This window comes from Phymastichus coffea, unplaced genomic scaffold (assembly GCF_024137745.1).
Source record: "Phymastichus coffea isolate CEN01 unplaced genomic scaffold, Cenicafe_Pcof_1.1 PCOF00016, whole genome shotgun sequence".
Lineage (NCBI taxonomy): Eukaryota > Metazoa > Arthropoda > Insecta > Hymenoptera > Eulophidae > Phymastichus > Phymastichus coffea.
Window position 1 is genome coordinate 2,283,691 of NW_026706827.1, and position 576,716 is coordinate 2,860,406.

Consider the following 576,716-nt stretch of genomic DNA (forward strand, 5'->3'; position numbering starts at 1 on the left):
CAATTATTTACAGTGAGTTTTTAAATATATTTACAATAGGGTTTCATAAACAAAACAGTTTTGATTTATTATACTTATGGTAGCGTTAAGTACGCATTTCATTATTTTAAAATTATTTGTAAAAAATGAGAAACTAAAGAAATTGTAACAAAAATAAATTAGAGTTTATAACCTTATGGAATGCTCCATTTTTCCTCTGCAGGTCAGATGATATAGATGAATCTTTAATAATACCATCTGGGAAAGATCCAAAAGTCAGCGATCAAAATATAGTTAGAGTTTTTATTTCTTTGAATTTCAGATGGAGCAAGAAAGGAAATGGTAGACAATACGATAGTAAAAATGGATATGGAGCCATAATTGGATATTTCTCACGTAAAATGTTGGACTTCAGGACAATGAATCTTTCATGTAAGGCTTGTGATATAGGTATGCCCTTAGGTACCCATGATTGTAGAAAAAAATTTAATTGATCCTCAAAAGCAATGGAAACTGAGGATGCTTGACAGTTTATGGTTAAAAATGTACTTTTGGATCGATAAGAAGTTCAAGTGGGCATTTATGTAGGGGACAACTATAGCACTAGTATTCATGCGATCAGTGTCGAAATTAATCATCCTATACTAAAAGTCAACGACACCAATCACACCACAAAAAAGGATGTAGTAAATAAGCTCTATAAAGTAACTTCCACTGAAGATCCATTAAAAGAATTAAGCAAAGCAGGTAAAGAATATCTTCGTCGATTGCATTGGAGCAGTATAAAGATGATACAGCTAGTGTATGTGTGTTGTTCACACTTTTCCGCTTTGAGGGTGGCGCGGCGTAATCAAACATTACCACCCCTCTCTCTGGGCGCCAATAGGTTGGCATAGCCCACTGTATTTCACCCCTTCGCTTTCAAATATATTGGGGATCCGGAAGTCAAGTTTGCTGCGACATCCCTGACGCACTCAGCGAGTCGGAACCTTTTTGATCTAAGGCGGCGACCTCCTCGAAAGGAGTACCGATCTTTTCACGGTTCAACGCTCAGGGAGAGCGGAACTAAAGGCTTGACCCTCGGTTTGGGCGCGACGGGACTCTAGTTGCCCCAACGTCTACTGCGTCGGAAGCACGCAGCGTACAAATCTTACGAGATTTGCTTGACCTGGTACCACTACCCCGCAGAGGCCAACCCAAATTGGGATGTCAGAGGAGAGACTCAGCCAGGACAGCCAGAGGAAGATTCCTTAGACGATCAACCAGCTATGCCTCCCTCCTGGGCTCGCGTTCGAAATACATCCCACCCTGCGTTCCTGTATTAAGGGATTTCTCCCACGACTCACAGGTCCATCGCTTCGACATGCCGGGGCATGTCTCCCCATTGCGTTTCGGTCCAACTCGCTCACGCTGGTGGGTATCCGTCATTCGAGAGGTTGTTTTTACCCCGTTCCGTCCCAAAGTCAGATCTTTCAGAACTCTGTCGTTGGGCCAAAACAGGGTTCATCGCGTTCAAGTTTAGCCAGAGCCGCCTTTTGGCCACCCTTCTGGGTATTCACCGCGTCACCCCGTTGAGGCGGAGCAGTTGGCACTTGCGAGGTCTGCCGTTCAAAGAGATCTCGCTTTAAAACGCGGTATAAAGATGATACAATTGGACTCGCTAAGACTTTGAAAAATATCCTTTATAATGCTCATAATCAGCATGATAATTGTGGTGACTGGTGTGGATATAGAGCAGACAAAGAGAACTATGACCACAAGAGCATTCCTGTGGCTTTTAATCCAAAGAATTGTTTTCAGCATTAAAAGATATTTTAATCAGTTGGCTGAGCATGCCAATAGATTTGCCTTAGCAGTATCGAGCCAAGCTAATGAGAGCTTGAATTACCAGGAAATGCCCTAAAAATATCTGTTATTGCCTTTCTGAATCTGCTTGTAACAGAGTTAGATGTACTATTTGCCAAAAAGATCTTGGATTTCAATACATAGAAAAAATATTTGAACTTTTAACATAATGACTGTTTAAGAAACCGAAATGCAATTAATTTAGCCACTTTAAAAAGGAAAATTAAGAGATCTCAGCAACCAAACATGAAATTGAAAAGGCCTGAAAATAAGATTAATAAAAGAAGAGATGCTAAAAAACTAGCTACCCCAGAAACACATACTTATGAAAGTAATATAACACTTGATATAAACTTAGGAAAACAAAAATCAACTACTCCAACTAAAACTTCATTTACAAGGAAGGGATACTTGTCCTCCGTCTCCGATTTTTCTGAAACTTAGCAGAAGGGTAGAGTTTTGAAAAATATTTCACACGTATTTGTTTTTATCTGCGGAAATTCATATTTAAAGGGATAAAATCACCCTCAAAATTCACCCTTAAACCCGTTTATATTCAATGTCTCAAGATTGAATCAACATTTTTTACGAAATCCAACACCTACTTATTTCTTCTAAAAAGTGTGACCGTAAGCCGTAACTTAATTTTTTTTTGATTAATTTAATTATTAAATATGACGAACGGAGTGGGAACCTTCCTGATTTCCCACGATGAAAACGCATTCGAAATAAAGTGTTTAAACTTTAATAGTGGTCCGAGCCTGCGTACTCGGCCTTACAATCAAAGCTCTATCCTGCTTTGTCCCACGCGCATGTGTTGACAGGAGCCTACGATCATCGCGTATACATCGTGAAGCGTTATCGCGCTGATAATGGAAGGGGGCCATAAAAATGCAAATTATCTTTTTTTTCCCACCGAATTTTAAGAAAATATCCGTAATATTAAATATATTTTAATCAATTTTGTAAGTTATTATAATACGCATCTTTTAGTCATCGAATAACCAATAAATAATTTTATATTAGAACAATAATGTATTTTATAATAAATCGTAGAAGGTTTGGATTTTTCTAAATATTTATAATAATTGAGTAGTAATAATGAGAGTAATAATCACTATGTATCATTAAAATTAACTAAGTTTAGTACGATTTTGTATAAGTAATTATAAACAATAGCGTTATTCTTGCTCTTAAAAGTGGCACTCCGAGAGCCATCTCTGGAGAAAAGGGCCCAAGTTAAAAAGGGACCGCCCTTTCTCTCTCTGAAAATTCACGCCCACAGACCAATAAAGAAATCCTAGATATGATTAGAAAATTTCCCACCAATACAAAATTTGGCCGTTATCGCTTCATGGGCCTGAGGAAAGGGATTTCCACCCAACCAGCCACTGCTTATAGAAAGCTCTGTACAAGACTGGAGGGTGGAGTGGAGTGAGTACCAGGAAGTGCATAATAAGAAGTGACTACCAGTGAGTGAGTGCTGGAGGAAACATAAGAGAAGAAAATATTGGACTATATTACCAAGAAGTCGACAAAAATAAATTCAATCAAGAAGCCATCCAACTACATTCAGAATATAGAGAGAGATAGAGAGAAAGAGGTCAAAGAGCAGATAGAGCGCAGCCTTAATATTAAACAATTAAATAAAATAAAAGTAAGTAAAACCTTATATCTGGCTATCCTTTTCTTTCTTTAAGCAATCAGTTTTTTTGGAAATTCATTAAGCGTGAGTCTGGTGAATTTTCATTAAAGTCCCTTAAGAACACATCAAGCGTGAGTCTGGTGTGTTCGTAATAACATTTGGTTATTACATTCCGCGCTTGCATACAGTTTTCTCTGCACAACAATATTGCTCGTCCCGGCTTATGTGTTACACGATAGCCAAATCAGAGCAACTCTGAGTTTACGCTTAATCCAAGCGTACCTGAGAGTGACCCCGACGTCACAAAAGACAAGTATTTGGGTAAAGTTTAGGAGCCCGAACGCTCATGTGTAAATATGTCTAAGGGAAAAACACCCTTAAAACTCACACCCGAAACAGATTTTTTTAATATCTCGATATTTGATCAGATTCTTTAGGATAAAATCTATACTTGATTTTTTCTTATAAAAGAATGAGTATTCAAGCAGAAATAAGTGATCCAAATATGTTGAAAGGGTGAGAACCACCCTTAACACCCCCAGAAATCAATTTTTTTTAATATTTCGAGATTGGATCAGAATTTTTTGATAAAGTCAATGCCTGTTTATTTCTTATAAAATAGTAAGTATTCTAGCACAGTTTAGGGACCCAAATATATCAAAGGGGTGGGAACCACCCTTAATACTAACCCCCGAAAACGAATTTTTTTAGTATCACGAAATTGGGTCGGAGTTTTTAAAAAAAATCAATACCTGTTTATTTCTTATGAAAAGATGAGTTTTTAGGCATATTTTGAATTTTGGAGGTAAGGGGCAGAATTTAATTTTTTAACTTTTGTTTTTCACGTTTGTAACGGTCCTACTTATGAGCTATTTATTAAATCACTGAATTACTGCAACTAGTCTAACGTATCTATCTGTTTATTCAAATCAATACATTAAGCGGCGCTACCTCACTGTTTACTCGATTGTATTCATATAAGAGTCAAGTCAAAATAAATAGCGTGACGTCACAAAGTAATATATATAGATATAATGATTTTGGATATTAAGAAAAATATATTAATTAGAGATAATTTTAATATAACAAAGTATTTATTATATAAATTTAAGTACGTAGATTCAGAATATAATAACACAAATTGCATTTAATTATGAAATACTATAATAATGAATTTTAATATGCAAAATTGATTTATTTATTACGCGAACATTATGAAATATAAAAAAAATGTAAATAATCCATATGCAAAATGAATAAGTATAGAACATGATGGTTTCATTAATAACAGCTGAATAGTAACTGTTATTAGTAAATAAACAATTCATAATTTATTTAAACAATAAGCTGTTGCAACGGTAGTCGATTCAATTAATCGAACCGTTCGCGATTCTGATTTTCGCGCGTTAGTTCTAAGTATTGAGAGAGAGAGGGGACGCGCGATCTTTTGAATTAGCAGTTACAACTCAGCTGTTGATACGAGTGGATATCGCCGAAGTTTGTTTGCACAGTTTTTCTCGCCGAGTAATAGTTGTTTTATCCAGAATAATTACGCGTGCGAGTGCAACAACGTGATCAACAGATTGCAGCGTTACGGAAGCAGCAGATTTGCAGCTGATAGGCGGTACGAGGCAGCGCAGCTGATAAACCAGGACCAGAAGCAGTTGATAGATTTACTGACATCAACAATTACGGCTGATCACCGTAATTGCACCGCAGGGTAGGTGCACCTCCCTTAATTATCAAGTGATAAAATACATTTGGTATTTTGTCCAACCGTGTTAGCGTTAATTTTTTTGTATTCGCGCCGAGCGTTAGATCGCGCCAATATTCGAATCTTCTCTCTCTCTCTTTCTCACCGAAAATTATTTAATTGTAGATCCTATTCGCGTGCGTCAGTCTTTCGGCCCGAACAAAGACTGTAGAGATTTTTTATTAATAAAATCTGTTAAACTTATTCGCCGATTTCGTCATATAATTTTCCTAGTAGTTTAAGCAATTGAAAAAGGCTTAGGTTTTAATCCGATTACAGCTAGGGGATTAAGTGTATTAGGAGTAAAGTCGCTTACACTTAAAACTCATCGAGTGTCACAAGGCACGTGACTTAAGGTGAGTTCAACTCCGCTTGATCGAAGACAACTAAGTTAAGTCAGCTGACGTTAAGGTGAATACACGTATTAACATACGTGTTAACGGAGCGGCTGTTTGCTCTGCATCGTGGGAGTTTTCTCTTAAATAAATTTCTCATTTTGTAGATTTATCCCCCCGTTACATGGCGCCCAACTGGTATTAAGACCCGTGTCGTGCGAATAGGATTGTGCGTCGAAGGTAATCGACGCACGAGAGAGAGAGACGATTGCGCGAGCGCTTAGGAAGGTTTGAGCGGGTCGTAGAGCGAGATCGTGAGCGGTACGCCCTCTGCTGGGGAAAAAACGAAACCACTTCGAACCTTTTGTTAAAAATTGTTAAGACTATTGTAAAAAGGGCCGAAAGCGATAATTATTGATAGGTCGAAGTGATTTCAGGTCGTACGGGATAATCAGGTGTTAACCTATTTCAGCCACAGTTTGGTGGATAAAGGGGGGTTGGTAGCACCTGATCAACGATAAAGCAGAGAGCGCGACCCAAGCGTGCAGTCCAGATATTAGCCAGGCGGAGCAAGCAAACAGCAGGCTTCAACCTTAGGTAGGATATTTTATAATATTTATAGAAAATTTGCGGAGACTGCACGCGCTCATAATCTCCTTTTAAAAGGCCTTATAAAAGGAGGCATTAAAAGTAGTAACACTAAATAGTGTACACCCCGCTCATACCTTGGGTGATAGGAAGCGGTAGTGGTCGATTAGGCCGAAATTTTAAACCTCAACCGCATCCTACACCCGTGCGGAGGCAAGATGGCTCTGTTGTCAGCTCAAATCGACAATTGGGCATTAGAGCTGACCTCCGCACAGCGCGAACGCTATTTAGCGGATTTGGAACTGCGCAAGGATGGAAGTGTCATCCAACCGGCGGCTAGGCTTGGGAGATGGTTGTTGGGTGAATACACCGCCACAGATTTTGAAGAGACCACGCACAGCAAAGAGGTGGCGGGGCGCAGGAGGCGAACCCGACAAGCGTGGCTCGACACAGTTTGTGACGAGTTGGAAAACCCCAACGCTGATGATAACAGCGACCATCCACTCAGAGTCATCAATAGGGAGGGAATATCATTGACTGATATGTCAAGGACATGCACCTGCCCGGATGAGGATTCTGAGGGTGAACGAAAGCCGCCAAGAAGATGATGAACTCATCCAGAAGGCTCTCCGCACGCAAGAGCAGGAGGAGAGGGAGAGGAGACAGAGCAATCCGGATCCCAGGTCGCAGGAATCCTGCACTCGGAAGGAACCTCAGAAAGAATTATCCTTGAATGAAGCCTTCCGAGAAATAGAGTATCTGAAGGAGGGAATAGCCCATAACCAAAAGTTGGTAGGTCGAATCCTAGAAACCCTTCAGACTCTGCAGGGATTACAGGTGTGTGCGGAGCGCGAGGCGCAGGACATGCGCATACGAATTCGAGAGCTGGAAGACGCAATGCATGACATGACCAGTGCTAACCGTTCTTCTCAGCGTGACTCGGTTCAACCGCGCTCCGGACGTAATGTGGACTTTCAGGACACATTCACCTGTCACTACGACTCGGGGATTCTGGGGAGTACACCGGTTCCTCCAAGACCAATACCTGGGAGAAGGGACGTCACCACACCGGAAGTCCCCCAAAGAAGAGGAGGTGAAGAGGATCCGGAAGTTTATGGGAGATCCGCACCCGTTCGACAGAGGAGTCGAAGCGGATCATCTGGCACCGGACATCAGATATTCTCAGGGCTCTCCACAATCCGAGATGTTGGGAAAATTGTCCGCGGATGGAAATTGAGGTTTGCGGGCAGTAGGGCACAGAGCGTAGATACGTTTCTGTCGAGATTGGAGGATCTGCGCGTAGGTGCAGAGCTAACTGACGACGAAGTGCTTTGTTCCGTATCAGAGATCCTCGAAGGTAACGCGAGGACCTGGTACGATAACAACAAGTACCAGTGGCTCAGTTATGACGAGTTCGTCGCGGATGCCCGGGATTGGTTTGGCACAAGTACGCAACAGCAACAAAGGCTGTTGCAGGAAGCCCAGAACCGGTTCCAGGGTGAGGACGAACTAGTGCGAGACTACGTGTCCAACCTGGTGGCTCTTGTCAATAGACTAGAACCGTCTATGCCCTTGGAGAGGTTATTAGACCTACTCCATGCAAACCTCCTTCCAAACATCCAAATCCAGCTGCGTCGGAGCGAGATGAAGTCGATACGCGAATTTAACAGGAGGGCGACCGAAGTACAGAACACCTTATCTTATGGTCGCCGTCCACGTGTATTCGCTGACCCCAACTCGACGATCTTCCCTCAGCATGCCTACCAGCCGAGCAAAAGAACGGCTGGTAGTAAATCCCAAAACGCTGCAATGGCCAGCGAAGGGAAGGCGTGTGCAAAGAAGGAGGGAGATCCGCAGCGCGGACTGGGCGTGGAGAACCCCGCCAGAAGGCCTACCGAACAAGCATCGGTATCGGCTACGCAAGCTTCCACTTCTGATAAGAAGATGGAAGAACGTCTGGAGGGCATCGAGCGGATATTGCGCAAGTTGGCCACTGACAAGCAAGGCAGCCCTCCAGAACAGCGTAAGAGCCGATGGCGTGGAGGAAGGAAAAATTTTCCTTCTTCCAGGTCTCCTGGCGAGCGGCGAGAAGGGCAGAGGCGGAAGATAGACTTTACTAAGCCTCTCCAATGTTCCGCTTGTGGCAAACTGGGATTTAGTCGCAAGTTTTGCCCAGATTGCAACAAGGGAAATGGCAAGGAGAGCGAAGAGAAGAGGTCATCTTCACGCCTCCAGTAAATTCGACCTCTCGCTACGGGTCGCCGATGGGAAACAGCAAGTTGTCGGCGACCCAGGGATCCAAACAAGTCCTGGGAGGGCATCAAGAGAGCCTAGGACCTAGCAGTATATTAGAGCGGAAGGCAATTGAACCCGATGTCAGCCCTCGGCAGAATAGGGGAGTGGTTATCCTGAAAGGACCAGATGGCCATATACAGATTGTGGAGGAGGGGGAAGACTCCAGGGAGAGCCTCTCCACACAAAAAGCTCCTCTGCCGAAGGGATCCACGAGTAGAAGCCAGCCCATCGTCGTCGCGGCAGCGGAAGGAAAAAAGCCGCTGAAAAGCACGATGAAAGGAGGCGAAGATGGGACTCGTGGATATGACCCAGAGGATGAGACCAGGTGGTGGTTGCGGGTAGACATAGGTGACTTTAAAATTAGAGCACTCTATGATACCGGCGCCTCATCCACGGTCATGGGTCAATTAGGGCTGAGATTGGCATCGGCGATGGGACTCGGGTTGAATGTGACCAGGGCGGGCGATGCAAGGCTTGCTGATGGACGCCCGTGCCCTATAATTGGTCACGTGATGTTCCCTTTTAAAGTAGGGGGAATCACGAAGGCAATCAGAGTCGCCATTACGCCGCTGCTCACAGATGACTGCTATGTAGGCGCGAATTTTATAAGAGAGTACCACGCAATTTTGGATCCTGATGAGGATGAATTATGGCTTAAGGACGCCCAAGTGAAAGTACCAATGGAAGTGGCTGGAATTGATGGTACGGCATTTCTCGCACCGGTAGGACTATGGGAAGCCACGGAGTCACAGCTTGAAGAAATTGAAGACCTCGTCAGAAGATTGATTCCTGATGGGGGTCAGGCTTTAGGTTGTGCCGTGAGGGTTGAGCACGAAATAGATGTTGGAAACGCTCGACCCATCAAACAGAAGTACTACCGAGTCTCAGATAGAGTGCGAGAGGAAATGCACACGCTGGTCAAAGATATGCTGGAAAAAGATGTTATCGAATCAGCGACCAGCGGATGGTCAAGCCCAATAGTAATGGTAAAGAAGGCGGATGGAAAATATAGGTTTTGCGTGAATTATCAAAAGGTAAATGCAATTACCAAACCTGATGCCTATCCTTTACCATATATGAGCGACATCCTGCGAAGGATCAGGGATGCTAAGTTCATCTCGACACTGGACTTGAGCAGTGCGTACCATCAAATTCCCTTAAAGGAAGAATCGCGTCCAATATCAGCGTTTACAGTTCCTGGATTAGGGCACTTTCAATTTAAGAGAATGCCCTTCGGACTGTCATACGCAGGAGCGACCTTCCAGAGGTTGATGGACAGGGTGATAGGCCCGGATATGGATCCATTCGCTTTTGCTTACCTTGACGACGTAATTGTGGTTTCGTCGTCCTTTGAGGAGCATAAGCGGCACCTAGAAATGGTATTAAAAAGAATTCTAGGTGCGGGCCTAATCAACAAAGCCAAAAGTCACTTCTGTAAGACGGAAGTCAGGTACTTGGGAGTTCTTGTGAACCAGGACGGAGTAAGACCAGATCCCGAGAAAATACGCCCGATATTAGAATATCCAACACCCCGGACTGTCAAACAGGTGAAGCGATTCATGGGAATGACCTCGTGGTATAGACGTTTTATACCCGACTTTGCCATGATCGCTGAACCTATAAACCGCCTGACAAAGAAGAATGTTCGTTTCTCTTGGGAGGAGGAGCAAAAGCGAGCTTTCACGAGATTACAGGAGGCGATGACTTCCGCCCCAATACTGCAATCACCCGATCCGAACGGTCAGTTTGTACTACAAACTGATGCCAGTGACAGTGGGATCGGGGCAGTTCTCGCACAGGATGTCGATGGAGAGGAGCGTGTAATAGAATACGCCAGCCGATCACGCAACAGTGCTGAGAGAAATTATACGGTCTCCGAGAAAGAGTGCTTGGCAGTGGTATGGGCCATTGGAAAGTTCCGGCCGTACATTGAAGGGCATCACTTCAGGGTCATCACCGATCATAGTTGCCTGAAATGGCTCCACAATATGAGAAATCCCACGGGAAGATTAGCGCGATAGGCGCTAGCATTGCAAGGCAATGTCTTCGATATAGAATATCGAAGAGGGGTTCTCAATGTGATGCCAGACGCCTTGTCTAGGGCCTATGAGGAGGAGGGGATTGAAGTGAGTGCTATAAATAGTCGGCCGGAGACCACTGACGCCTGGTATTTGCAACAATACCAGGAAGTATGCCAGGACCCACACTCTTACCCTACTTGGAAGGTGGTGGGAGGGAGACTGTATCATTATAAGCCTGATGAGGATGGTGAAGGGTCCATCGACAACGATGAAGCGTGGAAGCTTGCGGTGCCTAGGGAGAAAAGGCACCAGGTGCTCCAGGAAGTCCATGATGTTCCTACAGCAGGACATCAAGGACGAGAACGTACGTTCTCCAAGGCTAGGCGCTTGTACTACTGGCCTAAAATGTATGATCAGGTCAGGGAGTACGTAAAGAGTTGCCCGGTATGTCAGCAGTGCAAGGTGGAACAAAGAGCACCTTGCGGGCTGATGGGTCGTAGACAAGTGTCACGACCCTGGCAGGTGATGGCCGGTGATATCACTGGTCCATTTCCCAAAAGCTCTCGAGGTTTTGAGTATATCTTAGTATTTGTAGACTTGTTTACTCGCTGGGTAGAGTGTGTTGCGATACGCAAGGCCAATGGGAGGACAATCGCAAAGGAATTATGCGAGAGGATTGTCACTAGGTTTGGCGCGACAGAGGTATTCTTGTCGGATAATAGAACCGAATTCAAGAATCAGGAGGTCGATTCATACCTCCAGATGAACGGCATCCAGCGCGCCTTGACTCCCGTGTATCATCTCCGAGGGAATTCCACAGAGCGAGTAAACAGGACACTCAAGACCATGATCACGTCTTACGTAAGCCGTGATCATAAGAGCTGGGATGAACACCTGTCAGAGTTCAACTTCGCGTTGAACTCGGCAACTCATAGCGCCACCGGATATAGTCCTGCGATGCTCATGTTTGGGCGTCAGCCGGTACCTCCTTTGACGTTCAGAAGAACCCAAGATCAGCAGGCCCTTGAATGTTCGGAGGGTCAGGCTGTGGAAGATTGGGCCGAACATATGGAGAAGCTTCCTAATTTGTGGGAGAGAGCTAACTCCAAGTCAAAGGAGGAACATGCGCGTCAGGCGGCTTATTATGACCGGAAGAGACGGCAACCCGAGTTTAAGGTCGGAGATTAGGTTTGGAAGAGGAACAGGATTCTATCTTCAGCTGCTCAAGGTATTTCAGCTAAATTAGCGCCGAAATATGCCGGCCCGTACGTGATTGAAGAGGTTTGTGGTTCCAACACGTATAGGCTAAGCAACCAGCTGGAGATCCTGTTTGAGCTCTTCCATGCCAAGGACCTTAAACCATACTACGGTCCGGGTGAGGATGGGGAAAGCGAGGAGGTCATCGAACTTCGCGAGCCGCCATATGAACTGGCGTCGGAGGAAGCGAACGATTCCGCTAATGCACGCGAAAATCCGGGAGGGGATTTATCGGATAGCGAGCGGATCCAATTAGCAGCCCCCACGGCCGTAGATAAAGTTCCCACCGAGACGTCGAATTTACCGGTATCTGCCCCAACTAAGAGAGGTCGAGGTCGACCTCGAAAGGTTCCAGAGACGGTCACCGGTCCAGTGAGGGGCAACAACTCTCCCGTGAAGGAAAATAGAGGGAGAGGTAGGCCTCGTAAGACCGTGCCCGTCGTACAAAGGACGGTTGGGCCGATAAAACCGAGCGGTAACCGACGAGAGCCAGGACGTACCCACAAAGAATCGAGAGGGAGCGTATAACTTGGTGGGATGCGGCTTATATTAGGGTTTTTCTTCGCGCAGGGAGATTTATCCGAAATTTATTGTTTTTGGATGTTTCAGATGGACCGGAGAATCGTCGTCGAAGAGGAGACCTTCGAGGTGGTCACGCAGATGCTGGTAGATCTGCAACTGGGCCCTGATGCGACGCAGCTAATTGAAGATCTGCGGAGCTTCGCCAGGGTCCAGTTGGAAGGGACCACCCGAAGGGAGCGACGCAATGCCTCGGTGGCAGAGGTTCTCCGGGATTCATCGTGGGTCGCCCCGAAGAAGGCTTCTCGGGACGCTTCGACACAGACCGAGGACCAGGACAGTGTCGAACGTCCCAAGTCCACAGTGGACCAGGGGGTGCAGACTCTCAAGTCCGGCGTATCCCTTACGTCGGACAGTGCGAGCCAATGCCCAGGACCCAGGGAAACCTGTGGGGCCTCGCACTGGGTCTTCAATCATCCCCGGATCCCTGAGCAGCCTACTCTCCTCCTCGACTTCAGACACGTGCGTCTGGGGATCAACGAGGTGGAGAGTGCATGGCGGTTCGCTCGAGAACTCCAGTCTCAGGTGCAGGAGCACTTGAGACGCTTTTTGAGCCGCCAGGGCGCAGAAGAACTGCTCGGGGAGTGGGCAGGAATGGCTAAGCGTCAGAGGGCCTACGGAGAGGCCCTGCTGCGGGTGGATAACGGACAAGAGTCCTCCGCAGCGCTCTCGACGCCGGCTCAAGAGAAGAGAGCCCCGGGAGCTACTGACGCTGGACCGATGCTCACGGTCCATGTGGACGGGCGCATGGCTCCTGATACTACCAACGTGGTCAGGTCGCAGGATGGACGTGCGACCGCCACGGTGGGAGGCGTGACCATCACCGCCTCACAGGGAGTCAATGCCCAGCAGTTCCCTCTGGCTGCTGAGCAGCCATCACAAGATCGGGAGGCTGCTCAATCTCGGTCGTAGCTGAGGGGCTGCTACATCTGTGGGGAGCCTGGGGTGACCAACTCCCAGCGGTGCCCGAAGAAGGCTACACACTGGCGCTACCTGAAACATCGCGCGCCAGGTGTAGCCAAACGATGATGTAGGCCCTGGAGGGCAAATAAATTAGCCGAAATAAAGAAGGGAGTTATCATTTTGTTTCCTTTCCTTCTTTATTACTTTCAGGTTCCTGATAGCAGCGAATCGCGGGTATTCGTCCTGCCCGGGTAGTCAGGACTTGGAGGGGGCTGCAACGGTAGTCGATTCAATTAATCGAACCGTTCGCGATTCTGATTTTCGCGCGTTAGTTCTAAGTATTGAGAGAGAGAGAGGGGACGCGCGATCTTTTGAATTAGCAGTTACAACTCAGCTGTTGATACGAGTGGATATCGCCGAAGTTTGTTTGCACAGTTTTTCTCGCCGAGTAATAGTTGTTTTATCCAGAATAATTACGCGCGCGAGTGCAACAACGTGATCAACAGATTGCAGCGTTACGGAAGCAGCAGATTTGCAGCTGATAGGTGATACGAGGCAGCGCAGCTGATAAACCAGGACCAGAAGCAGTTGATAGATTTACTGACATCAACAATTACGGCTGATCACCGTAATTGCACCGCAGGGTAGGTGCACCTCCCTTAATTATCAAGTGACAAAATACATTTGGTATTTTGTCCAACCGTGTTAGCGTTAATTTTTTTGTATTCGCGCCGAGCGTTAGATCGCGCCAATATTCTAATCTTCTCTCTCTCTCTATCTCACCGAAAATTATTTAATTGTAGATCCTATTCGCGTGCGTCAGTCTTTCGGCCCGACAAAGACTGTAGAGATTTTTTATTAATAAAATCTGTTAAACTTATTCGCCGATTTCGTCATATAATTTTCCTAGTAGTTTAAGCAATTGAAAAAGGCTTAGGTTTTAATCCGATTACAGCTAGGGGATTAAGTGTATTAGAAATAAAGTCGCTTACACTTAAAACTTATCGAGTGTCACAAGGCACGTGACTTAAGGTGAGTTCAACTCCGCTTGATCGAAGACAACTAAGTTAAGTCAGCTGACGTTAAGGTGAATACACGTATTAACATACGTGTTAACGGAGCGGCGGTTTGCTCTGCATCGTGGGAGTTTTCTCTTAAATAAATTTCTCATTTTGTAGATTTATCCCCCCGTTACACTGTATATAAAACGAAAGTATAAATTTTATACTTGATAATGATAGCTTTATGATTTAGGAATCTTAGATAATTAATCTAATAATTGCATTATAAGATTAGGAAAAACCGTTACAAATATGAAAAATTAGTTATAATTCAAATGTTATTAATTAATTTAATTATTCATTTTTAGAAAATACTTCTAAATTGAATCAACTATAAAGTTATATAAAAATTTATTAATTTTCTATTGTAAATATTATAATATCACGTTAATTAACTTTATTAGTTAATAACTCTTGACGACACTATTTGCGATAATTGTATATTGTATAAAATCAACAAATAACAAATTTTGTAAAGTTTACATATGTTAAAAGCTTAATATTAATGATTATTTACTTGTAAATTAGAAAACTCAATACTCAAAATTCGTGAATGTCTCTCGAATGTTCGATGACATCTCTCCTGCAAAAATAAGCGGGAAAATCTGTGTATTGTTACGTCCTGAGACGTAAAATTAAATCATTTTGAGGTCAACGGGAATCATGCGAATTGAAAGTAGCAAAACAAGCACAAAATGTATTTCACCTACTTTTTTTATTTTACGAAACGCAAAAATTAATAAATCAAATTCAGCAGAAAACTCAATTGAGAAATTGAAACATCAACTTGATTACTCGACAACTAAATGTAAGTCACGTAAGCCAATATATAAAACAGCGTCTCAATTTTTCAGTCAGTTGATTCGCGACTCGCGACAATTCTACTGTACCACTTGACTCTGCCACTCATTGAGTGAAATCCAATTATTAAATAAAGTGTTATTAAATATTATTAAATAAAGTGTATCAAATTCATTTCTATAATTTCCATACGAAATATTCTCAATAATAAAGAAACCAATTTAAGAAGAAAATAATATAAAGGAACAAAGAGTAAGATAATAATTTATCAACATCTTCAACAATATATATATAACCCAGGTAAGTCCTGCCATTACACATATTATACTATAATCATACCGTGATAAAATAAATTTTACTCATACTAAACTAATACATGTCACGGCTACGGAGTCGCGACATAACAAATTGGTTCCGGTACAGGGTGTTTACTTTGCATCAAGTAAAACTTAAAAAAAAAAAAAAAAAAAAAATTAAATTTTAATGAACAATAAAGATTCTTCTAGTTCTGACAACGCGAAAAGACTTACGCGACTGCAAGTAAAAACTAAACCAGAATTAAAAAGCGGTATAATTAAACCAAGCACATCTATTACAAATCCTTTTAAAAAATCAAATAAACTCGCGCGTTCTCCTCCTAGAACAAATAGCGAGAACAATAAAATAAAAATTTCAGAAAATCTAGAGAAGTTAAATAAACAAATAACACAAGAAAAATTAATTGATATATTAGACACCGATATTCCAGAAGAAAACTCACAACAAAAATTAACATTAAATTTTGAATATCCGAATTCACCGTCGAATTTAGACTTCACTTTCGATCAAAATTACGATTCTTCATTTAATAATAACGAATACACGGACATCGGTGGTATTTTAAACGAACAAAGTATTTGTAGTGAGTCAAAAAACTTAATAAACAAAAACGAAAATTTCGGACAATTAGTGCCTTATAATTCAAACATCCAATTACAGAAAACTGAACAAATCGAAAATATTAATACGAAAGCAAACGTCAGCGAAATGTCGCAACCGCTGAGATTACCACTCAAGTATGTCGCGGATTTAGTCCCACAGTTCGACGGCAAAAACATAACACTCAGCGAATATATCGACAAATTAAAAACTGCAAAGTCAATAGTTTCTGAAATAGATGAATCAAATTTAATACCAATTTTAAAATGCAAGCTAAGTGGAGAAATTTATAAAGCACTAGCTAATATAAAAATCAATAAAATAGACGATTATATTAAAGCTATAAAACAATTATTTCCTTCTTTAGATAATATTCATAGTTTATACGGGAAACTTACGGATATTATTCAAAAACCAAACGAATCAGTTCTTACATATGCAAATCGGTTGAAAGATCTAGTTGTACAGATCAAAGAATTAAAAAAACTACAAGTAGATACTGATGAAACCTTTAAGGCATTTGAAAAAACAATAAATGAAGACGCATTAATAAATTTTAAAAATGGCTTACAACAAAATATTCGAATAGAATTAAAAGATTATAACAATTTAAGCACTGCTGTACAAGAAGCCATACAAATCGAAACAAAATTCAAAAAACATAAAATATTAGTAGGTGGAATTACCGACATTACCCAAAACACACCTGATTCAACTACTGTTTCGGCAAATGTTAATAATATTTACAATTGTCAAATTTGCGAAAGCTACAATCATGAAGCTTTATTTTGTCACAACGGGTCATGCGTATACTGCAAATCTAACGACCACCTATCAAACAATTGTAAAGTGGCAAAATCAAAAATCGAACTCATATGCAAATTTTGCAATGCTAAAGGACACTCAATAGACGGCTGCAAATTTAACAAAATAAAAGGAAACCATTGCCAATACTGTCAAGCGATGGGACATTCTGTCATACAATGTCCATTCATTACAGAATACGAAGTATGTTGGAAATGTAAAGAAAGTGGACACAGCCCATACACCTGTTTAAAACTTCTTAAAACACCAGATCCTTGTGCGGCTTGTGACAGTACAGGACACACAGTAGTGAATTGTCCAAATGTAACATGTAAACGTTGTAATAAAATCGGCCACTCGGTAAAATTTTGTCCAAACTCAGACGAAATGAGAAATTACAGAATCGTAGCGTGTGCAATTTGCAACGAAGAAAGTCATGAAACAAACGACTGCAAATTGGTAAAAATTTTGAACACCCACACTAAAAACAATAGAAGCAATGATAACAGAGAGAATACAAACTCAAATTTTAATAACGATACACGTAGAAATGGAAACAACGATTACAACAGTAGACCTACACGATATAATAATTTTGGAAGAAACAACGATACAAAATGCGACTATTGTCACATGCGAAATCACACAATCGAAAATTGCTTAAAAATAAAAGCACTTGAGAAAAATGCAAAAAAAAGCATTGTATGTTCTTATTGCAAAGAAACAGGTCATAAAATCGAAGCATGTCCAATTATAAAATCACTAGAGAGCAGTCAAGAAAAATTCTGCTCAATTTGCAAACGAACGGACCATACAGACTCACAATGCTTTAGACGAAATAATCAGGGAAACGAATAGATTCTTCCGAAATCAAGTGCACGGAAGAACAACATAGTGAGTCACTTACTACGGAAGCAAAAAGCAATATAATGACAACACTAAACGCTGAAACTGCTGACACAAACGAACTTGACACAATTAACTCAGCAAACCAAAATAACGCGAAAATAATAACAGAAGAAAAATTATGTTTCGAATGTAAAGAAAACGTAGAATTCAAAAACACATTCAAAACTAAAGTATCAATGTATCTTTTAAAATTAGAAAATTTATTACAATATATACAAATACCAAATCCATTTTCAAGCATTAATTTCAACTTACTGGTTGATAGTGGAGCTCAAATAAACATTATAAAAAGTAACCAAATACCAGCAAACGCCATACTAGATTCAGAGAAAATTGCACTATCAGGAATTACTGACAAAACAATAGAAACATTAGGACTAGTAAAAATAATCATCAATGGATTATTAGTCGATTTCCACGTTGCTCCAAAAGAATTTTCAATTCCTTACGATGGAATACTAGGAATACCTATTCTGAAAGAACACAAATTAAGACTAGACGAAGGTTACTTGGAAATAAATAATCGGAAAATACAACTCATATCAGTCCCTTTAAATACAAACAATTCAATTGCTATTAACGAAAAAAAAGAAAGGACAGCAACAAGAATAACAGAAGAACAAAAAACTTTTCTAAGTATAACTCTACAAAACATTAATAAAGAAAATAAAAAAGAATGTGAAAAAGAAAAAGACAAAAATTATACAGTACCTGAAAACAATTATAATTTACAACAAAATGATACAAAAATAATATACCCCACAATCACCGAACAAACGAACACTGCAACAGCAAATAAATTAAACAATGAAATAATTTCATCAGACAATACGAAACAGGATATAGAAACTTGTAAAGAGTCAACCAAAACATTCTTCCCTTCAAAAGGACTTACAAATTTAAAATTAGAATTAGAAAAAAATCCTTTACAAATAAAACTTTTGATTAACCATATAAATATGACAATGAATAATGACAATATATCCAACACAAATGACGAATTTATCGAAAATTATAACTATAAACAATTTATGTCTGTCATAAAAGAAAATACTGAAATAGAATTCTCTCCTGAAAACAACATACTAGAAGAAACTCAAACATACCAATATATTTCTTTCGATTTAGACAATTTTCCAGACAATATCGACCTAACGGAAAATACAGATTTCAATGTCAATGAAAATGAAATTTTTCATGCAGGCAGTATAAACTTCCTAGGAGAAGAACAAGAAGAATTAGAAAATAATCAATTAAACCACAAAGAAAAGGTCTTCGAAAAAATAAATTTAACTGACCTACAAGGAAATGATTATAAAAAAATGAAAAAATTGATTGAAAAAATTGAAGACATATTTTGGGTTGAAGGCGATAAATTAGGTACCTGCAACATAGAACAACATGAAATAAATTTAATTGACGATAAACCAGTCTATGTGAAACAATTCCCCTTACCACATAAATTACGAGACATCGCAATAGAAGAAGTGAAAAAACTAATATCTCAAAAACTAATCCAAAAATCAAAAAGTGCTTTTAATGCACCAACATGGATAGTTAAGAAGAAAAGCTTGGCAGATGGAAAAACCAGATGGCGATTAGTTATCGACTACAGAAAATTAAATGAAAAAACTGTTCCCGATCCATATTTAATTCCAAATATAACCGAAATGTTTGACCAACTAGGGAAAGCAAAATATTATCACGTCGTTGACCTAAAATCAGGCTTTCATCAAGTAAAAATGCATCCAAAAGATATTTTTAAAACAGCATTCAGTATACATCCTTTAGGACGATTTGAATTCCTTGTTTTACCATTTGGCCTAATAAATTCACCTAGAACATTTCAAAGAATACTAAACACAGTTCTAGGCGACCTAATTGCCAATACATGTTTTGTCTTTATTGACGATATAATTGTTTTCGGAGAAACAGTAGACGAAGTCAACGAAAGATTTTATACAGTAGCCCAAAATCTAAGAGAAGCTGGTCTAAAACTCGAACCTCAAAAATGTGACTGGTTAAAAACAGAAGTATCATTTTTAGGACACATTATAAGCGAATCGGGTATCAAACCAGACAAAAAAAAAATACAAGCCGTCGAAGCTTTCCCAACACCAAAAACTACAAAAAACGTAAGAGAATTCCTCGGACTCTGCAATTACTATAGACGTTTTGTTCCGAATTTCGCTGAAATAACAAAACCATTAACTATACTCTTACACAAAAATGTAAAATTTTTCTGGAAAATAGAACAACAACAAGTACTAGACAAATTAAAGAAATTACTATGTGAAGCTCCTATTCTACAATATCCAAAATTTAACAAACCCTACATCGTTAGAACAGATGCATCAAACCATAGCTTAGGCGCAGTACTATCTCAAGGAGAATTGGGACACGATAGACCCATCGCATACGCATCAAGAGTTCTAAGTAAAACAGAACAAAATTATATGACTTACGAAAGAGAAGCTCTGGGAATAATTTTCGCAATCAAAACATTCCGAACTTACTTATTCGGTAACAAATTTACTGTTGTAACGGATCACAAACCCCTACTATCATTAAAATCAGCCGATAACAATAGCAGAGTACAAAAATGGCGATTAAAATTAGTCGATTACGATTTCGACATAATTTACCGCCCGGGCAAAGAAAACGGCCCAGCTGACTGTTTATCAAGAAACCCTATAGAAGCTAAAATATATGTCACAACGCGAGCACAGAAAGCAAAATCAAAAAATGGAATAATACCAACTCAAACATTAAATAACAACGAGAAAATAAAAATTATGAATAACAAAAGAATTCAAGAAAAGAACAAAAGAAAACGTACACGCAAGTTCAGCAACACGAATAATAATCAAAACGAAAAAAATAAACACACTAACAAAAACAAAAATAATGACACGAATAGTGATAACATCGTTTACAGTAAAAATTCAATACAATTTCGAAACGACAACATAATTCACATAATATCCGAAAAACACAAAGAATTAGATGAAAACACTAACAGTATACTAATAAAAAAGAACCTAAAAATCAACGAAAACTTATCTATAAACGAAATAGATACATTAAACTATGGAAAAAAGAAAATATTTATTTTATGTCTAAACACTGCTACATCAGCAGAAACAAAAAAGCAAAATCTAACCGAACTGTTCGAAAATTTAAAACACCTTTTAATACAAAATAACATTTCAACAATAAGTATTTCAAAAAATATCAACATAATAAACATATGGTGGTCGGAAATAGAAGACATAATCAAAACAATCTTCAAAGAAAGCAACATTAAAATCATAGTTTGCATGAACCACATCGAATACATAAGCGATCTAGATCAAAGAAACGAACTATTTAAAATATATCACACTTCTAAACTCGGAGGTCATTCAGGAATAAACCGAACCTACAATAAAATTAAAGAAAAATATTGCTGGGAAAATTTAAAGAAAGACATACAAAAAAGAATTTCAATGTGCCAAGAATGCCAAAGAAACAAACTAAAACGAAAACCAACAAGACAACCGATGACTTTAACAGATACACCTTTCAAACCATTCGATAAAGTTGCCATGGACATAATGGGACCATTCGAGATTACAAAAAATAATAATCGATACATACTCTCAATTCAAGACCAACTTTCAAAATTTATTACTCTCACAGCGTTAAAAGATCAAACCGCGGAATCGGTAAGCGAAGCTTTTATAAAAAGATTCATTTGTATTTTCGGAACACCAAAAGTAGTATTAACCGACAAAGCTCAGAATTTTAAAAGTAAACTGCTAAAACAAATAGCAAAACGATTTCAATTCGAAAAAATCGAAACAACATCATTCTCACCACAATCCAACGGCTCTGTCGAGAGAGCTAACCATCCTCTCTGTGAATTCATCAAACAATTCACATCAAAAAAATGTGAATGGGATGAACTTTTAGAATTGGCACAATTTAATTATAACACCAGCATTCACACTGGTCATAATTTCACGCCACATGAACTTGTTTTTGCCTTTCCAGCCAAATTACCATCTAGCATACCGCTGAAAAAATCCGAACAATTACCAACATTTAACGGATACTTAGAAAATTTAATAAAAAACATGAACGAACTAGCACACATGGCTAGAGAAAACTTAATAATTTCAAAACAAAAATCAAAACAATACTATGACCGATTTATGAACCCTATAGAATTCAAAATCGGAGACAAAGTCTGGTTCATGAAAGAACCAAACCCGGGGAAATTGGAGAAAAATAAATACTTAGGACCGTTTGAAATACTAAAAATAACAGAAAAAGGCAGCGTTGTAATAAATTACAACGGGAAACCAAAAACAATTCATGCGAATAAATTAAGTCTAGTTAAACAAATAAATTAATATTCTTTTTATTTCAGAAAATACAATGGAACAATATTCACTAGTTATATTAATACTAATCACTCTCATTCAAACAAGCAAAGGGCTCATCGGATTTAACTGCGCTTCAACCAACCCAACCATTACAACATACTCCCTCGTGGACACCGGAGAATGTGACTTCCACGAAACAAAAATAAATTCAACACAATCTACAATAGAATTACTACAAAAAACCGAATTTAAATCGATAAAAATCATCCAATGTAAAATAGTAATACAACGTACAGTTTTTCATTGCGGCATGTTTAGCCATTTAGGCCCAACAGAAAACGCACTTCAAGAATACGTTTACGATATATCACACGATAATTGTAATAACATACACCAAACGGGTATTTTCAAATACGATAACGTACACATTATAACAGGACTAAAAATTAACTCTACAACATCCAAAGGATTAGACTTAGCAGGAAAAGTAGAGGGAAAATCTTGCTCAGGAGCAACCTATGCCGATAATTTCGGAACATGGAGTAACGTTTTTGTACAAGGTCTTATAAGAATAACTCTATGGGAAAGTTACGCAGCAGTTAGATTAGAAAACGACAAAATCAAATTAAATTCAGGTACGGTATGCAAATTTTCAGACCAACACTGTATTGATATGGAAGGAGGCCACACTTTTTGGCCATTATTACCACGCGAAAATTGCTTTAAAAATCAATATGATATTTTATATAGAGGCTCGGTCACTAAAATAACCTCACCTAACCAAGAAACAATATTTAGCCTAAATACAGAAGAAATATCTTTTGCATTGTCAACTAGAGGGAATATAAGTTTTTGTAATAGAATCCTAACAAAAACCGAACACCCAAAACTCTTTGTATATGAAAAGTCTAACATCAATGTACTATATGACAATGACATTCGGACAAAACAAGGGATACTTAATTATGATTTATTCACATATTTTAATAGTAAATTCGTGTATGTAGAGAAACATTTTAGGTTAGAAACAAAAAACCTTTACTTAAATATTTTAAAACAAAAATGTGAACTGGACAGAAAATTCCTATACAATTCCCTATCCATTGCATCCATTGCACCTGACGAATTTGCATATAGCCTCATGGAGAAGCCTGGGTACATAGCTCGGCTGGCAGGGGAAGCCGTACATATCATACAATGTACGCCAACTGAAGTCCAACTACTTCACACAGACAGATGTTTTGTACAACTTCCAGTAAAATCAAAAAACGAAACATACTACCTCACACCAAAGACACACATCTTACTGAAAACAGGAACAGAAATAAACTGCAATGCAATCATCCCCCAATACTACAAAATTGGAAATCAATGGATAAATCTTACACCAACACCAAGAAAAGCAACTAACGCAGTTTTGACATTGAAACCAAATACTACAATAACATGGCAACCGACCGAACTAGAGTCATTAGCAACCAGTGGCATTTATTCTCAAGAAGATCTGCAACAGTTACAGGACCATATACTCTTTCCTATGGAGAAAACAGCACTCCTCAACGTAATTGCAAGAGGTATGCAAGGCGACGAAAGTATGCAAGGAGGACTAATATCAAACTTGATATTCACTGAAAAAACTCTAACCGATCTAGCAGAAAACCTCTGGACCAAAACCATCAATAAACTCACTAAATTCGGCTCTATAAGTTCCGCCATTATAATGAGTATTATCATATTTCAATGCGTCAAAAGCGTGTTTAACGTGATAATCAGAGGATATACGTTGCATTCAATATATGGATTTTCAACATATTTGCTAGCAGCAGTGTTCAGCTCTATCACACACTTACTGATAGCGTTAAACAAACCACTCGCCAAACAAAAATACAAAGACACAACGAAAAGTAAGGAATATGAATTGCAGCAAATAGTGATTGACCACCCAGAAACCACCATACAAAAATCACCACCCCTATATCTCCAAACCATACACAAAGAACCACCAAAAATCATACCTGCTGCACCAATTCCAAACAAAATTTCCAAAACAAACAAATATGATACTCCAATCTTCACATTAGACTTGCATTAATAATAATCACAAATTTATATAAATAAAGACCCTAAAATGGAACTCTACTGCACCGTTATACAAAAAATTATCATTTTCAGAATATAATTACTATTAGTTTTAAGATAAAATTTATAACCAAGTAAGACCTCAAATTGATATAAACTTAACTATTTCTTTCTTTTACGTTGATATCGCATCGATATGCAACTATCTAGCCACGGAGGTGTTACGTCCTGAGACGTAAAATTAAATCATTTTGAGGTCAACGAGAATCATGCGAATTGAAAGTAGCAAAACAAGCACAAAATGTATTTCACCTACTTTTTTTATTTTACGAAACGCAAAAATTAATAAATCAAATTCAGCAGAAAACTCAATTGAGAAATTGAAACATCAACTTGATTACTCGACAACTAAATGTAAGTCACGTAAGCCAATATATAAAACAGCGTCTCAATTTTTCAGTCAGTTGATTCGCGACTCGCGACAATTCTACTGTACCACTTGACTCTGCCACTCATTGAGTGAAATCCAATTATTAAATAAAGTGTTATTAAATATTATTAAATAAAGTGTATCAAATTCATTTCTATAATTTCCATACGAAATATTCTCAATAATAAAGAAACCAATTTAAGAAGAAAATAATATAAAGGAACAAGGAGTAAGATAATAATTTATCAACATCTTCAACAATATATATATAACCCAGGTAAGTCCTGCCATTACACATATTATACTATAATCATACCGTGATAAAATAAATTTTACTCATACTAAACTAATACATGTCACGGCTACGGAGTCGCGACATAACAGTATAAATAGGCCTACCTTTGCACAGGCTAGCATTCACTTCTACCCTTGCAAGGTGAGCGCATGAGTCTGAATAAACTTGGCTAATACCTAAGTTCTTTCTCTCATTGTGATTAACTGAGCAAGACTGTTCCTTCCTTATAATTCGAGCTCGACTTATAGAACATCTCGCGCTATAAGAAACTTGGGCCGAATTATATCCTATCCAAGAAAGACTTTAGCTCTGCTTATGGGACAATTCGCACCATAAGAAATTAGGGCATTGTCTGACTTTCCTTAAACATTGTACTTATTTATATATATTTGATTTATTTATTATTATTAGAATACATTTGATTTATCTATTTATTGTATTGACAAGTAGAGTAAAATTATTGGAAACAAATTCTTACTCTTTAGCTAGATACGAGAGTTCGAATTATTATTATTTATAAGTGATACGAACATCACATTTGGCGACCGTGACAAGACTCTTGTTACGTTAGTTAGTGTTAAGTATTTGTTATTAATTTGTTATTAGTTTGTAATTATATTTTACGTTTTTATTAATTATGCTAAAAAAGAACAAACAGGTTCGAACATTACTATGTAAAAATGCGTCACTAGAAAAAGAATTGAGTGAACTACGTACTTTGTATATGGAACTTGCAAATTCGTTTGTTAATTTAGGTAATAATTATAAGAAAGATAGGAGATGATTTGATACTAGTTTAAGAAATATAAGTTCTGATTTGAATCATTTAGCTGATACAGTAGAGCATATATTGGCATCTAGACCAGCTCCTGGCGCATAATTTGTATTATTATTTATATAATAAATTTGATAATTAGAATATACAACTTGAATTTGTTTAATTCTTTGTCAAATCTTATATATTATTAAAATTAATTGATTAATGTTATCTATACATTATTTATTATTGGTGTTGAATTAATTTTATACTTTGGATTTTTTTGAGTTGATATTACAATGTCGAACGAAAAACGTCCAATGTATAATTCTACTGAGTGTGCTACCGAAACAATTCTAAACGAACTTAGTGAATCACAAATTGGTGAAGAATTAACCGTGCAGCAAAAAAGAACGCACGAATGGGAAAGAGCTGTAGTAGATGAATTAAAGACATTTCATACTTATCAGTTTAAGTTGCAAAATGATTTTGAAACAATTTGTGAAACTATTAACAATTTGAGCAATAAAGTTGATAGATTGACTAATAAAATAATTGAACAATGTTAAATGTATTAGAAAATGCAAATATCTGCTTTATCGATATAAGTTAATTATTTATGTGTCTGCTAAAGGGCACTGATAAGTTACGCTTTTGGACTGCGTGTCACACACTATGTCTCGAGCCGCTGATGAGTGCGCCTCGTGCTTTAGCGTTCGTCCTATACACGCGTAGATTAACTCTTTTAATTTTGTTGAAACTTCCAACTCTAATAAATCATTCCACGATACGATTGACTATCTTTTCTTAAAATAACAAACAAGATCAAATAATTAAGAATTTAGAATCAAATTTAGAAAAATCAAATGAAATTATTTCTATTTTAAAAGATAGATGTGAAGATAATTTCAATGATATTATTCGAGCGAAAAATAATGTTACCATGGAAATGAATGAAACATTTTCAGTACTTCGTGAGAATATTGATAAAATTAAGAATAATGATCAAAATAGATCTATTGTTAATGAAACTATTATTGAAACAGTTAAGCAACCTGCTTTAACGTGTCCAGTTTTTGACGATAGTTATAAATATCGACCAGTAAAGTATTTAAACACTGCTCAATTGTTATGTTTGTTATCTTAATCTATGACGGGAGTAAATTCTTCTTGGTATGACTTAGTACAGCGTGAAATTAGAAATTTTGAAGATTTTGAAATATTATTTAAAGAGAAATTTTGGAACACTGAAATACGTAGAAATATTACTCGCGAAAATATTTTGGTGGAAAATTATCACGTTGTAATTATGCTATACGTAAAATTAATTTAGTTTTTGATATAAATTAAAATTTAGACGAAGAAGAATTAATAGATAAATTGTCTCGACATTTTGATAAAGATGTACGTTTATTAGTTCAAGCTAGACATATAAAAAAGATATTAGAATTTATTAAAGTTTTATCGTCTTTGGATAATGATGATTATATTAGTTTACGTCATACTCAAAAAGATAGTGGCGAAGAACAACAAATTAATAGCATAACAATTGAAAATAGTAAGTTGAATAATAAGAACAATAAATTAAATAAAAATAGAAATATTTCAAAACCGATTTTACAAGATGTACCAAGTACTTCTTCGGGAAACGAGTAAATGTTGCTTCTCGCACTGAGAAATAAAATTAGTTGATTTAACAAGATTCTGTCTGTTGTAATGGAGTAACAGAGAATCAATTGTTAAATTAAGAATAGCGAAATATTGGTTTGACGTCGACTCTGTCTGTTAATTTGATACCGTAAGATTATTGGATTGACTAAAGCTATGTCATTGGTTAAATAGACGCGGTTGTTCGATCAAGGACATCCACTATACTAATTTTACATACTGTATGGTGTTAAATTGATTATATGAGCTTGCAGAATGAAATACTTACAGTAGCTAACCCAACCTAAGATTTTGTTGACTCATTCGGAATACTGCGATCGAATCAACGATATATTATAAATCGAATCAATGATATTAACGAAAATTTTTTTGAAAAAATTGTGCTTCTTTCACGTAGAGAAATAGGCTTATATCTTCAATCAATTATACACGTGACTTTTAAAATCGGATGTCATATTATTATCAGAGACGTTGCAGGTACACATATACATACATATACATATTTATACATTATATTGAAGCTTAACAAATTCCGCACGGAAGTCGCTATATACAATTTATTATACGCAGTGATGGTGACAAACCCACATGTTTCGCTTTGGTTTGATTATTATATCCGTTTAAAACTGTCCTTATATACTAATGCTAAGAATTTCCAACCGCTTGCGTAAATCGTAGCCATCTAGCGACCTTGTATTGAAAAATTGCCATTAGCGGATTTTTTCATATGCGGATATTTAAAATTTCGGATTAATTAGTAAATAAAAATGTGATACTTATGTAATTTTTAACGATCTTTATTGAATTCAATGTTAAATTATACATCAAAAGATACATAGCATTTAGAGTCACTTAATTTCTGATAATTATAAACAGTTTTGATAGTTTTAAGCGATATATAATTATATTCATCAACACATTCGATTTGGTAAGCACACAAATGACGAGAATAGTTTATAATAGTTAGTTTTTGGTACAATAATATTATGTCATTCAACTCTCTATCATACAAAACATTCAATACTTTTCCAAATTCTACAGATTGATCATGAATATTTGTTACTATAACAGAATTTTCTGAATATTTTATCCCATCTACTGAGATCCACGAGATAGCAACGAATTTATCAATGATATTTTTGGATAATTTTTTTCTAAATAACGAATAATTACTTAAAAAAATTACACTTGAAAATAAGTCTTTACCTAATACAACAGTTCTTTGGAAGCCTTTGCTAATGAAAAATCTATAATTCAGTTCTTGTTAATTTCTTATTGCTAAAGATTTAGCTGAATTCAACCTAGACGTTGTAGCTTTAGCTATATTTTTTAGAGGTCTGTGTTTTCCCTCGAATCTCATACAAGAGAATTGTCGAGGTAAACCTAACCGTTTGATCATTGTTACATAATGAATCAAATGATGATACTTAGGTTTTAATGTACCATTTAAAATCTTACAGTACATTGAATGGTGATTAATAATTTCTTTTTTAAGTTCTAAAATAGTTTTTTCAGTCAATACAGGAGCAAATATTAAATATGTTATTTTTCTTAATGATAGATACAAATTCCACACTTTATTTTTTTGTGGAATCAAATCACCAATTATAAATGTAAGGTTGAAAATCAAAAACTTCATCTCAGAAGCCGTGATTGTAACGCATTTTTTCTTTATATGATCAATATTTAATGATATTAAAACATTGGACGCATTATGATTACAGTAGTTTTCTATTTTTTTTTGTAGTACACTAAAAGTAAACAATTTTTCGTTAAATATGAAGTTATTAATAATTTCACCAATAACGTATCTGCATACACCTTCAAGCAAATCATGCATTGGGTCAAAAGATACACATGTAAATATGTCGAATCCTGGTATATCATTGAAAATACAATCGTTTTTCACGCCGTATGATTTCGTATTGACATCGACCGCATGTTTTTGCGTGCAACGCATCAGTTCTATTTTTTCCTTTGTAGCCGTTTGGCATTCTGTTCTATCCATGTAACATACTCGACATGGGAAATTAGAGTTGAAACTCTCATTAAATCCTAATAATGTGTGTAACTCTAAGTTGTCCCCACTTAAATTGAATATGTCGAAAAAAACAGTTATCTTTTCACCACTTATAGTTATATTAACACCATTTTTTTGTAAGTCTAGAAATTGTTCTACAATAGGATAAAACAATTTTGAGTGCTTAATATATTTTTTATACTCTGACTTATATATTTGTAGAAGAAATATATTCTCTAGTTGACGAGAGTATTCAGGTGGTATCGCAGATATGCTACAGTAAATACTGTAAGGATTGAGGATTGAGCAGGAACCACAGTTTTTTTTTTTTTTATTTACAATGAAATTAACACAACACTAGAACCAAAGTTTATTTATAGTTCGCAATAAAACTTAAAGATACCGCACCAGAGAATCAAAATGTCACAAGGTTGAATTTTAATACATTGTGATTGAACCACGATTGAAGAAAAAAGAAGAGAGAGCCTGGTGAGACACTCTGCGCTCCCTTTTAAATACCTTCGTTGCTATGGAAATAACATTCGTTGTTATATATAAAACAATTTATCGTGCATTTACGCTGTCAATTTTTAATAAACAAATGCGCATGTATTCACGACACTAATCGTTCTTCAAATTTAATCAATAAAATTTTCATGGTTCCGTTTTTGTCGCATATTGCCCTTCTTTTAATTTTTTCATAATCTTGATTTCTCTCTTTTTCGTAAATTTCCCGCAATTTTGGGCCTTTTCGTATCACGCCTTCTCGACTCGCCCTCACGACCTTATCTCTCTCTCCGTTCTCCCCTCTCCTCTTGCCTGCACCCCCGCTCGCCAGCCTACCGGACCGAAGGTTGATTTAGCCAGGTTTTCCTCGCTAGCCTCCCTTCCCCGTTGAATTTGCTCACGATACGAGGGCTTATCCCTCGTAAGGCCTGCAGCCTCCGAGAGCATTTCTCGGAGCTGATATGACGGCTTCACGGCGACGTTTCTGCGGAATGCGCAAACGTCCACGTCTATGGGTCGAGCTAGTGCTGAGCAAGTGGATAGTGAATCATTTCGAGAAGATAGGCGTGAATAGGCGTATCGTTACAAATTTTTGATCGTAGTCGCTACATTTTTCTTTTCTTTTCGCGTATAAATTTTTACGAGCGTATTACAAATATGAAGATGAAGCTATGCCAAGTGTTTAGGCCCAGGGATGGTTCCTGGTGTATGTTTCACGCGCGTTTTTTTTTTTTTTTTTTTTTTTGAAATAGTGTAGTGTGCGCCGCTTACGTTTTTAACAATCTCCTCCCAGTCTAAGAATTATTTGAAATTTTAGACTCCCTGTAAAGGACTAAATATTTTTACTAATTTGTTGACAGGTCGAACGAAATCTTTCTTTCCGGCGCGCACTTTTACGATTCTAACTACTTGATCGGAGGTGTTTCGGTAGATTTCCACAACCTTTCCTTTTTTCCAAGTGTTTCGCGGCGCTTGATAGTCTGTGATCAAGACAATGTCGCCAACTTTTAACGCTGGAACTGAAGTATTCCATTTTTGGCGCGGAAGTAAAGTGGGCAGATACTCGCGCAGCCATCTTTTCCAAAAACCGTTCGCGAGATGTTGCGCGATTTCGTAGGTTTTACGCGGATTTAAAGTTTCTGCTTCATATCTGTCTATTTGCACGTGTCCGGATGACGAGCCGAAAAGAAAATGATTAGGCGTTAGCGCCTCCTCATCCTGCGGGTCTACTGACACATGTGTCATAGGACGCGAGTTAACCATATGCTCTATTTCTATGAGGAGAGTCACGAGTACTTCTTCCGACGGCGCGTGCTCGTTAAGCGCGTGTTTTAGGGCAACTTTTACCGATCTAATGAGGCGTTCCCACGCTCCCCCCATGTGAGGAGCATCAGGCGGATTGAAGTGCCATTTAATTCGGCGCGATTCCGCAAACTGTTTTTGCTTCCGTATGTCTAAGCTTTTAATTTCCTCCGCTAATTCTTTATTTGCCCTTACGAAATTGGTGCCATTATCGCTATAGATTTCCCGCGGGCACCCCCTCCTGCCCCCCAATCTCTGAATAGCCATGATAGTTGAGCTCGCGTTCAAAGTATGTGCTATTTCTACATGTATTGCTCGCGTCGTCATACATGTAAAGAGCACACCCCACCTCTTCTCGCGGCGACGCCCAATTTTCACCTCCATGGGACCGAAATAGTCGATTCCACAGTGAGTAAAGGGCCTAAGACCACTGGCTAAACGACAAGTAGGTAAGTCGGCCATCGGAGGGTTCATAGGTTTCGCTCGGCGTAAACGGCACGTGACGCAATTTTTTGCGAGCCATCGTAGTCTCGTGCGCAAACCAACAATATAGAATTGTTGGCGCAGTTCGTTGATGACGTTTTCGTTGTTCGCATGATCGAACTTACGATGGAATTCGGCTATTAAAAGTTTCGTGGCATAATGCTTAGCGTCTAAGATTATTGGTTGATTTTGAAAGTGCGTGGAACAGAATTTTGAGACCCGACCTCTCGCGCGTAGCAAACCGTGCTTGTCAATGTAAGGCTGTATGTTTATTAATTTACTACCTCGATGTAACTCTTTCCCTTTCTGAAGTGTCTCAAGTTCTCGTGGAAAGTGTGCAGACTGAATTAAACGAAACCACGTTTTTTCAGCTTCGAATATTGCCTCTAAACCATTTTTTGTCGATTCGTTTGCGTTTTGTGGTGACGAGTTGTGCGTTCTAGTTTTACTACGTCTATTTGTCTGAACGCGTTTCTCGCGAGATTTTTGTTTCCAGATAAAGAAGAACTTTCTTACACTCTGCATTGTTCTTACTATTCTCGACCAGCCTAATATCCTTAGTTCGAGCGGAACTTCCCATTTAGTAGGTTCGGTAATGAAAGTCGCACCTATATATGCTTTGCGCGATTCTTGTTCGTCTATTTTTTGTTTTTTACACGCTTGCAAGGCTTTCTCTTTTGGCCATGATTCAGGCCGCTCGCGCAAGAATTCGGGGCCGATAAACCAACGATCCTCCGAAAGCATTGGCTTGTTTGATTGTCTTGTTGCGTCGTCTGCGGGGTTCAATTTCGTTGGGACCCAACGCCATTCTGAGACTTTGCTCAACTCGCCTATTTGGCCCAACCTATTGGCCACAAATACCTGCTTTTCTCGCGGCTCCCCACGAATCCAGTGTAACACTGTCGAAGAGTCGGACCAAAAAACTCGCTTCCCTATTTTAATGTCTAACTCTTGTTCTATGGTGGCCGCGATCTTTGTGCCTAACAGAGCCGCCTGTAATTCTAACCGCGGGATTGTCATGGGCTTCTTTGGTGCGACTCGTGCCTTTGCCATCACGAGTGATAATTGAACATCCCCATTATTTGTTTCTATCCTAAGATACGCGACTGTCGCATAAGCTTTCGTGCTTGCGTCGGTGAAGGTGTGTAGTTGTGTTTGCGCGTCGATTTTTCTGAATCTCAAATAACGCGATATTTTACAGACTTGCATTCGCGGAAGGTTTCTTAACCATATGAGCCAAAACTCGAACTCGTCGTCACGAATGCGCTCATCCCAACCGACGGCACTACGCCAAACATCTTGCAGGATCAACTTGGCTTGAATGGTGAATGGTGATATTATTCCCAAAGGATCATACACTGACATCACTATACTGCTGACTTCCCGTTTGGTTGGTATAGCATCACCTCTTAATAGTTCTGCACGAATTTTCTCAAGGCCTACATTAAAGCTAAATGTATCTTCCATCCGATCCCAGTAAAGACCTAATACGCGTTCGTCGTTGTTGCATAAGTTTGTTCGGGCAAGTTTGCTTTTGTAATCGTCGTGTACGTCGTTGATGACGTTCGGATCGTTGGACGCCCAACCGTGCATATTAAAGTTTGCTTCGCGGTTGATGGCAATTACGTTGCGGACACGTTCTCGCATTTCTTCGGCTGACTTCCCCGATGCGAGATAGTCATCCATATAGCTGTTCTTTATTATGCTGCGCACGGCTTCGGGTTTTTCGAGAGCGAAACGTTCGGCGTTTTTGTTTTTGACATAGATTGCGCTGCACGGTGACGATTTTGAACCGAAAATCAAGCTTACATTTTCCCAAACACTTGGCTCACAACTACGGTTTGCCCCTCGCCATAAAAAACGCTGTGCCCCTCGATCACGCTCTATCAACTTGATCCGCAGATACATGTCCTTTATATCTGCTTTTACAGCGATCGCGTGTTGACGAAACCTAAGCAAGACGCCGACCAACGATTCGAGTAGACCGGGGCCAGTCTCGAGTAAGTCGTTCATGGATACCCCCCCAGTTCGCGCGGCTGCGTCAAATATTAAGCGTACTTTATCGGGTTTGTTTGGGTTCTCAACCCCAAAATGCGGCACAAACCATACTCGCGGTCGCCTCACGTTCTCTTTGACCTTTTCGACGTAGCCGTTCTCAATTAACCTCTCCATTTCTTTGTAATAGCGCGTGGCGAAAGACGGGTTATTATCTAATTTGCGCTCTAACGAATAAAGACGACGCAGTGCAGTTGCTCTGCTATTTAATTCCGGCATCAGTCCCTCTTTCCATAATAAGCCCGTTTCCCATTCGCTTCCCGTTTTCCTAGTCGTCGCTTCTAAGATCGCTATGGCTCGCTCATTTTTATCTTGAGATGGTTTCGCTTGTTCTATACCGAGACTTTCATATTCTAAATACCTATGTACTATATTGTCTAGTTCAAATAACCGTTCTTGATCACAGAGTTTCACATCATTTTTCGTAAAACAAGAAAAATGCACTAGTACATCGCTTCTTAGTGATTTTTCCTCGATGTAACCGTGTAGCGACCAACCTAAATGCGTGTGAGAAATCACGAATCCGGTGTTCTCGACCCGTAATACTTCGTCGCACTCGATTAGCGGCCAGTTGTTTTGTCCTATGATAATGCCCAATCTAACATTCTCAAACGGATGAAGTTCGATGTCAAGTATTCTCTTTACGCGCTGTACGACTTCTATAGACAAAGATTGCCGCGGTAGTTCCAAGCGAGGAACTATAATTGCGTGTTCAATTTTCTATACACCGAAAGGTCCACTCACGGCGAAACTAGTTCTTTGACATTTTACACTATCTGCACTACTGTATAATCCGTGTAAATTTATTTCGATCGTTTTTCCATCAATTCCTGCGCGACGCGCAAGCTCTGAATCACATAACGTAATTGTTGATCCCCCGTCTAGTAAGGCGTACGTTGCGACCGCTTCCTTCGAACCTTTAATGCTTAATGGTACTATGCGCAAAAGGCCCTTTCTCCCGCCTAGTCAGTCTTTTTTGTCGGTCGAATCAATGCCTTGCGTGTGATCTCTAAGTTTGTCGCGTCCCTGGCGACTACTCGGATGTTCCTTTCGCTCATTATCGCGACCTTTCTTATCGTCCGAATAGTTTCGATTTTTATCGTTCCTAAAGGTGTGTAAACGAGTGTGGTGATTCTTTTGACAGATATCACATATAATTCTCGATTGACATTGCTCACGCCGGTGACCTGTACCCAAACACTTAAAGCAGAGCTTCATACGCTTGATAAAGGACCAGCGGCGATTGCTGGTTTCTTTTTGAAATTTTTCACAAGCGCTTATGTCATGGTTGCTACGATCACAAAACTGACATCTGCACTGTATTTTGTCGTTGCTGCTTTCAACAGCACCATTGATTGTTGTGCATACTACCCCGGATCGCGTAGTTTTCGCATGTTTTCTCGCACCGCTTTCATTCCCGCTTTTCGAAGATGCCATTTCAATGTCAAAAATTCCCGCACGCATGGCCATATCCGATTCTTTTGATAAAAACATTGTTAATTTCTGTAGTAACGACGCATCAGCAGGCAAATTCATTGCACTGTCCACGTATCGATAGTATGTAGACTTCATGTCCTCGGGAATTTTATTCACAACGCTCATTAGTAGATCGATGCTACTTAAATATTCACTCATATTTAACGCCTGAAGGGCCTCGACGCCGCTTTTTAATTGAGTCGCAAACACTGATAAATTGCTTTTTCCGGATTTCAGGCATGGTAACGAGTGAAGATCTTTTACAATGTCTTTCGCGATTAAAAATTTATTCCCGAAGTGTTTCTTTAGCTCGTCGACAACTACGGTTGGGCTATCGGTGATAGACAGCAGTGTCTTTACAAGTTTTCTAGCCTCTCCCGACAATGCCTTTTCTAAACGCGATATGTTGCGACGAGCGCTAAACAAGTCTGCCGTTTCCTCGTAGGTTTTATAAAAATGCAGCCACTGCAATGGTCTGCCTGAGAACTCGGGTAATTTCCTGTCAACTTCGTGTTGCTCCGACGTACGCAAAAAATTCCTGATCGACGCGCCTTCGCGAATCACATTCATCGTTTCGATTAAAGTTTCGGACAAAAGAAGCATCGCATTTTCTACGGGAGTCTCACGTGTAATTGACGCATTGTTCAGCGTGGTACCTGCATTGTAGTTGTTCGATCCGCCGGTGCTGTTGACGTTGATGTCTTGGGGGTGTTGCTGCCTTCGAGGAGTTGATGTAGCCGGAGTTGGTTCGATGATGTTTACCTCTGCCTCTAGTGGGTAAACAGGATTTGGACGTCGTCTTTCACTGGGTAGTGCAGCATCTTGCCGCTGCTGCTGTTGTTGAAATCTCGGTGTTCTTGGTTCTCGCTGCCTTTGTCGTGTAACTCTGCGGGCAGGGGTAGCTTCTGGTTCTGGTTCTGGTATCACGACGGCCTCGATGACTTGATTGAGATTTTCTTCGATAATCTCAGCGCGGCGCCGTCTTTTTTGTTGGTTGCTCCGTGTTGCTGCTGCCGCTTGGCGTTTCCTCGGTGCCATCGTGGAAACGAGGTGAACGTGGTTACGGATCCTGAGCTGAATAGAACTGTCCTGCTCAAAATTTATCGAGGATCCTCACCCGGGGCACCAATTGTAAGGGTTGAGGATTGAGCAGGAACCACAGTTTTTTTTTTTTTTTTTTATTTACAATGAAATTAACACAACACTAGAACCAAAGTTTATTTATAGTTCGCAATAAAACTTAAAGATACCGCACCAGAGAATCAAAATGTCACAAGGTTGAATTTTAATACATTGTGATTGAACCACGATTGAAGAAAAAAGAAGAGAGAGCCTGGTGAGACACTCTGCGCTCCCTTTTAAATACCTTCGTTGCTATGGAAATAACATTCGTTGTTATATATAAAACAATTTATCGTGCATTTACGCTGTCAATTTTTAATAAACAAATGCGCATGTATTCACGACACTAATCGTTCTTCAAATTTAATCAATAAAATTTTCATGGTTCCGTTTTTGTCGCATATTGCCCTTCTTTTAATTTTTTCATAATCTTGATTTCTCTCTTTTTCGTAAATTTCCCGCAATTTTGGGCCTTTTCGTATCACGCCTTCTCGACTCGCCCTCACGACCTTATCTCTCTCTCCGTTCTCCCCTCTCCTCTTGCCTGCACCCCCGCTCGCCAGCCTACCGGACCGAAGGTTGATTTAGCCAGGTTTTCCTCGCTAGCCTCCCTTCCCCGTTGAATTTGCTCACGATACGAGGGCTTATCCCTCGTAAGGCCTGCAGCCTCCGAGAGCATTTCTCGGAGCTGATATGACGGCTTCACGGCGACGTTTCTGCGGAATGCGCAAACGTCCACGTCTATGGGTCGAGCTAGTGCTGAGCAAGTGGATAGTGAATCATTTCGAGAAGATAGGCGTGAATAGGCGTATCGTTACAAATTTTTGATCGTAGTCGCTACATTTTTCTTTTCTTTTCGCGTATAAATTTTTACGAGCGTATTACAAATATGAAGATGAAGCTATGCCAAGTGTTTAGGCCCAGGGATGGTTCCTGGTGCATGTTTCACGCGCGTTTTTTTTTTTTTTTTTTTTGAAATAGTGTAGTGTGCGCCGCTTACGTTTTTAACAAATACAATGCAATTTATTACATCCTCTTCTAGATCCTATAAGATTATTTATCTCACAATCATCTCCAAATAACGTTAGAGGTAAAAGAATTTTGTTTAAAAATCTATTCTTTATCTCTCTCCACCGCTCACTTTGAAAAATTGAGCATAGGCAAACGCACTTTTCATTTGTATTAATATAGCTTATAATAGAAGAGTATATATTTGGTAGCTCTAAAAAGTTTTTCAAAACTTTTCTCAACGGTATACTGACTACAGAAATTTTCATAGAAGTATATATTTTTTTCCTAACTACTTTTTTAGCTCTCAAAACGTTAGATACATGTACTATATCTGGTTCAATATAAAATAAACGTTTTAACGATTTTATAGATCTATAATAAGTGGAATAATTTTGAAATGCAATTTTCATTAAATTTATAACCTTAGTCAAATCATCACAGTGTATCATTGCCTTGTTAAGCGTCTTAATTTTTTCGATTAAGTGCACATTATAAAAATTTTCGAATGCCTTCATAAAAAATATGATTTCTTTCAAAGGCAAAGAAGACTTTGCATACAAGGACGACATAAGAACGTCCGCGGCATTAGATATATCTTTTTCATAATACTTTTGTTTAAAAATAATTTCATTAGGCTTTTCCCCGACAATGGATGATTGATCTTTTGAATTTAAAATAGTTTCCAAGTCAAATGTAAAGTTAGTTTCAGATAACAAATTTTCCAAATGTAAACATTCAGATTCTTTTTGAACAGTCTGTGCACACTCTGGTCTATCGTATTTGTCATCAAAATGTGATTTACTGTGTTGAATGAAAGTTGATAATTTACTAAAAATTCTCATACAATTTTTGTGTTTACAGATACATTTAGAAGAGCCTTTGTGAAATATTTTTAAATGTTGTGAAAAAGTTTCTATGGTGGTAAAATTATAATTACATAAAGGGCATTCAACCACAGTCATATTGAAACGCTATCGGTATCAATTCTTAACGTATACGAACACAAACAGCATTATAAAGTACAAACAGTATATATCATAGAATAATTGCATCTGAAATTTTACTAGAACTATGCTACACGTGTAATACTTGATACCTACTTCGAGTTTAATGGCGGTAAAATCAAATTAATATCATTCAACATTTCATCGACATTTAATAGTTATGGATCCCATCGTGTGCGAAACTGATAAATTCCATGTTGAAGTAAAAGCCACAGATGTTCGCTTTGCCGTGGGTACTTAGCACAAAACACGTGGAAAGACTTGAAACAATAATCAATAGCTTCGGTTAAAGACGGTATTTCATATTCATTTTCATCAATCATTAAATAGACCGAATTCACTTGAAAATCTTGTTCGCCGACTGTTATAATATATGGTTGAAGCGTGATGTTTTTACTATTGGCAAAGAGACGTTTTTCTTCTTTAGTTTTCTGTATATCCCCGTAACACTGCAAATTTTTATCACTTTAATATTTAATTTAATTAAGTTATTGTTTTAACAATAACTTTATATGCTTGTATAGAATTTGTAAATATGTTGTAAATGAATTATCTGTGAATAATTGTAAATAAACCTTTATATGAGTTACTATTCCTTCGAAGCTTTCCATGCACGTCGGTTTCTAATGCTTTCGGTTGCCAGTAGAGATTCTTGCAGTTGATGGCAACAAGTATGACAGTAGCATTAACTTGATGAAAACTTCAGAGTCTAAAAAAATGTAAATTGTTTTTAAAATCCATCGCATAGAAAAAGTAATAAAATAATCAAATATACCTTCATTTAAACCTTCTTGCTCTAATAATTCTTTCATTGTGTTGCATAATTCCTCATGTGGAGGAGACCGTACGTCAGCCACTTTTGAATAAAAGCTATTGAAATGGGCAATGGCCTTTTCAATTTTGCATATACCACTCAAACGAAAATCTATATCAATGAGTGTATAACCTTTCACGCACTTCAAAATTACCCAAGCATCAAATGTGCTGCTCACAAATTTATCTCGTTTTTCTGTGCAAGGATGTCTGTGATTGTAGGTATTCGTCCAATGTGTTTTAGCTTCTTCCCAGGGCTCTTCTTTTGTACGCAGCCAGTTTATACTTATTTGGACTTGTACAGGAACATTTTCTTCATCACTTTCATCAGAATTGTGTATTGCACAATGAGAAGGTTTATATATTCCTGTAGGTAAACGTTTGAGATTGTTGTATTTGTTCAGTAATTTCCCTGCAGCTTTTTGACGTTTGCCATTGGGTGATTTACTTTTGGAAACCGGCGGAATGTAATATACAATAGCTAATTCAGAAGGAAAAACTTCTGTGATTTTTCTTGAGAGAACCAAAAAATCAGGATTTTCAAGAGGCCTACAAACGTAAATTATAATATTGAAAAAAATGCATTAATAAGTAATTGATTAAATTATTCTACTAACCTATTGCATAATCTAAGAACTGCGCACATTAACAGATGCACCACTTTTTTCCTCTTTGACAAAGTTAAACTGCGTTTATTTGAATACCAAATAATGATGTTTCTCCCTTCAAAGGTATCGTTCAGAATGTCAGATACGTTGATATTTTCAATTGCAAAAATTGAATTGTTAGCGTCCTCTAAGTTGCTAAGGTTTTGAAATGGCGTTCTTGACACGAGTGATGTATTAGCCAAGTCAGAAGAACACGAAGTATTCTGTCAAAAATAAAATTCAATGAAATAACACAATTCCAAGTTTACAAAGAAGGTTATGTTTTCTATGCATTATCGGTTGCGTAATGTTGGTTTTAATTGATGCACAATGTTATTCTTTTATACCCCGATAAAACGAACTACGATTTAACATGTACTTACGTATACTTCCTTGGAAAAGTAATCCTGATGTTTTTTCCAAAATTGGTCCAATTTATTAGGGGGTAAAATGTTTTTGATTTGTGTGAATGAAATTTGTTTCAACTCCCGAACGCCAATGCCATTATCTACAAAGTGTTTTTTGCATAAACAAATTCGCAGATTTCAAAATATGAATAAGTAATATGTACTGTAATTACCTTCGAAAATATTCGTGAACTTTTCGTATCCTAGGTCAAGCAATACTTCAAAGACACTTTGTTCTCCCATTTTAGCGCTAGATAAGGTTATGCAACTAAACACGTGCCGCGATACCGATGCATACGTCTCTATGCGTTATGCGCATGCCGGCTTTTGTTTAGGCTATTTGGTGACACTGCAGCTGAGGTTTCTTTTTATCGGGGCTATAGTGCTGGACTATGTTATCGAATGCGATAGATAGGCATGAGACGTACTTACATCTCAAATTTAATGCCAAAAATTTTACGAAATACAAATTTCCATAAGAAATATTTAATTTAAAGAAAGCAACGATTTTTCGGAAACTTTATTAATCTAATATTAAATTTTATATTGATTTCATATATTAGTAAGTTGATATGATATGTAATACGTTCATTCAATATACATTTTGTTTAAATAATAGTACTTATGGTTGTATCAAGGCAATGTTGAAATTGTGTTAGCAAAATATTTGTTTGTCGTTTTGATATCAACGTGCTATTGAATTTAACAATGCTAACTTATTTTTTAACCAACTCGATGTCAGAACAACAGAGTTGATGTTAAAACAACAAAATTCCGCTGTTACACCATTTCAAAAGTATGAGCGGGATCAAATCAACAGCTGAGGTCTGTAAAATTGATAGTTTCGTTGTTAGGTTAACAGAGGGCCCATTAAATCGACAGACAAACCGTTGAGTTAACTGCTGAATTGTTGTATCAATCATAAACCTGTTTGTATTAACTATTTTTTTTCTCAGTGCGGAAATCGGATAAACGCAAAAGCTTGCAACGAGTTGTAACAATAAAATCAAGTAACAATTTATTATCGAAAGAATTATTGACTATTTTTGAAGATCCTAGACGAGAAATTAACGGTGAATTATCAAATAATGATAATAACAATGAGGGCAGAATCTGTCCTGAAATATTTCTTTTATTAGAAAACATTCCAGTAAAAGCTCTACTTGATTCGGGTAGTGAAGTTTCTGCTATTTCAGAGGAATTTTACAATCAAAACTTAAGTAATTTAAAGATAAACCTACTCTTCCGATTAGTGGACACGTTATTAAGGTAGCTACAGGCCAAAAATCGGTGAGATTAAAGAAACAAATTTATTTGAATTTTAAATGGGGTAGTTAATATATTGATATTATCTTCATAATTATTCCTAGATTAATAAAAGATTGTATTATCGGTTATGATACTATGAAAAATATAAAGCTTAAACTTGACACTGTAACAGACTACCGTTTAACCTGTAATTTCCCTTAAATGTACCTATTTGATGGCTAAACGATGCCTAGTTATCTATGTGCTCGAAGCACATCAACCTACCTTGTCCGGGAGTGCGTCTGCGCAGCGTCTCCTCGCCAATCCGAGTTGGGTTCCCCAACTCGCCACTTGGCGGCGCTGTCGCTCCTGCTTAGCAGCGCTCCTGCGGCTGCTGCTTGAAACTAGGTTGGCGATTCGCCTCTACCAATCTCTGCGTGATCCTTGCTACGCTACCGGCTTATTTGAATCGAACGTAAATAAACGCGACCTCCGGACAAAGGAAAGACAAAGCCAAGACTCGATTAGTAACAACCGTTGTTCACTTTATTTAAGTTAAATAAATACACGGGGGTTTCGCCGAGAGACTTGTGCACGCAAACGTAACTGACAATACGCTGGGTGGGAGAGAGAGAGAGAAAACCGCGATCGCCGCGAACTAACCGCTCGCGCGCAATAAACACTTTCTTCGCGCACGCTGCGCGGGATCGCACGCTAACGACAATAAAGGGAAGATGCACCTACCGCGCAATAGTTGAGGATACGGTGGCCAACCGTATCCGATGCACGCGTCGCTAATTAGCTGCTCCGCCGCTCGCTGCACTCCGCTGTTATTGCTGTTACTGTTGGTGTGGCTACTGTTAATGCTGTTGCTTTTGGTGCTGCTGCTACAGGCGATTCCAGCTGCGGTTACGGCCGCGCACGTTCACCAGTGCACGCACCACTCGCTCACCTTCGCCGATCACTCGCTGCACCCTCTGCTCTCGCTCGCAAGACAACCGAAACAATGTTTGCACCGCGCTCACGCACTTGGATGCTACCTGACTAAGTGACACAATCGTACTGCCTATTGAACTCTCCCCTCCCGGTCATTGCCCCTACGCGCCCTCTCTCTCTCTCTCGAACCGATCGCGGCTTTTCTCGTTCAGCCGCTTATTAACCTCGCGCGAGTCGAACAATTTTCGGTAATCGTTGCAACACATATAATGTGCAAATTTATTTTGAAATTAATAATACTTTAGAAAACATGAAATATAACGATGCATTTATAGATGAAAGTACATATCAAAGCTTAACTATTCAGTATGATACTGTCTCGGATTTTGGGGATGACATACCATCACTCATTGATCTAACTCGTAATGAAATAGATGCAGGCATCACAAATGATAATTTTGTGAATCTAACTCGAGGGGAAATTGATGAGAAAGTAGATGAAAGCTCTAACCTTACCGATGCTCAAAAAAATGAGATAGCTTCGCTTGTGTACAAATTTAGAGATGTATTTCGTAAAAAATTAGGTTTATTGAAAGTATATACTCATAAATTGATTTTAAAAGATAAAGAGCCATATTTTTCAAAACAGTATCCTACACCGTTAAATTATCGAGGAAATGTTCGAATTGCAATCAAAGAAATGTTAAGAGATGGCGTTATTCGTCGATCAATTAGTAATTATATTAATCCAATTGTTATAAGCATTAAAAAAGACGGATCAGTGCGATTTTGTTTAGATGCTCGAAAATTAAATAAAAAATTAGTTAAAGATTATGAAGCCCCACTACATATGGATGATATTTTTCAACATTGTTTCGGAGTAAAATTTATTTCTAGTTTTGATTTGACAAGTAGATTTTGGCAAATTCCTCTTAATGAAAAAAGTAAAAAATACTCGTATACAGCATTTATTATCGAAAGTAATACCTACGAATTTAATGTAGTTCCTTTCGGTACATGTACTAGTACAGCAGCTTTAGTAAGAGCTTTAAATATGTCAATTGGCGATTTAAAACAATTCATTATACCATTTGTGGATGATATACTATGTATTTCTAAAACCTTCAATGAACATATTCATCATTTACGAACATTATTTACATGTTGTCGGAAAGATAATTATACATTGAAATTTTCAAAGTCTAAATTAGTTCAAGAAGAACTTGAATTTTTAGGACATATTATTATTTACTCCACAAGGTATAAAAGCTCAAAAAAGTAAATTAGAAATAATTCAAAATTATAAAGCTCCAAAAAATTTGAAAAGCTTGCAAAGATTTCTTGGATTTGTTAATTTCTATACAAAATTTGCAAAAAATTATGCTGAAATATGTAGACCTTTAATGAATTTATTGCAACAGAGAAGAGGCTATCAATGGTTACCTGAGCATGAAACAGCTTTTAATAATGTGGAAAAAATATTTATTGATACAACTACTTTAAAATTTCCTGATCCCAATAAACCTTACATATTAACTACTGATGCCAGTTATCATACTATAGCCGCTGCTTTGTCATAATTAAATAATGAAGGTGATGAAGAAGTTATAACATTTATATCTAGAACTCTAAAAGGAGCAGAATTAAATTATTTTACAACTGAAAAAGAACTGTTAGCTGTAGCTTGGTCATGTTTAAAATTAGAAACGTATCTAAGAGGTGCGAAAGAAATAATTATTCGTACAGATCATGAAGCGTTGAAATTCTTAATTACTTGTAAATTTACGAATGCGAGATTAGTGAGGTGCTGCTTGTTTCTTCAAGACTACAATATTACGTATGAGTATCTACCAGGAAATAAAAATAAAGCCGCCGATTTTCTATCTAGACATATCACAGATTGCAGTAACAACTATACGGACGAAATTCAGTTTGCTATGCTGATGAAAAAACCTTCACGAGATTTAATCAAATATTTCAAGAATATGGAGTTGTTACAACAAAATGATGGTTTTATACAAAACATAAGGAATAAAGAAAATTTTGATCATAGATATATAGTTTATAACAATTTAGTATATAAAAAAGATAAAATTAACAATAAATTATTATTGCCAGAAATAATTGTTCAAGAATTGATCCAAGAAATACATGAAGTTTATGGTTATATTGGATCTAGAAAAATTATGAAAATGTTACAAGAAAATTTTTATATCTACAAGCTTCGCAAGAAAGTAGCTAAAACTATAAATCGCTGTGATCTCTGTCAACGTACGAAATATTATACAAAAAAGATATCATCAATAATGCAGCCTATATTGGTTGAAAAACCAAACGATCTATTATCTATAGATTTTTATGAACCATTGCCAACTTCACGAGGAGGAGTCAAATACATTTTAATAACAATAGATTGTTTTAGTAAATTTGTAGTCATGTATCCTATAAAATAATCAATTACATACATTACTATAAAAAAAATATTTAAACATTATATATCAAATTATGGAAAACCATTAGCAATCATATGTGATCATGGAACACAGTTCACAGCTAAAGCATGGAAAGAAAAACTTTTAGCTAACAATATAAAATTAATATTTTCTAGTATTCGTCATCCACAAAGCAATATCGTGGAGATAATTTATAGAGAACTGGGAAGATTTTTAAGAGTATATGCAAATAATAATCATAAAGGTTGGGCTCCATTAATTCCCAAAATACAACAAATAATGAATTGTGTATATTATGAAACGATTGAAATAACTCCTATAGAAGCGCACCTCCATATAAAACTAGATAGATTTTGGCATCGATGGATACCTGATATCAAAACAAAGGTACCAACAAATTACAATCAAATAGAAGGTATCAAGAAAAAAATGCACTATAACTTATAAAACGTGCAAATAACATTAATAAAAATATACGTCATTATCAATATAAAATTAATGACTATGTATTATTACGGAGTCAGAACATAAGCAATAAAGAAGAAGAAATTATTAAGAAATTCTTAAACTTATATAAAGGCCCGTATATAATTAAATCTATAATAGGCTTACAATTAGAGGCACGATCATCGAAACAAGTTGGTCTCGCGCTCGCCTGTTAGCTCGTGTCATCATCTTCATAAGGTGAGCAGCAAGCCCACTCACTCTAATTTTCGACACCCTCGTCGAGATGGACACGAAAAACGTCCAAGACATCATGATTCCAAGTCATCGCGCGATGTACGCCGCCGTAACAACAAAGGTTACGATGTATTGCACGACCGCGAAGTCCGCTTCTCTAAAAGGGACAAGGGTCGAAAAATCGATACGAGATGTCAGAGTGCAGAGCGTTGCTCAAGATATGCGCCACGCAACTATTCGCGCGACTCTTTTTGTTGCTTCTTACGAATCGCACCGCGACCGCAAAAGTTCAGAGCGCAGTCCAAGAGGCTCGCCAAATAGCGGATCAGGAAGTGAATCTCTTTATGATTCGAGCGATTCCCGCGGCCGCTCTTATTCTTGTTCAACCTCTGAAATTTCGAGCCCTTCAAGGTCACGCAGTTCTTCAAGCCGATCAAAGTCTCACAGCCGATCACAGTCTCGCACCAGTTCAAAGTCCCGCAATCGTTCTACATCTCGCACGAATAGCAAGGGACTTGCTGATGCTGAAACGTCAAAAGATAAACCAACTGATGGTGTAACTACTGAAAGTAAGAAAGATTTATTAAATCTTATGGTGGAAGCGGTTGACTCCAATAAAACAGGCCCGCCCATTGACTCTGAAGCAGCTAAACTCTGCGAAAAAATATGCTCCGAAGGTCTCAACAAGGAATTTAAAGATAAATTACTCAAAAAATATCGAGTTCCTGAGAATTGTTTGTCATTGAGATCCCCTAACCTTAATAGGGAAATTCAATCAATTCTCTCGAAGGTGTATCTAAGGAGAGATAAATACCAAATGGTTATGCAAAGCCAGTTGGGTTTCGCTATTATTGCTCTAAGTAATGCGATGACAATTATACTGTCGTCAGACAAAGCTGACGAAGAGTGTGACCAGAATACAGCAAAAGAAATGCGTGAAAAGAAAACTAAAGAAATTTTTATTTTCTTATCAGATTGCGCAAACATGCTGCTTGATTTACATCATGAAATTTCGTTAACAAGAAGGGCCTTCATTAATCCAAGTCTCAAGCAAATCGTATCAAACGTGGCTGATGATACAAAGGTCGATTCCCTGTTGTTTGGCAAAGACTTCCCAGACCACGTGAAGAATGCCAAGGCCATGGAGAAGACTGGCAAAAACGCCGCTAAGTTCGACAAGCAAGGGAAACGACGCGATTATTTCAGATTCAAGTCAAGTTTTCGTGGTCGTCGCAAATCAACTTTAAACTCAAGAGGCCCCTACAAGCGGCGCGGGAGCTCCCGTCAGGAGAGGGGCCAAGGACGATCCAACAGCAGGAGCCAAGACCAGCAGAACGACCAGCGAAAGTGACAGTAAGTCGTCTCGCTGGCCGAATCGGTTTTTTCTTTGATTCGTGGAAAAATATTACAAACGACAATTTTATCCTGCAAATTGTCGCGGGTTACCGAATTAATTTTTCTCGATCGGTATACCCAAAAATACCACCAAAAGAACCAAATTTTTCTATTCACGAAATGCACACTTGCAAACAATCCGTGTACGAATTATTAAAAATAGGTACAATTTCTCAATGTAAGCCATACAAAGGTCAATTCATTTCTACTTATTTTCTACGAGATAAGCCAGATGGGGGAAAAAGATTTATTTTAATCATGGTTTGATGGGTATACGCACAGTCGTAAATATATAGTTACGATCTGTCGAAGCCGTAGTAATCACAACAGCTTAAAAGAGTCGCTTGTGAATATTAAAGTCATCGAAGATCCAAGCTGCGACTGCGGAAAAGAGGCTCAAATCCTTAATCATGTGGTGTGGCAGTGCCCAATTTTTGAAAAGGAGCGAAAAAGCATGGGGGCATCCTTGTATACAAAGAAACTGTATTTACCAATGGATATTAAATGTATACTCAGCCAACCTAATAGCGAAACTATGAATATTGTCTACGAGTTTATTAAGAAATGTAAAATAACCGTATAATCAAGTGGTACCTTAAATTAAACTGACCTAAACACTCGTGCATATATATATATGCTCCTTTTTATACTCCTATTAATCATTCATTTTCCCACTCTGTATGTAGCTAAATAACCCTTGTAAAAAGTGTTAATAAAGCATATATTAAAAAAAAAAAAAAAATCTTGTAAAATTAAATGAGTTTATTAAAGCACCCCATTTTAAACTAGAAGACATTAAGACAGCATGTAAACTGATTACGAAAGGTTGTTTTCTCGCTAAGTTAGATATGAAAGATTCATATTTTTTAGTTCCAATACATAAAAAATATAAAAAATTTTTGAGATTTTCTTTTGAAGGAAAACTTTACGAGTTTAATGTTCTGCCATTTGGCCTTTGCATAGCTCCTTTTATTTCTACAAAACTGCTCAAGCCCGTTATTGAAAAACTTAGGTCTATGGGTTTTTTCTCCGTGATATACTTGATATACGTGATATACGTGATAGATATATAGTATCTAGATGATATTTTACTCATTGCTCAAAATAAGTTTGATTGTATAAAAAATCTTACAGCAACGCGAAATTTTCTCGAATCATTAGGTTTTGTGATAAATGAAATCATAAGCCAACAAGTACCATCCCATATTTGCGAATTCTTAGGATTAATTATCAACACGCAAGACTTTAGTTTGAATCTACTCGATCGCAAACGTAAGAATATTCGAAATATTGTTTCAAATTTAATGATAAAAAATTCGTCTACGATTCAAAATGTAGCCGAAGTCATCGGCGTATTAATAGCAGCATGTCCTGCAGTAAAATATTGTTTTTTATATACAAAAAAATTAGAACGTGAAAAGTTCTTAGCTCTCGAAGAAAACGGAGGCAATTACGAAGATTCAATGTATATTTCGAACGATATAAAAGATGATCTTTTATGGTGGAAGTCGAATGTCATGATATCTACAAACCCTATCAGGTTACATGTTTTCAAAATTGAAATTTTTTCCGATGCGTCATTAACAGGTCGGGGTGCTATTTGTCGTGGTGTAAAGGTACACGATTGTTGGAGTAAGGGAATTTCGAAAGAGCATATAAATTTTTTAGAATTAAAAGCCACGTTCAATGGGTTGAAATGTTTCGCTAAGCACAAAAAATCTTGTGAAATCTTGCTGCGTATTGATAACACTACGGCAATTGCCTACATAAATCGTATGGGTAGTATTCAACATCTAAAACTAAGTAACTTGACTCGTAAAATTTGGCAATGGTGTGAAGCGCGTAATATTTATTTAACTGCGTCATATATAAATACAAAAGACAATATTTACGCTGATAAAGAATTTTACAACCTGAAACTGAACGGGAACTAGCTGACTGGGCTTTCTCTTCACTAGTAAACAAGTTTGGTATTCCAGAAATCACATGATTAAACGAACTTACTTGTAAGTGAAGTTCTATCATGATTGTATGAGCCTCTTCCGAAATGATAAAACATGTAGTCCCTTCGATTCCTATCGACCTGGCTGAATTTTCACAAAGTAAAAAGCTCCAAACCGCTGTGAAGCTAGGTATTGGTGTCATGCACTCTCTTGTTATCAGGCGAGCGGTGACGTTTCCTCAGTAGTTTAAAGCTCCGCCGTAACGTATAAATTTTGGGATCTCGAAATTTTCGAGATAATGGGAAGTACTGGGTGGGAGTTTTATCATTTCGGAAGAGGCTCATACAATCATGATAGAACTTCACTTACAAGTAAGTTCGTTTAATCATGTGATTGTATAGCGCCTCTTCCTCATGATAAAACATGTAGCTGTTTAAAGTAGTTACGGCGCTCAATAATGTGCATATGCATATTGCACTTGATTCATCCTTGATTCATCCATATTATCAACTGATAAGAATGAGTTAAAGTAAAATAATTATAAAATTATTTTATTATTGATACAATTGAAATTACAAATCAAGAATTAAGAATCGCGTTAGCAAAACTGTCTCTATTATTAACAATTATTTCTCGGTCATAGAATTTTTCGAAAGTTTGAGAAGTTTCTGTCCACCCTGCTGAGTACAAAATATCTATACCGACGCCTTTGCGTTTTGCAGTTGAAGTAGACGCGTGACGCGTAGAATGTGCAGAAAATATATAAATATCAAGACCACTTTTTTCTAATATGTACTTAACCCAATGACTCAAAGTTGAAGATTCAGCTGCTTTATAAGGTTTTTTGGAAGTGATAAAAAGGTAATCTATTCCATTTCGCAGTTTTTCTGTTTTTTCAATATACGCTTTCAGAGTAGACGCAGCACAAATTTTTTCATTGATTAGAAAGTATGGTAATATGAGCAAGGGTTGATTTCTGTTACGACCCGAAGTTTTTATTCGTTTTGGTATTTTAATGTGAATGGTTTTATCGTCTAGCTCTTCGATATTTTCTAATTCTATCAACGAAAAAGTTTGCATGCGATGACCGGTAATCAATGCCAGCAAAGCAATAAGTTTTCTTCCGAGATCGAGTACATTCAAATCGTTGTTGTTTGGTAAAGAGGTGAGATAATCGAGAACAATTTTTGGATCCCATGTGATGTCGTATTTGGGTTTTGACGGTCTCAAGTTGTAACAACCTTGAAAAAACCTCATAACTCGGTCGTCTTGAGCCATTTCTTTACCAACCAACAACGAGATAGCCGATCTATAACAATTAATTGTTGTGGAGGCTAGTTGGCGATCAAATAATTTGGTTAGGAAAATCAAAGTATGAGAAATGGATATTGCAAATGGATTAACGTTGTTATCAACGCAATAGGACCACCATTGTTTGAAACAACCTTCGTATTGTTTATAAGAAGACTCGGAAATAAATGCGATCGTAACTTCTAGGGCAGCTTTCGGAGTTCCCCTCAACTCGTACGCTTTCCGGACAAGATTCCGGCCACCAGGGTAACTTTGTTCCAAAATTGATCTAATTCCCTGTTAGCAAAGAAAATGTTGTGTTTAACTTGAAGTTTCAGAGGTTTCGATATTAGGAGTTCAAGGAATAATGGGTACCAGGGCTGAGCCGGCCACTCTGGTACGATCATTATTCCTTTTGCCTTTTCGTCTCTTATTTTTTGTAAGCATTTTAAAATGATGGAAAATGGCGGAAATGCATAGAAAAAATATTTTTTCCAATTTATAGTGAAAGCATCGATTGCAAAACAATCTGGATCTCTTTTCCAAGAAACGTACTTTGCGCATTTTGCATTTACTCGCGAAGCAAATAAATCAATTTCGGGGAAACCAAGCTTATCAATAATATATTGAAAAGCTTGACTTGATAATTGAATTTCTGAAACTGACTCTAATCTGCGTGATTCGAAATCAGCTACTACATTTTCTTTGGAAGGAATATAAGTTGCGAAAATCCAAATTTTTCTGTCTTCGCACCAAGACCAAATTGATCGCGTTATGTCATTAAGGTTTTCGAATTGAACACCACCTATTTTATTAATGTATGCGATGGCCGTAGTGTTATCAATGTGTAAAGAATTTGACAATGGTGGTAGTTATTTGCAAATGACTTGAGTCCGAAGAACGTCGCAAGTAGTTCCAAGTAGTTAATGTTTTCACACATTTCACTCTCTTTCCAATGCCCAAAAACTTTTTTACCTCCGCTAAAAGCTCCTCAGCCTGTCAAAGACGCATCACTAAAAATCTCAACTTCAAAAGAATTGTTTCTTATAGGTTGATAAGGTGTAAATGATTGAGATGTCCACCATGATAATTCATCGAGAATTTTAGTTGAAATTCTAATTTTCGCATCATAATCATTATTATTCCATAGAAGTGATAAGTACTTTTGTCTTTCACAGGCTTTTGTATGCACCATACCATAATTTACCGCCGGGCAGCACGAAACTAGGTAACCCAGTGTTTCAGCAAAATTTCTGATTGAAATGAGCTTGTTTTTGTACAATTTTTTAATGATTTTTTGAATGCACGAAACTTTTTCTTCGGGTAATTCAATCGTCATAGTATAAGAATTATATATAAAACCTAAATATTTACAGCATTGACTAGGTTTAAGATTGCTTTTGCGATAATTGATGATAAAACCCAGGAATTTAAGTAAGCAAATTGTTTCTTTAATATTTTCTTGACAAGATTCAAAAGAATTGCCGAAAATCAGAATATCATCTAAATAAATAACTGATTGAAATCCCAATTTTCGTAAATATGCTACTAAAGGTTTCATAATTTTCGTGAAAATAAACGGTGCTGTACTTAGTCCGAAAGGTAAACACGTGAATTCATGAAGTTGGCCATTAAAATAGAAACGTAAATATTTACGACAGGATTTGTCTATCGGAATGTGATAATATCCATCTGGCAAATCAATAGTCGCCATATAACAATCTTTCTCTATTAGTTTTTTAACAGAACGATTATCTTCTAATTTGAAATGCGGTGGCGATATAAATTGATTCAAATTTTTTAAATTCAAGATAAGACGATATTTCCCGTCTGGTTTTTTGCGTAAAAATATATCAGAAATATATTGTCCTTCCGTAAAATTGCATTGACGTATAGCACCTTTTTGTAAAATTTCAGATAGCAATAACAAGACGTTGGATTTATCTTCCACAGACCAACTGCGCTCCGTTGGAACTATTTTTTGAATTGGTATCACGTCAAACGGAATTTTATAACCGTTAACCCACGATAAAACAGTTATATCAGACGTAATTTTACCCCATTGAGCTCGAAAGAATTTTAACCTGCCCGCAACACGACTTACAGGAGCTACTTGTTGTGCCGACGAGGTGGCTGCTGCTGGTTGTCCTTCCTGAAGTTCTCCCTCCGCGACGAGTGGTGCGGCGAACTCTTCCTCTCGTGAGAGCTCCGATGGTAACTGCGCGGTCCGCCCGACGACGACCCGCGATTCGTCTTCTTCGGATAACGGGGCGGACCCTTCGAGTTTTTTGAACGTCCTGAAGATTTATTTTTAGGCTTCAACTCTTCGGACGTTACTGCGATGGCTTTAGCAGTTTTCACAGACTCATCGAGCTTGTCACCAAAGAGGAAGGCACTAATTTCCGTCTCAGCTAGCGGTTTTCTAACTGCGACGTTAGAGTTTGCGATGATCAAGCTTCGCCGTATGCACGTCTCGTCGTGTTGTAGATCTGCCATTAGACTGCCAACATCGCCCAAAATTTCCAAGAGAGAATTGTTGGTTTGCGATGCCTCGAGACCCATAAGCATTTCAATTGCTTTTGCGGTGCCGGCCAAGCAAGCTGAAATTTTGGATTGTTTAACAGCAATACGGCAATCACGAGCAATTACCGGTTCCGTAACAGATGACTTGGATTCTGGATTGAGCTTGGGTGGATCCCAAAGAGAGTTGTTTAGCGGCGTTGGATATAACGCTGATATTTCAGAACGTTCTTGCTCGGGAAGACCAGTTTTGACGATGTCGGTCCACCGTAAGGTTATCGGCTCGTTGACTGCTTCTGCGTATTGTTTGTTTTCAGTCACTCGTTTGCCCAGTTTCTTCACGATTTCAGCACGGGAGGTCAATTGGCTTGCGGCTGCATTGACGGGCTGGCCGCTTACGGACTCGTCGGGAGCGTCAGCTAATGTTGAATCGTCCGGTTTTCGCGCCGAGCCATCGTCTACAGGAGTCGGCACATGTCCATCGTGTGTGGCGGCACGGGATCGGTGAGATGCTCTCGACGAGCGCGACGAGGCACTGCTCGTAGAGATGACACTGCTGCGGGACGAGCTTTTGCTTCTAGCTGCAGATGAATCGGTCGCTATTAGACCATGTCTAATTTTGTGTCGTAACTTGATGTCAAGTTACGGAGCTTGTCGGTTAGCGCCGACAGCTCGTTCTGTTAACGTAATTGTGAGGGTTAGAGCCCAAACAAATACTGCGAGTTTCGACGATAGCCATCGCAATTTTTCGTATAGGTTAGAGCCCACGAAAAAATTATGATACATTGCAAATAATCAGGTTAGAGCCTGTTTGCAATTTTGAACATTGATGAATTTTTCCGCAACATGGGTTGGAGCCCAAGGGAAAAAACGCTGTAAAAAAGTTCGTCAATCGTACTTACAACGATGGTCGCGGCGGTCGCGACGGGCATGGTTCCTCCTCCCTTCTTTTTCCTCCTGTCTTTTTCGCAATTTCTTTTTCAGCCGATGAAGTTCATCCTCCAGACGTGCATCATAAGAGCTGTCTGAGAATGATGACGATGAGTATCGTCTTTTGCGACCCATTTTTACCAAGGATGATCGTGGCGAACCGGCCAGTTCGACACAAAACGAACGAATGAGGAAACGTCACCGCTCGCCTGATAACAAGAGAGTGCATGACACCAATACCTAGCTTCACAGCGGTTTGGAGCTTTTTACTTTGTGAAAATTCGGCCAGGTCGATAGGAATCGAAGGGACTACATGTTTTATCATGAGGAAGAGGCGCTATACAATTGATCTTTTTGCTTCAAGTGCTAACGCTAAATGCAAAAAATTTGTTTCATGGTTCAAAGATCCAGACTCGATAGCGATTTATGCATTTACTTTGTCATGGAGTAACATGCAATTTTACGCGTTTCCACCTTTCTCTCTTATACTCAGAGTTCTTTGAAAAATAATAATTGACAGAGCTGAGGGTATTGTCGTTGTTCCTTTTTGGCCTACACAGGCATGGTTTCCTGTGTACAAAACACTATCCGCAACACCTTTCTTAAAACTAGGTCCGGATCCTAAACTATTGACTTCTTCTTACAGCCTGACACACCCTTTGTCTCCGAAACTTACCCTGGTAGCAGCGCTATTATCATCAAAGCGTATACAAGAAAAGGAACTTCTATAGAAGCAGCCAATGTCATGTTAAAGTCAATCGCACCAAGCACTCTCCGTCAATATAAAAAACCGATCCGTCTATGGTGGCAGTTTTGTCAAGAGAAAAAACTCTCGTTGTTCGAGTCGGAAACTTCAAATATTCTCAATTGTTTCGCTCTTCAATTAACTCAAGTAAATTCGTTCAGTACTCTTAATATTTATCGAGCTGCAATATCGTTACTTATGAAAAATTAGCTTGGAATTGATTTGGAAATTAGTAGATTTTTTAAGGGCGTATCCAAAGAAAAACCAAAAATACCGAAATACTCGCACACGTGGGATCCACAAATTGCAATACAATTTACAATACAAAAAGAACGAGTACTTCTCAAGATTACCGACACTCTAAAGACATCTTCACACTCGAACACATTACCTCTTATTGATTTACCTTTCTTTCCGGAACAACCGAGTGTATGTCCAGCCACTGCACTTAATGAATATATAAAAAGAACCGAGAGTCTTAGACCTAAAGATAATGATCAACTGTTTATTACAACTAAAAAGCCTTATCACACTGCGTCAATTAATTCTATTAGAAGATGGATTAAATGTACATTGTCCGAAAGTGGTATAGATATAAACATGTTTTCTGCACATAGTACGCGACATGCTTCTACATCAGCTGCAGCGAGAAAAGGTTTAAATATTGAAACTATTCGAAAAGCAGCAGGGTGGTCCGAAACATCATCAACATTCGCTTTTACAATAGGCCTCTCGTTTCTAATGAAAATTTTGCGTCAAGTGTAATTGTATCGAATAATTAATACACATATCAATTGTTACTATTTCATAGTCTAGTGAACTATTTGTATTAATAATTCAAACGTTACTGACATCTTATATATTATTATTAAAAAAAAAAAAATCTAAAAATGATTGTTGTTAAATTGCGTACTTTAAACATCTACATATTAATCTACGAGGACGAGGCAGGTACAATTGAACGATCGAGTGAACTTACCTGTAAGTGATACTCGATCATAATTGTACAAACTGCCTCGTCCGAAATAGATCAAACCCACCCAAGATATTTGTTGAAGATCCCCATCCCTTATTTGTTGCGCAATTTAATGTATTATGCTTTGAAATTAATGATGAACTTGGCAACGAGACCACAGCGCTGGGCGGCGCTTGACAACGTGATAAACATCGGATGAGCATCATTTGTTTAGAATTTTACTTTAAAAAACTGTGGTCAAAACGCATAGACCTGGTGGTACTACATATTGATCTATGTGGACGAGGCAGTGAAGTACAATTATGATTTTGGAGTAAATGTATTTAAAAATTTTTATTACGACGCAAAAATACTTAAATGGAACAAAAAAAAATGTTAATGGACTTGAAACTAATTGTACCATTGGAAAAAAATATTTTGTAATTTGTATTCATCTGAAAAGCAGAGAAGAGATGGACAATCATCCGTTTGAAAATCTATTCTCTTGACCAGAAAATGTTGCAGTTCCGGAGAAAAAAACCACTCAAAGGTATACCTGGTAATTTACATTAAATTAAAAAACAAATATTTTAATTTGTACTCTTCTATGATGATAAATAAATCCTTTTTTCGTAGTAGTATGAAAATTCATATAACAATACGTTTTACGCATGCGTTGCTGTGGATGTAGGAGTTTAAGAACACACGTTAACTTAGGACTTTGCATATTAACATGTCTAATTAAATTTTAGAGTGTAAAAATTATAATAAAACTATTTTCAGTTGGTAAAATTTAAGGAAAAGTTAAAAATACATTTTTTTCTTAATAAAAGATTTTCCTGTAAAATTTATCAGTATTACAATTGCACAAAAAACATTGCATTATTCAAATTCTACAGGGGTACAAAATAGTTTTATGTATTTTTTAGATGGTACAAATTAAGAAGAAGGCATTCATTTTTTTTTCAAAATCGCATATTTTTCTGCTGAAAGATAGACTTTCCGCCGCGCATTCGCAGTAATACGTTAATTTGAAATGCTAATCTACTCTACGAAAATCTTTTTTTTCTCTATTTTTAGAGAAGGTACAAATTCCAAAAAAGCAATTTTCTTATGGTACAAATTAAAATGAAACTAGTGTATTTTTTCTTAAGATATCAATCATTTTTCTGCTAAAAGTATGAGTTTTCCGAAATATCGTTCTTTTCGCTTTTTTGTTTGAAATTTTGGGGGGTACGAATTCCAAAAAAGCAATTTTCGGGTGGTTCAAATTAAGACGAAGCTAATGGTATATTTTTTTTTTTTTTTGGAAAACGTCAATCATTTTTCTGCCAGGGTTGTCTCGATCTAATAATGCTCTTTAAAGATTTGAGAAATAGATTTTACTCCTACAACTTTTGTAAGTTGGCGAATTTAAAAACGTAGGTTCCTGTACAATTAGTACTATTGATTAAATACAAAAACTTACCAATAATAAGTAGTTGCTTTTCCACTTTATTCAAAATAATTTCTATTTAATCATACTTACTCTTTAAAAAACGAATTCAATTCTTTTGAATATGCATATGGATTCTTTATCGACTGCTAGAAGGCCCATTATGTCTCGTATATACAAACTTGCTTTCCCAAGAGTGGAGAAAAAACATATTGGTTAGTATGTAAAGCAGACGAAGTCTAATTCAACGACTATATGTACGTGTGATATATTGCGTCGAAATAGTGAGCGATGACATAAAGAGTTAGGATTGCGAATTAACATACGTAATTGCGAAATATAGAATGTCTAATATAAATTAGTGTCTCACTAGTGAAATCCTTATCACATTGCATCGAACTATATAATTTTACCAGTCACGACGTTCTCCTCTACGTGAAATAATTTTAAATATATTTCTATTACAAAAAAATGTCTAATGGATGGGTGGAAAAGCATTTGCAATTGGATTAAAAAAATGTATTTATATTGATTAAATATCATACTCTGTCAATTTTATTTTTTTTTGCGTATAGTTTCAACACTTATATGACTGTTCGTATAACTAGCCTGGATCCATTAAATCAACAAAAAGGCTTATTGCCTATATTGATGTCTCCAAGGTCATAGATTCGAATAAACTTTTTCTCTGTACATACTTTCTTTATATTTTCCTAGTGACCTGATAAGTAAGGCTGTTTAATTGTATAAGCTTAAAAATATACTTACTTTTCAGCCCATGCCATATTTAATTTTAATGCATCGTGCTTAGCTGCATAGCTTATGATTTGACACTTAAGGATAGAGCTTGACAGTAAAAGAAACGTGTTAGGATTGATTTCATACAGTTAATTTCACGTTGTAATAAAAATTTGTAAAATACGAGGTTATCTTAAAAACTCGGGCAGATCCCAAGGTCTGACTAATTGCTTTTAATTATTAAAATTTTAAGAAACGGAATAGCGGAAGCGGCTTTTTACGTATTTTTTTATAAATCTTTAGGTTGGCTGAGGAACAGTATGTACACAAAATAAATAGAAAATTTTAGAAAGCTAGAAAATAACTGTAATGAATAAATTGCTATATGTTAACATAACTAAGTGTAAAATTATTAATCTATCAGAATTTCAATATGTTCGTTGATTTTTAAAATAAAAGAAAAAACCGATGGACATAGGTGAATAAATAATAACAATCACAATTATTATAAACTTCATATTTTATTCCAAAAGGATTTACAGAGATTTGTTTTTAAGTATCAACAGCGAAACTCGGCAAGAGTGGCGCAGAGAATAAGAATATCACACTGACCAATAAGTAGATTCAAGATTTATTAAAAATGAATAAAATTCAAAACTGTTAATTATTTGAATGTTTTTCCATTTTATTTTATTGTGGTATTTAAATGCGACAAGACTATTTCTGTAATGAATTACTTTTGGATTATTTCAGTATATTTTTATTCAACATGAATTCAATATGTTAACTTCATTAAGAAGTTGCGTGGAATAAGAACCAATATAAAAAATGGTACTTAGTTTATTTATTTTTTGATACCCGATAAAATATCTAATAATACTTTTATAATAATTATTGTAATATCAAACCGTACAACAAGATTTTCTATCACTCATACTGATTATTGGTAAATTCAATATACGATTGAATTCTATTCTAAATTTTTTATTTTTCTCTACAATTGCCAATTTTTAATTAGGCTCTTATCACGCAGCTTCTCAATTGGAAAGTCAGTTTAAAAGCTTTTTATAAAAAAAAATTCTTTGGCAAAACTTATTACACATAGATTATTGTTATAGTTAATAAATTGTGGAAGCTATAAAATAAAAGTAATAATAATAATAATAATAATAATAGTAGTAATAATAATAATAATAATAATAATAATAATAATAATAATAATAATCGTGATAATAATGATAGTAAATTAATAATAATAATAGCAATAAGAACTAATATAATTATAATGAGAAAAATAACTTCGTGATAATAATTGATAGTAAAGACAAAAATAATGATAGTGATATGTAATTGAAAAATCTTAAGAATAAAAATAATAGTGAATCGTTTTGGTAATGGCCTTTACCATATAAAATGTGTAAGAATAAAATAACAATAAACCATATAATATTATAGTCGAATTGAAAATTCACTATGACAAAGGACAAATAAGATTTCCTATCTAAATTAAGAGAGCTTCATATTCCTTATTAACTAAATAGCATGTGCATTAATATTTTTGGATCACGCAATTGCTGACTACAATTAAGTACAAAAAACCATTATCAACTTATATTTTGAGTACTTTAGTTGTATATTAGAATAATAACGCAAAATAATTCTCAGTTTGTAAAATACATTAAATACTATCATTTTTTATAACTTAGTGTTCAATATAATGTTTATATATAAATTATTTTTGGTTTGAGATATACGAGTGTAAATTTTTTATAACATTCAAACCCGTATAAATTGAGGTTTATATTAAATTGAAAGTTATTCTTTTTTCTTGATAAGTCTACAATAGAAGAAGCTTGACGATATATTTTCATGTATCAATCTTTGAAAGTAGAAAAAGCTATTCAGTTTATTTGTATTTTTGAAAATATTTATTCACATATTTATATTTGAAAAATTTTATTCAAAACGTAAAAACTATTGTAGATTCGTTAAATCAATATATATTTAATGAATTTAGACAAAATTGAATATTGTAAAAAACTTACTTCGAGTGACGTTTAAATATCTTAAATATCAGTACAGTACGCAATAATTTCAATCATCACTTTCCATGTTGAACAAATGTTAACATTAAAATTTAGAACATCACTATGTTGAGATAATATTGTGCATTTGATTCGGAGGTATCAATTGCATTCACTATTTTTAAGTACATTTACAATAAACTAATTTTTTAATTAGTCGTACTCAATATTACCACGTATGGAATTGACAGCTTATCTTACTGAAATTTTACAAGTTTTTTTCATATACTTATACTAAAACAATATTGGAAAACCTCTACCGACTGTTCTATGATTGTTTTTATTGGTTTGGCTATAAAACTTTCTATTAATCGTTTCAGCATTGCTTTACCTTCATCGCATGAATTTGTTGCTTTTAACTTTAGGCGAAATATGTACACTGAATGAATTAATGCACAATAGTGCAATCGAATGTTCAATTGATCGATGTAACCTAATTTGTAACTGTATCAGCTTGTTAATCGATTGATTGACTCATTCTTTTTATTATATATTTATATAATTTCCTTTTTCCTTAGATTTTTATAATGTGGTCTTTGGTTTTTCTACAAAAAATATATATGCAATATTCTTAACAGTTATGAGCTCTCGTCCTGTAAATCCATCATACTTCTTAAAATCACTAATCTTTGTATATATTTTTCTTTTAAGTATATATAAAAAAACGAACAAAGTGGATCACGTTAAACGATGCCCCGTATATTTATCGTTTTTATTTATTAAACATACGCGCGCACACACACGCACGCACGCGTATTCACACACACACATATACATACATGTGCTCGATGGTCAGAATTCTACAAATAAAATATTTCAACTAACTACTGGTTCGAATCCAATTTCAAATTTTTGATTCTGAATTCACTTTAGTAGTTCACATTATTACAGATTGTAACATGAGTCTAAATATAAAAAAATGTTCTTGGACTACTCTGTTAATAAATGCTAGCTTAAAAAGGTAAGCAATTATCTTTTTTTTGTTTTCAAAAAAATTTTGTTTTGAAATCCAAAGTAAATCATAAAGTTTCATTGAAAAAAAGCAGATTTGAAAGATTGATTTACGTAAAGTAGAACTGTATTTCCTGATTTATTCTCACCAACGAGTACGTATTTTATGCAAAACTCTAAATTTCATGCTGATCACAATGTAAGTTGTTGCGCAAACTGAAGACTTTTACTCTGAAAACTCAGCTAATAACAAAATTTATGAATTTACTATTACGGAGCGATATATTACTATTATTCATATTTTTGAACTCTAAAAAATAATCGACTTAATGAACAGATATATTGCAAAAGTATCATTTGAATTCTTATGTTAGATTTCACGACAGTAAGAATTAATAGAATACTTATGTCGACAATAATATCTCATAACAATTCTCTTATTTCGATATGTATTTTTGTCGACGTCAGATTAGAATTACATCATATGAATATTGAATAAGCTATGAACGTCGCACAATTATCAGCAAACGAAGGTTGAGTATTTAAATGAGCTATATACACTGCCCGTCAATCACTTTTGCCATGCTTACCTCAAAATTAGGCAAACTTGAAAGTTTTGTATCTCGGTCGGAAATCATCGTATCACAAAAAACCGCAGGGCATTTTAAAGGTAATTGCAAAAGCTTCCATTTAAGATGTGCAGAGACTTAAAAATGAAAATATGTGTTTTTTACAGTAAAAAAACTGATTAAAAAAATTTCAATTTTTTTAACCTCGACTTAAATCAATGCCAATTTAGAACCAGGCGGTGGAGGGCAAATCGACCGAAGGGGTTCGGAGGGTAATGTCTTTCCCTTTAAAATGAGCTCCCGCGGGGTTCTATCCGATGTTTTTTAACCGAGTTACGGCGTTTTTTGTAAAAAGCAACCTTTTTTTCCAATCCTCAATTACTTCGACTTGCGTACGTTTTGGAAAAAAATGCCAAAGAGAAAAAAGTTTCATTTTGTGTCAAAGAATACGAAAATAAAGTCAAAATAAAGAAATAGAGAACAAATTTTTTTTCGGTTTTTTAGCGCATTAAAAAAATAAAGGAATTTAACTTTTTTTTTACGCTTAGTTTTAGTTTTTTTGTGATTTACTACGTCCCTAGACATTTTAAAACTAAGCGTAAAAAAAAAGTTAAATTCCTTTATTTTTTTAATGCGCTAAAAAACCGAAAAAAAATTTGTTCTCTATTTCTTTATTTTGACTTTATTTTCGTATTCTTGGACACAAAACGCCGTAACTCGGTTAAAAAACATCGGATAGAACCCCGCGGAAGCTCATTTTAAAGGGAAAGACATTACCCTCCGAACCCCTTCCGTCGATTTGCCCTCCACCGCCTGGTTCTAAATTGGCATTGATTTAAGTCGAGGTTAAAAAAATTGAAATTTTTTTAATCAGTTTTTTTACTGTAAAAAACACATATTTTCATTTTTAAGTCTCTGCACGTCTTAAATGGAAGCTTTTGCAATTACCTTTAAAATGCCCTGCGGTTTTTTGTGATACGATGATTTCCGACCGAGATACAAAACTTTCAAGTTTGCCTAATTTTGAGGTAAACATGGCAAAAGTGATTGACGGGCAGTGTATATCATAATAATTACTGTTCGACCATATAACGTTTGAACAGTAGTTTTTCATTTTGAGCTGATTAAAAATAAAAAAAATTTTTGACTGGTCCCAACATTCAACGCGCAAGCGCCTGGCAAATAATGAAGTTAATTACAATGTATAAAATTTGACAAAGAAAATTTTGTTGTTAGTAAAATAATAAAATTACAAGTAAATTTTCTTACGTTGTTATAAAATTGCAAAAAATCTATTCTTCAAAACCTCTAACTTAGGAGGCTTTTATTTTCTAGTATAAATACACTCACGTTATAGACCTAATTCAGCTTCATCATGAGAATATTAGCGAGAGGGAGTTAAAAAGACTCCCCTGAAATACTTTAGAAAGGGCCTGAAATCTTTTCTAATTAAAATGTTGTAATTTTTATAATTACTGTTTCCCTGTTTTTATAACTTCTCCTTGTTTTACGACTACGCGTGATAAAGGTACAATTGAGTTTTTATTAACTACTCATAGTAATATGTTCGTAAGTGGTGGTGATTTTACATATTTTGTTTAACAAAAAGTGTACTCAATACTTAGCACAACAACAATTTTGTACATAGCAAGCACTTACATCTTGAATTTTGCACGAAAAATCTGTTATGTGTGTGTATATATATATTGCAAAGCTTTTATATACGTTTGTACATACATACATGTATACATATTTACACCATAATATCATGGGCTTACTAAAAAACTGGAAAATTCAAATAAACTCTTTTTCCTTAGTAAAATTTTTACTTATATATGACTTTAAGTGAAGATCTGTGCGCTTCGCAACATATATTTTCTTCTCTCAAGTGGATACGTCAGCATATATGTATCATTCGCTAGTTTCATCATAAATTGTGTAACGACCAATCTACAGGTTCCTAATATATCGTGACGTATGTAAATATACAGTGTTCACACAGTAACAGAAAAATCAAATTTTCAAACTTAGACAATTGGATGCTCTAATAAATTTGTGCTCTGCAATGCAATTATCAAGTGTTCTATCAGTCTTTGAATTATTTACAATTATTGCAGCGATCAAAGTATAAAAAATATATGTGTGTATTCTACCAAGATTGCTAAATGTGCAATCCTATTTAATATCATCAAAACTCAAAGAATATCCTAAAAATTTAATATAATGAATTTCATTATGAATTTCATTCAACATAAGAAAACAATTATCATTTATGCCATAAAAATTTCTGTTAAGAATAAATATATACATAGCAAGAGTGATGTATATATATAGCAAAGAGATTTCTTCACAGTACATTGTAGTTTCTAAAAGTATAAAAAAGCTATAAAGAACAGTCGGCGATTTACAAGAAGACGTGAGACATGCATGAGACCGATTATGACGATACTTTAGAAAAATATTCTTTTTATAAAAAATAAAAATACCCACATTATAAGATTTTATCATATGGACCTTTTTTTGGGAATTTATAGCCGCGTATTAAGTGTATTATTTAAGACCATATCTTTAAACCTTAATGAGTCTTATAGATAGGTTTGCCGTAATTTAAAAAATATTAATAGAAATTGATACTCTGCTTGATCAATGTCGGTAAATACGAAAACCTCTTAAGAAAAAAAATAACAGTTCAAAATTGCTGTAGTCAGAATCAATGTATGTGAATACATATAGTCGAATACTATGTCGATTATTTACTCATATCGATCAAGCACAGCTTCAAATGAGATGAAATTATAGCAGAGAAGAATAGCAATTAAAGAAATATTAATAGAAAATTAAGATAACATTTTTCAGTATAAAAATTGTTTAAAAAGATTCAGTCCATGCAAAGTTACAATAACACGAAATTTAATAAAATAATAAGCCAATTTTCTGATGAAAGCATTTTATTCGAGATTCTATTTACGATTGATTGAAACTTCTGAACGATTTAACCTCAATCGACGAATTATCTTTGAAAGTGAAACTTGATCATAGATTTCTATTAATTTTCTAAATATTGTAATAGATTCATTGTTTCAAAACTTATCCGAATTGAAAGAGGATTTGATTATTCAATATATTTTATATCAGGCTTCGAAAATTCAAAAGAAAGACATAAGAGAAAATTCCCTGGCACATGGGTACTTTTATTTATTGTAAAAAATAAGGTTCTAAAGGTTTATCAACATCAGTTTACCGCAGATCTGATGACCTTCTTGTCAGTAGGAACAATTGAGATTTTTTTAACGTTTTCATTTGGTGAGAAGAGAATTATAGTGGCGTGTCTACTTGAGAGATAAAAATGAGCGCAAGAATATATAAATAAACGCAAAAATATCATAGTGATGATATATTGGTGATAATGATGATAAAGATGACGATGATAATAATAATAATGATGGTAATACTTATAATAATAAACGTGACAAACGTGCTAATCGATGTTGGTAAATTAAATTAAATTAAACTATCTAAAGTAAAACTTATAGCTGGCGAGTAAAGCGTGGCGTTGTAAAAAAGATTACGTCTGAGTCTAGAGATCAGTACATTGGATTGCCGTGAGCTCGATCCTGCACTAGAGTAAGTACCCGGGGCCGGTACACGTGACTGATATGGAGCTAGTGGTAGAAAATATTTGTTTAGCTTGGATCTGCATGCTTGTAACTAAAACCATCGCCGAGTAATTAGGCGAGGTACATATTGGTTGGCGTTTGTGGTTGTTCGGGCTTAGTGCAGGCGCTGCCTGTTGGCGACGCTGCACTGGCACCGCTGCTCGCTCGTGTGGCTGCCAATGGCGAACGCAATGCGACATCCGCTAAACTGTTACTTTCAATGTTCGTGCTATGTTGATGTTGCTGAATTAGTTGTTGATCAGTAACAGATTGGCATTGTAATTGCTGGTGCTGCTGTTGGAGTCCTGAGCCAGTTTGGGAAGACGCCAGCGTATCCCCGTTGCAGTAGTAGTAAGTCGAGTCTATTGAAACAGAGTCATGATATTAGTTTTCTGATGGTTCACTTGAAATTTTCACTCGAAAGAAACTGGTTAGTAAATTACTAAAAACTAGTAAATTTTTTAGTAATTAGTAAATTACTAAAAAATTTAATATATTTGTATTCTTTGATAGACGTAGTTACATAAAAAATAGTATTGAACTGAATACTGCAAATTAAACGCTCGGTCGGGCTTGATGGTGTATCAATATGTATTTCTTAAGCTCTGCATACTTTTGCTGATTTCATATTAAATTTTGATAAGATTTAGAGTGACTTAACAAAAAAATCAAGAATAATTACACAACGTTATACATATCATACACTAAGAGAATGACTTGAAATTTCTTACAGTTGAAGTAAAAATTATTATAAAACACTATAAAGATCAGACACATCTTCCTTATGATGAATTTTAATTTAAAAAGATCTATGAATTCTGTTACAGTTTTTATTATAATTAATTATCGAAACATATTATATATTGGAAAAATGGCTATGATGAATAACAAAATAGAACTAATACTATGTGCATTTGAATATTGTAATATTTATTTCATACGTAACAAAGTAGATTATAGTGTTTAGATATTTGAGTTATTAGTGACGTCTATAGTACACTTCGCGCGTTTATCTTTTTCGTTTATTTTTGCATTCACTTTAATGCACAAATATATGTTAAAAACTTTTATTGGCGAAATATAAAATACGTAAATTCAACGTGCATTAAGTATTCCTATAATTTGATATAAGATACAGCTGACGATATTTAATATTGGTAAATATATTTACTTATTGGTAAAATAAATTAATCCTATTACAAAATAATTAAATTACGATAAGACGAATGAATCCACAGGAATAATAAAACACTTGTACGTTTCTTGTTCGATGTTTCGCTGTTCTCGTTGTGAGCCTTATCAAGAACTAATAATAATAAATTGTCAAAATAATCAGTAGGAATTTTCTTCTTTGTCGATAATTTTATTTCCCTCGTCATATGTGTTTTAATTATAACAGACTAGTTTTCTATGAACATTGTAAAACATTTTTAAACTCATTGTCAAACTCTGAAGTTGACAAGATTTTGACGATGTGCACGTAATGATTATCAAAATGTTTGACAGTGTTAGTAGAATACTAGTCTATTCTAAAGAAAACACATATGATAATGGAAAAATAATTATCAACAATGTAGAAAACTTCTATTGATTATTTTGACAATAAAACTTGTTATTACTAGCTAATTAACCATATTATTACTCTCAATCATATTAAATTTGGCGAAATTATAGAGTAAATCAATAAGAGTGTGACACCCAAATACTATAAATAAAAACTTTTTACAACGTTTCACTCACTTGTCTTACAATAAATTTTTTATTAACTCATAGCAATCGATAACGCGATCTTGAAAAATTCTAGACCTGATGAGGCCGGCTGACAAATCAGTGAAATGTTGTCAAAAATAAATTGAAAGAAGATAGTTTTTATTAATAGTATTTAGGTGTCATTCGCTAATTTCTTTGCTCTATAAATTCACAAGACTTGTTATTACTAGTTCCCGATGAAATTGATAACAAGAACAGCGAAACGTTAAACAAAAGACGTATGAGTATATTTAATTATTTCAGAGGGCTGACCTTTTCTATCGTAATTTAATTATTTTGTAGTTCTTAAAAGGTCGAAATATAAATCAAAAATCACGAGATAAGTTAAAAATCATCAAGTTTCAAAAACGCAATAAAAAATATACAAGTTCTACAGTCATTAGTTTTTTATAATTATGTTCTTCACAATGTAAATAACGTTTTTCGGTAGACGTTCATGGTTATAATTAGTGCATTTTCAAAAGAATTTTTAATATTTTCCGTAATTGAATAAAACCGATAACACTACAATATTTTATCGTAATAATTTATCAATCCATAGCTTTTGCCAATGTTATTTATTCGAAGCTAAACTTCCGTATAGAGCAAGGTTGAATTAATTCCTTGATCGAGGTATCACTAGGTTTTTATTTTGAGGTTATTATGAATTAATCAATCAATTCATATTAAATTCATGCTGAAGCAATTTTTCATCACAGCTGATTCCGTGACTATCTTTTAGCCAATCAGATTAATTGGCTTTACTTTGTCAGGTTCTCTTTTTTATAAGAAGAAAGAAAAAATAGTTTAGTAAATATTGTTGCAGTTGAATAATAGTATATTACGATGCGTGTGACTTAAGTAGCCCGTTATTACACGGCGTGTTAGCATCCGAGTATGAACGAAGACGATAATCACGCTGTATGATACTTGAGTCACAAGTATCATACAGCATTTTATATTTTTGACGATCTTAAATTAGCACTTACAATTCATCTATCCGTGACTTAAGATGGGTCAGTTTTGGACCATGAAGTTAGGGCACGAGCGCTAGCGCTACTTAAGTGCTGATTTATACCACGCAGTGCTATAAAATATAGTTATATTATACGATGGTTACAATTATATTTATAAAATCTGTATATTAAATAAACGTATTTTTAGTATTTATATTGTATTATAAATTTTAATGGTAAATGATTGATTTAATCTATTGTGAATAATATAGAATAATTTTAGCTACATAAATATTTTGCATTATTATAGACAGTGTTTTCCTATTCGTAAACAGCCAAAACTTAAGTTACTTTTTTTATAATATGACGTTTCCTTTTTGCATTATATATAAAAAATGCGTACTAATAATATGAATATAAAGAACGGGCATGAAGTAAAACTTATTAAATAAATAGTAAAATTTACTATGTTTAACAGTAATTTTTAGTTTGAAATTTTATTATATAATATAGTAATTTTTACTAAAATTATACGAAATTTTGTCATTTCTCTCAGTGTGTAAAAATGAGTAATATTGAACATTATCTATCACTGAAATTGTAAGATATTTTATATAAAAAATATTTTATATGGTTGTTTTCACGTTTAAAAAACTTATTGTTATAATGAAATGGAAATATTGACATATTGACGTCGAATTTATGTTTTTCAAAGCTCTGCAAGAATCACCGTTTTGAGCACAAAGTAAACTTAATTATAGTTTCTGACATATTTTGACCAATAGAATTGAAATTCAAAGTGGATTTAACGCTATAATTATTTGCTTTATATGAAATATCAACATTTTATATATATGTAGCTAGCGTTTTTATTTTTATTTATATTAGAATTTTTTGGGAAAAAAAAGAATGTCAGAATCATGCGCGATGAAAAACTGAATTAATTTTAAATGGACCATACTACGTAAAATAATAAAATCTAAATATTAAAATCTTGCACACTTATAATTGGCAGAAGTATTATTTGAGTAGTCGAAGAATACGGAGCTGAATTACAGTTTTTTGGTAAAATTATCCATACGCAATTCGACTATGAATCCTACTTTACTTGAAACGATAAGAAAATCGTTCACCATTTTTTCGAAAAATTATAAGATTTTTATAAAGAATTCATTAGTGCTTTTTTTTTTAAATTTACTAAAAACACATGAACTGATACCGTTAATCTGACTTAGAGTTGAAATTCTACAAGTTAAAATGCATCGAAAATAATATCTTGGTTTACTGCTTATTCCTAAGTTTGATCCTCGTAAAACTTTAAAACATAAAATTCTTCATAAATGTATCAATTTCACAATATAATTAGCAATTTTATACGGTGCTATAATTTTTTACGGTGTATAATTTTTTATATGGTGCTACAGTTTCAAACTCTGCAAAAGTGTTCAGAAAAAATAAACTCTATTATCGGTTAAAAAAGATAGACACCTTATTCTGGAAGAGTATATCTATGAAAGAAAATCGTATTAAAATGAGACTTACATAACGTTGAAGCTTAAGATTTTGCGCATTTAATATTTAAAGCTTTTTGAATCAACTATGATGTAATTAAAAAAATGAATTAATTTATTTCTCAATAGCAATTGCCGAAAATAATCATTTCGTCAGTGATTTATTCTATTACTTTCGGTCAGGTTAATTGCAATGATACAAAACAGAATGATACAAAGTTTTTGAGATTTGTAATTTTTCACAAATTTGTTAATATATCATATAAATATCATTTAAATATCAATGTTTCAAAGTTGAACATTGCGTTAGCTATGTATTGTTTTATGAGAATACTATTTTCTTTTATCTACTGACAGCAATAAGCTACCAGAAAGCATTCTCATTATACTTGAGCAGCCATATATTGAGATTCTACGACTGAAAAATTGAAAGCTCAAAAGCTTTTTGATTGGTTAAATCCAGAAGTAATTTGACAAACCATTGACGAAATAATTGTTTGGAGATCGTTGTTTCTAAATAAACTAATTGATTTTTTAACATCACCGCAGTTGCTTCGGGAAATTTTTAAATTGTAAGCTTATTTTTCCCCGGTGTTTCAAGCTTTTCTAATAAAATAGCAGATGTGTGAAGTTGTTCCGTATCTAAAAAAATTGGAGTTTTTTCCTTTTAATTAGTACCATAACTTTACTAATCGGTTCAGATGAATCTTTGACGAAACAACCAAGGCCACAATCTTAAGCTTTTATGCTATGTAACTCCTATTTTTATGCGATTGTTCTTCATAATTACGTAAGTTTTGAAAATCAAGTGACTTATTTTTAAACAGATAGTAATTAAGAAGCACGAAGTATGAGTTGATAGTGCGAATAGTTGTTGAAGTGCTGGGAAAACAGCGAATGTAGTCGTCACAATTGAGAGAGAGAGAGAGAGAGAGAGAGAGAGAGAGAGAGAGAGACGGGTAGACAGATGGAAATGAGAGACAAAAGGTGTATGATATAGTAGTTATATAATTCATGGTGGACTAAAGAAAAGTGACTGACGTAGTGTTAAGTTTGCCTAAGCCGTTGGGTATACTCATACTCACTGTTTACTTACTGAGCAACCCGCTTGTTGCAGCCCCATAGCCATATCCGGCGTAGGATGCGCCCGAGTATTGGGAGTAGGCTGCACTGTAAGCATAGTCACCACCTCCTGAAATCAGATTAGCCAGAGCATGAGTGAGCGAGTGAGTAGTTGTCGCAAAAGGCAGAGCGCATGATTGCTTCGTAGGCCATGATGGATGATGCATGACGAGATTTAGGGTAGCTCGTGGGCAAGAAATAGGCGAGACGAAGCGGTAGACGCACGCGAGCGTGTGTGTGTGTGTGTGTGTCTGCGCGCATGTGTGTATGTGTATGTGTACGCGCGCGCGTGTGTGTATGTGTGTGTATATGTAGATGTATATGGCAGGCAAGAACAACAAAGACGCAAACGCAGGCGAACTACTACGCAGTCCGTATCCGTATACTTACCGCTAGTATAATGTCCGAAGCTGGGCAGCACGCTGGAGTAGGGCGGGATCGCAGAGGTAGCCAACTGTGGCTGAGAGACCGCTACTGGAGGCTGTAGCACGGTCAATCCAGGCTCACTTGACTGAGCAGCCTCGGTAACTGTTGAACTCGCACTCATTTCGTTTTGCTGTTCGTGATGCTGCTGCCGCTGTGACTGCACGTCCTGTATCGAGGCGCTTTGCTCTACCTCGGGCCCGACGTACGACACCGCTACGCTGCTACTCTCCCCTGTATAGCCATCACCAACGGCCATGCACATAACACATAAGCCAACATTCAAAAATCAAGCACGAAACATTCTGTCTTGCCCTCATTTTACAAGCTTGCTGGAGCTGAGCTTTACTTTAAGCTACTTAAATAGCGCATTGGAAGTTAAACTCGTTCTCTATGAAAGCTTTCTGTTGCAAAAAAATAATATAACACAGTTGAACGGCAACAGAAATCACAAAACAAATTTCTTAATTTTATTGGCAATGAGTCCACGCTGCTCTTGCGTGCTATATACATCTATAACCGTACTCTTCAGTTGTTCAATCCAACGACAATGTCAAATAGCTTGGTAATTAGCGAATGTAATTGAGCTTTCATTAATTTCAAGTTACGGTAAATAATCACGCTGGACTTTTGTATGTTTCTATATATTTTTAAGATAATGCCGATGCATTGCGTGTGATTGGCTGCAACATCAAGTACGAAAAAAGAAGGCTCCATTACGGAAAATTTAGATGACTGGTTTGATGTCTTTGATTTACAAAAGTGTGCCTTTATTTTTCCTCGTCATTGAAATAATTTTAGGAAATGACCATTTATTCTAGCTTAATCGAGTAGTTCCTTAACAGAAAATTAATACTATATAGTTAAAATCATAAGTTTTCAGATGATATAGATAACCGTGTTTTTTTAAGTTATGAATGAGAATGATGCAGAAAACACCTATAAATCAATACCGCAACGCGGTGCTGTTTCATTAAATGGCTTCTGTAATTTTTTTAATAAATATTAAGAGTCTATAATTTATTGCTATAATTTTTTTCGAGTTAACAAAAGTATATATCAAGTTTTGGCAAACTAAATACTATAAAGAATACCTAAATTTTTTCATGTAAATTGACTAACAACTAATGAATTAGAGTTGAATACGAGTAGAGTTTTGTTAACGCGCGGAAATAAAGTTGAGAACCACCATGGCGCTGGAGCCCCCTTAGTGAACAAGGAGCACGCAAAAAACAAAAGCGATAAGCGACAAGGCCTCGATAAACTGCGTCGACGTGCAGCAAACTTACCGGTCGTATGGTAAGGAGACATGTTTGTCCCATCCAATGATTGGCCCAATTTTAGTTCTTGCATGGTTAGCGGTGCAAGAGGCGTCAAAGTACCACCTGTCATTAAACAAGGACCCCCAAATTTTTCTTTAATACTCTTTCAATACGTATACGTATAAATGAAGTGGCAAGAGTCGTCAAAGTATATAAATAAACCAACAGAATGCGGTGTAAAGTGAATTTAAAAATACAAATATATAGATGAATAAAAAATGTTATAAACAGAAACGAGGAAGTGAATCTATCGCGCAACGAACGCAAATAGTATTGAATTGGTATGCATATAGGCGAATGTGAGAGCAATGAAAAAATGGGCTCTGGAATTCAAGAAAATAGTGGGCGATCATGTATTCAGTAGAAAAAGATTGCTTGGGAAAAAGTGCACGAAAGAAATAAAATGAAATATATGAAGAGAACTAGCCGACTGGCAGGCAGACAGCAAAGGGGGTGAAGCGGCGTTACTTCTTTCTCTTCTTTCTTCTGTGTTTCCTGTACTCATGCATTATTAAAGCAGTAGCACAGTTAGCCGTTGTGGTAATGCAAAAGCAAAATGTAATAAGCGAGAGCTCGCAAGGAATACCTCGTGGAAATAAAAGCAAAAAAGATGAGGCAGTACGGAGAGAAATCTCTTTCGTTAGCAGAAGTTTATTTTCAGTGTGGGCGCGGGGCGATAAATTTGGATGGGACAAGTATGCGCGCGGGATGAATGTGAAAGTGCGAAGCGTGAGAGAGCAAGCGAGAGAAAGAGCTTCAAGTACAAGTTGCCTATACCGACCTACGTTGGCCCCAATGGGCGGCGTATAGAGTTGCGACGCCTGCGTCTGGCTCATGCTGCCACTGATCGTACCCACCGAATCGTACAGTTCGGTCGAGGTGGCGATGCTGTTACCGGCAAAGTTGTGCTCGTAGTAATTGTTGGCCGCGGCGGCTGCGGCGGTGTTACTCGCGGGGGTGGCTCCGATATTGGCGCTGCTGCTGGTCCCCGCGGGGTTGCCTGCACCCGCGCCAGCGCCCAGCTCGCTCAGCAGTTTGTGCTCGTCTTTGATACTCCATTTGGTCGACCACAGCTGCAAAATTATATCGTCCGTTAATCAGTCAGATTTTTTATAAATGCATTAACCAAGAGCTACCAAATCAGAAGTCGACCGTGAGCGACTCATTTTATCTTTATTCCACTCAAGGCTCACAGCATATCAACGCCTTCGTTCTATTTTATGATGCATTTCTCAGTAGCATTTTGTACATCGATAAGACATTTTTCTTTCTAGATCGAAGATCTTAGCTTAGAAGCTGCTCTATTTTTATTTGTACACTATTAATTTATATATACACATGCATGCGCATAGTTGTGTTCAAGATCTCTGCAAATATACTGCGTTGTCCAACCTTTTATAATAATGAAAGTCATCCATCCTTCTTTATGATCAATAAAATATCGGATGACTATAATATTTCATGAAAATTATTAGCGTACAATGATTTCTACAGTAATCGATTTTTCTTCGACAGCCTCTTAAAATGGCCAGCTGATATTAAGCAGTGAAAATTGAAATTTTGTTTGTTGGCTTGTACAAGTCGTTCGGACAAAGATATCACGATAGAAAATTTTCCTCTTGAAGTACTTGGAACACGCTTTAATTTTCTTGATCGCAAGTTTAAAAACCTCAAATATAGGCTTTAGAAAGTTGTTAATAATATAACAGATTTTTTTTCTTTTTTAACCTGTTAACCGAGCGGGTCGTATAAATACGTCCAAAGTAAACAACAATAAGTACGGGTAGGACATATGAATACGTCCTCGATATTTATATTGCGCCCTGGAACGGGCGGGACGTATGTTTTATTACTACTATGGTAATACGTCATTCATACACGTCTTAGTGGAAAAGGACGCGCCCGTTATATGTTGCGTAATTAGAAAGGGATTTCCCCGGTTAACAGGTTAATATAAATATTTTATAACAGATTTATTTATTAAAAAGATTTAGCGCCGAGGACAGTCACGGGCGTCTGAATGAACGAAAATGGTTTTTCGAAGGTCGGATTTGTTCGTGAAAATTGGAACTTATAGATAAGTGGAGATTTTTTACAACAGAATTATTTTTTTATATTTATAAAATAGTTTTTTCAAAAAATATTGCAGCATTTCATTTTTTGCAACAAAATTCGGGAATGAACCTCCTAAAAATATTTTCCATTCACTTTGACGCTTAGAGTCGTGCACAATAAGATAAAAACACATAAATAACACAATGGCACAAAAATTAAATTATGACGCTAGTTTAAGTTATGAGCAAAATTAGCAAAATTTTTTTGGTCTTATGAGCTTACCTAAAAAATTATGACCAAACTTAATAATTATGACTCATGTATACAGTGGTATAAATTTTATTTAAAAAGATATACTGATTTGAGAAAAAAGTTTTCATGTGCTAAAAGCTCATTTTACGTTAAGATGTTTGAGTATACTATGCAATCTTTTTTAAAAATTGACAAAATTATAATTGATTTGAAAAGAAAATTTGTTGAATGTGCTAATTATGAAGTAATTATTGGTATATTATTTTTATACAATATTATACAGTTTGTCTTACTATATGTCTAAATAAATAATTAAAGACTTACAAGTAACTAAATTACATTAATTAAACAAATATAGATAATTTTAGCTCAATAATTAATTTTGAAAATAATTAGTTTAGATGTTTGTTTGAATTTAAATCAATCTGCTTTAAAATTATGAAAAATTGAGTTATTCATGAAGCCAGTGACATAAATATACAAAACCTTTCAAATGATTGAAAAGAAAACTTATTATTTTCTATATCCGAAATAATCTATGTGATTGAATGAACTAAAAAAATGATGTCCTGATTATATTGTCCGTTAATCAGTCAGATTTTTTATAAATGCATTAACCAAGAGCTACCAAATCAGAAGTCAACTTACAATTCAAAACATATACTAGTAAATTGAATCTCGAAATGTACTTCAATCCGTTTTTACTCTTTTTCCAATTAACAGGTCAAGCATGATAATTCAAAAGTAACAAAGCCCTGCCTAAATATGCTGTATATTTCAAACAAAAAAAACAAAAATGGTATGGTAGGAAAAATGAAAGTATAAATTGTTGTTAATTTTTTTAAATGAAGTAATTAGTAATATCGATTAAGGTAAATTGAAGTGACTGGAAACCGATTTCTGATATGTTTGATATCAAACGCAATAACTGTTGTGTCTTTTAACGAGCTTACGTAAAAATTTCTTACAAAAGCTACGAAATAATGAAATGATAAGATAGTTCTAGCAAACTAGAAACTCACATTTGGATACAATTGGTCGCCATTATAGTTGTTTCTTTGCCTTTTAAGGTCATCCTCGGCATGGTCGGTCAACTCTCGATTATCATCTGAAAAGACAAATTTCATTTTTTTTATGCAAGTAGCTTTGATGCGGATAACGTGCTAAATATTAATATCAGCTGTATTAGATCATAATATTTAACAATTAGTTGAAAACTGAATTTATGAAAAATTAAAATATGCATTGCACGATACTGTAAGAAAGAATGTTTTCTATCAATTAACGAAATGGTAATTCTCTATTATAATCGATAATGGGAGACAAGCATGTTTTACATTAACCAAAGTAAATTTCTTTTTAAAAGGTAGGAGGAACCGTGTGTGTGTGTGCGTGTGTGTGTGTGTGTCCGTGCGTGCGTATGTAAGCGAATGTATGTGTCAAAGTAGAAAAGTAGCACAGGTAAAGGGAAAACTAAAAAATCTGAGATCGATAAGCACAACTACTTGTATGCTTTAATATAAGATAATTTATAAGAGTATATAAGGGCGACATTGATGTGGGCATGGATGCATGCATGTGTGTGTATTAGGATCGGTCTGCATGTATGCAAATATGCGTATGATATATAAAATCAGCTAAAAGCGAAGTCGACTCGGGACAGTGCATGCGTGTATGTGAATATTTGTATGCGATTGTACATGCAAGGGTTGGGGAAACGCGGATGACTGTTTGATAGGAAGCTAACTGAAGCCCGCAGAGGGGAAAGCAAGTTATGGGGGAGGAAGGGAAGGGAACACACGTTGCTGAGACATCTCGAATAATTAAATGACCATCCCGAAGTGGACAGGACTGGAGCATAGGGCTCGTTAAACTTTGCTGTCAAGTTGTGATTGTGCAGGCCGAACGTTTCAGATCGGGGTTGAGGGGTTTGCTTACGTTACTGCCTCTGCTATTGCCGCCATAAGTGAACCGCTATAAAACCCGTTTTAGATCGTTTGCTCGGCCGCTTCTACACCATCCTTTCGCCTCCACCCATTTTGCAATTTTGCCTACATTACCTATGTGTAGTGCTCTACTCTGCTCTCTGCTTTCTCTCTCTCTCTCTCCCTCTCTCTCTCTCTCTCTCTCTCTATTTCTCTCTCTTTCTCTCTCTTTCTCGTTCTCGTTCGCTCTTTCTTTTAGTCGACTATGGCACGCGCAGAGCTTTACGGTCCAATCGAATATGAATGTATGTATGTGTGTGTAAATGTATATAGTATCGATACATATTCTTTGGATACACGTACAGCACTGCCTTCCCAGCTATGTTGTAGTTTCTTTGTGTTTTATGAGATTTATGTTAAAGGTATATATATATATATATATATATATATATATATATGGGGACGCGTGCGCGCGGTTGTGTGTGTGTGTGTAAGTGCTTATACAAACCACGCGTTTGTAACATTATTAACAGAGTATAATAGCATGCATTATCAGCTATGTTATCGAGCTGGCACGTTAGATTAATCATGCCCAGTCCTTATGTCCGAATGTAGTCCTTATTTATGCAGCTAACCAGTTCTGTCATGTGTACCTATAAGTAGTACTGTTTATGTTGCGCATAGTGGATAAGAGGAATTAAAAGAACAATTGTGGCGTTGGAATCTCATTAACAATACACTTTTACGAGGTCTAGAATTGATATCATTTTTGTTTTTTTTCATCTAAAGTATTCATCGATGGAGAATGCTGATAAAAATAGAATTAATACTTTCAGGATTTAAGCATTATTTGGCATTAAATGAAAATAACTAAAATGAAAGTTGACCTTTATGGTTCATAGCTTGAACTGGATTTTATTTATTGCAATGTGGAACAATAATATCAATATTTCGAGTTAGTATTAAATCTCTTGACGCCTACTATTCGCATAACACTTTTTAAAATTGTTATAAATAGATTGCAGCTTGAGTTATATCTAAATAAAAGTAGTACATGTAAAAGTAGTTGCTACGATATTTTCTAATATTTACGCTATTTTCTCCTTATAAAAAAAACAAGACCGGAGTTACGAAACCAAAATAAACGCTATCTAATTGGTTCATGCAATGCGTACGTTTCTATTTGAATCTAACCTAATGTAACCTTATCTGATTTCAGAAGTTTCTTCAAAATGATGATAATTTCTGTTTTTTTTTGGTTTAAATATAAATATATAAAATCATTTAAATATTTCTATTTCAAATTATTTGCACGTACATATATTTTATTTAAAAAAATAATATTTTCATGAATAAGTTTTGAGAAAAATGCTATTTCTTCCACTGTGATTATTGTTAGAAGGCAGAACATTTAGAAGGTATATATCCCTCTGCATTGATTGTAATCTCTGATAAAAATCCAAAAAATTGTAAGAGTCAGAGGTGTTGTTTGCTTTTAAAAAGTGGAGTCGCCACATATTTTTCATATAACTTTATATTGTGAAGACGTATTTCCTTTCACTTTCAAACAGCGATAGTTTCCACAGTTGAATTAGACTTTATGATTACAATAAATAAAGTACAAGGTTAAATTGTTGATAAAATTGGTATAAATTCACGAAGGAATCTCTGTTACAAAGTTTAGCTTCGAATAAACATTATTAACCATGAAGAGAAACATAAATCGATAAATTATTTTATAAATAAAATACTGTGAACTAACTTCTGTGCTGATGTGATGCAGAAATTTATTTTAAAAAATATTTAAATTAAATTTATAGATATAAATATAATCTTAAAATTGTTACGGATGAATAGATAAAAAATAACAGTAATGTAGCTGAAAGTGTAAACGTTGAAATAGAATTTACGAAATGTATGACTCGAAACCAGCTCAAACTTAAAAGAGGAAACATCTCTTGATATAAAGATACCCGACAAAAAGTCTTAAATAGTAGACAAATATGTTAAAAAACAAAGAAAATTAAATTGTTCGGCGCAGCTGACAGTACCAGGTATTTAGAAAGAGATGAAGGAGAAATTAACTTAATACATTACTCATTATCTATGGCTAATTAGTTAATATCTAAAGATCTGCTACGTCATCGCTCTTTTATTTTAAAATAATAACTAAATCTATGAATATTAACGTAATTAGATTTTTATTTAAAAATTAATGTTGATGGATGTTAAGCACGTTAAGTAGAGAACGATTTCATGTACGCGGTATATTTTATAATAGATTTGATTTGATTCAAACATGAAAGTCAATATTAATACAAATGAGAGATGTCGACACTAGTATACCTTAAATAAGAGGAAAGAATCGGAAAAAGCAAAATCCATACCTTCAAAAAATGTACTTATGAGGATTTCGTCATATATATTAATGTATGTCTTTTCAACGTTAGAATGTTGTTCATGAAATGATTATCCGAACACTCGCGACATAAGTATAAGTTTTTGATTAATTTGATTGTCAGAAAAAAGGAAAAGTTGCGAGAGAGTGATGACGGTGAGAAGCGACTGAAAACCCGGTCGAGAAAAGATGGGCACTTTGCATCGATCGAAAACATGCAAGCGCACCTCAACTCAATGATGGCAGCATCAGCATCGAAAAAAAATAGTGAGTCAATTGTACAATGAGCTTTGACACTCGAGGCGGAATATCGATGCCCGGTTTGGTTTCGCATTGCACTGGCACGAGAGCCTGAACGTCCCCTTCTTTTTAATACTCGCAGCGTACGGGACTGAGGTGTCGACCGTTATTCGAAAGCAATTGAGTCAATGTTAAGCAACACACAATACACGGGTAATAATGGAGAGTCTCGATTGGGGTGACTCGAGCGCGTACGTTTGCTTTCTTTGGCCTGTGTACGAGGCAAGTCGTTTGGAGGATATTGCCGCACATGTATGTAGTGGTCGAGAAGAGTCAGGGGGACGTGTCGAGCGCAGATGTATAAGCTCCCGCTGCCAATACGGCTTCTTTCCCGTGCTATCATACGTTTTTTGTTGACTCTTCCCTTTGTTCACTTAAATTTTCAACTTCAGACTCCTTTTCATCGCCCCTTCCCACCGCACACCCATGTCCCTTTATACATGCGTGTGTGTGTGTCTGTGTGTGTGTGTGTGTGTGTGTGTGTGTGTGTGTGTGTGTGTGTGCGTGTGTGTATGTGTGTGTGTGTATGTATGGGATCTCATAATACTCACACTGGCCCTGATCATCTGCTGCAAGTCTTTATATTGCCGCACTATTGTTCAATTACCAGTTAGAAGTGATAATGCACATTACATTTCAATTTGGTCTCACATTTTGTGTACTTTATATTTTATACGATAGACTATTTGTTTATTTTCTATTTAACGCAGGGTTATCGAAGTAAGCACACCTGTTCAAATTATTTTTCATTATTCATTATAATATTCTCTCGCCATATAACATTTTATTATTTTCCAAAACTTAAACATATATATGATGGAATATACGCATAGTAAAATTATTAGACGTAGGTACATATAATTTTTTGATATTGATTCGCACATACGTGAGATATTATTCACTTGCCAAGAGAGGTTGGCGAAAAATATATGAACAAAAAATGTAGTTTCTTTTAATAACAAAAATTAATCAACTTATAAAGTCTAATGTAGTATTAGTAATAATTATAAAATAACAGCGATGACATAAAACCATAAAGCTATGATGTACCTAAGAGTGTATCGGAGTCTCCTTACTATTTATTACAAGATCATTGATTCAATCAGTCTAAGATAAACGGTTTTATCTTCAAGACGTGTCTTCCTCGTATGCTTTCAATAAAAACACTTTTTTGTTTTTATATTGATATAAAAAGTTAGTATTATTAATTTATAATAGAATATTATGTAGAAGAATATTCTGTTATTATTATTTTAAATAATTTATAATAGAAATTTATTAAAAAATATTATTATTAATTTATATTTAAGGTGTCACGGTGGCTCAGTAGGTAAGGCTTTTTGCAAGTGGTCGTGGGTTCGAGCTCCAAGCATGTGAAAAATTTTAGAAATTAAATTTACATTTGTTTGTTATCATAATTACGGTGGTTTGTATTCCATTTGAAACTTCAGTTGTACTTATGCATGTAAAACAATGTAATGCAATGCGGTGCAATGTAGTGTAATACAATGCAATGTAGTGCAATGCAATATAATGCAATGCAATACAATGCAGTGTCATGCAATGTAATGTCGTATCCTTCTAAAAGTGGTGGGGGAGTAGGGGTCTACAAATTCATGATTATAGGAAATTAAGCTAATGCCTTCACAGACCTAGTGTACTTCTACATCGTTTCACATGAACGTAGTTCTTGAAGTAGCAATAATAATAATTATTTAGAAAATAATAATTCTTAAGAATTATTATTATTATTATCTAGACATTAATTTTTAGAGGTTTAATGATCTTTACCGAATCCTAGCATACTGATGGGAATAGTAACATTAAAATAACCTACATCATTCATAAAAGTTAATTCCCTATAGCCAGTTCAACCAAAATTTTCAGAAATTGAATTTTCACTTGGTTTGAGTGCTAACCAGTTCTTCGTTGTAAGCGACTTAGTCCTTATTACTCCAATATCATTTTCCTAAGTTAGTTGGTTACATATAATATGAGTCACGGCGAGATAAAAGTATAGATAAATCCTGATAAATTACGATACAAATTGCACATTAATATGCAAGATATTTTCCACTACGAGGTTAATTTTTGACTACTTTTAGCCTTAGACTTTTCAAGAACTGAATGTACCGACGTCTAAGCGCTGTAGTATCTTGCTGTCGACTGATCGCTGATTGACATTTTAAACCTTTAATCTATTTTCGACCAACCTTAGTAATGTAAATGATATCCATTAATGTATTACACACACATACACACACACGCATACAGACACACACACACACACACACTCAGTCTGTAATGAATTCTTCTAAATTTCCGTCTTGATAGATAGTACAAATTTGTAAATGATTGATACTCCTTATGGTGACTGGAGGGTAAATCTCACGAGAGCGCACTGCAGGAAAAATTTAAGGCATTTATATATGCAACTGCAGTAATATTACACTCTACACGTTAAGAGTCGACTTTGACTATAGTCACAGATATCAGAACTACATGTTTCGTTAGTGAGAATATCATGTTTAGTAAAGCATCAAATTGATCCAATAGTCTTTTAGTTTAAAATTTATTTTATGACTATACTAAATAACAATACGTCAAGAATTGCTGTCTGCCTATAAACTAAACGATATTCCTTTTGAACAATTTCGTCTTAAACTACGTAAAATTTGTTATTACCGACGTTAATATTTAGTGTGGAGTTGAATTAGTCTGAACACATATTTTTTATTAGGTATCAGCTCAATGGGTGGAAAGTAGTATGTTTCAATAATATTGATAAATTTCCTAAGAGACTTAATGTTAGTACGAGGTGTGATCAAAAAGTAAGGTGAATTTTGAAATTTAGCGGGCTACGTCCGTTCGATCTTCGACTTTTTTATTTGGTTATGTCGGTACACTCGTCTAGAACATACGTTCCAAATTTTAGCTTTGTAGTATGTTTGGTTTGTTTGTGAGAGGCATCAAGGTTAGAAGTGTTTTGCGTGCTCCACGATTTGCTGCTGTCTAAAAACATGGATCAAAGAGTTTGCATTAAATTTTGTGTGAAAAATGGAATCAAATGTTCCAAAACACTTGAAATGCTGAAAGTGGCATACGGTGAGTCTACTTTAAGCCAAAAAAATGTTTACAAGTGGTATAAACTCTTCCAAGAAGGCCGAGAAGACACCGACGACGAACCTCGTTCTGGACGCCCCAGCACATCAACAACTGATGAGAATGTTGAAGAAGTGAAGAAAATAGTGTTGGGAAATCGTCGAATTACCATTAGAGAAATTGCTGATATTGGCATCTCATTTGGTTCGTGCCAATCAATTTTGACGAGTGTTTTAGACATGAGACGTGTGTCAGCGAAGTTTGTTCCGAAATTGCTCAATTTCGACCAAAAGAAACGTCGCATGAGCATCGCCCAAGAGCTACTGAATGACGTCAACGATGATCCAGATTTACTCAACAGGGTTATAACAGGTGACGAAACATGGGTATACGGTTATGACGTCGAGACTAAGACTCAATCGTCCCAGTGGAGGCATTCTGGATCACCAAGACCAAAAAAAGCACGCCAAGTTCGATCAAATGTAAAGGTTTTGCTTACAGTTTTCTTTGACTGCAGGGGCGTGGTGCATCATGAGTTCTTGCCACAGGGTAGAACAGTAAATAATGAATATTACCTGCAAGTTATGCGCAATTTGCGCGAAGCAATCCGCCAGAAACGTCCGAATTTGTGGAAAAATAAAAATAAAAACAAAAAATTGTTATAATTAAATAACTTTAATCTACTTTCTTGTTAAAAAACTATACAAATAACTGTATAATTTATAGATCTACACGTACCAAATTTATCTTTACATGAACTGAAATCATACCACGAGTAGTAAATGGCCATTTTAGTTATATTGCAAACATTGAAGAAATATTTTTAGGATGATTGATTTTAATAAGTGCCTTTCACTCATTTGTTATGTTTTCATAGACTAAACGAAAGACTTTTGAAAAAAATGTCATTCCATTAAGTGACTTGGCCAAAACTTGACTAATGACAGAATTGAACAATAATTTTTATTGCTTTAGTATTTGACAGCTTTCAAATACTTAAAAAAAGGGAGTTATCGACCTCATTTAATAGAAGTAAGTTATCAAAGTCCAGGTGTTATATATTGATTAAATAGGAAACTGGCTCTGTATGTTTGCAGACTAATAATTTTAATAAATCTTGACATATTCTTTCAAAAAACAAATACATAATATAATAACACTTACTGAAAGAATATTTGAAAAAAAAATTTTAGTTACCGAAGTAATAAAATAGATATCTTCATAAAATAAGACAAATCAAATTATTGCAGCGATAAACACATACAGACGACTTCGAAAAATAACTGAATGGATGATAAAGGTCTATTCTGATGGACTTATTTTTAGAAATTTAATATTTTAGTCATTTTTACATTATTTTGAGATTTTCTACTATAAATAAGTTTTTCTTCTGCTTAATTTTTTCAAGCTCTGTTTCGCTTAGTTTATGAAACATGATTTCGGGATATTTATACCACTTTTCAAGTTCCTCTATGAAAAGTCACTCTGTAATCACGTAGTAAAGAGGTTAAGATCCTCTAAAATCAAGAACGAAGTAAATCGAGTTTTAATTTCAATTTCACAATAATTGGGTTACAGTACTGAATTAGAGCCTTATTAATACATAATACCTGTCTTACAGTCCATGCGCTTTGGAAGATTGATTTTGAGAGCATGTATGAAATATCACTATAGCAACAAATCAATAAAAATGTGCCCATATTTGGCAGAATGAATTTTATATTATTTCATTTTAATGCTTTCATAACTAATTTTGAAAAATTACTGTTGAATTTCTATCTAATTAAAATCTACAGGGTGAGTCATTTTAATCGATTAATTGAAAAATTTAGGAAAATTCGAGATTTATAACAAATTGGTTCAGACTATAGTTATTCAAGACAATGAAGGTCATCTTAGTGTCATATCAATTGACTGATTTTCAAGTTCATTTGAAGGTCAAAGAAATTTTTTTTTAATTATAATCCTGATTTTTAACCCCGGATTCTGAAACATATTAAATATAATGTACCAAAAATCTACTCCGAAAACATTTATGTAATTTTTACATTTTTGCAATTATTTGCAAACTTCATGTTTTGCAAATTGTTTGAGTCTATTGCTTTTTGAATTCCTTTCATAATTATCAGAATTTTGTTACTTTTCATTTTAATATTCATTTAAAATAATATAAAAATCCAAATTTAATAAAATAGCCTTAGATTTTAATAGTCTTATAATTTTTTTCATTGATGATTCATCAGCCTAATTATATTGTTATTTTAGGAGAATGCCAAAATAATTATCGGACTACAGCATGACGCTATGCTGAACGTTTTCCTTTAAGAAGATACCCTAATCACAACGCGATATATAGGTTAACTGAAAAAGCTTGTCGTGAGCATCTTCATCGTCAACGCAAATGTCACGAATTCTACGAAAATAACTCGCGTGTTTTGACCTTCCTAGAAATCGTTTATCTCAATCCGAACATTAGTAATAGACAAATTTAAAGGGAAATCGATATAGCACAAAGAACGATTATAAGGGTTCTAATATCATCTCTACCACATAACTTATTAACAGTACCATATGAAAGAAATGTAGGCCGAATCATGTTCAATTACGTATTGAATTTTGCCAGCAAGCTTTAGGAATGATACAAAATAACCTAGAATTTTTTAGATATGTTACGTTTTTAGATGAGGCTAAAGTTTCTAGTGATGTTCAACTGAATAGACATAATTGCCACTATTGGTGAAATGAAAATCCCCACTGGCACAAAGATGTTAATCATTAAAACTGATGGAGCTTTATGGTGTAGTGCGGCATAGTTAACGGTTACCTAATTAGACCTTTTTTTTTTTAAAGAAATGTAGATCAAGATAGTTATTAGGAATTGTTCAGGGATCATTTTCTAGACCTTTTATTAAGTTTGGAACACGACAAAGAATTTGGCTTCGGTAAAATGACGTAGTTCCCCATTTTGCACGAATACCAAGAACGTTTCCGAATGAAAACTACAATGAGAGGTAGATTGATCAAGGAGATCCAATTAACTCACCTCCGAATTCACCAAATATGACATCTCTGATTTTTACTCGTGGGGATACGTAGAAAATATTGTTCTTGCACAGCAACCAACAACTAAATAAGACATGGTGAGATGTATTCGACGAGCTTGCGCAGCAATTTCACGAAAGACATTACGGACAGTACAAAATTTTCAAATGCGCTTATATTTGTGTCTACAAGTTGATGAAGGGAATTTCGAGTATTTAATTAAAAATTATAAAAGTAAAAGGCAAGGGGACTCACGTAAAACAAGCATTTCAAAGGAAACGGAACTTACTACGTCTATGTCGTAGTTTCCGGGTAAAGAGAAAAGTAAGATTTAGTGTGATAATGAGGTTATTTAAAAAATTATTGTAACCTTTAAATAACATGAAAAATTAACCTAAATTCTTAAAAATTAAAACAAACACCTTCTAAGCAGATTTTTGATACCTTATCTTTATTTAGCTTAATAAGGGTAAAATTAAAAAATTAAAAAATATTATTTTAGACGAAAAATGTCCCTTATTATAGAATTATTTTAGAATCTGGGTTTAAAAATCAGAATTATTATTTCAAAAAATTTCTTTGACCTTTTAATAATCTTAAAAATTGACCTCAATGTCAAGAGTTTCAATGTTATTGACCTATAAGTTCACTTAAATATTAACTTGCCCGCAAATTCATAATCTTATTATATATTTATATCTTAGAATAATCTAAGAAAATTAGGTTTGAATGGATTGTTGATATTTAATCTTAATTTGACCTTTTAAAGTAATCCTAAAATAACTTTATAAATAATAATTCGGATGTGAATTTTCCCGCTCTTTCCGAATCTGATGTCAAAAAGAGATTTCCAAAAAAAAATTACTTTTGCTTTTAAATGACCTTGAAAATTAATCACAAGATCAAAACTGATATGACACAAAGATGACTCTCATTATCTTAAACAACTTTTGTACAAACGAATTTTTGATAAAACTACAACTATCGCAGATATTTAGGCAGATCGATTAAAATGATTCACACTGCATAAATAAACCCAAAATGCTATACAAAAAGTAAAAATACTATTTGTCAATAATATTAGTGCTTAGATATTCACTATTTCTTATTAAAAGAGCTGCAGCTAATGGTCATTCGGCTATTTTGATTTCTTGCATTTTTCGTACTCTGTACGTATACTGCTACGCATGGTTCTCAAGCTCGTTTGACACTTTTGAAGAGTTGCAATATGCATGAGCGGCTTGTGTACATAACTAAAATGACGGAAAATTAACTGTATTTATTTAGGTGTTTATAGACATTGATATCTTCAGAGATTGTGTCAGATGTCACCAGTCGGTCAATATGTAGATGATGTACACACGGAGAACCTCCGCTGTATACGTATAATCCAATAAAGCTGTATATAATACAGCTCAGTACGAAGTAGGGTGGATATATAGCTTATATATAGTGTATATGTAGCCACACACTGTATTGGCCGCTCATCAAACCAGCAATCTCCCTATTCATGGCTTACTACACAAGGCGTAAGTTGGCAATTAGGAGAATAGTAGCGACGCAATACTAAGACACATCAGTCATTAACGCAACTTTATGCACTTAACTGCTAACCATTTATTTATTGAGTACCACTTACACATATATTGTAAACTTCTACGTCAAGTCTACCTTTATAAGTAAGAGTATAATTAAGAGTATAATAACCGACAAATATGAGCTAAGCTCACAAATACGATATCAAGCATATGTCTGTAGCGCGATATAGTATAAAGGCCGGTGCAGCTAGCGAAGCGAGTCCATCATACTCTGATACAATACACTAGCATATATCACGAATGTAATGCTGTATTAGGTTTGATGAGACAAACTGCGACATCCACCGAATCCATTTAAGCAGGACTTTTTGACGATTGAGTCATGAATAATACTACGATCCCTGCACTTATATGTACAACCCGTCAAGCTAGTTTACACAATAAAGTACTAGAGTAAAAAAGTAAAGATAGTTAATAGCACTAGTTGGTGCTTCGAAGCGCTATGATAGATGCAGGATGATCCTAAGGTTTTATTGAAGAATATTGTTAATCGTACCAGTATCTACGACTCCATGGCCAAAAAATCCAGCTTAAATGAACTCAATGGCTGTTGCAGTTCGTCTCGACAAACGTTGCCTAACGTTGCGTTCCTAGTATATGCCAGTATGTTGTAAGCCAAATTTGCTTATATCTAAATCTCTAAGATATCAAATGGCGTTCATCTAGTCGTAGACTTACGCTTAATAGGAAACTTGCTATTATTGACATATTAACCCATTAAGGCCCAGGCCAAACCTGGGAAAGATAGCGCCAAACTAACTATGCCAATCGTAGCTAAATCGAAAAAAAAATACCCCTGTTTTTTCTTTTGCCGTTTGCGATTGTTTATAAAAAATTATTTAAACAAATTATCAAAAAGTTATTATTTTCAAAAAACTGATAGCGGCAATCGATTCTACGGGAAAAAACATGAAAGAAATGTATATAACGTTTTTTTGTCAGACGTCAATTTGTTTAAGAAAATAGGACAGAAAGCTTTGAATTTTCACAAATTGTACATTTGGAAATTTGACTAACATAGTAATTGTTGGGTTACGAAGTTGCAAAGAGTTTGCAAAATTTTTTTTCTATTGAAACCGTGTTAGAGATCACGTTTGAGTGGCGAGCTAACGGTTTTATGTAATATTATGAATTCAGTTTTCATTACAAAAGTTTTTAGTATATTTGGACATTTCTAGTACATTTATAAATTTGACTAACATAGGCTAATTTTTGGGTTACTGAGTTTGCAAAATGTTTTTCTATTGAAACCGTGTTAGAGATCACGTTTGAGTGGCGGGCTAACGGTTTCATGTAATCTTACAGATTCAGTTTTCATTACAAATATTTCTAGTATAAGTTGTCGTGTTGGGTAGTGATCTGATTTTTGTAGTCCCAATATAATTTTTTGTTTATAATTGATAAGTGAAGATGCCAAGGCGTAGAGTAAAAGATTTAGCAGAATTAGTTGAGGAGGATGATATCGATGATTGTCAACATGTAGATATAACTTTTATACCGGAAGATCATGAGAGCTCAGATGGAGATTCTGATTGCAATCTTGATGAAGATATTTCATCTCAAATAATTCCCACCGGCTCTTATGAACATGTCAAAAATACTTACACTAGTACGCAAAAATTATTAGAACATAATCATATCTATAAATGGCAAGAAGAGGCTTCAAGCCACTCTACAATTATGGATACTGATGATAACTTCAGTATTCAATCGATTTCGTCTTTATTTTCTAAGAACTCTGTAGAGTTATTTGAAATATATTTTTCAGATTCAATGAAAAAGTATATAATTGAAGCTACAGCGGAAAATAATTTTGAACTTAGTATGATCGACCTAGAAAAATTTATGGTAATCTTAATGATTACTATAATAAATTCTAGGAAGTATCTTCGTGACTATTGGTCAAGTAAATTAATTTTACAGTGTCCAGTCATATCTAATCTCATGACAAGGAATAGATTTGTTGAAATCAAGAGAAATATTAAATTTTATAAAAAGAAGGATGAGAATAAAAACGACAAAGTTTGGAAAGTAAGAACACTGTATGATTATTTTCGTCAAAATTGTATGCAATTTGGCTTTTTTTGACTATAATCTATCAATAGACGAGATAATGGTCAAATATTATGGCAGATTCGGAATTAAACAATGTATACGAAATAAACCAATCCGATTCGGGTTCAAGGTGTGGGCACTTTGCTCCTCAGATGGATATATATGTGAACTTAATATTTATACGGGAAAAGCTGGAATTGATGAAAGAAATCCTTTAGTTACCGTCGGTTTGGGATCTAGAGTCGTCATGAAGTTACTTTCACCTCTATTAGAAGTAACTGACAAAAATGATCTTCGTAAATATCATATATATTTTAATAATTTTTTCACAAGTCCAGATCTGATGGTTCATTTAGATAAACTAGGATTATCAGCAACTGGGACTGTTAGACAAAACCGAGTCAAAGAAAAAGTTGAGATGCCAAAAAAAGCAGAAAGGAGTACAACTATGGCTTTGCACGATAGTAATTCAAATTTGAATTATATCACTGTTATGGACTTAAAACCTGTATCAGTTCTTTCAACGAAATATGGTGATGAGCCAAAAGTTGAAGTACAGAGATGGCACGAGTCATCTAAGAAGTCAATTCTCTTCCCTCAAGCGTTTTCAATGTATAATCGATACATGGGTGGAGTTGATCTGCATGATCAACATTGCAATGCATTGACGCCTACAATTAAAAGTAAGAAATGGATGTGGTGTCTCTTTGTGAGACTTATTCAGGCAGCATTGACAAATTCTACCGTCATCTATAATAAGCTTCATCCAGAATTACCAAAGGGAACGAAAGACCTTGTGCAAGAAGTTTGCCAATATTATCTCGATAAGTTTTCAAGGGACCGCCCTGTCAGACAAAAAAGACATAGTGATAGTTCATCGAACGAACACAAAATAAAAATAGGTAAGTACCTATATTGTGAGGTTTCATCGTGTAAAAAAAGAACTCAGCTGTACTGTGAACAATGTTCTAAAGTTGTATGCAATGATCACAAAAATGACCACATAAATGAAGCTTCATAGAAATTTGAATGTATTGTAGAAAATCGCTATTTTACAGTTATTTGTTTTTGGAACAAATTGACATTTGACAAAAAAACGTTATATACATTTCTTTCATGTTTTTTCCCGTAGAATCGATTGCCGCTATCAGTTTTTTAAAAATAATACCTTTTTGATAATTTGTTTAAATAATTTCTTATAAACAATTGCAAACGGTAAAAGAAAAAACAGGGGTATTTTTTTTTCGATTTAGCTACGATTGGCATAGTTAGTTTGGCGCTATCGGCAATAGATTTTGCTTGGGATTTGGCGTATACTCGTACACATGTACCTGATAGACTTGCAATTGTTTATAGCCGTTTTACACTAACAAATTGACGTCTGACAAAAAAACGTTATATACATTTCTTTCATGTTTTTTCCCATAGAATCGATTGCCGCTATCAGTTTTTTGAAAATAATAACTTTTTGATAATTTGTTTAAATAATTTTTTATAAACAATTGAAAATGGCAAAAGAAAAAACACGGGTATTTTTTTTTCGATTTAGCTACGATTGGCATAGTTAGTTTGGCGCTATCTTTCCCAGGTTTGGCATAGGCCTTAATGGGTTAACGTGATATAAAGCTAGTTATTTATACGCTTTAGGCAAACGAAACGAGAGTACGATGGACTGGCTTTGCTAGCTGCCCCGGTCTTTATACTATACCACGCTACAAACGTTCGTTCATCGTATTCGTCAACTTGGCTCGCACTTGGTGATGAAAAGGTTTTATACTCTTGGCGTAGATGTTTTCGGGTTATGTGTAGATAGCACTCAATAAATAAATAATTGGCAACTAACTGCACAAGGTTGCGCTGTTGACAGTTGTGTCTTTGTATTGCCTGGCTACTGTACTACCATACCATTACCAACTTACCACTCACGTGGCAAGCCACGAATACGAATAGACTGAATGCTGATTGAATGAGTGGCCAATACAGTATGTAGCTATCCACTCCGTTACATCCTGAGGCGTTCTGGATTCAATGCAGGGGTGCTATCCATATAAATGTATCCGGTTGCGCAGAGGCTCTATATTGCAACTGCGCACATTGCGCACATTGCGCAGTTGCAGTATAGAGCCTCTACGCAACCGGATACATTTATATCGATAGCACCCCAGGTGGGTAAGGCTCCTCGCGCGTGCGCCATCTATTGACTGATTAAGTGTCCACTGTATAAACTCGAATACGATATAGCCTAAGATATCAATGTCTATGAACATCTAGATTAGTGACAGTGGTACTTTCGTCTTTTTCGCTATGTACAGAAGCTCTTCATGCGTTTTGCAACTTTTTATAATTGTCGAATAAGTGTTAAGAACTAGATATAGGACTATACGTACTGAGTACGAAAAATACAAGAACTCTAAATAACTAAATGGCCATTAGTTGTCAAAGAAACGAAATTGAAGAATCACATACAAACTTTCCAAGTTGTTATTATAATTATTATGATGACATATCCTAGAGTACGCTACGTTACATTTCAAAATAATTCCCGTCTGTGCTACTGTAAACGGACCGATAACCATGACTATACCACATATCTTGCCAAAATATTTTGTTCACAGTTTTGCGTGTCCATTATTTATATTGATATTTATATTATTCGGATAGGTAATTTTTTTCTTAATTTTAATAGAATCGAATTTTTTACTAAGTACTATTTGTTGATTCTCTGAAGTTATTGAATACTTGTTACATTGTGAATCAATTGAATTTGGTTGTGAAAATATGGATTTTCTACATAATAATGTAAAATCACTAAAACCTAAACTAATATTAGTCAGCCAAAAGATTTAAAGGGGCCAACTGGTGTTCAAATGAAAATTATGTTTTCTTTATTGTGGTGTAAAAACCATTCTGTTAAAGTTATTATCCTGAATAAATTTGTTATCATGGTGTACTCGTTAAATGCTTTTATTTACTTATTTTCAAGTCCTAAGATCTCACATAAGGGTCTTAGAAAGTCCCCTCCACTGTAAAGCTTTATTTTTTTTTAAACACATTTTTATTAACACGATTTCTGAAAGTTCTAGTGAAGGAAAATCATTTTTAAAGGACTAATTTGTAATTCCTTTACAGTAGTACTTTGTCTCAAGTGGAAAATTTTTTGAAATAATCAATTTTACTGTTTTTATGAGAACTTTTACAAATTTCTTTCATAATTCTTCTTGCATTAATGCTATGCTCAGCAGAGTGGGAATATATATATATATATATATATATATATATATATATATATATATATATATATATATAATACGCATATGTGCATGCATACACACATACCCACACATATACACACCGATAAAAAGTGAAAACATTTGCTTACCCCCATCCCCAACACCGACAATAATCTAATGTATGCATGAGTAAATACCGCAAAGTTTGAACACTCTTGTAATATAAACACGCTACGCTGCGGCTACGTAACCATCACTTTCGCAATCTCACGAATACATGCGTATATGCCTAGCTCTGCTGTCACTATTTTTGTAATCGAATAAGAATGCCTATTATGGTTTACAAGTAACAGCAACTGTTCAACCGACCGAAATAGGTTCCTTTAATCTATAAAAATCGTCTTCCTATATATTCATGTACTTACATAACTTTTTTATTTATTAATTCCTGTGAAGATGTACATCGTGTGTACTAAAAATAGTGGCTTCGAGAGCACTTCATTGTTGGCTTTCAGATGTGGTTCGGATTATATAGGTACACTTAACGGTAGGTCTTGGGGGGGAGGGGGAGAGAAAGAGAGGGAGAGAGAGAAGGAGAGAGATAAAAGGAGGGAGAGAGCACACGTTTCCAGCATCGAGTGTTGAGGGGTCGTATAAAAATGATCGTCTTACGCAACTATATACAAAGCGTGTGCCTGCACGCGTCGGCAATATTTTGAACGATGCAGCCAATGAATAGCGCCACGTGTCGCTTGCCTTTCGCCCGGGAGCAGACACGCTACTGCTTGACCGGGTGCTCGCTGGTACTATACATTCGATACGCTATGCCCTGCCATGACGAATTTTTAAAAAATCGCTCTCTCTCTCTCTCCTTCTCTCTCTTTCCTTCTTTCTCCTTTGCCAGTTCTCGTCGTAAGATTTGCAATATCAATCGTGCCGTTACCAATACATATTAGCCACCCTTTATCAACGAACGATTCACCCTTCCCATTGGCAAACCTCTATAATATATATTTCCAGGGTAAATGAATATTTAATAAATAAATTGATAATAATCAAAATTATGGGGTATATTAAAGGGTATACTGTAATAGCATTACGCACATACACATACACGTACACACACACACACACACACACACACACACACACACACACACACACACACACACACATACGCCCACGCACACGTAAACGGAGTAGGGGGCTGACCCCCTGCGGGTTTTGCATACGAATTATTCGTTAATCTTTTCTTTCTTTGTATACAGAATTGTGCAAAATTTTAATACACCGGTAATTTCGCTATATCTCATTTTCAATTTTTAAGGTTTACACAATTTTAGAATTTTGAATTTTCAAGTAGTCATGTTTTTTTTCATTTAAAATAGGTATTTCACTAATAAAAAAACACTGACCCGGCACAAACGCGATTCATTAAAAAAGTTTTTATGCATATTTTAGTTTGAAAAGTTATGTTTTGAAAAATAATGAAAAACCATTTATTTCATTATTCTAGAGGTACTCTAAAAATGTTCTATCAACATGCTACGACGTAATTCTTTTTCCTATATTGAATTTAAGCTTTTAAGTTTAGTTTTTAAAAATATAAAATGGCTATGTATGAAGATATTCAAAGTATATACAAATATCGTATAATTTTTAGCATATTATGATATCTGACTTTTAGTATTGTATTTAGTATCTTTTAGTATTTAGTATTTGAAATAATTTTTTCACACATGCTCATTTTTTTCCAATACAACATACACAAATTTAATGATAATGCATTATTGTTTGTATGGACCTAATTAATTTTGAATATAAAAGTTTTTAAGGATAAAATGAACCCATAAGAATGTTCAAATCTTTTTAAACTATTTTGACGCCATCAAATAAAAAACAAGGAAATGTTACTTTCTGTTGATACTTCATTCAATATTTTTATTTTTAATAATTGGCAAAATAGTAACTATAGGAAGATGCAGTGCTCAAATCAAAAAATGGCAAAATATTTGTTTGTTCAAACCAAAAATAATGAGACTGAAATATTTATTTTATTTAAGGTAAGCCGATGTTGTATACAAAATATTATTACTGTATATTCAAATACTGCACATCAAAAGACGGCGAGAAATAAAATATACACTAAAAAATTACGCGCAACAAATGCTCGAATTGATAGAATTATCATGAATAAAGTAAAAAAATCGTATGATTACAGTAAATGGTATAAAGAGTTAATACGTAAAGAAGCAAAGGTTAATATTTCCAGAAAAATCCTCAGCAGTGAAACTTTTGACAAGTGGGAAATACAATAGTAATTGTCTTTCTGTAAAAATATATAGAAGATACATGGAAGGTCTATAATGGTTCCGGGTTGTTTGTTATTTGGTTTTTTTCTTTTAATTATGTTTGTTCGCTCATATATTTTTAATTTACTATCTCATTTACAGCTCATTTACAAAAAAATTTTATAACTATATGTTTGTGGCTTTATATCAATATCGTTGTTTTAGTTTCAGAGAAGAGTATTTTATTTCTTCCTTTACTTGGTGTTTAGTTGATAATGCATTACACAGATCTGCAAAATAGTAGGTTGTAATTGTTGTTGACCAACTAAGGATCATTTCTAAAGTAATTTTTTGTCTAGAATCTGAATCTGAAGTCAAAATTTATTCATCATGTTGATTTCTGAGATTTTTGACATATCCCAATCTGATAGGGCGAAAAATGTTGTTTTTTTATATATTTGCGGTTCTGTAATATTGCGAAAAAAATTTTTTTTTCTGAAAACATGTCAAAACATCTAAAAGTAAAGCTCTTACCATTCAATCTTCTTTTTTTTAATCCTGTAACTTTCAGGGCTATAACTTCAGACTTTCAAATTCTAATTTCTTCAACTATTACGCCCTGTAAACAGCGAGACTATAATCGATCCTTGCAATCTGCCGGTTTTAAATTAGTCATTATCAAAAAAATTGAAATTTGAGAGTCTAAGATTATAGTCTTGGTAGTTGCAGAGCTCAAGAATTGAGGAAATTAAGGTTTAAGAATTTGTCGTTATAATGTGCTATAAGTTTTTAAGTCGTTATAATGTGCTATAAGTTTTTAAGTCGTTATAATGTGCTATAAGTTTTCAAGTCGTTATAATGTGCTATAAGTTTTCAAGGGTAAGAGTTGTATCTTCAGAAGGTTTGACCCATTTTCAGAAAAAAATTTTTCGGTATGTTACAGAACCTCAGATAAACTAAAAAACCATTTTTTACTTTTCAAGTTAGAATATTAAAAAACCCGACGTAATGGACAAATTCAAACTTCGGATTCGGATTCTAGGCAAAATATTACGTTGGAAATAATTCTTATTTGGCAAACAACAAAATCGTGAAGATCCATATTATAGCACGCAATGATTAGTTCACGTAAACAATTTTCTGTCACAGTCGAAGAAAATTTGAAGTTATTTTATGTTTTCAATATTATTCTTACAAGTCAATGTCTGATCTCTGACCGCGTCATAAAAACACTTATCAATACTGTATACAATTAACACATTTACACAATCACATACATATACAAATGCTCACGTGACCATTTCTCAGCCAATCAGTTCATGAATAAAGTAATTTTACTCCACAACACATCTCTTTTTATAAGTAGGATTATGATAGGACTAAACAGTGATATTTAGCGCGCTTCGCGCGTTCATTCGTTTATTTTCTTGGTTTTTTTATGCATTTATTTTAATACTGAATATAGATCAAAATTTTTATTGGCAAAATTGAATATTCGGTAACTCAATATACATTAAATATTCCCATAATTATATAAGATGTAGCCGACGTATGATTTATTGGTAAATAAATATGCAGTTATATACTCAATTCAAAATGTTATCAATGAAGTTTTAAATTTTTATCGTCTGAAATTCTGTGTTCAAAAAGCATTAAAAATGAAAAATTTTAAAAACGTGGTTAAAAATATGTAATATAAGTTCTAAAAACATTATACTTTTCTATAATCGTATCCTTCACAATAGAAATAACATATTTTAGACTAGACTTTCACGGTTGTAATTAATGTATTTTTATATAATTTTCTAATATTTTATGTAATTGAATGCAACCAATATCACTGCTTAATATGTTATTTTAACAATCCATTAATTTACATCTTTTATTGCCTATTCAAAGCTAAACTTTTGCATAGAGTAAATTAAAATTAATTTCCTTATCGAAGGTATCAGTCGGTTTTTATTTTGAGATTCATATGATTAAATCAATCAATTCATGTCAACTTTACAGATATACTTTACAAACGTTAATTATGATATACTTTATCTTCATATGATTAAATCAATCAATTCATGCCAACTTCACAGATATACTTTACAAACGTTTAATTATGTTTAAAATAATTCTCCGAATGCGTATTTATTTCTGAAAGAAAATTTTGTAACTTAATGGCGAATATTTCTACACTGAGGTCTTATCTAAGAAACTATAATATTCATCTTAGATTATCTGCTATAGTTCTTTCGAGTGCAAAACGTTTGATAGAAGAAGAAAAAAAAACAAAAATATTGTTTTTAATTTAACTTGCGACGATATGGCTACACAACCAAGAGTCGAATTGAATGCAGCAACTAAAAAAATGGTAGGATACATCGATTATAGATCGAGCAAGATTTCTGTTATTGATAAATCGCAGAATTCCCTGGCATCGAACGCACTGGTATTTATGCTTGTTGCTGTCAATAGCCGTTACAAGATTCCGTTGGCACATTATTTTATAAAGAGTTCGATATATAAAATATCGACGCTAGATTAAAATATAGCGTATCGGAGGTTTTCTTTGAATATACCTCATGTGGAAAAACTAAAAAAATTCGTATCACACTTAACTCATATCATATACTAAAATTGGTAAGAAATACACTAGCTAAATATAATTTTATTGACGACGAAGATGAAACAATTTCGTTCCAATTTATTACGAATCTCGAAATGTTAAAACAATCGTATCCTACAACTAAATTAAGAAAAAGACAAATAAATTTTCACAACAAAAAATTGAAAGTCACAAGAAAAAAAAATGAATAATGAAAATGAATTTAGCTGCGCACACACTAATCTGCAGTGTTGCTAAAGCCCTTGACTTCTGCACAGGGGATCTTCAACTCGACAAATTCAAAGATTCTGTTGCAACCAGTAGATTTTATTTGAATGTTAAGGGCGCGTTTGATATATTAAATTTTAGAAATATTTATAACATGTAACGGAGATATGCGACCGTTCCCGTCTCGGTAGCTCGCGGCCGTCCGCACAAATTATTTATTTGGGGATTCGGGAAGCAAAAGGCGTTCCCACGACTGAATAACTCGTCGAGAAAAACCACGTTAAACGCACGGATTCGAAGTCGGGATGAGGAGTGATAAAGCGGCGAATAAACACAATACCGGATTAATAGACTAATCCTTTAATTGTCAACATTCGACTACAAGACGGCGATCTCACGTCGATATACTACGAGCGGTACAATAACAAATGCGAACGCGAAGGTGAATCGGTGGCTGGTCAGCCTGCCGATTCCTTTTTTAAAACTAAATATTACAATGAATGCCCGATAAATAATTTCCGCCGTTATTTCGTCAACGGGGTAACCGGCAGATCTGCCACACTACCACCCATCAGCTGGCGCCCAAACATGCAAGAGAGAGACAAGAGAGAACACGGCACCGACCTCGACCTACAGCCTCTCTGACGGTTACAACGCTTCGCAGTCTGACGTCACTGGTGCGCTCCTTCTCGCTAACCGCCTTGCTGGTGTTAATATCGTTGCTGTTTATTCTCTCGCTTGTCCTCTCGTTCGCTCTACTAATGTTGCTGCCTCAACCTGTTGTTCGCTCGTTGATTGTTGTTGTTGTTGCTTCCGCTGCCCTTCGGTAGCTCGGTGTTTGCAGCAGCAATGAAGTCCGTTCACGCGTGCACCCGCGCACCTTGCCGGTTACTCACACGCACTGGTGCCGGGTATCCTTTGGGACACGGCTGGGCGCGACCCAGCCACACACTCTAATTCTCGTCCGCGCACCGGGCGTGTCTTCGAAAACGAACGTTGACGAGGTCGCGAGGCCAACTCCGGAAAACCGTTAACTTCGGTTAAATCCGCGCGCGTGAGCTTCTCTTTGCTAAAGCCCAGCAGATACTCTCTCAAATTTTCGATGGTGATTCGCAACTAGAGCTCTCTCTCTCTCTCTCTCTTCTTCCGCGCCATCTCGATCGCTCCAGCCGTGAGCTCAGCCCGTACACAGCACCTCGAAAACAAAATCCAAGCATGTGCCACACGCACACTCTCTCAGCTTGGATTGGCGAGAGCTAAATGGACGAAATCGGCCTAGCCGAGATTCTCCGTTACAAACAAAATCCTAGGAAGCATACACTATCACGAGAGATAATGTAGAAGAGAAAAAGAAAAAGTTTGAAAAGCTGATGAATTATTTTAAAAATTTTAAAATTGAAGGAAGGTCTATATTAAAAACAAAGCAACATAATGGCTTTTTTTATTTGATTACTGGATTGGAAAATGCTGTTACAATAGCCGAGGATTTATTTACAATGTTTTCCAATGTCGATTTCCTTTTGACCTACAAATTTTCCCATGATCACTTGGAAACTTTTTTTTCATGTATCAAGTAGCTTGGCGGATGTAATAACAATCTGACAGTTAGATAATGTATAGGAGCTTACTGTAAGTTACTTGCACATGCCAGTATCACTGTACCATTTTCGGCTAATCGTAGAAATGAGCGATAATAGTCAATAGTCAAAATGCAACAGGAAATAATAATTGATCGCGACGAACTCAGTATAATCTTTGATCTCCTTGATTAAGTCAATTTTAGTGTTTATATTGACAATATTGTTGAATATATAGATCGTCTGGAAGCGTTATTAAGTACATTCAAAAGAAAATCTCCTGTGATTGCCGCTCCAAATTATTACAAGCTGAGGTTGACGGAAGTGGTGTATACACAGACTTACCTGCTATGGTCGTTTAATTTCAGCTTCAACTGATGTAATTAAAATTTGTTGGACAGCGGAAAAAATTTTTAGATTGCAAATTAACGGTGTTGAACAAAATATACTGGAAAGTATGACTTTCAAGATGCTGCTTGTATTGCCTAGTACAATATTTAGCCACGTGTTTAATCAAGAGTTCTTAACTGACGACCGACATCAATTAATTAAATTAGTAGCTACTCAATATTTCTAGATACATCTGAATTACAGTGCATCAACTGCTGAAGAAAAAAACAAAAAATATGAATGAAATTCGCAAAACATGTCTTATTCAAAGGTGCTTAATGATGTATAAAAATTATTTATTGAAATTACCTTGTAATATTTTTTATTATAACCTTCTTTGTTAAAAAAACGCAAGACATTTTAAATAAGTCTATACCTTCGTTTAAATATTCAATTTATCGTGATTTAGAATACTGTTTGTTTTGTTTTTTTCTTTCGCTCAAGAAATTATAGTGCTTCAATTCGAAAAAAAAAATTAGCCTTACATTCACATAAAAGTGGACATAACAGTAAGACATTTTGTACAATTGTTATTGTCTCGCGAAGGTGTGAACGATTATAATAGATTACGAAAAAAAAGGGATACCATGGGGTTCGAACTCGCGAACGCAAAATTAGTACGGAAAGACGCTACCGACTCAACCGCCGACGTATCTAGAAAACAAAGTTTGGAAGTAATATAAAAACTCGTAGCCTCAGGGGATTGACATAGATATTTGTTTATAAGCTTGGGATATAATACCTAGTATTACGTAATTGACGTGAAAATTTACAAGATAATAGAGATAAATTAATTAAATAAAATATTAAACTAAGGTAAAGCAGCGAACTGGCAAATAAGTACTGACGACACAAGGGAATCGCTCGTTATCACAGCTCTTGAATGTCTAAATTTATTAAATTTATTATGGCATTGTCCATCATTTGTGCATAATAATTAATTTTTATAATAGCTAAACTTTTTTAATCAATGCAATTTACCATGGATTTACTGAGTAAATTTGTTCACGCCATTTGCATTCCACATGTAGGAGAAAGAAAGAGTTGTGTTAAATGCATACATAAAAGGAGCTTCGAGAGCGTTAACTGGTAGTTTAGTTTGACAGCCAGTCAATAATAATATAATCGACCGAAATTCCATTGAAATCTACGGCACTTTACTCGAAAAGAATGAAAATTATCTAAGGGTAGTTTACCCCCTATACCGTATAAGAACAAAAAAAGCCGAAACACTTTAGTTTTCAATCTCCTTTAGGACAATATAAGTTTCGTTGACCTTTGATTAAATTTGTATTTTTCCGAGACAAAAATTTAAGAAAAAAATAACTTTCGCCCTCTTGAAAAAAAGGGATGCCACTCTGCGGACCTTGGTATGCTGTATGATATTGTTATTCAGTAACAAACATTTATCAGTTGTTTTCAGAAAGAAATCTTGTATAGGAAAGGAGATATACTGAAAAAACGGTTTTCGGGGTTGAACTTTGGGGGTAGTTGTCGCCCCTTTAAACCGTTTATTAGCACATAAAAAAATACATGTCGCTTATTTTTTAGTCCTCTACAACATCACAGTTTCATTGAAATCGGTTCCACACACTTCACTTACCTTCCTCGTCAGCTCGCTTTTCTCTCTCTCAGCTGGAATATCGGCGCATCAAAAGTACTGTTAGTCTATACTTTATATGTCTATGAGCGTACGCTGCATTGTGAACTGCAGTGAACAATGGCGACAAGCGAACTGGTGGGCCGTATACGAATAAGTGAGCGGACGCGCTTAACCTAACCGCGGTCACGAAATGCAGCGCAGCGATCCACGGTGCTAATACGCAAAGCAATAGAGAAAAATCGAGACAACAAGCGCAGCGTAAATAAAATGCAAACCAGAGGAGAGAGAAGGAGAGAGAAAGCTAATTTACGAACTAATACTTACAGTGCTTTGCCGTTTATCCAATTTCGATAGTGTGTACGTTTTTATAATACTTTTACCTCCTTGGCCGTACCGTTAACGCATCTCCAAATTCGCCTTTCTACACACGAATTTGTTGATTTTAAATCGATCCACTGATCGCTTTTCGCGTATACAGGTACCCTTTTCTTCTAGTCCAGACTAAGGACCTAGATGTGTGCATATGTCGACTTGTTGCCAGTTCGCTGCTCAATGTCTAATCGCGCCTATTCTCTTTCTTTGCTCGCGATAATCGCTTCTCCGCGAGGTCCATATCACGTATTCGCAGTTGATAATCGATCAAAGGGCTTGTCACTTATCAGTTCACTGGTACCTGCTTTGAGCTATAAACAACTTATAAATTGATATATACATGAATAAGTATAAATACTTTAATTACTGGTTTCAGAGAGAAAGACAGCGAAAGAGACATAATGAGCTACAAGCCGCTCGTTATAACCTTAAACATTATGAAACGTGTAACTTTGATGAACATAAGTATGTTACAAGCTTTTGAATATCCAAATTTTTTCAACACAACTTTGTTTATTGACATCCCTAAAATGTATACACTAAATTTAACGTCTTAAAATTAAAAACAGAAAAATAGGAAAGCGATCCGAACCCGCCAGAGATCACCTGAGTTTCTCCGCGCAAGGATATAGTAAAACTAATCCGCAAACTTAGGTCGGATACTTTTAGGACAGACCAAGTATATGTTTATAACTTTTAAGGTTATAAATTTTTATGAATGAACAAAAGCATATAAAATTTTTAAAGTAACTGTAAGAAAATAGATACTCTGAAGAGTACATAGCTCTGAATTTTTCCGCTTTAATCTATCGATAATCCTCTTGTTAAAAGTGAGATAAATGCAAGTATTCCTTTTTTCGATCGCAGCCGCGGTTGAGTATGCCTATAACCAAGAGAACATCCTTAACAGAAAATTGCACACACTAAATGTAAAGTTTGTGACTTAAAAAATTCATTTAAAAATGCAGCATTTCATGATATCAATCGTTTGTCACAAAATTATCATCAAATAAAGTTAAATACATGAATATAGGAAAATTTACAATAAAATCATATAACTTTTGTTTAATTTTAAAAGTATGTACAGTAAGATTACTATCTCGCAACGCAATTTAAAATGTTTGAATAAATTATTTATTTGTTTATTCATTGATAATTTTGTTCAAAAATCAGTTATCAATTTGTGAAATTCTTGCTTATCTTCCTCAAGATGTTACTGTGCTTAACTGTATTTGAATTCGTATCACATTTGCAAAATTATTCATAATTTATAATTGAAAATTAAATTTTATTAGTTATTAATTAATTAATACGCATAATGAGTTTATAATTGCAATCAGTGTATCGAAATTTACTAAAAAAATAGCTTTTGTTGATTGAAAAAGCTTAAAGTTACAAATTTCGCATAGGTGTGACATCCCTTATCAAGTCATGAATTTGATTGAGTGCCCTAACATACATAAGCATATACGTGAGGTAACGTCTTAGTTTTTATAGCGCTTTTATTCATTTTGGAGTATATGGCAAATTGCCATAGCTCAGTGAAAAATGAATTGATCAGACCGGACCGTTACACTTATTTATCAACCTCGCGGAAGAGAGCGTAGAACCGACTAGAGAGCTGAGTCAAAAAATATCGAATTTATCGAAAAGGACACAATACATAACCAACTTGTAAGTCCTTACTCTAGTAATATCAAATAACAAGTAGATAAAATGACATTAAACAGAAATAAATTAGTGAAGAAAATATAAAATAAAATTATCGAATTGAATCATAAAATATATTATAAGCATTGACCATCGGATTGAGATTATATATATATATATATATATATATATAACAAAGCTATCTGCCTAATTAATTGTACTGTAATTGTTATGAGCATTATAGTTTTCTAAACGATAAATTTATGATAACCTAGTTACTAAGTCTCGAAACATACTATAACATGAGGTTGTGGCGAGCGCACCAAGTATTCGAACCAACATTCGAACGTGGTTGAGAAACAAAAGTGTGAGCATAGCAACGAACATTCGTTTCGTTTTATAAAAAAAATTTTTAAAGTGAGTCTGTCAATTGTATTCTTAATAAACAGTCGTTTTATTATTAACTAATTGACTTATTACTAATAAGAGTAAACTACTTAAATAAATAACCATTTATTCCTATATTGGTGACCCCGACATTAAAATTGTGTTACAATTCAAGCCTTGGCGAGAATTGTGGTATTTTGTTGGTGAATTTTCTTTTCGCCATCGTAGAAGATTATAACCTCATCACAAGATGCTTCGCGACGAGAGTTAATTTGTGGTTCTACGTGAGGAAAACGAGCTGCTTGAACGGCAGATCGAGGAACTACGTCAACAAATGGAGCATCGAGTGCAAAATTTACAACCGCAGGAGCTGCAGGAGCCACCGCCGCAGCAGCAGCAGCTACAAGAACAACAGCAGTTGCAGCCTCAAGACGTCATCGCTGACACCGTCAACCAACGCCATGCAGTACATCGTGTCGCTGTGAAATTGCCGCCGTTTTGGTCAGATAAACCAAGCTTGTGGTTTGTTCAAGCTGATTCTCAATTCAAGCTTTCTGACATCACTAACGAGGTAACAAAGTTTCATTATGTTGTTTCTCAATTGGACGCTCGTATTGCATTGGAAGTCGAGGATGTTATTAAAAATCCTCCTCAATTAAACCCCTACACATATTTACGCACAAAAATAATCGAGCGATTATCTGCGCCTGAGGAACAACGTGTTCGCCAACTCATCAGTGCGGAGGTGCTAGGCGATCGTAAGCCTTCCCAGTTTCTTCGGCATCTCCAATCCCTTGCTGGTACAACTATTGTGCCGGATAACCTCTTACGTTGGCTTTGGCTTCAACGTCTTCCGCAAAACGTCCAGGCTATCTTTGCATCACAGTCTGAGTTGGCGATCGATAAACTTTCTGAGCTCGCCGACAAAATCATCGAAGTTTCGCCTTGTCCTCCGAATTTCTCGGTCAACGCTGCATTGAACAACAAAGGTACTGAAAACGATTTATTAAAAGCGGTTGCTGAATTGCAAAAACAAGTCGCTGAATTGGCTACTTCTCGTTCGCGTTCTCGAAATCGTCACGGTTATAACCACAATTCTCGCAACCGAAATAAATCTTAAAACCGGGACGATTTTAACAAAAAAACAGACGAGGTTTGTTGGTATCACAAAAAGTTGCAACAAAATGCTAAAAAGTGCGTCAAGCCTTGCAAGTTTTCGGGAAACGACCAAAGCAATCCGTAAGGACGGCATCTGACTGCTCTTCATCGAGTAGCCGTCTCATTGTTGTTGATAAAGTAACCAAAAATTGTTTCCTCGTCGATACAGGTTCCGATTTATGCTGTTTTCCTCGTCGTTTTTTACGAAACCGTCGTTCTCCTGTTAACTACGAGTTGTGTGCTGCAAACGGAACCAAAATAAAAACGTATGGTTTTCTAAACTTAAATCTTAACCTTGGACTTCGTCGTGATTTTCCATGGAGATTCATCGTCGCTGACGTCGATCTGCCGATAATTGGGTTTGATTTTCTCGCTCATTATCACCTTTTACCGGACTGTCATACAAAACGTATCGTCGACGTAACCACTGGTCTTCGAGTACAAGGTTTATCTCAGCCTTTTTCGCAGAGCAGTATCAAAGTGGTTCAAGATTCTTCACCATACGCTACTCTTGTGTCTGAATTTTCTGAAATCATTCGTCCTCCGGGTTTACCTCGAAACATCAAACACGAAACCGTCCATCACATTCGTACTACTCCTGGACCACCGGTTACAAGTAAAGTTCGCCGATTATGTCCTGAAAAATTAAAAATCGCTCGCAAAGAATTTGAATACATGTTATTAGCTGGCACAACTCGTCCTTCTGAAAGTTCTTGGTCTTCACCACTGCATTTAGCACCAAAAAGTGACTCATCTTGGCGTCCCTGTGGTGACTTTCGAAAGCTAAACACTCGAACGATTCCGGATCGCTATCCGGTTCGTCATATCCACGATGCCACTTATTTTATCAATGGTTGCATCATCTTTTCTAAGATCGATCTTGTAAAAGCTTATCAACAAATTCCAGTTGCTGAAGAAGATATTGGTAAAACTGCAATCATCACACCATTTGGTCTTTTTGAATTTCCATTCATGACGTTTGGACTTCGAAATGCTGGCCAAACTTTTCAAAGGTTTATGGACGAAGTTTTGCGTAGTTTGGACTTTTGTTTCACCTATATGGACGATATTCTCGTTTTCTCTCGTTCTAAAGAAGAACATGAGCGTCATCTTCGAATTATTTTCGAACGTCTTGCAAAGTACGGCCTAGTTATCAATCCACAGAAGTGCATCTTTGGAGTTCAAGAGGTTAATTTCATTGGTTACACCATTTCTGCTGCTGGCATTCGAGCCCCAGAAGAACGAGTAAAGGTGATTCAAGATTACCCTTTACCAAAAACAGCTCAAGATCTTCGCCGTTTTCTGGGAATGTTGAATTTTTACCGCAGATTCATACCTCATGCCTCTGAATATGAAGCTCCTCTGCACGGTGCAATCAGTAATCCATTATTGAAAGGCGCTCAACCAATCACATGGACACCTGAACTTGAAGAAGCTTTTATAACCTGCAAGAACTGCATTTCATCTGCTTCACTTCTTGTTCACCCTCGCATTGGTGCACCTCTTGGTTTATTTACAGATGCCTCGAACCACTCTGTTGGAGCTTGTTTACAACAGCTTGTTGATGACGTGTGGCAGCCTCTCGCTTTCTTCTCTAAGAAAATGTCAACAAAAGAAAGTTCTTGGCCTGCTTATTATCGTGAACTTCTGGCTATCTACGCTGCGATTCAACACTTTCGCCATTTTCTGGAAGGGTACCAATTCACGATCTTCACAGACCACAAACCATTAACTTACGCCTTACAACAAAAACGTGAAAAGCTCCCGCCAATTCAACTCAATCAACTTTCATTCATCGCAGAATTTTCAACAGATATACAACATATCAAAGGTACCGATAATGTCGTTGCCGATACTCTTTCCCGGATCGAAACCGTTTCTGCACCATTTGATTTTGAGTTGCTAGTTAAATCTCAAGAAAAAGATGAAGAACTCAGAAGAATTACTAAGAAAAACTCTTCTCTCAGCATTGAACGTGTGCCGATTCCTGGTACCTCACTTATGGTGTTTTGTGATACATCAACAGGAAAACCTCGGCCCTTCATCACACAGCCTTTTCGTCGTGACATCTTCAACCAACTGCACACTTTAAGTCATCGCGGCGCAAACGCTTCACTCAAATTAATCAGCGATCGATTTGTTTGGCCTTCCATGAATAAGGATTGCCGAAATTGGGCTCGTACTTGCAGTGATTGTCAACGATCAAAAATTACTCGCCATGTTCACGCTCCACTTGGAAATTTCGAGACTCCAACGAAGAGATTTTCACACATCCACATCGATCTGATTGGTCCACTTCCACCTGCACGTGCTTTTCGATATTGCTTGACTGTCATTGATCGTTTTACTCGATGGCCCGAGGTTTATCCTTTAGAGAACATAACTGCAGACACTGTGACTCAAGCACTTTTAGATTGCTGGATATCTCATTTTGGCTTTCCAGAAACTTTATCCTCAGATCGTGGTCCTCAATTTACTTCACACCTCTTCAAGAACTTTATCAAACTCTTCGGAATCCGACACAACTTCACTACAAGTTGGCATCCTGCTTCGAATGGTTTGATCGAACGCTTACATCGCCATTTAAAAGCTGCAATCATGGCTCATTCTGACATCAATTAGGTTCAAGCTTTGCCTTTGATACTTCTTGGTATTCGTTCTGCTTTCAAAGAAGATATCAAGGCTACTTCAGCAGAGATGGTCTATGGAGAAACCCTTCGTTTACCTTTTGAACTGCTTTCTTCAAACCTTGAAAACAAGAATCTCGGCGATCCAAGTAGCTTCCTCTCAAGCTTACGAGAGTTCATGTCACGCTTACGCCCAACTCCAGCATCAAGACATTGTCAACCTGGCGTTTTCGTTTTCAAGGAGCTCACCAAATGCAGTCATACCTTTTTGAAACAAGGACCTTTTCTAAAGGCACTCCAACCACCATACACTGGCCCATACGAAGTCATGGATCGAAATGTAAACACGATCACACTCAAGATCTGTAACAAGCCTACCAAAGTCTCTATTGACCGAGTGAAACCTGCATTCATTTTGTAAGATGATGTCACACCTGTTCCTGTTCCTGTTTCTGTTCCTGATGCTGTACCTACAGAACCAATTCATGTTCCTGTTTCTATTCCTGATTCTGTACCTACAGAACCAATACACGATTTGGCAGAAGAGTCAAATTTCGAGACATTTTAAATTTGTAGCCAAATTCTCTGCCAAGGGGGGTAATGTGGCGAGCGCACCGCGCATTCGAACCAACATTCAAACGTGGTTGAGAAACAAAAGTGTGAGCATAGCAACGAACATTCATCTCGTTTTATAAAAAAACATTTTATAGTGAGTCTGTCAATTGTATTCTTAATAAACAGTCGTTTTATTATTAACTAATTGACTTATTACTAATAGGAGTAAACTACTTAAATAAATAACCATTTATTCCTATAAGGTTATGATGTATTCTTTTAAAATAAATTTCTGGATTATTCATATATTTTTTAAACTTCTTATATTTATATATAAAATTATTAATTTATTATGTAATTTAGTCATTCATCTTATTGTTACTCGTATTTACAATTTTTTGAAATTTCTTGCTGTACTTATTGAGATGTATGTCATTTTTGAGCGCACTGTTGTTATTTACCTTTAATTTACTTTGTATATTGGCTTGTTCATTATTTTTAATTCTGTTGTTTTCTTCATTTTTTTTGAAACTGTTATTATCATCATTTTTTTCCATTATATCCAAGATATTCATGATAATACGAGTAATAGATCTTATCTTTATAAGAATCTGCTGATTTAATTCTATAATATATTTGGAACAATGGATAACACAGACCGACAAATTTCTGAACAAAAAATAAGACCTTGCGTACCAATAGGATTTTCATGCGCTGATGAGTCTAAACCCGGCATCAGAATTAACCCAACACGTCAGGTTTTATCCTAACTTATAAATACGAAATACACAATTTTTAGCTATACTCGTGGTTATCTACTACCTTTAATAATTTTTTTTTTAAACAAATAATGACATTTTGAAGCAGATTTATCATCCTACGTACATAATCCTGTTTCTAAATCTTGTACATCTTTTTTCTTCACTGGGATATCTAAGATTGAAATTCAAGTATTTTCGAAATTTTACTAGTACTTTGAAACCCCGACAAATTAAGATACGAACTGACATAGTATATTTATGTTCTATGAGGCATAGAATCCATATTGAATGTCAAAACTACTTCAGAATCTCAAGGTTTCTCACCTCAAATTGCAAAAACCCATTATTGTTGGTCCTGAGAAGAAGATAGGAAGAGGAAAATATTTTTATATATGAAGGAATAGCGTATTTTCAGAAATATTGGAGCACCTAATCATTGAACGTACAGCATCAGATCCCTAAATCCTAATGTCCTTAATCCTCGAAGTCTGTAACCTGCGAGTCTATAACATTAACTAACGAGGTACTAGAATAATATCGAAAATACTGAAATTTCAATCTTTGATATCTTAGTAAAAAGAAAAGATGTACAAGATTTAGAGGCAGGATTTTATAGGGTAAAATTTCTGCTTTGAAACGGCGCTATCCGTTGAATAAAATTAATGGTAATAGTAGATAACCATGCATATATCTAAAAATTGTATTTTTCGCCCTTATTGGTTACGATATCTTGAAAACTTGACATGTTAGTTAATTTTGGTGCCGGATTTGAATTCAACGTATCAAAATCCTTCAGGCACACAAGGTCTTGTTTATAGTTCAGGACATTTTTTCATTTTTGTCGGTCTGTGTAATTCTATTTCTATATCTCTCAACTATATATGATTATAGTGTCATGATTTATCTGATGTAATTTATTTATATATGAATAATTGATGCACAAAATAGGCTTTTGATGGTCACATGTTTTGATGTCATATTTTCCAGCACCAGTTGTTATAAAGGTTAAGGTTAGTGTCATAAAACTCTTTATAACTTTGATAACTTGAGAATATTCTCTATTTGATTTTTCTTATAAATATATGCGGGTCGTCTGGGACTGGAATAATAACTCTTAACCAGCTAATGATAACAGAGATAGGAGTGAGCCGACGAATAGGACAAACAGATGCTAACTAATCAACCAGTTAAAAAATTACGTGGGTTAAAGTAATAAAATAGACGGCGCTGATGACCGAGTTGACGATATAATCACCCAATGAGACAAAAATACGCGTCTGGAAGGAAGGGAAACGAAAGAGATGCGACATGATGCCGCGTTAGTTGCGGCCTATTCCCTGAGAAGCCGCAGCCGAACCCGGACGATTAAGCCCGGACGATCCTCCAATAGAGCGTCAGTGGGAACCAATTTTTTGTTCGAGCCTAGGAGATGCAAAAAGGAAAGTTAGTCTACTTTTGTGTATTGTGCTGAAAAAAGCAGGGAAAGAGAGAGAAGGAGAGAAAGGACGAGATATTACGGAGATCAACTGCGAGTACTTTTCAGCACATATATCGTAATAGGGAGTGCGCGAATTCATGCAGATTTTGCACGCCCCTTAACGTGACCAATTCCTTCGCGACTCATCAACACATACTCCGTTGTCCATTTTATTTTCTCTCGAGTGTTCTCGAACGGACCGACCGACCTGACCTACGAGGATCACAAGTGCGGGATGTGATCGCGTCCCGGTGTGCCTTAGGTGAAACGATTCGTGTATCAAGCAGCGGGGAATAGCGTCGACGCGGATAGCTTGGGCATACCATTTGGTTGACTAACGCATCGTCTAATTAGGATAGGTCATGCAGCGGATTTAGCTAAATACTTTTGGAAATAGGAGCATAGCAACAGTAAAGAGCAGAGAAGAGCTTGATCTTGGGCAGACAGCGGGAACCTTATCTTTGAGTGAATAATAAATTAACTTTTTCCGATATATAACCTTTCTTTTTCTTTGTTAAAACCTGCAATCTACCCATCCCTAATAGCTATTGCGATCGGGATGAGTAGGACAGGCTAGTGCGTATCAACATGCCGATGCCATCTTAACTGTGCGCCACAACATTCCTTTGTGAGTAACTGATAACTATTCACTAACGTGGCGACCTGGAGGAGCTACTCCGACTACCCGATTCTGAAGAAGAGCTCGCTTACCGACATTTTTGACTAGACGACCAACTCCTTAACTCGTTCGTTCATTAGCCTTGATATTTACAGGTGGCCAAATAGGCCAGGGCGACCGAACGAGACAGCCGCTTAGAAATTCTACGGAAGCCCTCAGCGGCAGCAGCAGCATCCCCTCTTTTTCCCGCGCGCGCGTTTGAATCAGCCAACATGCAGCGCTACTCCCCCTCCTAACGCAAGGACGGTAGCTAGCATCCAACATACACACACGCACACATACACATATAAACGAACTATAAAGAAGCTGCAACCAACGTTGACTGACCGCGCGTGCGCGCCGCCACTAGTGTCGACGAATGAGGCCAAGAAAAACTCCTTCAGTTATTTTCCAGTTATTTTCTCATCTCTCCCTCCGTCACAAAACATATATCTTTGCGGAAAAAAATCGCATGGAAGTAGGACTTACGTAGCGTTGAAGCTTAAGATCTTACGCATCGATCTATTCATCACCAGTTCATTTAAACCAATCAGTAAAGTTGTGGCGGCAATAAAAATGGGAAAAAACTTAACGTAGACATCATTTTGTCAGAAAAGCATGAAACGCCTAGAAAAAATGAAGCAACATCAGTATAATTTGTTTAAATCAAACAATTTACTCGTAGACGCTAGTCTCTAAAAAAATTATCTCATTAATAGCTTGTTCTACCTCTAGAATGTGATGCAAAACATTTAAAAGCTTTAAAATCTTAATTTTTTCGTAAATTAATTTCCCAAATATTATTATTAATATTAATAATAATTAATACTTAAACATTAAAGTAATGTGTTCTTTCCTTACGATTACCTCCACATATTTGTTAATTGATCTAGATAAACGGTTAACGAATTAATTAATGCACAAAATCTTAAATTTCGATACTATATAAATTCCATTTTCATGCGTTTTTATAGAGATATACGCTTTGAATGTTAAGTGACTTGTACATCACTAAACATAAATTTTTACCTCCAGAATAGGGAGCATTTGAATACGGCGACCGAGTAAAGATATATTTATGTTATAAGATGGCAAATGACTTGTAGTTTATTTCTGTGTGGCCTACTGCTATTTTTTTCTATGTATATAACTTATACTATAATTAACAGCGACCAAACAATCCAGAAAGTTTTTTAATACAGAAAATATCGATAGAACTATGAGAACATTACCATCCGTATTAATAAGAAAATAAACACTATATGGTTGTTGTTTGCGGGTTGTTGCAATGTGTTAATAAGATCACATTTAGTAAATCTCTTCCCTCTCAACGCCAGAAAATTTTAAGGCATCAAACATGTCGATAGAATCATAAATTGGAATTCAATAAATTCTATGTTTCTTGGATTATTCGCTTTTCGTCAGTAATATGTGGTCTCTTCAGATCCTTTAAAAAAAATTTAATTAAAAAAAATTAATTGAAATAAGTTCTTTACGAAGTATAAAATTTATTCCTCTCTATTCCTATATATTTAAATAATAATCTCATGCACAATTTTGATTTTGTTGTTAAAATATTAGATAGAGAATATAATCACTACAAGAGAAATATTTCAGAAATGTTTTTTATATAAAGACTTTAATAACACGATAAATAGGCAACAGGATACTTAATTCATTAGTGATCAATATAGGAGTACAATCAATTCATTTAAAAGAAAATTATTTTGCGAAGTTTTATTGTTATTATATTCATATACACTTTTTCCTATTTAGTTTCAAATGTTTACCTTTTATAACCCTACTATTTACCTGTAAGTCTAAGTACATATATAATAATATTGAGTTTGACAAAAAAAGAAATTAACTCCTCTATTCTAATGCTTTTAGTCTTAGTGTTATTCGAATAACTTAGACTAGCAGTCAATGAACTATTACTTTGACTAGAAAAATGATTTTTCTTACAATCGATAACGTTATCTTGAAAAATTTATCAGTTGCGTTGGTATGTGTTTTGTGTTATTCGATTTGATACCAATTTTATTATAAAATTGTCATCATGTTTGTACAAAGTATTGAATAAAGGACCTTATGAGGCTGGAAGGTAAACCAGCGAAACGATTTTAAAAATAAATTGAGTGGAGATAATTTTTATTTATAGTATTTAGGTGTCACTCTCTTATTTCTTTGCTCTATAATTTCGCAAGATTTCTCTTACAAGTGTTTAACTATGCTATTTTGTTTTTAGTTTTTGTGTTAGTATATATTATTAACTTTTGCCTACCATACTTTGTAAAAAACCTGTTGTAATTGATGTTTCTTAAATAAAGGATCCGAAGAGGCCACATATTAATTATAAAACGCGCGTAATCCAAGAAGTATGGTGTTTTATAGAATTCTTTTTTTATCGGTTTAATCTCCTATCTTTGGAAAAAATATATGTTAGTCACAGTACCGTGTTAAAATGCCATTAGCATCCATCCCCCTTATCAGGAGATGAAAATTGTCCATATGTATTTTCATGGTTATAACTAATCAATAACAGGTTGATAAAATTTCAAAATGAAAAATAACCAAAAACGCGGTAATATAATTCCGTAAGTTTCCGAAGTACTAAATCGGATTCTGGCTTCAGAATTGATCCATCACCTAAGATTTTCAAGATGTCTCAACCCAAAAGTGCGAATCACGATATTTTGCTATGTACGAGGTTATATAACACCGTGAATAAGTTTTTTTCCAAAAAACAAGTCGAATAATGACAAAACAGCACTTCAACACTGACAATACATAAAAACCGATTTTAAAAAAATTAGAGTTATCTGTTTCTTTTATCAAGATATCATAGATTAAAGTTAAATAGTTTAGCAGTTTCACAACAATAATATAATAGTTCAATCGCGAAATACGTATATCTAATATACATCTGACCTTTATATCCCGATTTCCTTAACCCCCAACCCCTAAAATCTCTGATCATATAAATCCAGACCTTTGTACTCCAATTGCCTTAACTTTCGGCCACTGTAACCTGTAATCATGTAGCTTAAACCTTTGTACTCTAATTGCCTTAACTTCTGACCTCTGTAATCTATAACCGTATAACCCTAGACCTTTGAATCCCAAATGTTTTCAACTCTGATTCTTGTAGCCTGTGATTTTAATGTTGTTGTGGAATTGCTAAAGTACTTAACTTCAATCAATGATATTTAGATGAAAAAAAATACTTCTAATCCAAAAAATAATGTTTAAAGAGTGCTGTTTTGTGATAGTCTTACTGGTTTTTTTTGAATTTTTTCACTTTTAGGTTAAGATATCTCGAGTACATTAGGCTATAGATCCATTCGGAAGCCAGATTTAAATCCTTCAATAGTCTAATCGATTATATACTTCCGATACGACGGTAATAGGTCAACGTTTGGAGATTGTTATTTGATTTTTGAGCGATAGCGGACGTTTATATAGTGCAAAACGTTCAGGTAGTCAGTGATTTTCCTCTGTTTTTTGTCCTTTGTTGTAACTCTCCTTTAATATCATCATCGGTTATGCGTCTACCATAGTGATCGCACCATATTTTTTCAGGTTTTTCCATGTGTAAATTTATTTAAAAATTGCACGTTACTAAAAAGTTACTTCTTTAGAAAAAAAATTGTTTTTATCATCTGTAGTAAATAACTATTTAACATTCTTCATTCTCTTTCTTATCTTCAATTTGGCTAATGAAATTTACTGGTCGGTTAATGTTATTGAACCAGATTTTTTGACTTGATGGTATATGTTGTCAGATTCTCGTGATCATTGTCCGTACGAGTTATGTTTGCTTATTGCTCTTCTACAAGGAAAATAGATATCGAGCTCGAGTCAGTGGTCTTGAGTTTCCCGCCAATTGCTATTATTGCGCCTGTAATCTGTTCTTGCAGTGATAGTGTGTAGTTTGTGTTCGATATCTCGTTTTTCGAGAGCCTCGATTACTGTCAGATTCACGTTCCTTTCGGTTTCTTTTATGCCGTCTGTGTATTTTATGATGTGTATCTCAGGATAGTATCAATAGTATTCGTTAAATTATAGTGTCGTATCATAGTAATTTCTATCAATATGGCTGCAAAGATATAGCTACTCGAGAATCGTATAGGTTGGAAAACATCTTTTAGTGAGCGTTTCTCAGACCTTTGACATCGCTGAGCAACTTCCATATCACTATTGCTTCCATTAAGTATACTAGATGGACTAGATGGTGAGCGTAAGCGGCCCCGATGAAGATTATTCTCATTAGTGTACCTTGTATCGCTTGACATTTTACTAATGTCTGCCAAATAAATTTGAGGTCATACTGCTACCAAATTGTACGACGATACAAGAAATCACGAGTAAAACTGAAAGGACAATCAGCGTATTGCTCCTACAAATAAACTTCGTCAGGCATACACGCAAATTGAATTTCAAGACCATGAGAAATTTCCCCAAACCACCAATACTAAGACTAGATCATCTGAAATAATAGGATATGTTGATATTCTTCCGAGAAAAAAAATGGTGAGTATATGTTGGCAAATGACATCACCTACCACCCTGATAAATATGAGAACGAGCTGTCTTCTTAGTAGATTGTACTGGATTAAGCTAAAAGAACAAATGAATTAACGGATTGCATAACACTACTCATGACTGACAACCTGGGAAGAACACAAATAACCAAAAATGTAATGGATGTGGGTACAACAAAATCGATTACAAAAGGCTTTCGATGAATTGTACCAGCAAGTCAAGAGATCATAAGATTCAGAAAATATATCAAATGAGCTTAATCAGACCATCAAAAAGCGCATAGTACGTGGAGATTTCATATTTTATAACCTAAATAAAGTTAAAAGCAAAGACACATACCCGTTGCCTAACATAGACTCGGTTGTAGATAAACTACGAAGCGCTAAATACATTAATAAAATCTATGTAAAGAATTTTTCGTTAACGCGGGCAAACATTTTTTTTGCTGAGAAAATCTGTGGACTATTCAATCCTAATATATACCTATTTAAAATCAAAAAAACTGAAAGTAAACTAGGAAAGTAGATATTGAGAGCTTTTGTAGGAATGCATGAATTTTTAACATCACAAAGGCACATTACACCGAGTACCTGGCATTTTATGTCGAATTAACCTATTAACGAACACAGGCATCATTTTTTGGACATATTTTTGATCGCAAAATTCATGTGTAAAACGACATGATAAATTGATCTACGCTATCATTCCTAATATCTTTAGGTATGTTGAATAAGAATCTGGCCTCAAATTCAAAAATTATCCTTACAAAATTATAATAACGGGTTAGTTTTTTACAAAAATAAATGGTAACGATTAAAAAAAAATTTTCTATCATAAAACACGTCAATATCGAAATCTTTCTTCAATCATCGGTGTACAAAATTATTGAATTATAACAGAAAATTTTTATATACTATTTTTTCTTTCAAAAATAACGAATAAAATGCAAATTCCTGAAAAAAGTGTATTACTTGTCATTGTTTTTATAAATAAATATGAGGTGTAAAAAAACGTTTTATTGAAGAAAAATATCTTAAAATTTATCAAGAAACATTCAAATTTTTTCAAATTTAATGGAGAAAATGTTTAATATTTCAAAAAACCACGAAATAGATATTTCCAAAAAAATCTGGAAAAATTCTAAAGTATTTTTTGGCTAATTCTAAGACTTTTTATTCTTATAAATTTTTTACCAAAGTCTATAGTTGTTGAGTAAAATATTATCAAACATTATGTGAATTATTTCCAACTGGTTCAAATTTTTTTGAAAAATCTAAAATTTTCTGAAAAAAAATTTGAGAGTGTTCCTTGGTAAGTTTTAAGACATTTTTCTTGATTAAAACTTTTTCCTAAACTTCATATATTTTGAGACAAACAATGATAATGAGAAAGGATATTTTTTTCAGGATTTGTATTTTATCCGTCGTTTTGGAAGAAAAGCTCATGCATAAACTTCCCTGTTGAAGTTCAACAATTTTTAGCACCGATGGTTAAAGAAAGATTTCGATATTGATGCGTTTTATGTTAGAAAAAATTTATAAAATATTTTTTTTTAATATTTCACTATTTTTTTTGTAAAAAATCTATCAATTTAATTTTTCAAGCAATATTTTTGGATTTTTAGCATAGTGTTCCGGATCGAGTTTTACGTATGTCGGAAAAACCCAATAAAGGCTTTGTTTCGATGGTGTGCGTCGGTAATCCCCAAGAAACGGTGAGAACGCGGAGACTGACCATCATCTTTCCTTTTTTTGTCTCTCTTAATAATTTATTGCCTACGGTCTATATTTACCTCGCTTCTGTCGCATACGTGTCGCCGAAAAATAGTCTAACGGTACGACTCAGTAATTAAAGAAAACTCGAGCGTTTTACTACTATTAGCAGTCATAAAAACTTTTGACGGTTTTACGTGCACGGAAAGGACAGGCGCAAATGGAAATCTCTTTGATAATTGTGTAATTTAAGTTAGTATTATAAGTATACATTGTAATGTTTTGTCTACTGCGTGTAATTTGTTTATTTGAACCCGTTAACGTCCACAGGACACATTTTTTAAGTTTGAGTTTGAATTGTTACCTCGCAATGAATTCGAACTCAAATAACTTAAAACTAACCGTACCCTATGTTTTCGAGGGTGCTCTTTCGAATAGTGATGATCAGAAGTCGAAAAAAAGATTTCTAACCTCTAAAAAATCAAAATTAAAAAAAAAACGTGATTTTGAAAAAAAAAATTTTTTTTTAAACTGATTTTCTGGAGCCTATACATTTTTGTATCGGTCTAAAACCGGTTATAAAGGTGTCCTCGATATCTGAACTAAATGTTAGGATGATGACATTTATTTGAATTATTTTTCATCTAAGCAAAATGGCGGCCGAAATAAAAAAATTTTGTTCTAAACTTGATAAATTTTTTTCTCAGAAAGTATAGGTGTTAGCAAAAAATTTATAAGAATAAAAATATCTTAAAATCGGCTAAGAAATACTCTTAAATTTTTTCAAAACGTTTTGAAACAATTTTTGATTTTTGAAAAATTCAAAAAAGTTGAAAAATATTTTGAAAAAATTCAAGAGCATTCCCTGATTAATTCTAAGATATTTTTGTTCTAATAAATTTTTAGTTAAACTGCATAGTTTTGAAGAAAAAATGTGTGAAATTGTAAAAAAACTTATTTGTATATTCAAAATAATGAGCAACAAATAAATAAAAAGGCCGAACCAACGGGATTTTCGGTTCTCTAATTGTTATGCCTGTTAGCCGGCGATGGTACATCACCGTTGTCCATCTCTTACCACGGGGAGGTCGACAATAGAAAGAGACATTTTCTTTTTTTTTGTTTTTTGCCTTGTTGTTTTACTTTTTTTTTTTTTTTTTTTTTGTTTCTCGCCTTATTCAAATTTTTTTTATACTTAAATGTTTTGGATAAAATCTGATAACTAGATTTAATTGAAACTTATAAAATTATTTATGAAAATCAAGGAAACATGTATAGTAGAACAAAAATATTTTTGGCAATCAACGCAAAATTGTTGTGTTCTTTTAGAACATTTTGTGAAGTTGAAACATTTCTTTTTTGCCATGACTTTTTCGTGTGTGTGAGATTGTCGATTATTGGTTTCATTCAAGTATTTTGATGCTACAGCTAGTGCAATGTCTTTTATGGTTACAACTTTTTTACCACACACCAAATTCTTGAGTACGGCGGCATTTGTAATTGATCCTTGAATAATTCTCATTAAAACTACCCAAGTCCACTTTTTCGACCTAATACACGGCAACAGACTGCTACAGTAATAATCATGTTGGTCTACTCCACCCATAAAATTGTTGTACAAATTGAAAGCATAAGGACAAGGTATTTCAACTTTACCATGTTCATCTTTAGAATATCGTTTTGCTGAAGACAATGGAGTAATGCCAGCAGCCGTCGAGAGCAATGAGCCAATTTTAGAGTCTATGACTGATATGTAGTTGACACCACTATTTTTGTCATGTTTCACAAAATATGTTCCTCTCTTTGATTTATTATTAAGATCAATAGTGACTCCGCTTACTCTATTTGCTCTCACAGTACCTGTAGCTCGAAGACCAATTTTTCGTAGATGAACGAAAAGATCTGGTGAACTGAAAAAGTTATCGAAATAAATGTGATAACGACTGATCTTTCTTGGTGACACAGTTGTTAGGAGCCTCTGGAGCATTTGTAGAACAACGCGGCTACCCAAAGCACAATTTCTTAAATTCTCTAACTGCTTTGAAGGGAGATGGTTTGATCCTTTCCCACAATATATATCAAAATCAAAAATAAATCCTTCTTTATTGCAAATAGCCCACAGTTTCAAACCAAAACGTACAGGTTTACCTTTCATAAACTGCTTCAAGACTGTCTTACCATAAAATTTGATCATACATTCATCAATTGATAAAGCTGTGGAAAAAATCGCAAATTGTTGGCAGTTTTTTCGAAAAATATCTAAAGGAACACGTATACGCCAAGCTCTATCATTTGCATTTTTGTCTTCATTTTTTGATAGCTTTATTTCTGATTTTATTTTTTCAAATTTTTGACGACTCATGGCTAATTTTACTAATTCGCAGACTAGAAAAGGATTATTTGACCAGTAATCTCTCTGACTTTTTCTTGAATTAAAGATCGATAAAATAATAATTCCTAAAAATGTGTTCAAGTCTTGTAGAGTAAGATCACCACCATTGTATACTGTTGCTTCTACTATAAATGCCTTTAATTCATCAGAAAAAAATAATTCAAACAAATCAGTTAGAGAATAATCGAGGATCTTTTTACGATCAGATTCTGAAAGAAAAACTTCACTTGTTAACTTTTCCCCATAAACTTTTTCGCCATCCAACCACTCATAAACATGGTTTGGTTCTAACTTCTTTTGATTTTCCGAGTAGCTATCAAGAACTTGATTGTATAAAGTAGTAGGTATAAGATTTTCAAGGAATGAGCATACATCAATGTGATCATTTTCATTTTCTGAATTTGAATCAGACTCAGAATCTTAAGAATCGTCTAAACTGGAAATCATAATGACATCAAAATTCTCGTCATTTTCTTCGGTTTCAATATCATATTGTTGATCAGAATTTTTTGATCGTTTTTTGGGTGGCATTTTTCCGACTTCACAATAAAATAATTCTACTATTTTCTTATAAGAATATGTAATAATGCAATAAAAAATTATTATTTAAGTTATCTAAACAACTAAAAATTGTTTCCGAACTCAATGAAGAAATAAAAAAAATTTTTAGAGCTTTAGTAATCATCAAACTACTTAGTGTAAAGATAACATATTTTTACATTTTATACAAAGATTCTTTTATATATTTTCTGAAAGTAGTATAATATTATGTGAAGCTGACAATACGTTGACAGTTAATTATCAAAATAATAATTTAAAAAACTGATTTGAAATGCATGAAGATTAAATTGTATCCAACTATACAAATAAGAAGTGCTTTTTTACAAATTCACGTAATTTTTTCTTCAAAACTATACAGTTTAACTAAAAATTTATTAGAACAAAAATATCTTAGAATTAATCAGGGAATGCTCTTGAATTTTTTTAAAATGTTTTTTCAACTTTTTTGAAATTTCATTTTTTTGAATTTTTCAAAAATCAAAAATTGTTTTAAAACGTTTTGAAAAAATTTAAGAGTATTTCTTAGCCGATTTTAAGATATTTTTATTCTTATAAATTTTTTGCTAACACCTATACTTTCTGAGAAAAAAATGTATCAAGTTTAGAACAAAATTTTTTTATTTCGGCCGCCATTTTGCTTAGATGAAAAATTATTCAAATAAATGTCATCATCCTAACATTTAGTTCAGATATCGAGGACACCTTTCTAACCGGTTTTAGACCGATACAAAAATGTATAGGCTCCAGAAAAACAGTTTAAAAAAAAATTTTTTTTTTCATAATCACGTTTTTTTTTTAATTTTGATTTTTTAGAGGTTAGAAATCTTTTTTTCGACTTCTGATTATCACCATTCCAAAGAGCACCCTCGAAAACATAGGGACGGTTAGTTTTAAGTTATTTGAGTTCGAATTCATTGCGAGGTAACAATTCAAACTCAAACTTAAAAAATGTGTCCTGTGGACGTTAACGGGTTAAGTAATGGAAACATGGCAGAACAATTAGCAACTCATAAGGAGTTGTGCGTCTCCTCCGCGCTCTTTCTCGTTATGACCAGCATGGCTGCTGCATAGTTGCAGCCAGGGCGGTGAGCCCCGCAATTCGGAGATCATTTCCGAGGCTACATTGACCTCGAGAAGGTCGCACAGCTCGGAAATTGCACAAGGCATAACCGAGACTGTTTGAGCATCTCACGAGCAAGACTGGAAGAGAAAACGCGACAGAGGACGTTAAAAGGAGAAAGATGAAAGAAATTAGAAATTAGAAATAAGAAATTGGAAATTAGAAACAAGAAATTAGTCGTGGTACAAGATTACAAATTTCTACAAAACTTAATGAGAATAAGCCGAATAGTCGACGTAGTATTTATTTTTACAATAAGAATATAAATATAAGACTTAACATGGATACGTCAGTTGAGAAGCTATCAGCTTCATTTCCTTTGACACCAGAAAATCAAGTTCCCTATCAAATTCAATCTTCAGTTTCAAATCGTATCGAAAATGAACGTGTTCTAGTTGAAATTCAAATAAGTTCACCAGACTGACGTTATTGTTATAAAAAACCACTGATTCGTTCTTCGTCACGAGCGCGAAGAAACTTTTCGAGCGCAGACAAATTGAATTTATGTAATAATTAATTGTTGAGTTTTTGTTTGTTATGTTTTCCATTTGTTATTCTGTTTTTTTCTTTTTTTTTTATTAAATTTGTTGCCGTTGTTTCGCCCAATCACTTCTCATCTTAATTTTCATAACATGCATTTTAATCCGTTTTGCTTGGCCGATCATTTAGTCGTGGAAATGTTCGAAACGTTCGCGTTTCCTGAATCCCCTCTTTTAAATAAAAATTATACGGACAGCCGCGAACTACCCAAAGAGGGAACGGTCACAAATTTCTCCATTACAAACTTTAAAAAAAGAAGTGCTACCTATACTTTTTAAAACATCAATCGCTTCAGAATTGAATAAGCTTTAATTGTGAAAGTTTTGGAAAAAAATCAAAAGTCGTGTATTTTTAAATCTCTGACAGAGATTATAATTCAAAACAGAAAATAAGTCAAGATATTGTTTTTGATATATTTTGACCCATATAATTCAAATACATATCTAGAGTAACGTTATCTTTAATGTGCGAGTGCGATTAATAAAGAAAGACGAGATATAAATTAAGCGACTTTGTCAATAAGAAAATAAGCATGACATGAGAATAAAATTAAACGCTTGATCGTGCCAAGTCTTGAATGAACTGGCGATAGAAGTTCAACTTCACGAAAATTATTTTTTATGTTTTTTCATTGCGTTGCTACAAGCTCCACTGCTTTTGTTGTTGCCTCTTTTGTTATTGCTGGATATTACTAGAGCGAGAGTTTTTAAACCCTTCATTTTTTTTGCTTTTTCCTGAATCGAATAAAATCATAGCAAAACATTAAAAAATCATACTTTTGTGTTTATTGATATCAATGTTGCTGTGCGATTTAAACATTTCCATAGAAACAATAAGAGGAATCACAAAGTAACATCTTATGGGCCAAAGTATTTTGAAGCTGTTCTAATATTATACTATAATAAGCCCATAAAATTAAGAATCTGTATGTATTGTAAACATTGGAAAAAACAGTGCCGAATTATGGCACTTTCTTGGTGAATATTCTCAAATAAGACCTCATAAGTCTTCAACAAAGGTCTATGAGATGCAATTATTCAAGAGATTTTTATTTTCTTACCAAATAAAGCCACTTAAAAAATTTGAGAAACATCCATTATTGTTTAATCTGCTGAAAAACTTGAAAATTTATATATACTAAACTTTTCAATGTATAATTATAGGCTTGATGCGCAATATAACTCGTGTACGTGGAAGATCCAGCCATTTCAATCCTTTGGCGGCCATACCGAGCTGTTGCAAAAGCCTACTAGAAACTTACATAGATTTCATCGGAGGTCACTAAAATTCTAAGAAAAAGCATTGACTTATGACATTACGATATATGAACTAATACCACTTTAAATGAATAATCAAATTATTGTTTGAAACTTATTATAAGTCGGATATTGTATTCTTATCACGTTTGGAAGCCAATACGTTTCATAAATTCACTTTGTATGTTGGTGTATAACAGTAGATATGATAGATAAAACGACTGCAACAATAATGGCTGGCTTTGATATAATATGCATGTACAATAGAAACCAAAATGTAGTAGGCAAGCATTGCAATATAAATAAGGAATAAGGCTTAATCTGATAAAGCTCTTGTAAACATACTTTTTCTGAGAAATGTATTACTAAATACTTATGTATTACTGACCTTCATCGGAGTGTTTTCTTTTGATGCTATTGCCGTTGGGGTCTTGATGATGCGCAGAAATACCAAGGATGCCGCTAATGCTGTAGGCATTTGGAGCTGTCGCTGGAGTATGCGTTATTACTGACACCGAACCTCCCGTGCCCTGTTGTGGTTGCTGTTGCTGCGGTTGGCCTTGCTGTTGCTGTACTTGTTGCTGCTGTTGGTGTGCATGTTTTGCTTTCTCCGCAGCCTTATTCCGAACAATTCTGTAAGAATTTTAACCAACCAATCATTAATCAGTTTTATGCTAACACAAGTTTTCTTGAATCATATCCATAATATTTTTCATCGCCACGTTCTTACTATCGCTCGATAACGTCAAACATCTTCTCTGGACAATTTTTAAGAGGGATAGGCAATGAAGCAAAACCTATCAATTCAATATTCAACCATGCCGCGATAATGACACTAATTACGTAAAGTGCTATAATAACATGGATTTTAGAATTTAAATAATATCTCAATAATAAAATTTATTATACATAACAGTATTATTGGAGAGAGTTTATTTATAACTGAAAAATGAGATTTCCATGAAATCCATGAAAAATATTTTTAATTAATCCCTGACACAGCGTTGAAATTTTTTTATTAAAATAAAACAGGTTTTTTCCTTCTACTGTTTATTTTAGATTTTATAATGAAACTAATAGCGTAATCGTATTATATATGGAAAACATGTAGCATATTAGAGTTTTAATTTTAATTTATTGACAAATAAAGGAATTTCGTAAAGTAACTTATCGATACATTCTTCGTAATATACTTGTTATTTTTATCAACTTCGCTCTGCCAACCAGTTAGTTACCTATGCAAGTTGATAAAAATAACAAAAAAATGAAAATAATAATGATAATAAATTTATGACGGGGAAAACCGTTTAGTAGCGATTTCCTAGCCTCTTGCTGTCTGCTCCCGCTATCGTTAAGCCGAGCATCGATGTAATTGCCGGTTTATATGATTTGAGATGGCGGACTAGCGGCTTAGGGAGGATTAGCTATACAGATTCCGGTAGGCCATGGCGGTGAAGAGGCGCGCAAAAGAGGAGAAGAGAGAATATGTAAGAGAACGACGGTTGAGGAACGACGAGTTATTGTACGTGAAGATTTGGTTCGAGGTGTCACTGTTGGTAGCAGAGAGGAGTTATACGTGAAGATTCGGCTTGGGAAGTCATAGCAGCACAGAGAACTTTAGTATGAATTCGGTATGCGCCGTAGATTACTGCAGAAATCTTCGTTCAGTTTTGTTGGTCGGTGATTTGGTGAGCCGGATCGTCCCCGGCCTCTGCAGTACAACCATCGGCATTAGCTCCATCACCCCTACGTCCGAACCTATTGGAAGAAAAGGTATGGCAATCGGGGTAACCGACACAGTGAGAGCTCTTCTCTTTCTCTTTCCGCTCCTCAAGAATCAGTTCTAGTGCGCGGTAGTTGGTCGTGGTGTCGTAGACTCCTGACAATCACATGCTCCGCGGTGCGCAGGATTGTAACCACTTAGCGACCCTTATTTGTTTGAGTCTGCCGAAGAGGCTCACCGTTGCCTGTCGTGCAGGATTGCCGCTTCACACCGGTGGAACACCTCTCCGGGCTTACCGCTTCTCCCGAAAGCTTATTTGTACAGTAATTTGTATTGCGCTTCTTTACTTTTACTTATTTGTTTGTAATTTCTTTTGCACTATATATAACTTTATTGTTATTGTTAATAAAGAGATGGTTTCGAGTTTTTGTAAGCTATGTAATTAGATTTTAAGTTATTTTTTCTTCCCGTCTAAGGCTCTCTCATGTGCGAACGTTGCAACCTGTATGCCCGGCAGGTTGTTCAGTAGTTGAAGCATTTTGCCTTCCAAATACCCGCGCAAATAATTAGTAAATAGAATCGTGGGCAAATTTTATTTTAAAAATCGACTCTCCCTTTACAAATTAATAAATAATAAATTAATAATAATAATATTTATTATTATTATTATTATTATTATTAATAATAAATAATAATAATGCCGGGTAGGTCCAGTGAGTGGTAATACCTCACTGGGCAAATGCTAGCTTCCAACGTCTACGACCGTGCCCGGTGGAAACGTCGTCCGTCGCGTCAATACTCTGAGCAGCAACGTTATAACGGACACGGCCAAGAGGAAGATATGGCTCACAAATGACGCAAAAGATAATGGTATTCTGCCGATGTGCCCAACCATTAATCACTTACACACACCTACACTCACACATTACACAAAAACTTACACACACACGCCTCTTGGTAAACTGAGATGAATGAATGCTCGGCGACCTTATAAACGGGGCTTATTGAAAGAGCGAATGCCGGGGACCCTTATAAATGGAGCCGCCCGAAAGCGAATGAAGGGGATCCCTCTAATCGGGCTCTCCCCGTGAACGAAGCCCGGTTTTGCCACTATGGGTACTCACAATCACGCACACTCTACAGGGGGGAACACTGAACACACAGAGAAGAGGAGGGGGGACCTCAGGGACCGTGCGTTGTTCCAGCGCGGTTCGTGGAGTCGCGACCACGAGGGACCTTTAGCACAACGGGACAAAATGAAAAATATGAATATGCACAAAAAAAACATAGATATACCTCAAGTGGTAACTCCTTCTCAGGAGGAATCCACCCCGGGTTCCGATCGGGTGAAAGCCCCGGTGGCCACGGGTAGATGCACGGATTTTGAAGGCCGTACTTTGTGCACGGGGATGAGGAGGAGGACACGAAAAAACGACACAACCTACTGAACTTACCATGACGATAGAGGACGGACAGTGTGTCAAGCGGCGGCAGCGGCGTGAGCTACGTCTCTGCCGCTGACAGCCAAGAACCGACGACAGGACGAGCACCCACAACAACAAACGACACACGAGACGTGACGGAACTGCTATGGCTCATACAAGAGACAGCGACGAAAATGGCCAAAGCAGCAAACGTACAAAAGAACATGAACATAACAGTAAATACGGGAATTAAGACAATTCTCGAGACTGTGGACATCGCGCTGCACAAGCGATCGGACACAGTTTCGGGAAAACGTTCCCAAGACAGACATGGCAGCGGAGAATCACGAAGAAACGCCATGGACGAAACGAAAACGTTCACCGGTCGGAACCACGCCGGACCCTCACAAAAGAGGCCACCGATGACGGAACCGACCAAGGACTGGCAGACGGTAACACGAAAACGATCAGACAAGACAAAAAAGAAAGCGGACGCAAAGAATCGGTCTGACAGAGGCGGACCGGCCCACCGGAAAAGAGGTCTTGCTGTCCTGATCAGGCCGGGCACAGACACAACGTACTCCGATATAGTACGGAAAATACGAACGACGATCGACCCGAAGGAGAGCCAACGTGCAAGTGACAACCCTGAGGAAGACGAAGAACGGCTTATGTCTTCTGAAGCTACAGGTAGACGCAGACAAGCCGGACGGACGTGAGATGTTTGGACGACAGATCCAAGATATGATCGGGGAAGCGGGCAGTGTCAGGGCCATGACCTCCAAGGTCCAATTGGAGATCATGAATCTGGACTGCGTTGCGACTTCGAAAGACGTGACGGACCCGCTCAGATGAGAGATGGAACGAGACACGGACTTCCGAGTCCACATTTTCGGTCCAAATCGCGCTGCGCAGTATATGGCGGTCTGCGAATTGGAATCGCGGGAAACCGATGCATTGTTTCGGCGTGGTCGGATCGGAATTGGCTGGGTGCATTGCCGCGTTCGGAAACGACTGACGGTGACAAAATGTTACAGATGGTTGGGCTTCGGCCATGTGAAAGCTGAATGCACAGGTAAGGACAGGACGAAATGCTGCCGCAAGTGTTACATATCCAGACACTACGCGACGGAATGTCAAAACAAGCCGGTCTGCCCACTGTGCTCCGAGGCCGGGCACAGGGACGTCGCCCACCTTTCCGGAAGCGGCAGGTATGCCGTGTTCTGGGCCGCGCTGGAGGAGTGAGGGGATGGGCCGGAGGGCGGATAGAATAATTCAGAGAAACCTGAATCGAAGTAGGACTGCAGACATGCTCCTACCTTAGATAGCCGACGAATATGACGCGGATATCCTGATCCTGAGTGAACCATACAGGAGAAGGACGACCCAGACATACATCACAAACAAGACAGAGACCACTGTTATCTGGGTAAGGGGTGGCACCCAATCTAGAGTCTCCAATCGCGGTGTCGGGGACGACTACGTTTGGGTCACAGTTGGCGCTATCACTTACCTCAGCGTCTACCTGACTACACCGCGATAGAGTTCGAGAGAAAGGCGGCACTCTTAGAGAACGGAATCAGGGACCTGTCCGGCGATATCATTATTGCGGGGGATTTTAACGCGAGGGCGACTGAGTAGGAAATGAACGAAACGAATCGACGCGGACGACTACAACTGGAAATAGCCGCAAGGCTCTAACTAGCAGTGGTAAATACAGGACATACGCCGACGTATAGACGGCCAGGTGTCGGAGACTCTATCCCCGACGTCACGATGAGGGGATGGCGGGTGATCGAAGACTACACAGCAAGCGATCACCAGTACATCGCCTTTGAGGTGGTGGGTCGGACGGGAACGAGACAAATGAGAACCCATCAACCCCCGCGGTGGAATCTACGTAAACTCGACGGACGAAAATTTTCGGAAGAGCTAATGACAGCACCAGCCCCAGATGAGAGAATTGTCCCCGAACTGACGAGCCGGCAAAGAGCGGAAAGACTGACAGATGAGACGGCCAAATTAATAGACAGCTTATGCAGAAACACAATGCCGAAACGTCGACAGATACAACAAAGACAACCATCATATTGGTAGACGAACGAAATAGCCGAGTTACGCAGGATATGTCTGACATATCGGCAACGAGTAACAAGGGCAGGGGGGGACCCGTAAGGGAAAACCTCCAAGCCATATACAAAACAGCACGAAAGACGCTGACGAAAGTAATACGGGACAGCAAGACGCGATGCTGGAGGAAGCTCTGCGAGGAGGTGAACGAGGATCCCTGGGGAACCGGCTACAAAATCGTGACCGGGAAACTAGGGGCCTGAGTCTTACCGGAACTTAAAGATGCTGAAACAGCAGGACGGATTGTTGACGGATTGTTTCCGATGCACCCAATTAGGACAAACGTGATGGATGACGTGGACGTACAAATGCCACCCGCCTTTGCCGCTGAGGAGCTCATCAGAGCAACGAATGCGATGAAGACGGGTAAGGCACTGGGACCGGACGGAGTACCATCCGAGATCCTCCGGCTTGTGGCTCGTCGAAATATGGGCAGACTCCCTGAAGACAAAGAAATACTGTAAGTCGATGATGATGGTACAGAGACAGGGTGCACTGCGAATCGCTTGCTCCTACCGAACAGTCTCTGCGCAAGCTGTTTTGGTGGTGGCTTGTGTAATACCTCTGGATCTTCTGGCCTTTGAACGCAAAAGGATCTACGGGAGCAGTGCGGATATAGGACGAAAGAACGCAGCGATCGCTGAACGCGATAGGACAATTGACATTTGGTAAGGCCGATGGACAGAGGAACGAAGTGGTAACTGGAAGAGACGATTGATATGGGACTTGAGGCTGTGGTTCGGAAGGAAATTTGACGATGTAAATGTTTACGTCACTCAGCTCTTTACAGGTCACGGGTACTTCCGACGGTACCTTTACAATATGAACAGACTACGAACACCCGATTCTAAGTACTGTGGACACGAACGAGATGACGCTTTTCGCGTGTGACTGCTGGACAAGACTTAGACAGGAACTAGAAGAAACGGTTGGCATTATCACTCCCGATAACATCGAGGCTCTGATGTTGCGTGAACACGAATGGTGGCCCTTACTCGCTACCTATACGGAAACTATATTGAGACGTACGAACGCGGATGGCTGCCTGACAGATGACTGAGCAGACGAAGTGACGCGACGTAACGAGATATGGAGGAACGACATGAACGGACGAACACAGACAGAACCTTCAGTCAGAAGTAATATCAATATAGTCCCTGCTGGGGGAAGGACACCAAGGAGATGGCGGTTTAGTGGGTAGGCCTATTTTTTTCGGGGAGTCCCACATAACGCTTCAGTCAGAAAGACTAAGGGGAATCCGCAAAAAGGATTCCGCAACTCCTTGTAAAAAAATATATTATTATTAACTTTAGGAGTTGTGGGATCTTGTTGTAGCGTGGAGGGGCTTAATCTGGTAGTGCTTGGGGATTAAAAGCTAGCCATTTACTCAATTTTATGGTAAGGGGCTGGATTTCGCATCTTAGCCAGATCCTGGATATAGGGTTTCTGAAGCCGGAAGCAGGACAGGGTCAGCTCGTGGATCGCGCTTCGTTACTTTTTGCGGGATGAAGGGCAAGTATCTACTCATGCCGCACAGGAACCTAAAAGATATTAACATGGCTGAACGGTGGCTTCCATGGATTCAATCTATGATTTTGTAGCTGAATACATGGAATTCTAGCAGCCAGAGGTGACCAAAACATATCTCTTCGACCTAGTTAGAATGGTGGGGGACGGGAACGGGTAAATAAAATAAACCCGATACTAAATACAAAATGTTAAAACATCAAAATGAATGTTAACAACATATTACCTTAGCTGATAATCAATCAACTTCCATCCATTATAAAAAATACGCTGGAGAGAATGGTTTCTGGGAGTAAATTCATCCCTGGGAGCCGTGAAACATTTAAAGTCTTGCAAGGGGAGAAAACAGGGGGAAAGGGTTAAAAAGGACAGACTAAACCTTGCAGAGGAGCATTTGATCTCTGTGATTGAAAAAACCATCTGCACTCAACTACAAAAGATCGATAGAACTCTTCTGGAAGTAGACAAAGTTAGGAAAGTACAGAAGAACATTAGCTCTTTTGTAATCAAAAGTGCTATATAAAACCGCGACACAACGAAACTTGCGTGGTATGAATGTGATAGTCTGCAGTAACTGAGGGCAGTGTTGATAAAGGCGTCCGTATCCGTGACAAAACAGACGGGAGGAACTAGGCTTCCACCTTTCGAAAGACGAAAAACCCTGCCATGGGATGTAAGAAAGTAGACACTAAGAGACAGAAACAGAAACTAACGGACTCGGCATATCAAACGATTCAGCCTAAACGAACGGACGAGACAATGAAGATGGAAAGAATACGGGCAACAACTGCCACGACTCAATCCACTAAGATGAAACAACATAAGAAGTCGTGTAGGAATGATGGGGCGGGGGGGAGGAGCAATCCTCATCAAACCGAAGGATGGAAATAAATACGCGGACACACTACGATAAATACAGACTAAAGTTAGCCCTGATGCCTGCCAAGTGGAAGTACAGGGATTTCAAAAGACAAAGGATGGATGTTTATTAATATGAATATGCAGTAACGCAACAAACAGACGATACTTCCAGGAAGAACTGTAACAGGCCAGGAAGCACAGATGAGGAAGATAATCACCAAAATTCAATTGAAGATATAGACTCAGACTGTGCTACCAAGACAATTATAATACGAGACAATTGATGTGATAAACGCATTTATACGCAAGACGGGAGACGAAACTGACCATAAAGTACACATTTTACGATCTAACAGACAGGAACAGTGTCAAGTAGTGTGTGAACTAGAGGACAATGTCACGTAAACACTGATTGGATCCACTGAATGGAAAGAACGCTGGTCAAAAGACCCCATTGAAAAATGAACACGACGATTTATGGGCGTTCTGAGACCTTGGCTGGAGAGGACGTTTGGAGAGATGAATTTTTACTTTAATTACTTTCTGGTCATGGATACTTCAGGAGCTACTTGATGAAAACGAACAAAGTACGGAGCATTTGTTCTTCAGGTACCCGTACTGAACTATTGACAGACTACAGGTAGAGAACATGACCACATGCAGTATTACGTCTGACTATTGTTGGGACAATGCTGCAAAGAGAGATTAACAGGAACGCAGTGGCAGGCTTTGCCAAGACTGTTCTCAGAGTTAAAAAAGAATAAGGATATTTGAATGATTTAATAAATGTGTGAATGGATATAGAAGAGCTGCGGATGAACAAACGATACGTACAATATGGACAAACCCTCTAACGAAGACGTAATGCTAAAGTGGTGCCATGTTAAAGAGAGGATAAAGATGGAAGTTAAGAATTTCGATTTTGCAATTACCAAATCCAGGGTTTAGTTACTAGGTCATGATGTTTTAAATGCGGTATACTGCGATTTAAACTGACAATGAAGAAAGTCTGACACAATGTCCAATGAGGATTTGCCTTTTATTACCACCATAAAAAAATGATAATAATAACTTGAAAACTAAAAGTTGTAAATTACACAGGTCAACATGATTTATATCGCACGAACATGAGCAACATATTCCAAAGGTTTTTGATGCGCTGAACACGAACCTGGCATCAAAAATGCTCTATAACTTCACATTTTCGAGATATTCTAACCTAAAAGTGCGAAAAACACGTATTTATGCTGTTCTAGAAGCTATATTACACCGCAAAAATTTTTTTTACTGAAAACTAATCTCACCATCTCAAAGTACCGCTTCTGCCCTTTCCAACGCATTTTTCAAATTTAACAAATCTTTTTTTTCGCGGAGATATCATCGAATGAAGTTCACCACTTTAACGATTTCATAACAACAGTACTAACAATACAAATATGACAGCCCTACGAAAAAAAGTCATATGTGAACAAAAGTGCAAAAGGTAATACCTTTAAATTTATGTTTTTGGGGTCGTTGAATCCGAATCCACGATACATTTGACCCGATTAGCTCAGGGGTCAAAGTTAGATCAAGGTCAAATCAAAATTATCCCATTAATCTTGGTCCAGGTACTGTTTCTATAGGTTTTTGAGGTCGCTGAATTCGAATCTAGGGTGCGTTTGACCTGGTCGGCTCAAAGTCAAGGTTAGGTCAAAGTAAAATCCAAAAAAAATGCATTCAATGAACCCGAATTTAAGGTTTATCTGACCAATAACCCCCTAATATTTCTATGGCAATGTTAGGAACCCTCTAATAACCCTCTAATAACCCCCCTAATATAAACTATGCTATGAACCCTCTAATAACACAATTACGATGCTATAACACTTAGGGCTCCAAGATTCTCAGGAAAAGAATCTAAATGAGAATTCAGGAAGTGTACTTTTAAACTCATGTTACAACCCAACTCTTTAAAACTGGTATGCATATTTTGAATGACTACGTGATAATTTTCTACTTTTCTATTTCCCAAAAATCCTTCTACAACCGCTGCAAAATTCCCCCATGCAGCCTTCTCTTTTCTTGTCATCGTTTGTTGAAAATCAGCCGATTTCATCATCTTTTTTATATCCGGACCTGTGAAAATACCTTCCTTTATTTTTGCATTAGATAATCCTGGAAATTTATCCAATAAGTAGTGGAAGCATTTTCCATTTTGATCAAGGGCTTTGATGAATTGCTTAATCAATCCTAATTTTATGTGGAGGAGAGGTAAAAGTATTTTTTTTGAACCACACAAGGGTTTTTTGAGAACATTGTGTGATCCTAGCTTCAGAGACGTGCGAAGTGGCCACTTAGATTCTTCCCAATGACGTGTAGTAGCTCTACTATCCCACAAACAAATGTAACATAGGTATTTGGTATACCCCGACTGCTGTCCAAGAAGTATAGTTATTACTTTCAAATCACCACATATGAGCCATTTATAATCTTCATATTTAATTTTCTCAAGAACTATCTGCATATTCTCGTAAGATTCTTTTAGATACACTGAATGGACGAGTGGAATCGAAGCATATTTATTTCCATTGTGAAAGAGGACAGCCTTCAAACTTTTTTTAGAAGAATCGATGAAGAGACGCCATTCAGTAGCGACGTATATCAAGCCTAATTTTGTCATTAAGCCAGTCACGTCATGACAGTAAGTCAATCCATCTTTCTCTGTGAAATATCTGATATATTCTTGCTCTCTGTTTCTGTACCAAGAAAAAGTTGTTTTTGGAGCCAACAGATTGATTTCTTTCAACCTAGAACCTAACAATTTTGATTTATTTTTTGGCAGGTCTAAATCTTTAACCAAATTATTTAGAAGAGCTTGTGTAAACAATTGAGGACTTTCGGTTGTATCGAAATGTGCACTATCATCTGACTGCGGATCTTCGTCGTCCACCTCGATATCATTTATTTCGTCTGGGCTCCTGGAAGTAGTAGGTAAACATTCTGCTTTCTTTAGGGGTGATGATTTCTCACAGACAAGAGTCCCCCGTAAAACTAGTTTAGTAACAGATGAGACATTAGCATACAAAATTGAAGATTTATTCTTACTGTTGAAACCTTTCAGGTCAATAGAACAAAAGTAACAGTCACTATGATCACGTGGCTCACGTCAGATCATCGGAGAACTGAAAGGCAATTTTTGCGAAGAGTCGTCTTTATTCCAACGACTTAATATTGTATAGCAACTTACACAAATTGTGTTTGGCACCCAAGATTTGTCTACATTCACGATAAAATAACCGAAATAGTTTTTGTAAGCAGTTTCGATTGAAGGCGTAATGTTTCTCCTTTGGTTTTTAGTAGCATAAAGTCCACATACGTTGCAGAACTTGTTAGGATCGTTCACGCAACTCCGGAGAGACATTATAAAATAGATCTCAGGAACACGAGGACGATGAAGATTACTAGAAACTTCAACTGGGATTCTCAACTATCCTGAAAGGGACTGTCGAGAAAATGCCGCTCGATCGCAAAAAGTACGCCGAATCTTTCAACTATCCTGAAAAAGACTATTGAAAAGATGCACGTAAGGTGGACCAAAGCAGAATTCTCAACTATCCTGAAAAGGACTGTTGAAAAGAAGTACGTATGATCAACGGAAACCGGACTCACAACTATCCTATTGTGAAAATCCCGCTTGATCGAAAGGAGTAACGTTTGCCTTTGCACTATTAAGGGGTTGATAGGATTGCCATCGCGCTATTCGGGAGTTCATAGCATAGTTCTTATTAATGCGGTTATTAAGGGGTTTATAGCATAGTTCTTATTAATGCGGTTATTAGGAGGTTATTAGGGGTTGATGGCACTACCATTGCATTATTCGAGGTTGATAGGATTGCCATTGGGTTATTAGGATGTTTATAGAATAGTTTATATTAGGGGCGGTTATTAGAGGGTTATTAGGGGGTTGCTAACATTGCCATAGAAATATTAGGGGGTTATTGGTCAGATAAACCTTAAATTCGGGCTCATTCAATGCAATTTTTTGGATTTTACCTAACCTTGACTCTGAGCCGACCAGGTCAAACGCACCTCAGATTCGAATTCAGCGACCTCAAAAACCTATAGAAACAGTACCTGAACCAAGATTAATGGGATAATCTTGATTTGACCTTGATCTAACTTTGACCCCTGAGCTAATCGGGTCAAATGAATCATGGCTTCAGATTCAGCGACCCCAAAAACATAAATGTAATGGAATTACCTTTTGCACTTTTGTTCACATATGACTTTTTTTCGTGGGGCTGTCATATTTGTATTGTTGGTACTGTTGTTATGAAATCGTTAAAGTGGTGAACTTAATTCGATGATATCTCCGCGAAAAAAAAGATTTGTTAAATTTGAAAAATGCGTTGGAAAGGGCAGAAGCGGTACTTTGAGATGGTTAGATTCGTTTTTAGCAAAAAAAATATTTTGCGGTGTAATATAGCTTCTAAAACAGCGAAAATACGTGTTTTTCGCACTTTTAGGTTAGAATATCTTGAAAACGTGACGTGATAGAGCATTTCTGATGCCTGATTCATGTTCAACGCATCAAAAACCTTCGGAATACATGAATAGCGTTCTTGCGATAACTCAAAACTTTTTTTTTGCAGACCTATGTTTTTAATAAGTCTCTAAGTCTCTACACTATCCTTTTATTAGGTCAGCTTTGTAGATTACATCAATTTATATTAGATTTTATCCATTTTTATTTATTTTTAAATTGTTGGTCTATTTGATGTTTATGCTGTTTATATCCTTGTCAAATTTTCTGAACATTAAAAATGTATGAATTATAATTAAAAATTGTTTAAATCATAATTTTGTTTACATTTAGCATGCCTATTTTTTGTATTTAATTATACTTTTAGAAGGTCTACATTCTATATGTAATATGTCTTTCTTTATAGCTTCCACTAGAATTATTCTATTACAGAAAGTGGGAATCATAGAATATTAAATATTTTAATAGAATTTTTTCTAGTTTATTCTATAATTTTTAAACATTGTTTTTATGACATTACATTACGCTCTTTTTCAGACAGTGTTTTAAAAATGTTTGCTGACTATCAAATAAATTCCAGCCATCTGTCAACACGAGGGTTGTTTAAAAAGTCCGTGCAAAAATGAAAACCAGTTGATTATTTTTTAATAAATCTTTTTTATTTTTCAACATAGTCTAATTTTAGGCTTATACATTTTATCCAACGCTGCTCTATTTTGATGATCCTTTTCAAATAATAGAATTAGTCCAAGTCTGTAAAAGAGGCGTTCATTCCTGCAATCACCTCCTCGTTTGAATAAAATTTTCCTCGACAGCTATTTTTTAATAATAGGAAACAAATAATAGTCCGATGGAGTTAAGTTTGGAGAATAAGGGGCATGTGAAACGAGTTGGAATCCTATTTCCATCAATTTTGCGGCCATAACTGTTGAAGTGTAAGCAGGTGCGTTATGATGAAAAAGGACTTTTTTGTAGGCCGATTGTGGACGTTTTTCTTGTAATTTAGTTTTCAAATGATCCAATAACAATAAATAATATTCATCTGTAATGTTTTTACCCTTTTCTAATTAGTTGATGAGAATCATTCCTTGCGAATCCTGAAAGACAGTTGCCATCCTGGCCGAAGGAATGGTCTCTGCGTTTTTTGATGCAGATTTCACTTTGGCAACCCATTGTTTAGACTATTCTTTGGTCTTAGAAGTATAGTGTCGTATTCATGTTTCATCGATAATAATGAAACGACGCTTAAAGTCGTACAGATTTCTCTGGAACAGCTGCAAACCGTTCTTGCAACACTTCACACGATCTCGTTTTTGGTCAATCGTGAGCAATCTCGGTACACATTTAGCGGGTAACTTTTTGTCCAAATGTCCAAATGTTGGTGCAAAATATTATGTACTCATTCGCTCGAGATATCTACATCATTAGCAAACTCATGCACCTTTACTCTTTTGTCAGCCATCACCATATCATGGATTTTATCAATGATTTCTGGAATGGTGACCTCAACAGGGCGTCAAGAACGTTTATCGTATTTTGTGTTTATATGGCCACTCCAAAAATGTTGAAACCAACTTCTAAACTATTTTAATTGAAGATTGCACAATCATAATGTTTATGGAGTTTCTATTTAGTCTCCTGAGGCGTTTTGCTTTTAATAAAGTAATGTTTAATCAACACGCGAAATTCTTTTTCGTCCATTTCTTTACAACACTCGATTTCTTTGATTCAAACAAATATTAAACACAAAATATTAGATCGATCTTCCAAGATATGCTACTAATTGAAAATAACCTCTATACACAGCAGTAGCGCCATCTCTCTAACTTTGCACAGACTTTTTAAACAACCCTCGTATATTGATCTCAATATTATAATATCACCAGTTGAAGACAACGGTGAATTATCTAGAAAACTGATGTAAAATAATTTTTTATATTTATGATAAATTTTAGCGAGCCTAGGATAGTTCCTTGCGAGACGACGAATATGAATCTAGTTATGTATTTTTTGCGATTGTGAAATTTAATGAATTGCCTTCTATCAGTTAGGTAGCTGAACAAATCATTTGAAAGTTTACTTATCTCATACCTAAAATATTCAACTTTTTGAGTAAAATTTTATGGTCAACTGTGTCGAATGCCGTGAACAGCAATAACCTAGTTATTATGAAGTCTTTCACCCTTTGCACTCCAGTCTAGTAACTCATAGAGGATATCAATAACTCCAGCACTATATCGTTAGAGTAAAACACAGACTATTTCACTTACCCAACTGCTAAGAGCGCTGATTCAGTAAAACAACCGTGTCTACGTAGCCGCGACAGTGAATTGAATGTTAGCATCTTAACGTCGCAAATACGGCGTAAACAACGGAGTGCAAAGAGTTAATTGTTTGATTTATTACGTACGATAATGAATTTTTTATTTTTATTTTCTTTCTTAAACCGAACTTTTATTTAACTATAATAGCATTTTTGGATAAGTCTTTATACAGTCCAATATAAATCAATTTTAAAAATCTCTGCTCCATTTGAAATTAGAGATATCGAGCTATAGTTTGTCGGGGTAATGACCACCTGTTTTATATGTGAATGCTATTTCCACCGATAACGGTAAGGGCTAACTAACATTGATATTTCTTTAGCACTTGTGTATTGACGATAGAAGTTCTCTTTTTTTTCATTGAAAAAACATTGAAAATAATAACACTCTTTATATTTCACACTGATCTATTCCATTTATTGTACCGATTTTAGTTTTATGTGCTTTCTATTTATTTTGCTATTGATATATTTTTATTCAGTTTTAGTATCCTTTCATAGTTATTGAAATGTTTTATTTCATCTTTGATTTTAGCATCTTTAATTATCTTATTATCATGCTGATCATGATACAGCATACTAATTCTGGTTCATCAATAATTGCAATTGCGTTTCAATTTTGTTATTATATGCTTAGTAAGTATTGAATTTCTTATAAACTGATATAAATTATTGGAAATTTTAATGTATAAATAGTGTCGCTACTTGATTACTAACAAGGAAACTATCCCAGGTAAACCTTACCGCTATATCTTCATTTTTTTATATGTTGTAGTAAATCGAAAAATATTTGACCCGTGTCTTTCTGTTCATGTTAATTCGGTGATTTAAGAGGTGAAAATCACCTTTAAAGTTCACCCCCAAAAACGTTTTTTTTTAATTTCTCGGAAACTATTTCGAATTTCTCGGTGAAACAAAGTAAATATTATTTGCTATTCAAAAACAAGTATTTGTATATTATTTTCAACAATAAAGGTTCAATTTCCTTGTTTTTTTAGTTTTAAGGGTGATCTTTAAAGGTGGTTTTCACCCCTTAAATCGACAAATTAGCACGAACGAAAAGAGATGAATTATTAGTTATAGTAGAATATATTTCGCTTCATTATATTTACAACTAAACGCAATACTCTATGACCCAGAAAAAAACACTTCATGTTGATAGAGTGATCAAAAAGACGGCTGTCTCATATGTGAAAAAAATTGCTGCAATGATTGTACATGAGTTACGCGAAGAAAATTTGGCTGACAATAATCAAAGTATTGAATCAGAAAAGTTAAGAGAAGTGGAAATTTTCAAACGAGTTGATGTAAAAAAACCAACCGTCAGTAAGAAAAATAAGAAGGATAGATTAAAGTTTCCAAAAAATTAGTTGTACTGGGCTATTGAAGATTGGAAAAAAAGTACTTTTTCGGAACGTAACTAAATAGTAAATTAATTTATTTGAAAACGATGAGAGAATATGCATTGATGATTTAAAGGTACGAGAAATGGCCAACGATATCGAACAGCAACTGTGAAACGCGGTAGAGGAAACATGCTATGAAGACCTTGTTCTTGAAAATGTGTTGATCCAATCTTAAAAAGTGAAGGTACTATGGATTGTACTAAGTGTCAAGATATAATGTTATATGTAATGCTGGCTTGTGCACTTAAAAACATTCCACGAAGTTATTTCAGTAGCATAATGATTCAAAAGATCGATCAAAGTTTCTTCAACAAATTTTTTTTGAGAAAAAAGTCCGAGTTTTAGAGTGGCTAAATGAATCTCCGGACTTAAATCCTGAAAAATATTTATAGTAAGAATTAAAACTAAAATTAGGGATTAAAGTTTGTGTGAATGAAGCTGATTAATGGAAAAAAGTTTAAGAAGATTGGAAAGATCATTAATCTGACCAAATCTGTGCTTTAATCTGCTGCCATAATAGCTGCAAAGGGTATGAATACAAAATATTGATGGAAAAATGTTAAATTCTTACGTTTACTTATAATTAAAATAGTTTGTGCTAATATTCTTATGTTTTTTGTACGTACATGGAGTAATTTTTGTTTGGCCGAAATCAATAATCAATGACCATACAAATATTTATTTTTGTATAAAGTGTATAGTACAGAAAAGTTATAAAGTTATTTTCTTTACTTCAAGCTTTCCTTTACATGCTGAATCCACTGCATGATACATATATTTACCTCGTGTACTCGTATTTACTTTTTACATTTTTCGGCAACAGTTTCTGGTAAAACATACGAGTACATGGCATTCATTTGTTTTTATTCAAAGTTTGGTAAGATTTCAATAAAAGAAAATTAAAATAGTAAATTGGAAAGTTATAATAATAATAGTATTGGAATAAAATATATTGAAAAATACATGAAGTTCTCACAAAATATCATGATAATAATTATTTAGTAGTATTAATCACGAAAAAATAAACTTTAGAAAAACTGAATTCATTGGAATGATTATCAAACTTTAGTCTATATATTTGGCGTTGCAAGTATATACGAATAATCATATCCACGATTTTGAAATATACAGCAATGCGATTCTCAAAACGCTACTTACGACGCAATGAGCCACATCAATGTGGTGTTATCGAATGCTCATCGACAAAGACAAAACCCTCATAAAAACTTTCAAGAGAAACCAAAAACAAAACAAAGTATATATTTTATTACGTTAGCAATTTTTCATATTTAATAACACCTACCTGAGTCCTCAGCCAATCTCATGTTGATGAGGGTGCTGTAATTAAAACATTAATGACAATTTATTGTACGTACCTCAGATCGCTAAAACTGCAGAAAAAATTAATCAAAACGACGAACACAAGCAATTTCAAAGTTTCTTTCATGAACTGACCATTCACATGTCTAATGAATAAATGATCATTTCGACTGTTTCTAAATAAAGAAATGGGGAATCTGTACAGGAGCCAAGATGAATTCAGAATGAATGCAGTATGAATTACGATTATCAAACACTTTTTCACAATCAAGATGGTGTCTTTTTGCTGTTCCTGATACAAATATCTTGTAGCTTTAATATTTCGGTTTTAACTATCACTTTGATATTATTTTTTGTATATTTATTCTATTGTCATAGCGTAAATAAGTAGATCGTCTTAATAGAATGTGTCATACATATTGCATTTTTCATGTGAATTTATAGTAATCGTGAGAAAATATTATAACGATACTTAAAAAAATGAAATAGGAAACAGCTACAAAAAATATAAATATTGTAAATAATTCTCGGAATAACTGCCATGATGATTTAATTCTGTAATCACTTCAATTTCAAATATTTTCCTTACCTATACTGTTCGATTGATTAACTTAACAAAGATAAGAAATATTATTCATGCAAAATTACTATATCCGGTATGTATGCAAACATATTAAAACAATAAAAAATTATCGCTTGAATTATAAAATAGAAACTTACCAAAATGTATTCGTCGAAATTTAACCCGATACAGCTTGAACAATGCTGAACTCGACGTACATTTACCAGATCAACTACTGAGACATAGAAATTAAAAATGTTAGAAGTTACGAATGTTAATAGAGAACTGCGGCTTAAGATATAATATTTACGTATATGATTTATGATCTGCTATGGTTGAACTTAATTAAATGGTCATTTATATTTGACTATTTCAATTATACACTTCTTATAATTAATTTTGTAATTTCAGCAATGCATTACGCTTATAGAAAAATGAAGTAGTAAAATGAATATTACACTGTCAGTTAAATTATTGTCTTAAAGGGAGTGAGAAAACCATATCAACCAATAAACTTAGGAATTTATTTACGCAATGGTTGAAAAAGAAATTGAAAAAAATTTTTGGTCAAAAAATTTGAAGGAACGTGAAAAGATTGAAAAAAGGAAAAACTTAAAAATGCAATGGGCATTATAAAATCATACCACATTTTTCATTTGAAAAACTCTTAGTTAAATTTAGATCATTGAGAAGGTTATCGTGATATCTCATTTTCTATAGATGTTTTCAAAAAAAATTCATATCAATAGATAGTGGTATCTTCTATAACATATTAAAAATTCAGTAACCTCAGCTTCACTGATTGCGAGAAAAAAAATCTCAAAGTTGATTTGTTATACATGGCTTCTTCTGAGAAGCACTGGCACAGCAAGACGTATTCGTTTACAACTTGGAAACTTTTCTATAAATTTCAATGAAAAAATAGTATGTAATAAAATTATATACTCACATATATCTATTATATATCTATCATATAAAACAGTCAAAAATTTTGTTTACATCACCGTTTCAAAGATATTAGCTTTTAAAACAAACAATTTTTTGGATGGCCGAGGATCAAGCGGGCGCTAATGTAGAAATGTTGTAATAGTACCTAAAAAGAAAGTACTGCGCATTTGCAATAAAACGCGAAAATTTAAATGAGATAAAATAGACAGAGATACGAGGGGGGGTCAATAAGTCTTTACAAAATCCAAGAGATGGCGCTTGTCACGCTTAAATTATGATGTTTTTGGCAAGCAATACTACTAACTAGATATCATACAAAGCTTCAGCTCGATTCATGAAGTCGTTTTTTTGTGTGCATTGGTTGAACTAAAAGTTATTAGTTTATTTGAAAAATGGAAAAAACAGAGTTTCGAGCGGTGATAAAACATTTTCATTTGAAAGGCCTTACACCAAAAGAAATCACAGTTGATTTGAACGCCGTTCATGGCAAGTCTGCCCTGTATTTAAGACTGTTTATAACTGAGTAAATGAATTTCAACGCAGCCGTCAACAACAAAAGATGAACCTCGTTCAGGACGCCCCGTAAAAGTGAATTCGCCCGAAATGGTCAACAAAATCCACGATATGGTGTTGAGTGATAGAAGATTAAAATTGCGAGAATTAGTAGAGGCCACAGGGGTATCAAAGGGTACAATCATTTCAATTTTGCATGAAAAATTGGCGATGAAAAAAATATCAGCAAGATGGGTGCCGCGTTTGTTTACTGTTGAAAACAAACGAACCCGCGTGGTCACCTCTGAGGCTCTTTTGGCACGCATATGTCGTAATCCGGAAGTCTTTTGGCGTCGACTCGTAACTGTACACGAAACGTGGGTACACCACTACACTCCTGAAATCAAAGAACAGTCCAAACAATGGATTAACGCAGGAGAACCAGCCCCAAAGAAGGCAAAGACAGTAAAGACAGCTGGCAAGATTATGGCCACGGTTTTCTGGGATGCGTATGGAACCATCTACATCAACTACTTGGAAAAGGGCCATTCGATCACTGGACAATATTATGCGTCATTATTAGGTCAGCTGAAAGAAAAAATCAGAGAAAAACGTCCTCACTTGAACAAAAAAAATGCCTCTTTCTTCAAGACAATGCTCGAGTTCACACGTGTGCAGTTTCGATGGCAAAAATTAATGATTCAAAGTTTGAATTAATTGACCATCCACCATATTCACCTGATTTGGCTCCCAGTGATTTTTTCTTATATCCTAACCTCAAAAAATGGCTCGACGGACAACGATTCACGTCGAATGAAGAAGTCATCGCCGAAACAAATGCCTATTTTGAGGGTTTTTAGAAATCATATTTTCCTGATGACTTAAGAAAAACTGGAAGGCCGTTTAATAAAATGTATCGACCTTCAAGGAGATTATGTTGAAAAATAAAAAAAAATTACATACGCAAGACTTTTTTTTCCTTCTTTTTGTAAAGACTTATTGACCCTCCTCGTACATAGACATAAGTTTTCATGATGATCTTAATTATGATAAATTATTTATTTTGTTTGTATCTATACAAGTCGTAACCACATGTATGATGTGAAGATAAGAAATAATTAGGTGAACAACTTGAAAAAACTTAAAAATTTGCGTTATAATGGAATTAACTTTTTCTAGATGTTTAATAATAGTTCTTCTAAAGAATCTAGAGCTTTCGATATAATTTGATTAATTTTGCTAAACTTTTTCAAATAACATATTATTAATTGAGTATATACAATACTTGAGTATATATATACAGGGTGTCCCATTTTAAAGGAACCACCCCGAAATTTTCGACGGTTGGCATTGTACAAAAAAATTGTTCAGACAATAGTTGTTTGGGACAATGGGGGCAACCTTTCTGTGAAATCCGATTTGACCTTGAGATTTATTTTCAAGGTCATTTGAAGGTCAAAGTCATTTTTTGAATAGGAACCCATATTTTTTATCCCGGATTCGGAAAGAGTGGAAAATTCTACGTTTAAATAACGTATGATGTGTGGGGTGCGGTTAACCCCCCCCCCCCCAAGGTCATGTAGGGGTCAAATTTATGATTTTCTTCATCTATGCACCGGGATGATCGGGCAAGGGTAAGGTTAATAGTAATAACCCAATAACTCTAATACCCAATAACTCGATAACCCCAATAACCCAATAACCAAGAGATATTTTGAATAAGGACCCCCATTTTTTATCCCGGATTCGAAAAGAGCTGGAAATTCTACGTTTAGATAAAGTATTATGTAGGGAGAGCGGTACACCCCCTATCCCGCCGGAGCAAGGGTGAGGTTAATAAGGTATTGATTACCCAGCCAATGAAGGTAAGGTATTGATTACTCAGCCAGTTCAGGCAAGGAATTGATTACCCAGCCAAAGAAGGCAAGGTGGGAATGCTCAACCGATCAAGACAAGACGTTGACTACAGATAGAGTTATGGTCAAGATTGTAACACAAACATTTATCTCATAAGATGTTCAAAAAAAACCCCGTTCAAATTTATGCAGTGTTGAATTCTACGTTCAAAATTTTCAACTGTATACATCAAAACGTGACGCGGAATAGCTCTGCAAGCTTGTATGATACGTTGCATCACATCTTGCCGTGTTGTTGGTTGCTGTGCATAAACAACATTTTTCAAATAGCCCCATAAAAAGAAATCTGGACTTGTCAGATCTGGTGATCTTGGACACCACTCAGTAATGTCACTACCAATGCCTATCCATCGTCTTCGGTATCGTTGGTTCAAGAAGTGACGAACCATTAGTGAGCGATGACACGGTGCACCATCCTGTTGAAGCCATAATCGTCTTCTGGTTTCCAAGTCCACATCTTCCAATAATTCTGGTAATTCATTCTGCAGGAAATCAAGATATGTTGCGCCGTTGACATTCCCATCGAAAAAATAAGGTCCTGTCAGATAACCATTTATTATACCGCACCGAACTACGAGGCTCCATCTATGCTGATTATCAACATGACGTACCCAATGAGGGTTCTGGATAGACCAATAATGACTATTATTGCGATTGAGTTGCCCATTACCATGAAATGTTGCTTCGTCCGAAAACATGACGTATCTGAAAAATTCAGGATCTTCACGAATCCTTGCTTGTGCCCAATTGCGGAATTCGATTCTGCGGCGGAGATCATCTGGCATCAAAGCTTGAGTCAAAGTTATGTGATACGGATGAAATCTGTACAGCCGCAAAAATCTAGCGGCTGTTGATCTTGGGATTCCAGTACGTCTCTGAATTTCACGCAACGAGATATGATGATCCAAATCAACCATTGCTAAAACGACGAGAATTCGTGGATCATCGTTGTTCGGCATCATAATGCGACGACGATTTCTGCATATTCGGGGTCGAAGTCTCTCTCTTTGCTCGATGATTTCGATTCTCACGTGGTTCGGGTAGTGAAGCCTCCCTGGGTAATTTTGGCGGTAATACCTTGCCGCAGCACGATAACGGCCTTGACATGCCCCGAGAGACAACAGAATATCAACAATTTCATTTCTCGAATAATCCGGCATATTCCCTCCTTTTAAGTCGACTAAGAAAATTACACTTGAACTATCCTGAGAAGGACTGTTCGCGAATCACTAGTGTCATAAACAATACAAAAAAGTGTTATTAAACAATTTAGTTGAAACTTTGCAGGCTTGTCCGAAATCACACCAGAAAAAAGAATGGAAATAACATGTTATCTCACAAAATGGAAAATGAAACTTCTCATGAAGTCTTTGAATACATGAAGTCGACTTTGAAAATCAACCTGAAGTTTAAGCTCAAGGTCACTGTTGTTTGACCCTACAATTTTTTTGGGATATTGGGGTTATTGAATTATTGGGGTTATCGGGTTATTGGATTATTGGGTTATTTGGGTTATCGAGTTATTGGGTTATTACAATTAACCTTACTCTTGCCCGATCATCCCTGTGCATAGATGAAGAAAATCATAAATTTGACCCCTACATGACCTTGGGGGGGGGGGGGGGGGGGTTAACCGCTCCCCACACATAATACGTTATCTGAACGTAGAATTTTCTGTTCTTTCTGAATCCGAGATCAAAAATATGGGTTCCTATTCAAAAAATGACTTTGACGTTTAAATGACCTTGCAAATGAATCTCAAGGTCAAATCGGATTTCACAGAAAGGTTACCCCCATTGTCCCAAACAACTGTTGTCTGAACAATTTTTTTGTACAACGCCAACCATCGAAAATTTCGGGGTGGTTCCTTTAAAATGGGACACCCTGTATACAATATATATATACTCTTAGAGGTTTCTTTTCTATTTTTTATAATTGATAATATATTCAATTTTTTATATTTTCGGGGAATGAACTCACCCCGACTAAAGCTTAAGGACAGATTCTGGAGAATACAGTGTTAATAGTGTAATCAGTGAGCATTGTTGAACTACTAATAGGATGGGGCTCAAATCCAGTGTAGCCGGCATAAGAGGCTGTCCCGTACAGTGGTATAATATTAGCTACAAATCTTGCCTCTTCCAGTAGTGTCGACTAGTGAAAGGGGAGGGTATCAACATTTATAGTAATGGTTATATAAGTATAATTTTTGTTGCATAACAATCCCACTGGACTGACGGGGTGCTCTGGACTAAAGAGACCGAAGAAAGACGAAGACAGAAGCGATCTCGCCAAGTTAAGATGAGTTATTTTATCCACCACGCGATATACACACTAAATACATTATTAAAAAGCATGATCAACACTACAAATAAAAATTGTAGACTTCTTAATAATTATAATAATAATATTAATAATAATAAAAATAATAATGGGGAATGAACGAAATGAATCGACGTGGACGACTACTGCTGGAAATGGCCGCAAGGCTCGACCTAGCAGTGGTAAATACGGAATATACGCCGACATATAGACGGCCAGAAGTCAGAGACTCCATCCCTGACGTAATGATGACGTCGGACAGAATCCTGCCACGGCTGAGGGGGTAGCGGGTGATCGAAGACTATATAGTCAGCGATCACCAGTACATCGCATTTAAAGTGGTGGAACGGACGGAAATGAGACAAAGAGAACCCACCAACCCCCGCGGTGGAACCTACATAAATTCGACGAACGAAAATTTTCAGAGGAGTTAATAGCAGCACCAGCTCCAGAGGTGAAAATTTCCCCCGAGCTGACAGGCCATCGAAGAGCGGAAAGACTGACAGATGAGACGGCCAAGCTAATAGACGCTTGTGCAGAAACACAATGCCGAAACATCGACAGATACAAAAAAGACAACCACAATACTGGTGGACGAACGAGATAACCGAGTTACGTAGGATATACTTCGCAAATCGACGACGAGTGACAAGGGCTGGGGGCGGACCCGAAAGGGAAAATGTCCAGGTCATGTACAAAACAGCACGAAATCGCTGACGAAAGCAATACGGGACAGTAAAACGCGATGCTAAAAAAAGCTCTGCGAGGAGGTGAACGAGGATCCCTGGGATACCGAGTACAAAATTGTGACCGGCAAACTAGGTGCTCGAGTCCCACCGGAGTTCAAATATGCCGAAACAACAGGACGGAATGTTGACGGATTGTTTCTGGCGCATCCGATTAGGACGAACGTGACGGACGACATGGGCGCACCGGTGCCTCCCGCCTTTATCGCTGAGGAGCTCATCAGAACAACGAATGCGATAAAGACGGAGTACCGTCCGAGATCCTCCGGCTCGTGGCTCGTCTACGGTCGGAGATACTTCTCGACTTGTACAACACATGCTTAACGACAGAAACGTTCAGCGACCGGTAGAAAGAGGCAAGGCTAGTTCTTATCACAAAAGATAGGAGCGATCCTGGCACGTATTCCACTTACCGACCGTTGAGTTTACTTGACACGACTGGTAAACTCTTTGAACATATACGGAAAGGTCCCCCGAGCTGGCGCAGCTGACGTTGAACCAGACCATGAGACGAGTTGAACGATGGATGACAGACCACGAACTGCAACTCGCAACAGAAAAGACGGAACTGACGTTTCTCACGAGAAGACGCATACAAACGATACTAAACATGAGGGTGGGGACATATGAGATGGAGATCAAGAGGGAAGTAAAGTACCTTGGGGTAACCCTCGATATACGAAGATGACCTTCTGCCCTCATATACAGAAGATAACCAACCCGGAAAACGGTAGAGAGAATAGCATCCTTGAGTTGCCTGATGGCAAATACGACGAGACCGAGATCGGGGAAACGTCGACTGTTAATGGCGACAGCTTACTCGATCCTCCTATACAGCGCGGAAGTATAGGCAGACGCCCTGAAAACAAAAAAATACTGTAAGACGATGATGATAGTCCAGAGACAAGGCGCACTGCGAAACGCTTGCTCCTACCGAACAGTTTCAGCGCAGGCTGTTTTAGTGGCGGCTGATATAATATCAGTGGATCTTCTGTCCTTTGAACGCAAAAGGATCTAAGGAGCAGCGCGGACATAGGACGAAAGACTGCAGCAATCGCCGAGCGTGACAGGACAATTGATATATGGTAAGGCCGATGGATAGAAGAACGAGGTGGTAACAAGACGAGACGTCTGATACAGGACTTGAGGCTGTGGTTCGGAAGGAAATTTGACGATGTAAATGTTTACGTCACTCAGCTCTTTACAGGTCACGGATTCTTCCGACGGTACCTTCACAATATGAACAGAGCATGAACACCCGATAGTACCGTGAACACGAACGAGACGATGTGGAACACACGTTTTTCGCGTGTGGCCGCTGGACAAGGCTCAGACAAGAACTAGAGACAACGATCGGCAGCAACATACTCAAAAACATTGCGGAGGTGATGCTGCATGAACTCGAATGGTGGCGCTTAGTCGCTACCTATACGGAAACCATACTGAGACGTAAGAACGCAGACGACTGCTTGACAGATGACTGAGCAGACGGAGTGATGCAACGTAACGAGATACGGAGGAACGATACGAATGGACGAACACAGACAGAACCCCCAATCAGAAGTAATATCAACATAGTCCTTGGCCGGGGGAAGAACATCAAGGAGTTGGCGGTTTAGTGGGCCTGCTTTTCTGGGAGTCCCACATAACCCCTTAGTCAGCAAGACTAAAGGGAATCCGGAAAAAGGATTCCGCAACTCTTCCTAAAAAATAATATTAATAATAATAATAATAATTAGCTTATTAACCATATTATTTACAGGATTTGATTCTGAAACTCAAATTTCTTTACCCTACGAGCTCTGTAACATGGAAAATTTGTAACTGTATACCCATGATTCCCAGGTTTCATTAACCCATGTTTTCTGTTATATGGAAGACTATAATCTCAAACGCTCATATCCGAAATATTTTTTAACACAAAAATCCTATGACCTAGTGGTTATAACTTTAAATCCTCAAATCTAGTATTCCTGAACCTATGAATCCTATCATATAAAAGACTGTAACGTATAACGCAACCCTACTTTTATTTACCTACAAGCTCTATAACCTGAAAACTTCAATCTGAAACCCTTAAGCCCCACTTTCATTAACCCGCGAATCTTGTAATGTGGGAGGTCTTATACCTTTAATCACCTATTTTCTTTAATCTAAAGCTAAGTTCTCAAACCCTTAAGCCTTGTTTCTCTTATCCATGGAATTTGTACCCCGAGAGTTTACAATCCTCGTAATTTATATTTCATGAGAATTTAATTCTCAAAGTGAATTTGTTCTAAATGTACTTAATTATGATGTCAAATTAAGATGTCAAAATCTATTTTTGAAAAACAACGAATTTACAATGTAATATTTAACCTATCTTAATTTAATTTATCTCGTAATATTGCACTTTTGGATTAAGATTATTCAAAATCCTGACGTCATAGAGTGATTCTACGGTTGATTCGAATTCTACGCAAAAAATAAACTTTAGGAATAACCCTCGGCTGTTTTTAAACAAAACAGCAGATCTGTGCAATATATTATATAAAAAACATTACTTTTTTCGATGTTATTAGTGTGCACGCGTATTTCTTGATATTTTACGTTTTCAAGATAGGATTATTTTATCAAATTGGTGGTGTTCACATTGCCGCGTGCAGATCTTAGTAGATCCTTCTACCCTTAGTATATAATAGGTTACACCTAGTGCACACCGAGGTTGCTAGGATCTGCTATAATCTGGACATAATAAGACTAATTTAGCTTGTTTTGTGGTTTCATAATCGAGTTCGTTAACACTTTGAATGGACAGTCTGAATCTCTGTACTTACTCGTTATGTACGTTTCCGGAAACAAATATTGTTTCAACTTCTCCCAAAGTCCCTTTAATAATTTAACTAATTATGTTGTAAAGTTATTCACTGCTCACTTCAAAAGATATCGTAGGAATGATTTTCACGTCTAGAATTCTCCTTCTTATATTTTTGTGTTAATTTTTCCAAAGTAAAGGGTGATTCGATGATTCGCGCTAAAGGATCTACGTCGTACGCGAGAGGAACGATGGTCAATTCTAGCAAGATCAAATCACCTCCAGATTGCTTGAACCTTTGCCAATATATCTGTGAAAGCCATCTTGAACCCGAATTATTATTATTATTATTATTTATTATTGGCGCTGCAGCACCTCATCTTATATTCGTATCCCTACCTACTATTTTAATGACCCGCCTTTTTCAATCAATCGCTACACTATTTTTTTAACATCCCCATTCACTGTATTACAATTTGATATGTGATCATATGAAATAGACAGAAGGCTGTCGTATTCTCTGAAAAGTTCTCTTTAGCCTCCATCTCGAATCTTACGTCTACTGGGGCATTTTCGAGAGATTAATTTTGCTCGGAGTAGTCATTCACTATGAGTGGCACTTTCTCGATGAAATTTTTCTTGTTCAATACAAGCTACGTATCTTTAATATAGCAAGCATTTTGAAAATTCATAAACATATAAAGCATGTAGAGCGTAATAATTTTGATCAATGTTAAGATTAAGAATTCTATATAGGTAGTTCTGCATATCAGGAATAGTTTGACGCTGTTAATTTAGCAGTAATCAAATTAATTGGTATTGACAGATATCTCATATTTTTATTTAGTTTAGAAGGCCAAGAAGACATATGTGGTTTTTTCATCTGATTGAATGTGTTTTGACTGTTCAGAAATGTTTCGAAGTCGTTGGTAACTATGGGTGAACAAGATTTTACAGTTTCATATTCACTATCAGACAGACTTAATACTTCTCATTATGTATATCCACTTAAAGAGCGTCTTAAATTTCTTGCAGAACAGTAGCTGATTGAAGTCGTTTGACATAAAATTCGACGTCGAAACTTTCAAAGCTGTACGAGTATGTTCTGAGAGGTACAATATTTATGAAATCGAAAAACTTTAAAATACAATATCTCAAAGAGAAATAATAAGCTATTTGAGCAAACTCAACGGCATTTGAAAGGATTAGGCTGCTACTTTAAGATGTCGTTTATAGTTTTTTGTGTATAGAGAATGTCGTAGTGCTATATAACCTCAAATACAGGCAAAAATCGCTATTTTCGTACTTTTAGGTTAGGATATCTCAAAGTCCTGACGTGTTGGAGAAATTCCGAGGCCGAATTCGGTTTCAGCGCCAAAAATTCTTCGGGGAACCATGTATGGTTTGCTTGTGCAAAAATCTTGTCGGACTGTGTTATTTATAACGAAAATAACAATTTTTATTTTTTATAAATATTCGGTCAAACCAAAATTGCTCGATATACATACACAAAACATAACAACATTAGTTACAAACTATTTTAATTATAAGTAAATTAACATTTTGTTATCAATATTTCGTAGCCATACCTTTTGCAGCTATTATGGAGGTTGAAGAAGCTGTGATCGATCTTTTGAATTATTATCTTACTCAAATTTCTCGCGGAATGTGTTTAAGTGCACAAGCCAGTATTACATATAACATTATATCTCGACATTTAGTAAAATCCATAGTACCTTCACTTTTCAAGATTGGATCAACATATTTTTAAGAACAAGGTCTCCATAGCACAATGCTTCCTCCACTGTGTTTCACAATTGCTGTTTGATATCGTGGATTATTTCTCATACTTTTAGATCATTAAACGCATATTCTCTCATCGTTTTCAAATAAATTAATTTTAATTACGTTGCAAAAAAGCACTTTTTCCAATCTTCAATAGCCCGGTACAACTAATTTTTTGGAAACTTTAATTTATCCTTCTTATATTTATTGCTGAAGGTTGGTTTTTTCACATTAATACATTTAAAAAGTTCTCCTTCTCTCAGTCTTTTGACTCAGTACTTTGATTATTGTCAGACAAATTTTCTTCACTTAACTCACGTGCAATGATTGCAGCAACTTTTTTCACATCTAAGACATTCATCCTTTTGATCACTCTATCACATGAACAGAAAATTCTACGTTTAGATGATGTACCATGCGTGGGGTCTGATAGATCCCCTGGTCAATTTTATTTTTCTCATTCAAAACTTCATTTTTGACCTCAGATCCGGAAAGAGTGAATTATTTTATGTCCAAATGGTTCATTTCTTTTGTTAGTCCATTAGATTCTTCAAGATCATGCCAGAGTTATTACTATTTTTTCTATGAAAATCGTATTTTTTATTTATTTTGGTGAGATTGATTTACCATATTCAAGTAATTTTCAGAACAAAACCAAACATAAAATGATTATGGATGGTCTACAGGATCCCAAAATTTTTATTAATTTAAATGTAAGTGTTCCTACTATTTTCGTGTGCAGGATATAATAAAAATAAAATAAAAATTTCACCATTAACATTTCAAAAAAAAGTTATTCCACTTCGATGGAGACTTATTATGATGACCTTGCCACACTTCAAGGTTTTTTCAAAACAACTTTGTTTTCAAAAAGAGCAAGAATTTTAAGATTTGATATAGTATTATTTAACAATCGCTTTAACTTTTCAAGGTCACATAGAAGTCAAAAGAAATTTTTTCAATTCCAAATTAAGATAATCAAAAAGCAAAAATAATTTTCGTATTGAACAAAATGTATTTATCTTTTAATGAATAGAATAAAAAAAATCTTATAAGGTAGAGTTTTATATTGGATAAAATTATTTATTTTCAAATTTAAAATTATTATTGATATTATTTATTTTCAATATGAACTACAAATGATTCATTAGTTTAATTACAATAAGTTTTCAATTGGTTCTTCGTTATTTTGAATGTACACTTGCAATCTGGGACAAAAATTGTTCATAACAGCTCTGATTCCTTATGATATAACTACTACACAAGCTATTCTGATTCTTTCTATCATATCTATTCTAGTGATAGGTGCATTCTCATAAACAACGTTTTTGCAATATCTTTAGAAATAATTATCTGATGGATCGAGATCAGGAAATCTTTGAGGTCATTATATACAAAAAATTACTTTGGAAATGACTCTCAGTTGGACAAGAACAATCACTGCCCCTTATTTTACAGATTTGTGTTATTTTTTTATTTTTACAAAAAAAATTTTTCAAGATTTAAATTAGCTTTTTGGTAAGATTTATCAAGATGATAGCACAGACTTCTTAACCTTTAGACGGCGGGAAAACCACTATAGTGCGTTAAATAATTTCTTAAGTTAGTCTGTAAAATAGGTTAATTCTGGGGTTTTTGGGCATACTGATTACGAATTTGATGTCATAAGTCAAAAATTACGAAACAACCATAAACCAACCCTAAAATCCTAAAATAAGGATAAACTATGCTTTTAGTCGTGAAAATAAACTTTCTATAGTAAGGGAGTATGAATATAGTTTTCTGAGGTATTTTTCAACGTTGAATCGAATTCCAAGGTCAAAATTACGAAAAAACCATAAAATACTCGAGGGTACTAGCTCCCTGTGCCAAATAAAACAATTTTTCAAAGTATCAAAATTAGCATCACCACTGAGGATGGGAAAACCACTTTAGTGGCTCGACCATCGATCGCTACTTCACACATGAGTATTCTCTGATATTAGAGACACATATTATGCGTTTTCTATAGAAAATACTAAGCAGCTAAAAATTCTAAATCGTCCTCTAAAGGTTAATAATAACTTATTATATTATTTGAAATTTTTTGAAAAATCTCTAATTCTAATGTCAAACAATTAATTCATTTCATATCTTATTAAAAAGAATCAACGTCATTTGCATTTTAATTATTATTAACAGATAAAGTGCTATTGTTAGTTTCAAATAGCGTTATTGCATAATAAATAAATTTGCGGTTTCAAGGCAAAACCTTATTGTTATGTCAAGGGCAAAATCATCATAGAATGCCCGCTGGAAGTCAAACAATTTGAATGTTATTCTGAATATTAAAAGATTGGGATAATACACACACACGCAGAATTACAGCATTGCACATATACAGCACTTACACATAAAATCCGAGCATAAGCCTATAGCAGATACAGATCCATATGAATTCTATATATACGCCATTATATTACGTATTAAAAATACAAAATGTCATAACTCCACTATACCGGTTTGTAGTGTAGTGTTTGTATATCCGGTAAGAAATATATACAAATCGGTCAACGAAGATTTTAGTACAACCATGTCTCATCTAAGAGAAAAAAATAACTATAAGGTACTAATAAGAAGAGAGCAACAGCCCTCCTTCCGAAAACAGAGCTATAAAGGTAAGTATCGCTGATAATAGGAGCACGATTGATCAGACAGTGAAGTCGAGAGCCACACTATTAAACCAAACTCGGAGGAGAAACAAGACAGCGAGAAGGTTACCTGCTCAAGCATAAGCAGAAATCCCTAGAGAACCGCCTAGATATGAAACGAGAACTCTACCACAAAGTCAACGTGACAACGACTGAGAGATAGTCAAAAAACAGAGAATGAAAACCAGGAGAAAATAACAGCAACCGATGCAGATACCAGGTACTAGACAGAAATTTCTTAGATCAAGACCAGAAGCAGTGCTGATAAAAGTGAGCGAATACAATAAAATATCCTGCCACGAAATGCCGAGTAATAAAGCAGAAGGCTAGTATGGAGGAGGTGGGTTCCAAGGTTGACAAAGTGCGCCAAACAAGAGATGGAAACTTTTTCATAGAGCTATTGAAGAGTACTATAAGAAACCCTTGTAGAAGTTACTCAGAAGCAGATAGATGGGAAGTCACTCAGGGCAGGGCCGAGAGAATCGTGGATTGCATCGGTAACAGCTCCATGAGCCATAACAATGACTAAGGTGCTTAGACTAGGCAAGAATAAATTTGGCTAAGTAAATGGTAGAGCTGGTCATGTAAAGAAGAATCCGTCAACAAATGCTTTAAGTACCTGGAATATGACATTTAGCCCAAGAATATCTGAAGAATATTAAGGAGAAGCTATGCTATAGTTGCAAAGAGCCGAGGCATTTAGTTATTAGGATGCAAGGAGTCATAAGTGTTTAGCTTGTTAAGCAAAAGAAAAGCCTCGCAACTACAGAACTAGAGATGCTACATACTTAATCCAAGATTAAGGACTTATTTTTAGATAATTTTCTTATAATTTCTTTTAGAAAATATTCTTATGACTGTCTCAATAATACATGAATAATATTTTGTGATAAAGTAAATTTAACCGTTTCCGATCACCATAGACACCGATTGATAGATAAATCAATGGTTTTGCTGCGTGTACTATTGAGTTTTATAGGAAGTAACTATCTCAAATCTCCTCCTAAAGTAATAGTTTTTCCACCAAATAAAATTTCATTGTTCATTATATTACGTAATTGTTCTTACGCACTACTCGTGTGCGTTTATATAAAACTTAATTTATATAAGATGATATTCAAATGATTGTACACAATGTAAATTAAATGTGAACTTTAATTACACAAAAATGCATACAACTGAGGTAGAACCAAACTCGTCGATGGTGTCATCTATTAAACTAGACGTACACTTTTCACAAGATTTTTACGTGCAATGGTAGCGATGGTAAATGTTAAAGCGCGTGTGGGCACTTGCAGGAATCCGGGCATCGATATAGGCACAAATGAATATTTGAAATAAACGTTATATTGAAAAAGTCTTTATTTCAAAATGACGGAGCTCCTGAGAGACGTCGTTATGCTATGATAGTTTATACAAGAATAACCGCTGTCCCATGATGGGCTCCCATATTTATAACAGTTGCTAGGCGGTAGTTTTCTTTATTTTTTAGGGCAGCTTTATCTTGGAATGCGCAGGAACTAATATTACATACGGGGTTATAGATATGAGGCTATTACTATAGGCGACGTTTCTGAATATGTACGTAGGAACAGTTAAAGCGCAAGAAAAATAAATTCGGCCTATCTTTTATCATAGCTAGCTATCATATATGTATATGCATAGGTGTAGGGCTCGCGGGAATGAGTGTACTGTCTTGCTCGACAATGGCTCTTAGTTAACTGAACTAGCCAGAGTCACGGTGGTAGCCTGGCTCCCTTGTTTTTTGAAATCGGAAAAGTGGGACAGAAAAACTCAAAACAAGCGTCAATCCGACTCGCGCATCAGACTACATAAGAAAAGAACGAAGGAAAATAAGGTTCACCTAAACGAGCATAGCCTCCTGCAGGAATCATGAAAAACACATGTGATTAAGGCCACGCAAGTCTACGTGAAATTTGAACCGCGACCGGGGAAACAGCTATTTTCTTGTGGACTGCACCTTTCGAACTGTAATAAATCAAGCACGCGTTGACGCTTGGTCTGATTCACATTCCAAGCAATAATACATAAATATCAATATACAGGCACAAAATATAAGTATATAAGCATATTGTAAATTGTTAATATAAAATGACGCGAACAAATGAAATTTTGGTCATTAATTTCTTGACATTGTACAGCAACGTTCTATCTACTACTTCAATAGCTTATCTTGGAGCCATAGGAGCTTTGGTCCATACAAAATCTCTACTTCTTTTAAAGAAACAGCTTTTTTTGATTCTAATTTTACATTTGATGATAAATCTGACAATAGAGGTACATGTAATTTATGTGCAGTTTTACTTTCAGGAAATCGTGTAACTGCTACTTCAGTAAATGACATAGTACATACGTTTTTGTTATTATTTTTGAAAAGATACCAAAGGCTATTGTATAAAAAAGTTTTACCAAAACGACCTGGACTATCTATAAAGAAACACTTAGTCTTTTTCTGCATTTTAACATTTAAATTATTATCATTTAAAATAACATTTATAATTTCTTCAACTATTCCTTTTTGATTTTTAATTAAGTCTGGTATCGTTCATTACCAATAACTAAATGAGTGCCTAAAATTTCATTATCATATAAACTTTTATTGATTTTTTGTAATCAGTTTTAAAGTTGTGTAAATTTAATACTTTTATCTGTCAAGTTAAATTTAGTAATCAATAAGTGTTTTAGAATAACTTTCATTTTTATTGAATTGTCCATTAATTATTAAATAATCCATTAATATCGATACTTGTAAGCCTATTGTATTATTTATTTCTGTTTCGTCCATATTAATAGGATCTGTGCGAATGATAATAACTTCTCTCTCTTCTCGATGATCACCATCTCTCTTTTTTTTGTCGGCTACGAACTATACACTTCTTTTTTCAAAAGGTACCCTGTTCATATTTTTTCGTTTTGTGGTGGACTCGTGGTCCATCCATTCTCTCTAGATGGTGTCGGTCATCCACAAGCAGCGAGAAATTCGTTCATTGAATATAAGCCCGTACAAATACTCTGAGCATATGAGGCAGGTGTTACCGACCGTCAAGCTTCACTGACGAGTCTAGCCGGTAACACCGGGACAAAACGCTTCCGCCTTACCAATCGCATTCTTCTTCCCACCTTACGAGTGTGAACCTGATTAACTCACACTCGTGCAACGTTTTACGATCTCTCGTCCCATTTCACATTAAAACCCCTTCGACAAACGGAATCAAACAGCCAAAATTTCAAATAAAAACTGCTCCGTTTCATTTTAACTTTAATCCAATTAATATCTTCAAATTGCTCATGTCCCCAATCTCTCGTCTTTTGGCGCTCATGCTCCCGTCGCATTCTCAACCAATCATGCTCCGAATAGATGCTCACTAACGTAACTGCGTCTTAAGAACTAGCACTCTTTCAAAATCGGAAAAGGAAAAGGAAAAAAATAAAGGATAACGATAGATCCACATACATTAATATTTATTGATGATTAAAAATAGAACCTGCACCAATTTTATCAAAAAATATTCTAATGTCAAAATGTATCGAAAAAAATCCAAAAGATTAATTCAACCTACGATCGATAAAGCTATTATACTATTATACAACACTAAACTCTACCTACTCAATAATTCTATGATACACTATAGAAGTATAGAAGGCACGTATCAGTCCCTAGCTATGTGGGAGTTTAGTGGATGCATGTATGTTGGGCTGAGAGAGTTGCGAGAATGTATATAAGTAATATGTTTAACCCATTAAAGCCCACGCTAAGACTGGTTGAGATAGCGACAAACAAACTGTGCTATCTTTTGCATAAGTGAAAAATAAAATATACGTATTTTTTTTTATGTTATTTTCAATTGTTTATAACAAATTATTTAAACAAATTACAAAAAAATTCATAATTATCAAAATCTAAATGCGGGAATCGATTCTGGAGGTGAAATCAAGACGAAAACCTATATAACACTTTTTTGTCAGAATTCAATTTGTTAGTGTAACGTAGGAATAAACAATTGCATGTTGGGGAGAAAAAGTGACCATGTCAAGTCCCAAGCAAAATCTATCTGGAATAGCAAAAAATAAACTGTGCTATCCTTTGCATAAGTGAAAAATAAAATATATATATTTTTTCTTATGTCATTTGCAATTGTTTATAACAAATTATTTAAACAAATTACAAAAAAATTCATAATTTTCAAAATCTGAATGCGGAAATCGATTCGGGGGATAAAATTGAGATGAAAACCTATATAACACTTTTTTGTCAGAGTTCAATTTGATATCTTTATGTAGAAATAAACTATTGACAAATAAGTGTTTTCATTCTCACACATGGTATCTGGAATCATATCAGTATTTTTTACTGATAAATTTTGAGATCTTATACTGTAATTGGATAAGTTTATTTCATTTCGTAAATCCTTCCGTGTTAGAGATCACGTTTGAGTGGCGGGCTAACGGTTGAAAACATTTATACATTGGATCTATTCTTTGAAATAATAATTTCGGAAAACTTTTAGTTTTTATTTTGTTCTAAATTGGTAACGTTACTGATAATGCCGAGACGGAGAATTAGCGATCTACCAAATTTAGTTGAAGATTCTGATAGTGATGAAGGTCAACATATTGATATAGCATTCATTCCTAATGAATATGAAAGTTCAGATGGAGATTCGGACGGTGATCCAAATGAAGATACATTATCAAATGAATTACCATCAGGTTCTTACGAACATGTTAAAAGTACATACACAAGTACTCAGAAATTGTTGGAACCGAATCATAAGTACAGTTGGAAAAATGATGCTTTGAATGATATTTCTCCGCATGTCGAGAGCAACTTCAATATTTCACCTATTTCATCATTGCAATCCAAAAATGCTTTTGAGTTGTTTGAGGTTTTCTTTTCGAAATCAATGAAAAACCATATCATTGAAGCCACTTCTGAAAATCATTTTGATTTATGTATGGATGATCTAGAAAAATTTATTACAATCATAATGATTACTATCTTCAATTCTAGAAAAAGTATTCGTGATTACTGGTCAAAAAAGCGAATACTTCAGTGTCCAGTAATTGCGGAACTTATGTCTAGAAATAATTTCGTTGCCATAAAAAAGAACATACGATTCTATAAACTTCAAGAAACTGATCAAAATGATAAAGTCTGGAAGGTTAGAACTCTGTATGATATGTTTCGTGAGAATTGTATGCAATTTGGTTTCTTTGACTATAATTTATCAATAGATGAGATAATGGTAAAATACTTTGGTAGGTTTGGTATCAAGCAATGTATAAGGAATAAACCCATTAGATTTGGAATAAAAGAATGGGCAGTCTGTTCTTCTGATGGGTATATATATGATCTTGATATTTACACTGGTAAATCAGGAATCGATGAACGAAATCCTTTAGTTGCCGTTGGTTTAGGGTCTAGAGTGGTGATAAAGTTACTTTCGAATTTATTAGAAAAAACACAGAGAGAAGAACTGAAAAAGTATCATATTTATTTTGACAACTTTTTCACAAACCCAGATCTTATGATTCATTTGAAAAAAAATGGTTTATCGGCGACAGGAACTGTTCGGCATAATCGTGTGAAAGTGAAAGTCGAAATGCCAAAAAAAGCTAAAAGAGGATACACTATTTCAATGCATGAAGTGAATTCAAAATTGAATTATATTACAGTTATGGACTCAAAGCCAGTATCGATTCTCTCTTCGAAATATGGAAATGAACCAAAAGTTGAAATGCAGAGATGGCAGGAATCATCGAAAAAATCTATTCTTTTTCCTCATTGTTTCTCTATGTATAATGAACACATGGGTGGCGTCGATCTACATGATCAACACTGTAATGCTTTGATGCCTACAATTCGAAGTAAGAAATGGACATGGTGCCTTGTATTACGGCTCATCCAAGCATCCTTAGCAAACGCTACAGTGATTTACAATAAGTTACATCCAGACGAAAGAAAAGGTTCCAAAGATATTGTTCAAGAAGTTTGTGAATATTATATTGACAAGTTATCTTCCAAACGTCCCCCCAAACGACAGAAACAGAGTGAAACTTCATCCCAAGAACACGTGATGAAACATGGGAGTCTTAGGAAATGTGGAATTTCAACATGTCGGACAAGAACGGAATGGTATTGTGAGAAATGTTCTATGCCTGTTTGCAAAAGTCATAAAGAAGGACATGGCAATGAACAATAATTCAATCCCACCGATTATATTTACAATAATTCATGCCAATATTGATGGGTAAATACAATAATTAGCTTCATTTTATACGATTTTTTGAAACACTCTCAGGAGGCCGAATGTTTCTTCCTTCATTACAATAACTAATTGGCCTCTGACAGAAAAGTGTTATATAGGTTTTCGTCTAAACTTTACCCCCAGAATCGATTTCCGCATTCAGATTTTGAAAATTATAAATTTTTTTATAATTTGTTTAAATAGTTTGTTATAAACAATTGCAAATGACATAAGAAAAAATATATATATTTTATTTTTCACTTATGCAAAGGATAGCACAGTTTATTTTTTGCTATTCCAGATAGATTTTGCTTGGGACTTGACATGGTCACTTTTTCTCCCCAACATGCAATAGTTTATTCCTACGTTACACTAACAAATTGAATTCTGACAAAAAAGTGTTATATAGGTTTTCGTCTTGATTTCACCTCCAGAATCGATTCCCGCATTTAGATTTTGATAATTATGAATTTTTTTGTAATTTGTTTAAATAATTTGTTATAAACAATTGAAAATAACATAAAAAAAAATACGTATATTTTATTTTTCACTTATGCAAAAGATAGCACAGTTTGTTTGTCGCTATCTCAACCAGTCTTAGCGTGGGCTTTAATGGGTTAATATCGTGTGCTTTCTGATGCTTTGTTAAAAACACTCGTAAATATTCTTTAAATTTAACGGGCTTAATATTCTGATAATTAGTTTCCGTTGCTCACAAATTTTGTAATTTACAATGTACAAAAGATAAAAAATCTATTTTCCTCCATTTTATTTTATTAACTTTCTCTCTTAAAACAACAGTATTAATGTCAATATCACAAATGGATATAAAATTTAGGATTTGTGCTGATAATTTCAAAACATAACGTCTTATGATTTATTAACGGCATATTTCCATTCTTGTAGATTATTGTCCATGTCAATTATTAATAAATTGAATTTACTGCTGAAATATAAATCACACACTCCTAGATATATAATAAAAATATTTCAAAGTATACAAAAATTCAAAATTTCGCATTTTTTTTTATTATGAACCAATCATAACGCTGAATATCGGTGATTCATTATTTTTTTAAGATGCAAGAAGGGTCGTCAAGCGCTCTTCCCGCACTTATCTTTCATTAGTACTATTATGTATTCAGTTTCATGTATTTATTATTTATAAGTGAAATTGAAAATTCTAAAATACACCATATACATCAAACAATTCTGTTTTGACATGACATCCGTCGATACAAATTGGTAAATAAAAATTCAATTAAAATGATATGTATTAAATTACATTCGTAATTTAAAATCTAATAATATAGCAGATTTTTAGATGTTTAATATTGGTTATGGGAACCGCACTAAGTTCATTTCTCCTTTGTTATTTTCGAAATAAATTGAACCGTTCGTTGCAATAATTATATTTTCTTTATTTTTTAACATGTGACGCAGCTGATAGCCCTGTGCGCGGACTCTTCTCGCACGGACGGAGCGACATGAGAAGGTGCACCCGATGAAGAGAACCGGAAAGTGAAAATCTGGAAGCACAAGGTGCGGAGATAGCTGCCACCGCTGCTGGCGACGATCAACTTCAACCATAGCAGACACTTTTATTTGCACCACGAGGCCACATCGCCATAGTCGCATGCCAACCACTCCTAGGCAGGCCACCATCGTCACCATATGAGGGGTTTAGCCAGCGGATCTGCGATTCCGCCGCCGCAGTCGTCTCTCCGCCTGCGAACCGCGGCCGCCGGCAACACACGGTGAGTCGCTCTTCGGAGTTCTCCTTTTTCTCGCACCAACTCTCCTTCGGACTCGACTTTCTCACGTTTTCGTTATATCACTTTTAGAATAAACTGCTATATGTCACGTGCGTTCAACGACATCGCTCACGCTTAATTCGCCGGTTGCGAAGCGATGCGCCTCAATGTCAATCGAGCGCGCTGACCTCCTCTTTGTCTTTTATAATTTAGCTAAAGCCTTGTGTAATTTGTTAACGCCATTATAGTTCGCCTTATGTAACTTGAACTGAGAGTCTAAGTTCTTTCTCCTTGTTTCCCTCCTATTCTAGCCAATCGTGGGAATTAGCTCCTGTGGGAGTCAGCACCGGCTTCCTTAACCGATTCGCGATCCACGAAATATTGACAGAGGCAATCTTTGGCGCACAAAGACTGACCCTCTTGCAAACAAATGATGTTAAGATAACCCACATGACCATAATTCAGTCAATCAAATCACGAATAAACTGGCTTCATTTCCAGACCCATCTCTTTTTTATAAAAGGATAATTCCAATATACGTACTTACACATACATACTCTCATATGATAGAAACCCACGTTACTACCTTTCCACCAATCAGATTACGAATTATGTGCCTTCACTTGGCAGGCCATCAGTTTTTTTACATAGGATAGGATTACATATGTATTGTTGGGGAGTACTACCCTAACCCTAGATATATAATAAAGATATATAAATGTGGTTTACAATCAAATTCAGTATATTTTATTACACAAATTAAAATTGCACTTGTGGAGCCCTTATATTAGCTAAATAATCAGTCACTTGCGCAGGGTGTATTTTCTGTTGCCTGAAAGGAGTCATATGCGATTCCTGTGTACAAAAATAAGGCCAATAAGAATGATGTAATAAACTGTCGTCCAATTGCCAAGATGTGTGTCTTCTCTAAGTTGTTTGATGGTCTTGGTGTAACAGTTGGTGTTTCATCTTTTTCGCACCGTGGCATAAATCCTGGATGAATATTGTTTATACGGAACTAACAAGTGCATTCAATCGAGTAAGCCATTTGCTTCTAATCAATAAATTAAAATGTTTTGGCTGTATGTAAGTATGTCTTACTGCGCTGGTGTACGTTGTCTTTGGAGAATTGTGCATACCGCGTGCTGATCGATGGCATTTTTTCTGTCCCGTATTTGGCATCATAGTGTGTTTTGCAGGGCTGTTATCTTGGTTCTCTATTTTTTATTGTCTTTATCGAGCATTTCACTCTTGGTGCGTGAATAATGGATTAAGTGTGAATATCTCCCCAAATTCGCAGTCATATCATATAGGCGTTCTAAACATCTTTCTCACCACAGATATTCGATTTCTGGAGCAACTCTTTAGCGTGTTACAGTAGTTAAAGATATGAGTCACGTTTGATGAAAAACTGACATTTTGTTATCACATTACTAGTATCTGTTTGTCGGCATCAAGGGCTTTGTCGTCAGTTTTGCGTGGGTCACGTGATTTCCAAAACCCTGGTACGTTGATTGCTTTATATCATGCTCATGTGCGCTCTATTCTAACCGTATGCAGCTGTGGTTTGGACTCCGTATCAATAGTACAATAAAGCAAAACTCGCATTGGCTTAACATCGCTTTAGCCTATTTCTCTCAAATCTTTTTGGTAAGGCAATGCATCCTGTATCGCATGACTATTCTGTCGCCGTAAAACACTTTAACATTGGTTCGATAACATCAGTTACTGAGTATCAAACAGCATTGTTCCTGTATAAGATCCGTCATTGTTTTGTAAATTCTGATTTTTTATATGATAGGATTAGTTTTGCTATGTCTTCTAGAGCTTTACGTGAGCGTCCTGTTACTTTTGTTATCTCCATTAGAAGAGGTAATCTTAGTCATGTGTCAATGTTTGATCGTATTTGGTTGTAAATAGATTGTCAAATCTACCGGAGATACGGTCTTGCTTAGTGCATGCATTCTAGAACGCAATCGGTTTACAGTTATTACGTTACTGTTGATTTTTATATATTGTTGTGGTTGCCATATTTTTATATTAGAATTTAATTATTAATCTTTATATCTTCTTTTCTGCATTTTACTTTATATATTTATATATATATATATATTTTACTATATATATATATATATATATAATTTATTTAAAATCGTTATTTATTGGTAAAAATTTTTAGTGATTAATAGCATATTTTTAAAATGTATTTTTAATATGTAATATAACATATATAATATCTGTATCTATTAAGTTCGTTAAGGGAGATCTCTTCTGTAAAAATAAATACAAAATAAACTAATAAATAAATTCAAGATAAAACTATGCAAAAAATTACAGTTGCGCGAAATTGTTGCGTAAAACGTGATTAATATAAAAACTTTTATTTCAACAAAGATCATTTATAAAGAGTTATTATTTATAGTAATAAGCATAATTAAAATAATATACGAAAATCTATATCTCATAAAACTAGTTTAAATAGAATTGATAACCTATTCTCATAAACTATTAATTAAACCAACATACTAAAAAATTGGTTAATAGTGATGTTAGAATTATGGTTCGAGTAATAACTTTTTATTAATATTATTACAATTTATCATTCGAATAAATACAAATACGTATAGAAACAAGTACTATATATTTAAATTTTTATTGTATCGAATACCGTGACTGAAGAAGAAAAGTTGACAGATGTGACATATCTCATTCAGATTTTTGTCGTTCAAAATTAATTTTTACTCTCGTTTTATAAAATTTGTTATAAATCAAATTTCTTTCTATGCTTGAAAAAGAGATCAGTTCTTGTGAATTAACTGCCACTTCTCAGCGTTACATGTAATGTAGATTTTTCATACAGTTTGGTCAAATAATATACATGTTTTCTATTTAAAATCATTAAACTATCTCTTTACACTCGTAACTTTGGAGGGCTGTTTCATCACCTAAAAACGATTATCCGCTGATAAAAAAAAAATAGATATATTATTTTTCAATGTTCTACAATATATACAAAAAGACTGAAATCGGTGAGACACACCTGTGGTACCTGCCTTGTTAGATTAGTTTAGAATCAATTAAATCCGTTCATAGCTCTGTGTGACTTAAACCCACACTTATATAACACCTTTTCAAGTTCAGAAGGGCACCGAGCTTTATAATATCACTGTGCTATTCTGAACCATTAATTCATTATTATTAAACAGATTCATTATAATTAAACAGATGTATTAAAAAAATTACGTTGACTACTGTTAAATACACGAGTATGATGTATTGTGAGTAAATATTATTGTAATTCTGTTATGAAATGCTATGTTATGAAAATATGTGTATAAATTCGATAGTCATATTTTCACCCGCGGTGAAAAAACGGAAACATTTTTTTTACAAAATGCAATTTTGATAGTGAATAATTATTCTACATTAAAAAAACAACCTATTTTTTTTCTTTTTACAGTGCAGTTTTCGAGAAAAAAAGATGAAAAAAAAGGGAATTGTTTTACAAAAATGTTGTAACTTTTTATCGGGTCAATGAAAATGGATCCTGTTGCGCTCATTATAAAGATAACAGAAATATACAACTTTTACACTTTCGATTTTTTTAATCTGCTAAGCCGTTCAAAAGGTATAACCGATTTAATATAAAAAAAATTTTTTTATAAAGTAATTTGTTTTTTTAACTTAATAAACACAATTTTTAATTTAATAAAAAAAATACCGGTGGGATATAAAACGTATTACTTTACTCTTCAAAGTGAGTCTACGCGCGTGTTTCTATAACCATTTTAGACGGAGCTGCAAACCTTTGAATTTTAAATGATTTTTTTTAGCCAGAAACTTGTGCACGCCACTGTAGATTTTAATCAACCGCAACAGTAAAATTCATTTTGTAGTAACCGTTCATTTTTCAGAGGACTGAATTTTGTAGTTTTTTAAATTATCCTTTGGCAAATATGTGATTAATTATATAAAAGGAATACCTTAATTTGGCATGGAATTTATCTAATTTTTAAATTGAGTGCACACCCCTGCACATATTTTATTAATTAATAATTACCTAACGATCTCGTTTGGATCTATATAGAAATCCTAGTACCAGTAGAAAAAATTACAAGAGTTTTCATAGTTTATTGGAATTTAATAAAAAAGAGTAATGATATAATTAATTAGACTTCAAATTAAAATTTTATGAATTATTAAGCCTCGAAATTCTTCTATATTTCGTGAATTATAAAAAGAGTTGTACGTTAAAAAAATCCATTAGCAATCAAAAGTTACAGTAGTTTAAGCATATTAGTGCCATGTAGGCTCCATCTTCCTTATAAATTGTAAAATTTCATCTATCGTAATAGTTTATGAAGAAATGTGTTGTCTAGGGTTCTTGAATTAGTATAAGCTTGAAGACAATCAGAAATATTATAATAAATACAAAATTAACAGGTGATGCAGAGTCATAATATATGTATATTAAAGACTTATTTTGTGGTAGTTCTAATATATACCAAATTGAAGCTTGATAAGGAAGATGCACTTGGGCAAGAATTTTGATATAATTTTTTAGAACATTGTTTTAAACTAAATTCTAAAGGTATTATAAGACCTAGATGATAAAAATAAAGGATTCTATGTAGATAATATCAATATCAAAACTGACTTGATTGTATATAATACTTATAAATTAACCAACGTATACACTGATCAGTACTCTTTGTTGTTGAGTTTTGACTAAATAAATTTAAAAATAACGAAGAATGTATTTATAATAATTTTATCAACTAGAATAAAATTTGACAAAATTTATTTCATTACATTTTATGATATTATTCAATGGAATATTTACTAGTTTTAGAAAAATAATAAAATTAAATGTAAGTAATTTTTATTAAATTTATAATAAACAAAAAATTCGTTTTTCTGAAAACTTGCAACGAAGATAGACACTATCTTTGTTGATATAAATTACGTCTGGAATTAGTTTCAAATAAAATATTCTCTATTCTGAGATAATAATTGTGATTTTTTAATGTCAAATAAACGTTTGACATTAAATTCGAAATAATTTTTTTGCCTATAAAAATTTTATTTTAGAACATTCTATACTTTACTATTTATCTATCCATCATTAAACACGATAAGTCTACTTACCTGTATGAAACTGATTTTACAATTTTCTTTAATTTACTACAAAGGTTTAGATAGATGATTATATTTTACATTTTCTAATAGTACTGTTTCTACTATTAGATAAATACTATACCATCAATAAGTATATTAAAAAGATATTGTGACAAATGAAATGTACATTGAAATATAAAAAAAATATTATAATACGTTGAAAAATATGTATATAATAATGAAATTGAAATGCTTACTTGCCTGCATGTTTTTATCTTCCGTTATATATTTCGAGCGATATATAAATGTAAGGTAATACTTTTACATCAATTATTTATCCTTTACAAAGTTTACAAAACAAGTTATTGAAAATTATAAGAAAAAAGAAATTTATCGTAGAAAAATACTTATTGAATCTTGCTCAAGTTTATACGTACTCGAATTTATGTTATCAATTTGTGTAGGTGTATTTTCACACTGCTCAGTGATAATATGATTTACTAGTGATTCAATGGTTTATAGAAATATATTTTCCACTGCTGCAGATCTTTTTGAACACTTATACTTTATTTATAATCAAGACGTTTCACAAGTGTAATTAAATTTGCTTATCAAGTTAAAAAAGCAATAAACACAGAATTTAATAACTTATAATTAACTTATCGACGTGACATAAGCATACAGTTTTGATTTGCTTACCATGAAAATATTAAACATTATAATATAAATTTTAAACAGCTTTACAACAAATTACAGCCAAAGTAAAACAATTTTTGTGTCTACATTTGTGCAATTTTTGCTTATAACTGTTGTAACTATGTATCTTTTTTATCTTTTTAGTAACTCCATCTGACAATTGTAAAGTGATAAAAACTAATTAAGAATCTCAGGGATGTTACACTTAATTATTAGTTTTGATCATTCGAGAATATCACAGTATCTCAGGAATTATATAAGAATTTTATATATGTATAGAACTGGAGGGGAAGCGATCCTCTACTTATCAGAGACCGTTTTCAGAGAAGTCTCAGTGAACAAACGATCAAGGTCACACTACACTTACATAAGAACACATTCATGTGATTTTTTCTTATTGTTAGTGCACGTTACACTTTCGATCTCCGACAGCTTGAATTCGCTAGCTTCTTTGAATTGTAATTGTTGATGACGTTTACAGTGGTTTTATAACTATTTTTTAATTTAATCGTGTCCGATTATCGGTTCATATTTTCTTCAATATTATAAATATGTAACATCTCAAAAATTTCAGAACTGCATTTTTGTTTTCTATATCTAAAATCCGAAAAATACCTTTTCAAAATTAAATACATGCTTATAATTTATAGCATATTTATTATTTTATAAAATTCAAGAAAAATTCTATTAATGCTGCGTTTATGCTCATTAATTTTATTCTTGTCTTTAATTGTTTGCTAGTTTAACAAAAGTATGATCACAATCCACACAATTTATCTTATAAACAACGTCACTTTTTGACATTTTGACAACATTCTCTTTATCTAGTCTAATAAAATTAAAAAATTTATTAATCTCTTTATATTTATTTGTAATTATTACGTAATAAAATTAATTGTCAAAAAGATATTAAAATATGATAGAACAATAATATTCTTATCTTTAATAACCTTTTGCATTATGTAAGTATTATTGTTTTTATTTTATTTTTTATCAAATGAAGTCTGTGACTAATCTTGTCATTTAAAAAACTTTGTCCGATAACCATAATCATTTAAAAATTACTTAACTAATTTTAGGTTGTGATGATAACATTATTTGATAGATAATAATTAAATAATAATAACAGAGAAGTCAAAATTAGCATATTATCGATGAAGCCGTAGCCTGGGAAAATGTTACTTTGGGCTACTAGACGAAAAAAACTTTAACTTGTAATAGTAGATATATAACTGTAAAAATATTTGATATGTTGTCTACAAAATAAAATGTATAAAGTAAGACGTGTAAAGCGTATAATAAAAGAGATTATATAGAAAAAATAAATAAATTCACTTTAATGTAATTATTAGATTATAGATGTAAAATTTTAGTTTTTAAGTAAATTATGTACCTACTCAATCCCACTATCACTTCTCTGAAGAAACTTCTTATTCTAGTAGGCAGTTTTTCCTGGACATTGAATCGAAAAATTCTACTGACTGTATTCGATTAATTAATAAAAAAATGAAAACTTAATACCGTGGTGTTGTTAAAAAAATATACGCACTGGGATTCCAAGTCACAAATTTTTGTTTAGTATTATAAGATTTCGGTATTACGGCAGAAATAACATGCATTATATATCATGAGTTAATGGTAAAAAATATTACAAAAAAAAACTAAAAAGACTAGTATATTAAGCATAGGAGTTTTTATGAATGAAAAAGTACGAAAGGATAAATGGCTTCTATTGACGGTAAAGTAATGGTAGTTATAAAAAAAAAGATTATGCGCAGGAAGCGTAGTATGCATAGTTAATTGAAAATAAAACTGGAAGCTTACTGCAGGGCGCATCGTTATTGTAAACTTGGGTCGTTTGCTTGTAACTGAGTTGTAGTTTAACTGTTAGGTATTGCAGTATGGTAAGCGACTTTATTTTTCGTATGAAATATTCGTTATACTATACTGGCGAATAACCGTTTGTTATAAATTGCATGTTTGGGCGGTTGTGACAAGGGGACAAGGCACCTTATAAAGGCAACAGAATAGACGTCTTGGCACGAAAAGCACTTGTTGGCTTTAGGCGCAGGTGAATCGAGCAGCAGGCTGCTTAGCAGTGACGGGCGGGAAGGGAAGTCCACGGAAAAGGAGGGAAAGGAAAGTGAAGGGGAGCGAGCCCACTGAGGAATCTGTTGCACTTGTGAGTGGCGGCACAGCGCGGGCGGCCGGGCTCACCGAACGGGCAGTCGCCTCGACGTGGAAAAAGCGAGCTCTCTACGTTATCGGGGCGGGGGCAGCAGGCGTTGTAGGCTGTTGCGGTAGCGCGGCTAATGGGTAAACCTGAAGCTTATTTCCGGCTGGCTCGTGCAAGCGGTGGCGATCAATCAGATGACACCTGTTGCCGAGCTCCACTTACGCCGTGCCTACCCCATCTGCACCTTTGCCATTGTTGGCAATTAACGACGATGCTTATCAGACGGATGTCGAGCAACGAGCAGAAGCATTATCTCCCTATCCCGAGCGCTGGGGTCAGATTTCACGCGGCTCTGCCAATGACCTTAGGACGTTACCTCGCTGCCCTCGATTTGCTCAGTCATCGCCGCCAAGGATTGCTGTAATCAGTCTTGCACAAATTCTCCTTCCCCCTCCGCCTCTCTTGCTCTCTCGAGCTCTCACTACGTTAAAAAAAGACGAGATATGCCAGTCTGTTGGAAGGGGCAGCCGATCTATCTATGCAAAAACAGTCCGAGACGAAGCCATAGATGTATACCGTTAATTGTGGGCAACAGGCTCTCTTTTGTAACTATAGCTGAAGGCCAATACAGAGTTGACTCGAAACATAATGGTATAAAAGGCCAGAGAAAAAAGAAAAGCAAGAGAAAGAGAGAGAGAGAGAGAGAGGCGGAGGGAGAGAGAAAGAAGAAAAAAACGAAGCGGAAAGGCTTGGCTTTGCGTTAGAGCTCGCCCAACGTTTACGCGATGGCTGGCCAAGCGACGATACTAGCTCGGTCCCCCTGTACTTCCTTTGCTATATACTTTTTTCCTTCTCCCTCTTTCTTCGGCATCTTAACTGCACAGCATACCGTTGCCACTCCGTCGATGTCCATTACAGCCGCATTATTATCCTCATCCTATTTTATTTGCTTGCTCGAGAGCCAAGAAAATCAGTACAAAATGTCTCAATGCATTGCCTCAAAATAAAATACGATTGACGTAAGACGCCGCTTGTATATTACCTAACATCAACAATGTATATATATCACTATATATGTATAATATACCACTATATATATATATATATATAGCATGATAAGAAGGCTACTTTTAAAGGACATATCAAAATTATTTTACACTTATAAAATATTATTACTGTACTGACGCCACCGTTCATAAGGTAAAGTCAAATCGGTTTAAATAGTCGTTTTTGTTAAATTTACAATATTTACGTCTTTTGTGATAATATTCGGTAATGTTTTAATTTTTGGCGGTATTTTAATATGATTTTATGTGTTTTTGAAATAATTTGTCTTTATTTATTGTACACTTTTCGATAAAATATATAAAATCCATCTATTTTTTATAAAAGAATATGATACAAGAACCATATGACATTACACGACTGAAGAAATTATTACTAAAAAAAATGTCATTATGGTTCCTGTATCATTTGTTATATAGAACTATTAAAGCTACTATTATTATTCAGTAATATCATGAATAGAATGTAATAACATGAGCCTATTTAAAGTACCATCATAGGATATGCTAAAAAAATATTTTGTTAAATAGGATTATTTAAATTATTACTGTATTACATATTATTAGATATTAGATTTATATTATTTAAATTATAACTGTTATATCGAAGTATATCATAATAATATTACAGTCATATAGGCGTGATAAAAATATTGTTATTGCAAAGAATATGGATAAGCAATCCTGTCTTATATATAGGGCTATATTGAACTACTATAATTGAATAGTACCAAAAAAAGCAGGCCTGATAGGAAGGTTTATATGACCATAGCCTTATTACTAATAATAGGTACTAATCATAAGGAATAACGTAAAGAATCCTTTGTTGTATAGGAAAATGAAAGAATAACGTAAAGAATCCTTTGTTTTATAGGAAAATGAAAGAAAACACACTTTTTTCTTTTATACATTGTAAATTGCAAGATTAAATTCAAGCAGCGGAATTTAATTATTAAAATATTTAATTTGTTAAATTTGAAAAATGTTCCAAGGTGTGTTCAGCAAAACACATAAAATCATACGATGTATATATATATATGATGATCATACATCATCATATATATATATATATATATATATATATATATATATATATATATATATATATATATATATATATATATATATACGTATATATATATATATTCGTATATATAAAATTAAAATTAAAAAATTGTCATGTAAAAGATTCAAATAATCTTACACAGACAACAAAAAAATACAAATGAAAAATAAACGGAGCACTTCATAGTAATATTAATAAATAATTAAACATAATTTTTTAATTATTTAATATAGAGACTGGAAATGAGAAAATCTTAATTTTCATTTTCTACTTTCATAAAAGTTGAAAAAATGAACTGCATTACTTGATTCAGTTTATGTAATTTAGTAAGAGAATAAAGCTAATCAATAAATAATTAAATATATAACTATTTTATGTAAGGGACTTAAAAATGTATTTTTATAATAAATTTGAACGATAGTAAGTTATATTGTTAAATTTAATGAAAATGTGAGTCTTTTCATCATATGTAAAAGTTATTTAAAATATATTTTGTTTTTAACTATTATAAGTCAGAAATAAGTAACATAACGAGTAATATAATTTGGTTAAAATTGTGGTTGTTATAATAAAAATCATTATTTAATTGAGTATAGTCAATTTAAGTAATAATACTAGAAAAAAATAGAAGGTTATTGAGTAATATAAGAAGTAAAAACTGCATAGAAATAGAAAATTCTATTTTTTACCTTCTATTTCCTATCTTTAAAAAATGATAAATCGCCAACTTCCACTGTTATTATTGGTCGATGTTAAGAAAGAGCATACATTTATGAATTTTTATATATTTCGTAATATTTATATTATATATTTGAGTGCAAGATTTATGCTGTTATTGTTATTGTTATTATGACAAGAACCATGTCCACCTGAAACGCTACAGAGGTACACTAGATACATGTACTCGTATACATTAGACTTGTTCCCTATAGTCATGAGTATGTAGACATTTTTCCAACAATATTTTTTTAAATGGTGTAAGATAAAAATTTTACGCGCATCATGACTGGACTTACATTTTAAGATGGCATCCAAACTACTGGAATCACGACAACAAACATATACATATGAAAATTTCACTTCATGAAATTTTCACATACCCGAGAGACTCGAACCCACAAAACCTAAGTTTTTACCCATTGAATCACCGTGAATCTTGTTTTTTCAACCAAGAATGAAAATATTAATAAATTGTTTGGAGATATTTATACACACATATATCAACATATATATAAACATAAGAGATTATGTTTCGAAATTATCAGTACAAATCGATAATTTTATATGAACCAATTCTGGTACTAACATTAATACTGTCGTCTTAAGATTTGATTGAAAGAGAAAGTCAATAGAATAAAATAAAAAAAAATAGATTTTTATCTTTTGGATATTGTAAATTAAGAGGTATGCGAATAACAGAAACTAATTGTTAAAATATTGAACTTGTTAAATTTGAAGAATGTTCACGGGGTTTTCAACGAGGAAACAAAAAAATACACGATATATATTACTCATACTAATATAAAATTAGGCCCGTAACCTTTTAATAGCTTAGGACTTTTTATTAGTCGTAGATTTAATTAATCTTTTGAATGATTTTTCTCTTGAATCTTGAAATCAGGAAAAGTTCACCGGATATTGTAAAAAAATGAATTCTAATTCTATTTTTATTCATCAATGAATATCGATGGGTATAATATATTTTAAACAATATAATTTATTCATACGTATATATAATTAGAATATCTAAACTTTCTTTCTAAATTTCTAAACTTAACATAGTAAACTTAAAATTTCCACAGATTTTCGAAACGATGAATCCGAATCTTTAGAATTGATCCATCATCTAAGGTTTTCGAGATATCCTAACCTAAAAATGCGAAAATTACGATATTTTGCTATATGTTAAGTTATATAACACCGTGAATAAATTCCTTTTTCTAAAAACAAGTAGAGTCATGACAATGTAGCACTCTTGCCTATTAAATCTTACTTTTCGGATTAGAGTTTTTTTCATCGAGATATCATTGATTGAATTTAAGTACTTTAGTAGTTTTGCAACAACATTAAAATAGCCCAATCACGAAATACGTGTATCTATATTACTCTAGACCCTTTAATCTCAATTTTCTTAACTTCTGATCTCTGTAACCTGTACCTATATAACCCGATATTCTTGAACTCCAATTGCCTTAACTTCCGACTCCTATACATAATCTGTGACCCTAATTGTCTTAACCACTGACATTTACAACCTGTGATTTTAATGTTGTAAAACTGCTAAAATACTTAAAATCAATCAATATCTCGATGAAGAAAAAGATATCTCTAATAAAAAAAGGAGTTTACGGGGAAAAAATGCTACTTTGTTATGAATTATCCGCAGTGTTATATAACATCAAACGTAGCAAATAATCGTAATTTTTGCATTTTTAAGTTAGAATATCTCGAAAACTGTAGGCGATGGATCGATTCTGAAGCCAGATTCGGATTCACCGCATCGAATATCTTTGGAAATATTCTATGATGTTCCTGGTTTTTTTTTTTGGTTCTGGGTAACGCAACAAATAACAAAACAACATAAAAAATAGAGCGCTCTAAATATCACTAGTATCACACAATTTGAAAAAGTAAACTGCATCAATTAATTGAGCTTAGATAATTATGTAAGGGAAAAAAATCAGTAAAAAATTATATTTACTTGATAAAGATGCTGTTATAATCGAAAATGAAAAACAAATCGTTATTGCTCAAACCTTAGAAGAGGACTAGCATTAAATGTTACTATTCCAAAAATTACTGCTACGTGAGGCTTTTTAGGAAATTACTATTAAGTGATAAGGACATTATTACCACATTAAACAAACAACATTACTGTAATTAAAGATTATGATAAACGAATTATTATTGCCTTAGCCACATAGAGAAGTTACTATTAAAGGTTACTGTAGTAAGAAATATTGTTAACAGCCTTAGAGGAGTCTGTTATGAATGGTAATTTCATAAGATATCACCTAACTTAACGTTATATCACAGGTAATCGTTACTATATTAATCTCATAAAAATACTACGAAATCAAGATATGATAAATACATTGTCATTAAATAAGCATCAGAAGGAAGCTACTGTTGAAGGTCATATCAAAAGTATCGTTACTGCATAAATCTGAGAAAACTGCTAATATCAAAGAATGTGGCAAGCAAATCGTTATGACACTTTCTATCATATTCTATTTAAAGTTACTATCATAAGAGTCGTTGTTACATGAGCCTATTACGGTTACTACGATTGAATGACATGATAAACATATCGTTACTATATAAGCCTAATGAAATTCCTACTGTTGAATGATATAATATGCAAATCAATGGATGTTAACAAAAAATTAGCTACTTTATCTACACTTATTATTAGTAACGAGTAATCGTAATATGTAATCAAAGTGATTTCCATTGTACTACAATCGAAATTTTATTTTCTATTCTTCTTTGCTTTAGACGGCGTATGATCATTCTCCTTTAAAATCCTGCAAACTAATGAAGTTTCGATTATATAAGCAACCTTTTTATACATTGAGGATTCATTCATGCTTGACTCAACGAGCGACAAACAACATGGATTTCAAAGAGAAGCCGCTGAAGCTTTAAATTATAAATTTTGATGGGGTGGTAGAGACAGAAAAACGAGAAAAGAGGAATGCTAAGCTACTACCTGACATTATACGCGCCGTCTTCTATGGACTGAGCAACTGTGAAAAACTAACTGTATACTAACGTTAATTACACATCCTAACAGTCTTAGATTTAAAAATGTTTACGTAAACTTAAAATCACAAAATCAACTTAAATATAAATTTTTGAAAGATTTGTTAGATCCAATCGACGGAATAGAGTACTATGCATTCAGCGAACATTAATCAGTCGTCTCTCCCAAAACAAAGCAGGTCCAAATTTCATTATGATTTTCGATAATATAGCTAGTGAAAAGCAAAATAACGTGAAAGCATTCTTTTGTATGGGTAAACATAAAAAAAAGTAGAATGTTTTTATCTTTATCAATCTTATGTTCCAATCCCAAAACATCTCATTCAGATAATGTAAATTTATTGGTACTATTTCGGTAAGATGACGTTAACATCAAACATATCTACAATGATCACATCAACTTCGATATGCCTCTTGAAAAGTTCAAAGAAATTTGTAAAAATGCTGGCGAGATGATAATCATGGTTTTCTTGTTATCGATAGAGATAGACGCATAAAAGACGGTAGATATAGAAAGAGATTTGACTCTTTTGCTATAAATATAGTAGAATAAAAATAAAAGAGATTATTTTAGTTCGGTCAGCACAAGTATAAACATAGCCGACTTTGAACGAGAGAAAAATGTGCTCCAGCAGTTCGCACAGGCTCGTGATGCTATCAGACGCAAACATCAGTTAATAAAACGCGGAAAAGTAAATCAAGAAAAGATGAAACTTTCAATCCCATAGTCGATCTATTAAAAACATGAATGCTGCTACTGCTAATGTTGTTATCTATCATGTTGTTATCTATAATGCTGTTAAAATCTACCAAGCAATTGGAACAAAAGTGCTCACTTCCTTATTCAAAAAGTCTTTGATCCCGGTATCGTACCAACTAGTTGGTCTAACTTAGAAATTCTATTACTCCACAAGAAAGGCAATCCGAATAATCCAGCCAACTACATGGGGATAGTATTGATGAACTCCATCGTCAAGATTTTCACCTCGCTTCTTACGAGGCGTCTTTTCATATGGTGCGAGGAAAATAAAATTCTGCCATAGTGTCAAACAGGCTTCAGAAGAGATAGGTCTTGAGACTATAACATTTTTACTTTTCAAGCCAGGATAGCGATTGAACTGAAACAACTCCAAAGGCAAATTATATGTTGCATTCGTGGATTTCCGCAGAACCTTCGACTCTGTAGTATATTCAATATTGTGAGACGTTCTTTACAATGCAGGAGTTAGCTTCAAGATCATCAAGCTGTTGCAGTTGCGTTAGGCGCGATATGAAAAATTCTCTACGCCGGTAAAAGTAGATCCTGGCCCACAGCAGCTAAACTCTTCGATAAGAGGTATCATCGACCGTCTTATACGACTCTGGAGTTTGAGGTCTTAGTCATATAAAAGAAGTTGAACAAATTCAATCCATTTTTCTCAAACGCTTCCTGTAAGTACCAGGCTACACGCCTGGAAACTGGCTGTTTCACCCTAGAATTCAAAGTGGCCTTGAGAGCGCTATAGTACTAGTTGAAAATTCTCAACTACGAATCCACGAGATATCCTAAAATAATGTACGAAAGGCTTAAAGTTTTACACAAGTCCGCGTTCAATAAAATGCACCTCAATGAGATCTTTCAAATTCACCTGCTACTGTCAAGAGCAGGGTACAGCTATCTGCTGGACTATGAAGACAAGAAATCCATCGAAATTACTCTCCCGACGATTAACGCAAGTTTAAAAATTCTAAGGTTCGAAAGTAACATCAAAAGATCCACAAACTCTTCTTTTTGCCCGCTCTATAAGTGCTTAACCTGTTAACCGAGCGGGACGTATAAATACGTCAAAAGTAAACAATATCGGATACGGATAGGACATATGAATACGTCCTCGATATTTATATTGCGCCCTGGAACGGGCGGAACGTATATTTTACTACTACTATGGTAATACGTCATTCATACACGTCTTAGTGGAAAAGGACGCGCCCGTTATATGTTGCGTAATTAGAACGGGATTTCCCTGGTTAACAGGTTAAAGAATTTCCAGACCCTTCAGTTCGAACAGTATCTTCTGCTCAACTCCTTCCAGTACTTTATAAAAGGCTGCTGGATGGCTACGGATTAGATTATTCTCTAAATTAAACTTTACACGTAAAATCCGAACCCTATAGAATTAACATCAACAAAACTTGACTGTCCTGTAATTAGAATGTCAATGGAATGCTTAGTCATGTACTAGTAAATTGCCCGACTTATAGAAATTTACGCCAGAAGTACTTTAAGGACGCATCTCTTTGTGAAATGCTTAATCTCAGTTATGTAGATGACGTGTGTTCTTTCTACTACTTCCTCTCTGAAGTCTTGAAACTAAGAGCCTTAAGCAGAAATGAATAGCCATTACTTAAGCCTAATCGCATATGTTCATAATAATCTATACCAAAATATCTGTAATATTTCGACTATGTAAATGTATATACTCTCTCTTAACTATGTCTTATCCTTACATAAATTTCGATGTAATCCTCTGTATAAGTTAAGGATCAGTCCTTGACTATTTGTAATGAGTCTTTACCCAATTAAAGCAAAGAATCAATAAATTTAAATTCAAGTCGATTCATACATTGCATTGCCCAAAAACAATCGCTTTAAACATTAACATTCTGCTATATATCATCAAATAATTTAAATCGTTACATAATCCTTAGTGATTCGCGAATCGTGCTCGAGATGCACCAATGCTTACTACTATCACATTTCACGAGATATCATATATCTCAGCGCATTTTCAACACTTACACATTCACACCCCACGCCTCGCACAACGCTTATTCACTTAACTCTATACATCATGTTATATAAATGTTATGTTTACGTTAGAAATGTCTATTACCGTGTGATATTTTCTTAAATTTGTGCGATTACAATACCCTTTTCAATACTTTCATCATTTGGATATACTAGCAAATATGCATTATGTCCCAAATCCTTGGCAATCCTGAAAGCCCTTTCAAATAGATCAAAAAATTTCCTTGTGATCTTGTCCATAGTGTTTGACAAATGTTTAACTTTAAGTAATACTAAATCTCCTTGTGTTATTATTACTTTAGATGGTTTCTGACCTCTGGCACGAGCTCTATAACTTTTCTCTATATTTTTCGTTGCAAATGAAATCAATATTTTATGATCGAGTGGCTTTGAATTCGGAAATTTTAAGAATCTAATGACTTCGTCTTCTATTGACCTACCAAAGTGTAATTCATTTGGAGCACATCCTGTACTAAAATGTAAAATGTAAATATTTATTAACTGTTGCATTTTCTGTAAGTATAGTGGCCAAGATGTATGTTTAACATCTTTTCAATAAGTTCTCAACAGTCTACCGATCTCCCTCATAACGCGCTTTATTGAATTGGACTGCAGATATCTGACAGAACTATAGACGACTTTTATACCGATTTTTTCTAACTCGACTTTCCATTTATTGGACGTGAACTGACTTCTATTATCACTCAAAATTCTATCAAACATGCCGCATTTAGGAATATATTCGTCAATTATCTTTCTTAAAACAGCATTCGTTGTTGCTTTTTTCATAGGATACAGACGAACAAACTTGGAAAATGTGTCCAAACCCACGAACACATACTCTACTCCCCCTCAACCGCGCGGCAGGAGACCATAAAATTCTACAGTAATAAGGTTAGATGATTTGCTTGCGTTGATCAGCTAGTAAGGTCCATCCATCGCGATCGTTAGAAATTTAACCCATAGATCATAACTCAAGACCAATTTCTTAACATCTCTGGTCAATGTACACTAATAATAAAAGTATTTCAAATATGTCATAGTTTTATAAACTCCAGGATATCCAAGTTTTGTATGAGTTAGATTTATAATTTGATTTTTTAACTCCTTTGGTATTACTATATACCATGTCTCATTTTTATAACCTTCGTAAATAAAATATCATTATATATTTGCAAATTGTCCATTTTTTTATTTTTTAATTGTTTAATTAAATTAGCGTAGGATTAATCATTTTTTTAATTTTCTACTATTGTTTTTAAAGTTCTTTTTAACGAAGCATCCTCATTGGAAATTAACATAATGGACCAATGGTGATACTTCATCATTTGTTATTTGTGGCAAATTATATTTGTAAAGTGACGAGATTAAAATACTTTCTTGTGTTTGTTCGTAAAATTTACCACTGGGATTACGACTGAAAAAATTTGCGACAATATTATCCTTTCTCCAACAATCCTTCATCGAGCATGATCTGTAAATAACCTATTGTCATGTTAATCTTTGAAAAAACTTTACATTGGTAAAAAATTTGCATGATATCGTCGATTAGCGGTGGAAATTCATGATCATCTTTAATATTCTTATTTAGTATTCGCGCGTTTAAACAAATTCGTACAGTATTATTGACTTTACGTACTATTCTAACCAGATTACAAAATGGACTAACTGCTGGTTCGATTATATTTGCTTCCAATATTTTATTTAGACATGATTCTACCTCATCGTGCAATGCGTAGAGAACCGGGTATGTCTGTTTTATTTTTAGATTAATTGTTTTCAGTTTTAGCTTACGTATATAATTAGTGACATAACCTGGCTTGTCTGAAAATAGTAATTTGAATTCATTCAGTATCGTTAAGAAAATGTATTTCTTATTCTCGCCAGTATTAGATAGGTTATCCGTGACTGAACTGAGATGTTCGACAAAAGTAATTTCTTTATTTGTTTCTACTGTGCATTTATTTATTATTATTTTATCAATGCCTTTCAAATATTCATCTGTGTTAAATATTTCATCGTCCTCTAATATTCCTTTTCTTATATCTCTTATCAAGTCAATATTACATGTTTGATAATAAATTTCTTCTTCTTTAAAGTTATTCGTTTCTCGCGGGTTTATTTACCCGATTTCATTGGTATTGTTTTCCTTTTCATTTATATTTTCAGTTTGTTTAACAATATATATGCACGTTTGTTCACTGTTTTTTGAAAGAATTAGTCTCTCTGAACCTTTTAGTTCAAATAATACTGACGAAGATGATACTATTTCATTCTTTATTTGAATCTTTGTATGCCAATAGTCGATTATCACTTCCATTTTTAAATGGAAATCATTTCTGAGAATCATTTTACTTGCTAAAAATGGTACTATTAAAAAAATATATTCGTATGTTTCTTTATTTATTTCAATTTGCAAAAGAGTTTATGTTTCTTTATGTTTCCTAATGGGCGTTATATTTTACCTATGGCTACAGATACTATTACGTTTGTTATTGGTAGTTTTAATAAATATTATGATTTTTTATGTATATTATAAAACTCTTCTGAGATAGCGCTCTCTTGACTACCTGTGTTGACTATAACGACCATATTGTTTTATTTTTTATTTTGCATAATACATATGGTGATGATGGAATCTTTTGTAATAAATTTTGTTTATTAAATGGGTCCTTATTTCTCATTCCGTCAGTTAATTCAGTAACTACATGATCATGATATTGATGCGCCACCAGACCATAATTCAATGCGCCTATATCGCGTTTAAAGTGATCTTAAGTTGGTTTATATTAACATTTTCTTTATTCTTTATGTTTGAGCTATTATAATTGTTCTGTGTATTATTGTATTTCAGATTGTATCTTTCTACATCATTGTTTATTATTCTTTCACTATAAAGATTATCTAAACTAATTACAGCTTTTAACAAATCATTAGAGTTATTATAATCGATTAGAGGTAAACTTCTTCTAACAGAGATTGGAAACTGTTTGATAATTATTAAATTTTGTTTATAGATACTTGGAATAGGTTTTAAATAGGTTGCTTGTATTGATTGTTTATAATAATGAGTTTGTAAATTTTTATTCTCTTTACTGTTAAATTTGTTACTCGACCACTTTTCTCGGAAATTAATTTAAGTGTTTGGTGTGTCAAATTCGTTTTGAAAGCTATTTTTAAATTGTTCATAATTCACAAAAACAATGTCTTGTAATCTATACCAGTGTCTCGATTTACCATGTAAAGCCATCTGCAAAATTTTCAATTTACTGTCATCGTTAATATTTTTTGCCACACAATACGAGGGGGTGTCAATAAGTCTTTACATAAAGAAGGAATAAAAAATTTTGCGTATGTAATTTTTTTTTATTTTTCAACATAATCTCCTTGAAGGTCGATACATTTTATTAAACGGCCTTCCAGTTTTTTTAAGCCATCAGAAAAATATGATTTCTGAAAACCCTCAAAAGAGGTATTTGTTCTGTCTCTCGTCTATTCTCTGTTCTCTGTCTATCGTTGTCTGGCAAGCCATTTTTTGAGGTTAGGAAATAAGAAAAAGTCACTGGGAGCCAAATCAGGCGAATATGGTGGATGGTCAATTAATTCGAACTTTAAATCGTTAATTTTTGCCATCGAAACTGCACACGTGTGAACTCGAGAATGGTTTTGATGAAAGAGGCATTTTTTTTGTTCAAGTGAGAACGTTTTTCTCTGATTTTTTCTTTCAGCTGACCTAATAATGAAGCGTAATATTGTCCAGTGGTCGTCTGGCCCTTTTCCAAGTAGTCGATGTAGATGGTTCCATACGTATCCCAGAAAACCGTGGCCATAATCTTGTCAGCTGACTTTACTGTCTTTGCCTTCTTTGGGGCTGGTTCTCCTGCGTTAATCCTTTGATACCCCTGTGGCCTCAACTAATTCTCGCAATTTTAATCTTCTATCACTCAATACCATATCGTGGATTTTGTTGATTATTTCAGGTACTCATTTCTACGGGGCGTCCTGAATGAGGTTCATCTTTTGTTGTTGTACGGACGCGTTTAAATTCATTTACCCAGTTATAAACAGTCTTAAACACAGGGGCAGACTTGCCATGAACGGCGTTCAACTCAACTGTGATTTCTTTTGATGTAAGGCCTTTCAAATGAAAATGTTTTATCACTGCTTGAAACTCTGTTTTTTCCATTTTTCAAATAAACCAATAATTTTTTGTTCAACCAACGCTCACAAAAAAACGACTTAATGAATCGAGCTGAAACTTTGTAGGATATTTAGTTAGTAGTATTGCTTGACAAAAATATCATAATTTAAGCGTGACGAGCGCCATCTCTTGGATTTTGTAAAGACTTATTGACCCTCCCTCGTACCTTTCAAAGTTATCCAAAAATTCGAGTGGATTTATGAATTCTGATTGTAGAATTCAGGCATTATTATGACAATGTGCATGGCTGTTATGTTGCCCATAATTGTACAAATTTTCGCTATATAATCACGAGGTTAAACAAACGCTTGTGTTTGACGCGTAGGAAAGCTTAATTGTTAAACTGTCGTCATTCTGCTGATGATTTGTTGAAGTTTGCGCTGCTCTGAGTTGTTCGATTTCTGCCTGTTGATCGGCGATTTTTTGTTTAAGCGACTCCGTATCTACCTGGTTGTCTATCGTTGTTCGCAGTTTACGCAACTGTAGCTGTGTTCAAAATCTTCTCCGTGACTTTTTTGGTTGTGAGGAATAAAATCTTCATTCTGTTGGTTTTAACCTCCTTGGGCTCCTACGATTTCGTCATCATGGTGTAGAACCATATTAGCAGTATTAATATTAAATTTATTTTTCTTTCGCGTGTTCGTGAAATTCAAATGCTGTCGTTTTGGCTTCAATATTCGACCCGATTTAGTTACATACACTAAGCTTTCATCGCTCATGTAACTCTAGTGTTAAAAATTAACGAAGGTTAATTATCTTTCCTATTTTAGTTGGTGCGCCAGTTTTAAGTTGTTTTCTTTATTTGATTAAACAAATTATATCATAAATTAGCAAGACGAGTGGAGGCTCATTTTTCGACTGTTTCTCGAGTTCTGTGACGATTAAATGAAACAGGTGCTTATCGCAGAAGGACCGGCAAGGTAGGAGACACGTAACAAATGTTCGCGAGGACCGTCGTATAATACGAGCAACCTTTTATAAATCAGTAAGAAATGTGCAACAAATTCATAATGAAGCCTTGCCACACAGGCAAATCAGTTTACAAACAATCAGGAGACGTCTTCTCGAAGCAGACTTTAGATCGCGAATTCGTGCTAGAGTATCCTTTCTTACAGAAAGACATTGTAGATCTCGTCTGCACTATACTAGAACTTATGGACAATGGACGGTTAGACAGTGGAGGAATGTCTTGTTCACAGACGAATCACGACTTTGCCTATACAATAATGATGCTCGAATACGAATTTGGCGCCGTAGGAGGGAGAGTTTTGAGCCAAACCATATTTAACCGACCAGAATTTTTTCCGGTGGATCAATCATGATATGAGGAGAAATCTCTTTAAATAATCGCACTGATCTTATTGCGGTTACACCTCCCGGGTTACCAACTAGACGCTATATCGATGAAATTTTTGAGCCTCAAGTCCTTCTAATGAGTTGACGCATAGGTCCAAATTTCATTTTAATGCAGCACCCCATTTCGCGAGAATTACTTACGCGAAGTTTACATCCGAGAATACCATTTAAGATACTGTCACGTTCATCAAATAGACCAGATCTGAATCCAATTGAACATGTGTAGGACATGATGGGTAGACGATTGCGCAGTAGGCAGAACAGCCAAGGAATCTTGAGGAACTAGGACTAGGATATCTAAATCAGATATGGCACGAGATACCTTCAGATATGATAAGAGCTTGCATTAATATGCCTGCAAGATTAGCTAAGGTTATTCGAGCTCGAGGTGGCAACATAAAATATTAAGGGTTTTCCAGGTTTACAGATAATAGATCACTAGCTGCAATTTACCTCACTTGCTGACGCTTGCTCGGTTGCACATCCTATTTTGCTTTACTGATCGTTTGATTTACGTCATGTATCTTCATTAAATCCAATGAAATTGACATTTGATGCTTGTAACATGTTGCTATTAAAAAAACAATTAAAAAAAAATTTTGATATACAGCAAAGATTGTTAAATGCATATACACAAACCCAAAAAAATATTAACGAAGATATGAAAATGGATATAGATGATAATACAATAGATACGAGTACCATAACGATTACCGATGATTTTCCTATGAGCAGTGAAAATGAAAATATAAATGTTTTAAAGTTTAACAAAACACAGCAATGTTGTGAAGAAGAATATGAAATTAAAATAATAGAAAAAAGAAATTTTGAAACAGAAAGACAAAAAAATTCTGTAATAATATTAAAAATATGATGTTGAACGATTACAACAACAGCGAAACAAAAATGCAATTCAAGAAAAAGAATATCGTCAACGCATAAAACAAGATTATAACAAATTTCAAAATAAAATGAAAAAGAAGCTACGCGGAAACGAGAATATCTTCAAAAAATGACAAATGACGAAGAAAAACTGAAACAACAAAAAGAGAAAGATGCCAAACGAAAAAGAGAATATCGTCAAAAAAAGACCAAAACAATAAAAAAAAAGAAGCGATTGCTAAAAAAAATGTTTATTGCGAAAAAAATTTGGGCTATGAAATATATTGAAAATTATGTATACAGAAAAAAAATAACGATGATCAAGACATCGAAGATTATAAATGAATTCGAAAATTTAGAAAACGAAAAAATAGTGACACTGAATTTAAAGAATGTTTTATATCATTAAAAAGATTGAAAATTGACGACAAACAATTATATTGACAAAAACAACACATTAACATGTAAAAAAACTACAAAAAAACATAATTCAGTGAGTAATACATGTACAAAATCAAAAACAAAACAATTAATGTCCTTCACAACTACAAATCATATTGGACGTATTGCAGATATTTACTTCAATGAAAATCTTATAGAGAAAAATAATTTAGGCTTAATGACTGAAACTTATAAAGACTGCAATGCTAAGCATTTTGCATTTGAATATACTCATGACAAAAAATTTTCCAATTGTTGCCATAAAGGAAAAGTAATATTGCCAGATAATTCTCCTTATCCTAAATAAATCAAAGCTTTAGCAATAGGACAAACTAAACATTGCAGGGACTTTCGTAAAAATGTACGACAATATAATAATGCTTTAACATTTGCAAGTTTCGCCGCAAATCATGAAAAATTATCAAGAAAGGGGATTCAAGTAATTAGAATCTGTGGACAAATTTATCATAACGCATATGCATTACATCCTAACGAAAATGAAACACGTAAATATGGACAACTTTATATTTTAGACAATGAAATGGCAACCAAAGAGAGAGAAAGAGAATTTGATTGCAACCAGACATTTAAAAAAATTAGATAGTATTATAAAAAATAATAATCAATATGCAAAATTCTATAAAATGATGCATAAAGTAGAAGAAGAACTGAAGCGATGCAAAAAAAAACCGGTGATATTCCTAAGAATATTAGCATGTCTTTACAATGAAATGATAAATTAGATAAGAATAGATACAATTGTACAACCTGTAATGAAGTTGCTATGGTATTTATTGGTGAGAATGGACAATCTCCAAACAAACGAGTTATAGTTATGCATTCCAAACACAATAGACCGTTTACTATTTCTGTTTTAAGTAAACATACAGATCCAATGACATATCCTCTCATTTATCCAAATGGCGGTTACGAATGGAAGCCAAATATGAAACAAAAATTAGGAAAAAACAACATTTCACATTTGCAATTTTACAATTATAGAATGAGTGTTAAAAATGGCTTCAATCCTTACTTGAATCTTGGAAAAATTACTCAGCAAGCAACAGTAGATTTGTTTTCTAAAGTAGAGAGAAAGTTCTAGAATATATTTTATAAAACAAAATCAACAAAATTTGAGAAGTGATTGTTATCAGGGCCTAATGGATTATTTGCACAATAAAGAAAGCTCGGAACAAATTAAGATTGATAAAATGTTTCTTTTACCATCAAGTTTTACTTAAAGTCCGCGATATTCAAAACAAAATTACCTTGACTCAATGACCCTTGTAAATTATTACCGAAAACCAGACTTATTCATTATTATGACTTGTAATCCTAATTGGAAAGAAATAACCGACAATATAGAAAAATATGAAAATCCAATAGATAAACCCGGCATTGTAGCAAAAGTATTTAATCAAAAAGTTCAAGAATTTAAAGATGAAGTCATCAAAAAAGGAGTTTTAGGAAAGTGTGTTACATACACTAATGTTATTGAATTTAAAAAACGTGGTGTTCCACATGTTATTATTCTTGGATAAAAATGATAAGTTAGATACACCAGAAAAAGTGGATTCATTGATAAGTGCTGAGGTATCTAATGTTGATATTTATCCAAAGCTACATAGTATTGTCAAACAATTTATGATCCATGGGCTTTGTGGTAAACAAAATGTAAATTCTCCGTTTATGGATAAAGTTAACAATGTATGCGCTAAAAATTTTCCCAAAAATTTTAATTCCACAACTAATTTCAAATCTAATGGATTCCCATTATACAAACGAATCGATGACGGCTCAAAAATTATTTTCAAAGGCAAATTTATTGATAAAGTAGCTGACAACAGATATGTTGTCCCTTACAATCAATATTTGTTATTAAGGTTCAATGCTTATATAAACATAGAAGTTTGTTCAACAGTACAATGTATAAAATATTTATTTAAGTATTATTAGAAAGGTCATGACTGTGCTTTCATGAAAATTCAAAGTGCAAACATAGATTTTAGTAATAATAATACAAGAATAAATAATGAAGAAGATGCCAATAGTGAAAATTATAATTATGACGAATTAAAGCAATATATTAACACAAGATATTTATGCCCACCAGAAGCTATGTACAGATTATTAGAGTATCCATTATATTCAATGTCTCGTGCAATAATGCGTTTAGCTATACACCAGGAAAATCAACAAGAGTTATATTTTAAAGAAGACAAAGAAGAACAAATAACTGGAAAAAATGTTGCAACAACTCTTACTGGATATTTTGATCTGAATAAACTTGATCCAGAAGCTCGTAATTATACGTATTCCGAAATACCAAGATTTTATACTTTTGATTATAACAAAAAAAATGGAACCAACGAAAAAAAAACGAAAAAACCAGTGATCAGTCAAAAGTACTTGGTAACACCAAAGAATCGTGAACGGTATTTCATACGACTGTTACTGTTACATAGCAAAGGAGCAACATCGTTTAAAGATTCACGTACTGTTGATACAGTGTGTTACAATAGCTTTTTGAAGCAGCAAAAGCAAAAAAGTTGATTTCAGAAGACAATGAGATTTTTTGGAAAAGAAATGAAAAAGCAACATGTTAAATTACATGAAAGCGTAATTCTAGCACCTAAAAATGACGACGTAATACAATTCAACAATGATATTCTAGATATATTAGAAGGAGATTCATATGAATATCTAAGTATAGATACTGCAGAAGCTGACAATGGCGAAAATTTGGAAAAAATGTTACCAACAGAATTTTTCAATTCATCAACATCGAATGGATTACCACCACATAAATTATTATTAATAGTTAGAGCTATCATTATATTATTAAGAAATTTGAACTTAAATGAAGGTCTGTGTAATAGAACAAGATTAATAATAACAAAATTACTTAAATATTCTGTTTAAGCTGAAATAATAAGTGGTAAAAATGTTGGAAAATCAGTTTTTATACCTCGTACAAATTTGTCACCAACAAATGAAGATATACCTTTTATGGCGGAAAACTTCGAGAGGTCTCAGCCGTACTCTCGGAGCACTTCCGTCACAAGGCCTGATTAGCTCTTTTCACCCGACTAATTATAAGGGTGCCAGACCGCCGTTCCTAAAATAGGGCGATCGTCGGGGGTAGGGCCTAAATATCGCAAGGCTTGGCTCTGATCGCACACGGTGCGACTGCGCAGCATGGGTAACTTCTCGTCTCGTCTCGGAGATTCGTTCGATTTCGCGCGTAAGTTACGTAATTTCGGAACTAGAAATTGCGAACAAAGAATTCTCGCTATCAACCGTCCGCGGTTAAAAATAATATCAGCATGCAGAGGAGGAAGGGTTAACGAGGCGCAAATTAAGAAAATCGGTCACACTTGATTTTCCTTTATTCTGAAATAAAAGTACAGTTACGGTTGGAATGGCGGATGGTCAGCGCGACTAACGCGACTGAATGCGCGGCGGAACAGATCCACACGTCTCGGCGAATAAAATCTGCGACGGTCTATCACTCTCGATCCCCGAAATCGCAACTGTAATTTACTACCTCAATATCTAAATTACTTTTTCTTTATCCTATCACTCATGCTAATTCGCGAAATAACGGATGGTTAGTGTGACTCGATCGGAGCACTAAATTCCCGGCGTCGATGAATCCACGCTTTGCGACGGTATTATTTGCACGAGAAAAATCACGCACCGCACTTCACAATTAATATTAGTGAATGGCACTTTGCCTACTTACAGATTTCTGCTGAAGAACTCGACAAACGGGAACTGCGACAGCGAATCTGGTAAAATTGCTTCCTTTCAATCTAGCGATCAGCAGCAAAATGGTCGAGAAATGGCTCTTCGCGGTCAAAGATCATTTTTCCTCTCCTCTTTCAGAGAAGAAATCCTATTATTAGCAGATATGCTAATTCGGATATCGGTACCGCCCTCTGAATATTTCGTCATTAGTCAATATGTAAATTAGAAAAGCACAGCGCCCTCATTTTATCTCCTACTTTTGTCGCTATTTACCCTCTCTCACCCCCCCCCCCCCCCCCACTAAGTCAACTAGCATTGATTGATGAGAAAGATCTACCCCTACCCTTATTTATTTTTCGATGCGGATGAGAATCAAATTTTATTCTAATTCGCTTATTGGTCGTGACGTCACCAGCGAGTTTCGTCAGAGTTTCGAATTTCATCAATCAATTTATCAACTTAATTCGTCAGATTGCTTGTCGCTTATTAATTCATTTAAGGGATTATAGAGGTCCCATACAAGTATTTCTAATTTCATATTTTAATATGTTCCATGTATAAGTCGCATCGCTAAATTATTTGTAGTGATAAAATAATTGTAATTCAGTCTTATTTTCGTAGCGCCCTCATCATCGCATTTGCATTTGAATCTGTATAATATTTATTTTAGTTCGCTCGCTTCATATGGTCTGTCTTGCTCGCTCTCGCTTAGTCTGTCTCGTTCACTCTTGTTTAGTCTGTCTCGCTCGCTCTCGTCCAGTCTGTCTCGTTCGCTCTCATTTAGTCTGTAGCACTCTTCAAGATGGCCGCCTTTGCTCCCGCGTGTCAACCTCATGCTCTGTTGCCGGTCTCCGAAGCGTCTCCTGGAGTACTCCCCTTCAGTTGTGTGATATAAGTGTGTGCCCGGGTGTTGTGTGTGTGTGTATCCGGGTGTTGTCAGTGATCGGCAGCAGTGTCAGTGTGTGTGGCGCTCAAAATGTCGCCGATGGTGCGAAGCAGCCTGATACAGCTGATTGCCGGCTGCCGCTTCATCGACGATTTTCTGTTCACCCCAGGTGTGCCAGCATCTCCAGAGTGTTTGTGTCAGTGTCGGAGAGTGTAACGGATCTGCATATACCGCTATCATGCATTTTCGCTGCACTCCCCAGTCAAGTTTTGGTGTTTTTCTTTCCAGCCGGCAACACGTGGTCGGAAGTGTATGTGTGCGTGCGCTCCCTTTTTCGTCATCGTGCGCTCCCGTTTTCAGTCATCCGTCGGATCGCGTTCTTCAACTTATTATATCGTTTTCTCGAGTATGGGTAGATGGATATGAAAAAGAATTAGTATCCCAATTAGGGCGCGCATAGGTTATAATTATTCAGCTGATTTCCGGGCTGCAAGGGACGGGGATGGCTTTCCTGAGGTGTTGCAAATAATGCAACACTCCCAGGCAAAGCCTTGTAATGTACCGCATTACAGAACCCCCCACTAAGCCAGTACACTACCACATATACCGCTCGTTTGCTCAATTTCCCTTCGTTTTCCCGTCGCGTTCTTAGCTCACGTCAGTTGTCCGGAGTTCTTGCCTGTTGGGGGTTTCCCCCCTTGGTTCTATGGTCTGCTATGGTCGGAGTCCTGCATCTGCTTAGTCTGCCTAGCTACATCCTTCCTTCTACCTCGTTTTATTGGCTAGGTCAGTAAAGGTCGGTCAGAAAAGGTCAGGATACAAAAATAAAGAGCAGGTTGGTCATTTTAAGCCAGGGCTTAGCCCTGACATTTATTGCAAATTTACATACAAAAAAAATTATGGTCGATGTCGGTTGGTTAATGGTACCCACGCCTGCGGGAACGGTCGTGCCTCTCCATGGCTTCCATTTTCTGGATGGCGTGCTGGAGCTATTGAAGCTCCCTCAGGCACAGGTCGGCGTCGGCCTCATCTTCGGAGGCCCTGGTGTTTTGGGCCCTCCGCACCAGATCCCTCGCCCGTTCCTCCACTAAAGGTCTGACAGATGAGGCGGGAGAACTAGTGTGGGGATAGTCCTGGTGCTGGCGGTTGGTCTCTCCCGATCCGACCCCTCGCGGTACTAAGCCCGACCTCGGGTTGCCTCCTGGTAGGACGGAGGTGGATCCTCTGTCTCCTGAGTGCGCGAGCTCTGCTGGACTGCCTGGTGTCGGTGGCGGGGCTCCTGTCCGGGATTCAAGTCCCAACCGGACCCGGATCAAGTAGACACTGGTCTGTCGCCTTCATCCCACCCACTTTGGTGGCTGGGGTTCGCTCGAGGTCTCGGTGAAGTGATGGCCGTCTCCACCGGGTTATTCGAGCCCGAGGAACCGTGCCGACGATGATATGTGTAGCCACACCTCGAGCAGTCGAAAACCTCGACTCCCCTTCGACCACAATTTCCGCAGAACTATCCTTCTTTGGGACGAGGACAGTCCCCGAAATTGTGGTCGATTTGCCAGTAACTAAAGTAGGCTTGGAGGGGGGGGGTGATCAACCGTCGGGTCGGTTGGGATTTTCTGCCCAAATTTAGCTCCTGTCCGGCGAGTAAGTTGGCCCCAGGATGGCATCTTAGCTGCGGCAGCTGTTCTTGTTGCTGCGCGGCTGGTCGGAGGTCCGGGTAGGTCATCGTCGGACCCCTGTTCCGAGAGATTCCTTGCTGCTACAAGGTCGTCCAGCTGCAAATGGCGCCGCGGATTGTATTTGCAGTGCTCGCCGCTGGCCGTCCTGTAGTGCAGGCCCTGGACCTCCGGGCGGTCGACGGGATCCATCCTGGGGGTAGTTAGTGGTGGTGTGGTCGGTGACTGGTTGGCCGGTGGTCAGTTGGTCAATGGGGCCGGTGTCAAAGTTACAGGCAGCCAGCCTGGGTGACCTCGGCTCCTTGCGGCGGACGGCTGGGCGGTGTCAGCAGAGGTGACTGACGACGGTGTAGGGGTGACCGGTGGTGTGGTAGGAGTGACAGGTGGTGTGGTCCCTGCTTGGCCAGGACATCGCAGTACCGGCGGTGGTGTTGCCGGTTGGGGCGGTCTGGTGGTGGAGGTTTCTGCCCCGCTTGTTGCTGCCGCTGGCCATCTACCTTGATCATCCAAGTACTCCGTCAACTCATCCTCTGCTTGTCCATCAAGCGACAACTGGGAGACCCCCGAGCTGGTAGTTGGGCTGTAGGACTTTGGTGTTCTACACCCCGAGAGGTCTCCCGCGGTCGCGCCATCAGCCGGGTCCGTCGTCCTTGTCAGTGTCGGCGCCTCTTTCTCCTCAATAGCGCGAATCGTCCTCATTCGCTTACTTTCCTCAGGTCTCCATTCAGACTCTAGGACCCGAGCTCTAAGTATTTGACTCCAGTGGATGAGGCGCTCGCGCTCTTGGTTCGATGGTATTGGGCCCATAGCCTCCTTAGCTGAAGGTGTTGCTGGTGATGGTGTTGGTGTTGGAGGTTGAGGCGCTGTTGCCTCGGCCTCCTCGAGACGAGCCTTTTCCCGCTCGATTTCCTAGATCATGTTCTGGATGTACTAGGCCGACGGATCTTCTGTCGGGTGGGGCTCGTTGATGGTCTGAGCCCCCACTCTTCCCTGGACTCCAGGCATGGTCGACAGCGCTTTCAAGCGCAGGCTCGTCTCAGACTCCTCCAAGGTAGCTCGAGTCTAAGTCGGCCCTGGTTCCCGCGACCTGGTCCCTGTGATGATCTTGGGGACAGCAGATAACGGGATCCTTACCATCAGGCTCAGACCCTTCTTTGCGACAAGGATTCTTGGGGCCATGGTACTTGATCAGATCTGAAAATAAGTATAATTAATACGAGGGTCACTGGTCAAGGTTAGGATAGCACAGTGCATGCACTTATCTGAACTGGTATGGCGAGGGGTGCAGCTTAATCAACGACTACACCCCCTACTTAGCCTGGAGAGGTTTGCCTGTCCAGGCTTACAGGACAGTACACAGGGATGTCAGGTACCAGCTCGTAATCGATCCCAGCGCCGTAACCTTGTTAGTACGCGATTTAAAACCCCTATGAATCGGACAACACGGGGTATGGTCAGATTGGTTAGATTGGCCAGATTGATTCTATTTTCTTTTTATATCTGTGCTTCCCCTAGTTACGTGAGTTGTACGTGTCAGTTTCCTATTTATTTAGCTTGCTCTTGGTTACTTGTTTGTTTGCTTGGTCCAATCTAAGGTCATAATTCTTGTTACCAGCGCTTTTAAATGGCTTCAGCTGTTCGACATGAACTTTACCGACCTTTTTCTTTGTCAGTGTATCAATGTTGAATACTGTGTTCGAAAGTTTTTCTAGTAATTTGAAAGGTCCTTCGTATTTTTCACCTAATTTAGTCGAAAATTTATTTGCTGCATTTGATAAATAATGCGTTTTCACCAATACTAGGTCACCGGTTTTATATTTGGTCTCTTTTCACCCTATATTGAATTGATCAGCCATTTTGTCGTGTGTTTTCTCCAGAATTCTTTCAACCATTTCATGTAGGTCTTTCAATCTTTTCAGCCTTTTCGTCCACTCTTTTGGTTTCAGTGTCAGTTCTAGTTCGGTTGATTCTACTTTTCTGCATAAACTTTTTACTGGTTTCGGTTGTCTGCCGTAATTTAGGAATGCCGGATACGCTTGTGTGGCTGATTGTATTTATAGCGTGTCGGAACTCATTAAGGTGTTTATCCCAATTTCGGTGATCATTTTCTACATACATCGCTATCATCGTTTTTAATGTCCTATTACTTCTTTCGACTGGATTGGCCTGCGGATGATATGGTACTGTCGTGTTATGTTTGATGCCATATTCCTGTAACATGCTAAGTGTTTATTGACGCATTCTTTTCCGTTGTCGGTCAGTAAGTAGTCAGGTGTTTCCCATCTGAATATAATGAGTTTTTCCAGCGCTTTCGCAACGGGTTTTCCGTCTGCGGAGCACACCGGTTTCAATTCTATCCAACGTGTGAAGAGATCTTGAAAAACCAGTAGGTACTTGTATTGAGTTTTGCTTCGAGGGAATTCTATGGTGTCAGCAGCTACTACCGCCCATGGTCGATCTATATTTCGTAGTCCCATAAGGTCTTGTGGACCTAGTTGGTTAGTTTTAAGCCTTTGACACAGTGGACACTTTGTGACAAAGTTGTAGGTGTCAGTGTACATTCCTCGCCAATAATATTCGGTAGCGATTCTCATATATGTCTTTTCTATGCCCAGGTACCCTGCCACAGGTAGGCAGTATGCGTTTTTCATGATTTCTATTAGGTATTCGTCAGGTACCGCTAGTTTCCACATTCTGTCTCTCAGTTTGTTACCGGGTCCATAATTGGCTCTGTTCTATTATAATATAGCATGCTATCTTCGATTTTCCAGTCAGGTATTTGTCCGATTTTTCTTTCACGTCTTTACGTCTTTTCAAATACCAATTGTCTTGCACTGTTTTGAAGGCTGAAATTTTATTATTCTCTTCATCGATTCGTGACAGGGCATCAGGTACTTTATGCATCGTGCCTTTACGATGTTTAAAGGTTACACGTTCCTGCATTAGGTCACATATCCATCTTCCTAGTCTACCTTTCGGTTCTTTTTTGTTGATTAGGTATACTAGGACTGAGTGGTCAGTAATAACTGTATAGTCATATCCTTCAAGGTAAGGTCTTAGCTTCTTGATGTCATATACGATGGACAATAATTCTTTCTCTGATACGGAGTAGTTTCTTTCTGGTCCAGTTAGCGTTCGGCTAATATATGCTATCAGGTATTCGCTATCGTCAAAGTTTTGAGTCTGTACGGTCCCAATTGCAAAATCGTTCGCATCTGTTTGAACCGTAAATGGCCGGGCAAAGTCTGGTCTTGCTAATACTGGGGCTTCTGTTAATGCGCGTTTCAGTTTATTAAACGCTTCTTGTTGGTCAGTTTCCCAGTTAAATACTTTATGCTTCTTCAGGAGATTTTGCAATGGTACCTTTATTTCCGAACAATTTTTAATGAATCTAGAGTACCACTTGACCATCCCTTGGAAGTTACGTAGTTGCTTCACTGTTTTAGGTATTGGAAATTCTAGTACTGTTTTGGTCCGGTCTGGGTCAGGTCGTAATCCTTCTTGATCTAGTAGAAAACCTAGATAGTGCAGCCGAATTCACATTTCTTAGCATTTATTTATAGTCCAGCTTCATTAACTCGTCGTAATACTAATTCTAAGTATTTAATATGTTCTTCAAAGGTCACAGTAGCGATGATGATGTCATCAAGGTAAGGAAATACTCGAGGTTCCCAGTCAGGACCAAATAGTGCGTTAGCTAATCGTTGAAAGGTCGCTGGGGCATTGACGAGCCCAAATGGTATAACTACAAACTCCCACAATCCTTCTCCTGGGCTTGCGAAAGCTGTATATTCGCAGCTATTTTCATCTAAGGCCACTTGGAAGTAGGCCTGTTTAAAGTCAATCTTACTAATATATTTAACGTCTCGCAATTTGTCTAGTATCGAGTCCATATTAGGTAACGGGTATGCATCTTTTCTTGTGGCCTTGTTTAAGTCGCGAAAGTCAATGTAAAATCTCCAGGAACCATCAGGCTTCCTTATCATTACTGGGGCACTACACCATGTGCTTTTGGATGATCGGATAATGCTCATTTCGTACATTTTTCGGATTTCAGCTCGTGCTATTTCCTGTATTGCTGATGACATTCGTCGTAATCCTTGTCTTATTGGCTGGCTATCACCTACATCTATTATATGTTTCACTATTGGTGTTCTTCCTAGTTTGTCATGGGTGGTATTAAACGATCTGTTATTTTTTTAATGCGTTTAGTTTGGTCAGGTGTGATTTCCGTGAGACCAGCGCATTCTGCTAAGAAAGCTTCCCGTTATGATATCTGTCTAGGTTGTAGGTGATGCCATTTGCCACTATGCACTCTCCATTTCCTTTCTCGAAAGAATATGAGCATATTCCACTGTGTCAAAAAATCCAGACCTAAGATAATTGGCGGTCCAGGTATGTTTTTCATTGCCTTGAACTTGAATTTCTACGTGTGCCCTTCAAAGTTAATTTGTAAGGGGAGTTCGCCTATAGTTTTCTCTGTTTTCCCCGTAATTCCTTGAATTGTTGTATAATTCGGGATTAGTCTCTTTTTAAATCTATTCGTTATTTCCGGTCCTACCAATGAGAGTTTCGCCTCTGAGTCAACTAGGGCGTCATACGCTACAATACCAATAATAATCGGTATAAAACATCTACTGTCTGAGCTCAATCCTCCTATCGACTGTGGGGGTGCGGTCAATACAGTTGTCATATATTTTACTTTACTTTCATCAACGGTTTCCTTTAGTCCCTTATCATATACGTTAGTTGTTTGCAGGTCTGATTCTGAAGTTATCATCGGTACTTCATCTCTCATTTGTTTCATTTCTTCATTGTCTGTAAATTTTACGGTTTTTAATATCCCTTTTGGTATTCCTATAAGTGCACCTTCATGTCTTACTTCAGGTATGTCAGTGATTACTTTGCTGTCCGGTATTTTTATTATTTCTTCTGCTATATCTGGGGTTTGATGGTCAGTTTTGTCTGTTAATATCATTCGTTCGACCGGTGGAAATGCTAGATTTTCCACTATCTGTTCACTGTCTTATACCTACCCATTAATGTCAAATAGTAACGTTTTATGATCCTTAAGAGGCTTTAGCAATTTATTGAGTGGTTCTTCATCAATCCAGGACAGTTCCTGCCCATTTATTTTAGCGGTACTTTCTTCGATATTGTCTTCATCTTCGTCTGAGGAATGGTCAGCTATTCTTTTAGCATCACCTGTTGATATTTCCCATATTGGATTAGTGCTTTCTTTCGAGTCTGTGTCAATCTCTATGTGGGAAGCTATTTTTACGGCGACCTCCCTTTTTTGGTCATTTTGGCCTATTATTGGGAATCGAGAGAAAGCAGCGAGCTCGTTTGCTCCCCGCCTAACGCGTTTCCCAACAACTTAGAACGAATGAGGCCTGCAATGGCTCGGTCGGTAGGGCGACGGACTCGCACCCGGTAGGCCCGGGTTCGATTCCCAGTTCCTGCTGATTGATACAAGCACCACTGAAAAAAGTTTCATGTGCTTTGTTCTCAAACACATTGCAAGCCTCCGTCGCTGATTAGCACTGATGAAGCATAAATATAGCGACGTTAAAATACAAAAAAAAAAAAAAAAAAAAAAACTTAGAACGAATATGCTGGCAGATTTTATAAAAGTCGAACGGTGCTCCTATATTTTTAAAAACTTGACAGTGTGTCTGTCTTATTTTCGGTCCTGTTCTTAGAAACAAAGTTTCCATTTTCGGGCAAGATGTTGCGTAATTACCTGGCTGATAACAGAAGAAACAAGGGTTCTTTGGGCATTGTCTGTAGTAATAGTCACCTTGGCAGCATTTGCATGGCTTTATTTTGTCTGTCGGTCTAATTATTATTCACTGTATTATTTGTTTTTGTCTGATTATTCTGAAACGGTATCAGTGAAGGTAAATTTCATCTTGTTTCCACTCCATTCGATATTGGTACCCGTTGACCTTGTCTGTAACCTTGGGTTTGTTGGTCCTAGTTATGATGTCTGCCGTTAGTCTGATTGCTATTCACTGTCGGTATTTTGTCCTGATTTGTCCAGGTTCGTTTTTGTTTTACTGGTGGGAAGTATTGATGTGGTTCTTGGTATGCTGCAATCTGTGCCATCACGGGTGCAGTATACATACTTTGTTGTTTGGTCTGTTCTTGTGTACCATTTTGTTTTATTTTACATGTATTGTCTTTTTTGTTACTGTTTTTAGTGTTTTCGCGTGTCGTTTCAAGTTTTGTCCCAATTTTTTGTACAGCTAAGGATTTTGCTGCTTTTTTTATTTGTTTTTGGTGTTTCCGCTGGAAAATGTGTCTTGGTCGAAGGTAGATGGTATTGTTCATCGATTTCTTCCAAATATTCCCATTTTCGACCATAATACGTCAGATCACTGAATCTCTCTATCCGTTTGTCTGACATGTATTTCCGTTATGCCGGAAGAAGTCCTCGTCTAGCGATTTTTATTTGTTGACGCAGGGAAATAGGATGTTTAAAATGGCTGGCTATGTATCGGAAGACGTTCAGGTAATCTGTTATTGTTTCGCCTTCGTTTTGTGTTCGGCGTCTGAGTTCTTCCTCAATGTCATCATCGGTCATTCATCTGCCGTAATGGTCCCGTAAGGCTCTTTTAAGGTCACGCCATGAATAAATTTCCTTTGAAATTTCTCGGTACCATGAGTTAATTTCTTTGGAGAACACGGCCTTTATTGCTTGCAATAAGTCATCACTTGACATTTTAACGCGTCTTTTCTGGTCTTCGATCTGGCTAATGAACTCTTCAGGTCCGTCCGTACCATTAAACCTTATTTTACAGTTTTCTAATAATTTAATGTTGCGGAGGTCTCGTCGGGCAGTTTCATAGTCACGTTCTCTTAACCTGTGTGAACGGTGTCTTCTCTCATATTCTGTTTCTGGAGATGAGTCCGATCTTTCGGTGTCAGAGTAATATCGTGTCGGTTCTCGCCATTGTTCACGAGAATATCGGTAGCCTATATGTCTATTCCTGTGTCTGGATTGCGACCGTGACCATGATCGAGAGCGATAGTTTACTCGGTGTTTTGAACGTCTATTCTGTTGTTCAATGTCAGATTCGCTTTCCGATGAGTATCTTCTGTTTTTTCTTGTTGTCATGAGTTGTTTTTGTTTATTTCTATGTTGACGGTTATTTCGTGTGCGGCTACGGTCTGAGTGATCTGATCGGTATGTCGCTCTAGAGCAACGACTGCCGTCAGATGTATCGTCTTCACTGTATGATTCCGAGTATCTATTTACACGACTTCTCTTTTCTGATTGTCTAGCTTGTCTGTGGTAATCCTTTTCCCTATAACTTTTCCTTGGTGAGCTAAAGGGGCTAGATGGTCGATGTGAGTAGCTTTTGTGAGATTCTCTTACTCTTGTATGCCTTTTACTTTTATTTTTCTCACTCATTCGGTCTGATCGTATTATTTTCCGTTGTTGATTATGAGTTTCTATGTGTTTCTCAACGTCATCGGAAAATTCTCTTTCGTCTAAATACTGATTTTTATGCCGAATTCGTTGAGCTCTGTTTATATGTGCAGTGTCCTTTGACGGTCTTGTAGCAAGAGTGTAACTCTTGTCTAAGCTCGTAGTCTTCGTTATGTCTGTATTGTCTGGTCTGTCCCTTTTTACGGGCTCATATATCGTCGCAAGCTTAGCTCTGGTCGGCTTAACTGTGGGGAAGTCAGGTCTGTATCCACTCTGGGCAATGTTCGACGGACCGTGGATTTCCCTGGTTACACCCCAGGTCACTCGCTCCTTGAGTAATGGTTTCGGTCGTCTGCATGTCTTTCGTTTAATCTCTGATGGTGATTCGGAGTTGCTATCGGACCATTTTCAATGTCTAGTCCGCATTTTACGAGGTCTATTGTATGACGGCGAACGTGGCGCCTGAGCTCGGGAATAGTCATTGTCTGAAGTGATTTGGGTTACTTCCGTTCCTCTATTCCTGGCTGTTTATATATTATTATTACCTGTTTCCACTTTATTAGTCTGACCCTATGTCAATGTCGGCGAAGTTGTGCGGAGTTGTTTTAGTGGCGTAGCTTGTCGACGAATAATATCTACGCCGAGTGGTAAATCAATTAATTAATTGGTGTCTGTTGCCTGTCTGTTTGTCTGAATATTTGTGTTTGTTGTTCGTCTGTTTCTAGCTCTTCACCGGCTGTCGATGTCGCACCTGTCGTATTTGTTTTTGGAGGCTGATTGACGTCTCTATTAGAATCAGTTTCATGTTCTTCATTCCATAGCGTTCTTGCAAACGGTGGAAAAATATCTATTCTTTGGCTGCGAGTTATAGATAGATTACCTGAGAGCCTTTGTTCTTGAATTACCCATCTCAGTAGCTCCAATCGGTCTGTATTGTCGTCATTAGATATTCGGCATCCTCCCTGGCGCAATTCATTACGAATTTCTTTTTCCGTATTGTCAGCTATTCTATTTGCTACTTCTCGCGCTGTTTTATTTTTCTTTAGTATGTGCAGTAGATCAGCATTTGATAATGGCGGTTTTATTGTGGCACTGGCTAGAATGTCATCATGAACAATAACCATTTTGACTATCTCGATTTTTATGTAGTGGCAGTGTGCTTTGTGAAATTACGTATTGTCATTCTGTTCCTGCTAAAAATTTGAGTATTTCCAGACTTCCAAGACCAAGTCCAAACTGTTGCATTCGGAAATATTAATCTGGTAACAGTCAAAAACCGATACTCCCCAAAATCTGAACTGTCAGAATCTGGTGTCGAAACCTAAGCTACGCAAACAAACTCGAACGAACTTGAACTGTCGCAATTTGAAATAATAATTACACGTCAGACTCTGAACTGTCAGAGTCTGCGACGACGGTTTCGCACTGTTAAAGTCTGAGAAACAAAGAATTCTCGTTATCAACCGTCCACGGCTAAAAATAACACAGGCCTGCAAGGTTTTGTTCTTTTGCAACTGAGGGTCATTTCCGGAATAATTTTTGGCGTAGAATTCGAATCCGTCATCAGAATTTCTCCATAACGTCAGGTTTTTGAGTAATCGTCCCCTAAAGGTCGAAAAAACACGTTTTTTGGCCATATTCAAGGCTTGATTACATCGTGAGTTTATATTCTTTTCAAAAACGGTTGACGGCATCTTAAAGAAGCACTCTTACCCTTCAAAACCCATTTTTCAAATTTAAGATATCATTTTTTTTCATCAAGATATCATCAATGGAAATTTGCCATTTTTGAGGTTTCACCATGAGCTTAAAAGTTCGGCCAATTTTCCTGGAAGAATACGATATATTTCTTAGTTTTTTTTTTATAATGATTCTAGAATCATTATCCAATACGATATATTTCTTAGTTTTTTTTTATAATGATTCTAGAATCATTATCCAAAAAATACTAAGAAATATATCGTATTCTTCCAGGAAAATTGGCCGAACTTTTAAGCTCATGGTGAAACCTCAAAAATGGCAAATTTCCATTGATGATATCTTGATGAAAAAAAATGATATCTTAAATTTGAAAAATGGGGTTTGAAGGGTAAGAGTGCTTCTTTAAGATGCCGTCAACCGTTTTTGAAAAGAATATAAACTCACGATGTAATCAAGCCTTGAATATGGCCAAAAAACGTGTTTTTTCGACCTTTAGGAGACGATTACTCAAAAACCTGACGTGATGAAGCAATTCTGACGACGGATTCTAATTCTACGCCAAAAATTACTTCGGAAATGACCGTAAGTTGTAAAAGAACAGTGACGACTCTCTATTTTGCAGGCCTGTGTAATATCAGCATGCAGGAGAGGAAGGGCTAACGAGGCGCAAATTAAGAAAATCGGTCACACTTGATTTTCCTTTATTCTGAAATGAAAGTACAGTTGCGGTTGGAATGGCGGATGGTCAGCGCCACTTGACGCGACTTAATACACGGCGGAACAGATCCACACGTCCCGGCGAATTAAATCTGCGACGGTCTATCACTCTCAATCCCCGAAATCGCAACTGTAATTTACTACCTCAATATCTAAATTACTTTTTTTTTATCCTATCACTCACGCTAATTCGCGAAATGACGGATGGTCAGTGATCGGTAGCAGTGTCAGTGTGTGTAGCGATCAAAATGTCGCTGATGGTGAGCAGCAGTCTAACACAGCTGATTGCTGGCTGCCGCTTCATCGACGATTTTCTGTTCACCCCAGGTGTGCCAGCATCTCCAGAGTGTTTGTGTCAGTGTCGGAGAGTGTAACGGATCTGCATATACCGCTATCATGCATTTCCGCTGCACTTCCCAGTCAAGTTTTGGTGTTTTTTGGTGCGCTCCCTTTTTCGTCATCGTGCGCTCCATTTTTCAGTCATCTGTCGGATCGCGTTCTCCAACTTGTTACATCGTTTTCTCGAGTTTGGGTAGATGGATTTGAAAAAGAATTAGTGTCCTAATTAGGGCGCGCATAGGTTATAATTATTCAGCTGGTTTCGGGGCGGCAAGGGACGAGGATGGCTTTTCTGAGGTGTTGCAAATAATGCAACACTCTCAGGCAAAGCCTTGTAATGTACCGCATTATAATACGTAGAAGACAATTTCCAATAAGGTTAGGACAATTTCCAATAATGATAATTAACAAACCGCAAGGGCAATCATATGACAAAGTTGGAGTTTATTTATCATCATCTGTTTTCAGTCATGGACAATTATATGTAGCACTGTCACGATCGAAATCCAGGAAAAATTTGAAAATTTTATTATCAAACAATACATTAATAAAAAGAATGGATAAACAAAAATTTGCAAATACAATGTACACGATAAACATTGTGTACAAAAAAATACTCTAAAATGAAATAAATCTGGAAAGTATATGAAACGAGTTTCAAAAAAGAATGTTAAATGCAAGCGCTGAAGAGTGGTTTTGAAAATTTGCGTCATTCGGCAGCCCCGAACAAAAAATTTAACATAAGTACTGTTTAATATATATATATATATCGGCAGCATCATTTGTTGTAATGCGAGCGCTGATTAAAAATTTTCATTAATGTATGCGCTAACAAAAATGACCCTCGAATATTAACCTTGCCAGCACGTTCACGCTCCGAGGGTTTGTAAGCACACGATTAACAAAAACAACATCGCGTGGCTAACGCTGAGAGGAACAAGTTATAAATAATTAATCCTGAATCCTGAATAATTAATTCCGAATAATAAGAAGCTCCAAAAGAACTCTTTTTCAGCTGTTTTTTAATAAAAATCCCTAAGCACAAAAAAGCTATAATTTTGTCATTTCGTAAAAAAGGCACAAAAAAGCTCTAATTAGGCCAATTTTAAAGAAAGAAGCTCGAATTTGTCCAATTTCAAAAGAAAAAAGTTCAAATAAGCTAAAATCTCTGTCTTATCATTTTGTATAAAAAGCTCATATTTGTTCATTTTGTGAAATAAGCACAAAAAAGCTCGAATTTGTTCACTTTCAAAGAAAAAAGCTAAAATTTGGTAACTTTTTTTAAAAAAGCATAAAAAAGCTCTAATTAGGTCAGTTTTAAAGAAGCTCAAATTTAGTCAATTTCAAAAGAAAAAAGCTCAAATACGTTCAAATCTTTCTCTTCTCTCTCTTGTCATTTTGTAAAAAAAAGCTCAAATTTGTTCATTTTGTGTAATAAGCACAAAAAGCTCAAATTTGTTCATTTTGTGAAATAAGCACAAAAAAGCGCGATTTTTTTCAATTTCAAAAAGCTTAAATTTGTTCATTTTGTGAAAAAAAGGTCTAGTATGCTCTAATTTGGTAAGTTTTTTAAAAATCACATAAAAGCTTAAAAAAGCTCAATACAAAAAAACAATAACCCATGACATGCACCATGTATTACCATAAAAATTATGCCATGGGACGGACGGACGGACGGACGGACGGTTCAGTTTGCCGAAATATATTTTTTTTTCGCCAAGATATCGCATTTTGAAATTTTGATATTTATGAATTTCTCAAAATTCGAAAATCCATTAACTCATTAAGTCCTAAGTGGACGATTTTCTTTTACTCTTTTCAGTTGATTTTTTATCAGGAATAGACATTTCTGACATAAAATTGTCTGAAGTTTCGATCGATGATGTTAGAATTTTGAAAAATGCGTGGGTGTGCGCGTGTATATGCGTGCGTGTGCGTTGACTTTAGGTTCGTGATCAGTGACCCCAAAAACCCCCGAGTAACAATGTTCGAGTAAATTCACTGAACAGAAAAATTTGTGCAATAAAGGGTTAATGGATTTTCGAATTTTGAGAAACTCATAAATAGAAAAATTTCAAAATGCGATGTCTCGGCGAAAAAAAAATATTTGGGCAAACTCAACGGCACTTAAAAGGGGACGAGTTGTATTTTAAGATGCTTGAAATAGTTTTTTATGAAAAAATTTATTTGCGATGCTACACAACTTCAAATATGTCGAAAAACAGTGTTTTTTATACTTTTATGGTTAGGATCACTTTCATTTGAGAGCTCAGACGTGCTTCGAAGCGCTCTCCGAATTCGAATCTAAGTTACTTATTGAAAGTAATACATATAAGATCTCACAAAATAAATCTAGTTAAAATCGTTTAAACTTAAAATCAGTCATTATGGCTAGAAATAAAGAAAATGAGTGGAATACAGTGAAGAACAAAAGATCTAGAGATTGTCCTGAAGAAAATAGAATAAACAAGAAAAGGCAAGCAAGCATTAAAGAGTATTGGCTGGGAAATTCGAACAACATAACAGTTGAAGTAAGCAACAGATTTAAAGTACTGGAAAACAATGAAACAAGCAACAAAAATAAAGAGCCAGCAACACCGACAGCCGTCAAACCGCCAAAATCACCGCCCATATTCGAAAGTGGAGTTTTAAACATCAGTCCTTTAATTAACTTTCTTAATAACGTTACGAAAAATGAATACATACTAAAAGTTCCAAATAATAACGAAATTAAAATCCAAATCAATAATCCTGAACTATTCACTAACACAATAGCTGAGTTAGAAAAAAAACAAACTAAATTTTACACTTATCAAAAAAAAAGAAAACAAACCGTTTAAAGCCGTATTCAAAAACATGCATGATTCAGTCAATATAACAGATCTAAAACAAGAAATTGAAACCTTCAATCACAAAGTAATAAGAATTTTTAATATTAATGTAACGGTCCAGTCTGATTTGTCCCTTTTTTCCCTCTGCAAAATAGCAACCCGTCGTGCACGAGACAATCAAAGAAAAGCGGTAATTGAGCGAAGGCGCTTTTCTTACACATATGCAAATGTGTTAGGGCAACTCTGCGAAAACATTACCATATAAGGAGCGTGACGTCACGATCGTAGGAACTATATTGTTTACAATGCAAAATCGACAATTATAAAGTTTTTCGAATGAACAAAAGCACTTTTTTAGTCAATTTTGATGCGCTGATCCTGAATTTCATGTCGTTATAAGTCTTAAGTCGGTATTTATTAGTTTAATTTAATTTACAAGTTAATATTGTTAGTTATTTTGCGCTAAATAATCATATAGTTAATTCGAATATGCGATTACGTCCGCGACGTATTGAAACAGAGAAGCAAGAATTTGACACTTTGGTAACTAATTATTCACTAAGTTATCAATAAATAAAAAATTTATAATTTTTTTAAATAATTAAAATTGCATTGTTAGATAACGAGTCGATTGTACATATCTGTAAAATTAATGATTATGATTGTCGCTAATTTGCTGATTTTTAGATGGTTAAAAAAGAAATTTACAATTTCGTTTTTTAATTATTATTCAAAATTAGATAGCTATATTAATTGTTTTTAATTTGAATAACGTTCCGCTAATTACAAGCGATTTTTTTATGTAAAAATTTTCCGTCAATTTATTGTAAAATTGGCGTTATTTGATTACACAGTCCTACAAAAATATCTTAATTTTTTGCACAAGCAAACCATATATGTTTTCCCAAAGAATTTTTGGCGCTGAAACCAAATCCGGCCTCAGAATTGCTCCAGCACGTCAGGATTTTGAGATATCTTAATCTAAAAGTGTGAAAATAGCGATTTTTACCTATATTTGAGGTTATGTAGCACTACGACATTATCTACATGTAAAAAACTACAAACGACATATTAAAGAAGCAGTCTAGTCCTTTTAAATACCGTTGAGTTTGCTCAGTTTGCTTATTTTTTCTTTGAGATATTGAATTTCAAAGTTTTTCATTTCATGAATATTGTACCTTTCAGAACAATATTTATGAAATTCTCTCGTAGCTGCGGCAAGAGGATTCACTATCCTACCTTGCTTAGCAGCGCGAGCACTGTTTAGAAATAAAGCCTCAGCAATTTCCTGAGATAAATTTCTTTATTCAGTGGTTAACCTGCTAATTCCTCTTCTTTCGATATCTAAGTGCTCAACTCATAAGACCATCTCTCTTATGAGAAAAAAGTAGCCTTAGATATCTCCCTACCTCAAATATAATAATTGTTAAGAAATTAAATTGAGTATTGGTTGTAGCGCTGTCGGGCCTCTCCCCGATAGATGCAATCACGTTCAATTGCATTTCAAGACGATTCATCGAGTTAGAAAACTTTGGGTTTACTACTCGAAAAATTTTCATATTTCATTTCGAACATACACGTGTCAACTTCGTGCTACTCTCGGAAACGCGATTACGAATACAACAGAAAGAGTCCGAACTATTGTTTTGATAACGTGGGAGAGATTCAAACGTTACATTAAACACAAAACAACAAAACAACCTTTACCAATATTTTTCGTAGAAATAAAAATAAATGAAAACAATAAAGAAATATATAAAATTAACAAACTTATGAACCAAATAATCTATTCTGAAGAACCATATAACAAAAGAGAAATTCCCCAATGCATGAGATGTCAAGAATATGGCCATTCAAAAAACTATTACCATAAAACACCAGTTTGCGTTAAATGCGCAAATAATCATCTTTCAACGGAGTGTCCCATTCAATAAAAAATAATAGTACATTATGCTAAGAGTGGGCAATGTAGGTGATTCCCGCACGCGTGATCTATCACCTTATTTGCGCACAAGTTGCGTATACTATTTTTCCTACTAAGCTGCGCAAAGTTCGATTTTGCGCAAGCACATACGTTCTCAAAGGGCCTTATTCCCGCACGTTGGCTTAGTGTGCGGGAATGACTGCTGTGCAGTTGTCATTATGTCGTGAATATGCGTGCGCAAAATCTAACTTTGCGCACGATAGTAGGAAAAAGAAGTTAAATGTGCAAACTGCGGAGGAAACCACGTAGCTAGTTATAAAGGCTGCAATGCAAGAAAATTACTTCAGCACAAATGATTTCCAATTCTAAGACCAAAAAAAATAATAAGTACAGAAAATATCGTTAGATCAAACATCTCATATGCGCAGGCTGTAGCCGAAAATTTAAATACAGCACAAGAAGAATCGAAAAAAATGCAGACATCTCAACCAATAGTAAACAATAACAATGAGAATCAGCTGGTAAATATGATGACTCAACTGATGTCTCAATTAATAAATAAGATGGACACGATGCTAAATCTGCTTACCACGCTCATAAATAAGACACAACGAACACAAAAATAAAAATATTAATTTAGAACGCTAACGGTTTAGTGCAAAGAAATATAGAAATAAAACCTTTTCTAATAGAAAACAATATAGACATCATGTTAATATCAGAAACACATTTCACTAATAAAAATTTTTTAAAAACTTTGGAATACACATTACTATATAATACAAACCATCCTGACGGTAAGGCTCATGGAGGAACGGCAATATTAATAAAAAGTACTATTAAACACTACGAAATAGAACCAAATAAATACGACTACCTACAAGCAACAAATGTAGAGATCAGACAACAACGGTCAATTTATTCTCTCGGCATTATACTGCCCTCCAAAACATACAATAAAAAAGGAACAATACAAAAAATATTTTAATAGCCTGAGAAGCCGTTTTCTTGCAGGAGGAGACTATAATGCAAAGCATCCATGGTGGGGACCAAGACCAATAACTCCAAATCCAAAAGGAGCAACTTTATATACAGTAATAAAAAAGGAAAACTTAACGCTAATATCAACAGGCGAACCTACCTACTGATCCTCAGATATAAATAAATTACCGGATTTAATAGATTTCCCTGTTATAAAAGGACTATGCTCTAAACACCTAACAGCTGAATCGTGTCTTGACTTAACCTCAGATCATTCCCCAGTTATTATAAATCCCAACTCAACAATAAAAATTAACCAAAAAAATAGCCTTACGTATAATAAAAAAACAAATTAAAATCTTTACCGAGCAGTAACAAATGATAAAATTACATGTAACATACCGCTAAAAACAGAACAGGATATAGATACTGCGATTGAAAATTTAAATAACATCTATACAGCCATCAAAACCGGGAAAACCGCCCCAACATGTCACGTCCTATAGACCTATTAGTCTACCGCCTACCTTATCAAAAATTTGTGAAAAACTAATAATTAAAAGGTTAAATAAAATTTTAATTGAACAAAACATAATTCCTGAACATCAATTCGATTTCCGTAATAATCACGCCTAACTAATCTACACATTACAACTATTATCACATGCTAACGAAAAAACAGCCTCCCACAATATGCAAAAATACTTAGACATAGCTGTAAGCTGGTTTGATAAATGGAGGATAACAATAAATGAAATGAAGTCAATTCAAGTAACCTATATCAAAAAAAGGATCTTGTCCACCAGTATATATTAAAAATCAACAAATCCCACAAGGAGATAAAGCAAAATATCTTTGAATGCACTTTGATCGTAGATTAACATGCCGAGACCACATATGAACTAAAAGAAAACAACTCAACCTATAGATAAAGAAGTATTACTGACAATTAGGCGGAAATCTAAACTTTCAATTGAAAATAAGCTTATATATAAATATATAAATATACTGACTTATACATAAATATGTATAAGTCAATAATTAAACCAGTATGAACATACGGCATACAACTTTGGGGCACAGCTCCAAAATCAAGCATAGACATAATAGAAAGATTTCAAAACAAAACTATGAGAGCCATTACTGATGCACCATGATTTGTCACCAATGATTACATAAGGAAAGACGTCAACATAAACACTGTAAGTGAAGAAATTAAAACAGCTCGCCGGAAATACCAACAGGATAAAGGAACACTCAAATAAATTAGCAAAGAAACTAATACATACAACACCGATATTTTCAAAATTCAAAAAATATAAAACAGTGTTTGCACAAAGTTAAACAAGCATGGTATTAAAGTACTGGTACTGATCAGTGGAGAAGTACCTTCATGTAATTAAAACAAACTTTTTGTAACCAATTGATGTAATTGCAATTATAACACTTGCTTATTGTCCGAGGACAGATTGTAAATATATTGGAATAATAAAAAAAAAGGGTTAGGATATCTCTAAAACTTGACGTGATAGAACAATTCTAAGGCTAGATTTGGATTTAGCGCGACAAAATCCTTCGGTAATACTATAACTCGCTTGTGATATAAAATCTTGTATACTTATTAGTAATCGGTGCTTTGAAGGGCTCCCCCGCATATGCACACGCACACACACATACACATACACATACACGCGGACACGCATACACACACACACATGATAATCTAAAACGGATCGACTACCTCTTCGTGGTAATTATTGAATAACGTTAAAGTCGACGATAATATTCGTTTCGCTCGGATACGAGTTTTCCCTTTCGATTTTATCAGAATCAACCAAGAAATAACATTCGAACACTTGTATATGGCATTTTGAACCTAAGATATCGATCTACGAAGTCGAGTTATTCAACACCGCTAATTCAATCGTAGGATAGATCGAAATTATCAAATTTTTTACAAAAAACAAGTTTTTTAATACAATTTTTAAAACGCTGCAAAATCGTAAAAAAATCGAAATGGATCAATTTTTTTTTTAAATTAAAGTAAAAATCTGTATTTTAAGATGCAATGATCAAGATTATCGAAAAAAAAAACACCCACGCGCGAGCTCACTGCGAAAAATTTACTATTTTTGAGCTTTATCTTGAATTTCAAGGTCACGTAAGTAGAAGTTGGATCAAATTAAAAATCGAGTGCCACCATCTTAAAGTAAAGACTTTAACCTTTAATTTAAAAAAAATTAACCCCATTACGATATTTTTTTCCTGAGATATCGATTTTCGAAGTTGCGCCTTTTTGAAATCAGAATTAGGTATTCCGTTAATTTTGTTGCGAAGTGTATGTCACAGGGTATTTCGTTGAATGCATTACTGACAAAAAAAATTGAAAGAACGTGTTTTTTTTATTATTTATGGAATGCTCTAAGTCTTATTTGAATTTCGTAAGATTGTTGGTGTTTCTAACAATATACTTTAAACAAAATATCAAGGAACTTTTTATTGTTGTTTCTGAAGAATTTATTAATTTAAATAATGTCTTGCATAATTAGGGAAAAATAATTTATTTATCATTATTTAAGCTAAGTCTCAGCGACGGTTTATTACGGAAATAGACTTTTTAGTTTGTTAATATTGCTATTAAACTTCTCTAATTTTTTACATTATTAGTACGATTATGTGTTCTTCAATGATCAATGTATCTATTTAATTTTGATTAAACAAACTAATTCATTGTTTATTGAATGGTAAAACTTGAAATTTAGAAATAAAATCTTAATAAGTCGCAAACAAATTCATGCTGATGTCAAAACATTTTCCTTCGGTGTCATGCGGATCCATGGAACTTCTTTTTTTTTTTTTTTTTAATGCAAATGATTTTTTTTTTGGAAACACTTTTTAAACCTATTTAGGCATAATTATAGCAGATTTCAAGTGTAAATATGCCCGCATAATTCATTTTTATTAACTCCTCCCTGAGTTGTTGTAGAAATAAATTATTAAAGAAATTCATATAATAAATATATATTTACTATATTATTGTGGAATTTGAACAAATTAATCGTTGTTAGCAAACACTTAAACAATTATTTATAAACATCAAGTTTAAAAAATTCTGTAAAATAAATAATTTTAAAGATTATTGTGTGAATTACTTCAAATAAAAAATATCGGTATTGAACAACAACATATTTATTAATATGAATAAATTCAACCTCTAATAATTGGTTGATCATCCATTAACCAACTATATGATATGAAACAAGGTAACAAATTTTTTAATCAATATTGTATAACGTTTAGAAAAATAAAAAAATAATATTTAGGTCTTTTATAACTTATAGATTTATGCGCTGAGCGTGTTGAAACTTTTGCATTTTTTTTCTCTTTCAGCGTTTCTTCATTAATACTAATATTATGTTTGCCTCTCTTCACTTCAGTTACTTTAGTCGTTCCTTTCTTGATTGTGGCCAAATTTTTTCACTTTCATTATTACTTAGTTCTACTGCAATTGTATGTTCCTTTTTCCTCTTTTTCATTTAGGAATCACTTGCAGAAGGGATGGAAGGATTTTTGGAGCAGCTTTTCTTTTTCTACTAGCAGAATTTTGTTTCATGTCTATTTTAAATTGTGTATTTTTATTGTATTCGTGCTTTTTAAGCACATCAATATTACATTTTTCAGCTTTATCCTCGCGTTCCCTTTTTATTTGTTCTCTTTTTAGAAACAATTTTACTTCTCTAGTATCGCCATTATCAACTTTACAAAAGAAAAATAGTGCTTAATGTTATATATTTTAAAAATCAATTTCACATAATAAATGTGTAGAATAAATTCTCTATAATACAATTAAATCTATATAATAAATTACATTTGATGAAACTTTAATCTACACAATAAGTTATTTAAAATAAAAATGAAAAATCTAGAACTTGCAGGATAACGTAAAATATAATTACTTACTCATTTTTTCTTTTCATTGTTACAAGCATACGAGGTGAAAAATGTGACCACTAGATTTCAATTGACACTGTTTTTGGAGTCGAATTTTTCGATTTTTCTTACGAAATTTGTTTGACATCATTTATTTCACTTTAATATCCGATTTCCTCATTTATTACATAGAATAATCAAAAGTTTGTTTATCAAACAAAACTCCATTACTGTAGTAGTATTAAAACTCTGATATGAGAAATTTGGTAGTAGGCTTATAAGCTGGCGATATATAAATTACAATACGATCCAAAAGTAAGAATATCAAATCAGAGCTGTGCCCATAAAAAATACGTCTTTGAAAAAAAGTTATGCAGGTATATCTTCCAATACATCGCCTCGCAGTTTCAGTCTTTTTGGTAGCACATCATTTTGAAAGCACACTTTTTTTTTGTTTTTCAAAAAGCTACGTTAATATGATATCTAAGTTGTGATTTTTCAACTCCTCAAAAAAATATGAACGAAATAGTAAAAAAAATTAAATGGTCCAAAACGGAATGACGATACTTTGAAAGTCAATCATTGCGAAAAATTCGATGGCACTCAAATAGAAATATAATTACTTGAAACATCTTATTAAGAAGATATCCTCAAATTTTCAAACTAATTTATTATCCCCTCAAAAAGTGATCGTCGGAAATAGAAAAAAAATCAAAGTGTTGCTTGAAAATAATGCAATTTTTCAATAATTTTATTTCTAAAAGTTTCCCAGACATTCTATACCATTTTTAGATATTAAAATATCATTCATTTGGCTAGGACTTTACTTCAAATAAAAACCTGTATGCTTTAGTTTGCAAAAAAATTGTTATTCCGAGATAGACAACTGAGTGACAAAAAAATTCAATCTTCCGTGAATTTTCCCATATACTAGATAGGCCAATCATTTTTAACCGATAGTAATCTCTATTACTAAAGATGATATAGTTACAAAACTTGAACCAAGTAAATTTTACGGGAATAAATTTAAGCAAAATCTTAACAATATTTGTAAAGGCATAAATGGTGACTAATAATCAAGGATTATAATTAATGAGGTCCATAATAAGTAAGTTCTTAAGAAATTTTTATTTGAAATGCTATAAGAGATTGGTGACAACAGTATACTTATAAGAGGGATACTCCCGGCGTAGTAGCGAGTATATTATCCGGAAGATGAGCGCATTGTGGCACAACCTATACCTACGTATAAATATATTGCATACGGACGGTCAGCGTTTGCAGCGAGTGCATTGTGTTGCACCGAGTCAACCTCAGCACAATGGGTCCGCTGCAGTGCCGGCATTGTACCGAGGGCCTCGCCACATAAAGCGGAACCGCCCGAGACAACAGAGCGTTACTTGTTTAGTTGGCCCTTCACTCCTATCCTCTATATCTCTTCCGCTCTCTCTCTCTCTCTTTCTCTTTCAACTCGCAACTCAGCTTACTCGGTTAGCTACCTCGTTCCCTCACATCCGTACATTTCAACAGTATATGTAGATATGAAGTTATCAATGGTTTATTCTATATTTTGCCTTTCTTTTATATTTCTAATATTTTGCCTTAAATTGATTTTCGAACAAATTGCTTTATTTTGTATGCATAAATAATTATTTAAACTATGTTTCAATATAGATATTGCAAATATATTTACTAAGATTATGGGAACTCAATGAAACGATTTGAAAATAAAGTGTATGGTTGTTAACAGGTTATTTACATTCAACTTTTGGAGATTGGCATTCAACCGTTCATATAATATATTCAAAATTTATGAAATATTATTTATGAAATATTATAAAGATGAAAAGGTTTCAAATGCTTTTTTTCTTCAAATCCGAAAGTAATCGGATAAGCCATCAAGTAGATACTTTTTTTTTCGGATAGTCATTGATAAATAAACTAATTGGTTCTTTTAATTTCACTAGTGAGGTCTAGCGCGCTTCACGCGTTTTTTTTCATCTTCTTCACATTCATTTTAATACACGAATATAGATCAGAACTTTTATTAACGAAAGTAAAAATCAGAAAATTAGATATGATCTATAGCCGACGATATTGTATATTGATAAATAAATATGTAGTTATATGCTCATGGTTTAAAAATGTTATGTTTTTATCATTTGAAGTTCTTGTTTTAAAAATCATAAAGAATTTTCATCGATAAGAAAAAGTATAACACAAGTTCTAAAAAGTTTTCTATAATCGTATTCTTCGCGATATAAATAATATACTTCGGTAATGTTCACGGTTGTAATTAGTGCATTCTCAAAAGTGATTCTATATTTTACGTAATTTAATAAAGCCAAAATCATTGTACAATATTTCATCGTGATAATCTATCGATTATTATCTTTTATTGTCTTCTTTGTTTATTTGTAGCTAAACTTTCGCATAGAGCAAAGCTCATTTCAGTTTTTAATCGAGATATCAGTTGGTTTTTATTTTAAGGATAGCTTATATCAATCAATTCATATCATATTAAATTCATACCAATTTTATGGATACATTTTTAAAACCGTTAAATTATCTACGAAAATCTATAGTAATCTTTCATATGCACATGCAACACATATACTATCGCGTAACAGTTGATCACATGACTATCTTTCAGCCAATTGGATCCCGAATAAACTGTCTTCACTTTCCAGGTCATTACTTTTTTAAGGTAAAAATAAAACAAAACTAGAAGTTAGCGCGCGTGGACCCGTTCACGTAGTAAATAAATTTAATCATTAATGCGTAGTTTCTCAAAGCAATATTAATAATATAAGTATAAAAATGTTTTTAATACATTTATAGTTTAGAATATCTGAAAGTTTGCAAAAAAATTATAAACATAATTCTTTATGTATATAATTTTTAACTGTGGTTTTAATAGGACAACCTGTATATATTTTTAATGAATTCCAAGAGCGAACCCAAGATAACAAAACTGTCCATGGTTAAAAACAACATTTCTCAAATTTATTCCAATTTTTTCTAAAATTTGAGTTCACGCTTTGTTAATTGTCGATGCAAATGTTATTTCGATCGAAAATTGTCGGCGTTTAAAAACAAATAGATAATTATTTTCTGACGAATATTATGTTATTCCAATTTATAAATACTATTTCACCCTTTTTATCACTAGTTAAAATTTTATATTTAAAAATATTATTTGAAATATTTTAAATCAATAATCTAGTACCATTACATAAGTACCATTACATACCGATAAAAAGATTTTGGATAAGCATAACTACACAATTTAATCTCAACATTAATTTATAAAGTGGAAGAGACAGAGGGGAAAGAATATTTAAATCTTCTGATGTTAAAATACCTTCGAAATCTTCATTGTCACAGTTTTCTGTACTATCAGCACTTGTATAAATTCTCTCCGTTATTTGAACTAGTAAATTAATAACTTTTTCATTTATTTATTAATGTCAATATTTCTTACAGATAAAATAACATAATTAATTGACTGTCTATATTGCTTATGATGCAATATATCTCCATAAACAATAATTTTTACTATTACATCCAAGTTATCGATTGTTGCAATACAATTTTTAGGAAAATGTTCTAATTTCAAATTATCGTGAGTGCCATTCAATATTCCATCACCACCATTCAACAAAATTTTTAAAAATTCAATTTTTTTAGATAAAGCTCGCATATTTTACGTTAAAATAAATTTAACAATCCCTGGTTACTAAGAGCAATGACTTGTAGATAAGTCAATAGTTTCACTTCATATACTATTTACTTTTACTAGAAGTAACTGCCTGAAATCTCCTCCTAAGACAATTGTTTTTATACCAAACAATTCATTACTATTCATTATATTACGCAAGGTTCTATCTATTATTTCAATATCATATTTTGGCGCCATAGCAGATTTGTCGTATATAAAAACATTTACTTCTTCGATATAAACAATTGCTTTTGATTCTAATTTTACATTTGATATTGAATCTGACAATAAAGGTACAGATAATTTAAATACTTTATGTATTGTTTTACCTTGCGGTAAAAATGTAGCTATTACTCCAGTAAATGCCATAGTACATACGTTTTTGTTATTACCTTTAAAAAGATAGCAAAGAGTTTCGTATAGAAAAGTTTTACCAGAACCACTTGGACCATCTACAAAGAAACATTCTTTTTTTACATTTCGTTATTTTAATTTTTATCATTTAAAATAATATTTGAAATTTCATCGGCTATTGTTTTTCAGTTAATTTTTAATATCGTTCACTACCAATAACTTAATAAGTATGCGAAATTTCAGATGAGGTAAAATTTCGTTGCTTTCTTGTAATAAATTTTGAAGTTGTCAAAATTCATGAATACTTTTATCTTCCATTTAAATTAAAATAAATATCTATAAGTGCTTTAAAATAACTTTCATTTTTATTAAATTGACGTATAAAATTTAACAGGATCGTAATGAATTAATTCGTAAGAATAAACGTTGTAGTTGTTTTAGCATTATGTATACTAAAAACTTCTCCCATTGTATGTGTCCACTCTTGGTTGCTTTTAATAAAACAGTAAACTAAACAAGCCCATGAAAAAGTTTTATGAAGTTCTCCGTTCACTGTTTTTAACTGGTCAACATTTGTTTACCCTAAATAGTAAAATTCTTGAACGAAACAATTCAAATTGCCTTAGATAAACGGTGTTTATGCATTCAATACGTTTTCTATTTTTAATTTACTTATTTTATTTCCGTCAACTACAATTTTTTCTTGAAAACGTAATGATGAATAATCCTAATATAATAATATTGACGTACATTTGGATACCGTTCATTCAGATCAAAATAATCCATTGACATCAATTCCTGCAACTCTATTTTATTATTTATTTCTGTTTCATTCATATTAATAGAATCTGTGCGAATGGTTACAAATTCTCTCTCTCTCTCTCTCGCTGTCTCTCTCTGTCTCTCTCTTTTCGACAACCACCACCTCTCTTTTTTTTGTCAAGCACGAGCTATGCATTTTTTTTCAAAGCATGTTCTTCACACTTTTTAGTTATAAGTTCAAACTGTTCCGTTCTGTTCCAACTTCAATTCAATCAATCAAGCTGTTCAAATCCCTCATGTCTCCACTCTCTCGTCTTTTCGCGCTCACGCTCTCATCATGCTCCCAAAATTGCGCTCCGAATGCTCACCAACATGGCTACGCCCTTAGAATTAGCTCACTTTTAAAATCTAACTAGATGACTAAACTAGGATTTGAACAGCGCGTTCCACGCGCTTCAACCTACATTTTTGTTTTCCATAAATTTTTCAAGTTAATAAAATTAAACACGATTAATAATTATTGATTGATTATTTAATTAATGTTTATTCAATTATTTAATCAATTTTATATTATAATAATTTATTATTTATTTAATCTATGTTGTGAAATATTTTTACAGTGAAAGAAATTTTAAATTTGTAAAATATTATACTAATAGAATAAATTAAAAAAATTTATTAATCATGAATTTAATAATAACTTTCTATAAATATAATTTTTGATACCTACATTTTCTCTTCGATGATCATCACCAAGATTAATCACGAAGAGATTCTAAAATCGAACATGAGACATGGTTATATTAGTGATTAAAAACATTCCTTCGTAGATCTATACCGATTTTGTCAAAAATTTGACCTTGCAGTTTATTTATTGTGATCGTAAAGGCTTTTTCAACTGGAAACTATCTCTGTTTGAAAGTGAAATGAAATACTTTTTCACAATATAAAGTTATATGAAAAAGATATGTCAACTTCACTTTTTAACCTATTAAGTCCCAAAATAACATTTTTTTATCACGGTTTTCAACGGCTGTACTTTTTGATAAAAAAAGCCGTTAGAAACTTCAAAAAAGTGTTTTCGACGTAAAATTGACTGATCTTTTAGAATATGATATTCATTTTTTTTTTAAATACACTTGTGACGATTTATTTAGGTTTTTTTACAAAAATAACGTGAATTTTCGAACTTCTTTTTTTCTATCGAACGTTTTCGTATTGAATTCTTAAAAGGATTATTGTTATAACTAAGAAAACCACGTCAAATGGTCCTACATTTAAAGTTAGGTCATTGACATTATTAAATTTCATATAGAAATAAACAAAATGTCGGCCTGAAGATAGAAAAAATGTCAAAATCTTCAGGAATTTTTTACTCAAAAACGATGGAATAACAAGTTTTTAGTCCGTGGCACGAGTGAATATGTAAGACTCTTGGATATGAGTATAGGTTGACTTTATTAACTGAACAATGTTTAACACAGATAACGCACAGAAACATACGTCATGTAACGTAGCGACTCTGACGGACCGTAAGGCTGGCGGAAGGCTCAGTTGTATACTGGTCGGTAGCTGGAGCGAGAGTGAGTTTTTCTTAATTGGCCGAAAAACATCAAGACTCGTCTGTTGGGAAATTGCAAAGGAAAGGGAAGAAAAACTCTCCCACGGAGTCCGATGGGAAGGGTAGCATGTGCTGGAATCATGTAGCGTGCATTTTGGAAGTGAGCGCGTGGTGGCATTGAAGTTTATTACGGTCGGCAGGTAAGAAAAGGCCGAACTCGTCGATAAGGTGTTGAACCATTTCAAGGGACCTTAATGATTTAACGACTGCAACGTGCTCTACTCAAAATACAAAAACACATGTCGAGCAGACGCAGTAAATGTGAGACTTTGAAGATGCGCGCTACAACTACTACGTGCTCTATTCAAAATTCCTAATTTCATATGGGATGTAACAATATAAAAACAAAACAAAAAATTTTTAAAAATTGTAAAAGTAAAAAAACAACTAAAAAAAACAAAAAAGAAACCAAACAAGGTTCTTCATATACATTTACCTCCACGTGGTAAGAACAGGAAAACGGCAAAAAAAAATGACGGCTAAAGAATGTATAGTAAATAAAATGTGTACGATAAAATGTATCAGACGGACTTTAGGAGAAAAAGTTATAGAATAAAAAGATCTTAGAATTCATCATAGAACACGCTGGAATTTTTTCAGAATTTTTCGACGAATTAAAATTTTTTTAAATTCGCAATTTTGAAAAATCCGAAAAGTTGTCGAAAATTTTTGAAAAAATGTCCAGCGTATTCTTTGATGAATTCTAAGAACTTTTTATCCTATAAAATGTTTTTGATAAAGTCCATCACTTTTGAGTAAAAAATTCTTGAAGATTTTGACATTTTTTCCATCTTTAGGCCGCCATTTTGTTTATTTCCATATGAAATTTGATAATTGTCAATGACCTAATTTCAAGTTTAGGACCATTTGACATTCTTTTTTCATAAAAATCGATGAATTTGTATTCATTTCAAAATATGAGCAAATCTAAAACGCTTTTGACTTTTCTTTATCCTGTCATTTAAACTATTGAGAAATATATATATGCCAATTCCAATCGCTTGAATATATAGTACTACTTGTAATTTATATAAAAATCTGTTAAGTGGATCAAACAGCTATTTTTTCTAAAAATACGCTTTCGAATAAAAAAATTGCCAAAATTAGCAAAATCTCCGTGTAGCTTTAAAAAAAAATTCATAACGCTGTTAAATCTGAAGCATTATTTAAAACTTTTTCAAATTTCAAGATGTCATATTTGGCATACTTTGTACGAGGGTCGTTTGTAAAGTCCGTGCAAAATCAGAGAAATAGCGCTACCGGTGCGTATCGAGTTTATTTTCAGTTAGTAGCATATCTTCGAAGAGCACAGACCAAATTTCATTACTTTGTGTTTAACATTCGTTTGAATCAAATAAATCGAGTGGTTGTAAAAAAATGAACGACAAAGAATTTCGTGTGTTGATTAAACATTACTATATTAAAGGCAAAATGCCTCAGGGTACTAAACAGAAGCTTGATAAATATTATAATGATTGTGCACCTTCGATTAGAATGGTTTATAAGTACTTTCAACACTTTCGAAGTGGCCATATGAACACAAAAGACGCTGAACAACGCTTTGTTCTAGACGCCTTGTTGAGGTCAGCACTCCAGAAATCATAATAAAATCCATGATATGGTGATGGCTGACAGAAGAGTGAAAGTGCGTGAGATTGCTAGTGCTGTAGGTATCTCGAGCGAATGGATACATCATATTTTGCACTAAAACGTAGACATGAAAAAGCTATGCGCTAAGTGGATGCCGCGATTGCTTACGATTGATCAAAAATGAGATCGTATAAAGTATTGCAAGAATAGTTTACAGCTGGTCTAGCGAAATCCGCAAGACTTTAAGCGTCGTTTTATCACTATATATAAAACATGGATATATCACTACACTCCTGAGACTAAAGAATAATCTAAACAATAGGTTGCCAAGGGGGAATCTGCACTAAAAAAGGCAAAAACCATTCCTTCAGCCAGGAAGGTTATGGCGACTGTCTTTTGGGATTCGCAAGGAATAATCTTTATCCACTATCTAGAAAACGGTAAAACCATTATAGGTGAGTATCATTCATCGTTATTACATCGTTCGAAAACTGAATTGCAAGAAAAAAGTTCACGATTGGCCCACAAAAAAGTCCTCTTCCATCACGACAATGCACCAGCTCACACCTCAGCAGTTGTGGCCGCAAAACTCATAGAAATGGGGTTCCAACTCATTTCACATTCCCCCTATTCTCCAGACTTAGCTCCGACGGACTATTATTTGTTCCCTAATATAAAAAAAATGGCTGGCGGGGAAAAGATTTTATTCAAACGAGAAGTTGATTGCAGGAACAAATACCTATTTTACAGACTAGAACAAATTCTATTATTTGAAAGGAATCCACAATCTAAAGCAGCGTGAGATAAAGTGTTGAAGCCTAAAAGGAGACTACGTTGAAAAATAAAAAAGATTTATTAAAAAAAAATCAAATAGTTTTCATTTTCGCACGAACTTTTCAAACGATCCTGAGTAGTCTGTTTGACTTTTATGTACTCATTAGCAACGAAGAATGATATGTTTAAAGTCGTATTGAGGAGATTGAAAATTTTTTCATATTTTGTGATTTAAAAGTTGGAGCATCTTTAAAGTCATTGAAATATAATTTTTTTTAAGTAAGTGTAAAAACAAAGAAGTTAAGGCTTTAGCGAAATATGTGTTTGCTTAAACAAGCTTGCAAATAGAAGTCAAAGTAAATACAATCGCGTAAAAACTTTTTTCTTAATTAATATAATTTATAACCACGTTAAAGCTGATTATGCTTTTTGTAATACTCGGTATTTAATGGGATACTTCTATGCTAATGATAAATAAAAAAAATTAGGTACTGTGTGATAGTAAAACTTTTGGCGCATTTTTGTGATGATTAAAATATTGAATGCTACGAATAATAAATGTTCAGGTAAACGCACTTTATTTATACACTCCCGCCCAATAATCTTTGCCCACCTAAGAACAAAACGACTATAACTTTGAAACTCCATATCTCGGCTGGAAATACACCTACAGAGCTCTGCGGGGGCTCATTTGAAAGGGTTTTTCGAGCACTTTTCAATGGTGTATATTAAAATCATGCTTAGATATTTCTCTTGCAGATAGGGCGGCGAATATCAAAACAAAAATTACGAAATTTTTGCTTTTTCTTTAACCGCTTGCCATTTCGAGAAAAAAAATCGTAGAAAAATTCTAATCATAGCATTTTTTAGCTCTTTTTCTGCACTATCCAAAGCACTCATTCAAAAATAATTTTCGTCTAAATTCAGCGATTATATGAGCATTTCATTCAAAAACAGCATCTATATTCATTGCTCTGTATCTCGGAAAATTCGAATTGTAGAAAAAAATTTTCTTGGAAGAAAATGCTCTATTTTGTAAGTAGAATACGTGAACGAAATTTCATAATCATATGAAAACATTTTTTTTTCAGTCGTAATATCAAGTAGTCTAATTTTTTCAATATTTCACTTTGGAATAATAAAACAGATCATTTATACTCAAAGCTATTCTATTAATTGTAGACAAATTTTAATTGTATGCAAATCTCGATCAACGAAAAATCTAAGTAGAAAAATTAATCTAATCTACCAAAACTGACATAACTAATGATTAGTGAAAAAAATTTTTTTTTAACGTTGTTCTAATCTTCTAAAAAATTGTTTACCATAGTAACATATTATTGAAGTATGGCACCGAGAGATTTTAGTAAACGTTATCAAGTTATTGGATTTCACATAAATGGTAAAAGCAATCGTCAGATTGCTAGTATTCTCAATATTCCTCGTCGAACCGTAGACTACAATGTAAATAAATTTAAAAGTAGCGGCAGTGTTGAAGACAAGAAGCGCTCTGGTAGACCGCGGAAACGATTGCTTTTACCATTTATGTGAAATCCAATAACTTGATAACGTTTACTAAAATCTCTCGGTGCCATACTTCAATAATATGTAATAATATGGTAAACAATTTTTTAGAAGATTAGAACAACATTAAAAAAAAATTTTTTTCACTAATCATTAGTTATGTCAGTTTTGGTAGATTAGATTAATTTTTCTTAGATTTTTCGTTGATCGAGATTTGCATACAATTAAAATTTGTCTACAATTAATAGAATAGCTTCGAGTATAAATGATCTGTTTTATTATTCCAAAGTGAAATATTGAAAAAATTAGACTACTTGATATTACGACTGAAAAAAAAATGTTTTCATATGATTATGAAATTTCGTTCACGTATTCTACTTACAAAATAGAGCATTTTCTTCCAAGAAAATTTTTTTCTACAATTCGAATTTTCCGAGATACAGAGCAATGAATATAGATGCTGTTTTTGAATGAAATGCTCATATAATCGCTGAATTTAGACGAAAATTATTTTTGAATGAGTGTTTTGGATAGTGCAGAAAAAGAGCTAAAAAATGCTATGTTTAGAATTTTTCTACGATTTTTTTTCTCGAAATGGCAAGCGGTTAAAGAAAAAGCAAAAATTTCGTAATTTTTGTTTTGATATTCGCCGTCCTATCTGCAAGGGAAATATCTAAGCATGATTTTAATATACACCATTGAAAAGTGCTCGAAAAACCCTTTCAAATGAGCCCCCGCAGAGCTCTGTAGGTGTATTTCTAGCCGAGATATGGAGTTTCAAAGTTATAGTCGTTTTGTTCTTAGGTGGGCAAAGATTATTGGGCGGGAGTGTACATCTGCCATCTGTTTACGCGATAGGAATATTTTCTTAAACAAATCTAGCGCAGAGTAGTACCAAGAAATATTATGTTAATAGATACAATATTATAATTGAAATAAATAATTATAATTTTCGAAGCATTCCATAAAACCTAATGAACAATATTTTGATCAATCTGTATTGCATTCTTGATTATGTATCCAAATTTCAAAGATTTGTTATCAAAGCTGTCAATTTCTGATTTTTTTATCACAATCAAAAGTTTTATAGATTTGCCCATACACTGCCCGTCAATCACTTTTGCCATGCTTACCTCAAAATTAGGCAAACTTGAAAGTTTTGTATCTCGGTCGGAAATCATCGTATCACAAAAACATTTTAAAGGTAATTGCAAAAGTTTCCATTTAAGACGTGCAGAGACTTAAAAATGAAAATATGTGTTTTTTACAGTAAAAAAACTGATTAAAAAAATTTCAATTTTTTTAACCTCGACTTAAATCAATTCCAATTTAGAACCAGGCAGTGGAGGGCAAATCGACCTGAGGGGTTCGGAGGGTAATGTCTTTCCCTTTAAAATCAGCCCCACGCGGGGTTCTATCCGATGTTTTTTAACCGAGTGACGGCGTTTTTTGTAAAAAAATAACCTTTTTTTTCAATCCTCAATTGCTTCGACTTGCGTACGTTTCGGAAAAAAATGCCACGGAGAAAAAAGTTTCATTTTGTGTCCAAGAATACGAAAATAAAGTCAAAATAAAGAAATAGAGAAAAAATTTTTTTTCGGTTTTTTAGGGCATTAAAAAAATTAAAAAATTAAAATTTTTTTTTTACGCTTAGTTTTAAAATGTCTAGTGGCGTAGTAAATCACAAAATGAGTAGTATAAATTTATTTATATAATAATTAATATTTTCTGTTAAATATAATTTGAAAAAATAATAAAAATAAAAAAGAATTTATTTATACTACTCATTTTGTGATTTACTACGTCCCTAGACATTTTAAAACTAAGCACTGCACGTCTCTGCACGTCTTAAATGGAAACTTTTGCAATTACCTTTAAAATGTTTTTGTGATACGATGATTTCCGACCGAGATACAAAACTTTCAAGTTTGCCTAATTTTGAGGTAAGCATGGCAAAAGTGATTGACGGGCAGTGTATATCAAAAAAATTATTCGAAAGATTAATTTAATCTACGATCAATAAAGCTATAATGCAATACTAAACTTTACATACTCTATAGTAGAGATCATGGCTCCAATTTTATATTACTATGAGTAATACATTTAACAGCGTGTGTTTTTTGTTGCCTCTATGAAAATACTCCTGAATATTCCTCAAATTTAACGAGTTTAATATTTTGATTACAAGTTTTCATTGTTCGCATACTTCTTAATTTACAATTAACAAAAGATAAAAATATATTTTCGTCTAATTTATTCTACTCAATTTCTTTCTTTTTTTAACAAATCTTATCACGACAATATTGAGTTTCAGTCCACGTGTAGCACCCGTAGCGTTCAGACGTGTTGAGTTATCGCTCCGCAGTGTTATCGTTTAAGCCGTAAACCTACGGGCAAGCCCAATAAATTCCTCGCGTCCCGCGAGTAATACAAAGTGCACCAATATGGCTTCAACATCAGCCAGCCAACCAACAAAAGAAGTTCCAACGTTTTCTATCACCCCCAACCTCAGCTATGCTACCATCGCACAAAAAGACCAGGCGCCTAAGAGAGACCAAGGACTCCTCATGGATTGTACGGGAGAGCTCAATCTTACAGACTATACGTGTGCTATCGGTGAAATAGTAGAGCCCAAAAACGTCCTGTTCGCATCCAAAATCTCAAATAACCGTATCTGCATCTACCTCACAGAAAAAGAAATAGTAACTAAAATCACTGATATGTATAAAACTATCACAATCGGTGAACACTCGGTTCCAATCAGACCACTTGTCACCCAATTGAAAAAAATTACCTTTTCCAACGTATCTCCTAACATTCCAAATTATATTATTAAAAGTATCTTAGACCAACTACAAGTCAATAGAGGATCCCCCGTTATCTCAATAAAAGCATCCATCACAAAAGAAGGCTACGCACATGTAAACAAGTTTACGTCAAACCAGACGATGTCGCGAAAATTCCCGAAATTTTCAAAATCAACGATGAGAACCTCAATTACTTCATATACTCTAGCACAGACGCTATCAAATGTTTCAACTGTAATATAGAAGGCCACCTCGCGAAAAACTGTGACAACACTCTCACGCAAACAAACATCCAACCGACGAAAACAAAATCAGCTAACCATACGGGAACGAGCGACAATACTACAAACAGCGCAAACCGAGATGGATTTTACAGCTACGACCAATAAACGAGCACATTCGGAAACAAGCACCGAAAACTCCCAAATCGAACTATTAATGAAAACAAAAGACAATCCCGTCACTACCAAGCTCAAACATGTTCGCAAACAAAGTAAATTAAACGATAATACTATAGATGACACTACCAATAGCCAGCTGCTAAATGAAAACGAGGAAATTCCAGATAAAAACCTTATCCCTATGGAAGAAGATAATTTTGAGGATGCCTTCGAAGATGAACTAGACAAAAAATTGAAAAGCATTAAAACGTATTTGCAAACAGCTAACGCTCTGTTTAACTATGAACAATTTAAAAGTTTACTAGAGGGCACCTACAGAAATAAACAACCAATTGAAATCATTAAGCAATACACCACAGATTTAAACCTATTTGTCAAGTACATACAGGAAGACATCTATCCAAACGTCCGTATTTCAAGCATAAAAAATCGATGCACAAGGCTAATTAAATGTATAGAGCAACCAAACACGAGCGTTACACTAACCCCTACTCCAGCAGCCTCCGATTCTGAAGAATAACCAAAACATGGCTAAAATAATACAGTGGAACTTGAATAGTTTAGCACAACAATTTATATTTCTTCAGTCCCTCATCCAGCAAGAAGATCCAGACATCATATGTTTACAAGAAACTAATTTGAAAGACAACGAAAAAGCCCGCGTGAAAAACTTCACCTGCTATAATAAAAATAGACAAGATAGCTTGATAACTAGTGGAGGAGTCTGCTTACTAATTAAAAATCAACTGTACAGTCAAGAAATACAACTCAACACTGAAATAGAAGCAGTTGCGATCCAGGTACAGTTAAAAAACAAACTAACAACAATATGTAACATATATCTGAGTAATAGATACACTATGAACAGAGAACTCTTGCAAAATCTAATAGATCAACTCCCATCTCCGATGATCATAGTAGGTGACTTCAACAGTCACAACTCACTATGGGACTCTAGCAAAATAGACCACAGAGGGCAAATTGTTGAAGATCTATTAATTTATAACGAACTCGAAATTCTGAATGATGGTGCACCTACATACTGCAGTCCTTCCTCTGGCAACTTTAGTAGCATAGACCTCACCATCTGCAGTAGCGAAATTGCCTTATACCTTCAGTGGGAAGCGTTAGACTTTCTATGCGGAAGTGACCACTTCCCCCTCGTGACCAATTTCTTCAACCCCGATTCCCCAACTCCCACGATAAAAATCAGCAGGTGGAAATTCTACAAAGCTAACTGGGAAAAATACAAAGTAATGATAAACGCACGAAACCACGAACTCGAAGAACTAATCAATGAGAGTAAAGCCAATAAGAATATCGACATAAATATTATTACCAATAAATTCAAAGAAATAGTACTATACGCCGCAAATGCAAGTATTCCCATCAGCACCGTGAAAACGGTTAAACACGACACTCCGTGGTGGAATGAAGATTGCGAAACTGCTATAAAAAATGCCAAAAAAGCTTTCAACAATTGGAAAAAGGAAAGAACTACAAAGAACCTAATAGAACGCAAACGATTAAAAGCAACAGCAAAAAGAACAATAAAATCAAGCAAAAAACAATCATGGATAGAGTTTCTAAAATCTATGAATTACTTAACGCCCCTAAATGTATTTTGGAGAAAAATCAAATCTATCGAAGGAAAAAAAAACACAACAAACGATTATCTTGAAAGAACATAATAAAATCACAAACGACCCCAATGAAATAGCCAATAAACTAGCCGAAACCTTTGCTAAAAACTCTAGTGATAACAACTTAACTGAAGAGTTCCTCCTCTACAAAAACTCCCAACCTCCAATAAAAATACAACAAGATGACTCCAACAATAACGAAATAAATAAGAAATTAACAATAGAAGAACTAACCACAGTACTCAAGAATAGCAATAATACCAGCCCAGGCCCAGACGCCATACCTAATATTCTCCTCAAACAACTACCATACAGCGCACACATCCTTCTACTCGAAATATACAACTTGGTATGGACACATAATCAATTTCCTGATGAATGGCGGCAAGCAATAGTAATTCCAATACTTAAACCAAACAAAAACAAATTCGACAAAAACAGCTACAGGCCTATAGCATTAACATGTTGTACCTGTAAAATTTTAGAAAAAATGATAAACAAAAGACTGAAGTGCTACTTAGAAACGAATAACATACTAAACAATTGCCAAAGCGGTTTCCGGGAGGGTCGTAGTACCACAGACTGTTTGGTCACCTTAGAATCGAATATATGTGAAGCTTTTGCCCAAAAACATCATCTACTTGCTGTTTGCTTAGATATGAACAAAGCATATGATTTGCTTTGGCGTCGCAGGATCCTCGAAATTCTAACCCGGCAAAAAATTACAGGATTCATGTTCCACTTCATCAAAAATTTCCTCACCAATAGAAGTATCCAAGTAAGAATCCTCAATAAACTATCTGAGGCAGTAGCTATCGAAAACGGAGTACCACAAGGTTCGGTCATTAGTGTAACACTATTCCTACTGGCATTAAATGATATTTTTCAATGTATCCAATCACCAATCAAATGTTCAACATTTGCCGACGATATTACATTATTTATTCAAGGAAAAAATATATCATCAAGCGTCCAACTAATGCAAGCAATCTTAAACAAATTAAACGAATTCTCTAAATCCACTGGATTCCAATTCTCAACAACTAAATCTCAAGCACTGCTCTTCCAGTCAAGTGGAAACAACAATCAAGATGTGAAACTATATATTGAAAAAGACCGCATCCAAGTAGTAGACGAAGTTAGAATACTAGGTCTCATCTTCGATAAAAAACTATCTTGGACACCGCATATCACCGAACTAAAAAACCAATGCATACGCCGCATGAACACACTAAAAGCACTTTCAGCTAGGAATTGGGGAGCAAGTCATCAAATAATAAGTAACTCCTACAAAGTTCTGATTCAATCGAAATTGGACTACGGATGCATAGCATATGGATCAGCCAGTGAAAACACGTTGATTAAATTGAATACTATATTACACTCAAGTATGAGAATAGCATTAGGAGCCTACAGGACAAGCCCAATAATTAGTATCCTCAGCGAAAGTAATATGCTCCCCCTCTACCTCAGACGAAAAAAACTAGCCATGAAATACACAATAAAAATCCTACACTCACCAAACAACCAAGCTCACTACCTTTTATCAAAAAGTCTACTTATATACGACACGGACAAACCCCGGCAAAGAAAACCATTTTACCTACGAACCAAGGAATATTTCAATGACTACAATTTAGAGTACAACGACCTATTATCTAAAAATATCCCACACAACATTAAACAAATAACCGAAGAAGTAAACAATGAAAATAACAACATATGGAAAAATGAATCAAACAACTGCTTACTAAAAAAAATCAAAACCGAAGTATTCCAAAAAAATCCAGCCCTACACTTCAATAGATCAGATCAGATTCGCATCACTAGACTAAGAATCGGACACACAAATACAACACACCAACATCTACTAATGAGCGAAAAGGCCCCTCAGTGCGAAAAATGCAACATACAACTAACCACAGAACATATACTATTACATTGCCCTAAATACCAAAACGAACGTCGTAAACTCCAGCTACCCAATTGTCTAGATAATCTTCTCAACAACATCCATCAATGCAAAAATGTCATTAAATTCCTACACGAAATTAAAATAGCGAACTCTATATAACAATAATTGATGATAACACACATACCTATTAATAATATCATAGAAACTCACAGCATTGTAAACTTCACTGAGCACACGTGTCAATCCAATCACTATGTAAATATGTACATCGACTGTCTGTTTGTAAAACTATGTAATAAGCAATAGTAATGTATTAAATATGTAACACAAAGTCGCTAATACCCATAAAGGGGGATGCGATAGTAAATAAATAAATTAAAAAAAAAAAAAAAATATTGAGTTTAGAATCACAGATGGTTAGAAAATTGACAATTGATACTCATAACTTAAAAACATAACGTCTTATATTTTCAAAACGATTTCTCAATGGCATATTTCCACTCTTGCAGATTATTATCCATATTAATTATCATAAATTGAATTTACTGCTGAAATATAAATCTCATACTTAAAGATATATAAAAAATTTTTCAAAGTATACAAAGTATTCCAAATTTCCCACTCTGTTACAGGGGTGCTATCGATATAAATGTATCCGGTTGCGCAGAGGCTCTATACTACAACTGTGCAATGTGCGCAATGAGCCTCTGTGCAACCGGATACATTTATATCGATAACACCCCTGCATCGACCAATCACAACGTTGGATGGCGACTCGTCATTTTATTTAAAATAGGATAGGAATATAAATATAATAATATGTAATATAATATATAATAAATAATATATAAATATAATAATATTCTATCGCGAATCGCTATTCAATGCATCAATTATTGTATTCTTAAGAATACAATAATTGATAACATTTAGTTCAGAAAAAGATTTGTTGCTATATAATTCTAAATTTACTGCTAAAATTTTATTTTCTCTGTAAGCTCACATACAGTCCTTACCTCACGAGACTCAGGCTGGATTGATTTTATTTAAAGCTGATTCTTTTCTATCATCTTGTAAATTTGCAAAGCATGATTAGATGTAATTTTGACCTATTTGTTTTTCAGTACATTAAAAGTATTCCAGACATACGAAACATTAGTTTGAAGTTTAATTGATTGAGCAAAGTTACGATGATATTCTTTCTCTTTTATATATCTTGTATGAAGTTTTCATATGCTTAAACTGGATGAAATCAGTTGCTTAGAATTTTTCTATATTTTAAAAGCATGATTTTTGGTGCCTATAATTGTTTGACAATCCTGTTAGATTGCTGTGCTGTTTTATGTTTACTTTTATTTTTTTTTTCGGAGAGTGTGGTTTAATGGATTTACTTAGCATTTTAAAAAATAGATTATATTTTTCTACTGTTATCATGCTATTATTCAGAAAACAATTGAGAAAATTAATTTTTTAAATGCAATTAAAATTGAATAAATAAATCCAACCTATTTCTCTAAAGCGTAATTTGCACTATTTCTTAAAATATAAATTACTTTTTCAACATTCAAATTTACTTTAAATGTTGAAAAAATAAAGTTTTAATTTTATCAACAGAGTTTTTATTCGAAATAATTAGATTATTATTTGATTTTAAATTCAGATCGATATGGAAAAAATAAGTCTTGTTCATGTTTGCATTCTAGAAGAAACTCTTCATTTCTTTCAGTTTTATAGCGATTTCATTCAATAGTAGGTGTGTTAAAGTCTCCAACAATAATGCTGATTTTACATTTTAGTACAAATTTATTTCCAATGATTTAGACTAAATATATTTCCTGAGATTCGATAATAAACTGCCGGATTCGTAATTGTAATTTGGAGCGCGTATAATTCGACAAAGCCGTCTGGTGATATTATATTATTGAATATCTTAAAAGCTATATATTTTAACAGAAAAGTAAGACTTTACTTACCTCCTTCTGCAGAGTGCGCTTGGTCTTTCCGAAAAGTTACGAATCCTGGAATTTGAAAGTTAGATGTGGAGTCGCTAAACTATGATTACACATATTCTCGAATATCCGTGCCTTTTAGTAAAAATGACAGTTGGCCTTTTTGATTTTGTATGCTTCTCGCATTTCAATAGACTATGCTTATGTTTAAGTTACTATTTGCAGTAATCTTCTTATCCATTTTAAATTTTATTTAAGAGTTTATTTTGACTTAGTTCGATCATTGCCATATCAATGTCAGTAGCTGATAATGTGGTTTTATACTTGGTGCCGGTTCCTTCCTGTTTTGCTATTTTATTCTTGAGTTTTATAGTTTTAGTTTTGAACGTGGACTTTTGAATGAGTGGATAAGGGTTGTACTCATCATTCCTGAAAATTTCGCTTGTACTCTATAATGCTACTTTGTATTCACTTTTTTAACTAAAACTAGTTTGAAAAAATTTTATAATTTATCCATAAATTGGGTCTATTTGTTATTACTACCACTTAATTTTCTCATGGTTTTAGGGGTTTCTAAGACTTCTATTAATGTGTTGTTTATCAGTATACTGTTTGTTGTTGAATGAGTTTTTTTTTATTTCACGACATTCAATAGTTTTGAAACTATTTAAAAGAAAATATATAGTTAGAAACACTTAGTGAGAAAAATATAAAACAATGCATTGTTTCTTATTTACTAAATACGAGATAATATTTTTAAACTTTATAAGATAAAGCAATATTATTAAGAAAAGCATCCATGTAATTTTCAGGTGGGTTTCTTACTAATTATAAATTCAAAAGAAAAAATGAGTTCAAAAAAATGGTTTTTCCTTTATTCTGATGTTCATAATCATCAATGACACTAAATAATTTCAATAATTAGACAAACGCACACATACACATGTATACAAGTGGCACTGATTTCACAACATGTTTGTAACACCACTCCTAACCCTTGCCATAGTTTGTTAATTCTAAAAACTGAAATAATAATCCTTATGAGCCGTTGAAAATCAAATTCAACCATTTCAACTTACAAAAAACGGCATTTTTAATGTTTTTTAGTGATTGACATTAAATTAAAAAAGAACCAAGTATCTTGCATCAAATATTTCATGCAAGTATTTTTTACATAAAATACAATAATTTTATTTAAAAATCCTATCTATAAAACGGATTCTTCATTAGTTTTTTGTTTTTAATACTTTATAAGGCAAAAAAGTCTCGTAAAAATGGCGAAATGATACCAGTACGGTAATGTAACTTATGTTGGCAATTAAATGGTTCATTTGTAAATATATATTATTACGTTATAGATAGCACCATAAAATTTTTATTAAGACATTCGAATATTTGATTGAAAAGAGCGTAATTTAATTATCCATAATTAATAATTTTTAAAAATGAAAAAAATCAATAATAATTTAAAAAGTATATACTAAATGTTGATTATTAAAATAAAAATATCAAGAATCAAGAGCAAGAATTAAATATAACACAAAGTACATAACCATTGCTTACTCATTGCTATATTTATTTAACATGAAACCTATTATGTGACAATCAAGCATTCAATGTTTTGAGTAAAAATTTCTTTTTGTCTCGTAAAAGTTACTGGTACATCTTCATAATTTTTGTTAAAATTTTAACATACAAATAACATTTTAGATGCTTTAGCTTTACGGGGCGATCATAGTAATTTTTTTTCGGTAACTTTATTCCCTGTAGACGTTTCTCATGATCTCATATTTTAGTTAGAAACTATAGATTTGAGAAACTTTCTTACGCTCAGTAGCGAACTGTCGGAATTATGATAAAAATGTCAAGGTACATGGTAGCATCCCTCGTCGAAGTCAAGAGGGTAAGCATTTTTCCATACTCTTCTTTATCTTACTTAGTTATAATTTCATATTTCTAGCAGCTATAAATATATAAGCATGTATTTTATGCAATGCAGATTAGTTATTTACTATACATAATGGTACGGTAGGATTGGATGGGCCGGAGAGAGGGTGACAGACATACGCTAGGCTGAACCTACGAAATTCTTTTAAATCCCTGTCGGCACGTTCCAGCAGAAAACGGTCTACTCCCATCGCTTACAAATAAGTGCCTTCTTAGTGGGACCTTTTAACTTGAATGACTATCCTCTAACAGTTTCGAATCCATGAATAATAATTAAATAATCCATGAATAAATATTTATGATCTTTTACTCTGTATATATTATATCACTGACTTTTCCTCAATAACTCGATCTTTAAACGCTTAATATCGCAGTTATTTGTCATCTATGTTGACTTCAGCATCAAATAATGTTGAAACAAAATCGATCCTTGTAATTCAGATGGGCGATACAGACTTGGAACTTAAAGAAAATTATAAAAGTTTATATATTTAAATTTAGCTTAGATCTCAGTGAAAATTAGATCTACATGCAATAACACAACTTGGTATACATATATGAGCCGTTTATTTTGAAAGTGACCTAACTCCTTTTTTTAATTTCCTGCCGCTTACAATGGTTACATGTACAACTTCATGTTATTTATCAGTGACGCACTTCAGATTGCTTATATTCAGAGAAAATAATACATTTTTTACACATAAGTTTTCCGAATTAATTGAATAACTGAGCCGTGTAGTTTGAAAATGGCCTAAACTTTCAAAATCTCGATTTGAAGATGAATGGAGTTAGGCCACTTTCAAAATAAGCGGCTCATATATAGAACCAGTCACGACAAAGACGCATATAACACCTGCCTGTTGTTTTAACAGTGTAATTATACACCGTTGAGACAACAGGCAGGTGTTATATACATCTTTATTATATCATGTCCGCCCTCGTAAAAATATCAATAAGTTCCTACGTAAATTCTTACGTAAATCTTTACGTACCTACTTCGATAAAGTTCTTACGAAATAAAATACACCAATTCGTTCGTAAGAATTTACATAATAAATGAATAATTATGTAGCTCATTTTGTATGCAAGTTCTGGCATAAGAACTTACCTGATTCGGTAAACGAATGATAGTGTAGGTAGTTTCTTACCTAAGTTCTTATTCGATAAGGTAATTCAACAAAACCAAATTTCAACACGGAATAAATAAATCGATAATAATTTAATAACTAGAAATTTAAAAAAGTGTAGCCCTGATTTAAAAAAATAATATCTCATTGATAGGAACCATTCCAAGCAATTGACAATGTTGAATGAATAAGGTTGTATTAGCTATTCAATATGTGTGAATAATTAGTTAAATGAAAAAAAAATTGTTAATCATGAAAAATATGATAATTAATTGATAATAATGTATTATTACCAAACAAACTAATAATACCAATTAAAATTATATTTGAGTAGTATATAACATGGATTTTTGGAGTTTTTTGTCACAAACTTTGGATATACAGTTTAAATGGTATTTTATATAAAATTGCAAATTTTTATTAATTTAACCGTTCCATTACATCAATTCTAATGCACAAAAATTTGAGTTTGTAATATTCAGTCACTATTATTTCTATGAAAGTTTTTATTATAAAGTTTTTTGAATTATTTGTAGATCTCCATAAGGCTACATGTTAATTTTCAAACTTCAAATTACAATAACTGAATAAAAGATATGAATGACATTGAAATTTGGCGTATCATTTTATGTTGCATTAGTAACAGTTATACGAACTTTTAAGTATATGGCACATTTTCAACTATTAACCAAGATCATCTTAAGTCGTTCAATTATAAAAAAGCGCCATGATATGGCTTACATTTTGAAGCATTTACTTGCCTGAAAACGTAAACCATATAGTACACGGTTTTCGTTGTTCCGTGCGTCTACTCGTATGCCAGTCGCAATCACGACAAATATTAGGACAAGAATTTTCTCGCAGATCCGTATTCATGAAGAGTAATTTAACAAAATCTCGAAAGCTCTAACGATAAGTATCAAGTATAATAAGCTTGAGCTGCTATATTGGTACGTCCGTTAAAATTCAATCAAATAAATAAAAATGTTTGATAATTGTGATCAATCACGATCATACACTAATTCAGAAAGGGTAATCATCAAAAAAACAAGGAGTAAATCAGTGTAAGTATCCACGCGTTGAAAGCGTTGCAAGTATTGTACGTTTAACGGCTTAAGCATCCGAGAAGGGCTTCTGTCGCAAATACTTACATGCGAAACGACGACCATGCCGTTACGGGTTTAAAGTGCTCGTTGGGGAACAATCCTGGTAGCGGCAAGGGAGGCATAGTTTCTTGCCATGCGTGGTGCCCCGCGTCTAGTCTCGTCTCGTCTCGCCTCGTCTCACCTCGCTACACCTCAATGCTTTCATCATTTTTATCAGCAAACCCGCACGTGAGTTTCTCAGAGCTCCCTATACCTCCTAGAACTGTAGACCCACGATGTTTATACGAACATATACGAGTACTTTATAGAAGATTCTACATTTTATTTAGCTGCTGCGCAATGTCGCTATTTCAATAAACGTTTAAAGTCAATAACGTATGTACGCGTACAACTTTACTTTCAAGATTGCCGCATCGCGTAAAAACAAATGTAGCTTAAGCAAGTGCATATCGAAATTTTGACCCGTCCGTGAAATATATGTAACGGTACTATACTAGTGTATATGTACACATGTAGTGATGTAACTGAGCGCAACGCGCGCTATGCTGTAAGTACCATCTTGCATCATTCTGTCTACCCATTGCAGTGTCAATGGCTCGTCTAAATCACGGTCTTTCGACAGTAGATGACCATATCAACCAACACTTATTCTACGCCATCACGCTGTTTCTTTTAAGTAACTTGCAACAACGCTGGGAAGCACTGATGACACTTTTTGTCGAGTTAAAAAGAAGAGATTCTGTATTCGATATTTTTAATTTATTTACAGATTTCTAATCTTTAATAATTTTAATAATTATAATTATAGCATTGCAAATCATAATACATAATTATAAGTTAATTTAAATCTATGACTTATAATAATTTGCATTTGATATTAACTGCATTCTAATGAAAAAGTCATTTTCTAATAACTATGATACGGTTGGATTAGCATGCACGTACATACACATGCGCGCACGCATGTATATATGTAAATTAAAAAAATGTACTTTCTCGATTCTTAAAGAATCGGAAAAGTTTTTTGAAATGTTACAACTTTTCGACACAGCACATTACTTACTTAACCAGTTTGGAAAATAGATTTTGTCTCGAATTTACGCACGGACAAAGCGATGGTGAAAAGGCACACGAGACAAGAGTGTCTTTTTCGAACATATTTAGCACGGTATTCAAAATAATATGTGTAAAGAATGAATTTGAGCTGACGTTTCTCAACAAGCGTGCGGCAAAGTCGTACTTTCCACATCGCATGTGAAATATTATACTAAAAAGTCGAGTCAAAACTATACAATTAGTTGGCTTTCGGACTTTGAGTTTCTATATACTTAAATTCAAACTGTTATATTTTATGAAGTGTAGGGTTGAAAAAACTTCAGATAAAGACTCCGTATAAAAATTGATAAATTTTATAATGTATGCATAACAATTATTTAAACATAATTCTGTAAATCAGTGTCGTGTTACGACATCGCTTTCCGTGACTGTTTAGCAATGTTTTAATTCATAGTTCAAAATATCCACCATCAACATATATGTCTAGTTTATTCTCGGTTCCGAAGGTATTTTGAAGACAGATACTTACAAATAGAACATTTTCAGGAAATTAATTTATATTACATGTTCTACAAAAACGTGCCACAAAGAATTGTCTCTCATCAAGGTAGATGACATACTTCGCTTTCAAAATGTGCAACAATTGTTGCTAAAATAACCGGAAAGAGGTTTGTATATGGATATACGAGTATAAATATATATGGATCTATAAATAATACGTATATGTTTACGAACGCATGTGGAGGTTACTGTCGATGTCTTGTGTATAATATTATACAAAACTAAATATCTTACTGAAAAAAAAATTGTCATTTATTTACGTTTTATGAATTTCAGGGAAAATAACATTTACGAACTTGTAAAAACATGAATACTGCTGTTCTATTTTCTAAAATTTTTAGATTTTGTTCGATGGACTTGGACAATTTTTCAGGACAAATGAAACGGAACTTATAGGAAAATGCCATAGAAACATTCATGTTTCTACAACTTCCATAATCTGACTGCTTGAAATTCAACAAACTTATATTAGTTACCTAAAACACCCTCAGTAACTTCCAATTATACCCACAAATATATTTTCATTGTTTATATATCGATATACATTTATGCATACCTCTTACCAGTTGTTTTTTGCACATTTTTATATTAAAGCATGCCGTCACTTACTTTGTTGAACAATGATTCTTTGTGGTACGTTTAATTTGCAGGACTTGTGATATAAATAGGGCTCCTGTGAGTTTCTCATTTGTCAGTATTAGTCTTCAAAATATCTTCCAGACCTGGAATAAATTAAAGATCCATGTTGATAGCGATAATCACTGGATCAATGATTACCGGTTAGTAGTAAAGGAAACACATTTGCTGACTGCTAGTTTGTTAGTTTCAACGTACTGATAATTAAGATAAATATCGAACTATCTATAAAATTTTTAACTTTTTAAATTTTACGTTCGTAGTTTCGTCGAAGTTCGGATGTCACTGAATATTTCTGTCTTGTGAGGGGTATTAGAAGAGAATGACTTTAATGAGATAACATATCTTAAAGTTGTTTTTAATTGCGTCAATTCTTCAGTATAAATTTTTTTAATAGCGGAAAAAATATAGTCGCAGCGAAATTATTTCATTATTCACAAACAACTTAGTTTTTTTGTTTATGATCCAAATAACAAGAAAAACACTTGTCCCAGAACAGTAGAATAAAAAAAATCCTAATTCTTTTTGTGTGGGATCCTAGAACATACATTTTTTAGATATAAAAGTGCATATGTACACACGCACGTATATTTCATTGCGTGAGTTTTACACAAACCTGTTGTTGCTCTTATTGCGATGAAGAGCGCAATCCTATATTATCCGTAATTATTGGCTATCTCTAATTATGACAGATACAACTTCATTTCACGTTGCTTTCAATTGTTAATTAGACAATTATCGCACAAAAGCGCAACTGGAATCATAGGCAATATTACTTGGCGTCGACTATCAACGAAACTAAGGTTATGAAGTGCCGTACATGACGGACAAAGTACCTGTTAAAACTAGTTACGAAAACGAAGATAAGTGTTTTTTACTAGTTTTATTATAACTCAAGGAGTACAATACTCAATGAGAGACGGAAAAATATTTTATATAACGCACGCACGTCTTTTTGGTTAAGTGGTCGAGAAAAATCTGTACGTCTAAAAGAACGTTGTTAAGTTGCAGTAAAACAAAATAAAAGCTTCGGAAGCATACGAACAAACGAAAAACTATCGTTCGAATTAAATTAATTTAACACTTCCGCTGTTTATTTCGAACATGACATAACTCCAATACTCTCACATAAACTTTTGAATCGATCACGTGGTAGAGCTTTTGTAAACATGTTAGCTTTTTGTAATTCAGTTGGAACATAATTAATGCAAATTTCACCACTTTCATACTTTTCACGTATATAATGATAACAGACATCAATGTGTTTAGTTCTTTTATGAAACTCAGCATTTTTACTCAGTTTGATTGTACTCTGATTGTCTATAAATAACCTGGTTGGTTTTTTACATGGCTGTCCGATACCATCAATCAAACTTCTTAACCACACAAATTCTCTCGCAGCTGTTGCTGCTGCAATATATTCTGACTCAGTAGTGCTAAGTGTAACAATCTTTTGTCGCTGTGTAGACCATGTAACTGCACCATTTGCCATACAAAATACATAACCTGATGTTGACCTTCTAGTTTCCAAATCATTCGCATAATCAGCATCCGAGAATCCAATTAAATCACAATCACTTCCGCCGATTTGATACATTATACCAACATCAATAGTACCGGACAAATAAGCGAACACACGCTTTACTGCATTCCAATGAATCAAATCATGATTGTTTAAAAATTTACTCAATGTACTAACTTCATAAGCAATATCAGGTCGCGTAAGAACCGCTAAATACATTAGTGATCCTACAGCCTCTCGGTATGGCTTATCACTCTTAGCACTCTCAGAATCGCACGGTTTAAGAATAACATTTGGATCTATTGGCACGCATACTGGTTTCACATCACTCATGTTGAAACGATCTAGAATACGTTTTGTATAAGACTTTTGATGTACAAACATTTTCTTTTTATCTCGATTTCGCTCAATTTGCAAACCAACAAACATACTTGCGTCACTTACAGTGATTTCAAACTCCTCATTCAAACTCTCAAGAATTTCATTCAATACACACATTGAATCACACCCAAATAATCCATCGTCCACAAAAAGCGCAAGATACACAGTATGACCATTGTAGTTACCTACAAAAATACAATTGTCAGCGTCAATCTCTTTCAAATCAAATTTATACAAAAACTCTTTGAATTTACGATTCCAACAACGCGGTGCTTGTTTCAAGCCGTAAAGCGACTTTCGCAACATGCATACAACATCATTTGCACTCTTCGCTCCAGAATCGACTCCGTAAGGTACTTCCATGTAGATCTCCTCTTCAAGGTCACCGTGTAGAAAAGCTGTGCGCACGTCGAACGATACCATCTCGAGATCTTCCTGTGTAATGTAAGCCAGCAATACACGCAGAGAATCATACCTGACTACTGGAGAAAATATTTCAACGTAGTCGATGCCCTCTCGTTGCTGAAATCCACGAGCGACAAGTCTCGCCTTGAAGCGATCAGTTTTGCTATCTTAGCTTTTAACGACTCTGAACACCCACTTGGAAGTGATCGTCTTCAAACCAAGTTGCCGAGGAACGATTTCCCAAGTTCCATTGCGCGAAAGCGATTCCAATTCGTCATCAATGGCTGTTTGCCACTTAGCTGCTTCCGGACTAAAAAAGTTCTAAGACTGAAAGTTTCGGAAATATTATATTCCAAAACATTGACTTCGTATCTCATAGGTGGTCTCAAGCTCGCTCGATTTATCAGTTCTCGTTTCATGGAAGAAAGTTGAATAGTTTCGTCGCAGTTCGACTCTCGTTCGACCGATTCAATTGCATCAATTGGCTGCTGCTGTTGCTGTATTCTATTCATTGCTCTTGTTTCTTGAGAATCTAAACGAATTGTTATTTCGTTATTGTCAAAATTGCTCGCTTCTGAATTGATAACCTGTGAAGTCTTGTTAAAAATAACATGACGTGAAATAGTAATTTTTTTTGTATCAAGAGAAAATAATCTATAATTCGATGAATCGCCATCGTATCCTACAAGAATGGCTTTATTTGACTTGTCATCCAATTTCGTAGTCAATTCCTTTGGTACATGCACAAAAACATCACAGCCAAAAACTCTTACATGCTCTAAGTTGGGCTTCTTTCCTGTCCAGATCTCGTACGGTGTTCTCCCGTCATCCTTCTTTGAAAGTGCTCGATTTAACATGTAAACGGCGGTGTTGACTGCTTCCGTCCAAAGAAATCTTGGTAGATTTCTAGCCTTTAACATGGTTCTCGCGCATTTAACAATCGTCCGATTGTCGCGCTCACTTTTTCCGTTTTGCTCCGGTGTGTATGGAGCAGTCGTCTCGTGCTTGATTCCAAGAGACTTCATGTAACTGCTCATACTTTTGTTGACATACTCTGTTCCATTGTCGGTTCTCAGCGTTTTGATCACTCGATCAAATTTGTTCGCAACCAAGCGTTCGAACTCTTTGAAACGATCGAACACATCCGACTGTTGTTGCAGTAAAGCAAAATAAAAGCTTCGGAAGCATACGAACAAACGGAAAACTATCGTTCGAATTAAACTAATTTAACAGTACCATAATACGTCTATGGCACTACCTCATTCTCATGCAATATAAAACTTGATAAATATGATGAATGGTAAAGATCGCTTTAATAATATTATATGGGATTTAGTTCGCCTATACTGAAAGAAAGATGTGACACTACTTCACACAAACGTTTAAAAATTTGAACGTCGTAATTTTCTGATTTGTTGATATATATTCGTGATACAGAACACCTTCACAATCGAAAAACAAAACCAATTAACATTGACTTAACATTGCTCCGACTTTGACGTGCTTTTTTGGTCTTGGCGATCCAGAATGCTTCTGCTGTAAAGACTGTTGTTTTATTTCAGGATCATAACCATAAACTTATGATTTATCACCAGTAATAACCTTTTTAAGCATAGTATCATAGTTATTGATCATTACTAAGTTGTCCTGAGCGATGTCTCAGTGAAGCTTTTTTTGCTCTACACTGAGCAATTTCGAAAATAACTTCCCACACACGTATGTTATTTGTAAATTTGAGGATAATATTTGAGGATAACATTAGTTTCCGAACTTGTTTTTCCAAGTTGAAAGCAAAATTTGATGCAAACTTTATTTTTCAGTCATTCTTAATAATCACAAAATCCGCCGAACTCAAAAATAGTTTCTTAAACTAAGACATACTGCGCATGAACTATAACTATACGTCCAGCAGATATCAGCAGTGATGAGAATCCGATGACGCTACAAAAAATGATCAAGATTCACAGCCGGCATTCCCATAGCATCTTGGTCATAGCTGTATAAACGATATAGATGTAATACGACTTCGTGAAAATGAAATTTTTTGTAGCGTCATCGAATTCTCATCACTGGTTGTAAGCAAGCAACCGATAGGTTCAGAAAGCTCTATTGTTTACGTTCATACTTCGCACAGGTCGCTCAAACACTATGGCGCAAAGATAAAGGTAGGTCTGATACTTTTCGGATAGATCTCGTATATAATTTAGAAATTGTACACCTTGTTTTTTGTTTAGGCAATTATTTATTAAATCAATATGTAACATTTTGGAAATGTTGTGCTTTTTGTATTACATTCGTAATCTAATATTTCGGTCTTATTCCAATAAAATTCATGTGAAAAGTTATTCTCGTGTGTCATACATGAGTTTAATCCTCGATGTTCTTTTTATATTCGTTTAATCTCGTTCTTAAAGATCTTTTGCTTTCACCAATATAATTCGTTGAACATTATTTACATTGGAACGTATATACAATACCAGTTCTTTCTAATGATTTCGTTTTATGTTAAAAGAGATTAGAGTTAAATACTTAATGCAATTCGGTAATAAATGTAGCATAATATCAATAATACATAGTATTGCTATTCAAAGGTCAAATCCCTGTAAAATAAGAAAAAAATCTAAAAAAAGTTAAATATATATTTGTTGGATCCTAGAATCCAACTATATCTTTTGCTTATACCCTGTGGTTAATGACACCCAAATACTACAGGGGCTATACAAGTGATTGACTCCACTTGTGTTCATGAGAATTAAGTTTCGTGAGTTAACCTCGACAAATTCATATATGTGTGTGTAAGAGTATGTGAACTGGAGGATAAATAAAAGAAACTCACCAGCGAACCCAAAACCATACGACGTATTTCCTCGCCTAAGTTGGACGGCTCACACTTTAACGGAAGGTAAAATGTAACGACCATTTTCGTCTCGAGTATGATGATCGGTAAATAATCTTTTGCACGCCTCATCTTCGGGTTTTAAAGTATGTCTTGGCGGAGGAAGTTCCTCAAGTATCCAAAATTTCTGAATTGTATCATGTAAGTTAAGTTCGGTCCCGCAATGAAACATCCGAAGTGATTTTACCGTTGGGATATCCGTACGTCCGGGCTCGCGTGTTTGAATCGGACCCGATAAAATCCAACCTAATACCGTATTCTGCGCAACGGGAGGTTGAACATAAGGTTGAACATAAGGAGGTTGATGGAATGGTTTTGAAGCCTTCTTTCAATAATCGTCCATAAATGTCAGCGCCAATTATATCTACCTTTTCGGAAATGTGGAACTGCAGGTCGGCCAAAGGCATCAGATCCAAGTTACGCAACTTAGAGTTGAGTAAACAACGAGCCGGTAATTTTGATGGAAGGCGCGAAAGTACTAAAGCGTCGATGTTAGTGACGAAGTTAGGGTGGACGATTGATTGCAGTTCAAATTTAGTTTGGAATTTTGCTGTGCCCGACACACTGTTCCTAAGACCAGATAATGGTATTTTCACGCCTTTTTTAGGTAAACCGAGCATTTGTGTAATCGATTCGGTTATAAAATTTGCTTCGGACCCTTGATCTAAAAGAGCGCGCGCGCACGTTCGGGTGCAGTTAGGACCAATAACATTAACTCCGGCAGTCGCGAGAATGACCTGGCGATCCGAAGCATTTATACTCGCGGTGTAAATTCTTAAGTTTGGTGTACTAGATTCCGGTGACTCATTGGTAGATTCGCGAGATTGCTTAGATTCATCCGTCGTGGGTTTTTTCTGTGTCACATTAAAATGAAGTAACGTATGGTGCTTGCCTTTACAAGTGTTGCATCGATTATTTGATTTGCAATCGCGAATTATATGTCTTCCCATGCAATTAAAGCTTAACTTAAATTTTCGCGCATCTGAACGATGGTCCTGCGGAGACTTACTAAGGAAGGCCGGGCATTTTGAAAGATAATGAGGTTTCGAACAAAGCAGACATTGCAATGGCTTTACTTGGGCCATGAAAGACATGAAAAAGACATTAAGGTATGAAAGATTTTCTTTCCAACTACGGTCGATTTGCTTACAGGGGGTGATTTCTTGTCTGACACAAGCATGCTTAATGTCTGCGCGCGTTTCTCTAAAAACTCCGCAAATTCTAAGATTAAGGGAATTTGTATCTGTGTTCACGACGTCTGAATTTACTGAACAATGATGGTCTTTATCACTTAAATATGATTCCCATGCTTTTCGCGAGTCGGCGTCTAAACGTGCACTTAAAATTTGGAGAAACCCAATTGGAGTCCCAATGTTCGATCGGCATTTTAAAATTTTTTAAAGCACGGACAATTCGTTGAGCCTCATCGGCAAATGAGCGAAGTTCTACCGCGGATTCCCTTCTTAGATGATTAATATTCATCAACGCATTTAAGTGATTGCTTACTATCAATCGCGGTTTATGGTAACGAGTTTTTAAGGCTTGCCAAGTAGAAGCGTAATTTGCACTTGTTGTCGCAACGTCCTTAATTAAATCCGCGGCTGAACCGGTGAGGCATGATTTCAAATACTGAAGCTTTGTCGCGTCGGCAACACGAGGGGCATCATGTACTAACGTTGTAAAAAGATCGCAAAAACTATTCCAATCCTCATACGCACCGTCGAAGGTTAGTAAGTCAAGCTTGGGTAATTTGGCGGGTCGTGAATTGTTATCAAATCTGTCTTCACTTTCCGAACTTCTATGGCGCACACTTTCCATTCTATCCTCAAACTCAGTCATTAAGGTTAATAGAAAATCAAGAGTGTCTTCATATGCCATTTGCATGTTGTCAAAGACACCTTCCTTAATGTAAGCGTTTTTTCCGGAATCGTCGCGGGCCACGATCTCTGTGTGCGCTTTTCGCGCCTCGAACAATATTCCCTTAACACTATCGACACGCGAGTTTACGATACCTTTATTGATTGTCCGTCGATCTTTACCTCTCATCCGCGTGCCTATGGAGTTAAGTTCGCTCAAACGAGCATGTTGCGTAGCAATTAACCGTTTCAAAGGTATAGGAGCCATTTTAATTTTCAATAGAAATAAAATTATTCAAGTAGATGCACGAATACCAAACAAGTGACTCAATGGAAAACGACCACTGCATGCATTATATATTTATACGCGATTGAAAATTGGTGGACCCAAACTAAGCTACTAATACTATAGAGTAGATAGCGCGGCTATAAACGCACAATAGATACACCGTCGATAACAATTCTTTAAATAACATAAAACTTATCATGTAAACTAAGCTTAAGTCTTAAATTTATCGTCCTGAGCACACACTCCTCACCCGGGGCACCAAATGTTCATGAGAATTAAGTTTCGTGAGTTGACCTCGACAAATTCATACATGTGTATGTAAGAGTGTGTGAACTGGAGGATAAATAAAAGAAACTAATTAGATAAAAAGCAATTAGGGAACGTATATTCAACAAAGGAAGATAGGCATAAAAAACCTCCACTCGATGAGTGGAGGAAAAAGCCGAACACTAAAGTTTACAATAATTGAACTTAACTTAATTCACTTACAAAACTATTACGTCTAGACGTCGCACACGATACAGTGAAACTGAGACTTAATCCAGCGGGGTACAGCCCCGTGGAAGAGAAGAGGGTACAGCCCTCAGACAATTCAATGATCACTCAAACCTCGCATGCGCACGCAAATATAAACTTTAACAGCCACTTAAATAAAGACGCGTCCGAGTAAAACACTAACTTAGAATAAAACGTATTACACTAACTATGAGGCGGAGATGCCGTAGTTATTCCCGTAGCAACTTGGTAACAACAACTGAGAGACGAGCCTCAGCGCCAGAACTACGCACTGAATAGAAAAAACCCCGAGGAAAGGGCCGAGAGTCCGCCCATTCATTAGCAAGCGACCAACGAGGTCAGTGTCATCCGAAACTGGCCCCGTCGAGTGTATAGCCGTTTCCTCGGACTGTTTCACAGCTGGACACCACCGTAAATAGGCGGTTGGCTCCACAACACGTGCGAGAAATCCCACAATGAAATACTTTCACTGGTGTCTCTTATAACATTTGTGCTAAAGGCTTCGCGGGTCTTATGTCCTACATCCCTCGCGCACATGCTGGAGATGATCGAGATATAACCAAAACAACTTGTATAACCCCTGAATACTCCGTGGTTTACCCCCACTAGCATATCCCCTGATTAACATCATTTGCATACCCCCTTATTAACACTTTCCGCATACTTCTGAATAACCTCTTGATAACCCCTCGATAGTCCTTCGATACCATCTTGATAACCCCTGCACAGGCAAATTCAATTTTATATGACATAAGCAATACTTTCTCTTATTTGTCTTTTTTAGTGTAGTTGGAGATTTGAGCTCTGCAATTGTCAATCGAATCATCAAAGTAGTGGCTAATTTCTACGTTTCCACTGGCAATCAATAATGCAATGCAATATTCTCGGCAGTCCTTTTCAGGACAGTCAGGAGTTTCTTCTATTCTCGGTTGACATTTTGAGTGCATCTTTCTTGAGAGTCCTTTTTAAGATAGTCAAGAGTTTCTTTTAATTCTTAGTTTTTCTTATTCTGATCAATTTTCGTCTGGATATTTACTCTATTCTACAAGAAGTTTCCTATCACTGTTTATTGTCTTCGAGTTATCCAAATCCATTTCTATGATGTCTCATTGAGGTTGTATGATTGATCCTGACAAGTTCTGTTACATTTGCGGATTATATACTATCTCGAAGCAAAGTAGAAACATTACAGATTCTATGAAAGATTCCTACAAAAATTATTTCAATTATTCCATCTTGAATCAATCAAATCATAGGTACCAACGAAAATTTCTGATTCTTGTCGTGCAATATTAACACGATGGAATAAGGATGATTCTAATTCACAAAAATTTTCTTTTAGTTCCCTCACTATCTGGCATAAGCCTTGTAGTCATGATGACTGTTATTTTTGTATGATTAATCTGACAGATTTTAATACTAGAAGTAAATCTTTTATATTTTATCCCAATGTCTCTTTCATTACTAAACTAGTTTTACGGAAATCTTGTGACTGTGAGGAGTCATTGCCCCTCGCGGGAAAAGCATTTTCTCCTGGATTTTCCAAGAACTCGGAGCAAATGAGAAATATCATGGGGAAAGAAAATGAACAAACAAATGAAAGTATACATTTTGATACAGATGAATTTTCTCAATTGTTCACGCAAGCTCTTCTGAATAATTTGGACAAAGATTTAGATTTGCTCAAGAATACAGTGCCGGTCAGCCACTTTTACCCCCCCACGGGCAAAATCAGTCTAACTTCAAAGTTTTATATCTCTGGTAGAAATTAACGTACAGAGACGCGCGTGGGTGCGTTTGAAAGGTCTTTCGGAGAGCTTTCAAATGATATGATTGACAGTTGCCATCGATTGTTTTTTTAAATTTTGCAACAATTATGCAAAATTGAAAATTCTGAAATTTTTTTATTGTTTTTGACAATTAGCCAATTTTGGAAAAAAAATCGTACGAAAATTTTAAGTACACCATTTTTTACCTATTACCAAGCCCTATCTGAATCACTCATCAAAAATTTATTTTCGTCAAATATGACGCGCGCACGGGCATTTTTTCCTGGAAGTGACAGTTTTTTTCAACATTTTTTATCTCCGTCAAATTGTAACAATCGAAAAAAATTTATAGCAGAAAAAATGTTTGTTTTTTCACGTAGAATACTGCAATAATTTTTTTTTCGGTTTTTCGAAAAATTTTTTTTTTCGGTTTAAATTATTTTTCAAGGTCGAAAAAATAAGATTTTTTTTTGATGTAATTTACGATACTTGTTATGTAGTATTATTGAATGGGTGGAAAAAAATTTTTTTTTGTGGTTTCTCATCTTTTTAGCGTACCGACTGTGAGAAAAAAAAATTGAAAAAAACCGAAAAAAAAAATTTTTCGAAAAACCGAAAAAAAAATTATTGCAGTATTCTACGTGAAAAAACAAACATTTTTTCTCCTATAAAATTTTTTTCGATTGTTACAATTTGACGGAGATAAAAAATGTTGAAAAAAACTGTCACTTCCAGGAAAAAATGCCCGTGCGCGCGTCATATTTGACGAAAATAAATTTTTGATAAGTGATTCAGATAGGGCTTGGTAATAGCTAAAAAATGGTGTACTTCAAATTTTCGTACGATTTTTTTTCCAAAATTGGCTAATTGTCAAAAACAATAAAAAAATTTCAGAATTTTCAATTTTGCATAATTGTTGCAAAATTTAAAAAAACAATCGATGGCAACTGTGAATCATATCATTTGAAAGCTCTCCGAAAGACCTTTCAAACGCACCCACGCTCGTCTCTGTACGTTAATTTCTACCAGAGATATAAAACTTTGAAGTTAGCCTGATTTTGCCCGTGGGGGGGTAAAAGTGGCTGACCGGCACTGTAGATCTAAACTTTTATGTTCCGCGTTAAAAGAGATGAATCTGCTGTTACCAGGAACAACTTTCTCTTGGTTTAGAGGAATAGAGAGCTAGAATATATTGAATTCTTTGCACAGGAAGGTCAATTGACCTACTATCGTAACGTAAATAGCTTGATGATGAAATTAGACTTAATCAATAACCCTGCCGAATGACGTCTCTTTATCAATTCCTCCAAAGAAAGTTTGAAAGCTGTCTTCCTTAACAATAGTAACGAATAAGCTTCATTTCTTGTTGCTCATTCAGTGTATTTAAAAAAGTTTTCTAAGAATATGCAAGTAGTCTTAAAGAAAATCAAATATGACCAACATACATGGCTTGTATGCGGTGATTTAATGGTAATAATTATACTTCTTGAACAGCAATCACGGTACAAAAAATTTCTGTTATATTTGTTTGTGGGATAGTAGATCTACTGCAGATCATTGGTACAAGTCTGATTGGCCATTACCCGAGTCTCTTGATCCAGAATTACTCAATGTTCTAAAGAATCCGCTTTGTGATCCAAAAAAGATACTTTTACCTCCTCTGCGTATTAAATTAGGATTGAGAAAGCATTTCATTAAAGTGCTCATTCAAAGTGGAATATGCTTCAAGCATATATTGGATAAATTCCCAGGTTTGTCTGATGCAAAAATAAAGGAAGAAATTTTCACAGGCCCTGACATAAGGAAATTGATGAAATTGAAAGAGTTTGAACCTACAATGACGAAAAAAGAGCGGACGGCAAGGATCCATTTTAAAGCAGTTGTAGAAGGACTTTTAGGCAATAAAAAAGTAAAAAACTGTTAAACAGTAGTTATAGTACATTACGATACAAGTGCGGGAAAGTAGATTCTAGTCTCGTGTAGCGTTTACGCCCGAGAAAAGCAAGGGTGGAATGGTAGACGAGACGAGAAACTCTTTCTCGAACATGTGCCGTACCGTATTTTTTGATACGACGTGTGGAAAGTGCGATTTTCAACGTACGTTTTTTGCCGACCGTACGGGAAAAACGCACTTTCCGCACGGAGTGTCGAAAAGAATATACTTACTAGTTACAAACATTTAGGATATAACATGAGCTTAAAGGTACACTTATTGAAGTCTCTTTATATTCTTTCCCTGAAAATCTTGGAGCGAAGAATAAGAAAAAAGATTTCACTAAGATATCCAGAAAATGGAAAGAAGATATCAAGGATGATGGAACAAAAGCATATTGGCAGATTATTGCTGGAATTTGTCACGCGAAGATAATGGAATACAACATAAAAGAAAATCAGGAAGCAGAACCTAGATACGAAGAAAAAACGATTTCATAAATCGAGTGATTGATAAGAAAAACTTTGGCGTAGAAAAGTTTAGTGGAGTTAATCAGAGGCTACTCAAGGGATATACGACTGGAGTTGTCCAGAGGGTGTGCGAGTGGAGTTAATCAGGAAGAATACGAGTGTAGTTGTCCAGAGGATTTGCAAGTGGAGTTGTTCAAGGGGTATAAGAGTGAAGTTAATTGGAGGGTATTTAGGAGGTAAGCGAGTATATTAGAAGGAATGGAAGCAGAGTTAATCAGGAGGAATAAGATTGCAATTACGGAAGGGGTATGCGAATGTAGTCAAACAGTGATTTGATCACTAAATGATCTCAAGCCTGACGTGAAATTCAAGTTCAACCAACCTCAGACTCGAGATCAGAGATCCAAAGTGCCGTAAAATAAATTGTTTCAAAATTTTTTTAAGGTTTTCCAAAATTAACATCGAACAAACCTTTGATTGACCTTTAATTAACCTCTAGATGATCTTGTGGGGTCAAGAAAATGATATAATCAAATTCATCTATCCAAAAGATATATATCTAATTTTTTTCAGATATTTTTCTTGATTAACTGCGATTTGACCTTAAAATGACTTTGAATTTGTCGTGATAAAGGTTTGATTTCTCGGATTCATGATCAGCGAACCAAAAAACCTTTATATATATCTTTACAATATCACCTGCAAGATTTGGTGCATTGCTTAGATAAAACAAAGACTTGTGCGATGTTAAGATACCATTAAATTACTTAACTTCAATTGACGATATCTCGATGGAAAATGATATTCGAAATCTGAAAAATGAACTTTTAATGGTAAAAGTTCTACTATTAGAAAAAAAATTTCTCGTGATATATTAAAAACTAAATTATAGCCAAAAAACGTTTTTTTCGTACTTTTAGGTTAGGATATCTTGAAAGTGTGATGTGATAGAGCAATTTCAAGGACCGATTCATGTTTAGCACATCTAAATTATCGGGATACATTACTGGTATTCTTGGAGAAATTTCATGTTGATCTGTGTAATCAGACAGAAGAAAAATTTGAAGTGAAAATTAAAGCATAATATTGAGCTATCTGAACTACACAGTTAATTATGAGACAGAATCTTGATTAAATTTTTATTTGGAGATGATACCATAGAAGGAGAAGACTACTTTTTTGGATTATAGAGAGAGTATAGACTCAACGACACTACGAGTCGTTACTCATTACAACTTTATACCAAATTTATATTTAAAGTCAACTGACATTAAATTCTTACTGATTTTAAATTTTTAGTAATTTAAGGATAATGATGCAAACTTTCGTGGTGCTTTCTTTTCCTTAGGTACATATGATAATTCATTTCTTGCAGACTTTATGATTAAGTGCGGATATCAAGGATACTGAATTGCAAATTATCGTAAGGCCCTGGAATCGGTTGCAAATTTTACTGTGCAAGTAGTAGCAAAAAAATATCATACTGATTATTTAGATAAGTACTATATTTTAAGTTTAATATAGTCAATTACTTTTTTTATTATTGGTGCTTCATTTATTCTGGGTACTGAAACATCTCCCTTCCCCCTCATACAAAATTTTTTTTTCCGAAAATTATTGACAAAAAAGTATTATTGTTGAGTTTATAAGCAAAATGTGTAAAATTTTCTCTAAAATGCATTATTATCTAAGAATTTATACAGCGATACATACTGTATAAAAAAATTAATCTTACTTAACAGTTATATATATATATAAAATCATTTAATAGCTGTGACCTTGTCTATAACTATTAGATTTTCAGTGTTGTTTGTTTGAATAAAAAGAATTATTTTTTTTAAATGTTGATTAAAAAGATTTATAAAATAGAGTGATTTAAACGTTTTATAATCTTATTGAGAATTATAAACAAAGCGAAATCCGAACGGTGTTTACAGAACGATTCTAACAATTGCAAAATAATATGAATTTTGACACATGACTAGACTACTGTGCAGCCATCCTTATGCAGGCTAACTCTATAGGGATTGATTAGAGGTGTGTATTTGAAAAACAAAAATTAACAATTATCACGAACAATTATTATTATTATTATCTATTACTATCGAGAAAAAGTATTTTCTTCTTAGTATCCGAGCGTATAGCTTTACGAGAAAAAATTGCACAATGCAAAAAAAAATAATGTCACTTTGAGTTAGCGTTATTGCTAAAAAAGTTACTTTAGAGACCCTAGAAATTATTCCGTTAAATATCTATGATTCAGTCCGGACTTCCAGTTCAAATAATGTATTTTCAAATTGTGCTATCAATAACCAAGAAACAATAAATAAATATTTCGATAGCTTGATAAATTGCTTCCTTACAGAAAATTAAAATGCTATATATCTATGATAGGGATCAAGATCACTAACTCTAAATTCATGAGGAGTAACTTTATACAGTAATTAAAAAAGAAAACTTAACATCAATATCAACAGGCAAACCTACCTATTGGCCCTCCGATACAAATAAGTTACTGGATTTACGATCAATTACAAATGATAGACTTCTTATTTTCCGAACGTGTATTGTTAAAGCTTTTCATTCTGCGCGTTAATTGGTTTATCAGCTACCGGTCTAGTTTAATTAGCAAAGTTGTAATAGCGATTAACAATAAGGGCAACTTCAGAGATCTTCCGTTCTATTAAAAACTATTCTATTAAATTGTAGTTTGAAGCTTCCTCAATGCAATTGCGATCGAATTATGAAAAAAAATTAATTTGTTAAACATTTAAATGCAAACCTGCTAAAGTTTTGAATTCATTTCAATAGAAGCCGCGCTTTATTTGTTTGATTTATAATACTAGTGATGTCTGGCACGTTTCGTGCGCTCGTGTTTTTCGTCTTATTTTAATTTTTTTATTGCATATTTTTAATGCACAAATGTAAATCAGACCTTTTATTATTGAAATTAAATATTTGAAAAATTAATATGTATTAAATATTCCCTTGATATGATATGAGATATAGCCGACAATATTATTTATTAATTAATAAATATGGAGTTACACAGATACTCATGATTAAACAATGTTATAAATAAAGTTTTAAGTTTTTATTATCTAATGTTTTTTGTTCAAAAATTATTGTTCAAAAATTTTTAAATTAAAAAAATTTATTTTCGAAAGTTCGAACGATTTAAAAATTGTAATATAAGTTCTATAAATATTAGTTTTTTGTTGTTGTAGAAACTATATACATTAGTATTGCCGTTCATGCTTGTAATTAGTGCACTTTTAAAAAAATTTCGAATATTTTACGTGAATTAATCAAGCCAAAATCACTGTACAATATTTTATCATGATAATCTATTGATTTATATCTTGTATTGCCGTATTTTCTTATTCGTAGGTAAACTTTCGTAAAAAGTAAAGTTTAATTAATTTTTCTATTGAGGTGTCCGTCAGTTTTTATTTTAAAGTTAGTTTGATTAAATCAATCAATTCACATAAATTCATACCAATTATACGGGTTAATTTATCAAATATCCAGTCATCTACTAAAATCTACAGTAATCTTTCAGTATATTGTACATAATATATAGATACTTTCATATAACAGTTGATCATGTGACTATCTTTCAGCCAATTAGATCACAAATAAACTAGTTTCACATTGTCAGATTCTCATTTTTCCAAAAAATTAAATATTTCACATAATAGCTAATTACGTGACTATCTTTCAGCTAATCAGATCACGAATAAACTGGTTTCATTTTATCAAGATCTCTTTTTCACGAAAGAAAAGATTGAATATAAGAGGATAAAATACAAAACAAGCTGGAGAGCAACGTCATACTTACAGTAGCTTATCTCTTTCGGTAGCAATCATTCGAAATATTTTTTTAAGAAATAGTGTGATGTAAATGTAATTATGTGTACGATATTAAATAAATGTAATTTTTCGGTAAGCAATTATTATAGTATACATTTGATTAAATTATTGACATTGCATATACCAATTTTTTTTTAACTAGATTGTCAGATATGTTACTAATACTACCACTTTTACCACGTGTTGACGAATCAAAATACCGTTAGTCTGCACATCACATTCATCATCAAACGCAAGAATAAGTAATTAATAGCTTTGTACTATAGCACGCTATCAGATGGTGAGGAGAGAGATTGCAGACTTCAGCCATGTTTAGAGAAAAGATGCTGCGCGCCTTCAAATTGAAATCCAGCGAAATTATTTAATTATCACCGTAACTAATGCATATAAATTTATCATTTTCTAAAATTTGATGTAACTCAACGTAATATTATCTTTTACATAATCGATTATCATGTAAAACTATTATCAACTATCGTAAAAAGTTATATCACGTTGAGCTACACCAAAAAATGATGAATTTATATGCATTAGTTGCGGCGATAATGAAGTAATTTTACTAGGTTTTAACTGGAAGGCGCACGTCATCTTCTCTCAAAACTCGACTGAAGCTTGTAATCTCTCTCCTCACCATCTGACAGCATGCTATAGTAAAAAGATATTAATTATTTATTCTTGCTTTTGACGATGAATGTGATGTGCAGACTAACGGTATTTTTATGTAAACCCGGATTTTCTTTGAATTACGGAACCACAGCCATTTAGTGGAATAATTTCTATGGCCCCTGAAATTATTTTTTCAGTAACCATAATGAATCAAAATGATATCATTTCTGACGCAATTGAATTGACATTGGCAATAGTGTACCGTGCAGCTATCTATCAGGGTTGCTACTAAGAAAATCTTTTCAGAGTTCCTGTAAAACTTATTCCACTTAGCGTAGTGCAATCATTTCTAGTGACCCCGACAGTATGTACGACAAATGACCAAGGAAAAAAGTATGCTGTTCTTAGCAATTACATTATCATTTAAGTACAAATGAATGATGAATAAGTATAGTTTCATATTAATTTTTCCTCAGTCCCTTGTTTTCTGTATATTACATTTTTATAATTTCTTGATTTCAAAATATGCATCTTTTCAAGATTCTTACATATCTGGCCCTCAAATATTTTCGCAGTACACACCAGTCCTGTCGCATCAAAATCGATGTAACTTTCAATTTATTAGATTGATACTGCAATCACCTCTACAGAAAACTATACTTCTACAAGCGTCTGCATTCGTTATGTCACACTACATAAAGGTTTGGGCACTTGCGAGCTTTAGAGTAGATTGGTATAGACAGTTCATGGAAATTGCCAATGATCAATTGAAATCAAACATAGAATGTTGATCATCGGATAAATTAACCTTCAGACGGCCGAAATGATACCGATCGACATTAACTCAAAATCGAGCCATATTACTAGTCGATTTGAAACTTTTTCTAGGTAAAAATTCACAAATGCCAGACGCCTGGAGGTTAAGGTCAATAAAGGCTGATAAATGCCCGTTAGCTTATCGCAGTGTCAAAGGCGCGAGAGCGGAAAGTGTGGCCTTTCTCAGTGCAGTTTTGTAGACGCGGAAATTCACAGCGGATTGAAGCTCTTAAATGTGAGTAGCAGTGCTTGGAAACAAAGGAGCTATCGGTGGTAGCAGTTGCGTTTGGCATTATGTGTTGGTACGACCATCCGCTTTCATCGCGATTCCGTCTGTCCTCTGTTGTTTCCACGGCAACCCGGATTTTCTGTCTCGGTTCGGCTCCCTCTCTTTCCCCGGGGAATAGCACAGACGCTGACTGCGGGAGGAAGGAAAACCAGTAGAGGGATGAAACATGAGCAAGAGGGTGAACCGACCGGCAGGCAGGAAAGCAGGCAAAGCCCCGTTATTGTAACTTCATTTGAAGCTAATTTCTAGCCGAGGCGATGATAAAACGCGGTAATAATTGCATTACCCAGACAAAGGATGGTTATGGATATGTGGCGGGGATATGCACCCCCTGAGAGCACATTTCCCTCTTTCACCTCACTCCTGTGGTCCGCTAGTCAATGTGTCTATGTGTGTGTGTGTGTGTGTGTGTGCGCGCGCGCGCGTTTGTGTGTGTTTGTATGCATGCGCGCGCATTTGTGTGGGCGTTACATGTTTGCATAGGGCGCACTCACAAACATGATTCTAAAAATGGATAACGAATACTTTAGACTCTTTAAAATTCTTATTACGTAAGGACAACCTACTCCGACATATATTCTACAATATATAACATATATTAAGTGATTGATACATACGCATATATTTAATTTCATAAAAATTTCTTTAGTTGGTCACGATTTTTAGGAAATATAATCCCGACAATGCATTCTGGATGTACATTTTGAATTCGACTACTCAATTCAAAATAATATATATGGTTCAAAGTTACCGAGAAAATTTGAATCCTTAATAGTCAAGGTAATCAATGGTTGATAAAAAAAGAAATAAAATTTTATATTTATTAATCAAAATATATTCATTTATGAAATAACGTGAAATACAATTTAAGAAATAGACTATTTGTTTGGTAAATTAATAATATTTAGGAACTATAATAATGACAATAACTATGACAAAAAAAAATTACATACTAAAATTTAAAAGTTTTTTCTTATATTTGAGTTATAAAATATTTTTAATTTAAAATTTCATATTTGAATATGTAATGTGATATGTAATTTTTTATTGTTAATATTATTATAATTGTTGCTATTTTTAAATAAATATTATTAATTCATGAAACAATTAATCCATTTTTTAACTATATTTGACTTTATTTTATTAATGATTAAATTTAATTAATAAATATAAAATTTGATATTTTTTTCGATTAACCATTAATTACATGTTATCATAAACCGAGTAGTCAAATTGAAAACGTTCGTACAAAAATGAATTACCGATGAAATATTCACGTATTTTTATTTGAATTAAAATACTATGTAATTAAATTAATAAAATAATATCAAATATTTCTTTAAGTAATAAATTATTCTATAACCGCAATTAATATTACTATTTTAATATTGTAATATTTGGTGAGTTTATTCAATATAATTCATTAAAACAATTTATTTATTGAATAAATATGTTCATATAAATAAATTTATTCGCATCAGTAAAATTTTGATGGTGGATAGAATAAACTTTTATAAGCTTATAATTGATAAAAGAAGTAAATATTTGCCAAAGTATGAAGAAGTTTTATTTTTTAAATAATGTATGTAATATGCATACATATTTATTAATTATTCACATATGCGTATGTAAAATGTATCTTGCATTATATGTGTGACGATCGTGAATAATATATATGTACATGAAAAAATCAGTTGATGGAACTTGAGAAATGAAATACGTTCAAACAGAATAATTAACCATGCACGATGATCGGAGCAACTAAATTTGGAAGTTACCGTGGATATATTAACTTGCTTGTTTGCTATGTAGTAACGAAAAGCAGAATATATTTTAGAAAAATGCAAATATAGCCTTATTTTTAATGAACATAGGTATTGATAAATAAATTATTTTAATGAATTATATTTTATAACTTCATAGATTATTACAAGCTTAAAGAAGTGATATTAAATACGGTAATAGAATAATTTATTTCTGAACTAAATATTTAATATTGTTTTATTAGTTTAATTACATAATATTATAATTCCGATAAAAATATTTTTATAACAAAATTTAGTCGTCTAGTATCAGAACATTTGGAACTCAAATAACTAGAATTCATACCGGATGTCACTAAAATTTACCTAGATACTTCTAAATCAATTGAACCCCTGTAATTTAAAAAATATAGACACATTACTTTCGAAGCGTACATCTCTATAAAAAAAATTGCATTAAAAGAAAACTTATACGGCATTGAGGCTTCAGATCGTAAGAAAAAAACTTGCATTTTTGAGGAATTTCAGATACGAGCAACTTCGTACAACTATTATTTTGGCAGAAAATTTTCAAACGCCGAGAATATAATCAGTTTGGATGAAAAGTCAAATTATTTTCGTATGATACACATTTAGTAAAACAATAAAATCTAAAAATTAAGAGAGTATATTCTTTAGCTTTTGCGAAAGCGCCATTTGAATACTCGAACAAAACGGTACCGAATTAGTGGATTTTTTTATAAAATCACTCGTATTTATCCCAGAAGCTTTCATCTTAAAGACAGATATAGCAAATGTTATTTATAGCCACATAATTTAATAAGCGAAAGATGGACCAGCTGATAGAGAGTTAGAGAGACATAACAGTCGAAAATGCATGAAAGTAGCAATAGCACAAAGCCATATGGCAACAGGCGCTCAGCGAGTTTCTTCTTGGGGTGCGAAATGATGTAGAAGTAATGGACTGAGCCGAGCGTATGGCAATATACAGAAGAGGAGGCGGCAAACAAAAAAAAAGAAAACAAGATTGACCCGCGCGATATTTCGCAGGAACGAGGGTAGACGCGCGTATACGTGAGAAATAGTCTAGTACGATGACAGATTGACGCTATTCCCGCGAGCTACTGATTGCTCGCGACAGATTTTCTACCAACTGTTGTCGCCTAAGAAGCTCGCTCATTATGATAAATGAGAGTGGACGCGCGATTGCGTCATGTATTGTATGTAATACGTACTGCATATATATTATTTCTTCGTAGCTAGTAAAAATATAAGTCTTACATTAGTTCACCTCTATTTTCTGCGACATTAAGATCCATTGTCATGTCTAATTGACTAAACCATCTCTAATTCATTAAGTTAATTTAAAAAGTTCAAACGCATTGATAAAAGCGTACATAATATATTTGCTAAAGTAAGAGAGTGACAACGTACCTGATATAAACACGCTGAAGTTATTTAAATCATATAACTGTAATACATTTTGTGACCAGTGCAGAAAGGGTTTATTTGTACCATAAACTCACATTTTGAAATAAATCAGTTTTTACTAACCAATTGAAAGTTCTTAAGTGATTTAGTCTTGGCGTAATTACTGTGTTATTTTTATTACAAAATTAAATTGATATTTAACTTGCTATTTTCGTTACAATAAAGATATTGTTGGTAGGAATTATGAGCTTTTCAAAAACCTCTTAAATAAATTTTCAATAAGTAAAATAATTTTCTAAAGTACAAAGTGAAGATGATGCAATAGCTAAGAGATTAGGCTTCTGTGCAAGTGGTCGGAAGTTCAAGCCCCACGTATGTGAAAATTTTCAGGAATGAAATTTTCATATACTTGTTATCGTCACTCTTGGTAATTCGGAATGTACCCCAAGCTATAGGTCCAATTATGATGGATTCAAATATTCTCCTCTCACACCCTTTTAAAAGTGGTAGGAAAGGCTGGTTGTATACCTCTCAAGACAATAGGGAATCAAGACTAATGTGTAGAAATACCTAATGTATCTTTACAAAATTTATTTTAAAAAATGTCATTAAAAATTTTTATTTAAAAAATGTCATTCTCGAAGTAAACTAAAAGAAAAAATTTATACAAAATTTTTTTAATATGATGATTCTCACCTAAACTTGGTGCCCAGGGCTATCAACCTCCAAGTAACTATGTAAATTCGGCGCTTATAGCTTATTGAAAATTAATTATTATGATTGTTATGATAGTCACGTGAGTTAACGTATCCTCTCACTACTTCCAACACACTTAACTATCAAAGGTCATACGTTTAAATCATCGTCGTGACACTTATTTCTTTTGTTTTTTTTATTTTATTGTTAATCGTTATTATATACAAGTATATATTGAATTAGAGAAAATGTCGTAGCCAACGAAATAAACATAAGCAAATGGTTCTATTATTGTACATTGAGAAATATCTACATAACAGTGAAATTTTAATGCCTACTTGACTAACTTTTAACTATCGTAAAGTATATGTGGTTTACGAATTACTTATACTTTGTTTTGTAAAATGAGTATGTAAATATACATTTAAATACAATTAGAAAATTAGTTAGCTATGAACCCGAGGAATGGTTTTATGACATTTATTTTAAGCTTAATAGTTAAGAATAAAATTTGTTTCAAATGAACCAGTTCTTATATAAATATTTACAGTGTTCGACAATACGTGGTTTTTGTGTAATAAAATACAAAAACTCTGTTACGCTTGGTTGATGTGAAAAACAGCGCGAAAGTTCGAATTTTCGTATACTTATAAATAACTGCATTATATATCTAGAGCGTGAGATTCATATTTCAGCTGTAAATTCAATTTGTAAATAATCAGTATGTATAATAATGTTAAAAAATGGAAATATATCGTTAATAAATCGTTTTCAGGAAATTAATAGTTTATCTTTTTAAATTACACTAGAATAATTGGTACGAATCAATAATTTGATTACCATCTATCAAAGTAATAATGTCATCTTAAAATATAATTAAAAAAGAGAAAAAAAAATAGAGTAAAATTAGAGAAATTAAAATTTTAGTTTTTTACATTGAGATATATGCGAGAAACTGAAACTTATTATCAGACTATTAAATTTGCAGAATATTTACGGGTGTTTTCAACTAGACAGTAATAAACCATAAAATGAGATTTAAATGTATTACTAATATTAATATATTGAGATTGTAAGTAACCATTGCTAAGTAATACATTTATTGTATGATATACATAATGCAATAAATAAAAGAAAAATAAAAAAAAGCATGCTACCCTTGAATTTCGTATTCAGCAGGTCAATATACATAGAAAAATCTCCTATATCTTTTCTTGTAAAAAAGAAAATCTTGAAAACTGAAGTCTGTAAACGTTTTGATCGGTTGGTTGATAATGAGGATTTAGACATTTTATTGGCCTATGTATACGATTTGACGTATTTTAGCACAAAATTTTTTAAATAACATGTGTGTTATGTGAGTTTTTAGATTTGATTAGATTGTGGATGTAATATCTATTTATTTAATTAGTTTTTTTTGTATTATTAATATAAAAATTATATAAAATTATTAATATTACAAAAAATTAGTTGTTATGAAATTCATCATTGATTTTGAATTTTGACTGCGACCTTTAACTCACAATAGCGAACACGTGTGCTCATTTGCCAGTTTGCTACTGTATGTGTCAGAAAATCATCAGTTTATTACACTTTGATAATATATACGTTTGTATTTTATTTAAGTATAATTTGCATTCACGTGAAATAGTTTGTGATAACGATAGTAACGTACTACAAATCGAGATTGATTTGTTTCTTGAGCAACTTAGAATAATAATAGCAACTTGAAATAATTTTTGTTCAAATCAAATTATAAAATACAACTATTTATCAAGTCATAATTATCAAATAGAAATGATTCTAAATTGTTAATTTCTAGATAAATAATTAACCAAATTACGATTTGATATTGATAAAATTTTTTGCTGTAACATTCAAACACCCGAAGATGCTTTTTTATAATTTATCGGATATCAAAGCATAATCTCGAGAGGCTGAAAAATTAAGAAAAAGAAAAGTATTTGTCTGAGATAAAGTTTCAATGGCTCCTAAATATGCTTTAATATTGCAAGTAAGCTTTTGAAATGTATTGTGGGATATGATTTACCATTTGGTGCGAAAATTATGATTTTAGATGGCGATTTTAAACAACTCTTACCAAATTAAAGTCAGAGAAGCAAGAAATGAAGCTTCAAATCTATCCATAAAATAAAATCCATTGTGGAAGCATTTAATAATATTCAAGTTAACTACTAATATGAGAGTTTTATTATATGAAATTGAATTTTCAAATTTTCTGTTAGATATCGAAAATGGTATCTTGAATGGTAAAGATGACCATATCGATATTCCTAAATACAGTATATTACCATCTACGACAAGTTTTATTGATAGTGTTTTTGGCAAACTTATTCATGACAAAAAATTTGATGAAACGTGTAGTTGGGAGATATTACTAAGCTAGAAGATGTGGGCAGTTTACAATTAAATTAGCACATCGTGCTATGACAAATCTCAAGGATAAATTTTCTGAAAAATGATCATCAACTGACGTAGGGTTGTTTTTAGTCACGGGAAAATATATATGGCATTTTTTGAGTTAGATCATAGGATTCTATTAAAATATTTTTTGGAAATTGTATGTATAAACAAAACAAAAAATAACAAAGAACTGTTTCGATTATGTACGTTTGCCACGCCTGAAATGTGCATACAGATTTCTAAGTAAATTAAAAAGGGCACTGTGATTTTACTGGTGACTGATAGCACGCATCAACTTATACAATTATGTATAAATTGATAAACCACATAAACTATTTTGTGTAAAAAAGCTAGAACTTACATATTTATATGCATACAAATGCTCATTTGTATAAGTATGTGGGAGGCGTAGGAGGAGTAAATGAGAAAGAGAGAGAACGAGAGAGGGAGAGAGACGAGACAGGACAGAGCGCCGCCTACTCAACCGTAACTCCGCAGCCCAAGTCGAGCCTATCAATATTTCCTGCCAAAATCTCGCTGTTCAATTCAATCGCTCCCTCCTTGTCTTTTATTTCTCGCGTACTCGCCGCCATCTTTTTCTACATGCTTCAATAATTTGATTTTTTAATTTGAATTCATTTACTTGCTAGTGAGTTCAATTTCATGTGTACAGTCGCTTGTTTCTTGAAATACACATTCATGTGGGCAATCTAGCAATTATCAAATATTTCATGTAGTTGAATTTGAAAAGAAAATCATCGTTCACCTCCTTTCATTTATTGAAAATTTTAGTGTGATAAACGCATCAGCTGTATATTTGAACACAACGTACTAGAAGGAATCATTATTAGAAAAATACATAGCAACTTTTTTAGATTTTTGAGGTGAGTAGTTACAACCATGAATTGACTGATATCTGCTTTAATAGCGTATTATGCGCATCTTTTCACCTACAAAAATTTTATTTAATTTTGCAGTTACTAAATCAATAAGTAATTTAAATGCTATACGTCAAATTAAACTTATTGTTAGTAAAATTGTGATTTTATTGTTTGTGTATAATATTATACCGATATAGTAAAAGGTTAATTTTCACTGCAAGTTTATTGCTGAAAAGGAATTTTTATTTTATGAAATAAAATAATATCGTATTAATATTGGATATTCGACCGCCGGCCCTTACGTCATTTTCTGGATTTTCTTTTTACTCAATTTTGGAAGCAATAATAGACATCAGTTAAATATATAAATAAATAAATATAAATATATATAAATAAATAAATATAAATATATATAAATAAATAAATATAAATATATATAAATAAATAAATATAAATATATATAAATAAATAAATATAAATATATATAAATAAATAAATATAAATATATATAAATAAATATACAACTTGCAAACATATAATGGTAATTCAGCGTACTTACAAATAAGCACCGTAAGTGACATCGTCTAGTCAGAATAGTTGTAAATGTAATTTAATCAAAAGTTTTCAACGAGCCTCAACGCAGCAGCAAAAGCACGCAATGGACAATACGTAGAGAGCTTGCAGCACACGAAAAGAACGATGCATGGGCCATTTTTGATTGGCAAGATGGAATAAAATATTACTTGACAAGAAATAGGTTTCAACTCAAGTATGATTCATAAAAAAATGTGAGTCGTTATGAAACACGCCTATGTGTTTGTGGATACACGCAACGACCTGAAATTGATTACCATAAGTCATATGCTCTGGTCATTAGATATGAAGAACAGAGAATTTCATTTGATATGGCATCGCAGGAAGACATGGAAATGATACAATTTGATGTAACCATAATATTCCTATACGGTAATCTTAAGGAGAAAATCTACGTCAGTATACTAACAAGTATAGATAAACCCGACAAAAAGCTACGCGTAAACTTCGAATATAGGGATTCAAGCAGAAATCTATATGTTGGAGCAAGATATTCAGTAATATTTTATCGAAATTTGGTTTTGTAAAATGTGAGTCTAAATAGTCCGTGTATGTATAAATAAAGGAATCCTTGTTCTTAGCTCTATTCTTAGCTATATGATGATGATATGGTATATATTTTATAAAAAGGATGACTGAGATTGAAAATGTTATCACTGCGTTAAAGAGAAAGTTTAAAGTAACTTTTGGTCCAACCGATATACGAGGTGTGTTCAAAAAGTAACGAGAATTTTTAAATTTCGCGGGTTTGGAGAGTCCGCTTGTATAAAATTTTTTTTTATTATGTTGGTACACATGCCCCTGAAGTACGATAAAATTTTCAGCAATATTCATTGCTTACTTTTTAAGTGGCAGCCGCTAACGTTAGACGTGTTTTTCGAGCTCGGCGATTTTCGTTTGGGGAAAAAAATGGATCAAAGAATTCGTATTAAATTTTGCGTAAAAAATGAAATAAAGTGTAGTAAAGTTTGTCAAATGTTAACAAAGGCATATAGTGAGTCTGCTATGAGTAAAGCAAGGATTTATGAGTGGTATAAGCGTTTCCAAGATGGCCACGAAAACGTTGAAGATGACGAACGACCCGGACGCCCAAGCACATCAACAACCGATGAAAACGTGAAAAAAGTGAAAGAAATGGTTATGAACGATCGCCGAATCACAATCAGAGAAGTCGCTGATAATGTTGGCATATCAGTTGGCTCATGCCATCAAATTTTTTCGAATGTTTTGGGTATGAAACGTGTGGCAGCAAAATTCGTTCCAAAATTGTTGAATTTCGAACAAAAATAGCGGCGAATGGAAGTTGCTCAGGAGTCGCTAAATGAAGTCAATAACGATGCAGAACTACTAAAACGTGTTATAACAGGTGACGAAACATGGGTTTACGGATATGATGTCGAAACTAAGACTCAATCGTCCCAGTGGAAGCATTCTGGATCGCCAAGACCGAAAAAGGCTCGACAAGTACGGTCAAATGTGAAGGTTATGCTCACTGTGTTCTTCGATTTTAATGGCATAGTGCATTATGAATTCTTGCCACAAGGTCAAACAATCAATAAGCAGTACTACCTACAAGTTCAACGTCGTTTGCGTGAAGCAATCCGAAAAAAACGCCCGGATTTGTGGCAAAACAATTCATGGCTTTTGCACCACGATAATGCGCTTGCTCACATTTCATTGCTTGTTCGTGAATTTTTGGCCAAAAACGAAACTGTAACGATGCCTCAGCCTCCATATTCGCCAGATATGGCTCCATGTGACTTTTTTCTATTTCCAAAAATAAAGAGAACATTAAAAGGCCGTCGTTTTACAAGCATAGATGACATTAAAAGCGAATCGCTGAAAGAGCTAAAAGCTATTACAAAGATCGAGTTTCAAAAGTGTTTCGAGGATTGGAAAAAGCGTTGGCATAAGTGTATTGTATCCGAAGGGGACTACTTTGAAGGCGACAACATTAATGTAGATGAATAAATAAATATTTTTTTCATAAAACGAAAATTCTCGTTATTTTTTGAACACACCTCGTATTCGTAGGAATGCAAAATATAAGAGACAGAAATGCTAAAACTATTATGTTATATCAATTCATATATTCACAATATATTATTCAATTTCATATATCAAATGCAAACAAACATGTCTGCTAACTATGGTTTGTGGCTTTGTTTGTACGCCAAATTGCCAAATGTTTCATATAGCAAGTTAGCTGTGAGCATACTGTTTGTTAACGACGCTAAAAATTTTGTATAGCACTTTATATCTTTTTGAATTAGTTCTAAGTGATTTTACTTTCGTTTCCTTTAATTTTTTATGAACTCTGCAATATTGCTGCTTTTCTTTTCGACACGTGTGGTCAAGTGTGAGTTTTTGATCGTTTGAAAAGTTATTTGAAAAATCGTAAATGCAATCGGTCCTGTTAATGTGTCACCGGAGTCTTAATTTGCGACATCTGAGATTAGGAAGCGTGCGAATTTTTTTGTTTGATATGCACGGTAAATAAAGCATTTGCTCTCGAGGTTGCTATTAGTATCTGTATTAGTTTTATGATTCCTAATTATCAAGTTTGTAAAAATGTATTATGTTTAAGGCTATATGTATTGCGTCAAAATTATACAAAAATAAACTTGTAAGTAGCGAGTGTGAGTTCGTGTTATCGGCGCAAGGAGGCAATTTGTGACGGTAACTAAGTTGTGTATTGAGACATGTTTAGAGTAAAAGAGTGCAAGTAAAGCTTCGATTTGACTTGCAATAATAATTTATAATCTTGATGACGTTTGTTAATATAACCAGGTAATATGTAAATTTAGCACGATTATGCGAGTTTGTGATAATGTTGTTACTTCAATGAAAATTGATTGTATTTCAATCGTTCCGATTAAAAGTAATTTTGTTTTTCTTTTAGTGCTGAATATTATTTTTGAAATGTTAGGAATTTTTAGGAATAAACTTGTCCACTGAGATCGTTCAAGCCGTATTATTTACTATTCAATAAATTTTCTTTTCTTTACTAGATTATATACATGATTATAGTATTATAAGTAATGGGCCGCAAACGAATTACCAATGGAATTTCAAACACATTTTAAAAATCTAACTTTTAAATTCATTATTTATTATTTGGAGAGATGAGCAAAGAAAACGTGCAAGAGGCACAATGAAATTCACAGTGCGAAAAAACAGAAAGCCAAAAGTTTACGAAAACAAACTAAATTCTAATTATAATGTTCATTGTAAATATTATGTGAATGCTATGCGAATACATTTTTTTATAATTAAACGTATATATCTAAATATTTCACCTTATGCTAGAATTTTGTGAAATATATGATTGTGATAAACAAAAAATTGCACCGTTATTGGATCGATTAAGCAAAAAAATAAAGAAAAATCGTTCTCATTTGAACAAACAAAAATTTTGTTTCATCAAGACTATACACGGGCGCATACTTGCGCAATTTCAATGGAAGTTCGAATTTGTGTATCATCTACCGTATTCACCAGATTTGGCCTCCAGTAATTTTCTTTTAATCTCAAACCTAAAAAAGTATCTTGCCGGATAACAATTCATCTTGAACGAGGAGAATTACACAAACAAATGGCTATTTTGAAGAACTTCCAAAATCTTTTTTTCTGATTGCTTAAGAAAACTAGAAGGACGCTTGGAAATGAGTATGAAGCTAAAAGGAGATTATGTTGAAAAATATAAAAAAAGTTTACCTAAATAAAATTGTTTTTCTATTTTTCTAAGGACTTGCCATTCTTGTGCATCGAGCAAAGAACATATCTGTCGACTAAAATTATGACGGATTTGCTAAAAGTATGAAGACTTATATTTTAATAAAACTACTTACAAAAATCTTTTATTTGTAAACCAAAAACATAATGTATTTGGAACTAGATGAGTAATAAATAACTATTTGAATACAATAATGCGATTACATAAAATTAGTCTACGTTATATTGGTTACACGATGTGGTTTGATAAAAATCACTCTAGTAGAGCACTGCAAATATTTGTACACACTGTCTTTGCCGAAAGTTTAAGTCGATTATATATCCAATTTTTTAAGTCGAGTTATTATAGAATACAAAAGACAATCGCTGTTTTCAAAGTAAAAATGAAATCAATTGTTCCATATGTGTGTTCAGCTAAATGTAGGATACAACTATGTTGATGCTATCTATGGTAAAACTGATTTTAGTCCAGTTAAAATGGATATGAAATTCATATAAGTAATAAAAGAACATGGTAAATAAAAAGTTATTTGCAAATCCAAAAGTGTGTTAGACAAGGAGGAAAATTTTGAAAGCAACGAGAGTATCAAAAGCAAAAATACTCAACAAAAAGGACTCTCTTAAGAAAGTATTATAAGTCTTAGTGGTAGATATATTTATATATATTATATTTCATCGATAAATGCTTGCTTAATTATATGTATTCATCATTCTGATAGTTCAATTACATTTAAAATAATTTATGTAGATACTCACACTATCGATTTCAGTATATGTGTCAAATCTGTCAAATTTGACTAAATCTGTCAAAAAATGTATTTATAATTATCAATATCTGCGATTATATTTTATTGTTCGATAATTAAAATATATTTGTTTTAATTCAGATTGCTCAACAATTCACCTCCAATATAATACCTAAACAAATTTTTAAAAAATATCATAAGAAAAATATACCACAAAAACAGATCGAGTCAAAACAAAGTTAAATTAAACAAAGCAGTTAAAGATTTATAGAAAATATTGTATCAGGAAAGAAATTCTTGAGTCCAACGGAAACAACGGATTACTCACTATGGAATGTTATCAAGAGACTAAAAGATCAACATCTACATTTATTTCACCCATCAGAAAATCCTGTGGTAAACCAGCCAGGTCAGACGAGAAAAAAATCGATATGTGTACTAATCACTTATACACAGTATTGAAACCTCACCGAAGATAATCACATCATTCGATGTTATCTTACTAGAAGATCTTGATATCCATAACAATACATCAATCGAAGTAGTTAAAATAAAAGGAATATTATAATTAATCAAAAAAATTAATAACAAACAAGTACCGGTTTTGATGACATTACAGGAATAATTATTAAAAGGCTACCCACGGTAGCAATAAGAAATTAAAAAATTGTTTTTAATGCATGTCTTCGTCTATCCTATATTCTTACTCAGTGGAAAGTAGCAAAGATTATATTAAGCCCTAAATCCGGTAAAGAAACTGAACTTATGATATTACATAAACCATCTTTTATCAGTACTTTCCTAAATGTATGAAAAATATAATTCTAGCCAGAATTAATTCAATAATAATAAATAAAAAACTTATCACAGATCATCAATTCAGTTTCAGATGCAATTACCCTACGATAGAACAAGTAAACAGAATAGTAGCTGCTGCAAGGAAATCTATGGAGAAAAAGCAATATTGCACTGGCATATTCCTTGACATTGCACAAACATTTGATAAGTATGACATAAAGAACTTTTGCATAAACTAAAACGATGTTTACCCAAGAGACACCATGAATTACTTTAATCATACTTAAAACGTTTCAATTCAAAATAAGTGAAAAATATCTAAACAACATCTAATAAAAGTAGGAGTTCCACAGAGTAACGTACTATGACTAACACTATACTTGCTATTCACTGCTGATCTAAAAGTTTAAAAGCATTATGACAGCAACATACGTAGATGATATAGCCGTTATGACATCATACTTGGATGCAATAATAGCATAGGAAATACTACAAAATTATAAAAATAGTTATCTACGAAATTGGCTAAACTCTTAGAAAATCAATGTAAATGAAAATAATCAACACGCATAACGTTTACACCTAGAAAAGACACTTGTCTATCTATTAAACTCAATGACAAACATGTACCACAAAGTAATCATATCAAGTACTTGAGAATACACTTAGACATCTTTCCAAAAAGTAAGCTGTAATACAATTCCTTGAATATTTAGAGAGCTTTAATAATAACAATGAACAAAATAATTTATTAGTCGATCATTAATATCCTTAGGTATAAATTTATTATTTCCTAATTTGATTGATTCATTCACATAATATATTATTAGTAATAATGATAATGTTTATGTTAAAAACTTTACAAATCAATTTGGAATATACATGATAGATTTATGAAAATAGTATACGGATATTCTGATTCTTTGGATATTTTAAAGAAAAAAATACTCATATGAACAAGAATAAGCAGTAGCTTATAGGAAAAAATTTAGTAACAGATTATTTACCCACATAGGACTTCAACGACCGAAAAGTTTAACAAAAATGACGACAAAATGTGAGAAAGGGTTTCATTTGTTATTACAAATGGTATGAAAGTTATTTACTTGAATGAAAATCATCCGAGCACGGATACTCATTTTTCAATCAAGTTTTCATTTTTTTCACATTAAATTTTTTAAAATCATTTATATAAATTTAACGTACATCAATATAATCTTACCGTTATACAAGTACCGTTACAGTATTGTATACAATTCTATAATGCTTCTAATAGTTTCTGTATTGTCATGTTAACTGTATGGTTTAAAACGCAATGAAGACAAGGCAATATTAAAGAAATTCATGTTCTTCACTACAAGTGCGTGTATAAAATTAAATAAAACAACAAATTATACGTAAAATACTTAAATAGTAATGGACGTAAATGTAAGATCATTCTCAATAGTGAAGGAATAAAACGTTTCTTTTTCAGATGAGCAGTTAGATAATTAGACATTATTAAAAGTCCAAGCAGTTTTTTATCAAAACAAATAAAAAACATTACAAATTTACTAATAAAAGTAGTAATCCATTCCAGAAAATATGATTTACATATCCTTGAAGTACGTGTAATTTACGAATCACACATCGTCCTAGAACGGTTGACAACATTGTGGTCATGCTTGGCTAGTTTTCATGTCTTATGGTAGAACAAAAAGTTTGAAAATCATTGTAAAGCAGTGCTATTTTTATTGTCTTCTATGAAATTTTTTTCTGATATTATCAACATGCACATTTTGAAAGAACCTTGCCCATCGTCAGCCATTATTTTTACAACAGAATACCCGATGATGTGATGTTCACTTAGTATAACGTCTATTATTTCTTCTGTGTCTGTCTATAGAAGAATTCTTTCTTTTTTTGCGTTACCTTTTTCAACATCAAAAATTAACACTACGAGATTTATATAAAGTATTTAAAAATAATACTTTTTCAATTATATGCTCACGCTAATTTTTTTGTCAGCTTTTTTGTCATATACAAGTATGAAATTTGTAACATTTTTCATTTATCTCGATGACAAACCGCTTGTACTTTTAAGATTGTCTAATTATCTAACTGTTCTTCCGAAAAAGAAACATTTTATTTCTTCACTATTGAGGATGATCTTTTTTTACGTCCATTGTTATTTAAGTACTTTAAGTACAAAGTTTGTTGTTTTGTTTAATTTTATACACGCACTTGTAGTGAAGAACATGAATTTTTTTAAAAATGTCCTGTCTTCGTTGTGTTTTAAACTGTACAGTTAACATTATAATACAACAATTACAAGTATTGTATACAAACTGTATTGTAAACGGAAATATTATATTGATATACGTTAAATTTGTATAATTGAATAAAAAAAAATTTCATTTCGTGAAAAAAATGGAAACTTTGTTGGTAAACGAGTATCTTTGTTCTGATTTTCATTTGAAAAAATTTTCATAACTTTTGTAATAACAAATGAAATCCCCTTCTCATTTTTTGCCATCATTTTTGTTAAACTTTATAGAACTTTTCGATCGTTGAGGCCCTATGTGTGCCAGAACAAAGTATTGCAAATTTATATGATGTTCTGCAGTACATTATAAGCTCAAAAAATGTATTCGATTCTCTAGTGTACTTAAAACAAATATTGAAAATCAAAATAAAACTCACAGATAGTTGTAAGAAGGAGCAAAAGTTATACAACAAAAAAATGAAATTATTAATTGACCGAAACAATCAAACATTATAATAAAATAGATAAGAATAAATAGTAGAAGTATAGTATACATACATACATATACACATACACACATATATAATATATATATATATGCGTATATAATAAATATATAATATAAATGTAAACAAAAAGATAATTTATTATTACTTCCGCTTCAAAAATAATTGATTAATTTCAAATAACATGAAAATAAAATTGTATTAAAGGTGATTTTATATTATTATGTGAGCTATTGCTAAGTTAAATTGTTTACATACATTAGTGATTAAAAGCGTCAGAGTGTCTTATAAAAAAAAAATTGAATTAAATAATTGTTACTCGTTTAGAACCCATATTACTGAATGATTATTAGTATTACTGAGTATTCAAATTTTAAATAATTTCGAAAGTAGCTAAGTGTATTTCTTTGTTAGTGTAACATAACTCGTTCAGTTTTTCAACTTTTGCTAATATCTATTTTATACAGTTACACTTATTATTTATACATCTATTCTTTATCAAGTTAGTGAAAATGACAATAAATATATATCTCAAACCTAATAGCAGTTGTACTCAAATCAAGGATTTTTCTGTTTATAATATTGCTAACTATTCGAAAAGGTACTTTGATTCATTAGTTCTCTAGAGCTCCTTTATTATACTATAACTGAAAAATTGCAATGTTGAGAATGCTTACTTGAACTTTTTACCATAATCCGCTAATTTATTAGAAATTGTACGCTTAATAATGCTTGTCGTAAAAATAGTAAGATATCGAATAACTATTGTTTAATTATAATTATGAGAATAGATTTACTTTATACAGCAACAGCGACTATATAAAGCGAAATAGCAACATAAAACAGTGTGATTAACTGGCCCCACGAGATCTCGACTTGTAAGGCATATTGCGCGCGTAATGTGGTTTCAGCCTGCGAGTATCTTTAGCGCCTCTAGCGTCTCTGGCGGGCAATTGAAATCAAAATCATCCAAAAGGTTTAAGGAAATAATTGAGAGGCTTGAGATAGTGTGCGGCACTTGACGTGCAGCAATCTTATATTCGATCGTACGCGTGCGAGAGCTCCATTGATCGTAAGCAAGTTCCTAGGGGAATAGACCTGATTAATTCAAGTGTTTTTACAAGAGAGAGAGAGAGAGAGAGAGAGAGAGAGAGACAGTTTCCCCGGAGGCGTAGACAGCGCATACAAGGGTACCGCACATATGTCGCAGCAGATTTAATCAGCCGCTACTTAAGGCTTCATCTGGGTTGTTTATCACTATGTGACGATCGGGAAGCGCGATGCGCAACGCGCCAGCAGATAATGGGATTGCACTTAATGGGCGTCGAATTTCCTGCTTGTGCTAAACCCACTAATTTGATCAGCTCATGGGGACCAGGCACACGGCACTAATTACAATTCACGCAAATAAGTTTGCGGCAGGCACAACTAGTATAATTGGCTGAAAAAAATATAGATGACAACAGGATCTTATCACAAATTGTTTACTTTTGAATTGATCGTATGTCATTTTTATGAGTTGAGCAATTCCTTTAAAATAAATTTAAAAAGTACAAAATTTTGAATAGGGTCAAAAGTGTGTAACTTTTAAACTGTTGAAATATCTTTAAGAAATGGTTATATCAATTATGTAATTGCAATCAAAGTTTTAAACTTTTTAATTTTGGAAATAATGACTTTCTTGATAAGTGATATAACTATAAAAAGATAAAATTAAGAGAATAGTTCAAGAAATACAGTAAATTATTAATATATATACTAATTTCATCATGCTAATTCCGCAGTTCTGCACACTCATCTCTTATTTGTACTCAGTTTGATACTTCAACTAATTAAAACTGTTATAGGCGAAATTACAAATTCTAAAACACATTACATACATGAAACAATTCTACGATTCGAAATGCTCAACGATCATCAGTATGAATTGGAAAATAAATATTCCATGATGATCCTTTAATTTCATAAAAATTTTAATAATGAAACTACTTTTAAAATGTTTAGCTAAAGATAATAGGCACCGCATCGAGATGGTTTCGCCTTTTTGTTTTTCTACTGCTGTCAGTTACGCCTGACAATTTAATTTTTCTTATTTTTAACATATTTTTTAAATTTTGTATAAGATATATTCATATAAATAAATATATTATTTTAATAAACATATACTAAATCAAGCTCGATTAAATATGCGAAATACTTTTTGCAAAATTAAATTTTCAATTTCAATAATCAACATAACTGCAACTTTTCAATAATTCAACCGCAACAATTTTGAAGTTTCGTTTAGATTTATAAATTTAAGTTCAATTGTTTTTTAAATAAATTACTGTGCTGAATGAAGCGAAATCACTTTTCAATATCATATAAGACATAATCGATCGAGTTATATATTATCGACTCTATATTGTTGATGGTGAATATTTGAAGCTAAAATGTGTAATAAAGATAAAGAATAATATTTTGAAGAAATGTATATATTTCAAATAATATGTAATTGTAAAATATAATAATTATTGCATTATGTTATTATGTGGTCAGATAGTTGAGCGAATGTAGGCGCTATTTTATTTTCAATGCCTTAAACTTGTTTTTACTTACATAGTTGGTAATATATGGATGTAATGCATTTATGAAAAATAAATTCTGCATCAATTTCAAAGCATATCAGCCGATATGTTAATATTATTGGATCAGGCGACACCACATATATACTATATTCAATACACGAAAATATACATTCATGTTGTCGCATAATAGTAACCAAGATTATTACTTTTCAGCGAATTCGATTACAATTACGATCACTTCCCTCCGAAGGCAATCACTTATACAGGATAATGATATTGAACCTTGTAAACATAGTTATATAAAGTAGGTTATTTTTTCAACAACAAAATGACAATAATATCAGGATTATTTATAAGAAATTTTTTAATTTATTGACAGAAGAAGTTATAGATACACATTTAAAAAAAGGCGCGTTATGTGTGATAATATTTAGTTCAAATTTATAAACTTTGAATAAATATATAAATATTCATTGTGATGCTTTAGAAGTCTTCATTGGTTTACATTACAGAATTAGGTGTTCCGACCATGAATGAACCATTGAATTTGTACTTTGTAATCATACGTTTATTACAATCATTTCAAGTTAAGTCATGCTGATAGATACTAATTCTAAATAATCCTGTGAACAACACTAGATGGTCAGCACTGCAATAGCTGCAGTTCAAAGACCGACACACGCACACACACAGACGCACACACACACACACACACACACACACACACACACACGAATACATATAAATTATATAAAATAGAAGAAAATTTAAAAAAATGAGCTAGAGTTAAAGTTGACTAATTAGAAGCCGAAATTTTGCCGTGCATACATATATGATTGTTTGTGATTGACACTGTTATAGCTTAATGAATAGAGCAATGTTTGGTACACATTGATTTATGTATGAAGTGCTGTACATGAATAAAAGTGCATGAAATGTTACGGTTGCACCTAAAATACTCATGTAAAAGGATTGTCTTACCGATTAATCGAGGAGACGGAGGGTACATTGTCTTGTGAGCAAATGCCTTCAGCTAGTAATCTGTCACGGATCTCCCAAGCAAACATTGTGGGATTATCCCTTTTGTAGTTGGCGATCGCATCGACTACAGGGGGCGTCGCTACTTTCGGCTTCGAGCCACCTATCACTCCAGCTTTAAAACTACCAGTCTCGTAATACCTGTAAAACATAAAAGGAATGATCAGTATGCGCGTGAGCTGGATATAGAGACAAGCATAAGATTTGCTTGCATGCAGAGTTATTTAAAGGAGCTGAAACGGTTACGACCCCCCAAGAGCGGAACTCGTTGCGGAGCGATCCGCTATCGCTCACTATGCACAAGAAGCCCTTTGTTCTAATTATAGCTCAATAATATTTTCGCCGGAGCTTCAATTGGATTATAAGCCTAAGGAACGAGGTTACTCTTTTTCTCTACCTCTCTCTCGCTCTCACACACATACACATATATTGCTATTGCTTCGTTCTGAGCAGTGATTATAATTATGTATGATTTGTGCATTTGCTTTATGTTCTATGATTTTCAAGTTTAAACTATATTCGTGAATGTGATGACTTCATCTGTGTCCTTTCACGATATAAGATATTAAGTACGTCCGTAAGATCACTCGATTGTCGAGTACGACAATATCTCCGACTTCTATCGGTTTTATTACGGATACTTCTGACATGAAAATCTTTGGGTTCCTTGCACACAGATACCGGGCACTTGGCATCTCGTCTGTCGTTTTCAACGTGCATCGGAACCCAGTCGTAAAGTCTTGCATGGGTTTCCACGTGAGATCCCATGCGACATTTCATGAGAAAACCCATATGAAATCCCAAATAGAATTAAAAAATTAATAGTGCTTGTGAAATTTCACATGAAATTTTGTACGGAATTTCAAAAAACATCTAAACATAAAAGTTCTACAAGAATTCGTTATTATAATACAATTGATACTCTAAAATAGACTTTTTGAAGAGCATTCCATTATTTCATCAAGAAATCTAAAGTAATATTTAAAAAAAAATAAATAGCTCTATTTTTTAAATATGCACTTACATACACGCAAACACACACATACTCACACTAACTAGGAGGTTCGGCACTCCTGCACGCTTTATGTACCAATCTTCGACGAATAAATACTTTTAGTACTGAGCATTTTTTGATCATTTAGTTTATTAATTTCTACTTACAAAATCATTAGTATTAATTCAAATTAGAAAACAGGAAAAGTAAAATAGAGTAAAATATAATTTGAACTTTAATTGATATAGAAGATCTGGTAAATATGAAAAAGTGTAATTTCATCAAAATAACTTGAAAAAAAATATTAAAAAAGTTAAATAGCATTAAAACGTATAAAAGATTCAAATAAAAATAAAAAACAGTGGCTTATTTACTCCCTCGTTGCTTCAATTGCTGACACCTAAAATAAACAACAATTTCTATTATTTTTATTGATTTAATTTTTAGATTGAAATGTAATAAATGAAAGCATGCAAGAAATTTTGCTATATAATAGAAAAGTCCTTAATGTAATACGTTTCCAACCCATTGTAACATTATTTATAGAAAAATAAACAAAAATTAATGATGTCACGTTTTGTGCAAATTTTCAAGAGTTTATTTTGAAAATAAAAATATAAAATAACAATATTATAAATACATCAGCAATAAAAAGAGAAAAAAAGACACATCTAACAAGAAAACCGTCCAACTCGTAATCACCGATTTTTATAATTAATCTTTTGATATTTTATAGTTCATACAAAAATAAGTAACATTTGTTTTTAAATTATTGTTAATTTTTTCCACTCCTGATGTTTGATAATTATATTAGTAATCTTGATCTTAGGAGTCGTCCCTATATAGGGACGACTCCTCAAGATTACTAATATAATTAACATTTGTTTTTATTTATCAGCGTCAAAACACTTTTAGGGAGTGATCTCAGCCCTTAAAGTACATCCCTAAAAAAATATTTTGCAATATATCCGAGGTTCTAATTGATATTTTACGATGAAACAAATTTTATTTGACTGCTAACGTAAATATGGAACTAATTCATGCAGTTTCGACCATAAGGGATACAAGGGACCTTATTTTTTTTAATGAAAATTCAACTCTTATTATGATTATTATCAAAAAAAAAAAAACTAAAAAAAATTGGAAAAAATATTATCGTGGATAGAATGATAAAACAAATTTGACCTGTTTGAGATTATTTTTTAAACCTCCCTCAAATGGATTAATTCCTGCCAAAATCAACTTTATGATGTATTTCAAGTTATATGTAATAATTTATTATAAATTAAATTACGTAACACTCCTAGTATAAATATACAACTTACGTATGCAGTTCTATCAATAAAGGGGTTGCAATTTCTATTTCTTTCAATGAAATTTCTATCTTTTTATGTCTATTATCATGAAATAATTTACTATGTATCACATTGCACATGACTCAGAATCAAAATATAGAACTTACCCATATAGTATCGAGCAACCCAACCCAACCCCTATTTTTAAAAATTAAAAATTCTACCTTTTTCGTACATATTTTTATTAAAAAGAATTCTAAATTATCCAAAAGAATTAATGAAGATAATTAAAATTTTTCCATTACATGATGAAACTCTATCGCAATATTGCATATCAATGATAATATTGTCCGGATTCTGTTTTTATCTTACGATAACCGGCTCTGACGGCATCCAGTTGTTTTCAATTGTGCTGACAATGAGTAAGCCATTTTTTTTATTAGTAGCTAAAGAAACGTTCTTATTGTTAAATATATTTCATCAACTTACTACTGAGCAGACAACATATTTTATTCAGCGTAGATATTAATAAAAAACTTATTCATTACTAATATTTCTTACCTTTTACGTAAGTATTTTTTTGAGATTAATTTGTTTATTATTATTATTTATTATTTGTTTACAAGTACATCCATGAATGTATTTATTGTATTTATTGATAAAAACTGAAAATACATTGATGTGACGATTTATTTTTTAAAAACAATTTATTAATACTAAATGATTGTTTTATTCCATGCTTCCCGATTTTTATTTAATTAAAACAAATAATTACAACCAATTGTATTGATTAAGTAATTGATTAAAGCAGTAACAAATTCGAAATATTTCATTTTATCAGCTATTTTCAAGAACAGTAATTTATGGAATTAAGCTATTAGTTATTTACCATGTACAATTAAATTATATTTTTCATTATGCACTTTATACTTCTAATGAAAATAATGTTTCTACAAAATAAAATATTAGTTATTCATATAAAATAATCCATTTTTGATTTGGAAATTTATAGTTATCATCACTAATTTTTATTCATATTAATATTATTTCGTAGTTTCATTTGTTTGATTCCATATGAAGATAATTATTTATCGCTGTTAACCCACTAACACCTGAACTACATATTTTTATAAAAAGTTTGGCTGTAAATTTTTTTTATAAAATACCTTTACTATTGTTTTCAAAATCGCTCTTTTGAATCTGTGTTTGAAATTTCTAAAGAAGTACTAATATTAGGAAATATTTTGAGGCTATTTTACAATCATAAATTTTTTGATAAAATTTATTGCCTGGACGTATTTTCTTCATAAAAATGTATATATATATATATATAGTTAAAATATACATATTTTATTAAATTTTTTTTATTTCAGATTTTAAAATGAAAATTAACCCTTTTAACCTCTTGAATTTATTATTAGTTTATTTCCAAACTCTATACATACCTAAAAGCGAGACAAATTATAAAAAAATGAATACGCGGAAAGAATTAAAAGCATTTTACTAGATTCAATAAATGATTTCAATGAGATTGATATGATAGTTGAAGATACATTGGATTTTCAAAAAGAATATAAAGATTATAATGGAAAAAGTAGTAAAGGATGAAGTTCAACACCACATTCCTAACCTTTTCCAAGCACCTACAGATCACTGTCCTTCCTTATAGTCGTTACCAGATATATCGTTTATTGTACAAGCATATTTCTGTTTTATAAACTATTATTTTATAATATTGTACTGTATGAATTATTACGTTGGAAGCTGCGATAAATATTTCAGAAGTTTTAATTAACTAACCATAATATAATACGATAGTATACTATAAGTATTTATAAGTATTTTTACGAATGTATTGTATCATCGAATAAATAAATAAAAATGATGTTTTGACTCGAGGGTATCATGCCTTAAGTGGCATCGATCTCTAAATTAATTAAGGTTAACTTGGTTTATCTGTATATATAAAAAATTAAAATCGAATGTAAAAAGAGAAGGGAAATGAATTAAAACGAAATTTGATAGGAAAAAGCCAAAATAACGCAAAAAACCTAGTTTATTGTTGAACACACAAAAAATAACGACACGCCACTAACGGACGCATGACACAAAGTACGTTTCAAGATGAAAACTGCTCTGCCACTGTCGATGGAAGGCTCTGCTCTGTGCTTTCTGGAAAAGGGTGCGCGATGCGTTTTTTCGCGTCTTTTGCTAGAACGAAGAGAAAATACGAATGGTTTTCTATGCGATGCTGCAGTTAGCAGCTGTAAGCAGAAACTGACTAGCTTGGCGGGAATACATGAGAAAGCAGAATCAACATGCGTCAATGCTGCTAATCGTTCTCATACAAAGTGGCCAAACTCAGTCGATAAACTGGAGTCTCGACTGCGACAATGGAACAAATGATGTTGATCAATATACGATGCAAGATCTACAAATAAATCTCTATATATCTTTAATTCCTGTTAGTTTCTGTTTTTTCTAGTTGTTCAGGCCGGAGAATTAAAAAAAAATTTCTCATTTCCTGGTGTTTCACAAAATGACGAAGATAATAAAAACATTTCGTCCAATGACATCGTTCGAATTGCAGGCTTTTTTGACATAGGATGGCCAACAAAAGGATCCGGAAGAAGTTACGATAGCTTATCGGGTACGGCGGGAATTATAGAGTATTTTGTCAAGAAAGTTATTTCGCAATTAATTTTGAATCTTAAATATCAGTTGTGTGATCGTGGTTACCCCAAAAGTGATATGTGCCCCCTAAATAATAGCATCAAAGTAGCTTTACTAAATAATATGGATGAATATATCATAGTATTCTTCGATTTAAAAACTGGTAGTCTTTCTAGTAAATATGATATCCTTCAGATAGCAGCAAAACATCAACATTACGAATTCACCACATACATCAAATCTAGGCAAGCAATCTAGTATCAATCTAGTCGAGTGCACGAATTAACATTTACCAACGGTCATTTGTTAACTCATGGAAGAGTAGTGCAAACTGTTAACTTACAAGAATCACTTATTGGCTTGTATTAATTTTTATATGGCTTCAAAAAATTGCGTGTTATGACAGCCCACAACTGCTCGTTCGATTAATTATCCGAGATTGATAAAATATACTTGAACAGGCACTTTCGGTCACTTGTTTATGAATTTTCGGACACTTTACCAATAGTTAGAAATATTACAAAAATAAAAACAGCAAGTTACAACAAACTAGAGAATATTGCTGTTAAATTAGAAATAAAAGGTTTGAATGCTCATAATGCTCTATAAGTGATGTTGTGATATTAGATCAAGTTATGGCAAAATATAAAGTTATTGATAAGAAAATAATCACAGCAGCTGCAACATGGCAAGATGCAAAAAAAAGGCGTTATCTAAGAAATTCAATGCGAATATAAAACTGTATGATGAGTTGAAAAGCAGCACACCCATCCAGATGAGACAAAAATGATTGCCTGTGATATCACGACGGTAGCTATGATTATCAACTCATACAAAGAGCAGAATTTTGATGGATTATCTCGCTTATTAGGTGCTGATGAAAAAGGGAAAATTCTTGTAACTAAAAATAAGAAAGTTAAAGATAAAATCTATGATTATTTGAAAATCAAATATTAGTATAGTTGAGTGTAGTTCGTAAATATTGCGCTAAACACTAAAAAATAATATGCATCGGTAACCACAGATACAAAAAACAGATGTTTACTAACTTTATCATTTTTTTAATTACTATTAGAGTCCACCTTTGTATGTTATTAAAGTTGAAAAGTATTCTCAGAAATATTGTCTATTAGCTAATTTAATTTTATTATAATTTATTCGTCAGTCGAAAAGATAGCAACGATAACGTACGGACAACTCCGTAATTTTGCATAAGGTCACGTCTTTAATTTTCTTGTAGCAACATAAAATAGAAATCGGAATATCTCCTATAAAAAGCCACCTCGGCCTACAAAAATTAATGTACGTGAATAATTTATTAAATTCCGACGCTCTGCAAAGTTTGAAATTTTTCTGTTCATTAGTACTTAACTTCCTTGAATACATAATAGGATTTGAAGTTGTTGCAATACAAATCTTACGTTATCAACTTTATTAATAAGTTCGATGAAAGCATTCAAATGAATCTTAAAATAGAATTCATAAACTATACTTTGTCTATATTTTTTTACATGGATTACTATCATTTTTCATTTTTTATTAAATTTCCAAAAAATAAAATTACGAAAAATCAGATTTTTCTACTGAATTTTAACGCTTCTATAGACGAGAAAGAGTGTTACATATGTGACAGATAATAGCTCAAGCCTTTTGTCATATTTATAGAAATATAAGACTCTTGTAAGAAAATAACGGCAAGCAAGAAAATCTTCTCGGAAATTAGGCTTGTGAAGCTGACACCCAAAAAATTTTTTTTTAAAATATTTTTTAGTTTTCATGAGCAAAGCTACGTTTTCTCCCTATTTTCGGATTAAGTCTCCGCTTAAAATTTTATTTCCGGATTTTCCGTTTTTAAGAGAATTGCGAAAAAAAATCGGGCGTTCGGACAGCGCGCAATCTGCATTTAACATTTTTCTTCTGTTTAAAAAGAAATAATATCGATAACGGATGATAACTCTTTATTCCCGGATTACGAAACAATTCTCCTTTTGTCGATTTTCTATCCAAAACCAGAGCACAGCTCATAGGGATATCTGGTGATTAACAAATGTTTGACCTGTTTTATCGACTAACTGCCGCATATTACTTTAATATGAAACCCATGAAAGGACATCGATTATAAAAATCTTTAATATAATCTTTACATTTTCCTCAATTTTGGATAGAAAATCGACAAAAGGAAAATTGTCTCGTAATCCGGGAATAAGGAGCTATCATCCGTTATCGATAGTATTTCTTTTTAAACAAGAGAAAAATGTTAAATGCAGACTGCGCGCTGTCCGAACGACCGATTTTTTTTCGCAATTCTCTTAAAAACGGAAAATCCGGAAATAAAATTTCAAGCGGAGACATAATCCGAAAATAGGGAGAAAACGTAGCTTTGCTCATGAAAACTAAAAAATATTTTTAAAAAAACTTTTTGGGCGTCAACTTCACAAGTCTTCGGAAATTATATCTAGTGATAATATTTTGAACTTAAGCTGATTCGCCGTAGATGTCGCTTGGTTCATTGCGCATCCCTTTCCCAATCCGACACTCTCTTTTAACCATTTAGTATTCTTGATATGACCTGCGATTTTTTATTTTCACGTAAATTTGAGTATGTTTTTACTCATTTTGATTAATTAATTACTCATTATAAGTAGCGTTATCGCTTTATTTAAGTAACTTTTCGATACGAATTGTAGCGATTAAATGAACATTTTTTTTACGACAATATTTATTAAATTACTTGTCTCATTGAATCTGAGTAATACTTTTTATTGTGTAAGGATGTACCCCTTTAATTTTTCGTTATAAATATTCTAGGTAGTATTATGCATTCGAAATAATTTAGTTTTCTTTTTCGTCTTTATCAATAATGTTGTCATTAGGGAACCAACAGATGTTAAACTGTCAAAATTGAAAATCTTTTTTGTTGATACCTCAAAATACTAGAAATAAACTTCAATTTTTTCAGCTAAAAATTTAAAAATCTGTAGTATACATTTCACATATTAATTGTGTATACGAAGGGTGTTTAAAAAAAGTAAGGTGAGTTTATGATTTTCTCAAAAAATATTTATTTATTGGTCAATATTTATGCTGTCCCCTTCAAAGTAATCCCCGTTAGATATAATATACTTGTTCCAATCATCAGAGCACTTTTGATAATCATTTTTAGGTATAGCCTTGAGTTCTTTCAACGATGCAGTTTTTATCTCCGCAATCGTTGAAAATCGATGTCCTTTCATGGGTTTCTTAAGTCTTAGGAAAAGAAAAAAGTCACTGGGAGCCAAATCCGGTGAATATGGAGGCTGAGGCATAACTGTGGTGTTAGTTTTGGCCAAAAAATCTTTCACAAGCAACGATGAATGAGCAGGTGCATTATCGTGATGCAAAATCCACGAATTATTTTTCCAAAGTTCCAGGCGTTTTTTGCGTATTACCTCTCGTAATCGACGCATAATTTCAAGTTAATACTCCTTATTGACCGTACGTCCTTGTGGTAAGAACTCTTGATATACTACATCACGATAATCAAAGAAGACAGTGAGCAAAACTTTGACATTTGATCGAACTTAGCGTTTTTTCGGTCTTGGGTCTTCTACAGTCTTCCATTGGGACGATTGGGCTTTAGTTTCGACGTCATAACCATAAACCCACGATTCATCACTAGCTAAGAAAATCAGGATGTTCATTGATTTCATTCAACATCACCTGTGCGATGGTCATGCGACGGTTCTTTTATCAAAATTAAGCAATTTTGGAACTAATTTCGCTAACACACGTCTCATGCCCAAAACATCCGAAAGAATATCATGGCATGAGTCAACCGATATGACAACTTCTTCTGTAACTTCTTTATGGTGATTCAACGATTTTTTAACACAATTTCTTTCACTGCTTTAACGTTATCATCTGTTGTTGATGTGCTGGGACATCCAGGGCGAGGTTCGTCTTTAATATTTTCTCGGCCTTCTTGGAACAGCTTATACCACTTATACACATTTTTCTTACTCAGAGTAAACTCACCATATGCAATTGCCAACATTTGAAGAGCACTGGATTCCATTTTTCACACAAAATTTAATGTAAATTCTTTGCTTCATTCTTTTTGATAGAAGAAAATCGCCGAGCACACCAAACACTTCTAACGTCTGATGCTTCTGCCAGAAAAACAACACGTGCTATATAGTTAAAACTATGAATATATGATCGTGGCGAGTGTACCAACAAAACAACAACAAAAATTGGAAACTTGAATGTACGTAGCTCGCGAAAATTGAAGTCACCTTATTTTTTGAACATCCCTCGTATATCATCTTATTTATGAAGAATATTTTACGCCTTGCTCGATTCTGAAAATCAGAGTGAATTGAAAACATTCAAGGATTGACTTTTTTCGCTAGGATCCATACTACAGAATAGACAAAGCTTTTTTTCAATAAATTAATTTTTTCATGTTTGAAAAATAATTTTTCAAAAAATTATTCAAATTTGTTTTCATCAAGATTCGAAAAGCTAACTTTAAAACAGGAAAAAATGAAATTATTGTAAAAGTGCTCTGTTCATCTCATAGTATAGATGAACGAAAAAATATTTTATGTGCATTCTGACGGTTACAAGAGCACACACAGCAAAAAATATTTTCAATAAATAAGATAATACGAGGGTGGTCCGATAAGTACTTAGCCTACAAAAGAAAAACGAAAATTTTGGAAAAGTGGCGTTTTATTTTTCAACATAGTCTCCTTTTAGTTCGATACACTTGGCCCAGCGATGCTCCAACTTCTTTAACCCGTCTGAAAAATACGTTTCCTCGAGATCTGAAAAGTAGGCTTCCGTGGCAGCGATTACTTCCTCATTCGACTCAAATTTCTGCCCGGCGAGTGACTTTTTCAAGTTTGGAAACAAAAAGAAGTCGCGCGGAGCTAAATCTGGAGAATACGGTGGATGGGGCAGCAGTTCGTAGCCTAATTCGACCAATTTAACTATGGCAACGGCGGATGTGTGAGCCGGTGCGTTGTCATGGTGGAAGTGCACTTTTTTCTTCGCCAAATGGGGCCGTTTTTTCTGCAATTCGACGTTGAATCGGCCCAATAATTCGGCATAGTACAGCCCTGTGACCGTTTTGCCCCTCTCCAGGTAGTCGATGTAGATCACACCTTGTGAATCCCAGAAAACAGTGGCCATCACCTTTCCGGCCGATGGGTTGGGTTGGGGCAGTCTTCGCCTTCTTCGGAGCACTTTCGCCGGGTAAAGTCCACTGTTTCGACTGTTCCTTGGTCTCTGGTCTATACCAGTGGATCCATGTTTCGTCGACTGTCACGAAACGACGCAGAAACTCCTTCGGATTGCGCTTAAACATTGCTCTGAAGTTGTCTCACGGTTTGTGCTTGTTGTCCGGAGTGAGCAAACGCGGTACCCATCGCGCCGACAGCTTTCTCATGCCCAAAATTTCATGCAGGACATGACCCACGCGGTCTTTTGAGATGCCTACGATCTTAGCTATCTCGCGCACCTTCAATCGTCGATCTGCCAATACGAGATCGTGAATTTTTGTCATGTTATCCTCCGTGGTAGCCGTTTTCGGAGCACCTGGACGTGGCTCTTCAAAAATCGACGTGCGACCACGTTGAAACTCGTTAAACCAATTTTTGACCGTCGCCGTCGAAGGAGAAGAGTCACCGTACACAGCATCCAAGCACTTTTTGATTTCGCTGCGCGATTTCCCTTCCAAAAACAAGAATCGAATCACAGCCGATACTGCTCTTTTTCCATTTTTCAAAAATCAACGAATACACTTGCTTTCACACGCTCTCAAAAATAAACTACAACTCCGATCCGGCTGAAATCTTGACAGTAACCATCAAGAAGGTTGTACTACGTGATAAAATATTTCTTTTGCGAGAGTGGCGCCATCGGGCGGTGAGGCTAAGTATTTATCGGACCACCCTCGTATATATACAATGACTTCGTAGGGCATGGACTTGAGATTTTGATACTTTTAGTTAAAAATATTTAAACTTATTTTGAGTACTTTAAGTCAAACAAAATTTTACAGCGATATTTTTATTAAAACGTTTCATTAGACACAAAGAAAATTTTTAATTTTCATTATTTACTATTAATTAGTTCCATTACAAACATCACGTTTTCCGATTTTTTATAAATTTCTTATATATTAATAGTTTTTCAAAATTTAATGAAAAATTGTGGAGTTAATTTCATTTTAAATTCGAATTCTGCGAATACAATTACGTCGGAAATAAAAATTTGATTTATTTTTTTCCTAAAACTTTAATTGTTACATATTTACACTTGTAGATACATTTATATGAAATATAAATTCTATGCAAGTGTATCAATTTTAGCAGTTTCATGACATAGTAATTAGTTTTTTATGTAGTGCTAGTTTTTTTGTAGATGGTACAAGTATTTTTTTAGATTCTATTGACACCATAGATTGATAAAATTCAAAAATAAAAAATATGCATGCAATTTTGAATATTTGATAAAACAGTGGTAAATAATAACATCTATTAAGTAGACCTGCATACGTAGGTATGCAGTGTATATTTTAGTGGGTAGTCTATGACTCTATCTGCAGGGCGATAAACGTATGTACATTCTTGAAATAAATCTAGTCGCTTGTCTTGACTACTGGCTTGCATAAACGGTGCGTGACTGCGTAAAACGCATTCGTGTTAACGGCACGCGAGCTGCCTGTGTGAAATGGTAAGGTAGGAAGGCAGGAAGCCGGGCGAATAGGCATTTGAAAAGTGCAACGGCGCACACGCGAATCGTCCGCTTTGTTATACTCCTAAGGTCACGCGTCTGTGACTTAACGTCTACATCCGCCCGCGAACTGCACCGTAGTTTTATATTGCCCGCGTGTTCACTTTACTATGTATATCACCAAAATTCCCTTTCCATCTTCATTATATGCCCTGTTACGCAATCATACCACTATTTGTTCTTTTCAATTCTATAGAGCGCTCTTTTGATTTTTCACGCTATGAAATGCTTATGCATATGATATTTTTCAGTTTCAATTTTCGTCTTCAAATACAATATTGTAAAATATCTTCACATAGAAACGAAGAATTAAAGGTCGAAGATTTTTTACTTCTCATGTTAATGTATAATATTTCTATAAAATACTAGAGACTGATCAAACTAACTAGTAACGTTGCATTCTCCATATAAGCTTATAAAAACTTATTTGTATTTTTAATAGAAAAATCGCTTCGAGAGATCATATGAAAATGATATTCAGCACATGTTATTGGAGAGAGAGAGAGAGAGAGAGAGAGAGAGAGAGAGAGAGAGAAAGAGAGAGAGAATATTTTTAAATTGTTATCTATATTTTTTTCATTGCTTATTATTTGATTTTAGTTACACATGTTTCCTGTTGTTGCTTGCATTATTTAGCGATAGGTTTGATGATGATAAAGAAATAATCGATGCACTACTTAATGTTCTGTCTATTGCTTGTTAACAGAGAAGTCACTGGATTGCATTCTACTTTGCCGATGTATTTTTTATATGTAGATTTCATTATATAATTAGTCATTTATATATTTTCTGTTTTTTAACACTACAATCTGTTCACTGTCTATTGCACTATGATTGACATTGAACTCAATATTAAACTTTTGTTAGGGCATTTTAGTATGTCATATTTGTAATAATCAACTGTGTGATTGTCAGCACGTTTATAGCGCATTGCTTGGTTGCGACATTTTTTGCCGTTGTGGTTGAAACGTGAGCATAAATACGAATTCATACTATGAATTCGTATTTATGCAGTCAAAGACTACGATTTTGATAACCAATAATAATCTACTTTTATTTTTTTTTATATGCTTGTATAATGTTGGTGTTACTTCAATTGATGCATTCATTGTTTTAGCTCTGGTGTTTGATGAAATATATGTTATTTTGCACTTAATAAATTAATTAAGTTAATTAAGTAACAAGTAAATACATTAACTAAATTTGTTTTGTCAAAACTTACCATCATGCAGAGCATAACATTTTATATCAAATATGATATATTTTACCATCTTGCTGTTGTAAATATCACTTACAATAACCATAAACATATGAACATTGAATATAATAACAACAGCTATAAATACCATGAAAATTTTGAGAAACGACGCCACTGCGATTCGGCGCACACAGCTCAGTCTCATTTCATAGTTCGCAACTTGTTTGTTTATATTGCCGGTATATCTTCTTTATGCCATAATTTTTTACAAATGTTACGTCAATCGAGAAAAGTACAACTGATAATACATTACTATCTGTGATTAATTTGCTCACTGCGCAAGTCGTTTTATTGACTATTGCACAGTTTTCTCATCCACGTAATCGTAATGATATCAAAGGTTGTTGATAGTCATCTCCAAAGAATTCTTAATCAGAACGTTAATCTGGTATTATGAAAAATTTATCGAAAAGACCCACAAATGTATTTTGCGCCTTGTGATTAAAAAAAAAACGTAAACGTAGTCAGTAAATGTGGCAGCTAATTATCCAACTAAAAATAGTTGTCTTGTAATAACTAATCAAAAATCAAAAAACAATTTGCTCGTTGATATTGATTTCGTTTTATCCTGTTTTCCTCGTCATTTGGTAACAGTTTCCTGGTCGTTTGGAAAAATTCTCGAAAACTATATTTGATCTCTCCAGCTAATAACAGTACAACTAAAACATACGGTCTTATATCTTTCGAATTTTAGAATCTAAAATTGAATTTTAGACTAAAATATACTTTTCTTAGAGTTTTATTTTAATGTACCTATTGGATCGAACTTTCTCACTTATTATAATTTATTACCAGACTACGGTAATAAATTATTATTAGATGGAAATACTGGACTTCACGTTAAAGGAAATCTCCAGAGAATTTCTCAATGCAATTTTAGTTTAATTAATAATTCTTCTTCATATGCTTCCCTACTTGCTGAATTTCCTGATTTGATTATTCCACCTATTTTATCGAGAGTCGTCAAATACAAAACTGTAAATCAAATTCAAACTACACCAGAACTTCCAATCTCTTGTCTTTCTTGTCGATTCGTTCCCGATAAATTAAAAGTTGCAGAACAAGAATTTTCAAAAATGATTCCAGCTGGCATTGCTCGTCCATCTGTAAGGACACAGTCATCTTCGTTTCACTTAGATCGCAAGAATGAAACTAGTTAGCGACTTTACGGAGATTATCGAACATTGAGTATTCGAACAATCCCTGATATACAGGGTGTCCCATTTTAAATGACGGACCTGAATGTCTCGAAAAGTTCACGTTGTACGAAAAATTTGTTCATACAAAAGTTGTTTAGGACAGTGGGGATCATCTACTTGTCAGATCAGTGTTCACCTTGAGAATTATTTTCTAGGTTATTTGAAGGTCAACTTTGTTTTTATAAATGGAAACCCCTATTTTTTATACCGAATTCGGATAGAGTGGGAAATTTTACGTTCAAATCATGTAATATGTGTGGGTTCCAAATGACTCCCACCCCACCCCCAAAGTCATTTCGAAGTCAATCTTACTTTTTAAATGGGACACCTCATTTTTCTACTAGTAAATACTACTTGACAGCCTTGTTTAGTTATTACACTAATTGAAATGAAATTCGAAGTTAGTATCAGCACATGGTAAAATTTTCGAACTCTTATCCGTACTGACATACCGGAGCATCAAATTACCTTCTGCTACAACAGGCACTTTAACTTTATTAGCTGCTGTGACACTCAATGTTTTCGATTTACATACGAGTACGTTGATCAAATGCACTTCACTGCAACACATATGTGTAGAGGCACCTGAATCAAGTATCCAATCTTTCAGACAAGCATCACTCGTTAAATTCATGGCAAACAAAACATCCTAAGCTCTCGGTACACAATATTTCACCTTGATAAGAGAGGAATCAACAACAATTATGTAAGTGTCATGCTTGGGCAGCATGATTAAAAGCGCACACACAGTATCTTCTTTTTAGCCTCTGTCTATTGTAGTGACTGCGCAAGCTTTATAATTTTCCTTGCGTTTCATAGCAGTACACTTCCTTGCGAAATGGTCATGTAGGCTCTTAACTTTTTTGTTGCCGAAATTATCCAAAAAATGTAGTCTTCCATAAATTTAAAGCTTGCGAACTTGATGATCGTTGCCTTTTGTAATAGAGTTACTTTACGTGCAAGTCCCTTATCGTCGTACGTTTTCACCAACTCATCCCATACCTCTTTCGGAAAAGCTGCTTTCTCGACGTATGCGTAGACTTCAAGTTTGATGGTACAATTTCACGTAGAATTCAAACCATCATTTGGACCCCACACATATTATATGATTTGAACATAAAATTTCCCGCTCTATCCGAATCCGGAATAAAAAATAGGGGTTTCCATTTAAAAAAACAAAGTTGACCTTCAAATAATTTTGAAAATCATTCTCAAGGTGAACACTGATCTGACAAGTAGATGATCCTCACCGTCCTGAATAACTTTTGTATAAATAATTTTTCCGTACAACGTGAACTTTTCGAGATATTCAGGTCCGTCATTTAAAATGGGACACCCTGTATATATGCTATACGTCACATTGACAATTTTGCTGATTCTTTGGATGGCTGCACTATTTTTTCTACGACTGATTCAGTAAAAGCATATCAATAGATTTTTGTCAATCCAGCTAATATTTGTAAAACAGCACAAATTACTTCCTATTGGCCTTTTTGAATTTACATTTATGACATTTGGTTCCCGAAATGCCGGTCAAACTTTTCAACGATTCATTAATAAAGTCACATCGAAGATTTATTTATTTTTTCCTCGTTCATCTGAAGAACATCGAAATCATTTGCGAATATTGTTCGAACGTCTTTTAAGTTATGGTTGCGTTATCAATTCTGCAAAATGTATTTTCGGAGAAGCTGACATTAAATTTCTTGGTTATATTGTATCTGCTAATAGACTTAAACTACCACAAGAAAAGATTAACAAGATTAAACTTAACAAGATTATCCGTTACTGAAAACTGCTCAGGGCTTGCGTTGTCCTCTTAGCATGGTAGATTTTTACAGAAGATTTATTATCTTCTGTAAAAATCTACCATGGAATATGGAATAACCACATGCATTAAAGTTGGAAGCGCTTTTACATAAAACGTTCAGTCAACTTTAACTTAAGAGCTCTCAAGAAATACCATAGGATCCGGAGTTAAAAAAAGCTTATTAAAAGTGTAAAAATTATTGGAAATATGCCACGTTGATATCATATCCTCGTCATGAAGCATCTCTTGGATTATTTATTGAAATTAATAAGGTGCGGCTTGTTTGCAACAATTTATAAATGATTTCTGACAATCTTGAGATGTTTAAGAAAAAAAATTTACATAGTTAGATTTCTCGTTTTGGTTGCTCTCAAAATGTCACTGCTAATAAAGTATTACAATTTTGCAGTTTATACTTTCAAAAATTTTTAAAAAAATTTTGATATTTATATATAACAAGTGGGCATCCTGTTTTTAGTGATCTGATTAAAAGATTTCATCGACAATTGAAGACTATTATTATATCGCATTCTGACATTGATTAATTTGAAGCACTTCCTCTTATTTTATTTGGAATTCGTTCATCTTTTAAAAAAAATATTCAAACTACTACGTCTGAGTTAGTTGACCTTTGAACTGTTGATTATGTTTTTTTAAAAAAAGGCCCAGTATTGAAAGCTCTTTAACAACTATTGACCGGTACTCACAAGGTTCTTGAGCGTTAGAAATAAATCATTTACAAATTGTTCAAAACAAACCTATCAAAGTTTTAATCGACCTTGTTAAACCAGCTTATATTTTTCAAGATTTTCCTAATAAACCTTTGTAATCAAAATTGAAACCGAAAGAAAAATAATAACCAAAACCAAATATTTCTTCAGAAATGCAGAACTGCTCAAACTGCTGCACAAGGTATGATGCGTGCGCTGGAGTATTGTCGTGATGAAGAAGCCAGTCACCGGTTTCCTAAAGTTGCAGTCGTTTTCTCATAATAGATTGTATCACACAATCTTATCAAAACTACATTGTAGTATTCTTTGTTGATTGTCAAGCCTGTAGAAGCATATTCGTGGTGTACAACGCCCTTATAATCGAAAAAAAACAGACCAGAATCTGTCAACAGATCTGCGTCCACATTTAAACCGCCTATACCACTCTTTTATTTGTGTTTTGCTCATACACTCATCTTTAAAGGCCTTTGGTCTAAACAATCTCAAAAATCATTCGGCTTTAATTAACTTGTTTTTTTATATTCTTGTCCAGTATTTATGTAATAAAATTTTAGAAGTATTTATAAAAAATGTTACGTTTCTCATACAAGCCTTATTAAAAAATATGTTTTCAGAATTTTATTTCTCTAAAAAACGTTTAGTAACCTAGGTAACAAAAGACTAACAAATTGTTTATAATTTCAAAATTCATACAAATTTTTGGGGATGAATGTGTAGTTCAGTGACTTAATAGAACAACCTTAAATTATACGAGTACATTAATAGTAATATAATGCATACGTTCCAGTGGCTTACTCGCTCATTTACTGTTATTCATTAACTTCCCTGCAACACATGTCTCGCAATTGATAAGTAAATTGTTTTCAAATTGAATGCCTGTGGCAACTTAGCGAAATTTATTTAGATATTCATGGTTGAGGTGTGCTATTCTCCTATGCCACAGATGAACATTATGCATTTCAGTCACTTTTAAAACTATTAAGAGACTTTATAAGCATGAATCAAGCGGACTACGCTTGAGGTTAAGGAGGTTTCCCACGTACCCGTCTAATTAAATGAACGTTCAGCTCTTGAGTTGACTCAAGTAGTACTCGCCTTGGCAACGTCGCATCTTCTCTGATACGTGTATACGTGTGTATGCGTTTAGTTAACTGGATAGTGAGTAGATGCACAAGTAGCAATTGATTCAAAAGTTGATTAAAACATAATGCATAAAGAAAAAATAAAAAGATATTACTGGAGAGGCAAGTTAATAACAGAAAAAGTGTATCAAACTATCAGAAAAAGTGTATTAAGTATCAGAAAACCGTGGCCATAATCTTGCCGGCTGATTTTACTGTCTTTACCTTCTTTGGGGCTGGTTCTCCTGCGGTAATCCATTGTTTAGACTATTCTTTGGTTTCAGGAGTGTAGTGGTGTACCCATGTTTCGTCTACAGTTACGAGTCGACGCCAAAAGTCTTCCAGATTACGACGTATGCGTGCCAAAAGAGCCTCAGAGGTGACCACGCGGGTTCGTTTGTTTTCAACAGTGAGCAAACGCGGCACCCATCTTGTTGATATTTTTTTCATCCCATATATTTTTCATGCAAAATTGAAATGATTGTACCCTTTGATACCCCTGTGGCCTCAACTAATTCTCGCAATTTTAATCTTCTATCACTCAACACCATATCGTGGATTTTGTTGACCATTTCGGGCGTACTCACTTCTACGGGGCGTCCTGAACGAGGTTCATCTTTTGTTGTACGGCCGCGTTTAAATTCATTTACCCAGTTATAAACAGTCTTAAACACGGGCAGACTTGCCATGAACGGCGTTCAACTCAACTGTGATTTCTTTTGGTGTAAGGCCTTTCAAATGAAAATGTTTTATCACCGCTCGAAACTCTGTTTTTTCCATTTTTCAAATAAACCAATAACTTTTTGTTCAACCAAAGCTCACAAAAAAACGACTTAATGAATCGAGCTGAAACTTTATACGATATCTAGTTAGTAGTATTGCTTGCCAAAAACATCATAATTTAAGCGTGACGAGCGCCATCTCTTGGATTTTGTAAAGACTTATTGACCCCCCCCCCCCTCGTATGATCATGACATCCAACACTGTTTCACCAACGTCCTTTAGTTGACTCACGGTGTTTTCCAATTTAGCTATGTGTTGCATGATTGAGTTTCCGAGAGACATTTCATATTCGTGGAATTTTGTTGTCAGGCCAAACTTGTTCAATGCGCTCTTCTGTTCACGTATTTTGGAGAGCTTCTTCTACGTACTATTAGTACTAATACAAGTAATAAGATACACTAGTTTGGAGTATTCCATGGTAGTAGAAAGAAAAAAACATTGCTATGGCGTCTTTCTTTGTCCACGTCGCTATTTCTTTTGTGTTGGCATTGATAACTGGGTTTGCTGGCTTGGATTTGACTTCTGTTCCCTCGATGATGCTCAGTAACTCGTGAGCAACAAGGGCAGCACGCATTTGGATGTTCCAGAGTTGAAAATTTTGTCCGTTGAATTTCGTAATGCTATTCAGGTCTAATGTTTCTGTCATTTTATTTTGGGTAATATCACGCGACACATGTTACAAAATCAGTATATACACTAAAATAAAATTTACATACCAAAAAAAAATTTGCACGTGTATCGATATTGGATATTGTAAGTGATAAAAAGCCAGCGGCCTGGGCCTAGAACCGGTGGGGTTGTAATTCTTACAATAAAAAATATACGCTTTAATATACGTAATTAATTGATACAATAGAGTTTATACAAAGGTTAGTTCGCTTTCGTGGTGAAAAGAAGAGAGAGCCTCGCTTGAAGTCGACGTCGTTGACTTCAACTCGATGGCACTGGCGGCTCACACGCGAGCTCTTCCACTTTCAATATCTCTAAACGTGCGCGTGTATGCGCAATAAAACAGTACAAGTATACATTTTCAACAAAAGGGGTAATGTTATTTTTATTAATAATCAATAAACCGGGAATCATGAATGGATGATGGAAAAACAATTTATAATAGCTTGAATATACCTGAGATTTCATTAGGCAACAAGTCGTGCGATATTTAGATTGGGTTAAACGTATGTGTTGCCGATGCAATATTTAATAAGAGATTGACAACTCGAAATTTGTAATCAGCACAATGAAATCATTCGCGACGTATATAATGCAAATGTATTGCTTATATATCTATGTTTACAGTGAGTTTCATGCTGTTATATAAGTGTATAAGCTCAAAAAATTTCTCGTTACAACATTCTCCCCGGCTCGTGCCAAAAAATTCTCGTTTAATCAAAAAAGCCTTAAGAAAATGTACTATTTCTGCATAGTGTGCGAAAAGTTTGAATTTTGCACATGTATTTTCGCGTGAAAAGTAGCTTATAATCGCACGCGTTTAATCAGCGTTAATTTCGGATATCGAGTTCAACAGTTTCAAAAATAATAACTTTTGCAGAAAAAGTTTTATTTAGAAATTGTTTTTTTTTAATTACCTACAAAAAGGTCATTGTAGTCAGCATTCTAAATAAATTTGTTTACTTGTAAATTAAGAAAAAAGCACAAAATACAAAATCTTCAAAATCATTTCATGTTATATTGAATTTACAATTAGAGTAAAATAAAAAATGTAATATAATATGATAGTCAGCTTCTGCTTATTTGGGATGAAAGTAAAAGAATGGTTTTAGAATGGTGCCTTCACTCATTTAGTTGAGTATATATTATATTCTATGGAATATCTTTAAACCTAGTGAGCATTGGATCTTATATTGTACTTAGGAGCGAAGCAGCAAAAGTACTTCATTTGCCAGGCATTTGAACTGCACCTCTCCAACTGGAGACACTTTTCCTATTACTAAGGAAATGCCGATTGTTTGTACGAATTGTGCTGATAAGCGATCAACTATATAACTTAGCTAGGTAATCTTAAATTTATAAAGACTAAACAAGCCTCAAAATCTTGTAAATTTAATATATGATCTATTCTATAGTTATTGTGTATCTGTAACGTTAACTTCGTGTTAAAATGGCTTAAATAGAGTATGAATCTGATTTTTTATTCAGTACAATTCACTTCAATCCTACTATAATTCCTTATTTGTTGTGAAATTTATTATATACATTGTAACGGGGTAATACCGTTTAATTATATTTTTATTCGCGCGACTTTGTTGAAAGGGCGAACGTAATAATCTATGCTCAAAATGTAGTCCGGAGAGCATGCGGAGACAGGCGTCAGTCAACCAATAAGTCATCTAATCTAGGAAAAAGTGAGTGGAAGCTATAAGAAATAAGCGAGTCGAAAAACACTTGTTAGTAATACGAACAGAACCTTTTATTATCACTCAAATGCTACATGGCCCGCGCGTTTGTTTACATCGACGCTGGCTCATCGACAACACGTATTGTCGGGACGCTCGCTGCTCTTTGTTATTGGAGCCGCTACATGCATGCTTCGAATGTCGGAAATTAATTATTAAACATGCAATCACGATCGCGAGATTAAGCTGGCCAGCTTACCTTATTATCGCAGGCGTACGAAGGTGACACAGACGAGTCGCACAGCGAGAAAACTGTTCTATTGTTTATGTCGCGGATCGCGAGTTCGCGCATACGATGGTTTCGCCCTCGATGGCGGAACCTCACACACACTCTCACGACCTGGTCTCGAACTGGTAGTTGTATGGCACCTTGGCGGTAGCGGTCACTTCTCGGGATCACTGGCACGTATTTTGTAGGCTGCCGGTATCGGCGGCACGTAAATCGGCGTTGGCGAAACAAAAGCGAGCGAACGTGATGATGGCCAGTGCTTCACTCCTTCGGTTTCAATCGCGCGCGTTCCGTCTCTCGCGCGCCGAATTCCTTCGTTACGTATTTCGTCCCCCCGGTAGGTGCTGCCCTCCCAGGCAGCAATTAAGTTAGGTTATCAGCGCTAATTTGACGTTTACCGTCACAACATAATTAGTTTATTCATAACTCTTTCCACGATTAATGATTCGGTTGATTAGATCAAACACTAAGCATTATAGGGTTATCGTAATATTACCAATTCAAAGCTGAGATTAAACCCTTTCAAAAAAAAATATCAAACTATTCCGAATTTCATGAAATTAAAATGTCACAAGATAATTTAGTCACATTTCTAAAATAAAGCATTTTATGAATAATTTTACAACAGTATAACTTTGTAATAATTTGATATACGTATCACAAGAGTTTATAGGTTTGTAGGTTAGCATCTCAGCTTTCATTTAGTAACATTGCGATAACAAATTATTTACATTACAAAAGTGTTATATTTATTTATTTATTACGAGAGAACACATACACAAATTATAAAATCGCTCCGACTTGTTATTATTACTACTGTGATGCAAAATATCACTAGCAAAAGTGTCCGCTGCTCATTCTCACCACGTGACTCCGCGGATAATTAATCGCGCCCGCTAAAATTAATGAAACATCTTGTTCGTAATTCCGCTTACCCACGACCGAGGAAACGACGTTACAATTGCAGCTACACGGGTTTGAAATAAAGAAGCGTACGGCACACTACTTCAACTTAACACCGACACAGAAAGAAAAATGGCGATCATTTGTGACTGCATAATTGACGTGCCGTTCGATGGAAAACCGGTGAATTTTTCACTCCCGAACCGTCCACGCGAATACGGAAAAGTCAATAAATCCACGGAAATGGGAAAATAAACGCGACGAAAACGTAAGACGACAGAGTATACACACGCACACCCACACAATACATGCCGGCACTCACGGGGGGGGGGTCGAGGAAAACATGTAATATGAACCCGAAAAATCTACAATACATTAAACTTACACTGCACACACACACTCACTCGAGACTCAGGATCGCTTAACCAACCGCTGGAATAATCACCATCGAGCGAGCTAGAGAGAAAGGGTGACTAGAAGAAGACAGCGAACGACTAAAGGCGCGCATGCGTAAGTGACCGACACTTTTTGAATTATTTGTATACGCATGTAAACTGATGTAGATGTTACCTGACATTTACTGATGAGTGAAAAATCAAAATGATTGCGAGAAGTATATTGTGAATTCTAATCCGACTGCGAAGGCGCTGGGTGATAAATTAGAATAATAAATGTATGAAAAAGATGACTTAAATAAAAGAATAACATGTAAAATAGGATTTTTAATACAACAAAAAAGAAAATAAATGTAGGTGATTTAATAGATCCGTATGCATCTGCTAAAGTGATCTAGTCTGATAAAGTGAAGTAGCTAAATGGACATTACCGACCGATTTGAACTAACAGATTCGAAATTCTGACTAATTGCACCACTGACATCACTTACTGATTGGATCAATAGATGAATACGAAGAAAAATTAGATTTCCGCCCGCATCAAATGTTAGCGCTGAGTAGGGGTAAACCCCTCACATTAATTAATGCTGACCGCCTTAGTGAGAGGAGAGAGGGTTGAAAGAGAGTGAAAAATCGAGACAACGAGGATATTCGAAGGGCGCTACCAATATCCGAATTTGCATATTAATTAATGATAGGGTTTCTTCTCGGAATAAGAAGAGGAAAGACATTTTCATTCGTGGAAAGCCGCCGCTCATTCATTTTACTACTGGTTGTCGCTCTAGCTGCAGTCCTATGAGCCTTGTCAAGACTTAGTGATTTTGTATGAGAACAACTCAGCAAATTCAAAGTGAGTAAGTAGGTAAAGTGTCGTTCGTTTTAGTGAAAATCTAGTGTTGCTGTACGTGATTCGTTGCGTTATTTATTCTGCCGGGACGTGTGAATCCGTCGACATCATGAATAGAATATTCCGGACCGAATCACACTGACCAATCAACATTTTTCTGACTAACTCGAGCGTGAGGGAAAATTAGAGCGTTCGAATAAACAGGTAGGAAAAGTGCCGCTCGTTGTCGGAAAATTTAAGTGTTGCAAAGCGTAATATTCGTCCCGTTATTCATTCCGCCGGGACGCATGGATCTGTCACCACCGTGGATAGGATAATTTTGACTAAATCGTGTTGACTAACCGCTATTTACCAACCGACTCGAGTGTAGATGATTTTGTTTCTGTTGTTGGAAATAAAGAAGTAAATTGTGAAATGAGTGTCATCAATTTACTGTTGCTTCGCTAATCGAAATTCCCCTGCATGCTGACCTAATTTGTTTTCACCCGCGATCGGAATTTACAGTTAAGGCGTTTCGAGTTTGCAAGACGTTTCCGCTTTCAGAGAGACAGCCGCTTGCGCGCCGTTATCTGCTCGTACTTTGACCCGGAGAGAAGGACGTGCTGACCGAGCTGATCGGCCGCGACCATCCAGGAGCAAGGAGCGTTAGAATAAAGAAATAATACGAAGTCGCAAAAATAATACGCAGTCGCACGCTACGCAGTCATTTCGCCCCTTTCAGACTCGAATCCCCGACAATTGCTGATTTTAGGAACGGTGGTTTGGTGCCCTCAATCAAGTTGGAAAAATAAGTCGCTATTGGCTATTGTGGGACGAATTAGTGTGTGCACCTTAAGGCGGCTAAATTGCTCTCTACACTACATTCAGAGCGTTCGTTTGAAAATTGTTTTTATTATTGTCAGTTAGTTGATTTTTTCATATTGATGAGTAACACATTAATCTAATTAATAAACCAACGTTTTCCATATTTTGCGTTCTTATTCACTATGAATATAATTATATATACTCTTTATGTTTGATCATTTAAATCATTTTTCCCGTCCAATGAGTTAGCAAACGAGTTTGCTACTTATTTTAATTATCTTGTTAAATTTTTCAGTAGATATAATCTTTTTTAAATTTTATCTTTTAAGTATAAGTTACACATACCATTTGCACACAAGTAGGTTGTAACGAGGGCAGCGCCTTATTCGGCACTGACGTCACCAATTTATTAAGGGGAGAGTAAGAGAGGCACTTTCGCTCTTTAACAATCGGGGAACGAGAGGATAGGTCGAACGAATAAATAATTTTCCTTAATTAGAACATACAACTTAAATCTATTCAGACAAACAAATACAAAATCGGTTATAATAAAAGTTTACCTCACGCGCACATGTACAGAACAACTTAAACTAACGCGGGAGGACGAATTGCCCGGCGACTAAATCGCCTTGACCATTCGCCTCCTTACAAGTAAAAAAAAGAAAAGATACACCGAAACCTCACTACCGCGTTACGATGAGCGTAGCCGGCAAGGGATTGCCTGGCTACCTATCGTTCCTACGCGGCCGCGCATCACCATGAGAGAGAAAAATACCGGGAGAGAGAGATAACCTGACCTTTGTTCTTGGCGATGAGCCGGCAACGGGGAGTTGACCTGGCCGCTGGCTGGACGTCTTCCTCGGCGTAGCCCGTGGTGAACCCACTGGAAGTCGTGCCGTGCACGGTGGCGAGGGCGACACTGAATGCCCTGCTGCAGGTGTTGTCGCCACACATAGCCTCGTCTCGCCCTGGTCTGGTCACTGCTGCACGTGTACTTCTTTTTCTCTCTTTGCGCTGCTTCTTTTCTTCGCTACTTCCAACTTCTCTCTTTAACTTTCTTCCGGGGGCTGTCTCACGCGACTTGACGCATGGTCAGCGTTCGCACTCTCGCCGGGCTCTCCCACCAAGCCCACTCATTAGGCGGCGTGCGACAAAAGCGCTAATTGGTCGCGCGTCACACGCCGGCCCAAACCTGCATAGTGCGTGCATAGGCGCGCACTCTAGCATGCTCGCTAACTCTCTCTCTCTCTCGGTGAGTAACGACACACTGGTCTTTGAGGCTCTCTTCCTTAATATACATTTTCTCAATTTTGCCACTTCCTCGAGCGGCATTTTTTTGCAGGCGAGTTCGTCCAGCTGGCCACTGCGCTTCCTGCTAAAAATTCTTGGCTTTTAGTCAATTTTTTGGCCAGTGGATGAATAAACCGCCTGCCTGGTTACAACATAACCTTCATCAAATCTCCAATTTTAACGAGTTTTGATCTATACACTTCTGCAAACAACACAAACAACAACACAGCCTCCACACCAGGACCGCTACACTCTACACACTACACATCACACATCTCACCGAATGCAACACTTCCAACACTTTTGCTGCTAAGTACCAGTGTCAACTATTTTTACCGTTATCCACATATTTGAATCTTCTCGGAGAGACTCCTCATAGCCGGTGCTATCTCTTCGCCGCATCACTACTTTTAACTTAATTTATTCTTGCGCTTAGTCATCGCGATGGCTATTTTAATTTTAAGCTTATTTTAATTTATATTTATTTTACTTTATCTTGTTTTGTTTTACTTAGTTTATACTGTTGTATTTTGATCTAGCGCTATCTACACGCTAGACAATTTTATTTTTAATCTTAATTTTAATTTTATTCTATCTTACTTACTTTTTCATGAATTTTGCAATGTAATTTTTCTGCGTTCGCTTCACCAATCATTTTTTTTCATTTCATTTTTGCGGATAAGTTACTTATTTATTTTTGCGTTTCAATCATCTCTGGGTTAATTTGCGAATTCTCTTACCGTCTCTTGTAAATGGCATCATTTTACTCCTGTATCTCCCGCCAATTTTTGATCCTTAACTGAGTTGGTGCCACTGAGGCGCCAATTTTCAAATCTCTTAAATCCAGACTTTTCACAACTACCGTTTATGACTGGTCAGTGACTCAAATTTCCGCGCGAAATTCAAACTATGTTCAATTAGTCGTGCCAATCGGTCCTTTAAATTATCGCACTTGTTACAGTTTCTTGCGAAGTTTTGAGATCCGGGGAGGAGATATGGGAAACTTTTTGACACATTTTATGAATTTTTATTTTTTGTTTTAACTAGTTTTTAAATTTTCAAACCTTTCATTTTTATCAAATGGTCTTGTCTTCATGCGCCGAGTGTGGTGAAGCGCTGAGTTATCTGGATGCTAATATCCTGCAGTGCAAGTCCTGTGATAGATCTTTCCATCGACACTGTTTCCATATAACCTCAAACCCTGACCTTGCGACCTTTACCTGTCGTGCCTGCTCTTTTCAGTCTTCGGTTGTGGCCAACTCTCATCAGTCCGGTGGCGTTTTTTTGGAATCCCCTCCTTCCACTCAAATTAACTCTGCTTCTGTTGGTACTTTGCCTTTTATCGAAATCTCAGGCCGTAAGAGACAGGCATCACCTTACGAGCTTTTCCCATCGGAGAGGGCGACTCGCGAGAAGTTAATGCCAGTACCGGCACTGTCCGATTATACTATACTCGCATACCAAACAGGGTCAATCCAGCCGCGTTCTCCCAAAATTATCCATCGTCCCACACTTACCCCTCTATCGACCTATGGTTCATGAAATAGCTAATTGAATGGTTATTTTCTAGCCGAACGCACGTCGATCCACCTTTATACCTTTCCTCTTTTCAGACCTTCCTTCCGTAAAACAGGTGCCATTCGTGTCTTTACTACTCTTGCTACTTTTATTATTTTTTACTACTTTTAGTATTTTGTTGTTCTTATTATTTTTATTATTCTCTATTACCTTTATTGTCTTTATTATTTTAGTATTATTTTTCATCTTTTATTATTGTTAATTTTGTCGTTTTATCTGATAACTCATTTATATTGTTCTTTATATATTTTATTTTACTATATTTTCATATTTTATTCTATTTTTATTTTTACATATATACTCTTAGTGTTTACTGTGGAAACTCGCTGCTCACCGTATATACTACTCACACAGTTTCACGTAATTCATCTTCTTCAAACAGTTAAATGCGTCACTATTCATCTTTGCATCTCCTCTTTTGTCATGTTTAAATTTTGTTATTATTTTGTTATGTACATTTTCCAAACTGCCAGACGGGGTTCCACCTCATTGGCGCAATAAACGAACTAATCTAATCTAATCTAATCTGTCTACCTCATAGTCGCTGCGCTCTTGCTTCTTCGGGCGCTCTCAATCTTGCTCGGCAATCTTCGGCGGCTGGAAAACATAAAGGCCAGTGGTTAGGCGCAATAAATATATGCGCTCAACGCTGACCACGTCGCCATGCCGAGCGATAAGAGGGAGAGAGAGAAGGAGGGCAGACGAGGAGCAAGCGTACTGCTTGCTCTCGTCACAAGGTTTTAACATCTTATAGTAAACTATCAGATAACTTAGTCTCCTTATGGACTTCCGATATAGGATGTGCATCCCTGTTATAGTTTATTTTTTGTAACAAACGTTTAAATTTATTGCACTTATATTTTTCATTAATTTATTAAGATATAATAAAAATGATTCAAACGTTGTCTCTTATTCATTTTTTATCTTTTCTTTACTATTTATATTTTTGTTCTTATTGTCAGTTCATTTAATAGTTTATTAAAATACTTAATTACTCTTATTTACCTATTTTTAATGCTTATTTGTAATTCTCATTTTGGTAATTGCAGACAATTATACCTTATTCTCTTCATTTTACTGCTGTTTTTTTGAGATAGTTTTTTTTTTTTTTTTTTAATTTATAGCTTTATTAACTTCATAATACAAAAGTTATTTAGCTATATACAAAAGTAGTATTTTACAAAAAGAAAGATAAAATATACATATACTAAATACTTAAATAATATAATAACTGTGAACGCTTATATTGTGTCAAATCTTATATCTTAATTTTACATTTTTGGATAAATCTATGCACCATTTGCACCATATGTGGTTTACCTAGGAAACATTTGATGTCAAATGGGGGTATTTAACTTTGGCTAATGATTTCAATAAATACTTTCTCTGTTCATCATATAGTGGGCATTGCCATATAAGGTGGTTTAAGTCCTGTACTCCCCATTTACATTCACACATAGCGTCCTCAACCACGTTGATTTTAAACAGCGATTCTTTTAGACTATGATGATTGTTTCTACTACGACAGATAGTCACAATGAATTCGCGTGAAAGCGACCTTTCAGTAAACCAAGGCCGAGAGTTGTAGGATTGATACAATACAAAGTAGGTTTTGCCTTTAGTCAAACCTTCGGTTTTAATCTTGTTGATCGATTCATTGTTTATTATTTTCCTGAAGACTGGCCTGAAATCATTATATGGTATGCATTTGACAAACGGAAGGAACTCTGTAGCTTTCTTAGCGTGTAGGTCGGCTAATTCATTGCCGCTTAGACCAGTGTGTGAAGGAACCGAGTGGATAGTTAGCTTAGATTTGCTATTGGATCTTTTTAGAAATGTTACGTATTTACTTCGAATCTCTAAAATATGATAATTTAATATATCATCAGTAAATATATCAATATTATAGTTTATGAATTTTGATGCAATATCCATAGCATCAGAAAGCGCGATACATTCTGCAGTAAAAATGGAAGCTTTATTAATAATACTTTTTGTTTTAATCACATTAAGTTGAGGGCAGACGCAAGCACGTCTCTTTGACTTTGATAATAATACGGTCTAGTCACTTTGTATAATTTTTGTAGTTGTTTGTTGGAGTTGTTTTCGTCATTTTTCCAGATATAGCATAGTTTTTCTCTGGTATTACACATCATCAGTATGGCTTTTTTTATCCATGCTTTTCTTGGTTGTATTTTATTTCTTTTGCTATTATTAAAATTAATTTGAGCTTTGCTTATACAGTTCCACAATAATAATAGTTAGTACACAATACTCGAATAGAGTTAGTGACTCCAACAATTTTGAAGTTTAAACTGTAAGCCAAATTCAAAGTGCATCCAATGAACAAAGGAATAAAAGTTCAAGTTCGTTTTCCAAAATCGTCTCTAGATATATCGTATGTATAAAAGAAAATCTCTTTTATGAATTGACTAATATCGAGTACTCAGACAAAACCCTAGAAATAGGTTCAATCATAGTTAAATTGAAATATGAGAAATTACTTGTAACAGCCTTTTATAGAGCACAGCAAGTTGATAATGTAATAAATAATTTAACGATGAATGAATGGAATGAATTAAAGGATGCTGTCATTAATCATGACTCTAAATACTTTATTATAACGGGGGATATCAATGCCTATCACCAATTCTAGGGAAGTAAAAACGACTGTACAAATGGATGTGTAATTTTTAATAGCTTAGATTTTGATAACATAATATTGCTTAATGATAAAAGTCCCACTCATTTTTCATTATCTTACTCTGGCTATTCAAAATCGAATATTGATTTAACTTTCTGTTCTCCGGATCTCCTTCCTAAGTTGTACTGGTATGTATTGGATGATCGTTGGTTGAGTGACCATTTTCCAATTGTTTTAGAACTCAATATGAAATCTACATTTGAATATAAAGTAAACAACAGGTATAATTTAAAAAAATTAAATTGGCAAGAATTTTTTAATAGACTTGAACAAAATCAAACTTAATTCAACAGTATCGAATATACCAATAATAATGTAATCTCAAGATACAATACAATTTTTGAGTTTATACCAAATTTTGTATTAAAATCTCTACCACAAAAATGTAAATCAAATATGTCGACTAATATATGTATGTTACTAAAACTTTACAAAAAGAAAAACCAACATCTTTTGATCTAATATGTAATAAGGTTAGTTCTAGAACAAAATTAAGCGTTTTTTGAAGAATAGTTAATATTTTTAATAATAGTTTTAAAGAAAAGAATGTGTACTCAAGTAATTTAAAAATAGAACAAATCATGTATAATTCTATTGATGAATTAAATGCTACAAAAAATATTTCTTCTAATGCCTCAAATGATTTGGAAAATTGGATTGACAATGACAATAAATGCGTTGACTTTGATTTCTTGGATAGTCCCTTCTCATTTGACGAACTTCAGTATGTTCTTAACTTATTAATTTTCATTTTGAAAGAGAATTCCAATAAAGTGAGACCTAATTTTTTAGCCTCATGTTTATAAAGATTATGGAGAAACTAATTAAGCAAAGAATTCAGTGGTGGGCGGAAAAACACAATCTATTTTTACCTATTCAATTTGGGTTTCGGAAGAAAAAATCATACATTGACAATTTAAGCATCTTAACTACAGATATACAAAGAAATTTTTTTATCTAAAAACCCTGTTTTAGCATTATTCTTAGATGTTAAAATCGCGTATAACGAAGTTATCCCAGATATACTGATTCACGACCTTTTATAGCTCGGTTTGCCTAAGAAAATCATTGTTTTTATAAAAAACATAATCTTTGAAGGAAATGTTACCTTTTTTACATGTACTAAAATTATTGATAAATCAGTGAACAAAGGTCTACCTCAAGACAGTGTACTAAGCCCCTTATTGTATGCTTTATATGCAAGAAAAATTAGTCAGATTCTAGATAAAAGGCTGTCAGTATTGGAATTCGCTAACGATATATGTGATTTACGTCAAAGATAAAAATAGTTGTTCAGATCAAATACAAATTTTGGAAGAACAATGTCGAATATTGACAATTTTTAAAAAAATAGAGGACTCGAAATAGCACCTGAAAAATGTATGTTAATGGTCTTTAATGATTCGGCTAAGCGTATTGACAAAAATACTTTAATAAAAGTTAGTAATTTCACTATTAATCCAACAGATAGAATTAAATTCCTTGGAATTTCATCTACGAATCGATTGGCGTTATTATATAAAGAATCTAGTGATTAAATGCAAGTTCAGTGTAAGAATTCTCTGTTTGCTACGCTCAACGTGATGGGGTGCTGACCCAAGATCATTGCTTTTATTATATATAGCTTTAGTAAGATCAAAGATAAAATACGAGGGATTTATTATGTCTCCATGCAAAAATTTAAAATGTAGTACTTAAAATGGCAATGGGCTATAGGAACAGCATTCCAATAAATGTGATGGTTGCCGAATCTAAGATACCATACCTCGAATGTAGATTAAAATTTAATTGTTATAAATATATTTTAAAATATATGGCTGAAAATCAAAGCATTACTTTAAATAATTTAGAGAATGTCGTAGAGATAAATGACAATTATATTTTAGCAATAAATTTTTCCACATCTATAATGGTAGAATGTTATTCAAAAACATGGGTTTTGACTGATTCTATAATAAGCTAAGATAATTTCTCAGATAATATCTCAGTGAATTTCATAATTTACTTAACGTATCTTGTGTGGTACTATATGATGGTGAAAAGATTACAACCAATCAGCTTACGAATGAAATGTTTAATAAATTATATCCAAGCGATAAGGGTGTAATTCATATATTTACGGATGGTTCAAAAACTAATGACAAAGATAAATCATTTGTTAGCTGTGCAGCCTAGAGTAATTGACAGGAATTTTGTATTGTGCATAGAATACTAGACTCAGCATCTATTTTTACATCTGAGTGTACTGGATTATTTTTGCTTGTTGATAAAATCCTGAACAACGATCATGAAGAGTAGGAACTTGGATATAATATTCTCAGACTCTAAAAGTGCACTCAACGCCCTAAATTTCTGCACATGTGAATCGGTTCTAATATTAGACTATGATGCAAACTTACTCAAGCTAAAGAATAAAATAATATTAAAATAAAACTAGATTCCGGCACATCTAAGTAATTATGGTAACGAGATGGCAAATAATGCAGTTAAATTTGCTGCCAAAAATGGTTTATTGCTAAGTCAATCAATACCAGTAACAGATCATTTTAATAGATTCAAAAATGAATGTAATAAAGAAAACGAAGATATTATTACAAATATAAGCTCTACTAAAGGTGTATTTTATTATACGTACTTCTATAAAATTAAAAGTAAACCATGGTTTTTTGATTTAGATCTCTCACGAAAAGCGATTATATCCATTAATAGAATCAGAAGCAATCACACTTCTTTAAAACTAACTTATTTCACAAAAATATTATATCGAAAATTGAATGTCAGTGCGGTAACCCGAACCCCGAAGACTCCATAGAACATGTATTTTGGGCATGTAGTTTACACAACAACGCTAGAAAGTCTATGTTAAAGGAATTAAGACGTATAAATATATAAATATGGCCCTTATTCAATTATATCTATCTTAGCCTTAGAAGACAAGAATATAATTTATAGTATTGGTAGTTTTATAGATTCCATAACATGTAAAATATAATGTATAGTTTCAAACATTATGTAAATATTTATCACTAAGATAATTTTGCGCCTTTCTTAAAGGTCAATTTATATGTATGCTGGCAATGTAAATTTTTAAGTCAATAAAATCTCTATTAATTAGGATGGCGATATGGTAGATGAGATCGAAAACAGCTTATACATTGTGCTTCACCTTCTGTGTATAGTCTCCATGATGTACAATGTAGTATAGCTAATATATTGCACCCCCCTTACCCTAGCCTGCAAAGTGTAATGGACAGTGAAAATAAAAAATACCATTCAAAATATTAAACTAATTGAACCCTCCAAAAATGATCATTATTTTAATTAAACCCCTTCGGTTGTCCCAAAAAAAAATTAACAACTATAATAATTTTTTCGTTTTTTGCAACTGCGATATCTTTAGTAATACTTAATTTTTGCAAAGAAACAAGGCAAAAAAATTGAACCCTTGCTCGTTTTGATTGCACCCCTCTTACTATTTCAACATTATTAATATATATGTCAAAAACAACAATCTAATTTTATTGCCAATTGCCTTCATTGGCTGGGTAATCAATACCTTATTAACCTCACCCTTGCCCCGGTGGGATGGGAGGTGAACCGCTCCCCCAACATAATACTTTATCTAAACGTAGAATTTCCCGCTCTTTTCGAATCCGGGATAAAAAATATTCAAAATATCTCTTGGTTATTGGGTTATTGGGGTTATTGGGGTTATCGAGTTATTGGGTATCGGAGTTATGGGGTTATTACAATTAACCTTACCCTTGCCCGATCATCCGTGTGCATAGATGAAGAAAATCATAAATTTGACCCCTATATGACCTTAGGCGAGGGGGAAGTTGTGAACCGCACCCCACACGTAATACGTTATCTGAACGCAGAATTTTCCGCTCTTTCCGAATCCGGAATCAAAAATATGGGTTCCTATTCAAAAAATGACTTCGATCTTCAAATGACCTTGAAAATGAATCTCAAGGTCAAATCGGATTTCACAGAAAGGTTGCCCCCATTGTACCAAACAACTGTTATCTGAACAATTTTTTTGTACTACGCCAACCGTCGAAAATTTCGGGGTGGTTCCTTTAAAATGGCACACCCTGTATATGTCAAAAACAACAATCTAATTTTATTGTATGTTCTTTCCCAAATAACCCAATAATCTATTTGGAAAAAACATACAATAAAATTAGATTGTTGTTTTTGACATATATATTAATAATGTTGAAAAAGTAAGAGGGGTGCAATCAAAACGAGCAAGGGTTCAATTTTTTCGCCTTGTTTCTTTGCAAAAATTAAGTCTTACTAAAGATATCGCAGTTGTAAAAAACGAAAAAATTATCATAGTTTTTAATTTTTTTTGGGACAACTAAAGGGGTTTAATCAAAATAATGAGCATTTTTGCAGGGTTCAATTAGAGATATTTCGAATGGTAATTTTTTTTCACTGTCCATTACACTTTGCTGGTTGGGGTAAAGAGGGTATTATAACAATCGTTAGCCCCATCTGGTGTCTGGGGCGCACAAGAAGTTTGCCTGTTCCTTAGCGGCTTAAATAGTGTCCCATAAGAATTGGCCTTCTATAACCGTCTATTTTCGTTATTAATAATGTTTATTCGTGGTCTGATTGGCTAGAAAATAGTCACGTTATCAGCTGTGTCAATTAATAAAGTAGAGAATAAAATATCTAAATCAATAGATTATTATGCTAAAATATTGTACAGTGATTTTGGCTTTATTCAGTTATTAAAATATTAGACATTTTTTTTTAATGTATGAAATATAACTGTGAATGTCTACTAAAATATATTATTTACATCCTGAAGGATATGATTATAGATAACTATAACATTTATAGAATTTATATTATATTTTCTATCGCGTTTTTAAAACTTTTTGATGAATTTTCAATACAGGACATCTTTAAAATTTCATCGATAATAGTTATTGGTCTAGTATCAATGTAACTGCATATTTATTTATCAACAAATAATATTGTCGGCTATATCTCATATCAAATCATGGGAATATTTAATGCATATTGAATTTTGAAAATTTGAATGTCACTAATAAAAGCTTTTATCTACATTAATGAATTAAAATGAATGCGAAAAAAATATGAAAAAGATAAACGCGCAAAGCACGTTAAACATCACTAGTATACATAAAAATAAATAAGAAGCTGCGTTGGTTAATTCTAACCCTTGACAGTTCTGTACTTAGAGTTTATTTTTATCAAATATGTGAAATATATTTTTTTAATTCATAGCTTTATTAATAGATACATAGTTAACTAATAGTTAACTAATAGATACATAGTTATTTAGTTTTATACAAAAATAATTAAAAATAAATGCGGAAAAAAGGGGAAGGTAGGTTCATGCACATAAGAATTATACATATAATCATTGTACACAAACAAATCCGTATTTCATTTCTTACACAAGGATAAATTGATTGTGCACCATAATTTCAATGAATAATCTATCTCGATAATATTATGCACATAATCGTCAAGGCAAATAATTAAGAGACAAAGTCGTGCACTGGACATTGTACACTCCTTAAAAAATAAATAATCAAAGGATACTGATGATTTTGCACAAAGAAATTATGTTATTATGGTATTAGAAATGCACAAAGAAATTATGCACTTACGTTGATTGATAGTGCACCAACAATATCTACCGATTTTTTGTAGAACAGGTTCTAATACCATAATAACATAATTTCTTTGTGCAAAATCATCAGTATCCTTTGATTATTTATTTTTTAAGGAGTGTACAATGTCCGGTGCACGACTTTGTCTCTTAATTATTTGCCTTGACGATTATGTGCATAATATTATCGAGATAGGTTATTCATTGAAATTATGGTGCACAATCAATTTATCCTTGTGTAAGAAATAAAATACGGATTTGTTTGTGTACAATGATTTTGTGTATAATTCTTATGTGCATGAACGCTACCTTCCCGAAAAAAGTAGAGTTCATAATTATGGTATAAATATATATACCTTAGATTTTGTACATAAATCTATAGCCTTAGATTTTTATTTTACATTTTTTATAAACTTATAAACTAACTGTATAACTTTCATATTAGGTTTACTCAAATAAATTTTTATGTGAAATAGAGGGTACATCTCAAGTTTTGTCAGCGATTTAATTAAACTGTTTCTTTTAATTTTAAGCAGTGGATATTACCATATAATGTAGTTATGGGTTTGTACTCCCCATTAGCATTCACATATGTTATTTTCTACTACCTTAACTTTGTAAAGGAATTCACGTAAACCGTGTTTGTTACTACGACATCTGCATAAGAAAGTTAACCAAGGTGCAGAAAACCTTCTCAGGGACACTTTTAGTTTTTACCATTTCACCATAACTATTAGGTCACATCCCCCCGGATTTCACCTAATAGGTATTAACTGTACTGTGATTTATTATCTTCATATTAAGAATAGTGGAATTACTTACATATGGGGTTCTATTTCATGAAAACCAGGTCTCAATGTAAACCAGTAATAGATCCTAAAGTTATGCGCTGACCCGCAGACGTTACACTCTTCTTGTTAGTCAGTACTTAATAGAGTGTGAATAGGCATATCATTGCAGTGAGACTGCAAGTAGTCGCCAGGTTTTAGGGTAATAAACATTGATCTCTATCTGTTAATCATGTTCAATATCTAGAAAGTATTAGTGCATGAAGTAAACAGAGAGAAAACGGAGACGCATTTCGTCTATGTTTTGGTAAACGCTGGTAACTACTTTCTATCTTAATACAATCACGTGTTCATTAGTAATATATTACTTTACTACTAAAATCATTTAATAGGTTTTTTAAACATTTTCAATAAGTCAATAAGTCTTAGAAAATCCAAGAGATAACTCGCAAAACATTATAACTTATATTGCAATAGCAAGCGTCACTTTTAAATAAAGTGCTGTCAAAGTTTCAACCAGATCCATCAACTGGTTCCGATTTTATCTGCAATCAAATTGAATAACTTTTGCTTATTGTTAATAATGGAAAAATATGAGTTCCGAGCGGTGATAAAACAATTCTATTTAAAAGGCCTTCCACCGAAAGAAATCGAAGCTAAGGTAGATACAATTTATGCTGTATCTGCCCCTGTGCTTGCAACTGTTTACGATTGGGTAAATACATTTAAACGTAGTCGTACATCGACTGCAGATGAACATCGTTTAAGTTGTCCTGTGGATGTGAGCACTCCGGAAATGATTAATAAAATCCACGACATGGTGTTAAGTGACCGAAGAATAAAATTGCGCGAAATAGTTGAGGCCACAAGGATTTCAAAATGTACAGTCATTTCGATTTTGCATAAGAAATTGGACATGAAAAAAATTTCGGCAAGATGTTGTGCGTTGAATCATAACTGTCGACGAAACATGGGTAGGCCACTATACTTCCGAGACGAAAGAATAGTTAAAACAGTAGATTGTAAAAGGTCATCCAGTTTCAAAGAAGGCAAAGACAATGGAATCAGCCAGGAAGATTATGGCCACTGTTTTTTGAGATGCACGTAGAATTATCTTTGTCAACTATTTAGAAGGACAAATAATTACCAGAAAGTGTTATGAGTCGTTATTGGACCGATTAAGCAAGAAAATAAAGGAAAAACGCCCTCATTTGAACAAATAAAATTTTTTTTCTATCAAGTCAATGCACGAGTGCACACTTATTGCGAGGTTTCAATGGCTGAAATTGAGAAATTAAAGTTGAAATTAGTGGACCATCCACCGTATTTACCCGATTTGACTCCCAGTAGCTTTTTTTATTCTCAAGCCTAAAAAAGTGGCTGCTGAACAACGATTCAACTGGAACGAGGAGGTCATAACCTAAACAAATGGCTATTTTGAGGAATATTCAGAATCATTTTCTTCTGATGGCTTGAGAAAACTTGAAGAATACCTGAAAAAGTGTATCGAACTAAAAGGATATTATGTTGAAAAATTAAAAAATCTACCTAAAAAAATTGTTTTAATATCTTTTTCTAAGATCTTATTGACCACCCTCATAACAAAGAAAGATTATAAATTTATTATATCAACAAAAAATAAGTAAAGAATCCATATTCCACTGTTCTGTTTTCTATGGTCACTGACCATGGTTTTTTACTCCAATGTATAATTCTGTATTTTTAAATAGTCATTTATAATCTTGCATTTAGTAATGTCAATCCGAACAAAAATATATTCGGTAGCGATTCCAATAATGCCAATTTTCATTAAAATTCATTTGATTTATTTGACAATAATAAAGATTAATTTGTAAATAATAGCTTAATCCAACTTTCTAACTCTGATTAAAGAGAAAGGCCTATTTATATGAATGTAAGTAAATATGTATATATATATACACACTTGCATATACGACGTCTGTTTCAAAATATCTGACCTACATTCATATCTTTGTTCGGAGAGACTCAGGCAACCTCTGGAGATTCAGGTCAACTATTGAAATGTTGCAAAAGGACAAGTGTATGGGCAAAACACAAATAAAAGAGTGATATAGGCATTGTACATCACGAATATGCTTCTACAGGTCAGACAATCAATAAAGAGTACTATGTTGAAGTTTTGAAAAGATTGCGTGATGTAATCAGGAGAAAACAACCGCAACTTTGGGAAACCGGTGACTGGCTTCTTCATCACAGCAATGCTTCAGCGCACGCATCAAACCTTGTGCAGCAGTATTTATTGAAATACTCTGTTACGCAGCTGCGCCAGCCTTCATGCAGTTCTTATATGGCTTCCTACTTTTGGTTATTTCGTCAATTGAAAATGACGCTTAAGGGACATCAATTTGACAATAAAGAGACTGTTGAAACTAATGTGATGAATGCACTAAGAGTGCTTTAATAAGTAGAAATATCGATATGAGCATCTTATTCAATCAAATGGGGACTACTTTGAAGGATGCCACCCCCTGGATGATAAAGATTAAATGAAACGCCGAGAAATCGAGGTAGGTAGGATACTTTAGTGACAGACCTCGTATATGGACGCGTGTATGTATTATAATCTATTCTAAAATAAGTTATTTAGCGGCTTTTCTAGGCCTTACCCTATACTTACTTAACTCAGCAATCCCTTATATTGTTTTAATTATTCTTTAATATTTATGGGTTAGATTACAATTATTATATTAGGTTAATATCAAAGCACACGTTTTATAGTCATATTCTCAAGAGGTATAGTCCAGTTAAAAGTTACAATTTAATTAATTTTTATCGGAATATTTAAATGTTTTTGTTATTTTCAAATAATATATCTCAATCGTTTTTTAAATTGGTTTTACTTCAAACAAATATACAATCTTGATTGTTTATAGAATGATATCGATACTTTCACATATCATCTGTATTGTTTGGAACTACCATTGGGTGTAAATATTTCGAGCAGATACATTATTTAAATTGTTTGTGCAATGGTGTTCGTACTTTGATATCAATACGTTAATTTAATTATTTCTAATGTTTATATTATTTGTTTTTATTTCACTCTCAGTTTCATTATTTCAGACATATGTACGTCACTGACGGTCTATTTGGTTGTACAACGAAAAATATTAAATTTTGTATTTTTCTCTTTTAATGATATTGTTTTTATAGATTTTTTTGTGTTTCAACACATTGTTCATTGTTTTTGCATCACGTATATGTCAACTATTCTTTTAATTCTTTATATTTTATCATTTCTACGTAATGTCTCTTGATTCATTTTTCTAACTATTTTTTCACAATGTTTCCATTATATTTACTTTATAACATTGATAAATGGAATTAACACAAAAAACTTTTAGGAATATATGTCTTCGTTCTAAAAAGTTTAGGATTTGTTAACAATCTGCTAGAGCTTTTGATCTATCATTATATATTTTCTTTTCATTAAATTTATAATTTTTGACTATTAAATACTGATATTCCTTATAAAACGTTAACAAAATTATCAAAAATAACATGGTTTTAATTGGATAAAAACTGAACTAAAAAGGATAAAATCGACATTAAATAATATAGGGATATGTATATGTATCTTTTTACACACAAACATATAGACACGCACACAAATACATACACACTCGAGCAATAGATGCTCTTAGTAGAAATGGTGTGACAATAGTCAAAAATATTCACAAGAAGATGAATGAGGGGAAACAGTGATAGGAATGTAGTAAAAAAGCAGAAGAAAGAGGAAATCGCAGCAGAGTAAAAAACAAAATATCCTATTTTGAAATACTGAAGGAAATGAAGCAAAAGGCCAGTATGGAGCATGTGAATTCCAAATACAGTAATTAGTCAAAGGCTCCAAGCTAAAGGGCATCAGCGGAGTAATACGTACGGCGATCAGTTGAGCGTCAGACTACTGGTTCCGACAATAGAACTTCGAGACCTTGAAGATATTATAACGAAAGACGACGTCAAATAAGCACTAATAACACTAAAGATAATACTTAGAGCAGGCCTAAAATGAATTCAGGTAACACTTGTGACAGCGCTAAGATCCTTGGCAGTTGAAAAAGTGCTGACATTAGGTATAGTCAGTATTAGGTGGGCTAACGTATGCTCACGCAAAAAGATTATAACTCGATGTTAGAAGTACCACCCCCCTTACCCCAGCCGGCAAAGTGTAATGGACAGCGAAAATAAAAAATACCATTCGAAATATCTCTAATTGAACCCTACAAAAATGCTCATTATTTTAATTAAACTCCTTCAGTTGTCTCAAAAAAAAATTAAAAACTATGATAACTTTTTTGTTTTTTGCAACTGCGATATCTTTAGTAATACTTAATATTTTTGCACAGAAACAAGGCATGTTCTTTCCAAATAGATTATTGGGTTATTTGGAAAGAACATACAATAAAATTAGATTGTTGTTTTTGACATATATGTTAATAATTATGAAAAAGTAAGAGGGGTGCAATTAAAAAGAGCAAGGGTTCAATTTTTTTGCCTTGTTTCTGTGCAAAAATATTAAGTATTACTAAAGATATCGCAGTTGCAAAAAACAAAAAAGTTATCATAGTTTTTAATTTTTTTTGGGACAACTGAAGGGGTTCAATTAAAATAATGAGCATCTTTGGAGGGATCAATTAGAGATATTTCGAATGGTATTTTTTATTTTCACTGTCCATTACACTTTACAGACTAGGGTAAGGGGGGTAGAAGTACCTGCAATATGGGAATATCGTGCAAAAGTATTCGAAGAAGGATATGGAGGGTATAGTATGTTATAGTTATGGAGATCCAGGATACCAGGTGGCACTGAGTGTAAAAAAGCATATAAATGTCTATCTTTTAAAACAGCGGGTAAACTGCACTGTTATAGCCAAGAGATGCTACACTGCTGGTCATCTACTTTGAGCCCCCCGCCGCAAAATTAGTCAAAACTTTAAAGTTCAATGTTTCTGATAAAAATTAAAGTACAGAGTTGCCCGGGGCGCGTTTGAAAGGTCTTTCAAATGGTATGACTCATGGATGTCATTTATTGTTTTTTAATTTTTTGCAAACATTAATTCAACATTGAAGTATCGGAAAATTTTTTGCTAACTTTGAAAATTTGCCAAATCTGGAAAATAAATCTTACAAAAATTTGAGTTAAAGAATTTTTTAGTTTTTATCAAGCTCTATCTGAATCACTGGTCAACAAATTATTTTCATCAAAACTGACGCGCGCACGAGCATTTTTTCTGTGAAGTGACAGTTTTTTAAAGCATTTTTTATCTCCGTAAATTCTAAAAATTCAAAAAAATATATAGGAAAAAAAATGTTTGTTTTTGCAAGTGGAATACTGTACTATTTTTTTTAATTTTTTCGAAAAAAAATTTTTGTCGATTTAAAAAAATTTTTTTTTTCATAGGTGATAAGCCAAAAAGATGAAAAACTACGTCCAATTTTTTATTTCACTTATTCAATATTTTTCCATAATAAATATCATTAATTTTGCAAAAAATGAATTTTCTCTTTTTTTTAATCTTAGAAAAATTATTTTCTTTTTTTGCAAAATTAATGATATTTATTATGGAAAAATATTGAATAAGTGAAATAAAAAATTGGACGTAGTTTTTCATCTTTTTGGCTTATCACCTATGAAAAAAAAAATTTTTTTAAATCGACAAAAATTTTTTTTCGAAAAAATTAAAAAAAATAGTACAGTATTCCACTTGCAAAAACAAACATTTTTTTTCCTATATATTTTTTTGAATGTTTGGAATGTACGGAGATAAAAAATGTTTAAAAAAACTGTCACTTCCCAGAAAAAATGCCCATGTACGCTTTGGTTTTGACGAAAATAATTTGTTGACCAGTGATTCAGATAGAGCTTGATAAAAACTAAAAAATTCTTTAACTCAAATTTTTGCAAGATTTATTTTCCAGATTTGGCAAATTTTTAAAGTTAGCAGAAACTTTTACAAATTTTCAATGTTGAATTATTGTTTGCAAAAAATTAAAAAACAATAAATGGCATCCATGAGTCATACCATTTGAAAGACCTTTCAAACGCGCCCCGGGCAACTCTGTACGTTAATTTTTACCAGAGACATTGAACTTTAAAGTTTTGACTAATTTTGCGGCGGGGAGCCCAAAGTAGGTGACCGGCAGTGTGCGTGCATCATTTTCCGGATCATTAACCTCACTAGTACCGACATACTGCAGATTAACCTGAACCAGTCCAAAGCAGCACAAGATCTTTGTTCAATTGCACTTCATTAGTGCTCTCAGCATAAAAACTAATCTAAGCGGTGTGAATTTTATTTCTCGAAGGATCAGTAATGATAAAATGTAATATAAATGTATTTAGAGATATGAGAATTATAACTGATTATGAGATCGTATAAGTTCGTCGAAGGCTGTCAACTAACTGACTGACTGTGCAACAGTCATGTTAAGTTCAAAAATAAAAAATAGGAGAAATTTTTAAAAATACGTGTTGACCAGCGTCGCGATTGCTGTTAATGTAGAAAAAATGCAGGCTCGGTTCTACGCTTTGAAAAGCCATAAATTTACATATATTAACAATGATTGCAATTCTTAATGCAAAAACAAAAAGAAATCGAAGCTCGAGTGGACCAAAATTCTTAAGGCACGTAAATTTGTGATTTATTACAGCTGTGTTGACATTTGTTTCAGACTGTAAACTAAACATTGATTAAAATAAATAAAACATAGAAAAATGGGGGCGATGAAGACATCGCATTATACCAGATATTAGAGTGGATGATTAGAAAACATAGGTTCGCCATCTTTTATATGACGCAAGTGATTATCGGATATGACTACTCGTATTTTCATGCCTACCAGCACCGTTATGGGTAACCTTACAGATGTGAAACGTGAAAGGAGGAAGAGCGATTTTAAGTCACTTAGAGGGATCCTCTAACACCGGACGGAGTGGAAAGATACTTGCTTATCTTATCGGAAGGCAGGAATGCAATCGCTATCCTCGTGAAGTTGATCATCAAAAGATTGAACTCTGTACTAATGAAAGAACAGAGAAGATGAAGTCATAGATAGAGAAATACGAACGAAACTGACTGAGTCAGTACTAAAAAGAAACGTCCATTATGCCAAAACTGGCCTCCGCGTAATACCTGATAGCGATTTTCGCGGATGTATTAAATACAAGTTAATGTAAAAATTAAATAAGAATAGATCAAATTAAACTTATTTTTATATCTTCTTTCTTTACCACCACCATTATTGATTTAAGCTGGATAGATAAATCCTAATAATTTATTTATTAATGCGATAATTATTTTAAAAGTAAAATAAATGAAATATTAATAAAACGCTAATGGCACTCTCCTGATTCCTACATAGTCAAAAGTGGAGGTAGTTTCAGCGAATGAGAGCTTCATACTTCCATTAACACTGACCACGGAATTGGCTAATAGTGCACTCAACCTCCTCCCCGAAAGAAAGAAAAAAAACATACATACAGATTCAAGATAGCTAAATTGAGTAGTGATGTTATGAATGAGATTTGTTGTAAATATCATCCAATTCATAAATGCATATGTTATATTTATATTTTGTGCGAATTTGTGTTCTTACAAAGTGATATTACAGTTAATTATGAGTTAACAATTTTGAGTAAAGTTTTTATCATTTGCTAAAACTATAATATAAAAAATATAACCTTAAATAAGGATTAACTTAGTACAGATATTCTACTATAGATATTAGAGCTCAAAATAAACCCTTAAAGTATAATAAGAGTAAAGACAATATTATTAATAATGTCGAGGAAGAGATAAATTAAAATCAAATAGAAATAAACAGCATGAATATGAATATATTCCACTGAATTTTTATTTGCCTAGTAAGATCTACCTATTTTTATATTCTAATTATCTAAATAACACAACGATGGATTATCCACGATCGTCGCCGTGGAACGATTAACGTGGTGTCAATTGGCATAAAGCTGACTACCCGTCTATTGCGAATCTGCCCATTGTATATACAAATCGATTAGAAAGAATAAAAGAAACAAACAAGAAGGTAATAATGGTGCCCAACATGGTTTGTGAAGTTCCAGTCTAGTTCCATAACTCAAGAATAGTTTTTTCCTTCTTAATCAAGCGTGAGATTTTTTTATACAAATCCTATAACATAGCCCTATTATTAAAAATAAATTTTTATTACTACTTGAACATGTTAATTGGTTGCGTAAATAAATTTTAAATTATACATATCCAACGAATGCCTACTCGGAAACCTATAAGATAAAAAACATTTCATAAAATTTGTAAGAAATATCAAACTTGAATTAGAAAATCCATAAAGAGACATTTATAACAGAGGATTAATAACGACTGAATAATAACAGTACAAGACAGCACGACCGTGACGAAACGTTTTGTAATTACGTAGGACTACTAGAAAGACAAAGAGTATCGCGATAACATGCTATACAAGTATATATTAAAATAAATCACAACACCTCGGTGAAATATAATTCCCAAATTACCGCAATAAGATCAACCAAGTAACTTACGGATAAAACAAATTATCTCTCTTCAATTTATAGTTACAAACAACGCAGAATAAATTATTGTGAATTTGAAGAAATGAATGAATCGTCGAGTGGAATAATACAAAAAGAACGCATTTAAAACAATATATTTCCGAAGTATATGCCACATACCCGGCTGCACATGGACAAGGGATTGCTTTCATTTATAGATTTTAAAGTAGGCATAGACGAAACGTTTAAAACAAACAAATTGCTACGCGGAAAAATAACAAATGTGTAAAACGTTCCGAGGCCTACGTGAGCGATAGCCATAACATAATATCAATAAATACCGACGTAGAGAAAATTAAACAATAATCATCAGCAGTAATGTTCAATCACGGGTATCGAAGAAACATAGACCGCAGTAGGCGTAGTTATGATAGATATGGTAGATGCGACTATTCGTTAAAAGAAAATTAATCAAAATGTAGGTACTGAACGAGTAGAACTCACGAATTCAGCTGCTTTACTATCGCAATTAGATTCATCGTAACAGGAGCGCATTATACCATTTTAATTATAATAACTATAACGGCTACTCAGACAACGGTTAACTGCACTCAGAAGGCTCAAGCAAAACACAAGCACTTACAGTCATCAAACACGTAACGAGTTACTGTAAAGGCAATAGATACAGAAGCAGACACAACAGTGCCGAGAAACGCAACAACAGTAATTCTGAGATATACAATAATCAACAATATTATAATAAATTCAGAAACCCAATAACCCAAAGCAATAATCCAGAATATTTTAAAGATTCAAAACAGCAAACGTAAACTAGATGATAAAAAAACGAGCATTGTACGAGTACTATTGATAGTATGACAGTATTACGCAAAATTCAAACCTTTGAATTAAACTACCACACTTCAAAATGTAGGCAATAAAATATGTGCCAAAATTAACATTGAGAATTCCAATAAAACGATAAAGTAGATACGAGGGGTTTTCTAAAAGTAAGGTGACTTTATGGTTTTCTCAAAAAATATTAATTTTTTGGTTAATATTTATGTTGTCCCCTTCAAAGTATTCCCCCTTAGATATAATACACTAGTGCCAGCGCTTTTTGCAATCATCGAAGCACTTTTGATAATCATTTTCAGGTATAGCCTTGAGTTCTTTCAGCGATGCAGTTTTTATCTCCGCAATCGTTGAAAATCGATGTCCTTTCATGGGTTTCTTGAGTTTTAGGAAAAGAAAAAAGTCACTAGGAGCCAAATCCGGTGAATATGGAGACTAAGGCATGACTGTGGCGTTAGTTTTGGCCAAAAAATCTCTCATAAGCAACGATGAATGAGCAGGTGCATTATTGTGATGCAAAATCCATGAATTATTTTTCAAAAGTTCCGAACGTTTTATGCATATTGCCTCTCGCGAACGACGCATAACTTCAGGGTAATACTCATTGATCGTACAACTTTGTGGTAAGAATTCATGATGAACTACGTCACGATAATCAAAGAAGACAGTGAGCAAAACTTTGACATTTGATCGAATTTGACGTTTTTTCGGTCTTGGGTCTTCTGGAGTCTTCCATTGGGACGATTGGGCTTTAGTTTCGACGTCATAACTATAAACCTACGATTCATCACCAGCTGAGAAAATCAGGATGTTCATTGATTTCATTCAACATCTCCTGTGCGATGGTCATGCGACGGTTCTTTTGATCAAAATTAAGCAATTTTGGAACAAATTTCGCTAACACACGTCTCATGCCCAAAACATCCGAAAGAATATCATGGCATGAGTCAACCGATATGCCAACTTCTTCTGCAACTTCTTTATGGTGATTTTTTAACATAATTTCTTCCACTGCTTCAAAGTTTTCATCTGTTGTTGATGAGCTGGGACGTTCTCTCGGCCTTCTTAGAACAGATTATACCACTTATACACATTTTTCTTACTAAGACTAGACTTACCGTATGCAATTGTTAATATTTCAAGAGCTTTAGAGCACTAGATTCCATTTTTCATACAAAATTTACTGCAAACTCTTTACTTCATTCTTTTCAATAGAAGAAAATCGCCGAGCACATTAAACACTTCTAACTTTTAACGCCTCTGCCAAAAAAACAACACGGCTATATAGTCAAAACTATGAATATATGATCGTGGCGAGTGGACCAACAAAACAACAACAAAAATTGAAAACTTGAATGTACGTAGCTCGTGAAAATTGAAGTCACCTTATTTTTGAATACCTTCGTATGAATGCCCAACAGGAAGCTTGAAGCGATACAAGACTTAATACACATGGAAATAAGAATAGATAAATTAAAAACGCAAACTGATATTTTAGTAGCTCCTTCATAGACCTACGAAATGATTTTCGGCATGGATGTTGAACAATTTGGGCAATTATTCTAATAAATTTCTAAAGCTAAATACGTTTAGAACAGAAATTTATGTAACATGTGAGAGGAAAATTATAAGTCTCATGCAAGTCTAATTTCTCGAAATTCTATACAGATATAGTGCATGATTTTTGAATAAATAAAACATGGATTGAATTTGCTAGATTTTATTCAAACATACGAGTATATCAGACTCGTATTTTTACGATTAATTGACCGCGTAATCACCGATCTCGAATCTTACACCTATGCCTACCTAAATGATATAGTATATTAATTGCGGTGACCATCCCAAGAGATAACGGACACTGATCAAACGTAGTAAAGATGCGGAGTTAACTAATAACAGAAACAAAAGCATATTTTGCCTATTTGAAATTAAATATTTAGGATTCATTATGAATGAATATGGCATAAAAATAAACCCATACGAAACATCATCAGTAAAACATTACCTGTAGTTTAAAACGTTAAGGCAATTGCGAAGATTCTTTGGCATAGTTAGCTAGTATCACAAGTTCTTGAAAGATTATGCAAACATCATGGCACCATCAATTAATTTAACTAACAATAAAAAAAAAAGACGAAGTTAGAATGGAGACGCAAACACTAGTAAGCTTTTATTCGAATTAAAACAATGCTAATCGATATACCAATGCTATATTGCCTCGATCTGTCTGGAGATTATTTGCTGCACTACAAGGCAAGTCATTCAGCGTTTGGCCACTGAAGTGTGCAGACGTACCAACACTGCGTTTTACCCAAAAAGTTAAAGTACCAAAAAAAGAACACAACGGCCGAAATAGTTACTTAGTTAGAAGATGATAAGACCACTCCCAATAAAAACAACAAAAATTGGAAAATCGTAAGCTGTAAAAGACAAAGCAACAGCCCAGAAAACGAAATCCAAAACAAAAGTCAACAAGCATAATAATCGGATTACTGGCTAAGTAATACAAGAAACAGGTACGAAATACTTCAAGAAATTAAAAGAAATAAGGAAAATCATAGCGAAGAAGAAAACAACAAAGCAAGTAAGTTGAAAAGCAAATCCCCTCCGATCTTCGTTTTCAATATAGAGAATATCAAATCGTTAAAATATTTCATGAACTCAATAGCCAAAGAAAATTATACCTTAAAAGTAATAGAACTAAACAAAATTAAAATTCAGCCAACAACTTCCGAAAAATATTTGCCAATTATTGCTACATTGAAAGAAAAAAACACGCAATTTTACACTTACCAGCGAAAAGAAGAAAAAGATTTCAAAGTTATATTAAGAAGTATTCACCCGTCAATTGATATAGACGAATTAAAAACAGCTATAGAAGAATATGGATATAAAGTATAAGTATTCATAATATAAGGAATCGCATAACAAAACTTAACATAATCAAATAATAAAAATTAACATAATCAAATTTGAGCCACCGAACGTTAAAAAAGAAATTTCTCAATGTCAAAACTGCCAAGAATACGGGCATACAAAAAACTATTGTTACAAAAGTGCTGTGTATGTGAAATATGCTGAACAACACCAAACTAAAGAATGTCCAATTAAACAAAAATAAAAGAAGTAACATGAGTAAATTGTAAAGGAAATCACATCGCAAACTATAAAGGATAGCCAGTTCGTAAGCAATTACAGCAAAAACTAAGTGAAAACCTTACTAAGAGAAACTACTCCTATACTAAGAGAAAAAACGTTAAATCAAAACAGTATTCAAGTTCATCAAAATTCAAATTCAAATTTAAATGCTAACGTCAATAGAATTAGACCAAAAATAATATATGCACAGGTAATATCAAAACAAAACGACCAGGGTGAGATAAAAATATCAAAACAAACAGTTTTTCAAACAGAGCTAAGCAGACATACTAACGAAACAATAAACTTAAACATATGATGAAGCAGATGATGCAAAGAATGGATACTATGTTAAATCTTTGAACTGTACTAGTAAACAAAATAGCATAATGAACAGTCTAAATCTCGCTATCTAGAATGCAAACGGTCTTATACAGAGGCATATTGAATTAAAAGCATTTTAAATCTATGAAAATATTGACATCATGTTGATATCAGAAACACACTTTACAAGTAAAAAATGATTTTAATATACCAAACTACACTGTACATAAAACTAATCACCCATTTAATAAGGCATACGGAGGTACTACGATTATAATCAAAACAAAAATAAACCACTACATCCATACTTACACTAGTGAAATCTATTTATAAGTAACCAGTACGAGTATAATCATCAAGGATAAAGACAGACCGATAACAATATTATCTGTTTACTGTCCTCCAAACAAAACAGTTACAAAAGCAAACTGGACAAACTTTTTCAACATACTTGGAAATCGCTTTATAGTTGGAGGCGTTTATAATGCGAAACATCCGCGGTAGGGATCAAGATCATCAACTCTAACATACAGAGGCAGAATACTCTATGAAATACTACGAAAAAATAACTACATTCCAATATCCACTGGAGAACCAACATGTTAACCTACAGATATAAACAAGCTTCCGGATTTGATTGACTTTGCTATAGTAAAAGGTATAAACAACAATTATTTTGAAGTTTTATTATGCTTAGATTTATTATTAGATCATTCACCAGTACTTATTACTCTACACCACCAAGTATTTAATAAAGTAAACAATAACATTAAAGTCGACTCGAAAAAACATGCTCTTTACATAGAGGAACGCATAACGTGCAAAGTTCCTCTTAAAACAGCTAATAATATAGAAAGCAGCATCAACTCACTCAACGTAATTTTAATTGAAACGATCAACAAATGCTCTACTACAATAAATAGAAATAAAGCACGGCAAATTACATCCACTAAAATAACCCAAAAAACAAAGACTATTAAGAAAAAGGTATCGAATAACTAAATCGAGTCAAGACAAAACTAAAGTAAATTAAGCAACCAAAGATCTAAAGAAAATGTTATATGAAGAAAAAAACATACAAACGTAGAATTATGTAGAATCGTGTAGAATCAGACCACTGAGTCCTACACAAGCAACAGATTACTCATTATGGAAAGCTACTAAATGACTTAAAAGACCAACTACATTTATATCGCCTATCAGAAAACCTAGTGGTAACTAGGTAAGATCAGATGAGGAAATAGCTGAAACGTTCGTAAACCACGTTAGTACAGTATTCAAACCGCACCAAAAAATAATCACCGAAGAAGAAGATGAAGAAATATTACTAGAAGGCTCTGACGTCCAAGACAGTACACCAATCAAATCGATTAAAATAAAGGAAGTATTACAAATTATTAATAATATTAAGAATAGAAAAGCTCTCGGTTCTTATAAAATCACAGAAAAAATGATTAAAATGTTACCCCTAATTGCAATAAGATATCTAACAATTATTTTTAATGCATGCTTGGGTTTCTGCTATTTTCTTTCCCAGTTAAAAGTAGCAGAGATTGTTTTAATACCGGTAAAGAACCAGAACTGGTAACGTCATATAGAATGATTAGCCTTTTATCAGTACTTTTTTATCAGTCTTTTATCAGTGCTTTACCAATAATACTAAATAGAAAACTTATCGCTGATCATTAATTCGGTTTCAGCTGTAACCATTCCACAATTGAGCAAGTAAATAGAATAGTATCTGTTGCGAGAAAAGCCATAAAAAATGAACAATACTGTACTAGTATATTCCTGGATTAAATGATAAAATTTGTAATAATGGAAAGAAGGGAAATAGTAAGAGCTGGAAATTCACTGAATTTTAATTATATTCAGCAACATTTCGTCATTAAATTGACTGACCTCTTCAGGCTTTATTAACAGAAAAACAACAAATTATTAACAATAAAGTTACAAATGTAATTTTAATGGCACATAATTATATGTACATGTGTGTACTTGATTTCTCTCGTAGTCAAATTAGTATAGGCTAAAACGAAGAGCTCGTAGCCAGTCACGTTACAATACAGTAAGAAATCAAGTATTTCAACACATATTTATATTCTTCATCTATCATCCGTTCCTCATCGATCTTAATAGAGGTTTATAGATATAACTAAGATATTATATATCCTTTTCTATTTAAAGTGTTTTTTCCTTCTTTCCATTATTACAAATTTTATCATTTAAGAAAACTATAAGGGAATCAAGACAGTATGTTACGTATATTCCTGGATGTTGCCCAGGCTTTTCACAAGGTTTGACATAAAGGGCTACTGCACAAGCTGAAAAGATTTTTCCCTCAGCCCCACTACGAATTGTTACAGTCTTATCTACATAATACAGTAATTTTAACAGTGCATCCCGAGGCAACAATAGCAACCAAAACATTACAAAAACTACATAAAAAATCACCTTCAAAAGGTACTAAACGTAAATAGTTAGGTCTAAAATGGTGGAAAATGTACTGGCTCATCGGAACAAAATCGGAGCTGTCAATTGAAAACAAATTGCTGCTATATAAAGCTGTACTTAAACCAGTTTGAACATATAGCATTCAACTAGAGTGCTGCTTCGAACTCGAATATTGAAATTCTGGAAAGATTTAACCAAAAGTTCTACGCAATATAGTATGGGCCCCGTAGTTCATACCGAATGAAATTATCCGAAATTATTTATAGATACCTATAGTCAAAGAAGAAATTAAAAAATTCTACGTAAAATATAATACCAGATTTTAAAACCACTCAAACTTGCCAACAAATTTCTCAAGACATCTTTTGCCAACACCAGACTAAAAAAACATAAACAAATGAATGCGCAAATAAATTAACATAATTATTTCGATTATACTATAAAACAAAGACAGTATACTTACTGGAGTATACTGCTGTTTGTTATATAGATATATGTTAAGGAGGTTCAGGAGTGTCATGAAAATGCACAGATTTTCATGAAATTGAAAACTATGGTAGAGTATGACGTAACATTGGTCTCTGGTTTTTTTCAAAATTTTTGACCGCGTAGTTTTGGAGAAATTAATGCATATAGTTAGCATTGTTTTAAATAGACTTCTCGTGTAAATGAGTAAATTGACTTCATCTTATGGGAATAACTTGATGAAAAAAGCACAGATTTTGAATTTGTAAAGACGGTTTGAAAGAGAATTAATCGATGATTGTTTTTATGTGTTTAAACTCATGGCTTACCGTGATTCCGATTAAATAATAGTAATTTTAGTATAAAAATTTTCTAGTTTAATCCAAGCTCACTCCAATGAAAACAATAGAAGATCTTGAAAACAGTATAGAAAACTTCAACATACTATTACACGAGGCCGCAGCAGAAGCTACTCCACCACAAAAACAGGCACAAGTAACTAGCACAATTCCACATCACATCGCCAAAAAAATAAAAGAAAAAAGGAAACTAAGAAAAATCTGGCAAAACACAAGATCTCCAACGGATAAAGCTAAACTAAATAAAGCTATAAAAAATTTGAAAGAAACATTGAAAACAGAAAAAAATGAGGGGATTCAAAATTATCTCAAAAACTTGACACCAACTGAGGCCACGGAAAGCGTTGTGGAAAGCAACACAAAAAATTAAAAAACCAAAAAAATTTTCAATACCAATAAGACTACCAGATGGAAAATGGGCAAGAACGAAACTAGAAAAAGCCAACGCTTTTGCTCAACATTTTTTTGAAACCTTTAAACCAAACACAAGAGTAATTACAGAAGAAGAGGAGGAAGAACTACTTGCGGATGAGTACTGCGAAGCGCAAGATGAAAATACGAAAATCAATAACGTTAAAGCAAGTGAAGTACAAAATATAATAAAAAATCTTAAAAATCGAAAAGCTTCTGGCTATGATAACATAAATGGAAAAATGATAAAAGAACTCCCTCAAAAAGCCATAAGGTATATTACGATACTAATAAATGCAATTTTTCGTCTAAAACATTTTCCAGAACAGCTCAAAGTCGCTCAAATCATAGTAATCCCAAAACCAGGCAAGAATACGGATGTTGTGACCTCCTATAGACCAATAAGTTTGCTGCCCATTATGTCAAAGATTTGTGAAAAACTTCTTCTAGTCAGGATAAATAAAATAATAACTGAAAAAAAATTGATTCCTGATCACCAATTTGGCTTAAGAAATCATCATTCTACCATTGAACAAGTCAACAGAATAACAGCAAAAATAAGAACAGCATTTGAAAACAAAAAGTACTGTACAGGCCTATTCCTCGACGTGGCACAAGCTTTTGATAAGGTTTGGCATGTGGGTTTACTACATAAGATAAAAGAAAACTTTCCAAAGGTATACTATGAAATACTAAAATCATACCTGAATAAAAGAACATTTCAGGTAAAAATTGATGATGTTGTAACATAACTATTCCCAATTATGGCCGGAGTACCACAGGGCAGTATACTGGGACCAACATTATATTTAATATTCACCGCAGATCTACCCGCTAAAACAGACACGATTACAGTTACATACGCAGATGACACAGCAATCCTGACCACACATGAAACAATAGTAACTGCAAACCACAACTTACAGAAATATCTAAATACACTAGAAATATGGCTCAAAAAATGGAGAATAAAAATAAATGAAAGCAAATCAACTCACATAATATTCACACTACGAAAAATAGATAATACCCTAATAAAACTAAATAGAAATATCATACCATACAGTAATCATGTGAAATACCTAGGTATGCATTTGGATCAAAGATTAAACTGGAAAACTCACACTGGGAAAAAAAATTGGTTAAAACAACGATTCTGGTCAAATAAATACAGACAACCGAGTGGATTCATTGATTTGAACGAAAAATCTGTCGATACAACAGATTTTCTATTGACACAATATAGAGTTCATTAGATTAGCAAATAATTTTATTAATCTATAGCATTCATGTGTATTAAAGCGACTATAGCATAATACTGTGACGGCGGACCATTTTTTTTTCTTAAAATTTTAATATTTCTGTATAGCATTTAAGACAAGCGGAGAAACGAGAACAGTCGCTCAAAAGCGAGGGGGACCGAAACAAGTTATTAGAATTTTTCCCCGAAAAACAATAAAACCGCGACTGCATCCGAGCCAGCGTTCTCAAACGCATGCAAAGAGCGTGTAGCCTCTTGTATGTGTTTAACACGTGTCAACATGTCGATGAGAGGAGAGAGTCATAAAACTGCGACTAACATCCTGTAAGCCACTTTTCCAACGGATTTTTCCTCCTTTTAGAATGCTCAAAAATTTACCATTGAAATGAAATAAAATTAAAATTATCTAAATACAATTGTTTCATTATCGCAATACATCCCGGATAATTATGACTTCTCAAACCTCTCATCGAGTTCTCATTTCAAAGCTAGGATTAGTTAGAAAATAAGAAAAACAGAGAAAAATCCAAAAAAAAAATTATTATATACGCGCACTATATTGTTAAACCGATTTTTATTGTAAGAAATTAGGAGATAATCGCCTTGTTAAGTTACATAAGTTTTGTATTAATACTCCGATTAAAACTGAAATAGAATTGTATGATTAGTGAAAAATTTAATACAATATTGTTCCTAGCACTAAGTAGCTTGTAAGTTATCGAGTTTACAAAAAAGAATAATTTTTAAGTTATTGTAAATCCGCTTATTGGATAAATCTTAGTTGAGAATGGTACTCGAGGAGCCATCTCACGAGCCAAGGCCTGTACCTCTGCGTTCGCTCCTCCGATTTTCTCCACGCCCCCGCTCCAATTAGGGCCCGAAAAATCAGTGAAGAAAATGAGAAGAGACAAATGGGCCAATGAAAGCATCATCGCTTACTCCACTCCTCCCAAAGCTAAGACGCTAAGAGAGGGACTTACCACCCAGCCACCCCCAGTGTATAAAAGAGATGTACGAGCTTCGAGCGACAGTCGTGGAAAAAAAAATCAAGAGAAGAAAATTCAACATTGTGCTATCAGTGAAGAAGCAGAGAGCCAAGCAGCCAAATAACAGAATAAATCTGGAATTGAACAAGGAGAAGACATCCAACACCAAACTCAACAAAACTTCTTAATAAAAAAAAAGACAGTAAGCGAATAAGAAAAATCCTTTATTTCTATACTTTCCTCTCTCTTTTCTCTAGCGAAGTAATAGCTCGTGTTTCCCCTTTTTTTTTTATATTAGCTGGAGACTACTTTTGATAGGCTCCAGGTAATAATATTATTAGAAAATCCGGGTACTACTATTGATAGGACCCGTGGTGCTTCTAGCTCAAAGATTACGACTTTCGATCGGAATCTGAGAGCGGAAGTATAGGCTCTGTGGCACTTCCCCCCTCGATTTAGACAATTTCTTGACGAGTGATCCACGCCAGTTTAGGCGAGAAATCGCAGTTCTGGCGACAACGAATCCTGAGACTGCGCTAAGCCTCAGCCGCACCTGAGCTGTGTCGTTGCCACGACGTCACATAAAATTTTGGAGGCCCCGGAGGGATCACAGTCAAGAAAAATTATAGGAATATTCTTTCCTTAAATAAAAATAATTTTTAAGGAAAGGATATTAGTAGGGTTTTCCTTTTTGTGACTTGCGTCAGTAAAAAAAAAATATATATACATAAAAATGATAAAAATATAAGAAAGAAAAAAAGAAAAAACAAAAAAAAAACTTGTTTTCCATTATGCCCCCGTTCGTAAATTTTAATAGTCTTTCCCACGAAACGGTTGATACGCTAGACGAAATAATCGAGGATATTCAATCGTTAAGAGATAATCAAATAACCGTAATAGGTAGGGTAAATAATCATAGCGCCGACATTTCAAAAATTAATAATAACGGTCGTAGTTTGAGTGCACGCGTCGCAAAACTAGAATTAGAAAATAAAAATAGGATCGAGCAGATAGCTAGTTTAGGAAATCTTTGCGTAGATTTAATTAAAATTAACAAGATTTATAAAAAACAGATTAGAACGGTAACAAAGCACGCGAAAATTAATAAAAAATTAGTTGCACAACAAAAAATTTCCACCAACGTTTTAAGAACAAAAATAGAAAAATTAACAAAGGCTCTCGAAAAATTAAGTTTAGCATAGTAAATAAGTAAAAATAGATTAGATTAGAAAATCCTTACACAAAAAATAATATATGTCCCTGTTTTTCTTCTTTTTCAAAAAAAAAAAGTGAAAATCCAAGGCAAAAGGTGCAATTTCTCCAAAAAGCGAAGGAAGCAAATAGCATGGATTTACGCTAATACACCTGGAGCACGCACTCCTGAAGAGCAACGCATATTTAAGATATTAGAAATACAAAGGAAAAATACGGAAACAGTAGACAACGGACCAAGGCACGAAGCAAGACCGAGCTTAGATGATAGGATAAATCTTTTATTATCCGGTAATATCAATTTAGCTTGCAAGCATGGTAAAGATTCCCAGCAGTGCCTAGATTGCATTAAAAGTTTTCGAGAACTCGGACGGATTCCGAAAAAGAGGTCAGAAAACCAGAAGACTGTTTTGAAGGAAAGCCAAACCAACATAGAGCGCATTGATCGCCCTAATAAAAATCAAACGAAGATTAAAAAATATAGTGAGAAAAAAATAAAGAAATTACACCGGGAGTTATTTAAGCCGGAAAAAGGAATTCTAAAAAATATTGAGATAGCAAAACAAAATACCCAAAGCAGCAAAAAAAGGATTCAAGAAGAAATAACGAAGCTCGACAAAAGAATAGCAGAGAAGCAAAAAGAAATAAATCAATTAATAAAAGCTCAAAAAAAATATATATATAAATAAATAAAAAAGAAAAATAAATAAAATTAAATAAATTATTTATAAACGACCTAACCTAACCCTATCCTCGAACGAAACCAAAAAAAAATGAGGATTTTTATCGCAACAACAATTTTATTAGATGCTGGAATAGTCAACTAGATCACAAGTACAAAAAAAAAAATATATATTTTTTTTTAGTTATACTCGCTAAACGGGTAAATAAATTATTAGTTTTTTATATATAATCGAAAAAGACCCGAAAACGCAATCATTAAACGATAGAATCTTTTTTATGATTCTTCATGAATAACGGTGACGATAAAAAAAAACCATTGACACGTAGTCAAGCGGCGAAAAGAGCGCAAGCTTGGACAATAGGCAGTAATACTGGAGGACTAAGGCATTCAGGTGAATTTCCAGGATTAAGCGAATATAGGGAATCTCAAACCACCCCGACTGATATCGCGAAAAGTGAAAGTCTTTGTTCAAATTTAGGAAACTTAGAACCAGATAGAACAAACAGTTCTACAAATTCGGACGAGCAAAACCAACACACTGATGACTCCTTAAGAAATAATAAACCGCCTGAAGAGTTAAGAGAATTTACGGTAAATAAACCTACAATGGCGACATTCGACGGTAAATCGCCCTCAAACACAAATTCGCATCCCGTTGAACTAATTGAAAGTGCCGGTAGAATCATAAACCTAAAAGACGCGTTACAGGTCGTACCTGCATTTGACGGAAGTTCGGAACAATGGATACCATTCACGGAAGGTTGCAGAGAAGCCCGGTCTATGCTGCCTAAAGCTTGCGAACCTGACCTAGTGAAATTAATTAAAGGAAAATTATTAAGGGAAGCCCGTAATACGATTATCGGCATTGAATTCAACACAGTTTCAGAACTAATACACCATTTGACAGACATATTTGCTCCTCCCCAAACGGTAAATCAATTGTTAGGAGAACTAGGTAACGAATATCAAAGGGAACATGAAAAAGTGCTGACATTCGCAAATAGGATACGTGTTTTAACCGCGAAAATTAAAGAAGCAAAAAAAAGGCAAGAAGATATCGAAGAATTATCAATTGCAGAAAAGCAAGCCATTGATGAAAACGGATTTGAATGTTTTAAACGAGGATTAAAAAGAGAAATACGAGTACACTTACCTCCTAACCTTACTATGCTTACCATTTTAAAGGAAGCTATCAAAATGGAAAATGAATTAGAGCTTCAAAAACTTTTAAGGAACGAGCGTGAACCCGAGCTAACGACAAAAATGAAATTCGATCAATGTCAAATTTGTCAACAAAAAGGGCATAACGCCCTGAAATGCAGTTTATTTGTGCGAAATCAGAAACAATGCTCTCTTTGTAATAAGAAGGGTCATGTAGAGGAAGATTGTTTTTCTAGAAATAAATTTAATTCTATGTGCCAAATTTGTAATCGAAGGGGACATATAGCAACCGAATGTAAAACACACCTAAAATGCCAAGCTTGTGGTAGGACTGGACATATTGCTAAAGATTGCAGATTACAAGCACGAGTAAATACCATAAGTAATGTAATTTGTCAAATTTGCGACAAAACCGGACATACCGCAAAAAATTGCAGAGATAGGGCCCCTTGTAATCAACCTCCTAATAGATCCGATATGCAATGTCAATATTGTCAAAGAAGAGGACATTTGATGTCAGAATGCTTCAGAAGGATAGGAAATATGCAACGATCGGGAAACGAACAAGTGTCTTCCCAGGCAAGCGCAGCTCGGAGGACGAATTTAACACCACTGCGCCAAGAGAATCAGAAGAACGAGGTGCTTTTCGGTCCAATAGTTTAAAGGAAACTAAAATCCTTACAAGAGTACCAATAGTGAATGCCAATTTCAACGACTTGTTTAAATTTCAAATCATGCTAGACACCGGTTCAGAAGTAAACATAATGAAAGCTAACCTAATAAAAGATCACTTGCATCAACTTGATGATACGAACTGTCGTTGGTTGAAAGGGATAGGCCTAAAAGCTTTTCCTACCTTAGGAGTGGCTTGGTTTCCCGTGTTTGGACATAAAACCGAATTTCACTTAGTATCTAATGATTTCCCTATACCGGTAGATGCTATACTCGGAGCGAGTTATTTCTCAAACAATCAAGCCATAATAGATTACCAGAACCATAAACTTAAAATTAGGCAAAATCAAATTAATTTCGAAATAGATAAAAATTACGTAAACACCAAGGTTTGCTCCATATATAATGCAACTACAAAATCGGATTTAAAAGCCACCCCAAAAATTAGAATAAAAAACCCACCAACTAGATCCGAAGAACACTTTTTATTAGATACTGGATCCGAAGTGAATTTAATAAAAAAACGATTGATACCAGATAGTAATATAATTGATAATTCAAAGGCTATAACTATAAAAGGGGCTGGAAACGACTCAAAGAAAACTCTGGGAACAACGGAAATAAAACTCTTTGATACGAACACGATATTTCATATAGTGGATGATAACTTTGAAATGCCTTATGAAGGTATTTTAGGATCACTATTCTTTGAGGATGCCGAAGCTACTATAGATTTTGAACATTACACACTCAAGGTTCAGAATCATTCCGTTCCGATGATCTTGAAAATTGATTCTGAAGCGAAGCCCGAAATAAAAAAGGGGGAAATTGAACAATATAACGATAATATGTTACAAGAACTCATAACATTCAACGAAAATATTTATGTTCCAATAAACTTCGAATCCGAAGATGAATTAGTCATTTCTACTGTTGAACAAAGTAAAAAGCAATTGCCCGACCCCACAATTAAAAGAGTATTCGCAAAGGTACCTTTAATTTCTGTTAAACATGAAAATGGAGAAATAATTAAAATCATGTTGGATACTGGGTCTGAGACTAACCTACTTAAAATCGGATTAGCTCGAAAACATTTGAATCAAATCGATCAGTCAAAACGACGTTTATTAAAAGGCGTTGGCCTAAACCCTATTCCTACCTTGGGAGTAATCCAACTAATTATATTAGGAATACCTACAAACTTTCATTTAGTACCTGAGAATTTTCCTATGCCAGGTGATGGTTTATTTGGTGCAAACTATTTCTCTTATAACCAGGCTGTAATAGACTATTACAAGAGAAAATTTATATTACCAGGGCTTGTACTAGATTTACAAGTGATCGATGATGTATCACATAATCACGACTTCACAATTTTCAACTCTGTGACAAATTCCTCCGAGAAATTTTGTCGGAAAATTAGAATTTTGAATTCGTTAGATAGTAAAGAATTTTTATTGCTAGATACAGGATCAGAAATTAATATAATAAAGAAATATTTAGTTCCACAAGACAATGAAATAGATTACACGAAAATAACTCGAGTAAAAGGAATTAGTAATGAAGTACACACAACTTTAGGAACTACCGAAATCCATTTATGCGGGATGTATACTATATTTCACGTTGTGGAAGATGACTTCGACATAAGGTATGGAGGAATATTAGGATCCTTGTTTTTTGAAGACTCGAGAGCAATACTTGACTTTCCAAATGATACGATCACTGCGAATTGCCATCGTTTACCTATGATATTAGAGAATGAAAATACTATCTCTGGAATAAATATCGTTGGAATCAACCGAAATTCGCATACATCGATAAATTCGAAATCACAAGAAGATATGAACCTAACTATGCAACATACATTCTCTATGGAAGAATGCGGAATGTTTCGGGAACTCGATATCAATGAATTTGAAGATCTCGACGAACACAATTTTGCTGATCTAATAATGGAAAGTGACAATCAAAATCCAAATACAAAGATAGAAGATTACTTAGACCTTACTTATTTAGAGGAAGAAGAGAAGCGTCATGTAATTAATCTAGTGAACACAACTAAAGACGTTTTTTATCTGCCTGGTGACGACTTGCTGGGTACCGATTTAGTTACTCATGAGATCAAGACCACTGATAATCAAGCGATCAATTGTAAGCAATATCAGTTTCCGCACGCAATGAAGGATAAATTAAAATATCATATAGACAAACTTTTAAAGGCTGGTATCATTAGAGAATCAAAATCCGAGTACAATTCACCTATTTGGATAGTTCCGAAAGCTAATGATAGAAATGGCAGGATGGTTCTTGATATGAGCGAATTAAATGAGAAAACTATCGCAGATTCTTACCCTATACCGAATATAAATGACATTTTTGATCAAGTAGGAGGAGCCAAATTCTATACTGTCTTAGATTTAGCCATGGGATTTTTCCAAATTCAGATGCATCCCGACCATGCCCATAAAACTGCCTTTAGTACTCCGTTTGGTCATTATGAATTTGTAAGAATGCCTTTCGGATTGAAAAATGCACCAGCTACCTTTCAACGTTTAATGGATACACTTCTTCGAGGGCTACAAGGAATAGAATTATTCGTATATCTGGACGATATAGTAATTTACGCAGACACCATTGAAGAACACGATAAAAAATTCAAATTACTTGCAGATCGGCTAAAAAAGGCTGGTCTAAAATTACAAATATCTAAATGTAAATTTTTGAAGCGCAAAGTTACATATCTTGGCCATGTCATTAGTGAACATGGGTTAGAAGTTGATCCAAAGAAGGTCGAAGCGGTAAAAGATTTTCCGAGACCTAGAAACGTTAAAGGAGTTCGTGGATTCCTCGGCCTCTCGGGTTATTACCGACGATTTATAAGAGATTTTGCAAAGATAGCAAAACCTCTTACTAAACTACTACAAAAGGACGTAAAATTCGAATGGAATGATAAAGCTGAAGAAAGCTTTTGTAAACTAAAAGATATGTTATGTAATGCTCCTTTATTGCAATTTCCAGATTTGTCAAAAGGATACAATATTAGAACTGACGCCTCAGGTATAGCGATAGCTGGGATTTTATCACAGGGCCCCATAGGTTCTGATCGTCCTATCGCTTATTATTCTCGAGTTCTGCGAGGACCTGAACTTAATTACGAAGTATACGAAAAAGAAGCCTTAGCCATTGTGCAAAGCATAAAAGCTTTTAAGTCCTATGTATACGACAGGCCAATTACCATAATAACCGATCATCAACCCTTAGTCTGGTTCAAGACAGCCGACCTAAATACGAGAGTACACAAATGGCGATTTTGGATATCACAATATGATTATAAAATAATTTACAAGCCTGGGTCTTCTATTTCAGCCGCTGATGCATTATCACGCAATCCCGTGGACATGTCAGAGATAAACACGATAAGAAACTGTTGCGAAGAATTAGAACCAAGAAATCTGATCCTAACCGTAAATGATCATTTAACAAACAATGAACTAGAATTTTTGATTGACACAACTACCTCAATAAACGTTTTGAAACATGCTGTGGTCCCTCAAGGATTATTAAATCATTTGAATAAAAACATTATGTTATCTGGATTATTTACAGAAGATATAGAAGTGAAGTATAGTGTAGAAATGCCTATACTGGGACATGTGATAGAATTCTACATCATCGAAGATAAATACGATCTACCTTGCCACGGTGTCATAAGTTATAAATTCCTGGACGAAATCAACGCAAAAATAGATTTTGACAAATTACATTTAATTTCATCGAGAATTGTTAGACCTTTGAGATTTTTAGAAAATGAACATTTCATGGAGAATAGAAAGATTAGAAGCATAGATCTAAATATAATTAATGATGACTTACCCTGTATAAACATATATAATCCAGAATTTGAATGCACTATACAGCTTTCGATAAGTACGATTTCTGAAATTAGCCTTATTAAGAGACGATTTGTTGCAGAAGAAGCACTTGTCAAAACCACTGATAAATTGATAATAAAAGATATCAGTGGAAAACACTATGAAACAATAGGTTATACCATTATCGAAATATTTTCTTTACCAGCAAGGTTCGAAGTTGTCCAAAACAACTTTCCCATTTCCCCAGAGGGAATAATAGGAAATGATCTTCTATATAAAAGTAAAGCTTTGGTTAATTTAAACACAAAAACACTGCGCACAGGCGACATAATTGTTCCATTAGGTAAACGTAATAAATTAATTGATACAATTGTAAAAAGTAAGTTGTTTGAGGTAAAAAGTTTGGTGGTAGATAAATCAGACACATATATTAGTACTAACGTAATTACGAGACGACAGAAACAAATTCTCGAAAATCCATCTTTACCGATCCGAAATACGGCACCCGAAATTACGACTTCCAAGAGACCCCCGGGCCGACCGCGAAAAAATATGCAAGACGCTATAAAACTAGTTTTGCCAACCAAAAGACCTAGGGGAAGACCTAAAAAGATACCTGCTCCTGCTACTAACTCAGTAGCTTACTCCAGAAAAGACGAATCCTCATTAGATTCCGAAAAAGAAAGACGTGACCTTACCAGAGTCACTAAATCAAATCAGAACTTGGAGGATAAAAACTTGAATCGAGAAAATACAGATACAACAGAGGATACAGAAATCGCGAATGAAGAAGATGATAGTTCCGATGAATCCTGCGACTCAGATGAACTATTTTATAATATGAATAGAAATATCGTAAAAATCCGTGATCCTTTACATAATTGTAACAATAATGTACTTTATTTTATAAGCTCAAATGGGCAACCTTGCGATGAAGGAGCGCGCGAGTTGATTAAATATCACAAACTAGTGTTAAATGAAACCTTGAAAGTCGGCGAAGTCGAAAAAAATAAAAAAAATAAAAAATATTACCAGTTTGGTTTATGTATACGAGACGAAAATCCTGAATCCTTAACTCAAATTAGGGAGAATATCCGGTATACTTTAAATATTTTGAAAGACTTGCTAATTAGTTTGGGCCAAACAGAGATTTGTATTGCTAAATCAGAATCTATAGCGAATTTACAATGGATAGAGTGCATAAACCTAATCGATGAAATATTTCATAGAACCGGGATTAAAATTATAATCTGTTTAGGAACCATAAAGTACGTGCCCAAAGAAAAACGAGATGAAATCTTTTACGAATTGCATAAATCTCCTGTAGGTGGCCACCGCGGTATCTCGAAAACGTTTTATCGTATACGACAACAATATTACTGGGAAAACTTAAAAGATGATATCCAACGACGTATCCAACAATGTCTTGAGTGTCAGCTTAAAAAGCTCACCCGCTTACAAACAAAACAACCCATGATAATAACAGACACGTGTGCCTCGGTTTTCGATAAAATAGCGATGGATATAGTAGGACCACTAAAAAGAACCCCTAAAGGGTGCGAATATATTTTGACACTACAAGATCACCTAAGTAAATTCTGTCTTGCTGTACCTTTGTATGACACTACCTCTAGCTCTATTGCCGATGCCTTTATTAAAAAATTTATTTGTGTTTTCGGATGCCCTAAATCGGTTCTGACTGATCAAGGAAAAAACTTTCTAAGTCAATTAATGACACGGATTGCGAAAAGATTTAAGATAAAAAAATTAAGAACTACGGCTTTCCGACCGCAATCAAATGGCTCGTTGGAACGTTCCCATCATGTGCTTGCAGAATTCCTAAAACAATATACGGAAGCTGACAATAATTGGGACGACTGGCTTGACCTAGCCATGCTCAATTATAATACTTGTGTGCAAGAAAGCACCAAGCACACTCCCTACGAAGTAGTATTTGGCCGCCTAGCGCGCCTACCTTCAAGTAACCCGTTACGGGAAGGAGATATGCTACCAAGCTATAAAGGTTACATTACCGATCTGGTCACCCGATTGAACGGAATACAAAAACTAGCTTACGATAATCTAATCACATCCAAAGAAAAATCTAAAAGGTATTATGACCAACATATTAATCCAAAGAATTTTAAAATAGGTGACTTTGTATTTTTAAAATCGGGACCTAAACCTGGCAAGTTTGGCAATCATTATTCCGGGCCATTTAAAATTGTTGGAATGTTGCCTAACCACAATATAAAAATTGAAGTCAAAAATACAACAAAAATTGTCCACGCCAATCGATTAAGAATATCACACATTAATCAATCTACCCATATAAAGAAAAAATAATAATAGACATCCTACCGAGAAACAATATCAAAAAAAGAGGGAAATTAAAGTATTCCACGCGAACAGGGCCAGAATATCAATCTAATGAACAATATCTTTTTCCAGAAAAATAATAGTAATAAGATAAATAGGAACAAACATACCAAATTAATTATTGGTTTACCTTTTCAGTAATTAATAGTTAACACAGGAATTAACATTATTTATTTTTCAGAAAATGGGTATGAATAAATTTGGACTCTACATACTAATTTTATCTACCATTCCATATCAAGGCCAAACCATCATAGGATACGATTGCGGAGCGCGATCATTAAACATCACCACCGTTTCTTTGCTTGAGGTAGAAGAATGCGATATACCTCCTGGAAAAATTAATAGCACTCAGATCCATGTACAATTATTACAATTAAACCAATTCGAGGAAGTACATGTGATACAATGCAAGATACAACTACAACGTCATATCTTTCACTGTGGAATGCATTCCCATAATTCGGCTGTTAAAGATGGAATACACGAATATTTGGTCGAGGTTAGCCAAAAACGCTGTTCAGACTTGTTTAATAGCGGTACATTATATTTCGATGAAATACGTATATTACGCGATATTAAAGTTAATCAAACCGTAATCCGACCATTAACGCTAGCTGGTAGTCTAAAAACCGATGGTAGTTGCAACGGCGGTGTATATTCTGATGCGTATGGTACCTGGGAGAATGTTGTAGTTCAAGGTTTAGTGAAAATAACCGTGCAAGATTACACTGCACCAGTTGACTTAAATAATGATCAAGTAAGACTACGCTCAGGTATCAAATGTACATTAACCGAAGAAACTTGTATAGACCCGGAAGGAGGTAATACCTTCTGGAAAACAATACCACGAGACATATGCAAATTCAATCATTACGGGATATTATATGAAGGCATAGCCAACAAAATAATAGACGAGCACCAAAACCGCATATACTCCTTGATAACAGAAGATATTACCTTCGCGTTAATGGCAAAAGGGAAAAGACAAATCTGTGGGTATGAAATTGTTCAAACCGAACACCCAAAATTATTCATTTTTGAAACCACTAGAGGAGTCTCATCCTTTGTTGTAGCAAAGAAATTATCATTAAGTAATTTAGACATATTCGCATATGTTAATTCTAAGTTTGTATTTGTCGAACGTTACATAAAAAATCAAATAAATAGTTTGTACAGAGATGTAGTTGTACAGCGTTGTAGGCAAGAACGTGAGATTTTAAAAAATGCTTTAGCAATAGCCACGTATTCACCTGATCAATTCGCGTACAATTTAATGAAAGGACCTGGATATATGGCGGTAACGGCTGGCGAAGTAGTTCATGTCGTCAAATGTATCCCAGTAGATGTAAAGATTTCACCGGGGACCGAATGCTATGAAGAATTAAAAGTGGTCCATAACAATGTCACCAAATTTATGACACCCAAAACACATATACTCAAGACTCAAGGAACAATATTGGATTGTAACGCTTTACTGTCCACTCACTTTTATGTCAACGAAAACTGGTACAAGTTCATGCCACGTCCTGTAGACGCCAGAACACCTGAAATCCTGAAGCCTTTTTCCCAGATGACATGGAAATATCAAGATATTCCCACTCTTACTACAAGTGGTATTTATACTGAACAAGATCTGCAGGATCTTCTAAATCGAATCATGTACCCTCTTGAACAATCAGCTGTCATCAACGATGTTGCTCGAGAAATCAAAGGACATGCAATAAGAGATCAAGAAGGAATAATTAATAAATTGCTCAACGAGGACACTTTAGAACGCTTAGTTCTTACTACTTGGAATCGAATGTGGGGCAAATTCATGACGTTTGGAACGTTCAGCGCAGGAGTGATAGCTATCCTTTTTATCATTCAAATAATTAAAAAGGTGATAGAAATCTTCATCAACGGTATGGCATTACATAGCATTTATGGGTGGTCTTACCAACTTTTTGGAGCCATATGGAACAGCCTCACAACTTTCCTTATCCACCTAGGCCATTCAATGCAAAAAGAAAATGAAAAACCCCAGGAAGAAACAAGTAGAGTTCCCATACCAATGCAAATGCCCCATTATATACCGATTAAGACGCAAGAAGCAGATGCCAATGTACCAAAAGAAAATCCAGTGTCCTCAATCCAATCTAACAATAGTTTCTTTTCCCGACAATGAATGTTAATAAATCTTGGTTACCATGCTCCGCAACTACATCTTAATAAACGATTACTTTGCCTCACTGCGCTCCTTAAGCAACCGTTTTAGTGTGGGGGTGTGACGGCGGACCATTTTTTTTTCTTAAAATTTTAATATTTCTGTATAGCATTTAAGACAAGCGGAGAAACGAGAACAGTCGCTCAAAAGCGAGGGGGACCGAAACAAGTTATTAGAATTTTTCTCCGAAAAACAATAAAACCGCGACTGCATCCGAGCCAGCGTTCTCAAACGCATGCAAAGAGCGTGTAGCCCCTTGTATGTGTTTAACACGTGTCAACATGTCGATGAGAGGAGAGAGTCATAAAACTGCGACTAACATCCTGTAAGCCACTTTTCCAACGGATTTTTCCTCCTTTTAGAATGCTCAAAAATTTACCATTGAAATGAAATAAAATTAAAATTATCTAAATACAATTGTTTCATTATCGCAATACATCCCGGATAATTATGACTTCTCAAACCTCTCATCGAGTTCTCATTTCAAAGCTAGGATTAGTTAGAAAATAAGAAAAACAGAGAAAAATCCAAAAAAAAATTATTATATACGCGCACTATATTGTTAAACGGATTTTTATTGTAAGAAATTAGGAGATAATCGCCTTGTTAAGTTACATAAGTTTTGTATTAATACTCCGATTAAAACTGAAATAGAATTGTATGATTAGTGAAAAATTTAATACAATATTGTTCCTAGCACTAAGTAGCTTGTAAGTTATCGAGTTTACAAAAAAGAATAATTTTTAAGTTATTGTAAATCCGCTTATTGGATAAATCTTAGTTGAGAATGGTACTCGAGGAGCCATCTCACGAGCCAAGGCCTGTACCTCTGCGTTCGCTCCTCCGATTTTCTCCACGCCCCCGCTCCAATCAGGGCCCGAAAAATCAGTGAAGAAAATGAGAAGAGACAAATGGGCCAATGAAAGCATCATCGCTTACTCCACTCCTCCCAAAGCTAAGACGCTAAGAGAGGGACTTACCACCCAGCCACCCCCAGTGTATAAAAGAGATGTACGAGCTTCGAGCGACAGTCGTGGAAAAAAAAATCAAGAGAAGAAAATTCAACATTGTGCTATCAGTGAAGAAGCAGAGAGCCAAGCAGCCAAATAACAGAATAAATCTGGAATTGAACAAGGAGAAGACATCCAACACCAAACTCAACAAAACTTCTTAATAAAAAAAAAGACAGTAAGCGAATAAGAAAAATCCTTTATTTCTATACTTTCCTCTCTCTTTTCTCTAGCGAAGTAATAGCTCGTGTTTCCCCTTTTTTTTTATATTAGCTGGAGACTACTTTTGATAGGCTCCAGGTAATAATATTATTAGAAAATCCGGGTACTACTATTGATAGGACCCGTGGTGCTTCTAGCTCAAAGATTACGACTTTCGATCGGAATCTGAGAGCGGAAGTATAGGCTCTGTGGCACTTCCCCCCTCGATTTAGACAATTTCTTGACGAATGATCCACGCCAGTTTAGGCGAGAAATCGCAGTTCTGGCGACAACGAATCCTGAGACTGCGCTAAGCCTCAGCCGCACCTGAGCTGTGTCGTTGCCACGACGTCACAATACATTGATTCAAATTTGAAACTTAATTGTAATAATGAATGTTCTATTAGAACAATAACATATACTTTGAAATAATAACTGTATTTCCTTTGATTCATTAAATTTATCAATGTTGAAGTATATTAGCCAAAGTCTGAGTTGATTCAACGCTCATATCAGTTAACTCAATAAATGACTCTTATTTGATTCCAAAAACGACTCTCAGATAATTTAACGAACGATTATTCATTAAATTAACATAATTACTTACTGAAATAAACAAATGGTCGATCGCAAAAATATAATTATTCTATTGAAACAATCAAAGTTTTTATAAAAATATGTACTCCTACGTCTACTATGTAATAAAATTGATAAGATTCTTATTATATCTTGTTAATATTCTGATTGGCGGTTGTATGCTTGCTTGTGTCAGTGTACAGCCTAAACGTACGACCAAGTCACATGCTATACGACCGGGCGCCAGGCTGAGTTTAACGCATGCGCACATATCTAAATTTTCATAACAGCCTGTCCTCGAAACGAGTCACCGCCGATCTCTCGATACCTAATATCGGTGAAATGTTGTGGAATGCAGTGCAATGACAGTGATATCTAATGTGCGGTTACATATTTATTCTATAACAAAAGAGAAAATTAATTCGAGCAAACAATAGACATTCTTGGAACACGCGGTAGCATATGTACTTTATTGTTTACATTCTCGACCTTTCTTGTACCGGCATTTGTTATATATAAGTCAAAATGACATCTACACTGTCGGATATACTACAAGCAATAGGATTCAGTGAACTAATAGGCAAATTTGAGAGTAAGTGATATATTTATACAAGTATATACGTGACTTTTTCAACTTATTTTTTTTTGTTACGTTTAATCAGATCACGAAGCAGTTGACAATGTTGAGACTTTACTAAACGATTTTGACATAATCAAAGAAATCGTCCCGAAAGAAAATTTGAACCAATTTGTAGAGCAAATTGAAAATTTTTTTGGTCGTCAAATTTATGTGAGTAAAAGATTAAGAATCTACTATTGAATTCCTACTATAAATAAATTTGTGTATCGAATGATATTCCATAACCTCAAAAACAATATGACGTACATGTTGCCGTGTTATAAATATATTCATTTCAGATATTGAATTTTGTGATAATGTAATATATTAGTGTCATATTTTTGTAGAAAGGAGAAGACGCTTATGAAAATGAAGAGGCAAGTGCTGAACGTAATACTTTCTCAGAAGATCAAGAAGAATCTGAAGAAAACATTGACATAAATAATATTCGCCGAACAAGAAATGAAAATAATACAATCTTTCCCATTGATAATGTTGATATCAAGAAAATATTAGAAAGGAGTTTTGAAGGTAGACAAGTTCTGTCATGGCAGAAACATAAAAGTTTCTTAACACCCGGGCAAAGGAAAAGGCTTGTGCATCTTGTCATCGCTGGTATTATGAGTAATTGCAATAGGTAAATAAGCATTAATATTACGTTTGTGAGTTGAAAAATAAAAGTAACTTACGAAAAACTGTTCATTTTAGACCTTTAGATGGCCGTGATTTTAAAGTCATTAGCAATAAAATAGTAAACCTGTTTCCAAAAGAATGTGTATGGGTTTATTATGAACCAGGCACATCAAAGAAAAAGTCTCCGACAGGAAAGAAAAAGCCAGCTAAAAGGAAACTGTTGAACAAGTACAACAATCTAAGGAAAATTCAGATTTATTTAGATGAACCTAATCAAGGCGTGACACAACAAGCAGAGCAAAATTTTCATTTTGACGTAACCCAAGAAATAAAAAACAGTATTGATTGGTTAAAAAGTGCAGAGGAACCTTGGGAGGAAGTTTTACATCATTGGAAAATAACTGCTGAGTATAGGCATAATCTGATAGAAAATGAACTTCGAAATAAAATATCAAATATATATGAGGAATGGCCAGTACTAACAACTCCAAAAGGATATCAATTGATTGTGGAAGACTTTTGTTTCGCTAAGTTAACCAAAGACTCTGATTGCATCAAAAATTTCAAAGACTGTTACATCAGCTCTTGATGCACATCCTTTGCCAAAAGATGAGCATTGTAATTTGTTAGTAAACTTGCTAGAGAAAAAAGAAAATTTGAAAGAAGGTATTTTATAATAGATTTTTCTTTTTGTTTCATTACAATTAGAATTTTTTTTATTTTGTTTATTGTCTTTTTATCCAAGATATATTTCTCAACTGAATTGTTTATACAATAATAAATCATGTGATTCATTTTCTTTTATTTTATAAAATTCTTACATTGTAACAGTATACATTTTTTTTCATTATCAGATAATGGGATTTTAATTCGTTTGATGTTTTTGTGCATTTTATTGCCATCAACTGCGAGAATTCCAATAGGAGGGAGAAAAAGGTGAAAGCCATCAGCTGTTGAATCTTTGGAAGGCATTGTTACACGAACGAAGGTTATATTTTTATATTACTTCATGTTTTCTAATTTCATATGTGAGATACTTTATTACAACTTAAAAAATTGATCACTTTTAATTATAATCTTGTACAGCAGAGCTGATTTTGAATACTATTTTTTAATTTAATGGTGTTTATTATATTTCACAGATTCATGCTGACATAGAACAAGTCAAAATAGACCGGCGTCAGAATGCAAGAAGTAAGAATTTGACAGTCCAACCTTATATAATTGTGGTAGAAGAAGATGATTATCAGGTGAATTCAGTATATTTATGTATAGACGACACATTGTACGAAATTCCGTCATTGTTAGAAGCTGTAGATGTTTGCTTTAAAGCTTTCCATGTATACAATGCTTGTTATACAATCCAAAGTGAACACATTTGGTTAATGTTACAGTTAGGGCTGTATAAATTTCGTACGAAATGGGATTCGTCGTTTATTAGTCTTAATGAACTACTGAATGATATGGGATGCCTCTTACCCCTTTGAGTTGAAAGTCGAATATTTTAACTTTTTATATTTATTTGTAATAAGCCTTTATGTTAATCAAACAATATTCAATATGGAAACATTTTCATGTCCATTATGCACTGATACTTTTACCAATTTAAAATATATTACATTACATTTAAAGCTGAGGCATTTAGGCGATTGCCACAGATTGTAATGTAGAGATATTAATTGCAAAAGAAGTTTTAGTAATATCAGTTCTTTCAGTAAACATTTCCAATCACATACAAATCGATCTCAAAAGTTCGCAGATAAACAGCCGTTAGCAAATGTCCAACAATGCAAAAGTGGAAAAAAAGAAATTGATAGTGTAAGTTCAGAAAGTGACATACCAGTTGAATTTTCAAACTTAATAAGTACAAACACTTTTAATCCTAGAACTGAATGCGATGAACCACTCGTATTTATAGAAAATCAAAAAGTTACTTATGAAAAAAATCTATGTCATATAGTTGATATTTTTATTAGTTATTTATACAGTATTGTATTTTTGCCTATGAAAACTATACTATCTATCATACTGGCATTTCAAAGATTTTATAATTTGTTAACAAATTATTAATTTTAAGCAAACAAAAGTGCGAAGATGAAAAAATCTTAGAAGTTTTGAATATTATGCGAGATATATTTTGCAATTATAATACTTCTTATAAAACGTTAAAAATGTTAAAAAAATGTCATTATATAGAACCTAATGTTGTACACGTTGCGACTATCTTCCATTTTAAAAGAGTTTCGAGATTAAAAAAAAAATATACACAAATGAAACTTAAGGTTATTATGATACCGATAAAAGAAGTGTTTAAAAAGTACCTTGAGTTACCAAATGTATTTTCTGTGATAATAGATTATATTAAGAAAATGGAAGAATGTGAATGCCTATGTTCTGTTTATAAAAGTGAAAAATGGAATGAGATTAAACAAAAATACGTTGGGAAAATAGTAATACCTTTTAGCGTTTATGGAGACGACTTTGAAGTCAACAATCCTCTAGGATCTCATAGCGGTGTAAATAAGGAGCATGCATTGTATTGTTGTATTGTCGGATTGACACCTGAATATTCAAGTTTACTTGAAAATATTTTTTTATTTCAAATGTATAAATCTTCATATAAAAAAATGACAAATATGTCAAAACTTTACAATCCAGTAATGCAACAAATATGTGATTTACAAGAAAATGGAATTGATATAACAGTTAAAGGGCAAGCCTACAAGGTTTATTTATGTTTATTTAATTTTTCTGGCGATAACTTAGAACTGCATAATGTTCTTGGATCCCACGAAAGCTTCACCAGTAGACATCCTTGCAGACTCTGTTATATGAGGAAAGAAGAATGTCAAACTGCGACGAAAGAAAATGTAAAAAAAATGCGTTCCACTGAAAAACATAATGATGATGTTGCATCAAAGTAAAACGGAGTTAAGCAGAAGTCTATATTTGAAAAACTACCTGGATTTAATATTTTTCAAAATGTTTCTTTCGACCAAATGCACGATCTGTTAGAAGGGATTTGCAGATACGAAATAGCGACTATACTGTACCATTTAATATTCATCGAAAAACAGTTTGCATACACACAATTGAAACAAAGAATGGAAAATTTCGATTATCATAGTAAAATGAAAAAAACGTGACACCAATTATCAAGTTAGAACATATTAAAAATCAAATGTTAGTAATGAGTGCTTCAGAAATGAACTTTTTATTAAACAATCTAAGTTTATCTGTCGGCGATCTTGTACCTAATAATAGCAAAGCATGGAACTTGTACGTATCTTTACATAAATTGGTTTTTTTAGTTATGATGCTCTCATTCATTGCAGATAAAATTAATCACTTAGAAAATCACATTGAAAAACATCTTCAGAGTTACATAAATCTAACGAAAAAGCCATTAAAACCAAAACATCACCATTTGCTTCATTACATCAGAATGCTTAAAATATTAGGCCCTTTTCGCTTATTTTCGTGCATTAGGTTCGAAGGGAAACACGCTGATTTGAAAAAAATAGCAAAGTCTATAACATCAAGAGTAAATATATCGCTTTCGTTAGCGAAAAGGCATCAATTGAAACTTAATTATAGATTTCTTACTAGTCGTGGGTTTCATGATAGATTGGAATGCGGCAAAACTATAATGCAAAATGTGACTTTATTAACGGAATATCAAAAGTTCAGACATGTTATCACAGTTGATATTAAAAATAATTACCTTCCACTTTCTTGGATATCACATTTTGGAATCACGTATGCTCCTAATCTGATTATTATTAGAAAAATAGAAGAATTTTCTATTTATTTTGCAGAAATAATACATGTATTATTAAATAATTATTCTAAAGATGTTATTTTTTTATGCAAAAATTTAAAAACTATTGGCTATTCAAATCATTTTTGCGCTTATCAAGTGGAATGTACGGAAGAATGGTTGTTGCTTCCCCTCAAAGAGTTAGTAAATAAACATTACTGCTACAATTTTTTTAAGTTAGCGAATAACAAAATGTATATTTCCTATACCATTGAATAAATAAAATAACTGACTTCATATCAATTATAGTTTTTCTTCTAATTTATTAATAAGTTCATCATACTTTAAAAATGAAATGAATGCAAGTCCTACATACTTACTGAACGTTCTCCTATAGACCGATAGAGGGACTGTACTTTCTTCAAGTGGCTGACAAACATGACGCTAAGTATATAAGACCGACGAAGTTTTTGATTTTTAAAAATGTATGTGCGAATGCTTTATCTGCGATGCGTGCGATTGATTGTACCGAGCGAGCGATATCATGTATAGATGTATATATATATATATATATATATATATATATATTTTAAATATGCGAATATCCTTCGATTACCGACGTTGTAAATTGGCGTCTCATTGAATTTCATAAAATGTATAGCGTTTCGGGGTACATGGGAGATAAAAACTTCATCAGTCAAGAAATATCTACGTTAAATAACATATTTTTTCATATATTTCTTTTGAGAAAATTCGATCATATGGTTGGGTTGAATACATTTTAGTAGTTGGATTAAAACATCTATTTGCATTGATTCAATATCATATTCCGGCATTCCAATTTCTTTCAGTTTATAGTTTCAATACATAGAGATGGATGTTCATTTAACCATTCTCTGGTCGATTAAATCGAACTAACCTCTGGTTTATTAAATCGACGTAAAAAACCTCATTGTCTATATTGGTGAACCAGGTATCATTGTTTCAACTAACGTTTTTTCTCCGTGCACATATGGACTAAACGGAAACAATTAGGCATAAAACTCAGAGAGCTGTATTAGTTGATAGGCAAAAAATCACAACTCACGTTAGAAAACAAAATTCTAGTATACAAAAGTATAATAAAACCAGTTTGGACATACGGAATACAACTCTGGGGATCAACAGCAAAATCAACATCGACATAATTGAACGATTTCAATCTAAAACGCTGAGAATCCTGGTAAATGCGCCATGGTTCGTCACAAATGAGAATATAAGAAAGGATCTAGATATGAAATCAGTTAGCAAAGAAATTCACTCATTTCACACAAAATACACAGAAAGGCTCAAAAAACACCCAAATATACTAGCAACAGACATACTGAAGAAAAAAATAATAAACACAAGACTAAGGAAACATAACATACTCTAATCAACTGGGACAACGCCCTTATCAAGAAAAACAAAACTTTGTTTTAAAACTTTTGTTAATGCTATCTGTAATGTAAACCATGAAAAATTTCAACCGATGGGTTGAAATTCACAAGCTATGTACACACTAAAAGAATTACTGAATGTCTAAAGACAGATTGTAATTTTCAATAAATAATTTAAAAAAAAAAAATCCAAGCTCACGGTGCTAACTAATGAAGTACGGCAACATCGCAAACACTATATAGATATATTTACCGTAGCCGGTTGAAATTGAATTAATTTTCAAATTATTTAGACGAAACTTATTCAACATTATGATTTTTTTTATTAATTTAAGTTGAATTGAAAATACATTAATGGAATAAATATTTTATTGAAAACGCTTTATTGTCGTTTCAAATAACCAATACAACTGGAGGTTAGGATAGGTACACGCAGCTGTTCCAACCGCCTCGTGTCGTGTCTCTCGCCTGCTCTGTGCACGCATGCACAGTGCAGACAACTTAAGAAAAATAAATTTCGAAGTGTGCTATGTTGCCAGATCGTTACCTCCAATTCGTATTTTCATAATTCAAATAAAAACATAAAAATTAACGACTAACGCATATTAGGAGTAGATACTTGTGATGAATGTTCAATTCTCATCATTTTTACCAGTTCATACTCATCTAAGTACAATAATACAGAACATTGAATTCAGTTACCTACAGTTTGCGCCACTGATTTCATCCTATGTTGAAGCATAGGCACTTTCCCCTTACCCCAACCCCCCTGGTGACTGTCCCGAACCTCCTTAAATAGTAACACAGTAGAAAATTATAAGTGCTAGAAATCTTGTGCCGAGTAGTCGAAAATATCCCAAAATTCAGTGACACAAACGAACATTATTAATAATTTATATTTAAATGAAGATTTACAATCTAACATACATTATTCACATAAACACATCACATACTGTATAATTAAAAATATTAAGAAACCAATCGAATGCTTGCTGTTTGCTTACGATCTAACTATTTACTGTTCATCTATCTATCACAACCAAAATTATTCAAAACTTACTGGATAACCTCCAAATTTGAACAAATACCTCAGGATTAATCTTTTCCGGCACAAAAAAAGAATTTTGTTCTCTGTTCTGTTCTCTGGAACAAGTCGGATGACATCAGACACAAAATTAACTCTGAAAGGAAAACCAATCAACGAAACAAATAAAATAAAAATTCTAGGCTGTATCTTCGATACAAAATTAACTTGGAAGTATCAACTCCAAAACCTAAAAGTACAAACTAATCAAAAACTCACCCTTCTAAGAATTCTTACAGACAAAAATCGGAAAGCAAATAAAAAGATATTATTAAATATGTATAAAGCTATTGTCCTATCAAAATTGGACTACGGAAGTATTTTTTACGACTCTTCAACTACAGCACAAATGCTCAACCCCATTCACAATCTCGGACTAAAAATAGCATTGGGTGCTTTCCATACAAGTCTCACAAACAGCATTTTAGCAGAGACAAATCTTACGTCGCTTAATTTTCGCAGAAAATCCCTAATATGTTAGTTTATCTATAAACTTTCGACAAACCCCGAAAACCCAGCCTGAAATAAAACTTTTACTGATGAAACCGACTGAAGTACCTTAAACAAGAGATATCCAAAACCATTGGCCAAACGACTGGAACATATACTACTTGAGATACATGTAAAATTTCCCGAAATTTTGTCAAACTCTACCAGTTAGCCCATCGGAAATTACTATGATCTCAACATTACTTGATATTATGCAAGAGTCAACGCTTGATTTTGAGAGTACAATAACCCTTTATATTGACAGCGCAAAAAAACCATACAACCGCAGAAACGGCGATAGTTTGAATTTTACAAACTGAATATAGATTGCTCTCCACAAATCATATACAGAAGCAAAAAGTATCGTTCTACTTGCAGCCCTTGATTTGATCAGTGCAGAAAATTACGCCAGCGCTAACATTTTTATTAATGCAGACCAATTGTTAGAAAAGATAAGTGTGCCCTATTCGAAAAATCAGCTCATATAAATCATCCAATGCAAGATCATCAACCTATTAAATAACAAAATAAACATAACACTGTGCTTTGACAATACAAATTCTCCCAATAAAACGAGAGCACTTACGCTCGCATTTTAATCTGCACAAAATAAATCTACAATAAATGAGTTCCCTTTTCTGATAAAAAATGCACGAAATATTTTAGAGAAAAAAATCTATCAACATTGGCAAACTCATTGGCGCAATTCTAAAGGTCGTTCCTGTATTCAATTAGAAATGAAATTTTCTATAAAGTCCAAGACTACATGCTATCTTGCAAAGAATAAAAAGTGCTGTCGCGACTTAGAATGGTTCACACACTATTGACTCATAAGCACATCCTAGAGAAAAACGAGCGGAATGAGTGCACTTCTTGTAACTTAAGATTAATAGTCACACACATACTAGATGACTGTCCTACGTTTGAAAGGGAAAGAACAAAACTCAAGCTTCTCGAAGACATCATGATTATGCTCAATTACTCCACAATGTTTCTGCAAGTGATACAATTTTTAAAAGACATTAAGCTTATCAACAAAATTTAATACACTGTGATTATAATTGTAAATCTGTTATTTTTCAAAACTTTTGTTAAACTTTCTCACAAAACTCATCCAATATTTTTCAATGAACAATCTGCACTATTTCTGTGTTCTTTATTAATCTGTAACCTAATATGTAATCGGTTATACTATTTCTTTTGTTTAGTCGCTAATGGCCTGGTTGTCGATACGACTCTAAATAAAGCAATAAAAAAACATCACATACTACACCATATAATATCATAAACGAATGGATGGGTGATAAAATGGATAAATTTAAAAAATCGCACAAGCAAAGAGTTTTAACAATAAGTGAAAATCAACAAAGATCAAGTAAACACCGAGATTCTAATAATTGTAATTATGAATTTCAAGGAGTTTAGCTATATTATTCAACACTTTTATCGATCCACTTAACGGTCTATAGATAAAAATATTTATATGCTAAAAAAGACAGCAACGAGTGAAAAAATGCATAGCACGTACATCATCTTAAGAAATTCGTCGGAGTTACAGAGAAAGACAACCGAAAGAAGAAAGAGACAACAACATTATTAAAGCGCTCACGCGGCCGCTCTCGCAAAGACCAAGAATCCCAGTTTAAAGGTAGCTACACTAATGCACTGAAGAGGATAAGACACGCAGTCGTCATTCGAAACAAACAAAAGTTACAATACCAAGAGAAAGTACAGAAATAAAACGAAAACGTAATAGATCAGGCTGAGTAATTTCTACTATTTGCTTTAGGTGATCTTAATGTTAAATACTATAAATAAATAAGATCACCTCACAGCTCCCATTAATTTCTTTCAATTTACTTTAACAAACTGCGTATCAAAGACTACAACATTTTAAGGAGTAACATAAATACTTCATTCGTCACTTGCTTACGGAAAGCTTACGTAATTAGGAAGATACATTCGATAAGCATAAATGAAGAATATTGAAGTGAAATTCTACATTTCTTGCTTTGCTCAGTTGTTAACATGAGACGGTGCGTACTTTGCCTACTGCACTCGTTAATAACATAATGTACTATTATAACCCAAAACTAAATGGGAATTAACTGACTGAGCTTTTTCTTTGATAGTCGATAATTTTGGCGATCAGAAAATAAATTTATTTGTCTCAAGTCTAACACTAAATGTCATAAGCTCGTTTCATAATTTAAAGATCCAGAAACAATATCAGTCGATGCATTGATTCTATCGTGGAGTAATTTAAAATTTTATAAATTTACATATTTTCACTAGTGTTCTAAGTTCTTAGAAAAATATTAAATGATAAAGCTAGGGTGTTGTCGTTGTAACTTATTGGTCTACTTAAGCAAGGTTTCCTATCTACAAAGCATAACCTGTTTACATTTTTTTGCAGTTCGATGTATCTTTTGTCTTGAAAACTTACTCTTGTAATAGCAGTGTTATAACCAAATCGAATATGAGAAAATGAACTTCTTTAACAAAATTCCCTCTGAGAAGAAAAAAACTCTGTCAAATTTTTTTTAATTCATTCAGTACCCATAATGTTTATCGTGTAGTAATCTCTTCGATTATAAAAAACTAACCTATAGAAGATTCAAATGTTCATAGATTTTTTTAAGGGTGTGTCAAAAGAAAAACTAAAAATGACTAAATATTTCCGTACGGAAGATTTTCAAGTAGTATTAAATTGCTTATTAACCCATTAACGCCGAAAAAGCCAAAAATCTTAACTTTACTTTGCGTTTATTTTTGAAGTACTTAAACGTCAAGAATATGTCTAAAAATGACTTACTTTATGTTTTTGGGGTCGCTCTACAAGATTCTAAAGTCAAAATAATGATTCGATTTCAAGAAAAAAAAATATGGTGACTTTTTTCGAAAAAAGCGTTGATAAATTCGTCGAGAAAAATTTAAAAAACAAATTTTCTATCAAAATAGCATGCTTTTATTCAACAAAAATGAGCACAAGTTTGCACAAACATTTCAAACTTTCGAAACATGATCTATAAAAATTAAAAATTTCAAAATGTACGTCTCAAAATGGCGGCGAAGTAGACATTTTTTTTAATTTCAGAAGCGTTTTTCTCGAAAACTAAAGACTTTCGCAAAAAATTTCTAGGAACAAAAAAGTCTTAAAATTGGCCAAGAAATACTCTCAAATTTTTTAAGATTTTTAGCTTTTTCGACATAAATGGGTTACAACGTTTTCAAATGAAAAATTAACATTGGACAAATTGATGATAAAAATTAATGATAAAAAAAAATGTATCCTAAAAAAACATCTACTCACATGCATACTTAACTTTTCATTGATACATCTTTCTTTTCGGAACAATTAAATATATGTCTAACCGCGGTCTTCGGCGAATACAAGATAACCGAGAAACTCTGGTCCAAAGGTGACAATAACCTTTTAATAGAAAAAAGTTCAATTTTACTGCTTTCATCGACTTTATTATAAGATGGATCAAGAAAACATTGTCCGAAAGTGGTATCGACATGAATATTTTTACTGTGCATACATACGACACGTCTATATGTCTACTATAGCAAAAAAAGGAGTGAATGCCAAAACTTTTTAGAAAGTAGCAATTTAAACTAAGACGTTGTCATAATTTGCTCGGTTTTATAACAGGCCTCTAGTTAGTGATGAATGTTTATATTCAGATGTAATTGCACAGACTAATATAATCCATCATCAAGGTATTATTTATATTATGTTATATTATTTATATATATTATTTATATTTAGTCATTCTTTTAATACTTGTTGGTCTTCTCCAAGTCTATTTAATATTGTATTGATTCTCAGATGCTAATGCTATTATTATATATACGTTTAATGAGAAAAAAGCTTATGTTATGAGAGTAGTGGCTATTAAATTACGTACTTTAAACTTCTGTATATTGATCGAGGCAGTAAAGAACAATTTAATGAGTAAACTTACCTGTAACTGATAGTCAATCATAATTATACTCTCTGCCTCTTTCGAAATATTAATTATTGATTAGCTTTTTTCTATTATTGCAACACAATTTAACCTTATGTATTTTTAAATTGTGCTCAAAACGCGTGATGACCTAGTGGTACTATACTTATTTAACCTACCTATTGATATGTTTCGGATAAGGCAGATTGTACAATTATGATTGAGTATACACGCGCGCGCGCGTGATATATATATATATACATATATATATACACACACACACACACACACACACACACACACACACACACACACACACACACACACATATATATATATATCTTAGATATGCATGTGTAAAATGTATCTTACATCATTATCATATGTGACGATTGCGAACAATGTGAACATGAAAAAAATCACTTGATGGACCTCAAGTAACATAATAGATTCAAACAGAATAATTAATCATGCAAAATGATTGAGGCAGCTAAATTTGGAGGTTAGTATAAGTACACAAAATTGCTAGTTTATGTCAGTAACAAAAAAAAAGAAGATATTTTTAAAAGGTGCAAATGTAACGCTATTTTTAATGAACATGAAATTTACAAAATTTGTAGTAATGTTCATTTACAATAATAATGTTTTTTATTAACGTATAAAATTATTAATATGGACATAGTTATCCAACAAATAAATTGTTTTAATGAATTATATTTAATAATTTCACAGAATATTAAAATTTTTAAACAGTAAAATTAATTACGATAATAGAATAATTTATTTCTTAACTAAATGTTTAATATTGATCAGAAAACATTGATTATTTTAATGATCTCAATCATTTAAACATGGATAACATTTTTGTTCATTCACACATGCAACACCAATAATGGATATTTAACCCAAATGCTAGAACTACAGAACCTATGCTATATTTACGATGACAGAACTACTTTGGCATAAACGCTGATATTTCGGCACTAACAATAAATCATTAAGAGAAATCTACCATTCTCCATCTTCAACATTGAGCAAGTTCCAGCTTTTAATACTTATGCTAGATATTCATCATCAGCATTAAAGGGGAGAGGGTTTCTCTAAAACGGATGTTTGGTCCAGGAAATTCGACAAAATTCTTACAGTGTCTGCTAACAATAAGAAATCGATTCCACCGTAAACGGATCCCCCTTCCCCCTCCTAATCACCCTGAACACTTCTTAAAAGAAAAGACTTCTCTGCTTCTATGTAGTGTTTTTGAGAGGAAATCCAATAAAAAAATCCAGAAAGATACATACTACTGTGAGCAAAACATAGTAAGACTTTTGAATTTAAATTTCGCGTGGAAACTTATTCGTCGAAATATTTTTTTTTAGATTGGTATGACTGTCAGTCACATCTGTCCCAAATGTCACATCAAAATAATCATTAGTGTTTAGTATACGCTTGTCTTTCTGAAATACAAGTACATTAGACGATTTTTACAATGAGTGAAATTATTTAACAAAGAAGTACCATTAAATTTTGTATGCAGAATCAAATTTCTGGTGCCAAAGCATTCAGAATGTTGCAAAAGACCTTTGGTGATAATTGTATGTCGCAAGTAAATGTTTTTAATTGGTACAAATTGTTTAAAGAGGGTTGAGAACGTGTTGACGACGAACCACGTTCAGAACGGCAATCGACAATCAACTGATGATCAACACATCAATAAAATCAAGCAATTTGTACTCAAGAATCGACGACTAACAGTCAGACACCGTATTGACATCGTTGGAATATCGAAAGGATCAGTAAAAACCATTTTAAAAGATCATTTAGGTATAAAAAAAGTGAAAGCACGATTGGTTCCAAAATCACTCAATTTTCTTGAAAAACAGCGTCGTTTTAATGTCTATGAAACAATGCTTTCCGACTACCAGGATGTCATAAAACGTATAATAACTGGCGATGAGTCTTGGATATATGCTTACAACTCGGAAACAGATGATCAGTCGGCCAAATATTGTGCTAAAGGTGAGCCGAAGCCGAAAAAACCACGTCAAAGCAAGACAAAAATCAAGGTCATATTGACAGTTTCTTTCGATTATCGAGGTGTAGTGCACTCCGAATTTCTTCCGATCGGCCAAACTGTCAACAAGAAATACTATTTAAGTGTTATGCGTCGTTTGTGCGAAATTATTCGTAAAAAGAAGCCGGAATTATAGGCCGACAACTCTTGGTTTTTGCATCACGATAATGCACCGTCGCATACTGCATTGATTCTTTGTGAGTTTTTTGCCAAAACTTCGATCAATATGGTTCCACAATCACCGTATTCGCCTGATTTAGCACCGTGTCACTTCTGGCTATTCAACAAACTCAAACGATTGCTATGGAGAAACTGGTTTGTGTCAATTAAAAACGATAAACGTGAATCGCTACGTACGTTGAAGGCTATTTGAGAAATTAACTTTAACAACTGTTCTTAAAAATTATGAACATAGTCTTACTATTTTTTGCCCACAGTAGTATACAGGGTGTCTAAAAAGTCTGGTAATACCCAAATAACTTTCCAGGAGATTTATTTTTAAAATATGTCAAGGTCACATTTGAAGTAATTTTCAACGAAGAATTCAACGGTAACCTTGGATTTGAACTTGAAGATGACCTTGACGATTTTTCAAGGTCAGGTCAATTTTTTTAAATGAAAAGAACCTTTTTTGACACCAGTAATCGAAAGAGCGGGAAATGTTAAGTTTAATACCATTGAGGTCAAAAATTTCCCGTTGACCTTGAAGGTCATTCAAAGCTCATTCAATTCTGAATCTCAGAAGAACTCAATGGATGGAAATAGACCAAAGCTTGCTTTAGTTGTTTTGTTTGATCGCAATTAGCAGTGACATCAAACTCGACCTTGTTTGTATCCTGCAAGGTCATTTCAAGGTCAAAGTTTTTTTCTAATGTCCTCCTCTCCTGATATCGGCAATTGAAAAATTAGAAGTTCCCATACTTTTACTTTTAGCGTTATCCAGGAATAACGGTGTGGAGGTAGTAATTTCTGGTCCCTTTGGGGTGCTTTGTTATCGTGAGTCTCCTTGCCTCTCACGTGATTCAATAAATATTTTCTTGCTCTATTTATCACAGATTCTCGAATTGCTCTCCATTTACTTCTTGCCAGTATTATAATCGATGGTAAAAAGCATCAACAGCATTCCTGACGATTTCAGCGGGAATAAGAGCTGATTCAACAACTATCCTTTGCCGTAATGCATCCAAATTTTGGGGTTTTATTTTATATACTCAATCTTTCAAATATTCCCAATAGATTAGTCAAGAAGCATCAGATTAGGTGATTTAGCTGGCCATTTAATGGTGCCTCTTCGTCCTGTCAAACGATTAATTAATACTGCATCTAAGTAAGCGCGAACAATTCCTGTGTAATGAGCTGCTGTATCATTCTATTGATAGCATGTGTCATTGAAGTATTCTCCAGTTATTCCTCTTATTGCAGGAACTATTTGATCCCGCAGCATAGCTTAATATTTTTGGGCATTCAAGTTACCATCAATAAAAATGGCCCTATAATTCGATTATTTAGTATTTCAACCTAGAAATTTAATTTTTGTGGATATTGTAATTTTGCTTGTTTTGCCTAATGAGGATTTTCAGATGTCCAGTATCTATAATTATGTCTATTCAAACTTGCGTCCAATTGAAATATAGCTTTATCTAAAAATATTATATTAGATAGAACGTTAGGATTTTAAACTATGCGAGCCATCATATCATCACAAAATTCACCACAACGATCAAAATAATCTTTGTTCAGCTGGTGTATCTGCGTTACTTTAAATGAATGGAAATTCGCTTTCTGTAGTATTTTATGAACAGATGATTAACTTATTTCGTGCTCTTGAGTGGCTCTACGAATGGAAGTATGTGCATCGGTAGTGAATGTTAACAAAACATCTAATGATTTCTCTTCACCAGTTACTGACCTTGGTCTGCTTGATCTAGGTAGATTACTAACAGTGCCGGTATTGTCAAACCTTCTGACAGTTTTTTGAACTGTTGAAAATAAAATTAAAGTTTTATCAGCCCTAAATGTTGCATTGAAAAGATCTGTCACAGCCCTATAAGATCGCATAACTCTCATCATGAGAAGCGTTATTCTTTCTCTATCAGTTAGTTTGTCCATTGCACTATTTTTTGCAGTAGACCGTATTCATAAACTAATCAGAATATGAAAATTCAGAAACAAGTAAAATATTATTTTGAATTGTAAACTATTGCATTGGAAAATTTTTTGACGAGCATACCAGAGCAGCTTGAAAGGGCAATAACCAGTAGTTGTTCCTGGGTAACGCTAAAAATAAAAGTATGGGAACTCCTGATTTTTCAATTGCAATTATCAGATGAGAAGGACATCAGAAAAAAAACCTTGACCTTGAAATGACCTTGCAGTATACAAACAAGGTCGAATTTGATGTCACCGCTAATTACGATCAAACAAAACAACTAAAGCAAGCTTTGGTTTATATTCATCAATCGAATTTTTTTAAGAGAACTCAGAATTGAATGACCTTTGAATGACCTTCAAGGTCAACGAGAAATTTTTTACCTCAATAGTTTTAAACGTAATATTTTCCACTCTTACGATTGCTAATGTCAAAAAAGGTGCTTTCCATTCAAAAAAATCGACCCGACCTTGAAAAAACCATCAAGATCATCTTCAAGGTCAAAACCAAAGTCACCGTTTAATTCCTTGTTGAAAATTACTTCAAAAGTGACATATTTTTAAAATAAATCACCTGGAAAGTTATTTGGGTATTTCCACACTTTTTGGACACATTGTATAGGTTTTTAAGGTCAGTGATTTCGAATCCGAAGTCCGTTGACCTTGAACATATCAGATTCAAGGTTATTTAAAGATCAATTTGCAAAAAATCTATACGATGTACAAGTTACTGTAGATGTGATAATCTACACTTTACGTCAGGCAGGAACAACAAAGTAGTCAAATAACAAAGATGTCTGCTCTCTTTAGGGTAATTATATTTAACGTTAGTCCCTTTGCCTCTCACTGGAGTGTTCATTTAACATGGGTCCTCTTTTTATTTATCCGTCACTCTTTTCTATTTCCTCTCGTTCCTCTTCTTCTACTTATTCCTCCTCCTCTTCTACATTTTCTCTATCCTCTTCTTGTTCTCTTTATTTCTTTTCAACTGAATCTTCAAAATCAGCTTCATCAACTAAAAAATCGGAATAATTTTTACTAAAGTTTTGATGGTTATTAAAATGTTTGTAATACCCTCAGTACCAGACATTATATATGCACAACAACCTACTACTCTAGCGCTATTTTTATACTGGAAATACCAACCTGTGATTGGAACGAAACTATTTATTTCATACTGAATTCAGAGTTAGTATTTTTTTGAAGTGATGTAACGGGACTGCATAAGAATTCTCAAAATATCTTCTTGTTCTTTATATGGGCTGGTTACACTAATTGTTATTCTTTGAAGGTCATCAATCGTTAAACGTGAAAAATCCATAAGTGAAATTGCTTCTATAGTTTCCTATATTACTTTTTTTTACTCCAACCATTATCTTTAACTTTTTTTGAAGTGTATTCCCTCTTTTACTCAATGCAAGCCTTCTTACAGCAATTATAGCGTCATTGTGGCAAGTCGCTGAAACACTTGGTGGTCTGAAAGAAAAAGACTCATTAAAGAACATTTTTTTCAGCTCTGCCGCAGTAAACATTTTATTGAATAAGCCTTAAGTTGACATAGAACTATTAAATAAATACCTTCGGATTTAGCATTGCTAAAAATTACATGTACATACACGCACACATACACACACACACGCGCGCGCGCGATTGTGTGTATGTGTGTGTGTGTGTGTTTAGGAAACCAAGCCTAATGCGTACAGGTACTTAGTTTACCTCTGCAGCGTTCCACATGGACGTAGTTCTTGAAGTAACAATAACAATAACAATATGTACACACACACATATAGCTGTAGGTGAATTTTGTGTTTGGAATTTTTCATCCAGTTTTTCATATTCTCACCTTCTAGTAACCTTGAATCTGAAATGTCCAAAGTCAACGGACTTCGGATTCGAAATCAGCGACCCCAAAAACCTATACATGTATATTTCTGGATTTTTTTTATTGGGTTTTCTCCCAAAAACACTACATAGAAGTAGTGAAGTCTTTTGTTTTTTAAGAGGTTCTTAGGGTGAACAGGGGAGGGGGGATTTATTTAGGGTGGAATCGATTTCTTATTTGTTAGCAGATACTGTATGAAATTTTTCGAATTTTTTGGTTCAAATCCAAATTGGGCCAAAAATCCTTATTGTTTTATTGTTAGAAACTCTCCCTCTTTCTAAGATAGTAAATCTGGAGATCTCAATTGAACATAGCATTAGACTGCATGCTTTGATGTTAGAACTCACACGCGCGAGTAGCGTAAGTGGCTTTCCACATCATTTTTAAGGATTATATCTAATGATCATTCGGCTATTTAAATTTTTTATGTATAGAGCCTCATCTATTTTTCGTATGCAGTCGAGACTGAGTTGAATATGAAAATAGATGACGAGTTTGAAGGAAAATACTCTAATAATAAAGTACGAAAGAAAAAAAGGAAACAGAAAGGTGATAATCCATACACTGTTAATTTTAGGCTAAATATCCCCAAAATGTAAACTCCTCGTTAGAAATTTTTTTTGTGTTTTTTCTTTGAAGATATTTTGGATTTATTCATCCAACAAACAAATAAGTATATACATGTAATACTGGTATTACTTGGATGAAATGAATGGCAGAAAAAGCTGTTTACTTCCTATCGAATGAGAATGATCCATCCGAAGTGACAACAGTAAATCGAAGATAGTAGTGGATGTTCGAAAATCATATTGTCTGTATTTTATTTGTTTAAATTCATTACAGATTTTGGTAATCCATTACGATTAGAACGTACATTTCCATAAACAAATATTTTGTGTCTTCTAATGAAATCTATAGATCAATGGTAGTGAAGAAGTTATGAGATTATACATAGTAATTTTTACCAAAAAGTTCACGCACCAAGTCCTTGATAACTCCTGCTTCTAACTCTTTCTAAGAACTGTTCGTTTTATCGGTATTAACTTGCAATTTACAGACGTAACTTGATTCGTCTATGCTAACCTAACATTTATGTTCTCATTTCATCAAGTTAGCTGGCAAGTATTACTTTAGATTACTTCGACCTTTGAATTTTATCATAAATTCATCGATAAATTGATATTGGCTTGGTTTCCAGTAGATTTTGAAAGTTTCTTAAAGTCTATCTAGTAATGGTTTCAACTTATACAATTTATCATAATTCCACTCACCTTTTTCAGTTCTGTGCTATTGTTTGAGGTATGTAATACATTACCCAATATGAATCCTACGTAAATAAAAGCATCAACGAACTTATGAATAATTTCTTCAATTTTAGGTCACTGTACTAATAATCAAGATATGAAGGCAATTATTTTATTTCCGTCAAAATATTGATTCCTAAAAATTCAATAATTCTTCTTTTCTCATCAATTACTTTTCCTTCGTTTTCTCGTGCATATACCTATTTGTTTGTTGAATGAATAAATCCAAAATATCTTAAGAAACAAGATACAAAGAAATATCTAATGGAGATTTTATATTTCGGGGGCATATGGTCCAAAATCAGCAGTCTTTAATTTATCTTCATCCGAATCATTATCACTTTCATTCACTTCAAACTCATCTTCTTTTTCCATATTCAACTTAGCCCGGTCTATATATGAATCAACAAGATCATCTACGAATTCCATATGGCTAAAAATATTAGTAATTTCTATTTTGTGTACAACAGATAGAAATAATTTATAAGTGTGTAAAAAATTCTCTGTTAGATGATACTATTCTTATTGTAATTTCGAGAACTCCATCCACATGGAACGCTACATTGGTACATTAAGTACCTGTACGCATTAGTTTTGGTTCCCTATAGTCATGAGTATGTAAGCTCACCTAACCCATTAATTTTTTTAATTCTGCAGGAAAGTGAAATCCAAATCATCAGAATCACGATAATGAATACATGAAACTTTCACTTTTGAAAATTTTCACATGCTCTAGATTCGAACCTATGATCTTTTGCACGGTTACCTGATCTCTTACCTACTAAGTTATTATGATTCCTATTTGCTACAAGATCGGTATAAACATATTTTAAGGATATTCGATTACTCACAAGATATTTTAGCGTATGGTTATAATCTGTAAAAATTTTTTTTGTAGTTCGTAAATTGTTGTTTCATCAGTCTCCAATAAATGATAATTTGAAAATGACTGGTGTTTTACAAAATCAAGATAATTTTTTTCAAGTTAATATATTCTTATAAATATTAATACGTACATTTTTTTCGAATTTTTAGTGTCAAAAAACATTTTATATTGATGAAGATTTTATAGTCTGATTTACAAAATTTGAATTGGATCGGTATAATAAGCAATATACGAAAATTATAAAATTTTAACAATACATGCACATGTATTCTATGTAAAATATAAACTAAAAGAGCTATTGAACGGTTTGTTACAGAGCTATACATAACATACATTATACTATTGGTAAGATAATTTGCAAAAACTTAAACACATTTTTTGTTTAAATTTGAATTCTTCATGCATGCAATTGTATCTAAATTTATGTAGGAAATTACGTCTTCCTTTCGTACAGAGTTGTACCATAAGTCGTATCAAAAGTTCTACAAATTTTTTTATAGATTAATGTACTGAAATCTGTACAAATATGTATGCATAATTTTATAATATCCTTATTTATACATACTTTAATGATGTACGATGTGTGTTCAAAAAATATCCGGAATTTTTAAATTTCGCGGGTCTGGAAAGTCCGATTGTCACAATTTTTTTTATTGTGTTGGTATACATGCCCCTGAAGTATGATAAAATTTTCAGCTATATTCACTGTTTACTTTATCTGCGGTAGTCGCTAAGGTTTGTCGTGTTTTTATGAGCTCGACGATTTTCGTTTTTTAAAAGAAATGGATCAAAGAATTTGTATTAAATTTTGCGTAAAAAATGAAATAAAGTGTAACAAAGTGTGTGAAATGTTACAAAAAGCCTATGGTGAGTCTATTATGAAAAAAACAAGTGTTTACGAGTGGTATAAGCGTTTCCAAGATGGCCGCGAAGACGTTGAAGATGACGAACGCTCCGGTTGACCCAGCACGTCAACAATCGATGAAAATGTGAAAAAAGTGGAAAAAATGGTTCTGAATGATCGCCGAATCACAATTAGAGAAGTTGCTGATGAAGTTGGCATATCAATTGGCTCATGTCATAGGCCAATTCCATCTCAGATCATGCAGAGCTCCCCACACACCTGTCACCAAGCTACTCCAAAGTATTTTTTTATTGTTCTAGGTCAAAAATAAGAGGACCCGTATTTTTCTTTTTTCTCTCAGATGCATAGTTCCGTCAATAATGCAATCGGAAAATGCACTGCTGAAAAGGGAAAATTGAGAAAATTTTTCCAATTAAATTTGGTTTCCTCAATATTTTTTTTATTTTTCGATACAATTAAATAATTTTTATGTCATCTATAGTAGAAACGAAGTTCTTCAAGTTTAATTTATCAAAAATATGAATGTATGCATTTTTCGGGAGAAAATGCATGTTTTCGAAAAAGTGCATCTTGGAGAAAAAATTGTGTATCTCAAAAAGGCCATAATTTTTTGCGCTCAAATTTTTTTTATATATTTTTAGTACCAATACCTTCAAATCCATTCGATCAAAATTTGCTGTTTTTTCGTTATATCGCTTAAAAAAATTAAAAAAAAAAGTTTTACATTTTCAAGTCAAACGCGATAAATACATTCAGGAATTCATGTTAGCGACTATGTAGGTTAATAACTGAACTACAATAACATGTAACTCAAAGAAAAAGCTCACTTTTATTCAATCATGTCTGCAAGAAATGTAAAATTACACGATCATTTTTTTCTGTTTGAGTTGATTACTTTTACAACTCTCTTCACTTTTTTAGATACAACTTTCACTTTCTTGCCCTTGTTTACATTTTCGTTTTTCTTCTTATGAGTACTTTTCTTTTTTTTTCATCTTTTTTCACTTCAATCCATGGATGCGCAGCCGTTCGAGCTATAAAACATTCGCTCCTCCCTTCCGAGACAACAGATTTCCACATGTGGCAACGTTGAATACCCTGATATTTCTGGCATTTGTGTCTTTGCTCCATTTGACTACTACGAAAATTGTTTATCTCTGCAGTTTCCATCAAAATCAGCTCTATAGAAGTTGTGTATTTTGATACATTTTCAACAAAACTTTTAGCAGTTTGAATAGCATCAGATTCAGTACTGCGTAAATTATGCACTGTTGCATAATGCTTTACCAAACCACCTATACCATCTACAGCACCCTTTCCATGATCAGTAGCAGAGAATATCCATTTTTTACTCATACTTGCATTTAAAAATTCATTTAACTGGAATCTATTTTTGAAATGACTTGCAGCGCCATCAGATACTAAAGTTATAGAATCAATCGAATTTCCATACGTTTCTTGTGTGTATCTAGTTATATGTTCAAGAATTATTTGTATTGCTGCCAATGCATGAGAATAATCATGTTTTAAGTCTTCACTAATTACAGTATAACTCTTTGTAATTCCGCCTATGTAGCAAACAGCAGTGAAAATTGAAATCTGTTTATTCACCCAATGATTCCCTTGAACTGGATTTTTCAAAATTACAGACCAATTCTCAGCAAAATCTATATGCATCAGCAAATGTTGATAATTTAACGTCACCCTTTCTTTCTCAGCTTTGATTTCCATTCGCTGTACCTCTTTGATACGTAAATGAGAAGTTATTGTGATTGTATGATAATAACTAACTCTTCCATGAATGTGGTCATAGATACTGAACGAGTTTCTAAATTGCCGTTATTCCACACAGCGAAAGTTATATTTTTTTCAATGTTTAATTCATCAAGCCCCAGTAATTCAAAATTCACACCCTTAACACCAGGACATGAATCACATTCTTTAAAATAACAAAACTCTGTGGTTGATGAACATATAACAGAAGATAGGACTTTAGAGCGCAAAGTTGAAAGCTCGACACTACTTTGACCGATGAAATTTTTCAAAGCGATTAGGAGAAGTTCAAAATTAGCACAATATATACATAAGCACACATCATTCAATGGATTTATCAAAACATACTTCGGACGCATGGAATAAAATTTCGATTTACTGATTTTTATTCCAGGATTCTCTTTTTTCAATAGAACATAAACTTCTTTCATGCTTCGTGTCAAGAAGCGCTTTACTTTTTTTACTTTTTCACCATTTTCCATCACCGTGATAACATCTGATTTATTTGGACTTTGTCTTGAACAATTAAAGTCGTCATTTAAAAAATATTCCATAACTATGTCTTTCGTTTTTGTATCTATTGGATGCCCGTTGTATTTGTCTGGCTCACAATAAATTCCTAGAAATAGATTATAAAATAAAGCTCTCACGTGAATTAAACAGAATTAATTATTAAATGACTAAAAAGTTATACACTGTATAGCGATTTATTAATTGTTACCTCCGTTCGAAGTAAGCTTTCTTGCTTTATCTATCATGTAGACAGTTACTTGTGGAAACATCGTTATAATTTGAAACTTTGATAATACAGGTACTATAATTGTTAGAAGTCTTATCTTTTCAGAGATAGACGAACAGTGATCAAAAGCTTTTGAAAAATTATCTTGTAATTCAGCAGAAAAATTATTTGATTCATTTGTTGACTCTTCAACTTGCACATCGTATATTTTTTGTAATTTTTGACATGTGGCTTCAGAAAAAGATGAGACAAGTTCCCTCTTTTTTTTTAAAACATATCTTGCAACATTTGTATTTTTGAAATTACGTTTGCTACGTAAAGGTGATACTGGATATTCTAACTGACAGATTATTTCATTGTTGAATTCGTCAACACAGACTGAGGTATCTGGTACAAAATCATTATCTGGGCTTTCAACTTGCATTTCTTCGGGTTCATCTATTTCTTGTTTATTGTAGTTATCCAATTCTGTTATTTTGTAGTCATTGACTATAAGTTTATAACAATTGCTACACACACGATCAGTTGCATCAATATTAGTATTTTTGAACTTTATTTGCAAATAGTCAGCATAATCACCAATTTTTAAAAAAATCACATTTCGACACTGATATACACTCTTTTTGTGAACATTGAAATAATCTGGGCACTTCACTCTCTTTACAGAATAAATAGCTGACATGCTGACAACGAGACAGTCAAGCATACACTAACGCTGAATTCTAAATAAAAGCGGTGAAATTTTACATATTTCACGGTCTCTATTCGGTTATATATTCGATCGTCTGTGTTTATGAACTACGTACGTAAACACAGATGACCGAATGAAACAATGTTTTATTGATAAAGTACATACTTATACAGAAATATTTGCTTCTCAATTCACTTAAATAGTCGCTAACATGAATTCCTGAATGTATTTATCGCGTTTGACTTGAAAATGTAAAACTTTTTTTTTTAATTTTTTTAAGCGATATAACGAAAAAACAGCAAATTTTGATCGAATGGATTTGAAGGTATTGGTACTAAGAATATATAAAAAAAATTTGAGCGCAAAAAATTATGGCCTTTTTGAGATACACAATTTTTTCTCCAAGATGCACTTTTTTGAAAACATGCATTTTCTCCCGAAAAATGCATACATTCATATTTTTGATAAATTAAACTTGAAGAACTTCGTTTCTACTATAGATGACATAAAAATTATTTAATTGTATCGAAAAATAAAAAAAATATTGAGGAAACCAAATTTAATTGGAAAAATTTTCTCAATTTTCCCTTTTCAGCAGTGCATTTTCCGATTGCATTATTGACGGAACTATGCATCTGAGAGAAAAAAGAAAAATACGGGTCCTCTTATTTTTGACCTAGAACAATAAAAAAATACTTTGGAGTAGCTTGGTGACAGGTGTGTGGGGAGCTCTGCATGATCTGAGATGGAATTGGTCCATAACATTTTTTCAAATGTTTTGGGCATTAAACGGGTGGCAGCAAAATTCATTCCAAAACTACTGAACTTTGACCAAAAAAACAATCGCATGAACATCGCTCAGGAGCTGTTAAACGACGTCAACGACGATCCAAGTTTGCTTGAAAGGGTCATAACTGGTGATGAAATATGGGTGTATGGTTATGATGTCGAAACCAAAGCACAATCGTCCACCTGGAAGCATTCAACGTCACCAAGAGCGAAAAAAGCACGTCGAGTTCAATCAAATGTGAAGGTTTTGCTTACAGTTTTCTTTGACTGCAGGGCCGTGGTGCATCATGAGTTCTTATCACAAGGTCGTACGGTTAATAAGGAGTATTACCTTGAAGTTATGCGACGTTTGCATGAAGCAATCCGAAAAAAACGCCCCGATTTATGGAAAAACAATTCATGGCTTTTACATCACGATAACGCACCTGCTCACTCGCTGTTACTTGTTCGTAATTTTTTGGCCAAAAACAATACCGTAGTCGTGCCCCAACCTCCATATTCACTAGATATGGCTCCGTGTGACTTTTTCCTGTTCCCAAAGTTGAAGAGACCCATGAAAGGACGGCGTTTTTCCTCGATTGAAGAAATAAAGGCCGAATCGCTGAGAATGCTCAAGAGCATACCAAAAAGTGAATATCAAGAGTGCTTCGAAGATTGGAAAAAACGCTGGCATAAGTGTATTATATTTGGGGGAGATTACTTTGAAGGGGACCACATTGATGTAAACGAATAAATAAATATTTTTTTAGAAAAACGATAATTCCGGGTACTTTTTGAACACACCTTGTATGTATATTGTTATACTCACTATTAAATGATCACAACGAAATACAAACTTATAAAAAAAACTAGATCACTGTTCGCGATGAAAATTCTGTTTGCTTAGTCATATGGCGTAAATTAGTTACAAATCACTCGTCAAATATGCTGCGAGTTTCGGCTGTTAGCGACGCGATGGCCAGCACGTGTCGATTTATGGTCCACTCGAGAGGTGTAACGCGAGAGGCATAGCCATAAAATCGACTATGCAGGCTCAAAAAAGATTTTCGGTGATCCCTCATTTTCTTGGTGCTCTCGTTTTTATTATCGCACATACGGGTGTCATTTTCCGTTCTCGTCTAAGAACCAGATGTTTGGCTTTGGGTTTGTTTTAATTTCTGGGCGAGACTAATTTGAATCACGGTTTGGCATGACTGCTCTCGAGGTTGACAAGCTATTATTTAAGTTAGTTGGTTTAAGCAATGATTGTTAATTTAAGGAACAATTTACTTTGTAGCGAGTTGGTAGAATAATGATATAGTTAATAAGGGATTTATATGTTGAATTAAATATGTAACAACTAGATTTAAGAACATGAAATAAAAATATGTACCTCTTATTTTAAGAAAATTTATAATACATAGTTAGTGTACAGCATCGGCTGTAACTATGTGCACGAGCGTTCAACAACGGCTGAAATTAGATTGATGAAAGGATAATTGTCAACGCTTATTCAGGTGTAATTCTACACCCAAGCGATCTGTTACTATTCCCTCTCACCGTTCATGCTCGATACATTGACGAGAACGGGCGCATCGTGCGTATCGTTGCCGTAACACAACCTTATTTACAGCTTCGCAAGCACATGGTTCGCGAAGGCTGCTCAACTCACGAAAAAGACAAACTTTCGGTCATTGCGGTCCCCAAGTACGCCTAGGGCCAGCGCATAAGCTACCCTAGGCCGGTCGGTTGTCGAGCTATAAAAACGCATGGGAGAGAAGAGGACAGGGAGCGAAGGCATGGAAAAGTTGCGCGCGCCTCTGAGGCCCAACGCTGCAACGACAGTGGCGGAGAGATCAAAAGGGGCAAAAAACTTGTGTGTGTAGCTGAGTGAGAGAGTGGACCACTTATTGTTTTAGATTGCTCGTTAGCAGGTCAATTAGGCAATTCGCTCCGCCAATCTTTGACTTGGATTTGTGGTAGTTCATGTATCTTAACTTAATTTGATTAGAGTTACTTGTCAAAATAGCAGGCTTTTTCCTCACATATAACGAGGATTTTTGTGCCAGCTATTTAGTTACTTTGTAGTTTAAGTCGCACTTTTGTGTGTATAAGCCAATAAGTTTGTCTGAGTTGTTTTCGAGCTATTAAAATTAAATTTAACCGAATTGTGTATAAAATAATTTCACCCGTCCTCATTCCTTTTACATCCATATTTATTAAATCAGAAACAGTGTACGAGTATATAGAATCAGTTCGTCGTATCGACTGACTGGGAAAATAAAATAATAAACTAAGTCTAATAAATAAAAGTACTTAGCAACAAAACATTCGAGAGAGATTAATATCGAATATATTACATTATCCCCAGTTTTTTTAGATTATCGTCTCGACAATCTATAAAGATCTTCAGAAAACTTGAATATAGAAATTCGAATCTTGAATAAGATATCGGCTATTCTAAGCGAGTTTATTCTTCCATAGAAGCCCGTGTCTTGAAAAGTTTCAATCTTGAATCTTAAATCTTGTTGTTTTGTTGTGTAAAGTTTGTTGTGTAATGTTGTGTATAATGTGTTGGATTCTTACAAGGGTGGGGAATTGACATGCCGTGGACCTCACCTTGTCTATTATTCTGGAATTTGCCCTATGTCACACGGAAAAAATCAGAGCTTAAAATAACCGTGAGAAGAGTAAGCAAATTATCTATCATAGTGTGTTGTTAATCTGTTAATGTATACAATCTTCTTCCTGTATTTCGGTGTTTGTTGGATGCAGAAAACTACATCGTTGATCTTCTTAACGATTTTGTATGGTCCTTCCGAACTTGTCTGAAACTTTGGTGTCTTCCTTTTCACTCGACGAGGGTTGAAGAACCATATTTTTTGGTTTTCTTTGAAATTAACGTGTCTAAATGTCTTGTCATAGGTTTTCTTCGTTCGTTGAGAAGCAATAGTGACGTTGTATCGAGCTAAATCATGCATAGTGTTGGTTTTGATTGAAGTTCCTGTATATAGCTGTTATTTGATGATTCTTCTGAAGTAAAAGTAAATCCACGTAATAGATCTAATGGAAGTCGTAAATTGGTATCAGTGTACATTTTGGATGATGTAATTCCAATCATAGTGTGGGTCAAAGACTTGTAAGCCAAAAGATACAAAGAAACTCAAAGATCCTAGTTTTTTTGGTTGTTTGCTATGTATTTGGATAAGTAATTAAGTATTATTCTGTTCTGTCTTTCTACTTGTCCGTTTAATTGTGGATGAAGGGGTGCTGTTCTTGTTTTTGTAATACCTAAGAAATCGGATAGTTCCTTCAATAATTTAGTGTCAAAATTGATCAGTGTGGATTTCTATAGAAACTCCGTATCGACGCACAACTTCACGAACAAATACTTTAGCAATAGTTTTTGTTCGCATATTAGAAAAAGGGAAAGCTTCTACTCATTTTGTAAAACAATGAGTTATGACTAAGAAGTACCTATTTCCTAAAGAAACAATTAGGAAAAGACCTAAAATATCTATTTGAAGTCGCTCAAACGTGAATCCTACATTAGAAATTTTCATCAGATGGACCTTTTCTGGCAACATAAATGGAGCAAGATTTACATCAATTTTCAACATCTTTTTTGCAGGATGTCCAATAGAATCTCTTACGAATTTTATATAAAGTTTTATTTATACCAAAATGGCCACCTGAAGGACAATTATAAGCTTCTTCTAAAACGAAATTAAGAAAATCTTTGGATACAACTAATTGAAGAACTTTAAATTTTAAATTAAAAAAAATCCATTCCTTATATAAGATATTATATATAATCAACAATGAATTCCATTGCGATAAGTATGAATTTATAGAATTATTTTTTGAAGAGACATCTTTCCACAAGAGTTCGATCCCATTTTTTTTGTAATCTAAAATGGTTCTTATGACGTCATCTTGATGTTGACGATTTCGCCAAATACTCAATGAAGTTTCTTCAAAAAAAATACGAGCTACAGTATAATTGTTGTACAAGAATTTAGTTTCTATTTTAGATCAATAAGTACAAGACGAATTACTACAGGGTCCCCTGGAAAGTCTATCTCCATTAGTATGAGAAGCGCCTTTACCACATGAAATTTAACAATAGTATTAATTGAGTTTTCCTATCCATCTTGCTAATTGGCCATCGAAATCTCTAAATGAAAATAACTACATTTAAGCATAATGATCAGTTCTGATGAAGCAGGTCGACCGCATAAGTAGTGATGAAAATTTTTTACAGAGTCTATAGTTGCTAACAATTCGTGACGAGTAACACGATAATTTATCTCTTCTCGATTTATTCGCTATACAATAAGGAGAAAAAAAAGTACAATAAATGAAATAGTATTCATTGATACATAATATACATTAGTATATGACTTTGATCTTTGAGATGGAACAATTATAATCATGTTCAGTCTTACACTAGATGCACAGGGAACAATTTTTCAGAAAGTTAAATATGTAGGTGTACGCTGTGATATTGGTTTTTTTATTAGGATATTTATACTGAACGTGGTGGTAGATTCAATCCTACTAGTTGTTTGTTCATTATGACTCTCTGATCTATAAATAAGGGACAATGCCATATGTGATCTATGTCTTGAGAGTTATAAGAATACAGGCAGGTAGGATCACTGATAATTGATACTCTTACAAGGGAGGCGTTGAGATTGTAGTGATTCGCGTGGAGTCGATTGATCGTTACAATTCGGTCTCTCGATATCCTTTTATTATAAAACCACGACTTTCTTAAGTCGGTATAAAATTCATCAAAATAAATTTTTTCCTTGTCAGGATCTGCATTAAGGAATCATTTGTGTTAAGATACATATCACGTTTGAACTTTTCCGCCAAATCTGTATATGGAAGTTTATCTAAATCTGTAGGCCTGCAGTTCGCCGCTAATTTAGCTTACATGTCAGCGACTTCGTTTCCTCGGATTGCTGAGTACGAAGGAATTCAGTAAAGTTGGATATCTCCATTTTCACTTTTTCTTTGTTAAAATTCTAGGTATTTACGTTTAATTTCATATAGATAGAAATTGGCTTTGATGTTGTTTTATCGTTAACCAGAACATCAATTTTTTCAGCAATGTTATTACTGGAGAGAATTAAGTCTATGTTAGAGATAGAAGTTGTGTCAATATGGGAGTAGCTATCTGAATTATGAATAAGCAGATCATTTTTGTCTATACATTCAAGTAAGTTTTTTCCATTCGTATCTGTTTTATTACAATTCTAGTTTATGCGATGGGAGTTAAAATGACCCACGAATATGCAATTTTTTTCTTTTTTGATATAAACGAAAAGCCTTTCCCATTGTTCAAGCGTAAAGATGTTACCTGGAGCTCTATTACAAGCAACGAGGCTAATTACAGGGTTAACATTAGTAATTTGTATTCCACAGATTTCAAACGTTTCATGTGGTATATCAAATTTTTTAATTTCCCGATAAGGTAAATTCGTACGGATCAAAAGTATGATTCCACCTCCAGTTGCATATGTTTTATCACCTGTAGATGACATATTCTGGAAAATTTATGTTGGAGATATTTGGTTGAAGAAGACTTTTCACGCAGACGAGAATGTCGATGTCCGGTAAAGCTCTTTCAATATCGTCTTTACGCTTCAGAAAACTTCGTAAATTCCAAAACAAAATTCTCAGAGGTTTGGTTGTTGTAGTATTCATTTTGTTAAGGAGAAAGAGTCAAGATTGTCTGACATTTTTTGATCTTTTATTGAGTTGAGGTCACTTGCATTACTGTCAATCATTTGAAGTCTATTAATTATTTTAGTAATACGGGCCTTTAGACTGCCATCAACGACTAGAGGGTGAGTGTTGGTAAGCATTTTTATGAGATCTGATGTTTCAGAGGTATATTGGAATGCAACTCCAGGTATATCTTTGCTTTCGTATGTATCACTGAGAAAAGCAGTTAAATGTGTCAAAATCTAGTCGGTAGTCGTTGGAATTAACTGTAAACAAATTTTTTGCTGGAGCAAGCTGAGAGTCGATTTTATTTTGAGGGCATTCTTTTTTTGCTGAATTGCTCGCACGTTTCTTTCTGGGAGTTATAAAAGTAGAATTATCTTCATGACATTACTCTTTATTTTTCTTTTCTTCTTAACTAGATTGTGTAGTACTAGATATAACGCTGCTCGTACGTTTCATGCCAGCGCCAGGAGATGTATTCAATTCTGCTGTTTACACGGGTGCGACTGTGGATTCTACTTTATCGACTTCCATATCGGTATATTTTTGAGTTTGTGTGTCAAGTAAAACGTTGTTTTTCTTTGCGACTTCACCGGTTTGTTTTTCTTCATTTACGAGCTCTTGTGTGTTATTTTTCTCGTTCGTGGTAGAATCACTGACAGAGCTTTGTGTTGGGCAGTCTTTGGCAAGGTGACCTTCTTCTTTACACAGAAAACAGGCCGCTTTATCGCTCGAAAAATAAAACCAATAAGTTGTTTCGACAAATTCCATTTTCATGCTCTCTGGTAATTTTCCTATATCGTATGGATTTAGATAGACTTGACGTCTAAAGCTTATTACATATCCATACTCTGGTTCACTTATACTAGCCTTGATGCAGCTGATTTGCGATGTTGGAGTAATACCGAGCGCTCTGATTTTATCGTCGATGACAAAGTGAGGAATGACAGGACATACATTCGATATTATGACTCTCTTGGCTTTAGATATAAGTGGTCTCAATGTAATTGCGTGTTAGCCAATGTTTATTTTCATATTGGTGTCCGTGAGCTGCTCAACTAGTTCTTGACTTCTTAGATATATACAAATTCTTCCGTTGGGAATTCTTCGGGCAAATAGTACATTAGTTGGTTTGACAATTTCTCCAATAGCAAGAGTGTAGTCTTTAATTGTTAAATTATCTATAACTTCAGTAACAACTGCTCGATCTTTCTTGGGAAACTGTATTTGTTGAACCATTCTAGCGTAGGATGCTTTCGATTGAGCTTGATTTTCATTGGGGTTGCTTTGACTTTGAGATTCACTACTCTGTACGAGTATGTGGAGGTCCTTGGAATTAAGGGCCATCTTTGCTTTCTGTTAAATGCACAGTCGAGATAGTACAACTGCACTATCTCGTCATTATACTCAGGCCCACTTGAAAATAGAGTTAATCGCACTCGCGTTTCACTGTATTCGACAGTAGTCGAAAACACGTTTAACTCGTGTGACTATAGGAACCGTACTCGATTGTTGATCTTTTTTTAATTTCTTGGTGAATTCTTTGCCGTTTCTTTCATTTCTGCACAAGTATATTATCATAGTTAAAGTAGACTATATCCAAATTTTAGGCAAAGGAATACAATAATGCAAAAGTATTTCATCGGTTTCATAAATATTTGGAAAGATGGTGTTAGAATAAATGAAATTATTGTATTAAAAGTCACAGTAAAAACAAAGTAAAAAAAAAATAAAATTAGATTGGTTTTTTATTTTTTTGACTCTTCATACTATTTTAATCTTAAACAGGAAAAAGATATCTCTGTCGTTCATGCTTTTTTCTGCAGTTTATTATTATTATTTATGTTTTTTATTAAAGGTTGAGGTAAAAATAAAAAATAAATGTATTTTTTAAATAATTATTTATTGAAAACTTCACTAACAAATTTATATGTAACGTGCAAATTTCTTTTTTTATATTTCACTATTATTTATTCTTTGGAAATTTTTTCTGTAGCCTAACCCTCTTGATCTGTTGTTGAATACTCTGTCATCATTTGCAGTAGCATTAGCTATCGTTACTGTAAATGCTAGTACATTTTTCATGGAGATATTTAGTCTTATTGAAAATTTGTTGGATTACCATTTAGCAAAGTATCTACGCTTTTATTCATTGCCACCTCATATTCCTCTATCTGTAAAAATAATATGATTAACTAGATTATATTATTATAATTTTTAATTTTATATCATAAAAATACTTACTGTTCATTAATACTTTTAGTAAAGAATGTTTTTTTTCTCCCATTCTTTAAATATCAAAAGTTCTGTAACATCTTCTTAGTGGCATTTTTAGTGGCGTGTACACCAGCAACTTTAGTTGTATCTTTTGTTGCTGATGTTTCAGCTACATCAACAACGACATTTTGAATCAATCGCAACCGTTCTATTTCTTGTTTTTACTGTTTGTTAATAGCAATTAGCTCAGTTATTTGTTTTTCTGTTTCCAACTACATCATTTGAGTAGTAGGTGGATCAGCAGAGCGACTATAATAAAATTATAATTGTAATTTGAACAGAAATACAAAAAATAATACTATAAAAAATATTGCCATAATTTAAAAAAGCGTATCAACTGTCAGCGTAATCATCTGTAATTAATATACAATTGGAAATGTAAATTATATAAAAATATAAATTAAAAATACGCTAGGTTATTGCACTTACATCGTTCATTTTGAAAATATAACAAAGAATGAAAACCACAGTTAACAAAATTCAATTGACTAAACAGTAAATATATTCTGGCTAAATGGAGCGACAGAGCGCTCGAACTGAGCGTCATATACACCCCATTAGTAGCGTTAACTTACACCGACTATAGCTTATAACAATCAGTATGCTGATTGGCTAGTTGGCTGATTGATATACACGTAATCAGTTGTTGAGCAATAGTATATATAAGTGGTATGCTTGAAGATTTTCGTAAATGGTTAAATATATAAAAAGTATATCACTATAGTTGAGATGAATTTCGTATGACTTAATTGATTTAAACTGACCTTCAAAAAATCAACTACCTCGATAAGAAATTAATTGAACTTTGCTTTATGCGAAAATGTAGGTTCGAATAAACAAATTATGTAATGAAAGGTACAAATCGATAGATTATTGCGATAAAATATTATACAGTAATTTAGACTTTATCAAGGTATCCAAAATAATAGCAACTTTTTTTGAAACTGCACTAATTACATCGGTGAACGTCTACCGTATACAGGGTGTCCAAAAAGTCTGGAAATACCCAAATAACTTTCCACGTGATTTATTTTAAAAATATGTCAAGGTCACTTTTGAAGTAATTTTCAACAAGGAATTAAACGGTGACTTTGGATTTGACGTTGAAGATGACATCGACGGTTTTTCAAGGTCAGGTCGATTTTTTTGAATGGAAAGCACCTTTTTTGACATTAGTAATCGAAAGAGTGGAAAATATTACGTTTAAAATCGTTGAGGTTAAAAATTTCTCGTTTACCTCGAAGGTCATTCAATTCTGAGTCCTCTTAAAAAAACTCGATTGATGAATATAGACCAAAGCTTGCTTTAGTTGTTTTGTTTGATCGTAATTAGCGGTGACATCAAATTCGACCTTGTTTGTATACTGCAAGGTCATTTCAAGGTCAAGGTTTTTTTTCTGATGTCCTTCTCATCTGATAATTGCAATTGAAAAATCAGGAGTTCCCATACTTTTATTTTTAGCGTCACCCAGGAACAACGACTGGTTATTGCCCTTTCAAGCTGCTCTGGTATGCTCGTCAAAAAATTTTCCAATGCAATAGTTTACAATTCAAAATAATAATTTACTTGTTTCTGAATTTTCATATTCTGATTAGTTTATGAATACGGTTTACTGCAAAAAATAGTGCAATGGACAAACTAACTGATAGGGAAAGCTTCTCATGATGAGAGTTTGGGATCTAGTGCCGCGATCTTATAGGGCTGTGACAGATCTTTTCAATGCAACATTTAGGGCTGATAGAACTTTAACTTTATTTTCAACAGTTCAAAAAACTGTCAGAAGGTTTGACAATACCGGCACTGTTAGTGATCTACCTAGATCAAGCAGACCAAGGTCAGTAAGTGGTGAAGAGAAATCATTAGATTTTTTATTAACATTCACTACCGATGCACATACTTCCATTCGTAGAGCCGGTCAAGAACACGAAATAAGTTAATCATCTGTTCATAAAATACTACAGAAAGCGAATTTTCATCCATTTAAAGTAACGCAGATACACAAGCTGAACAAAGATGATTTCGATGGTCGCGTTGAATTTTGTAAAGATATGACTGTTCGCATAGTTCAAAATCCTAACTATCTATCTAATATAGTATTTTTAAATAAAGTTGTATTTCAACTTAACGCAAGTTTGAATAGATATAATTGTAGATATTGTGCATTTGAAAATCCTAATTAGGTGAAAAAAGGCAAATCACAATATCCAGAAAAATTTAATGTCTGGGTTGGAATACTAAATAATCGAATTATAGGGCAATTTTTTATTGATGGTAACTTGAATGCGCAAAACTATGAGGCTATGCTGCGGAATCAAATAGTTCCTGCAATAAGAGGAATAACTGGAATAAACTTCAATCACACATTATATCAACAGGATGGCGCAGCGGCTCATTATACACGAACTGTTCGCGCTTACTTAGATGCAGTATTTATTAATCGATGGATAGGACGAAGAGGCACCATTGAATGGTCAGCTAGGTCACCTGATTTAACGCCTGTTGACTACTTCTTTTAGGGATATTAGAAAGATCGAGTATATAAAATAAAACCCTAAAATTTGGATGAATTACGGCAAAGGAACGTTGATGGATCAGCTCTTATTACCGCTGAAATCATCAGAAATGCTGTTGATACATTTTACCATCGATTATGATACTGACAAAAAGTAAATGGAGAGCAATTCGAGCATCTGCGATAAATAGAGCAAGAAAATATTTATTGAATCACGTGAGAGGCAAGGAGACTCACGATAATAAAGCACCCCAAAGGGATCAGAAATTACTACCTCCACGCCGTTGTTCCTGGGTAACGCTAAAAGTAAAAGTATGGGAACTTCTGCTCTTGCAATTGCCGATATCAAAAGAGGAAGACATTAGAAAAAAACTTTGACCTTGAAATGACCTTGCAGGATACAAACAAGGTCGAGTTTGATGTCACCGCTAATTGCGATCAAACGAACCAACTAAAGCAAGCTTTGATCTATTTCCATCAATTGAGTTCTTTTGACAATGAGAGGCCTCAGAATTGAATGACCTTTGAGTGACCTTGAAGGTTAACGGGAAATTTTTTACCTCAATGGTTTCAAACGTAATATTTCCCACTCTTTCGATTACTGATGTCAAAAAAGGTGCTTTCCATTTAAAACAATTGAGCTGACCTTGAAAAAAACCGTCGATGTCATCTTCAACGTCAAATCCAAAGTCACCGTTTATTTCCTTGTTGAAAATTACTTCAAAAGTGACCTTGACATATTTTAAAAATAAATCACCTGGAAAGTTATTTGGATGTTTCCAGACTTTTTGGACACCCTGTATATGTTATTTACATCGTGAACGATATGATTATAGAAAACTATGTTTTTAGAACTTATTTCACAATTTTTATCGTGTTCTTCAAACTTTTTAATGACGATTTTTCAACGCAGAACTACATGATAAAAACTGAAAGTTTCGTTTTTAAGTCACGAGTATCAACGTAAATGCATATTTATTTAACAATAAACAATATTGTTTACTAGATTTGATATTAGATCAAAGGAATATTTAATGCATATTAAATGTTTGAATTTTCAATTTCGTCAATAACAGTTTTTATCTCTATTTGTGCATTAAATTGAATGCGGAAAAAAGAAAAAAAAATATGAGCGCGCACTAGACATCCACTAATTTTACTAAATTACTGAATACTTTACATAAATGGCTTTTTAATATTCGTTTAACAATGCAAAACAGTATATTAAATATTATTTTAAGAAAGAATAAGGTTAAATTCCGAAATTTGAAAAAAATATATTCAAAATGTTATCTTCATTATAGAAATGTTTAATATATCGTGTAATAATAACAATAGTTAACATACATTTCTTATAATATGTGAAGAATTGATTCATCATTTACAATTATACAACTCAGCCTAACTTGGTCTAACATTAATTTCCACTAGGAAAGTGATTGCTGTAAAAGAAGGTAACCTAGGTTACAACTTTATTTGAACATTATTATATTTGAACTTGATGTATTTAGAATCACGGTGGCTTAGTGGGTAAGAGATCAGGCTTCTGTATAAAAACTCATGGGTTTGACCCCCTGGCATGTGAAAGTTTTCAGAAATGAAATGTTCATATATTTGTTACCATGATTCCGTGTTTCGGATCGGACCTTATACTGTAAGTTCTGTCGTGTAAAGCTTTCTCCTGCACAATTAAAAAAAATTATGGGAGAGGTGGGCTTACATACTCATGACTATAAGGAACCAAAACTATTGCATACAGGTGCCTAGTGTACCAAAATTGAAGCCTAATGCATAGCATTTCAGTTCGAGCTATAGCGCCGCCGTCGGTCGAAACCATGAATTACAAAGCAGCTTCAATTTTGAAATAGTAACTTTTTAGGATTTCACCTCATGTGTTTTATTTTTTATGACAGTGAAAATTTATACGTGTATTTACTACAATTTGAATTTTATAGTTAAAAAATGTCAGAAATAAGTCGTTGTTTATTCTTCTTGTGTCAAAAAATATATGAAGTACTCTGGAAAAATTTGATAATTATGTTCATCAAAAGTATACGATTCTTATTCCTTTTCTTTACGCGGGTTTTTTAAGGATTTTGGTTTACAACTAAATAGTGTGGCTATACTGACAAAAACATACTCGTACTCTTCATTTTAGCGGCTTTAAATATATAGAAATTGACGTGAGCGCGAAGAAATTTCTGATATATTGCCGGATATAAACATTGTATGCAAGTTATTTGCCGTTTTCCGGTGATTTTCCAAGTTTTTCACCGATATTGGCCTATAACTTTAATATTCCGCTTAGCTATCAGGAAATTAATGATACCATTCGATTTGGCAGCTCAAAATACATGGAAATATGTATTTCTAAAAATATAACTGACTGGTTACAAACATTACAAGCCAGTTAATTGTCTTTTTTTCACTGATTTTTCCATTTTTTTGACAATTTTCGCTTATAAAATTTTTTAATCGCATTTTAGACAAAAACTAATAGTACCATTCGATTTGGCGACTCAAAATACAAGATCAAGAAAAATCGTATATTTTTTTATGATCAATTTCAGGTCTTCTATAGACAAGAAAAGGGATATCATAAAGATGCGTAATGAAGAGTATTTATTTTCTCGTGTTCCTAATACTATATATAGTACGATAAATTTTGAACCAAAAGTATCTAATCAATGTGAAATTTTTCAAAACCATGCTAATTTCATGTACGTATATCAACTATATATTAAAAAATATTAAGAATTCAATTGTTTATATATATATATATATATATATATATATATATATATATATAATTGTTAGTAAAAACAGCAAAAGTATCTGAAAAAATATAGAAATATTATAAGGTACAGACTAATAGGTTTGAATCTATTACTAAGAAGTTGAAATAATATTTGAATTATATATGAACAAAGATAATACATAATTTACATCATCAGCCATTCAATAATTATTATGATAAACAAATTATGATGAAAACGGGAAAAAGAAAACTTGAATCATTTCCAATTATTTGACTGACTTTAAAGTTGAATCAAAATTAAATTATGTTGTTAACAAATACAACGTATAGTTATAACATTATATCTAAATTTATCATATCTTTCATTGTATATTGAACAAATATAATAATTTCAGCAATATCTTTAATTGGCTTAGAAAACTATTAATTCAGAAAGGATAAAGTTCGTTGCAAAGTCACCCATTCTAGCTCTAATCGACTGACTAATTATAAATAAAGCTAAAAGTAGAAAATTAAAGAAAAATTATATTAAAATATAGATCTCAATTACAATTTAATCGGTTTTAAAATAAATTTTATTAAACTCACACGTAACGTACTCTTTTCCTATCTCATTTATACATATACGTATAAAAAATTATTATTATGTTTTTTGTAGCTCATAAAAACTACCTACCTATTAAATACAATTTTTCATATAGATTTAGAACGCATGAGTTTACTATAAGGAACGCTAGTCGAATAAAAACTATGAATCAACAATTCAAATAAATTAATATTTTGTAAGTGTGTCAAATTTATTTAGCTACTAATAAAAATATATATAAGTTATTAAATAATAATTTTCGCACAAGATACGTTAAATCATCAGTCTCACCTTGATAATATTTTTGATACGCAGCCATGGGATACCCTTAGTTGTCTGGAGATATCGCAGGGACGGACGCCACTGTGCGCAAGCTCGACGATCCTTTGCCTCACGACATCGGGCAACGGCCGCCCGTTTACGAAGACGCCACCGAGCTGATTTACTCCCCCGTGGCCTGCAACAATACGTGTACTGTTCAACTTATGTCTACTTAATTTATTATATATTACAGCTATACACACGGTTGAACTCTACAAACAAATGATAATGACTCTAAAATTCATGTAAACTAGATTTAAAAATCTTGAGGTTGTAAATAAAATATATTATGAGCCTTGCTTTTGTGTACCATTGAATCTCTTTAATCAAAAAAGAATAAACAAATTTTCAGAACACTGTTGAATTATTTTTTCGCCATAGCAAATTTATAATTAACTATACATTGAAGGATACACTCATATTCTTATAATATTATTATGATACTCAAGTATTATATTATATACTTGAATTACGTGTTAATAATTTTGATTTACAAAATATCAACTGATATTCTCTTAATACTTATAAATATGTAAGAAGGAATTAAAAAGAATATTCTATTGAACGAAGTTTTGGCATGATCCGATTTACTTACATCTTTTGCTCATTATTGCTCTAAAAATAATCTAATTTATATAACGGATCAGTATACAATTAAATTCTACAATAAAGATATAATTGATTACTTGCTCATAACATCACGCAAGTATAAATTTGTCACGATTTTAATCTCAAAACCGTAAATACCTTATTATTTTACGTCTTTTCTTGGAACAAAATATTATACCTTCATTGTATATAAGAGATCTTTCTTCTAGAACATTTTCGTACTCAGCACAAAATGTACAATTTATTTTGGTTTGTGTAGACTAAATCATTAATTGTATTACTCCGTTATGTAAGCATTAAGTTAGAAACACTACTTCCACGCAAAAGCATCATGTTACTAAAAATAAAACCATTTAATTATCTTAAAATCTGTCATATTCATAAGAACTGCACTTTACGCAGATCTTGCACAGGAATATGACGCATCATTTTGGCATATTTTAACTTGTGTGATTAGTGTAAATCATGCTTCCATTATGTGCAATATGTTTATACTGAAGAATAAATCAAGAGGCCAATTTCATTCTGATTCATGTAGACTCTTATTATTGCTTGGCATTTTTTATCATAGATTTGATTTAATTTTTTTATTATGAAAAAATAATCTAGGCACAGTTAAAGAAATAAATGATTCAACATTTTTCTTAAAAATCATTTTCTTCGATTCTACAATCCACCCAGCATTAGCTTTGAACGTAATATTTTAAAACTATAAAATCGATATTAATTTCCAAACTGATCTAACTTTACGATTTTTCTATGACTGCTGACTACGCGAATGAAAAGACAATGAACCGGATCACACTATACGAAAATTCCGTACATAAACATGACAAGAAAGCAATAGAAATATTAATTAAAATAACTAAATCAAAAGATAATTTAAATGATTATCGTGCTGACATAACAAAAGAAATAAAATGAGAAAGTTACATCCGTTAGGCAAGTAATTCAGTCCAAATAAGGAAGGAAGAAAAAAATTGGAACACACATATATAGTCTAAGAGCTACGAATAATCCTGGATCTGTAATCCGTTCTTCATGAAGTCATATTTTCAAAAAAGCCATATATACCGACTGTATCCAATGCAGTGGTAGTTAATTTATGACAATGGATTTCTTACATGAAATGTAAATTACGTAAGAAATGTAAACTGTGCAATATATGATATGTAAGTAGTTGTTTGATAAGCCTTTTCTACCCTGATAAAGTTTATACAAACACTTTCTATAGTTCTATGTATACTTTCTAGTTAATTATTTTTAAATTGCGGTGCCGTCACATTTAAAAATAAGAATTTTCAATTTTTGAGAATAAAGATTTATTGCTGATGAAAGGTAATTTATGATAATTAATAATGTATAAAAAGTCTTCGATTAATTTATTAAAATTAATTTAATTAATAAACCATTATCATACGTAACTGCATATATTCTAAAATGTGAATAATTTAATGAATATTGATTATTTTCATGCAAACTGATCAAGATAAAAAAATCAGATTAAGAATGCTTTAACTGACAAGTTTTTAGATGCAATTATTCTTTGGTGGCAATTCAATCGTTTTATTTTCAAAAGCAGGTTCGTTTACTCATCCACAGTACGTTATTTCATCCAAATATATATTTAGAAATGGTTTGTTAAATGTATATTTAACACATACGTGCAGAAAAGAGAGGCTGAGTTATCATTAGATGGATTTAAAAATAAATTTGGTAACAAAAATTTATTGTTACACATAACTGACGGAAGACATGCTTTTGTAAGAGCATGGGATGTTAGCATTATTAATTAATATTTAGCAGTTTGTGTGTGTATTATTTACGAAAAATAGCGCGTGCGTCAGTCGCTCTATTTCTTACGCGATCGGTGTGTTACACGACACATTCAATTATTATAGTCTTGTTGCTAGTTGGTTGTCTCAATTAAAGCTTATGCTAAAACCAATTTGTGTTTTTGTGTCACATCGACGCTTATGTTAATCCATCAATGAAACTAGAGTATCTTTACAAGATATAGTTGAACAAAGTATTGCATGAGCATGAGAAAAATATAATAAGAATATTTACATTGTGATAATAAATAACGCTTGTATATAATGTTAATAGAACGATTAATTAATATATAGTAAACAACTTGTAATAGCCATGGTGGTAATTTATTTTGCATGACAGACATCGAATTAGTTATTATAAATAAAAGCAATATTGATAGAATTTAAATCAACAGATTTAGAAAACTAAGTTATTCAACTTAGGGGTAATCTTATTAGCTATAACAAGGTTCCCTACACTGAGAAATAAGTATGGTTGAATCAACAACAGACGCTCTGTTAAAATGGAGCAACAAAGACTCCTTCGTTGTTTCAAGACACCCGATATATCAGTTTTACAGACGCCCTTCTGTTGAATTGATACATGTACTCTGTTCATTTCATAGAACCTCCGTTGAGTCGATGTCATGCATAGCTTGCTTTAACGTAAGGTTATTGGTTCATTCATTTAAAACTTTTTTTGTATCAACCTAACGAACTAAATTCTCTATAAAATTTTTTTTTCTAATCTGAATAAAATGTTATATTTGAAATGGGAGAGAGGGAGAGGTAGAGGGGGAAGAGAGATCAGATCAGACTATTATAAACTCCACATACACACAGAATACAAATTTAAACATATAGAAGACTACAGATTATTTCGCACGCAATTCCTAACGCATACATATATAAACGTTCGCAACGATCAGGAGAGTTACTCGCCAACTCTCCATTTTTCTTGTATAGTAGGGGTCTTAAGGCTTCTTATATACTAATGGAAAGAATTTCTATGCACTCGCAGAAAAGATAGTAAATTAAGATTAGCCACCTAGTGTCGCTTTATGTTACCAACTTTTTTGCTCTAAAATTCTCGCTACGCTCGCTGCCTCGGCACTCATACTATCCCGCGCTGAAAACATTCTCTCCTCCGGTGTAATATGGCACCCGTTACGCTACTAACGCATAAATAACTAATATGAGTGTGTATGAGGTATATAAGTAAGAATAATCAAGAAAGAGAGACAGACAGATAGACGCCGACAGCGGTACAATTATTATTTTTTTGAAACTTCAGTTTATTAAATAAAATATTTAGTTGATTCAATAAAAATTAAGTTAAATCAATATCAATGCTATTGAAACAAAAACTTTTGCAGTTGTTTCAACTTTCGAGAAGCATTCGTTTTAACCACCTAAGGTCTTTAGCCATAACATCAAGTTTTCTGTTGATTCAACAAGGTTCTGATATTCTAACATATGTGACGTTAACACAACATAATTGATGTCGAAACAACAGACTCTGCTGTTGGCTTATTTTATCATAGTGAATTCTACCAATTCAACAGACGAGTCTGTAAAATCATCATTCGCGCAATTGAGCCGATAGAGGGCCAGTCAAGTCAACAGCGGATTAGTTGAATGAACAGCTGATATGTTGAACCAACCATTATTTTTTCTCAGTGTAGCCACAAAGATTCCTCTTGATTACGCTTGATTATTAGATTACTCTTGATTATTTAAACAATTTCAAATAAATGACGTTATTATTGAATCTCAATTAAATAACTCTTCTCAAATAATGTAATAGAAATAATCAATCTTGAAGATATCGGACGCAAATACTGCTCAATTATATCTTAATTTTATATCCTATTTGCATAGTTGTTAATAGATTTCGGGCATTAGATTCTTTTTTAGCTAAAACTGTAGAGTTATAGTTCAGTGTTAATCCTTTTGACATAAACAATAATTATCAAAGTATAATTCATCTTCTAATATCAACAGCTGTTAATCGATATAATTTTTCAAATCATTATATCAAGGCTGTTGATTTACACAATTTTCTCAGTTTGTGATCATGATGAATAAATTTTTTAAAGACTGTATCTGATTACGGTCTAGAAGAACTAGAATACTATAAAAACAGATTTCAACACTTGGCAGTATTATTTAAAAGAAATTTTCAGTCACCAATGTCATTTTGAAGAAATGTAATTGTTTTTATTTCGAACTCTCAGTGAGGAAGCTATAAAACTGTTATATTTAGGTAAATCTACAGGGCAACTGGAACGTTTCTTCTCTCAGTAGTCATAAGTTCATTCATTCAATAACAGACGTTTTGGAGCAGGGCAATCTGAAAAATTAGAGTTATATTATAATTTGAATATGATGACAGAAAACTTTTATTTTTTTTTATTGGAAAAGATTTGCAAAATATGAATAAAGGAGGAAAAGAGTTACCAGTGGTCATACAAGGAAAAGAACCTATAGGAAACAATGGTTTCTAAGAATAGTAAAGACCTTTTATTTTGGACTGGATATTTTGGAAACCGTCTCTATCGACATTTGTATTTCATTATACATACAAATCATCTCCATGCAATCTCAGTCATAAACAGCATCAACAAAAAGATTTATTGATGAATTTTCATGATTTTTCACCTTGTGCATGTTTAAATACATTTACTAATTGCTTTAAAGTATTCTAAACATCGTTACCTGAGAATCTATTGGTCAAATTGAAAGTATTATCAGACAGATTAAAAATGTTATATTTTTTATATTATTTTAACAAAATATTATTTTAACAAACTATTTTATAAAAATTTTGTTACTACGATAGTATGAGAAAGTGATTCATCCAACTGTATGATTGAAGACATCAACTAACGTATTAAACCTACGTACTTAACGTAAGATATTCGCAACTACTACAAAGTGTGAGGTGAAAAATTTGGTCTTAAGAATAAAATTTCATATATATATTGAATTCTTGTATCATAAATAACTTTTTCGCAATTGCATCTATCGAACTGAAATTGTTTTCAGATAATAAATCGTAATATAGACTTTCCGTTTAACTCAGAGAAATAAAGCTTTCAACCAAATGGAAGTGAGAAGAACTAAATAAATAACTGCCGCATAGAAACCCGAAGTTGCTTTTTTACTATATCCAGAAGATCAGGCCTATTTGCATCAAATTATTAATCGTAATTATGAATTTTGATTACTCTTGATGATTCAGAGAAGATTATTCGAAGTTTCAACTTAATCCAGTCAAATTTATAATATCGTGTTTACATTACGTATAACTACATTTATCTTTGTTGGTGTAAGATTGAAGAAATATCTTGCGTTAAATATACACTGAGGCCTGCAATGACTCGGTCGGCAGGGCAACGGACTCACACCCGGTAGGCCCGGGTTCGATTCCTAGTCCCTGCTGATTGATACAAGCATCACTGAAAAAAGTTTCATGTGTTTTGTTCTCAAACACATTGCAAGCCTCCGTTGTTAATTAGCACTGATGCAGCATAAATAGAGTGTCATGAAAAAAAAACACATTTACAGTTAAAAAAGTAGAGGTAAGTATAATAAAGTGGGAAATAGGGTTGAGTTGAAAATGTCACTTGCCGGGCAAACTATCAAAGTATATTTGTCATGCGCTACTGACATGTATTTGTAATGACCGTAAGTAAATCTTTATAGTATGCTGACGCTTGCAGACGTATTTTTGTGCTCTCTAGAATTTCTTAAAGTTTTTAAAAAATTTCCCACTTTACCCTATTTACCTTTATTATTTTGTATTTTTTAATTAGTATATTTGATTTTCTTACAAAACAATCATCTTCTATAACTAAAATATGCATAGTAAAATTTTTTAAATTTATATGACTTTGGTAGTTTCAACAATTATTAAAATATTAATAGACAACGTTACATCAAAAGTATCTGTCTGAAGCTTTTAATATGAAAGTGATAAGATGATTAAACATATCTAGTATTAAGATGAGATTTATTCAGTTGTTATAAAGTTTTTCATTTACAATGAGAGTTATTGAGTTGTTATAAAGTTTTTCAAGATGCATAACATATTGGATTGTCGTTTTAAAGTTCGGTCAAAAAAATATTTTACACTTTTTCATATTTTCTATCTCTTTTATTTTCTCGCACCCTCCTTCCTCTTCCCTCACTCTTTCCTTCCTCTTTCTCTGTTATCCGTATTATTTTTTTTCTTCTCTATTTTAAACAATAAAATAATTTTATTTGTAAGCTTAATCGTTTGTCGTGGTCTTGAAAAGAAATCAGAGAGCGAATTACTAATGGAAAAAAGTGTGGGAAAGCTTCGTCTTGCGGCAAACCACGAAGTTTTCATTTTTTTCCGAGTCATCAAGACAGCTACGAATAAATGGAGGAGCAGACCTCTAATAAAAAACCGGAGATTCCCTTTTCACCGGATGATCTTGTTTCAAGCGACGCTACAGCAAAAAGAGCAAAACGAATAAGATGACCTAGCTACCTATCGAACTGTGCACTTTTTTTCGTTAGACCGATATTTTCTCATGATTTGACTATGTTAGCAGTGCATCTAATCGACAATCAGTTATTGGCATAACTTGAAATATCGACATTAATTATTTAAAATATATCTGAATAAGCATTCGATCAAAAACTCATTGATATAAGTAAAATTTCGTGTGAAGCTGTTCTACGTGATTACAAAAATCAACGAATTTATATTACACCAGTTTACATAAAATTGGAATGATATTATTATAATGAATTTAAGAACCGTAATTTTTTAATAATTAAGTTTTAACTAATCCACGCTTTTGTTTCCCTTCAACTTATTTATGTATTACAAGTGTAATACATAAAGTGTCGGATACAAAGGGAAAGGCAGTGAATAGCGAACTCACCTAGTTTTGGTACAACGTTTCGTCAGCAATTCTGCTGACCACTTCAGGCTTTATTGAACAAAAAAATTTTGTACAACACATTAAAATATGAAACAAAGAAACAATACAAATCTAAAAAAAATTATTTAATTATTTTATTATTTAATCTAAACAATCTAAACAAATTAGTTAATACTAGAGAAAATTTCTCATCACCAGTCAAGTTAAAACTGAGAAATAAAGTACAGTCTATATTTGTATCAAATTATTTATAATTTGATATTTGAATTATTTGTATATATTTGTCTATATTTGTATCAAATTATCAATAATCTCTTTTACATAAAATTCATAATCCCTTCTGCATAGAATTCAGTAATGGATTATAGACCCGATTGAGGTACTGAACATCTTCCTTTCTATTTAGTCTATTTTCATGTAATCCAATATATAGTATTTCAGATATTCTACGTTTTTTGTAATTATCTTCATAATCTAATATCTTTGTTCTATTTCAGTCAAAATCGTGAGATAACACTTTTTTATGTATAGAAACCACTGCTTCACTTCAAATACTATTTTTATGTTCATTTAATCTAGGCTTTAATGCTGGCTTACTCTCATCCACGTAAACACTGGACATTGTTTACACCGAAAACTGTAAACAATGCCAATTCTATTCATTATATTAGACTTATCTTGGCCTAAATATATGATATTCTGTAAAAGCTTTTGTAATAGTAGAAATAGATTGATATTATAATTTTTTAAGACTCTAGAGCATTTTTCGAAAATGCTACAATTATGTAGAATTGCTATTAGCGGAAGTGTTTTATAAGTCAGTTTGTTAGTATTATCAGTTACTGTAATATGTTTCTTTATACGCTTTTGAATATGTTTTTTAACGAAGGTCGTTTGAAAGTTATTTTTTCTTAAAATATCAATAACTAATTTCTAAAATTTTTTGTCAGAAATTAAATATATTCGATCCACTAAATTAGAAACAATATTGATTTTTTGTGATAACGTATGATTAGAATTGAAATTCGAAACTCTGTCAGTTTGTGTTGTTTTTTGAAATCAGTCAACTTCAAATTTGTTCTTATTATTAATTAGTTTTAAATCTAGGAATAGAATGCAATTATTAGTTTCAGCTTCAAATGTGAATTACAATCTGGAATGATAAGAATTGAAAATCTGTACCACTAAGTCAATTTTATCCTTCGGGATGCTCATTATTATATCATCAATATATCTAAAGTAAAATATCGGATTAACTAGAAATTACTTAGAGAGTGTACTTTTTTAAATCTTACATAACTATCTCTACCAATAATGGAGAAATCGGCGAATCCATTGGACTTCCATATATTTGTTTATAATAGTTATCATTAAAAACAAAGTATGTATTACCGTATAGAAATTTATTATCACGTCTAATTTCGACTAACGGTATATTACATTATTAAATATCAGAGTAGTGTTTGTCCAATCCTTCAAACACTAAGTCAATCGATACGTTGCTAAACAATGAGCTGAAATCCAAATTTATTATAACATACTCATTAGTTATATAAATATTTTTAAGTTTTTGTTTTAGTTGTAAACTATTGGAAATATACGAGAACGGTTTTTTTGATAATTGACTTCAAGGAATAATATATAATTTTGACTAAAGTGTGAGTCGGACTGATAATGGAAGAAATTATGGAGTGAGGCGGAACGTTCTGTTTATGAATATTCGGTAACCCATAACATTTAGCTATAGTTTTGTCAGTTTGTGTGAGCTCATCATTATGAAATTGTTTACGTAAAAATTGGTTATTGTTCCATTCCAGTATTATCTTTTTCACATCTAATTGCAATTTTTTCAACGGGTTCAATTTGACTTTGATATAAGTAATTTTGTCATCTAATAATGCATTCATTTTTTCTATATAGCCTCGTTTCGACATAACAGTAATGTTGCCTTTATCCGCATTCGTGCACATATCTCGATTGTTACATATAATATAGTTTTTTTAATCTTTTCATATAGTAAAGTATTAAATATCTTTACATGCAGAACAGTATTAGGAATATATACAGTGATTGATAACTTATAATTTAAGATTACATTTTTCTAAGAACGCGATTATGTGTTTACAAGTTTCAATAAGGGGTTTTGCAAAAATACATTCAATACAGAATGGTAGCTGAAATTTAAGTTTAAACAATTTCTTCAGAAGCATTTTTTTGCTCTTTATAAAGATTCTAGAGCCAGACTATATGATTAATATTCTCTGCTTCTTTCCCGCATTTACAAAGAGAACTATCTATAACCTTAATTTTGGCTAATGTTTCAGCCATAATATAATAGTGATTAATATGATAGTGATTAGCTCTGGCGCGATTTATTGAAACTATCAAGGTTCTGGGTAAAGTTCTTATCTGTAAACCAGGGCTTATTTTTCTCGTTGTGATACAAGTTAAAATACGCGATACCTTTGACTGAACCTAAAGTCTTGATAATTTCGTTGGTAGAAACCGTAGTTATTTTTTTAACGTGATAATATAAGTCCGAAAATAGGATTTTATTAGTTGAAACAGCTTTCTTTTCAGTCGTTTATTTGGCCAGATTATCAACATCCTCATTCCCGGAAATTCCCAAGTGCGCTGGAATCCAGTGGAATTTTAAATTGGAATTCGGATATTTTTTCTTAAATATTTTCACTTCAAAGATATAGCCGTTGGTTGTAGTATCAAATTTTAGTCCAATCAAGGATTTCAGCACGCTTTGAGAGTCCAAAAAAACTAAAATATGCCCAAGAGGATAATAGTGATAAAGTTGTACTTCATTGATTTTAAATGCTGACTTTCAATTAATTAATTAACAAGCCGTTGGGTATCGTTGAGAGATTCATTACGAGATTTTAAGCAATATCGTTTTATTAAAAAAAAAATAATTTACAGAAGATCATCAAATCCTAACCTCGAAGGACGTCGAGTTGTCGAACTAGAAAAAATAGTTGCTGAGCTGTAATGTAATAATTGTGATGATTGTTTTGTGCCAATAAATATTGATAATTCCACACGACTGTGAAGCATACCGCCATTACACTACATACAAAACAACAGTACTTTAATAATGAATTTCTTTTAACTTTGTCCGGCTTTTGGTACTAGTTTTTAGATTTTGATAAAAAGTATATTCAGCTGTAATATATAAAATTTGTCGTTAAATCTATAATGATGGACTCTGACGATGGAACTATCTTAAGTGTAAGTACACGCATTATTTGATTTGATATACTGCAAAATAGATGATAGTGATTTGATATACTGCAAAATAGAAAAATATTTAATCAACGAAACATTCTTTCCTATACTTTTAAAAGTTTGATGTATTTTTTCTTTTTAATTTATTTTTATTATAACCACATTTTACTATCGGTTATTCAACATGTTCACGGGAGTGTCATTTATGAGTGCGAAACCGTCAGATTTAAACGATTAACTTAGTATGTGAGACCAATTATTTCTCATAAACAGAATTACATTAGCAATGATAAATGAACATTGAGCCAAAACATTTTTCATTTATAAGATTTTAATTTCAACTACCTAGAGCTTATTTTATTACAAAATTAACATTGACTCAGGTTTTGATATATTTTTCTTAAGTAACATTCATTCGTGTCAAGAAAATATGTTGAAATACATCATCTTGAAATATATAAAAAATAGCTGTTTTAAAATATTAACGGAGAAAATTTACCTAGTGAGTTTCATTACAACAAATGAATTTTATTAATATTTGAAAAAAGTAGATCTACTTCTTCTGAACACTTGTTCCTTAGGTAAATTTTTTGTAAATTTGATGGAGCTCATCTAAAACCGGCAAAAGTTATGTGGCTTGTGCAAATAAAAATATCTCGTTCCGTACGTAAGAGCGGAAATGACGGAGACACTAAAGATGCGTCCGGCGTTCTTTGAGCCCAGAAAAATCTGTAGAGTGATATGAGAGCGTAACTCTGCGGCTATTCGATATTTCTCCAACTCTTTGTTCTGTACGTGCTTCTATACATATATGTGTGCATAACGTATTGCGTTACTCAAGAATATTAGTGTACTATATTGCGAAATATGTCTCTTGAAAACATCATGAAATGGAAATAAAAAGACGTATGAAAAAGAAAGAAATACGATATTTTACTACCAAAGCGAAATATCATGATTCTCGAGATGATCATGCTTGATGGTCTGGCATTCCCGCTTTTTATCAAATTCCTTCGTTGTTTGATGAAAATTACAAAAAATTTGATTTTTTATTTTATTTTGTTCATAAACATTAGATTTTTCATTGGTAACTATACTTTTACACAATGTGATGCATGTTTCTCAGAAATTATAAATGAAGAATTTTTCGTATTACTCAATTTGATTGATGCTCAAGAATGATGTAATGGAAAAAATAAGTAAGGTATCTCTAAAGAATAACACCATATACCTAATAAAACTACTGTTTTTATATATTTAAGGAAGTTCTTCAGCTTATAGGCGGGTTGACGAGGATCACGCGCGGTAAACGCACTACCCGTATATTTATCTCGCTCTTAATAAAACAATTATTGTTAGATTAAAACCGAAAATTTAGCGGAACTCCTTTTAGTATCTAATTTCGTGTAGCCTTTGTCATAATTCTATATATATTTTTCTTTATTGAGAAAATACACTATAATGAAATCGTCCAAATTTTTCCGTTTGGACCTATCAATAATTCTTTCATTAATAAACAGGAATAGTACTTTTTGTTGAGCTCAATAACCTTTTTAAGTAATGACAGTTATAATTATTAAAATTATCTCCAACCAAGGCATTGATTCTATAAAGAAATATATACAAACTCCGATAAAGATTACGTGTTTATTAATATGACAAATAACAAGTGTAATAACAGTAACGTATCCCAATTAATTGTTAAAAAATATATATTAATGATAATAGAAATTTGGAAGACGCAGTAATACACTTCCTACCAAAACATAAAACTATACCAATCAAAAATGTTCACAGTGAAAAAAGAGGTACAGTAATAAACAATCGCATCAACTAGGAAAGTGTAAAAGCTATAGAAAATGTACCAAACAAAAATTAAATTGAAATAAAATAAATCAATATATCTACCATAAAAGTAATTTGTATTGATAAATTTTCTATAACGAATGAAAAAAACATTGAAGCAGATTAATTTTAATAATCAGCGCAATTTTATTAATAGTGAAGATCAAGTGTTACGTATATGTATTTAAATCAAAAAGTGAAATCAGTGATGTGTGCGTGTGTATGTGTTTCTCTGTAAACATATAAAAGAAAATCAAAATAAGCTCTTTATAAAATATCAAAACTGCAAAGTTTTTAACGTAATAGATACAATTTCTTGTTTTAAAAATTTGGTTATAGTAGTGATAAGTTACATGTTACACGTGTAGTACATAGTCCAGGAAAAAAAAGTTTTTCACGACTTTTTTTTCCTACAAGTTAGATTTTTAGGTATAGATTTCAAATCTATTGTAAATAATAGTTTCCAACTTAGAAGAAAGTATGACATATTATTCACGGCCCGCTTCATTGCAAATTTTTCACTTAAATTTACGGTGCTTGCCTGTATTATTTTTCCATTTAATTGCATGCTAAAATAAATGCATTTTTGTCTCCAAACAGCCTACAAAAATAGATCCCAAATGTAAAAAAAAATTGATTAAGACAGAAGATATAAGCAATCAAACCGTTATTAATGCCATTTAAATAAACAATAAAAATGTTGTTATCATTAATTGAATTTCCATCTAACTATTAAAAGATTCATTTAACGGTTGGAATGGGTAAGTTAAATAGTTAACGTATTATGCCTTATACATAAATTAACTATTTATCAGTGTGTACAATCTAGAGCATTTTACATAATGACATTTATTTTTTTCGTAGTAGATGTCATAATAAAGTATGAAAATATATACATTTTTTTATTTTTCCAAATTGGCAGCCTGGAGAAACTTTTTCCATAGTTGAAAAATCAAATAAATAATGTAGGCGTGTGATATCGTTATATTTTATTACATTTTTTAAAAATTGAAAACACAAACTTTTACTAGAAAGTTGTCAAAACTTGTTAACAAGTAGGAGAGCTACAGACTTTTAAAATTAATGGCTTATTCTTGAACGAACTAAGTTCCTAGTAGGAAGAAAATACTGTTTAATTAATGATGGAATTATCATTAATTGCCCTCTAGAAAAGTTGTATATTATAGTAGCGCTATTGATGTTGCAGAGCGAGAAATAGATTTTTCGTCGCTCGAGAAATCAAACATATTTAAAATCTCGTTCCACACACATTTTATCGAAAAATAAAGTTAGATACAAGTGTGAGAAAGTGATTTCACCCTTGTGTAATCTGATCACCCTCGCTTCGCTCAAGTGCAAACATCCACAAGGGGCTAAAATTAATTTTTTCGCATATATTCTTCCCACTTTTCCATATTTCCACAAACACAATAATTTCACTCTTGATAGTTTCAAATTACCACTTGACACAGCATTTTTTCTTTGCAAATAACTTAATTTATTCAACTTAATAGGTCATCAAATTTGGTAGGCTATACTCCCCTGTTTGTTAATAAAATTTGACAATTTTCAAATAACAACCCATTTTATAAACTAAAAAAATAAAACTGCACATTTGGAAGTTAATAAAAAAATTATATATTTCGATACATTATTATGATATCACTACGAAAAAAATCAATGTCATCATGAAAAATGCTCTCGTTTACACACATTGATAAATAGTTCATTGATTTATAAGGTCATAATTTGTAAACTATTTAATTTATCTATTCCAGCCTTCTAGTGAATCTTTCAACGGTTAAAATGCTCTAAAATGCCCAAACTGTGACTATTTTAATAAAAAATATAATACAACATACAATGTCAATCATAGTGCCATAGACAGTGATTTGAGTAAAGTATTGAAAAACATTTAAATTTGTATCATTTTTTTTTGTATAGAATCATGTAACCTGAGAACATTACGAATATTTTAACATACAAAAGTACAAAATTTACTATACAACAGCAAAATAAGCAAATCCTTTATTGTGGTCATGTACATATATACAAATAAATAAAATGACAGAATTGTTTATATGAACAAACAATCTAAAAATAATAAATTTGATAATTTTCCTTGAAAATAAAAAATAATTAACATTGTCAGCAATATATGAAATGCCCGACATAAAACAGAATTTTGTAAGAACAGCAAATAATTAAATATAAGATTCAAGTTTCGAGACTGACTTGGCTACTTTAAAACTGGAATTTTGTTCTTGATAAAGAGTTGCTGAAGAAGCTGTGATCGATATTTTGGATCATTATCCTGCTGGAATATCCATCCTCTTGGCATGTTATTACCATTAAAATATAGCATTTGCTGCAATATAATGTCTCTGTACATGGCAAACTCCATAGTACCTTCTATTTTTAATTTTAGACCTACGCCTTTTCAAGAAAATGCATCCCATGGCATAATGCCACCTCCATATTTGATATGCTTTTACAAATTTAAATCTGGCCTTCTTATTTTTCTTACTAATGAGTGGTTTTTTTCATATCAACGCGTCTAAAAAGTTCTATTTCTGACAGTTTGCGTGCAACAATACTTTGATTTATATCTGCTAAATTTTCTTCGTGTAATTCACGTGCAATGATGGCAGCATTCTTTTTCACATCTGCAACAGCTTTTCTTTTAATTACTTTATCAACACGATTAGTGATTTTTCTAGGTCTTCTAGGACATTTATTATTTTGTAGAGTATGAATATTCTTATATTTATTTAATATATCGTTCATAATTGATTTTCTTATTACCAAAATTTTAGATATTTTACGTAAAACTTCCTCTTCATTGAGTAATTTAATCACGACTTTTTGGATATCTAAAGACGTGCGCTTCGGCACTTTTACTGATTGATACTAATTACATAATGTAACAGAAACACAGTTCCAGCTGATACATACCTTTGTGACCGATAAAATTAACAAAGCGAAGCGAATTATATTATAGTGTTTGGTCGGATACTTATGAATAAGCAAAATATGTGGTTTTAGATATAAAATTTTGTTATTAGTTAAAATAAACGTTTGGATCACATGGTTTGAGAGTATAATAAAAGCACTTTACGAAGTTATGTTTGTATGTCCATTTTGCATTCTTTATACATTATTAAAACATAAAATTATCTTTGACCGGACACTTTTGCACACAATTGTATATTAAAAATTTTTACAGGTATTATTAGAATCTAGACATTCAGTTATGTATTACCAGACCTTTAGTGAATAACAGTAGTAAAGATTCTTGCATAAACAGATACTTTATAAAAATGGATAAAATGAAATACAAAACTATAAACCTTTTATTGATTATTATCCAATTATAATATTAAGAATTGCTAGGAAAAACATTAAACCTTTTATAGACAACAAAATAGATTTTCAAAAGCTCAGAACTTTGGTCAATATTTTAAAAAAGACTGGTATGACACAAATAATAGTTCCAAATTAGAGAATTAATAATCTAAGTGGTAAAATTCAATATTGTATAAGCAGTGCCCTATTAAAAATAATAAAAACAAAAATTATATGCAACCTAGAAAAGATGGAATAATAACAGCTGTACTAACATCATATAAAACTAAAGAAAAACTATAAAATTTATAGGAAAATGATCAGAATAACATTACAAATAAAGAAAACTACAAAAATCATTTAAAAATACTAAAAGACATTATAAATCAGACGAAGGATAAAAACATTATCCCGTCAATTTTACTCTTTATAAATTTATGGAGTGTTATTGATACAAAATTATGTAAAAATACTAAAAGAAAGCAAAAATATTGATCATATTCTTGAAAATAATAGCAAGCTAACTGACTCATTACCAATAGCTGTAAAAATGAATTAATTTTTCTGCAACACAAATGAACAACTAACTAAAAAATAGTAGTACCACAGATTTCAAAAATATAAATATCTAAAGTGAACAAGAAACATTTTCCTACATATACCAAATAAAAAAGAAATACGAAAAATAATAATCAAAATGTAATATAAATATGGTGATTTCGATAGCATGTAAAATTCTAAAAACACTGATATATTGTGCCTACACCTCTAGTAAATATAATAAACACCTGAATTGGTTAAAGAAATACCCAAATGAAAGGAAAATGGCACAAGTTATACCTATAAGTATACAAAGCAAAAGAAAAAAATATACCTATGAACTGCAAACTCATCATTAATCTCTAGCTTAGTAAAAATTTTTAAATAATTTAGGCACAAACAACTATCAAATTTCATCAGTTACTACAATTTAATTTCAGATAAATAATTCGGCTTCAGAAGAATAAAAATACGAAAAATGCACTGAATTATATATCGGACATAATTTACAATTAGCTAGACTAAATAATAGCTAAAATAATTCAATTGCCATCACTTTTTTTGGACCTTGCTAAAGCTTTAGATAGTGTATGACGCAACATATTACTAAGAAAATTATATGACCGTGGAATGAGATGCAGTGCTTATAGCCTTTTGAAAAAATTCTAAAAAATTTATGTAGATTTAGACACCAAATTTCGTAGAATACCCTATAGTAACATATTCATGAGCTTATGTAGAAAATCATATAAAAAAGTTTATAGAAAAATGTGCAGCTTAATACGATTAAAAAATGGGTCCATATCCTACACATTTTTATACACAGTAATTTTAAGATTGTCTACAGAAATTCTTTTATAGATGGATATACTATCTGCACAAATTGATATAGACAGCTTAATACTCTATACGTATTTGTACACAATTTTTTGGTATATTCATATTTGTATAGAAAAATATACGCAATACTATGCTGAAATTTACACACGAATTTTTGTAAATAATTATACAAAATTTTATACAAGTAATTATACACATTTTTATGCAGAAGAGAAATACACTATGTAGACAATTGTACAAAAACTGCTGCAGAAGTATGTGCACAAGTGATGAATTGTATAGCGCAAAAATATCTTTATTTTTTAATATTGTATTAAATTAAATTTATTTTTTAATATTATAGAAGCATATCTAATCCTCCTAGTTTTTCATTTTTTATTCTACAATGCTTCGATTAATAAAGTTTAACCTAAGTATTTACCATCTCAATAACGATATTAGTTAAAGTTCCTACCGCTACGGCTTCCTGGCTCCTGTACAAAATTTCTATGCTGGTTTTTAACACTCCCTCTTTGTGTAAACAATAATGAACTAATATAAATAAATTTACTGCTGACATTAGTTCATTTAATAGTACATAGATGGCGTTTCTAAAACCATTATAAAAATTTAATACAGGGGCCAGCAACTTACAAACGGTAAGATCTTTTATTGATTAGTATATATAATAAGAAACTTAAATTAGATATTTATGTTACTTCCTAGCCTCACTACTTTGCGTACTGCACCTTTAGCTTGTCTAGAGGTCCCATCCTCATCATCATCATCCATTTATTTCTCATCTCACATCTATGGTTTAGAACCTTCGGGTTGGTAACCATGAGGAGGGGTTTAATTGGTAGTTATCTTAGTACACCGAGGTGTATAGAATAGTAGTATTTTTATTGGCATAAGCTTTTACAGTAAAGAGCTACATTACCACCAAAGTGGCGCCAATGAGGGCGCACTGAACTACAAAATTCAAATACATAAAATATATGACATCAGTTCTTACGGACTAGGAAATAAATTTTTCCTATATAAAAAAAATAAAGAACTTTTTCATTCAATGTTTTTAATAACAAAAATCTCAATAATACTATTTTGGTGTTATACTCTACTTATATGTTAAATATTAAGAACTAAAATATAATAAATGATGTAGAAAGAATAAAGATATATACTATTTGAATATATTAATTTAACTAACTATAGGAACATTGGTTAAGTATTAATTTTTATTTCTAGAATAAAATCTGATAAAACATCTACAATATTTACATCTATATCTGTTAGAAAAGGTACTACAGATGTAGGTTTGGTTTAATTGTATCTTTTTAATTTTTTAAGAGTTTTTAATCTTTCATGATCATGGTCATGAAGTAATTCGCAACGACAAAAAATATGATTTATATCTTCTTTTTCTTTACTACAATGGTACATTTTGGATTTAACAATATTGAATCTACATAAATAAAAGTTAAGTCACACATGACCGCTCCTTATACGGTTTAACGTAGTTATAAATTTTCTGGGTAAATGTGAAAATTTCGAAAACCATGGTTTTTTCGATGCTATGTAAAAATTATTAAAATAAAAGACTCCTTTGTTTAAACAACCTACAATATCTTTATAAGAAGATTTCCAAAATAACCTTACATTTTCATGTAATTTTCTATACTGCAGGAGTTTAGATCTAATTTGAAATATAAAAGAAGATATAGATCTCGAATAATACTTATTTCGAATTATACTCGACTTATACTCGTATTATCTATTGCTTTCAATGCACTTTCACTATCAGAAAAAATTCGAAAATGAATATTATTTACGTCTGAAATTATCTTACCTAAGCAAGCAGTAATAGCCAGAGTTTCAGCAGAAAAAATTGAGCTGAATCAGGGATTTTAAAAGAAAAATTAAATTGTGGTGACAGACTCCATGCAGCTAAACCTACGGAACTATTATCGTCGATATTAATTTTTAATCCAACTATATAGATATCGACAGTATCTAGTTCAGGTTTGAAAATTTCCTCAAATATTTTGAAGTAATCAAATGACTTTAAAATTGTTCTACCCGAGATAAGATTATGATGTCAAAATCTTCTAAAAAGGATTGCCGTGGTTGTATAAGTTTAAACAAAATATCTGACTTGACTATCAGATTTGAATGCTATCGTAGATCCTCATAACATGAAACCAAGGTAGACTTGTTGAAGTTAAAATCAAATTGAAAGTCCTCGAAGAATTCTATAATTTTTTCGATATTTTTAGTAGTAGTGTTATCGTTTAATGACATGCATTTTAATAGATACTTGATACCAAGAAGCTTAAATCTGTGAGATAGATGTGGAACTTTTGATTCGCCTACTATTGTATTAAAGGAGTACTTTTCTGATAGCCTAGGACTAATCTTAAAACAGCATTTTAGACTTTCTGCAACTTTTCAAACTGGGAATCTGCACAAGGTGATATAAGAAATTCATAATATTATAGTCTGAATCTTACTAAGGACTGATACAAAAGAAAAAAAAAAAGAAAAAGATACAAAAGTACCTGGATCGGCACCCCACCAAGTTCTTCTTAAATTACATAATTCTAAATAACATAATACTTTTCCTAACTAAATAGAAAATATGCTTTGACCAATTAAGTTTTTGATCTAGTATCATACCCAAAAATTTGACTTTTTTGGCTGGAAGAATAAGTTCATCCTCTAATTTCAAGAAAATATGTTTGATATCAATGTTGTTTTTATTGAAAATAACTAGTTCGCATTTATGGAGTGTTAATTCGAGACCTTAACTTTTGAGGGCAGGTACAATAGAATCTATCACAGTTTTCAGTTTGTCAACTCTTTGCTACGGATTATCGCATTTGGTGAAAAAAGTCACATTATCTGCAAATTCTAAAATTTCAACATCTAATGTAAAAAGAGATTTCAACAATCGCGTGTAAATAGCAAACAATAAGGGACTGAGTACACTTCCTTGAGGGAAACCTTTATTAACCACATAAGTTAGCGGATTATCAGTATTTAGCGGGACATAGATCCTTTCAAAAGTTAAAAATTTTATAAAAATAATGAATTTTTTGGTAAACCTAATTTTATTAAATGGTCTAATAAAATATCCGGGATTACTTCATTAAAAGTCCATTTAATATCTAGAAAGAAGGCTGCTAAGCTTTTTTTAGAAAGAATGATTCATGTATTTTTGAGTTAAAATTGAAATGTTGTCCGCGCAGAATCTTCCCTTAAGAAAACCAAACTGTGAAGGGGAAAAAGCTTTGTTATTTATAACCAGAAAGTCATATGATTATTAACCATATGTTCAAAAGTTTTAATAAGTATACAGGGTGCCATGGAGACTGAACAAACTTTATTACTATTATTTTTAGGAAGAAATTTTATAAGATATTCCGACCAAGTTTCAGTGAAAATACCCTAATCACAAAAATCATTAAACATGTCGAGTAAAATTCTTTTATAAAATTCAGGTAGTTCAATTAATAACTCATAACTAATTTTGTCAGCGCCTGGAGATGATTTAACATTAACTGAATGTAAAGTAATATCTAATTTTTCAAATGTAAGGGGAGATCCATGAAATAAATTTCATTAGAACTTGGGGAGTTTAAAAAGTATGAATCAATAAAAGCAGATAAGTCATCACGTAAACATAAATTTCTATCCTTAAGGATGCAGAGCTCTTCTATACATAATTGAGTGTTTTTCACGGCTGATTTATTACTATCTGAAGACATAGGCCTATTTATACCGTTTTTTAATGCTTTAACCTTTTTCCAAATATCTAAAACTCTGGTATTCCTATTGATAGATGTGCAAAAATTTCTGAAAAACTTAGTTTTTTCCTTCTCTAAAGATTCTAATAGTTTCTGCTTCAAGCTTTTTATATTTAATGAAAATTTCTAGGTTACATCTATAATGGACGGACCTAAATGAGGCGTTCCTAGTCGATTGACTTTATCACAGATCTCATTCCACCAAATATATCTTTTCTTTTGCTTTTTCTTAAATCTAAGCGGTTTATCAGATTGATTTAATCTTATATCTAGAGTCTTCCAAAGCATTATATGAACGTTCTAATAAAGCAGTATATCTATTGACAGCTGAATCATTAACAAACATCAAATTATTAATTTTTGATTTTTCTTTATCAAGAATTTTGAAAAAATTACTTATATCCAGTTTCTTTAAATTGATACGATAATCCTTTCTGAATTTTTCTTCTATTGTTACGTCTAAAGAGATTTTAATCAGATAAAGATCACTATCCCATAAATCTTCAAGAACCGACCAATTCACTAAAAAAGCCAAATTCATCTATGAGAAGGATTAATCTATGTTTGTGAAGTTTAAACTTTTGTCAGATAACTTCATTCGGGTAGGCTTACCATTATTTTAGAGAAAGAACTCATAAAAATCGGTATTATTAAAAATAACATTATCATTCGAACAATATTTATGACTATCACAATAGGGGTGATAGGCATTAAAATCGCCAAGTAAAATAAAAGAATTCAGTTTTTTTATTTCATCTTGTAAAGAGAGCAATTCGTTAATCATTAAATCATTACATTATATAGGAGATATGTAGCAAGATATAATGGCTAAATCATCCAAGTTAAAGGATACCAAAATGGCTCCTACTTCAAGATTATTAAAATTAATATTAAAGTCATTTTTTTCAAAAATAACATCTTTCCTTAAGCCAAGTTTCGCAAATAACAATAATGTCATAATCAGATGCACAATTATGCAGGCAAAATTTTTTTGAGATTGACCTAGAGTTCCATTGTAAAATTTTAATGCTATTTAAATTGTTTATAATAAAAAAATAAAAAAAAAAATAAAAATATTTAATTTTAAAAAGATAAGATAAAATAAAGAAAAGGTAGGCAAAATATAAAATAGTTATTTAGCTCCTGATTGCTTGTTGTTATTAGTCTTGATCGGTAAAGCTTGAATTCGATGTGGTCCGCTACTATCAGATTTAACCGATGTAACTTGCGGTTAAGTTCGAACAGATCTCAATCATTTCTTCAGTCTATCTTGTAACTTATCAATGGTGTTGTTCAAATATTGCTGCGATGCTGAAGCTGAAGTGTAATGTCCTGGGGAATTCATAGTCTTTTTTATAATCAAATTGAAGATTCCATCATAACTATGAGTCCTATGTAGTCTATCCAAGTTTTCTGTATCATCTTGAGAAACATCAAAAGTGCAGTCAAAACTCTGATCTAGCTCCTCATTTTGAGTAAAGTCCAAATTTTGAAAGAATATATTTTCCTGCAATGTAATATTATTAACTCTTCTAGCTAGATTAGACTGTAATTTTTCATAACTGGTTCGTCGGTTGCCATTAGATATAACCTTGGCAAGAGTATTCTCTCCTCTAATAGATTCATATATTGTTGGAAAATTTTACTTCGATTTTACTGGTGCTGTTGGATTACCAAATATATATTTCTTTACCTCAAGAAATGTTATAATGGGCCATCATTATGTCCACCCTATTAATTTTTCATATATTGGACATTTAGAATCCACACTTTTATAGTCTCCCTTACGATTGGCACAGGTTGGCACTTTTATAGAGCAAGCATTGTTTTCTTGATCGTGGTTGTTCAAATCACACATAATACACTTTTTAGTACTCTTGCACGTTTTAGCTGTATGGCCAAATTTGAAACAATTAAAACATTGCATGGGTTTACAAACAAAAGGTTCGACCTCAGATTTAACACAAAAAAGTGAGACTTCTTATGGCAAAATTTGACCAAAAAAGGTCAATAACACTGTTTGAGACGGAATCCATTTGTCATCATCACTAGTGGCGCGTCTATTTCTCTTGTTCAATCTTCGAACTTAATCAGTAACTAAAGCAGTAGAGCAAATGCCTTCTCGAGTTTCACTTTCTGAAATATCTATTGGAATTTGCTTTATTAAGCTTTGTCTCAATTGTCTAAACCCTGATATAAAAACTTCCCAATTGAACTGCTTTAGCGATTCGTCTTTTAATAAACAGTTGACCTCTTCTGGGTTTTTGAAAACGACTTCAACTTTAGAAGCGCTTCTATTTCTAATAATGTCAATATTCTTGTATTTTTTAAAAAGTACAGTACCTATTTTATAAGCACTGAGCAAACTTATCTTCTATTACTTTTTTAATCCAAACACTATATAATCCTTTGTTATCCTTTTTGAACTGTAGTTTTGGTATAAAGTTTTACTTTGTTGTATTAGTAGAGGTTTCGGCTTTTATCGTGTGACCGTTGGCATCGGAATTCAAAACAGAATTCTGTTTTGAATTCCGTGACTGCGAGGTCACCAAAATTTTTTTCTTTACTTTTTTATTATCTGAGGCATTTATCTTCCTTCCACTATTTTTAATAACATTGTTAATGTTCATTAACAATTCATGGTCTCTTTCAATATGATCACCTGTCATTGTGACAGATGTTCAAAGTAATGACGCCACCCAACAAACGAGAACCTGTACTAAGAAAACCTCAAAAGAAGTTAGTTACAAGCCGGACACGCCCGGACTTAAATTTTCTTCAATGTGTATAAGATAAAATTAAAATAAATACACTTCTCACTTCAGAGGAATAGAGTCAGGCTTTTTTTTTTAGAATAAAATCAATAATTATTTCAATTGTTTTATTACAAAACTTTTGTAAATGAGGGAGCTCAATCAAAGCGTAGTTACTCAGTCCTCACCTTACTCGCGACTCTACACCGAGGTGAATCTAATACTACCCCTACTGCTATACATGATTCGAGGTATCGTAATATCTGCGTTATTATAGATTTATATTTTATAGGTATTGTTCCTAGTCTGTTAACTAGTGGCTGGTGAGAACTTCCCTTGTCAGTCGTTGCTTGTTTTATTTTTATCTTTTTTTTTCTTTGTACGGTCAGATTGTACGTACTGATAGTAGTAAAAGTGTAGTCTTCTTAATAAAAAATAATGAAATGTTTGTACCCACGTCTTTTTCGCCAAGTTCATTTGTATGATTGCTCAACATTTCACCTGTAGAAAGCTCTTTGTTTCCGAATCTGGTAATGTAGATTACACAATCGGTGTCATAGTTAACCACTCTTTTATCTAAGATATCTAAGATAATCATACTATCTAAGGATAGCAGATATCCGAATAATTTTATCCTTAAGTTTGAATTTGAGTGGTTATAAATTACACAGTTTTGGTACTTCATATACTGTTTTCTATTATAGAAATAATATTTGAAGATTTCATAGACTAAATCTCTGATTCCGTATCTTTCCATTTTTTCAATAAATTTCATGGTTAACCGTGTCTAATACTTTTATTCATATCTTTTATTATTTAATTGATTACTCAGGATAGTGCATCTTTTACTTCCGTTCCTTTTCTCAATTCAAACTATTTATTCAATATTGTTTTATGTACCGATATATTTTATTTTGAAAAATGTATCTAATCTTATCATTGAACATTGATAAAACAGTGTATTTAACTTTCGTCAACCATCAAGATTGTATTTCAAACAACTTACGAACCACTATTAAGAGTTCAGATTGACAAAAAGTAAGTAATACCAAGTATTTAAAAATTATTTTTAATAGTGGTATGTGATGGCATAAGCATACAGAAAATAATTAATTAATAAAACTAAATTTATAAGTGACGAGAATCCTATGAATGTTGATCAAGTATTCGTATTTGAAGCACTTATATATCATTATTAAGTGTTACAAAATATGTATAAAAAATTAAATGGCATATTCAAATTTAAATGGAGCAACCAGACGTACAGTGTTATTGCTTCTCACAAGTGTTATTGTTTGTGTAGCGAGAGTAGGGCCTAGGCCTGACAATAACTCGTATTTCGCGAGTTATTGTCATAATAGTTTAACACATCAATACGAATTTTTACAAGCCTTAATTACGAAAGAAAACGCAGACGTTATTTGTCTTCAAGAAACTAATTTAAAAAATAACGAAAACGTCAGAATTAAAAACTTCACTTGCTACAACAAGAACAGGAAAAATAGTCTAATCGCTAGTGGAGGAGTCTGTACACTAATAAAAAAATACTTATTTTAGCCAAGAATTATTACTCAACACAGAACTAGAAACAGTCGCCACTCAAGCTCTTATAAATAATAAACTGATAACAATATGCAATCTGTACATAAGCGACAAACATGACATCAGTAACGAACTCCTAAAAAAACTTACAGACCAACTACCACCACCTTTTATAATCCTAGGAGACCTCAATAGCCATAACACACTATGGGAATCTAATAAAATTGACAGAAGAGGAAGAAGAATAGAAAACTCCCTTTTACACAATGATTTAGTACTACTCAACAACGGTGCCCGTACATACATCCACTGGCAAATTCAGTTCAATCGATTTAACTCTCTGCAGCAGTTCCATTGCCCTTTATATTAACTGGGAAGCATCCGACTTCCAATACGGGAGCAATCACTTTCCCTTAAAGATTAATATTTTGAACACAGAATCTACACCACCGGTTATACAAATAAATAGATTGAAATACTATAAAGCAAACTGGATAAAATACAAAGAATCGATAAATGAAAAGATAGAAGATATAGAATCAATTATTAAGACAAGCACAATCCAAAGTACGATAAACATTAACGCAATTGTCGATAAATTCAAGAATATAATCCAATATGTTGTGAACAAAAGTATTCCTATGAGTACTCAGAAAATGCCAAGACATAACACACCATGGTGGAACGAAGAATGCGATACAGCCATTAAAAACGTCAAACAAGCGTTTAATATCTGGAAAAGAAACAGAACAACAGAAAATAAAATAGAACACAGAAAATACAAAGCAATAGCTAAAAGAACAATCAAATCTAACAAAAGAAAATCTCGGCTAGAATTCCTCAATTCTATAAACTCCCAAATGCCCTTAAACAAAATATCGAAAAAAAATAAAATCTATCGAAGGTAAAAATTCACAGACCAAAATAATACTGAAAGAAAACGACTTAATCATTAACGATCCTCTCAGGATTTCAAACAATTAAGCCGAAACATTTGCCATCAACTCGAGCGACAAGAATTTAACAAAAGAATTTTTATCCTTCAGAAATTCCCAAGAGCAATTGACTGAAACCGAAAACACCGACGAAAACTCAATAAATAATAACATTACAATCGAAGAACTAAACTCAGTACTACAAAGCAGTAAAAATACCAGCCCAGGATCTGACGGAATACCTAATATTCTCCTCAAACAACTACCACATAGAGCCATTAAATGCTTACTAGACATCTATAACCTTGTCTGGACTAAAGAATTATTCCCCGAGGAATGGAGACAAGCCACAGTAATTCCGATATTCAAACCAAACAAAGACAAACACGACAAAGACAGCTACAGACCGATATCATTAACCTGCTGCATACGTGTCAAAAATTCTGGAAAAAATTATATACGTAAGACTAAAATGGTTTCTTGAAACAAACAGCGTATTAAATAACTCTCAGAGTGGATTCAGGAATAAGTGCAGCACAGCAGACTGCTTAGTTAAGTTAGAATCTAATATTTGCGAAGCATTCGCTCAAAAACACCATACCCTTGCCGTCTGATTAGACATGAATTTGTAGGTTGTTGAGGTTACGATCTTTTATGGCGTGACAGAATACTAATAATTTTATTAAAACTAAAAATTACAGGTCACATGTTCTACTACATTAAAAACTTTCTCACTAATAGAAATATAAGAGTCCGAATCTCCAACGTCTTATCTAAAGCGACTAATATTGAAAATGGAGATTGGAATGGACTAATTGAAAAATGGTAATGAACTACACAATAAGAATTTTGCACTCTCCTAATAATCAAACACACTACCTACTCTTAAAAGGAAATCGATCGATTTTCGAAACAAATAAAAAGCGACAAAAAAAACCATTCTATATCCGGGCATTAGACTACTTCAATGACTATGATCTAAGGTACGATGATTTCTACACATTTAATAATTCATTCTATGAAAACTGTGCCAACCTGTGGAAAAATTAAGAAGTAACCAATCTACCCATTATAAACAATGCAAACAACAGCAGTCACCGAGTAAATAACTCGCCAAACCTACACCACATCTACACAGGAATAGCCGCTACCTCAAACCACATCGGAGCAGGTGCAACTACGTCTAACGAAGAACACGTACTACTAAAAATACCTAAATACTACGGACTACAATCAGCTCATGAACTCTTGCTCCTACAAATTCTAGACAACATTACAAACCCCACTAATACAGTTATTCACATTACATCGTCCAACTTAAGGGTGTTGTCTAGTCGGGCACTTTGAAAAAATCGATTTTTTTTACATTTTTCGAATGTATATATACGTAAGAATATTGTGTTAAATTTTTATAAAGATCGGAGCAGTATAAGTGTATTTTTTTTGGGTTTGAAAATCGGGCCGAGCTCTGTGAATTACATCGCTGATCACGATTCCACGCGTGTTCAAGAAGCAAATCGCCACAGCTTGAATACTTCCAAAGAGTCTAGAACAGCGAGAAAAAAGGCTAGATTGGAAGAAAATCAAGGTTTCGATCAATCAGAAGGTACTTCATACGGTGCAGGCATTGCAGATTAAATTTTAGTAAGATATTTTTTATATTTTTTGTTTAAAAAAACTTTAAAAACGCGTTTTTCTCAAAACAACGTTTTTTCGAACCTGCAACACGATTTCTCCGGAACCAGTGGACCGATCCTTTTGAAATTTAGACCACATATTCTATACATAATTATCCACAAAGTGGACCACTTACAAGTTATAATTTTGATTTTTACTATTTTTTTTTTCCAAAAAATGCCAAAAAAAAAGCCGTTTTTTTCAACTTTTCACATTTTATTAAGTAAAATCCACAAAATTAGCCCAAACTTAATAATTATGGTCCATTCTGTAGCTATTATCATACCAAATCTAAAACACTTTGATTTTTTTGTTTCAGATAAGCCGTTGCTGAGAAATCATGTTGCGACTAAGCTGTCTTGAAATTACCGCTCAATATTCAACTACGTATTTCGTACAATAAACTTGAAAAAAATGAATAAAAAAAAATTTTTTTTTGGAATTTAAGATCTAATTTATTATACCTATGTATTTTTATATCGATATCTTTCATAATCTACTCAAAAAAAAATTCCAAAAAATAGCAATTTTTTTACCCCGCCGACTAGGCAACACCCTTAATAATGCAACTTCAACAAAAAATCACAGAAAATACTATCACACAACAGATTCTCAATAAGCTAAAAGACATGGGAGGAGGAGTAGAAATTCTTCTAGCGATAACTGATGAAAATACAGCACCTAAAACACACGAAACAGCGAAAATAGCTTGTCAATTGACTCACCCTAATAAACTCAAAATCAACAAAGCAATAGGAATGAAAAAAGTCACTCACAAAATCCAAAATGAAATGAATTCGATATGGACAGATGAAGCCAACAAATGCTCGCTTAAACTTATTAAACCAAATTTTTTCCAACAAAATCCAGCCACCAACTTAAAGCGAACAGAATAAATTATGATCACTAGACTAAGAATAGGACATATGCCCCTAACGCTCCAACATCTAACGAAAAAAGAAGAACCACCGATGTGTGAAATATGCTCAACACGATTAAACGTCGAACAGCTCTTAATACATTGCCTAAAGTACGAAAATAAACGTCTTAAGTATAAACTCTCCAACAATCTAGACAAGAACCTCAACAACCTACAACAGTGCAAGAATGTCATCAAGTTTCTACAAGCAACAAAAATAACAAACACTTTATAACGTTTCAACACCTTATACATATGTTAATATCCTTTTTGTAAAATACATGTTCATGTCGCTGATATCCAACCGGGGGATGCGACATGAAAAAAAAAATTAAAAAAAATATTATTAAAGCAATTTTTTGAAATATGTTGAGCAATATTTTTGCAATGTTTGTGCAAAATGTAATCAAAATATTTCAACGAAAATTTAAAAATAAGTTTCTATAATATACACGCGATTTTTCTAAAAATTATTTCAATAATATTTCGGGGAATGGTTTGTAGAAATATTGCGACAATGTTTTTGGAATATTTTTATACAATATTGCAGAACAGGAGCTTATTTTTACTGCTGTATCATATTCTCTATTATTATATAATTAATGTATATTAATCTGGCTTAAATAAGTAAAAAACTAGTCTTCTAGGATGGCAGATCAAAGTTGCTAACAGACAATCATTTTTCCCACTTAAATTCTAGAGAAACCCAACATTTAAAAAAAAACATATCTGTTAGATTTATGATATAACCTACGACAAGAAGCGCTAGAAACGAAAAACCATCCATTAGACTATGTGCAGAATTAAAAATTTATTAAACTGAAGTCGTTATTTTACTTCTACCAATGCAGTCGTTTGTGGATACATGTTCAATATAAAATTTCAATATAAAATTTCCAATTCAAGAGTAAATTAGATACTCATATCAATTAAATATTCAATGAATTCCATCTAAGTTAGCGCGAATACATATTTAAAGAATTTAACCAAAAGGTATATAGCCGCACTTTTGTTATTTAGTAAACGTTGACGCTTGCCTCTCATTCGTTCGTTTTGTGTCGAACAGGCTGGTTTGCCACTAAATCTAATTATTTTTGGAAATTGGGAAAAAAACGCTATCCATCATCATCATCTTCATCTTCGTATTTTATCTTGTCAGGAAAGTGTGCGAACTGAGAGAAATATGAAAAATTACCCATGATGTTATGATTGCACTAATTTCCGATTCCGTATCCGCATATTATTTTGCAAAGTAAATTAGCTCGTTTGAAAACTGCGCGAGAAATATTTAGTGAACTAATCTTAGCTGATCCTATTACACTTGTATCATCTTCAACTAGTCAACGGCGTCTCTGAAGTACTAGTTTCAATGGATGCGTAGCAACTAAGAAAGCTTGCTTGAGGGCAGTCAATAAACGGAAAAGATTAGCTAGAGCCAAAAAATATTGAATTGAACATAAAACAATGGAAGAAAGTTCTCTTCACTGGCGAGTCAAAATTTGAGTTGTTTACATCAGACCGCCGCGTATATATACGTCAATAAGTACATGAAAAGATAAGTGCACAATGCATTGTTCCAATAGTTAAGCATGAGGGTGGCTTGATAATGGTTTAAGAATGTTTTGCTGGAACTGCAATAGGCGATTTGGTAAAAATTAATAGGATTATACATAAAAAAATACATCACAAAATTTTACAGTACCATGTTATTCCATCTGATACTCGAAAAATTGGGAAAAATTTTACAAGGCAGGAAGACAATGATCTAAAGCATACGTCAAAGCTCTATTCTAATTATTTACAATCCAAAGAAAAATAGAAATATCTTCAAATCATGGAATGGCCCTCCCAAAGTCCAGATTACAATCTCATCGCATATTTATGGGATCACTTACAGATATAGGATTACTAACAGATTAATAGAAATATTAGAGATGAGCCTCTACAAAACAAAAATGAATGACCTGTAGGATGTATTGCAGAAAAATAACAAATATTAAGTGAAAAATATTTTTCGAAAGATGTATTTTTTTTTTGTAAAAAACCTTATTACTAATTCAGCAATGAACCAAATACATGTTGCTAACTAATTTTTTGCATTTCAACTTTGGTAATTTTAATACAGTATGATTTGTTATGGAATACAAAATCATTTTAAGATCCAACATCCAATTTAGAGTGATCCATTTGAGTAACTGCTCTTGAAAGGACGAAATCGAAAATTACCAAAGTTCTAGATTTTAGGGGAGTAGTGGGATGGTAACTGTAACGTTCACCCTGATTAAAATTATTATTTATTTTTTCCATTTCAAATTACGCGTGTAAATTACTTTTGACTAAAATAAAATTTCAAATAAAAGCTGCAAAGTATTAAAGTGATTCGTGTAAATGGAATGTGTTTTTTTATTACTGTATGTGATTTTTTACTGAAAAATGAATAATTTCTGTCTAAATTATTTTTTATGCTATCTTCAAAATCAAAATGATCTCTCTATTTTTTTGTTTTTGTGATTATCAGGACAATATGGGATAATAATCCTATAGATCATGTTCATTATACATTAAGCTTTTTAATCTAAAGTCGTCAATCCTAAGCCTTTTATAACATTTTTCGTACCAAAATCATAAAAAGCATTTTTTAAATGTTATTTCGGATTTTGACCTTAATTTGACATTGGGATTAGACCTTTTTAATGTCGTTTCGATCGTAAAAATTCTCGCTCTTTTCGAATCCGGTGTTAAATATAGGGGTTCCTATTTTTAAAAAATCACTTTCACTTTCAAATGACCTTGAAATTGAAGTTCAAGGTCAACACTGATATAACACACAGATGAGCCTGTACCAGCTAGCCATAATTTAGTTTTTTTAATTCTAATTATTTAATAGAAATTAATATTAAGAACAGAATAAAAATCTTCAAGATATATAGACAGAGCGAGATTGAGAGTCACAGCTAAGTTTTCCCATGATGAAAACACATCTAGAATAAAGTGTTTATATAAAACTTGATAGTGGCCCAAGCCTGCGTACCCGGCCTTACAATCACTGCTCTATCCTGCTTTGTCTCACTCGCATGCGTTGACAGGAGCCTACGATCATCGCGTATACACCTTGAAGCGCTATCACGCCGATAAGAGGAAATGCCATAAAATTACAATCTATCTTTTTTTTTCACCGAATTTTCGCTTTGTAAGAAACTTTAAAATTTACTTTTGAAATCGAATAAAATAAAATTGTTGAGATCCGGAAGTTTTTCTTATTTTAATTATTAATTATTAATTATTGATTATGGCTTCCTGAAATCTATAATCGAGTTCTCATTCTGAAAATCATTTTAGTCAAAAAAATAAAGAAAACATAAAGAGAATATCCGTAATATTAAATAGATCAAATTTGTAAGTTATTCTTATAGGAAATTAAATAGTGATTGTTCTAATAACTATCGTACCATAATGCGCATCTTTTTAAGATATATTATTTATCCAGTTTTTAACCTTTGCAAGAACAAAATAACTAATAAATAAAATTTTATGTTTTAAACGAAAACAACAATAGAACCGTAATGCATTTTATAATAAATCTTAGAAGTTCACGGATTTTTCTAAATGTTCATAATAGTTAATTATTGAATTATTGTAATTTAAAGTTATTATGATTCCCTTACTATTAAATAATCAACATGTATTGTTAAAATTAACTAAGTCCATTACGATTTTGTGTAAATAATTATAAATCATAGCGTCACTTTTGCTCTCGAAAATGGTACTCCAAGAGCCATCTCTGGAGGAAAAGGCCCAAGCAAGAAAGGACCGCCCTATCTCTCTCTCTCTCTCTCTCTCTCTCTCTCTCTCTCTCTCTCTCTCTCTCTCTCTCTCTCTCTCTCTTCCGAAAACTCACGCCCTCCGACCAATTAGGAATACCAAATCGGATAAAGAAATTTTTCCCACTAATACAGAAAATGTAATCGTCATCATGTCATGGGCCGAAAGAAGGGGATTTCCACCCAACCACCCATTACTCATAAAAAGCTCTGTACAAGACCACGGGACTAGTACTTGAGCAATCACGGAAGAAAAAGAAAATTAAAGAAAAACAAGAAGTGGAAAAGAGTCAGCCCCAGAACATCTATAACTCAGAGAGAGATAGTGTAGTTCAGTTCAGTGTAGAACAATACAATAAAATAAAAAATGAATTTTGTATATGGCTATCTTTTCTTTTTCTTTTCTTTCTCTTTAGTTCCTCCTTTTTCTGGAAATTCGTTAAGCGTGAGTCTGGCGAATTTCCCTTAGAGTCCTTTAAAAGCACATTAAGTGAGAGGCTGGTGTGTTCAATAATAACAATCAGTTATTATTTTCTCTGCACAACAATATTGCTCGTCCCGGCTTGTGCGTTGTACGCAAGCCAAATCAGAACAACCCTGAGCTTACGCTTACTTCAAACGTACCTGAGAGTGACCCCGACGTCACTAGCCTCACTGTCTTGAACAACTTTCGTCTGAAAAATCTGTTCGTACGACGTCAATTTTTCAAGATATACAGGTTCGTCAAAATGGGACACCTTGTATATGTATGTATGTATGTATATATATATATATATATATATGAAACAAATTTAACTAACAATTTGTCCACGTTCAATTATTATTATATTTTTAAACTTGTCTAAGTATAAATTGGAAAGTAATTTGCATTGATTACGTACATGTATGAAATTCTAAGAATGTGTCATTTCCGATGCACATTTTTGTTATAGAAAAGGGATATTTCTTTTGAAAAATAATATTTTGAATAATTTTATATTAAAAGCTAGATGTTTCTCTTATATATGCTATCTTTTTTAATTCGTTAAATTTTAGGATTTAAGAAAGGTCTTGGCAAGAACGGACTCTTTAAGAAAATTTGATAAAAATACGTACTAAATAAACATAAAATTTAATGTAAAAAACTTGAATGAAAAGTAGATGAATTAACGGATACATCCTCAAAACTCCAGCCATCGAAAATAATTTTAACCCACAAAATCAAGAAAGAAATATTCATTCATAGGGTGTTCAAAAATCGCCGGGCAAGATTCTCTAGCGAAAATCAAACTAAAACCAATTACATTGAAAAAAAGAATTTCACTTTGTTTATTTGTGAAGCAACGTACAAAAACAGTCTAAATTGTACAACAGTTGTTCTCAAAAAGCGATAAAAAATAAAAAAATTTTAATATTCTCACGAATTGGCTAAAACGAAGGATCATAATATAGTAAATTCATAAGACTAGATTAGAAGAATATCATAGTTATATAAATAAAAGCCAAAAATTTCTAGTGATTAGAAAAAAAATTTCCATGTAATTTGTAGGAATCTACAATTTAACTTATAAAATTAAACTTCTAAACAATATTTTTTCAGGATCTATTCAAATTTATTCAAAAATTCGTATGGAGAATTTCGAGTAAAAATTTAAAAAGACGTGATCGAATGATCTCCATGAATAAATTTCATTCTCTTAACTCAATGGAATGATTGACTTTCCATTTTCAAAGGTTAATTATTAGAATGAAAATTTATCCCTTTAATAAAAATTATATAGCTGACTTTGTTTTTGTTGGACAAGTGACCGCATATCTATTTCGAGCCTTTCAAAAGTGGAAGTTAATCTTTTCTTAAAATTTCGATTTCGATAAAGAAAGTATAATTTGTTCCTAGTGCTCAATCTATTTAAAATCTACAATTTGTTTAAGTTTCTAATACTTCCAAATAAAGTGAAAATTACACGAGAACTAAAGAGACAGGGAATAGTACTTATGTGCTTATTCGAAATTATATATAAATAAATACGTAGAAATCTGATATTCAAATATGGAATTAAAACCTGTCAATATTGACTCATATTTGCTTGAATCTATAAAATACTATTCAAATCTAAAGAAATCTACTGAATGAATATTATACTTAATAAAGATTTTTAATTCGCACGTAAATATGAATTCCAAGTTAATTAATTAATATCACTCTCGATAACCATTTTTACTTCAAAATTTTGTTGAAATCTGTTAAGCAATAAGTATCTTTTTGGGGCCGTTTTATTTCCATCTTGAAGGTTTTGAAATTCCTTGTTAAGACAATAATTTGTTTCAAAATTGCTACTCAAAATTGTCTTTCCTATCTTTTCAATTAATTATTTTTTTCCGTTTCATTAAAAACTCAAAAAAAAATTACAGCTAAACATTAATTTATTTTTATCATGAGTAAATTATAAATATAATAAAAAAAATTGGCAAACAATAATAAAGGTTCGATTAAACTGTCTAATACAGAAAGTAATTAAAAAAAATTTTTTTTTGTAGTAACTTTTAGTTTTTAAATATTTTTATTTTATTATTTATTTTTATATATTATATATTTGATAAATAATTAATCTAAAACTTTACTGTGCATATGTATGTGAAATAGATTACCATTATGTGAAACATATAATATAAAAAATGACGGACAGTATATAACCGTATTTATTGCTCAATGAATAAAATATTTAACTATAAATCATTAATGTTCGTTTATATTTATAAATAAAATTCATTTTCGAAAGAACGTATGCAGATACGACGATGTTAAATGTTTTTGTCTGCTACATCATTTTCAAACTTGCGTACTTGAGTGAAGTTGGCGTCCTCCGTACGTTGTTTGAGAATAATTTCTTTCCACCCCTGTTGGAGGGCGATTATTATCCAGTAAGTTAAAGTAAAATAAAGTTTGATAACTCGATTTTTTCTCTGATTCGTTCGGTGCTCAATAAACAAATTTTTTTCTCATTTAATTGCTGATACCATACAATATCACAGAATCCTTATGGGAAATAGTTTCTTGCTAATTATATTGAAACTTCATAATATTATAGTTCCGAATACGTGAAATAAAAGTCTCCATAGACTGGAAGCTTCAAGGATGTCAGTATTTAAGACCTACAGTATACCAGTCGAAGTTATATACATATATATGAATACTAAACAGTACGGGGTACCTCTCTGGTCGCTGAGCTTACCAATTTCCTATATTTCAACTTTGAGCACTGTTTATGCAAAATCTACTATCAGTAATAATTAAAACAAGTATTATTATTAAAAATTTGATAGTAATATAAATTATAAAACACAAGAAACCTTATTCATACATCTATATTCACATTTCCATAAGCCGCTTATAACATATTAGTGTAACATATTTGTCTAACTTTTCAAAAAAAAAAGAACTACTTATTATTCTAACAGTATTCATAGATTTCAAGTTACAGGCGAAAAAAGACGACTAGTAGAGCAAAAATAGGTAAAAATGAACGTCAAAATATTGTAAAAAATGAAAGGAAACTAACTTACAAAGAGGCAAATAGAGTGGCAAATAATGGGCAAAAGAGAGCAAAAAGGGGCACGACTGAAGTATCAAAATAAGCTTATCCTTATATATGCGGGTACATACGCACACGCGCGCGCGTACATACACAAACATACATACATATATCTATATATATTTTTACAAATTTGAATCTTTACAAATCTGAAAGATCAGTCGGTAATGTAGATTGACTGGTCTCTAGGACAATATACCTTCCCAATCAACACGCTTTGGCGTTATCGGCTGAGCAGAAAGAGGTATTTCAATGTTTTATCATAAACAAATGAATTAATTACGATGAAACTTTTTGAGATCATTAAAATTGCATAAAGACTTAATTTTGATAAAAATGATTTAATGGAATCGAGAAAAAATTCAAACTTTATTGACAGTAATTAAATTTTTTTTACTTTCATTCATTGCCTTTCATTTGATGAAAATAAGAGTAGAGCACATTTTGATTAGGCACAATGAATGTTATCAGAATGTTTCAATTTCATTTATTTATTTGTTTGAGAGAAAACTTTGAACAACTTCTTTCTGTTCAATCGGTGACATAATAAAGCCTTAAAAATTCTTACTTACAAGAACTTTAGCAATAGGAATGAGTTATTTTCTTAGTAACCGTCAATGTTAATTATTTCTAAGTGGATTTTGTTCCTCGGATAAATTTTAGAACACTTAATTTTACGACATTACTGAATATTGATAAAATAACTCATCTTTATCAACAGAGTATAGTCAATCCTGACAAAGTATTATCTTTGTTATAGTAGTTGAGATTATTAGTTATTTGATAAATAATCAATTCTTATAGATACAACCTTTTTGTCAGTGTACTTATTGATATTTCAGATACACGTATCACTATAACGAAAAACAATATTAGCATTCATAAGAAATTCCTTAGCACATAAATAAACGAACTGTTGCCAAGATTTTTTTTCATTATAGTGATTTCAATAACACTATATTCAAAAAAGCTAGAACTAAAAAATTTTTGAATACATTTTTATCTTTACAGTATTACATTTGTTTGATAAAATAGAGGATGTAAAAAATTTTTCAGAATTAATAAACAATAACTGTTTTTTCTGTTTTAATTCACTGTTCATTTAATAAATAAGATATTGACATTTATTTTATCATAAGAAAATAACATACATTTATAATGAATATAAAAATACTAAAAATTATTTTTCTAAAATACATATTATTATAATGTTTCAAAAAACTTATTTTTTTTAAAGTAGCATTATGTGCTATACTTGCTTACGTACATTAATAAAAAGTAGTTTACATCAAAGCTTAATAACTCGGATTTGCTATTATCAAATGTAGATTGTGCAAGACTCATCATGAAAGGTAACTATAAAGTTTTTTAATGAAACCACTGTTCGCGCAGACAATGGTTTTATGAGATATACCTATTATTAAAAAAAAATGCAAAAAGAAAAAAAGGAAAAGAGATAGCGAGAAAGTGAGATAAAGAGGATACGAGAGAGCTTTAAGCTTACAGGTGTAGTACTCCATCATATTTTGATTGTAGCGGTAAGTCGTAGTGAGGTCCATAACTGCGCGATACCGTCGCGCTACGTTGTGGTTGTTTTGAAAAAAATAAATTAGCCGCCTTAACGTCACGGCGGTCGGCAACGGCTGTCTCCGGGCCACATACCTATTCACACTCGGCACACTGAAAATGCAGCACGTTTCGCTCACCCACGCACTGATTGATCAACTGATCGGAAGCTGCGCCAGAGACTACGCTTAACGTCTATGAGCTTGCTCAGGCTTGCAGTTTGCACGTGACTTTCAGCTCGATTTGACTCGATTTGCGGGTGCCGCGGCTGTAGCCGGTGCTGTTGAGATTCGGGACCGGATCCGTACCTCGCCACGCCCAGCCGACTCGCCAGCATCCCTCGGCAGCCCCATTGGCCGAGAGGTGCGGCGAGCCGCAGGGGTTGCTACGGCGACGCCGCCTCTGGCTCTCTTCTGATGGCAATGTGGAATCCAAAGCTCAAAATCACGCGGCAATTTCGGCTCTTTTGACTCTTTCGCTTGGAGCTTGAGTTAAAGTTTATTTTCCGAGGTATTTGCTTGATGACTGTTTCGGCTCGACTAATTGCGCGACACGTGGTTGTAGCCGCGGTATTTGACTGGCTGGATCAACCGTATCATCCGGAAACTGGTGTGGTTAGCTTCGGTGAGACCGTCACCGGCTTGCCAATCTCACAAGGGCCGGTTTACATTCTCGCTCGAGACAGAGAGAGAGAGACGAGTAGCTGCTGCTCGTACCGCCTCTCACTCCTCGAACACACGTGCTTTCGTTCTCTCTCTCTCTCTCTCTCTCTCTCTCTCTCTCTCTCTCTCTCTCTCTCTCTCTCTCTCTCTCTCTCTCTCTCTCTATATATATATATATATATATATATATATATATATAAAGTGCAGCTTATTCAATCTCTGAAGGCTTCCTTCAGTCGACATCGGACACTTTAAATCTCAGCAATCTCGACGACGTACCTCGTTCAACTCTATAGCTCTATCTCATACCTACCCCGCACGCTATTTAATCTGGTTGTACTCTAGACACTTGCAACTTATTATATGCGACTTGTGTGTTAATTAGATGTTCAGTTTCAAATAACTAGATTGTGATTCTTATATCCACTCGATGTGTTTACGTGTGTGTATATCAACAAACTGGTGAGCACTTACTGTTTGTGTACCAGTTTGTCATTATTAGTTATTTTCTTATATTCTATGTTTCATAGCTCTGTCACAGCCGGACTAGATAATTCTTAAATAATTTTTAGTAAAAATATTGTTTTGATTTCTTAAAATCATGACAAAAATAAATTTCCATCTTGATTACTTTATATTATGTACCTATCATAAAATGTATCAGTGATAATAAAACAGTACGTGATTGGAATTAAAGATTTAATATAAAAAAATTAAATATATTCAATTTATAACCATTAGGCTTCGTTATTAAACAAATGATGATTGTTGAAATATCTTAAAGATAATGTTAGTGAAAACCTTTTGAAGTAGTACTTTATACTAGAAAATCAATGTCTAGAACCGATAGTAGAATATTGATATAATAATCTATAAAATAAGCACTTTCAGCTCTCTTTCCCTCTTTCTTTAAAAATATTATTATTTGTTATATAATAAAGTTGTATATCGCATTGAAAATAAAAAATTATATGTAACTTTATATAATATTTTTTTAATAGAGCGAAAAGTTCTATTATAAAACTATTATTTGACATAATGAATTAAAGTTTCTATACGGAGAAAATATTTACAGAAAAATGACAAAGATGATGATAGTAAAAATTAAAGTACAAAGTAAAAATCATGCTAGGACAATTATTATAGTACAGATACATAAAACTTGATGTACCTACGCAAAATATTATATCACAGTTTTAGTTTTAGTTAATAATCAATTATTATAAATTCATAACATATATTATAATAATAATATAATAACCTATTATTATAAATTATATACAGTTAAAATACATTCTTGATTGTAGAGTGGAATGACACATGGAAACTTTTAATAAAAAATGATAAAATTGATTAGTAAACACACGTTTGTAAAAATATATTTTCGAGACTGAGATTCTTGCACTTCATTGCAGTAGTCAACATAGCATCGCGTTTAGTGGCCGTTTTGCAAGGTATAAGTGCCACACTTTAATTCATTTGTTGGAGTAAAAATTACAAAACTGCATCGTAAAAATTACAGTAACAACATTATAAAACTTATTACGAATCTCTAAAAATATTTGAAAATTTTTAAATATTAATGTGTCACCATGAAATTTACTAGATTTTCTTTATGTAAAAAATTGATCAAATTACCGATCCATTTATTAAATTTTTTTTGTACCAAGTTTACTTACGATCTATCTAATATAAGAAGACAATAAGTAAATGTTATTGTTACATGAAATATGTACATGAGATTTAAGAAAATATTCCAGTGAGTATTCTATCCTTGTTTTAGAATATGATAAATAAATTAGGATTTATTTATAAGTTTAGCATCCATTAGTTTATGTTTTTTGAGTTTGATGTTTGTGATGGCTGTCTTAAGAAGATTGCTGATCAGTTTTTTTATGTGATCTTAAACTTTGATGTTACGTATCATGCAAAAACTTTCATTTCTTTTTTAACTGCTGGAACGTGTAGAGTATTTCGGATATTTTCGTTTGGAACGAACGATGGGGATCGTACGATATTGCGTAGGACTTTCGATTAAAATCTTTCCAGGATTTTAATATTAGAGTTTGAAGCAACACCTTACAGTTAAATGCCATAAGTCCAAACTGATTTGAGTATAGCTTTGTATAGCAGTAATTTGTTTTCAGTTGACAATTCTAATTTTTCTTCAAAAAGTCAGTAGATTTTCCATCCATGTAATCCTCCGATCTAGGTTTATACCTAAATATTTTACACGGTTGCTTTGCAGAATGTGTTTATCGTTAAATCAAATAGGTCGGCAGGTGTCTTTTCGAAGTATGAACGTTGTATGTATTGATTTACTTTCGTTTACTATTATTCTCTATGAGTTGAACCAATTTTGAAGATGATTATTAATGTATTTTTGAATTATTTCTGATACTGTTGTTGGGTCTGAGTGTGTTGTTAGAATTGCTGTATCATTTGCGTATGTTGCTGTCAGAATGTTTTCAGATTTAGGTAAGGCCGAGGTGTACAGTAGATAAAGAGTTGGACCAAGAACACTGCCCTGCGGCACTCCTGCTTTTATTAGCTGGCGTTTTGATGTATTCCTATTTATTCTAACTTGAAATGCCCTATTATGCAGATATGACCGCAGTATTTCGTAGTGGCATACAGGAAAAAAATTTTTAAGCTTATGTAATAGCCCTTCATGTATTGATTTGTTTTTATTTACTACAATTCTCCATGAATCGAGCCAATTTTATTTATAATTATCTATGTAATTTTATACTGACTTAGATGCTATTGTTGCCTCTGAGTGTAATGTTAAAATAGCTATATCATGTACATATGTTGTTGTGCAGACTTTGGTAAATCGGAGGTGAATAAGTTATAGAATACTTATATAATAACACTTGGGTCTAGAACCCTACCCTAGAAGCATTTCTGCTTTTATAAGCTGATGTTCTGATATTTATTTTAATACTTTTACTTTAATACAATCATTCTTGTAATATCATCAAATCCGGGAGCATTTTTGAAATTAATATTGTTAATTATTTGAAATATGTCTTTTATTTTAACCGCTTTAATTAGTGTGCTGTCTTGAACGTTAAAGTCTTGTTGAAAGGTTTCTTCTTCGGTGATTATTCTTTGGTAAGGTTTGAATACTGTGCATAGATGATTAGCAAAAGTTGCATAGCTTTGCGTCTGATCTGATCCCTTTACCGCAAGATTTTCTGATAAGTGATATAAATATAGTTAATCTTTTATGTCGTTTAGTGCTCTTAAATAATTCTGCATTTCTATGATTTTTTCTTCACATAACATTTTCTTTAAATCATTGGATGCTTTGTTTGATTTGGCTTTAACTTGACTCCATTTAGTTATGTGAATGTCTAATTTTGAGTAATCCTTTTTCTTTAATTTTTTGTGCTATTGCATTGAAAGTGATTTGCTGTGTTTCTTGTTACTATTTATAGTAGTAAAGCATCTGATAATGACTTCTGTTAGGAGTTATTAAGTATTTAATAATGCTTTCGATATACATAAGTAGCTGATTTAAGAAGAACGTTACATGTTATTCTTTCCTCAATGAAAAAAGTCTATTTTTTCCAGTCAACTTTCGTGTAATTGTTTATAGTTTTAGGTACTTAAGAGTATAAAATAATAATTAACACTGGTGAATGGTTTGATGTATGTCAAGTCTAGATATGACGATTCTTCGAAATATTTTTTCTCATACCTTTTAAAATTTAGTAAATAATAATTATTTTTTTAGTTATAAAACATTTCCATATAAAATTATGTACATTATTATAATTTTTGACAGTACTTCAAAGAGATAGACTAAGATTTTGATGTAAATTTGTAATTTCTATATTATTATGGAACATTGGCGAAGTATAATTTAGGATATCCACTACTATCAGTTAAAAAATTATAGATCTCGTGGATTTTTTTTATATTATGAGTAAAAAAACTGTACACTAATATGGTTGATATATAGAAGTTTATAGTTTTAGCAATAGAATAAGTTTACTTCCGTCTCATTATAATAACTTGAAAAATATGGTAGCATAAAATACGCAAAAGCATGCATTTTCGACGATATTTTTATGCTAAACTTTAAAAATAAACCAATTTGTTAAAAAATACAAAAATTTTGAAAAAAAAACAAAATAAATATATTGTATATCCGAACACATAACTGTGTGGACTAGCTAATTTGTAAAATAATAATAGTGATGCTTGTAAAACTGCAAAATGTTTGTTTCATTATTAAATATCCGTACATATTCAAGACATAATTTCAAAACTTATTAAAATAAAGCACTCGTCTCTAATTTGACTAAAGACATTATTTGAATTTGTTAATTTTATACTAATTACAACAAACAATTTAACGAAGGGAGTTGTCGGCTCAAGTTAAAGCATAGTTTTTACCTCCTCTATTTTTTTTAAATAAAAGCTTATATTTGATAATTAACAAAATTCTTGATTGATTTTTATGAATTTGGAAGCTCTTGATTGTCAACTTTATTGCGTAATACAAATGGTAAAAGTTGTCGCCTACTTTAATTTATAATCTCCCCTAATCCCTATACACCATACTTCACTTAAAAAGTCTTACTTATGAGTAGACTGCCGCTAATACCAAGAGCCTAAAAGTTATTTCGAAATCAATTTTGTAGTTGCAAGCAAGTAAAAATTGTAATGTAATGTTTATTATAATTACGAAGTGGCAATTTTAAACTTGATCGGACAACATGCCGTTTCGTAATTATAATAAGCTTCAAGTAAAATTTGTTATAATTACAATTTTTATTTACTTACAAAATTAATTTTAAAATAACCTCTAGGCTTTAGGTATTAGCAAAAGCCTACTAGTATATAATTTACTTTTTGAGAAAAGTGTGGTGGAAAGACGGAAATGTCATTAACTGCATCAAGATCATATAAAATAAAATCCATAGACACGAGTGCTTAGAATTGAGTACCTGATGGTGAATCACCGATGGTTATCTCTGATAAATGTTCAAATTACATCAATAATTACAAATTTACATCCTTCGACGCAAACAACTCGATTGAGTCGAATCAGCATCTTAAGACGCATATTTATAGATTGAATGTATATCTATATTACCGCCATCGTACTGTGACTAATATTTTATTTTATATCCTTGGCAAAGACATATTCGAGTATCGTGCAAGTGGCACTTAATAGGTAAAATGGTTGTATACGACGACACTGCACACGGATTCTTTATAGTTTATTTTATTGATTTTTACAATGTATAATAAAATATTTAATTTATAAATATATTCTTAATTTATTAACTTAATAACATAATTTATTAACATAATTCATAAATTATTAACATAATTTAACGTTGCACAAATTCTTTGTATAGATAAAAAAATGTAGAAAATAAAAACGCAGGCAAAGGAAAAAGCACGACTATCAAGATACAGAATAGCTATTCTATTTCTAAATCGACACAGACTTGCATAATGTGCATGCACTATTGACAATTCGAGCCGTAATACTATACTTTTAGCTAACGTTAACCCGTGTGGTAGGTCGATATACCTAGAAATTGAAAGGCTGCATGTATCTCATTGTCAGTAGCAATCTCCTCCACTGCCTCCTCGGCTGTATAGACTTTCATGCAGCCGGAAAGGTAGTGGAGGGGATTTCTATACAGCCGGAGAGACAGTGGAGGGGCTCTCTATACAGCCCAAGAACTCCCTTGCACGTATTAGTTATTTTTGTACCAGGAGCGTTTGGAAGTCGAATGCGGTTGGAGAGAATGTTTATAGCGCGGGATAGTATAAAGCCGAGGCAGCGAGCGCCAATGTTTTATATCACGCGCTATTTAACATTTTTCTTAGACGATTTCGACTTTCGTTCGCAGTTTAGGCAGAGGACGTATGAGGGTATTTGCGTGTAGGTGATACTTAATTCATAAACGGTAGCGTACGATGCAACAATATACAGATCTTTTTATAGATTAATTTATTCTTTTGAAATAACAAATTTATAATAATCTTTTTAAGCTTAAATTACCTTTGAACATATATTTGAACTACGTTCAGCTATCATGCATAGGTCGACTAAAACTGACAGCTTGCGCTGTATGACAGGCACAGACATGCTATTCTACTAGTCTGTCCTACGAACATTAGCGCCATGTAGTTTGCCGATATACGACTAATGGTGAGTCATCCCCGGTTGTATGATGCCAATACGGTTGAGGAGAACATAACCTCCTAATGCTACTTGACTATTGGCCGCTCATACGGTCGGGGACTTATCCGTGCGTACGTCACCTATTTACGAATTGAGGGTCCTCTATACGTAAATACACTGATACGTCCGCATAGGCTGTAATAGTTATTTACGCATCTAGGGACAGCCTCAGCGGATTACGTCGAGGCGCGTTGGTGATAGGTGGGGGTAGAGTGCCGAGGCCGCGTAGCGGGCCTAAACTGAACTAAAAATAAATTTACGGATTGAGTGTCTTCTGTACACGTATTAACTCGAGTACATCCGCCTAGGCTAAAAATTTTTTATTATGCAAGTTTGTGCCGGTTTAGAGACATTAAAATAAAAGCAATGTTGAAGTGTCAGTAAAAAATGATTATTCAACAGTAATAATTTATGAATTACGTTATTAAATTAATAAACTAAGAAAATAATTATGAATAAAATTATTTAGTACACACTTTCAAAATGAATAAAAACTATAAACAATCTATATGCAGTTATGTCGTGTACAACCTATTAACCTATTGAGCGTCACCTGTACATAACTTGAATATGTTTTCACCAAGGTTATAACATTTTTTTAATCGCTATGGGCGAGCCTAGCGATAGTACGGTACGCGACAAAAAGTTTGTAGCGTGGGATATATGGCCTTGAAGTTCGCTTTGCTCGCTCCCTCGATTCCTTAACTTGTCCAAAGCACATAAATAATTAATACTTATTGACATTTTTAATATCTAAACCATATTGACATCGTTTGTAATTCAAACCATTTTTACGAACTAAACAAAGTATGTAATAATTAATACGCAGATTATGTACATTGCATTTCTCCAGCGTATTATATATAATATAGTGCATAGAATGCGTATAATACTCAACCTGAGATAAAACCTGTGACGAAAACTTGTCCGAGAAAGCAATAAATAACTAAAATAAGCAATAAATAACTTTCGAAATTGCATTGACTGAACAAAAATTTTTTTTGAACAAAAGATGGTTCTAGACTTTCAATTTTACTATTGGATATATCGGTATATCACTATAAAGACGATGAAACACTTTTGGAGGAGACTTGATTCGGCAATTTACTGTACATAATGCGGGTGTGACCAAACTTCATAGGTATTTCATGCTTACTCGCATGTATATCGCGACTGCCCCCATGAATTTACTATGATAATCACATAAATAGGAAGAAAAAATGATTCTGTTAATTCCCTTTTAAATCTGAAGTGAAGCTTTTTATCGATATGACAATTCTAGGGTGACATTGGTATAAAGTCAATGTGAAGGCAGCTGAGGCTGCAGGTAGGTTGAGCGGCCTACTAGGCTTTCGTGGCACCAGTCACGCTTCGTTGCCGGATAATCAGTCGAGCTCCTGTGCTCTCTCATCTACTGGTAAGCTACAACATTAATCTCATTTGTCATAGCAGCGACAAGATCGAAGAGCACCTACCGATTCAGCGACGTTTGCTAAATTACCAGTGGGCAGGCATGCTGATTATTCAAATATACATTTCAATTTTCTTTCCGTAGTATATTCAATCAATTACACTATTCCAGTAACAATTACACACACATACACATGCGTATACACACGCACACACACACACACACACACACAATTAAATAGTTTAATTTTCGTGAAATGTTTCATAAGTTGAACTTTCATGAATGTTAAAGAAGTTAAATATTTTAGGGTTTCCATATCTTTAGTAATTTTCTAACAAAAAAATTAGATTTCAACTTTATTTATCTAAAAAAATCTTCTTTTTTCTGAAGTTGGTAAAAATGTCATTACATGAATGGAATCATACCTAAGACTAATTATTAAGGTTTGTGGTAGCAACTTATGGCATGAATGTCGGTTGTACTTTTTTATACGACATTATATGCAACAGCTTTTTTTATAAAAATATTCGATACTTTACTTTGAAATGGTTCTGCTATCCAAATTTGTATATTTCAGATAAAATATCTTTCTCTTGAAAAATAAGAAATAGATATCGGTTTCATGTCTATTTTAGCTTTCTACTTTGCTAATAAGATTTAGTCGTATGCGTACATAAAAAAATATATTAACGATTACAAATGCAAGCTTATCAATTATTTAGTTGGTCGTTGGTAGTATGTATAACCTATTATTTTATTTAAAAACTCGGGCTCGCTGAGTCCAATGATCGTTTCAGTATGTATATCAGACACAATTAGACGATTTCATAATACAATTGAAGAAATTATAAATGATTATTCATAATCTGATAATAGTGAATGATTGTTATAGATAACTGGAAACTGTTTTCAAATAGTAAATAGTTTCCAATAGAAAATCCATTTTCTGTAATTGAACATATAAGTAATCGTGATTTTAAATTGAGTTTCAATTATGAATTGTCAATTTTATATTTCGCGTATCTTGTATTTATATTGAATAATATTTTATTTATTCAAAAAAGGTTTACGATTTACGCAATTCTGAATATTTAATTGTATAATAGTAAATTATAATACAAATCCAGAAAGCTGAATTTCCTGGCCGATTGAGTTCAATAGATGTTAGCTAAGGCATACTTTATTCTAGGAAAAAAACAAGTACATTCACATTTTAACATTACATAAAATAGGGCATGCAAGATTTAATTAGTGCATTTAATTTATTGTCATGAGTTCAACAGTAAAAATCTTATGAGATGTTTTCGACTGTATGTTATTTAGGAAAATCTTTGCTTAGTTAAAATATTATTTTAAAACCAAACTATGAAATATAAAATTTAGAATTAAAAATAATGTTAAATTTATGTAATGTTGCAAAGCTTATTTCAGGACAATTAATGCTGACATATGTAACAATATATTCAAAAGAAGTAAAAATATTAGTCTTATGTCTTATGTCTTATGTATACCACTCTATCCAAATACGAAATATACTTTTTCTCGAAAACATGTTTTGTTACAATCATTAGTGTTTAAATAAACTATAATAAAACCAGTAATAAACGCTTTTAAAAACTGAACAAATGTTTTCGAGATAATATAAACTATTAAGACGATAAGTACTTTAGCAACTATTTTCTAAAGTGTATATTTCAAAAGTTATAAATTTTAAAAGATCGAAAGTATGTCGTTTTTGAGTAATATTAAATATTTATAGCTATTAACCGCAAGGACTATTGTACATAGTAAATACATAGTAAATACATAGTAAGTACACCACTGAACCATCATCTTTTTTTTAAATAATCTAATTAATACTTGCATTGCCTGTTCTATTAAATACTAATAATTACTTTCGTATAGTTCATACTTCAATCACTAGGAACTGTTATGGCACCGTCATCGTAATGAGATTGCCCATTTATTCATGAAAAGCATGTATTTAGCCTCTTCCATCACCTCTGAAACCTACCTCACGTATGAATAGAGGATTTTTATATTATGCCTGGAACTGTTGTTAGTATGTGTATAAGCAGTTTCATGTCATTGGATCCAAATTTGTTTATTATTTTTTCGGCGAGGCGATTTTACTGCATTTTTTTAATATTTAAATATTTTTTTAATATTTAATATTTAATGTTTAAAAACTAGAGATCTTAAAAATTGAAATTGAATTATTAACAGCATTAGAAGTACATTAGTGCGCATATCGCCTTTTGACTTTTTGTAACAATATTAATAAAATAAATAAAAAATATTTAAATAAAATTTTGTAACATAAAATATTTTGACGTTAATAAATAATTTATAAATATAATTCTTTATACACGAAATTTTTAATGCTGTCCTTATTAGGACAATCTGTATATATTTTCAATGAATTTCACGATCGAACTCGCGATAAAGCAATGTGTAACTGACGGTGGTCGTTTTTTAAATCTATTTTAATTTTTTCTAGAGTCTATGCTTTATTTATTGTTATTGCAAATGATAATTTGATAGGAAATTGTCGGCGTTTAAAAACAAATGATTATTCATTTTCTGAGGAATATAACGTTATACGATTTATAAAGAGTATTTTTCCATTTTTATCACCGTTTAATATTTCATATTTTAATAAATTATTATATAGTTCTAAAAATCAATAATCTAGTACCATTACATAAGCCTTCATTAATAGCAAGATTTCAGATTAGCATACAAATACTCTTGATTTTAATTCGTAAGGAGGAACAGACGAGGGAGAAAGTTCATTCAAATCTTCAATTGATATAACACTTTCAAAACCTTCATTATCACAGTTTTCTATACTATCAATACATGTGTACATTTTTTCCCCTTTTTCATCCAGTAAATAACAACTTTTTCATCTATTTCATTAACGTGAATGTTTCGTACAGATAAAATAGCGAAACTAATTGATTTTCTATATTGTTTTTTGCGTAATATATCAACATAAATGTTATTTACTATATCTCCTATGTTACTAATTACTCTAATGCAATGTTGAGAAAAATGTAGTAAATTCAAGTTATCTTGATTGTCATTCAATATTCCATCGCTAACGTTTAACAAAATTTTCGAAAATTCAATTTCTTCAGGTAAAGTTCGTATATTTTAGGTTAAAGAAAATTTAATAATATTTTCCCGTTGTGAACAACGATTTATAGATAAATCAACAGTATCACTACGCGTACTATTTACTTTCACAGGAAGTAACTAACTAAAATCTCCTAAAACAATTATTTTTCAAATAAATAATTTATTATTGTTCATTACGTTACGCAAAGTGTTATCCATCACTTCAATAGCATATCTTGGGGCCATCGAAGCTTCATCCTAGATAAAGACATCTGTTTCTTTCAAATTAGCAACTTCTTGTGATTCTAAATTTATGTTCTATAATGAATAACAAAGGTATAGGTAATTGAAATACTTTATGTACTATTTTACCTTGAGGTAATAACGTAGCTGTTATTCCTGTAAACGCCATAGTACATACTTTTTTATTGTTTCCTTTGAAAAGATACCAAAGAAATTCATATAAAAACGTTTTACCAGATCCACCAGGACCATTTATAAAGAAATAGTTACTCTGTTCTGAATTTTCATCACAATTATTATTTACAACGGCATTTGAAATTGTGTCTAACATTTCTTTTCGTTTTTCGTTTAATTTCAAATATCGTTCACGACCAACAGTCAAATGGATTTCTGGAATTTCATAATTCGGTAAAATTTCGTTGAAATCTTGCAATAAATTTAGGAATTAGACTTTAAAGACTCTTACCTTCAATTTGAATTAAAATTCGTATATCTGTAAGTGTGTATTAAATTGCTGCGTGTAATCTTCAGATACCGCATCCTTAAAATCTGTCCAAAGTTTGATTGGATCAAGAGGATTACGAGTACAATGAATTTAAATTCGTACAAATAAGCGTCTAAGTTGTTTTGGCATCATAAATAAAACAGCTTCTCTCATTACATTTGTCCATTCATTGTCACTTTCAATAAAATCATGTGCTAAACAAGTTGAAGAGAAAGATTCATGTAATTCTCCGTTCACTGTTCTTAAATTTTTAAAGCTTGTAGCACCTTTTGCTCGAAGCAATAAAATTCTCAAATGAAGTAATTCAAATTGACTTGGATTAACTGTGAACATACGTCCCGTGCATGGAATATTTATTTTTCTTTTAACCTACCTTCTTACTTTCCATCCATCAACTTAAATTTGCTTAAAAACATATTTTTCTGAAATTTGAGAGTAATAATATTGATGCGCATCTCGTTAATATCAGTAGGTTCTGTGCGAATTCTTATATTTTGAAAATTTGGAAGATGCACAGGTAAACGAATAATAACATGACTTTTATCGTGCATTGGCGGAAACAAAATCCGCCAAATGGATTCTGCTGATCTTACATATCGTGCATTTAAATCTTAAATAATTTCATCATGATGAATAATAAGGTCATTAGAATTAGTTACAATTACAGATGCTGCATCATATTCTTTGTAAAGATATTTATGTAACTATTTAACGGATTTCATACTTGAACAAACTTCTACGTTAAAATATGACAATTAAGCTTCAAAGATAACACTGGAGCATAAGGCACTGCATGACGATTATCTACTTCATAATCATTAGGACGTAAATGTGTTTTTTCAGTATCTTTTCGGTGATAGGAAACGCAACCGTTTTCATCGATTATTGTTTTTTCTTCAAATTGTTTAAGGTATTTTTTCGAACATTTCCCATCAATAATACACCACTCTACACAAGGACCGTGTATCATATTATACATTACAATTAACGCGATTTTCCCTTTTTGGTTAACAACAATTTTTCCCTTGAAAAAAAAGTCCTTATAGTCCTCACTCAATCCTACTCTCCTGCTTCTACACATTTTAATTCTCCGCCGTACTCAACTCTCCACGAATAACATCACGCTTACGTTCTCTCGACCAACGATATTGAATGCTTACCAATACGATGGCGCTCTAAGAGCTGGCTCTCTTTTATGTAGGAAATTTAGAATATGGCAATTATTTGAGTTTTTGAAAAAATTCCAATTTTAAGCTTATCAAAACACATTTAACTTGAAAATAATTAAATATTATACGTTTTTATGTAATTTATATTTATTTTATAGAATACGATGGTGCTATTAGATTCAAGATAAATCACACACCATTCAATTTTTCAAAATCTCTTCAAATAGTACATTGTCTAACGAGTGTGAAATAATAATAATCTATAAAAACGGCGCATTGGTAAGTATTTCGCACGAGTCATTTACCTAATATTTTTTCCCGAATGCATGATATGGGTGCGTGAATTGTATCGAGGGACGGACGAAGCGAAGCCCCTCAAACACATATTTTATAAAACTAGTGATATCATACGCGCTTTGCACACTCTTTATTTTCTTTTTTATTTCTAGTTATATTGATTTACATAGTTAATACTAATATACTTTTCTAAAGGTGGATATTTCAATTTTGTTACAAAACATGTATTACAGCGAAAAAATATGTTATAGTAAAACTGTTTCACGTTTCCAAATTCATGATTTATCATTTCCAAAACTGCAAAAAATAATAATTTTTTAGTTCTTTTCAACTATACGGGTCAAATTATTCTTAAATGTTTATTTTATTCTTTGAATAAATATTGCGGGATTAGATTTATTTCAATCTTATATATTAAAAAACCAGATCATCTAACAGTAATAGAAAATAATAGGAAATAATTAGAACAAATTCAAGCCATAACCTCTTATATTTACGAAATAATTTACTTCTTGATAGAAGTTTATTTTAATTTATTTATTGTAATTTATTTTTTTAATCTCATTGCCTTCAAAATCAGTATCAATTATTATTGTAAATTGAATTTTTATTACTAAAATCTAAACTCGAAAGCCCTCATACAAGCTTATTTGTGTCACGTTTTGCATTGTGCGTTTTTTGCACACAACAATATATCACGTGAACATATCTCAGCCAATCAAATCACGAATAAAATGCTTCAACATGGCATCTATTACTTTTTTATAAGGGAAATATGACGCTGCCCAACCTATAAAATTAGAAAATACTGCTAATGTTACTATTAAATCTTTATTTAATAATACAGTAATTTTACAATAAATAGAATGAAACAATTTTTGCATTTTCATTTAATTTTGAAGTTTCTACTTAACAGTATTTTTATTAGGCACAAAACTTTCTAGATATCAATTAATATGTACACACGTTACGCATGCGTATGGAGTCATTTTTTAACCTTTAGACTGCCGGAAAATCAATATTTTGACGCAACAAAAAAACTTCTTCAATCTTCATTTTTAGACTAAAATATGCATAACCTTAATAGAATTTTCACTTTTTACAACCATTTAAGATAAATTTACCCCTTTACACCCCTTTTCACACACCCGACATCCCATAAAACTATCATTTTTACTTTGCACAAGCGGTTCTTTCTTTTTTTTGATCTGACCATAATTGCAACGAAATATACTTTCAAAAAAGGTTTTGTTACTACAATCGAATACAATTTAATATAAATTTGTCCCTCCCCACCCTTTTCAACCCTTCTTTACCCTTATTTACCCGTTCTATGCCTTATTTATTGTTTATTATTATTATTTATTGTATTGTTTTTTTTTTTTTTCAAAAAAATGCGTTGTCTTGTTTGCAAATATCTAAAATTATCGATGTAATATATTTTATTATTTTGATAAAAATTGTAGTTACTGAATTTGCTTTCTTTACTTCAATTGCCCCCCCCCCTCCCTCTCTCCCATATTTATGATGCTTTCATGTTGGGTTTTTTTGGAAAAATATGTTGCTTTGTTTGCATGTGGCTTATGAATAGATTTATTTTCATAAAATAATTTTTATGAAAAATTAACATAGTGAATCAGAAATAAATTTATGAATTATTTTCTTATATAAGAAAACTGAGAGATTGAACACCAAGTTTATTGAATTTAGATATTTTTTATTGGAAGTATTTTTTTTCGTTTTATTTCTTATGATACAAACTGCGTAATACAATGAATGTAGAAAACAATGTTTGGAGTAGTGGAGAATTAGAACCCGAAGAAGATGTTAGAGATAGAGACATTGGGAGTGATATTGATTCAAATGATATCACAAATAATGAAGACTACGAAGCATCTGACGTATACTTTGACCTTATTTTTATCCATCCATAAAAGATTTTCCTGACAAAGCTCAACTACTTTCTGAAGTATCAATAAATAAAATAACACCATTAGAATGTTTTAATTATATTTTAGACCCATTTCTCGTAAACTTTATTCTAGAACAAACAAACCTATATTTTATTCAAGAGCGAAATCCTGAGCCAACTCGAAAAAACATGAAACCATGGACTAATTTGACTGAAGATGAATTATGGATATTTATTGCTTTATCAATAAATATGGGCCATGTTGTAAAAAGACAATTGAATGACTATTGGAGCCAGGATCCATTATTGTGTACTCCAATATTTGGCGAATATTGGATATATACCTCAAATCGATATCTTCAAATTTTAAGATATCTTCATTTTTCTAATAATTTAAACGTTCTAACCACCCTTTGAAAAAAATTAAACCAGTAATTAATTATTTGAAAAATAAATTTTCTAGTACAATTATTCCAGGTAAAATACTTTGTATAGACGGAAGCTTAGTCTTGTGTAAAGGAAGACTTAAGTTCAAACAGTTCTTACCTTTGAAAAGAAAACGATTTGGACTGAAGTTATTTGAATTAGTAGATTGTGACACGGGTTTTCTTTTAGATTTTATAGTATATACTGGTATAGACACTGATTATGATAAATTTGATTTAGGCGTTTCTGGAGATATTGTTGCACATCTTATGCAACCTTATTGTAATGTAGGACGTCAATTATTCTCTGATAATTGGTACACTTCACCACAACTTGCGGTATATCTCCACGATAAAGAAACTGGCCTTTGTGGAACGGTGAAAAAGAATCGAAAAGGAATACCTACTCTTGACTCGAAGCTAAATCGTGGTGAAACACAAGTTGCTCACACCGATAGTTGGATGGTTATTAAATGGATGGATAAAAAAGAAGTTTATGTCTTGACAAGTATTCACGAATTTGAGTACTGTACCACTGGTAAAAAGCATTATAAAACTAATGAAGATATTATAAAACCAAGTTGTATTCATGACTATAACAAAAATATGGGTAAAGTTGATGATATCGACAGACAGTTATCAATGACAGAGACAATCCGAAAATGTATGAAATGGTATAGAAAACTATTTTTTCATCTTCTTGACTTGATGTTGACGAATTCTCATAAATTATTTGAGATGCTGACTACAACTGAAATTTCGTTCCCCGATTTTCGATTGAGCGTAATAAGAGAAATTCTAAAACTAGACATTGAAAAACTTCCAACTCAATCTCTTATACCTGGTATTCGACGAAAGAGTCGCCATTTTCTTAGAAAAATTGAATCTGAAAAGAGTGATAAACCATTACCACGTCAATGTGCTTTATGTCATATGCTCAACAAAAAGTCCCGATCTACATATGAGTGTTCAATATGTTCTAAAGCTCTATGTATTGAACCTTGTTTTGAAATTTATCACACAAAAGAATCTTTACCATAAGTTAGAATTCTTACACCAAAGTATTTAAAATCTCTATAATATTACCAAAAAAATATAAAAAAAAAACAAAAAAAAGAACAAAAAATAAAAAATAAGTACAAAAAATAAAAAAAAAAACAAAAAAAAGAAACATAACTCTGCCACAGTCGGTCCCAAGCCCGCGTTCAAAAGAGGAGGGTGTTTCGTAATCGTTGATGCGAGACAAAAGGGGTAGTTTGTGATGAGTACCCTACTTTAGGGATGGTTTTTGAACTTATTATAATTTTGATATTAGATTTGGATTCAGCGTCAAAAAATTCCCCGAAAAAGTCTATTTGCATTACAGAGTAGATAAAACTTGAATACTGTGTCTAAAGGGGTGAAATACCTTCAAAACAACCCCTAAAATTTAACTAACAACCCTTTAAAATACTTTAAATAGTTAATTAAATCGATAAATCTAACTTATATAATATTCTTATGAAGAAAGAAGCACTTCTTACCACTAAAAAATAATATTTTTAAAATTCAAAATTTTTAACATTAGCAGTTCCGTTCCCTGCCGGAAAATCAATATTTTGACGCACCCCCTGATCGACACTTTGTGTATGATTAATCGTTGATATATGATACCTTATACGAGGTCTGTCCGGAAAGTATCGGGCCTACCTTTATATTTTCGTGCTAGCATTATTCTTTATTATCTGGTGGGTGGCATCCTTCAAAGTAATCCCCACTTGATTGAAAATCACGGTTCCATCGATGTTTCCACTTTTCAAAACAGTCCTGGACCTCACTTTTAGGGATAGCCTTAAGTACACTCGTCGCATTGTTTTCAACCGTTGTTTTGTCATCGAATCGGTGTCCTTTGAGTGGTTTTTTTAGTTTTGGAAATAGCCAAAAGTCACAAGGGACTATGTCGGGACTGTATGGAGGTTGTCGAAGCAATGCAATTGCTCAAAAACTGCTGCACAAGATTGGATGAATGCGCTGGCGCATTATCGTGATGGAGAAGCCAGTCACCACTTTCCCAAAAATGCGGCCGTTTTCTTCTTACTGCATCATGCAAACGTTTCAAAATTTGAACGTAGTATTCTTTATTGATTGTATGATCTGTTGGTGCATATTCGTGATGTACAACACCTTCACAATCGAAAAAAACAATCAACATTGATTTAACATTGCTCCGACTTTGACGTGCTTTTTTTGGTCTTGGCGATTCAGAATGCTTCCACTGTGAAGATTGTTGTTTTGTTTCAGGATCATAACCATAAATCCATGATTCATCACCTGTAATATCTTTTCTAAGCACATTATCATCATTATTGACCATTTCCAGATTGTCCAGAGCGATTTCTAAACGAATGTTCTTCTGCTCTGCTGTGAGCAATTTTGGGATGAATTTCGCACACACGCGTTTAATTCCTAAATTTTCGGTTAAAATTTCTGAAATGATAGTTTTTAATATCCCAAGGTCTTCTTCTAGTTCTCGCACAGTCATACGACGATCTTGTTCGATTGCAAGTCGCACCCGCTCAATATTATCTGCGGTTTTTGTCGTCGAAGGTCGGCCTGAACGAGAATCACTATTGACAGAAGAGCGACCATCCTTGAACCGTTTATACTACTCTTTTATTCGTGTTTTGCTCATACGAGGTGTGTTCAAAAAGTAACGAGAATTTTTAAATTTCGCGGGTTTGGAGAGTCCGCTCGTATAAAATTTTTTTTTATTATGTTGGTACACATGCCCCTGAAGTACGATAAAATTTTCAGCAATATTCATTGCTTACTTTTTAAGTGACAGCCGCTAACGTTAGACGTGTTTTTCGAGCTCGGCGATTTTCGTTTGTGAAAAAAAATGGATCAAAGAATTTGTATTAAATTTTGCGTAAAAAATGAAATAAAGTGTAGTAAAGTTTGTCAAATGTTAACAAAGGCATATAGTGAGTCTGCTATGAGTAAAGCAAGGATTTGTGAGTGGTATAAGCGTTTCCAAGATGGCCAAGAAAACGTTGAAGATGACGAACGACCCGGACGCCCAAGCACATCAACAACCGATGAAAACGTGAAAAAAGTGAAAGAAATGGTTATGAACGATCGCCGAATCACAATCAGAGAAGTCGCTGATTATGTTGGCATATCAGTTGGCTCATGCCATCAAATTTTTTCGAATGTTTTGGGTATGAAACGTGTGGCAGCAAAATTCGTTCCAAAATTGTTGAATTTCGAACAAAAACAGCGGCGAATGGAAGTTGCTCAGGAGTCGCTAAATGAAGTCAATAACGATGCAGAACTACTAAAACGTGTTATAACAGGTGACGAAACATGGGTTTACGGATATGATGTCGAAACTAAGGCTCAATCGTCCCAGTGGAGGCATTCTGGATCGCCAAGACCGAAAAAGGCTCGACAAGTACGGTCGAATGTGAAGGTTATGCTCACTGTGTTCTTCGATTTTAATGGCATAGTGCATTATGAATTCTTGCCACAAGGTCAAACAATCAATAAGCAAGTTCAACGTCGTTTGCGTGAAGCAATCCGAAAAAAACGCCCGGATTTGTGGCAAAACAATTCATGGCTTTTGCACCACGATAATGCGCCTGCTCACACTTCATTGCTTGTTCGTGAATTTTTGGCCAAAAACGAAACTGTAACGATGCCTCAGCCTCCATATTCGCCAGATATGGCTCCATGTGACTTTTTTCTATTTCCAAAAATAAAGAGAACATTAAAAGGCCGTCGTTTTACAAGCATAGATGACATTAAAAGCGATCGCTGAAAGAGCTAAAAGCTATTACAAAGATCGAGTTTCAAAAGTGTTTCGAGGATTGGAAAAAGCGTTGGCATAAGTGTATTGTATCCGAAGGGGACTACTTTGAAGGCGACAACATTAATGTAGATGAATAAATAAATATTTTTTTCATAAAACGAAAATTCTCGTTATTTTTTGAACACACCTCGTACACTCGCTTCCGAAGGCCTTTCGCATCATTTCAATAGTTTCTGAACTCGTTTTTCCGAGTTGAAAGCAAAATTTGATGCAAATTCGTTGATCTTGTTTTTCAGTCATTTTTGACAATATCAAAATCCGACAAATACGAAAATGGCACTGTGATCAAAGATACGCTGCGCATGAACTATACGTCCGGCAGGTGTCAGTAAGTAATCAATAGATTCGTAAGGCTTTACTGTTGACGTTTCTGTCCGGTAGAGGTCGCTCGAACACTATGGCGCGAAGATATAAGCGTAGGCCCGATACTTTCCGGATCGACCTCGTATACTAGTTTTCTGAGGGCGATATACACTTTCAAATTCCGGCAGTCTAAAGGTTAAATATCGCTCGTCGTACACTATTAGCCACTTTTCCACATGTAACGTAGTTTTTAAAATATCAAAAAGTTCAAACTATTCATTTTTTTACGGAAAAAAGTTTTCTATAAATTATATTTGAATAAGTAAAATATATTGTACTTTGAAATCGCAATCTATTATAATTTTTTCTATTAATGTGTCTTATGAATACACTGTGCTATAAGCTTTCCTAATTAGAATTTTCACTGGGCCCTTCGTATTAAAAAATTTTATTTTCTGCTGGCATACTAAAAATACTTTTCCGATTGGCCTGTAACCCGAAACCCATTTTTAGGGATTCATTATAATGACTAGTTACAGGTAATCACAAAAACTTTAAAAATCAAATATCAATATAATAAGTGATATTTGATTTGAACACACAGCAAGAAATGTTTCATAAAAACTACGATGATTTTCAACATAAAAATTATAATTTATCGCGGTAAAGCTAAGACACTTGTACTGCTTTACGAATTTTAAGTAATATTGCATAAAAATTATGAATTTTTTCTTAATTTTTTTATAGTCTGAATAAAATGTACAGAACTGTCACGGGAAAAATTTCCTTACTCTCCGAACTCGTAAATCCCGATCATTCAAATAGATCCGGTTTAAAGTATTGCGATGTTGAAGGTTATATATAATAATGTTAAACGAATCCGACATTTTTTACTTTACTCTCAATTCAGGAACGTACAAGAATGACAAATGTTTTCACTCGTATTATGCAAATGGCACTGCAACAGCACCACTGTTTTATTATGTGAATTTTTGCAGTTTACCATCAGTAAAAATTGCAGTGCGGAACTAAAATATTTCATAGAGCGTTAACAATTTTTATGTTTATATTCATAAAAATCCAGGAATTGCTATTTCATTCCAGCTTTATCGTGATAATCTCGGTAATTTTTACGCAATATTTCTTTTCGTGCAATAATTACGTGCCTACATGAACTTATTGATACGTTCATTCATTGAATTTCAAGAATTTAAGTTGTAACTTGCTATAAAAATATGCGTGTACTGAAATATGTAAACAAACATCAGAAGTTTTGCTGATTTTCAGACAGTAAGGTATGCAATCGTATCAAGCGTCAGCATAGTTACAATTTAGCTATACAACGGATCTCTTCAGTGATATTTATAAAATATGAAAAATAAATAAAGTTCAGTTGTTGCTAAATATGATTTGATACACTTTTATTTTAATATCTGACAATCTTAACCAACTAAAAATGACTATATGAAAAATGATAAGTTCAGGTTAATTATGCTGTTTTACAAAATAAGGTTTTAACCCATTAATTAATTAATTCCAAAATGTCAAAATTTCTTGCACGTTTTCAAAGTGATTTTTTCGTATGTAATTGGCTTTGAAAAAATTCTTGAACCACATATTCTGATGTAAAATTGCATGCTCTTTCAGAATCCGTTGCCAGAATCATGATAAAACTCACAGAAAAAGAGATATGCTCGATTGAAACATAAAAAATACCTAAATTTTCGAAAAAAAAAATTTTTAGGATTTTTTTTCGAAGTGTTACGGTGAAGACATCACCTTGCGACCGTGATCAAAGGTGATCATGGGATTTGAAGTTTAACAGGGGATTTTTTTGTTTACCTTGAACCATCGCTTCTTTACAAAATGGCGGAAAAAACGAATTTTTTTTTTCAATCTTCATCAATTTTTTTCTCAAAATCTATGGACTTTAGAAAAAAATTCATAAGTACAAAAATGCCTTAGAATCGCTTGAGGAATATTGTCAAATTTTTTCAGAATTTTTGGAGACATTTTTGAAAATCCCATTTCCCAAGTTTCCCGGAAAATCAAAAATTGTCTCAAAAAATTCTGAAAAAATTTGAGAATGTTCCTCGAGTGATTCTGAGACATTTTTGTTTTTATGAATTTTTCTCTAAAGTCCATAGATTTCGAGAAAAAAATTGATAAAGTCGAAAAAATAAAAATTCGTTTCAGCCGATGTTTTGAAAACCTATTGGTAAAAAAACGTTCTGTCTACGAAAACTCGGAAAAAATTTTAATATTGCTCGAATGATTCTAACTTATTTTCATTCTTTTTTCAAAGACTTATAGATTCCGACAAAAATTTCATCCTTTATTTCCATTTCATTTCGGCAGATAAGCGTAATTTTTGGTCTCATGTATTCATGAATATTCGTCTTTTTTTGTTCTCTTCTTTCGTGTTTTTGTACATACGGATGAGTGATAAATAAACGAAATCATTAATTTCATACATTATGTCGCGGAAACGTGTAAGATCTTCTGAATATGAATCAGATTCTTCAGATAGTGATTCAGAACGCAACGTATTGATTCCGGATCCTGACTATTCAGGTTCCGATGATTCTGGTTCCGATTTTGATTCAGATTGCGAACATGAAATACCCAATATCACTTACAATAAAGCTCGTGCAAATTATTCTGAAAAACAAGATAAACTTGAAGAAGGTCATGAATTCACTTGGATTGAGGGTGAAAAGTTACACCCTGATTCTTGTGAAGATAAAGTATTATTGTCCGAATCGCAAAAAAAGAAAATACGTAGGAGTGAAACTTTTCAATTGTTTGAAACCTTTTTTTCTATTGAAATGAAAAAATATATTATTGATGCGTGTAAAGACAATGGTTATGATCTGAAATTGAAAGATCTTGATACTTTTATTGGAATAGTTATTTTTTCTACATTCAATCCCAGAAAATCACAGAGAGATTACTGATCATCTGATCCGTATTTATCTAATAAAGTAGTTTCTTCTGCAATGTCTCGCCAACAATTTGAAATCACAAAATCTAAATTGAAGTTTTCAAAAAACAAAGACAAAGATTCAAATGATCGAGGATGGCGCGTTCGTTCTCTACTGAAACTTTTTCAAAATAACATCATGAAATTCGGAATATGGAGAACTGCTCTATCCGTTGATGAGATGATGGCCAAATCCTATTCAAAAACTGTTTTGAAACAATTTATTCGAGGAAAACCGATAATATTTAGTTTGAAATTTTGGGGCTTGTGTACTTCGGACGGCTATCTACTGAATTTGGATCTTTATTGCGGCAAGAATTCTCAAATTGGAGATAAGTTATCTAAATGTGCTTTAGGTTCACGAGTAGTATTATATTTATTACAACCATTTTTTCAAATAATAAGTTATAACAAAATTTCTCAATTTCATCTGTACTTTGACAACTTCTTCACGAATATGGATTTGGTATTACATTTGAAGAAATTGCGTTTGAAATGCACTGGTACTATCAGAGATAATCGAGTCAAAGAAAAAAATGTGCTTGATAAGAAAGCTCCAAGAGGGACATATGTGGTGAAGCACGACGTAAACAGTGGCATAAATTTCATTACTATCATGGATTCGAAGCCCGTCTCAATAGCTTCAACTGCAGCAGGTGTCAATCCTCTATCTATTTCAAAAAGATACAGCGCAGAGGCTAAATCTAAAATTGAAATACCTTTTCCGCAAGCTTTTCACCTATATAACAAATTCATGGGAGGTGTTGACCTGCATGACGGACATTGCAATGACATACTCCCAAGTATACGATCAAAAAAAAGGACATGGGTAGTTTTTATGAGACTTATACAGGCGTCTATTACTAATTCTCTTGTAATTTTCAATGCTGCTAATGATGGAAAGAAAAAAGTTGGAATAAAAGAGTTCACTATTTCGATTGCCAAATACTACTTACAAAAAAGTAGTCGCAAAAGTAAAGCACATGAACGATCTAATAGTGACAAATTGAGGATTTGTTCGAATGGAAACTGTCCAATAAGAACAAAAATTTTCTGCAAAACATGTAATTTAAATATTTGCAATAAATGTTGGCTAAAAAAGCACAGCTAAAAGTATGAATAACTGAGAGGCAAGGGGACTCACGGAAAACAAGCACCCCGAGACGTGAGAGGCAAGGGGACTCACGAAAAACAAGCACCCCGAGACGTGAGAGGCAAGGGGACTCACGGGAAAAAAGCACCCCAAAGGAGACAGAATTTTACCACGTCCACGCCGTAGTCTCTGGGTAACGCTAAGAGTAAAAAAATGTTCCTAAAATTTGCACAGAAATCGTTTTTTACCAATAGGTTTATAGAACATAGCGGCCGAAACGAATTTTTATTTTTTCAACTTTATCAATTTTTTTCTCGAAATCTATGGACTTTAGAAAAAAATTCATAAGAACAAAAATGCCTTAGAATCGCTCGAGGAACATTCTCAAATTTTTTCAGAATTTTTGGAGACATTTTTGAAAATTCCATTTCCCAAGTTTCCCGGAAAATCAAAAATTGTCTCAAAAAATTCTGAAAAAATTTGACAATATTCTTCAAGCGATTCTAAGGTATTTTTGTTCTTATGAATTTTTTTCTAAAGTCCATAGATTTTGAGAAAAAAATTGATGAAGATTGAAAAAAAAAAATTCGTTTTTTCCGCCATTTTGTAAAGAAGCGATGGTTCAAGGTAAACAAAAAAATTCCCTGTTAAACTTCAAATCCCATGATCACCTTTGATCACGGTCGCAAGGTGATATCTTCACCGTAACACTTCGAAAAAAAATCCTAAAAATTTTTTTTTTTCGAAAATTTAGGTGTTTTTTATGTTTCAATCGAGCATATCTCTTTTTCTGTGAGTTTTATCATGATTCTGGCAACGGATTCTGAAAGAGCATGCAATTTTACATCAGAATATGTGGTTCAAGAATTTTTTCAACGCCAATTACATACGAAAAAATCACTTTGAAAACGTACAAGAAATTTTGACATTTTGGACGTTAATGGGTTAAAAAAAATCATGAATCCAAATTTCTTACTGCTATTTGAGATAAACTACACCATAAAAAAAAGATTTTCGAAGTTGTGCCCTAAAAAAATTATATTTTTATATAATTAAAAAATTTATATTTAAAAATAAAAAAATTATATTTAAAAACTATATTTTTCTAATAGCAAATTTTTAAAGTTTTAGAGATTTGCTCATTTACAATCTGTCTAATATTTTGAGACAATAAGTAAATGTTATTACAATTTGGTTATATGAATGTAAACTTCAGAGGAAGACTCCAATGAGTATTTTATCTCTTATTTTTAATTTCAAAACGTGTATGTATTAAATAAATTAGGATTTATTTATGTATTCATTAGCTTGTGTTTCTTGAGTCTGATATTAAAGACGATTGAAATCTTTCCAAAATTTCAATATTTGAGTTTAAAGCAGCACCCTAGAGTTGTATGCTATTAGTCCAGACTGGTATGAATACAACTTTGTATAGCAGTAATTTGCTTTCAATTAAGCTCTGATTTTCCACCGATGAGCCAGTACATTTTTTCTCTATTTCAGTCCTAGCTGTTTGCACTTTGTGAATATGTGTTCTTTCCATCTAAGCCTCCAGTCTAGGTGTATACCTAAATATTTTACGTTGTTTCTTTTCGGAATTTATTTATCGTTGAGTTTAATAGGTGTACAGATATCCTTTCATTTAGTATAATTCTTTATGAGTTGAACCAGTTTTGAAAATATAATATAATTTTGTAACGTTTGGGATACTATTGTTGCCTCTGAGTGTGATGTTAAAAAGGCTGTATCTTCTTCGTATGTTGCCGTTATAATGTTAGAGGACATAGGTAGGACCGATGTGTATAACAAGTATAGTGTTGAGCCTAGAACACTGCCCTGCGATACTGCTGCATTTATAATCTATTGTTTTGATATATTTTTATTTATTTTTATTTGGAAAGCTCTATTTTGTGGATGTGACTGAAATAGTTCATAGTGGCGCTTTGGAAAACATCTCTTGAGTTTGTGCATTAGCCCTTCATGCCAAAATTTATCGAACGCTTGTTAGATATTAAGGAATATGCTGAAACAATACTGTTTGTCTTCAATGGAGTTCCTTGCGGCAGATACTATTCTGTTTACTTGTTCAATTGTGGAGTGATTGTACCTGAATCCAAATTGACGATCTAGGATAAGTTTTCTATTGAATATTATCAGATTGATTCTAGCAAAGATTAATTTTTTACAAATTTTTGAAAATACTGGTAAGAGACTAACGAAGTTATCAATCCATAAGAGATTACCAGTTCAGATTCTTTACTAGGTTTAATTATTAAAATAATCTTTGCTTCTTTCCATTGAGAGTGAAAATAGCATAGACGAAAGCAAGTATTTAAAACAATTTTTATGTATCTTATTGCTATTGTAGGTAATTTTTAGATAATTATTCCTATACTATTATAATATCCGAGGGCTGTTTTGTAATTAATATTATTAATTATTTGAAATACTTTCTTCATTTTAATAGATTTTATCGGTGTGCTATCTTCTTGAGTAGTGGTGTCTATGTCTTTTAATAAGATAATTCTGCATTTGTTTGTTTTTTTCTTCATACAAAATTTTCTTTCATTCTTCAGTTACTTTGTTTAATTTACATTTATCAATAATTGATCTTGTTAACTAATATTTTTTCTCAGTAATCTTTTTTTTTTAATTTTTTGAGCTATATTATCGGAAGTAATTTGCTGTGTTTTTTGTTACTATTTATAATAGTAAAGCATTTGATAATGACTTCAGTTAAGAGTACATTGAGAGTTTTAATACTGCTTTCTATTTTAGTAGGCGATTTAAAAAGAATGACACATTTTATGCATTGCTTTATGAAAAGAGAATATTTTTACCAGTCAACTTTTGTATAACTGATTACAGTTTCGAGTACTTGGGAGTCTAGAAACATTAATACTGTAGAATGGTCTGATTTTAAGTCTAGGCATGACGATACTTCAAAATATTTTTTATTTATACCTTTTACGATTGTAAAATCTATCAAATCTCTGGTAGATTATTAAAATCTGTTGGCCAGTATGTTGATTATCCAGTGTATATTGGAGTATAATTATTTTTTGTAAAATTTCAGAGAGTGCTCTGCCTCTGAAGGATTGAGTTGATGATTTTGATCTCTATCACAGATGCTACGCATTATAATCGCCTCCTACTATAAAGCGATTTCTAGAGTTTGGAAATAGTCTGTACAGTCTTCTTTTCTTATTATTTTATTTAGGGAACCTTAAACAGTTGATATTGTTATCGGATTATTATTATCATTTATGATTTCACTAGTTGCTTTTAAATAGATTCCACTAGTTGTGTGTAGGCATAGTGGTTTATTTTTATTTTGATTATATGCCTCCGAGTGCTTTATTGTATAGGTGATTTGTTTTGTGTACAATGTAATTTGGTATGTTGAGATAGTTCTTGTTCGTGAAGTATATTTATGTTATTAACATGATTTCTATATTTGCGTTGATTAAAAATGTTCTTATCTCGTGGTATCTCTGCATAAAACCGTTTGCGTTCCATAGCAAGTTTCAAACTATATATTGTGCCATTTTGTTTACTGATACTGTTAATAAGTTTAACATAGTGTCCATTCTCTGCATTAACTGTTCCACCATACGTTCAAGTTTATTTAAATTTGCGTTGTTGGTATGTTTACTTAGGGTTTGTTACCTGAGTATTGGTTTAATTAAATTCTTCTCTCTTATTCTGTTTTATTTTGCGTTGCTTGGCCGTATCTTTTGTTTGATCTGATCTGTATTTGTATTTAAATTAGATTAGAAATGATTACTGTTTTGACTTAGAGTTTTTCTCTTAATTTGGAATATAATTTTTGTTGAAGCTGTTTGTGAACTGAGCATTCTTTATATAATATTACAGTGCGGTCACCATCGCAATTTGCGCACATTACTTCTTTAATTTTTTTTCTAATTGGACAGTCTTCAGTTGCGTGTTATTTAGCACATTTGACATAAACTGTACTTTTGTTACAATAGTTTTTTGTATACCCGAGCTCTTCACAGCTATGACATTGCGGGATATCTTGTTTAACGTGCAGTGGTTCAAATTTAATTATAGTATTTAATAACTTGTTAATTTTATATATTTCTTGGCTTTTGTAATCATGTTCTATTTCTACAGTGAACAACAGTAATGGTATCTTGGTCAATGCTGTTATTTTGGATGTTTAATACTTTATGTCCGTGTTCCTTTATGGCAGATTTCAACTCTTCAATATTAACTGAAGGGTGTAAACTTCTTAATATTACTTTAAACCCTTTATCTTCTTTACGCTAGTATGTATAAAATTGTGTATTTTTTTCTTTTATTTTGTCCTATCACTTTGAATATATATTCATCTTTAGCTATTGTGTTTAGCAGATTTTTTCTAGTGGATCGATATATTTTACGTTGTATGCAAAAATAGCAAATTTATTTTTAACCGTGTTTGTTTGTAAATTGACTTTGCAGTATTTGGGTTTGCCGTTTCTTGTTCTGTAGTTGATTTTCTGGGCTACTTTGTTATCGTTTGTTTGTAAGGGATTTCCAGTCTTCGAAGTCATCTTGCGTAGGACTAGAAAAGTAGTTGTGTCCCCTAAATGAGAGACCATTTTAGCCGTTACTTAGTTTTTACTCTGTTGTTTAACAGTAAATTTGAATTATCTGTCACTTTACTTGATGTTCTAATAATTTTCGAGTAGAGCGCGGTAAAAATACGTCTACTCTCCATAGAGATCAAACGTTGATTAATATAATATAAATAATAAGTTTTTTGGTAACAAAATTTAAGGTGTATCACATTTCAAAAATCAATATTACCGAAAAACAGAAATTAGGTCAATAACTTATATAAAATACTATGTATGCATAAATTCAATAATTTACATAAAATATTATATATGTGTAAATATATAACCATTCATATTTATAGTAAGAATAAATATTCATGGAATAATTTTTTATTTTCAAGCAATTTCTATTGTTCATTAAAATTAAATCCCTTCAATGTAATACATTTTTTTATTTTAAAGTAAATTAAGATTTACTTAAAGTTGATTAATTTTTACAATTTTTTATTATTAAATTTACTAACATATATAACCATTTCCCACTTATCTTTTACAAACGTAGTTTAAAATATTTGAAAAAAAATGTTATTTTTGTGACGGCTAGCAGTAACTTAGTTTTTTTTATATTTAATTATTAAATATGACGAACGGAGTGGGAACCTTCCTGATTTCCCACGATGAAAACGCATTCGAAATATAAACTCAATAATACTACATAACAAGTATCGTAAATTACATAAAAAAAAAAATCTTTTTTTTTTCGACCTTGAAAAATAATTTAAACCGAAAAAAAAAATTTTTCGAAAAACCAAAAAAAAAAATTATTGCAGTATTCTACGTGAAACAACAAACATTTTTTCTCCTATAAATTTTTTTCGATTGTTACAATTTGACGGAGATAAAAAATGTTGAAAAAAACTGTCACTTCCAGGAAAAAATTCCCGTGCGCGCGTCATATTTGACGAAAATAAATTTTTGATGAGTGATTCAGATAGGGCTTGGTAATAGCTAAAAAATGGTGTACTTTAAATTTTCGTACGATTTTTTTTCCAAAATTGGCTAATTGTCAAAAATAATAAAAAAATTTCAGAATTTTCAATTTTGCATAATTGTTGCAAAATTAAAAAAAACAATCGATGGCAACCGTGAATCATATCATTTGAAAGCTCTCCGAAAGACCTTTCAAACGCACCCACGCGCGTCTCTGTACGTTAATTTCTACCAGAGATATAAAACTTTGAAGTTAGACTGATTTTGCCCGTGGGGGGGTAAAAGTGCGTGAGCGGCACTGTATAATGAAATATTTTCTGATTACAGAACCGAAAACATGATGCATTCTTCTCTGTTATCACTGATATTCTTAACAATAACTAATCCAGTTACAGCCATCATAGGATACTACTGCAGAGCAAGATCTCTTAATATAACCACTATATTTTTATTAAACGTGGAAGAATGTGAAATGCCTTCTACAAAAATAAACATAACAAGAAAATACATTCAATTATTACAGTTAAATACCTATGAAACTGCACAAGTGTTTCAATGTAAAGTCCAAGTAGACCGAACTGTTTATTATTGTGGAATGCATTCACACAATTCCATAATAGAGAATGGCGCAATAGAATATTTAATGGATGCAAGCCAACAAACGTGTTATGATTTGCACAAATGCGGTACATTTTACTTTGACAATTTACATGTATTTCGAGATATTAAAGTTAATCAAACCACAGTTAGACCCGCTATACTTGCAGGAAGCGTAGATCATAATGGAGAATGTACCTATGGTAGTTATTCTGATGCTTATGGAAGCTGGAGTTCCGTAGTTGTCCAAGCTAAAATAAAAGTAACTTTACAAGAATATACCGCTTCTGTCGACTTAGATAATAACCAAATAATATTACGTAGTGGCGTTCGATGTATTTTAGGTAGTGAACATTGTATAGATTCTGAAGGAGGATACACTTTTTGGGAAAGTGTACCTAAAGATGTATGCAAATTTAATCGGTATCAAATATTGTATGAAGGAACAGCTAATCAAATTGAAGGTGAAATAGAACAAACATTATACTCGTTAGTAACACAAGACATTGCTTTTGCGTTAATATCCAAATCTAAACGTAATCTATGTGGTTACGAAATAATAGTTACTGAACACCCAAAATTATTTGTTTATATTGTCGAAAATAATGCATTTTTTCTAAGTAAGAAAATATCAATGAACAACCTAGATATATTTGCGTATGTAAATTCTAAATTTGTATATGTAGAACGTCACATAAAAGTACAATTAAGTCGTATGTACAAGGATGTTGTCGTCCATCGCTGTAAGCAAGAAAGAGAAATTATGAAAAATGCACTTGCAATTGCTAGTCAATCTCCCGATCAGTTTGCCTATAATCTCATGAAAGGACCCGGATACATGGCTGTGACAGCAGGAGAGGTAGTACACATCGTTAATTGTATACCCGTTGATGTGAAGGTATCGCAAGGAGACGAATGTTATGCTGAACTAAAAGTAATCCATAACAACCATACCAAATTTTTATCTCCAAAAACACATATTTTGAAGGCTTATGGGACAGTAGTTGATTGTAATGCTCTCCTACCCACATTTTTTTACTTTAATGATGACTGGTATAAGTTTTTACCAAGAGCAGTAGAAGCAAAAACTCCCACCACTCTTAAGCCTTTTTCTGGATTAACTTGGAAGTACCAGAATATTCCCTCACTAGCCACCAGCGGAATATATACAGAAAAGGATCTACAAGATTTAATGAACAGAATCCTGTTCCCCTTGGAGCAACCTGCAGTAATAAATGATGTAACCAGAGAAATTCGTGGACACACCATAAGAGACAGTAACGGAATAATTGGAAGGTTAATGAACGAGAATGTAATGGAGCAGTTAATAGTCAATACCTGGAACAAAATGTGGATGAAATTTATGACCTTTGGTACTTTCAGTGCCGTTATACTTGCAATTATACTAATTGTCCAAACTACAAAAAAATTAATAGAAGTCCTCATCAATGGAATAACTCTACATAGCATTTATGGATGGTCTTTTCATCTGATTGGGGCCATATGGAACAGTTTAACTACGTTTCTGATACATTTAGCACCAAAACCCACAGAAGCGAAAAGGGATGTAGAATCCCCAACAAATATTGCCACCGCTCCTGGACAGGAGTTATATCCGACTCTACATACAACAGAAAATGAAATAACACAACACAACCAGAGTAATTCGATTCCAGCATCACAATCTCAAGCAGTTAAACCATCGTTTGGGTTCCTCCCATGTTAGGGTAAGATCTTCGAGATTAATAAAATAATAAAAATAATGATAAAACCTTGATTACAGCATGATACGACAAGATCTTTATAATTAGAATAAAAATTTCGATTGCTCTTCTTCGTTGCACTCCTCTAGCAATCATTAAGTGTGGGGGTGTGACGGCTAGCCGTAACTTAGTTTTTTTTATATTTAATTATTAAATATGACGAACGGAGTGGGAACCTTCCTGATTTCCCACGATGAAAACGCATTCGAAATATAAACTTTGATAGTGGCCCGAGCCTGCGTACTCAAGCTTACAATCAACGCTCTATCCTGCTTTGTCCCACACGTATGTGTTGACAGGGGCCTACGATCATCGCGTATACATCGTGAAGTGTTATCACGCCGATAATGGAAGGGGACCATAAAAATGCAATCTATCTTTTTTTTCCCACCGATTTTTAAGAAAATATCCGTAATATTAAATAGATTTTCATCAATTTTGTAAGCCATTATAATGCGCACCTTTTTGTCACCGAATAACCAATAAATAGAACAATAATGTATTTTATAATAAATCGTAAAAGGTTTGAATTTTTCTGAATGTTCATAATAGTCACTATGTATCGTCATAATTAATTAAGTTTAGTACAATTATGTATAAGTAATTATAAGCTATAGCGTTACTCTTGCTCTTAAAAGTGGCACTCCGAGAGCCATCTCTGGAGAAAAGGGCCCAAGTTAAAAAGGGACCGCCCTTTCTCTCTCTGAAAATTCACGCCCACAGACCAATAAAGAAATTCTGGATATGATTAGAAAATTTCCGACCAATACAAAATTTAGCCGTTATCGCTTCATGGGCCTGAGGAAAGGGATTTCCACCCAACCACCCACGGCTTATAAAAAGCTCTGTACAAGGCTGGAGAGTAAGTTAAGTCAGAGGAAGTGAGAGGAAGTTAAGTTCAGATAGAGTAAGTGCGGAGTGAGCACCAGGAAGTCCCTAATAAGAAGTTTTTACCAGTGAGTGAGTCCCGGAGGAAGCATCAAAGAAGAAAAATCACCCAAGTATATTCAGAGCACATAGAGAGAGAGAAAGAGGCCAAAGAGCAGAGAGAACGCAACTTTAATAATAATAACTGATTTGATAAAATAAAAGTAAGTAAAATCTTAAATCTGGCTATCCTTTTCTTTCTTTAAGTAATCCGCCTTTCTTTTGGAAATTCATTAAGCGTGAGTCTGGTGAATTTCCATTAAAGTCCCTTAAGAACACATTAAGCGTGAGTCTGGTGTGTTCGTAATAACATTTGGTTATTACATTCCGCGTTAGCATACAGTTTTCTCAACGCAACAATATTGCTCGTCCCGGCTTATGTGTTACACGATAGCCAAATCAGAGCAACCCTGAGTTTACGCTTGCTCCAAGCGTACCTGAGAGTGACCCCGACGTCACATTTTTATTGGATTCTTATATTATATAGGGGTTACTGTAGCTCTCTGGGAGCCCAGGCTTCTGTGCATAGAAATCTTTTGGGTTTGAGCCCCGGGCATGTGAAGATTTTCAGAAATGAAATTTTCATATTTGTTACCGTGATTCCGGTAGTTCATTGTAGGTATTATAGGTCCAGTCATGATACGTATAAAACTTTCTCCTCCTACACCATATTAAAAAAATTGGTTAAGGAGATGGGTCTACATACTCATGATTAGAGAACCAAGACTGATGTGGACTGGTACTTAGTGTACCTCTGCAGCATTTCACGTGGACGTAGTTATTGAAGTTACAATAACAATAGTAGTATACATACATACATATAAGCACACGCGCGAATATATATGCGTGTACATACAAATTTTAATAAATAACAGTGATTGCTTGAAAATGAAAATTTATTTTAGAAATACTCCTATTACAAATACAAATGATTTTATATTTACCCATGCATAGCTAGATTATATCATTATTATGCATATTGCATGCTTCTTTTTTATTAAACAATTTTCACAATTAATAAACATTTATGTTAATTGTTAATTATAATATCATATAAAGGAATTCATGGTGATTTAAAAAGATAAAAACTAATTACTTAACTATAATTGTTTATTTATTCATTCTTTAAGGCTTAATAGCCTTAAAGAATGATTAAAGACACCTTTTAAGACACTCTACTTTATTGAATTACGTTAAAATATTGATTTATTAATATTTGTCTTTCTGTGAGACCAAGCACATATTATTCCTCTTCTTCAAAATAGTAGTTTTCCTAGTGTCAAAGGTCTAATTGTGAAGTTGATCATACGCACTCGATGTTACGCAATGCACATGCGTTTATCATGTCCGTTCAATAAAATCAATGCTAATACAAATAAATTAAGATAGCAACAAAAACATTATTTAGTAAATTACAAAATATAATCGTAAAATAGAACTTAAAAATATATAAAAGGAGTTTTAAATTAATGTCTAAAATGGTTCATTTTTATTGTTTATCAAATTAAATATTTAATCATATTTCAAGTTTTAAAATTATATTTATTCTATAAAAGTGTTTATCATTAAATATAAACAATTTTATATTTGATTTATATGCAAATATTATATTTTTACTTTATTATTTATTTTTATTATACCCGTCGTATTTTATTGTATACATATTATATTTTCAGTATATAACTTATTATGATTTAAAAAAATAGAATGCCAACATTATCGACTTTAACGTCCACATTGTATCCCCTGCAAATGTTTGAATGCGATCAGGGCATATAAATTGCATTTTACTAAATACGATACATCTTTTATCATCTAGTACAGCTCTGTACAAATTTTTACGTTATTATGAGTGAGTAGTTTCAATTGCATTATCAAAATAAATTTTAAATATCCTATACAATTAGTTAAAAATTATAAACTATTATTGATTTTTAAAGCATGTTACTATAAAATGCTACTAATGTATATGGTTGACAGGAAAATTATTATTTTGAAGATGAGTATAAATATGTGCTTGGTTTCCTAAAAAACCAAATGTTAATAAATTATTTTAATACAATTTAGCAGGATAGAAACTGGCTTAAAGAGATCAAGAGTCAATGAGAGAATAAATGAGCAATTATAGTGAAGTAATTAGTTCTTGATAAACAACTTTAACTAAATAATAATTTGCTATAAAAAATTGTTGGTAATAAAATTTAAGATTCGTCACATTACAACAATCTATTTTTAACTAATAATGGAAATCACTTGAAAATAAAAATTAATTTCATGAATACAGTTATAAATACGGATGGTTGTATATTTTTATATATATAGTATTTTATATAATATGAGTAAATAATTTACGAAACTTCTATTTGTCATTAAAATTACACTTATACAATGCCGTATGTCTTAAATTTTGTTAACAGAAAAGCTTATTATTTAATAAAAAATATTTATATTTTGGATTTGCTATTAATGTTTTTGTTATTAATTTCATCTGTTTAAATTAATATTGGTTTTATGACGGAAAATATTAGCGCACAATTTAATTATTATTTTCAAGTTAGTGATAGCCGTAATATTAATTTATAAATAACATTACAAAATAATTTTAACGTTATGTTAGTTGAATATACGAAAGGAATACAATACCTATACCTTGTGGCTATATATATTATTGAAATATACTTGCACAAACTATAATTTGTGCAAAAAATTTGGTTTGAGCTTTCTTGTAATAATTTTTATTATATGTGTGTATATGAGCGTGTATGTGTGTGTGGGCGCGCGCGTGTGTACGTGTATTTTAAAGAAACCGATTATACATTCATAATCTCGAGCAAACTTAGATATTATGTGATATATTTATCTATACTAAAAATATTTTCTAATGGATGAAAATTAAGATTTTCCAAAAACTAAACAAAATAATCATTTTTTAATTTTGTGGAAAGGAATGTTTATCCAATTTTGGTGAAAAACATTTGTGTATTTTATTGAAAAATTAAATTTTATGTATGAAAAATCGATTTTATTGAAAAAGAGCTTCGCTAATATTAAACCACAGATCTTAACAAACCTAATAAACAGCCTAAAATGAATTTTGTTTGGTTCTAACAATTGTGCACGATGCAAAATGAATAAAGTGCTACGATAACAGCAACTTTTTAATTTAAGACTTGCGAACTTTCAACCAAAAAAATTGAAGTTTAATCCAAATACTTTAAGTTAAAAAAAGTTTGACGACGATAGTATTATTAAAACGGTTTTACGAGCCAATCAATAAACTTTCACTGTTCAATGTTAAACATTAGCTGGATTCTTTAAGTATTTACCAGCTGTGGAACTAAACACGTAATAATTTAATGAAATCTAACCTGAGTTATCATACTTTCAATTGAATTAGTTTTATCGTTATATCTAACTAGCTATTATTCAGATGCTTAATCAATAATTGTTATTTTATTATTTTATAAAATTGTTGTTGAATTAAAAATTTTTAATAAAAATATCAAATCGATATTCCTTGACGAGGTACTAGGGTTCTTCTTTATACAGCAGACCGTAGAGGAGTCAATCATCTATCATTGATATTGTGTCTGTGACATTGTTCATTCACTTCCTTTCCATTCATCCTTTCAGTAAATACGAGTATAATGCAATGACTAAAGAAATACAAATTTTTTAAATGAATTATAATCAATACAATAGTAAATAAAAATTTCTAAATATAAGACGTTTCTATATTTTTTCAGGTAATATTTCTTAAGTTACATGATAAAAATGCCGATTGTTTTAAATTACGATAACACAAGCTAGATTTAATCAAATTTATTGTACATCATTTTATTTTGAAGCTATAGCTGTTGTATTATAACTATTATATATTCTAGTTATTATAAGCCTTAACATGAAATCTTGTACAATAAAATAATCGCTCTCAGTCAAGAGTTATGGTTGTTTATATCAAAGCTTCTATATTAGGCAATATAGCTTAATGAAAAATATCTTAAGAACTCGTCAACTGAATGAGCTGTACAAGGAAATCGGTTCATTATTTGTATTAAGCAATACCTGTACCTAATTTTAAAGTGATTCGATTAAATTTATTCCTGTTATCGTAAAAACAGGAAAGGCTGTTGTTGACAAATTCTTGAATTTATTGCGAATCTTGAATGTTTTTAAATGATTTGAAAATAAAAATTCCAGCAAAATTGTGATGAATTTTGTTATTACAGATGACTTAAAATTTGCTAGATGTCTTATTAATAATATGAAATATTTTTAAAAAATTTTCTGGAAAATTTCATGCAATATTTTGCAAAATATCAATATTTTAATATTTTTGTTAACATAACTATTTAAAAAAGTAGCTAAGGAGACTATTACTTTTAAGTTAATACTTTCGATCTTTATTTATTTATTATTGTTACTTCAAGAATCAAATTCTTTTTAAGCTCTGCTAAAATACACGAGGTGATTGTACGCAATACCTTTAGTTTTGTATTAAGCCATAAGAAGCATTCAGACCACTCTCCGACACTATACTGTTATAAGGTTATGGAAGGCAAATATATTAGACTAGACCTACTTTTAGTGGAATCCAAATTATTACAATCGAGGTAACAAACCAATTTCAATTTTAAATTTGTTATGTTTGGAAATCAAAACCATGAAATCCTATGCAGTAGTAGGATTCACCGCGATCTCAAAAAGCTATTTAAGGTTTTAAATTGTCCACACATATAAAAAAAAAATTTTTAATTTTAAGACAATCTGAAATCAAAATAAAAAATTATTTTTCATACTTATCAAACTGAAAACACTTACAATATTAAAAATATGTAAAAAGACTTATCGAATATTTTAGTGAAAATAAAGATTTCAATTTCTTATTTTCATTCAAATATGAAAGTTAAAAAATTGTTAAGAACGTTATTTAATATTACATATGAATTTATGTCATCTTCAAAGCCTTGTTATTTATAATTTATGAAGAATTCCTATTATACTAATGAAATTTAAATACAAATAAATTAAAGTGTTTGAAAAAATCGTGTTAAAAATTTTCTTTAAATTATCATAAATAAATATTTGAACACAAAATAAGCAAGTAAAATACAGAGGATGAGGGAGAGCGGAGAGAAAAGGTAGAGACTCGCGAGAAAGAGGGGTGAGGGAAAGAGGAAGAGAGATAGGGGGAGGCAACAGGAAAAACATTATACAGTGGCTTGGACGTAATACACGGACCAGATAAGTTACGGGATTCGATGTAAATAGCGCACTTAGTTATACTCGGCACGCGAGAAACACAAGTTGAAAATAACGAAGCGCGCGTGCACAGCCGGAAGGAAGCAGCCAAGTGAAGAAAAGGAAGGGAATTTTTTTCTCTAATGAAAGCAATCAATTCAGCTTAATCCTCCTGCTTTGGCCACTCGCAATCATAAAATGTGTGGCTATGACTACATCTCCAGTATTCCCTATTTCAGTCAAGTACCATTTGAACAACGAGCACAAGACGCATAACAAGTGAAGTAGCGCAATGAGGGAGGAAGATTAAGTTGTTGGAAAAGTAGCCAAAGAAGCAAGGGTTGGAGCTAGAAACTCTTTGAAACAGTAGTAGAGTATCGTTAATCTTGGCAAAAAGGCCTTTACTTTTGTTCACGACAAACTACTTGCACAGATTCACTAGGTAAAAACAAAATAAATTGTAACCAGCCTCGATAGATCTTGCACCGCGGAAATGAGAGTATCGAGATTATCTTTGGACAAGCTTGATTTCGTAATGATCTTGTGGCTTTAAATGGCCTCCCACTGGTTGTTAGTACCACCTTCTGTTCTTTACCTTATTTATGATTATAAATTGTAGATCTCTAATTTCATTCGAAATATAAGTATTGTATTGAAACAGAAAGGAATAAAAAAAATTTTAAACTATTTGTCACACTGACACAACCTTCGATTATATAACAAAAATCAACATCTTTATTCTTATATTAGTATATATTGCGAAAAATATATTTAAAAGACAGAAACAATTGATAACAAAATAAAATAATTAATTTTATAAAAATCATGAAGTAAATAAAAATAAAATTATCGAGAATAATATAACAAGAAAAGAAGCCAACTTCAAATACAATATATTAACAGCGTTTTTAAGGTTGAAGAAGAATACAATTTTTTAATATATTGGATAGAAGACTTCGTAAATTCTTTATAAAAGCGAATGAAATATGACCGTGAAATACGACTATTCTTTTGTTTGTGTGAAATATTTTTTCAAAATTTCATTAAAGGTCTTCTGCTAGTCTGGTAGTCTCTTATAAGTAAATATTTTTATAATATTCATCTTATATTAGGCTGTCACTTAGAGTTTTTACGTATCATCATATGTACACCGTAATACATTGAAAATTTGTTAGTCATTTAATAGCTTCATTGATAGTAAGTAGCACGTTTGTTTCAAATAGAGATAGATGGTTAATTATATTGAATTGCGCACATGCTTACATATCTCGAATTTTAAGGTCAGATAGGAGTCAGTTACAAGAATTACAAGAACCAAACTAGAATATCTAGTGTTACTCATTTCATTTTTAATTTTCCATAAATATATGTATTTACCCTTCCTTTGACGAAATCAAATTATAGATTATCGACATTTAAAATAAAAGTTAACTTCAATTAATAAAACCGAATAATTAAAAATCACGGTAACTATGTATTCTAGACAGACATATCTAAGCTACTTAAATATAAGGTAAATCATGGAATCCGCAAAAATATAGATTACCAAATTATTTCTACAAATTCCAATAATAATAATAATAGTAAAATAATGTATTCGCAGTGATGAATTCAATGATAATATCTAAAATATAACATTTATCAGTAAATAATCTGTGCATATAAAATTACCGATAACTTTCTTTTTATTTAATTGGAGAACTATTAATAAGCTCTTGCATTGCATTCCTTATTTTTTAAGGACATGAAATTTCAGTACCAAGCCTTAACTTATCCGTTTTATATGAATGAAAAAAAACGGCGAGGGAGAGACAAAATGAATATATTTCGCAGTGGCTACGATGGTATAGCGAGGTAGTGTACAACACATAGCTGGAAATAAATCTAATTCGTGAAGCCGGATATGCGTAATGGACAGACGGCTTGCCAGCAGTCAGCACCCTCGACAATGCGCAAACGTTGAGCGGAAGTCTTGCCGCGCGTCGACGACTTGCCGTAGGAACTGTCCAAGGGCACTGGCTCAAAACCCGCTCGCCCATTAGTAGGCCTCTTGTAATCAGAAAATCAAGCAGAAGGGTTAGACGAGTGAGCGTAGGGTCGCACTTGAGTGCGCAGTTCTACAGTCACAGTACGTTCGCAAGAACGTACTTCACTGTCCAGTTCCATAGAAAGATCCGAAAAGTGCTTTTTCGCTCGCTTCCTCTTCCCGTCTATTTGAAAAGTGGCCACGTGCCGACACGTGCCTGAAGACGTCAACACTGATCTATGTTTCAGACAGTACGGTTCTGAGAACAGTTCTTTCATTTAAACTGACTATATCGCTTTTGACTATGTCGTATTGCCGAAAAAAAATTAATTTTTAAAATATTATAACCGATTTCTCAATAATGGAATGATTAAGCATCACCTAATTCAGACAACATTACTCTTGTGTTTTTACTCTTTTTCTTCTTTCATATTTGCTTCTCTCTTTCTTTGAAACACTTCCTACCTCTTTCTTTTTTGCGGTTACTAATAATTGTTCTTTTTTCGACGATGTTTTCATAATTTACGATGAATTGAATGTGAGACATAGTCGTACATTTCGTGACTTACAGTGTTGATCCTATATTTATAGGGGAAACGCTGAATAACGGAGGTATTTTAAATATGTTCAATTGTTAGCGATTCGCTTGGATGAGAAAGTCCCGGTCTCCTGCACAAGTTTTGGAACATCCAACTTCCTCTTTCTTAATGTGTTTATATATATTCATACACACACGCACACACACACACACACACACACACACACACACACTTACAGTAAATCTTCAACAAAAGATTTTTATTGTTAATGAATGTTTGAGCTATCTGAATATTTTATTGAACAAACGGATGTCGTAATATTATTTAAAGTTAATCGTTATAATTTAGTGGAATAAAGAATATGTTACACAAACATAAATTTACATATAAATTTATCGCATGAATGAAAATAAATAAGATAAACAATATCGATTACCTAACTGATTTAACAAAGTATATTTTAATGGAGACAGTAAATCTGTAACGTATAGACAGTAACGTACAGTACGCTATACTTCGATTACTGATTTATTTGAAAAATAGATAGAATCAAATTTCAATAATTTCGAATTAAGGTATAATTTGGATAGGAGAGTTTACTTATTTGCAGAGATAGAATAGAATTTCTTTTGTAATGTATTTGTCGACTGCCTAGCTGAATTTAAAGTGCGAAATATCGCTGAAACAATCGAAAAAAAAAACAAAGTTGAAGTGACTTTATATGACCGAAAACGGCAAAGTGTCGCACATAGTATAAACGTTGTGGACTTACACATTATTGTTTGCGTAACCGCAGGGGAAGAGTGGAAAATCGCTGAGAAGTGAACAGAGAGCAACGAGCCGAATGAACAGGAAATCACTAACCAACCAAATCTAAAAGCGATGAAATATACGCTTGATTCGCATGTCACACGAATGGCGAATCAAACAGTAGAGCAGAAACGGATAAGTATTAAAAGGCGATAAACGAAAGTACTTAACTTGTTGCTGCAGTATCCATATCCCTTCTACTGGTTGTACAGCGCGAGCGGCGGCGGTGAGGTCAGGCGTGGCCAGTCTTTCTGGAAGAGCGAGTAGCGAGCTCGGCGAGAATTCGAGTGAAACACGCGGAAAGCGGCCAATGCCGCGTCTACGTATGTGTAAACATTGTTCGAGAGGGGAGCTCTCGACGACTGCAGCCCAGCCGGTCGGCCGCCTGGCCACCTGCTTGAGCTTGGCTGGCTAGCCAACGGCAGCAGCAGCACACCTAGCCGCCGTCGGCTGACGCGCTTCAAAAGTGGGGAACGTTGCACGCTATACTTCGGTTCACCCACGCCACACTTATCCCCACTTTGTTGAGTGCCGAGGACGATAACGAATTTCGATGACGTAGCAATAATCACTTGATATTGTACCAGTTACATCAAATGCGGTTTGTTTTTACTTACCGTTTTTTTAATAATTATATAAAATATCTTATTGTTGTCTCTTCTCATTAATAAGCTTCACTCCGCGCAAAGATTTAGTAAATTTTATTTTGTATTAGATTGTTGGATGTTTTGTATTCTGGATTTTTCGACTTTTATACAGCTTCTCTTACAACAATAAGAGCAAGAGATGTACATACAGTAAAATTCAGCAGGAGATAGCTATTGAAATTATTTTACATTATTATCCAAAAAAATTATATATATATATATATATATATATATATATATATATTCTACACCGTTATGATTTTTTGTCAGATAGCTTTATAATTCTTTTTATATAAAACGAGTAAAATTGATGCAATATTTCAGATTAATAAATTTGATGTTTTCATAGATTTTTAAGATCGCTGATATTTTTAATGATGAATTAATAATTTTTAATTATTTTTAATGATATTTTTCTAATGTTCGGATCAAAATTTTATTCAAATATATGCGTGTGCAAGTACGTCTTTCTTAGTTTCAAAATGTAATTTAATACTAAAAAAGTCATAGCGATACATATATATATATATATATATATATGTCTTATAATAGTCATATATCTCCCATTGATAAAAAAATATATATCGTAAAAATTGAGTATGCACAAATGCTTAACTATGGCATTGAAAAAGCATTAATGACTATTTTTCATAGGAATCTAACTAAATATAAACATTTATTTATAAATCATTGATAAAACATATTCCGTATCATCTGCTCTTATTGTACATATATAAGCCACAAAAAAACTTCTGTAGGTCAATCATATTTTTTCAAATTAAAAATTTTGATGTACATTCCTAATTTTTTAAATATTTTTATTTATCAAGACTTAAGGTCAGGACTGAAGGAATCTCTGAAAAAATGTAAAGTGGAAATATTTGTATTATATTTTCCGATCTCTATAAGTTTTAAAAACTTGATGTTCAAAAAATTGATAATTATTACCGTGGAATTTTTGAAATTACTTCGAGTTTACATGAATGAGACGAAACAAAGAAACTCATGTCACAAGTGAATTCTGTTTTGAGTTGAGATGGACCCACCAAATCTCGGAATTTTTTTGGCAACGGATAGACTCATCCGTTGTTAAAACAGACAGATACCTGCCGTAATTATATTATCGCCTCATTTTCTTTAAGGAACTTGTTTCTGACTAAATTTTTTTGCTTTCTGCTACATCACTAGATCGGCATTTCTCGGTAAACCTTTCTCCTCAATGTATATCGCCTTTATCTCTAGCCCCTGGAATTAACGGTATTTATCTTGTGCATACGTGTGTATGTTTTGCGATTTCAACATTATACTTTCGGTAAGTAACGATTACAAATCAAAAAGTAGGTTAATTAATACAAAAAACATCCCGACATACAAATATACTTCTGATATCTTTCAATTATACAGAAAGAATTTTCTCGAATGTCGCGTAAAATGGCGGCGGACTATTATCTCTTCTGCTCGACGCATTTCATTCTGATGTTTACCCCTAATTTGATTAATGAAAGATTACATAATATTTATCGTTACAGTAAAAGAAATGATAAAGAACAGTAAAACAATCAACAAAAGCTTAAAAATTTCTTCGATTTCATTAGGAAGCTATAGCCCGGGCATAGATGACATACTTGAGTATTTTTTTAGAGATACTTGGGATTTTATAGTTGATCTTGATGTTTTTAGGATCACTAAATCCGAAAATTGCCTGTTAATTTTTTCTTATTAACAATTTGAGTTGCAGCATTACATTTTATAGCGTCTTTTGCTTAAAAATGATTATTAATCTCAAAACTGACTTCGTAAATTAATTTTATGGAAAAAATATAACAGAATTACGTATAGCAAATCTATGTATACGTTAAATCAATCAGTTATAAATTAATTAATTTACGACTATACCCGCACAAGCTTCTGTAGTGCTTATGTTTTAAGTATTTTGAAATGATAATAAAGGTAATAAAGATATTATTATTATTCTTATTATTATTATTACTATTATTATTATTATTAATAGTAATAGTATTGGTATTGGTATATATAGTGCCACTGTCAGTACTTTTACACAAAAAATTCTAATCATTCTTACGTAAACTAGAAAAACCTAATAGACGATGATACTTGTTGACGCTATGTCTTAAGAACTCAGCAAAATTTTCTTGATATTCGGATTCAGTAATCCAACAATCATAAAAATCAACTATAAATCCGCGAACTTCTCTAAAAAAAATACTCAAGTTTCACCAACGCTCGGACCGTGTAACAAAATCAGACACTTGCACACGGCATCAAGTCAATCTGTCGAAACTAATTTTCAAAAGATCATTATGGCTTTTCTTGAGGTCTAAAATAATTTTATACTACTTTATCAAACGAAATTATTACTGGAAAATTTTTCATGACGTAAAATAATAATTTATTGTATTAACCGATGACAGCTCTATACTGAAGTTATATTTTACTCGATAAGTAAATATTCAAAATTATAAATTGTTTTTTTAATTTAACAAATATATATATTATAAGTTAATATTATTTAAATATTTATTATCTTCTTCACATTTGATATCTAATAATTTTCTTTTAAGTTAATTGCAAATCTAAAATTTTTAAACCTATATGTAAATAATTAATTTTTGTTTGCATTATTACTTCAAATATTTATTACATAAATTTTGACAATGATGTAGAGTTGAAATTCAATATACAAAGTAATATGTTGTAGAAAAGAAGATTGTGAATTTTATGCAGCAAGATGGATCTAGCAATAACAATAATAACATAAATAGTTGTCTAGGTTTAAGCTTACAGATAGCACATAGTGATTTAGTCATTTAATTTCGTTGATTGCGATTATAACGTATGTATTGAAATCATGAAAATCATACTATCAAGGAATGATATTCCATCCGTAACAACCCATTTATCTCTCGTAAAAACAGTAGACTTAATAGTATCTAACATAGATTCATAAAATAGGCAGTAAATGATTTATTTGGATATAACGATACCAACTTTCTAAATGTTATCTGGTAGAGTATTTGTTGAATTTTAGTTTTGACCATTGCGATATAAAATTAAACAGATCATGAGCTTTAACAATTTTTGTCGTGTTCTATAATGTGGGAACTTTTAAGATGGATAACGTTTACGCAACAACTTTAGCAGCATTCAAAGAATTTCTATTCAACAACCAATATCTAATATTATCTTTTTTATTTAGATGCACATTTTCTATTGTTTCTTTCTTATGTATTGTTTAAAATAAATAGAAATTAACCATAACCCAGCAACTGTGTGCGTGTGCGCATGTGTATTTATGTGCGCATACGTGTGCGTAGGCGTGTGTAAGTCAAGGGCGGTTGAAATTACTACAGTTAACGTATAATCCATTTTTAATTTAAAGTAAATCTCGCATTTGTCAGTTACGGTCAGACATATTGCTTATTCTCAACGCATTTCACTCCAGCAGAACCTTATTTACCTTGCTGCCAAGTATGATAACCATCCTCATACAAGTTTAGGTCATAAAAATTTAACTCGTATTAGAATAAAAATCATCTTTTTGATAGCGATTTGTTTAGAAATTTATAAGCACACTTTATCGAACACTTAGCTTCACAAAGCAAAGATTGTTGAATTTTTTAGTTGGCATTGACTCTCAAATATAAAATGTGCACATCATCCAGATACTTAAATAATTTCTTTTTTAACACATAAATTATATGATTAAGCACAAATACTTTGAAATTTTTTTCTATTCATTGTTATAATTTTCAATAAAAGTAAGGATATTTATATTTAATCTGTAAAGTTAAAAATTCAGTTAATTAAATTTACAACTAAGGTATTGTTATCTTACACTATTAACATAAAAATGTCACCGCTAAATAAATATTAAAATATTTCATATTTACATTTTATTGATAAAGAGTTATAGTAGAAATCAATTCTATATTTTCATATTTCGCGATCATAAAAAAAAGAATCGCTGCTGTTCTAAATGATAAAATAAATATTTACCGTGACCCCAGTTTGTGTCTAAAAACATATTTAGTATTATACAAATAAATAGGTTAAAAATTGAAAAATCTTCAAATATAAAGTTAGAATACCTACAAACACAGAAGATTACGAAGTGAGAGATAACAAACAAGACTTAATCTTTTACTTCGAGAAGATTCCGAAAAGGTGGCCAGTAGACAAAAATATATAATGGCATTGATTAAAATTAAAAAAAATGATTTTGTTCAGAAATTTGTTTTTGAGTTAGTGGAAATAAAACCACATTATATATTAGTATGCTAATAGTGCAATGTGATTTATTAAATATCAATATAAATAAACCACATTACACTGGATAAGATGAATTTTATCTGGGAATCAGATTATCCATCGGTTGATTATGAAGTAGTAGTATGATTAGAATAGTATTGTTGATTATTCATTATTGATAAGGATTAACTGAAGGATGACTGGTTAATTGATTGTCATGTTGAAGAAATTATTGTTACTTGAGCTACTTATTCAATTAATATTTTACATTCTAACTCCTATTTTGTAATATGCCAATGCCAGTTTTCTCAACATTAAATCAATCGATATTTTGAAATATTTTTCTCTTTCTCCAAGTTACTTGCAACATTCTAAAACTCATTATTTTAGTGCTTCATGATTCACCTCGATTTAATGCAAGTCCATAATTATCTCAACCTAAATGTTTTTATTGAGTTGAAATTTGGTAATTGAACTACTAGACTAGTCGCTGTAGGTATGGATGAGCTTTATACCACTTTTTACTCTTATAACAGTGTACACAGTACTATTGTTTTCCATTGCATGTACCATTTCATCATCTGGGAATCTTTGCTAAATGTCAGATAACAAAACATTTTCTAATATGAACTCATAAATCTCTCCAGTCATTCTTCTGTCTATTCCGACGAGTGATACTGGTCCACCAGTTGATATCCAACCCCAGCACATAATACTAATATGATCTGAATGTCTTTTTGGTACTATATAATTTTGATTGAATCTAGTATTGATCACCAAACACAATATCTGCTGTATTTGTCCAAAAAAATCTTCTCACCTAAAAATATAGTTCTGTATCAATGATTTTTCAAGGCAAAATGATGGTATTGATAAGTTCAGATCGCTCTACTATGGGCATAACTTTGACATTTTAGCTGCTTTGTAGTAAGATATTTCTCCTTTTTTTCAAACTACTTTTTATCGTTTGTAGTACTACTTGTACTCACTGGTGGGTACGAAATTTACACGGCATAAATATTTTGTAACGGGGTTGGTACCGTTTATTTAATTTAATGCGCACGATCGTATCGAAGTGCGCGCGTGATTACCTATACGTTCAAACACGAAAACCGGAGAGCAGGAGGGAACGGGTATCAGTCAACCAACTATCTACTATTGAAATAAATACGATGAAATTTTAATCAATATCACATGCGAGATCGTTTATTTTCTCTAAACTGTACACTGTATTCGGCCCGCGTGTTTATGTTTACAAGACGCTCGCGCGACAATAACATGCGGAGTCGGATCGCTCGCCGCTCTTTGTTTGCCGAGCTAATACATGCATGTTTTTTAGCGAGTACGAGAGATTAGTTATTTAGCAATTCTGTCGCGATCGCGAAATTAAGCTGGCCAGCTTACCTTATTAACAGTTGTACGGCGACACGAGAGAATGTAGCTCACAATTGAGTTTCGGCAGTCTATTGCTTTTTGGTTTGCGACGAGAAAACTTGCGTTCACGGTTTCGCCCTTGATGATGAAACTCCTCACTCGCACACTCTTGCACGCACTCGTAGTGTTCAGTATCAGGTACGGCTCCTGCTGGTTTGGATCAGCTCGTCTCGGCACTCGGGAAAGCTCGGGAACTATCAACTATCCCACCTTGCACAGCTTAGCGACCGGGTGCTAATCTTCGACTCCTCTCAAGCAATATCGATAGCTGATCCTCGACTGCCTCATTTTCATACGCGCGCGTTTCGTCCCGTAGCGTGCCGAATTCCCTCGTCACATTTTCCCCAATCGGTAGGTGCTGACCTCGCGGGCAGCCGCACAGTTGGGCCGTTAGCGCTAATAAGACGTTTACCGTCACAGCCCCCTTCCAGTCTAGACCTATGGGGTCCTCGACGATAGAATCATTAGCGCTATTCTTTTGGAGGTTAAGAGGGTAAAGGATAATAACAGGTCACGTTCTCCGTGATATTTCGTTTTTATTGGACATTGGTGTGGGATCCCATGGGGCAGGGATCTTTAACCTGGCCGGTCACTGGGGTATCTCCCGGCCTTCTGCGTCCAACGGGGGCGCCCACGTGCCTCCCATTCCAGCCTCTCCTGGACCAGGTTGACGTGCTGTCGGACCCGGGGACAACGATCCGTGCGGGTCACCACGGAGTAGTGGCACACGTTGCACCCTTCCCACTGTGCGCTACTATAAAGGAGGCCTCGCTCCCTGGGGGTCAACGGCAACCCGTCATGTCTGTTCGAGGCGGACCACAACGGTCTTTCGGCCGTGCGGTCCTCACCCGCGGACCCCACCACAAGGTTTATGTGGATGTGTGGATCCAGTTGCTTGACCTCCGTTACTGCTGTCCACGTTTACCACGAGGTTTACCCCGCACGTCCGACGCTGCGTCGTGGCCTCCGACCTGACCTCCAGAGCCGCTGGTCTGGCTCCAACGGCTGGAGGTTGGGTAGTACGTCGCAGACCGGGCCCTCGAGGGCCTAGCGGTGACGGCGCTGAACCTCCTTCAGCGCTTGTGCGAACTGGCGCCGGCGGGACACCACCTCGCTCCAGTAATCCATATCACTGGGGCGGTGTCCCGCAACCATATACGCGTCGTATTCCACGTATACGGCTCGTTGGAGGGTATTGAGGGTGGTCCAGCCTTGTTCGACCTCCTTCAAACCCTCCACTATCTCCTCCCAGGTTCGTTCACCAGGCGAGGATGCCTGGCTAGTGAACCTGGGGCGCCAGGTCGCGTCGTCGAAGGCTCCCTCCGTCTGTGTGCCTACGGAGGTTGGTACGGGCCTCATGGGGATTGCTCCTGCTGGTGCTGTGGGTACCGTGATCGACTCTTCGCGCACGACGCCCTGCACTGTCGAGGGGCGCAGTGATTCTTCGCCCGCGACCTCCTCGATAATCACGGGACGAGCTCGCATGAGCTCGCATCCGTGTTTGCTCTTCTTCCTCCTTCTTCTCTCCAAGGAGGTGTAGGGCGGCGTGTACGACTCCCTCGACGGCGGGACCTAGGTCCAGCCTAATGAGGGCGGCTGCCGCTTCTTCGAATTGCTCGAAGGTGATGTTCATCCTGTAACAGTCACGCGTGTCAGAATCTATAACCCTTTCCTCGGGTATCGAAGATGGGCGCTTGTTCGGCTGCCCAGGGCCTTCGTCGCCGGGATTGAAGATGGGGTCCTTTGCGTCGGTCTCCTAGGTCCTTCGTTCGCAGGGCCTCATGCATCCACGGTCGGTGTTCTCGGCGGCCTACTCCTCTTCCTTTTCCCCACGATAGGAGGGGGAACACGTGGATTCTGTCGATACGGTGTAGTCTAGGTGGTTAGCGCGTTCTTGTGAGGTCTCCCTCGCGGGCGCTTTGCTGTGTTAGATGGAGGAGCGGTTATCAGGATCTTATCGGAAGGATCGGAAGGGACGTGACGAGGTTGGCTCAAAGTTGTCGCGCTATCATTCCGGATTGCATTATCCGTAATAACAGCGTGCCCGCTTCCGCGTGTCGTCGCATCGCTCGCAGTAGGCGGAATGCTCGTCGCCTTGGTTCCCTCGTGAATAACACAGGCCGACAGAATTTGACAAAAATATTTTACCAAGAACCCGAGTATAGTTTTCCGAAGGTTTTTTGCGCGCTGAATCCGAATCCGAGGTCAGAATTACTCTGGTGGCTCCGGTTTTCGAGATATCCTAACCTTAAAGTGCAAAAAACGCGATTTTTGCCTATATTTGAGGTTATGTAGCAAAGAAAAGAAATTTTTTTTCAAAAAACTGTATACATCAAATTAAAGTATGAGTTTTCTTCTTTCAAATGCCGTTGAGTATGCTCGGATATCTTTTTTTTTCACGAAGTTACACAAATTTGAAATAAAAAGCACTTGGCTAACTTGCTCTACCCAGCGTCATGTGGGTGTGCCTGCTTAGGGGTTGGGAGGGCTGGTTTTAAAGGGTTGAGGAGGTATTTGGGGATGAGGCCTATCTAGATCATATTAGTACGCATACCTGTGATTAGAAAATGAGTTTTTTTATCAAAAAGCAGTTAATTAAACTTGCTCTACCCAGGGTTATATGGGTGAGCCTGTTTAGGGGTTGGCAGGGGTGGTTTCTACCCGTAAGAGAGCATTTTGTAAATAGAAGCACGATGCTCACAATATTTTTTAGTGTTTTGTCATATTTCCAAGTTTGGTTTAAATTGGTGAGTGGCTCTTTAATATGGTTACTTGTTAGATAGCTTGGGTTGAATGATGTGGTGCTTTTTAAATTCATAAAATTTGAAATTTTCAAATTTGTGTAATTTCGTGAAAAAAAAAGATATCCGAGCATACTCAACGGCATTTGAAAGAAGAAAACTCATACTTTAATTTGATGTATACAGTTTTTTGAAAAAAAATTTCTTTTCTTTGCTACATAACCTCAAATATAGGCAAAAATCGCGTTTTTTGCACTTTAAGGTTAGGATATCTCGAAAACCGGAGCCACCAGAGTTATTCTGACCTCGGATTCGGATTCAGCGCGCAAAAAACCTTCGGAAAACTATACTCGGGTTCTTGGTAAAATTTTTTGTCGGCCTGTGTAATCAACAAACCAAGGTATGTGGCCTCGGGCTTGTAGAAGACGCTCTTCTCTCGCTTAATCGAGAGTCCGGTTCGACATAACCTATCCAACACGGTTTTAAGATGTTGTAGGTGATCTTCGAATTTGGACGATACTACTATGATATCATCCAAATAGGCAAAGGCGAAATCGCCAAGCTCAGGTCCGATCACGCTATCTATTAACCGTTGGGAGGTGGCGTCGGCGTACGAGGTACCGAATGGCATTCGTACGAACTGGAAATGTCCCAGTTCGGGCACGGTAAAGGCAGTGATAGGTCGAGATTCGGTCTTGATTAGTATCATATCACCGACCCGAATCTCGTGTTCAATGCCTGTTGCACATCCCAGTCCCACGGGGGCCTGCGATAAGGCCTCGCCGATGGTCCTCTGCAATATCGCCTGTTGAGAGGCTGTTACCTCGGCTAGTCCGATAGTAGCTAATCTCGGACCAGCCTCCAAGCTAGCTACCTCTAGTTTCATCTTGGTTTGTGATTTCTTGAGCAGTAATGTATCATCGTCCGGATCAAGTACCGCTTTAAATAACCTAATAAAGTTTACTCCTAGAATACATTTATCGATGAAGGTAGGGAGGATAGCTACTCTCGTCGGCAGCGTCATATCCCCCACGGTAAACGGCAACATGGCGTGACCAACGATCGTTAACTTACGACCATCTGGTAGTCCTGCCGTAGCCGCGTGGGTGGTATCTAACCTAACGCCTAACACAGACGCTATCTGCAGAGCATTACTACCCATTGCTGTGGTGGAAGCTCCCGGATCATAGAGAGCCCGTATCTGGAAGTCTCCTATTTTCACCGGTAGCCACCAGCGCATTTCCTGTTCCGGGGAATATTGGGAAACAGATTCGGCGGCTCCACAGCTCTGCTCCTTGCACACCATAGCGCTAGCCAATGTGCTCTCGCGTGTTAAAGTGACGTCACTTGTCCTTCGAACCACCTTGGTTCGGACGATCGGAGTTTCGATAGGGTTACCCTTCGACGGTTTATCTGCCGCTACCCGCGCCCCCGAGGGCGTATGCGGTCCATTCGCCACCACCTCGGCCGGTTCAGGATCTTGGGCTTTGCTAACGTCGATACCCTCTCTCTCTGCGTTCACTCTACCGCCACGTTCGTCATTGGCGTCAGCAGGGAAGTTCTCGCTCCCGTCGCTCAACACACTCGCTACTATCGGTGCTGACTGTGTTGACGAAGGCCGCGAGATCTCGTTAACGGGGTTTATTTGGGAGGTTGAAGGAGTGGGGTCAACCCCACCTAACCACTCCTTTCCTCGTTTCCCTTGTTGCATTGGTGACAGTACTTTCTGTTGTACCCGAGTAATCCACACTCGATGCATTTGAGTGGCTTGGAGAAGTCTCTCTCCCGTCTTCGAGGAGCTTTCGGCTTCTTAGTTCGGTCCTCCGAGGTCAAGTTATTCCCGACGAAGTTGTGCCTCATCCTTTCTGATATTTCCTTGAGGGATATACTTGGCTCAATATATCAGTGAGTGGAGCTTTCTTCTCGCCATTAACTGCCTCTAGGCTCGGACTAGGTGTCGCCCCCGAGGGCGTCGGCGTGTAGACGACCTGGTGTGTCACCTTTTCGAGCACTTTCTCCATACGGTCCAACCTGTCGCTGACCTCCGGTTTGTCACTGGACATCGCTGCCACCTTGCCCTTACGACCCTTGTTTCCATCGGTGCGAGGGTGGTACGCTAACTCTGGGTACAGAGTTGACTGAGGGTCCGGTACCACCCGTTCTACCCTTCGCTAGTGTAAGCTGTTCTGGGCCGCCGTGGCCAGCGCGTTCAGGGTCCATATGGAGTTCACTTCGGACCTCCGTACTTGACCTTGAATGTCCGGGAGAAGGTTGGCGTGTAGCAGGTCCAATTGATTATCAGGCGTCTTCTGTGGGTTTAGCCGCTTCATTAGACCCATCATGTTAGCGACGTAAACATTCACTGGTTCATCGGGGCCCTGATATCGGCTCTAAATCTCCTCTATTAGACGCTGTTGCTGCTGCACGCTGGTCCCGAACCACTCTCTCGTGTCCATCTCGAACTCAGCGTAGGAGAGCCATTCCTCCCTCATCGCCTCATACCAGGTGAGGACGGGACCGACTAGTAGCTCTGATACTGCTAGGAGTATCTCGTCTTCCGTGAGTCTACGCCATTCCTCAAGTTGTCCAGCCTAGACAGGAAGGTGTCGATACTTGCATTGCCCTCTCCTGAAAACTTGAGTTTCCATCCTCGGACAATGCGACCAACATCCCTTGTGGTCGACCAAGGGTTTAGTGTCGGCTGAGATGACCACCCACCACCCTCTCCGAAAGGGAGCGTCCGGCGGGGGGTCGTGCCGGTGGTCCCCGTGGGCCTCTATCCGGGTCCAGCTGGAGTACTTTGAGGTAACCTGGTGTCGTAATGGTAGGTGAAGGTATCCTGGAATGCTATGCTCCTACGCGTGTTCTCTTGGTGTCGCATTTCACTGGAATTATTCGCATTGTCTTGCTGTACGTTTCTGTTTTCGGCATTTTCCAATGCGCTCATCCTGGCGGATAGGTCGGCTAGTTGACTTTTCACATTGCTGCAGTTGTTGTATATTTGGTCTAATACCTTCGTTAGACTCGACACATTCACTCTTAATGAGTCTAGCAGCTCTAATTTCTTCTCATTCTCTCTGGACCGGAAAATGAGATCTTGAATCATCACAGCGAATGCCGGCGGGTGTTGGAATTGGCTACCATCATTAGCCGTTATCGTAATATATTTATTATTGCTCGTGCTCTCGCCGTCGTCCAGTACGTTTGTGATGTTTATCGCTCTTTCTTGAATTCGCGATATCACTTCCGCACTCTGTATTAGCTGGGCTAGCGGGTGTACTTCTTCTTGTTCGGATGCTGTGTGTTCCGCGCATAACGATACTATTAGCTCCGAGCGTAGGGCTGCCCTTCTTGCCGGATTGCTGTACTGGTTGTCGATTTCTGCGAAATCCGCTGCAGAGTAGTCGCCTAACAACCAGTTTTGCAGTCGTCCAGCTCTCGAGTGCTTATTCCCGCTTGTCTTGAGCTCCAGGTGTTCGAGGTACTCGTTAATTTCCTCGTCTTGGAGCGTCAACACCCAGTCTTCTACCTCTTTTTGAGTGCGGTCCATTGTCTTCTGTTAGTTGTGTTGCGGCTAATTTTTAACGAAAACTTACACGCTTGTGCCACGTGTGATGCGAGTGCGAGTGCTATTTTAAAAATCAGTAAACAAGTAAAAATTTAGACTTTATTAGCGGACAGTAGGCTCAACCAAGGGTATTTACTATTGTATTTACCGAAAGGCTCTTTGCTCGTTATTGCGCAATATAATGATCCTGCCTATCAGGCGCACTAACTGTTTGTTAGCGCGTCTGTGTTGGTTAGTATCTAAAATATTATAACGAGCGTCTGTGTGCGTAATCACCAATAACCGCAATTAACAATATTTACAAATTACGTTTACGTTAAGACAACACGATATCAAATAAAATTACCGATTTGAATTTCTTTTGTTTGAATGTTGCCGGTGTTAGTTTTCCCAGGGCCAACGGGTACAATCTTTATTTGCGGCAACTTTCAAAACTTATTGGTGTTTACGCTTGGTTAAGAGTCGTTCGGTCGCACTCGCACGCGCTTACAGCGACTGCTTACAATTTATCGTCGCGGTGGGCCTTCGCAAGCTAACTAACAGAGAGGCTATGTTTACTATGTGGCTTTTAATACAAAGTGCGCATGATTGCCACCTGAGTTGCTGGTTGACCAAGCGCAAGGTCAATGTTTAGAACCGGCGTTTTTTATAAACGCCTTAGGTTCTTTTACGTTGGGCGCCATGTAACGGGGTTGGTACCGTTTATTTAATTTAATGCGCACGATCATATCGAAGAGCGCGCGTGATTCCCTATACGTTCAAACACGAAAACCGGAGAGCAGGAGGAAACGGGTATCAGTCAACCAACTATCTACTACTGAAATAAGTACGATGAAATTCTAATCAATATCACATGCGAGATCGTTTATTTCCTCTAAACTGTACACTGTATTCGGCCCGCGTGTTTATGTTTACAAGACGCTCGCGCGACACTAACATGCGGAGTCGGATCGCTCACCGCTCTTTGTTTGCCGAGATAATACATGCACGTTTTTTAGCGAGTACGAGAGATTAGTTATTTAGCAATTCTGTCACGATCGCGAAATTAAGCTGGCCAGCTTACCTTATTAACAGTTGTATGGCGACACGAGAGAATGTAGCTCACAATTGAGTTTCAGCAAAGTCTATTGCTTTTTGGTTTGCGACGAGAAAACTTGCGTTCACGGTTTCACCCTCGATGGCGAAACTCCTCACTCGCACACTCTTGCACGCACTCGTAGTGTTCAGTATCAGGTACGGCTCTTGCTGGCTTGGATCAGCTCGTCTCGGCACTCGGGAAAGCTCGGGAACTATCAACTATCCCACCTTGCACAGCTTAGCGACCGGGTGCTAATCTTCGACTCCTCTCAAGCGATATCGATAGCTGATCCTCGACTGCCTCATTTTCATACGCGCGCGTTCCGTCCCGTCGCGTGCCGAATTCCCTCGTCACATTTTCCCCAATCGGTAGGTGCTGCCCTCCCGGGTAGCCGCACAGTTGGGCCGTTAGCGCTAATAAGACGTTTACCATCACAATTTATATAATTTACATGTAAAATTTTCTGTAAGAAATACAATTTTATTTACATTTAGACAATTAAGAATGTTATTTTATAAATATTTAAAATTTTAATTGAAATCCGAAAGACAATGTTTTTTTTATTCATTTATTTAAGTAAGTAAAGTTTCTATTTTGCTAGATAAATTTAGACTTTTTCTATCATTTTTGAATGCCAGGCAGTGTAGCAGTATATGTTCAGGATTCAGTCTTGTTTGACATTTTTCACAATTGAATGGTTCTTCTTTCTTCAGTAGGTGTTGATGAGTTAAAGATGTATGCCTTATTCTGAGTCTGACGAAGATAATTTGATCTCTTCTATTAAGGTTTTTGGCTGGGTTAGATTGGAAGACTTGGTTTTTAATTTTTCGTAGTGAGCATTTATTGATTTCGTCAATCCATCTGTTGTTTATTTATTTCGTTTTTTATTATTTTGAGGTCAATACTTTTGTTTATTTTACATTTACTTAGGTAATTTAGTTGACAGGCCCTTAGGGCTGCTTCATGGGTGATTGAGTTATTGTTAGGCTCGGCAAGATTGATTTTAACTGTTCCTTTAAGAACTGCTAATTTGTTCTGTATGTGTTGTATGAATGTATTTTAAGGGTTTTCCTGTTGCAGTTGGTTGATTAAGTCTTTGGAGGCTGTGACTTACTTTTCTATCTGTGAAGACATTGTTAATTAGAATGTGTAGAATTAAAATTTCCTGTGAATGTTGAAGTCCATAATATTTTGGTAGTTTTAGTAGTATTTTATCTTGCGAAGGTAATATAGCGGCTGTTCCGATGTTGTTTGCCGATAAGGCGATTTCTGTGTATATACGAGACTGTATTATAGGAAGTTCAATTTCTTTACAGGTGTTACTTTTATTATATTTTTCTTCACTTTTTTTGGTTGCTTGGTTCGAGTATGTAAGTACGTACGGTAGGAAATCGTTATAGTTTAGTTGGCAGTCGTTGAAATATTTGCTTGCTCGATGATAGAAGGGTTTTTTTTGTCGTCGTTTATTTACATCATACATGTTGAGATTTTTTATGAAGAATTAGTGCGCTTGATTGTTTGGTGAGTGGAGGATTTTGATTGCGTAGTTGAGAACCAGCTTTTTTCGTCTTAATGGTAGTGGTATCATTTTACTTTCACTGAAAATGCTGATTATTGGACTTGTTCTGTACGTGTGGTAGCTATTCTTATACTTTCATGTAGAATGACATTTAATTGTTCAAGTGTGTTATCGCTGGTAAATTCTGAACTACGCAGCCACTTGACGTGAAATGTCCTATATACGAGTATAACACATTACCAATAGGAAAAATACGGAATTCACTCTCGCAATTTAATATTGTCCATCGTTATTTATTACATGAAAGTTTTGCAATCATATTATTCGATAATTAGAGGCCTGCAATGGTTCGGTCGGTAGGACGACGGAGTCGCATCCGGTAGGCCCGGGTTTGATTCCCAGTCCCTGCTGATTGATACAAGCACCACTGAAAAAAGTTCCATGTGCTTTGTTCTCAAACACATTGCAAGCCTCCGTCGCTGATTAGCACTGATGGAGCATAAATAGAGCGACGTTAAATAAAAAAAAAAAAAAATTTTTCGATAATGGTAAATGTACAAAAAAGATTATTGCGAACCATGTTAATTATTTCCTAATGTTTTATTTATCAATCAATTAGTAAGTAGAGTATTTATCATCTTTCATTATAAGTATTGATATTATGGTACTTATTTTTGATATTAATATTTATACGCCAATAATATTTGAGTTCGTGATTTTGAATGTAGAATTTAATTATTTTCAAAAGAATAGGGTATTATTAATTATTCTACATGACTTATTTAACAGGAATTTCTTTATTGGTTTTATTTAACGTAGAAACAAAATTAAAAAATGTTATATAACTTTACATTATTACAACGTTTTACATGATTATTTATTGCTAATTAATTGATAACAAATATTAATAAAAAGTTTTATTTTTTTATTTACTCCAATTTTATTTACGATCTATCTATGAAAATGAGATTAAGTAAATGTGTTTGGTATTATGGAAATTAAGAAAGTATAAAACATAATACTTCAGTATTTATTATGTTTTTATCTTTTAAATATACTCATATATAGGCAAATCCTAGAAACTTTTGATTTTTTGTTACTCGCATCTACAGCTGAGTAGACATGACTTTGGTTAAGTTGTAATGGCTTAAATTCAAAGGTCTGCAACGTATGTCTATAAAAATTATCAGTCAGGATAAAAATTATCAGTTCAATATCATTCTTTGTATGCGATTCTGAAGATCAAATAGGCAAAAAGTCGGAATATTAATGAATTTGCCATGTTACTTTGCAAAAAGAAAAATTTCGAATCGCTGTAAAATGTGGAGCATTGTTTGAATTCTTATGAAACTTTCAGGAGTTGTTGTATTTACAATGTTGTGACACTATTCTTCAAAATTTAACGCGTTTTGGGGAAATGTAATTTCCACGAGCCATGCAAGGGCCGTCCAAGCGCCGTATCACAAATTATTTAAAAAGGGGAAGGTAAGGGAGGCTTTTTCACTTCTCTGAACGGTGACGATGGGCCTCGTCACTAAATTGGCGTTTTGGCCTTTGGATCGAGAGAAAAGGAATGACGGACGCACATAATGCTCACTCCCGATAAGCGTTAACAATATTTATTCCTCTACGTTTAACAATCAAAGAATGACGATGCGAGTTCACGCGTTGTTCTCGACGGCCGCGTGCTTGCGCTCGTGCGAACAATCGCAGGGGGGGCACGTTACAATAATTTCAGAGGATTACAAAGGAGGGACTCGTTTTGTTCGCGGACGATTGCGAGCACTTCGCGGACGCGTCGCGCACTCGCGAATAGAGAGAGAGAGAAAGAGAGAGAGATGACCTGACCTGGTGAAGGCTACTGGCAGGAATCACTGCTAGTGCTGCTGGCAGGAAATGCTGCTGGAGCTGCTGGCAGGAAATACTGCTAATGCTGGCAGGCTTATGGCAGGCTTGAATGGATTCAACGATGTCTCAGGTGTCGTTGGAAATCCTCCCTGGGTTGTACTCTGCTCTGCGTCGTCTAGCTTCGTTGTCTCGACTAGACTATTTGGTTTTCTCTCGCGTGCGCACGCTCGGCCGTCAAAGTGATCCGTCTATCTCAAGATCTCGGCTCGAACTCTCTCTCCAACCGTTCGCGCGCCAGCTTGAGCAACGCCGGTGGCTTCACTCTCGCAAGCGAATCGCCGCGGGTCGCTTGCGCTCGCTTACTCTCTACTCGCGATGCATCAATCTTTCTCTCTTCTTCTTGCTGCAGCCGCTCTCGCTCCTAATTGGCTCCTAATGACGATGCCCTGCTCAGGTATTGACCTTGAAATAAAGCGGTGCGAGCATCGGTATCGGTTCGTAATTTTTTAACGCTCGCCAGGGCAACAACGAAGGAGCGAGGCTGCGAGAGATTAGATTAAATAATTTTTATTTAGCCATAACTCCGTAGGCTTCAAGAAAAATAAGGTCGCTATTATAATAATAAAACAACAATAATATGAATAACAAATGAGTGTTAACAGTTAAACAATTAAGAATATTCATGTGCATGTATCAATTATAAAATAAGTAAATATAAGTAAAACTAGATAACATACGTAATACATTGGCATTATAACTAGATACATAACGAGATGAAAATGCAATAAGAAAAGCAATAAGAGATGAAAGAGTGTGGGACAATAATATCACACTGATATGACAATAAGAGAAACAAAATAAGGATACGCAGGTCGCAGAACACAGAAGAAAATAAGTCGCATAAGTGAAAGAGGTAAGAAAATCGTGTGAGCAAAAAGGATAGGCGGGCTTCAATTAATGCCCTAAAGGAGGCAGATAAATCTAATATATAACGACAGTTACTGCGAGTCATGTGACAACTACAGTAGAAGAATAGAGAGGTAGGAACCAGGTGTTTGCAGGTAATTTGAACTTTCAGTGAAGACTAAGACGTTGAAAGGAAGGGATACTGTGGGTAATTTTCGAAGGGATGAGAAGTTTGTTAAGGATTCAAACGTGACCCTCTGGATGAAGTGCTGATGTTCCAGGACCGTGAAGAGGGAGAACAGCCATGACTTGAGCTCCTTATATCTGGAAATGTTAAAGTCAGTTATGGATAGTTGATTTAGCAGGTACATGGAACGAATTGTAAAAGAGAGGTTCCAAGTCGAAGTACGCGGAGCTGGATATGACAAAGCTGAAGGTGGATTGTGGGAGGAACGTTTTATATTAAGAGAGTTTGGTGATTGGAAATGGGTAGTAAGGTATGAGGGATGTGAAAGACAAACTGTTTTGTAAGCAAGAAGAATTAGTGAAATGTTTCTGTGAGATTCAAGGGAGAGCCATCCAAGACGTAGTCTATGTAAGGTGACGTGGGTTTCAATATCGGGGGATGGGATAAAAGGGATGAAACCAGTAACAAAACGGACGCAGGCGTTGTGAGCAACTTGTAGAGCAAGCCGCCTCGTTTTATCCAAGTTGTGGTAGGCAATAGAAGCGTAAGTGAAGTGAGAGAAGATGAGGGATTTGATTAGGTAGGATCTTTTTGAGTGTATTGTTGATGAGTTTTCCAGTGTAAAGATGAGGATATCGTGAGTCCAAGGCTTTTTACGGATGAGGAAAATGAAATGATGATATTATTGATGGAGATTTGGGGGAGGGAGTCTAGACGTAGAGAGGATAGATAAAACTCACTGCCGATAACAATGACACGGGTCTTGGAAACATTTAGTTGCAGACCGTTTGAAGTAACCCAGTCCGCAACTGCCTGGGCATCAAGTTGAACTTTGATGAGGGCTGGAATAATTTCAGAGGAAGAATAATGATGATAGATTTGATTCCGTCAGCATATATCATATGCTGACGGAAATGCAGTACCTTGGGAAGATCATTTATGAAAATAGAAAATAAAAGAGGTCCAAGGACGCTGCCCTGAGGCACTCCAGAACAGACACGCTGCCAGCCAGACAATGAGCCAGCCCGATCAACCACAGCCTGCAACCGATCCAACAGGTAGCCAAAAAACCAGCGAAATGTTGAGTCAGCCAGATTACAGGCTCGCAGTTTCCGGACGAGCAAGTCATGAGGGATACTGTCAAACGCTTTGGAGAAGTCGAACAAGACAAGAATCGTGAGCTGACGCATCTCAACAGCGCGTCTGACATCCTCCAACAGACCAACCAGAGCGGTCTCAGTAGAATGCCCCTTGCGAAAACCAGCCTGCCTTGAGTTAAAGAAATTGCTACTCTCCAAATAGTCCGAGAGTTGCTTATGAAGTAAGCGCTCCAGGACCTTGGAGGACTCGGAAAGCTGAGCTATTGGCCGAGTATCAGAGGAAGACTGGGGAGCTTTAATTTTTGAGAGAGGGCAGATGATAGTGCATTTCCAGGCAGAAGGAAAAGCTGAAGTGAGGATGGATTGGTTTATTATGAGTGTGAGTAGGGGAGCTAGGGAGCTAAGACCAAGTTTTAGCATTTGAGAGGAGAGGCCGTCGTTACCCTTGCCTTTGGAGTGAAGGGCCAAGACCTCGGACTCAACTTCACGCTGAGAGACAGTAGAGAAGGTGAAGGGTTGTAGAAAATGAAAGGGAATCGATTCGAATATCGGAGCATTAATTATGACATCGAAAGCTTGTTTAGTTAGAGCAGAGTGACTGAAACGTAGTGGTCATTCAGGATGTTAGAGGAGAAGAAAAATAGTGGAGAAGGAAGAGGATTGGAAGCTATACCCATGTCACGGAGGGCTCCCCATTTGCGTGTGATAGACTTTGCATTATGAATGGTGTCATGAATGAAGGAATTCTTTGCAGTGTCTAAGGAGGATTTGAGATTTGATTACGAAGTGACCGGTATTGGGAGAGTACTTCAATGGAACCTGTCTTTTTGTAGCAGAGGAAAAGATGATCACGTGTGCGCATCTTGGATCGTAGCTCCTTAGATACCCAGGGCTTTTTCTTGGATGGGATACCGATCTTGCGAAGTGGAGCAAGCTGATCAAAAGTGTATTGAGAGTGAAAATAGATTCAAGTTGATCAAGTGAAGGTGAAAGGCCCGGTAAAGGTCTGAAGGAGAAAACTGAGAGATTAGTGTCGATTATCGAATTAAGGGCTGAGGGATTAATGTGTTGGAGAAGACGGGAGGAAAAAGTTTTCATAGTATTTTTGATGTATGTAGCTGAGATTGAGATAGCGATTAAGTCATGATAAAGAACAAAAGATGAATGATACTGAGCAAACTGTATGATATTAGTTGAGTGGTTGGTGATAAATAAATCAAGGGTTGTGTGTGTGATTTCTCCGGTAGTTGAGATAGGATAATGTGTAGGTTCAGTGGAAACAACCCTTAAAGCAAGAGAGTCCAGCTAATCACGAAAAGCACGAACATGTGGAAGATCAGAGGTGAGATCACAGTTAAAATATGATAAAGATATCATTATAGTAAGGAAGGAAAGTAGAGATGGAGTCAAAGAAGAAGGAGGGGATGGAGGCTGAGGGACGACGATAAACTACAGCAAAAAGTAGTTTATTATGGTGATTCAGTTGAATTTCAGCAATTATAAATTCAGGAGTATTGTCATAGACAGGATCAGACTCAGCCAGTATTTTGAACATCAATGGGTTTCGCGCATAAAAACCAACACCTCCACCTTCTCTGCCCACACGATCATGTCGTACAAAATTGTAATCCGAAAGAGCAAGGTGCGCATCTGATACAAATTCATTGAGTTTGGTTTCGGAGATTGCTATTAAGTCATAAGGGACAGCCAGGACTTTAGCTTCAAGAAGAGAGAAATGTGAAGGATGAGTTTGACTTAGCTAAATTGTTGCAATAGTTGCAATTGTTGCAATTGTTGCTAATTGTTGCATTTCTGTGAATGTCAGACTGGGTTTGTGTTAATTTGAAGGGGGAGAGAAGGTGAGGGCGACGGTCGTCTGTGAGTATCAGTTTGTTGAGTGGATCGCTTCACAGCAGACGGTGTCACGCGTTGGAGAGGCACGAGCCCGCGTAGGTCAGCCTCAGTTAAAATGGGAATCTGCTCTGAGCGCTGAGTCTGCCTACAGAATACTCTCAGGTTTCGGACCACTGGCCAGGCATAACCAAGCTCAGCATTAACGTTTCTCGCTTTTGTGAGAAGATCGAAGACCGGCTTCGGCCATATGGGGCATACGTAGACTCTCGTAGGTCCAGTACCAAAGATTCATGCGTATGTATGATTTACGGAAGATTGTGCATCCCACCAAATTGCGGGTCCAAAGCTTGGAGATGGAGGGGCTTCCATTCCAATGAACCAGGAACATGTTCCGCAGGCTTTGCAGGAACCAAAGCTTTCGCTACTTCCGTAGGCCTTTGCGTGTTCTCTTCTTCTTCAATAACTTCGAGGAGGCCATTAGTAAATCCTCCCAGCGAGATCTTCGCCGTTCTCCGGTCAGTTACCTCTTTCACTGGAACATCTTCAACATCTTCCATTGGAGGGACAGCCTCAGCGGAGGGAGCTACTGGACTACGCAGTAGAAGTTCTTCCAGCTCTTCCTCCATTACTACGCTGTCCGCTTCCATACCTATATCTTCTTTTGCATTTCGGACTCCACGGAGGGACAAGAGCTTCGGCTCAATGCGAGCAACGCGAAGCGCAGAATGTTCGTCCACCACAGCCGTTATTACAGGCGAAATTGGGATTTCTGATTCTTCATTTCCCCCCTCCCGGGGCTCTCCTCGAGGAGCACTTTCTGCGGTATTTCTCTCGAAGGATTCCTCACTGAGATTATCCCCTAGGGTCGGAGGGAGCGAAATCGCGGGGTCAGCTCCGCTCACCTCCCCTCCGAGCTCGAGCATGTCCACCTGACTGCCCGAGGCCAAACCGATAGGACTTGCGTCTTCGGTCGCGACCTCGGGTGTCGGGAACATCGATTCTCTCCTTCGCTGTTCCATCTGTAAAGGAAAAACCAACACCATTACATTTCACTTTAAACGACACGATAATCACTGGATCTGGCCCACGACTCGCGGCGGAACATATCTTTTGAAGTCTTTAACGTGCGCTATGGAGACCTGTCACTTATTTTTTACTTCCAACTCATACAGGACGTCCGAAATCTTTTTGACTATCTTATACGGACCTGCAAATTCAGGCTCTAGGCTGGCGTGTCGGCCCACCGCCGCACTCGACAAATATACGGATGGAGCCTGCGCTAAACCAAATCCCCCTCATTAAACGTGGTATAACGGTGCTTCTTATCGTATGCACACTTCTGTTGTTCTTGAGCGCTCTCAATATGCTTACTCACTAAGTCACGTAGCGCGTTTAACCGCTGCAAGCGATCTTGCCAAATTTTGGGACTCAATCTGATCACGGGTACATTTCTCTCTACCTCACGCCTTAGGCTTTTCGCGGGCCGCGGGTTACGTCCGAAGTTCAGAAATGCCGGGAAAACCTTCGTAGAGGACTAAGTCGCGGTATTTATCGCGTGCCTAAACTCATGAAGATATCTATCCCAATCTCTGTGATTGTTATGAACAAAAATAGCGATCATAGTCTTCAGGACTCGGTTCACTCGCTCTACCGGATCCCTCTGCTGGTGATAGGGAGGACAGAACACGTACTCCAGGCCCATACTCGCTTAAGGTACCCTGAAAAACTTTATTCTGGTACGCCTTCGCTAACGAGGTAATCCGGTGTTTCCCATCGCAGCAATATTAATTCCTCAAACGCGCGTTCAAGCGACTTTCCGTCCGCCGAACTCAATGGTTTAAGCTCTACTCACTTCGTAAACAAATCCTGAAAAACTACAATATACTGGTAACAATTCTTAATTCTCGGCAACTCTACCACGTTCGTCGCGACCACCGCCCAAGGACGTTCAATCAAGCACCTTGCCATCAACCCTTGCGACACTCGTTGCTCGACCTTGTACCGCTGACACTCTTGGCACTGGTGGACAAAGGTCTTCACGTCATATCAGATGCCTTGCCAGTAGTACTCGTGAGCTACGCGATCATAAGTCTTTTCCTGTCCGAAATTCCCCGAGGACACAGTGCGCATCTCGCATCACCCTTGCTCTATACTCAAGCGGAATTACGAGTCGCCAACATTCTTCGCGATTGGTAACTGGGTCGAGCAGATGGTTTTTCATGTACCTGTACAGTAAATTATCCTCCACTTTCCAATTAATGTACTTCTCAGGCCGTTCGAGAACCTACTGGCGCCTTTGCATGTTTCCAAGAATCCTCTATAGCCGAGAACTAGCAGATCTCTGCCGCGTCCTCGAACTCGCGCGAGAGTGCATCTGGGACATGGTGCAAAGCACCTTTCCTGTACACGATCTCGCAATCGAGCTGTTGGAACTCCAGCACCCATCGCTCAAGTCGCCTCACAAGGTCTCGCTTACTCAACAATCTAGTCAATGCTGTGGTCCATCACCATCACGAAATGAAACCCCTCGATATACGGCCTAAACTTCTTGATTGTAAAGCGAAACGCTAAAAACTCGATCACGCTAACCGTATACTGACGCTTATGCGGGTTCAGCATGCGACTCGCGTAACAAATCGGGTGTTCACCGTCCTCAAATATCTGCACTAAGCACGCCTCTACCGCGTACGAAAAACCATCGCAGTGTAGATAAAACGTTCGTTCAAAATCCGGCCGTGCGAGCACAGGAGCCTCCGTGAGCGCTCGTTTTAACCGCTCGAACGCCTCCTGCTGCTCATCGCCCCACACTCACGGTTGATTCTTCTTAATCAATTCCGTAAGTGGGACTTTGGTATCGCTTTCGTTCTGGATGAATCACGCTTATCACCCAATCATACCCAAAAATCGACACAATTTTTTCTATTGAAGAATTGCTCTATGTTCCTTGACGCCGGATAATCCAGGATCGGCTGAATCCTTTCTGGATCGGCGCTTAGGCCCTCGCAGTCTCGTCGGTAGCCGAGATATGTAACTTCGGTGCAAAAGAAGTCCGACTTTTCCAAGTTTATCTCTAGGCGTTCTAAGTTTACCACCACTAATCTACGTAACACTCGATCTAACCAAGCCATATGATCCTCAAAACTCGCACTCACTACTAATAAATCTTCCATATACCAGAATACATTCGGCGAGTACTCCGGGCCAAACAAAACGTCCATAAATCGCATAAACGTTGCGGGGGCATTCACTAGACCGAACGGCATTCTCTCGAATTCCCATATCCTGATCCCGGTACTGCGAAGGCAGTATACTACTTGCTACTCTCCTCTAACGGGATCTGCCAAAATGCTAACCGTAAGTCGATTTTTGAGAGAAAAACCACGCCGCGCAGCCGATCTAAAATCGAATCGAGATTAGGCATCGGATATGCATCGATTTTAGTTACTTTATTCACCGGACGGAAGTCCAGGCATAATCGATACGTTCCGTCTGCCTTCTTGACGATCACCGGCGCGCTACTCCATTGACTATTCGACGGTCTTACGATTCCTGCACGCCACATCCGCATCATTTCCTCTTGCGCAAAGCTCAAGATCGGAGGCAACATTCGCCTCAGAGGCGTTTTGATAGGCCGCGCGTCACCGACGTCTATGATATGCTTGATCATATTCGTTACGGCCGGCGCGGCTCCGGACTTCGGCATAATACTGTGCACAAGTGTCAACACCTGTTCTCGCTGCGTTTCACGATATTTACTCAATCCCGCGCATTCCGCAAAGATGTGCGCCGACCCTTTCTCGTTACTCACAAACGGGATGCAGGTTCTTAAGCCTTTCGGCCTCCATTCACATCTCTCGATACTAAACTCTTCTATCCACTCGTTCCAAAAGTCAACACCGAGTATCAGATAGTGCGCGCACCTCGCCATCGCGCATGCAATCAAGGCTCCGCGTACACGATCCGACTCCAATTTCTTTTCACTCGTTGCTCTAACACCAGTGCTCGAGTCCAGCGAGTTGCTGGCAGATGCGAACGCCACCTCGCCTGTCTCGAGCCACCCTTTTTCACCTATGCTCGCCAAAGCATGCGCTCGGCGCGCCATCCGTTCCCGATGTGCCTTTAACGCCAGTCATGCTCGCTCGAGCCAATTTACGCAGGGGTCGGTGAGCGAATCCCGGCCCCCGCTTACAGTTTTCCCTGTAGTTTCACAGTATCTGCACACGTAGGACAATATTTGAATACGAAACCCGGCGTATCACAAACCTGACACGATACCGAGGCCTCTGGATACGCGTTAGCATAATGCCCTAGCTGCTTGCACTTAAAACATCGCGTCGCGTTCTCGCCGCCTCCGCGACTTCCTCCAGTGCTCTGGTCCGGACACTGCGCGCTTCTATGCCCACTCACCCCGCACGTAAAACAAACTCCACTAAACGGGCGACTACCTGCAAATCCACTACTATTCCGAGGCCGCTCCCCTCTCTGCTGGGGAACCAAACTCGGCGGCATCAAGCCCTGCTATCGCCTCTGTCCTGATTCGTTCGCCTGGACAGCCGAGGGTGCGGCGTCTACCGCACTCGAACCTCCAGTGCCATCGCCTCGCCGCTCAACCGGATTTCCTTGCCACGGCCGCGAGACGTTCACCGTGACTTCTCCTTCCGGGGAGGCATTCTTCCTCCGTTTATTTCGCGCCTGCGACCGAACATTCCCCGACCGCTCGACCGGAGCGATTTCGGCCTTTTCCTCTGCCTCCACCGCGGCTGCATTAGCAGATCTCTTCCCGGAACTCGAGGCGCCCTTATAAGCCAAGTCAGTCACCAACATGCGATCGGAGGCCGGCGGTGACCGCCAGCGCTTCTCTCGGTCGCGCTGCCGCGGCACGGCGGATGCTTGTTGCGCTCGCTCATTGGCCTGCACTCCTATTCCGGCCTGCTCCACGCAATAGAGGTTATTCGCGCTACCGGACAAGGCCTCTTGGACTTCTTGATGCATCACTAAGTGCGGCAACTGCACAAACGCGCCCAACACATGACCTAGGATGCCAGGCTCATCCTCTTGTCCATAATACCAGACTCCGGGATTTTGAGGCGGCTCCTCTTCAGTGCTCGTCACCAACACTCTATCCGCGAGCGTCAACTCGTCGCTTCCTGTCCGTCGGTCACTCGAACTAAGTCCGGTCCCTCGGCTATGCCCCGCTGCGCGTCGCGGTTCTACGCGTCGCGACGCCGCGTGCGGTCGACCACGGCTCCTCGCGGGCTCGACCGGGCTTACCGTTCACCTGTCTCCTGCCTCCTCATCATCCACCATTCCGGTCATCGCGATTTCCCGCAATTCCTCATGGAGGATACTTTCAGGCGGCCCTGGAACGAAGCCCAACGCGAAGTCTTCAGGAGCTAACGGCGGATTTAACTCAGGTCTCTCGCGCGCAATTATATACCGCAACATGCGATCCTGCAGGTCCTTATACGTACTACTCACGCTTAACCGGCTCCTATGTAACAGAGCCATAAGCTCAGCCGATGGGGTCGCTGTGATGCGTCGCTTCAGCGCTCGTACGCCTCGATCCTTCAAGATCTTGCGCATCACGGGATTTATCTGTCGCGGGGGCGGCATCGTGACGTCACCGTTGTACGACACCTCTTGGCGCAAATGATCCGTCCCTGACGCGAGTTACCAGCAAGATCAGTGACCTACACCTGCAATAACGCGACAAAACCTTTCGGTACAGATACGCTGACACCACACAACAAGCGCTTTCTACAATTACTCAGGTGCGACGTTATGCACCTCTAGTCAGGCTGTGTAAAACTCTATTCGAGAAGGTTGCGGATTAACGCAATTCCTTCTCGCGCTAGGTACACTCGGTGGATTTACGCCAAGTGTTGATCCTTGCGTCCTATAGTTCCCTCTTTCACACAACAAAGTCAAATTTCATAACATGCACATTAGCCGGGCTCTTGGGCAAAGACGTGTCAACTGTTGAGCGATAATCCGCTTAGCAACAACACTACTGGACTCGGCTTTGTGCCTCACAACCAAAATAATTAACGACAATTGGTGACCTTCGGAACACTAGTCCGAAACACACCCGTCCAGACCCAAGCGCAGCGACGACAGTAAGCGGTGATGTTTGCTATCAAATTAAAATAAAAGACAACAATCGTTCACATTCAAACTCGGTATTTCGACGGCCCGCGCGGTTCTTAGCTTGCCTCGTTTCAAAAGCGCAGTCAGCCGGCGTGAATGTAAACAAACCGCTCGAGTTACTAACGGCGCGATTCGACCGTTCGCGGCTCACAACAACAAGCGCTAACTCACGCTGTTCGACCTTCGCGCGGCTTCGACGCGCGTTTTCTACCCAGCCTTTGTCCTCTCAAATTCCTCGATTTTGAAATTCAACAAGTACGTTACAATCCCCACACCGTTCCTCTCAGCCCAAAAATTGCCAATTTTTCAGCTTTCCCCACAAGGGATGCCATGTGACACTATTCTTTAAAATTTAACTCGTTTTGGGGAAATTTGATTCCCACGAGCCATGCAAGGGCCCGTGCCCAAGCGCCGTATCATAAATTATTTAGAAAGGGGAAGGTAAGGGAGGCTTTTTCACTTCTCTGAACGGTGACGATGGGCCTCGTCACTAAATTGGCGTTTTGGCCTTTGGATCGAGAGAAAAGGAATGACGGACGCACATAATGCTCACTCCCGATAAGCGTTAACAATATTTATTCCTCTACGTTTAACAATCAAAGAACGACGATGCGAGTTCACGCGTCGTTCTCGACGGCCGCGTGCTTACGCTCGTGCGAACAATCACACGGGGGCACGTTACAATAATTTAAGAGGATTACAAAGGAGGGACTCGTTTTGATCGCCAATTTCGTCGTGCTCGCGGAAGATCGCGAGCACTTCGCCGACGCGTCGTGCACTCGCAAATAGAAAGAGAGAAAGAGAGAGAGAGACGACCTGACCTGGTGAAGGCTGCTGGCAGGAATCGCTGCTATTGCTCCTGGCAGGAAATGCTGCTGATGCTGGCAGGCTTGTGGCAGGCTCGAATGGATTCCACGATGTCTCAGGTGGCATTGGAAATCCTTCCCAGGCTGTACTCTGCTCTGCGTCGTCTAGCTTCTTTGTCTCGACTAGACTATTCGGTTTTCTCTTATGTACGCACGCTCGGCCGTCAAATCGAACTGTCTATCTCAAGATCTCGGCTCGAACTCTCGCGAGCGGATCGCCGCGGGTCGCTCGCGCTTGCTTACTCTCTACTCGCGACGCGTCAATCTCTCTCTCTTCTTCTTGCTGCAGCCGCTCTCGCTCCTAATTGGCTCCCATAACGATGTCCTGCTCAGGTATTGGCCCTGAAATAAACCGGTGCGAGCATCGTTATCGGTTCGTAATTTTCAAACGCTCGCCAGGGCAACAGCGAAGGAGCGAGGCTGCGTGAAAGAGAGAGAGAGAGAGAGAGAGAGAGAGAGAGAGAGAGAGCGAACCAGACAGGGCCGGCTATTCTAGCCAGGGCCCCGACACATGTTCTTGAAAAAATATCTCCATTTTTTTATGTGCCCGTAACAAAAAACGAATGGGAGTCGCTACAAGTTTTGTTACTAGTATTTTGGTAAATTTGATAATTTTCGATTTTTGCTTATAGTGGTTGGAGCATTTAATGAATCATAATATAACTAATTTTTATGTTTAATTGACGCTTAAGCAAAGCTATTTATGCGCCAAATAAGTGTGTGCTCGCTAAAACTAGCTTTTGCTAAAATGCTAATTTGATTAAACTTATTATTAAAAGGATAGGGCTTATAAATTTTGTTAAACTGGTTGTTTTGTTTAAATAGGGAATATTTATTATAATTTGTTATCGATCTATGTTCATTGCAACTTCTTGATGTATGAAAAGTGATAAGTATATTGTTTAAGGTTCATGTTTATTCATATATTTTCATTTAAGTATCATTTCCAACATTAATGTAAATGATGAGTGTGTTGTATGTATATGTGTTGTGTGTATGTTGTGTGTGTATGTTGTGTGTGTATGTTGTGTGTGTATGTGTATGTGTAAATGTGTGTTTGTATATAGTGGTATGAATTACATATGGAGAAAGACAGAGAGATATGTAGCATTTTTATTTTCGTTACTATTATACTGTTGATGAAAAAAGGATTGTAGCTGACGGAGCATCATATAAAAAATTAAGCACAGCTAATTCTATCAATCTTTACACTAATTTCTATGGTCCTGAACAAATTTCCAAAGAGTGCTCCAAAAATTGGCCTATTCTATTTTTTTTTTAAGAAAAATCAAAAGTTTTTAGGATTTGCCTATACGTGTGTATTATATTTTATTAATTTTGGTTTTATTGTATATTGATCAGTTTGTACTTCTTTGGTCTAGTAGTAGTATTGTATTTTTCATAAAACGTTTTGATTTCTTCTTTTATTGATGGTATCTGTAAATGATTCCTGATGATATGATTTGGTACAAACGATGGGGCCCGTACGAGATTTCTTAATACTTTAGATTGGAATTATTCTAGGATTTCAATGTTTAAGTTCGAATTAACACCCCATAGTTGAATGCCATAAGTCCAGATTGGTATAATTACCGTTTTGTAAATCAGTATTTCATTTTCTATTGTAAGCTCTAATTTTTTTTCCAATGAGCCAGTACATTTTTCTCCATTTCAGTCCCAGTTATTCACGTTTTCTAAATATATGCTCTTTCAATGTAAGCCTCTGGTTTAAATGAATACCTAAGTATTTTACATGGATGCTTTGTGGTATGTCTTTGTCGTTATGTTTAATAGGTAGGGAGATGTCTTTCCTAAGTGTGAAAGTTGTATGCATCGATTTACTTTAATTCTTCATAAGTTTAGTCAGTTTTGTAGATAATTATTTATATAATTTTGTATCGTGTTCATTGCAATTTTTACTTCAGTGTGATGTGAAATTGGCTGTGTCATCTGCGTTTGTTGCTATAATGATGTTTGAAAACATTGCAGATCAGCTGTGAATAACAAGTACAACGTTGGTCCTAGTACATTATCTTGCGGTACTCCTGCTTTTATTATCTCTTTTTGATGTTTTTTTTTATTTATTTTGTCTTGAAATCCTCCATTCTGTAGGTATGGCTTAAGTAATTCATAGTATTTTTCTAGGAAACATCTTTTTAATTTATATAGAATACCTTTATGTTAATCTTTATCAAAATTCTATACGACGTCAAGTAATATGCAGGTGCAATATTGTTTATTTTCTAAGGGTTTTCTTGCAGCTGATACTATTCTGTTTATTTGTTCTATCGTGGAGTAGTTGCATCTGAATTTATGGTCTGGGATAAGTTTCCTATTTATTATTATTAGGTTAATTCCACCTTAAATTAATTTTTCAAGAATTTTTGATAATAAAGACAAAAGACTAATCGGTCTATGAGATGTCATTAGTCCAGTTACTTTACCAGGTTTAGGAATTAAAATAATCCGATAATTTAGAAACAAAAGCGGAGCTTAACCTCTCTTCAACTGCCTTGAACGTATAACGGGGTTCCTGCTCAGCTTCGCTCGAGCGGGACCCGCTATATAAAAGTAGCCGCGGAAAAGTAGATGAATGGCTCTCCAGAGCAGATCAGCACTCTTGCACCGAACGTCCTGGGTCCAGCAGCTCAGTTGCCTCCTTCCCGAGTTGGAAACTTGGCCCGCGGAGAGTGTCGTAGGCTTTCGTGTGACAAAGCGCGACAGCCAAAGAGAAGCTAAAGCGCATAATCGCATATACGACTAGGAATCGAGGGAAAATGACACATAGCAAAGGAGTGAATTGAATTCATTTATTCACAACACAAGCATAGAATAGCGTAATTCGCGCGCAGTACAAATAGCAGCGTGGATAGCCTCGCGTCAGATTTCAGTGCAGCCGACGAGCTGCGCACACGCTACGCAGCGAGGAACTTGCCCGCGCACGCCCTGCAAGAGCGGTTAGGCACAATGGCGACGGCTAGCCGGCGCGCACCGTTCGAACGAGAAACCTACATCGCTTACTCGTGTCGGCTCTTTAGCCGGTCGAAATGTCTCGGTCACTCGACTTAGATGAAAACGGCAACCGCACTTGCTCGTTGTAAATCGGACGAAGCGACAATACGCGTATAACGGAAGCCTGTTCGTAGGCCGAACGAAAACAGAAAAGAAATAAGCAACTATGCGGTAAGGTATCGACAAGGATACGCAATTTAAGCAACGCAGGAGGACAGAGCCATAGAGAGAGAAGCCAAGTTAACAGACTGGTACTTACAATGCTGGAACTGACGAGTCGCTCTACAGTAGATTCGCAAGTAGTTCTCGGCGCGCTCGCTTGCAAAGGATTTGTTAATCGCGTTATCGCTTCTTGCGTTTACGCTTTTTCTCTCTGCTTCTATCACCGAGTGTTCGCTGGGCTTTTCGGGAACAGCGTCGATGGTTGTCACGTGTGTGGCTATCAAACCTGATTGCTCTCTCGAGTAATTAGCGAGCTCGCGTTGCCGGTTGCTTGTTCGTTGCCGGTCGGAAGCAGATTTACTTTTTGTGTCCCTACTCTCTCTCTCTCCTCGAAGGGCTCGCCTCTCCGCGAGGTTCGCGCCGCGAGTCGATATCGATAATCGAACTATAATCGCGTCACTTACCGGTTCGCTGACGTCCACGCTGCAATTATTTAAACATGTTTACATGATAATTAATTATTATAGATAATTATTATTTGATGGCTTCCTGGGGAGAGAGAGACATAACGTACTTACATGCCGTTCGTTATAAACGCCATCACCGATCGGGTTATAAATAAAATAAATAACAAATAAAAATTAAGAAAAAAACAAAAGCAACAAAATTTATACACTATATGACGAGCAACTCCATCCGTATCCCTCGTCACACTAACATTTGAGGGATAGATACCTGCTACCAGCCGAGGCCTCACTTGGGACCTGATCTCTAAGGCGAGATAGAGCACAGTAGATCGGTCTCTTGGCACAGGCGCTGACGGTCCGTTGGCGGAAGTTCCGCAAGGATGACAGTCCCAGATCTTTGCAGAGATCGATCCATCTCCCACGGCTGGTTGCGAGGTTGACGTGAGCGGCGAGCCAGCCGATGATGTGGAAGCAAGTATCTACCGATCGGCTCGTGCGATGCTGGCCGCTTCAGCTGTCGCAGCCTGGTGCTTATTTTTCTGGTGAGACTGCATGGCACCTTTCCGGGTGCAAAGAAACCTTTGCCCATCCTCATACACCAGGTAGATGGCGCCATCCTTATCTTTAACGTTTTTGGAGGTCAAAGTTGGTGAGGTATATTGTGGGCTAGGAGGCTGGTACGTACCCGTACCAGCCTCCACAGTGTGAACCAGTTTTACGCGAGCCGAGGGAGAAACAGTAAACTCACCTTGAGTCATCGCTCTCCCCATAGCTTCGCTAACCGGAACCCACCAGGAGAGTAACCGCTGCCATCGCCGTTGTGGCTTTCTCGATGGAAAGACCGTCCGCAACGTCAGTCACCGATATTGTTGACAACTTAGCTGGCATTAAAAGCCTGGAGCTCGCAAATGTCGATGGAATGACTTTTCACGCAGCTTTCGCCTTTTCCTTGTGGTGATACGCTGCAGTCTCCAACAGCGACTTACGGACATGCCGTTGCTCTTGATGATGGACCGCACTGCAGCGCGGGCATTGAAAGATAGATACTCTCAAACGTTTGCAGCTATTGCACCACACCTGACCCAAATCGCTGTACGGGCAATTGCGTACTTGATACCACTGCTTTTTACAATTGAAGCACACACCCGCCCACACGTCCAAACGGAAATTCCAGGTCACATCGTTTACCCAGCGTAACGTCCTTTAGCAAACTTAACCGCGGTCATCCTTTTAAGAGCCGACCGTGCACGTGGGTTGTTTTCAGGGCGTGGCCCCACGCGAAAGAGTCACAGACTGCGAGTCTTCTTGTACAAGCTGAACATTCACACTTGACACCGCACTCACATCTCCGGGAAGACATCGATCAGATTTTCCTGCAACCCATGATTGATCTCCGCAGAGATCACGGTCGTTCCCGTCCGGCCTACGGAAGGGCTACTCATAGTACTCGAGTTTCGCTGGCTACCTCTCCAACGTACTGAAACTCCACATCCCACTGGAAATTGGACAGCTTTTCGGTCTTTTTTTTTTCTTTTCTAGCCGAACGTCTACGGGGCATCCTCCTCTGCCGAATAGCTGGCGGGCAGATACCTTTCCTGAGCCCGAATATCATGGTTCGGGAGTACCACCACTAACTTAACGACTTCCCAGTTACGCGAGTGAAAAGGATGGGAGACGAATATCCCCATACTGATGTTAACAGGTTCCGGACTGGGGCCATTTTAAATCCGGACCTTCTGGGCCCAGATTTACTGCTTCGGAGTCGAACAGCTTCTCCATGAAGTGCTTTATTTTATCAAAGCGCACCGTCATGTTTCGAGCTATCCGCAGCACGAATTCTGACTGGTGGTGGGCTAGGCCAGAATTGGAATCAGTGTCCCATTCCGTCCGATTTATCGGTACCACCATGTCGATGGACACCAACTTAGGCCTGAACTCCAGAGCGGCACCTATCCGTGACTCTGTTCCCTATGGGCCAGGTTGGGCCTGAGGGACGATGGACGGTGGAGTCGCCTCAGTCAACATGTCGTCGGCCAATAACGATCCCTCAGCCAGCAGTGCTGATAGCTCTTGTTGAGCACTGCTGCTATCCACCTCCATCACCTAACCCTCGAGCGCTGCCAAAGTAATCACTCCGACCGAAGTTGGTACCGGCCCGGCAACTACCACAATGGACTCCCCACTGCTCAATAGATTGGCTACAGACATGCCGGTACTAACACCCGCACTATTGCTTGCCAATTTGGTCGTATCAGACTCAACTCCGGCGAAGGTATTCCTGTAGTTCACAGACGTGGTCACAACTTTCAGCATGGCCGAATCCGAGTCACCTATCTCGAGGCTTCCAACCGTTTCCGATTGCTGAGTCTCCGGTTCCGAAGATCCCTTCCATAGCGGTTTCAATCGAGTCATCTTCTCCTTAAGCGATGTTCCCGTTTGCAAGCTCCCCTCCCTAGATCTCACCCAGGTCCAACTCTTTGTTTATCGTTCCTAACATTGCAAATCTGACTTGCAGATCGCACTATCCCCTATCATCGCCTTTGTTCTTACATTAGATGGCGATGATATAATCACCTTGTCATATTTGGTATTTCTTTCTGCCGTGGTACTTGTCCTTGCCGGCTTTATGCGGAGGTCGTCGGACCATTGGCCCCGCTGAACTGTATTCCGCCGCTATATAAATCGGCTTGTAATTCAAGCACGCACAGAACATGCAGTTCGACGCATTACAGTTCTAATACCAAACATTCCCACTGAACCGCAGGAAATTATTTACGTAATATCCCGGCTGTTGAACTGGAGGCACGCTCCTGCGTTATTTATGGTTTGCGAGCGGCTAAGGTATTCGATTTTTTGGTTCCCAATGCCTCCATATTGGTAACATCTTCCCCGCGACTCTCTGCCCCTTCGATTATCGGCTGATTACATGCTGTTGTTCATACGGTGCCGTTGGGCGTTGGTTGCAGGTACCCGCAAGGACAGACCAAGCGAAGCCATATATGTGGCGTACGCATTTCCTGCAGCTCACCTCGAGTGGAATACGAGCGCGTTTGTCGACGGTACCAATACGCTTATCGCACTTGCAGCCAGTCCCTTTTCGGATTCCGATGAGTCCTGCTCATTAGTTTCTTCGGTTAATTTTCGCTTCTTCTTCGTTTCCCTTTTCTCTGCGCCATGGTTTGGTGTCTCATCCTAGAGACCACTGACACTCATGTGACCGGAGTTCCCATCTTCCTCGGCGTATTCCCCTGGTACGCAGTGTCCTGAACTAATATGTCCTCCTTGGGTGGTGGTGGACACCACATGCGGTCTCGATCACGGCGACACTCAAATTTGTCGCCGTAATACCGCAAGTCATGCAGGTCCTCGATACCTTTATTCTCCAGATAACCCCGGTATGTAGGATGCAGACCTAATATCAGCAACTTGAGTTGTTTTGTTGCTGATGGTTTTATAAGTATCCGGCGAATGATACACTGGAACACAGTGATGTAGTCGGCAATCGACTCGTCCTCGGCTCGGGTGCGTCGATGCATCTCGTTAAATAGGTCCTCGCGATCTAAGCGGCAACAAAATTGCTGCCGCAAATCATTTTCAAACTCCGCGAAGTCCTTCCATTCATCATCATTATTGACGAACTAGACTTCCGGTCTCACGCTGGTGCACGTGCACTAGCTGATATGCGCTCACTTACTCGCACACTCACTCTCTACAACATTAACAACACCTGATCCTGCTCCTTCCCAGCTTTTTAAACAAACGCGATACGTAACGTTCTCCACAAGAGATGCCATTTAAAGGGAGAGTCGAATTTACAATAAATGTTTGTCCGCAATTCTATTTACTAAATTATTTACGCGAACATTCGAAAGGCAAAATACTTCGGCCACTAAGCAATCTATCGTTAAAACGATCACGCATGAGAGAGCCTGGAAACGGAAGGAAAAATAAATGAAACTCAATTCTATAAATTATTAATCCTAATGTTATCAATTTATTTAATTACAAACAAAAAAATATAACAAAAATTACAAACTTAAATAAAGGAAAAAAAACAAACGAAGAATAATCAGAATAAAAAAAAATCTTTCGCAGACGTGTCCCGTCCGGACAAAATCTCAGGGTGAAACGATGTTCACGGAGAGATGCTCAACCACTGCTAATCGACATTGCTACACGGTATGCAAAGGTAAGTCTCTCCAACAGACTCCCACAACCAAAGGTTGCTCAGTGGTTGCAATCCTGCTCACCTCGGAGCACCAGGTCGTTCGAAGACCGTGGTACCATGGTTGTCACACACACCCCGGTGATGAACGGAAAGCGGGGTAAGAGATATAAAATAAAGAGCTTACACTAGGTTAATCGACTCTATCTACTACACCTTCTCTTCTGGTGGACTCGAACGTCGGTGGTGATGAAGCAAGACTCTGACGGATATTCTGCAGAGACACCTGGTTCGCCAAACCAATCGCCAACGACATCAAACAAAATTGCAGAGTTCTGCAGAAATCTGCGACACTAAAGCTAAGTAGCTCCTTCTGCTGCTGCCACCGGCGATCCATCGAGCCTAATCTCTTTACCAAAATTCTTGTTTTCTCTGTTTCTGTTTCTTTTATTTTCTTTTCCTTCTCCCCTCTTCGCGTGCCTCCTTACCCTCAATCACACAGTTCATCCATTCTCAACTTCTTAACCTTTAGATGACGGAGATTTGGAATTTTTAACTGCTCAGTATTTTCTACAGAAAACACATTATATTTGTGTCTAATATCGGATAATATTTATATGTCAGCTGGCAATCGATGGTCGAGCCACTATTTTTTTCCATCTTCTAAAGATTAAGCTGTCAATCCGTACCTCAAATCATATAAACCCGGCATTAGTAATACGCTATTGTAATTACATTGATCTCCGGCTTAACCATAGCGCGCGCATACAGCAAGAGGCCAAGGATGACAGGGAAATCGCTACTAAGCGGTTTTCATCGTCACATATAAAAATATCAAATAGAGACATAAACTACGTTAGATTGGATTAGTGAATTAAGTAAAATAGCAATATATAATATCATGTTTATCATTGTTTTATTATCATCCAGTTAGTTGAGTGAGCCGTCGTTACTTTTTTATTAGATATCTATTCTGTATAACGAGTGGCTAGACCCTCGTTATGTCTCTCTCTATACATAATTATAGGGTGCGTTTGATTATCGCTTTTTGTGGTGTTGTTGTGGTGTTGAGTCCGCGAGATTCGCTTGTTCCTTCCTTACAGTAGTCATTTCAAGTCACGAATTTCGTCATTCTAATATCTTGTATGCTACCATTACAGGTGCACCCTTATTGTTTTATAAACAAAGTTTTTTTATTAGAAAAAATACCTAAGTAGTACTTAATTGTATGTGAGGTGCATTTAAGTTAAGAAAAATTGTAAAATTATTTGAATTGACAGTGCAGTAACTGTGAATATTGAATATATTATCATAGCCTTACAATGGATAATATACAATTGCCTCAAAGAGCTTTGACTTTTTGCATGATGATGCTGTTATTCTCAGCAGCTCTGATGAACCTAAATGCAATTGCAGTTACTAATTTGTGCAACGCTATGTCTGTGGTATCTCACATGCATTATTTAACGTATGTACAGAAAAAAAATTCAAAACACTATCAACAATACAAATGATTAAATAAAAAATGCAAGTAATGATACAATTTTACTTTTTTTCTAGATTTAATGATGATGAAGAACCTGTAGCATTTCAAGATTATTTTGAACTCGTGCCTTTTATGTCTGAAAAACAGTTTATGCAAGATTTTAGAATGCCAAAATCACATTTTGAAATGTTGTATGCCAAATTGGTGAACTCTCCTTCCTTTCAGTGTACTGGTAAAGGGAAAGCACCCGTTTACTCTGAAAAATGCCTTGCGATAGGCATCTGGGTGTTAGCAACTCCAGATAGTTATAGAAGCATTGCCAGGAGATTCGCAGTCACCAAGTCTACGGTTAAATGCTGTCTGGAAAGAGTGATCAATGGGCTACTAAATGAAGTCTGTCATAATGCTATTCGACTACCAGAGACAGAAACAGAGCGAAGACTACTTGCATAACAGTTTGAAGTTCTTGGTGGAGAAGAAGGTGGTCTGCAAAAAGTGATTGGAGCTCTTGATGGGTGCCATATCAAAATACGAGCTCCTGCTAGAGGTGACAAATCTGTGTATTTCAACAGGAAAAAAGACTATTCAATAGTTCTTCAAGGATTGTGCGATGCAGATTGTTTTTTCACAAATGTAGATGTGAGGTGGCCTGGTAGTGTACATGATGCAAGAGCATTTACAACCTCGGATTTGTATCCCTTGTGCGAAGATATATGCAGAAATGGATATTACTTTATAGGTGATTCTGCTTATCCGTTAAAAAGTTATCTTATGAGACCTTATCGCAGGACTCATAGATTGAGTTTGCGCCAAAAATTGTACAACAAAATCCTAAGTAAAACCAGGCAGGTAATTGAAAGAGCGTTTGGCTTTTTAAAGACTAAATTTAGAAGATTGTATTATTTACATAGGAATAATGTCAGAGACTCAGTGCGTACTATTGCAGCTTGTTGTATTTTGAACAACATTTGTTTAGCATCAGAAGAGTATGCAAGAATTTTGATTTTTGGCAGGAACGAAAATGAAATTGATGAACCAATGCAGCAGAATTTACCAAACAATATTGTTGAAAATCCAAATAGAAAGCGACAGCAAATAGTGGACAGATTATGGAATTTGTATGCTAATTAGAAAAGTGCCTCATGTCAATTTATAAAATATTTTATCCATCGATACTGCAATGAATGTACCATATGCACTTTATGACATTTTTCACAGATTTGCTTTGGAAACTGACAAGTTTTACAGAAAAAACAATTTATTCATCTTGTGTTTTACAGAAACAGTTTGATTATCTTATTTTGTAATATTACTCAAAATGCATAAATAAATTGTACATTGTTTTTAAAACAATATCAACATACTTATTTTAATGTAGTGAATAAGTTATTTTACCGTTTTATATTATAGTTATCACTAATTACACGTATGAATTGAATATCACAACTTGTGAAGGGGGATTTCGGGGGGCGTAGGCCTCACCAGCTAAAATCGCCAACACCAATTTCCGTTGGACGTGATTTTCCGAACTTTGGTAGCAAGGCGTCAGGTCACCGCCCTTACCTACAGTGATCGTTGGAAAATCGTGTCAACGGCGAATTCGTCGGTAGAATTGCCCGCCGTGCGACTGCGCAGAGCGGGCGATGAAATTTCAAAGTTTCAAAACTGTTCGAAACTTAAAAAAAATTCCTTAAAGCTCCGACGATGTTTGTCCTGATTTTCTCGTTCAAATCAATCCTTTGTCCAATATCCTGCTTCCAGCAGAATCACAGAAGATATCCGGTCGACTAGCTCTCACTCCTTTGTCTCAGGTCGTGTTTCGTCGAATCGTACGTTTCGTTACCGTAAATAGAAAATTAATTCAAATTTCACTTGTAATATCCCGTCCGCGGCTGAAAATAATTGGCAGAGGGAAAATATTGGGATCTAGGTGAAATTACCGGAACGCAATATCAAGTTACTTCATTTATTCGTAAGGCCATACATCGCGCACTGAAATGGCGGAAGGTCAACGCTTTTCGGTCAGAACTCGCAATCGCGACCGCGACGGATCCACGCGCCTCGGCGAATTACGGTCTACTCCTATCCTAGCGCCCTAATTATTCGCGAAGGTCAGTCACACTTCAATTACTTACTTGGAATTAATGCGGCGATAAATCCTTCACGAAGAAAAGAAATATGCTAGGTTACGCTCTCACTATCTACGCTCGGAACTGTCCTTGGCGAGATCCAGTGGCAAAATGGAAGAGAAACGGTTCTCCGCGGTCAAAGATCTCTCATTCTCTCCTCTTTCCGAGAAGAAACACTATTATTGGCCGATATGTAAATTCGGATATCGGTAACGCCCTCCGAATGTGTCGTTATTGGTCAATATATAAATTAAGAAGGTAACAGCGCCCCTCGTCTTATCTATTACGCATCAAATTTTACCCTCTCTCACCCCCCACTAGGTCGGTCAGCATTTAATCTAAGAGAGAGATTCATCCCTACTCTTGTCGGAATTTTGATGAGGACGGAAATCAAATATTCTAATGATTTGCCTATTGGTCGTGACGTCATCAACAAATTTCGTCCGAGTTTCAAATTTCATCGGCTAGCTATTAATTTCAATAAATGCGCGGCTTATCGCTTTCAAGTATATATAAGAGTTTGCGAAATTACATACATTATTTAATCCGTACGATACGGTTCAATTATAATTAATACATTATATTTATGTCAGTTCTAAATTTAAAACAAGTTTCAAATCACCTTACATTTAATTACAATTAATTCGCATACGCGTACAAATAAATCGTAATTTTGAGTCAACTATAGGCGCGCCTTTAGTAATCTATCTATCTCGTTCTCTCTTCCCCTTAATTAGTCTATCTCGCTCGCACTCCCGCTTAGTCTACCGCGCTGCCGCTCTATCTAGCTTAGCGTTCTAAAATGGCCGCCTACTCTCTAACGCGTGCACCTCGTGTCTCGGTGCCGGTAGTCGTAGCGCCTCCTGGAGCGCTCCGTTTTTCGGTCGTGTGCGGTTTCGGAGTGTTGTGTGTGAGTGTCGGCAGTAGTTCATATCCAGTGTGTGTGTGTGGCGTTCAGGATGTCGTCGATGGTGCGCAGCAGCCCGACTCAGCTGATTGCCGGCTGCCGCTTCATCGGCGATTTTCTGTTCGCCCCAGGAATGTCAGCGTGCTCCGGGTGTCAGTGTCAGTGTCTGGGAGTGTAACGGGTCGGTACGTGTCGTTCCGTGCACCTCCGCTGCACTTTTCAGTCAAGTTTTTCTTGTTTTTCTTGCCCGCCGGCAACACGTGGTCAGGAGTGTGTGCATGTGTTCTCTCTCTCGTGCGCTCTCTTTTTTTTTTATCCGTCGGATCGCGACAGCTCGTCTGTTTTTCTTGTTTGTTTAGTTGTGGTTGGCATGTAAGGAAAAATATGATTTTCGCATTAGGCGCGTTAATATTACGTATTTTCAGCTGGTTACGGGGCGGCAAGGGACAGGGATGGCCTTTTCTGAGGTGTTGCAAATAGCGCAACACTCTCTGAAAAGGCCTTGTAATGCACCGCATTACAAACTTGATTACAATGTCATTTGCAATCTTAATGCAAATGAGTTTCAATAAGTTATATTTAAATAATAAATAACGCGTCTTATTGTACCGTTATTGACTATATCATCACAGAAAAGTACATTGCATTTTATATGATATAGCTAATGATAATTGGATAAATTAGTTTGAGGTTCGGTAAACTGCTAAACTCTTTTGCTAATGTGTGAAAAAAAGTAATTATCAAATCTAGAAAAAAACGAAAAGTTTACATGAGACAAATATTGTAGAAATTTACTTTAAAATTTGTAGTCCTTAATTATTCAAAATCTGTTGAAATGTTAAATCTTGCTAATTTTCTTTCGAAGGCAAAAATCTTTCAGCCATTCTGTCGACTGAAGCAGTGATAGAACGAGTGTTTTCTGTGAGAGACTGGATGAGCATATTTGTAGTATCCTTCATGACATTGATTCCTTCTGCCAGAATGTCAGTATTGGTCTTTCTCTTTTTAATCAGTACTTCAGCTTTAGGCAATATTTTATCATTCTGGTTCTTAGGCGATCCTTCATTATTTTGATTTTCTTCATCGCACACTTTTCTCTTACGTTTATTTGATACTTGCTTCCAGCTGTTGAGATCCTTCTTTTTCTGTACTAAATCTTTATTTTCAGAAACTTTTTCAATAGTCTTACTAGATTTTCCCAAACTCTTCATGGAAGACAGTGATTTAGGCTTGGTGCCATTCATTTCATCACATTTCCTCGCACATCCCACTGATGATGACTTTGGATTGATTGAGGAGCATGCAAATACTAGAACTACATTTGCTTGTTTTCCACACATTGACTCAAAAAAATCATAATGCTTGCACTTTGCAGGCGATTGCCCTGTTTTTTCATTCTGCTGCTTAGCAATTTTGTACTGCTGAAATAAAGAGTAAAATTTATTTTTTACTTGATTCACTGAATAATTGATCCTGAAATCAAATAGAATCAATTAATATAGGTTACAAACAATGTTGCAATACAATTTAAAAGGCAAGTAAAATTCAGTAACTTACTTTTTCTTTCCAAGTTTTTCTGTCAAGGTTTTCCAAGATATGATGTTATTTTTATTCTTCATGTTTTTATACTCGTGCAGCAGATCTAATTCTTCTGACAAATCCCAGCCTTTCTTTTTTTTCTCCTTCATTGCACAATTTAATACATCTGTACGTAACTCTTTATATTCTAAAACTACTGATTCAGCTTGAGCAATATAGCTATCTTGCTCCTCCGGAGTCAAGCTTGGATCCTGAGCTTTTGTTAACAACTCCATCTTTTTCTTCAACATTTCTGCTCTAGCATCAACCAAGACATCTTCTTCTACAAATTTGTCCTTATGATCATCTTCATTATATTCTTCATCATCTGTAGTGTACTCTTCGTCTTCACCGTAGTTTCCTTCCAAAAATGCATGGACATGATCAATGCCATCGTCAATCTCCTCCTTAAATAAAAGATCTTGCACAGCTACATAAAAAAAAAAATATATGTAGTACTGGATAGGTATAGAATATAACATCACATTATCAATACTTTTTTACTAACTAGTTTTTTTAGAAGAGAGAGTGACGTTTTACTGCATTTCAGCGGAAATGTCATGTAAAGAGTTGGCCTCGTAATCTTGTTCTACTGATGTGTCTTCAGGCTTTGGATCGTCGATTTCCAAAAATTTGTTTTGATAATTGGGATCATCAAAATAGATGGCATATGTATCTGGATTTCTATAAAGGACTTGATTTGGGTTAGTGACTATAAACAAAATTTTCAACACTATTTAATGATGAAGCTTATGGAGTGCAAAAGATTTGATTTATTGCAGCCAGTCAGAAAATGTAGCTTAAGCAAAGATTAAACTTTATTCTTATATATAAAAACTTACGTGACAATGGATATACTTTTGGAAGATCTGTAGTTTGAACAATGTCGTGTTCATGGTAAGGTAACATACATCCATGACGAGAAAGATCTTTATGCAAAAATCGTTCATTGCACCAGCCACAAATAATAAATCATGCCCTAGAAATAATAAATATTGATAATGTAAAAATTTTGGCCAGCTTTAAAGTTAACATTTGAGGTTAAAAATCGAACAGTGGTATAACGCTAACAAGTTTAATTGCTAAAACTTTTATCAAATTATACAATTCCTCATGACTAAAAATTTTACCTACCTCCATAAAACCACTCATTGCTAATGAAATTTACAAACTTTCATTAATACAGAACAAACAACAGGCGGGAATGTGAAAGGTTCGACTACAATCAGAGAATTGTTGTTTTTTAAGATGGCTACCCCATTCGTTACAAAAACGTGGGAACAAGCGAAACTCGCGGACTCAACACCACAACAACACTACTCCGACCGATAATCAAACGCACCCATAATTATCCTCATATGTATATGTATATTTATCATATATTTATTTCACATGTATGGCAGCCAAAGGTAAGTCAGAGAGAGCGCTAATAGAGGGCGAGCTAGAGAGAGAGAATTCGGGAAGCCGGCGCGACGCGCGCGAGAACGGGAATGGGGCAGGAGAAAGCCCCGCGCGGAGAACTCACTTTTTTTTGTAACGGCGACTTCGAAGCACATGGACGTGTTACGAGCGACTATACGCGTGCTTGCGATCTTTGCTACCCGTGACTGACTTTTCGGTTTCCGGCGAGTACGCGAGTGTTCACTCGGCGTGAGGCTTCGGTGCCGAAATTGCTCCTAGCGCCTTTGGTGGGCTAGTTCCTACGACCACGCGTGCGAGCCTTTAAGGCCACCCGCCTCTTGACTGCACCCGAGCCGTGCACTGCGCATCCTCGCGAGCCACGTGCGAGGCTGAGGGTACCGTCTGCAGGGCTAACGCCGAGACGTCATTGTAAGTACCATTTCGAATACGTGTCTCTCTCGCTAGCTTTTCGCCGCTCTCTCTCCCGCTTACGCTGCGTCCTAACTCTGTACTTTTCTCTGTAGTAAACTCAATGCTGTTCGTATATCTGCTCTCTTTCTCTGTGCTTTCTTTACCTATCGTAATCAATCCCGTTCCGTCCGGCTCTCGCCCCTGAATTTCGTGATCGCTCAAAAGCGCCCATAGGACCACACGACGCTCTCTGCGGGCTAAGGTAACAGACGCTGTACCACGCCGTTTCTGTTGCTGCTGGGTTAGGCTTCGCATAGCCTATTACGAAGCCCACTCCAAGCTGTTTCTAACTCCCTCGTAAATTATATAACGAGCGACCCGCGCTGGGTCAAAACCCCGTTATATCTGATATAATTTTATCAAAGTTTGTCAATGTGCTCCCAATAACTTTACAGCTTTCAACTAATGCATGTACTTATCGATAAAATACTTTATAATGGTTTAATCTATCTTCAAGCTCACTAATACCTCACGTAAATATTCATTCTAACAGAAAATTCTAAAGAGAGTAGTGTGCTTTGATGTTTTATCATGTTACCCGTTCTACAGTATTATTAAAAGAGACATTGTCAAACGTACAAGGGTTGGAGAAGAGCCACTTATGATTCATATAATAAATTGAGCTATACTAAAGAGAAGATTTATTCAAAAAAGCTTTTTTTTTCGGTTGAAGTATTTACACAATTCCATTACTGTTTACTAATTGATTTTCTCGTTCGGTGACTGAAATTTTGTATTTTTCAGATGTTGCTGGATCTATATGAGAGAAAGAAGAAATTAAAACTAATTGCTTGTCAATGGACTCAACATCATTTTGCATTATGTAAATTTTGTCATCGCCCTTCAGGATTCACAAATCTAATACTGTTTCTTCATGAAAAATGTCCTGGAAACTATTTTTTGTTTTGTGTGGTTGCGGTTTTATTATAGGAATCCTTATTATTTATTAACTTTTTAATAACTGTCATTTTTTTCATTTTCAGGAGATGTTACTGGATATACATGGAGAAAAGAAGTCTCAAAAATAACCTTTTCACCGATGGATTTATAAATAGTATCGTCTACTTCATTTGTAACTCATCCATGCCTTTTCCATCGATCACTTTCCAGAAGATAGTGATTACCATTCCGTTTCAAAACATTGTTTCTAAGTTTACGTTTTCATTAAAACAATATCATTTAGTTTATTTCGCTTCATCTTATTTTTATATCTGATTCGATAATACCGCCATACGATAAATTTTTGCTGTCTTACGGGAATTAGATTATCTAAAATTGTATACTTAATATCTTTAGATGAATTTTCATATCTTGATGACGTAGCTATTTTCTTAAAATTCAAAAAAAGTGATTCATTAGATTCGTGCAGTAAGGAAATTTGTAGTATAATATAATCAATTTTTTAGCGAATTCTTTTTAGTTGAAAAAACAGTGTAATGGAGTGAAGTCTAGCGGCTGCTCCCGGTTCAGGTAGCTCGCGGCCGTCCATACAAATTATTGAAGTAGCGGATTCCGAGTTAAACGGATCGAAACGCGCGTTATTAAATTTTACGGAATGAGGAGTGAGAATACGAAATAACGACACTCGAATTTAATAACAATAACTTTAATCACAACGCATTTAAAAATAACAGTAAACTTAATCAATCAAAACAACTCATTGTAAGAGAATTTTTCATAGAGTCATGGGTATTACCAACGAATATAGACGCATATAGAAGCGCAGTTCTATAGGGGGGGCTCAGTTAGGTCCTGGTGTACAAGCAAACTCCGCGTGTATACCAGCCACGGTATGGCACCACTGTCGCTCGGGGTACGAAACTATAGCTCCCCTATGCTAAGCATAGTCGAAACTATACACCTCGGTTACGCCTGGTATACATGCGGTGTATAACATCTGTATTCCAGCAACGAATATTTATAATGGCATGAAATATTTATAATTCATGTAGTTGATTTCACTTGATAGTTACAATATTCAATACTCTCTTATAATAACCTATTCTCATCTAATTTTAGTTTGTTATTAGCAAATAATCGTTTTCTAAAAAAAATATATAAAAAAATAATTAAAAAATCATTTATTCTCTTCTTATAATGTAAAAAACTACCAGGAAAATTTATTGGATATGGATATGCATTAAAAAAAAAAGAACAGCTACAAAGTATTAACTGTACAATATTAAAAATATGTTAAAAGAGAAAATAGAACAAATTTTTATCGACAAGTGTCAATAAATGGAAATACAATATGATAAATCTACTGCCTTCATTGACTCTTGCAGACAAAGATCTCTATTGCTCGCCCACCTCGCCGCGAAGTTTTTAGGGATTCCCCAGTTTTTAGTGCCAGTGCATGCTGCACTTGACAAACGTGTATCAAACATAATGGCTAAATTTTTATGGCTTTTAAAGTCAATAAAAATCCGAAGCTTAGCCATGATATTTTTTGCCCACTCTTCTTATCTTGCATTTCGGCCGAAATTTGCAAGTAGTTTAGATCAGTTACTTGCTTGTCTCCAAGGAAGCAACTACCTTGATCTTTTGATTAAACGTAAGTTGTAACGGTAGTTGATTTCTATGTAAATAAATCGCCGTCCGTTAACAAAATTTCTATCACCGCTATTTACCTCTTTTGGCCAGCCCTGTGCCGGACGCGCAGCCTGAAAATGAGCGCGAAAGCACGGAACAACAAGAAAGAGCGGTGGCTGTAGGTTCTTAGAAAACGTTGCGCAGGAGAAGGGATCGTAGAGAAAATTCAGGGCTATCGAGTGAATTCGCCGATTTTCTTAGTATATTCTCAGCTAATTTATTCACCAGCTATTTACACGTGGGCGCACATTCCATACTGGCCGAGAGATTCGCAGCATACAGCCTGCTTATACGGACGCGTGAGAGAGAGACGGACAATAAAATTTCGAGTGGCGCGCGGTCGGCACAGTTTATGTGTGTTCGCTTATCGGAATTCACGTACGCAATATTATTATATCGGAGGGGACTTACGCGGACGAACGCTGCTGCAGACAGCTTCGCCTTATAATTCCGGCCTGATTGCGCGAAGGCCGTCGCCCAGTGTTGTCGAGGCCGGGAGGCCTGCGAGTTGATTCCCGTGTGTTGTGGGCGACGAGTCAGGTCTCCTCGCTCGGATGGTGGCTTGCGATTCCACCGTCCTCGTGCGATAGTCGTGGCAGGATGTCAATCTCAATCACTGTGCTTCCCCTTTATAATTGTCCAACCTCACTCGGCGGTGTCACTACTCCACCCGATTTCTCACACGAACAAAAGGAAACGACCGATCTTCGAACACGTGCTAGCCGCTTGCCGGTCTCACGTGTACTCTGTCGAGCCCGCGTGTTGCAGCTATCTCTCTCTCTCTCTCTCTCTCTTTCTCGCTGCGCGGGTCTTTTGCGCATGGCGCGCTACTTCAAAAATCGCTCATCTACCTCTTAACGAGCCTACTCGTTACAAAGTCTATTGAATTCTCGTCAAATACTTCTATTTTTTTACGAAAAAAATGGCAAGAAATTTGTGTGCAGCAAAGGGATGCAAAAACTCAAAAGCAAAGAATCCTGAACTATCTTTTCATCGAATTCCAAAGAGAGAAGATCTGTAAGTATTTTAATTTCAATTAATTGTTACTTTAACTGTTTTCAGTGCAAAAAATTTACTTGTTTTTATTGTATGCTGAAAATGGCTAAATTGATTATGATCTTATTTTAAGCAATACTTGACTTTTCTTTAAAAAAATCACTTAATTAAATTTACTTTTCAAAACAAGTAAGTTTTCGTACTTGTTTGACATTTCATATAAGAAAAAAAATTACTTAAAAATAAAACATTTTACTAAATTTAAGGAAAAATATTTCTTATTTTAAGTACATTTTATGTAGTGTTTGTTAATACTTTTTCTCTGATAACATTAGACTTATTCGATATCAACTTGTATATTTAAGGATGGAAGAGTGGATTGACAGACTGGGAAATGAAGCTTTGAGAGATCTATCACCTGCTCAAGTACATGCGAAGCGTGTTTGCTTCAACCACTTCGACCAATCTACCATGGCTTACGAGGACAGTACAGGTACTTATAAATTGAAAGATGACGCTCTTCCCCGATATCATTTTGAATCTGATTCCGAAAACCTTAATAATTCCGATACAATTGATTCTCCTAAAACTTTTGATAAACTGTTCATTCATCCAAATATAACAGATCTTGTATCACCTGCTGAAAATGTGCCTTTAGTTGATCTAAATGAATATAGATCAATTCCATATGTTAAGCAAGCTAGAAAAATAGAAAAATTATTTCAACAAAATGCGCTTTTACGCTTTGAAAATAAAAACTTAAATATTACTATTAAACAACAGTCAAATGAAATTAAAAAACTGCGAGAAAGATTATTAAAATCCAAAGAAGGTGAAAATTTAATAAAAGATGTTCATTTATTGCATGATAATGTTTGAGAGTTTTTTAATATCCAGATATTTCATTCATAAAAACGCGCTTGGACCGAACCCGAAAAACAATTCGCGATTAAACTTTTTTACAAATCACCAAAAGCTTATTGCCATTTAAAAGATGAAGTTCATTTTGCTCTACCGTGTGTTTCTTTGATTAGAAAATGGGTGAATGAATTAGATTTGCAACCTGATAAATGTGATAATTTGATGAATCTTTTAAAAGTTAGAAATAGGAGTATGAATGCTAAAGAACGAGAGTGTGTGCTTATGTGGGACGAAATGAGTATTAAAAAATGGTTAGAGTATAATTCAAAAAAAGATACAGTAGAGGGTTTTCAAGATTATGGGGAAGATAATCGCGATTCTAATGCAGCATCTCATGCGCTTGTTTTTACGTTGAGAGGGAAGTATCACAATTGGCGTCAACCAATCGCTTATTATCTTTCCCACAATCAGGTTCCGGGCACAGCTTTAGCATCGTTGATTAAGAGGGTATTAAAAATGGTTGCTGATACGGGTTTTATTGTTAAGTCAATGGTTTGTGACTTAGGCTCCACCAATCGATGCGCCGTGAAGTTTTTAGGCATTACATTAGACGATCCGTTCATACTTTTCTGCGAAAGAAAAATTTTTTTTAATTATGATGCACCTCATCTATTGAAATGCACTCGTAATAATATTTTATCCGGGAATATCATCGGTGCTGGTGAAGATAAAATCTCGTGGTCGGCAATTAGGGAATTATATGATATTGAAAAAAATAAGCCTGTAAAAGCAGCTCCAAAACTTACTTATAAACATATTTATCCCAACTCTTTTGAAAAATTATCAGTTTCGTTAGCAGCAAAAGTATTTAGTAAAACAGTTTCCAACGCTTTAAGAAACGGCAAACAGCACAACGAGTTAAAAAATCCCTATTGCGAAGCGACTGCTCTTTTTACAGAAAAAACAAATGATATATTTGATTGTTTAAACAGTAGGCATCCAAATGATCCTAATCCATTACGTCGTCCGTTATCCGATAAAAATCCACAAGTAATAAAATGTTTGAAAGAATCGCGTGAATTTGTAGAGTCTTGGAAAATTAAAGAGGGTATAACCGCGCTATCTTGCATTGAGGGTTTTATTTTAACAATTAATAGTGTTTTAGTTCAATGGGAATATTTGAAAAGGGAGGGAGATCTTTATTTGTTAACTTCGCGCTTGAATCAAGATCCATTAGAAAATCTATTTGCAGTTTTAAGGGGACGTGGTGGGTCAAATTCTAATCCTACAACGATGCAATTTCGGCATTGCTTACAATATTCGCTTGTTGCTAATTTATGCAAGTCCAAAACATCTCGAACTAATTGAGCTCGAGCTTTATTAAGTATGAATGCAGGGCAGCGAGAGTTTGAATCCATTGATAACTGCGTGAGTGAAAGTGCAGTGATTGATCAAGAGGTAGATTTATATTCCGTTGAACATCCTAAACCCAGAAATTAAAAAAAAATCAATTATAGAAGCTTCTGCTGAAATAGAAAGAATAGACCACTTAACTAATTTAATGAGTCGTTCAATAATGAAATATGTTGCTGGTTACATTGCCCATAAATGTTTGAGTAAATCTAATTGTGGACATTGCCAAAATAATTTAACTAGATCAAATAAAATTTTAGAATCTTCTGATGACTATCTCATATTTTTAAAAGCTTATAAAGTATCTGATGGCGCAGAGTTGGGAAACTTATGCGTACCATCTGATGAATTTACAAATGTTATTTCTACAGCATATAAAGTTTTTATGGATAATTTCGAAGCACACATTCACAAACCTAATATAAAAGAATTTCTTAAAACTAAAATCATTTCTGAAATAGCTGCACAACATGAAGCTTTCTGGTTGAATAATAATACGTGTAACCTTCATTACAATAATCTTATTGATTTTTTTGTCAAAGTTCATATTTATTATAGATTAAAATGGATGAATCAATTGTTGAGCAATAAATTGGATAAAAAAAATAATAAAACTGAAGATGAATCACAGACAGACAATGACACGACTGACAGTCAACTGCTAAATATCGCGAGTAAATTTAATTTGAAAAGGAAAGCTGTAGATGACGATGGAAAACCTAATAAAAAAATACGCATTTGGCAACATGCATAAAAACGTTTAAATTTATTTCAAAATTAAAAATAAAAAACTTCTGTCCTTCCCAAAAATTCCCTATCTCATTTCCTTGTATCCTTTTATCCCATCCTGGTGAAAGTTTACCTACCACCTTCCCGTGGTTTTCACTGAGTAATGTCAGTTTGTAATTTACGTTATATGGGAAATTTTATTCTGAAAAGTTTTGTTATTTTTTTTATTCATTATTAACTTAATCACAAGCTGATATTAGCTAAGAGTAGGTTATTATAAGATAATATTTATTGTGAAATAATAAAGTATTTTCTAACTACCATGTACAAAAATTATATGAACTATTTTGTTTATATTAAAAAAATTTTTTATCCATATGAAAATAGTTTGATATTTTATGGTTCAGGTAAGAGGATCAACTGTGAGCGGCCGCTCGAGCGCCGGGCAACCCGCTGCGCCAGACCCCTCTCGCAGCCGATCCTTGCTACCTGAACCATAAAAAGATCAATTAAGAATAATGCAAATATTTGACTAATCGAATTGAACATTTTTCGAGAACCGAATATAAAGCGATGACAACTGCGTGAAGTCAGAATCATTCTCGTTTTTGAATGATGAAAATCGGACAAGATTAACCAAGTTGCAATCGAATCGAGCCAGCTAGGAAAATCAGAAAACTCAAAAACTGAGCTGACGGTCGTTCGCTCGCAACGGCTCGACGCCCCCTCCCCCATTTTTTCTCTGGACACTTTCTCTTTTCCCTCTCATTGCTACGAAATCGTTCTCGGTACCTACCTGCGCACCATCTCTCGGAATATTTATTCCCCAAATGACTATACACAAGACTGTGCTTCTATATGCGTCTATATTCGTTGGTATTACAGTGTTACGAGAGGGGATTAATATAAGTCTTTACAAAACCCAAGAGATGGCGCTCGTCACGCTTAAATTATGATGTTTTTGGCAAGCAATACTACTAATTAGATATCCTACAAAGTTTCAGCTCGATTCATTAATTCGTTTTTTTATGAGCGTTGATCAAACATTTCATTTGAAAAGCCTTACACCAAAAGAAATCACAGTTGAGTTGAACGCCGTTCATAGCAAGTCTGCCCCTGTATTTAAGACTGTTTATAACTGGATAATAAATTTAAACGCGGCCGTACAACAACAAAAGATGAACCTCGTTCACGACGCCCCGTAGAAGTAAGTACGCCCGAAATGGTCAACAAAATCTACGATATGGTGTTGAGTGATAGAAGATTAAAATTGCGAGAATTAGTTGAGGCCACAAGGGTATCAAAGGGTACAACCATTTCAATTTTGTATGAAAAATTGGGGATGAAAAAAATATCAGCAAGATAGGTGCCGCATTTACTCACTGTTGAAAACAAACGAACCCGCGTGGTCACCTCTGAGGCTCTTTTGGCACGCATACGTCGTAATCCGGAAGACTTGTGGCGTCGACTCGTACACCACTACACTCCTGAAACCAAAGAACAGTCCAAACAATGGATTACCGCAGGAGAACCAGCCCCAAAGAAGGCAAAGACAGTAAAGTCAGCTGGCAAGATTATGGCGATGGTTTTCTGGGATGCGTGTGGAATCATCTACATCGACTACTTGGAAAAGGGCCAGACGATCTCTGGACAATATTGTGCGTCATTATTAGGTCAGCTGAAAGAAAAAATCAGAGAAAAACGTCCTCACTTGAACAAAAAAAATGCCTCTTTCTTCAAGACAATGCTCGAGTTCACACGTGTGCAGTTTGGATGGCAAAAATTAACGATTTAAAGTTCGAATTAATTGACCATCCATCATATTCGCCTGATTTGGCTCCCAGTGACTTTTTCTTATTTCCTAACCTCAAAAAATGGCTTGCCAGACAACGATTCACGTCGAATGAAGAAGTCATCGCCGAAACAAATGCCTATTTTGAGGGTTTTCAGAAATCATATTTTTCTGATGGCTTAAAAAAACGGCAACGCCGTTTAATAAAATGTATCGACCTTCAAGGAGATTATGTTGAAAAATAAAAAAAAATTACATACGCAAAACTTTTTTTCCTTCTTTTTGTAAAGACTTTTTTTTCCTTCGTTTTGTATTAACCCACCTTGTATAATGTTATAGTTTTGTTCATTCGTTTTCTAGATGCCTGCTTTCTTCTGCAAATAAGTCATTATTTCATTTCGATTTTGCAAAACCGATATAAACAAGTTATGAATCTCTATATCATTATTCAATTTTTTTATAGCCAAACAGCATTATTTTTTACGTTCAACTTTCCATTTTCATAAAATATTGGCAGCTTTTTTAACACATCGCGCCGCCTTTAGAATATCACTTTAACCTTGCACGGTATCTGTAAAAAGTAATGAAATCACAAGACACACAATTGTAGAATAAAAATAAAATATCGTTTTTAATATACAGGGTGGTGAAAAAGTATGGAAACACCTGAAAATCTCAGAGGGTTGGTCATAAAAATAAAATTCTTAAGGTCAGGTCCTATATAACTTTCAACGAGGAATCCAGTGATGACCTTGAATTTGACCTTGGACCTTACCTTCAAGATGAGCGGGAAATTGTACGTCCGGATACGTGGTTAGGTATGAGGTTAAAGTAACCTCTGGCGGTCAAATAGAGGTCAATGTCGGAAAAAGTATGGAAACCCCTGAAAATCTGAGCGTTGGTCGTAAAAATAAAATTGTTAACGTCAGGTCTTATGTAACTTTCAACGATGAATCCAGTGATGACCTTGAATTTGACCTTGGACCTCACCTTCAAGGTCATTTCAAGGTCAAATTTCTTTTGTTAAATGGGAACCCACACTTTTGACATCGGCAATTGAAAGAGAGTCAAATTTTACGTTAAAATATGCCTTGAGGTCCAAGGTCGACGTGACCTCTGGAGGTCAAATAAAGATTAACAGTATATTTATATCGAAACTCCAAAAATGTGTCTATTTTGATTATTAAACAAGAAAACTAGTTTCTCAATCCAGAATCCTTCTTTTAGCGCTATCCAGGAACAACGACGTGGACGTAGAAGGATTCTGTTCCCTTTGGGGTGCTGAATTATCGTGAGTTCCCCTTGCCTCTCACGTCGGGGTGCTGGATTATCGTGAGTTCCCCTTGCCTCTCACGTCGGGGTGCTGGATTATCGTGAGTTCCCCTTGCCTCTCACGTCGGGGTGCTGGATTATCGTGAGTTCCCCTTGTCTCTCACTTAGGGCGTTTTTATGAATTATTATAGTAGATGAGTAAATTTATAACAGATGCTCAAATTGTTCTCCATTTGTTTCTTGACAGTAACCAATCCTGATGTAAAATGACTGAACTGCATGTCGAATCATATCTCTTGTAATGAGAGCAGTTTCCTCAATAATTCTACGTCTTAATTCATCAAGATTTTCTGGATTTGTTCTGTAAACGCGATCTTTTAAATAACCCCATAAGAAAAAATCCAATGGTGTTAAGTCTGGAGATCTTGGAGGCCACTCTATGCTACCTCGTCTACCTATCCATCTTTCGAAGAATGTTTCATTCAAGAATCCTCTAACATTAACTGCAAAATGTGGTGCTGCACCGTCTTGCTGGAACCATGTGTTTTCGAAATCGTCTCCTTTTACAGCTTGTATTGCTGGAACAATTTGGTTTTGCAATAGCTGTTCATAATTTTGTGCATTTAAATTTCCTTCGATAAAAAAGGGATCTATTATTGTGTCGTCTACAATTCCTGCCCACACATTTAGTTTTTGAGGATATTGAGTGTGAGTTGCGTCCATCCAGTGAGGATTTGTATCAGACCAATATCGAAAGTTATGTCGATTGACATTACCGTTTAACTGAAACGTTGCTTCATCTGAAAAGACAATATTTCCTAAAAATTGTGGATTGTCAGTTATCATTTCCATCATCGTCTCACAAAATTCAGTGCGACGATCAGGATCATCTTCATTTAATTCTTGCACGAGTTTAATTTTGAAGGGATGCAATTTGTTTCTGTTCAAAATTTGAAGAACAGATGTGTGATGGATGTCGTGTTATAAAGCTGCAGATCGAAGAGTCTCATGAGGATTTTCTACAAAAGACTGTAAAACATGTAAGGATTTTTCTTCGTTTGTTGCTGTCGATGGTCTACCAGCAACAGGACGATTTCGAACAGATCCCGTGTCATCAAAACGTCTTATTGTTTTTGAAACAGTTCCTCTTGATATAGGAGTACCATCGTTTCGAAATGTTGCATTAAACAGATTAGTTACCTGTGTATATGACCTATGCATATCACCCCAACCTCTCATCATCAAAAGTGATATCCGTTCTCTTTCGGACAATCGAAACATTTTGGTTTCAAAATGACTTCTTCGTACAAAACTAATTTACAACAAAAATATTTGGTGATTTTGTCAAATTTTATCTCTTGCAACTACAGAGTGTTATTTATGCAGTAATACCAAAAATGTATTCGTCAAGCGAATTGAAATAAAAATTCATTCATTCATAAATTTATTTTCTATCTAAAGAAAACATTTTTTTAACAATATCATTTATTTAACTACGCGGACATGAAAAAGCCACACATAATATTGAATTTTCGACTTTTAATGAGACAGCTATTTTGTTAAAGATACATTTCGTCAGTTTGGCGGAATAATCGGACAAGTTGAATTTTTATTTGTAAAAGTGGACACGTCGGATTTTCATTTGAAAATGTGGATACGTTGGCTTTCTTTCTTTTCTTTCTTTCTTGTAGAAGCGGGCGTAACGAAAATAATTTTTTCTTGTCTAATTTAAACTTAGCAATACCTTTTTAATGTAACGGTTTGAATGGTAAATGAATGTTAATGAAAATAGAAACGAATTTTTGCGGGATCCAACTTCGTTTTCGCTATTTATTTGAAAGGCTACGATTTAGAAATTTTTTGCAAATGAAACGTTTTACCAAATTTATGCAAATGAATCATTTTAGCAAATTTTCGTAAATGAATAGTTTTTGCAAATTTCTGCATGTGAATCGTTTTTGCAAATTATTACAAACTACATATCTGATTTTCTAAATTATTTTCTTATTTTAGCCAACTTATTCAGTAATTTTGGAAATCGCCGTGTTTCCGTGTAGCCGTGTATCCCGATTCAGGTTCAGGGTAGCGTGATCGAGATCAGTAATACTAAAACCTATTCAACAAAGCACCCCAAGTGAAAGGCAAGCGGAACTTACTCTAAAAAAGCCCCCCAAAGGGAACAGAATCCTTCTACGTCCACGTCGTTGTTCCTGGATAGCGCTAAAAGAAGGATTCTGGATTGAGAAACTAGTTTTCTTGTTTAATAATCAAAATAGACACATTTTTGGAGTTTCGATATAAATATACTGTTAATCTTTATTTGACCTCCAGAGGTCACGTCGACCTTGGACCTCAAGGCATATTTTAACGTAAAATTTGACTCTCTTTCAATTGCCGATGTCAAAAGTGTGGGTTCCCATTTAACAAAAGAAATTTGACCTTGAAATGACCTTGAAGGTGAGGTCCAAGGTCAAATTCAAGGTCATCACTGGATTCATCGTTGAAAGTTACATAAGACCTGACGTTAACAATTTTATTTTTACGACCAACGCTCAGATTTTCAGGGGTTTCCATACTTTTTCCGACATTGACCTCTATTTGACCTCCAGAGGTTACTTTAACCTCATACCTAACCACGTATCCGGACGTAAAATTTCCCGCTCATTTTGATTCCGGCATCAAAAATAGGGGTTCTCATTTGAAAAAATGAGGTTGACCTTGAAATGACCGTGAAGGTAAGGTCCAAGGTCAAATTCAAGGTCATCACTGGATTCCTCGTTGAATGTTATATAGGACCTGACCTTAAGAATTTTATTTTTATGACCAACCCTCTGAGATTTTCAGGTGTTTCCATACTTTTTCACCACCCTGTATATCTTTTTTTAATATATATATATATATATATATTAAATAATATATATAATTTTACTTTTATATTAGATAAAAATCGATCACAATTTTTCCAAAGCTCGGCGGATGTGCATTGGTTACATTGTAACTGCAGATTTTGCAAATATATCCTTCATTTCTCAATAGAAAGTGAAAATATAGAAATGAGCCGCTTATTTTGAAAGTGGCCTAACTCCATTCATCTTCAAATCGAGATATTGAAAGTTTAGGCTATTTTCAAACTACACGGCTCAGTTATTCAATTAATTCGGAAAACTGATGTATAAAAAATGTATTATTTTCTCTAAATATAAGCAATCTAAAGTGCGTCACTGATAAATAATATGAAGTTGTACATGTAACCATTGTAAGCGGCAGAAAATTGAAAAACGGAGTTAAAAATAAACGGCTCAAATAATATGAACATATAAGAATACTACGCTGAATGAAATTTATGTTATTATTTACCTTTTATACATTTTTTATAATTATGTTATGATTATAAGGAATTGAGCGAATCGTACCTCGAAAGAAATGATGGACACGAAGAAGCAGACGAACGGACAGTTTTTGCGAAAAGACGAGGAGTTGATGGCGCCGGTCGGAGTCATATTATTTTGATCTGTAAACACAAAGCATAACAGTAAAAAACTTGCTCTTTTCTACATTTGGCATTCGTATATATAACTTTTAAAGTATTCAAATAGTTTAATAAATTCGTTAAATGTGTTAGTATATGTCTGATCAGTAATAAACATTATTTTCCAATTTCATAGTAATCATTCATTAAGCACATGGAAGTTTTAAAATATGTTTTTATACAGGGTGGACCATTTTAAATGACCCAGTCGATTTTCTCGGAAACTATGGGGGTTAGCGAAAAATAGTTCAGATGAAAGTCGCCCAACTTTGAGGGGGACATATCCCTGTGACCTTGCCTTTGACCTCTAAGGTCATGTTCAAGGTCATTAGAAGGTCAACTTTGTTTTTTTAAATAGGAACCCCTATTTTTGACCCCGGATTCGGAAAGAATGGGAAATTCTACGTTCAGATAATGTGGGTTCCGCATGAACCCCAAGGCCATGTACAGGTCATTTTTCCGGCCCGAATAATCTGGGACGCCTAAGGTTAAGCGTAAACTCTTCAAACAAGTTTCTTCAACTTTCAAGGGTACACATCTGTATGACCTTGCCTTTGCACTTTCAGGTTATGTTCAAGGTCATTCCGCCTTCATCTTCGGTTACAGACTAGCCTTCGTTTTTATGTTTTTCTCATTAAAGAATTACGTAGATATTTATTGTCATATTCTGAGATCACCATTCCAAAATTCAGATGATAATCTTAAAGTTATTATTTGTATTTTGTAATTACATAAAATAAGAATGATATTACATGTAAATTAAATATTCATTGCAAAAAATTACTAATGCAACATCATACTACAAATGTATGAAAAATTCTTCATCTTAACAAAAACAAAATAACTTCAATTCCTTTTGGAAAATTTTGGAAAATCATCAAAAGGAAATTAATAATGAAATTTGAGTAATTTTTCAAATTTTCTATTTCCATCAGTCTTGGAAGTTCTGATTGAAATTACGTGATCTTAATTTTGTTTGAGTGATTGAAACCTCTAAAAATGCCTGACTATCAGCCGAATGAGATTATGGATATGTTATTGGTTTTAGGGATTAGTCATAATAATTATCGTGCTGCAGCTAGATTTTACGCTGAACGCTTTCCTCACCGACAACACCCAGATCATAGACAAATAAGTCGCATAACTCAGAGAGCTCGTCGTGGACGTTTGGTTAGGCAACGCAGGCGTCACGTGTATGACGCAAATGATGTACGTGTTCTGGTTGTTCTTGCAATCATTCACCTTGATCCTCATACCAGCAATCGCCGAATTGAAAGAGGGCATGGTATAGCAAGAAAAACAGTTTTAAGAATTCTCAGAGTTCTAAAATTGCTTAACATATTACTTCGGTCCAGGAGTTACAACCTGCACATTTCCAACAGCGAATTGTGTTTTGCCAATGGGCCTTACAGATGATATAGAATGATCCAATTTTTTTCAACTATGTCCTTTTTTCTGATGAGACTAAATTTCAAAGTGACGGAGAACTTAATAGGCATAATTGCCACTATTGGTCGAATGAAAATCCTCATTGGCACAGAACTATGAATCACCAGAGGCGTTGAAGTCTGATGGTTTGGTGTGGAATCATCAATGGTTATTTGATCGGTCCTTATTTTTTTGAAGAAAACGTTAACGGGAATAGTTATTTACAGCTAATAAGAGATCAGTTACCTGCAATGATGGAAGATGTTGATTTACACACGCGACAAAGAATGTAGCTTCAGCAGGACGGTGCAGCACCATATTTCGCTCGAATTGTACGGGCTTTTTTGGATGAAAACTATAATGGTAGATGGATCGGACGAGGAGGTCCAGTTAACTGGCCTGCAAGTTCACCTGACCTCACATCCCCAGACTTTTATTTATGGGGCTATTTAAAAAATGTTGTTTTTAAACAACAGCCGACAACTAGAGAAGACATGCAGGAATCATTCGCCGAGCATGCGCTGTAATACCAAGAGAAATTTTACTTGGCACTGTGCGCCATTTCCAGAGGTGGTTCGCTTTATGCCTCCAAGCAAATGGAGGTAACTTCGAACATTTGCTTCGAGGTTAAATGAATGATATTTAGAATATGCTTAATAAATGACTGTAAATAGCAGACATAAGTTGTATTTGACCTTGTAATCCTCCAGTACAATAAAATAAACATTACAATTTTACTTTGTTCTAATTTCGAACCCTGAACCCACTGGTATTACCTCATCTGAACGTAGAATTTTCCGCTCTTTTCGAATCCGGGGTCAAAAATAGGGGTTCCTATTTAAAAAAACAAAGTTGACCTTCAAAAGACCTTGAACATGACCTTAGAGGTCAAAGGCAAGGTCACAGGGATATGCCCCCCTCAAAGTTGGGCAACTTTCTTCTGAACTATTTTTCGCTAACCCCCATAGTTTCCGAGAAAATCGACTGGGTCATTTAAAATGGCCCACCCTGTAAATTATACAGGGTGTCCCATTTTAAAGGAACCACCCCGAAATTTTCGACGGTTGGCATTGTACAAAAAAATTGTTCAGACAACAGTTGTTTGGGACAATGGGGGCAACCTTTCTGTGAAATCCGATGTGACCTTGAGATTCTTTTTCAAAGTCATTTGAAGGTCAAAGTCATTTTTTGAATAGGAACCTATATTTTTGATCGCGGATTCAGAAAGAGCGGAAAATTTTACGTTTAGATAACGTATTATGTGTGGGGTGTTCTTAACCCCCCCCCCCCCGCCTAAGGTCATGTAGGGGTCAAATTTATGATTTTCTTAATCTATGCACAGGGATGATCGGGCAAGGGTAAGGTTAATTGTAATAACCCAATAACTCCGATACCCAATAACTCGATAACCCCAATAACCCCAATAACCCAATAACCAAGAGATATTTTGAGATTTTCCAAATTTTACTTTATTTCTTCACTCTCTCCTCTGTTCAACTTGTTCTTATGAAATTGTTTCTCTCTTGATACCTTTACTAACTGAACCATATTTCACCTAGGATGGATGAGGTCAGCGGAATACGCCTTAGAGCTGTAAGACCAATCTAAGACCGACCTACTGCTTTACATGTGAGATATGATGACCCCCAACAGGAAGCCATGGTCGTTCGTTTGCTTAAGACTGCTTGAAACATCCAATCCACGGAAACAGTACCATTATTGGATATCACTGCGAATCAAGGGGAAGTAATTGTCGACTATGAGACCGAAACAGAGTATCTTGCAGCAGTACTGAATTTTTACCCATACACTACCGAGGATATCAACGAAGAAGAAATAATGAAACTTACACCGCAAGCATACAAACCGGTCCATTTAAAAGAAAATTATGCTAACAGGCGTCTACATTTTTTTATTCTGCGTCGTGATGAACATAAATGATCGTGACACAAACAGCGAATATACGACGATTTCGGAAAGTTCGGTCCAACAGTCCAATCTACTCATCTAATATAGATGAGTGATTTCACTTCATTCTCTAGTTTATTGCGGGTACAAACTAATATATATATATATATTTTGAAAGCATATCTGTTTAACGTTGTAGCTATAATAATATTAATAATAATAATAAAAATAATAATAATAATAATAATAATAATAACAACAATAATAATTACATCGTTTCTGAAGTGGTGAGACGGACGGGAAAGAGACGAACGAGAACCCATCAACTCCCGCGATGGAATCTACGTAAACTCGACGGACGAAAATGTTTGGAGGAGTTAATGGCAGCACCAGCTCCAGGGGTGAGAATTCCTCCCGAACTAAGGGGCCGGCGAACAGCGGAAAGACTGACAGACAAGACGGCCAAATTAATAAACATCTTGTGCAAAAGCACAATGCCGAAACGTCGCCAGATACAACAAAGACAACCACAATACTGCTGGACGAACGAGATAGCCGAGCTACACAGGATATGCCTGGCAAATCGGCGACAAGTGACAAGGGCAGGGGGCGGACCCGATAGGGAAAACCTTCAAGCCATATACAAAACAGCATGGAAGACGCTAACGAAAGCAATACGGGACAGCAAGATGTGATGCTGGAGGAAGCTCTGAGAGGAGGTTAACGAGGATCCCTGGGGAACTGGCTATAAGATCGTGACCGAGAAACTAAGGGCCCGAGTCTCACCGGAACTTCAAGGTGCCGAAACAGTAGGACGGATTGTTCACGGATTGTTTCCGACGCACCCGATTAGGACAAACGTGACAGACGACGTGGACGCACAAATGCCCCCCGCCTTTACCGCTGAGGTGCTCATCAGAGCAACGAATGCGATGAAGACAGGTAAAGCACCAGGACCGGACGGAGTACCATCCGAGATCCTCCGGGTTGTGGCTCGTCTACGGCCGGAGATACTCCTCGACCTGTACAACACGTGCTTGACGACAGGAACGTTCAGCGACCGGTGGAAGGTGGCAAGGCTCGTTTTTATCCCAAAAGGTAGGAGCGATCCTGGCACGCCTACAGCTTACCGACCGTTGAGTTTACTTGACACTACTGGTAAACTCTTTGAACAATTACTTAGACCGTGGCTGATGGATGCAATATAGACCGGAGGGGGTTTCTCAGACTTGCAGTTCGATTTCAGGAGGGATGGATCGACGATCTAGCGATCCAAAAGTTGAACGATTCTTTCCTGGAACTAGACAGACACTGCCACGCAGCGCAACCTATAGTGTTGCTGTCGACGCTCGACATTAGGAATGCTTTTAACTCGGCCAGGTGGAAGGATATCTTGGAGGGGTTGAAAAGCAACTTCGGGATCCCGCCATACCTGCTTCGGGTTGTAAAGAATTACCTAAAAAACAGATGGATAACGTACGAGACGATCGAAGGACAAGTAACGAGACAAGTCACCGCTGGGGTGGCACAGGGATCGATACTGAGACCTGACTTCTGGAATGGCTTATACGATAGTTTGCATCGGCTTGGGATGCCGCTCGGAGTGACCCTCGTCGCCTACGCTGATGACGTGGTGGCGGTGATTACGGAGAGGTCCCCCAAGCTGACGCAGCTGGCGTTGAACCAGACCATGAGACGAGTCGGACGATAGATGACAGACCACGAATTACAACTCGCAACGGAAAAAACGGAACTGATGTTTCTCACGAGAAGATGCATACAGACGATACTGCACATGAGGGTGGGGACATGCGAGATGGAGACCAAGAGGGAAGTCAAGTACCTTGGGGTAAGCCTCGATATACGAAGATGACCTGCTGGCCTCGTATACAGAAAACAACCCGGAAAGCGGCAGAGAGGATAGCATCCTTGAGTCACCTGATGGCAAATACGACGGAACCGAGATCGGGAAAACGACGACTGTTAATGGCGACAGCTCACTCGATCTTTCTATACGGCGCGGAAATATGGGCAGACTCCCTGAAGACAAAGAAATACTGTAAGTCGATGATGATTGTACAGAGACATGGCGCACTGCGAATCGCTTGCTCCTACCGAACAGTCTCTTTGCGCAGGCTGTTTTCGTGGTGGCTGGCGTAATACCCCTGGATCTTCTGGCCTTTGAACGCAAAAGGATCTACGGGAGCAGGCGGACATAGGACGAAAGAACGCGGCAATCGCTGAGCGCGACAGGACAATTGATATTTGGCAAGGCCGATGGACAGAGGAACGAGGTGGTAACTCAACGAGACGATTGATACGGGACTTGAGGCTGTGGCTTGGAAGCAAATTTGGTGATTTAAATTTCTACGTCACCCATCTCTTGACAGGCCACGGGTACTTCCGACGGTACCTTTACAATATCAACAGACTACGAACACCCGACTATAAGTACTGTAGACTCGAGCGAGACGACGCGGAACACATGTTTTTCGCGTGTGACCGTTGGGCAAATCATAGACGAGAACAAGAGATAACGGTCGGCAGCATCACCCCCGATAACATTGTGGAGGTGATGCTGCATGAACCCAACCCGAATGGTAGCGTTTAGTTCGCTACCTATACGGAATCTATACTGAGACTTAAGAACGCGAACGACTGCTTGACAGATGACTGAGCAGACGGAGTGACGCGACGTAAAGAGATACGGATTAACGACACGAACGGACAAACACAGACAGAACCTCCAGTCAAAAGTAATATCTACATAGTCCCTGGCTCAGGAAAGGATATTAAGGAAATGGTGGTTTAGTGGTTAGGCCTGTTTTTTGTTGGAAGTCTCACATAACTCCTTAGTTAGCAAGACTAAGGGGAATCCGCAAAAAGGATTCCGCAACTTCTTATAAAAATAATAATAATAATAATAATAATAATTGTAATAATATGGAGTATTGTTATTCAAGTATTATATTTATCTTTGATAAAAAACATAAACAAGTAGCTATGAATTTGATTGTTCTTATGATTACAGCATTATACTCAACAACAAAGACTGGAATAAAATTTTTCAAGGAAACAAATGTAGCATACAAAACTATCGAAGATTGAAGAACAAGTTTGGGTATAGTAAAAAAATTGTAAGATTATCATGCCTAGTCGCCTGCAGAAATTTACCTTTCCTGAAAGGTGTAGGGGCTGGGCAGATGTAGCGGGAGATTCTATTTTACATCGGATTACTTGTACTACTCGAAATTCTGCTACTTGAATATATTCGATGTCTATTGCGTTGAGTTTGCGTGTGTGTTGTAGGAATCGCATTCTTCGTAGTCCAACAGGGACAAGCTGGTGATGTTTGGTGTTGTTAACACGCAGTAGTATCCGATGAGTGCGTTGTTTATTTTAAAGATTGTAGTTAGTAATATTTTGATCATCATGATGAGAATTACCTATAATAGGTTAAGGATTTAGTATTTTTATCTTATGAATAATTAGTTTATTCGTATGAACTTTGCACGGTTTTCCACTTTTAATTATAGCGATGTTGTTATTATCAGCTTTATGTTTGTTTTCGAATGGTTCTAAATTTTGAGTTTTTCTAGTTTACCAAATTTCGGTTCTTTTATAAGCCAGAGATGGTCGCTTTTTCTGAAGTCCGTTGGATTAATAAAATGGTCATAGTATTTTTTTGATCTTTCTTATGCTAGAATGAGTTTTTCTGGCGTAACGTTAGCAACATTTTTCATATTTTTGATTAATTGCAATATGTAATTACTAGATGTTAGGAGTTACTCATATGCTTTAAGTGGTTCTTTTGATGGTAGTCGGGGTGAATAGTCGAATTTATGTAGGTTATCCCAGTAGGTTATCCCATTCTATTTTCTTTGAAGTGAAGTTTTTTAGGTATTCGTGAGCCATTTGATTAGGGCTGAGAATGCTGTTGTTTCAATTTTTGAGAATTTGAATTTTTTCGCAATTGCTTTTAATAATTCACTTGTAAAGTTTGAAGAAATTCATTCACGGCGGGACTATAAAAGAGCTTTGCGGGACCATTACAGCCGACGAATGATTAATGATGATGTAGAGAAAGAACTCAGACGACGAACACAAAATGAAGGCGAAACTGTCACAGACTATTTGAACGCCTTCCGATACATAGCTAGCCACTTCAAGCATCCCATATCACTACGAACACAATAAAAATTGCTAGAAGAGAACTTCTTCTAGCATATTGTAAATATATGGTAGACAAACGGGTAGAGAGATTCAGTGATCTGACATATTATGGCCGAAAATGGGAAGATTTGGAAGAAATTGATAAACAAGACTATCCACCCTCGACAAAGACACATTTCCCAGCAGCAGGGCCGAAAATAGCAAATAAAAAGAGTCAAAGGCTTCGACCGTACAAAAAGTCCAGACACTATCAGAAGCACATGAAAACATACAAGACAGCAACGAAAAAGGAATATCACGTAAAATAAAACAGACCAAATAACAAAATACGCACATCGCGCCCATGATGGCACGAATTGCGACATACCAAGGACTGTATCAATACTTGGACCTCCCACCGGTAGATCAAAAATAAAATTGAACAAATCAGAATACGATACCGACGACGAATAATGAACAGACCAACGGGCAAAACTATAACCGAGGTCAATAACAAGCTCAAGGTCAAATAGAACCAAAACAGAACGGGACAGAAACGAAATGGAATTTTTCCTCGTTGATATCGTTTCAAAACAATCTGACAAAACCAAATAATCAAGTAAATAATAATTAGACCGACAGACAAAAAAGAGAATCATGCAGATGCTGCCAAGGAGACCATAACTATCGACAATGCCCGAAGAACCTTTGTTTCTATTGCTACCAGCCAGGTCATTATGCGGCAAGTTGCCCGAAAAAGGAAGCTTTATTTCCAAAAACAAGACCGAAAATAAGACAGACACACTTCAAGTATATAAAAACATTGAAGCACCATTTGACTTCTGCAAGATCTGCCAACATATCCACTCAGAGTTGTTGGGAAGCAATAGATGGGGAGCAGACAAGTCCACTGCTTCCTCCCGTGTCCCAATAATGGACCAAAATGACCGAGAAGGGTAGGTCGCTGTAAAAATGATATCCCACATAAAAATTATCACAGACTCAGAAGAAAACTTTCATCCAATATGGGAAGTATCATCAAGCGATGACAAGAAAATAACCGACCATTCTTCAGACGAAGATAAAAATAGAGTTGAAAAAGAAATCCGGAGATAGACGAACAAAGAATGTCTTGAATTGACGAAGAGCTACTCAGCAAACTGCCAAAATGTCTAAAGAACCATGAAACGTTATTATTTGACATTAATGGGAAGGTACAAGACAGTGCACAGATAGTAGAAAACCTAGCATTTCCACCTGTAGAACGAATGATATCGGCAGACAAAACTGACCATCAAACACCAGAAATTGCAGGAGTAGCAAAAATACTGGACATCAAAATAATCACTGACATACCTGAAGTAAAACCTGAAGGTGCGATTATATAAACACCAAAAGAGATTTTAAAAACCGTGAAATTTACAATCAATGCAGAAATGGAACAAATGAGAGATGAAGTACCAACGATAATTCCAATATCAGACCTACAAACAACTGACGTGTAAGATAAAGAATTAAATGAAACCACAGATGGAAGTAAAGTCGGAAATGCGACAGCTTTATTGACCTCGCCTCTACAGTCGATAGCAGGATTGAGCTCGGACAATAGATGTTTTATACCGTGTGACGGTGTAGGCCCGTCATGGCCTGCACCGTGTGCTTGCCTCCCTCTCCTTCCTAGGCAAAGGCGCACGGCCGGCATCAAGCGCACGTTGTTATCACGTGCCTGATGCCTGCCCTTTTATTTTTCAGCAACGCACGAGAGTGGAAGGAGAAGCCGTGGACGCGACGACGCGCTCGAGTATTGAGAGTGCGAGAGAGAGAGAGAGAGAGAGAGAAAAGCAATAGTTTGAGTATTGGGCTTAGCGCGCGGCACTTGTCGCGACCGGCATTGCCGCGTGCCGCCGATTAGGCGAGTGGTGGGAGAAAGCGTGAGAAGCCGGCTCTCATGCACTCGCGACGGAGAGTGACGCGACGCGCGCGACAGCAATCAGTCGACGAGAGCTAGTGACCATCGCTGCCTGCCCTTTGTCCGGAAGAAGTCAGCATTCCTCAGCAGATCGGCCGGACGGGACTTCCTCTGCCAGCGACGCAGCAGTTGCCCTGCAAGAAGCCGTCATCGAGGCAGAACCCGACAGCCTTTTCTGCCAGGTCGCCGGCCACGCAGCAGCGAGGGGTTTTCCAGCCTAGCCGCCGGTGGGACACCTTCAAGGCTGCCAGCAACAGCGACGTCCACCAGAATTTGGTCAGGTCACCGATTCCTCTCTCTCTTTGTATCTCTTCCTTTCCTCGGCGATTCTCACGGTTCGCGTTGCTACGCCAGGCTTTTCCGAGCCGGCGTAGTTTTCGGCAGTGTGAAATTTAAGTAATTGTTTGAGCCGGTTAACGAGGTGACATGGCGCTAACGTGCCGGTCATCTCGTTTAGAATAAGTTCGCGTGTTAATAGTAATAAGTGATTTGTGTTCTCGACGGCACTCGTGGTAGTGCGTTTATAATAAACGTGTGTTAGCGAATTGTGTGTGAAGTTATTTTATCCGCTGTTCTCCTTCCTGCTTTGCTTGGAGCGATACACCGCCTCCCTTGCCTTCCCCCTTTATAAATAATTGGTAATAGTAGTGAATATATCGGCGTAGCACGCCGACGCTATTACAACCGATTATTATTGGTAATGGAGCGTATGACGTTCTGGTTGAATCAGGCAGAACCTTCATTAGTAGGACCGAAAATAACGAATAAATTTGAGGCAAGACTACTTCCGAATTATAGGACAATTCAAGGAATTACGAGTAAAACAGAGAAAACTATAGACGAACTCCCCTTACAAATTGACTTTGACGGGCACACACAGAAATTTAGATTCAAAGCAATGAAAAACCTATCTAGACCGCCGATTATATTAGGATTAGACTTCTTGACGCAATGAAATATACTTATACTCTTCCGAGAAAGAAAATGGAGAGTGCACAATGGCATAAAGGAAATAACATATCACTTGATACCACCTATGACTGACAAGCTAGGAAGAACACCAATTGTAAAACACATAATAGACGTAGGTGATAGCCAGCTAATAAGACGGAGATTACGGCGAATATCGCCAGCAATACAGAAAATAGTACGAACCGAAATCCGGAAAATGTATGAAATGGGCATCATCCGACTATCCAAAAGTGCATGGCGTAGCGCCCCGGTAATTATACGGAAACCTGACAGCTCCTGAAGATTCTGCATTGACTTTCGCAACTTAAACAAGGTCATAAGAAAAGTCGCATATCCGCTACCTTATATGGATTCAATATTAGACAAATTGCGGCATGTCAAATACATCAGCAAGATTAACCTTAAGCAAGCATATTTCCAAGTGGCACTAGAAGAATAGAAACACTCTGTAACAGAAAAAGAACAACTCTCCATTATATACGTCATTAATAAGCTAAGACCTTACCTGCAACGATACGATTATACAATCATTACTGACTACTCAGCCCTAGTATACCTGTTCAACATAAAAGAACCGAAAGGTAAACTAAGAAGATGGATATGTGATCTAATGCAAGAGCGTGTGATAAGGCACACTGCATAAAGTACCAGATGCTCTGTCACAAATTGAAGAAGAAACTAATAAAATCTGAGCCTTCAGAACGGTACAAGACAATTGGTACTTGTAAAGGCGTAATGACGTGAAGGAAAAACCAGTCAATTACCCTGACTGGAAGATTGAAGATAACATGCTATATTATAAAAGACCAGGCCCAATTATGGATGCAGTAACAAATAGAGAGACAGAATGGAAACTAGTGATACTTGACAAATACCAAAAGGAAATCATAAAAAACGCACACTCCTACAGCAGATTATCTGGGAGTAGATAAAACGTATACAAGAATCGCTACTAAATACTACTAGCGAGAAATGTACACTGACACAAACAATTTCGTCACAGAGTGCCTGCTGTATCAAAAATTCAAAGCCAGCCAACAAGGTCCATAAAACCTAATGGGACGACGAAGTATAGACCGACCATGGGTCGTAGTAGCAGCAGATACCATGGAATTCCCACGGAGCAAAACTCAGTACAAATACCTACTAGTTTTCCAAGATCTCTTTATACGTTGGATAGAAATGAAATCGGTACGTTCCGCAGATGGAAAAACCGTAGCGAAAGCATTGAAAGAACTAATTATATTCAGACGGGAAACACCTGACTATCTACTGACTGACAACGGAAAGGAATACGTTAACAAACATTTAGACAGCATATTATAAGAATATGGTATTAAACATATCACGATGGTCCCATATCATTCACAAGCCAACCTAGTCGAAAGAAGTAATAGGACATTAAAAACCATGATAGCGACGTATGTAGGAAATGAACACCGAAATTGGGATAAATATCTTAATGAATTCTGACACGCCATAAATACAGCCATATAATCAGCCACAAAAGCGTCCCCAGCATTCCTAAATCACGGCAGACAAGAGTACACGGTGAAGTTACAGAGTGAACGGAAAGGCTGAAAAAATTGAAAGATCTTCATGAAATGGTTGAAAGAAATCTGGAAAAATCACACGACAGAATGGCAGACCATCATAATATAGGGAGAAAAGAGACCAAATACAAGATTGACGATGTAGTATTGAAAAAACGCATTACTTATCAAATGCAGTAAATAAATTTTCGATCAAACTAGATGAAAAATATGAAGGACCTTTTAAATTACTGGAAAAACTCTTGGACACAGTATTCACTATTGAGACACTGACAAAGAACAAGATCGGTAAGGTTCATGTCAAATAGCTGAAACCATTCAAAAGCACCGACAACAATGATTATGACCTTAGACTGTACCAAGAGAACAAGCAAGCAACCAAGATCAAACTAAATAAACAGTACAATTCACGTAACTGAGGGGTACAGATGTAAGGAAATCAATCTGAGCCATCTGAGCTGTATAATTCTGTAATAGGGTTGGTCTACAACGCCGATAGATCTATTGCTATTACCAATTTTTAAAAAGGGGAAAGGTAAGGGAGGCGGTGTGTCGCTCCTAACAAGGTAAAGAGAAAGAGTGTACACAATGATTATTCTCTTTATCTCAGTAAATCCATTTATTATAATACGCTACCTTGAGCGTTAACAGTCCGATCACTCTATCGCGCGCCTTATCTACCTATACTAACAATCTCTGATAGCTAAAGGAGATGGCCGGCACGTTAGCGCCTTACCATCTCACTACCGACTCGATATAATCTAAATTACCTTAAATACTTAAACTAGCTGTGCCGGCCCGTGAGAGCCTGGCACAGCGCACAAGCCGCGAGTAACCGTTAGATAAAATTTAAAAGAGAGAGAGAGAGAGAGAGAGAGAGAGATTAGAGAAAGACCTGATGTATGTAGATTTCCTTCCGATACAGCGCCTTCCTGGTGATGGTGATACGGTGTCCCGTAGGCAAATCTGTGGCTGGAAGGGCTCGCTGGAAGTAGTAGGCTGGACCCGGGCAGATTACTATTGCCGTCTTGGTTTCCTCGCCTTTTCTTTGTTGACTGCAGAGGGTCTGTATACCTCTCTCTGCTGTGGGCAACTTTTTACTGCCTCGCGAGTATGCTTCCAAGTGCGTGAGAGACTGCTTCTCACGCTCTCCCCACTCACTTGCCTAATCGGCGGCACGCGGCACCGCCAAGCGCGGCCAGTGTCAAGCGCCTACCTGCACTATAGCCGCATTCTTTTCTTTCTCTCTTTTCTCTCTCTTTTTCTCTCTCTCCTTTTCTCTCTTACAAGAGCGCATATTACTGCGCGCTACTGTTGACCAATACCGCTGCCTCTCTCTCTTTCCTCTTCTTTCTTGCTGCGGTAAAGCAATGCTGAAAATATAAAGGCTAGCATCAGGCACGTCAAACTATGCGCCAGATGTCCGCCATGAGTCCTTGCCGATGGCAGAGAGATAAGGGACGCACGGTGCAGGTCAAAACCAACCGGCACCGTTACAATTCGTGCATGTTATAACTCGTGTACTAACATGGTTACAGCGGTAGGATCTGTTACATGCATGTCGGCAACTGATGTTTACGTTTACTGTTCTATAAGCCTGGACAGGCAAGCCTCTCCAGGCTAAATGGGGGTGTAGCCGTTGACTAGGCTACATACCTCGTCACACCAGTTCAGATAAGTGTATGTACCGTGCTGTCCTGACCTTGACCAATGACTCTTGTACTAACCATACTTGTTTTCAGATCTGAACAAGTATTATGACACCCAAATTTCTCATAGCCAAGAAGAAGCCTGATGGTCAGGGTCCCATTATCTGCAGTTCCCAAGACCATCTGCGACGCCCGGGCCAAGTAGAGGCCATACCATCAGCCACTCCTGCCACACCATCGGTCACCTCTATCACGCCGCCAGCCACGTCTGCCAACACCGCTCAATCGTCCGCTAAATCCAGGGTGAGGCACCCGAGACATTCTGGGTGGCTCCAAGTGGAGACCAGAAATCTCACCATGGCAACGATACTGACCATGACACCGATAACGATACTGACCACGCCCAAGATGGATCTATTCGATAGACTGGAGGTTCAGAAACTGTACTACCGAACAGCCAGTGGGAAATGCCGCAAGTAAAACCTGAGGCGGCATCTCGAGCTGGACGATCTGGTGGGTGCAGGCGGTGAATCCTAGGAGGAGTCCGATTACGATCTGCCAGGATACCCCATCGACCGACCCAGGCATAAAGATGCCACCCCGGGACAGCCTGTCCCGAAGAATTAGGGCGGGATTCGGACAATTATCCGTGATCCCAACGGATCCAACGGTAGAACCGCCATTCCGGGCCTGCTTCAATTGCTGGCAGTTGGACCACAATTTCGGGAACTACCTGAAACCTAAGGAGGGACAGTTCTGCCGGAATTGAAGCCGCAGAGGAGTCAAGGTTTTCGACTACCTGAGGTGTGCCGAGGCTTATGAGCGGAAGCACACATACCCTTGCAAAGATATTCCGGTGAACCCGCCAACCTGTCCACCGAGAACTCGACCCGTGCTCAGCGGCCGGAGTGGATGGGCCGACGAGAGGCCACATGCATCTACTCGTCTGGGTCCGGATCGGACCATCAACCACCTTATCATTGATCTGACTACCGCACTGACCATGATCACCACCAAGACCGTCACGTGGTCACGCGGACAGAGGCACGGATCGCTACGCTGACCGACTCACTGACCATCGCAAGAACCGCCATCGACCAGCGACGAGGCCCTGGGCCCTAGATGATTCACTACCATCATACCAGGAGGTCACCCGCCACCACCGGGGCCATATATAATACTTGTACGCGACCGCTACAATCCCCTAGGCCTACTCATAAACGACAATTAGTCTGACAAATTGAATTGATATAATTGATTGATGAAATTTGAACTTCTGACGAAACTCGCCCGTGACGTCATGACAAATAAGCGAATTAGAATAAATTTGGTGTCCGTCCGCATCGAAAAATAAACAGGAGTAGGAGTAAATCTTGCTCATGAATCAATGCTGATCAAATTAGTGGGGTATGAGAGAGGGTAAACAGCCACGAAGTAGAACATAAAATGTTGCACTGTGACTTTTCTAATTTGCATGTTGACCAATGACGGAATATTCGAAGGGCGCTACCGACATCCGAATTAGTATATCGGCCAATAAAATGAATTCTTCTTAAAAAGAGGAGAAGTAAAGGATCTTTGACTGTGAACAGCTGTTTCTCGTCCATTTTGTCGCTGATCGTGAGCTCCGATACACGCAATTCTGACACTAGCTGAGACCATCGAAGGACTTTGTGGTTTAACCGAGTGAGTCTGCAGTTGGAATATGTAAGTAGACAAAGTGCCACTCAGTAGTAATAGTTATGGGGTGCTGTGCGTGATTCGTCGTGTCAATAATTCCGTCGTGACACGTGGATCCGTCGACGCCGGGAATAGAGTGCTCCGAGCGAGTCGCGCTGACCAACTGCCATTTCTCTAACTAGCTTGAGTGTATAAAGTGTGGGATTCAGATAGCTAAGTGAAGTACTAATCTCTGTCACGAATTGGGGATCGCGCGTATAGTTCGTCTCGTGTTTGACTCGCCGGGACGCGTGGATTCGTTGCCGCAATCGCGTCGATCCGCGTTGACCATCCGCCATTCTGACCGACTCTGTACCCTAGCCACCATATAAAGGAAAATGAAGTGTAACTGATCTCTGTTATTAACACTTGGTTGACTTTTCCCTCCCTGCATTCTAATTTTATTTTCAGCCGTGGATACTCTGTAGCGAGGATTATTTTTCATTACTAGTTCCGAAGGTTAGGTAGCCTACACGCTAGATCTAACGAACCTCCGACCAGAGACGAGGAGTTGTATCCTGAGCTGCCGGCACTTTCAGAACGCGAGAGGACGGAGAAGATCAACGATTGATTGACCAATCACGGCCTGAGAAAAAGATATCGGCGTGAGCTCACCAACTTGTCCGCTCTGCGCAGTCGCACATTGGGTAGATAAAACCTGCTCCGATTTCCGACCCTATCCCCAACAATCGCTGTAACCTAGGAACGGCGGTCTAGCACCCTTATTACTAGTCGGGGAAATGGTCCAATCAGGCCTTTTGGCAGAAGTATTTCGAGTGCGCGGCTGAGACTCTCCAAAATTCCTCGCCACAATTTCTACAACTGTATCAGAATCGTGATGAAGAATTTTTTGAGAATATGGACATTGACCAAAATGAAATACAATTAAAATATACAAATGAATCAGCTTTGATTTTACCTTGAGATAAATTTAAACATGAAAACATACGCATTTCTTGCAGCTGACTGTCGAATGAAAGGATTTAACGTTTTTCCATCATACCCATTTCTTCAAGAAGCAATGGCGGATCTTTTACCTGGGCAACTAGAGTATTCTGAAGTGGAAATAAAAGTGCCACTTTAAAGTATGTTGAATAAAACAGCAGAAGATTGTGTGATGCAGTTGCCAAAGACTGGAATTATGAAGAGTTACTTGATGTTGAATTATATACCATAATTGGATTTGATAGTTCTTCTGCTCATCTTAATCTGCACCAAATATATGATGATACTGCTAGTATAAATAGTGATCCCCAATAAAATTTTTTAGTGACGAGTTGTATAAGTCAAAAATTGTAAGATCAAAAGAACGCTCATGGATCAATCCTACTCCCCAGAGTACTCAATTTTGTCAGCCTTTAAGGTAAAATAAATAATAATATTTTTTATTTGATTCAGTAAATTCTTATCATTGAAACGTCAAATTTTATGATAAATCAAAAATAATTTTTAATTAAAAAAAATGTCCACGTTAGTGTATTAGCAAATAATTCTGTAAAACTGGAATCCATAGATTTATAGATACCTCCTATGAGAATTTCAAATTAATTCATTTTTGTATTCATCTCTTAGAAAATTTAACCTTAAATTATGTAGGAAAAAAATGTTTCTAACTAACACGGGTTTTTCAAAAAACACACTTTTCAAAAAGATTGTGTCACTTTTAATCAATCTATTTTGTAATATCAAAAATATCTTTTCAAAAAGAATAAAAGTTAGCTAACTGAATTATTAGCTTCCAATATGTATTCATAAAATTTTCATTATTTGTTGAATATTAGTTTCGCCATTCGAAGAAAAAGAAAATATCAATTTTGTTTGAATGGATACGCTATATTATGAATAAAAGAAGGTATTGAATGAAAAGAAATGAGAAAAGTGTGTCAATATATGAAGGTAAATAAGTAGCACTTAACCGGCATAAAAACTCCAGTCATAAGTGGGGAAAAGCCCTTCAAGTACTACTCTTACAATAAGTGCTGATGGATAGAGAGAGAGAGTTAAGACGTGGGACACAGTTTGAGGCTTGCTGAGCCTGTACACATATGTATGCAGTGAATGGCAATTAAAAATTCTCGCTTACCGTGTACATCAACTCTAGTATGTTTGGAGAGAAGGTACTGCCCCAAACACACACACACGGGCCTGCCACAGCCCCGACGTGTCGGGCACACCAAACTGTAGCAATGCCTAACTTGCCGATCTGACGGGCAGAGAGAGATTCTGCCAGCACCCTAGAGGTATTAGGACGTTCTCTGCTGACGTAATCAGCCTCTTTAGTATGATGCCACTGGTTCGCAAAGACACCTCGACTCCTGGACAACGCACGAAAATATACTCGATCGCACAATACAGTTGAAATAGGGGAAAGTGCATGCAATGCACTTACACGTAATATCCACGCGGCGCGTAACTTTGAAAGAGAAAGAAATTAAAACAACGTCGATTGCCCGGAAGAAACTGAACCGTGCGATGCTCGGATTCCGCTTAAATAGGAAAGCATGGAACTCCTACCTCTCTTTTGACTTGTCACCGTGGACCGATAATAATTAGTCGATCAAGAGATAGAAAAGAACTGTGTACGTGCTAAGTTAGCTAGATGACTTTTGTTTATGGCGCATCCCCTTCAAACCGCCTGTTGGTCATAAGAATTATGGATTTTTTCCAACGTTCTGAAAACAAATACATGATTGGATGTGCAGATGTACAGTAATAGGCATGCGTCAAACAGGAAAATATGTAAAAATATTGCGACGTGCTAGGTTTCGATCACTTTTGGTAAGGCCGGCACAGCGCATTAACGTAGCCTAATAATGTGCTGCTGAACATTTTTACCATATGCGCCTAGTCTCTCTTACTGTTTCTCTCTCTTTTTCTCTCTTTCTCTCTCTCTCTCTCTCTCTCTCTCTCTATCTCTCTCTCTTTCAATCATAGAGCGCAAACAGTGTGATCAAATTTCTTCTGAAGAAACTTTCGTTCCACACATAAAGAAAATGCAAATGAGTCTATTCAGAACTAAATTAAAATGAATATGGTATGCAAAATACCTTTTAGAATCAGAAAAATAGTGAAATGGAAAATAGTACTCAAAATTGAAGAACTTAGTACACATAAGGTATTCTTATTATGTCTTAAACACTTAGATTTTTTGTTTTTCGCTCTATTTATGCTCCATCAGTGCTAATCAGCGACGGAGGCTTGCAATGTGTTTAAAAACAAAACATATGAAACTTTTTTCAGTGGTACTTGTATTAATTAGCAGGGACTGGGAATCGAACCCAGGCCTACCGGGTGCGAGTCCGTCGCTCTATCGACCGAGCCATTGCAGGCCTCTTAGATTATTATGTTTTGACGAAAGGAAGTGCTTGAAATCTTAAGTTACTGGTTTTCAAGTTTCTGAATATATATAGAAAGGATTTTCTACATAGTAAAATTTCTGTTTTTATATGTTATTTAGTTTATTCTATTTTTCTGCAGATCTATGTAATTTCTAAGCAAAATAATTTCCAATGCAATCCCCAAAAGAATTAGAAACTTATAATTATATATGTTTAATATTTCAACTTTTCTTTACATTCTTCTATCTTATGAACCCAATCCAACTGCATCTTCTCCTTCATATACAAAAATTCATTTTTTCTTGTCCCTCCTTCCTACGGATATACTTTGAAAAAGAAGACAATGACACAATTGCGAATGGGTACGATCGTTTAAATCAAGAGATCAGTGCTCTGAAACGATACAGAATGAAAACTTCTGATGGAAAAACTGTAAGAGTGAAGTTTTATTTTTCAAACCTTATATGATAGGAAATGTGTCAATACCATTCTTGAAAACACTATAACAACTAGATGTCCGATTTGCGGTATATCATCACACAGATTTAATGATTCTAAAGAAGATTCTGAACCAATAGAGGGTTCACTATTACTTCGATTAGAACTATTATATTGTGAAATTAAGGCTTTTGAATACTTATGATATCTTGGTTAAAGATTGACAATAAAGCAATGGGACAGACAACAGCATTTATTACCTTCCTCCCTCTCTCTCTCTCTCCTTTATATATATACATATACATATATATATGTATATATAGTCAAAAGATACATATACTGTCTGTGGGGTTCAAGACTTATAGATCATTGTATTCTAATGTGACGAGAGCAAGCGTTGCGCTTGTTTAGAAAGTTAGGGGCGTGCGTGCCCCATGCAAGATTAGACAGGCGCGCGTCGCGAACCAATTAGCGCATTGGTCGCGCGCCGCCTAATAAGTAGGTCAAGTGGGGAGAGAAAGAACGAAGAGGAAGCTGTCGATCGCGGAAGCGAATGAACGATACAGACGGTAGTGAGTCGATCAGCAGTCAAGAAGGTTTCCAGATGATCAGCAATTAAGACGGTTTAGTCGGTCAGCGGTCAACGCACACGCCGCCAAGGAGCCGAAAGGAACTGAGAGGAAAAAAGGACGAGGGCCTTATTCCAGCATCTGCTTGGGACGCTACCCGGAGGAGTCGGCAGGAGTTGCTCAGCGACGGCCAGTAACACCATCCGCAGGGCGCAGCCAGGCCTCCCGTTCCTGCATCGAAGGTCGAGGCTCGTAATCTAATTTCTTTCTCTCTCTCTCTCTCTCTCTCTCTCTCTCTCTCTCTCTCTCTCTCTCTCTCTCTCTCTCTATCTCTCTTCAGCGGTATGGCACAGCATTTAATCGTAAGAGTCAGGTAGATAGCAAGGCGCGCACGCGCCGGCTACCTGCTCTAATTACGATCGACGTCATAAATTGTTCGGGCAGAGTACCGTCAAGGCGATACCTCGTTGGGCGGCTTTCTCTGTTAGATTTGTAAGCACGGTAAGTAAGTAATTTGTTCATTGTTCTGGTATTGTATTAGGTGTTAAGAACACCGTTGTGTTCGTTAGTGTAAAGAAGTGTTTGCAACACCGTTGTGTTAAGATTTGTATTAGGTTAAGATTTGTAAAGCTGGTTATAGGTATAATTTCGCGGTTTGTTTATGTACGGTTTTTGAAGTTAAGTGTAATTCAATTTGATTTTTGTTTTGATTAGATTTTGATTTGAATGCGATTTTTATTGTGTATATAATTTCTTAATTACTTAAATAATATAATTTAATTACTTAATTATATAATTATATAATTATATAATTATATAATTATATTACTTAATTACTTAAATTATATAATTTCTTAATTAGCGAGTGCGCCGCACTTGCCCACCTTTAAAATTAATAACGAACGAGCTTTCGTTACATGGCATCCCTTGTGCGCGCAGAAAGAAAAGAATTTGTATTTCCGTGTTTATTTTTTTCTATGAGTGTATTGTCTCGGATTACTGGTGACTTTTTCTCGGTGAAGGAGTCGGGTGGTCGCGAGTGCGTCATTTGGTGGTTTTGACACCGGACCCGAAGTTAATCATTGGAATTGGGCATAACTCGAGTTTTCTTTGTTAGGCTTATGCAAGGTGATCGCTGGTTGGTTCAAAGCCCGAAAGAGAATTCGAGATAAAAATTTCGGTGGTGTCGAACTGCATAACATGCTATAAAGGTACGCTGCCTTGATATTTTGAACTTTGGTTTCCCACGGAAAATGTTGCTAGCCTGTAGAGATAGGATCATAATGCGCAGAATATTACGCGACGCGCAAACGAAAAGCCTCAAAAGCGAAATTGAATCAACAGAACCGGCCGTACTGCTAGAGTTAATGAGCTATCAAGCGTCGCCGCTCCGCGCAGGCAAGCCCAGTCCTCGGGCAGAGGCACAGATGCGGCCGTAAATAAAAATGCGCTAACTTCGGCGGTTCAGCCACCGTCGGCAACTCGATTTTTCGTTTCGTCGGATAGCGCGAATGTACGCGCGCGCGAGCAGGAATAAAAGCCCGTTGGATACCGATATTTGTGAAACGCGGACAAAAAAATCGCTTAGAAAAAAGGTAGAGAAGCCAAGCAGAAAGAGCGGCCCTCCGCGAATAAAGTATATCAATGGTATACCTGCGGACGGAGTAAGCGCGCTCGATGCATGGTCTCTCTGCTTTTCGGGTAAAGACGGTATAAACGCGTTAAATTTTCTGTCGGGCTTAAGCGATTGTAAGCGCTATTACGGTATTCCCAACGAAGAGACGCTTATCGCGATAGACACTACGTTTCGCGATAAAGTGCGCTTGTGGTATGAGGTTAATCGTGGTATGTGGAAGACGCTCAAAGACTTTAAAAGAAGTTTTTCTAGCGAATTCTGCCGACGATTAAATAGAGAGCAACTCTACGGTGAGTTGCGTCAACGGAGACAGGGTGAGAATGAAAAGATAACGGATTACGTCGCGGCTTTCCAGACGATTTTGCGTTGTTTTGACCCACCGGTATCGGTAAAATGTCAGCTAGCGATGATCATAAAGGGTCTACATTCAAGATATAAGCGATATCTTGAAACTAAGACCTCTGATCTGAATAGTTTTAGAGAGGTAGGTTTGGCTCTCGAAGATTGTATGGCCGGTTGGAAAAGGTGGCAAATGCCGCCAACGGCCGATGCGACGTTAATTCCCGAATCGGCGTATGCATACACGAAGAGGTCTACCGGTAAACAAAAATCGGTCGAAACTATAGACAGTTTAAACGAAGCGATTGATGAGATCCTAACGGTTGAACCCTCTAAAAAGAAAGTGCAGCAGCAGAGCAAGAAGCAGGAAAGAAGGGCAAGAAGCAAAATAGTAAAATTGCCGTGGCTACAGCTGATAAGAACCAGCTTGCGAACGGAGCCACGCTTGCTCGTCAGAGCGCGCAGACGTCGTGGGCCCCGGCTGCAGGTGTAGCCTCAAGCTTGGTTCCGCGCAATCAAGGAGGTAGCAATTCAAATAGGACATTTACGGGGGCCCGTTTCAATTGCAACGCGTTAGGTCATAGAAAGACTTAATGTCCAGTAGCTCAGGTTAATCCGCGGGTAGTTTGCTACAAATGCCGACAACCAGGGCATCATGCTAACAACTGCCTGACGCGTATTTCGGAGCCGATGCTTTACTGTCAGGTTTGTGGGACAGTCGGGTACGCGTATAGACATTGCCCTACTTGCAACCATGTGAAGCAGGGAAACCTTAGAGCGGTAGCCGTCGACCGCTCGACGACTCCTGCCTAAGATGGATCGAGCGGGTCATTGAGGTAGAGAAGGTGCTTCGCGCAACGAGCGAAGGCACCGTGGTAGGAAGGAATAGAGTTGAGGCAAAAAGGGAAGGCGAGAACAAGGCAGAAATTGCCAGTTCTGCGCCTCCTCTCTTGAATTTGGTAAAAGACGAAGGCGAGAACAAGACAAGAACTGCCAGTGAGTTAAGCGTGCAGTATTTGTAGAATATGAGGATCCGGAAAAAGGTAGTAGAGAAATTGTAGAGTTTAAAAACGTGTTTAAAGACAAGTTTAGTAGTTCGACATTGAAAGAGTTTCGGGCGCAGAGTGACGAGGGCATGAGTTTCCCTAGTAGGATCAGCAATGAATCCGAAGAGGTAAATAAACGTGACTCGTTACAGCAAGACGCGGAAAGTCTTCAAAAAGATCGACACACTAATACGCAGAAAATTTTACCCGATAAGAATGCACCGAACAGGTTTAACAAATTTTGCGCGATATTTAGCTCGCCCGAGAAGTGCCCAGCGAGGCACAGTGAGTTGCCATCGTTACGCACGAACACGAGTGAGGCAGGTTCAAGTATTTCGCCCACGGTTGAGCAGGCTTCGGAAAAGGCCGTTGCTTTAGGAAATCAGCGCAAACCTGCGGTAGAATTTGTTTGTGAGAAAACAAGCTCAGGCGCTGCGCTCATGTCGGAGCGGGCTGCGACAAGGGTTACGGTCACGCACGATAGAGATGAGCTTGTTGATAATAGGGTTCGGGTTTTATTGTGTGGACGTTCGGTCGTTGATGCCGACGTACCTTCCGTTTTGGTGAGGGGAGGATCTGAGTGGAACTCAGAAATCCCGAAAAAACGGCGGATGAATCGGACACAGCGTTAGTCACAGTCGTAAAGAACAGGTTCTTTATCAAGGTCGACATAGGCGGGCAAGTCTATACAGCGCTAGTGGAATCTCGACTTACGGTTTAGGGACCGATTAAAGCCGTCTACGATATTCGTACAGTGCATCTTGGGTGAGAAGCCGCGAACGTGGGGCGATTTAAAGCTGAGTTTTGAAATTGGTGGTAGGACGGATTGGTTAATTGCGACAGTAGTATCTACGCTTAAGCACGACTTTATTTTAAGAGCCGACTTTGGATAGCGTGGGATATAAATATTAGCTACGGTAATCGCGCTTGGCGAGCAGGTGACCAAGGCGATTGGTATCCGTTAGCAGAGCAGAGTAGTAACGAGGTAGTCGTTTTTGTAGAATGCGCAGGTTTAAGTAAGTACAAGGAGGCTCAGCGATAGACAATCCCTGGCATTAGTTCGCTGAATTGTCCCTGAGCCTGGTGAATCTCCGGCGGTTACCAGAGTTATTGAGCACGTCATGGATGTAGGTGATGCGTGCCCGATAAAGACTCTGATACGTCGAATATCACCTCCTATATTAGCGTTCACGCAAGAAGAAACTATGTGGCTATGGAAGACGAAAATAATTAGGCCATCGAATAGTCAATAGAGTAGCGCGCCGGTAATCGTACGTAAATAGGACGGTGGTTATGGATTTTGTCTCGATTTCAGACCGATAAATAAAGTCACGAAAGTAGATGCGTATCCGATACCTAGCATTGATCCTATCTTGGACAGGTTGTATGGAGCAGTCTACCTGTCGAAAATAGATCTGCGTGCGGCGTTTTGGCGAATTTCGCTATCGTAAAATAGCAAACAATATACGGCGTCCGTAGTCTCTGGTCTTGGTTTATGGAAGTTCAAGCGATTGCTGTTTGGTGTGATAAATGCGCCAGCTACTTTCACGTGTCTGATGGATGCACTTTTTGGTCCAGATGACGAGCCGCATGTTTTTTTGATATCTCGACGATTTGCTGGTAGTTAGCGCGGATTTCGATAGCTAAATGATTTGGTTAGAGAAGGTTCTGAAGCGTTTAGTAAGTGTCGGTCTAGAAATCAACTTAGAAAAGTCCGATTTCTTCTGTACCGAGGTAACTTATTTAGGGTTTAGATTAGATAGTGGAGGTTTGCGTCCGGATGTTGACAAGGTAAAGCCAATAGTAAATTATCCTGCACCGAATAACGTAGCTCAATTGCACCGTTTCCTAGGTATGATAGGATGGTACGCGCGTTTTATCGTACACGAGAGTGAGATAAAGGTCCCGTTGACCAAGCTTATTCGGAAGGACCAGCCATGGGAATGGAAAGAAGAACAGCAAGTTGCATTTGAGAGGTTGAAGCGCGCATTAACAGCGGCGCCGGTACTCGCGCGCCCTGATTTTACGCGCCCCTTTTATTTGCACTGCGATGGCTCTTCCTTCGCAGTTGGCGCGTGTTTGGTCCAGGTATTCGACGACGGCGAGCATCCCATATGCTACGCCAGTCGGATGCTAAATGCGCACAAGTGAAATTACACGGTGAGTGAAATTGAGTTTTTTGCAGGACTTTTTAAAAAATTTTAGGCCTTATATAGAAGGCTCACACTTTATCATCGTTACAAATCATAGTGCGCTCACTAAGATCCTAAATAAACGCGAGCTAACAGGTCGATTGGAAAGACGGGTACTAGAATTTCAGCAGTTAGATTGCGAAATAGTACATAGAAAGGGAGCGCTGCACCATGTGTCGGACACACTTTCACGAGAATTTGAGGACGAGCTTGAGGGTTGCGCATTTGATAAGATACGGGACGATTGGTATCTACAACGTGTGAAAGACGTTCTCCAAACACCAAAGAAATTCGAAAATTGGAGAGTAGAGAGTAACATATCGGTTCATGCGCGATCACTTGCTCGATCCGGTAACTAATCGCGAGGAATGCTGACGCATGGTAGTGCCGCTGGAGTAGCGGAAAGGATATTAAGAGACGCTCATTGCGAACCGTTCTCCGGAGATTTCGACCGTGAAAAGACTTACGATCGAATTGCTCGCGAGTATTACTCGCCAGGAGTGTGGTATGATGTGAGGACGTTCGTAGATGAGTGCTTTCAATGTCAGAAGTACAAGGTAGTCTAGCAGGCGCCTCAAGGCCTAATGAGTAAACGCATAGTAGAAAGACCATGGGCCGTGGTAGCGACTGACGTGGTAGAGCTGCCCCGTAGCAAAAATAGGTTTAAATACCTGCTGGTTTTTCAAGATTTATTTACTAAGTGGGTTGAGTTAAAACCGCTACGTTCAGCAGACAGTCCTGCTCTTGTTGCCGCGCTTAAGGAGTTAATCCTGTTTAGGTGGGAAACTCCGGAATAAATCGTTAGTGATAATGCGAAGGCGTATAGGAGCGTTTCAAGTGTTTCAGGACAGATTGCGAGAATACGGTATCGAACACGTATATCAGCAAAGTGACCTGGTTGAGCGTGTGAATCGAACGCTAAAAACGATGATAGCGATGTTTGTAGATGCCGACCACAAAAGCTGGGATAGGTATTTGCATGAATTTCGTCATGCTATCAATACGGCAACTCAGGCGTTTACAAAGGTATCGCCAGCGTTTCTAAACTTTGGTAGGGATCCGCGTTCGGTAAAAAGTTTAAGGCACGAAATTGAGGTAAAAGCCCTTATTGTTAAGATAGATACGAAAGCGTGGGAAGACAGGCTATTACCTTTAAATGCGTTACGAGACTTGGTAGCTAGGCATATTGATGAAACCTAAGAAAGGCAAAAGAAACACTACGATAAGGGTAGACGTCAGGTACTTTTCCAGGTAGGAGATTTGGTTTGCATACGCTTTCGAGCGCAGCTGATGGTAAAAACGCGAAACTCAATCCGAAATTCAACGGACCGTTTGAAATTATTTCAGTTATTTCGCCCAAGATCTACGAGTTACCAACAAACAGTAAACATTGTATTACTCGAGTGCATGTCTCTGAAATTAAGCGTTATGTGCCTCCGAGAAAGGTAAATAAATAGGTTCATGGGACGATTCAGATATGATAATTTTTGATTGTTTGTTTGTTTCTTTTTTTTAACGAGTGCAACGACGAAAAGTGGTAATGGCTGAGTCCGGACACTCGGGCCGCATCTCTCACATCGCCGAAGACCAAGTACCTTCTGGCGTCACGATCGTATGAATATATCCGCCGGAAGCTGCTGAGGTTACGGAGATTAACCAGGCGTCGAGGTCTGCCACCCCGCTCTCGGGCGGCCTCTTACAACGCCGAGGTTGCCTCCTGCACCTCGTAGTTGGCCAGGACGTCAGTTGGTGGAGGCTAGGACGGAAAGGCGAAGAAAATTCCTTTGCCGCCGACTTTACCCTCACCTCCGACGCCGTTCGTAGGCGATCGAACGCGTACCTAGGACGAAGCGGTACGTCGGAGCGCAGCGTTTAGGCTTACGACACTTTGCATTCGCGAAGCATCGAAAAAGGGTTATCACGGCAAAAGGGAGAATTGTCTTTCCGCAGGCGTAGTCGAGCAGTCAAGGCGAGAGATCGCTGGGCTCTCGAGCTGCCGCCGTTGGCTACCTCGCCGGTAGAGCGGCGAACAGGAGCCAAAGTACAAGGGCTTTAATTGGTTGAGGGAACAGGAGTCCCTTGTTACGACATGCCACCAATGGTATTTTGGAGGTGGTGCTGAGCTCGAGCGATTTCGAGGAAAAGACGATACCGGCTCACGAGCTGCCTCGAGTAGCTTCGCAGCCGCACGTCCGCGCTCCTCTTCCATACAAGCCACTCGCACATCAGAGGTCGGACCTCACGTACCAGATTGTTCCTAGGGGTGGGCCCGCGCAATTCTCTCCAGCCGGTTATTTGAAGGACTATCGGAAAAAGGAGGTTGAGGTCCGGTAAAATGCGGGAAGGAGGAAGCGCACCATGCGTTTCAACTTCTCTGCATACAATTTCGAGAGGCCGACCTCCAGTCAGACGTTGATTGCATCCCGGGTGGTGGAGGGAGCTGTTGTTGAGGCAACAAGCACTCTTTAGCCACTGGTTGCTTCGGCGGCTGATGGAGGAAAAGTCTTGGGAATTGGTACAGGTACCGCTGCCGAGAAGACGAAAGTGAAGCCGGTAGCGACGGTGCAACCAGCCCTTAAGCCGGTACGATTCCTTACGTCTTCCCAGGCGGCAAGCTCAACCCCTCTCTCCGCGCCTCCTTGTTGGGTAGATGAAACAGGGTTTCGCCTGGTCCGAGGTAGTTTTCTGCAGTGCCTGGCCCCGGTTCCGTGGGACCCAGAGTTGGACGTGCCCTCGTTCCGCTGCTACAATTGCAGAACGGGTCACATCCCAGGACGGCCTGCAAGGACCCGCCTATTTCGCGTCCGGTATGCCGGAATTGCGGGCGACTCGGCGTCCTCGTCTACGATTGTCTGCGCTGCCGCGATGCCTTTAGGGCAGATCAGACGCGCAGGATGCTCGTGGAGGAGGGAAGGGCTCGGAAACGCTTCAGTGATCACGTAGGACTCCAGTCTTCGCGGTCGGAAACCGTGGAGCCGGAGTCAAGGGTCCCTGAGATGAGGCCAAAGTTGGCTAGTCCTGAGTCTTCCGTCGGGGAGCCAAAAGCGAAGAAACCCCGACATAGGTGCTGTAAGAGGCATAGGGAGAGGCTCGCGCGTAATACCCTTGCCGTGGACGGAAACCATGCTGAAGGCAGTACGATCAGAACCGCGCGAGTAGAGGTCGCGTCGCGGACGGAACAGGCGCCGGTATCCGCGAGTCTGCTGGTGGATTATGACCCCAGGGTAACTGAGCCCGAGGCGGATGAGGTTACCAGTTACAGGCTCTCTGGATCAAGCTCACCTCCACTTTCGGTGGAAGAGCTCCGAGCGCTCAGGCTCCGGTATTTGGAGTCGCTTGAGCGACAACAATAGTGGTACGTTCCATTTGTCCAGCTTAAGTTTTGGCTAAGTCGTGATCTTCGGGGCATTGTGGATTAGTCTAAATTAATACCTAAAAATAAAGTAGTTTAGTTAGTTTATTTATTTACAACTTATATGTTACATTTGGTTTACATTTCTTAAATTTCTATTTGTGTCTCGTATCCAGTTTGTGTAGTTGATTATGTATGTGTTTTGTGTGTGTGTGTGAGTGCGCGCGTACGTGTGTGTGTATGTGTTGTGTAAATATGTGCCTTTGTAGGTGTGTCTGCAACTCTTGTGTCCCTGTCTTCTGCGCCTGCCTGTTCCTCTTTTCTTCTCATTTTTCTTCTGATTAATCTTCTCTTCCTCTTTCTCTCTCCAAGATCTGCCTTTTCCGCTCTTCTGTTTTCTTTTCAGCTTTTCCTTTATTACTTTCTTTTGCCTTTTCACCTTTGCCTTTCCTTTGCTTTTGCTCTCCTTCTTGCTAATCATATCATCTATCTTTCTTCTTGTTAAGGCTTTGACACCTTTTTCTTGTTTCCTATTGCTCCCTCTGCCTTTCCTTTCCTCAACCTCATTTATTTTTCCTTAATATCTTATGATTTGCCTTCTAGTTTACCTTTTTCTTGCTCTTCTTCGATTCTTCTTCTTTTCCATTTTGCTCCATCCTCCAATACCTGTTTCCTCTCGCTTGTGTAGTTGCTTTTACTTGTGTCTTGTGTGTGTGTGTGTGCGTGTGTATGTTTATGTTTGCGCGTATGTTTGTGTTTTGTGTGTATGTGTGTGTAGATGTGTCCGCGAGTCTTGCTTCTCTGTCTTCTGTTTCCGTCTCTCCTTAGGGTCTTGTAGCTTCGTCGTCTTGCTTTTCCTGTTCTTTCTTCTCTTCATTTCTTCTTCTTTTCCATTTTATCTCCATCATCCACGCTATCTTTTCTTTGCTTCCTATTATTATTTTTTCCCATTCTTCCCCTTCCTTTCTGCTTTTTTCACATTTTTCTACCACGTGCTTCCAGTTTTCTTCCTCTTTCATACACATTCTGCATCTCTTATTTTCTTCTTTTTCCCAATACCTGCTTCCTCTCGTTTCATTACCTGACCTAAACCTTTCCCTTACCTAAAAATAAAGTATTACAGTATATTTTAATTATAGAAAATAAAAAAATATATATCTGAACGTGAAATTTTCCGTTTTTTTTAATTTGAATTAAAAATTTAATTATACGAGGGTGTTCCGATAAGTACTTAGCCTACAAAAGAAAAACGAAAATTTTGGAAAAGTGACGTTTTATTTTTCAACATAGTCTCCTTTTAGTTCGATACACTTGGTCCAGCGATGCTCCAACTTCTTTAACCCGTCTGAAAAATACGTTTCCTCGAGGTCTGAAAAGTAGGCTTCCGTGGCAGCGATTACCTCTTCATTCAACTCAAATTTCTGCCCGGCGAGTGACTTTTTCAAGTTTGGAAACAAAAAGAAGTCGCACGGGGCTAAATCTGGAGAATACGGTGGATGGGGCAGCAGTTCGTAGCCTAATTCGACCAATTTACCATGGCGACGGCGGAGATGTGAGCCGTTGCGTTGTCATGGTGGGAGAGCACTTTTTTCTTCGCCAAATGGGGCCGTTTTTTCTGCAATTTGACGTCGAATCGGCCCAATAATTCGGCATAGTACAGCCCTGTGATCGTTTTACCCCTCTCCAGGTAGTCGATGTAGATCACACCTTGTGAATCCCAGAAAACGGTGGCCATCACCTTTCCGGCCGATGGGGCAGTCTTCGCCTTCTTCGGAGCACTTTCGCCGGGTAAAGTCCACTGTTTCGACTGTTCCTTGGTCTCTGATGTATACCAGTGGATCCATGTTTCGTCGACTGTCACGAAATGACGCAGAAACTCCTTCGGATTGCGCTTAAACAGCGTCAGACATTGCTCTGAAGTTGTCTCACGGTTGCGCTTCTTGTCCGGAGTGAGCAAACGCGGCACCCATCGCGCCGACAGCTTTCTCATGCCCAAAATTTCATGCAGAACATGACCCACGCGGTCTTTTGAGATGCCTACGATCTTAGCTATCTCGCGCACCTTCAATCGTCGATCTGCCAATACGAGATCGTGAATTTTTGTCACGTTATCCTCCGTGGTAGCCGTTTTCGGAGCACCTGGACGTGGCTCTTCAAAAATCGACGTGCGACCACGTTGAAATTTGTTAAACCAATTTTTGACGGTTGCCATCGAAGAAGAAGAGTCACCGTACACAGCATCCAAGCGCTTTTTGATTTCGCTGCGCGATTTCCCTTCCAAAAACAAGAATCGAATCACCGACCGATACTGCTCTTTTTCCATTTTTCAAAAATCAACGGACACACTTGTTTTCACACGCTCTCAAAAATAAACTACAACTCCAATCCGGCTGAAATCTTGACAGTAACCATCGAGAAGGTTATACTACGTGATAGAATATTTCTTTTGCGAGAGTGGCGCCATCGGGCGGTGAGGCTAAGTACTTATCGGATCACCCTCGTACATAAATTAAAAATTTGACCTTTAAATGCCCTCGATCCTGATGCGATGACGACAAACGGAAATCTGATTCGGATTCAGCGTATCAAAATACGTGGGAATATCTGAGTCGTGTTTTTATTATATTAAAGTCGTATTTTGTAGTCCTATGTTATCTATAAAAAAAACCTTTTTTAACATTTGACTATATCTATCAGGTAATTCAAGAATTAGTGTTTTAAATATCCATTGATGGTAACAAAATATTTGTTAATGTAATCAGCTGTAGTCAGACCTGAAGTTAGTTCCTGCACAGGTTTTCATGCATCCTGAGAACGAAATCCATAAAACAGTGTTATGCAAAAATCGACATTCGATTGTTGGGAATATGACGAGTGAAGTAGAACAATTATCGATTTCGCGGGAGCCAGACGTCGTAAGAGTCACGCCGGAGTTCGATGCTGATCGGTGCTAAGACGAACACTATGACTTTGAATACGACCGAAAATCGACCGTTGCTTGTAATAACGATCGGTGGTAAACCGCACAGTGTTCTATTTGCCAAGTAAGCACAGGTAACAATATTGGCTCACTGTATCACACGAAAGTTTATGTCTAGAATACAGAGACGCTAATAAGAGTGCTAGGGTTCACACGAAGCCCGGTGAGTATTATTGGGCTGTTGCAGCTTTCAATAAAGATCAACACAGTGGTGCGCGCGATTCAGATATACGCCTGTGACCAAGCTCTGCAGTAGGACATGTTGCTTGAGCAGGACTTCATCCAAACATTCGTGATCAGTATGGATGCTGCAAACTGCAAATGACGAGTCGGAGGACAGATTGATTAGCGTGCATTTATGCAAAAGAAGCGCGATCGACTTGCCTTCCCCGCTAAGCCGGACTACCAAATTGCAAAATTAGTAGCGGAGGTTTTAGAACTGTTAATCCTACAGGACTTAGGGTGGAAACGGATCGCATGGTATTAAAGACGAATCTTATTGAATACATAATTGACGTTCAGGGTGCAAGACCGATGAAAACCCTAATGCGCTGCTACTCACCACAGATAACGGAGTTTATCCGAAAGAAAATCGCGGAATTGCATGCGAAAGGACTGATTCGATCGTCGTAGAATGAGTGGTGCAGTGTACCGGTTGCATTTATGAAGCACCGGTACCAACCGACTATGCATTTACTTGCAGCCTATGCAACCGGACAACACATTTCGATGCATATTCGACACGAGGTATAGATCTGATGCTCGACAGATTTCGTGACGCAAGTTACATCGCGAAGATCGATCTAAAGAGCACACATCTCCAAGTACCCCTGGCAGAAGAGAGTAAAAACTATACGGTTTTCGGTATTTCGAGGTGTGTCTTGTGGAAATGCAATCGGATAATCTTCGGCTTAGTGAATGTACCCGTATTATTTATACGCTTGATAGATGCGCTTGATGTGTTATCAGTCCTGAATACAAGCCGTACTTGTTGTAATATCTGGATTATGTAATCATGGTAACTGAAACGTTCGAGAATACGTTATTTGGTTAGAAAAGGCTCTCCGATGGATGGTTGATAATGGTTCAGCCGCGCCCCTACACTGACCGCGTGAAACCAGTACTTGAGTTTCTAGTACCTCAGAAAGTCAAACAGCTGCGTCGTTTCTTGAGCATGTAAGAGTGGTACGCTTGATTCATTGAGCATGAATTCGAATTAAAAGTACTAGTTACAAAGCTCGTGACCTAGCAGTAAAACCATAAGAAACAACAAGTATCCAAATTTTGAAAGCTGCGCTGAAAAAAGCTCCAGTCTAGCTCGATAGGAATTTAGTATATGCTTTTACGTACATTGTAACGCATCATCTTATGCGCTTAGCACATATTTGATACAGAAGAACGATGAGGGCAATGTGATCACCGGTGTGTTATGCAAGACATACAGTGCCCGGCACGTACTTTTGCCTACCGAGGCGAAATTTGCGAAACTTTAAAGTTTTATATCTCAGCGAAAAAGCGTCGTAGAATAAATAATTGACGCCATTTTAAAGGTAATAGCAAAAGCTTCAAGTAACGTGAAGATAAAAAATAAAAAATAAAAAATTTGTTCCAGATCTTAGTTTTCACTTTATTTTTGTATTCTTTACCAAAAAAGAAACAACTTTTGTCTTTAAAGATTTTTTATTTAATGCATAATAATCGAGATATGAGGGTTTTCAGAAATCATATTTTTCTGATGGCTTAAAAAAACTGGAAGGCCGTTTAATAAAATGTATCGACCTTTAAGGAGATTATGTTGAAAAATAAAAAAAATTACACACGCAAAACTTTTTTTTCCTTCTTTTTGTAAAAATTTATTGAGCCCCCTCGTACTTGTAGATACTACAGGATTCCATAACTGGAAGATTAAAGATGAAATGCTATACCACTAAGGCCGCAACAAACTCCTTGACCCTATATTAGGCCCCGAAAAATACTAGTGCTTAGTGGTCATTTTGGAGAATTCCGAGCGCGTAATGCAATATGCACACTGAGAACTTTTTTGAGCAGATATTACGGTTAAGGAAAGTCGTATGATCGAGTAGCTTGGAAGTACTTTTGACATGGGATGTGATACGACGTGTAGAAATCCATACAGTTGTGTCCAAAATGCTAGCAAAACAAGCTTGAGCAGCAAGTGCCGTAAGATTTGATGAGTAAACGCTTGGTTGAGTGATCGTAGGCAGTTATTGCAAAGGATAATATTGAACTATTGCGCAGAAAAAAGCAATTCAAAACGTTGTTGTATTTCAAAACCTTTTCACGAAGTGAGTGGAGTTAAGGGGGAACCTGCTTTACAGAGTCCAAAAAATCGATTTTTTGGATATAGTTGCAATCAATACTAAAACCAATCAACAACATTCTCCCAAAATTAAAAATCGAAACTAATAACAGTTTTTGAGATACAGCCCATAATGGTCCGATGCATCAGGTATATCTATGACTATGTTGTGAGATGGTCGAGCGCGCACTCAATTTTGAACAAATATCATGTCGAATACTTATCCAAAAGTGCTGTGTGGATCATCATATCATTTATCGAGGCCCAGAAAAAGAAGTCGATATTTCAACCCATCTTTGCAAAAAGTTCGAGATGAAACTCCAGAGTTATGTGCCTTTGCGAAGAGTTGCACACGTCAGATTATATGAAGCTTAGTAATAATTCTATGCATTTTATAGACTTATTAAATTTATGAGTATTTTAGAGCCATCACAGGAATGTTGTCTGTGGATATTGTCATCAATCAGTCCAGTTTTCAGAAAAAGATAGCCGTGGTTTTAGTTTTAATATAGCAGTGAAGTGTTCGCGCAGAACCCAGGAAATCAACTCCTCTCCATGTGTTAATACTGGTTATGATGTGACAAGAGCGAGAGTTGAGAAAAACAGAAGGGCGTGCGTGCCCCACGCAAGTTTAGGCAGGCGCGCGAAGCGTAACCAATTAACGCCTTAGTCGCGCGCCGCCTATTAAGTAGGTCAATACAAGTTCATTACAAGTCATTACAAGTTCGAGTTAATATAATTATGATATCTAATTTAGAGGTTTTCTGAAACGCGATTTTAATTTATTTCTTAACCTTTCCCTCTCTCCTCCCCGATTCCTTTGAGCGAGAGCGCTTCACTTGCCCACCGAAAAATTGGTAACAATGCAAATTCGTTGCAATGAAGTAAATAGATGACTGATTTTTGTTATGAGACTACTGGGGCTCGGTCGAGAAGCCCGAAATTTATTTGGAGACCGTATGGGTATGGACCAGAGTTTAAATACAAGCGGATACGATAAAATCGTTCAGCATTTATATTCTGTAAGTAATAAAGTTTTTGATAGTGTATATAAAAAAGCAGTAGAAAAAGAAAAAGTTCTTAATGTTAAAAATGGAAGAGAAGCAGATGAATTTAAACTGTTTGGTGATGGATCTTGGAAAAAAAAGTATTTTCTTCACTTTATAAAGAAACTACGATCACTACCTATTGCATAAGAAAAATAATTGATCTAGATGTAAGAAATTCATATTACCAAGGTTGCATATTTTAGAAACAAAAAGAAGATACTGACGCCTATAAGAAATGGTATGAGTAGCATAAAGTATTCAGCATATCACAGTGGATCTGCAGGTAAAATTGAAGTTGATTCCATTCTTGTAATATTTAAGAGTTCTGTTCTAAAGTATGGTGTAAGGTTTTGGAATTACATTGGAGATGGCGACTTAAAAGTATTCAAATCACTTTTAATTATATTACCATATGGACATCAGTATTTTATAGAAAATAGTGAATGTATAATGCACGTAGAAAAAATAATGTGGTTCACGTCTGTGAAATATGGCAAAACAAGAAAAGCTTAGCGGAAAAGGAAAGTTGATGGATATGCTTATAAAAAAGTTAACTGCTTATTATGGATTGGTAATTCGGCCGTATGTGGATTCTATAGAAGACATGAAGAAAGCTATGAAAGCTATACTAAATCATTTAACTTTCACTGACAAGAAACCAAAACACAACTATCCGACAGACATTTGTGCAAATGGCAGCAAGCTAAAGCGATAGCTTTATATTTTGATAAAAATGACTAAATCATTCAAGCATCCTCCGCCACTTGACAAGGAAGTTTAAAAGCATATTTATCCTATATTCGAAGATTGTGCAAATGATGATCTGTCGACAAGATGTTTAGGCGGACACATTCAGAATAACAACAATAGTTTTAATTCTACTGTTTGGTGTCTGAATATTTGAACGCTAAAATCGTTGAAATAGCTGTTCACATTACTACTTGTATTTTCAATGACGGTTACAGTGGTGTTTTAGAAATTATGGATTTAATGCATATTAAAATTGGCGTTCATATTTAAATTTAGGCCAAAGAGCGCGATTTCGAGCACACGAAAAAGCAGTAGCGAAGAAGTGAAAACTAAACCAAAGAAGCCACAACTGCTCGAAAAATAGAGACAACAGCTAAAATTAAAAATTTCAAGCAATTTGAAGGAGAACTGCGTACGTAGAACTGCAATTACAGATTAATTTTTATCGATGTAAGTAACCAAATGCAAATATATTTCATGCGTTTAAGTTTAAATGTGTTTTTCTCAAAACTAAGTATATTTTTTGAATTTTCGTACACGATTGCAAATATACTATTTATTCTACCGAATTGGTTGAGGTCTCATTTTGAAAATAATTCGATTCCCCACAATTTAAACAACACGATTTTGCAAAAAAATTTATCTAAAATACTTTGTATGTTGAAAATCACAATTTTTTTTAACGTGAAATACATTTTAATTAACATTTTCGTTAAAGCGGTCAAACAACGTATTAATCTATTTTTTTTAACAATGGTAATCGCTTAATTTTGTTTTAGAATCTATGTTATTTATTAGTTAGAAAATAAAAAAGTATTATTTCCAATGTAATTTCTCATAAGTAAAATTTTCATGTTGCTGTTTATGTAAAAATAAGATAGATCCAACGATCATAATTTCATATGGAACTTTGACAAAATGATGCTTCTAAATTTATGAAGCGAGTATCGTATTAAAAATAATATTTAGGTAAATGGTTCAAGCGTATTAACAAAAACGTTAATAAAAATTGGTGGTGCTCCTCTTGAAAATATCAGATAAGATCTTACGTAACAACTTGCACAAGAACTTGGGTACGAACTTGAGTAGAAACTTACATAAGTTCTTATGTAGAATCCAATAAGCGCATATCAATTTAATTTCTAGGGTAAGAACTTGAGCAAGTTTTTGTGGAAGAACTTATTTGATAAGATGAAATAATAATTTATCGGATAAGTTATTAATTAAGAACTTATGCAAGTTTTTGCGCAAGAACTTACTAGATATAATAAAACAATAATTTATTATTTATGTTCTTACCTATGAACTTGTATACTTGTTAAGGAAGAAAAAATGCATTTCAAAAACATTTTCATTTTGTGTTGTGGGAATTAGTCTTTGTAATTTTCATTCATTCAGTTTTTCACATATACCAAGAAGTTAACCATGAAATAATGTGTTATATCGTTATCTTTTGTCAAATTTTGGAAATATAAGTAGTATATACAATTTAATTGATAGGATTAATGACTTTGCCTATATTTTCATTTATTATGTACAATATTGTTTATTGATTTTAGATAGATCACAAAAATAATTATTGCTGCACATTTTCAAATACTACGAAAAATATACCTATCTAAAACAACAGTTCTAGCTCTGATTCTACTCTGAAATTGACTCTGATTGTATTCTTGTTCAAATCTGGATCTGCTATGATTTTGTTTAAACTGGCAATTCTGATTTAGGATACAATCAGAGCAAAATAAGAGCAATAAGAATTGATTGAGAGCCAGAATGAATTCTGAACAAAATATGGTCAAATAACAATTAAAATAATTCATAATAAGCTTGTAAATAATGTTTGTTGCTAGCATTCTTTCCTAAAAATATAAAGTAAGTTCGTACGTAAAAACAAACATTGTACCTTTTCATTTCCCTAAACAAGCGACATTAAGAAAATCCAGACAAGAAAGAAACTTTAGATGGACATTACCTGTAAAATTTGTCTGTATGATAAAGATGCTCAAATACAAATTTGGCGTTGTAGGAGAGAGCGTTTTGAGCCAAAACACATTCAACCGACCAGGATTTTTTCCGGTGGATCTGTCATGGTATGGAGAGGAATTTCTTTAACTGATCGCACTGATCTTATTGTGATTCTACCTCCCGAATTAACAGCTAGACGCTACATCAATGAAATTTTTAAGACTCACGTGCTTCCAATGAGTCTCGCATAGGTCCAAATTTCATTTTTATACAAAATAATAATAATAATGATAAGATAATAATAATGCACCGCCCCATTCCACAAGTATTACTCAGGCTTACGTACATATATCCGAGAACACCAATGAGATACTGCGACATTCATCGAATAGTTCAAATCTTAATCTAGTTGAACATGTATGGGACATAATGGGTATACGATCACGCAGTAGGCAGAGACAGCCAAAAATCTTGAGAAACAGGGTCTAACTCAAAATGAGATACAGCACGAGAAACCTCAAGATATAATAAGAGCTTGCATCAATATTTCTGCAGATTAGCTGAGATAATTAGACGCCGGTGAAACAACACCATACATTAAAGGCTTTCTGTACAATTACACAGGCACATAAAATAAAGTGGGCAGGTCCAAAGATGGGACCTATGTACCCTTATGTTTTTTGGTGCACTAAATCCGAATCCACTATCAGAATTGGCTGGTTAAATCAGGTACATATATATACATATAATTATATGCCATTAAAATTACATTTGTTATTTTATTGTTAATAATTTATTGTTTTTCTGTTAATAAAGCCTGAAGAGGTCAACAAATGTGCTGACGAAACGTTGCTAAATATAATTAAAATTAAGTAAATTTCCAGCACTTACTATTCGCCTTCTTTCCATTATAACAAAATTTTATCATTCCTGAACCTTTGTTCTCTGTTTCGGTAAGTAGTTAGTTAGTTTATTTATTTACAACTTATATGTTACATTTGGTTTACATTTCTTAAATTTCTATTTGTGTCTCGTATCCAGTTGGTGTAGTTGATTATGTATGTGTTTTGTGTGTGTGTGTGAGTGCGCGCGTGCGTGTGTGTGTATGTGTTGTGTAAATATGTGCCTTTGTAGGTGTGTCTGCAACTCTTGTGTCCCTGTCTACTGCGCCTGCCTGTTCCTCTTTTCTTCTCATTTTTCTTCTGATTAATCTTCTCTTCCTCTTTCTCTCTCCAAGATCTGCCTTTTCCGCTCTTTTTTCTTTTCAGCTTTTCCTTTATTACTTTCTTTTGCCTTTTCACCTTTGCCTTTCCTTTACTTTTGCTCTCCTTCTTGCTAATCATATCATCTATCTTTCTTCTTGTTAAGGCTTTGACACCTTTTTCTTGTTTCCTATTGCTCCCTCTGCCTTTCCTTTCCTCAACCTCATTTATTTTTCCTTAATATCTTATGATTTGCCTTCTAGTTTACTTTTTTCTTGCTCTTCTTCGATTCTTCTTCTTTTCCATTTTGCTCCATCCTCCAATACCTGCTTCCTCTCGCTTGTGTAGTTGCTTTTACTTGTGTCTTATGTGTGTGTGTGTGCGTGTGTATGTTTATGTTTGCGCGTATGTTTGTGTTTTGTGTGTATGTGTGTGTATGTATGTGTGTGTAGATGTGTCCGCGAGTCTTGCTTCTCTGTCTTCTGTTTCCGTCTCTCCTTAGGGTCTTGTAGCTTCGTCTTCTTGCTTTTCTTTTTCTTTCTTCTCTTCATTTCTTCTTCTTTTCCATTTTATCTCCATCATCCACGCTATCTTTTCTTTGCTTCCTATTATTTTTTTTCCCCATTCTTCCCCTTCCTTTCTGCTTTTTTCACATTTTTCTACCATGTGCTTCCAATTTTCTTCCTCTTTCATACACATTCTGCATCTCTTATTTTCTTCTTTTTCCCAATACCTGCTTCCTCTTGTTTCATTACCTAACCTAAACCTTTCCCTTATTTGCAGGCCTTTTATTCTTCCCTCTCCTTGAAATTCCTTTAACCTATACCTTTTCATTTCTTCTTTCAGCTCTTTCCACTCGTTTATGTATCTTGATTTTTCTAGCTTTTCTTCTAATTCTTTTTCATCTTTTTTCTTCAGCTCATCTCTTATTTCTTCCCAAAACTCTTCCCTCATTTCATCTCCCTCTTCTCTCTCTCTCTGTATATTTTACTTTTTTCCAGCCTTTCCTCTCTCGCCTCCTTCTTACCCTTTTTATCTTTTTCATTTCTTTCCCTTTTCTTTAATTCTCTCCATGCTTCTTTTCTTATTGAGCCATCTCTTTCTTCTCTTATTTTGTTTTCATACTTCATTGCTCTTTCTAATGCTTTTTTTTCATTTCTTGTCTTCCTGTTTCCCATCGTATTAGGTAACTTGGCGTGTTTCTATCTAATCCTAATACCCACTTTATGTATTTTAGTTGTAGTCTCTCTATTTCCTCATATCTCTTCCATCCCCAGATTTCTGCTCCATACATAATCACGCTTTTCTCCAGAGCATCGAATAGGTTCATCCTTAGCTCCTAGTTTTCTCTAAATAGCTTTTTCTCCTAGCCCCCATAACTTTCCGAGTCCCATATTTATTTTCCCTTCTACCTTCTTTATCTGCTTTTTATTTCCATAATTCCTCTTATCACATATCCTAAGTAGTTGTACTCTTTTACCATCTCTATCTTCTCATCTTCCCATTCGAATTCTTCTTCCTTCCCCCTTCCTTCTCCTCTCCTGCATTTCATCAGCTTTGATTTTCCTACATTTTCTTCCTTCCTATCACTACCCCTCCTTCCTGCACCTGCTTGATCTTCACTTCCAGGTCGGCGAAGGCAAGATTAAATAGCGTGGTGCTCAAAGGGCACCCTTGCCTTACGCCTTTGTAAGTCTCAAACTCCCCAATAATTTCTCCTCCAACTTTTACTTTACTCCCTGTTTTCTTGTATATTTCTTCTATTCGTTTCCTAATTTTTCTATTTATCCCTTTCTCTTTCATTGTTTCCCATATTTTCTTCCTCTTTATTTTATCAAAAGCGGCCTTCATGTCTGCAAAGAATACGAACAGTTTTCCTTCTTTTTCCCTTATTTCCTTTCCTATTATTGTTTTTAATATAAATATCGCGTCGATTGTTCCTCTTTTCTTCCTAAATCCCATCTGCGTATCACTTAGCGTTTCTTTAGCTTCTAGTTCTCTTTCCAGCTTTTCTCAGTATTTCCGCATATATTTTATATCCCGAATCCATCAGCGTTATTCCTCTATAGTTTCCTACTTCTTCTTTCCTCCCTTTCTTATATATTGGTACTATTATTCCCTTCCTCCATTCTTCCGGATATCCTTCTCCGTTCCATATTCCATTTAAGCATTTTGTCATATCTTTTATCAAGCTTTCCGTGCCTTCCACCCACGCTTAATTTGCTATACCATCTTCTCCTGTCACCTTTTTCTTTTTCATTTTTCTTATTACCTCTTTTACTTCTCTTTCTTTGATTTCTTCACCTTCCTCTCCTTCGCTGTCTTCGGTTTCTTCCCCTTTAAATTCTTCCTGTTCTTTCTCCCCCAATTGTTCCTTGAAGTGCTTTATCCATTCTTCTTTTCCTATATTTTCGTCTAATCCAATTCTTTTCTTCCTATTGCCATTCACTTTATCCCAGAATTTTCTTCTCGTCTTATCTGTTCTTATTTCTTCTGCCACTCTTTTCCCTTCATCTTCTTTTGCTTTTCTTATTTCCTCTCTGTATTCTCTCTTTGCTTTTAGGTATTTGCCTCTGTCTCCTTCTCCTTTTCTTACCTTATTTAACTCTGCCATCACCCTATCCCTTTTTGCCTTACTTTCTTTTCTCCACCAGCTATTTTTTGATCTTTTTTTTTTCCTTATCTTCTTTTTTACAACTGCGTTCTTCACTCTATTTTTTATATCTTTCCATTTATCTGTTCCCTCTATTGCGTTTATCCATCTCTGATACTCCCTTATACCTTCTTCACTCCAGTCGTCTATCATTCTTTCTTTCTCTTCTTTTCTTTCTTCCGCTATTTTGTCTCCCAGTTCCACCTCTATTGGTATGTGGTCCGACTTTACCCTCTCCTTTATTTGAACCTTTTTTATCGCCTCATCACCTTCGTCGTTATCTACTACATAGTCTATCGTTGACATTCCTCTCGCTCCTATATATATTATTTCTCCCTCTTCATCTCCTTCTTTTCTCCCATTCGTGATCACTAAGCCCATTTCTCCTAGCCATTTTATCATTTCTTCTCCCTCTGCGTTTAACACTTTATCCTTGGCCTTAATTTCTTCTAGGTTTTCTTCTGTCTCCCATTCCCTTCCTTCGTTTCCTGTTCTTGCGTTGAAGTCTCCTCCTATAATTATTGTTTTTTCTCTGTTCTCCTCTATCTCTTCGCTTAGGTATTCATAGTTTGGCTTCTTCTCATGTTGCATATACACCGTTGCTATCATGTATTTCCTCCCACCGATCTTTATTGCTCCTGCTATTACCTCACTTGTCTTTTCTTTCTTCCATTCGACTTTTCTTATCCCTTTCCCCTCTCTTACCGCCATTATTCCTCCCCCTATTTCTCTCCCTCTTCTTCCTTCTCTTCTTGAGTCTCTCCACTCTATGTTATACCCTTTCAGTTACTTCTCCACCCCAGCTTTTGCCCCTTGCCTCTTCACCCAGGTTTCCGTTAGCCCTATTATGTCGAATTCCCTAACATATTCCCAGTCGTCTTCCTCCATGCTCCTCACCCCTGCCACGTTCCAGAATAGTATTTTTACTGCCTTTCTCCCCTCTATCTCTCCCTTCTCTTCTCTCTCTCTCTCTTTTATCCCTATTGTTTTCGAAACCCTTCCACCCCCTTTCGTACCATTTTTCCCTCTCTCTCGCTCCACCACCATTCTTCTTCCTCTGATTTCACCCCATTATGCCACATCTTTACCTCTTTACCTTTACTTCTTATTTCTTTCGCTTTCCTTCTTACTTCCTCTCTTATCTTTCTCTGCTTCCACGTCCAGTCCTGATCTATGTATATCTTTTTCTGTGCCAGATTCTTTTTCTTCTTCATAATTCCTTCTTTTTGTTCCCATGAGGCGCATCTAATTTGCCACATGTTTTTTCTTCTTTCTCTCCGATCATCTCTCTCCGCTGTTCCTCCTATTCTTCTCAGATTCACTATCTCTCCTTTCATTTCCAGTACCTCCCTTAATCAGACCTCTGCCTCTCCCTTCTTTTCCCATCTTAACTCACCCTCTAAGTCTGTTACTATTATATTGTTTATCCTACTTTCTCTATCCATTTTTTCTCTCATATGCTCTAATTCTTCCTTATTGCCTACTTCTGTTCCTCTTTGTTTCTTGTTTCCTCCTTCTATGCTTTCTTTTAGTTTCACGCATTCCTCTTCCAACTAGTCCATCCTCTCTCCCCATTTTTCCTGCAGTTTCTTTTCTCTACGTTCTGCTTTTTCCCTTTCTTCTTTCGTCTCTTTCTTTCTTTCTTCTCTCTCTCTCTCTCTCTCTTGTTCTTTCCTAACTTTTCCTATTTCCTTCTCCCACCTTTCTTCTCTTCTTTTCCCCTCTGCCTCCATTCTTTCCATTTTTCCCATTATTTTTTAAACATTTCTGTCCATTCTTTCCTTTCCTCCTCCCATACCTCTCTTAATTCCCTTATGTCTGTCCGTATCTTTTCCATTATTTCTTCTGCACCACTACTTTTTCCCACTTCTCTTAACGTGTTGTCCAATCCTTCTCCCCCCTCCCCATCCATCTCGCTTCCCTCGCTCTCACTCTTGCATCTCTTTGCCTCTCTCATTTCTCCTCTATTATTCTCCCTTAGCCCCTCCCCGCTCTCTCTCCCCCTCACCACCTTTACTCTTTTCTTCTTTTCCTCCTCTGGGCCTTTCTTATCCAACGTTCCACCTTTATCTCTTAATTTTTCTGTTGTCACAAATCTTTCCATCCTATCCCGTACGCCTTAATTCGACTCTCTATAACTACCCGTGATCCCACCTTTATTCCCTGTCTTACCTTTTCTGTCTCTGCCTTTACTTCTTATCGCCCCTCCTCTCTGCCTGCCTTTCCCGCTTTCTGATATTCTCTTAACCTCAACTTTTATTTTTTTCTTTATTCCTTTCTCTCTGCTTTTTCCTGCTCTTCTCCAGGCCTCTCTCTCTCTCTCTTCTCCACTCCTCCTCCACCTCCACGCTCTTTTCACCTCTATTTCTCTCCTCAAACACTTTTCCTCTTTGACTTTATCACCAAAACTCGCGCTCACATCCAAGACACGTCCACACTCCCCTCGAGTGAAATCTAACCTCCCTGTTTCGGTAAGTATAAGCGCTTATTCCTTTCGATAGCAAGTTTTTCTTCTTCAGTGCTGCCGCCAAATGTTCAGCTCCATCCTTAGGCAGTCCTAGTTCGCGAATGAGATCGTTCAATTCCTGTTGAGTGAAAGTCTGAGGGGTTGCCGTTTTCGATATAATATATTCCTCATCTCCATCGTCTTCTTCACTATCCACCTTGGAGCTTGTCTTATTCCGATCATCATCTTCCTCTTCTAAATTATCTATATCCATAGGTTCACGTACCGTTCCTTTGTCTTTCTATAAATAGGAGAAAGATCAATGCTCATTGGGAATCTCTCTACGGAGGTTGTTTTGGTTTAGAGATTGAACATCAGGATACAGCGTGGGTACCGCATATAATTTGCAGTTCATGTCGTATAATAATTATAATTATAATTAATAATCATAATGAACGTGAATAATAAATATATTCCACTGGTCAAATGATTTCATCTCGTCATGACATAAATACTAAAAAGTATTTTTTCATCAAATTGCAAAGCTTTGATAATAGAAAACCAAATCATTTAATTTCTAATAATGCTTTAACAATCTTAAATACTGAATCATTAACTTTAAACATATGTTAATACAATGAATATTTATTAAATTATATTATAAAACTTATAATGGAGTTTCGGCTCAGCTATTTTTCAGAAATGAACGTACACGTCGGGAATCGAAACCGCATCCCATGGATCCACAGACCCGTGCTCTACCACTTGAACTACGGCCGTTCATGCACTTGTCTATACTAGCTGTACTATACTTGCTAAATCGGTCTCTCGTTATAAACTATAAAATAATGAATTATAGTTTAATTTTAATAGTTTTATACGAATAGATGTAGCTAATGTAGTGGAAGCATTGACTAAATAGAAATGTCTATTGAAAAGAAAAGCTATGAAAGATTCTAATGGCAGGTCTATCTCTTATGCGATCTTATGCGATAACAAGAAAAACATCAGGAAATATGTTTTTATTAACTTTATTATGAGTGAAAATGAAATTATATTTTTAAATTGTAGCATATATCAGAGTAAATATAAGTTGATGATTGAAAGATTTATAATTTGAATTTAATGAATATCAGAGGTAATTTGTTAGATTATCTAAATCAGTTTTTTAGCCAAAAATTAAAGACCATTTATTTTTTACTTTTTCACGATATCCTGTATAGTCTTATGTGATGTGTGATATTTTTAAAAGTGAAACGACTTAAGCTTCATCTGTTTCAAATGAGTCTTATTATAAAAATTTACTTTCCGTGAGAGGATATGCTCTGTGTCAAGAGACATCTATCGATGAACTTTGTGCCTGGATAATCAGTATTCGTCGATCCTCCCACTTGAACGAATGGCCGACGATGTCGGTATCCGTCGGAAGCCCGCTTAACTAGCCAACAGAGCTGCTTGCACGTTGGACTAGAGCAGCCAGCAGGCCGTAGCCGAGAGTGTGTATGGCCAAGGTCAATGTCGTGTGTAACGTGGCTTTGTGCACACCGCTGTTCCTTAAACACAGCCCGGAAGCCTGATTTCTGTAGTTAGAATCAGTTTTGACCTGCCACCAGATCATTTCTAATTCTCAGCGTTATCAATCTACCATTACTAGCCTGGACGGTGACTGGACGCCAGTTAAAAGTAAATACCCTAATCTCAAGGCTCATGTCATCCAGCGCTACGGAGATACGGTGACCTAGCGCCTGCACAAATTGTTCTCGGGTCTTACCATGGAGGACCGTATCCCGTCCCAGCTACTAGGGCGTATGCGTAGTTTAGCAAGCAATAGCGGTACGAATAACGCAACCAGAGTTCGGTGGTGTTACCACTAGGTATTTTTAATATGCTCTGCTTGTTGCATACTACTACGCTTGACGAAATGGTCCAAATGGTATATGACTTCCGGAGACTAGCCCTGAGATTTACGTTGTTCAGCGATCCTCATTGGGCACGTCCTGAACTAGCCACTGAGACGATAACTGCCAAGCTTGCGATACTGCGCGCAATCATCTCGCAGATGATCAACTTCACGAGCCGCATTTCTCAGCGACTATCAGCTGTGAGTGAGCGACCAAGATTCATATCATGTGCCGCTCAACAGTATTGATGACTTCCGCGGGAGGAACCACCAATTCACGCTGGTGTTACTATCATCAGAAGTACTAAGGGGAGACCGAGCCTTATTATCCGCTGCGCAGTTACTCCATTTCTCTGTCGTCAAACTAAAGACCCTGTCATATGTCATGGTGGTACACAACAGCGTCTCGATCGCCCTCCAACGTTCGCCTGTACGTTTTTGAACCTTTACTTGGCTGCCCCATGTTGGTGTTAGACTCTAGATTGGTTATGATGCTGTTGCTAGGACGTCTAGTAATCGGTTCTCTGACTTGCAGTGAGCTCCAACTAGTGTCCACCAATGGAACGCCTATCGCGACCTATGAAAGGAGACTGGTCACCGTCACTCTGGACCTCCGACACGAACTTCAATGGCCTTTCATCATCGCCAACATTCACCAGTGTCAATATTGGAAGTGGACTTTCTTAAACACACGAACCTGCTTATAAATGTGCAATATCGCTGACTGCTGGACCCGAACAAATCTAAGGAATCTTTGATTATCTCGGCGATCACTAGCTCTATTGATCTTTAACATCAAGCCTTCTACGACGGGTTGCTTGTAGAGTATGCGGACCAGGCAGAGCTTTCCAAGGGTGGCACCTCACTTTAAGGCATGCCTGTGGTTCTTCGCATCGTCACGACTGATTCTTCGGTTTTCAAGCGTCCGCGTTATCTCACGGGCGAGCGACTGATAGCAACCAAGAAGACTGTTGACCGCCTTCGGTGGCAATGAGTCATTTGTCTATTCTGAAGTTCTTGAGCAAGCCCACTACACCTGATGGCCAAAGCTACGGATGAGTTTCGAACTATAGGCGAGTAACACTGGCTTAATGCCATAACACTCCCAGACTAATACCCCTTATACATCATTGATTATCTCCTTGAGGATTGTAACAGATGCTTCATCCTCTCCATTGTCGACATCCACCATTCCATTTAGCCTCTACGAGTTTCTGCGTATGTCGCCCAATCTCAGGAATGCTTCACACACATTTTACAAATTCGCTGCTGTGGGATCTTCTGTTCGTGCGGAGTTAACTTTATAATCTGTTCGGTCGATCTGCTTCACACGAGGAACACCAGCGTCATTTCCGCCTTTTTTTTGACGATCTGAGGGAAACTAGCCTATCTTTCAAGTCGGCCAAGTGTCAGCTGTGACGCCTAAGAATTATGGTCTTGGAATACGAGGTCTCCGCCGGCGGCATCAAGCCACCCGAAAGAAGAGTCATGGCCATCCGTAATTATACTATGCTCACGTCACAAAAGACTTTATGTCGCTTTCTGGGTATCATTATTTTTTTCGCAAAAGTCAACATATGTCCAGGCTCCATTGAACAAACTTCTACGAGGTCTACCCAAGGGAAGTCGACAACCTCTGGCCGGAAATGCAGCAGCTGAACAAACTTTCGTCGATGCTCGGTGTAGTCTTACAAACGCTGTTGAAACTGCCTGCCTCTCAACGACTTCAGTTGTCCACTGATTCATCAAGCTCAATGGTGAGAAATGTTCTTCAGTAATCCAGCCACGGAATGTGGCAACCTATCCACTTCTTTTCACAAAAGTTAATACCCACAAAAATCCGCTATAGCACTTACAGCCATGAGTTCCTCGCTGTCTTTAAAGCAGCGCAGCATTTCCGGAGTATAATCGTGCTGATCATCGCTCGTTGATCTTCGCGGTAAACCAATCTTTTGAAAAAGCTTCTCCTCCCCAGCAACGATAGCTGGACTTTCTGCTGCAATTTGATATTCACGTGAGCGGCTCGTACAATATCGTCACTGACACTATCTCTAAGATCCTCGAAGATGTCATTACATCCAAAGTTATGGTTAATCTCCAGTCATCTTCACTGTATTCATTAGCGAAAGATGTTAACTACGCATTTGTCGACATGCCAGCAGCGCTGACCCCGGAAGCCATAACTGATGCTCAATCCTGCAACTATGAGTTATCGATGATCGCCGAGCTTAGCTTTTCATCAATATAGACTCGAGCTAGCTTACATGTATATGACGGTAGAATACGACCGTTATTACCAAAGTCATTCCGCACAGCGGTCTTCGAGACTGTGCATAACCTGAATCATTTTGGCATTCGTGTGACAATCCACGCTGCCGCGGAAAGTTTTGTCTGGCTAGTATTCGAAGGGTATGTTTCCCACTGAGCCAATGGATCAAGAGACACAATTCAAGTCTGCGCTTTTCACGGCTCTCACACAGTTTTCCGGCTCTGCTATGATCTACACCACGCCTTATTACCCCCAAGTGAACGAAATAGTGGAGAAATTTCACCGAACGCTTAAAGCGGCACTCATATGCGCAGGAGCCCTATAGTTTGAAGTCCTTCCTTTGGTTCTTCTTGGACTGCCCAACATGCTAAAGAAAAATCTATAAGCATCATCAGTCAAGATAATCTTTAGCTTCATCTCCCTGGTGACTTCTTTCTCTGCAATAGCCCGATGTAACAGATCCGATCATTTTTGTTGCGCAGGACTATGAGAGCTTTAGCCCCGATTCTTCCTACAGACCACTCTCTCCATCGATAGTTCATCTTCAAGAACTTCGGACTTGCTCACATGTATTTCAGTGTGTTGATTCAGTGCGGAAGCCGTTTGAGCCATCCTACACTGGACCGCACAGTCATTCGCTGTGTGAACGATAAGGTCTACATTATTAACGTCAACGAGGCGAACAAAGCGATTTCAACTGACGCTCTTGAACAGACATATCTGAGTATTGTTAACGCTGACTATTCAATGTCACTCTCCAGCTGCTACTTCAGGCTCTCTCTCTCACTCTTCGCAAGCTCTACCAGTTTCTATAGCATATTCTACATCAACAATACCTAGCTTTAGAGAACGAGACCTGGAGTCTGACTACAACCCAACACCACCACTATCATCCCAACACACGTCTATCATCCTTCTACCATTTTAAGCAACGAAGATTCATATTACATGAACTTCAACGCAACCGTCATTGCTAAATCATCTAGAGGAAGCCCGTGCGCGGTGCGTAGGCACAAAGAAAAAACGTGATGGATGAATCAGTGGAAAAAAAATTTCTTCTTCTTCCGAACATCATTGAGTACAGCTATCAGCTCTCTCGAGTTTATGCTTATGATCGGACCCCCAACAATTTTCATTGTATGCTCGCTTGCTGAGATCTCAAATCCATTATTCTAAATAAAGTAACTTTGTCTACTTATGAGCGGTTAATCAATTAGACTGGACATATATATCCCCATGTAATTTTTCCCGCTGATTACAAATCGGCCGTCTGTTTGACCCTTTGTGGGTGAAGGGCATTTGAAAATTAAATTGGAATAAATATCATTTGAATGGAATAAACTATTTTTTATGTTTTTTGGATTTCTGAATTAGAAATCGAGGTCTGTTTGACCCCAAGTAGTGACGATCGAGGTCATCTGAAGGTTAAATATATTTAAAAAAAATGAATTTTTGACTTCAGATTCCGAAAAAGCTGAAAATTATACGACTGAATATGTATTTTTTTCACTATGATCTAGAGATCATTTCACGGTCACTATAAGTGGTATGATGGAGACTCTACAAATATCGCTTAATAAATCCGTGACTTATCGGAAGATGGTGATGTTATCGTAACGTTTTTTACACTGAAAGAAAGTTTCATCTAGTATAAATGTGAATATAAAGTTTCAAATCCGTGCGTTGGTTTAGAAATTTTTTAAAATCATTTGAATTTAGTTTTTGATTGTGTAAATAAAATTATGGAAAAAATGAGTTTCGTGTGCTTATTAAACATTATTTGCTACAGGAAAAATCAATCTAAGAATCTAAAGAAAAGCTCAGAAAATATTATAGAAACCCTGCTCCATCGCATGACATAGTTCAAAAGTGGTTTACTGAATTTCGTTGTGGCCGTATAAGCACAAGTTATGCTAAGCGTCCTAGCCGTCCAAAAGAGATGACTACTTAAGACATGATCGATAAAGTTCATGACTCGCCAATCGTCGATTGAAAGTTCGTGAGAGTAGTAAGCCTCTTAAAATTTCAGTAGGATACATACGTATACAACATTTTACATGATTGTTTGGGCATGAGAAAGTTTTCTGCTACCGTTGCTGTTGCATAGTTGGCCGAGTCTGATTTTGATTCTGCGGTATTCGATACCAAAAGTCTTTAGCTGTGTGTTTTGGCTTATTGCAAATTTGGCAGATGTTAGTATCATCCGCTTTCATTAATCGAACCGGCTCTACTTTAGGTTGGGTTAGCGCTTTTACTGTTTCGGTTATTTCCTCAGGTTCCTGTACGTTGAATTCTCGTTCAATTTCTATTGCTTTAGTTGTGGCTAATTCTAAATTTTCGGCTTCCTCCATACGCGCTTTAATGATCCAATATAAACCACGGATGAAGAATTTTACTTTATCTTTTTTAAGTTGGCTTTTAAATCTAGCATAGTTTCGATTTTCCCTTACTGCTGCTTCAAAAAGTTCGTCAGCTACTGTTTTTACTTTATTAGAAAATGTGACTATATTCTCACCAGGTTTTTGTTTTAAGGTTGCTAACTCGCCTGTTAATTGATAACAAGTTTTTGCTGATCCGAACAGTAGGTCTAAAAATTTAATCATTTATTCTACATTATCAAACGTTTTTCATTGCACGCTTTTAAGTGCCTCACCGCTTAGTTTTATTTTAATTAACTTGGTGAGATTATTTTCATTGATTTACTTACAATGAAACTTGGTGAGATCATTTTCATTGATTTACTTACTGACAACCGTCGATAAATAAGTGTAAAGATATGTTGAATACATCGAATTTAGGTACGAAGTTAACAGCATCTTTCAAGCTAAAATTTTTTATTGGTGATACTATGTTTTGTGTGGAATTCATTAGTCCTGTTCTGAAAATCCCCGGCGTATAATACGTGGTAAATAGGCTGCTTGCAAAATTAGTTTTGTTTGTTGTGGTAAAATGTCGAGTTGGAGTGAAATCAACTTTTTCCAATTTATTATAAGCTATTTCTGGTGATTTAGAAGCGGATGGTGTATTGTCATAGACACGTTTGTAGTGGGCGCGTTATACGTATCTGAATTTTCAATTGCTGTTTCGTAACCTGTTTGATTTTCAATGAGCTCAAGTAATGGAATTTCAGTTTTATCTAATTTTAATTTTTTGAAGTTTATATCCGTAATAGCATTAACAAGGAATGCTGGATTTAAATTTTTACTAGTCATTTCAATGAGGATGTTGAATATTAGGTCATCTTTGCATAGAAAGTCCAATGGGTCTTCAATCAATGTAGTCTTGTAAATTATATTTTAATCTTTGTAATTCCTCGACTCGGGTAATTTTCTGTGTTTCGGCGGATGGATGTCGTTGATGCAGATATGCGAGACATTCTGCAAACGTAGGTTCCCTGTTTGTCGCAAAGTTTGGTTCTATTTCGCTAATTTTTTTAATTAGTATTTTGAGTGTATAACGAATCGTTTGTATATTCGTTATGTCTCTCTCTCCCCAAGAAGCCAGTAACTAATATATTTAATAATCATTATAAATTACCATATTGTTTGAATAATTACAGCATTACGGACGTCAGCGAACTGGTAAGCGACGCGACTTGCGTACGATAATCGATATCGACTCGCGGCGCGGACCTCGCGGAGAGACGCTTCCTTGCGAGGAGAGAGAGAGAGAGTTTCGAATATTGATACAGTCCGTTTTCGACGATCGACGGGTTAACGTCCCTCGCGCGAGTCGTCAGGAGTATCCTTCAGTTTCCTTCTGGCGAGCCGAGGCCTACCGCGGACATCCAGTCTACGTACGCGGCCTACACAATAAGAGAGGCGTTGTTGCGAGTCAGCCGACCAGCGGAAGCGAGTGTGCGGCAGAAGCGAGCCCGCTATCGTGTGCCCTCGGTTTGCGGGTTAGAGTAGGCGTACAAGCGACCATACTGTAAGTACCAAACCTAGTACCTGGCTTCTCTCTCTCTATACCGCTCTCTCCCTTTTTTTTTTACGTTAACTAAGCCGCGCGTTTACGCTCGCCTTTTCTTTTGTCGCTTCCACGTTCGAACGGTGCGCGCCGGTTCGCTGTCGCCATTGTGCACAGCTCACAACAGAGCGAGTGCTTGCGCGACCTTAACCGCGTAGCGCGTGCGCAGTTCCGTTCGCTTCACTGTTAAACTATTGCGAGTTCGTTGCGTTGCGATTAACATTGTTTATATCGACGCGTTCCGATACTATGTATTCCTTTGTTGCTAATTAAAATCTATACGCATCTACTTTTAATCATATTCGAGTGCTTATTGTCCGCCGACTCCCTGTTCTTGAATTGTAATTGTGTATGCGACTGAACACGCGCGAATCTCTCTTTTTGGACGTCGCGCATCTTCACGCGTAGCCTACGACACTCTCCGCGGGCCAAGCTTTCTGACCGAAAAGGAGGCAACTGAGCTGCTGGACCCAGGACACCCGGTGCAGGAGCACCGTGCTGCTCTGGAGAGCAACCTAATTTATTTCCCGCGACTTATAAATTATATAACTGTTCCTGTCCAGGCGAAGCTGAGCAGAAACCCCGTTATATTTTGGCGCCCAACGTGTTCATCGATTTTCGTGTGACTTTGCTGCGATATCCTTCGCGGAAAATTTAGAGAGAAGTACGTGTAGTAACGTAAACACAACAAATTGACCAAGCTAGTTACAAAAGCTGCTTGCGATATAAATAGTGTTGAGGAATTCAGAGTGTTTACGTCGTACAGACATACTCGGCGAGAAAAGCGTTCGAAGCGAAAATCGCTACCCAAGCGTATATTTATATTAATGCGTATTGTCCGAACATTTTCAATTTAAGCGTTTGCGCTATATATTACGTATATAGTTGCTGCAAATATAAGCGATTATTTTGAATTCTACTGTGTATCCATGTCAATCCTGATTTATATTATATATCGTCATAATTTATAGCGATTATAACATAATCCATAATTATTTAAAACGCGCATATAAATCAAATAAATTCTAAATTAAATAATATAAAATTATCTAAGAAGAAATACAAGAACCAAATCAAGAGTCATAACAAGAAATAATAATTAATAATAAATAAATAAAGTATAAATAATTAACAATAATAATTAACAAAAAAGAAATAATAATTAATAATAAATAAATAAAGTATAAATAATTAACAAATTAAATTAAATTAAAGATGGATAACATTAGCGATTTAACGATATTTAAAGATGAAATTGATAACAAAATTAAAGATTGGATAAAATCTTTACCCAGTGACACGTTAAATAACATTTTAAACGACCTTGAAATAGATAATAACGGTTCAATGTATGAGCGCGCTAATAAACTTTACAGGCGACTACAAGGCGATTATTCAACGGATGACTTCATGGAAACGATCGACAATTTAACGCTAAAAGCGAAAGAAAGACGCGATAAACTATGGGTGACGCTGATGCAATCAGAAGTCATACCAGAATCTTTACGCGACGATCTTAAAATTATTGCGGAATGGGATAAGGAAGAAGATTTTGACAACACGGATAACACCAACCATGAAGAAGACAACATACACAAGGACATGTCGTTAACACCAACATCTAACACGGCACAAATTTTAACAAAGGAAACTTTAATCAACAATACGATCGCGAGGAGCACACATACGGCACAGACAATGACAACAACAAGTTTTGTCAATACAAGGCCGAGGACATCGACATGGGAGAACAGATGTACAAGCGAAATATCACAGACGCCGGAGAAAATGGTGTGGTGTTTGCTACCAACAGGGAAAACGCAGCACATACCAGAATCTACGGCTAGAGAGCTGAAAAAAGCCATAATTGCTGCGACTACGCTTCAAGAAAAAGTCGATAACATGGAAAACGACTTATCAAGAATGCAAAACGAGAACGCTAGACTCGAACACGAAATCGAGTCTCAGCAACAACAGATAAAGTCGATGTCGGAAACTATCAGTAACTGGAAAGCAACAAGACAGGACAAAAATGTGAATTTTCGTGATACCTACAGTCTTATAGATCCAGAGTACGATTTAACAGTAATTGAAAAGCCAAAACTGAATCCGAATGCAGCTTTGTTTTCATCAACGAGAAGATCGCAAATAGCTACCAACAGAACAAGCATACTAAGGAATACAATACCTACTGGAACAGCTAATGCGACAAGTACGCAAGACCTTCGGCCTTGCGGAATGACTTCTACCCCCGCAGCTTCGAGCTGGGGAAGGGGGGTCCTAAGAGACGAAGCGTTTTCGCTCTCGCATGCTACGGGATCGCAACCAACAAATGCAACACGGCAAGCGACCACTAGTCACGGACTTCCAAATTGGAGAACAAATGCTAACGGCTTCGACAATACACGAATTCAAACAAGAAACCTGGGAAAAACGGTCAGAGACTGGTAAATCCAGTTCTCCAACGACTCGAGTGCCAGCATCGAGGAATTCCTGGAGCGTGTAGAAGAAAACTGCTGTTTAGACCGTATCACGGAGGATGAAATCCTGGATTCACTATCTACGCTTTTCAGAGGTCAAGCGCTCCAGTGGTACCGCCTCTTGAGACCAACATGGAATACCTACCAAGAGTTTCGAGATGCAGCGCTAACCGCTTATAGCAAGTCACGTCGGTACAGCCGAAACCTGTCGGTGGAAGCGCATTTAAGGACGCAAGGACCTGATGAACCCGTGAGAGATTACCTGTCAGCCCTACATACGATTTTCAGCCGCTTTGAGCGACCATGGAGTATTCTTGACCAAGTGGACTTGGCAATAGATAACATGGTTCCAAGACTCAAGAAGGAGCTAAAGAAGCAGCAACACACCATCGCATCGCTAGCTCAGCTCCTCCATCGAGCACAAGAGGTGGAAATCGCGGAATCCGATGAACTTTGGAAGCCGCTACCGTCTCCAGAGCAGAGCTTGCTCCCAGAGGCCGCATATAAGCCGAAGACCAAGACAACGACGAAGTCAAAGGCGAATATCGCTTCAATGGCGGAAACTTCGAGTTTATCAGATGCTGAGTTAGAGAAATCTCTCCACAATTACCTACTGAAGAAATACCAGGAGCTTACAGTGTCTTCTCCCAAAAGCCTGCCCATCGCTAGTGTGGATACTACTCCAACTTCGACAAAAACTGCCGTACTATCGTCATCTACGGTGCAACGAAGAGGATCTGATACCCGAGGCAGAGGAGGCAGGAACAGAGGGCGATGGAGCGCTAAAGGTGGTCGAGGAAGCGACCAAAGGTCTGGAAGTCAAGCGAGAGTTATTACGCCACGCTCAGACAAAAATAAGGATAAGAACTGGACCAGATGCAGATAAGTTACTCTGCTGGGAGTGTAGTTGGCCCGGCTACACCAAGGCTACCTGCCCTGAATGCTCGAAGAATAAGCGCGCAAAAAACGCAGACAGGAGCGAGTAGACGGGGTCCCTATCGCTCCCCCTATTGCGAGGGCCTCATCAACGAACGCCGACTCAGGAGACCGTCAGGCACAGCAATCAGCGAAAGTCGTCCGTTCGCCGGCACGGAACGATCAAGCGATTACGCTTCTGCCAGACCAAAGTACTGCGACGTGCGCTTTAGTTGAAACGTACCCTCGGTGGTGGCTACCAGTACAAGTAGGCCATTTCACGTTTAGAGCACTTTATGACACCGGTGCATCTCGGACTGTCTTAAGCCCCATTGGCCTTCAAATAGCGGCAGCCCTGGATCGTCCAGTCACACTGTACGATGGCCCAGGAGCACGCGCTATCGATGGACATTACGTACCCATCATCGGCAGTGTTCAGTTACCCTTTTCGGTCGCAGGAGCGTCTTATATGATAGATGCCCTTATACTAAGCGAAGCTGAGTCTGAATGTACTCTAGGAGGAGACTTCATTCGCACGTTTTCCGCTTGTCTTGATCCCGAGACGAATACCTTACGGGTAAAGGGGTGCGATCAACGAGTGCCACTCACCCTGTCGTCTCTGAGCGTTGATAGTCCGCTCGCTCTGTCCGCACTTGGTATTGCAGAGATTACTCCAGAGCAACGAAAAGGGATTGACCGATTAATTGAAGAGATACTGCCGGAGTCGAAGAATGGCCATGTTGGATGCACGTCGTGGATCTCCCATGACATCGACGTCGGAAATGCCCGGCCAATTAAGCAGAAATACTACCCTGTCTCGCATGTTATCGAAATGGAGATGCACGCGCAGGTGTATAAGATGCTTGAGGCGAAGATAATTCGGCGCTCGAAAAGCGAATGGTCGAGCCCAGTCGTTATGGTTAAAAAGCCAGATGGGTCGTATCGCTTTTGCGTAGACTTTAGGAAGGTCAACGCGGTATCCAAGGTTAGCGCTTATCCGCTTCCCTTTATGGACGTAATCCTGCAAAAACTGCAGCATGCTAAGTACATTAGCGTACTCGACTGCTCAGGAGCCTTCCACCAGATCCCTCTTACGGAGCGATCCACGCCGATTACAGCATTTACTGTCCCTGGCCTAGGGTTATTCGAGTTTGTGCGAATGCCCTATGGAGTGGCGGGAGGACCCGCTACCTTTCAAATGCTGGCGGACATGCTGATACCGCCTGAAATGGAGCCCTATGCCTTCGCCTACATAGATGATCTCATCATAGCCACCGAGACCTATGCTGATCATCTGAAATGGCTTTCGTGTATCCTCAACCGGATCAAAAAGGCGGGCCTAACCATCAACTATAAGAAGTCGCGCATTTGTATGACGGAAGTTCGCTACTTAGGCGTTTTAGTCAACAAGGACGGAACTCGTCCTGATCCTGAAAGGGTTCGTCCTATTTTGGATTATCCGCCGCCTAAGAATCTGAAGCAGTTGCGCAGATTCCTGGGCATGGCGTCGTGGTATCGAAAGTTCTTGCCCGATTTTGCAAGCATAGCCGATCCGCTTACCCTGTTAACCCGGAAAGACGCCAAGTACGAGTGGACCGAAGCGCAACAAGACGCCTTCGAGCGAATAAAAGGAATGATCGCCACCGCCCCTGTCTTGGCACGGCCAGATTTCGCGGCTCCATTTATAGTGGAATGTGACGCAAGCGATTCAGGACTGGGCAGCGTCCTCCTGCAACGAATTGGAGAAGAGGACAGAGTACTCTGTTACGCCAGTCAGGCACTCAGCGCTACTGAGCGAAGACTCTCTGTAACCGAGAGGGAGTGTCTCGCAGTAATCTGGGCGATCGAGAAATTTAGGCCTTATATAGAGGGCTACCATTTTACAGTGATAACTGATCACTACAGTTTAAAATGGCTACGTGATTTGAAGCACCCTAACGGCAAGCTTGGACGTTGGTCGTTGATTCTACAATCGTACAGTTTCGATATAGTGCACCGCAAAAGAAAGTTCAACGTCGTCCCAGATGCCTTGTCACGGATGTACGAGGAAGATAACGAAACTACGGCCACCAACTTAGCATCGCTTTCAGCGCCATCTCCGATCAAGGACCCTTGGTACTTGAAATGGGTTGAAAAGGTTCAAGAAAACCCAACTGAACACCCATATTGGAAATATAGCGGAGACAAGCTGTATATCTACAAGCCAGATCCTCTTGTTGACGATCTGATGGGCGCGGATGAGGACGCATGGAAACTAGTGCTTCCAAGAGAACGCAGAGCCCAAGCGCTAGTAGAGAGCCACGATAGTCTGACAACTGGACATCTGGGGCGATATAAGACGCTGAAGCGAGTAGCCTTAAAATATTATTGGCCTGGCATGAATAGAGACGTAGCCCATTACGTTCGTAATTGCCTTGTCTGTCAACAAACCAAGGTAGAACAAGTCGCTCCCGCCGGTTTAATGGGAAGGCACATAGTTTCTCGGCCATGGGAAATAGTGGCAGGTGACACTATGGGCCCTTTTCCAAGGTCAGCACAAGGTCACGAACATCTCTTGATTTTTATTGATCTCTTCACTCGCTGGATCGAGTGCGTTCCATTGCGCAAGGCTAATGGAAAAGCGATTCGCCGCGAGCTGAAGGAGCGAATCTTTTTGCGATTCGGAGTGCCTGATAAGTTTTTATCGGACAACGGTACGCCGTTTAAAAACAAACTGGTGGACGAATTCTTGGATTCGTTTGGCGTAACGCATAGCACCTGCGCGCCATACTCACCAAAGAGCAACCCGACCGAAAGAG

The 576,716-nt window shown here is 35.0% G+C and overlaps 3 protein-coding genes and 1 pseudogene across 10 annotated transcripts; 1 reads left to right on the forward strand and 3 right to left on the reverse strand.

The window, feature by feature from the left end:
* Nucleotides 1-30,632: 30,632 nt before the first annotated feature.
* On the reverse strand, nucleotides 30,633-36,173 carry LOC131675118 (uncharacterized). Its single transcript, XM_058953963.1, has 2 exons — nucleotides 34,655-36,173; nucleotides 30,633-34,357 (listed from the first exon to the last, which is right to left on the reverse strand). The coding sequence occupies exons 1-2, from the start codon at nucleotides 36,171-36,173 to the stop codon at nucleotides 30,633-30,635; spliced, it is 5,244 nt and encodes a 1,747-aa protein (XP_058809946.1).
* A 13,201-nt stretch (nucleotides 36,174-49,374) lies between these two features.
* On the reverse strand, nucleotides 49,375-50,532 carry LOC131675119 (uncharacterized). The gene is made up of 2 exons (XM_058953964.1): nucleotides 50,461-50,532; nucleotides 49,375-50,382 (listed from the first exon to the last, which is right to left on the reverse strand). The coding sequence occupies exons 1-2, from the start codon at nucleotides 50,530-50,532 to the stop codon at nucleotides 49,375-49,377; spliced, it is 1,080 nt and encodes a 359-aa protein (XP_058809947.1).
* Nucleotides 50,533-62,509: 11,977 nt separating this feature from the next.
* On the reverse strand, nucleotides 62,510-462,158 carry LOC131675061 (paired box protein Pax-5). Of its 8 annotated transcripts, none has more exons than XM_058953888.1 (11): nucleotides 461,803-462,158; nucleotides 461,594-461,694; nucleotides 382,232-382,397; nucleotides 273,884-274,081; nucleotides 122,553-122,797; nucleotides 75,081-75,166; nucleotides 72,533-72,824; nucleotides 71,719-71,814; nucleotides 70,397-70,663; nucleotides 69,981-70,076; nucleotides 62,510-65,030 (listed from the first exon to the last, which is right to left on the reverse strand). In XM_058953888.1, the coding sequence occupies exons 2-11, from the start codon at nucleotides 461,595-461,597 to the stop codon at nucleotides 64,741-64,743; spliced, it is 1,740 nt and encodes a 579-aa protein (XP_058809871.1). In that variant the 5' UTR covers nucleotides 461,598-461,694; nucleotides 461,803-462,158; the 3' UTR covers nucleotides 62,510-64,740. The 8 variants fall into 8 exon arrangements, with proteins under 8 accessions (XP_058809871.1, XP_058809869.1, XP_058809870.1 ...); XM_058953886.1 differs by lacking the exons at nucleotides 461,594-461,694; nucleotides 461,803-462,158 and adding exons at nucleotides 419,919-419,993; nucleotides 420,077-420,116; XM_058953887.1 differs by lacking the exon at nucleotides 461,594-461,694 and having other exon boundaries at nucleotides 461,803-462,157.
* A 36,789-nt stretch (nucleotides 462,159-498,947) lies between these two features.
* LOC131675063 (putative nuclease HARBI1) lies at nucleotides 498,948-500,357 on the forward strand (annotated as a pseudogene).
* Nucleotides 500,358-576,716: the final 76,359 nt, after the last annotated feature.

Coding starts and splice junctions, on each gene's coding strand:
- LOC131675118 (XM_058953963.1), bottom strand. CDS start 36,173: ATGGCACCGAGGAAACGCCAAGCGGCAGCAGCAACACGGAGCAACCAA. Junction 34,358..34,654: donor ACTTAGAGATCACACGCAAG/GCATTGATTCGA, acceptor ACGCAATTATAG/TTCCTCGCTTGGAACTACCG.
- LOC131675119 (XM_058953964.1), bottom strand. CDS start 50,532: ATGCTTACAAAAAATAAGAGACGAAAAGGCAAAAGGAATAATGATCGT. Junction 50,383..50,460: donor GAGTGGCCGGCTCAGCCCTG/GTACCCATTATT, acceptor CTTTGCTAACAG/GGAATTAGATCAATTTTGGA.
- LOC131675061 (XM_058953886.1), bottom strand. CDS start 419,973: ATGGACCTCACTACGACTTACCGCTACAATCAAAATATGATGGAGTAC. Junction 382,398..419,918: donor TATGATGGAGTACTACACCT/GTAAGCTTAAAG, acceptor GTATTGTTGCAG/GCCACGGGGGAGTAAATCAG. Junction 71,815..72,532: donor GCCCATTGGGGCCAACGTAG/GTCGGTATAGGC, acceptor GTTTAATGACAG/GTGGTACTTTGACGCCTCTT.